General features: G+C 39.9%; 8 protein-coding genes, 1 long non-coding RNA gene and 2 pseudogenes across 23 annotated transcripts; 7 read left to right on the top strand and 4 right to left on the bottom strand.

The window, feature by feature from the left end:
• Nucleotides 1–53,011: 53,011 nt before the first annotated feature.
• Nucleotides 53,012–63,622, top strand: LOC306665690 (large ribosomal subunit protein eL33-like; annotated as a pseudogene). Its single transcript has 2 exons — nt 53,012–53,071; nt 63,258–63,622. The product of its transcript is annotated as a large ribosomal subunit protein eL33-like (transcript).
• Nucleotides 63,623–77,937: 14,315 nt separating this feature from the next.
• ADAT2 (adenosine deaminase tRNA specific 2) lies at nt 77,938–98,999 on the bottom strand. Its single transcript, XM_079146925.1, has 6 exons — nt 98,833–98,999; nt 87,836–87,940; nt 84,740–84,890; nt 83,486–83,592; nt 79,578–79,650; nt 77,938–79,481 (listed from the first exon to the last, which is right to left on the bottom strand). The coding sequence occupies exons 1-6, from the start codon at nt 98,926–98,928 to the stop codon at nt 79,438–79,440; spliced, it is 576 nt and encodes a 191-aa protein (XP_079003051.1). The 5' UTR covers nt 98,929–98,999; the 3' UTR covers nt 77,938–79,437.
• A 170-nt stretch (nt 99,000–99,169) lies between these two features.
• On the top strand, nt 99,170–135,489 carry PEX3 (peroxisomal biogenesis factor 3). Its single transcript, XM_079146884.1, has 12 exons — nt 99,170–99,388; nt 106,663–106,794; nt 113,037–113,118; nt 120,762–120,805; nt 122,034–122,158; nt 122,461–122,527; nt 122,642–122,696; nt 123,251–123,419; nt 125,202–125,272; nt 128,217–128,339; nt 130,156–130,252; nt 134,619–135,489. Exons 1-12 carry the CDS (start codon nt 99,316–99,318, stop codon nt 134,700–134,702), a joined length of 1,122 nt encoding a protein of 373 aa, XP_079003010.1. The 5' UTR covers nt 99,170–99,315; the 3' UTR covers nt 134,703–135,489.
• On the top strand, nt 113,127–114,984 carry LOC306665404 (general transcription factor IIH subunit 5-like). Its single transcript, XM_079146905.1, is given in 3 exon segments — nt 113,127–114,772; nt 114,776–114,793; nt 114,797–114,984. Coding segments are annotated over 3 exon segments (225 nt in total). The 5' UTR covers nt 113,127–114,607; the 3' UTR covers nt 114,839–114,984.
• Nucleotides 135,490–136,493: 1,004 nt separating the features above from the next.
• FUCA2 (alpha-L-fucosidase 2) lies at nt 136,494–157,379 on the bottom strand. 2 transcript variants are annotated; one of them, XM_079146875.1, is made up of 7 exons: nt 157,080–157,379; nt 154,492–154,679; nt 151,842–152,181; nt 149,125–149,335; nt 148,699–148,889; nt 142,727–142,835; nt 136,494–136,631 (listed from the first exon to the last, which is right to left on the bottom strand). In XM_079146875.1, the coding sequence occupies exons 1-7, from the start codon at nt 157,298–157,300 to the stop codon at nt 136,503–136,505; spliced, it is 1,389 nt and encodes a 462-aa protein (XP_079003001.1). In that variant the 5' UTR covers nt 157,301–157,379; the 3' UTR covers nt 136,494–136,502. The 2 variants fall into 2 exon arrangements, with proteins under 2 accessions (XP_079003001.1, XP_079003000.1); XM_079146874.1 differs by lacking the exon at nt 136,494–136,631 and adding an exon at nt 140,044–141,040 and having other exon boundaries at nt 157,080–157,377.
• Nucleotides 157,380–173,946: 16,567 nt separating this feature from the next.
• LOC306665417 lies at nt 173,947–185,327 on the bottom strand. The gene is made up of 3 exons (XR_013765014.1): nt 185,115–185,327; nt 177,983–178,019; nt 173,947–177,013 (listed from the first exon to the last, which is right to left on the bottom strand). It is a non-coding gene; the product is annotated as an uncharacterized lncRNA (long non-coding RNA).
• A 100-nt stretch (nt 185,328–185,427) lies between these two features.
• On the top strand, nt 185,428–440,710 carry PHACTR2 (phosphatase and actin regulator 2; the record flags this gene model as incomplete). 11 transcript variants are annotated; one of them, XM_079146841.1, is made up of 13 exons in its annotated part: nt 185,430–185,737; nt 345,913–346,080; nt 379,577–379,657; nt 384,546–384,704; nt 390,523–390,762; nt 394,682–395,213; nt 400,425–400,627; nt 401,957–402,113; nt 407,097–407,152; nt 411,839–411,900; nt 414,643–414,780; nt 426,037–426,113; nt 437,238–440,710. In XM_079146841.1, exons 1-13 carry the CDS (start codon nt 185,521–185,523, stop codon nt 437,251–437,253), a joined length of 2,106 nt encoding a protein of 701 aa, XP_079002967.1. In that variant the 5' UTR covers nt 185,430–185,520. The 11 variants fall into 11 exon arrangements, with proteins under 11 accessions (XP_079002970.1, XP_079002967.1, XP_079002968.1 ...); XM_079146845.1 differs by lacking the exon at nt 185,430–185,737 and adding an exon at nt 310,863–311,077; XM_079146844.1 differs by lacking the exon at nt 437,238–440,710 and having other exon boundaries at nt 185,428–185,737; nt 426,037–426,117.
• A 13,376-nt stretch (nt 440,711–454,086) lies between these two features.
• LTV1 (LTV1 ribosome biogenesis factor) lies at nt 454,087–467,443 on the top strand. Of its 2 annotated transcripts, none has more exons than XM_079146872.1 (11): nt 454,087–454,251; nt 455,255–455,386; nt 456,435–456,626; nt 460,581–460,668; nt 462,154–462,295; nt 462,607–462,853; nt 464,369–464,496; nt 465,860–465,999; nt 466,484–466,536; nt 466,717–466,917; nt 467,047–467,443. In XM_079146872.1, the coding sequence occupies exons 1-11, from the start codon at nt 454,249–454,251 to the stop codon at nt 467,155–467,157; spliced, it is 1,437 nt and encodes a 478-aa protein (XP_079002998.1). In that variant the 5' UTR covers nt 454,087–454,248; the 3' UTR covers nt 467,158–467,443. The 2 variants fall into 2 exon arrangements, with proteins under 2 accessions (XP_079002998.1, XP_079002999.1); XM_079146873.1 differs by having other exon boundaries at nt 454,088–454,251; nt 456,435–456,602.
• A 143-nt stretch (nt 467,444–467,586) lies between these two features.
• On the top strand, nt 467,587–517,071 carry ZC2HC1B (zinc finger C2HC-type containing 1B). The gene is made up of 8 exons (XM_079146899.1): nt 467,587–468,207; nt 477,339–477,400; nt 479,408–479,527; nt 480,142–480,280; nt 499,918–500,057; nt 503,924–504,032; nt 516,430–516,514; nt 516,894–517,071. The coding sequence occupies exons 1-7, from the start codon at nt 468,180–468,182 to the stop codon at nt 516,498–516,500; spliced, it is 669 nt and encodes a 222-aa protein (XP_079003025.1). The 5' UTR covers nt 467,587–468,179; the 3' UTR covers nt 516,501–516,514; nt 516,894–517,071.
• Nucleotides 484,102–484,908, top strand: LOC306665907 (nuclear transport factor 2-like; annotated as a pseudogene). Its single transcript has one exon. The product of its transcript is annotated as a nuclear transport factor 2-like (transcript).
• A 1,596-nt stretch (nt 517,072–518,667) lies between the features above and the next one.
• Nucleotides 518,668–537,609, bottom strand: PLAGL1 (PLAG1 like zinc finger 1). Its single transcript, XM_079146863.1, has 3 exons — nt 537,291–537,609; nt 524,881–525,253; nt 518,668–521,206 (listed from the first exon to the last, which is right to left on the bottom strand). Exons 2-3 carry the CDS (start codon nt 525,030–525,032, stop codon nt 519,808–519,810), a joined length of 1,551 nt encoding a protein of 516 aa, XP_079002989.1. The 5' UTR covers nt 525,033–525,253; nt 537,291–537,609; the 3' UTR covers nt 518,668–519,807.
• Between the last annotated feature and the right edge of the window lie 208 nt (nt 537,610–537,817).

Raw genomic sequence — 537,817 nt, 5'->3', positions numbered from 1 at the left:
TTATGTTGACCTTGATGTAATACCGTGGCTGGATCTTAGCAAATCCAGGTAAAAGTTATGTTTCTTAGTATGACTTGGCTTCAGAAGTCACATTGTGCCACTTCTACACTCAAGGGAACGAAACATATACTCCCCCATGTCTTGATGGAGAAGAATCAATGTTACATTGTAAAAAGAATATGGAATATATGGAATTGAGATATATTGGTGTCTAGATTTAGAAAGTCACCGAAAGCAATAAACTGAAAAATGACTTGAGAATTAAGGTAGTAAGATAATAGGATAAAATTAGCATATATAAATCAGTAGTTGTCCTATACATAAGATGTAATGGAAAATCATGGAAGAAGAGTTCCCATGTGCAATAGAAACAACTTTACAAAGAAAATTATGAAAATATCAGGTAAAATAATATTTTAACGAGTGGAAACATATGCCCTATTCTTAGAAAGCCCAAAGTTTATAAATTCAGCATGAACTGAAAGTACCCATCATTTTATTTATTTAACACCCATCATTTTATTTTAAAAAAGTGGGATTCATACCTATACCTTTTACCCTGACACATTTTGAAAGGAACAAAGATTTAAAATGTTTAAGAAACTATAGGAGAAGAAAATTTGGAATTTTCCAGCAAGTGGAGAAGACCTTGCTAGTTAAGTAGGATTCATAATATAATACTCATAAAACAAAATTAATAGATTCAGTTACATCAAAATTCTTTTAAAAACTCCTACATTGCAAAAAATAAAAGACCAAATTCACAAACTGGAAGGGAAAATTACAACTCATTTAATAAAGGACTTACCTTCCTAATATATAAAGGTCTCCTAGGGAAAAAAGCAAGCAGCAAAGAACACAAAAAATTCAGAGGAAAAAGGGAAGTATCTCTTACACATATGAAAAGAACACATCCTCAATCACAATAAGAAAAATACAATAAAGCCGCCCTCCATGTCATTTTTAACTATTGGATAGGTAAAACCCCTAAAATTTGACAAAACACCATTGAGAGGGTAGGAGACTCATAATTGCTCATGGAAAAAAAAATAGGTACAGTCCCCATGGAGAAACTGTCTTTATCTTTTAAAATTACAGATGCATGAATCATTTGACCTAGTAATTTTGTTTTTCAGAATTTATGCTAACAGGCATGTTTCCACATGTTCAATTTATTAATTGTACCAAAGTCTATAACAGAAAAAAATGGAAATATTTGCAGTGTTCCCTTTCTTAAAGGAAACTGGTTTAAAACATGATGGTTCTTCCACTCGATACAATACCATAGTGCTAATGCCATAATTTTATTATTTTTTGTGTCTGTATGATTACACAAAAGGTGTGACTCTACTTCATGTACAACCAGAGAAATGAAAGCTGTACCCCATTTGTGTACGATGAATCAAAATAATATAAAAAACTTAAAAATAAATAAATATCTAAAAATTTTTTAAAAAGAATACCACAGTGCTGTACAAAGAAGGAAGCAGGGAAGAAGAGCTGATGATCTTCCTTGTGCACAGATATGGGGAAATCCACCTAAAAATCTACCTTGAATTTTAAAAAGAAATATGTCAAAGAAGGAGTATAGTGTGCCACTCTTCATGCCAAAATGATGAGGAAGGGATATAAGGATGGAGTTTTGCTTGAACATGTGTAAAGAAACTTTAGAAGGAAACTTAGGGGTGGGGAGATGGGGATGAGAGAAGAATGGAGGAACTTTATGTAAAAGGAAATGAGAGTGGGGGTATGAAAAATGGTGGAATGAGACAGACATCATCACCCTATGTACATGTATGATTACATGAATGGTATGAATCTACATCGTGCACAACCATAGAAATAAAATAATGTACCCCATTTGTATATAATGAATCAAACCGCAGTCTGTAAAAAATTAAAATAAATAAATAACTTTTTAAAAAAGTGTACAAAGTTATTCATGTGTGTGGTAAAGGATGAAACAGAACTGATAGGAGACCCCATTGGTGGGATCTTATTTTACATCATCTTATTTTTAAAAATATTTTGAAAGATGGTTGTATTCTTAAAAAGGGTAATTTTAACTTAAACACAGCTCTGAGGGAAGTATATTACAGACAAAAATTTAAAAAGCAATTTCTACCTAGTCAGAAAATAATTATAAAATTCACAAGATATAACCAAAGCTATATTTAGAAATAATATATAGCCTTAGACTTGATTGGTATACAAAATTTACATGAAGAAAACAAGCCACGTAGTAAGTACAAGAAATAGAAAACATCTTAAAAACTTAGGGAAATATTAGGAACTAAGAAAATGAAAGCAAAAATTAAAGTAGCAGAAAAACATCAGAATTGACAAGTTGATTAATATATACACATGTGCACAGAAATCAATAAAGTATGCAAGCCATCAGCATGTTAATTGAAAGGAAAACACAAACACTTGACAATATAAAAATATATTAAGTAAACTTTTAATAATAAAGATATATTTCATAGCACTTTAGGAACAAATTCTTAGAACAATGAAATGTTCAATTTTCAGGGGAAATGGACTCAAAAACAATTGATGTTCGTGGAAGTGATTTTTTAAATGTTCAATTAACCATCTTCAAACAAGTAGTTAAGTCCAGTGTTTTATGAACAAGTTCTTTAAAACATTCAAGTATAATTCTCACATTATTTAAATTATTCTCATTACACAACGATGTAACACCACAAATCATTTTTCAAAGTCAATAAAAACCTCAAAAAAAGTTTTCCACTTGTTTTAACTAAAATATTAGCAACAAAAATATAACATTATTTATCTTGCTTAAAATGAGTTGTATTGTGACCATCAGTGGAAAAATTTTACATTTTAAAAAAGTATTTCCAAACAACCATAGAATTCTATTATTAATGGAAAACAAAATTAAATGTTGTGAGACAAGCAGGAAAGACGCAAAACCAACATTTGAAAGGAAAACATTTCTCCAGGCAACTCAAAAAAAGGAACCTCGTGGAGTGGAATTTTTAAAGCAGTTCCAGGAAAAATTCCTCTGGGGTCCTGTGACTACCCGTCTCCCTTCTCAAGCAAACAATGTTTTCTGATCTGACACTAAACTGACACCTCGAGGACCTGACACCTGCGACGTTTAAATGAAACTAGTCCAGCTCACGGTGCGCCTTTGGAATGCGCTCATCACTGCGGAACAGTATACCCTTGGACTTGGGTTTTTTGTTTTCTCATGGTGTGTTATTTGGGCTTTGGAAACCCCAGCCGCTGAGTCCTGGCTACTAATTTCCATAGGACCGCAGCCTGTCTTGCCAGCAGCTTGCGGCACTAGGACACGCCCACGCGGTGCAGGTGCTGCTAGGTCCCCAATGACCTGTGATGGCAGCTCAGTCTGCCCAGGAGCCCGTCAGGATGACTCTGCCTAGGGCTCTGTAATCACTGCGTGCACAGGAAGAATAAACCACCAATTCCTCTCTTTGGTTTGGAACCATTTGCTCCCTCCTGGCAATCCGCTGGAGAATGTGCTTTTCTCTGTGCCTGTATGTAAAGATCTGTTATTCCAGGAGAAAACCTGTTTCTACTTCCACTTCTAGAAAAAGAAAATTAATAATTAACTAACGAGAATTAATGGAAGAAGGTTTAAGAAGAAATTGCACCCAAAATGCAGAGTGGTGAAAAATTTCTCCAGTTATTTTCTAGATATTACACAAGATTTCATTTATCATAAACAAAATGGTAAAAGCATAAATTAACACAAATAAAATAATGATCTCTATGCCCAAATACTATATTTTTTCCCTCGGAGATTTTTGTGTTTGTGTGTGTGTGTGTGTGTGTGTGTGTGTGTGTGTGTGTGTGTTACCAGGGATGGAACCCAGGTGCATAACCACTGAGCCACATCCCCAGGCCTTTTTATCTTTTTTATATTTTATTTTGAGACAGGGTACCACTAAGTGACTTAAGGCCTAGTTAAGTTGCAGGAGCTGGCTTTGAACTTGTAATCTTCATGCCTCAGTCTCCACAGCTGCTGGCAAGCACAGTCATGCCCCACAGTGCCTGGACTGAGAGATATTTTTTAATAAATGAAAAGATACAGTAAATTCTGGAAACTATTTTTTTTTAAAGATGTCATTTTTTTCCTCCCAATACAGTCATAGGACACTTAGTGATAAGGATACATTCTGTGAAATGCATCCTTCAGGAATTTCATCATTATGCAAATATTGCAAAGGAAGCAGTAAAAAGATACGATGCTACTACGAAGTGTACCATGGCACTTTGTTTTACAGAACACTTTGTTTATAAATTGGAGTATACTCTAAAATAATTAAAAGTATTGTATAGTAAATATATAGACTAGCAACAGTCATCTTCATTAGTGTGAAGTGTTACGTATTGTACACAATTGTATGAGCTATTCTTGTACACTGCTGGCAGTGTGTAGGTTTGTTTACACCAGCATCATCACAAATACACAAGGAATGTGCTGTGACAGTGTGACCATTATAATTTCGTAAGGCCATAGGAATTTTTCCATCCATTATAGTCTTTTAGGACCACTTTTATATATATGATCTGCAGTTGACCAAAATGTTCATGCAGCACATGACTATAACAGTTTTTTTCAACTTAACAGAAGAATAAACCAGTGAGAATAACTGAAAACAAAAATCTTGAAAAAAGCATACTTGGGCTGTCAAAACATTTTTTAAATGCAATAATTGAAATAGTATGATATGGCTCAAGAATAAAGAAAATCAATAAAAACAGACAACAAGTCCAGAAACAGGCTTTAGTACACATAGAAATGTAGTCAACAATAACAATAGCATTTTAAATTAGTGAGGTTATAATAAATTTTACAATAAATTGTGCTATAACAAATGAAAATCTATTTTTATTTTTTAGTTGTAAGTGAACACAATACCTTCATTTTATTTATTTTTACCTGGTGCTGAGAATCAAACCCAGGGCCTCATACATGCTAACCAAGTGCTCTACCACTGAGCCACAACTCCAGTCCCTGAAAAAGTATTTGATGAAAAAGAACCAGTTAAGAATTTCTTTCTCCCTTAAACCACCCCACCCACACACACATCGACTGGACTAAATGACTTAAAAATAAGAAAGAAAAAAGTAATAGAGACTTAGAGAAATATAAGAAAACACGGGTGAATATCTGCTCCCACAACAGAGATAACATAGTGTGTTTATGTTATATACTAACGTATATTAGGAAATTGAGTCCACAGGTCTGGTAGCCGACATTCTTTGAGGTAACTGAGAGAAAGCAACCTGGGATATGTTCACGATAGTGACACCGCTCTTTCCTTAAGTAGGAAACCGGAAGGAGGACTGGGCTGGTGGAATTCTGTGATAATCTTGGCTTTGGATCTTTCTGTATGGAGTCAAGGGCTGGCTTCAGTGAAATTATAGGGACAGAATGTAGATTCCAGAGAAGGAAGGAGTTAGCAGCTTCTGTGGATGGTAAAGAAGTAGAAAGAGCAATTACAGAATACTATTTCAAGAAGAGAATTGACACAGAGCAGGGGCTAAAGGGGAATATGAATCGAAGGTGGATGACTTCACCTGGTAGCTGTTCTGGGCTAGGCTTAGGAGGAAGGACCTCTCGCACTGTCACAGGAAAGAAGGAGAAAGGGATAAGAGCCCCAGGTAGGAACTGGGAGCACTAATGACAGACCTTTAATGGCTTTGATGGCTACAACTTAATTCACAGAACTGTCTCTGGAGTGAAAGGACAGATGATGGGGCTGGCATTTGTCACCCATCCTGTAAACAGAGGCCTGGGCTGTGGAAACACAGAAGGCTTTCCAGGCTACACTGAAGGTCCAGAAGAGGTTAAAGACCATGAATTTACTTGGTAATGACAAAGACCATTTCAGGTTTCCCTCCAAGAACTTCAACAGGCCCGGCAAGGTGAGGAAATGGTTTGGTTTAGAAGAGGAGTTGCTGCACAAAGACTAGCAGGTGAGTAAGAGTATCGGCATGAGAGGATCATGGGATCCAGAGGAACTGGAGGGGGAAGTGTAGGGACACAATAACATGACTCAGAAGTTGGCAGTCTCCCCAAAGTTGGAAAACATGTCTCAAGGGCCATGGCTAGATAGATAGGAAGTCATTATCAGGGATTCACGGCAGGGATTTAACATTTTAGAGATGTATGAAACCATTCTATGCCGTGCTTCCTTAGTAACTATGGTGTGGGAGTCTTGCCTGTCCCACACTGTCCCCACAGAGCTCCACATGCTAATCCCCAAGAATAGGGTTCCCTTTGTGGCAAAGGGGGATCTTAAGATGTGGGGTTACCCTGGATTACCAGTGGGGCCGAAGTGATTACAGGCGTTCTTAGAGGAGGGAGCAAGAGGGTAATGTGAGAAAAAAAAAAAAAAAAATGACACCATGGCAGCAGAACTCAGAGTGACCTGAGGAAAGGGGCACAGGCCAAAGACCACAGAGAGCCCAGGAAAGGGACCTGCATGACCTCAAAAGGAGCACTCCCATCGACACGGATTTTAGGACTTCTGACTCCACATAATAAATTTGTCTTTAAGTTACTAAATGTGTGATGATTTGTTCCATAGCAGCAATAGGAAACCAATGCCTATGCTCTCGTTAGGCATTTTTCCATTTACGTAGGATATTCTCTAATAATTGAAGGGCCAACACTGTTATCCCTGGCTAAGCCAAACCAATTACCCAACGCTGCCAAGTCAGCCAGAATCATTCAAAGTCATCAGATCTACAGGAATGGAAGCGCTGAGGACCACTGACGTTCCATTGAACAACATCGGCCATCCCATGATATTTGGGTGCTTTCATGCCTACTCATCAGCAAAGCAAAGAACATTTTTGAGACAGATGACCCTAATTTTGAATACAATTCAAAGAATTTTGGAGTAATGACAAATGTCTCTGCTTGCTACAGGGACATTTGCCAGAGAGGGAGGGAGGCATCTTATCGCCAAGCTTTATTGAAAACATATTTTTAAAGCCTTAGTCAAAACAATATAAGCAATAAAAAATCCTCTCAAGGGATTGTATAAAACCAAACACAATATAAGATGCTTTAATGCTATGCCCGGTTTTATATACTGATACAAGCATATTAAGTTTGATTACGTATCTCCACGCAGATACATTCAAGAATGAAATTAATTCATTTTCAAACATCGCTAAGTATTCTGGGTCCTCAACTCTGCATCCTGAGTGGGCCAGAAATGTTATTGCTTCATTCCACTCAGGTTCAATATTTAATCCTTGGCCTTTTGAAATCCAAACTGTCAAAACCCCTTTTCCCTTCCTCGTGTCTGGGAAAGACGGAGAAGAACTAGACTTATGTAGCTAATGACATCAGAGATGGTTATGTCACTGCTGAGCCGCTCAGTCTAGTAGCAAGGGTGGAGCCAAGTGCTGGCAAGGGCTTTTGGAAGGTGAGGAGTCTGTTGGCTTCACAGGAGCTCACATTCCCATGGTCCCTCTGTCCTCTTCTCCCATGTTACCATGGCAACAAGTGATCCACCCAGAATCCTCTGCTTCAGGTAGACCCCCAGCTACCTTCCAGGGCAAGCACTCACTCAACCACGGGTGGGTGCACTGGCTGCCCTGAGGCACTCTCCCTCCATCAGTAGTCAGCCCAGGTCAGACAGCCACATCCTTCTCCCACCGTTATTCCTGGGAGCAGAGGAACTTGGAAAACAGATTTCAGAAGAAGAAAGTGGAAAAATTGAAATTTCCTTGCTCCCTGCCTCCCAGGCTATCCACTAAAGGAAGGGAAGGAAAAGGGCATTGTTAACGCTTAATGTTAACTCTCCTTCAAAGGCCTCATCATCTTGTTCCTTCTGTGTGATTTACTCCATCAAAGACGAAGGACTGGCCAGCACAGTGACACCTGCTTCTTATTCTAGCAACTCAGGAGGGTGAGACAGGAGGATGGCAAGTTCAAGACCAGCTTGGGCAACTTAGCGAGACCCTGACTCAAATTTTAAAATTTAAAAATGGACCAGGGGTATAGCTTAGCAGTAAAATGCCTTGGGTTCAATTCCCAGGATGGAAAAATGAATGGAGAAGGGGGGGGGGGGAGCAGGAGAGAGAAAAGGAGGGAAAGGAAGGAAGGGAGGAAGGAAGGAAGGAAGGAAGGAAGGAAGGAAGGAAGGGAGGGAGGGAGGGAGGGAAGAAAGAAGGAAGGAAGGGAAGGAGGGAAAGTATGAGATGGAGAAGGAACTAAGGACAAAGAAACTGGTTCTGCTGGATCCCTTCTGCTAGTAAATTCACAGTGCACAACTGGCATGGAGAAGGCATTTCTCTGAACTTAAAAGGTGAGACATTTGGCAAGTTTTATCCTGATCTATGGACTCCAGTTGGCAACTACCAGGAAGCACAAAGGTCCCTCACCACCACTTTACTACTTTTTTATATTAATTTCATACTATGGTCAGGATTAATTTTGGAATATTTGTATCACAAAATGGTTTTCCAAAGACAGATCCTCAGTTTAAAGTGCTGTGCCTCCAAGGAGTAAGTTTTCCATTTAAACTGACTCAACCTGAAACCATAATCTTGGCACTTATAAATTATAATTTAACTCTAATGTATATAACTTCAAGTTATAATTTTGGAGTTAACTATGTTAATTTTAAAAAAATGAAACTGGGATAAAAACTTCTCAGAGAACTAGAGGTTTCTCGCCATTTGTGAGAAAGCCTGGCAGATTGCAACATTTGTTCTCATTCAAACTAGAATATTGAGACAAAGTTCAAAATCTGTTGTGTCTGGGGGATTTCTGCTTCCTGCTCTGAAGAAGTAATAGGCTCAGGAATTCAAACACAGGCGCACGCGCGCGCGCACACACACACACACACACACACACACACATCTATAAATAACTGGGAAAATGGTAAAATGTAGTAGAACAATAATTCTCAGATACTGGTCAGTGAAGTTACTTAGGACTAAGATCCCTGAAGAAAATAAACTCTGTGAGCCCACTCTGAGCCCTGGATCGCTGCCTAGAGGCAATTTCCAGATCACAGCCCTGAAGGGGAATCCCCAAGCAAACCCTCAGGGTCTCACTGAGTTAAAGAGACCAGAGTTCATGGAGACTAGGTGATCAGAATTTGTGGAGCACAGTAATAAATCTGAGGACGCTATGAAAAGAAAGAGCCCCAGAAATCCACAAGGGGTCCCGTGATCTTTGGACCATCAGCACTGAAATAGGGCAAAAATCTACAATTTGGGGGAAAGTACAATTGCATTACAAGCTGAATAAATCCAGACAGTCATATCAGACCAAGAACCATTCATGTTCTCACTAGCCAGAGTAAAGGGGTCTTCAATGAACATACAGGGCATTCAGTAGGGAGCCTAGAGGGGTCATATGCTTGTCACAATTCTTGAGTAAAGATTACTCTAGACCTACTCTAAAAATATCTTTAAAAGGAGCCTCAAAATTATTATTAGAATAAAGCACACACTCTTTGAAAAAGATGTTCCCCCCCAAAAATCACATACTCAACTCATAAAATTTATCATGCCTGAATCCAATCAAATTTTCTACACCTGCCTAGATGTAGGAAAATTTGACAAACCCAATATAAGGGGAGGAGGTGTCAATCAATGGAAGGAGACCCAGAATCAATAAAGAAAGGAAATCAGCAGACAAGGATTTTAAAACAACTACTATGAATATACCCCATGGATCAAGAAGGCAGAGGAGAAAATAATGTCTCAGAGAAAAATGGAAGACATGAAAATGCAAATAGACTCTTAGATATGAAAACTACAATAGATGGACTAACAAAAAAGTAGAAATTACAAGGCTGGAAGGATCAGTGAATGTGAAGAGATATATAAGATATATAAGATAAGGAACCATCCAAACTGAAGCAGAGAATAGAAAGTGAGAAAAAAATGGACACAAACTTAGTGACATGTGGAACAACATATATGTTGTTATAGAAAATATGGGAAAATATGGAAAATGATGTCAATGGAAAGAGACAAGCAGCACTTGGAGATGCAGAAGAGCAAGATGCAGGCCCACTGGAATTTTCTCCAAAGGCTGAGTCCAATCCTTTGCTCTCAGTGTCTTTTACACAGTTCAGACTTCCAGGTGTCAAGACTTTCTCATCCAAGTACCCTTAATCCCTTCTCCTTTATCCAGGCAGCCCTGGTTCCTGGCACAGCTGCTGAGCAAGCATGATTACAAAAGCAGAAACAAACAGGTTGCAGCTATTAAAAGAGATTATAAGAAACATCTGAGGAAGGAGTTGCCACTTAAATGGAGAGCCATAAAAAGAGAAGAGAAAGGGGGGAGACAGAAAATTTTGAAGTAATAACAACAGAAAATTTTCCAAATTGATTAGAAACTGCAAACACACAAATCTAAGAAGATTGACAAACTCCATGTAGTATAAAAGCAAAGATAATCACATTGAGAGAAACAATGTCTATATTACTGAGATCAAGTAACACAGAGAAGAATCTTAAAAAAAGCCATAGGAAAAATAGATAAATACAATAAAGAGGAACAAAGATAAGAAATATTATAGATCTCTTTTCAGAAACTATGAAATCCTGGAGACAATGGAATGGATTCTTGAAAGTGCTGAAAGAAAATAACTGTCAAACTAGAGTTACATACTCTGAAAAATATATTTCAAAAATCGAGGCAAAAAAAGAAATTTTTTTTCTGGACAAACAAAAGTTGAGAGAATATATTATCAGTAAACCTGCATTATAAGCAGATGTTAAATAAAAACAGATGGCAAAAATCCTTTGCTCTGTACATCTCCCACCTCTGAGTTTGGCTGGTCCCCAACCTCTTCCACAAGTCCTATGTGACATGTCAGGCAGTGCCCTGAAAGCAGCTGTGCTGTCTTCTTTGGAAGCTTTTGAGATCATTGCTCTGCAACATCAGTTTTCCTCCTGACTAGTGCTCTTTGCTGCCTCTGATTGGTGTGGCTGTGCTCTGCCAGGATGGTTTTAAGTCACGCCTGATAGGGGATCGACACACCTTGCACCAATGAATCTGCCCTTCTTGCTCTATCCACAGGCCCTTCCTCTATCCTCCCTGCCAGTGGCAGTGTGCAAAAACAGTGTTGTGGCCACCAACATTAAAATAAATCATATTTAGAAGTGCTCTGATTAGAATCTAAAGATTTGTACATTTATGCTTTATAATTCTAAACAAAAAATTTAACATGACCAGAAAACAAAATATCGTTCAGTTTTCCCTCAGAGTTTGGGTGAGACCTCTATGTGTGGTTAGCATAGACAAGGCCCAAGAACAACCTGTACTGTGTCCATTGGAAACCAATGTTCATGGGTGGCAGATGGATGATGTGAGTCATGAGTAATGATGTGACTGACATTAAATAAATGGCATTAGGGAATCGCAGAGGTAAAGATTCTATGCTGCTTAGGTGCAAATAAGTTCTGGCAATGTGAATAATAGCAACATTATTATATTCTCTCAAGAGGAAATAATCCACAGGCAATGTTCTTTATAAAGACCTGGAAAAGATGGCTTCTAGACCTACATAGGGAGATATGGATATGACAAAGAAGTTTTATGTACACCAATTAGATAATAAGCAAATACATAGTACCTTTTCTCTGTTTTTGAAAATTCACTGTGCCTCACCTGGACCATGAATTTAATAAACTTTTTATATACCTTTATTTTATTTATTTACTTCTATGTGGTGCTGAGGATCAAACCCAGTGCTTCACACATGCTAGACAAGTGCTCTACCACTAAGCCACAACCCCAGCCCCAAATTTAATATACTTTAATCAATTCGTTTATATAGGCAATGGCCTGGCAAAAGATATTTGCCTGGAGCCTACACACTCTAGAGAAATTCCTACAATATCAAATCCAAACACAACATATAAAAAAAGAACCCAGAAACCTGTATCCCTCTAGGTCATAAACACAAAAGTTCTTAACAAAACATTAGCAAGTTGGATCCAGAAATATATGAAAAGGATAATATCCCTCAATGTAGAGTTTATCCCTGTAATACAAGGTTTAATAGTTCTATTCACCATATTAACTGAATAAAACAGAAAATCATACAATAATTTCAACAGATTTTTTTAAAAAATAGCAGTTGACAAAAGCAAGGAACAATTCATGAATGTGTTTTGTGCCTAGCAGATGGGCCTGAGCCCAGGGCCTTCTGAAATAGAGAGGCCTAATCCCAGAGGGGGTTATTCCATGAAGGTGAACCCATCACATATTATCCCAGAAGTGAGGATTCAGAGGCTGAGGGGACCAGTTACTTTCTCAAAGACCCACCACTGGTCTCTGGCAGCACTAGGATTCAAATGTTTTTTGTTTGTTTTAAAGACTATATTTTCCCCCATGAAATTTTATTTCCATGTAAAGTATAATGATTTCATCAAGTGAAACTGCATTTGGTGTGCCTTTTCCCCCACACCAACATCTATTATTGTTTATATTTTGATAATAGCCATTCTGATTGCTGGTGGAGTTGCAAATTGGTGCAGCCACTCTGGAAAGCAGTGTGGAGAATCCTCAGAAAACTTAGAATGGACCCACCTTTTGACCCAGTTATCCCACTCCTCAGTTTATACCCAAAGGACTTCAAATTAGCATACTACAGTAACACAGCCACATCAATGTTTATAGCAGCTCAGTTCACAATAGCTAGATTGTGGAAACAACCTACATACCCTTCAACTCATGAATAGATAAAGAAACTGTGGTATATATACACAATGGACTATTATTCAGCCATAAAGAATAATAATATTATGGCATTTGCAAATAAATGGATGGAATTGGAAAATATCATGCTAAGTGAAATAAACCAGTCCCAAAAAACCAAAGGCCAAATATTTTCCCTGATAAGTGGAGGATGATATATAATGGGGGTTGGGGGTGGGGAGGTGAGAGAAGAATGGAGGAACTTTAGATTATGTAGAAGGAAATGAGAGGGAGGGAGGTATGAAAAATGGTGGAATGAGACAGACATCATTACCCTATGTACATGATGATTTCATGAATGGTATGAATCTACATCGTGTACAACCATAGAAATGAAAGGATGTACCCCATTTGTAGATAATGAATCAAAACGCAGTCTGTAAAAAATAAATAAATATTTTTTTTTTCTTTTTTAAAAAGTCAGTTGGACTTGAGAAAAACTGCATTTGGTGCTATTAGAAAAAAAAATTAAACATTCTTTTCACTAATAACATATATTGAGATATTCATTAGTATGTTTTGGGACATGAATTCTATATGCAAAGATCACTATTTGAGGGAAACAGATATTTGGGACAGCAGGTATTTGGAAGGCTCTCTTTAAAAGAATGTAATACATCCACTTATCAGCGAGATCATTCGTCCTTTAGTTTTTTGAGACTGGCCTATCTCACTTAGCATGATATTCTCCAAATCGCTGATAAGTGGATGATGACACATAAGGGGGGGTGAGAGGGGTTAGTGTTAGGGTTAGGGAGGGGGGCAAGAATGGAGGAAGGAAGGACTGTATAGAGGGAAAAGAGGGGTGGGAGGGATGGGGGGGAAGGAAAAAATAATAGAATGAATCAAACATTACCATATGTAAAGTTATGATTATACAAATGGTATGCCTTTAACCCATGTACAAACAGACAAACAACATGCATCCCATTTGTTTACAATAAAAAAAGAATGTAATACAAAACCACAAACAAAAAATAAGTATGAGTATGAACATTTCTTCACAACAAATCATTAATTTTATAAAGCCAATGCTACCAAAAACATAAAATCCAGGAAAGTAAAAGCATTCTTTTCCATAAACTGCCTGCCCCACACCTCCCACCTCTATACTAGGTTTCTATTGTCTTTTTTTCTTTTTTTGGTTCATACTGTTTTGTTTTTGTGTAATGACTTTCAGAAGAAAGATATTTTATTTTTTCATTAACAAAGTTAGTCAAATAACTCTTTATTATTACAGTGGTCTCCCCTTACCCATAGGAGAATACATTCTGAGAACCCCAGATGGATGCCTGAAACTGTGGATAAAACCAAATGATTAATATATATCAATATATATAATTTTCCCATACATACATACCTATGATAAAGTTTAATTTAAAAATTAAGCACAGCAAGAGATTTACAACAATAACTAATAGTAAAACGAAACCATTATAAACAATATTTTCTAGTAAAAAATATTTGAGAGTGGTCTATCTCTTGAAAGAGTCAAAACAAATATTGGTATTGTCAGATTGGGTGGCTGTCATTAACTGTAACCATGAAAACAGAAAGAAACTTTAGAGAAGGGGAGACTACTGTGTTACAGATAGTCAGGATTCACAAAACATGCTAATTCATACAGAGATTGCTGTCTGTTTGTATGATCTGTGCCCTGTGAATACAACGTTTCTCACAGTTCTTATTTTCACAATTCTTAATGAAAAGAAAACAAATGGTGTGTGCACACTTGAATACCCTGCACTGTCAATCACACTCATGCAGAGAATACCTGATGCTAAGCCAATCGGGAGTATCTTCACTTGAGCACTCCAAATTATGTGATGGTGTTACTCTTATCCCCTATCCCTCCAACGACTAGCCTCAACCCAGAGCAGACTGCAAAGTCCCCTGTTCCAGTGTGTAGCTTAATCCTGCCTCAACTGTCTTTCCCTCTATTTTAGAGGTTTTTCATGTGCTTGTGACAGGAACCAGTGATACCAAATTGTATCTTCCCCCGGATCACTTCTCTCTCACATGTGGGTTGAGGGTTTCTGCACATAGAGGACAAGAATTAGTCATTCTTGTTTTTGGGTTCCTATGCACCTCCATCCTTGTTATTTGGGCTGGGACAAAGAGTCCCAGAGCATAGGGGAAGCAATTCAACAAATCAGAGAGGAAAACACCTGGGTGAAGTTTTCCATTTGGTAGTGACTGATCTAGTCAGTCAGGTCTCTCTTGATAAACCCTTGGAAATGTTGGAGTTACTTAATTTTTGCAAATAACATTCCTAAATTAACTTCTTTCTACACAATCTAATTATATTTTTTAAACAAAGAGTTATCTATAGCACATAGTGCTCTGTGCTTGAACATCAATTGAGACTACAACAAGAAGAAAAGACTGTTTTTCCTTCAAGAGAGCCTGGAGATTAAAGCAGCTCTCCAACTTAACTGTGCAGGAGATGTAGATGGGAGCCCTGAAAACTGGGAAAAACTGCTTGCTTCTATAAAAGTTATTGTGTTTTTTTTTTTTTTTTTAAACCTGCAACATACACTTTCAAATAATGGGAAAAATTATCAATCTATACTCCAGGTAAATCCATCTCTCTCCTTTCTTGCATGACCACCCAGACATGGGTTCTGATTTGCCTACAGTGTTTTCTCATATTTTATTTAACTGTGAAATTTTAATGACTTAAAAAATACCTGGTATATGGCCAGGCACAGTAGCACATACCTGTAATCCCAGTAACTCAGGAGCCTGAGGCAGGAGGATCCAAGTTCAAGGTCATCTTGGGCAACTTAGTGAAACCCTGTCTCAAAATAAAAAGGGTTGGGGATGTAGCCCATTGGTAGAACATCGCTGGTACAATTCCCAATACCTAAAAATGAAAATAAAAAAAATCATCTGAAGTGTGTGTGTGTGTGTGTGTGTGTGTATCCAATATTACATTTCCAAAGGTAATACAAGATAAATAATTCAGGATGGCCCTGGGATAGATGCTAGATTAATGGTGGCAGTGCCCAACTCACTCTTCTTGGTGGGACCTCTTCTTTCTCATGCCAACTCCTAATCTCCATGGGGATCCCCCTCCTCCATTTTCAAGATTTCTGGCCACTTTCTAGCGTTCTGATTTCTCTACTCATTATTTTTGCCCATTAATCAGCCTTCCGCCCCTACTCTTTGTCCCTGTCCACAGCACCCCTTCCCAACTGTTTTCACCGTGCCTCCTTCTTTGAGATGGCAGTATTCACAGTGTGCACCCAGTGGCGGCCACTCCCGGCTGCTGAGAGCTTTGACCCCTGCTGTCTAGTGAAATGACAGGCAAGGGGGCCTGAGACAAGGGTGTGGGTGTGGGGGCAGAGTGCAACTGGGGCTCTGCCAGGCCCCCTACTAACCTTGAACAGTATTCTTTTGTACTGCCCACCATGCACAGCTAGAAATGGAAAGTACGTGTCCTGCCGACATATTTCCACTACATTGTTTAAGGATTGTTGAGTGATTAGCATATTGATTGTTGTCAGAGACCCCAAAACTCTCCATCTCCCCAAGATCCTCCAACATTCCCTCCTTCCTGTCACTGTGCCAGCCAGGGCCCCTCGAGTTAGTGAAAAGGAGCAAGCGAAATGGAGAGCAGGGAGACAGGAAAGGGCAGGAATAACAGAAGGACCACATTCGTTCCTTTTTGTGACAAATGCCAATTTTCCCTTCCTAAAGCTGAAAGGAAACTACTCTGTCTGCAGTAAAAAGAAAGTGAATGGCCAGTTCAGAGGACACAGTGCTGACCTCGAGCTCTGTGATTGGCGGGGCTCAGCTTTCCCTCCCACCTCCACCATTCACTGTCTGGGAGACCTTGACCCTGCTAAGCCTCAGTTTTCTTATCTGGAAACTGGAGACAATAATATGCGCCTCCTCGCAGAGCTGAGGTAAACTCGCAATGAAACAGCTGGGGAGCGCTTGGCCTAGCACAGGTCAGAACTCAAGGGATGTGGCCCATACTGCCACGTAGTAGGAAAAGCAAATTCCCGAAGTATAAATGATTTGTTGCCTTTCAGGGTCTCACCATCCAACATCCAACTCCAAACATGAAAAGACAAGTTACACAATTCATAAAAAGTTTGGTGTTACAAATGATAGCAACGTCGGAGTCCTGAGACGAGAAATTTGTGAACACTGAGGAAGGGGGTCAGGATGTCATAGAGGGTACATAACATTTTATAACTTCTAAAAAATCAGGAACTTTAAGGCACAGCAATTCCCAGACTGTCTTCATCCCTTAAAGTTCAGAGGCAGTGGGAAAATCATACAGGATTTTGAAGGACAAAGGCTGGGACGACACGTATTGAGATTGGCCTGGAATTTAAACTTTGCCTACCCATACTTAGTGGGTGTGCAGATCACATTAAAAGGGAAAATTGGGATAAGCACTTCATAAGATAATTGCAGAGGGGGCCATGAAGTTTCCCACCTCTGTCCCATGATCTCAGACCACACGCAGGACCAGTCACCTGCAGATCATATGGCCCCTTTGACCTGCATCACTCAGCTGTGTTCAGTCCCATCACCCACAGGTCAAGGCTGCTTCTCAGACCCACCCATAATTGCCATGTCCCCAAACCTTATGTTGCCCCTAAATACCAACCCAGGCCAGATCATGGAAAAAAACATCTTCCCTTCAAATAAATATTTTATGATTGATTATTTCACATATTAATAATTGTGAATGGGGGCAGTACTAGGGATGGACCCAGGAGCACAGTACCACTGAGCTATATCCCAGCCTTTTCAAATTTGAGACAGAATCTTGCTAAGGTCCTGAGACTCACTAAATTGCTGAGGCTGGCCTTGCACATGAGATCCTCCTGCCTCAGCCTCCCTGGTAGCTGGAATTACTGTTGTGTGCTACCACACCCAACTAACTAAAGTGAAATCTGATTGATTAAAAAAGAGTAGACATCTTTCCTCTAATCCTTTTCCTCTTTATATTTTTTATTCTACTTTCTTAGAAATTACTTCGTCTCCCAGTTCATGAATTGATTTCTTCAACTGCTAATGACTTTTTAATTCCTAAAAGCTCTTACATTTCCCTGAATATTCTTATTTTATAGCATCCAGCTTCCTGTCTTTGTTTTCTGTGTACCATGCCTTTTCTTATTTCTGGAGGATATTCTTGAAGTATTTAATATTTTTTTCTTTTCATATCACTTTTGTTTACTCAAAGTTGCTTTTGCTGCTTGCTTATTTTAGTGCCTCGCTTTTAATTTTAGATGTTTCTTCAGGAGAAAGAGAGGGAGAGTTGTTCTTGGCTATCTATTCATGTTCAAAAGAGTAAAAGAAAAAGAAAAAGTTCTATGGGTGTCTCTAACTAGGTGAAAGGAATTGCCAACTGAACACTTCACATGAGAGGATTTCTATGGACGGTTTGAGACCCTGCCTTTCCTTTCCTTTTTCTCAGGTTTATCAAATGCCATAGAAGACTCTGATTTCTGCCTGGAGGCCTCAATGGCCTAAGGCCTGGTTGCCAGTGCTCTGGGGTTGCGGGTAGGTCAGCACTGTGGATTTACAGTTTCCTGCGTGGGTGTGTACTATACATGTAGAGGATAAATAGATAGAAATCCTCATGCACACACACACACACACACACACAGAGAAAGAATAAGTCACACAATTACCTGATCCAAAACTTGAGACTAAAAAATGGTGAGGTATTTCAGTAAGAATGGGGGATGGGTCTAAGAGTATACTGAATTCTTCAACTGAAGGAATCTCAACATACAATGTACTGTGGTAAACAAAGAAAATTAGGTAAAGCCTTTTAAAAACAACATTATTAAAAAATATGATGGTGTGGTTAATAAAATACATATTGTATTACAGAATAGGTAGAGGCCAAGAAAATAGAGCTCATTTATCAAAATGCCATCAATAAGGCTGATGTAAAATAATCCATATCCAACTTTTTACTCCATAAATAGAGAATGTACCTTCTTTTTAGGTACTAAAATAGCCATATATTAAGCAACAAAGAAAATCTCATACATACCTGAAACAAAGCAGCCCTTGTAGAGCCGCCATGGGGTAGAAGATGGGAGTCATTTAATTGTCCAAACTGAGTTGGAAGACTTCCTAGACAAGATCATTAAATAGAAAAGTCCTGAGATGCTAGCAGTGAGCTTTCCTGAGAAGAGGGGTGAACTGACAATGTTTCTAGAGAATGGGAAGAGAAGCAGAGATGTGGCAGAACATGGAAATGGGGAGCTCCTATCTTCAACTTCCATTTGCAAACGTTTGGATTTCCTCTGGTAGAGAAATTTGAAGGCTTTTGAGCAGGAAAGTGATTTGGGAAGATTTCCATTTTAGAATGATAGCCCCAGTCTCAATGTGGAGTCTGAAAGCAAGAGATCCCTGCTTTGATAAGGACATAATTAAGACAGGACGTGGAAATGAAAATGAGGTGGATGGGGTAATTATTTACAATATTGCCCAAGAGCCTGGTATGCAGGGATGGGAATGTTCTCTGTCTACCCTAAGAAGGTAGCCACTAACCATCTGTAGCTATTTTGAGCATTTAAAATGTGTCTAGTGTAACTAAGAAACTGAGTTTCTAATTTTATTTCATTTTAACTAACTGAAATAGCTTCAGGAGTTTACTGGACAGTGTAGATTTAGAAGGGATGTGTGTGGGAACTTTTAAAAATTTAAAAATATCTTTGCTGAGGTATAATTGGTGTATAATAAATTGCATGTGTTTAAAGTGCACACTTTTATGTTTTGACATATGTATGTACTGTGAAACCATCACCATAATCTAGGAAGTGTACATAGCTATCATTCCAAAATTAGAAATAAAAATTGATGCTCCTGACAAAAATATGCTGGATAAACATTTAAAGAGTTTAAGTTTTATCAACTGTTTCCCTGACTGTTTTAAGGATAAAAATGTACGGGAAAAAAAAAAAAAAAAAAAAAAAAACACTTTACCTCTTTTTTTTATTTTTAAAAGATATTTAATTTTCCTACAAAATGCTATAATAATCAGAATATTCATTTCAAAATATGATCTTTGAAGAAGATGTCTATAGCTTTTTTTTATTGTAAACAAATGGGATACATGTTGTTTCTCTGTTTGTACATGGCGTAAAGGCATACCATTTGTGTAATCATAAATTACATAGGGTAATGTTGTTTGATTCATTCTGTTATTTTTTTCCTTCCCCCCCAACCCCTCCCACCCCTCTTTTCTCTCTAAACAGTCCTTCCTTCCTCCATTCTTGCCCCCCTCCCTAACCCTAACTCTAACCCTAACACTAACTCCTCCCACCCCCTATTATGTGTCATCATCCACTTATTAGTGATACCATTCGTCCTTTTGTTTTTTGGGATTGACTTAGCTCACTTAGCATGATATTCTCTAATTTCATTCATTTGCCTGCAAATGCCATAATGTTATCATTCCTTATGGCTGAGTAATATTCCATTGTATATATATACCACAGTTTCTTTATCCATTCATCAATTGAAGGACATCTAGGTTGGTTCCACAATCTGACTATTGTGAATTGAGCAGTTATGAACATTGATGTGGCTGTATCTCTGTAGTATGCTGATTTTAAGTCCTTTGGGTATAGGCCAAGGAGTGGGATAGCTGGGTCAAATGGTGGTTCCATTCCAAGTTTTCTAAGGAATCTCCACACTGCTTTCCAGAGTGGCTGCACTAATTTGCAACCCCACCAGCAATGTATGAGTGTACCTTTCTCCCCACATCCTCGCCAACACCTGTTGTTGCTTGTATTCTTGATAATCGTCATTTTAATTGGGGTGAGATGGAATCTTAGGGTGGTTTTGATTTGCATTTCTCTTATTACTAGACATGTTGAACATTTTTCCACATGTTTGTTGATTGCTTGTAGATCTTCTTCTGTGAAGTGTCTATTCATTTCCTTAGCCCATTTGTCAATTGGATTATTTGCATTCTTGGTGTAGAGTTTTCTGAGTTCTTTATAGATTCTGGCGATTAGTGCTCTATCTGAAGTATGATTGGTAAAGATTTTCTCCCACTCTGTAGGCTCTTTCTTCGCATTGCTGATGGTTTCCTTTGCTGAGAGAAAGCTTTTTAGTTTGAATCTATCCCAGTTATTGATTCTTGCTTTTATTTCTTGGGCTATGGGAGTCCTGTTGAGGAAGTCTGATCCTAGACCAACAAGGTGAAGATTTGGACCTACTTTTTCTTCTATAATCTGCAGGGTCTCTGGTCTGATTCCAAGGTCCTTAATCCATTTTGAGTTTAGTTTCATGCATGGTGAGAGATATGGGTTTAGTATCATTCTGTTGCATATGGATTTCCAATTCTCCCAGCACCATTTGTTGAAGAGGCTATCTTTTCTCCATTGCATATTTTTGGCCCCTTTGTCTAGTATGAGAAAATTGTATTTATTTGGGTTTGTGTTCGTGTCCTCTATTTTGTACCATTGATCTACCTGTCTATTTTGGTACCAATACCATGCCGTTTTTGTTACTAATGCTTTGTAGTAGAGTTGAAGATCTGGTATTGCGATACCCCCTGCTTCACTCTTTCTGCTAAGGATTGCTCTAGCTGTTCTGGGTTTCTTATTCTTCCAGATGAATTTCATAATTGCTTGCTCTATTTCTGTAAGGTACATCATTGGGATTTTAATTGGAATTGTATTGAATCTGTATAGCACTTTAGGTAGTATGGACATTTTGACAATATTAATTCTTCCTATCCAAGAACATGGAAGATCTTTCCATCTTCTAAGGTTTTCTTTAATTTCTTTCTTTAGTGTTCTGTAGTTCTCATTGTAGAGGTCTTTCACCTCTTTTATGAGACTGATTCCCAAGTATTTTATTTGTTTTTGAAGCTATTGTGAATGGGGTAGTTTTCCTAATTATTCTTTCCAAAGATTCATCACTTATGTATAAAAATGCATTAGATTTATGTGCATTGATCTTATATCCCGCTACCTAACTGGATTCCACTTATGAGTTCTAAAAGTTTTCTGGTGGAATTTCCTGGTTCCACTAAGTATATAATCATATCATCAGCAAATAGGGATAGTTTGAGTTCTTCTTTTCCTATTCGTATCCCTTTAATTTCTTTGGTTTGTCTAATTGCTCTGGCTAGAGTTTCAAGGACGATGCTGAATAGAAGTGGTGAAAGAGGGCATCCCTGCCTTGTTCCAGTTTTTAGGGGGAATGCTTTCAGTTTTTCACCATTTAGAATGATATTAGCCATGGGCTTAGCATAGATGGCCTTTACAATGTTAAGGAATGTTCCCACTATCCCTATTTTTTCTAGTGTTTTGAGCATGAAGGGGTGCTGTATTTTATCAAATGCTTTCTCTGCATCTATTGAAATAATCATGTGATTCTTGACTTTAAGTCTATTGATATGGTGAATGACATTTATTAATTTCCTGATGTTGAACCAACCTTGCATCCCTCGGATGAAACCCACTCGATCATGGTGCACTATGTTTTTCATATGTTTTTGTATGTGATTTGCTAAAATTTTGTTGAGAATTTTTGTGTCGATGTTCATTAAGGATATTGGTCTGAAATTTTCTTTTCTGGATGTGTCTCTGTCTGGTTTAGGTATCAGGGTGATATTGGCTTCATAGAATGAGTTTGGGAGGGTTCGCTCCTCCTCTATTTTATGGAATACCTTGAGAAGTATTGGAATGAGCTCTTCTTTAAAGGTTTTGTAGAACTTGGCTGAGAACACATCTGGTCCTGGACTTTTCTTTGTTGGTAGGCTTTTGATGACTTCTTCTATTTCATTACTTGAAATTGATCTATTTAAACTGTGTATGTCCTCCTCGTTCAGTTTAGGCAATTCATATGTCTCTAGAAACCTGTCGATGTCTTCGAAATTTTCTGTTTTATTGGAGTATATTTGTTGGAGTTATTTTCAAAATAACTTCTAATTATGTTTTGTATTTCAATTGTGTCTGTTGTGATATTTTCTTGTTCATTCCGAATTTTACTGATTTGGGTTTTCTCTCGTCTTCTCTTTGTTAGTGTGGCTAAAGGTTTATCAATTTTGTTTATTTTTTTGAAGAACCAATTGTTTATTTTGTCAATTTTTTGTATTGTTTCTTTTGTTTCAATTTCGTTTATTTCAGCTCTGAGTTTAACTATTTCCTATCTTCTACTACTTTTGGTATTGGTCTGTTCTTCTTTTTCTAGGGCTTTGAGCTGTAGTGTTAGGTCGTTCATTTGTTGAGTTTTACTTCTTTTATTGAATGCGCGCCATGAAATAAATTTTTCTCTAAGTACTGCTTTCATAGTGTCCCAGAGATTGTGATATGATGTTTCTTTGTTCTCATTTACCTCTAAGAATTTTTTAATTTCCTTCCTAATATCTTCTGTTATCCATTCATCATATAAATAGCATATTGTTTAATCTCCAGGTGTTGGAGTAGTTTCTGTTTTTTATTCTGTCATTTATTTCTAATTTCAATCCATTATGATCTGATAGAATACAAGGTAGTGTCTCTATCTTCTTATATTTGCTAACATTAGCTTTGTGGCATAATATATGGTCTATTTTAGAGAAGGATCCATGTGCTGCTGAGAAGAAAGTGTATTCGCTCTTGGTTGGATGGTATATTCTATAAATGTCTGTTAAGTCTAAATTATTGATTGTGTTATTGAGATTTATGATTTCTTTGTTCAATTTTTGTTTGGAAGATCTGTCCAGTGGTGAGAGCGGCGTGTTAAAATCACCCAGTATTATTGTGTTATGGTCTATTTGGTTTCTGAAATTGAGAAGGATTTGTTAGACAAACATGAATGAGCCACTATTTGGGGCATAGATGTTTATGATTGTTATATCTTGCTGATTTATGCTTCCCTTAAGCAGTATGAAATGTCCTTCTTTATCCCTTCTGACTAACTTTGGCTTGAAGTCCACATTATCTGAAATGAGGATGGATACTCCAGCTTTTTTGCTGAGTCGCTGTGCATGGTATGTTTTTCCCCATCCTTTCACCTTTAGTCTATGAGTATCTTTTTCTATGAGGAGAGTCTCTTGCAGGCAACATATTGTTGGGTCTTTCTTTTTAATCCAATCTGCCAGTCTATGTCTTTTGATTGATGAATTCAGGCCATTAACATTCAGGGTTATTATTGAGATGTGATTTGGTTTCCCGGTCATTTGCTTCATTTTTAAAATTTTATTTATTTATTTATTTATTTATTTATTTATTTATTTATTTATTTATTTATTTGACACGACTTGGTTCCTCCTTTATTTGACAATTCCTTTAGGATAATTCCTCCCTTTGCTGATTTGCTTCTTTGTTTTTCATCTCTTCCTCATGGAATATTTTGCTGAGAATGTTCTGTAATGCTGGCTTTCTTTTTGTAAATTCTTTTAGCTTTTGTTTATCATGGAAGGATTTTATTTCATCATCAAATTTGAAGGTAAGTTTTGCTGGGTATAAGATTCTTGGTTGGCATCCATTTTCTTTCAGGGCTTGAAAAACGTTGTTCCAGGCCCTTCTAGCTTTTAGGGTCTGTATTGAAAAATCTGCTGATATCCTTATTGGTTTCCCCCTGGATGTAATTTGGTTCTTTTCTCTCACAGCCTTTAAAATTCTGTCTTTATTTTGTATGTTAGATATTTTCATTATAATGTGCCTTGGTGTGGGTCTGTTGTAATTTTGTGTATTTGGAGTCCTATAAGCTTCTTCAACTTGATTTTCCATTTCATTCTTCAGATTTGGGAAATTTTCTGATATTATTTCTTGGAATAGATTGTTCATTCCTTTGGTTTGTTTCTCTAAGCCTTCCTCAATCCCAATAATTCTTAAATTTGGCCTTTTCATGATATCCCATAGTTCTTGTAGATTCTGTTCATGATTTCTTACCATCTTCTCTGTTTGGTCAACTTTGTTTTCAAGGTTAAATATTTTGTCTTCAATGTCTGAGGTTCTGTCTTCCAGGTGTTCTATCCTATTGGTTGTGCTTTCTATGGAGTTCTTAATTTGGTTTATTGTTTCCTTCATTTCAAGGATTTCTGTTTGTTTTTTTTTTTCAATATCTCTAACTCTTTATTGAAATGATCTTTTGCTTCCTGTATTTGCTCTTTTAACTGTCGATTAGTGCGATCATTCAATGCCTGCATTTGCTCTTTCATCTCATCATTTGCTTCCCTGTTCATTTTAATTATGTACATTCTAAACTCCTTTTCTGTCATTTCTTCTGCCATGCTGTCATTGGATTTTATTGATGTAACATCTACATTTGTTTGGGGCATTTTCTTCCCTTCTTTTCTCATATTGTTCAGGAATCAGTGGACCAGTGAGATATTGCAGATTTCCTCTACTGACTTACAATGTCCCTGAAGATTTCTAGTATATCCCCTCTTAGCCTTCAGTAGCCTGAAGTCTTGGAGGAAGTTGATAATGTGGTGCTCCACAAGGAAGCTGCCTCTCTAGGGGTGGTTGCCTTCAGGTGGGGTATATTCCCTGCTAGTGGGGAGAGATGCCTCCATTTCTTGACCAATGGTCATCTAAAGGGGAACTAGGCTGCGGGCTGAGGCAAGGCCTGTTTGGGCCTGTGTCTCTGGTTTTACCGTCCTTGTGGGAAAACCTCACCTGGCAGGGAAGACTCACCCGGTGGGGAGGTCTCGCTGGTCAGTTCCCCTCCTAGAGGTTCCTCTCAATCTACAACTATAGCCTGGGCTGGGCTGCCTTCCTCTGCAACGTTCCCAGGGGCCCGGCCCTACCTCCTGGGCCTGGGAGCCTCACCCTTCGCAGACGAGTCTCCTTAGGCTGCCTCTCCTCAGAGAATCTGCCCACAATCCTGGAACCTTCACTTTGCCCCTAAGCATGTCTCTGTGCAGCTCTTCCACCAAGAAGCCTCCTAGGTCCTGGGACCCTGCTCTACACCTAATCGCCTGGCTATGCGTCCCCTCCTCTGAGCAGCCACCTAGAGCCCCGTACAGTCTGTCCGAGTCCCAGCGACCCGACGCACGCCTCTTCCTCGGACAGCCACCTGGTGTTCCAGTGCAGTCACTAGGAGTCCAAGCAACTCACTGCACGCCTCCTCCTCCCGCCAACCGCCCGTAGCCCTGGGCAGTCACTCTGAGTCCAAGTGACCCGCCGCACTCCTCCTCCTCCAGGCAGCCCCCCAGGTGTTCAGGAGCGGTTGCTCTGAGTCCAAGCGACCCACCGCACACCTCCTCCGGGCAGCTGCCCAGAGCTTCAGGAGCGGGTCGCTTTGAGTCCAAACAACTCACCACTCGCCTTCTCCTCTGAGCAGCCGCCGGAGCTCTGACATAGTCACTCCGAGTCCAAGTGACCTGCTGCGCTCCTCCTCCTCCTCTGGGCAGCCCCCCCAGTGTTCAGGAGCGGTCACTCCGAGTCCACACTGCTCGCTGCGCAGCTCCTCCTCTGGCAACCACTGGTAGCTCTGGTGCAGTCACTCCGAGCCCAAGCAACCCGCCGTGCTTCTCCTCCTCCTCCGGGCAGCCCCCTGGTTTTCAGGAGTGGTTGCTCTGAGTCCAAACAGCTTGCTGCGCAGCTCCTCCTCTGGGCAGCTGCCCGGAGCCCCAGTGGTTGCTCCAAGTCCAAGCGCTGTGCTGAGCGGCCTCCTCTACGATGCTCCCAGTTGTCCTAGTTCACTGCTCCAGTGGGGGGAGGGGTGTCTCGCTGGGCAACTTTAATTCACAAAGTTCCCTGCGTTCCGGGACTACTGCCCCATCCAGGACACCTCCCCAATGGGAGAGACTCACCTGGCGGCTTTGAGTTGGTCCCAAGTCTCTCAATATCTCCTCTTTTGAATCCTGAGTCCTGGAGCAACATGAAATGCAGCCACCCTCCAGTCTGCCATCTTGAAAACCCCTTACCTCGTTTTTGATAGTTTATTTTACTTCTGATATTATATAAAGAATCATAACAGCTAAGGCAAAAGTTCTGGAATGGAATGGAAGAAAGAACTAGAGGAAGTGATGGAGGGCACAGACAGCATGAGCTAGATTCTGCACCAGGGTCTTTCCTACAACTCAGGGGCAGGAGCTGTCTACTTGTCCTGGAGATTTTTTTCCCATGAAATTTGGGCAATTTTCCATAAATTACTATGAAGCCTACACTTGAAGAATTCTATTGTCCTTGAATATTTCTTTCTGAGATTCTGAATTATCTGAGTATGCTGGTTTCTACATTGGTTTTGTTTTATTTTGTTTTCATTTTAGACATTTTACCACTTAAATACTCACACAGCTGATTTCTGTTAGGAATGTGTGTGTGCTAATGTTGGAACACTAGCAGTTTTTGAGAAATCTGGGAAATAGAAAACAATCTGAGAGAAAGTTAAGGAGGAGCATTTTCACCTTTTCAATGAGGAATCGAAAAACATGTGGATCCTTCCTCCTTCCATCTGCACTCCTGGGCTCCCTGGCTCATGTGCAGGAACCTCCTGGGTGCCAGTCATGCTTGGCATCTGCCATGGGAGGTGCATGCCACTAGGCAATCTCCCCATCTCCTGACAGACTTTTAAAGCAAATCCTTATAACTCTGAAAATTTAGTCATATTGATTTATGAACTCTCCATACAGGCTGTTATGGTCCTCTTCAAGATAAAAGACTTATGCCATTAAAAAGTATACATTTGTGGACTGGGGATCTAGCTCAGTTGGTAGAGTGCTCGCCTTGCAAGCACAAGGCCCTGGGTTCAATCCCCAGCACTGCCAAAACACACACACACACACACACACACACACACACACACACACACACACACACATTTGTGAAAAGTCTGAACCTTGTAAACACTGGTCTTCCATCTTCCTTCACCTCATAAACTCTGCCATGTATACAGCAGCAGCACTGCATCAATCCCCTCATCCATCCAAGTTTCAATTCTCTGTATCTTCATACAACTGAAATATTTTAAAATATATAGCAAGAGAGAATAGTGCTAATAATACAATACAGAAATCTTCTCCAAGTTAAAGCTACATTCACACCCATGGTGTGAAATTTTTCATTGAGGTGAAACACATCAAACATGCTCATTATTTCTATGCCTATGCACATTTCAAATTCTTCATATTACTTTTCCCAGGCATCCAGATGGGGGTCTAAGAAAAGCTCCACTAGGATTGCATTTTGTCTGCAGGGTTAAAAGAAGGAATATTGCCTCTCTCCTAATTTAGTGATGGTTCTTAACCCATATTCCAGATTAAAGAGGTTTAAGTGTCTGCAATCACAATTCTAGAATACACATTGATGAATCTTCAGAGATTTACCTTTATTAAAAATTATACCACTAAACAATAGACAAGTGAGCAAAAGCAATGTGACTGTCACAAAACAAAATACAAAACTGATAATTAACATAAAAAATTATACCACTAAAAAGATAAGAGAAAATGACTTCTTCTTTAACAAACCCTTTTACAGATCCATCCTCTAGATGTTATAAAGATACTTTACCTTAATTCTAACATATTTGAGGCATCTTCAGGGAAAAAGGGGTGAATGGATCCCAGGATGACCTCAAGCATGCCTCTCTTGCTTACCCCAGAACTTCCTGTGGTTAAGGGTTGACCCTCTCTGGTGGCCTGCAGGACAGGTGGCAAACTCAGATGCATTAGGGCTCAATAGGGGTCTTGGGAAGTTGTTTAAAGCTATTTCTCTAACTTTAGGCAGAATCACTATAAAATATGGGACACTCACATTTTTAAAAGATTTTCAAAAAAGTAGAAAGTAGATTCTAGGACATAAAACAAAACAAAACAAAAATAAAAACAAAACAAAAAATCTCTCCACGTCTAGCAACCCTCAATGTCTTTGTAAGATATTTTAAATCTCGAAAATAAATGCAAAATACAATGAATTTCTGGATGGCAACACATCTGTCAATTGTGTATGACTCCCTAGAAAGTATCCAAAGCTTACCTTTGCCCTTTACGGAAGAAGAATTCAAAGTTCCCACCACTTACTTGGGGATTCTAAGCCAGAACAACTTCCATTCTCGTTAGAATAAAATGGTAATTTCAGAAGGGTGATATCCCTTGTCCCATTTCTACACAACAGAACTAGTTATGACTTGGGAGTTTCTAATTTTATTGTTTATTTTGTTTCTTCTGCTCATTGAAATTTACTTTTCATAGGAAACATGAATGTGAAAATGTGCTTTAAGGGCTTAAAAGGAAACACACTTTTTAAATGCTGGGTATGTCTCTAATTAGTTAACACCTGCTTAAAGAAAGGCAAGAAATTCTCCAGAGGGTGTTACTTATTTTCCCCAATCATAGTTCCTGGGGAAGAATCTATTTAGATTCTTCTCAATTTTATTAGGGGAAAAGATAATGCCCCAAGAGTATGACAAGGGGAAACTAGCTATAAGTTATGGTAGTTACGAATCAAGAATAACCCAGGCCAATTGCTGCATTCTTTTTCTTTGATCACCTCCAATCTCAATTCATATTACAAACAACATCAGACTGTGGAGTTGGTTGCTCAGTGAATCTCAGTTAGCCCCAGAGAGCCCTGGGTGAAATCATGTTCTTAACCAGATGTTCCTTGAAGAACAAATGGAGGAGACAGAATAGAAGATGGTGATAGTCCTGCTTGCCAGTATGTAGAAAAGTAGATCTGAAGGTTTTCCAAACCATGTGTAGGGTGAGAAAAACTGCCCATGAGTTAATGGTTCAGACATGAGGTATCCCCAAAAACCTCATGTGTAAGACAATGCAAAAATCTTCAGAGGTGAAATGATTAGATTTCCAGAGGGGATAACCTCATCAGTGGATTAATACACTGATATGGATTAATTGGGCAGTAACTGTAGACAGGTAAGGTGTGGTGAGGCGTGCCTTTAGGGTATATATTTTGTCCCTGGTAAGCAGAGCTCTCTTCATTTCCTGGTTGCCATGTCCTGAGCTACTTTCCTCTGCCACACCCTTCCTCCATGATGTTCTGCCTTACCTCAGGCCCAGAGCTAAGGAGTCGACTGACTGTAGACAGAACCTTTGAAACTATGAGCCTCAACTAAACTTTTCCTTTGCTAGATTGTTCTTAGTCACAGTGACACAAAAGCTAAGTAAAATACCAGGCACTTACCTGGAAAGAATAGAGGAAAGGAAAGAGGTAGAAGTAGAAGAATTTGAAGACACAATAAGAGGTAAGAGCAAAGGGGAAGATGAGAAAATCAATAAAATACTCCTGTCTACAGTGTTTTCAGGGAAACTGAGTGTGGGGGGTGCAGTGTGTATGCCCACACATGTGTGTATACTGCATAATATCAGAGAAAGAGCTTGGAATCTGGATTCAACATACCTGCATTTTATATCAGATTTAGCCCTCACTGGTAATGTATTAGTTTGCTGCTTTAGCAAAGTGCCATAGACCTGGTGGCTTCAACAGAAGTTATTTCCTCCTAGTTCGAGACTGGAAGTCTAAGATGTGTCCAGAGTTGGTTCCTTCTGAGGTCTCTCCTTGCCTTGTAGACAACACCTCCTCCCTATATGTTCACATGGTCTTTCCTCTACACCTGTCTATGTTCTAGTCCCCTATCTTACAAAGAGGACAGTCGTATTTTCAGTTTCATTACCTCTTTCAAAACCCTATCTGCAAATGTAGTCACATTTTGAGGTGATGGGGTTGGAACTTCCACATGGTATTTTGAAGGAACAACCTAGCTCAGCACAATACCTTATGTGACCTCTTCAGGATCCTTTTTGGAAAACAACAGCTGCTTGCTCATATTCCCCCTCTGTTGTTTTCTGTTTTTCAAATTCTAAGTCAGTCACCATTTACTAAATCTCCTTTCTCAGTTGTAAACATTTGTTGACATCCATCATCAATTGTCTCCACTCCCACAAGCCAACCTGTATTACTTTTATATGGAAAACAAAATGTTTACATTTTAATTATAATGATTAAAAAAAAAATAAACACAAGGACAAATTACCATATATTTCTAAATTTTTTTTGAATTTTATTTGTTCTAATTAGTTGTACATGACAAGAGAATGCATTTATACATTTTGATAGATCATACATAGAGTGTAATCTCTCATTTTTCTGATTATACATACTGCAGGATCACATCAGTCATGCAGTCATATATGTACATGAGGTAATAATGTCTGTTTCATTCTACCATCATTCCTACCCCCAGACCCCTTCCCCTCCCTTCACTCCCCTCTACCTAATATAAAGTAACTCTGTTCTTCTCTCCCCCACTCATTGTGAATTAGCTTCTGCATATCAGAGAAAACATTCAGCCTTTGTTTTTTTTTTGTTTTTTTTTTTTTGCATTTAGTTTATTTCACTTAGCATGGTATTCTCTAACTCCATCCATTTACCGGCAAATGCCAGAATTTCATTCATCTTTAAAGCTGAATAATAATCCATCATATACATATAAACCACAATTTCTTTATCCATTCATCTGTTGAAGGGCACCTAGGTTGGTTCCATAGTTTAGCTATTGTGAATTGTATCATATAATTTACATGACACACATAAATATATACATATGATAGTGTTAACACGCACATTTAAATTTTGGCTTTTCCAATTACTAGTTGTGTGTCCTTGGAAGATATTTAACTTTTCTATTGCTCAGGGTGTTTTTTCATTTGGTAAAAAATAATAATACTGCTGAGTGCAGTGGTGCATGACTGTAATTCCAATGGCTGGGGAGGCTGAGGCAGGAGGATCTCAAGTTCAAAGCCAACCTCAGCAACGGTGAGGCACTAAGCAACTCAGTGAGACCCTGCCTCTAAAATAATACAAATAAGGCTGGGGATGTGGCTTAGTTGTTGAGTGCCCCTGAGTTCAATTCCGGGTATCCTGACCCCCCCCCCAAATAGTACTACTACTTGTCTTGCGTGGTTGTAGTTTGAAATGGAAATTATGTTTATAAAATGACAATGATAGAATGTACTAAAGATTCATATTGTGTAGTCAGTATAGTTGATATAATTAACATAAATATCAGTTTTTATTTTAAATTGTTTTTAATAAACATGCTGTTATGGTTTAGATATTAGGTGTCCCCCAAAACCTCCTCTGTAAGAAAATACAAGAAGGTTTAGAGGTGAAATTGTTGGTTTATAAGAGCCTTAACCCAATCAGTGAATTAGTTCCTGATAGGGATTAACTTGGTGGTGACTATAGGCAGGTAGCATGTGTCTAGAGGAAGTGCGTCTCTGGGGGCATGTCTTTGGGTTTATACTTTGTCCTTGTTGAGCAGAGCTTTCTCTCTCTCCTTCCTGGTGCCATGTTCCCAGCCACTCCTCTGCCACACCCTTTAGCCATGATATTCTACTTCACCTTCGGACCCAAAGAAAAAAGTCGGCCACCTATGGACCGAGACCTACGAAACCATGAGCCTCAAAATAAACGTTTTCTCCTTTATGTTGTTCTTGTCAGGTCTTTTGGTCACAGCAGGAAACATACACTATAAAAATCTAAAAACTATTGTGTTTTAAACCAAATTATGCAAGAGAATATTAGATAACTATTAAAAATTATTTTGTTTCTGTTTCCTGGAGAAAATATGACTTAATAAGCTACAGAAACTGAACATTTTTATTTTAACATGTAAGTAATTTGAAGGTATAAAAAAACAGCATTGTCCTATATAATCCAGACGGTCTTACCAGGTCTTATCAGGTTTCCTGTACACTAAGAAAAGTTTAATGAGCCAAGAGTACCCTAAAGCAGGTTTGCAACAAATTCAACAAATGTACCAGAACCACTCCAAAGCATGTGAGAAACAACCTCCCCCATCCTTATGGCAAAAGAAGAGAATCCTGACTCTCCAGCATCACCTACCTTTAGCAGCACAGGACTGTTGTAAAAAGGCCTTTGAAAAAAAATACATATAATATATATTTTTTTAAAAGGTCAAAAAAGCCCTTAAAGGAATGGAGAGATTTGGGCATTATTGTTTCCATTTAGGGTCAAAAGTTTCAAAGAAGAATCCTTCCTCACTTACACCACTGGGTTATGAAAGGAAATGCAAACCAGACAGTGGTAGGGAGATGGATGATTGGCAGGGGAAGGAGTTGAAGCCAGGCAGAAAATTATGAACAAGAGGAAAGATGAGAGAGAAAGAGAGGAGGAGGAGAAGGAGAGGAAGAGGAGGAGGAGGAAGAAGAAGGAGAAGGAGAAGGAGGAGGAGAAGAAGAAGAAGAAGAAGAAGAAAGAAAAATCTCTTGATTCTCAACGTCTGACCCATCTCCCTCAGCCGAACCACAGATTCTTTACAGGTATGAAATTTATCAGTTTTGTCCAGTGATTATTCCTTTAATGCAATAAATGCAAGCCCGTATATTCTATTAGACTCTGTTCCTTAAAGATACAGGATTATACAACTAATTCTTCTTTGTATCAACAATACTTTTTCACATTCTCTGGCACATACTAACGGCACAATAAAAAATATTTTCTCACTAGAACATTTTCGTATCCATGTGCTCTTTTTTCTCCCCCTAAATTTCATTGTTTTTCCTGGGCTGGAAAAAAAATTGTTTACTTGATAATAAAATCTTGTATTTTGTCCTGCATAATAAAAAGATGAGTTAAGAATCCACATTCTCTAAAGAATTTGGGTCTTCAGCTGATAGCCAGATGTCTGCTGATAGAGATGTCTTTAACTGAGATACACTTTTGGGAATAGGAATGGGAATTCCTACCCTGGAGAGATGGGGTCAGTCACTGAACTCTTATTCTAACAAGTGAAAACATGAAATAAAGTAAAAATCAAGGATGCTTTACTGAATTTCAGAGTTTCCATGAGGTATAAGATAAATGTCAAGAGGGAAAAATTTATTTTGGCTTGTCACTCCCTTAAGGAAAAGACAGCTTGAAAATATTTCTTAAATAGGTAAATATCAAGTTAGAAAGGTCTGGGAAAGAATTGTTGGAATTGTACTAAAATCTTCTTTTTCACTTTTTTTTTCTTTTTTGCCTTTTTGGACACTGGTCAGTGAACTGGAGTGTCAGAAAAACCGAAGCAGGTACAACTACAGCTCTCCAGTAGTCTGATGTACAGGAGTACCTCTGGAGCATTAAGAATAGATGCTGAAGAAGGATTTTTCAGCCAGGAGGGGAAATGGGAGCTTCCCAGCATCTGTGGGTAGGAGAAAGGTGTCCCACATGGGGTGGATATTGAAACCAGCCTAAGGCAGGATATGGTTAAAAGACCAGAGTTGTTGGGGATACTCTAGTGGGGCCAGGATGAGTCACATGGTGCTTCTCATTAAACTTCTATCACAGTTACTCTTAAGTTACTATGAGGTCTTCAAGGAAGTACAGTCACACCGAAATAGTAGACAGTATGTTAGACACTGGACGAAGAGCTCTGTAACTTGGAGGCACTGTTGTCTAGGTGAGGTAAGGTATGTCTTAGCTCATCAACCTGAGACAAAACTTCTCCATCTTCGGAAGCCATCATGGTGGCTGAATCCAAACAGCAGCCCAAGGTAGCAGCTGGGAAAAAAGGCACAGGTAGACGAGGCTATAGAGACACCACCCACTGAAGAAGCCACCAAGCACCAAGGCAGCAGAAAAGTTTAAGTCATGACCAAGGAGAATGGAGAGCCATCCTACAATGGGAAGGTACTTGGTGAGTACACAGTTGTGAAGGCCAGGGCCACAGTCAATGGTTCCATTAATTGTTGGCAATGTTCAAGTAGCCAGGAGAAATGATTTAAGTGTCTATTCAATGACATTTGTGAAGCGTCTCAAGAAATGATGTGCCAAACCATTGTGTGGGATGCCAAGTATAAAACAGTGAGAACAAGAGACAGGGTCTCTGCCCTCCTTGACCTTATGGCCTTGAGTTTAAACATCCCTTACAGGGGATATTCTTGGTTTTACTGCAATAGAAAATTCAAATACTTCAACACTTTTAAGGCTTTATAAGACACAAAAAAGGTAAAGAGAAGAAATTACCATAATGGGCCACAGATTATACCTGAGAGAATGCCCAGAGCCTATTTAGCAGGTTTCGCCACCAAACTAAAGATGGCTCTACTTTGAGAAAAGGGTGACTTAAATTGCATAAAAACATAATAACCACTAAAAAGGAACTGGTTTAAATAGTCATGTCCTTGCATAAACTGAAAACAGAAATTCATTAAACTCCAAATCTAATTGCACTTGGAAAATACTTGCAGCATCTTAGAGTTGAATGGCCATGACCTAGCGTAAGAGGCAATCTGGTCTCCTGCTTCTCTGTTTATTTACTCAGTCATGCAGCAAATATTGTTCAAGGTCCAGGCTGTCCTAAGTCTGGAGATGCAGTGATGACTAAGATACACAAATCCCTCATTCTCATGAAACTTAAATTCTGAACACAGACAAAAAAAAAAAACCCCTAACTAAGTAATTTTCCAGTAGTGTTAAGTGCAATGAAGACAAAAATAAATACAGGGCTTAGCAAAGGGATAGCAAAGGGTTAGGAGACAGGGAAAAAAAGGTAGAGAAGAAAAGATGGAGGAAGAGAGGAAGAAAAGGGGGAGTGGTTATGGGTCTTTAATGCAGAGGAGCCCAAGAGGTCTTCTCTTTGAGAAGAGACTGTATGTTGTGAGGAAAGGAGCCATGAAAAGATCTTGGCGAAGGGGTTTCCAGGAGAAGGGAGAAGGGGTGCAAAGGCTGGAGCAAGAGCAGGGTAGCCCAAGCAGAGTAAGGACAAGAAGGTGGGAAATGCCCAGGACCGAGCGAGGTCTCTGTAGCCCACACTAAGGTGTCTTCATCTGTTTTTGTTGTGTGCTTTTATTTGGTTGTCTTTAAGTGATGAGAAGCCATTGGAGTGTTTTAAGCTTAACAGTGAGGGGACCTCTTCTCAACAGCTAGGGCTTTTGCATTTAAACATCTCCTTAGCACTTTTTCCAGACTGTGTTCTTTATAAATTCTCCAAGCTGCTGAAAGCGATCCTAGAAAGCTCCAGCTCAGTTTCCCCTCCAGTATAGCAGATAAGGATCTCCCTCAAAAATTGTCACTAGAACTTCCACTGAGAGCACAAAAGATTTGGGGGGTGGGGCACATGGACAATGATGGTGTGCTAGAATGGGAACCAGAAGCCATCTTATCCCTGTCACTCAGGTCCGTGGAGAGCCAGGGTGTGATGCCGGAGTAGGTTTCCTGTGTGTTCTTATTAGCAGGACTTCCCCATGATCCTCTGTTTCAAAGAAGAGAGAGGTTGGTCTCAAGTCTACACAGGGATATTTGGGTGATTTTTATTCCTACATGTAGGTCTGTGGCTAGGAGAGTTGCAACAGCCACGACCAAAGTAGTGGTAGTGTCTTAGTTGATTCGGGCTGTTAGGACAAAGCACTGGAGGCTGGGTGGCTCAAAAAGAGCAGAAATTTATTGCTCGCAATCCTGGAGGCTGGAAATCCAGGACGGAGCTGCCAGCGTGGCTGTGTTCCACTGAGGGCCTTCTTTCTCCAGCTTGCGGGCTGCTGACTTCTTGCTATGTCATCACTGGCTCTCTGGCCTTTGCTTGTAAGAACACCAATTTTGTTCACAGGGTGCTACTGCCGTGACCTCTCCTGACTGCCACACCTCCAAATATGATAACACTGGGATTCGGGTTTCAACATGAATTCTGGGGGCATGCAAACATTCAATCCATTTTAAGCAGCTATAATTATTAAGTTCTTGTTGTTGTGTGCTCTTGACTGTGCACTTAAATGTATTATTTCTGATTTTCACGACCGTCTCCTGAAATAGTCCCTTTTTGATTGAAGAGGAAATAGAAGTTTAAACAGATTATGAAATCTACTGAAAGTCACACAAAAAATGGAAGGACAAGATTTGAGCCCCTCAGAGGTGACTGTCTCCAAAGCTTTTACTTTGCAATGCCAGGTAGCTTCCAAATATGTCATATAACACATCGTACATAAATGGGTACATGACGTAGAATTATACCAGTTGTGTAATCATATATGCATATAGGGTCATAATGTGTAATTCATTCTATTATCCTTCCTACCCGCCTATCCCCTCCCATCCCTTCGCCCTCCTCTATCTAATCCGAAGTACCTCTGTTCTTCCCTAGCCTGCTCCCTTATTGTGAATTAGCATCCGCTTAACAGAGAAAATATTTGGCCTTTGGTTTTTGGGGATTGACTTATTTCACTCAGCATGATATTCTCTAGCTCCATCCATTTTCAGGCAAATGCCATAATTTCATTCTTCTTTAAGGATGAGTAATATTCTATTGGGTGTATGTGCCACATTTTCTTTATTCCTTCATCTGTTGAAGGGCACCTAGGTCGGTTCCATAGTTCAGCTATTGTGAATTGAGGTACTATAAATATTGATGTGGCTGCGTATGCTGATTCTAAGTATACTGTAGTATGCTGATTCTAAGTCCTTTGGGTGTAAACTGAGGAGTGGGATAGCTGGATCAAAAGGTGTTTCCATTCCAAGTTTTCTGAGGAATCTCCATACTGCTTTCCAGAGTGGTTGCAATTATTTGCAGTCCCACCAGCAATGTATGAGTGTACCTCTTTCCCCACATCCTCGCCAACATTTATTGTTGCTTGTATTCTTGGTAATTGCCATTCTGGTTGGAGTGAGATGAAATCTTACAGCAGTTTTGATTTGTATTTCTCTAATCACTAGAGATGTTGAACATTTTTTCATATATTTGTTGATAGATTGTATTTCTTCTGTGAAGTATTTGTTCAGTTCCTTAGCCCATTTATTGATTGGATTATTGGGGGATTGTTAGATTTTTTGAATTCTTTATATATCCTGTTTAACACATACCTATAGCTTAAGTTCAGAAAACCAAATGCTACTTGAGAGTTATTTACAATTATTGGTACTTTTCTATTGCTGTTTTTGTAACACACTCTGATTCAGGAATACCTCATTTCCACCTCTCTGACCTTGGTTCTTTCAGTTCCATGTACTTCACTGTTGTACCTTTCTGAGCATAACTCTCTCTCTCTCAAACACACACACACACGTGCACACAAACACAAATACACACACATGATGTCAGAGAATTTAACTCTATGGAAAATTTGCAGTGGGTAGAAGAACAGAGTAGAAAGCATTTTTTCCAGACCAACAAAGCAGAGATGGGGCCAGCTCCAGCCTCTGTATTTAGTGTCTCACTAACTACTTTATGTAGATCAATGCTAGAATAATATTCTCCAGGTAAATATTTTGCTGAAGCTTCTAACCTAGTCCTCACACATTAGTGAGCAGTAGCTAACAGAACTAGAACATTAAATGTAGAAGGAACTTTAAAGATACTCTCATTTGACTTCCATAATAAAGAGATGAAGATACCCAGTTCTTGTTGAGGGGTGATAGGGTCAGAAGAAGGTTAAATGAGACTAGAACCCAAGTCTTTTTACCCTGGGGAAGTTGCCCTGCCTCAACACATCTTGCTTTCCTCTGAATTTACTATTAGAAAAGCTGTGCCCTCTGGTAAAATCTGAATTAGATAAACACATTTGTATGATAATACTTGTCCTCTGACAGTGACAGTCTATGATTTCCCTGGATAGAGTTAATTTCTCTCTCCCCTTTTTCTCAATCCGATGATTCTAACTTCTTTCCTCTCAAATGCCTCAATGCCTGTGAACACCCACCTAGAGGGTCTTCAGAACTCAGAACAAATCCTTCCTGAACAAGAAGGGGGACAGAGGGAACATTGCCTCTTCCTGTGCAGAACTTTTATGGTAGCCCCTTGTGTGCAATATGTATGTGTTTGTAGTTTATGAAACATTTACAACAGCACCTCATTTCCACTCTCCTCTGTTTTTTATGGTGGACCCACTCCTATTATTTTTCTGGAACTGAGCTTGTATTTTTAAATATTCGATTGTGACTATGAAAAGAGTTTCTTTCTCCCCAGCGTTGCACTTGTGCATATGCAACTTCTTTTGACTTATGTGCAAGCAACTCTCACATCAGAGCTTCAGCCCTGGGCCCATAATTTGCAAGCATCAGATAGAAGCCTCATATTGCAATGCAAATTATAGGACCCAGGGACCAGCTGTATAATTGCCCAGTTGCAAAAGAGAAAGGTAAAAAGGAGAAGAAATTTACATAATGGGCCACAGAAGATACACAAGAGAATGTTCAGAGGCTTCTATGGCAGATTTCACCACATTCTAAAGATACAATTGCTTTACTCTGCAAAGGTAGAGAAAGGAGTAGTGGGCTCTATCTTGGAGGAACTTGGTCTTTAGCTGCTTCTATGGTAGTGAAGGATTGGACTGAATTATACCCTCTCATCCAAAATGTGAAATGGCTACCCAGGATTTGGAATAGTTTTAGAAGGTGAACTTCAATGAATAATGAATTCAAATATGAAAACATGAAGAATGAGAGAGAAAAGCATCCACAGGGAGATGGAGAAGTGAACGAAAGTGTGGAGACAGGAAGGCCTATCTGAAGAGAAGCTCAGTCCAGCAGGGCTGAAGCTGGGGCGAGACATTTCTGGCACAAAGCTATGCTCCCATTTGGTCCAACAGAACTTAGAGCCTGGATCCCAGGACCCCAGTGAGACACTCCATCTAAGGGTAAATCTTCCTTGGAAACACTAAACACCAGGAACAGGCCAGGGTTCCTAAAAGTCCACTTTGAGGGAAGCGAAGGACATGTGAGCTTTTCATCACTATTATAAAATACCTGAAATAGGAAAGTTTGTTTTGGCTCATGGTTTCAGGAGTTTCACTGGCCTGTCACTTGATTGTGTTGCTTTGGGACCTAACATGAGGCAGTCCATCATGGCAGAGCACATGGTAGAGAAAGAGCTGCTCACTTCATGGCAACCAGGAAGCAAAGAGAGCAAGCACAGTCCCTTTTATACCAAAGCCCCGCCCATGAATTGATGAGGTCAGAACCCTCAGGATCCAATCACCTCCCAGAGGCCTCTCCTCTGAACACTGCTATGCTGGGGACCACACCTTCCACACATGAACACTTGGGGAACATTTCAGACCCAGACCACAGTAAAGAGAGACCCAGAATCCTTAAATTTTGATTCTTAGTTTTTCTTTGATTGGCAGCAAATCTTAATTTGGTATGATTATATCATAATATAACACGATAGAATATTGAATATAGGTGACTCTTCCCTAAATTATTTGGGAATAGACAAAAAAAATAACTAGGACTTCAAGAAATATTTGTTAAAGAAACTTTTTAAAATGTATTTTTCAATCATTCAATAATCAATCATTAAACATAGATATATAAAAGTAGATAGTACACAGTCCCTTCACTAACGTACTCTTGTCCTGTTAGAGATGACAATCACACAACCATATAGACAATTTTGATAAATATGGTGAAAGAAATGCTAGAGAAAGAAAAAAATTACAGGATCTAGAGGAAAGATACTGAGTGTGCCCAGGTAGATGTAGGAACAGGGCATAGTGTTTTCCAGTGGTGGATGCCCGAGCTGAACAGATGGGGGCAGGAGTGAGACAGGGAGGAGGGTGGGGGGCAAAAGGCATTTCAGGTGACAGCAAAAGAGCAGAGGCAGGAAACACAGATGTGGGCAGTGAGCTTCGGATGGCCTGGGTTGGTGTTGCCAGAACAGAACATCAGAGAGGGTGCCTGTTCTGCACAGATGCTATGACACATTACCATGAACGCAGTGGCTTAAAACAACAGAAATGCATTCCCCTTACAGTTCTAGAGGTCAGAAGTCCAAGCCTGGTGTCAGCAGGATAAAGTCAGGGTATTAGCCCTGCAGGTTCCTTCTGGAGGTTCTGAGGGAGAATTACTCTTCTTGTACTTTTCAGCTTCTGGTGTCAGCCTGCATTGCTTGGCTCATGGCCCCTCCCTTCATCTTCAAAGCAAATGACTCCACTTTCTGCTTTGGTCACATGTTGCCTTTTCCCCTGGTGCTGACTTCCCTCCCATCTCCCACTTGTTGCTTGACCTACTTTGCTCCCTCTTGTAAGGACCCTCCTGATGACATCAGGCCCACCTGTGTAATTTTAAAGATTATCACCTGATCTTGGGATCCTTAACATGATCGCATCTACGATAAGGTGACTTTTTTTTTTTCCAGGTAAAATGCACAACTCTCAGGGATTAGGATGTAGATATATTTGGAGGTTATCACATAGGGAAATTCAGGAAAAAGTTTTAAAAACCACAAAGGGATCCAGAAAAAGAGGGCTTACTAGCCACAAATAAAGAACTTGGATGTAATCCTGTAGTCACTGGGGAACCATTGAGGGGTCATAAGCCAGGAGAAACAGCAGAATATTAAGTTGATTGATGAAGACATTCTGGAAACAGAAACCACCAGTAATGAAAAACACTATTTATGCCTAAATATAAGATAAGGTGCTTCCTCATGACCCAAATAATCCCCTAACGAAAATAGACACCTTATATTTGAATTCTTACACATTCCTTTTGGGAGATTTTTTTTGGCTTGGATATTTAATGTCCCCCTCCCCCCAAATCTCATATGTTAGGCAATGCAGGACTAGCAGAAGTGAAATGATTAGATTATGAGGGCTGTAACTCAGTGGGTGAATTCACTTGATGGATTAATGATGAAATGGAGTGCTAGGTGGCAACTGTCAGCAGGTGGGGTATGTTGGAAGAAGTCACTAGGAGATGCCCTTGGGGATTATGCCTTGTCCCTGGCTCTCCTCTTTCTTTCTCTGCTTCCCAGCTGCCCTGAGCTAAGCAGCTTTCCTCCACCATGCCCTTCTACCATGATGGCCTTATCTCAGGCCCAGAGTAATGGAGTCAGCAGACCATGAATTAAGCCTATGAAACCAGAAGCCCCAAGTCAACTTTTCCTTCTTTAAGTTGTTCTCATCAGGTATTTTGGTCACAGCAATTCAAAGCTGACTCACACATGGGAGTTCTCTCAATTACTTTAGTTGGAATAATGAACTGTCATTGGATGATTCGATTAATCATCTCAACTCTTTCCCTTTTGAGATGGTCCTGTGATAACTACACAAGCATACTGTGTTGCACCAAAACCATCTTGGCCAGTTAGGCATGCGGCCACCCCGTGTTTGGAGAAGGCACCTTCACCTGCAATGGCTTGACTCAGGCAAGTCTGGGTGTTACAAGCACTTCGTGACAGATCCTAAAAGACAAATAATTAAAAAATTAAGAAAGAAAGAAAACAGGAGGTTGGATAGTTACAAGTTTTATGTTTGGGGAAACTGAGCAAGGTGCCTAGAATGTGTGGCACAGGGGTTTCCAATACTTGGCCTCAGGATTCCTAAGAGCAACAGTGTACAGACACCCACCAAAGACATCAGCTAAGACTCAGTACAGTCAAACCCCAGAACAGCCAGCACAGGGCACTGGAGGCCCTGTCTGCAGGAACAAGGCCTGCTCAGGTAGCAGGTTTCTTGACTCTTGCTCCTGTCTTCCACTGCCCCCTCCCTTATGTGTCTCCAACATAAATGATCTTTCCTATCCTGAAGCAAAAAATGGATGGTGTCAACACACGCACGTGCACACACACACACACTTTATAGAGTAATTATCGTTAAGAACTGATTACCCCTTCCCACAATTCACATCTTGAAGTTCTGTCCCCATGACGGTTCAGGAAGTCCTTTGGGAGGTGTTTAGGTTTGGATGAGTCCACAAGGGTGAACCCTCCATGGTGGGATTTGTATCCTTGTGAGAAGAAGAAGAGACCCCTGAGACTCCTCTCTCCACAACAGGAGGACCCAGCAGGAAAGGGAAGGCAGGAATCTGTAAGCCAGGAAGCGGGTCCTCGCCCTGAGCTGAATTTGCCAGCACCTTGATCTTGGACTTCCCAGCTTCCGGAACTGGAATACAGAAATGGATTTCTGTTGTTCAAACCAAGCAGTCCATGGCATTATCCTAGGGCAGTGTCTGAGATAATTATGCTTTAGGGGATCTGTTTGGCTAGAGACATTTCTAGTCTCCTTTCCAATGTGTTGGGGCATCTCAGTTGTTGAAGAATGGGGCAAGGCGCTTGGTATTATTAGGAGGATTGAATGCTACACCATGACCCACAGTCACATCCCTTTACTTCACAGTGAGTTGAATGGTGGGACCTGCCAACTCCACCCCTTCCCTGCCACCCAGCGTTGAGGGAAAGCCTGAATCTTGCCTTTGCTGGTTGGTAGAAACCATATGGGCTCCGTGACCTGGCTATGGAACTTGCTTTCCCTGGCACTATCCCTGAGATCACTGACCCTCCCGACAGACACAAGCATCATCTCTTTCCACAAACATCTGTTCTGTTGGGCCTCCAAGTGAGAGGGTGGGCACTTGGTGGCTGCCTGGCTCGGAAACTGCCCATTATAAGTAGCAGATCATCTTGCCTTCCATTAAGTATGTGATTACAGCCAGATGCCGTTGTGATGGGCACATGACTCCCTATAATAACCGTAATTATGAGCCTTGTGTCTCTTCAGCTCAACATACTCTGAACTTCTGAAGTCAAGAAATTTGGAAGAATTGCTTATTAGAGGCTGCAATCAAATGGAGGAGGAGAACTTTTCTAAGAGGGGAAATTCCTGCCTGACATCTTGGCTTCCATACAGCCTGCACCGACATCCTGTGGCATGGCTCTGGAGCGTGGAATGAGCCCAACTCTGGCTCCACATTCCTATTCTCATTTCCCTTCTTCCCTGCTCTTTGCTCAGCCCTGCCCCCACCTCTTCTGGTTCCTTCTCAGCTGCTTCCTCTGGCTGGGAGAGAAAAACAAGCACCTGTTTGCCCACCAGCTCACATCCCCTGCTGTGGGGGCTTGCTGAGAGGGTGCCTCCCCTGCCTACTTGGGTGAAGTTCTTGGAATACCCAGGGAGAGGGGGGTCATATGGAACTAAAATTGGCTGCTTGCTGCGATGACTAAGAGCCACCTGGGCCTGCCATTCTTATGGATCCATCTATTTGTGGAATATGGAACTGTGTAGGGTTTATTTGTGCACATGCTAAGTCTTTACTTACAGAAGCACATTTAAAAGAGTTGGAAACCCAGTCTTTGCAGAAATAATATGTTAAGCTCGTTTGCTCAGCCTGCCTTAGGAAAGTTCCATACCCATAGAAATCTATTGTTTCACAGTTTTAGATGGAGGTTAAAAGTCCAAGATCAAGGGGTCAGCAGAGTTCGTTCTTGTGAGAGCTGTGAGGGAAGGCTGTGTTTCAGGTCTTTCTCCTGGACTGGTGGATGTCTGCCTTTTCTCTTTGTATCTTCACATAATCTATCCTCTGTCATGTTTATTTCTCTTCACATGGTGGCCTTTTTAAAAGGACACCAGACACTCTTGACTAGAGGCTCGCTCTACTCCAGTAGGACCTCAGTTTAGCAACATGCTTCCAAGAACTCCAAACAAAATCATATTCTGAGGTGCTGGGGGTTAGAGCTCCCACAGATGATTCTAGGGGACACAATTCAATCCATCCTATGTACAGTAAGCTGCCACAGGCCAGGCACTGTGCTGGGTTTTGCAGGTATGCTGGCTAAGGTGCTTTCTACTCTCCCAGAAGTTATTGGAGGGTGCAGGAAGTAAAGAGAGGAATTACACAATCAATAAAGTGTCAAATGCTGCAATAGGGACCTGGAAGGGATGACAAGAGAGTAGAGGAGGAGGAAGAAACGGCCTGATCATGCACCCGGAGAGGTTGCCCTAAGGAAGTGAGGCTGAGTCTGAAGTCTCCGGGATGATAGGCATTTGCCAAAGTAAGTTTTGGGGTGGAGCAGATACATGTTCCAGATGAGGCAACAAAAAGTGCAAAGAGCAGAGGGGATAGAGACTGAGGCATGTGGAGAAGAGTGAAAGAAATCCCTTGGGTTTGGTGTGTGGCACGTGAGAGCATGTCCTAGGAGAGAGATGGTGTGGGAAGGAAAACAATGCAGACCCTGTAAACCTGCTGAGGAGTTTGCATGTAAACCTGAGGCTGCTTAGGAGTCACTAAAGGGCCTTAGCTGTCCCTTAAATTGTCTATACGGTCATGGTGTGAGATTGCTCTGGCCTGAGTGAGGAATGCAGCAGGAGGTGATGCCCACAGGCTTCCAATGTCCACTCATTCTTTGGCTCCCCAGCTCAAGCTTCCCAGAGCTCTCAGGAATGTGGGTCTCCAATCATTTTCCTCTAAACCTTCTTGCACTGTCTCACAAGGGAGCTTCTGGGGGACACCTCACAGCCAAACCATAACAGATACCAATCTTCTCTCCCCAATTGTTTTATTTTTCATAGACTCACATGGTCTTTACCATGTGCTAAGCATTGAGTACATTATAAATTTTAATTCATTTATGTGCTGAAAAGTAACTGTGAAGTAGGTCTGTTATTAATCCCAGAGGGAGACAGGAAGACCTTGCTCAAGGTGGCAGAGCTAGCTCGTTGGCAGCAATGGCAGGATGTGATCCTAGCTGTCTGGCTTCTGAGTTCATTTGTGTGTGTGTGTGTGGTGTTGGGGATTAAAACCAGGGCCCTATACATGCTGGGCAAGTGTTCTACCATGGAGCTATACCCTCAGCTCTCCAAGTTTATATTCTTAACCATGACCCTGGGCTGCCTCTTGGGTAAGCTCACTTTATCATGGTACATGGAGAGTAGCTAGCATGTAATTGCATATTACACGATGCACTTGTTGAAGGAATGTTGGTGAGGATTAGATATGAATGCTGAAGATAGTGAGGGTGGAGGTGGAGAAGGCAGGTGTCAAAGTTGACTTCCAGAACTTTCAGCTTGGGTGGGGGGGCGAGGCTATTCTCTGCATTGGAGACCAAGGAGAAGCTGTAACTAGGAACAAACTTTAAAATTCTACATCCATGACCTCAGCACAGAGGGAAAACTAGAACAGCCTAATGGGTGCAGCTAGATGTGTGGGCACCTACAGCCTCAGCCACCCCACTAGGTTCATGTCACCCGCTGCCCTATTATCTCAGGATAACCTGAGAGGTTTTAGGCCTCATCCCATAACAGCTGAATAATAGCTATTAGCTTTGGACTCTAGGCATTTTTATGAGATCTTAGTTCCAGGGCTTGAGGTTTGGCAAAAAGAGCATATTATTCACACACAAAACAACTGTGTTAAAATAGCATTAAGCATCTGGCTTACACTGACGAAACCTAGGAAATTCAGAATGATGGGGAAAAGTCTGTCCTGAGTTCACCCCCAACACTAGGCATGCTGTTCCTCCGGCTGAGACAGGGGTGTGGACTGGGAGACCCCCACTGGGTGGGAAGAAAGAGCCATGCAGGCCAGGTGAGGCAAGGGAAGGAGGAGGAGGAGGACTCAGGGGAGGGCCATCACAGCAGGACCCCATCTGCTGGCCCAGGCCTGTCACATGCTTATGGTGATGCAGGCACAAAGCACGGACCTAGAGGCTACTCCCTGATCCGAGGGACATCTTCATTTGAGAAACCCTATTCTCTATTAACCAGCCAAGCAACAGAAAAAGCAATTGTGCTCATTTCTAAATTGTTCAAAATGACTCTCAAAACCATGTCTTCTTGGAAGTAAATGGAAGACCCATTTTATCTGTGCCTTTTCTTAAATAAGAAAACTAAGAGACTTCCATGCTACCAGGTCAACACTGGGCTGCTGATAAAGTGCAGGAAAATGCCCGTTTCAGAAATGACCTGGCAATCACTTTGCCAACATGCTTTAAAATGTTAATGGTTCTCAGAAATCTGACTGCAAATGCATTAAAGAAGAGAACAGCTGGAAGTTGAGGGAAAGTAATTTGTGTGCCCCTCTGACCTGTCATTTAGCAGAGCAGGGATAACCTTGGCTCTGTCCTGCTGCTATTTAGATGTCACAGTCATGAATCTGTGACACTTCATCAGAGGCCACCAATGGCACCCCCAACACCTTTTTTAGGAGAAGAGACACATGAGAAATCATTCAAATAAAATGGTTGGAAGTGGGGGACGGATAGGCAGTACCAACATGGGTAATAAGAAGCTCAGAGTCACCCAGGACATGGTGACATCAGCAGAAGAAGGAATCTCAAAGCCAGAGACAGACGGCACTGACAGATTTCTTGTGGAGCTCCAGATATTTCTGTTCTTTCAAGCATCTTTATTTAACTGCCTTGATGAGCCATTTACTCTGACTTAACTCTAAGTTTGAATGAAAGCACAAGTATTTGACATGTTTCTTGGCAACACCTTTTGACAAAAGGACGTGTTTGTCTAGTTTTGTACTCAGATTCCTTAGTAGGAACTGTCTTGAATTAAAACATCCTCTTTGGAGGTTGAATTTTGAGGCTTTTTCACACCCTCCTCTCTGCACACACCCACACACACACACATACGCACATGCACACGTATGCAGAGGGCCTTCCACATGGGGTGAGGGCTGGCTCAACCTGGATGCCAGCTGCTGGTCTGTGGGCATGGTGGATGCCCACAGATCTGCAGTGGGGAGACCCCCCTGTTGTGTGGCACAGACACAGGGAGTCTGAACCCACCTAGCTAACCTTCCAGAAATGTTTTCTCCTTGATGGAGCCCCCTGGTTTCTCTCCTTATTTGTTTTCTCCTTGAGTTGTGGAAACTCAGCAAGAAGAAAATGGCAGAAGAAATGGCTGAACATCAGACCTGGGGGCGGTGGGAAGTGAAGATGATTTATAGGGTTTCGCTGGCCTCCGCTCTTTCTCCTTTCCTGCTTTTTGTAGCTCGACATCCCACAGGTGTGAACACTGCAAACCATGTATCTCTGTTTTATCATGTAATTTAATAACACCCCACACTGAGTCAGACTGAGTTGTGAAACTCGACTTTCAGAACTCCAGGTAGAGGAGGTGGGGAGAAGCCTGCTGCATGAGGTCACTGGGTGCACTCTCCTGGCACCACAGGGCTGAGGCAGCTGCCTCATGATGAGCTTCTACTGGAAATGACTAAGCCCATACAAACGTTTGGGTGCTATGGAAACAGCAGGAACGCTGTCTGGTCTCAGAGCCTGGGATTGGGCTGAGCTTCTCCGTTGGCTTGGTCCCATGGCTGACTTCCTGTGATGTTAGCTGATACCCCAACACCAGGGTTTTGCCTTTGGCAACACCAAAGAGAGTCTGTGGGGATCTTGTGGAAGCTCTCTATTTGCTTAGGACTCTAGCTTTGTTCCTGCTGAGGCAGGGGAGGTATGGGCTGACTAACCCTGGACTCTCTGACTCAGCTCCTGCGTTGAGAGCCTCCACAGGGTCATTCTTGGGTAGGAGTTTGGCAGAGAGGCCCCACCTGCCTACAGTTCCCAGCTAGTCAGTCCATTCAAACTAGGAGTAGGTCACAGCTCTCGAGCTAATCATTTCTCCTCTGAATATCCCCACAGTAATAGGAGCTTTGGGGACACCTCATATCCAACCATTATACTCGGATACATGACTGGTAGGGACAATTGTTCAATAGGATATTTTGTAGTTTAGGGTTTTTCGTTGTTGTGTTTTTTCCAACTCTTAAGACATAAGGCTGGCTTTGCTGCTGGTGCCTTTGTGACCCAGGACTCTACAAATGTGGACCCAGCCACAGTCCTGTGCCAGGCCCTCTATGGGATCTTGACCAGTACCAGCCATGTCCCTACTAGCACAGGGCTTGCACTCCTTCTTGGAAGATGGACAAACAGCAAGTCAATCAATGGACATCAGTTCTAAGAGGGATAAGTGTCGTAAGGAAAATGAAAAATTCATGTGATGAAGTGATGGGGAGGAAGTCAGGGAGTTTGGAAAGACCTCTCTGAAGTTGTGACCTGTGAGCAGACACCAAAATGACAAGAAAGAGCCAACCTCAGTATAAGACATACAGTCCAGGCAGAGGAAACAGAAAGTGCTAAGGCCCTGAGGAAATGAGATCGGCATAGTCTAGGAACAAAAAGGCCAGCATGCCTGAGAATTGGGAGGGGGAAGAATAGAAAAGTGGGTAGGATATTTAAGCATGAGCCAGGTCATAAGGAACCTTGGAATTCACAGTGAGGAATTGGACTTTATTGTTCTATGTAAGAGGAAAGCTAGGTAAGACTCTAGGTTGAGTAGGTTTATCATTGATCATGTAAAAATTAAACTCCAGTGGGTAATCCTCAATCTCAGGGCACCTGTGATATTAGTGAATGATGACATGTACCTGGAGTCTACTAGGCAGACCCATCTGTACAGAACTTTTTAGGCCCTACCAGAGATTCTAATGCCTTTCGCGTGAACATTTTCTGAAGTGTACACACTGTACCATGAGTATCCAATAACGTAAGGATATTCCATGTCCTAAGCATGTGTGTAGTCGTGAATGACATCCACATTTAAAATACAATGCATTGTGCATACTGCGTATAGTTATCAGAGGTTCTTCCAGGTCACCATGTTTGCTTAGCATGCTGCAAACCCAGTCTGAAAAAGTGAGGGAAATCTCAACTCTTATTCCAAACCAGCCTCCATCCGGAAGCCCCTGAACTCTTGGAAAGAACCAGTCTGTCTGTTCTCATCACTGTGACAGACCGGAATATGGGTATCAAGTCATTTCTGACAATATGTTAAAAGTGAAATGTGCTTCCCCACCCCATCTCCTTCCTTTTAAAATTTATGAATTTTGCAGCTTTGTTATAAACAAAAGCTGCTGGAGATTTTCAGAATGAGATATCCCTTCTTACATCAGCATGCAGATGGCAGTCTAAAGGGGCACAGAACTAGTAAATGTAGATCATCCTCGGAACATGTAGAATGGGATTTAACGTTTGCAGGGCAAGAGGGAGGATTATCAAATTCAGACAGCGCAACAAACATCAACCAGAGCCTGACTGGCCAGGACAGTCTCATAACTATTCTTCCTCTTCATCAATTGACATGAATCCTGGGCCCAGCAGAGAAACCATCCCATCTCCTATTGTCTAATAGAAGCTGGTTAGAAGGTCGCTATGCTAGAAAGATCTACAATTTCACCTGCCTTGCTCTGACAAGTCAGCGCTGATGACGGACGTTAGGTGATGTGTTCTGTTGCCCCTGTCCTGGTATCTGATCTTGGGACAGCACTACATCTACTATTCACCATCTAGCCCTTTCTGATGGGTCCTGTATTTTAAAGGACTTTAAAGTTGAAACAGACACAGAAAATTCAAAAAGGTAAGCTTAAAGAATCTTGTTTTTGTTCTTAATCTTTCCATTTACAAAAAAAAAAAAAAAAAAAAAATCGAAGTGAATGGGTAATTTTCTGAGGTTCCAACAGAACCCAGACAGCAAGTCACATTCCCTTCTCCCAAATTCACCCAACTCTAAGCCACCCCACGCTGGCTGTCGTACAGTCCCATCCTCCGAGACCCTGCCTTGCTCCAACTGCTCCTCTACTTGGCATTGGAGCAGTCTGGGGATTCTCCTCATGATGACCACAGTAGAACAAGAGCCCAGTGCAAAGGACAGTAAAAGCTTTCATCACATTTTCATTCATCCTCTTCAAATTATGGTGATGCCTAATCCATTTCATATTATCCAAACCCCTGCACAAAGCAGAGCCAGGAAGTCTGCAAGAAAGACAGGACGATGCAAAACTAGCTCTCCTGTGCTCCACGCTGAGGATCCGGGCTGGACTCCTCCGGCGTTCACTGATGTCTCTAATTCCTGTTCAATAAAGTTCACAAGCTTGTTTGAAGAGCTCCCAGAAGACCGGGAGTTGCAAGGAAATAAAGAGAAGAGAGGTTCCTGAGGACCCAGAGCCACAGGCCAGACCTTCAAAGCAGGAAGAAGGTGTTTGCAACACCAGCATCAGGCACAGTTTCGAAAAACTGGCCTCTGAAGAAACACTTCCAGGAGGCTCGCAAAGCCCCAAGTGCCCTGGTACAAACCCGCCAGCACCTCAGGGCAGCAATGGAGGTTTTCAAAGCTATCTCTGAGTTAAACATCCAGAAATGGTTTTACTTTGTTCGTCATGCTTTAAAGAAACAGGAAAGTATGATACATCTTAGAAAGACTGGCAGGGCGACTAATTAACATGGTCCAAATTGTGAAGACTGTAGGGTTTCAAAGGTGTGAACACAAGCAAACAGGCAAAACCCCCTCAGCTTTGTGAGGTCCCTGGGGAACTTTGCATAGATCAGTGTCCCCACCCTCAGTTCTCCTCTCTTCAGCCTCCCCTGGGTATCCAGGTCCAGACAGGCAAAGCGCGCCCCTTTGTTTCTGCTAAGAAATGTGAGTAGTTTGGGGAAACAAGGAAGCTTCGCTTTCACCTCAATTCAAATGACCGGGGCTGTGAATATTTTTGAGGAGTCGCTCACTGGAACCCTGGCTCTATCTACAATACTCAGCAAGATCCTAAGGTAGGGGCTGGGGTTGTGGCTCAGTGGTAAAGTCCTTGCCTAGCATGCGTGAGGCACTGGGTTCGATTCTCAGCACCACATATAAATAAATGAAAAAAAGAAAGGTTTATCAATATCCAAAAAGTATTTTTTAAAAAGATCCTAAGGTGGGACATTTGGTTCTTTTACATTGTCTACCTAAATTGAACACCTCTGTACATAGTATACTCACATTCACCCCTTGAAGAGTAATGGGTGTGATCTTTCTATTTTACAATGCTGATTAGACCAAGCCATTGTCACAGTTGTTTCTGTTAACATAGGCATTACTTTCATAGTCTCTTTACCCCACTCCTCTGTATAAATGAACACATTTTTGTGGTTTCTCCTCATAGAAAGTAACTTGAATCAAAATTAAAAAAAATAAAAGTATACATAATTGTTGTATGTCAATCAAAAAGTAAAATAATTTTCAGAGTAATTTAGAAATTTTATGTTGCTATAACAAAATACCTGAACCAAGAAATTTATAAAGAATAGAGCTTTCTTTAGTCCAAAGTTCTGAAGGTTGAGAAGTCCAAGAAAATGGTGCTGGCATTTGCTGTGCATCTGGTAAGGGCCTTTTAGCTCCATCATAAAATACCAGAGGGCAAGACAGAGAAAGCATGCTAGCTTGGGTCTCTCCTCCTCTTCATATAAAACCACTAATGCCATCATGGAAGTCCCTCCCTCATGACTTCATCTAATCTTCTTTGCCTTCTGTAATGGTTAATTTGAATTGTCAACTTGATTGGATTAAGAGAGGTCAATGATTATGAGCTTCTGGGTGTGTCAATGAGGGCGTGTCTAGGAATGATTGGCATGTGGAATAGTGAACTGAAGTGGAGCCCCTCCCTAAGCATGGACAGCACCGCCCAATAGGATGGAATAAAATTTGGAAGAACAAGGAAGCAGATGCAGATGCAAGCTTGGCTCTTCTTGAACAGGTTCTTGATTGCTGCTTCCATCATGTGAGGATATCAGACTCTCACTTCTTTACTCTTCCAAAGTGAACTCTGCCAGTGATTCTCCAGGTGATTTCCAGAAGCCTTGGTCTTGGATTAGGGTAGCACTGTTGATCCTTCTTGTTCTGGGGCTTCTGCCTCTTGGACCGTGCAGCTGCTGGTTTTTCCAGCTCTCCAGCTGCAGACGGCTACTGTGGACTATCCAGCTTTGGTCGTGTAAGCCAATTTAATAAATCCCCTTTTTGTAATAATACTTCCTGTTGATTCGGTTCCTCTAGAGAACTCTGACTAATACACCTCCAAAGGCTGTACCTCCAAATACCATTAACATTTATTTATGTAGATTACAGTTCTAATACAAGAATGGGGGGGGGGGAGTGCATTCAAACCATAGCAGAAAACAGAGAAAGCTATTTCTAAAAAAGAAAAGATTCTCTTCTGATTAAAAAAAGAGTCGTTCCCCTACTAAAGTTACAAAATGCGAGAAAACCCGGTATAATCCTGAGCACACTCAGGTGTGTTTTTAGAAGCTATTTATAAATAGGGCTGTTGTTCAAACAAGAAGTCTGGTCACACATCTGAGTCTGTAGGAGAAGCTTCGTCATGCAAGAGAAGGAGCCTGTGTCTTGGTATGCTGTGGCATCTTACAGGAGGGTCGTGAGTACAGCAGTAAAGGCCTGTTCCAAGCTCAGGCACACATTTTCAGGAAAGGAAGATGCGTGGGCACTCTCCTCACCAATGGCTGCCTACAAACAAAACCAGCTGTCCAGGATGTGATCTGTAAGAAACCAGGATAAACCAGAAGATCTTAAAAGGGCACCTAGTGATTTGGATTCCACACTCTACTCTTAACCTATGTGCTCAAATAGTCTGTGGTCTTCTCATTAGTGTGAATAACCCAGTAAAATGCAGATGAAAAATAAGCAAAAATAAAAAAGTCCTCTAGAGAACTAGCTTTTCTTTATTGGGTGCTATGGTTATTTCTCTCCCATCTCATGGACACACAAATAGCCACCCTCGAACTTAGACCGTCCCACTGACCCGCCATCAGTGGACAGCTTAGCTAGAGGCCATCATGGTCCGCTGGTGTTCTGAAATCAAGTACGACATGCGTTGTCGCTGTTCCTGGAAATGGGTGAATTGCTCCTTGATCTCAGTGTTGAACCTTCTCCTTCGCCGTCCCAGATGGTTGTGTTCTTGGGAAAACCATAAAAGACCATTGAGGAAAGTCCAAGTGCCAAAGATGACTGGGAATATTTTGCTGGCCAAAAAAAAAGTCAAGAAAAAAGTGTTTTCCAGTCATGTTTAGCAATCTGAGTACATGTTTTCTCTGGGGTGAGTGTGCGTGACTAACGTGAGCCAGTTACGAGCAAGCAAGCATCGGAGGAAAGTATAAACAAAAAGGATTTCAAATAAGCTACAACGTTATGATTCTGAAATTAAATTTGCAGTTAAACACCATACAAGAAGCAAAGGTTTTACCTGACACCCCCTCAAGGCACATGGGAGAAAACTTTTTCTTTAGTGGAACAAATGTCTACACCCCAAACAAAACCACTGAGCATATCTGCCAAAAATTCTAATATGTTGACTGAGCTGGAAAATGAGGCTGGGGACCACATTACAGTTCAGGCAAGGTGACCACTCTGAGTCTTCAGTTAGGGAGAGGAGACCCAGGAACCAGGCAGGCCAGGGAGGAGGAGAAGGACCAGATCCACACTCCCAGAAGGGCAGCCAGCCCGGGCTGGAGGCCTCTCGCCAAAGCTGCCAACTGATTTCCTTGAAGCTATGTCTCCCCTTTATTTGGGGGCTCCAAGAATGAGGGAAGCTCTCAGGAAAGTTCTACAACTTAAAAAGTTTGTTTGTGGGTACTTCCCTTCTCTGAGCAAGTAAGAATAAAAGGAGCATAGGTAAGAGCAGGTGAAGGGTGTACATCACAAGGAGACCCACCTAAGAAAACATTTCAGCCAGGACAATTTCCAAAAAGCAAACAAAACAACACAACACAAAAGAGAAAAAGAAGGGGGAAGGAAGAGATAGAGGAGGAAGGAGGAAGGAGAAGAGAAGGGGGAAAAAGAAAGAGTAAAGAAAAAAAAATAAAAGAAAATTTAAAAACAGTAAAACAATAGAGAGTTGGGCATGTTGGTGCGTGTCTGTAATCCCAGCAGTTCAGGAGGCTCAGGTGGAAAGATTATGAGTTCAAAGCCAGCTTTAGCAACTTAGTGAGACCCTAAGCAACTGAGCGAGACCCTGTTTCTAAATAAAAGATTTTAAAAGTTTTTAAAAGGGCTAGGTACATGGCTCAGTGGTTAAGGGTCCCTGGGTTCAATCCCAGGCAAAAAATAAATAAATTAAAAAGAAAGAAAGAAAACAACCAAATTTGAATTATAAATATGCATACTTCAAATTTTGATCTGCCCTATTAATTGAGCATCTAAAAATGTTCATCAATATTCAAATCTGAGTTTTCTCACATCAGTGCACTAGGAATTAAACCCAGAAGCCCTTAACCATTGAGCCACATCTCCAGACATTTTTTATATTTTGTTTAAAAATAGGGTCTCACTGAGTTGCTCAGGGATTCAATAAGTTACTCTGGCTTTGAACTTGTGGTCCTCCTGTTTCAGCCTCCAGAGCCACTGGAATTACAGGTGTGCTCAACCAAGCCCAGCCCGGTGCTGACTTTTGATATTATCAATCTTTTAAATTTGAAGTAATCTGTCATAAAGAAAAAAAAAAGTAGCTCATCTTAATTTTCATTATCATTTCTGTATAATTTATAAGGCCAAGGGTGTTTATGGCTGCATCTAGAATCATCCTCTTGTGGTGGGAAGAATCCCTAAATGTGAATGACATTCTCGGCTGGGACCAGCAGACTTGATATTTTGAGGTCAGGCTTTGCTGGCATCTTAGTGGAGAGTGAGCTTGGTCCTCAGGGATGGACTGACTTTTGAGAAAATCTAGAGGGCCAACTTCTGTTATGAGGCTTTCTAAATTTGAGGTCAGCCAAAGGCACAGAAAAGAAAAGAAGCAGAATCACAAAAGTCAGAAATCCTGTTCAGGGTTAGACAAGGCAATCTTCCACACTGTGAGACTGTGAAAATCTAACAAAATATCCTTGCGGGTCCCGAAAATATGGAGATCATTATTTAGGGGTGAGGCTTTGAGTCTTTGAAAGTCCACGATTTAGCTGCACTTAAATCACAAGATTCTTGAGCGCCAACTACTTGCCAATCACTGTCCTAGGCATCGAGTAAATACAGAGGCATGTAATTCAGCACAAGCTCTGGATCAGACAGAGGAGAGAAAAATCCTGAATCTCTATGACCCCATGGAAAACGGGGATGAACATGTGCAGCTAATGTGACCATCAGCTGATAGAAGGTGTCCACAGCACATTTGCCTGGGACAGAGACAGTGTTCTGTGGATATGAACTTCGGCCCCCTTCTTCTCTTCCCACTACCATCCACTGGCCATTATCAATCCCTGTTGACCTAACCATGCTCGTGACCTGGAACTCTGCACTGGGGAGTTTGGCTGTTCTAGGCAGTGGAGCAGGATGGGGATGGGAAGCGGGTGAGGACATGACAAACTGGGTTTATTGCAACCTAACCAAGGTTCATCGGACACCTGCTTCTGAGCATATGCTATGCTGGATTCTGCACAAACATACACCATGTACCATTCATATGCTTAGACACAAGTCAGGTGTGAGAGGGTGTCAGATCCTGCTTTCTTTGTGTGTGTTGGGTAGGAGGTACCTAAGTGAACTGTCGTGGGGAAGATGGCAATGGTGGGGTCCCTTGAGGCAGGTGGGACCAGGAGCTGTCTGGGGCTGAAGCAGGAGCCCAGGCAACACCAGGCTCCAAGTTCTAACTTTCCACTCAGGACCGGGATGTTTCCTTATTGCAAAAATCAAACCCAACACCATCTCAATTGTTCCTTTATCATCAGCATCTTATTTCCTCAAATATTTTCCCTCTAGAGCCACAGTGCTTTAGAAAGTACCCAACCTCAGTATCATGCTCAGGACTATTTAAAGAAAGGAACCCTTTGCCATCTCCACAAAAGCTGAAATAGCCCCAAATGTGAGGATTTGCATGGGTTCTCGCTGCTATGCAAATCAGAGAGCGCCTTGTCGGGTGGCCTTGTTTATTTTGGTAAATGTGTGGGTAGAGGAGGGAAAGGGGCTGGTTAAAATGCATTTGAAATGTTAGTTTCAAATTGGTGAACTCTCCAAGAAGGAACTTAGATTTTCCAGGAATAAAATAAAGCAAACCTTACTGCAGGTACACTTAAACTCTTCAGGGCCACATTGTTATTTGAACAGAGCCCTTAGAATATTTTCCTTCAAATATATAAAGTAAATTGACTTCACCTGAGGGCTCAAAAACTTGCGGGTTCCCACAGCAAAAGTGCTGGTTCTTGACCACCAGGTCGGGACCTGATTCCCCCTACTCCTTCTGACCATCTAACCTTGACCCTCTGCCCAACAGTGAGTTCCAGGACATGGAACTTACCTGGAGTTTGCCTCCTACCTCCGTGATGTTCCTCACTCCATCTGACTCCTGATGCTTGGTCCCTAACCTCCTTCCAGTGCCCAGGTCTCTGCTATGACTCTCATTGCCTAAATCACTCACTGCTAATGCAAATGTTCTTCTGGATCCCTGAAGTGCTTCCTCAATTTAGCATCACATAACTGAATCACAGGAACCATCAAGGACAAGTTGTTAACATGACTAGTGTGCAAGAATTGCCAAGAAAGCAATTAAAAAAAAAAAAAAAAAAAAAAAAAACGCTTTGAGGAGAAACTAGCTCCACCAGATACAAACACCTACAGTCAACCTTTGTGTTGGAAAGTCTGATACTGACCACATGACAAGATAAGCAGACCAGTGGGAAAAGATAAAATCTGTACCTCACACCATACACAAGAAGAAACTCCAGATTGATCAGGATTCTGAACATAACTATTTTGTACAAGTAAATGAAGAAAACATGGATGAATTCCCCTTTAACTTTGGTATTAGGGTTTCAAAATTCAGAAAAAAAAATTTTTTAATGATCACTGGGCTAACGTAAAAATGATAAAAACATGGCCCACTCTTGTAATTCCAGCAAATCAAGAGACTGAAGCAGGGCTGGAAATACAGCTCAGTGGTAGAGAGTTCCTAGGTTTAATTCCCCAGTATCACCAAAAAAAAAAAAAAAAAAATTAATAAAATGTATTCATGGCAGAAGTACAACATATAAAATCAAAAGACAATTGACACAATGGGGGAAATATTTGTTTCTTACACCACAGACCAGGTGTGGATATCCTCAATAGTTAGCAAATTCTTAAAGAGAAGGAAATGACCAAAAGCAGCAGAAAAAAATAAAAATAAAAAAAAAAAAAAATAAAAAAAAAAAATAAAAACATATACATGGCATTCAAACATATAAGAAGATATTCAAATAACTCATAATTGAAGAAATGCAAATTAAAACCATAAGCACACATTTAAAAATATCTCAACACATTCTGTTGGCAAAGCTAGAGAAAAGCAGCTACTCTCACGCATTGCTTGTAGGAGTACAGATTGGCTCAATCATTTTAGAGGGAATTTGGTAATGACTAACAAAATATTCATGCACTCACCTTTCCATGGAGAAATCCCATTTCTTGAAATCCACCCTAAAGATAAAACTCCCAAAACACAAAAATACAAGTACATAGTTTATTCATTGGTTGGAAGTAACTTCAACGCTCATACTTAGGAGAGTTGGTGAATAAACTATAGTGTATTATGTCAATGGAGTACTCTACAGCTTTTAAAAAGCAATGCTAGGGATCTCTTTGAACCCATATGATGTGTTTACTAGGATACATTAATGAAAAAAGTAAAATGTTGAAAAAATTAAAGCATGCTGTGTTTTGCATAAAATGGGGGAAATTATACACTTATCTGCTTGATAGTACAAAAATACAGAAAAGATAAGCTAGGAACTGAGGAGATTGGTTGCATACCGAGAAGTAGATGGGAATGGATTGAAAAGGATGGGGAAATAAAAGCAGTGTAAAAGAAATAAAAAGTGTAGAATGGTGTGGGGGCAGAGGGGTGGCTCTTCTCTGAATACGCCTTCTTACATGATTCTGACTTTTGGCAACCACAGTGGCAAATCACTAACTTATTCAAGATAGAGAAATACATAAAATCAGCAAGGATGAAAAAGGGAATCCAAAGGAAATGTGTCTCCGTCTGGGTTCAGTCAGGCGGTTTCATGTGGTTTCTTGTAATTTCAGCAGAGAGGTTTAATATAAACTCTAACAGGAGGATAGCTAAAAGCTATACAGAGAACGTTAAAGTATACACAGGGCTGAAAGACAGGACCCACCGAATCATCAGGCTTACAAGGGCCTCTCTCCAGAGATAAGGTTCAAGCCTCTTTTGGAGATGAGGGACAATTTGGAGAGAATGGGCAATCAATCAATAGCTGGCAGAAGATACAAAAAAATCAATATAATAACAAATGAATAGCATATTCACCCAGAAAAGGACGGAGAAAAAGCAACCAACCTAAGTTACTTTGAAAACACAGCCCAGCACTTTTATTGTACAAGCTAAGGCAAAAGATAAAATGAACCTTACACAAATGTACTTCTAGGGAGATGGGAAACCCTCTCTGTGAATGTCAATATGGAGCAAATAAGTGCATATTAATTCCTGTGACAAATGAGATTGAGTTTTCTCGCTAACAGAGAAAGGAGTTATAAAGAAAGTCTAGAATAAACGTTGTGGGGTTGAACTGGCATTGCAGGTATTGCTTTGAAGTGATATTAACGCATAGAATATAATACATATTCAGAAAGACAAATATGTAAACAGACATGGAAGTATGTGTGTAAATTCACATATATTTCTAGCTGTCTGCATTGAGAGAGACTAGAATCAGTGCTACTCCAATAACGATGAGTATATCCAGTATCCAGATACAGCTTCTAAATATCATTCTCCAAGAAAAGAAAACAGGGTTCTTTGGATCCCAGAGATATCAAGGAAAATACAAGATGAACCTAAAAACTTTCCATTGCCAGAAAGAAAGGGGTTTTTTTTTGTTTTTCGTTTTTTTTAAAGAATGGGGACGTGTCAGCAGGATACAGTCACCAACTTGAATAGGTTCTCTTGACCAAATACGTGACAATTTAGCAAACGAAGTGGATAATGACACAAACCGACATGACCCAGAGAATATAAGAATCCATGAATCCATACTGATGTCAATAAATCAGTAGGAACAAATCAGTACGAAAGAGGAGAAAGCTTTTCCTTACAATAGAATTCCAATGAATAAATGTAGAAGTTAAGATGGTGGGAGAATCACCCATTTCAAATACTATAGCAATACGTATTTTAGGAAAGAATTGTCAATGAATGATAAAATTAGTATTATGAGAAACAGGATATTTACATGGTCTCTCCTACAAAAACTCATTAATTACAAAGGCAAAATAGCTATTTATAGTGGAGAAACCTGGCAGAGATCACAACCACAGGATCAAAGTTAAAGTCACAGGATCAAAGTTAAAGTCAGTTGTGACTGGAAAATCACTCAGGTACCTCTTGGGATGGTGCACTACAATATAACATCTGTAGTACAAAAAAAATGCATAACTCAAATTATTTATGCAGAATAAATCAAACAACAGCAAATTCAGGAACATTCTGAAAAAATAACTGGCCAGTGCTTTTTCTTTTTTTTTAATTCTAGGGATTGAACCCAGGGTGCTTAACCACGAGTCAATGCTTTTAAAAGTATCATGAAAGACCAAGAAAGGCAGAGGAACTGTTCTGGTCTCAAGGGACTGGGGTGAAACTAGCAAAGCTGACAAGGTGCAGAGTTCAAGGGACCTCCGCTCTTAGGGTCACACAAGTATAGGGTTGACAGAGACCTGACAACTAAACACATCATGTCATCCTGGTTTAGATCCTGGACGTGAGTGGGGAAACTGGAGAAATTCAAATCAGGTCTGTTGACTGCTTGACAGAGCCATGTCAATGTTAAGTTTCTGATTTTGGTCACTGTAGTGTAATTATGTAAAATGTGAACATTGGGGACTCTGTGTACATAGGAATTATCTGTACAGTTTGTACAACATTTTTGTAAGCTTAAAACTAATTTAAAATGAAAAGCTTGCATGTTTTAATTTAAAAAATATCAAGACAAACAGCAAGCAAGTGTGCACGTCTTCTGGTTGAGAATCCAGTCACATATGGGACCATTTATTAAGCAAGGAGACCGTAATCCAGAGCAAAGGCCTGGCTTCAGAGCCTTCCAGATGCGGCTCCACACTGGCCTTGTTGCTTAAGAACTGCAGTGCCAGGTTGGTTACCTAATCTCTCCAAGTCTGTTTCCTCCTTCAAATGGGTCATCATAATGATATCAACCATGGATGACTTAATACAATTGCCTGTATTTGTGTCCATATTGTGATTAGCTATTCTCAATAGGTAATATTTGTACCGAACTTATGACAAACTCAGCCAGCAAGAAGTATAGTAGTTGTTCTTGTGGTTGTTATAATGAGTGACATCAATGACTAGCTTACTCCTTTGAACAAATTACCCAGTTATACTGAGGGGCCTCTTGAAGACCAGGGAGATATCCCATAGATTATGCTTCTAATGTTTCGAGGTCCTTCATTATAAGTAAATCCAGTGCATGAAATTTTAAACTTTCAAAACAGATAAATAGTGGGTGATTATTTTTTCTTAAGACATGATTTGTAGGCCTCTTTTGAAGCGAGTAAAATTTGGTTTACTTTTAATTTCACAGTGACAGATCTGTCATAAAGAATTGCCTTAAGCAAACTGAGAAAGGGCCACCGCTGGGTGACTCAGACATGGGGAGATTCTGGCTTAATAAGTCTTAACATTGTTGACTCTGTCAAGGGGGCAAGGAGGAGCCAAACTCTGGTTTGTCTTTTCTAAGCAGATTCTGAACTACTTAAATGTGATGACATAGATCAAATATTTGAGGTTAAAGATTGCTTGTAGGCTCACGCTTTCTCTTTTCATCCATTTTTGAGATAACTCCAGGATAAATAACGGGCAAGGACAGAAGAAGGGTGAGTATGGCTAAACAGGATCCTGTTTCAGTGCTAAATCAAACACTGAAATGTCTGGTGCTTTGGGTAATATGTTTATTTTATGAAAAGGATATAAGACCAAGGGACTTCTATAGCACGATTCCACTTATAAACAAGGGGTGCAAAAAGCATCACAAACAAAATACGCCACTCTGCTGTCTTCCAAATATTTCCAAAAATCCTTTAAGTCTAGAAACAAAGCCTGAATTCCTGAATAAATTCCCTTATCTTCAAAATCTTCTCCAAAGTTTGGAAAACCTAGCTTTTGGATATTAACTAAAAAGAGTTTCCATCCAGCCATTTGGAAAGTCATCTCAAATTCATGCTAATTTTAACCTAAGCAGAGACACTGTTATACTGACCCCTTCTTGATTGCTTTGTGGTCTGGCCACAGTGGATACTCCAAAGCACCTTCATCTTTGAGTCTCCATCCAATGCTGCTCCCTTTACTGGCCATGATATCTACCCTAATTGCTAAGATCTGGCATATCTAAAATAAAATTGTTGTGCTGATATCCCAACATTCCTAATCCTATCCTCCAGTCTTTGTGCAAGCGGAGACCTCATCCATCTTTCCCTTGGATTCTCAATCTCACATCCAGAAACTTCTTCCAGTGTATCCTTTACTATTCTGATTTTCTTTAAACACACACACACACACACACACACACACACACACACACACACACACATACTGAGCCCCTTTTGCACTCTCAGGATGTATATGTTATCTCTCTGATCCACACTTACTGCTTCCCTGCCTGGATCATTCATGTATCCTTTAAGCCTGGCATCTAGCTTCACTTTCCTACTAGGATCTTTATTAGTAGGGTGCTCTGTCTTCACTGCTTCCTCCTCTGGTGGACCCATCTGCTGCAACCCTCATGTAACGCTGTCTGAAATCTCTGCCTCTTCATTTATCTCATTCCCACTCACTCTCAGATGTCCACCTTGATCCCCTGAGGGTTCTCCAGGGTCCCCCTTCTTGTAACTCTCAGCATCCTAACTGCTGGCAGGATCCACTGCATCTCACAGCTGCACCCTGTTGTACTCTGGGGAACCTGCAGTCCCATTTCATGTAGCTTTTTCTTGTTACCCTTCCTTGTCCAGGGAGTGAGCCTGTGTTCCTGGCTATGCCAACTAGACTTCCCTACCCAGCACTGTGAATCAGGAATGGAGTGACCAGAGAAGGAAAAGAATACAGGCAAACCCCCCAGGTTGTGCAGCCTGCTGGACCTGACTTCGCGTCCTGCCCCTAGATCCTGCAGGATACAGGAGTTTTTGTCTTTCCTGGGCTTGGCTCTTCCACATTTCCTTCATTTCTGTAAATCACACACTTTTTTCCTCTGAAGTTGGTCAGAGTAATGTCCAGCCCTTACACTTAACCAGGACTCCTCCATTGCCTGTTATTACTGTTTAATTTGAGGAGTGGCTAATGAGATCTTGTGAGAGTGGAAGTTTCTTAAGTATAAGAACTCTGTCTTACAACTAAATCCGTTACATAAATTATATACATAATTAGTCAGGCTATAAAAATCACTGAATCTCCATATAGCACTACTTTCACTAGAGTTCCAGCAACAAGCAGTTTTGAACAACTCAACTGTTTATTTTATGTGGTTCCTATAACTGCAGGATAACAAAATACATGAAAATCTTCAATTGTAAAGCTAAAGGACTAGAATAATTATCTGAGATCATTTTTTGATTCTGTATTATAGTTGAGGATCATTCACTGACGTATCACTATGGACCAGGCACTATGTTAGGCCCTGGAGCTGTACATAAGATTAAAAAGATATGCTTCTGGGTTTATCCACATACCCCAGTCAGGCTCCAGTTTATTCCAGAGATTCTGCCAGTCAGTGATTCATAGGAATTCTGGGAAAAGGGAGAACAGAATGGAGATGTGGGACTAATGGTACTGGGAAACTGATAGCTGGAGAATGGGCATCTGGCCTGCTGGGAACAGGACTGTAAAAGAAAAATCTAACTAGGCAAGTGTGGTGGCACATGCCGGCAATCCCAATGTCTCAGGAGGCTGAGGCAGGAGGCTCTCAAGTTTGAGGCCAGCTTCAGCAGTTTAGTGAGGCCTCAAGCAACTTAGTGAGACCCTGTCTCAAAATAAAAGGTTAAAAGGGGGCTGGGGATGTCACTCAGTGGTTAAGCTCTCCTGGATTTGATTCCCAGTACAAAGAAAAGAAAAGAAAAGAAAAGAAAAATCTATCTGGAAGGCTGTGGTGCAAGGCCATTTTTGTTGGCTATCAGCAAGGTCTCCAGAACCAAAGGGAGCACACAGCTCTCCTAAAAATTGAAGGGTCTATGTCAGAGATGAAACTGAATTCTACTTGGGCAAGAGTTGTGCTTTTAAGTAGAAAACAGAAAACGACACCATGAGTCCTGGTGGCAAACCAGACAAAACCAGAGTAATCTGTGGAAAGGTAACTCGTACCCATGGAAACAGTGTCATGGTTCATGCCAAATTCAGAAGCAAACTTTCTGTTAAGGCCATTGGGCACACAATCCATGTGACGCTGAACTGCTCAAGGATTTAAACTAAATATAAATAAAACTGGATGTGTGTTTTTGTAAAAATATTTATGTATATGTAGCTTGTTCTGGCTGTAGTACAATTTCCCTGAGTTATCTGGAGTTACTCTCCGGTTTAACTTGTGTCTTATATAATGATGGTACCTGGCTTCAATTTGGAGTTTTTCTCTCTGAAGCCTTCTAATACGTGGCATGTCACTTGGCGTTCCTATTGTATACACCAGAAGCTGCTGTTGGGTCATGTGATAGGATCAAAACCAGAGCTACTATGAGAAGACAGGTGCTTCGATTTATAGAGATATTCCTTTTTCCCTTTCCTCCACAATGAGAAACTTCTCTTCTGGGACATAATTAAATACTGGAATTATATTTTATTTAATTCTAGCCTTAAATTTTCTTGTCATATAAGATAAAAGCAATCCTGAGCTTTTCTGAGAGGAACACACCAGAAGTACTAGTTCACTACTGGTCTGTTCAGCTGATAAATATTTATTTAGCACATGCCAAGTGCAACACATTGGGTTACCTTGTGATAATAACACCAGTCAAGACTCAGCCCCTGGTCCCCCTGAGTGTACAGTCTCAGAGAGCAGGTCAGAACCTCGGAGCTTGCGTGAGGAGATGCAGCACATACTCAGGTTCCCCAAGTGTTTATGTTCACAAGGAAGTAGAATTTAATTTCTCAGTCTGCCCGAATCATTTGCATATTGGCTGCAATTCATCAGCCATGTTCTTTCTTCTCTTTCCAGAGGCAAAGTCCTTTCATCTTTATCTTTTCTCTCCAATTTCTCCCTTTTTTCTTCACAGTCTCTCTCCCTAACTCCGTATTTCAAAAGTGATCCCCAACACTCTTCTCATCCACAGGACATTCTCAGAGACTGAGGGACTCTCAGTGAGTGGTCCTTGAGCTCTATAAATATGTCCTTTCCTGAGAGTCCAGGAGTTGTCTTTGTTCTATTGTTAATGGTCCAGGACAGGACCAGAGGGACATGAGCCAAAGGAATGCATTTTTGGCAAGCAGGGTGTCGGAATGTGCCCTCACTTTATGCTATGTCACTTCTAGGGTCAATGGAAGGATATAAAGCTTTTCAACTTTCTTCAAAACATGTGCCATGACTTATCAAAACTGACTTTTGAAACTGACGTATCAAAAAGAATAACAATAGGGGCCAGGGACAGTGGTGCATGACTGTAATCCCAGTGACTCAGGAGCTTGAGGCAGGAGGATTGCAAGTTCAAGGCCAGCCTCATCAACTTAGCAAAACCCTGTCGCAAAATAAAAAGGCCTAAGGATGTAGCTCAGTGGTACAGCACCCCTGGGTTTAATCCCCAGCACCACACACACACACACACAACACACACATACACACACACACACATACACGGAGACCAGTGTGTTAGTTAGCTTTTGGTCACTAAGACCAAATTACCTGACACAGCAATTTAAAGGAGAAAAAAATTTATTTTGGCTCACGGTTTCAGAGGTTTTACTCCATGGTTGACTGGCTCAAGGCAGAAACATCATGGCAGAAGGGAGTGGCAGAGGAAGACCGCTCAATTCATGGCAGCCAGGAAGGAGGGGGGCGGGTGGCAGGGACATGATATTGTCCCCATGGTCATGCCTCTAGTGACCTCCTTCCTCCCACCATGCCCCACATACCTATGGTTTTTGCCACCTCTCAGTGGTCTAGTCTACCAACAATGGATTAATTCACTGATGACATCACAGCCTTCGTGATCCAATCACTTCCCAAAAGCCCCACCGCTGGACATCACTGCAATGGGGAAGAAGCTTTCAATGCATGAGTCTGTAGGGGAATCCTTCATATCCAAACCATGACAATAGCAAGGAGTCACAAAGTAAAACTAGACGTGTGTGGAAAGGGCGTTTGACATAAAGACGGCATTTTATTTTCTCTCTCTTTTTTTTTTTTCTTTCTAATTTGTTTGTTTATTTATTTTTGTGGTATTTGGGATTTAACCCAGGGATACTCTACCACTGAGCTACACCCCAGTCCTTTCTGTTTTTATTTTGAGACAGAGTCTCATTATATTGCCCAGGCTGGCCTTGAACTTGCAATCCTCCTGCCTCAGCCTCCTGAGTTGCTGGAATTTACAGGTATGTGCCACCATATCCAGCAAGACAAGATTTTTCTAGCAGCTTAGAGTGCATATTTGTCCATTGTTAAGATGTACAGCTTTCTAGACAGCCTTAAAGATGTTACTATTGTCTTCTTAAAAAGCAATTTGTACAAGGCATTATTTGAAATCATAGTTACTGCCAATATAGGCAGATTGGGACACTGCAGGATCATGGAGCAGGGCGTAAAGAGTATTACATGATTTTATACTCACTAAATTTCTAACCTATGGCAAGTGAGAGAGATCTGAAAGAATACAAAATGTAAATTAAGTCAGAAAGTGATTAAAAAGTTTGTATATGTCTTAGATCATAATTCCTAGCACTATTTCAGAGAATTTGCTGACATTAATTACTCCTGGCAGCCTTCACATTACCTCATATCAACAGCTGCATTTTGTCATCAGTGGTGACAATGCATAAAAAAGGAGTTAAAAGGTTGTTCAGATCTGGAAAGGAGTTGGAGGCAGAGCTTGTTTCTAAATCTTGCCTTTACTGCCCATCATTAAGAACTCCAGCTTTGAGGAAAGACAGCACAGGTTCAAGTTCCAGCTTGATCACTTCTTATTTATGTAACCCGAGGCCACTCAACTCTGTGGGCCTCAGTTTCTCTACCTGCAAACTGAGAATGTGTCATAGATTACCATTCCCTGTATCCTTTCCTTTGGCCGGGCTATTTTCTAGCATTTTCCCTAGAGCTGGGTGCATTAAGGATCTCCCCGACATGCTTAGGCTTTACCATGTGACTTACTTTAGCCAGTGAACTATTAACAGACATGTTGCAAGCAGAAGATTAAAATGGATGAATTTAATTAGGCTTATTCAGAGTTGTGATTGGAGATTGTAGCTCTGCCATTGCCCACAGAACATAACCAGGCCCGTTTGTGGAGAATGAGAGACATGTGGAGCTGATGTGCCCATTCATGCCAACCAGAGCCAGGCTAGCTTAGCCTCCAGGGAGCCCAACTCTCCCTGCCATCGTCCAGCCCAGTCAAGATCAGCAGATCCATTTAGCCTGTTACACCAGATGTTTAAGCAATAAGTAGTTATTTTCGTATGTCACTGAGCTTTCATTAGCTTTTTTCTTATGCAATATTGTTGTGACAATAAATTACTGATAGATGATGGTTGTTTTGCATCACTTTGACCGAAAGACCTGCAAGAACATTTTAGAAGAGGAAAAGCTTATCTTGATGCACAGTTTCAGAGATTCAGTCCCTGGTCTGAGCTCTGGATTCGAGGTAAGGCAGAACATCATGACAAAGTGGAGGAAAGCAGCTCAGGACATGGCAACCAGGAAGCAGAGAAAGCTCCACTCACCAAGGACAGAATACAAACCCCTAAGGCACAGCCCCAGTGACCTACTTCCTCCAAGCACACTCTACCTGCCACTTTGTAATCCACATCAATGGATTAATCCACTGATTAGATTACACTTCTTGTAATCTAATTGTTTCACCTCTGAAAATTCTTGTGCTGTGTCACACATGAGCTTTTGGGGGACACCTCATATCTAAACTGTAACAATAGTAATGCTCATCATACATGTATCCAATTAAGTGGGAAATACATGGAAATGGCTTCACACAGTACCTAATAATAACAACAACAATGCTAACGTGTCATTCTTCGGGAGAAACAGTTTCAGGAGAGGCAGCCGTTTGGGAAATTGTCTGTGAATTCTGAAAAACACATTTCATGGACAAGTTTAACAGAATCAGTCATTTTTAGTTTTTTGTAAAGGTCCAAAATGATGATCCCATTGTACTTTTCAAGCTTCTAAATATCCTTGTAAAGTTAAACAGTTCTTCTCTTCCTAGAATATTTATTTTGTTGAAATTTTAAAAAGCAAAAACAACCCCCACCCACCCACACGTGCACACAGGAGTAAAGAGATTCAAATTCACAGTCTACTGAGAAAAGCCCCAAAGGCTGGTCTCATGAATAAACCTAAGCTGTGGTGTTTCGTTGTCAAGGAAGGGACTGGGCAGGGAACAACATTCATTAGCCACCTCTGTTCTTTTCCTATTTGTAAATCTTGGAGTAGCTCCGTATGATGGGTAAGAAATGGGAGACCTCGAGTTTAAACTCTGGTTCTGCCCCTCTGTGATCTTGTGCAAGTTAAACTTTATAAACCTCTCTTACCTCATTCCTTAAGTGGGGATGAGAACAGTAACCTCCCAAGGCTGTTCAGGGATCCTATAAAATTAGAGCTGCAAAGCTCCTTAGAGCTGTGCCTGACACACAATAAACAGTCAGTAAATATTAGCTATTCCTACTATTCTAACAGAGGAGTCTGCCTTCTCTCAGCTCCATTTGCAGTTTCGCTAAATTCTGGGGACCACGCGGGTGTCCGTGCTAGTTGAGCCTAGGACACCTTACTTCCAGACAGGTCACTGGCACTGAATCACTTATAGCCATTTGAGATATGGATCAAAAACCGAGTCTCAGATTTCCCGCTCCAATGGGGGCAAAGGCCACACCCATGAGGGACAAGAAGAGGGCCAGGAGTTTGGATGGATGCCAAGAGCGAGGTTTCTCTGCTGCTTCCACGACACCCACCCAGACTCTTAGGAGAAAAATTTTCAGAGTGACTTCCAACTTTACACTGTAGCCTGAGAGCACACAGACAGATCAAATGACTGTCTCCTCATCAACCGAGGGCATGGGCAGATTCTCCTTCCCCTGGACACCAATGTTCTTCCATTTTTTTTTTTTTCTATTTATTATTAATTTAGTGGACTCAGTGACAGAACCATAGTCTACCCTAAGTGTGGCTGTCCTCCTCAGGTAGGGAGGTCAGGGGAGAAGCCCAAGTTCTCACTCTCTCCTCCCTGGAGCCACCTCCTGGCTGGGTTCTTCCTTCTCCTCCTCTCTGGTCTCTAGAAGTCAAAGAGACAGCTATTTCATCCCTCGGGACTTCTGTGAATCCCAGTGGCTAAAGTCAGCCCTGATTCTCTTCCTCATCTTCAATCCTGCTCAGCTATTGCTACCCACCCAGCAGGGTGAACAATGAGCACCAGATGAAAATAAGGCCCAAATCATATGCCAACACTATAAAATTCCTGAAATTACTGCCACCTTATAAAAGTTAACAATACAAACTTTCTCCCATTATCAATTCAATCTGCTGCTCCCACAAAGAAATCTCAGTCCAAAGTTCTACCCTTTACTATTTCCCTTTCTTGGCTTGGTTACAAGCAGAAGGGATGTATTTGGGGGTGTGGGTAGAATCTGGGGTCCCTGCTTGAGCAGATGCACCCTGATCATCTGCTGACATAGCTGGAATAGAGCCTTAGCACCTCCAGCCATGGATTATTTCAGTCCTGAAATATTCATTTCCCTCTTTTCTAAAACACCCAAGGGTCAACAGAACACATGAAAACATCACAGCACCCGCCTTAATCCCATAAAATTCAGAAGCACAAACAAATTCCCAAATAAAAACACAAACATCCATTTCCACCTATGGTAGTTCCCAAGCAAAGGACAGCGTTTCCCAGAGCCCCACACACAATACAATCCAGACCCTTATTGCTAGTGTCAGCGACCACTGTAAAGATCTGGTGTTATCCAGGTCTGCGGGGGGAACTAAGTCCTTTTCCTTCCAGGGAATGACGCCAGTGAATTTCTGCCAATGGTTAGAATTTAGGCCTTGGGGAGTCTTCACCGGACAGAGCAAGCCTGCATGCAGACCTGAGTTGTGCCTCGTGTTCCTGCTATGCTTTGCCCACACAATGGAGCTTACAGACGCGGTTCAGATGGCAACTCAGAAAACAAAGATGAAGGATGTTCTATCGCCCTCATCACTAACTTGCTGTTGCCAAGAGTAATCACTGTGAAGAGATAATGCCGTCAGTATTCGAATTTAAATGTTAAAATAATAATAAAGCCTGTGGTCTCCTAAGGTTAGTTTATAATAAAAATAACTTCTTGATCCCGGAAAACTTATCTGGTTTCTTTCTCCCTTTCATTCTCCACTTAATGACTGGAGTTATTATTTCCATGGTGGTCTCCAAGCCACACTTGGTTTCTATGTAGATTGGCATGTCACCTCCAACAATTTCACCAGCTGCCTATTCCTGTCAAGAGAATATGATTAAAATATTAACCCAGCTTCTGGACTAATCTAGCAAGAGTTATATAAATCTCCACACAGCACTTGACTTGCTGTTAAATATGCAATGTGTCCTCTCTTTATTTTTTTATGCCTCCACAGGAAAGTCAGCTTCTAGCACAGCAGGCAGAAACATTGTAGCCCTCTGCCCCTGTACTTTTTACATCTCCACTTCTCAAACCCGAAAATGGGAGATTGCAAGCCCAACTTCAAAATGTGGGTTTCCTATGAGCAGAAATGACCTGGAAGATTACATCTGGAAACTAAGCTGTGCTACCTCGGCTGCCCAGCCGTCTGGCAACATTGCAGAAGTGACAGTGGACAGAGGGCCTGCTCGGGAATCCATGACAGAGTCCCGGCGGCAGTGCTAATTCATGCATTTGTCCTGCTGACTGGAAAGCATCCAGAACTGCAAATCCATCACTCAGTGAGCATACGCTAAAACTGCCTCTGGGCCTAGCACTGAGCTAAACCCTCGCTTTTGAGGAGCTTACCATCTGATTACTATAATTAGGGACCAATTGAGTATTAAACCATGTGACACTAAGTAGGTGTTTGAAGAAAATGATCATTGTGGGCTGGAGTCCTTGGGAAAGAGCTCATAGAGACTGCAGGACTTTGAAGGGAGCCGCAAAACAAGTGAGCTTTGTGATGGTGATACGCGTGCTTGGGACAGAAGCATGCTGGGGACACACCAGGCTTACCTGCCAGAGGAGGAGATTCACCCTGGAAGGAGCCACTGGGCATCCTGCCGAGAGCTCATCACCAAGAAAATAGGATTCCTCTCAGTTCAAGAGAAAATCAAAACTTTCCTGAAAGTGTTTAGTATTTGAATCATAATGGTAACATTGCTGACATAAAAATCGGACATCCTTAATTTATTTAGGCCTCCAATACAGAAATATCATGGAAGGAAATGACTTTTTACCAATGCCAGCACAGGTTGGATCTAAAGAGGAAAGCACTTTCCTGCATAGTCAGGATTACTAATGGATTAAGGGGTGCTAACAGCCAAGAGAGATAGTTGGTTATGCTTTCTAGGATTAGCATGATCAAACGGTACAATTTTATCTGTTCCATTAATTTACGGAAGTCATACTGTGGGCTTTGAGCTAAGTAATTGGTGGAAATAACAAGTCTTTGTTTATTATTTTCCCTCAATTATTAACTTTGCATTCATCTGCATATTTTAACTAAACTATCAGCATTACATGATAAAAGTATCTCTGGAGAAACAACCAAAACCTGACCAGCTCTTCCCATAATGAATTACAGAACAAGCGGACAGAGGTGAAAGCTTTTTGCAACATGGCAAACTTGATTATCCAAAAGAAAAGCAGCGAAGGCTTTCACATTTAGCTAAATTTTTCTCTTTCACATTTAGCTGAAATTTTCTCCTTCACATTTAGTGAAAGTGCTGACTGATTCAACTAGTGCTGTGGGTTAATTCTGAAATCTTATCTCACAACTACTTATTATGTAAAACTGAAATATAGTGCTATTTCTCTCTGTGGGGAGAATTTCTTTTTTAAAAAAAAAGGAAGAACAAAATCCTTTTATTCCTGATATCATCTGAAGATCAGGTTTCCCATAAGGCAAAGCAAAGTCTTGCTTAAGCCCAGGTATCTAAGGGTTCCTCTGCACTCCAGCCTGAGAACCAACAGCAAAATGGACAGTTGGAGGATCCAGAAAAGAGTCTGCTGGGCATTAGAAGGTCAAAAGCGATGTGATGGTCATATGGCATCCCTCTAAGTAACTCAGTTCACTGTGCTCTATTTAAAGACTTAAACAAAATTGGCCTCAGATTCACCACTCACCTCTAGACCACTCAATCATTTATGGTGATATCAGAATCCCAGTTATGGTTATAGGTTGCAGGCTTATACCTGCATAGTTCTCTGCCACAACATCTGGAAGTCAAGTTTATTATGCTGACTGCAAGCCTGGGGCTGTCCCAGACCAGCACTCTAGCACCTTGCAGCAAACATACACAAGGCCTGGTGTACATTGCAGACACGCACCCCTGGGAACTCCCAGGATCCTGCACAATTCCCTGGAGGCTGCTTTTAACCCCAGGCCTTCTTCAGAACAGGAAAGGAAGGTAGAAGTTTAGAGAAGAGAGTACATGGGAAGGCTTGAATTGATCTGAAGTTATGCTTTTAATTTAGAAATAATCATAATTCATAGACATTGGTACTTTATTAAAATAAAAAAGAAACATTTCACAGAGTTGTGAAGAACAGCTGGCTTGGATACTAAGTTGCTGGGATCAACCAGTGTCAGGGTCACAAAAGTCAATTGTAACTGCCCCAACAGGCTACCCACCTAGGCCTGGTGCCATTGCACTACCCTTTCCTGATAAGAGAATGGACCAATTCCCACGACTGCATAGGATGATGACTAGCATAAACTTGATCCAAGCTGCCAGAATTCACACCCTCACTTCAAAGTTTTTGCTCTGCATTGGAGATATTCACAAATACTCCAATTCTCCTCCTGATGGAGATGGTAGATTACACAACCTGGCCACAATAAAGTTGAGCGTGGCCCTTCTAGACCTCCTGAATTAGAACATGTGTTCTCCCAGGAGATTCATGTGCACATCCAAGTTTACGAATCCCGTCCTGAGACACAGAGCATCAGCCACCTGTGTTCTCTTCCTAGTCAGTGATCAGAGCTTCCACCTAGCGTTCCTTCAGTCTACGCCCCTTGACCTGACCAGAGAGGAACAAGAAAGAAATAAACCTTTCTTTGGAGCCAGACTTGAAGGTTGTTATATTGGCATAGCATAATTCATTCTGGTGACTCACTTAGTGCTCTGTCACTTTGGACAAGTTATTTCGTCTCCCCATGCCTCGGTTTCCTGGATATAAAATGAAGATAATAGTTCTTACAGGGAGATTAAGAGGACTAACCCATTTTGTCCCATTGTCCCAGATATTGAACCACCTGTTGTTATGGTCTAGATATGAGGTGAACCTCAAAAGCTCATGTGTGAGATAGTACAAGAGAGTTTAGAGGTGAAATGATAGGGTTGTGAGAGCCTTAACCTAATCAGTACATTAATCCCCTGATAGGGATTAACTGGGGTAACTGTAGGCAGGAGGAGCTGGGGAGATGAGGGCATGCCCTTGGGGTTTATATTTTGTCTGCAGTGAGAGGAGCTCTATCTTTGCTTCCTGGCAATGTCCTGAGCTGCTTTCCTCCAACACACCCTTCCACCATGATTTTTGCATCACCTCAGGCCCCAAGGAATGGAGTTGGCCAACTATTAACTGATAAACTTTTCTTCCTCTAATTGTTCTTGTCAGGTTTTTTGGTCACATCAAGAAAATAGCTGAGTAAAATTCCCATAAAAACTTAAATATAGTATATAATATGTAATTATACAATAATATGAATAAAATTATAATAATCATAATATTAATGATACATATAAATTCTAAATTATGATCTCCAACCTATTTTAATGTACTTCTGTTTGTTTTGTTAAAATATTCCCAGAATTAAAAACCTGGGACTTAATGAATTCAGGAGGTATATATGAACAGGGCTTGGCACACAGTTGGTTCTAGTTCTAGGTAAGCAGTACCTTCTATTACTGACACACTAGCTCCCCACAGCCCCAATCCTACCTCGTGATGTATAGTTCCTGCTGCCTCAGCTCAGTGACCACTGTGTCAGAAGCTCCATCCCTGTCAATGCTCCACCTGGACCTGGTGTTCCCCGGGAACCACACATCAGAAGAGAATGAAGACGGATGGTCCTCTTGACCATCCATCAGAAGAGAATGAAGATGGGTGGGGGTCTTTATTATGACAACAGAGCCCCATGTCCCTTCCCTGTGTCTTCACATCATGTTCCTTCCTCCCACTCTCACTGCATACGTGGCCTCTTCTCCTCTCACAGACCTTTCCAAGTCCCATAGCGCCCTAGCATCCAGACATTGTAACTGGTCATCATACATATTAAGTCTTCCTGAACTCAGTGCTAGGTGGGGAATTAAATACCTAATAAGGTTTTCTTCTCTTTTCTTCTTATTGTCTTTTCCTCAAACCCATTGTATGTGTTCTAGCATCTGAGGGTGAACAAACCCATTGTAGAGAAAAATGGGGAAGTGGTGGGGAGGATGGTATGGAGATGGTTTCTGCTTATGTTCTGGGTGTTTCAAGGAGTCTGATTGCTGACATTATGGTAACCCTTCTTACAGAGGATAAATACTCGACAACATTTTCAATATGATCATAAATAAAATGCATCATATATGCTAAACCCAAATTAAATGGTAAATTATCTTTTTTCCTTGCCTCTCTTGAAATGTAAAGAAATAAAAATTCCCAAGCCACAATACTTTAGTATCTTAAATCTCTCATCCACATTAATAAACCAATTTTTTTAAATCACAGTGCTAAAGCAAAGTTGCGCAATGAGCTACATTATCCCATTCCAAAGTCACAGAATTTGAATGGTCACCTCAGCCAAGCTCATCCCTATACCTACTCTAGGTCAGGGGGCAGCAGATGCTCTTAAAGGGCAGACGCTAAATAGAATTTGTGAGCAACACGATTGTTACCACTATTCAACTCCGTCATTGTAACACTAAAGCAACAACACAAAACAAAAAAGGCTGGCTGTAACCCAGTGGTTTTACTTATGGACACTGAAACTTTATTTTCATATAAGATTCTTGGGTCAATAAATATTATTTTGATTTTCCCCCAACCATTTAGAAAAGTAAAAATATGTTTTAACTCATGAGTGGTATGAAAACAGATGTGGGGTTAGATTTGGCCCATTGGCCATATTTTGTGGATTCTTGTTCTAGATTCTCAGGTTCATGCTTCAACTTGTGGAAGAAAAAATTATTCTGACACGTGTGAAAATGGCAAGGAAAACTTTATTCAGAATTACAGTGGTTGGTATCAAAAATATTGCAATAAGGAAGAAAGACAGGGCTCAATTCCAAATACAAATACGAGTGGGGATTGATAATCGTGAGCAGGATGAGAGGATCAGTGGGTCCAAGGGGCAACATTAAGGGTAGGAGCATTCTTGCTCAACCAATTTAGGATTCTTGCTGAAGGCAAGCTAAGGGCTTTCCCATCAAAGGCAGGGGATGAGAAGTGAGATCTGATATTGAGGGTGAGAGATTCTCTAAACTGAGTTGACAGGATTCCTGCTAAAGATGGGCTATGCAGGCCCAGTGAGGTGCAGCTGGTCATGGCTGAGGCCTGGTTGAGGGCGTGGAGCCTGACTACAGTTTGGTCAAGGGGACAACCTTTGTCAAACAGCAATCAGAGCCTCTTTGCTTGTCATGGAGACACATGGTTAGCCAGGTAAAAATTCCCTTCAAAAGCAGGTAAGAAGCAATCCCATGGGGCTGCTTTTATTAACTCAACTTGAAAAAAAAGTAAGCCCCTTCAGTTGTTAAACTGAATCTCACCACAATTTATGCCAGTCTCACCCATAAAAATAACGTGGCCCATCACTCCTCTCCTTGCCACACACAATTAGCAATTTATGAAGTAAGGAACTAGCTGGCAGTTGTCTTCACAGATGAAGTCAGTGCCGTCTCATTCCTCGGCCAAAAGGCAGGGAAACCAATTGCTGAAGTCTCTTTTCCCTGGGGCTACTCAAGGCCAGCTGATGCAGAATGCCTGGGAAGGACAAGCTTTGGCTTTGCTGGAGATTTTTAACAGGGAACCTACCCTAAAAAATAACAATAAAATGATTTTTTAAAAAGTCCTGACTTCTGCTGTTTTTACTGGCACTTAAGTAGCAGTGCTTAAAGCATTTTAAGTCTAGATGTCTCTATGGAAACCCAAGAAAACTCACATTTTGTGGTCAAATGACTACCTATCTAGGGTTCTGTATCCTACTGGGTCATTCTCTGCCATCTACAATATCAAAAATATCTTAGACCTATTTTTCCGAAATCCTATCAGTCATAATGAAATTTATAGTTATTACTTTTGGTGAGGAGGAAGTCAAGAAGGAAAGGACGTGCTTCTGAGGCTTCCTGCTAACTTTTATTAAGACAGTACTATTTAAAATATTCTTACTAGAAAAAGAATTTTGTGTATTTTGGCAGACATAAGAGGGAAAATGCAGCCTAATAATTTAATAGCTGCTTTGAATTTTATATCATTAATTTTTCTTCCCTCCTTTCTATCAGTGTCAAATGCACTTTCTTTTAAAAATGTGACAGTTCCTCTCTCACAGCAGCTTATGCATTGCAATGGAGGGGAAAAACCAATTATATAGTGAATAACTCAGACATCTTGACCAGGACCAAAGTTAACATCACCAGTAGAGTCAACAGCCTTTTGTGTCTCCAGGTGTGATACACTAAGGGGAATATAATGTCACCTAGAATGCATGGCCTGAATCTAATCATGAGAAAACACCAAATAAATTCAAAAGAAGGACCAGTCTATTATTTAGAAGATAACAAAGAGCAGCAGCAGAAGCGAAGGTGGTGGTAAGGGCAAAATGACCATGCTATTTAAAACTGCCAGGGAGGCTGGGGTAGAGCTCAATGGTAGAGGATGGACCAGGCCTTGGGTTCCACACAAGCACCAAAAAAAAAAAAAATAAATAAAAGTCATAAAAGGGCTTTGGAAGTGTTTCCAGATTTAGATGAGTTAAAGGCACAATGAAACTAAATGTAACACAATGTAACATCTGACTCTAACAGGGATCTGATATTACAGGGAGGGTAGAGGAAATTCTCAAAAGGAGTAATTGGGCCAAATGGCAAAATTGGAATACCAGTGATAAAATATATCAACTTTAAATTTCCTGAAATCATTAACTGTATGGTGGTAACATCAGAAATATCTTATGCCTATCAAATACTGAAGCAATTCAGGCAAAAGGGCCATGATGCATGATATATACAACTTTTCAAATAAAAAGTTTCAAGAAAAATTAATAGTGCTTGGGATTTTTGGCTATCTATTTTCTCTCCATTATATTCCAAATACAACACAGGAAGAGGTGCTTGTGCCAAGTAACAAGAAAGCACAAAGATATTTTAACATGATCTTTTATCAGTGATTGGATCGGCAGCCAAAGCATTACATACCACCCATTTTCAGCAGTTCGTTGCAAAACCCAGCAAACATTGGATACTCTAGCAGCTTAGATCTAATCATCCCCCCCCTCCTCCCGCACTCACACACATTTCTCTAAACGGGGCAGTGACTCTAAAACCTATTTATATCCCATAACTTCCAGAATCATCTGTACACAAAGCAAGTTTCTTAGCTGTTCTCTTAGGTAGGCACTGTCAGTGTCAATCAATTGAATGCAAACTTTTGAGCTGAGACATATTAATACTTTAAGCAATGGCTAAGTCACTGGAGAACATGGTACTCAAGAAGTTGAGTCACCACGTGGAAATTGCTGTCTGAATTCAGCAGCTGCAATGTCTGTGGCACCCCCATGGTTCTGCATCAGCACTGGGAGTGCTGGCCTCCAAGGTGCAATGTGCCATCTTAACTGATTTTTTACAAAAGTGATGGAGGCAACTCTGCCTGCATTCAAAAATTCAGGACAGACTTAAAGTCATTCTCTGGAGAGAGATCTAAAAAGGTGATAAGCTGAAATTAATTGTTCATCTATGTTAAGGAATCCAGAAACACTACTTCCTAATTCTTTAAAATACAACAAAAGGAGAACATATGTACATTCTCTTTTCTATCCTTCCCTATTTACCACTTTATTTTGATTCTTAGTAGTTACTATCTCTGGGATAAAATACCCATATACCATTTTTGGCTTTGTGTTTTTATCTTAGTCTCCTTATTTATTCCTCCCCTCCCCCAAGTTTCAACTAATAATTTAACTTAGCAAATGTTTGCCAAAAACTTATTGGCTTAAGGTGCTTAGCCAGACTTACTGGGTGCTACTCTACAGAGGAAAGACCCTACAGGTTGTTTACCCTACAAATAATCTCCAATAAGACGGCATCAAGATAATCAATGCAATGAAGTCTGCTTGCAGAAAAGCATAAGGAGCCAGAAGTGAATTATGATCAATTGCTAAAAAGAACAAACTAGTCAAGGCACTAAAATTTAATGAGAAGACAATTTTAAAAATAGGTAAAATTGAAGAGAAGGTGTCTGTAACATTATTCTAGATTTCAAATCATGCATATTCTTCTCCATAAAATTTCCCAAATGCAGTAAGAACACAGATGCACAAAACCAAGCAATTATAAATCCTCTGAAGCATGTAACTGTGATTAGCTGCTACTCTCAGTGATATAAAAATACTTCCACCACAATTACATTCCAGCCTGTAATGTAATTCAAAACAAACAAGTCAGAGACATCACTCAAATGGCAGAACCAACAAATACAGATGCTTTGCATCAAGGAAATGAATCCACTGAAGTAATGCACTAAAAAGGCACTGCCACCCGGGGCCTGGTGCTGGGCTTCTGCTGGAACGGCGAGGCCCCCTTCTGGCTAGAGGCCCACATTGCGCCCGGACAGGCTCTGCAAAGTGGCACTTGCCATCGGTGACCCTCACTCCAGCCGGTGAGATGAAGGCCTGGGGCTTTTGCTGTGGGTACTTTTCGCTGTGTGGAGTTCACAGTTTAGAATTTTAGATCTTAAATTTAAAAATTATTATACGTATTTTTAAACAGAAATAACCTTGATTTTAGATTAAGTTTATCTTTCCACTAATTCTGCAACTAGCATTCCTACCACCAACTGGTACACCCACCCCCTTACTGAGTGTTACCACTACCTTTTTTTTTTTTTTTTTTTTTGCTATAATTCTTGTCACCTTTCAGTAAACCACGCGATTGACTATATTTATGATCTGTCTCCCTTTGAAGGCAGGATTCTTTGTTTTGTTCCAGGACCCTGACACAAAACAGTTGCTCGATAACAAAGAATTGTCTCATTTCTGCTTTTATTCTTTATTTTTAAGACTATTCCTCTTCAAAGAAGACCTAAGTAAGGTTTTATTATAGCAATATGCTATAACTTTAAAACGAACCTCAAATACTTAAGTATGCATTTTTTAAATGCTTTATAAAAAAAATCTGTACCATAACTATATAATCAAGGTCATATCTACATAACTCATACACAATTTAAAATGAAGCCAGGCCCCAATGCCCTGGGAAGGGATCCAACTCTGAAGGCCAGTACTGGAGAACATGTCCTAGCTGGCACATGCTAGCTCAGACACAAGCAGGTAACTGGGGCTGGGTGCACATTCCCTGAAATGCCAGCCCTTTCCTAGACTGGGCACCATGCTGTGGCTGAGGGGCATGCATTGCTTGCTAATTTCTAAAACCTCAAACCTTCATTTTTTCCCCCTTCTTAAAATGTTCTTTCAGCTTGTGGAAAAGCTAATAGTTGTTTACAATTGTCAGACTTTTAAAAAGTGCTAATTTGTTCCCTTAACAGAGCAAATGATGAGAGGCACCATTTTTCCACAGAGAAACAACATATAAACATATGATTCATCAATGTCAACTGCTTTCAGGCCAGGAATTTTGTCCAGGTCACTGTGTGGCATTAGTCTTTCTCAGAATGAGTTCATGATCTCTGACATTCCTTTTTCCGAACTTTTGATTTTGGTGCTGAAAAAGAATAGAAAAGAAAAAGAGAACATGAAGACTCTCTTCACACTGATTTGCTTTAGGAGAGGTGCATGACTTAGAGAGAGGAAAACTGACCATTTGGATTTTCTTGTTTGTAGAAGTTCTTCAACAGCTGTACTGCTTCCTCAGCCCGATACCCAGGAATGCACTGATGAAATTAGAAAAGTGAGAATGAACACCTTCCCATGAGCGCGTGTTGTAGCCCCTAAAAACAGCAACATGTACATAATAGGCAAACGGATCTCAGATAATATTAATTACTTTGGGGCTACTACTATGGGTAAAGTAGCACATTTATGAAAGAATAGACATTTAGCCTCAAACACCACTCTCAATCAACTATTATTGGAGCTGGTGGCTGTGTGATCTTGGGTAAGGTACTTAAATTCTATGCCTCCTATGTACTATGTACGTAAGAGCACTTGCTCAGAGGGATGGTATGAGGATTAAGCGAGATAATACCTATTAAATACCTGGTACGACATAAGTGCTTGTAAAACATTAACTATTTTTATCGGCTGTTATTTATTGGCGGCCCATTAAGTATTTGATGCTACAGAGCTAGAGTTGGCAAACTACACTTGGTGGGCTAAATCCAGTTCACAGCTAAGAGTGGTGAGTTAAGAATGATTTAAGCATTTTTAAAGATTTAAAAAAAAAAGACTGTAACAGAGATACTGTGGTTCATAAAGGCTAAAACATATACAATCTGCCCTTTACAGAAAAAGTGTCAATTTTTGCTCTAGAGGATTTTTTAAGTGTTTGTTCTATCTTTGCAATCTAACTGGAGAGAGGAAATCAAAACATGTGAAAGGATAGATAAGAAATTGTGGTATCAGTAAGGAATGATATTATATGAAATATTACGTGGAGAAGGTAAAAAACTTAGAGAGCATTTAAAGAGGTGGGCATATCCTTGGGCTGGCAACCAGGCCTGCACAACGCATGGCCAAGCAGCAGCAGGGCAGGCCACAGGATCCAGGCATGGACCCTAGGTGGCCGGGGCCCAGGCTCTGGGGGCCACACGGTTATGTCAGGGCCCCATACCTACTCCCACCCTCAAGTGGGAGGGAGCCGTTCCCAGCCTAGAGGTTGGCTTTGCCAAGACTGGTCAGGGAAAAGAGGGGAGAGGGAGAGAGAGGTGGGGAGAGAGAGGTGGGAAGAGAGGCTGAGATGGTCCATTAGCCAGTGGAGCACAGAGCACACCTGATTACACTCCTGTCCGTGGTAGCTAGGACACACATTCTGAAGAGAAAGGACTTGCTGTGATTGAGGGAGGAGTCTGATGGGAACTGAACACCTGGAAGCCGCCAGAAGGAAAACTCTGTCCAGCCTGCTGACATTCTTAATGAGGACTGACTTGGGGCTGCAAGCAGATCAAGGGAATCCTATGATGCTGATGACACCAAGGGAAGCATTCCCCACAAGATCAAACCTTGGGTGTGCTGTGCCCCACAAGCGTATCCCCAGCACAACCCCAGTTGGAACCATCCACCTCCACTGACGCCCCATGATTTCTAGATGGTCTTTAAAATGGGACAGTTTAATGATTCCAAGGATTGAATGCAGAGCATTCAGCCTCATGGTAGGTGGGTCCTCCAGATCATGGTGTCTTTTCCTGTCTTTAGGTGAGAGGTCGTACCTGAGCCCATGTCCCAGTGATTCCTGAGTCTGGGGCACACAGATGGTGTAAAGAGAACTTCCACTGTCCTCCTATTCCTGCTTATGTTTTTAATGAGCTTCTCCTTGGAATGTGTATTTGCGTCTGTGCCAGGAGTTGTGCCTGGACCACACAAAGCCTGCACGCACCCTCCCCACGGCAACCACAACTGTCCTGACACCTGTCTCCTCAAAGCAATTGCCCTGCTCCTGCCTCAGAACACTCTAGACTGCACTTCTACTCTCATTTCCTTGTCCATCTGACCATCACTGGCTTATGTTCTCAACTCCACTGAAGCTGCAAGTTCAGATATTCTAAGAGCCCCTACTTACCACAAAACCCTGGTTTCCTGTCCACCTCCTTAACTCATCTTCTCTTCCTTTGGCCTCTCAGCACATTGTCATTCTGACCATTGTTGCTGGGTCCCTGCATAGCTGCCCTGGGCTTTCTGTGTATAGGTGCTGGTGCCCCAGGACTCCCACCTTTGCTCTGGAGAGGACCTAACCGCACATGCAAATCTCTCTCCTCTTACATGGAATTGGAGCAATGGTTCTCAACCTCAGCTGCTCCTTAGAACCATTTGGGAGCTCTCTTCAAACACAGCAATGCTCGTGCCCTGCCTTCTCATTCATTTGCTTTAGGACAGGGAATGAGCATAAAAGCTCTCCAGGTGATTCAGACATGCAGGCAGGGAAGAGAATCACGGGTTTACAAGATAATATATCAAGATAATATTTTCAAGTATTCATTATAGCTACAAATTTGTGGCTTTAGTAAAAAGCACACATTCTTAAAATAAAATAAAAATCTTTAAAACAGAGCAGGTATTACAAATGAATTGACACCTTCTTTGAAAACAACAGTTCTGTTGGTCTTTTCTATGAACTTTCACACTGCTTGTATTAGAAGAATCTATACTTCTACAAGAAAAGAGATCCTACTTCCTTATTATCCCCTGCCTGTTGAATCCAGCCAAAGAAAGGAAGAAAATACAAAATCCAGAAGGCTGGGGTACCCATGTTTCTTTAGAATCTCAAAACTTTTAAAACAAATGCTTTGGTATCAAAACAGAGATACAGCTTCAAGCTATAGTCATTCAGTTTTAATTGAACTTCTGTGGTTGGGTGTAAAAACTGCAAATGAACTTTTTTAAGTTCAGACAAACTGTCTCTGTGCAGAGATGTCAGGGAAAGATGACTGTGTTTGTTTCCTCACATCAATGAAAGAAATGTTCCACCCATGTCATATCCTGGGGCTCATCTTTGTTCTACCCAGAAACTCTGAGAAATTTAGATCATTCTCATGAAGAAGTACTGTACAGAGTTAGCAATCCATTCGCAAAGAGTTATGCAAGTAAAGTTTCAGTTACCCATAGAAGTGATGGAAAAAATCAAATGACTTTGCTGATGTCTTTAATGATCAGGCAAATTATACTGTTCACCTTCCATCATTCTATCACAATTTCTTTCTGATGTGATGTTAAAGGCATCTGTTCTCAAATGTATAGCAGTTGTTAGGAAAACTAATATCCAGATGGGCAGATTCAGACAGAATGTTCTACAAAACTTGTTCTCAGTGGAATCCAGCCAAATTTAGCCCTTCTTTGGTCCTTATCATATTCTAAGAATACTCAAGGATTTGAAGTGAACTGCCCAAGGTTCAGCATTTGTTAAATCCTTTTCTTTTTAAAGTACAATACTTTGGGGTTAACCTTCCATCTTGGAGAGAACAACTCTAGTCTGGGATGCGTATAAATTCCTAATGCTGATACTCTTAACCATAAAAATGTGGGAGCTGTGGCAAGAGCACAAGGGAAGTAGAATTCCTGAGAAATGAAAGATGTGGATTCTTGGATCTGGGGGAAATGTCAACACTAAGAAGGCCAGGGGAAATAAAAACAGAGTGATTGCTAGAAGGTTAGTGGCGATCAAGCAAATAATTGGATTTGTGTAATAATATCGTGTTCACTTAAAATTGTATCTACTGACACTGACAGGCTGAGCCTCAACAAACTTGGTCCACCTGGAGCAGGGAACATTCAGTGAGTGAAAGCTCTGGCGGCGGCAGCTCCTTAACCTACCTGTTTGTGGTGAAGGTGGTCAGGGGAAGGTCAGGACTCTCCTGCAGGAGAGGCTGTGAGTGAAGTGAGGAAGCACTGACCAGAAACTTAGCTGTTGTCCTCCACTGGGGGTTAAAGGAACCCACCCCCCAGGTCCTGCAATCCTGTCTGATTCTGACACAACTTCTTGGAAAACTGACCACACACTGTTAGTGAGATGAACATAATCAGAGAGAAAGAAGAAGCATAAGCATATCATATTACCTGAAAGGGCCTCCCCGTATTTGGTAAGTCTGCAGAGGCAATGTTTAGGACAGAGCCACAGCCACCAAATCGTTCATTCTGACAGCCATAGACGACCAGTGGGATTTATAAGACAGAATTAAGGTTCTACATAGTACAGGCAGTACTGTGGCAAGATGAGGGTTGAAACCAGCCACTGTGGAGAGAAAGCTCAGGCTGCTCTGCAAGACAATTAAGTTGGGGTCAGTCCTAAACATCACACAATCCAGTTACACAAAAGAAAGAGGTTTGCAGGATTTAGAAAGTGATATTTAACAATTGCCACAGAATGGAAACCGAGTGTGCGGTTGCTCAGCGTTCAGTTTAGCGCATTCTCTGCTTTTTCCGAAATCACTTTTTCAGAAACTCGAAAGAACTGGAGCCAGAGAGGAGGCTGAAAACCAATCCGGGGATTTTCACCTTTTAAAAATAACAGATTGTTCCTGCTTCTGTCCCTAAGTAAAATATACCTCGTGCCCCAATACAAAACCTCTGTATTATTTTTAAAGTGAAAACTATTCACACATGTACAGTTTAAAAAGTACATGAAAATGCCAGTATAAAACTAAGTTTCTGTATTTTCATATAATTTTTTAAAAGCTCTTTAGGCTGACTATACCTAGCATTTATATTGCTTACTCTAGGCAAGACACAACCCAGAATTATAACATTAATAATTTACCATTTGTAGACAATTATAGTATCATAAATGATTTTTTAACTTACTTACTTTTGGCTTAAATTTTCTTATACTTTGTGATAGGTATTCTTAGTGAACAAAAAAGTCAGATAAACATAGACAAAGTTTAAACTATCCATAATCCATTATCCAAAGCTAAACCTTTGGTGCATATTCTTCAGAACTCCTCCTATAATCCACTTTAACTTAATTTACTATTTATCCTTAGTTCCCAGCTTTTCTTTTTCTCGCTTATTTGCTCAATAGTTCTACACATCTTGATTTAAAAAAAAAAAAAAATCGGTAATTTTATTTTAATCTTTCCCTTTTTTGGCCAAGACATACAATGTTTTACAATGTGTTTTATAAGTTTGGGTTTTCTTATGGTAGAAAACAGGGCCAGGGTGTGCTCAGTGGTAATGTGTGACTAGCATGTGCAGTAAGACTCTGAGTTGAATCCCCAGTGTCAAAAATGAGGGAAGAAGACAGGTTTTGTGTCTGGTCACTTTCTGACAGAGGATGGGTATAAGACATAGATCTATGAAGTCAAAGGATACTCATCAGGCGGAGAGCAGCCGCACACATAATGCATGGCTCCACAGTGACGTACAGCACAGTGTGTTCAAACACGGCAGAAGGACTCTGGCCACTCTGATGACACCAATCCAGGACCTGATCAATGGCCACCATCTCTGCATGTCGAGTAGCCTTAAAAGAGAGAGATGCTTCCATTGATATTGCTTGCTTCATATAATAGATACTCTACAGATAAACAAAACATAACTACAAAAATAGATGCCTGTCATTTCTGCTGTTTTAACAACTGTTTCTGGGACACCCTTAGCAGCTGACAGCCTACTCCCCAGTTCACATATCATAACCTCATCAGCAGAAGACCACCTCATCTCAGATGCTGAACAAATCCTGCTGTATTTTTAGTTGAGTTCCTAAGTACCTTAGGGGACTCTTGCAATTCAAATGCCAGAGAGAAGTCTCAAAAAAAAAAAAAAAAGAAAAGAAAAAGAAAAAAAGAAAGAAAGAAAGAAAAAAAAAAAGACATCTATGGTTTCTGAATATTTTAGGGGAAGCTTGAAATTTTCATAAGCTTGAGTTTCAGTTTCAAATATATTCTCAAGGCTGTCACTGACCTCACTCTAAGCAAATCTATATTTAGTTTACTGGAATGTCATCATTTATATTTTGGGGAATGAGATTTTATATACCAGCAGACTGTAGAGAAGCAGAGATTTGGTATGAATCTCAGATACCTCAGGGGAGACAGCACACTACAGGAAAAATCACACAGCATGTGGAATTGACTACATTTAAATTTGAATCCTGACAGTGATGATACTAATTGTGTGGTCTTGAGGAAATATCTGATTTTTCTAAGCCTTGTTTTCCCCATGTGTAAAATGGGGTGCACTGATATCTACCCCTGCACACCTCATAATGTCTGCATTACACGAAGCACAGTGCTGTAAAGTGCTATATACATTCTTGACTAGGTTTCTAGCCCCCTTATTAAAATAGCTTAATGTAGCTCACAGATCTTCCATGAAATATTTATTTAAAATATCCATTATAATAGCATTTATCAATAATTTACATTGAGTGCTAAATATGTACAAACCATAGTGCGAAATAAATTCTGTGTAGGATAAAGAACATCTCTGCCCTCAACAAGCATAAAATTGGGAGAGGCCAATAGAATGGTGCTAAGGCACAGTGTGAGAAGTGCTGGCGTTGTGGCCTAAGATGCCATGGAAGCCAGAGGCCAATGGGAGCAAAGCTGGCCAAGGGAGATGTATGGGTGGCAAATTATAGAATGAGAAACTCACACAGAAGGTACTTTAGAAAAGAGAGTGTCAATCTTGGCATCAAACTAAAACCACCTAGAGAGGTTAAAAAAAAAATTCCCTAACATGAGTTCTCTTTAAAACTCAGATTCAGAATTCCTGAATCATGACTCCCCATAGCTCCCAATAATTATTGCACTGAATCATCTCAGTCAACTCCTTCTTTTACTACTAAAGAAGTTACGCTATGTTAGCATGTATTAAAGGGACAGGGAGAGGAGGGGTGATGGTGAAGGGTAGTGGGGGTATGGGGGCCAAATGTAGAATTCAGGTCTCCTCACTTAGGTTCCAGAGTCTTTCTAAGCATATTTAAAAGGTAATCTATATGACACGGGATACCAGAATAGACCTTGCTTAATTTTTAGATATAAAAGAAATCCAGGTTATGGAATGGAGGGGGATTAGATGGATATTGTTAGATCATTAAAAATTCTCATGCTCAAGATATCATACCAAACTACAGAATACAAATTGGGAGATACGATAATTGTTTAAAACAGAATTTCCATGCCAGATGCAGTGGTGCACAAGCACCTTGGGAGGCTAAGGCAGGAGGATTGAAAGTTCTAAGCTAGCCACAGCAATTTAGTGAGGTTTTAAGCAACTTAGACCCGGCATCAAAATTAAAAGGACTGAAAAAGGGCTGAGGATGTGGCTCAGTGAGCAAATACCCCTAAGTTCAATCCTTAGGTACCAAAAACAACAACAACAACAACAGAAACAAAAAAACAACAGAATTCCTAGGTAAGCATCAATAAATTCATTAATTGCTATATATGTTTATTACTTACCTTACAGATACTTCAATATCCTCATAACAATTGCTTTGTAAATCTGTGTTTCTACTCTACTTGTGTTTTGCTAAATCTCAGGTTCATTTTTCTCTTTTTGGTAGATGTGATAGATGAACTTTAAAGTCCTTAAAGCACTGGGTACCAACACTAGATTGCACTCCGCCTCCCAAGATCACATGGTAAGCTCAAAGTCCATTTGAATGGCACTACAGTTAAAAGTTATTCTCGAGTCCATGTGGTACTTTATAATCATAAAATTTAGTATTTTCCTTATACTCATACTTCCCAGGTATACCTACCATGACACACTGTTATGACACCACGTCTAAGGAGCACTGCCTTAAATCATGCAATTCCCACCAACCACAAGAAAACCACCAGTCACTGGAGCACATGCACTATATGCAGCTAAAGACAGCTGGTGCTGGAGACCTTATTCTGTTGAATTATCTACTATAAAAATAGGTTCTTTTTTATAATTCTTCTATACCTCCCTCCGAAGTTATAAATTGAAGATGATTCTTAATTTACTAGGAGGAAAATATTTAAAGGAAATGAAGAATGCATGAAGAAGTACATTGATCTCCTTCGCAAAGTACAGTTTTCAGGTATTAGATTTGCTTAAAGTGGAGCCAGACTCGTTTCTTCCACGCTGACATACTGATGTAACAGAATCCACCTGGGTTTCACTCATGTGTCAAAGTAAAAGTATGAAACAGAAAACCAGGAAATCTTATCCCCTAAGATTTTATAACTTCATTAGGTTTTTCTGAATTTTCCATATCTAAAACAAAACAAAACAAAACAAAAAAACATTGTATTGCTGTTGTAATCTGAAAAAAAGCATTTTTTAAAAAAAGAGATATTAAAGAAACCTTTGCCAGCACTGGTGACTACTCCGGGGTCACATTCAGTCTCATCTGCTCATCGATTGTCCTAGGTGCCCTCTGCTCCTACCACCATACTGTATGTTTGCAATTACACTACTCAACTCACATACATTTTTGGTTTCATTAACTTCGTTTCTTCCCTTCCCCACAACTTCATTGTTGTAGACCATAAGGCAGCCAACAGGAACTTCAGTATTTTCGAGGGCTTGTTTGGCCTGAAACACAAAATGGAAAACCTGAGATGTAACGTTCAATACTTGAGAAAGCTATAGGAAAGAAACTGATGCAGCACAAACAAGATGCACATGTACAACCACCAGAACAAAGAAATGCAACTGAGCTTTCTCTCTTCTCAAATCTAGCTCTGCCACAGTATTGAACACCCGTGTTCTCTGCTGTGTGTCCATGTTAAGGAAGACTTGGGAATAAATTCCCTTCATAGTTTCCATGACACCGATTTCTTCTTCTAACTGGAAGCACATGGGATCACAGGACTACTATTAACCACTATCTTGAAGTGCCAGGGGCACCCAGTGTCTGAGAGAGTACACATGTGTGCAAACAGGTAGAATAAATAACATTTACAAAGTTTTCATTAGAATTCTGTTAAAAGTTGACTTGTTTAAAATTTTTTTGCTTTTCCAAAAATTATAGAAATGATTCCCTAAAGTCCTAATAGCATAAATGGATGACAATAACAGAATGAATGTCATCATGTCCCACAATTTCTACTGTAAGTGAGACAATAAAAGTTTAGGAACCCTCCATGTAAAATGGCACCTCCCTGCACACATTTGTTTTGCAACTTCCTGTGCATTTATAATTACTTCAAAATGAAAAGTTAATACATGCAGGTAAACAAGAAGAATCTTGCAAAAGAGATTGAGCCTACTGAGGGAGGAGAGAAACCAGAAGTGTACAGTGTTAAAGGAAACCCCAGAAAAAAAGTAGGACAGAAGGAATGGGGGTCAACTGTCAAGCTCAGGGACATTTAGGTAGAATGGTGGAAATGAAAACCAGTGGTCTAAAAGTGGCTTATCTATGGGTTAAACTTCTAGCTTCCAATTATACTTTCCCAGCAAACCTCCCAAAAAGTAATGCTAAGTTTATGTCTCAAGTATTCAGATTCTGAGAGCATGAAAATATAAAAGCTTATAAATTTTTGAAAGCTTACTTTGAACTTTCCCATGCACTTTATAAGAATAAATTCATTTAGTTTACAACCCTATGAGACAGTGTAATGATCTTCCCTATGCAGCAGGTGAGGAAACAGAGGCATGGGTATCACATAACTCTCCCATGTGAGAGAGCTGGGGCCACAGCCCAGACAACTTGGCTCTACTCATTTACCTGCTCAACAAATATCTGTGGGTACCTAGCAGATGACAGGCTCCAAGGTTCTCTGTCACTGTTCTGTCTCTAATTTTATTCACATCACTGATAAGCTACTTTATCAGGGTTTGGGCTTAGAATGGGTCAAGAGACAAAAGGAGAGGGAAGAGTCGCAAAAGAGTGAGACATGGAAAGTTTAAGGATTGCAAAAAACACCTGCAAGAGAATAATCAAATGGAGGCCACACGTAAGGCTTTTCTGAAAGTTCCTAAAGAACTCTAGCTATTTCCATGAGAATATTTCAGACACACAGAAGAGAATCCAAAACCAAGTGGGATATGCACAGGTAGGAAGTGAGAGGGACAGGGAGTTGCCATTGCCTACCAGACTCCTCTTGCCCACTTGAAAACAGCAGGCACCATGCTAGAGGTTGTTGCTGACCTGACTAGCCTCTCTCAGCTCCCAGGCCACCAGCAGACTAGACTTGTGCCTTCCATTTCTTCCTCTGGATTTTTTCTTTTTCTTTCAGCAAATGTATCTCACTAGCAAATAGGAGTGATGAGAATATCTTAAGAGGACAGATACCACCACCAATGAAGAATAACCTAGTTAGCCATACTGGGAGTGAGGATCAGAATGGCAAGTCAGGAAGGTCGTGCTGAGAATAAGACAAGGCTCCATGGAAATGAGTTTAGGGAAACCGTTTCCCAATAATAACACACATATATTTGCTTTGCTGACAAGTTCAAAGCAGAATTAATTAAGCTGAAAATCCATTTTACTCTATCCCCTTTCATACTTTCCAATGCTCCTCCCACCTCTTCTGTCAAGTCTGATCATTTCTTTACAAACACAAAAGAGTTCAAGTAAAATGGATCTGAAATGTGTGCAAGCAGCTCTGAATTTAACATACCTTGCCTTTTTTGGGAGACCAAAGCTTAGCCACTATTTCAAATGGCATCTTGGTCTTACATAAACTAACAAATTATCAACTTGCAAAACTGAAGCACAAAAGTTCTTCTTTCCAGCCTGAACATGGGTCTCCATTTTGTCTTTAAGTATAATTTGCTTTTCTCTCTGTCATGACTGCCAACTTAGATAACTCCTGCATGGAAGAGCTGCTATAGTTTTGACTATGTTCTCTAAAGACACTGCTACCCAAAACCGATGTGGTAAAAAAGAGGGGTAGGAAGAAAAGAGACCGTGTTTGAGACTCTTGATGAGTTTCCAAAGACGTATTTCCTACTAAGGACAAAAAATGAGGGGGAAAAAACAAATGAGCCAGCATAACTCCAAGGTACAGCATCATAACATAAGAAGGTTAAACTACACAACTGTTACTGCAAATGATTCCCAGAAGTTCTATTTTCACTCTATCCACTTTAAATCCCTCAGCATGGCCTCCCAACACTCACCCTCCCCACCAGGCAGCCAGGGAGTCTTTTCACTGATCTGCTACGTCTGTGGCTCTTAACCTTTTTGGAGCCAAAATCGAAGTTGAGAATCTGAGGATAGTTATGGACTTTCTTAATGGAAAAAGGCAGCACATACACATAATAATTTTCCATATAGTTTTGGGGTTCACAGATCCCCCTAAAATATGGGCCACAGATTAGGAAGCTCTTTTCTAGAAAGATAGTAGACAAAGTCCTTCATGTCTTTCTGACAGTTCCTCTGATCAGTCTTTCCTTTCCACTAACCATTATCCCCACTTCCACTTAAAATGCAGAAGGAATCCTACAATTTATCTCAATGAACTTGCTCAGGACCTTATCAGCAATTAACTGATAGTGTATTATATTTGTCCCTCATGATGATCTCTTGCATTAGTCAGCTTTCCATCACTGTGACTAAAACACCTGACAAGAACCCAGAGGGGGAAAAGTTTATTTTGGGCTCATGGTTCTGTCCAATCATGGGCTCAGTCCATGGTTGGATGATTCCATTGTTTTGGGCCTGATGTAAGGCAGAATATCATGGTGGAAAAGTATGGTGGAAGAAAGCTGCTCAGCTCATGGCAGCTGGGAAGCAGAGAGAAAGAGAAGAGCCAGGCACAAGGTGTAATCCCCAAGTAACCCAGTGACCCACTTCCTCTGGCCACACCACACCTGCCTACAGTTACTACCCATAATCCATTCAAATTATTATAATCCATCAAATGCATTGATCAGGTGATTAGGTTACAACTCTCATAATCTAATTATCTCACCTCAGGAGTTTTGTGGTACATCTCATATCCAAACCGTGACATCCCTGGATGTGTTGCTTATCCACATCTCCATCTGAGCGTGGCTTAATCCTAGAAGGATGGCACTAGATCCAGTGCTGTTGCTCACCTTTGCAACTCTAGCCCCCAGCACAAGCCCTAACACACAGAGAACACTTAATCACGCCACATTTATTAAAATGAAGGAGTGTTTGTTTTGGCTTTCTCTTTGAATTTTCTGTAGGGCCTAACACAATTTTATACTAAGTGCCCAGAAAATGTATACTATATAAACACTATCAATTCTAGAAAACTTGCAATTCTTTTTCCTCTTTGTACGTATAATCTTTCTTTTTTCCTAATTATAAGGTAAAATATATAAGAAAACATGGAAGTTTAAAAAAATCGAAACCAAAAACAATTCATAACATCAACACCCCAAACTTTACTATTATTCTAAGGCAAAAAAAGTTTTTCAGTTTTTTTTTCTATGCCTGCATACATACTTTTGTAGTTTTTTAAAAAGTCAAAAAGATTTACACTTTATATACAGTGCAACAGTCTGCCTTTTTCTTTTAGAAATGTATTATAAACATTTCCCTTGGATGGATAATAATTTTTATCACATGATCTTTTAAAGGTTAAAGGTTTAAAGTATTCCTCTATATGAACATATCAGATTCATTTACCCAAACCCCAACTGTTTGACATTTACATTTCTTCAAATTTTTCATTTATTACAAACAAGTGAAGAACTGCCCTACATAGTATGTCTATTGCTTCCTTGTGAATTACTCCAAGAAATAACTATAAAACACATAAGAACTCCTACAGGGTGATTTTAAAAAATGAATAATAAAACTGGGCAAATATGCTTAGGCAATTCACAGAAGAAAAGAAACTAAGTGTTCATTTAGGATGCTCAAGGTGGAAGTTGGGAAATGCAGTTGAGAAAAGGAGAGTCGAGAACATGTAGTTGAGCCTCAGCAACCCAACACTGACTGGAAGCACAGGCCAGAACAGAATCGATGGCTTGCCTCAAACCACAGCTCTATCCTAACCATCCTGTCACCTTGAGGAAATCACTTAACTTTCTCAACCCCAGTGTCCCCATTTGAAGATGTAGCAATGGAAATGCCCTATTCTATGTTATCCAATATGGTAGAGCCAGTGGTCATATGTGGCCACTGAAGACTTGAAATGTGGCTAGTACAACTGAAGAGTTGAATTTTATTTTCCTTGAATTAATTTAAATTTAAATAGCCAACATGTGGTTAGTGACTACTGTACTGGGCAATATTATTCTAGACAATGATACAATATCCATATGATTTTAAAACACACATACATCTTTTGTCCTACTTTTGGTAGGTTTTCTATTGCTATGAAAGTTCCATGAGACAGGGTTGAGAAGATGACAAGTCAAAATTAAAATTTTTTTGTAAAAATACAAAAAAGTTGCTAATAATCAAAAAGAATATATAATTCCATTTATGCAAAAGTACCTGTAGATGTTTCTATGTGGACAGCAATATATGAAAGGATGCTCCCAAAATGTTAAGTATTACTTCTGATGGCAGGACTTTTAGGTAATTTTTACATAATTTGTTAAACTTTTATATATATATATATATATACACACACACACATATATATAAATATATATTATATATTAAACATATATAGAAATATACATATATTAAACTTTTATAGTTTGAATCTCTTATGACTGAATTATTGATATAATCAGAAAAATCAAACATTAAAATATTTTTATTTTGGGAAAAAAGAAAAAAAGGGCATCTAAACACAGGAAGAAACCAAAACAATATAAATTATATATTGTCTAGGCATCTATAAATTATACATTAAGATAACCAAACCTATCCACTTACATATGTTGCAATTTTCCTTCTTTGCCATTTGCTTTGTTACTTTGCACATTATCTTTTAAACAGGTAGGTGCTCTGAATGTTTATATAATGAAAACCCAATAATTTTTCTTTCAAGTTTTTTTCCTTTGGTGGTATACTTTAGAGCCCTTTATTCCAAGATTGTATAACTACTACCTTTTTGTTTTAGTCTGATTCACTGACAGTTTTGTTAATTTTAATTTTTGTTCTTTAATTCAATCTTTTCAATTAGATTTTCACATTTTAACTATAAAAATACTCATAATTCTTTTTCTAAATCACCCACAATTTTAGCCTGTTAATGACCTTTGTATGTTCTCTTCTGGTCTTCATTCACTAGAACAGAATGACAGCTTATATATTGAGCATATCATGTTGAGCACTTTACAAACACTGACTTTTTAATCTGTACAGTCCCATGAGATTGATATTATAGTCTCATTTTTACAGAAGAAGACACTGAGGCTGAAAGGGTAAGCACCTATCAAGGTCAGTTTGCTAGTCAGCAGCCATTTGAACATAGCAAACCTCTAAACTTATATGTATAAAATAATTTGTATTCTACTTATTTAATGCTAAACATCACATGTTCCCTGGTTGCACTCTTATGTCTAACCTTGAAATGAAAATCTTTTTTTTTTTAATCATTCTACACTATTTCCAGAAGCAACTGTATTACTGGGTCAAATGATACAAACTTTTGTTTTGTGGCTATTCATAATGTTATGCTGGGCTGCCTTCCAAAAATGTTGATCCTGTTAGACTGGTATGGATGTACTGATTTTTGCATAGTCTCATTAACTTTAGATAACATTAAAAAAATAGATTTAAAGTTTTCCCAACAACTATTTTCTTTCTTTTTATAACCTAGGCTTATGGGTTGTTTTATTACTAAAATTTAAAAATGATGGAAAATTTCCAGTGTAACTTCTTTATTTTAAATATGATTAAAGTGAGACCCAGAAATAATACAATTGAGCTGTTTTCACCTGCTTGTGTTCACTTTGTATTTTAGTTAGCCTTTTGAGTGATTTATGTTGGCCACAGAAAAACACTTACTCTGTCCATGTGCTACGAGGACAACTGTATCCTCCCCATTACATATCACACTGGACATTCTCACTTTCAAATCCTCAGTACAGAGCTGAGCAGGATGACACACCTGTAATCCCTCCTTGGGAGACTGAAGCAGGAGGATTGCAAGTTTCAGGCCAGCTTAGACAACATAGTGAGACCCCCATCCTAAAACAAATAAATGAATTCTCAGCACAAATTAATTAACAAGTAACGGGCTGCCTCCAGATTTGGCACTAGTTATGCTTCTGGTCTAATCTTAAACTCTTGGGAAGTAATTCTCAAAAATAACTTAAGATTTGAAATTTCTTTCAGGGAAAAAGCACAAGATTTATGACAAGTACTTTTTTTTTTCTTTTGCTTAAGGCATGAAGAAATAATACACATTGGCCAAAACCATTAAAAAAAAAAAAAAAAAGCAACTGCTAAGGACATCCCTAACCTTGCACCGGATGTAAATTATGTAATCGCACCCTAGGTATATATAAGTGAACTGAGAGACAAAAATGTCAAAGCCATAGGGATCATAAAATTCTCTAGAGTTCAAACATCTCATTTCAGAGTAGAAAGTGAAGCTATGAGGATGACGTGATCTGCCAAGGTCACATGAAAGAGTAAAAGGACTTAGGTGTTTAGTCCTGAAGTCTAGATATAGAGTAGCACAAGATGGTGGTGAGATGCCAGTTTGATGAAAAGATGTTTAAAAGAAAGTAAAGACAATACAAAAGAAAGGGAAGAAAACACAGTTCTGATACAAAAGTGAAAAGCTCAGTGGAATGACTGAACTTAGCTCTTCTGAAACCACCATGAGACCCTTATGAAAGCATCTCTAGAAGTGTCATCTAAACAAGTTCAGCACATGAACAACTTGAGAAAAGCTTATGAACGGAGGAAACCAAAATTGTGCTTTGCCAGCACCAGGCATCACCTGCCCTCTAGATCTCTCACCACAGAAAGATACTAATGCAGTTGACTCTGCCTCACCAATGCCCCCCAAGGCCCACCTGTTAAAGGCTTGGACCCCAGGATGGTACTATTGGGAGGTGTGGAACCCTTCAGAGGTGGGGCCTGGTGGGAGAGCTTTAGGTCATTGGGGGAGTGCCCTGAGAGTGGCTGTGGGACCCCACCTCAGCCTACTTCTCATTTCCTTTCGATTTTGGATATGAGGTGAGTATTTCGACCCACCACAGGCTCTCCACCATTGCCACTGGACAGTCCCACTGGTCATGAACCTGGACCTCTAAAACCATGAGTCAAAATAAATCTTTCTCTTCATAAATCAATTATCTCAGGTATTTATAGTGATGGAAAGCTGACTAACATACTCTATGATATTTTAGCCTTCACACATCTTTATTATTTTCATCCTGGCTATTAGAAGTTATCTAGCACCTGATGTTATTGAAATGACTTGGCGTAGTGCTATGCTTTAGATAAATGTCCCATATTTTAAAGATTTGGTCTCCAGAGTGGCACTCTTAGGAGGCGGTGGATCCTTTAGGAGTTGGGGCCTAATAGGAGGTCCTTAGGTTATTGGAAGCTTGCCCTTGAAGGGAATTGTGATGCCCTTGTCTCTTTGTTTTTTCCTTTTGTTCCCTGGCTCTCTTTCTCTTTTACTCTATCACACACTCCCACTATGCTGCCTTGCCACAGGCCCCTCAGTAATGGAGCCAATTGATCATGGACTGGAACCTCCAAAAAACTTTTCTCTTTATAAGCTAATTATTTCAGGTATTTTGCTATAGTAACAGAAAGCTAATTTTTGCTGGGAAGAAGAATGAAACTTTGATAATACATGAAAATTCCCTATCTCCAACTTGGAGAATTTAATAACATAAAAGGAGTTCAGGACAAACAAATTCATATTAAAAATTACAAGTTAAGTTTTGAAATGCATATTTGCATGTTAATTTTTAAGTATCAGATATAAGGCTATGCATCCTCTAAATTTAATGGAAGAAATAAATTTGAAAGAGGGCTTTAAGAATGAGTCAGAGTATCAAGTTACTAGGTCATGATTAGTATTTTTTTAATGCAGTAAAATAAAAATACCAGGAAGACTGTGTATAGGAAGAAAAGCACTCTTCTGTGACTCTTTTGTTTAAATTATGTGTTTCCTGAGTTATAATATAAAATAGATATTTTTAAGCAAGGATTGCTTTTTAAAAAGTATTAGTAGCAAATTTAAAAAAGCATTATACAAGTAGAAGAAAATGATAGATGCTCTCATGCATCATACCTTACATAAGAAACTGAAAAACATTTGGTTGTTAAAGTGAATAAATACAGGGAAAACAATATAAGAGGTTATTTTAGTAAGAGTTCTGAGAACAGAGAAGAATAGAAAAAATTTTTCAGTGGAGAATCCCCAACATTGAGTATACTCAATAAACACTTGTGAAATAAACCAAAAATTAGGAATTAGTTAACTATAGGAGACCAGAGATCAGTAAGGGTAGAACATAATTGAAACGTGTATGAAAAAGATTGTTTTACAGCAGTATCAGAGAAATGAAAAACTGAAGGGCATTTCATATATATTTACATGTTTATGCATGTATATGAAACACATTGTATATTACATAAATGCATGTACATACGGATATGTACTTATCTATATATAAATGCATATATGTTTGTTGTATACACTTACGTGCTGAAAATCTGGTGAACAATGGACTGCATATGTGACAGTGGTCTATAAGACTACAATGGAGTTAAAAATTTCCTATGGCCCCAGGGCAGTGGTGGCACCTGCAATTCTAGTGACTTGGGAGGCTGAAACAGGAGGATCATGAATTCAAAGCCAGTCTCAGCAACTTAGTGAGGCCCTAAGCAATTTAGATCCTGTCTCAAAATAAAAAATAAAAACAGCTAAGGATGTGGCTCGGGTTAAGTGCCCTGGGTTCAATCCCCAGTACCAAAAAATAAATAAATAAATAAATTGAAAAATCCAATTGCCTTGAGATGTTATAGTTGTAATAAAGTTGCACAACACACTACTCATGAGTTTATAGTTATGCTGGTGGACACAACCCTACTTGTGCTGCCAGTCTGGTGAAAACACATAAAATTTAATAAAGATAATCATCTACTATGTTACTTGTTATGTATTTACTATACTATATTTTTATCATTAGAGTATATCCCTTCTACCTATTAAAAAAAAGTTAACTGACAGACAGCTGTGCACAGGTCCTTCAGGAGGTACTCTAAAGGAAGGCATTGTTAACACAGATGAGAGCTGCAGGAATGGTATTGTTTCTGAAGACTTTTCAGAGGCACAAGAAGAGGAGGTAGAAGACAGTGGTATTGATACTGACCCTGTGTAAGCCTAGGCTAATAAGTGTATTTGTGTCTTAGTTTTCTTTTTTTTTTTTAACAAAGAGTTTAAAAAGTAAATAAAGTTACAGTAAGCTAAAGTTAACACATTGAATAAAGAAAAAAATCTCTTTCTAAAATGTAGCCTAAGTGTAGAATGTTTGTAAAGTCTACAGTGTATACAGCAATATCCTATTCACCCAGTAGTCACACACTGACTCACCCTGAGCAACTTGCAGTCTTGCAAGCTCTGTTCAAGATATATGCCCTATACAGGTGTACACTTTTAAAATCTTTTACACTGCATCATTACTAAGTTTTCTGTTTAGATACATAAATACCTACAACTGTGTTACAATATCATACAGTATTCAGTTCTGTAACATGCTATATGGGTTGTAGCCTAGGAATTACAGGCTTACCATATAGCCCAGGATGTAGAAGGTTATACTATCCAGGTTTGTCTAAGTACACTTTATAATGTTCACACAATGATGAAATTGCCTCAGGAGGCATTTCTTGGAACTTGTCCTAGTAGGCTGTACATACATACACCATACAAACTTTTATCCCTATTAAGGAGCTCACTGGTACACACGAATGAGAGTAAAGCTTGGAAAATACCCGGATCTGATTAGCCCTCCTCAATACTACAGCGGGCGAGGGAAGGAAGCACAAGGGCAGCAGAAAGCACTGTAGAGTGAATGAATGAACGAACGAACGAATGATAGGCGCTGACCGTACAGGGACGTTCTTTCAAACTGCTCCCCACCAGGAACATTTCAGCTTTCTTGCTTCTACTCGATATGTTCAAGGGTCCCCAAATACAAACCACTGTGACTTCGTAGATTTGAAAGTGTGCGTCCACGGGAAGGAGAGCAGCTGAAAGGATACATTAGCACCTACTCCTTGACAGTAACACAAGTAATTTCTGTATTTTTCTCCTCCCCTTCTTCCAGAGCCACTGTATATATATATCTCCTATTGCCACAGGGCAGTGGTGGCACATGCCTGCATTTCTAGTGACTTGGGAGGCTGAAACAGGAGAATGGGGAATTCAAAGTCAGTCTCAGCAACTTAGTGAGGCCCTAAGCATATATATATTCTCATATATATAAAGTCAGCCGTTTCCCCAGAAAATCTGAGCACCGTCTAGATTATGGTGTGAAACAGCGCGCCGGGGAATTTTGCTCAAATACCAGGGTAGGGATGCAGCTGGAGAAAGTTTGCCCCGCAGCATCCACCCGCCCAGGCTCCTCACCATCTGCATCGCCTCCTCCATCCACTTTTCGATCTCCTCTGCTGACACCATGCACGAGTCGCCTGTAGCTGGCGTGGAAGTCACCTTTGCCTCCATACCGCACCCGCGCGCGGCCTTGGGTGCCGGAGGCCCAGACGGAAGAGGAGCGGGGGCCGCGGAACGCAATGGAAACGGGCCGCCGTTTCTGGAGGGAGGCGAAGGCCAGGACACGCGGGAGCAATTTCTGGACGGACCCGAGCGCCCCGGACCAGTGAGCGGCGACGGCGGCGCGGCGGCAGCGACAGAAAGCGCAGCTGCTCTATAGTCCACGCCCCCTTCCCGCTCTGGTGACAGCCTCTGCGGAAAGTCGCGTTTGTGATTTCTGGAGAGCACCGAGCGGGACGACGGTGATCCTGCCGGGTCTTCCGGCCCAAGTGACGAAGAAACGGTTTCTTGGTGAACCTGCACCTCACCCGAGGCAGCCCGCTCCCCCAGGGTCTGAAGATGCTGAGATCTATGTGGAATTTTTTGAAACGTCACAAAAAGAAATGCATTTTCCTGGGCACAGTCCTTGGAGGTGGGTGACAGCGTGTTTGGGAAGGGGTGGGAAAGAGGTGGCTCTCTTCCAAAACAGGGAGAGGCCAGGATATGTAGAGGGTAGAGGCTATTTGTTCAACCGTCGGATGAGGAGCGGCGTGGCAGACCTCCAGGTTTCTTTCCATCTCCCCAGTTTCTACCTCCTTTGCCCTGTCATTGCCCCTCGATCTGCTTCTGTCTCCATCCTCCGCCCCCACGGGACTTGGAGAACCTACCACAGTTAAGTTTTTGTTTCAAGATACCTTTCTTTTAGACTCATGCTTTCTTATTCCCTTCTGTTGCTTTCTTGTGATATCCTTCATTTCTTTTTGGCACTCTCAGTACTTTGGCTTTCACCCTTCATAGGAATTTCATAATATTCTAAGGGAGTTATCTAAAGTCTGTACTTTGGGTGGTGTTTAAAGTTAACTTGATTTTTTAAAAAATAGCACATTGTACTGAAGGACTGAAACATGTGTGCTAGATAGAGAAAAACAAATCACTATTTTAGCTCTGCTTCTCCCATTTTAGAATATAAATTATGCAGCAACAAAATGCTTACAATTAGGGATGTTGTGCAATCTTCTCAGGATTGTGAAGGTTGTGATCATTGCCCATCTAGCTGACATAACTGAAGTCAACTGCTGAGAGATTTAGAAACAGATAGGACTTAAAAAGCTTGAGACCCTTTTCCTTCACATGACATTCATGTCACAGCAATCAGAGATTTGAAGGAGACAATAAAAAGCCTTCTGTATTGTACAAAAATGAAATTCAGGAACTTTAAGAGAATGTTTTAGAACTTGAGTGTTTGAGAAATATCTTTTTATCACCAACTAAATGTTTAGGTTACATAAGTACTTAAATTCAAGGACAGAAGTTTCCTAAAGAACTAAGTTGAATTTTTCTTACTATTTGATTATATTCTATTATCCCCAGTTTGAAATTAATAATACCATTATCATCAATAATTCAGGTATGATGATTCTTCATGGTTGGAGATAGGGTCCTTGATGAGGCAAGGATTATGTTCTGCTTGTCTCAGGTCTAGCCCTAATTGATAATAAGCATATACAAACTTTGATTACCATTAAGACATCCATTATAAATAAAAAATACCTTCTGATATCTCCAGCCTTTTCTGATATTTTAAACATCTTAAAGTATGTTTAAGCTATGCTAAGACTACAGAGGCCGTTCTGTTTATAAAAGCTAAAGACGTACTTGTGAAGGAATATATATCTATACAATATTTTTGCCACTCCTTTAGCAATTTCAGAAGGAATAGCATACCCCTTCAGGCTTATGGAACAACCTAATGGTAGATCAGAAATTTCACAGGGGAAACAAAAGACCATTCTTAAAAGGCAGTTATAGAAGTCAGGCATGGTGGTGCACACCTGTAATCCCAGCAACTCAAGACACTGAGGCAGAAGAATCACATTCTCAAAGCCAGCCTCAGTAACTTAGTGAGACCCTAAGCAACTTTGTAAGGCCCTATCTCAAAATTAAAGGGAAAAAAAAGGGTAGGGGAGGTTGCTCAATGTTTAAGCACCCCTGGGTTCAATCCCTGGTACAAAACAAAACAAAGGTAGTTATACAGTTTTTAAATCTATTGAGATCTCTATAATTACAGATTAAAATTGCAGACTAAAAGGAGTTGTGTTGAAAGTTCAGAGGAATAGAACTGATGTTCTGTTCCTGCTGTTGTATAGCAAAGAAAAGTCAGTCTGAACATAGAGAGATGATTGCAGCTAGCATTTATTTGTTTAAACCTCATATTTTTTCTGCTTCAAGGGAAAATTCAGTAGTATGTTAGATTTCAGTTAATTTAAGAAATATTTATCAAGTGACTGCAGTGACAAAGGTAATATGATTAGAGATACAGATTTACAGATTTTAAATAGTAATATTATTTATTGGGTATCCACTGTATACTGGACACGGTACTAAGCTCTTTCTATTCAGTAGCAATGACAACAGGGTAGTTATTGTCATCCCATTCAAAAATGTAGGAACCAGAGCCCAGAGAATTTAAAAAGCTTACTTAGGGTCTCAGAGTTAGTAACAGGGAACCTGGTTAGTGTGTGTTAGACCCCAATGCTCATTCTCTTTCCACGCCATACCAGTCTGCCTTCATGGACTTTATGGTCTAATAGGAAGGAAAAGCAAGCATACCAATACTAAAATTATGAATCTGTGAAGGGTGAGAAAACACTATATGAATCAAACTGGCAGACAATATAAGCAGTTGTAAGAAAATCAGGGAGGACTTCATGAAAGAAGTGGCACATTTTGACAAGCTTAAAAGTGGGGTAAGGTATCTACGTGCATTTTCAAAGAAGTTTGACCATTCACTAGTGGAAAAAAAAAAAAACTTAAGTCAAATTTTGAGTCATGGGGGTTCTTATGTAGGAATTTCTATTTCCCTAAATTTTGAATGAGTAATTACTTCGGACCAGTTTGTACAATTTGACCAATTTGGAAAAAGACTCGAGTAGTAGTTCTCAAACTTTTTGAACTGAGGTTTTCTTTACATAACTCTTAAAAATTAAGGAGCATAAATAGCTTTCTAAATTCTCTACCTACCATTTTTCATATTTGAAATTAAAACCAAGAAATTTTAAAAGTATCTATTAATTCATTTAAAATAATAAACCATTGCAGGTTAACATTAACAACACATTACTAAAAAAAAAAAGTGGCATTGTTTTATATTTTGCAAGCCTCCTTAATGATTGGCTTAACTGAAGAAAACTGGCTTCTCATATCGCTTTCTGCATTCAATCAGTTGTGATACCATCCATCATGTAGCTTTTAGGAACCTCCACTGTACACTCATGAGAGATTGATAATGAAAATGGCACATAATGTTTTAGTACTATTACAATAATAGTTATGACCTTACAGATCCCCTGAAAGAGTTTTAAAGCCCGCAGGGGTGCCCAAGCCATGGAGAATCATTGCACTAGAGAAAGTATTGCGGAACAGAAAGCAACCAGATCCATATATATTGGCTTGCTGATTTTTGGAAAATCACAGAACATTGACTTGTGGTTTATGTCTTAAATTTTGTCGTTTCTGGACTCTTCTGATTTTTATTCATTCATTAATTTATTAATTCACTCAACAAGCATTTTAATGATAGTAAGTGCCTACATTCATTACTGGGCTCATTATTCATTACTTTGTACTGGACTCTGGGAATACAAAGAAATAATACACAGTTCTTGACTGAGGAACTCATGATGCAATCTGGAAAGCAGAAATAGAAATAAAAGTAGTACAATGATAATATTATAGTACAAAAAGAGAGCAGAGTACTATAGAAGCAGAGGAGAGAGAAGCATGAAGTTGTCTAGCAAGCTTCACAGAAGTTCCACTAAGTTCTAAAGCTAGTAAAGGAGACGAGGGCACAGAAGGAAAAGGAGTTGTACGAGAGGTCCAGAAACCCTGATTTAGATGAGTCAAAATATAGTTCACTATAGCTAACCAGTGGGGAGTGGTAAAAGATTAATTTGGAGAAGTCACTGGGTCATAAATTGTGAAGAACCTTCCTTATTACCCTACTCTAAATAATGAGGGTAGTATCCTGTGTATCAGTGCTTCTCAGACTTTAGTATGGAAAAAAATTCCTTATGGGGATTAATAAAAATACAGACTCCACTTCCCCAGATTCTGATCCTTTGGGTCTGAAGTGCAGTTCAAGAATTTCTTAATTAATTTGGCAAATATTTAAGAGAGTTCCCATTGTGTACCAGTAAGACTTTAACAAAAGAAAAGAATTAGGAAGCTATTAAGCCACAGTTCAAGAGCACTAATTCAGGTTCTAAACATGTCATGATAAAGAAAAATAGCAAAACTTCAGAAAATTATTTCTGAAATAGAATAGCAGGATTTGGATCTGTTTATTGGGAACAATGTTATCAGATTATTTTTCAAACTGTTATTGAAATGTTTAACCTGGTAAATAATTGCATTGTAGGAATTTTTATCCTGGAAGAGAAGATGGTTTTAAAACAACTGAAATATGGAATGACTAAAAAATATTTTGCTTTACCAGCAGTGTTCTGAAAGGGAACCTTATATTTTACATTTATTTTACATTTATTTAATAAATGTTTCCATTATTCATAAACAAAGTTATAGCTACAGAAGAAACTTTAAAGCTCATACAGTCCTGATCTGTCATTGCATGAAGAAGTTTAGTTCCCAGGGAGAGAAAGGAAACTGCTTTAAAGTCATCTAACTACTTGGCACCAGAACCATCAAGATGTCTTATCTTCCAGGCCCAAATTCAAGCTGCTATTCAAGTATATACAGAGTCCACAGCTCCATGTTTTAGCTAATGAATTTTCTTTCCTCATTCTTATTTTCTGAGGGAGACAAATATAACAAAATTTATGAATATTGGTTGTGGAACCAGGGTGAACTACACCTTGTATAGGAACTTTAGTGCTAATTAAACAAAAATATTGAATCTAGGATTTTAGACTAATTTTCCATGTATTAGTTTACAAGATCCACTGTAATACCATAAACTGAGTAGTTTAAGCAACAAAAAATTATTCTTTTGACAGTTTTGAAGGTTAGTAGTTCAAAATAAAGGTGTTGGCAGGATTTGTTCCTTCTATATGATGTAATGGATCTGTACCCGGCCTCTCTCCTTATCTTGCAGATAGCCATCTCTTCTGTGTTTCACATTGCCTTCCCTGTGCACATGTCTGTCCAATTCTGTATCCAAATTTCTTCTTTTAAGGATACCAGTCATGTTGGTTTACAATCTACCTTATTGTCCTAATTTTATAAATCGATTATCTCTGTAAAGACAAGGTCACATTCTACAGATGAATTTGTTGAGGGAAGAGAATGAATACAATTTAGCCCATAACAATTTATTTTCTTTTTTAGGGTTAGCTAGATATATACTGCATTTATAAAATACAGTAATTTCTAAATTTTTTTATCAGATTTGTTGAGAATCTGATGAAGTAGGCATACCTTCTCCCTAGGAAAACATACATACCAATCAAATTTACTATTATTCCAGAAAAATTCTTAGCTCTACTCAGGATGTCATTTCAGTGTTTTTTTGCAATATAACTTAAACCATTTTACACATAACTTCCACTAGTAGCCTATTATGAGAATAAGACACAAGCATTTCATGAAGAACTAGTTATATCAGAGTTGCTAGTCAAGGTATTACTTTGTGAAACATATCAGTTTGTTCATTCTGTTGGTATTGTGACACTATCAGTTTATTTAGGATTGATTACAAGAAAGGTAGCCATGAAGCTCCTTAGGTGAACTTGTATATGTCCTTTAAGCATGACTGTAATGCATTTATATATATATATATATATATATAAATGTAGTAAAAACAATCTTACTATATTTCTACTTATCATAATATATAGTCTTACTGAACTATTTTTAAAAATATGTAGCACATCTGTGTTAACTGTAGAATAAATATTTATTTTGCAGTTCCTACAGGGCTGTCCCCTCCTAATTTGTGACAAACATACCAAATCCAGTTATTTAGGTCATGCACAGTTCTTAAATTCGTTTTAGAAGATATTGCAGGCCACAGATGGTTGGAGGTAAATGAGGATTAGTTACTCTCCTACAGCCTCTCTGCCTGGTTATAATGAAGCCAAGTTCTGACACACATAAAAAAAGTATCAGCAAACAAAGATGAAAAAGTAACACAACCTGTTCTATAAGTTCATTGCATTCTATACTTCTTTAGTGATATGACAAAACCATATATAAAAGATTTACCTGAAACACATGCAACAATATTCTAACTATAGAAGTCAGCTGGTCATCTAAACTCATTTGACTCATGTTCACTAAAAAGAATCCTCTGAATCTTCAAGATCCCAGACTAAGCCATTCCTAACGCTGTAGGACTTGGTAGATTCATGTATTCACATTCATATGAATATTACTAAAATGTTTTAGCTAGTCCAGTATCTTTTTGGGGGAGAGGGGATACCAGGCATTGAACACAGGGGTACTCAAACACTGAGCCACATCCCCAGCCTTATTTGTGTGTCTGTGTGTGTGTGTGCATGCGTGCATGTGTGTGTGTTTTATTTAGAGACAGGTTCTCACTGAGTTGCTTAGCACCTCACTTCTCTGAGTCTGGCTTTGAACTCGCAATCTTCCTGCCTCAGCCCCCTGAGCCACTGGGATTACGTGTGTGCGCCACCACACCCAGCTGTAGTCCAGTATCTTGAACACCACTAATTTAATCTATGAAAATCCAATTCTGATATTCAGTGTACTAATTAACAAAATATTTGTCCCTGATCACAGATAAAAGTTAACTGAAGCACTTAAGCTTTAGAATGTGTCCTTTGATCATATACTAACTAAACACTGTTGTGTTCACATTCTTAACTGGAACAACCGACCATATACCGCCTTGGGTATAGACTAGAGTATACACATATTATACTGTATATGCTGAAATATGTTTAATTACAGAACACATACCACCTATGTTTTTATACTGTAAACATATTTCCCTTTTATATTTAAGTTACTGGTTTCTAGATGTTCCAAGTTTCATTCTGTATCCTTTTCAGAGATTTTTCAAACACATGGATGGATAAATGCCTACCTGACTACCTACCTTTCTTTCATTGTATCTTTTTAAAAATTTATCTTAAAAGTTTTTTAAAGTATTATATGTTCATTAAAGAAAATATGGAAAATAGAAAGCAAATAGGGGGATGGGAATCACCTATTATCCCATCAGTCAGCAATGTTCACTTTATTATAAGCTAGAAATTAAAACTCATCTCTCTCTGTGAGAAATGAAAAAAATAAAACTTCTGATATCTTATTTTATCACCTAAGATCATAAAACATATTTCCTTGGATCATTAACTATTTAGCAATGTGGTTTTTAATAGCTGTATGAGATTCCATTGTGTGTTTAGGCCATGATTTATTTAAACAATACCCTATTACTAGACATTTACAGTGTCTCCAGTTAACTGTTAGTCATTGCCAGACTTTCTAGATTTAATTCCTTTTTTTCTCTATGTGCCCATCATTTCCTCTGTCTTGGTCATTAAAACATTAATCTCTTTCTCCTTGTCTTTAATTTAGTTGTATACAATTTTTTAATATAGGTTTTTTTAGAAATTATAATTTTTAACTTTTCCCTAATATAAACCTTATAATTGGATAAAGCAAGTTAAAAATACTGTTTGGCATTTTTTGTACTTTGATTATATACTACTTTATTTTTTTTAGGAGTATATATCCTGGGGAAATATGGACAGAAGAAAATAAGAGAAATACAAGAAAGGGAGGCTGCAGAATACATTGCCCAAGCACGACGGCAATACCATTTTGAGAGTAACCAGAGGACTTGCAATATGACAGGTAGGGCAGAGATAAATATTTATGCATGTATACATTTGCTTGTTAATTTATTGTAATTTGCATATTTCCAAGACCAAATTTAGAGAAAAAGACAAAGAATGATTAATCTAGCAAGTATTTGCATTAACTGAAATACATCATTTCCATATGAATCTTTAAAAGTCATTGTAAATAGTTGTTCACTTATTTTATATATTCATTCAGCAAATACTTACAGTGCCCAGCACTGGGGAAGCAGAGAGTGAACAATATTTTTAAGACTCCCTGATCTTTGGGTTTATATTCTAGTAAGAAGAAAAGATGATTAACAACAAATGAAAGACTTTCAGCAGTGATGACTCCTATAAGGAGAATAAAGCTGTATGAGGAGTGATGATGTCCCTTAAGAGAGGATGATCAGCAGTCAGGTCTCTTTGAGGAGATGACGTCTGAGGAGAAACCACTCAGTACAATGGAGCAAGCCATACAAAATGGCTGGGGTGAGAACAAGTTTGGGACATTCAAGAAACAGCAAAGGCCATGTAGCTAGAAAGGAATGAGCCATGGATGAGTGGTAGGAAACAAGGCCACAGAGGTAGGCCTGATATGCAGGCCTCATGGGTCATAGTGAAGAGTCCTAAGTTTGTTAAATTTAGACAAGGCAATTACAGACCTGTAAGTCTTTCACAATAGTGTACATCCACTCAGTAATGATAATAATTTAACTTTTGGAGCTAGAAACTGATTGGTTGAATGCCATATAAAACCAATTGCTAATACTTGAAGAGAACAAGGTGTTATGTTTTAATTGATATAACTCTTGAAGAATTGATTCTCAAATCTACGTCAAACCTGTTCATCTTTTTCCCCGCATCCACGCCAACACCTATTATTGATTGTGTTCTTAATAATAGCCATTCTAATTGGAGTGAGGTGAAATCTTAGGGTAGTTTTAATTTGCATTTTTCTAATTACTAGAGATATTGAACACTTTCATATATTTGTTGGTCACCTGTGAAGTGTCTGCCCAGTTCCTTAGCCCATTTATTGATTGGGTTCTTTGTATTTTTGGTGTAAAATTTTTTAAGTTCTTCATAAATTTTGGAGATTAGCGGTCTATCTGAATTATATTACTGTTGGAGTTGCAAATTGGTGCAGCCACTCGGGAAAACAGTATAGAGACTCCTTAGAAAACTTGGAATGGACCTACCATTTGACCCAGTTATCTCACTCCTCTGTTTATACCCAAAGGACTTAAAATCAGCATACTGCAGTAACATAGCCACATCAATGTTGATAATAGTTCAATTCACAGTAGCTAGATTTTGGAACCAACCTAGATGCCCTTCAGTAGATGAATGGATAAAGAAACTGTGGTATATATACACAATGGAATATTATTCAGCCATAAAGAAGATTAAAATTATGGCATTTACAGGTAAATGGATGGAGTTGGAGAATATCATGCCAGGTGAAATAAGCCAATCCCAAAAAAACAAAGGCCAAATGTTTTCTCTAATAAGTGGATGATGATACATAACTGGGGGAAGGGGGAGGGAGCCAGAGGGGAGTAGTTAGAGAAGAATGGAGGAACTTTGGATTGTGTAGAGGGAAATGGGGAGTGGGGTGGGGGAAGGAAAGATAGTGTAATGAGACAGACATTATTACCCTATTTTCGTGTATGATTACACAAATGGCGTGACTCTACATCATGTACAACCATAGAAATAAAAAGTTGTACCCCATTTGTGTACAATGAATCAAAATGCAGTCTGTAAAAATAAAAATAAAATGGAGTATTACTCAACCTTAAAAAAGAATGAAATTATGGCCTTTGCTGGTAAATGAATGGAACTGGAGAATATTGTGCTAAGCAAAATAAGCCAATCCCAAAGAACCAAAGGCCAAATGTTTTCTCTATATGCAGATGCTAATTCACAATAAGGGGTGGGGGCTAGGGAAGAATTGAGATACTTTGGATTAGACAGAGGGGAGTGAAGTGAGGGAAGTGGGTAGGAAGGATAATAGAATGAATTGGACATTATTACCCTATGTGCATATATGAGTACATGACCAGTGTAGCTCCACATGTACAACCAGAAGAATGATAAGTTATATTCCATTTATGTATGATGTGTCAAATGCATTCTATTATCATGTATAACTAATTAGAACAAATAAAAAATTATTTTAAAAAAGTTTATACTTTGGGAAAAAACCCTATTCATCTTTTTCATTGTTTAAAGTTTAATCTTTTCTCTAATATTTCTTTCAAGAACAATTTAGAAAGATTTTATAAAGCTAAATGCTCCTTTTTTTTTAACTCTAAAAGTATAGAACTTTTTTTTCAGAGCAAAAAGGACTTTATTTTTATGTCACTTGCCTCAATTTTCAGATAAAAAGGCTAAAATCAAGAAGTGAAAGAAATATATCCAAAGTTACTGCTCAAGTATGAGTTTTAATATTTGAAGTAGTAATACACAGAAAAACACTTCTGTTCAGTAGAACAAAGAGTAATCAGAAATACCGTATACAATGACCACTCTGATGTGGCACAGGCACAGGGCCTGGGGCGAGGGAGATCTAGTCTCATTTCCAGTTTGACTTGTTTTATCTGTATGTCTTTGAGCCTATCTAAATCACATTCCTCTTCTTTACAAAATAAACATCATAAAAGCCACTTCAGAAATGTTTCATGAGAATGTGATGAAATAATGCTTATAAAGTGCTTGGGGCATAATAAATACTCAGTAAATTAGAACTTTTAAAAGCATGTTTCTTTAATATTCAGCACTTAACGTAGTGGTACTTCCAAGAACGTTTTGATGAATTTTCAAAGAATAGGAACGATTCATTTCAAGTGATACTCAAATTTTCAGAAAATACAAAAAGGCAGCTTCGGGGGTCTCAAGATATATTTCAGTTTGATGTGGATCCTTATTTCACTTTGGTTGCTCCAGGATGCAAATGCTAAGCTGGGATTAGATATGTGAGAGATTTCTTGGGGAGGGAGCAAGGGAAGGCAAGGAAAGCCTTTATATCACAATCTGGTCTGACGTTTCTGAAAGGAAAGGAGAAGGAAGAAAAATTAAGTAAGGAGAGCCTCAGACTATAGCACAGTTCTAGGGGCGCCAGGCAGGTCAGTGGAGTTCTCTAGTAGAGGAGTCCCCACCACAGCATTCTCATTGGCAAGGATCAGTGCAAACACAGCAGTGGATCTAAAGGGTGGCAGGTAGCACTGTCAGTTGACTATGCTGCTCCCAACAGAAGATGGTGACCTATGTCCATGACTGTCACAATCCTCAGATGAAGAAAGAGCTGACTATAAAAAGTTTTTAAAATAACATGCTGATTACTAGGAGGCAAAATATAGTTTCACTTAAAAACCTGGCAGACTGACTTTCTGGTATGTACTGATAATGATATGATCAAATTTCTATCTTTTATTTAGAAATCTGTAGTGAAAATACTAGAAAATTTGAATACTTTTGGGTAAATAGAACTAGCTTTTTTTGTTTTTTGTTTTTTTACCTAAGAAGTTGATACAATCTTGAAAGATAGTATCTAATGGAATGCTTCTGTGCTTTCCGTTTTCACTTTCCTTCTTGATGAGGGAAGCTTATTGAATTTACACATGACATGATACTTGTATACATAGCTGATACCACAAATGATGTTACAATATACAAAATAGTCTTGACCCATTTAAGTGCTAGGTTGCAATAAATGAATTATTCTGCATGTAGAGTCAACTGTACAAATATGGAATTACCCAAGTTTGCTTGGGAGCAGGACATGAAGAAACATCAGGAATTCTAGATGAATATATGCTTGTTAAGAACAAATAGTATGATATGACTTCTAGAAATAATTTACTCTTTAAATATGTGGTTCAGATCAAAGGATCCTACTACATTCTTTTTTTTTAACTCACTCAGATTTGTTTTCCTCTAATAGGACAGTTTAGCATGTCAAAGTTTTGCATTCTACAATCTTACAAACTTTAGTTATTAGCATCAGAAACACAAAAACATTTTAAGACCTCAAAACACAAATAAATGCCAAATAAAACCAAACAAAATCTGCAGTAAACACAAATATAGAACATAATAATGCTATCTGAAAGTCAGACATGTTGCTAACTCCTAACAACAGGATTATTGCTGAGCAATAACTCACACCATTTCTTATAACTTAGTCCCCTAGACAAGTAAGATAACCTTCAACAGCAAACTAAATGACTTAATTGGAAAAACACAAAAGCTGGCCTTATTTCCAAGGATTTTCATAGCAGCCTTTAGGAGACCCTCCAGGGGAGGGAAGTGTGAAAGCCAATGTAGACAGCTAGATCTGGGTAGGATGTGTCAGTTCGTGGTGGTCCACCTCTTGTGTTCAGTCCTATTATCCAGAAACAAAGACCAAAGAAGGGCATTTGACTCTCTATTTTTAATCTGCCTGTTTTAAAACTTGCCATCTATAGTGCGCTCACTGTGAGGACCCTCTTGACAGGTGATTTTGACCAGTGATCACACCCATGTCCTTTATTCTTCTAGCACGTTCTTAAGTAGTCAGAATATACATGTCTGCATCTCATATGTTAACATGCTTACAAACTAGAGTGAATAAGGAGACAAATAAGCATAGTAGTAAAAACTTACTGAACATTTCCATGAGCAAATAAGCACTGTTCTTGTTTTATGTCTCAATCCTTTGCATCAATCCTATGAGGTAGTTCCTCTGTTACCCTTAATGTACGGATTAGAAAACCGAGGGACAGAGAAGTTAAGTAACTTGCTCAAGGACACACAGTTGAAGACTGGTGAAGGATTTTCCTATGTTTCCAAAATCTGAGGCTGCACGAGTTTTATATTAAATGGCATGGTACTTATAATAATCTACACGTATCCTCTCATATAGTTTAAATCATTTCTATATTACTTATAATACCTAATACAATATAAAGTTGTTATACTGTATTGTTTAGGGAATAATGATCAGAAAAAGTATCTGTATGTGTCCAGTACAGACAAAATTTTTGTTTCATGGTACTGGGAATCACACCCATGCAGGGGTTTGTCTATGCAAAGGTAGTGTTCTACCAGTGAGCTATCCTTCAAGCCCCAGACCCAATTTTTTCAGATATTTTTTATTTGCAGTTGGTTGAATCTGCAGGTGCAGAATCCACTGATACAGATAGCCAGCTATATTGTGTTTGGACTAGACATTTATACCAAATACACTAAGCAACAAGCTACTTTGTATTGGTTCTGAGCTGCTGGTTTGATAATGGTCTAAATAACTTAAGAGATTTTAAATGCAGGTTGAAGAAATATGCTGAAGCTAAGAGATGCAATATTGAGATAAATGTTGACTAGATTAAAACCTGAATTTTCTTTAGGAAAAATATTGGATTTTATATTAACTATTTTACCTAGTTGAGAAATAAAAATCGTATACTAAAAATTTCCCTTTTAGAATGGTATTTGTGGTCTCTTGATTTTTTCATTTTTTTCATGATTTATTTAGTGTCAGAAATTCATTTAAATTTATGTATGTGTGTGGTGCTAGCATTTCTTAAACCGTGTGTAAGAAATAAATTGCAAGACACAAAGTAATTACAAGTTTTTTTCCCATGAGTACTGTATCTTATTTTGTCTTCATCTTATTCTTGGGAATGATAGATACAAAATAACCACTGGCAAAACCAAAACTAAAAGTCAGCAGTACTCTTAGTACTTTTAGTACATTCCTAGCCTAATGTACTTTTTTTTGTTGTTATAATATGTAATGTTTTAAAGTTTTTAATAAACCTTTTTCTAACATTTTATATAAAATATGTAGAAAAAGTATATCTGAATATAAAAATGTCTTAATCATTTTCATTATATCAGAAATAAACATTTATTGTAAAAAAACTTGGAGAGTACAGAAAAGAATAAAAATAGAATTATTCATAATCTATAGCCCATTGATCACTATTGTTACCACTCAGGAGTAATTCTTTTCATACATTCTTCTGCATGTACTTGTTTACATGGCTGTGATCATAGCACATGTATAATTTTGTTGAGATAACATGAGCAAGTACATGATTTATTAGCACCTACTAGTTTCATATCACTAATAATATTAATTGGAATTCTTTAGCCTTGACATTCCTTCCAACTCTTACTAGTTACTTATCATATAGCCTGAAATAATGTTTTTCTCAGAGATTGCAGTCATGCCACTTGTGATCTTTTTATTTTCTGTTTGTATTATAGTGCTGTCCATGCTTCCAACACTGAGAGAGGCCTTAATGCAGCAACTCAATTCTGAAAGCCTTACAGCTCTGCTAAAAAACAGGTAAATACAAGTTACAACAAGTTTTGTTCATGGACTGTACTTGATAGAATGAACAAAATTATTTTCCCAAAGTCTTTGTTTTCTTTTCTTTTTAATGAAAACTTATATAGATTCAGGAAAAAAAAAAACAATGACTTTATCACTGAATTCATATTTTATTTTGCTTATTTATTTCTGCTCTAATTATGCAAATAATTTAGAGCACCAATATGTTATCCTTTATTTTATATAAATAAATTTTATATAATGTTGATATTTTTCAGAAATTTAATTATTGGGTATTCATGGAACATATTCCTGAACCAGATGTTGTGAAGCAGACAAAACTTATGTTAAACATTGTGCTTCTTATACTGTTTACAGGGTAATAAATGAGGCATGTTAACAACATTTTAAATAAACAAGGCACATGAAATTATATATTATTAACAAAGTGTAGTACAAATATAACACTTGCACACAATGCTAATAATACCATTTTACAAAGCACTTTCATGTATATGACTTTATATATCATATTAGTATGATTTTTGTTAGCTTGAGAAGACTTCCAAGAGGAAATGGCTTCTTCTTTTAATGAAGAAGATTAAGTGTGGGGATTATTTCACTAATTAAATGTTATGTGCTTGTATATATGTGTATGCATAATGCTGGTGACCAAATTCAGAGCCCCAGATACTGCCAGTGAGCTTTATCTCCAACACTAAATAAATTTTAATCACTGTGGCCTTACTGAAGTATGTATTTGCCTTGTAATCACCCTTAAAGTACCCAGGGGGGAAAAATGCTATTTCTAGAGTCTTTCTGTGCCAGACCCAGTGCTAGATACCTTCCATGCATACATGCTCTGGTTCAGTTTTCAAAGTATCCCTGTGAGATAGACATTATCATCTCCATTTTGCACATAGGATTTTCATGCTCAGACAAGTTAAATAAGAAGCTAGAAAATTTCTTTGAAATATTTTTATATGCAGAGAATACTTCTCAAAAAAGCAATGGCTTTATGTACTTAGATTTTTTTAATCTAATTAAAGTATACTACCAGTGACAAAGGATTTTTCTCTCCATAAATTTCATCATTCTTAGAGGTAGACTGACTTTAACCCCTACTTATAGATGTAAGGTTTGGTTTATAAATTAATTTGTGTAATTATATAAAAAGATACATATGAATTGATTACTCTCAGTCAAATAATACCTAATCCCCACCTATACATTAGTATACAATAGAAAATAAATAGATTTTAATTGTGTTAAGTTTGAGTCATACTGAGGCAAAACAGATGAAGTAAATATAAACTAGTTAACATAAAAACAGAGGTAATAACAGTGGCATTTTTTCTTCTTGGTTACTCTGTATCCTGAAAGGCAGGTTCTAGTCCCATGTGATATGGGAGATTCAAGATAATCAAGATAGGGGTTAGGAGGCTCTGCTGGGTCTGTGGGCGGAGGATCATTGAGGTCATCTGTACCTTCTGACTGGAAAAAGATGGTTACTGTCTTGAAAGGAGTGTCTATAGAATGGGACCCTGCCATGAAGCAGTTTCCACTGTACTTGGATGAGTCCAGTGCCCTGGGGAAGAAGTTCATCATTCAAGATATTGATGACACTCATGTCTTCACAATAGCAGAGTTGGTTAATGTCCTCCAGGAGTGAGCAGGTGAATTAATGAACTAAAATACTTTTTCTTTTACCCAGAAGTTAAATTCTAGATATTGACCGCTTAGGAATTATAAGCAACAAGTAGGAAAGACTGTCCCCATTCAGTTTCTTATGTGACTGAGGAGCATGCCACAGGAAAGACTAACCATTTGTTCAGACAAAAATCCTTGAACTGATTTTTGTTGTACTTCAGAATTTTTTTTTTTTAAAAAAAGAGCTTTAACAGTTGGTTGTAATTTAACTTATATTATCCTTTTATAAAATAAAAACATAAATGTTTAAAAAAAAAAAGATAATTAAGATAGGGATTGGGTATGTAGCTCAATGGTGGAGCCTGTATGTGGTGACCATGCTTATAGCCCTAGAATTGGTCCCCAGCACACGCATACACACACACACACACACACACACACACACACACACACAAAGATAATTAAGATATTCTTATGGTTTTCGGAGGTTAAATGATTAAATTATGAGAGGTGTGACCTAATTGGTGGATTAGTCTACTGATATAGATTAACTGGGTGGTAACTGTAGGCAGGGTGTGATTGAAGGGATTAGGTTACTGGATGTATGCTTTTGTGGGTTATATTTTGTCCTTAGTGAGTGGAGCTCACTCTCTGCTTCCTGGTTGCTACTTCCTGAGCTGCTTTCCTCCATCATACCATTCTGCCATGATGTTCTGCCTCACCTCGGGCTCAGAGTTATCGTTGTGGTCAACTATGGATGAAGACCTCTGAAACTATGTGCCAAAATAAACTTTTCTTCCTTTAAGTTGTTATTGTCATATCTTTTGGCCACAGTGATGAAAAGCTGACTAAAACAGAAATTAGAACTGAGAAATGGGGGTCATTGTTGTGACTATCTGACTATGTGGTTCAGAGGCCTTAGGAGATGGTTTTCAGCAGGAGGAATTTTGGAAAAGTTTAGAGATGCAAGCTGGAAAAGCTTTAGAATGTGATAAGTGGAGTTAGTGGGACATTCTAGTAGGGGCTCAGAGGACCAGAATGCCAATAGGACTATAGACAGTGAAGAGTGGGCTTATGAGATTTCAGAAAAAAAGGAGGACTCTATTGGAAAGTGGACTCAAGGCCATTCATACTGTGTTCTGGCAAAGCAGTTGTCTATATTTTGCCCTGATCCTAAGACTTCCTGTGTGTTTGAATTTAAAGATGATGGACTAATTAATTTAGCAGAGGAAAATTCAAGGCAACATAGCATTTAGGAAGTGGCATGGATATTTCTGGCACTTTTATCCAAGTTTACTGTGATAATCAGGAGCAGAAAGCAAAGCAGAAAGATTTGAAAAACTTGCCATTTGTCCAGAAAAGTGAGTAAAACTAAGACTAAGGGAGTTGTGATTGTTAAAGACATAGCCATTGCACAGATTTGATAGGAAAGATGGCTCGAGGACATCTCAGGAATTGGCAAGATCACACCCATCTCAGGCTCAAGGGTGTAATAGTAAATTGTTTTGAGAGGAGACCATGGGAGCATTCTGCTTGCACAGGAGCCTAGGAAGTTTTTTTGTTTTGTTTTGGTTTGTTTGTTTTTCGTGTTTTTTTTTTTTTTTTTAACCATTCTTAGCCACCCATGCACTCAGAGGCTGCTACATCCATGGTCCCATGATGCTTGGCTACTGCTCAAGATGATTGCAGACCTTGGCTTCAACCATGTGGTACTAGCTCTGCAGAAATGCAGGATTCTGGTATGAGGGGGCATGGTGGTTTCCACCATCCAAAGCCAAAGGAAGGAGTAGACAAAATTATCATAATGCAAGAGTTTTTAGTGTCATAGTAGAAAATGTGAGGAGAAAATATGGGCTATATAGAGGAGAAAAGGATTAATTCTGATTATAATCCTGGACAACTTTAAAGAAAAGAATCTGACAGAGGTTTAATAACTAGAATATATCACTCAAAAAACTAATACCAAAAAAAACTCCCAATTAACAAATGGGAAAATTAACTAAATAGACACTTCACAAAGAAGAAACACAAATGACCAACAAATGTATGAAAAATGTTCAATATCATTAGCAATTAGGGAACTATAGATCAAAACTACACTGAGATTTCATTTCACTCCTGTCAGAATGGCAATTAATCAAGACATGAACAATAATAAATGCTGGAGAGCATATGGAGAAAAGGGAACACTTTTGTACTCCTGGCATAATTTAAATTAGTAAATTAGTGGATTGTAAATTAGTACAACCATTATGGAAATCATTATGGAGGTTCCTCAAAAGACTAAGCATGGAACCACCAAGTGACCCAGCTATACCACTCCTTGGTATTTATCCTAAATAACTAAAGTCATCATACTATAGTGATACATGCATACCCATGTTTATAATAGCACAATGCAAATTCACAATAGCCAAGCTATGGAAGCAGCTTAGGTGTCCATCATTGGATGAATGGATAAATAAAATGTATATATGCACAAGGGAGTTTTATTCAGCCATAAAGAAAAATGAAATGAAATTTTATCATTGGCAGGAAAGTGGACGGAACTTAAGACCATTGTGTTAAGCAAAATAAGCCAAACTTAGAATGTCAAAGGTCATATGTGGAAGCTAGAGAGGAAAAGGAAAAGAAAGGTTGGGAGGGAGGGTCTCATAAAAATCAAAGGGAGATCAGACAGTATAAGAAAGGGAGGGGAGGGAAAAAAGAAATGTTGAAGAATGATATTGGCCAAATTATACAGTTATATTATGTGCATTTACAAATATGTGGCAACATTTTGTGCAACTATAATGCACCAATAAAAAATGTGGGAAAAAAAAGATGTGATTCCCCTTTCTTACTCAATACACAGGCAAATTTCTTTAAATTCCAGATTTTAAGATGAATTACCATTCTCCTCCTTCATCATTCCTTCTTTAAATATCTAAATTTTATTATTTTTCTTTCTTTACTTTTGACTTGAAATTACAATTTTGCAATTTAGGGGTAAAAGGTCCATTTGAAAAACATTTGCATAAAAAGAAACTGGAGCCATTACAAAGTATGATTAAACAAGGCCTCCAATCTTATGACTGCTTTTATATTAGTATTCAGTCAACTCTGATCTCATATAAACTGATAAAGCAAGTTAATCTTCTCTTTAAACTAATTTTATAATAACTAATCAGAAATAAACAAATGACCTGATAGCCTTATTTTGTCAGTTTCATAATAGCAAATATACACATATCACTTCTTAATATTTAACATTCTTATTGAAGACTGACAATGCAAATATAAAGTTTGAAGGCAAAGAATCTTAAAATCTATGACAAGAAAGATATTACTTTGTAAGGATTAGTTTAATTTGTAATCATATATTTTAGTGACACTAGTATGAATGTATTTAACTTGGAGTACAATTCCATCAGATGAAGCATTTCAAGGGAATCTTTTCACAGAAAGTATTTAATTCTGTCCTTCTACATACATTTGGAATCAGAATTTATATATATATATATATATATATATATATTTAAATCTGAGGGATATAAGAGAGAGAGGGAGATAAACACATATATACAGATGCATATATCTCTGTTCCTCACTGCCTCTCCCATAGCACGTGTGTGCTTGTGCTTTCTCCCCCCCATATATATATGTATATATATATATGTATGTATAAATATATATAAATGTAAATAATTTAATAGTCAAGACTCCTGGTGGAATGCCATATATATGTATATGTTTACATATATGTGTGTATATGTATATATGTACACACACACACATACATATTTAACTTCTGAGGATCAAATCCAGGGCCTCAAGCATGCTAGGCAAGCACTATCACTAAGCTATGTCTGTAGCCCTGAGGTCAGTATTTTTACATCTACTTTTAAAATCTAATTATGTTGACTGTCAACACAAAGAAATGTCCTAGGTGGCTATTACTCTGTCCTCTCTGTTCAAAATCACCCCAAATAACATAGTTTCAGCAAATAGCCCAATTTTCAATTCAAATAGCCTAATTTTCCCTCCCCAAACTGCTGCTGCTGAGCACTTCCTGTGTTGAAATTTTGAGGATCATTATTTACTTATTTCACATTTGGAAATTTTTCTGAGATGACAAAGGAAAATATGATTTCCTTATATTAAAATATCTCACCCTCAAATTGTGGTCAGTCATCAATGAATGCTTGCCTAGCACGAATGAAGCCCTGGACTTGAATCCTAGCAGTGAGAAAAGGGGAAGGAGGAGGGGAAGCGGGAGGAGGAGGGAAAAAATGGCATTCCACCAGAAGTCTTGAATATTAAATTATATTAAAGTTATAGTGGTATTTTGTAGGATCTACTCCAGATCTCTACTGAACCTGTGTCATCTAGGTGAGAGATGACTGAAGCTCTAGAGTCTGTTCATTGGCAAAGAAAGATGCAGTACTAGTAATATCCCATAATTGTAATGTTAACTCAATTTTTATTGAAATAAAAATTGATGTCTAAATATAATAATAAGGATTTTCAGCTTGTATTTTGTGTATCTTCATGGTTAATCTCTTTTTCTGGTAATCAATTTTTTATTGTATTTTACATAAATACTGGTCTGTGACAAATTGGAAATAACAAAGGGACAAAAAAACTAGTTTTTGCTATAATAAAAAGACAAACTATGCCAAGTGACTTTACAACAGGACCATGTATCTTTCATGAAACATATATTCCTTTGACACACAGTATTTTTAAAAATCTTTAATCCCTTTTTAATATTTTAAGTCTACAGTACTTGGGTTGAGGGATGAAGCAAATTAGTAATTATGATGTTTTCACTGATATTTAGTGTAGGCAAAATGAAATGCAGATGTAAGATCAATGAAATTGAGTTAAAAATCCTGTTGTCCTAATTTTGAATTGAAAATAGCAGTGTTATTTATGAGGTATTTTATCTCTTAAATTGCGTGTACATATAGAGACACACATATTTGCCAGTGTATTAGCTTCCCGTTGCTATAACAAAATACCTGAGACAATAAACTTACAAAAAGAAAAGTTTAGTTTGGCTTATGGATTTGGTAGGTCCAGTACAAAAGCAGACAGACCCATTACTTTAGGCATCTGGTGGGAATGTCATGGTGATGGCAGGGAGTATGTGGTGGAGCAAACTCTTTACCTAGTGGCCAGAAAACAAAACGAATAACACTGCATGGGTCAGGGTCTCAAAATACTCTTTGAGGACACACCCCCCAATAACCTTACAACCTTTCATCATCTCACAGTAGTGCTACTCTGGGTACCAAGCCTTTAATTCATGGACTTCTGTAGGACTAAGCACCAGCTTTGGCCACTGAAGAGATTAGAAATAATGAACTACTCAGTAACAATGAATGCCCTTAATCAAAGGTGTGGTCCTAGTTACCATTTCCCATGACAAGGAACCAGGACTTTAAGAGATACAGGTAATTTCATGTCTGAAGCAAAAATTGTACAAGATGAACTCAGAACAGTTTTTCTTGTCAGAAATCAAGGAAGTCTCAAAGACTACTGGGGTCACTTCAAAAAGATCCAGGAGCCTACCTAAATAACCTGCTAGTGGTCAGAGACAGGCAGTTTGAACATCACTAGTGATGATAACTACAGTGCATTACATATCAAATATATGTGTAAATTTGTGTGTGTATAATAATACTTTGAAACAGTATTATTTACCTTTGGAGGATTAAAAGATCTTTCTTATTTGTAAAATGGTAAATAAGGCAAAGAAATAAAACATTCTTTCCTTATTTTCCTTCATGATTTTATAGTACATATATGTATATGCTTAGAAGGAAAAGACTGAAAGAATATATGCCAGTGAAAATGATTGTTATCATTGGATCCTGGAATTATAATTGGTTTTTATTGTATTTTGTGGGCTTTGTCTTCTTCAGTTACCTATATTGTTTTTAATTTAAAAATTCGAGTTCAAAGTTTTCTATTAGCTTATCTGGATTATTATTTTTATATATTTCCTGATTTTTTTCCTTTAGGCCATCAAACAAGCTAGAAATATGGGAGGATCTGAAGATAATAAGTAAGCCTGTATAGTCTGAGGGGCAACACATCCTTAAGCTATTTATAAGGGGAAATTTTTATACTGTATTATATGAATAACTCTTATTTACCAGCCTCATAAAGTTGTTGTCAGGATAAAATAAACTAATGCTTATAAAACAAATAGATCCATATCTGTTCATAGAAAATATTCAGTGAATTTTAGTGATGGTGGTATTATTTTTGTTCTTATTATGATGTGGAAACTCCTAAACTACATATGCCTATGTTAGATGTTGATGTGTTTAGCATTATATTTTAAAGGAAGTTTTTACTCTAATCCAGTTAGGAACTTTACTTTGATACTGTATGTAAACCTTCATTATTGGTAAAAATTGAAAGAAAGAGCTTCCCTGGGCCCTGTTTATCTACTTATGTCTCAAAACTTCATACTCAAAATTATTCCTAAATTTTTTGGTCCATTTAACTAATCCTTATCAACTGAATGATCTTAAGTCTTGCCTGTCCTTAAAGAAACCTCTCTAGTATCCTATATTTCCTTTCAACTATTGCTTACTTTCCCTCTTACCAAAGATTTCTACATCCCCTTTCTTCACATTCACTCACTTTATACACTGTAACCTGGCCTCCACCCCTGTCTCTACCCCAGCAGATTTTGTAGGCATCACTAGTAAGTCTGTATTGCTAAATCCATTGGGACATCTTCCACCTGCTAGACCTCCCAGCAGCAGTCAACACCTCTTCTCTCTCCTCTATCATGAATAATCTGTAATGTATCCTGTTGAGAAGTAGTGTAGGCTTGGGGTTTTTCCTTTTCTTTCCTCCAGTCTTTACGGGGGCCTTTCATACTTTATCTGCCATTGAAGGCTAGAGTTCTTCCATGCTTAGCCACCTTCTCTTAGCTCTAAGCTGGCTCCCTGCATTACTCTGAGTTCAGAGGCTGCTACTCTTAATGCAGTCCTTTCTTGTTTACCTTTCTAAGTTTATAATGTATTACTCATTTATCCAATGTATTTTCATTGATTATTACTTCAATTAAGAGATTATACCTATATTTTTCTAAACAAGTTGTAAGGAGATGAACTAATATAAAGTATTTTAAATTGATATATATTTATACCTGATAAAGTCATAAATACATTTTTAAAGTCATCTTATGAGAAACATAGTCTTAGAGATGGTTCGGGATTTTACACATTTGTTGATGTTTTAATAACAATACCAAAGGATTTCTTTTCTCTCTGAAGGTTTCACAAGAAGTATCGTGGCTGTATACAGTACTTGCATGCTGGTAGTTCTTTTGAGAGTCCAGTTAAACATAATTGGTGGATATATTTACTTGGATAATGCGGCAGTTGGCAAAAATGGCACAGTGAGTTTAACAGACTTAAATACATATTACCCTTTCTTTCAAGAAATTCAAAGTTTAGTTGGATATTATGTATTCTGATAACATACAGTTTCTATGGAAAACACCTTTGTATTATATGAGATTATAAACTTTTGGCATTATGATTATTTTTCATCCTTTAAAAATAGACATTTTGGTATGTTAAAAAAAATATTTTCCCTGACATTCTAGATTCTTAAAATCTCAACTCAAGTTATACTGAAAAAATTACTTATTTACTAATAAAAATTTAGATAATTTAACCTTATTTCTGTTTTATACAGACAGTTCTTGCTCCCCCAGATGTCCAACAGCAATATTTATCAAGTATTCAACACCTCCTTGGAGATGGTAAGATTCTAACTTGTGACATGTTATATTAATTTCAGGTCATTTACTTGTATTTATTATTGAGGAATTTTTAACATGAGCAAGACTTTTTAAATTTTGTTTTTCCATTAATAGGCCTGACAGAATTGATTACTGTCATTAAACAAGCTGTGCAGAAGATTTTAGGAAGGTAAGACATTTTTCTTTGACTTTTCTGACTCCCTGAATCTGACAAATAGAAGAAAAATTAAATTGTTCTAGTGAAGCAGGTAACTCGATGAGTGGTGATATGTGAAACTGTGTAATTTAATACAGGGACCAGCCCTGAGTATTGCACTGTAGAACGCTTTTCTTCATCAGTATCAACCTATTGATACTTAAAAGAAAGATTTAATATTTTGTTGTTTATTGAATTCCAAACAAATCAGAAATGTTTGGGTCATAAAATAAAAGGAAAAAAATCTCCTTTAAAATCTACCCGAGGTTTTTATCTCCCACTTAAACTAATAAAATCTATAATTACAATATAAATCTTCTTATTTATCTGCAGTAAGATTTTTTCTTGGCTTTGTAGTAATGACCCTTATTTGGTGGCTGATTTATTAATCCATACTAGTTAATTCAGCAGTTTCAGATTTGACCAAATGAAACAGGATTTCAGATAGTAGCCTGTAGAGAAAAAAATGTGTATGTGGTGTGTTTCATAGTTTAAATTTATCCCAATTCTCTTTTCTTTGTTTCTAGTGTTTCTCTTAAACATTCTTTGTCCCTTTTGGACTTGGAGCAAAAAGTACAAGAAATCAGAAATCTCATTGAACAGGATAAATCTTCTTCTTGGATTAATAAAGATGAATCCAAATCCTTATTATGTCATTATATGATGCCAGATGAAGAAACTCCATTAGCAGTTCAGGTGCTTAATTTATAACCATTTAACCAAACCAGCTATTCTATATCTTTTAAATTAGTTACTGTCTCTTGAAATTTAGACTTCTGAGTCTCTTGAAAAGTGATTGAAATAATTTAAATAAAACTTCATTAATTTAGAAAACATTGTAAATACAGCTAATTTCTAGTTAGAATCACATGTAATATTAGATATTCAGCAAATTTTTTGAGTAATATTTATGTGACAGACACTGTGGTATATGCTGCAGATAGAAAATAAGGAAGACATGTTCATTTCATGGGGACTTGAAAAGACAGATTCAATTAGTGTGGTTAGAACTATTTCTATAAGATCAGGTAGAATCTAGAGCAAGATCACGTAGGGACAAGATAATGCAAAGCTTTGCATGACAAGCTAAGGAGTCTAAACTTCAGTTTTCAGACAAAGAAACTTATATTTTAATGAATCCAGTTGTACATTCAAATTTTCTTTTAAAAATATCCAAAGGCAGCCAGGCTTGGCATTGTACACCTATCATCTCAGCTATTCTAGAGTCTGAGGCAGGAGGATGGCAAATTCAAGGCCTGTTTCAGCAACTTACTAGGACCTTATCTCAAAATAAAAACTAAAAAGGGTTGGAGATGTAACTTGGTGGAGCACTCCTGGGTAAATCTCCAATAGTGAAAAGTAAAATAAAATAAATAAGGCTAGTAGGAAATGACCTGAAGGAGGTTGTTGTCATCCAGTTGAGAAACAAAGCCCCATTTAGCAATTATCAACTGTGGTTTTGCTACATGCCATTGTGTCCTGAGCAGATCTTATATAAATAAGTTATTCGTTGATTAGGAACAATAAAAACGCCTAAGACTGTAGATTATGTAGCTCATTTTTAAATTCGTAGTTTTTCTTGCAAAAGCTAGATTAAACCAATTCTTTGCAATTGGAAGAGTAACTCTCACTAACCAAAAAACCTCAGAATAGAGGCCTCTATGCCATGCTTCAGTGTAAAGGTACTGTAGACTACAATGCTGTAATTTCATTGCCTATAGGTTTTGCCTTCCCTTAGAGACCCCAAAGATGACCTGTTTGAGTGCTAAGGGACATGATATTCATGAGCAATTTTTTTAAAAAGTTGCAGTCCATTTAAGGGAGACCTGTGATTTGAAGTAGAGAGGCTAAACTGAGTAAGACAAATGAGACAGAATGAAGGAAAGAAACCTTGGAAAAATAACTTACAGAATAGTCTCAAGAAGACACAACAAGAGAATTCTAAAAGCTTTCTGGACCTATAAAACAATTTCTAAATTTTAAAATTTAATAGTGGAACTAAAAAGAAAATGATTAAAAGGAACATGTGAAGAGCAGAATGATGGACTAAATCTTACTGAGTTGAATGAAAACCTGAAACTTCAGATCGAAAAACCACACAAAGCCTCAGGATAGCCTGATAAAAAACACACACACCTATCCTGATAAAATTTCTTAATGGTGAAAGAGGAAAAAAAAATCCCCAAGCCTCTGCAATCTCAAAGCCTATTTTTCATTGTCTATATATGCCAGAAATTTATCCAAGAAGGGCCAAGTTAACTTTACAAAGTATACTTTGACTTGTGTTCTAAATACTATTACCTGTGTACATAAACTATTATAGGTGTTTTGAGTTTGGTGGATTTTTTTTTTTTTTGATCATCCATGTAACATACACTTGTAGCTTTCCTGAACTCTTGAGTCTGTGAATGTGATTAGTTTCTTCATGAAACCAAGGTAGTATATGAAATTCTGAAATATGACATTTTAATTTTATAGGCCTGTGGACTTTCTTCCAAAGATATTACTACTATTAAACTTCTCAATGAAACTAGAGACATGTTGGAAAGGTATGTAGACTGCATGTAACAGGGAAAATGGGCTTGTATTTTGAATGTACGTAAGACCATTTTAAAATTTTTTTCCTGAACACCATATTCAATATAATTTTGTGTTAAAATTAAACTTTGCAGCTGTTTTCTTGCCTTCAGGTAGGATTTCCTACCTAAACTGGAGGGATTTCTTTTTAAACATACCCACCTTGGCTACCCACTTCCTTGGACTATAAGTCCTTATGATATACTGATTGAGAGGCTAGAAGGTATAGGTATACTTCACCTATAATAGAAAATGTCTGACAACTAACTATGCCAAAGAAAATGAATAAAACACCAGAAATTAAAATTGTAGCCACAGTAGATCAGGCTGTCAACTTGAAGTCACTGAATGCCAAGTTGGGGAAGTGGAAAGAGTTGTTCTTGCAAGCTAGCAGTGGCCAACTCCAGCTAGCATTCAGGTTTACATTCATTCATGCCTGCATATGCTTGTACACACACACACACACTCACTCACTCACTTACACTCTACCTTAAGGACTACTCGCCCACCCTAAACCTGTTAGATAGACTCTACTATTCCTAAAAACTTTGACTGAAAAAAAAAGTTCACTTCTTCCCTGAATTTAGTATGATTATTTGAATCACTCAAAAAGTCAAAGTATTAAAAATGAAAAAAGCACCAGGCAATGCCTTAGAAGACCATATTATCTGGATTTGAAGTTGGCTCTTTTACTAACTAGCAGTTCAACCTTGGTTTTGTTTTTCAAGTATTTTTTTAAGCACAGGTTCTAGTAGACAAACTCTGTGAGATTAGAAATTTGTATCTTTTTAGTTCACCAATGTTTACTCAACTCTTAGAACAGTGCCTTGCATGTAATTGATACTCAATAAATATTTATTTAACTGACCTAAAGTGATAGAAGGAGAAATTGGTGTAGGAAAGTAGAGTACTTTAAGAACACAGAACCTCAAATAGAAAAAAGAATGGAATTCAGTACACTATAAAAGGGTTGCTAATCACCCAGATTTGATCATCATAAACATTGTATACATTATTGAATTGTACTACATTCCATACATACATAATTGAATTGTACTACATTCCATACATTTGTAAAAATATGTGTCAGTAAAATTTTTTTTCTAAGGGATTGGTTTAAGGAGCCAGTGAGAGATAGCTAGGGATAGGCACAAAGGCATGTAAGTTGGTAGATGTGGTAGGACAAGTATGTGGAAGTTCTCATTGCTTATTCTTTGTGGAACAGGAAGCAAGGTCAGTTATTAAAAAAGCTATTCTCATTTCTTTCATTGCCCATATGATCCAATCTAATCAGAATAAAAATAAAAATTAACATTTTTGATGACTCATGCTCCAAGCACTGTACTATGCTCCTTTATACCTCCTAAATCATTTAATCCTTGTAATAACATACAGGCTAGATGATGACCTTTTCTTCAGTTTTCATTTCTTGAATTTCTGTTCCCTTAATCATTTTGTTTCTCTTCTTTTATTCCTATCATGTTCCCTTTGAGAGAAAAGTTAAATTTACTACCTGACCAAGCAGTTCATTCCTGGGTATCTACTGAAGGAAAGTTAAAACATATGTCCACACAAAAACTTATGAAATTTCATAATAGCATTATTTGAAATGGACAAAAGTGGAAACAATCCAGATGTCCATGTACTGATAAATGTGAATATAGAATGTGATATATTCATACAATGGAATTCTACTTAGCAACAAAAAGGAACAAACCATCGATATATGCCACAGGGTAGATGAACCTGAAGAACATCATGCTGGCCAGGCATGGCGTGGCCATGCACACTTGTGTACTTGTGATCCCATCAATTTGGGGGGCTGAGGAAGGGGGATTGCAAATTCCAGACCAGGCTCAACAACTTAGCAAAACTGTCTCAAAATAAAAAATAAAAAGGGCTAGTGACATAGCTCCATGGTAAAATACCCTGGGGTTTGATCCCCACTACTGCAAAAAATGAAAAATAAAAAACCATCATGCTAAGTGAGAGAAGACAGATACAAAAGACCACATTTCCTATGACTCTGTTTCCATGAAATATCCAGAAAACTGTAGAGACAAAAAGTAAATTAGTAGTTACCTGGGACCTGGGTCAGATGGGATTGTCTGCAACTGGACAAAAAAGGTGAGAAAAAATGATCTAAAATTGGATTGTAGTGATAGTTGCAAAACATGTAAATTTGTGAAAAATCAGTGACTTTGCACATTTAAAATGAATGAAATTTATGGTATCAAAGCTTAACACATTAAAGTTGTAAAATGCTTTTTAAAAACGAGAAGAAACAGGAAAAGTTGATAGATATACACACATACATGCACACTCTGATTAAGAAATTGATACTTCACTAGGCATTTTTTAACTTTGACAGTATCCTTGTGTAGTATTCTTTATATCAGAATTTGGTAAGATCTGAAATCCATGTAATGAAAGGAGCCTGAATTAAGATTAAAAAGGCCTGGATTTGTGAGCTTCCCTGTTCACTAACTGCATACCTTTGGGGGAGTTTCTTTATTCTTCAAGTATCTTGTTCTTCATCTGTACATGATAATATTTCCTACCTCAATTGAGTTCTAATGCTGTAGTAAAGCAAACCAATAATGTGTGACTATGGAAGGATTCAAAAGTTTCTTTGAGAGAAGTAATACTAGTATTGATATTTTTTTTAAATGTTGTATAAAGCACTAATAAAAAATCTAGTGAAATGAATATTTTCATTGTGTTGTGCTAAATAATAATCTCATTTTTATGCCTACTTTTAAAGATTAGCTCCTTGATAAATTTTTAATGTTTCTGACTGCAAAGACTAGATTGTAACTAGAAATGTTGGTGGCTTTTAAAGATAGCCACAAACTATTGAATTTGTTTCCTTTTCCATTGAGAATCTAAAAAGTAACATATACTTATTTTATGTAGTCCAGATTTTAGTACAGTTTTGAATACCTGTTTAAACCGAGGTTTTAGTAGACTTCTAGACAACATGGCTGAGTTCTTTCGACCTACTGAACAGGACCTGCAACATGGCAACTCCATGAATAGGTAAGATGGCATAAAAATGGTATTATACAAATGAATGCTCTCAAAAATTACACTTTAAATGTTTATTTTTTGTTCCAGTTGAAATCGTAGAGAATAAATTTGTCAAATGTCAGAGCCCAGAATTTCAATTATTCTGCAACACTAGGACTAAATTAGTTTTATTTTAAGAATGAAAAGAGGGTCAAAACATTAGTAAAACTTTTACAATAAACTATAACATTAATAAATTAATAGGACAAAAGAACATCATCAGTATTGCTAAAAAGGCATTCAATAAAGCAACATTTGTTATTGATAAAACTTCTTACTCAAAAAACATTTTTATATAGTAAATTTGAAATCAAGAGCAAATATATTTAATAGTAAAACACCAGAATGATTTCTTACATTCAGAAACAATCTAACGATGGTCAGTATTGATATAGTTATTCAGCATTATTCTTTTACTCTAACTAACATAGTAAGGCTAAGAAAAGACCCATTTTTGGAGACCAAATTGAGGAAAGCCATTGATTTTTTTTAATACCTTTATCTTCAAAATATACAAGTATCTTACTATTCTAATAAACCATTAATTGACTCTTGATTTTCTAAGTTAAATTCATGTAATCTTTTAAAGTAATATCAGTTTTGGAAAGGGAGAGGAATGACTATTGTTAAATGAAGGTGACATGATTTTAAACTTAGAAACCCAAGAGAATCAATTAAAAATTATAAAATTATTCTCCTAAAATTAACCTATAGACTTAGTCAAATACTACTTAACCCCCTTGAGGATTGGAGGATGTTGCTTTGTTAACAGTAAGCCCTGAAAAATGATAATATAGGTGATCTGGACAAATACTAGGCTGAGACTATTCAAGAAATTATTGAAAAAGTAGAGCAATGAATTTGCTTTTCCTGTAGAACATATAAAGTGTTAATTTTTAAAATAATATACATAAAAGACTAGCTAAATTAGCCAAATATAAATTTCAGAAAAAGGTCCTGGGTTCAATCCCCAGCATAGGAGGAAGAGAAGGGAGGAGAGTGGAGGAGAAAGGAAAAGGAAGGAATGTTTAGGATTATGGAGGGACTGAATATCAACAGAAGGAGGTACCAAGGATAATGCTCAGGTTTCCTACTTATACTGCCAGATAGATAATGGTGTAGTTCAGAATAGGGGCAAAAAACATTCAACATTGATAGTAATTAAAAGAAATACAAACCTAACATAACATTTTCACTTTTCAGACATATAAAAATTAAAGAATAATAATAGTACTTAATGTGGAAAGGCAGCCTGATGGAGCAAGACTATTCATACACTACTGAGGAAGCAGAGGGTATTTGGCAGTTTACACCTAAATCTTAAAAGCATTAATGCCCTTTGACCATGTTTATACAGTATTATTTATATTAAGAAAACCAAGGCAAATACTTAAATGCCCCCAACTTTAGGGAGCTAATGATGAATATTCTCACAGCTAGAGGATGGATTACCATGCAATCATTTAAAAAAAAATCAGACTAAAACTTTAGAAATTTTTAAAAGAGAAAAATGCTCATAACAAAAAGTTAAAAACAATATTTTCAAGGAGTTAGAGTTTTGTGTTAAAAAACACAGAAACCATAACTATGTGTAAAAATTACAAGAAAAACTATCCATGAATTCAATTATAGTTGTCTTTTCTAGATGGTAGAATTATGCTTGGATTTTTTTCTTTTGATACATTTCTGTACCTATTCTTCAATGACTGAATATTACTTTTTAATTAAAATGTTAAATGACTATGAGGTGATTTCAGAAAATAATCACTATAATGGTTTTTTTCAGTCTTTCCAGTGTCAGCCTGCCTTTAGCTAAGATAATTCCAATAGTAAATGGACAGATCCACTCAGTTTGCAGTGAAACACCTAGTCATTTTGTTCAGGTAAGAAAAAAATTGGGGGGGGGGGGGTATTATTGAACATGAACTGTTTTCATGATATAGTCATGTTTTCTAACATAAAATTACCTTCTCTGCTGTAATATGGGTTCAGAATAACACAAAACCTGGAATCACATGTAGAGTGTGGTAGAATGTTCCATGAGAGTAATAATGTATCTCAAAACATTTATAAGGTTGGGAGTTCAACACCTGTTGGACTGCCTTCTAGTCCAGATATATTCCAGGGGTCAGTTGAATTTGCATAGCATTAGTGGTTTGCATGAAGCTGTTCCTCAGAGTTTGCAAAAAACTCAAATTTCATGGAGAAGCATTTTAGTAATTAATTAAATACAACTGCTAATAGTGCATCAGTCTGCTCACTAAAAGCTGCACAAATGACGAGTTATTTAAATTTTTCACTAGTCAACCCATAGGTCTCATCTTTTTTCTTAGGAATGCATTGAATAAAACTGATGTTATTAAAAGGATAATTTTTATCTACATAATTGAGTCACTTGCAAATTTAGGAACTGAATTATAAGGAAAAAATTATTTATAATATACCTCAGTTGCAAACTGCTGCAGTAATGTACAGAAAGGAGGCCTAAGGGTAAAGATGGCACCTTCATAATGTCATTTGTAGGAAACTTTATTTTCTTACTATTTTATCCATTAGTGTTGTACAAATTTATCATACAGAATAATTTGATACACATACATTGTGTGTCTCAGACAATTTGGTCCATCTCCTGTGAAGGCTTCGCAGTCATGGGGAGGTGAAGAGCACCAAGGCTGAGAGCCATTATTTGTTCCTTTCCCAGTAGTGTCATGAGCCTGTTCTTCACATGCCTATTTTCCTTCACTTAGTCTTCAGTGTCATCTGCTTAACCCACAAGAGCTGAGCATTCACATTGCAGAAGAAATAGTGAATAAAGCTGATCACATTTTACTGAATTTAAGCTTCACTTGTATCTGGGTGAGAAAAAAAATTGTAATTTCTGGCAGTTAAAGCTTAACTTTACCTTTCTTGGCTTTCTATTGAAGTTTCTAGTGTGACCAGTAGGCCATTCATTTTGATCAATAAGTGGGAAATACAACCAAATATAAAACATCATCATCAGCCTTAATACCTAAGTAATTTTATGTACTACATTTTAATTCTGTATAATCAGCTGGGCACAGTGGTGCACAGCTGTAATCCCAGTGGGTTGGGAGGCTGAGGCAAGAGGATCACAAACTCAAAGCCAGCCTCAGCAGCTTAGTGAAGCCCTAAGCAACTTAGTGAGACACTATCTCAAAATAAAGTATAAAGGACTGGGGATGTGGCTTAGTGGTTAAGCACCCTTGTGTTCAAGCCCTGGGACAAAAACAATAAATGAATTCTGCACAATTAATAATAAAAACAAAGGGTTCCAATCTAATAAGCTTAATATTAGTGTTTAATATCATTTTTCAGTGTGACTGGACATTGATTTTGTTTATATATTTGACCATCGATTTAAAAGGCTTCCACCTTCTTTTATGAAAGTATAATTTGAGTTAAAATACCAAGTGATCTCCTATACTTTTATTTCCATTTATTTTCCATAAAGTGTTTGCATTGATTAGAATGTTAATGTACTTAAAATTAATACTTTCAAATTATTGCTACTACTTCAGTCAAAAAGGTACATAAGGAGATACTCTTGTGAGAATGCTGCAGGACAGGGATTGGCAAACTCCATTAAGGACCAGACACAGATTATTTCTTATCTGAAATGCTTGGGACCAGAGTGAGTGGTTTGGATTTCAAATAGTTTTTGGATTTTGGAATATTTGCATATACAAAATGAGATATCCTAGGGATGGGACCCAAGTATAAGCACAAAATTCATTTATGTTTCATATGCATATTATACACATAGCTTGAAGATAATTTTAAACAATATTTTTATTGCACCTGCCTTTTGACTGCAGTCTGTCATGTGAGGTCATGACCTGTAGGCCATACTTTGCTGATTCCTGTGGTAGAAGATATTAGGATGATAATATAGCTGGGAAAGGTAGGAAATTGGACAAAATCAGAAAACAATTAAGAAAACTAGTTTTTCTATGCTGTTTTCAAATAACATAAGAAAAGAACATTTATAATCTATCATTTTTTTGTTGTTTCTTTTTTGTTATTTGACTAAAATATCTGACAAGAACAATTTTAGTGGAGGAAAAGTTTATTTGGGGCTCACAGTTTCATAGATCTCAATCCATAGCCAGTGGGCTCCATTCCTCAGGGTTTGAGGTGAAGCTGAACGTGAATGTCATGGGCAGAAGAGTGTGGCAGAGGGAATGGCTCACATGATGATCAGGAAGCAAAGAGAGACACTCCACTTGCCAGATACAAAATATATACCCCAAAGGAATGCTCCTAATGGCCCACCTCCTCCAGCTACAACTTGTCTTCCTTCAGTTACCACTTAGTTAACCCCATCAGGGGATTCATTCACTGATTGGGTAAAGGGTCTCATAATGCAATCATTTCTCCTCTGAACCTTCTTGCATTGTCTTACAATGAGCCTTTGGGAGACACATTATATCCAAACCATCACACAGTCTGAACCAACTCTGTATGGTAGAGCTGGGGTCTGCTGTCTGTAAACTTTGAGTCAAATCTGGCCAACCACCTACTTTTGTTCTGTTGGATGACAGCTGTGTTCTTTGGTTCACATATTGTTTGTGACTGCTTTGCACCACAGTAATAAGTATTTCTCAAACTTATTGATATACCTCTTCTAAGATTAAAAAACAATCAGTCCACCAGTGTTTAAATTGTTTTGATATTTAAGTAAAAAAAAAACTATATAAACTTCTTAAACTTTAGAAATTTTTCATAACTCAAAAAGGCACATTTTTTCATTAAAATTTTTATCTAAACTACAACAAACACACCTTACTAAATATAGCCATTGGCTACTAATTCATTGTTCCAAAGTGAACATGGCCCTGTCTGCTACCATTCATGTTTGTGGGCATTCAATCTGCTTCTTCACCTGACCTCCTGGGCACTTTATCTAATTTAACTATTCTGAAACCTTCATTTGTATCCTGTGAGTTACTGGTATATGAATTGGCCCTCATTTGAAAGAATTTGTCTGTTCTTCTCTAATTACCTCTGTACTTTTCTTATTTACTCATAAGACTCAAAGTACTGTTACTTGGAGCCAATAAGAACATAAAAATACAAAAGACCTAAATTCTAGTATACACTGATCTTCCAAATGATCCAATGTGTGAGTTTTCTTTTAGAGTTTCATAGAAATTAAAACACAAAATTCCCTCTCAAATTCTTCGGCCCTGAAAGCATGTCTGTAAATCCTGGTTTAAGAAATATTGATCTAAAACTGTTTCATTGAACATCCAGACTGAATAGTTGAAACTAGTGGGAGAATTTAACCATGAACTAATTGAGATCAGCACTTGCCTAAAGTGCACTTGGGTTTCCTAGTACTCGGGAGAGAACACAAAGGCTAGTTCACTACCTGTGTCTTTGACACTTTCAGGGGCTTTAACTTGGAATGGACCCCTTCTTAGAATCATGTCTACAAATGCAGGCAGCAAAAATGCTTTTTAAAAAACTTTCATGCAAGTTTTTAAGGGTCACCAATTCTATACAGTTTTCAAAATACCTTTTAAAATATAATTTATTATGTAGCAATATTGTTGCTAGAAGCATTAAATGTCAAGATATGGAAGTCTAGTAACTTATATAATGTAAAATGTAAAAATGCATGTGGTTTCTATTGATGACAAATGTGTACATCCTGCTTAATATTGTTGTGTTTTGTTGCCTGTGTTCATATTTGAAGGAAATGCTAGATTTTGAGTTAGAGGTTAATAAAAAAACATAAAGGTATTTTTTCTTTATATTCACAAACCCCTGAGGTTAAGAACCTTTGCTCTAACGTGTAAATAGTTGGTTTGTACGTGTGTGTATATAAAATACGCACCTACTAAATATACACATTGTGTTAGATTATTTAGAAATATACCTCAACCGTGTTATGTCAGCTTCCAGCAAACAACAACTTCAGTCTTATAACTTTATTATTGTAATCATTTATTCAATAGTACCTGACATACATTTAAATTTATACAAAGACTAAATGGGACTTTTTTTCCCTAAATTACACTTGAATACTTGCACACCATATTTCATATAACAACTCAAATATTTTCTAGGATTTATTCAAGAAAAAATATTCCTTTCCTTGAATGGTCAACTGCTTGGCTTTCATATCACAAAACTTAGATCCAAATTCATTACTTTATTGCAGAAATGAATTCAAATTACCTATACTTTTTACAGGTTGTAATGTTACATTGTTCTCTTTGTTAGGATCTGTTGATGATGGAGCAAGTGAAAGACTTTGCTGCTAATGTGTATGAAGCTTTTAGTACCCCTCAGCAATTGGAGAAATGATTTTTGCTTCAGGAAAAACTACAGTGGGATACATTTACTTTTAAAAATACACCGAGTTAATCAACTATACCTAGAGTGACAATTTGTTACAAAATGCCTAATAAAAATATATTCTTAATCAAATTCTTCATTTCATAATGAAATAGATTTATTTGGCATCTTAATATATTTTTTTAAATTCATCAACAGACCAATTTTTGCAGGCATATCTAAATGTATACACAATGCAAATATGAGAATTGTTCCTAGTTTATTACATCAGGGATACTTGATCCAAACTGACTAAAACTAATGTAAATACTTTTATATAAAGTATGAAATGCTATGTACTTTGGCATTAATATGGAGGAAAAATCTGTTCAGGAAATAAGCCTAAAATGTTATGAAGTTTGGAAAATGTGCTGTTTAATCATACAGTTCCTTGGACTCTGAAGTAACCAAGAGTAAATCAAACTTTTCTCCAGTTACCCTTCAAAGGAATAAATTGTTTCATATATTCCTTGGTGGAGGGCTTTTCTTCTTAAGGAAATCAGTGAATTTTAACAACTATGATCAGCTATTTTTTTTCTTTGCTATTTCTTTGCAATATTTTCTATGGCTATGTTAACAAGCCTTAGAAGGTTACATATTGATTCACAGGCTCAAATTGTGTTGATGCTGTTCTACTCACAGGTATTATTAACTGCATAATTTTATTAATTTGTATGTAAATAATTTTAATAACTTACTTTGTAATGATTTTGAGTACAATGAATCTTATTGCAATAAACTATTTTAATAAAACATAGTTTTGTTAATATTTTACTGCCATTATTTGTCCCATAGTATTTTTACTGTTATTTTGGAAGAGCAAAAGCATGCTCATTTTACGGTTCATTTTCACTGCTAATATAGTTAGTTTACTTTAACTTGTTCAGAAAAAAAAAATAGCATTATCTTCTGAAAAACAAATGAACACATTGTCTCTAGTAAGTTTATAGTTCTGAATTTAGAAGGGGAATTATGGCAGAAATAAATGAATCATTATGTATTGTTAGTGTATTAGATATATTTTTTTAAATTTTTTTAGTTGTAGATGGATGCAATACCATATTCTATTTATTTTTATGTGGTGCTGAGAATCAAATCCAGTGCCTCACATGTGCTAGGCAAGCACTCCACCACTGAGCCACAACCCCAGCCCCTATATTTTCAATAATAGATAATTTTAAATAACATCATTTATGGCCCTCTAACATAACATATTATGTAGTAAAAGGCAGAAAATGAATTGTGAAGTCTCTTCTAGGGCTGGCTAAAGAGTATGTTTAGAATGTTTTAAAAAATGGAAACAGGTATAATTGAGAAGAGGGAATAGTTCTTTTCAAAGTTCAACAGAATATAATGTTATTATTATTCCTAATTGAGTGAAAGAAAAATTGCATTTTGGATAGTTAGGGAACACATGTTATAGGGCATGCATGTCTTCCAGCAATATTTACCCAGGATTTCATCCAGAGAAAATTTAAGAACAAACAGGGGTGGCCTTGTAAGGACAAAATTTGATCACCTGAAAATTCTTACCTGAAATCGTCTGCATCTGTAGAGTTATGGCTGTTGGGAAGATAACAAGGTAAAACCATGCATATTTAATTGTGTTGGGCATTACCAATTTACCTGTCAGTAATACTAGAGCCCCTTTGTCAGAGACACTTAGTGTGGTTAATCTAAAAACTGATTTGAAACAGTTTATCACAAATATACACATATTTTAGACATTTGAGCTTAAAGTATTTATATTTTAAATATAAATTTTCTAATTCAGTAGAATGCCCCACTGAGTTGGGGCATTGGTGGCGGAGTGATTAGCAGAGCTGTCATCCAGAGGAGGTCCACCGCAGGTGATCTGTAATTCTTTCCTGTACAAATCACGTGCATTTCATTACATGGCTGTGAACCAGAGGAGCAGAATTTTTGTACATTTTTACTATAATTCCCTCCAATTTTTTAGTACTCTTTTTGCCTACACTTAACAAGTAGTTTTTTTTAAAACCTGGACATTTTATCTGTTCTTTCTAAAGTATTAAACTTGGCTCTCACAGAAACTATATCTTTTCACACTCATCAACTAATAGTCTTATTAATAAAAGTTCAACTTGCATAATCAATTTGATAAGCATATTAGTTTCCCAGGGCTGCTATAACAAATTACTATTAACTGGGAAGCTCAAAACAAAAGATTTGGTTAGAATTCCAAAATCCAAGGTACAGTAGGACCACACTCCCATTGCAGGCTCTAGGGAAGATCCTTCTAGTCTTCCCCTGCCTCTTCCAGCCTTTGGTGGCCTCACACATTCCTTGATTTATATAGTAACATAACCCTAATCTCTGCTTCATCTTCATAAGGCATGTGTGTCTTTGTGTCCTTTTCTAAAGTCTCTTTGAAGGATACTGTCATTGTATTTGGGACCTACCCACATCCAATATGTGCTTGTCTCAATCCTTAATTACATCTGTAAAAACACCATTTCCAAGTGAGATCATGTTCATAATTGTTGGGAACACTATTCAACCCATTATAGTCACATACTCAACTAACCTTTGGTTTGTACTTATTTCAGCAAGTGGAAATGGATGTTCTTAGCAAATAAAAGCCCTGGGCATCAATCTGTGTACTTTAACAAGGAAATGGAGAGCATCAGTTAATCTACTGAGATGATTAAATGGAGATTACTTTAAACTGCCTCTATTTCATACTTTCAAACTTGCATAAATATGCTTGTTATTATATATGTATAAAAGTTGGATATGGGCATTTATTTTGTTTGGAAATTAAGCAGGAAGATTCTTATCTAACCAGGTTTTTCACTTAATCAAAATGAAATGAAGGTTTGTTCTAATGAATATTTATTTGAATAGTCTTACCTTTATGAGCAGTTACATTGCTTCAATATGGTGCTCAGAAGAAAGTGAGATAAATCTTATTTTTTAAATGGCAAAATCAACATCAATGTCTACATTAGTCAATCTAAAAATTCGCCTTTAATATATAGTTCAATTTACTCTACCTTCAATGTTTAGTCATTAAAAGTACACCAGAAGGGGCTGAGTTGTAGCTCAGTGGTAGAGCTTGCCTAGCACGTGTGAGGCATTGGTTCGATCCCCAGCACCACATATAAATAAAATAAAGGTATCATGTCCATCCACAACTAAAATTAAAAAAAATAAATAGGAGATATTTTTTTAAAAAAAAAGTAAATCAAAAGTTACTGAAATTCAAGTAAGGCAATTTTGTGCCTATGAGTACTCTCGGAAAAGGATTAATTCCTAGGAGGATAAAAATTATTGGGTTAGATAGTTGAAAGGTCACTTAATCCTTGCCTTCTATGCCTCAGATCACTTTGAGAATTTGGAGTGTTTTGAATCCTTGTTATAATACTAGTATAACTGTGTTCTACCCAAATTATATTCACCTGGAACCACTGAATATGAGCTCACTTGGAAATGGTATCTTTACAGTTGTAATTTACCCAGTGGTACTACATTTCACATATAAGCAAGATATACCTTAGATAAATCTAAATTTATGATCCTATACTTTTTTCTATGTAGTCTGGTTATTGGCAAAACATCAGCACCTCTGGATGCTGAATTTTTTCAAGTGGCCCCCTCATTGCTACTCATTTACTAAACCCTGTATCTAACTATGATTTCCTGAACTAGTCCCATTTTTACCATAGCTTCATTTTCAATTTTAAGAGGTAAAGATGGGAAGGTGTTCCAGTCAGGTTTTTTGCTGCTGTGACTGAAAGACCCAACCAGCACAACTGTAGAGGATGAAAAGTTTGAGGGCTCACAATTTCAGAGGTCTCAGTTCATAAAAGGCCAGCTCCATTTCTCGGGGTTTGAGGTGAGGCCGAACATCATGGTAGATGATGGCAGAGAAAAGCAGCTCATGTAGTGATCAGGAAGCAGAAAGAGGTCACCACTTGCCAGATACAAATATATACCCCAAAACCACACCCCTAATCCCCACCTCCTCCAGCCACACCCCTACCTGCCTCCTGTTGCCAACTGATCCCAGTAGGGATTAATTCACTGATTAGGTTAATGCTATAACCCAATCATTTCTCCTCCAAACCTTCTTGCATTTTTTGCACATGAACTTTTGGGGGGAATACCACATCTCAACCAAAACAGCAGAGAAGGAACTTAAACAATTCACAAGTTTTGGGCTCAAAAATAATTTCCTCAAACAGATGTCCCTACTTTTGCATTAAGATTATTGTTGATACCATCTGGTTTGGATTTTGTTTTATCATTTTCTTTTGTTTGTTGGTTGGTTTCTTTTTTGTTTTGTTTTTCTTCACCTAATGATTGGGATTATGAAAATCTACAAGGAGTAGATCTCAAACAAAATGTTCATTGGGATTTAGGACTACTGAAATATTTACCCACATAAATGCTTTGGCATAACTTCAAATATTTAATTATTGCAACTGAATTCCAGCTACTTGGGAGGTAGAGGCAGGAAAGTCACTTGAGTCCGGAAATTTGAGGCCAGTCTAGTCTAGTGAGACCCTGTCTCAATTCAACAGGGAAAAAAAAAAAAGGTTGTTTCAAGAACTTCAGCAATGAGTAACTTAAAAAAAAGTTCTCAACCTCGACATGTTTTTAGGAAATAAATATAATTAACAATGTTTTATCTCACTATTTGAAGGATTTTTTTTTTAACTTGTCTGCATTTGACTGTAACAAAATGAAGCCCATAGAATTTCAAATAAAGATATGGCCATATAGAACATATTTTGTTGAGGGGAATGAGTTCTTTAATAAATTTTCATTAAACTTACATTTAAAAAATCAGCATTATTTTTGACTCATTCTAAGAGTATATCTGAATAGATGTCCTAATTTTCAACTAGGTTTTTCAACTTCAATTTGCTTGAAGGCAAATAAACAAATTTAAGAATTTAAGTTGGCCTTCAAATTAACCCATTTTCAAAAACAGACCCCCACCTCCAATCTCATAGTCTTTCTAACCTCCCCCCACCAAAATTAGAAGACTATGTTCTAAAATATTAATAGTGGCAAATCTGAGCAGCAACTTCATCTTTGAGCATTTCTCTTTTAAAATATCTATAATGAACACGTATCAGTTTTATAAATAAGATGGGGAAAGACTATTACTGGATATATTGGAAATATAAATTGAGCCAAATTTATTAAATACCTGTATTGTATGCTAGGGCTGCTGTAACAAAACAAGACACACGCGCGCACACACACACACACACACACACACACACAAATAAATAAAAAATAAAAAAAAAATAAACAACAACAACAAAAAAAAACAGTCTAGATGGCTCAAACAACAGAAATTTATTTTCTCACAGTTCTGGAGGCTGGAGGTTCAATATCAAGGTACTGGCAGATCTAGTTGATTTGATGCTTCTATCCTGGGCTTGCAGATGGTTACCTTCTTGCTATGTTTTTGTTTGTTTATTTGTTTGGTTGGTTTTTAGGGTACCAGGGATTGAACCTCAGGGGCATTCAACCACTGAGCAACATCCCCAGCCCTATTTTGTATTTTATTTAGAGACAGGGTCTCGCTGAATTGCTTAGTGCCTTGCTTCTGCTGAGGCTGGCTTTGAACTTGCGATCTTTCTGTCTCAGCCTCCTGAGGATTACAGGCATGTGCCACCGTGCCTGGCTCTTGCTATATTTTAACATAGCTTTCTTCTGTGCTCTTGCATCTCTGGTATCTTTCCCTTATAAGGACACCAGTCCTATCCAATTAGAGCCCTACCCTTATGTTCACTTAATCTTAATTCCTCTTCATAAATCTCTATTTCCAGATTAGTCACATGGAGGGTTAGGACCTTCAACATAAGAATGGGGGGCAGCAACACACAATTCATAGCACCACCAATTCCTAGCAAAACTAAAACAAAAATTTATTCCACCTCTGACTCACACTTGGAAATGAATTCAATGTGAAGAGAAGAAACTTAAGTGATAAAGTGCACTGAGAGGTTAAAATAATAACAGGAGTAATTTAGGCAATGAGGGAGAAAAGGAAGAGAGGGCTGTGTTGTCTAATTACTTGATTTTTCTTGATCAGTTTTACGTTAGCTTTCCCCACGTGGTATAATTAGAGACACCTAACATTTCCTAGTGTAGAGCTGGCTGACGCGCAGGCCTCTCTGCCGCACTCACATCACATTAGTTATTGCAAGAGCCCAGCCCCATTCGCAGGGCATTTGAGGAAAGCTTAGCTGTGGCAGTTCTACCGTAATGCCATCTGGCTTTGAAGAAATCCAGTTAAGTTGCTGTCCATGTCCCAGTAGTTTTACCTGAAATTAGAAACATGCAAAGTCTCCAGATGCTTCTCACTCCGATCCACCCACTTTCTTTGGGGAAGGAGTGATTGATATTTGTAACCCAGTACCATTGACAGAACTTACATTTTTACCTTTAGTGAGTCACAAATTTTAACTCAATTGAGTGAATACATCTATCTTTTTCCTTTATTACTCTCAAGAAGAAAATAAAAGTGTACAGAGATTGGGGGAGACAGAATCATAAAGCTTGAATAGAGTGTCCAAGGTGGGGAAATGCCAAAGAATCAGATAGAAAAAGACTGGAACCAGTCTGTTCAGCCAAGGCCTGCCCAGCTCTTACACTAAATGTTTGGAGAAACACTCCATTCTTTAGCCCCTGTTCCTCCCCAGATTTTCCAATAGTCTCCACTAATCCATAATATAAAAATTTAATCAGTTACTGCTGTAATTGTTTTACAGCCTTAATCTTAATTATACTAAGTGGATTAAACAAGTTATTCCCTACATATTCTAGGAGTATTTTGAACCATAACTTCATCAGATGGATTAACATAAGAACAAAATCCCCTACTTTTATTTATTTATTTTTTTTTGCTGTCAAAAAGCCTCTCATATGCTAGATCAGCAGTCTACCAAGAAAATATTCATCAATAGCTTTGCATTAATGGACTTTTAGGCTATAACCCTTTTTAGTTTTATTTTGAATCAGGATCTCATTAAGCTGGCCAGAGTGGCCTTGAATTTGTGATCCTCTTGCTTCAACCTCCCAAATAGCTGGAATTACAGACATGCACCATCACGCCCAGCATCTCATGCATTTTAAAATCATGGTATTAACTGGTACCAAAGAAAACATAGATAAAATTAAATAATGTCATATCCAGACTTCAAAGGTGTACCTAAACTTTAGATGTGAAGTCCATCTTCTTTCTGTCTGATCAACCATAGTGTTACAAATGAAATGTGGTAAGTGATAGCAAGAGGCTCATTTGGACAACTCTCCAAAGGAATCATCAACATCTTAAGAATAAGCCATAAAATATATCAGAATGGACTGGCCATCAGAGCTGGTGGTTACAACAGTTAAATTAAGATAGTAGGGTAATAACCAGGCACGGTGGTACATGCCTGTAACCCCAGAGACTCGGGAGGCTGAGGTAGGAGAGTTGCAAGTTCAAGGCCAGTCTCAGCAACTTAGCAAGGAGGGCCTTTGCTAAGCAACTTTGCGAGATCCTGTCTCTAAATAAAACATATTTTTTTTAAAAGGCTGGAATGTGGCTCAGTGGTTAAGTGCCCCTGGATTCAATCCTGGGTAGAAAAAAAAAGTAGGTTCATGACATCTTAAATCATACATCATATGTATTCTGGGCCAGGGTGTCAGAGGAAGCACCTGAATTTCAATTTTATGAAAAGATCAGTAAACTTGAACAATGCAAAATGACTAAAGAACTGTGTCTATTTTATATTAATATGTATGGAGATAATGTATCTGTTTTCTAAGTTTAGTTTTCTTAGAAAAAATTTCAGAAAAATTTTGGCCAAACATTTGCAATTGATGAAACTCATTTCAAAGTTACTCTTATTAGATATAAGAGGAACATACATAAGGCTCCCCTTGAAATTAAAACAAGTTATGATCTCATTAGGATATTTAAGTCAGCAATTGAAAGGAACAATAAAAAGGAAATTTCCTCTTACCTCTGTTTCCCCCAGGATACCTTTGGGTTGACCAAGAAAGAGCTTTCCTGAGGTAGGCCACTTAAGGAAGATGGCATAGACTAATTTTTCCCTAGGTTTAGATGTATACCTGGTTCAAAGAAAAAAATAGAAAAAATAGTAACAAGTTAAATCCTACATTTCTCCTTATTTATGGGTCAGGTCTAGTACTATTTTAGAAATAATTCCATGTGGTAAATATTTACCAAGCTGTCCACTAATAAAAGGGAAAGAGAATAGCCCCCTCGTAGTATAAATAGCACTTCTCTCCATTCCTCCAATATTAACATGAAGTTCTTGGGAGAAAAGAATGTTCTCTGGCTAGTGCTCTTCTCAGACTGCTCTCATGGAGCTGGAAATGAAGGATGGGAATGAACAAAGTAGGTAGAACACAAGGGCTGGATGGCTTTCCACCTGCTAATTCAAATCTTCCCAGACATGCATGTGCCAACTGTTGGTATTGTGTTCAGTTAGGGATCCAAGGAGAACAGTACTCAGCTAGTTTATAGTGAAAATTTTAAATCAAGACTTCCATTTTGGACATACAGCTTTAGTATACTCGTTACTATACTATCCAAGTGGAAATAGACATGTGGAGAGGTCTTCAATAGGTCATTTGAAGCCAAGAAAATGGATGAGATCAACTTGGAAATTAAGAACTAGAGAGAAAATTTGAAGCCCAAGGAGTAAGCCACAGGGCCTCCAAGATTCAGAAGTGGAAAAAATCAGGCGGGACCAACAAAAGAGATTATAAAGCAACTGCCAAGCGGTACAATGAAAACCAGGAGAAATGGCAGTCAACTGAGGCAAAGGCTGCCAAAATGTTCAGAAAAATGGGAGAGTGGGAATTAATCACCAGAGGCGACAGGGGACTTGGTAACAGCAATTATGAGGAGTACAGGTAGTGGAAGTCTAATTACAGTGGGTTCAAGAGAAAAACCAGAGCAGAAAGTTGGAGATTCTCTCAAGATGTTTTGCCCTAAAGGAAAGAATGAGTAGGTATCTATAAACAGAAGTAGAGTCAAAAGGACTTTTTTTAAGATGAAAGAAATAACATGTTCATATGCTGATGAGAATAGATTTAGAAAAAGGGGGAACTGAAGATGCAATCCAAAACTACTTTGAAAATCTGTACTCTAATAAAATAGAAAATCATGAAGACATTGACAAATTTCTAGAGACATGTGACCTGCACAAATGGAATCAGGAGGATAGAAAAGTTAAACAGATCAATTTCAAGCAATAAAACTGAAGATGCCATCAAAAGCCTACCAACAACAACAAAAAGCCCAGGACCAGACGAATTCCCAGCCGAGTTCTACAAGACCTTCGAAGAAGAACTTACACCAATACTACTCAAAGTATTCTATGAAATAGAAAAGGCAGGAATCCTTCCAAACTCATCCTATGAAGCTAGTATCACTCTGATACCAAAACCAGACAAAGAAACAACCAAAAAAAAAACTTCAGATCAATATCCCTGGTGAACATAGATGCAAAAATTCTTAATAAAATCCTGATAAATCACATACAAAACCATATTAAAAAGATAGTGCACCATGATCAAGCGGGGTTCATTGCAGGGATGCAAGCCTGGTTCAACATATGAAAATCAATAAACATAATCCATCACATCAATAGCTTAAGGACAAGAATCACATGATTATCTCAACAGATACAGAAAAAGCATTTGACAAGATTCAGCATCCATTCAAGTTCAAAACACTAGAAAAGCTAGGGATAGTAGGAACATACCTCAACATTGCAAAAGCTACATATGCTAAACACAAGGTCAACATCATTCTAAATGAGAAAAACTGAAAACAGACCCACTAAAAACTGGAACAAGACAAAGATGCCCTCTTTGACCACTCCTCTCCTACATAGTCCTTGAAACCCTAGCCAGAGCAATTAGACAAAAGAAAGAAATTAAAGGGATATGAATAGGAAAAGAATAGCTCAAACTATCCCTATTTGCCCGGATGTGATCTCAAAAAAAAAAAAAAAAAAAAAAAAAATCTCCATCAGAAATCCTCTAGAACTCAGTTGAATTCAACAAAGTACCAGGATATAAAACGAACACCCATAAATCAGTTGCATTCCTATACACCAATGACAAATCAGCTGAAAAAGAAAACTATTCCATTCACAATAACCTTAAAAAAGAGTTGGGGAATCGATCTAACAAAAGAGGTGAAATATCTCTACAATGAAAACTTCAGAGCACTAAAGAAAGAAATTGAAGACCTTTGAAGAAGGAAACATCTCCCATGTTCCTGGATAGGCAGATTAGGTAGTATGGCAGTTTAACAGTGTCAAAATGGCCCTACTACCAAAAATGCTGTACAGATTTAATGCAATTCCTAATAAAATTCCCATGACCCTCTTCATAGAAATAGAAAAAGCAGTCATGAAATTCATTTGGAAACATCAGAGGCCCAGAATAGCTAAAGCAATCAATCCTGAGCGAGGAAAGTGAAGCAGGAGGCATCACAATACCAGACCTTAAATTATTCTACAGCGCTATAGTAACAAAAATGGCATGGTGTTGGTACAGAGTAAAAAAGGGGAATTGCTACAATAATCCTTAAGTATCTGATTCAAGATGGAATCCATAAAACAAGGATTAAGACTGGGGCTGTAGCTCAGTGGTACAGTCCTGGCTTCGCACGTGTAAGGCCCTGGGTTAGATCCCTAGCACTACAAATGAACAAGCAAAACGTCCCCAAGAACTGACCTTAAATCAAAGTGATATAAATTGACACAGTACATGTGTACATGTATTTCTAGTGACGTTATCTGTCTAGGGGCAGCCATGGATATGTGGAACTGAACTTAACCAAAGCTAATGTTCCATTAAGTGAATAAAACAGAGAGAGACTAAGGAGCTGAGGGCATGTGCAATGAATTAATTGCAGCAATGGGCCAGAGATCTGACCTGGATAAGGAAGAAAAGAAAACTTGAGAGGGCTGAGGGGTAGCAAAGGTAGAACAGACAAGATCCCTGGGAGAGAGGTCACACAGCAAGTTAGAACGATGAGTAGAAACAGTAAAATCATGAAGAAGTATTCTAAGAACTGTTCTGGAAAGAGGGATAGTGAGCCAGGGCTGAACTCTCAAAGGATTTCAAGGTTTGACCTGGGAGTCGGCAGATGACCATAAGCAGAAGGGGGGTGTGGGGCAGGCAGGATGCCCGGCTGAGAAGAGCTCCAAGAGCCAGGGAGACCAAGGGTCACTTGGGCTAGAAGGTGATGGAGCCAGACACTCAGCTTCATAGGTCACATTAAATATTTTGTCTTTTTAGTTATCGAAATATGTTGGGGGCTGTGCCATGTTGGCGGCGCCTGGATGGCGCCTGATCACATCGGCAGCGAGGCGGTTAATTGACATAAGCACACTCAGGTGATTTTCTCATCCACGCACACAATGTATGCGCATGTGTTCTCGAGCACTAATTGCCTGCTCGGAGCATCTCGCCTAATCTTTGCATAAGAGGCATGGCCCTGCTCTCCGCCTCCTGGAGGTGATATAAGCGTAGGCGGAGCGAGACAGACACAGCAGCCATTAGCAGAAAAGCAGCTAGACGCGCAGCAGCAGCCAGAGGGAAAAACACGCAGCAGTAGCTAGTAGGGACATACGCAACAGCAGCCAGAAGAAAGGAAAAACAGGCGGGGCAGCAGCAAGTAGGGGCAGCGGCAGAAGGCAGATCACAGAACGGAGAACTGAGAGGCATCACTAAAACACCTTAGGTAGACATGCCCTTAGTTCACAGGATGCAGGACTTTAAGGCATAGCAACTCTCTTCCTCTAAGCTCTAAGCAAAGCCTGTCCTTCTCTCAAGGTCTCTCTTAAGCAAAGTCTCTCTGTCTCTGATAAGCAAAGTCTCTCTCTCTCCTCTCAAAGCAAGTAAACCTCATTTCCTCTATCCTCTATAAACAAACAAGCAAGAAAGCAGTGCACTAAAGAGAAAGATAGAAGTGCCTCGGTTTCCACTCCACCACCCATAAGACCCGTGCAAGTTGTTGCTGCAGGCGGTGACAAATATCCATGGATTTTGGAACCACAAAGAGTCAGCAACAGAAATACACTCTAGATAGAATAAATATCAATGTTTGTGAAATTAAAAGTGCAGAAGCAAATTCTAAAACTAGATTTAAACTATCTGTAACAGGAAGAATTGGCACTGAGTTCTTATTATGGCTTCTCCAAGATGCAACATTTATAAGAAATTTTACAATTATTTGCCTCTGTATAGATTGACTTACTTATTTTCTTCAGTGAGTTGACTATAGGTTTTAAGTTGTAAGTCAATTAAGATTGAACAAGTACATTTAGTTTAATCTTCTGATTCATATTTGATAGGCAGTACTCACTTAAGTGCACAGGGGTGCAATTTTAGAACTTCGCTGACACTGCATGTATGTATACATATGAAGGCCTCACATCAAAAACCATTAGGTTCGCAGAGTGATTTGGGTACTCATTGGCACACAGAAACTTCCCAAAGTCAGAGAGAAGCTTGAGGAAAAACTTTTACAAAAATATTAGTTAAAGAAAATTAAGCAAGTTAAGATAGTTTTAAAGAAGCATCAGGTTTAGATTTATTAGCATAATATAAACAAGTAACACATTTTTAATCAATAAGAAGAATGCTGTTTTGGGCCAATTTTTTTCCAATTTTTTTAATTGCAGTAAGGTATAACAAAATTTATCATCTTAAACTTTTTTAAGTGTATAGTTCAGTGTTATTAGATACATTCATAATGTTATACAACCAATACCACCCTCCATCTCTGTAACTCTCTTGAACTCATTAATCACTTCCCATCTCCTTCTCCCCCAACCCCTGGCAACTACTACTCTAAATTCTGTCTCTGAGTTTGACTACTCTAGATACCTCTCAAAATGGAATCACATGGTATTTGTTTTTGGTTTATTTTATTTTCCAGAGCAACAAGAATGTTCATCTATGCATAGTATACATAGGAATTTCCCTCCTTTTCAAGGCTGAGTAATATGTAGATACCACAGTATATGTACATGACATCTTTTCTTATCCATTCATCTGTCAATGGACTCTTGGGTAGCTTCCACATTTTAGCTATTATGAATATAATTCTGCCACGAGCATAGGTATACAAGAATTCAGTGGTAAAGCACTTGCCCGGCACATATGCAACTGTGGGTATTCTACCTAGAAGTAGAATTCATGGATCATGGGTTGATCCTATGGTTAATTTTTGGAGGCACTGCCATATTGTTTTCTACAGTAGCTGTACCATTTTCCATTCCCTCTAACAGTGCTCTGGGTTCCAATCTGTCCACATCCCATCAACACTTACTTGCTTCTTATTTTTTAATAGTAGTCATCTTAGTGGACATGAGGTAGGATCTCATTATGGATTTTATTTGCATTTCCCTAATGATCAGTGATGTTCAGTATCTTATCTTGTGCTTGTTGGCCACCGGACAAATTCAACCAGTATAGCTGTTGTCTCAGTAGGAGGACAGATACCTGGGGTCTCCTACTTGGCCATCTTCCCAAAAGCCTCTGTAATTTGGCTTTTTTCTCCTCCCTTGGATATCTCTTGCTTTCTAATACTGTAGGATGTAACATCTGCAGAAGTTAGAATTCACTGAAATGATTCAACAGTAAGTAATCTGTTTTAGATTAACCACTCAACATTTTCAACTTCTTTGAATGGCTTACAATCTTATGAGAGCTGACAACTTAGGGCTAAAGTTTGTCCACCACTAGAAGATATCTAGAATTTGAAAAATATTAAGTGTTCAAAAATATACTGATTCTTCTCCTTCTCTTTGTATTTGAGTGAAGTTGGAAAGTACTTTGGATGGGTTATCCTGTTATTCCCTTGTTATCCTGCTCTTTTTATCTTTGAGAAATTTAAATGCCTTCTTCTATCAAATGGTACTTGGTAACCAGAAGGACTTACCACACATCTGGGGTGACACTGTCGTTCTGGGATCGCCAAGTGTGGGTTTCATAAATGGCTTCCCCATTGACCTTTAGCCAGGTCCCCATTTGCCTTAATCGCTCCTCAAAAATTGCAGAAATGGTGCCATCTAGTGTGGGCCCAATATTCATCAAAAGATTTCCTCCGCATGCAACTGTTTCCACAAGTTGCTAGAAAATTAAGAATAAATACAGTTCTTAGGTTAAAAAAAAAATCCATCTTCCATGTGTTAATACATTGTAATTTTCTATGTACGTTTAGTCACTATCTGAAAGAACAAACGGAGACATAGAATAATACCCTGAGTTTGTAGGTCATTGAGCTACCCCAATCGTAAAAAATCATTCCTACACAACCTCACTATTAAGAACATGACAATAACAGTCATTAGACACTTTACTGTACCTTCACCAATTCTTCAATTGTAAGATAGTCGCCAATTCCAGCGTCCCTCCTATAGCCCCAGGAAAACTTGTCTATTGTCATACAGTTTTCCCACTTATGTGGTAAAAGGTGTCCTGGGTTATATCGATCACTGCAGGTATAGTAGCCACCATGCTTACAGATGCAGCCAGCTCCCCAGCGATCATTGGTGACTACTGTGTTCCGAACTGGGCTGAAATGAGAAGTATAATTTTTTTTTTCAAAGAAAAAGTGTCTTATATGCAAAAAGAAATGTCACTGAAAAAAGGTCTAGCTGAAATTCCCTCCTGAAAAATGACCACAGCATGACAAAGTGGGACCCCTAAGGTTCTGAAGTCAAATAGAGCTGGGTTGATTGGAGTCCTCCGTCAGCCTTTTAGCTCCAAGTCCTGGAGCAGGTTATCTCCTCTGAATAACCAACTGCCTCATTATTACTAGAACAAAAATAATGGATGTAAAACAGCCCAGTGCCCAGCACATACTGCACGTCTAAGCGCATTATACTATTATGTGAAGCTCTGCCTCCCACGCTGTGAATGGCAGCCCGAACTAGATTTATACCCAATATATTTTTCTCTAATAATCTCAAGTGTATATTCTAGCCTTTCTCTTCTAATTGTGCCTAAAAATGAAAAATCTCAGAAAAATCAACTGTTTAAATCATGTGAAATATCCTCACAACATGTCTTATCATGACTGGCAGTTCACAAGAGGAAACTCAATGCACTTAAAGAAGGCAGTTTTTTTTCTTTTGTCATGTAGAATACATTTAATCATTAATAACATCTTTACTCTCTACTGTTTCATTTAATGCATTTTAATACAGCTCATAACAGGTCTTGGTGTCAATTTTTTCAGATCAAGTCAGATACAACTCCTTAAGCATACTTAAGGTCACTGCCCCCTCTCCCACGCTAATGTGAAAAGTTTGTGCTGTATCAAGAACAAATGTTCCAATCTTCAGCACATCACTGTCATGACAACTTGGATGTGTCCTGGGAGTGGGTGGCTTTTGTTCTGAGAACATAATCCTGGTGTAGATGTAACTGAGATGTGACTTGAATTCAGAAAATGATTTCCATTGTTTTCAAAATATTTGTTACAGATGACAGAAATTCCCTTGCTAAAGATGAAAATCCTCCTCCTCTACATTTAGCACCTCCAAGGAAGCAGTTTTGATTCACAAACCAAAGCAGATGGCTTCCAGTCTTTTCCCTTGGAAGGAATGCCTGGAAACACTATCATTTTGGGTATCAAGAATTTTCCAGAACATGTATTTACGTGCTTTGTGGACCCAGGAAGTAAAAGCAGAAGGCTTCCTGGCTTCATGGCACAGCATCTAGTGCTTTCCAAAAAGTAAATGTGGTGCCCATGGTCCTAGCCCAATGGAGGAGTTCAACGAGAGCTCCCAGTTCACACAGGACAGGCCTGCACATGCAAGGAAGTGAAAGGAAAGAAGAGGAAGAGGTCGCAATGCTGACGACGACTGCAAAGAGGACGGGCAAGGCTGACTCAGACAGGGTGGTAAGGTGGGAGGATAAAAAGAAGCAATTAGAGGAAAGGAAAAGCACGTAATCAAAACACATGGACCATAGCACATGGACCATAACAGACCAGAGTCGTTGATTAAAAGAAGGACCCACAAAAACAATACTTTAAAGTTCTTGATCCTGTGATTCTTAGTCTGACTTCAAAATCACACAACAAAGTTGTCTTTGGCTCCGAATTTGTTTACTTCTGATAATTCCAAGTAAATATCGATACAGCTAATAAGCATTATTTATGATTTCCTTCCTGATAAGGGACAGACCTGAGTGGTAAGAACAGGAGGTTAAGGGAATAATTCTTTAAACAGGTCCTTCTGTGCTAACCTCCAAATGTTTTCTCTTTTAAAAAGCTATTGCAGGACTGGGGTTGTGGTTCAGGGGTAGAGTGCTTGCCTCGAATGTGTGAGGCCCTGGGTTTGATTCTCAGCACCACATATAAATAAATGAATAAAATAAAGGTCTATCAACATCTAAAACAAATATAAAAAAAAAAAAAAAGCTATCACATGCCTGGCTTAAGTAGTCAGGATATGTCTCAGCAAACTACCTGTTATCTGAAGAAGAAATGCAGGCACAAAATGTCATAAGAAGAGTACAAGTAACTCTGAAGTAAGGGCACTTTTATGACCCTTATACAGACCTGACCCCGGAACTCAAGGAGATAAAGATCATTCCTCCTAAGCATAAAATCTGTAAGAACAGATTCAAAATAGAATCAGTCAGCATTGTCCAAAGTGACCTATGGTTGTCATGGCACTGGGGACTTGAAGGTCTGATATAATCCTTGCTGGGGTGGGACTCTGGAAACTTTCCTTGGAACCCCCAGTAGAAGTGGATGGCAGGAGATGCACACTGTCCCTCTCCTCTCTAGGAGGACCCACTCTCTCCCCTTCCCCTTTCCTATTGCTTCCAAAAAACTCATGCCTGTAACTCTGAGCGACATGTCTGAAATCTTTCTGACTTGATCACAGAATAGGAATTTGGAGAAGGGGTCTCTGCACTGCCTCAGTTTTTTGGCAGACTCCAACCCTGTAGCACTTTTCATATCACAGATGAGCCTAAAAGGAAATATATCAAGAAGTATGTGAATTTAAATGCGATATGCATATAAGGAGCACCTGGGCAATCACAGTCACCTAACAGCACACATACCTTTCATTGTACAGCCAGGCTAAGAAGCTTGTGCTGTTCCAGTAGGAATCTGGTGCCCCTCCATCTCCATCCGACCACAGAATCTCAGGCTGGTACCTTTTCACCAACTCATAGAGCTCAGGCAACGTCTTAGAAACTGGAAAGTGTTGCTTACGGAAGGAACTGGATGCATCTTCAAGGAAGATCGGATGAAACCATTCAAAAAGGGAATAGTACAGTCCAAAACGCAAGTCAGTTCTGTTCCTGATGGCCACTTCAAGTTCCTTGACGATGTCCCTCTTCGGTCCCTCATCTACGGCATTCCAGTTCCAGGAATATTCTGAACCCCACAAAGTAAAGCCTGAAGGTGACATTAAAAAGCATCATCAATTTTACTTCAGTAAATTTCCACCATAATAATGCCCAAACAATGCAGATGTAATATATAAATAACTATTTCAACAAATGACCACTGTTTAGCAATTTTTTTCACAATATATATTCTTTTCTTATAAGAGAAACAAATGAGAATTTAAACAGGGTGGAACCTAGATCTTTAAAAACATCATTTGGGGTACACTGTAAGGTCTGCATCGTGTGATCTCTCTCCAATGTCTTTCCCCTTAAGACTTTGAGATCCTTGAGGGACAGTATCATGACTATCATTGGCTTCACTATGCCCAACTGACTGCTGGCACAGGGTCAAAGCAAAATAATCAACAACAGCAGAATGCTCCAAGAGGACACCTTCCACATCCACAAGCTGAACAATGACCACCACTGTTTACGATGAGGATCCCGAGATGCATTCCTGCAAGTTTCTTATCTGACTTCTCATCCAAACACAAAGGTAAACTGCCTGGTTGTAGGATTTTATCATAGTATGATTCTTAGAACACTCGGGATCCATGTGTAGTGAATCCCCTTGAGCTTGATAAGTCATTTAACCAACAGGCAGAAAAGACACTACTTCCAGTAGTTTCATGCTACCCACCTCATCCTAGTCTATACTCATAAGCTTAGATGTTGCTTTTTAAATCACCCAAAAGTGAATAATTTACCAATTAAATAGTTGAGAAAAATAGTGTACCATTACATAAGCATTTTGAAATAATTCATATTTTAACAGGAAGTGGCATTTAGATTGCTAGTTGTTCTATATAAACATGTTCAAAGAGAGATATAAGCTGAAATGCTTAAGAAACAATATGAAAGACTCAAACACACTTAGATGGAGTCAAGAAACAATATGAAAGACTCAAACACAGTTAGATGGAGTCACAGGTACCCTGTTACTGTTCCAGTCAAGCCTTAGAGAGTCTTTGAGAACAGACATTCATCAGACACCTTTGGTGATGCACTTTACTCTTATAAATTAGGACAAGTATTAAGATTGAGTCTCTTCAGATTTATTTTAAGGAGTTTTTAAAATAGTTTGCACTTATTCCAAAGATGTTCATGGTAAACTTCAGAGCAGTGTTAATATTTGAGGTCTTAACTCAAAAATTTTCGACTTAACAGACCCTAATGTCAGGCAGTACAGTAACCACTTGGATCTTTGACTCAGTATTGCCACCATAAGCTCACACAGTTATGGTTCCTCCTGAGACCAGCAGTGCATTTTCCATTAAAAAAAAAAAAAAATCTGACAACATGGGTCCTTGAGAATATATAAAGGTGGGCTGTGTCATCTGTCCTCACAATTTAAGATTATTGGTTGATGGTGGTGGTGGTATTGTTTTTATAAGCTCACTATGTAATACTTTGTGCCATAGAGGTTGGAGAAGATCCTAGATATTAGGAAATCAACATGATCTCAAGCAAATACACTTAATAAATATCCATCTCAGCAGGAGAAATATCTGTAAGGAAGAATAATGAAGCTAAAGACTGTGGTCTGGGGGGAAATATTCTAAGATAATTCCAGAGTTTTGGTCCTCCCTTCCTATGTCCTTTGTTCTCTTAGAGAAAACAATGAGGCAAATTTTCCTTTATCAAGGCAAAGACAGTCATGCAAAGTAAACTACCTAATGAATTATCATGCCTTTGGGACCATAATAATTTGCTGATGTGTCCTGGGTCTTATGGATACTGAGTGATAATCGTTGGAGTCCAGCCTGTTAGTGTAGGATCACGGTGTTCTCTTTTAGACATTCCTCCATGAACTATTTCTAGGCACCCTTACAGTTCCATAATCCTTTTCCCTCCAGGTAATCTGTATTGATCACTAGTAACTTATCCACCATTTACACCATTTGGTCACCTAAGAGTTAGCCAAAAGTACAGTCAGGTATATCAGTAATGAGGCAAGAACGAAGCAACACAGACCTCATGGTGCCTTCACAGAATGTATTCAGAGGAAAGAAAAGTAAGTAGCAATTCCGATCAGAAACTTTCACCTGCCACTCTCATCCTACTTCAGATAGCTTTAGGTGATGCTGGAAAATAAACGTGCATAGAACAAACTGTGGCCATCTTGTTCTGTGGAGTATGTGATCTGTATCCCAACTGCCTCTCAATTTAGGTGGAACACGTGGTCCTTAAATTATAAACAAATGCCAGTCTCTACTTTGGAGAAAACTGATCTCATAGGGATGACCTTGGTTTAGCTGTTTCTTCAAAAGGAATGACTTCTCGCTTCCTAGGCACTGTCGGCACCGGCTATGCTTACCTTCATGATGTTTGGAAGTCAAGACAACATATTTGGCCCCAGAGGCCTGAAGAATATCTGCCCACTGGTTTGCATTAAAGAATTTTGCTGTAAATAGTGGTCCAAAATCTTCATACTTAAAATCAGGAGGGTAATTATCTTTCATAAAGTTCACAAACTTTGGTCTCTTTTCCTTTTGCCAATACCACCTGTGGGAAAAGAAGCAGGAGCACATAAACAGCACAAACATAACCATTTGAAATAATTGCTCCAGTTCCCTCTAAATCTCCCCTTTCCTCAAAAATTGTCCAGATCCTCTTCACTTCCTCATCAACTTGACTTTGAATTAAGGAAAGCTGATGTAAATGAAAACTACCCTCTCATTTCCCCTCTATGCCCCTGTGAAATCCTCTCAGCTCTGAAATTAAAGCATTCTGGACAACCCAGCTAGCTATTTTCTTAGTTCTTCACTTTTAAATCATACCACCTAGTATGGTCTTTACATATTAAATCCTTTGTAACATAAGAGACTAAGGCTCCAAAAGAGAAGATGACGTGCCTAAAACATAACATGCAGAAAACACATTTGGGGGAAAGAAGAGAAAGAAACACCAGTAAAATTAAGAAGATGCTGTTTTTAACAAATTATCTCAGGCCTCAAGGATTACTTGTCATATTCATTCATTCTGAGCAACTGTATACTGAGCCTAAACTGCTTCCACAAGGCTACATAAGGAAATGTACATCTAAAACATTTGAGATCAACCCAACAGTAACTATCCTCACAAAACAGATGCCTGCCCATCTCTGACCCATCTTCAGCCTTGTCAGTCATCTCCTTTTGTAAGAGTACTTCCACAGGATAAGCAAATGCACCGACAGCCCTGCATGCCCTGCAGAGGCTCTTCTGGCTGGAAGACTTCGCTGCTGACCATGATACATAGCAAGTACCACCGTCCTGTGCCTGGCCCAAAGCCACATGCATATTCTCCAAGCTTCCACTGCAGCTAGGACACACAAGTGAGAACTATACTGGCCGGTGGTCCTCCTGGGAAAGGCAGCCCAGGGGTTTCTGAGACTGACTTCTTTCCTAGCAAAAAGGCAAACTGGCCTTCCTGCCTTGGGGCAAGGTTGCAGGCTGTGTGAGTTTTTGATCTGGCCATTGTCATGTGATTCTGAAGGGTCAAGCCCTGGGACAGAGGCTACATCTTTGATTTTATCAATGAGCCAACTACTTCTAAACTTCTTATTCTGTGAGGCAAAAAAGTCCTATTATTACACCATTTACCTGGGATTTTGATACCTCAAAGTGAAAATACCACTACCCATTCATGGTGTAGTTTTACCTTTTGTTTTTCTTCACTTCTCTGTTTTTAGTTTTTAGTTTTTACTGCTAGTGATTGAGCTCAGGGTCTCCAGCATGCTACTAATGATGCTATACTCTCAGTCAACATTTTTATCTTTTAAGTTGATCTATAAGCCTGGCACAGTAGCACAAGCCTGTAATCACAGCAACTAGGATTCCTCCTCTTGAGGCAGAAGGGTCAAAAGTTCAAAGCCAGCCTAAGCAAATGGAAAACCTGTCTCCAATTTAAAAAGAAAAAGGGTTTGGGATGTAACTCTGTGGTAAGAGTGCTCCTGGGCACAAACACCAAAACTACAAAAGAAATTGGGACAATCAGAAAACTGAACACAAATACACACACACACACACACACACACACACACACACATTCATGTACCCACTCAGTTCCATTGTGAAAAGCTGCATACTTGAAACACTTAACCAGAAAAGGCATGTGTAACCATTTATAAGATCACATGCACTTTTTGATATAGATCTCAGAATGAAAATCTAACACGTTTTTGTGCAGCACCTTTCATATGGCAGCCTACTAACGATGTGAAGGGGTTTTGTCCTGTTTTTTGAGACGGTCTCACTAAGTTGCCCAGGCTGACCTCCACCTCCCAATCCTCCTGCCTCAGCATCTCAGGTGGGTGCACACCATCCATCCCGCCCTCCTTCCGCACACTGGTGTGCTGTGTTAAAATGATCTCAGGTATCATGCCAGCAACTTTTACAGACGGTTCCAGCCAGGCAGGGTGGCACACTCCTGAGATCCCAGCGACTCCCGAAGCTAAGGCAGGAGTCCCCTGGGAGTTCCAGACCAACCTGGGCACCTTAGTGAGGTCCGGTTCGAAAACAAAATCAAAAGAAAGACGTTTCGCATATCACAAGCGGGTTTTAACAGGACTTCAAGGCCCAGTGACAGAGAGCGGGCAGGCAGCCGCGGGACAACAATGGGACGTGGGTCTGAGTCAGGGTCTCCCCCACAGACACTGATGTTTCGGGTCCCTCCATGGCACACGCAGTGTCCTAACTCTGTAAGCGCAACTTTCCAGGAGGTGAGAAGCCGGAGCCGCGGACAGTGTCTGGAAACTCGCGGTCACGAGGAAGGACAGTCCAGTGCTCGCCCAGCACCAGGCGCTGCCAAACGCTGACCCCGGGCAGGTGAAACTCCGCAAACAGGTGCGCTGGGGCGTGTCCGGGGTCGGTGGGTGAGCGACAAAGAGGAGCCTGCGGGAGACGAGGCGGGCGGCGCACTCACCAGAACCACTCGCTACCGAAGCTGGGCACGGAGAACACGCCCCAGTGGACGAAGACGCCGAACTTGGCCTGGTCGAACCAGGCGGGCAGCGGGCGGGTGTCCAGCGACTCCCAGGTGGGGTCGTAGGGCGCGGCGCAGCTGGCGGGGCCGGGTGGGGGCGGCAGCAGCAGGAGCAGCAGAGGGAGCGCGAGGCGCGTGCGCGCCAGCTCCGGGGACAACATGCCCCCCGGGCGGCGACGACCCGGCCTGCAAGCTCCGGCGGCCGCTGGAGCGCTGTACTTCCGCCTCTCCTCCTCCTAAGTAGGCTCTGACACTGTCACCTGACCATGCAGGCCTCGGTCAGATGACCGGCTACCCTCTCCCAGTGAGTGGGGAGTGGCTGCTCTGGGGCCCTTGGACTCAATCAACCCAGGAGGGCTGCCCGGTTCACTTGCATAACTAAGAAGGCCAGTTGTTACTTCAAAGCCAGCCCCCAGACTGCTTAGCTAAAACTCCCATTCTGCTTTGAGAAGAAAAAAGTTAGTGTGAATCAGAGACCCGTGACCAGCAACTCTGCCCTCGATCTGATATTGATAGGGGACAGACAGGCATGAGTGGTGGAAACATGAGATTAAGGGAACAAATCTATAAACTGGGCCCTCTGTGCTGACCCAAATGCTTTCTTTTCTACCTGTAGCCCCACCTGGCTTAAGTCAACAGGATATGTTACATTCCTGGGCAAACTACCTGTTACCTAAGGAGAAATGTAGGTATAAAAAGTGATAAGAGGCCAAGTGACTCCGAAGTGACAGACCTGACCCCAGAACTCAGGCCTAAGTACAAAATCTGTAAGAACGGACTCCAAATAGAAGCAGTCAGCACTGGCCAAAGTGACCTGGAGTTGCCACAGCAGTGGGAACTTGAAAGTCTGATATCATCCTCCTATCCGTCAACGGTCCAGTGGTAGACCTGAGAAGGACTCTCTGGAAAGCTCCCTGGGATGTAAAATGAAACTGGAGGGAAGCAGGGGTACACTGCCTCTTTCCTCTCCAAGAGGATCCACTATCTCAAGAGTGTTCCCCTTTCCTCTTTCCATTCCTTCTAATAAACTTCTGCCTGTAACTATGAACCACGTGTCTGAAATCTTTCTGATTTGATTCCTAGAATCAGGGTTTAGGAGACTTCATGCCGTTTCAGTTCCTCAGAAGGCTCCAACTCTGTAACAATATGACCCTTACAGAAATAACCAGAGAGGTCAAGGTGACCTGACCCACTCTGGTGGCTGCCTCATGTCTCCCAACCATGTACTTGGAGGCAGGAGTCTTGGATGAGTCACACCCAGGAGGAACTCAGAAAGTAACCTAGATTGTTCTTAGCCTCTGCATTTACCCCAGACTTTCTGTATATGTAAGAACTGTGGCTGCCAAACTTAAATTTGTATCATGAAGTCCCAAGAGTTTTAGGGTCAATTGATCTGGAATAGAGTCTAAGAATTTCCATTTCTACCCACGAGTCTGATGTTGTTAGTGGGTAGAGCAAACTTTTCTGAAAACTACTCATTAGGAAACAAAGTGATCTGAGACAGGTGACACTTGGAAAATAAATGTTTCAGAAGTCTGCAAGCTGACTTGGGGAAAGGACCCAGAAACTTGGAATAATTAATCAAGGGCCTGCTTCATAAGTTTACCTCTCCCTCCTCTTACGTATCTTCAGAGTAGAGCCAGAAAGAATCCTCCCTCCTTCTGCCTCTGCAAAAATTTTCCCCTTTGATGGGTCCATCTAAATGCCACCTCTTGCGTGCTTTCTGCTTCCTGCTTAACTCTCAAAACATTTTATGCACCCCCAGCCCCCGTGTATCTCCATAACACCATATTGCAACCACCATGACAGGATTCCATGCACTGTCTTGTAGGTGGGTGCACACAGACCCTATTTCTCCCTAGGCTGTGCATTTCTTGAACTTCTATTCTGTAGTCCCTGCATATGCAGCAAAGCCTGGCACAGAGCAACACTTAAAACATGTTTGCTGAAGTTCTTCACGAAATTGGGGTTCTAATTACTGAGTGGACAAAAAAGGAAGTGGCATGTTGCCTGCATTGTCCCATCTCTGCAGAGAGATGGGAACAGCTGAAGTCACTGACATCACAGGTATAAGGGCATTCCTCCTCTTGATGCAATGCCAGAGGCTCCCCAGGATTGCAGCTCCACCGTAAGAGTCCCCAGTTTTATCACAGTGAGGGTCTCTTATAAGAGAGGGCAGGAGGGATCTGCTAGACATGAACTACCAATTGCAATAGTCCCTGTTTAATATAAAAGGAAAGTGCTAATTTTTATCACCTAGTCTTTGAAACTCGAGAATGATCTAAGACATCAGTAGCCACTGAGCCCAAAGCCCACTGGAACAATAAGGTGGACTTCTCATCACTATTGCCTTAACATCACCCCCAATCAGAGGTTTGTGATTTAAGTGCAAGTGAAATTTTCATAGTGACAATGATATTGTGAACAGTCAATGGGACTGTAGATATGGTTATGGTGACAATGCAGCAGTGGCACCTGATCTCATCAGCATCATTTTCCTATGTGAACCCCATGTAGCAAATGATTTTTGTCTTCCAAACTATTCTTTTATCATGTAATAAGTTATTTACATCCCTGTGTTTCATGTTAAAAGGGCTAATTAGGTATGATCTACATAAATGACACTTGGGTCATTTATCATTTCACTTGAAGGTAAAGAAACTATTTTAGTTAGCAAATACAACCTTATCGTAAAACTAAGACCTCCTTTAGCATATCTGAGGACATAAATGATCTTAAAACACCAGGTTAACCATTGATATAGGATTCAGAAGAATGGAAAATTGTACTCTTTAGAAATGAAGAGGAAGAGAGATTCTACTGAAAAAAGTTTGTTAATTAACTCTAAGAACAAAACTTGTGAGCTATTTTAGGACACAATACTATGGAGAGACCCACATGCGGTAGATTTCATATTCACTTCATATTTTATAAGATAATACTTTGTAAAACTAGTCTTTGCAGCTGTGCATTGTGGTGCATGCCTATCATCCCAGCAGCTTGGGAGGCTGAGGCAGGAAGATCACAAGTTCAAAGTGAGCTCAGCAACTCATAGAGGCCCTAAGCAGCTTAGTGAGGCGCTGTCTCAAAATTAAAAGTGAAGGAAAAAGGACTAGGGATGTGGCTCAGTAGTCCCTGATACCAAAAAAACAAAAACAAACAAAAAAACAAAAAAACTTTGCTCATAGATATTAGAATCACTCCACACTAAGGCTTAATCTCTGTATTTAAAGGTTTTGACAGAAGATCCAGAAATCTGACATATCGGGTTCTTCAGGTGGACATGGTTTATTAAGACTTTTCAGGACCCTGATCTGATCCTGTCTGTCTGAAGTCACTTTGAGGAGCCAGTTGGAGGAAACATGAGGTCTTCGCCCTGTAGCAACAGGTGTGCTCAAAGAGTCACCATGACTGGCAGCCAGGTGTTGGCAGCTGCTGGCACACAGGGCACCTAGGCAGGAAAGGTTGGGGGACCAGCCCCCACCAGATTCTTTGATGCTCCCAAAGGAAGCCTTCCTGCCAGTTGTATCCTCAGGGATGTCACTGACTGCCAAGGGTAGAGCTGATATCTGAGTGAGTCTCTCGAGGACATTCTGTGACTCCATATGGGAGTTGGATGATGGCCACCAACCAGTCTCAGCACTTCCAGAACTCTTCTGAAGTGGACAGTGGAAGAAGTGAGACATTTGCCCCTCAGCTGACATCAACACATAGAAGGAGAGTGTTCAGAACAAACCAAACTCCATTCAGCCTTTTTATGGTAACTAGCCCAGCTTCACAGTAGCAAGAGCCCATGACATAGCAGAAATGAAAGAAAACCTTTCCTTTTCCTAACCTGGAGTCAGGGAATACAAAGAAAAGGAGTAAAGAGAGGAGGGCAAGGGGTTCTGAATAGGAAGGAGCCCCAGAGAACAGAGTTTGAGAGCAGCCAGGTCACTGGAGTTCCTAGACAGCTCCACCCTGAGCTACGGGCTGTGGAACCCTGGATATGACACTCAACCTCTGAGTCTGTCCTGATCTGTTAAATGTGAATGATATTAGGACACCTTTTTCCTAGGATCAAGGTGAGAATTAAATTATGCAGTGCACATAATAAGCCTCATGTAAGTGTGAACACTATCTTTGTTGGTATTAGAGAAGCAAGGGGGTGCCTGAGAGAAGGTTCTTTTCTGTCCCATCATAGGCTGATGGGTACATTTAACAAGGTAGAACCCTGTTAGGCACAGAGAGTCTGCATTTTACATTTCTGGGTGTGACCTTGATATTTTAATGACATAGACAGGATCCAGAAGTAGCTGAGAAGTTAACAGAAAATTTGATCAGAGTGATTCTTTGTGGCAGGCCCTCTTTGCCATGGATGTACAATTCACAGCCCTGCCTCAGAAGACCCCAGCAGACTCCTGGAAGCTGCAAGGGCCCTCCACAAACCAGATCATGAATCACGGCAATTTCAGTCCTCTGGAATGACAAAAGGACAAAGGTCAGCACCCCAGGACCAGAGGAGGCTGGGACATCATGCTCCTTCCTGGCACCTGGAGAGCACCTGAGGCTCCTATCCCCTGCTCCATGCCACTCCAGGGACATGCGGGACATGGGGGGGCATCTTCAAACCAGAGTACTTGTACCCCAGGAGAGCCTAAATATTTGCTAATGCAGCTGTTTCGGTGTCTACCATTTTCATTTACTCCAGATGGAACAATGAACAATGCCCCCAAGTTAGGTCATAGTTAGAGATGAGCAGTGAAATGTGAATCAATAACAGCAGGGTCACGGGGTTTCTTTGAAATTGCGTTTAGTGAACAAATAATTTGTAGAACAACAACAGGCGTATTAACCCTGAGAATAAACAGGTGGAAACAAAGGGAGCCAATTAAGAAACACATCAAGAAAGAAAGATCAATGGGACCAGCTCCCAGCAAGGTCTACTGAGGTCACTGTAAAGTTAGGGTTTATGGCTGTAGGTTTCTAAATGTATTTCAGAAGGGGAATTTCTTTCGTAGTGCAGACACACTAAGATGAAGTCTCCAGGGTCCTGACCCTTGCATTCACATTTACATAGGACTAACTTGTAATGCAGCCTCCCTGAATGGGATGGTCACCATGACAGTTCCAGAAGAGATCAACTAAGGTCCAAAACTCCCCCGCCCCAAGTGAAGGAGGAGAGAAACATCTGATTGGTAAAGACTGCCGAAGGCGAAGCCCAGTTCTGGTCAGCATCAAACAACAAAATTGGGAAGCAGCATCATGCCCTTTGTCCTTCTCTGCCTGGAGAGGTCCCACTCTCACTCGAGTGCTTTTTGCTTGAGTGCTTACTTTACTTTTGCTTATAATGAAATTCTCTTGCTTGGCTTTCACGTGTCTGACTTCACAGTTTCTTTCATCAGAACACAAGAACTGAGGTTTAGGGCTTTGGCTCCCCAGTTTCAAGTGACACTCGGACAAATTGGTGGTATATGTGGGCAGGGAGGGGTGTACTGGTCTGCCAGGCATGCAGGTTAACGATAAATAAAATGAAAGAGTTACATTTTTTCTGCACCATGGTGGGTAGCAGCAAGTGATTTTTTGCCCCTGATATGCAGGTAAGCATCATATTCTCCTTCCCTGTCCCTCCTTCCCAATGTCTCCATTGAAAAATTAATGATCTAATAAGTGCCTGCGCATGGAGGCCCAGGTCAGGGAAAAGAGGTCTGTGTTTGCATTACACATCAAATCTCCTTTCTCATGGTCTTTGTGGCACAGGGAGACAATGTCCTGTGGTCTGTGCCAGTCAGAGTGGAAGGTGGAGTTTCCACAGCCCTGATAGGAGGGTGAGGGAGGAGGCCAGGTCTCAAGAGGAAGAGGAAGCAAAAATAGGAAGTAGTAGAGAACAAAGAGAAGACTGGGCAGGAGGGACGAAGGAGATAGTGTCTCTCTCTCTCTCTCTCTCTCTCTCTCTCTCTCTCTCTCTCACACACACACACACACACACACACCTCACACCATCCCACACACAAATCAATGTACAAGAGAATGGAGTCGGTAATGGCATAAAACGGTAACAGGAGAGAGTGTCCCAAAAAAATAATAAAAAAGAAACTGAAAGAAAAGCAGATGAGAAAGTAAAAAATGGCAAAAAAATAAAGTGAGAGAGACTCCAGGGATGGTAGGGCAGAGGAAGAAGGCTGACACCCAGGCTGGGCGTTGGTGGCCCGCCTGTGAGTCCTGAGCCCTGCGTGGCAGCAAACAAGGGGCAACTAGCAGAGACCAGCAGCAGGTACAGGACACCTGTGGGGAGGGCTGAAGAACAAGCCGGAGTAGGTGGATGAGAGGGGGACCAAGAGGAGTCCTCGTTTAGCCGGGCACATCGGAGCGCACGTGTTTGGGGTGGGCAGCCCCCGAATGGAGAGTCTCCCTCCTGCCTGAGGGCCTTCCTCGGGGAGCCTTGAGCCACCCCGGTGGTGCATGAGTGTTCTGAAGCCACACTGGTGTCTTCACCGGCTTTTAGGGTGTAGGTTCTGAATCAGAGAGGAAAGTAGAGACTCACTGGGTGCACTGTCTTAGGTGGGCCCTGGGCCCCTTTGCCTCCCACCTCTTCCTCCTCTCTAGAAAAAAAATGTCTTATGACGATGTTGGGATACAGGGGACTAGATTAATATTATATATTAAAACTTTTTCTTTGACCTAAAGGCTCTTTCGTTTCCCCTTCCGATTTTAGAAGAAATTAAAACCTTTTTATGGAACTCCACAAGTGTTGCAGGCATTGTGTCTGTTACCCTGATGGATGAGAAAGCCCTGGACAATGTAGAGACATAGAATGATAAGCTCTAAAAATATACAGAGGGATTACATTAAATATTTATATTAATGTGAGCCAGGTTAAGTGCATTAAAATAGCAGCGATTAGAAGCAATGATCATGGGGATTTTGTAATTCCTGAGAGAGATGGTTTTTAAGGTGTTGGCATACGCTGGTCAATGCTTACTATATGTTAGGCACTATCTCATGTGACCTATCTTTTTTTTTTTTAACCAGCTGAATCCCCATAATACTCTTTCAGGTCTATAAAGTACCTCAAAAGCTTCCTTTATAATCCTCATTATACAAATGAAGATGAGAAGCATAGAGATTTAAATCACTTGCCTAAATTGCCAAGTGTTCATATTTTCCCACACTTCTTATTGGTGCATTATAGTTTTAAGTAATGATGGGATTCCTTGTACATACTCTTACATGCACAAAATATAATTTAGCCAATATCACTCCCCAGCACCTCCCACCCCTTAGATTCTTTCCTCTACTGATCTCCCTTTGATTTTTATGAGATCTGCCCCCAACTTTCTTTTCCTGTTTTCTCTGTAGCTTCTTCATATGAAAGAAAACATACAACCCCTGACCCTCTGAGTCTGACTTATTTCACTTAACATAATTGTCTCTTGTTCCATCCATTTTCCTGAAGATGACATAATTTCATTTTTCTTTATGACTGAATAAAACTCCATTGTGTATATATACCACATTTTCATTATCCATTCATCTGTTAATAGACACCTAGGCTGGTTACATAGTTTGGCTATTGTGAGTTTGAATTGTGCTTTTATAAACATGGGTATGCGTTTGTCACTGTAGTGAGATGACTTCAATTCTTTAGGAAAAATACCAAGGAGTGATACAGCTGGGTCATATGATAGTTCCATGCCTAGTATTTGAGAAACCTCCTTACTGATTTCCATAGTGGTTGCACTAATTTACAGTCCCACCGACAGTATAAAAGTGTTCCCTTTTCCCTACATCCTCTTCAGCATTTATTATTATTTGTATTCTTGATAATTGCCAGTCTGACTGGTGTGAGATGAAATCTCGGTGTAGTTTTGATTTGCATTTCCCTAATTGCTAATGATATTGAACATTTTTTGTATATTTGTTGGCCATTCGTATTTCTTCTTTTGAAAAGCATCTGTTTAATTCTTTTGCCTATTTATTTTATTGGATTATTTGGTATTTGTTGAGTTTTTTGAGTTCTTTATATATTCTAGATATTAATTCTGTGTCAGAATACTAGCTAGCAAAGATTTTCTTCCATTCTGAGGTTCTCTCTCCACGTTCCCAGTTGTTCCCTTTGCTGTGCAGAAGTTTTTTAATTTGATACCATCCCATTCATTAACTTGGCATTATTTCCTGTGCCTATTTAGCTGGAGTGCTGACCCCGTGTTTTCATTAAGAAATTGCATAGTTTCTGATCTAATTCCTAGGTCTTTGGTCCATTTTGAGTTGATTTTTGTGCAGTGTGAGAGATAAGGGCCTAGTCTCATTCTTTACATGTGCTTATCCATCTTCCCAGCACCATTTTTTAAAAAGGCTATCTCTTCTCCCATGTATGTATTTGGCACCTTTGTCAAGGATCAGATGATGGTATCAGTGTGCATCTGTCTCTGTGTCATCCATTCTCACCATTGGGCTATGTGTCTGCTTTTATGCCAGTACCATGGAGTTTTTGTGACTATCTCTGTACTATAATTTGAAGGCAGGTATTATGATGCCTCCAGCTGCTTTTTTGACTTAAGGTTGCTTTGGCTATTCTGGGTCTTTCATTCTTCCAAATGAATTTTAGGATTGTTTTTCTTGTTCTGGGAAGAATGTCATTGGTATTTTGATGGGGATTGCATTGAATCTGTATGTTGCTTTTGGTAGAATGACCAAGGGCCTATTTTTTAACCACCTTGCTCAACTGAGGAAAGCTGCTTCTGTGATGTGAAAGAAAACCTTGAGTTCGCTCACTGAGTTCCTTTGACCATCGCCTTTTTATTCAGCTTCTACTTTGCGCAGGTACTAAGCTAGGCTCAGTGGTTGCAAAGGCAAGAAAGCAGACCTGGCCTAACCCCTCCTCTGGCTTACTCTCTAGTGGAAAATACTGACATTCAACAAATGACCACCCAAATAGCCTTGTAAACTGGAGTTGGTGCTGTGAAATGTAGAATCCCATCAAAGTGCATGTCATGGAACCCCAGTTGAATTTGGGCATCAGAGAAGGCTTTGGAGAGTAAGTAGAATTTGAATTGAGGTCTCAAGGATAAATCCTCAGGTGAACACTGAAAGCAAGGGTATTTCAGGCAGAGGCAGACAGCCTGGGTCAGATACCCAGGATAAAAAATCAGCTCTCTGCATGGGTCCAGTGGAAAGAGAGAAGAAATTCCTGGAGGTAAGCAATGAGGAGGTGCTGCATTTGACAGTTGGTGGGGCATTTGAGTAAGGAGTGCTGGTATGGAGAGAGGTGGTATTTAAATCAATGAAAATAATGTGGGATAGATCTGTAAAGAAGACTAGCTAAGTCATTAGCAGTTTCCCCAAAAGACAGACAGACAGGATCTTATCCATTTTACAGCCCTGGGGGCTGTTTACTGGAGTAGCTGAAGATAGCCCTGTGGACAGTATGGGAAAGAAATTGCTGAAATCTCATGCCCAGATTCTACGTGAGGCTACCATGACTGACACCTATAGAGCCACCCCAAATCTGAGGTCTCACTGGAAGAAATGCCCTGTCCTACAGCTGGCACCAAGCTACACACCCCTTTCCCACGTTAGACATAAAGATGCTCTTGTGTTAGGATAAAGAGGGGACTGTGTAATCCACATTGCTACAGTCACTTGAAGTTTCCAGTGGAGTCACATTGTCATGTCCACCTCCCTCAGGGACAGAGATACCTTGGGAACTTGTCAAAAGGGACTTTGTTCATTTTGCAAAGATCAGTAAAGCCCATATTATCTGACAACCAAATTGCTCAAATATTCATATCAAAAGATAAGATTCTCTTAAATATCTGTGTGAGATTTATACTCTATATTTGATCTTCCTGGCTTTCTTCAAATATGGTTACTTTTATTGATAAAAATTTTAAAATTAGGTCATGTAGATGTTCATCAACATATGAAGCAAGATGGGGTTATGAAAATGAAATGCTCATTACAATTTTTGCAACTTGCTGCAAAATCTAGCTTTTTTAAGCTTTGTTTGTTTTTGCAGTATTGGTGTTGGAGCCCAGTGGTAGGGACACTCTACCACTGAGCTACATTCCCAGCCCTTTTTATTTTGAGACAGAGTCTCACTAAATTGCTTAAGGCCTCATTCTCTAAGTTGCTGAGATTGGCCTTGAACTTGTGATTCTCCTGCCTCAGGCTTACAGGTTGCAGGGATTACAGGTGTGCACCACCCCACCTGGCTTCTTGCTTAATTTAGGAAGCAAGCTCCATATTTGAATCCCTTTATGTCAGCTACTGAACAACATTAAAAAAAAAAAAAAAGGATTTATAGATTTTATTGAAAATGCTTAAAAGCAATGTTAGCTTTATGAATACACGGAAAACCCTGATTTCCACATTCAACTTCATAATAGCTTTAGACATGCCCAAATAACAGGCTTCTTCCAATTTTTTCTTTTATTTATTTTAAGTCATATTTTATTAAATTTATCCACTCAATAACTACCATTTGAACAAATGTGCTGTTTTAGTCATCTTTTTTGCTGTTGTGATTGAAGAGCCGAATAGAATAATTGTAGAGGAGGAAGAGTTTATTTGGGGGCTCACTGTTTCCAAGGTCTCAGTTCATAGACAGCTGACTCCATTCCTCAGGTTTCAGGTGAGGCTGAACATCATGGCGGAGGAGTGTGGTGAAGGGAAGCAGCTCACATGATGATCAGAAAGCAGAGAGACTCCACTGGCCAGATACAAAATTTATACCCCAAGGCCATGTCCCCAGGGGCCAGCCATATCCTACCTACCTTCAGTTACCACTTGGTTAATCCCCATTAGGGAATTAATTCACTGATTGGATTAAGGGTCTCACAATCCAATCATTTGTCCTCTAAACCTTCTTACTTTGTCTTACACATGAACTTTTGGGAGACACCTCACGTCCAAACCGTAACATGCACCAAATCCAGATTTAAGGTTGAATCAGAGGACATTTTTGACCTTACAGTGCTGGCAGCCTAGTAGAGATGAGCTGGCATGAAAATAAATAAATACAATAAGGAGTTACAGCACAATCGTAGAAATAGGTGCAGGACAGCAAGAGGTGGAATGTTGGAGAGACCCAGAAGTAAGTCACTTATTTACTGCTTCTCTGTGCCAGGCACAGTTCTCAGGTCTTTACTTATGTACAGTGGTTCACCGCTACTCTGTGATATTCCCATGATTACAGATGAGAGACCTAGACACAGATACTTGGGCTGCTGAATCAAGAAACCCAGCTCTGAGTGGCCCAGACAGTATCTATGTAAATCCAGGATTCTGGGCTTCAGAGGACTCTGCTCTCAATCACAGCACATCTGCACAACTGGTTAGGTGAGAGGTCAGGCTGAGAGGGCACCTTGGGTAAGGACACTGAGCAGGAGAGAGACGAGCAGTTTGACAGGCAGAGAGAAGATTGGAGAGATGAGGGTCATGTCTCTCTCTTAGTCTGGATGGAACTGTTCCCATACACAAATAGAAACCATTGGAGGACTTTAATCAGAGAGTGTCAGAGGTAGATTCTTTTCTCAAAAAGATTTGACTGTGGAAGGATGGATGTGATAGGGACCACTTCTTCCAGGTAGGAGAAGACTCTAACAGTGGGGCTGGGCAGAAAAAAAAGAACTGGGTTCATTTCAAGAGACCACGTCAGTGTCCATTCTGACTGGTTGATGCCAAACATTGTGGTTGTTAATAGCACAACTTAGTGATCCAAGATGGTAGAGACCAGACCTGTTGTATCTCCAAAGCTTAGTGATATGCTCAGGAAATGTTTATTTCATGAATTAACAAATAAGAAATAAATTAATTAATTAAAGAAATACTCAGGCATGAGTCAGACCAAGTGGCTAGAGAAGACGAAGCTAATGGGTCTCCAAGTTACTCATCTAGATACACTAAACTCAGTTCATGAGTATTGTCTCTGCAACATAGAGCAACCCATTGAGCTGCACAGTTTAGTTCAGGTAGTCCAATGAGAGAACCTGTCCAGCACCGTCTCCTCCTGGGGCCCTGGTGTGTCTCATAACCACAGCGTTTGTGTTTACCTTCAACCCACCTCTAATCTCTCTGGATCCCAAACACCTCTTTTGAAAACATCACTTTCATTATTTCATCTGTCACTCTATCCCTTCATTCCACATCTCTTTAGTTTTCATCTTAGCCTATAATTTTTCTTGACATTTTTAATTAATTAATTAATTCATTCATTCATTTTGTTCGATATCTACTAGTTTTCTATTGCCGCCACAAATTACTACAAACTCTGAGCTGAAAACAACGCAAACTTCGAGTCTTACAGTACTGGGGATCATTAGTCTGAAGTAAATCTCAGTTGGATAAAATCAGTGTCAGCAGAGCTACATTCCTTCTGAGACTCTAGAGGAGATTCTGTTTCTTTCTTGCAGCTTCTAAAGGCTGCACATTTCTTATCTTGTGAAATTCTTTGAGCTTTAAAGCCCGCAAAGGCTACTTGAGCCTGTCTTGTGATATCACCTCTCTAGCTGATTCTCCTGCTTTCCTCTTCCACCTTCAAGGACATTTATGATTCTATCAGGCTCACCTACTGAACTCAGATAATCCCCTCATCTTAGAGTCAGCTGATGAGTAACTTTAATTTCATCTGCAACCCTCATTTCCCCTCACCATGTGATATAATATATTCATGGCACCAGGAATTGAGATGGAGACATTTGAAAGGGACATTATTCTGCTAGAATCTTTCCATTCTAGCCATTATTCTGCTAAAACTCATTTAGAATTTAAGCTCTTACCCACCATAGCATACCCAGTACTAGAAGAAGGCCAATATGCAGTAAGTATTCAATAAAAAAATGGTTTGAATAAATGAGTGAGTCTCTTCTGTCCCTTCTATAAGTCACCTCATAGCAAGGCAGAATAATTTTCCTCAATATAGATTTTTCCCATGGTACCTCTTGCTCAGAAAACAAGAATGCAGCCATTACAGGTGAGATAGAGGGACCACCTCAGTCACCTTGCTTTTCCCTACCAAGTCCCATTAGCAGTCATCAGCAGATTCTGCAAAGAGAGAGAGAGAGAGAGAGACATCTGCCTCAGCTCCGAACCAGCTAAAAGAACTGTCTTAATGAGACAATCATAGAGGAACTCCTACTAGATCCAGAGCTGGTACCCTGGGTTGGATGAAGGCCTTGAAGTTTGGGATCTCATCCTCATTTCTGAGGAGATGCATACCCAACAGGCTGAGCCTGAAGGACTTCAGGGATGCCCCTTTCTTGAACTCCCTCCCATTTCTCTAAGCCAGGAGCTTTGAAATGCCAGCACAGCTGAGCAGTCAGTTTTGAATGCAAATATCCATCCATGGAGAGAATTAGGCCAGAGAGGAGACTTTTCTTGCGAGTACCTTTCAAGCCACCAGCCACCTAACCACGTTGTTCTTATGGTCACCCCTCCCGTCCTGACTCCCTTTCTGACTCTGGAGCTCCTAGATATCAAAGTAGACAATGTCTGTGTATTTTGCTTGTTATGGATATTCAGGTTGTTAATGTTGCTTCTCTTTCCTTTTGAAAATATGAACCGCTATTGTATGAATGATTTTAGCAGAGATGTATAGAAGCCACTTAAATAATTCCTATTTATGGAATCGTGCAATCTCAATACTAGGCACTAGAGATGATCCCTTAATCTTTGTAACATCTGTCAGCTTGTATAGCACTGTTCTTTTCATAAATGAGGAAAATGTGCAAGGCCTTGAATCATCTAAGCAGGAAGTTGGGGCCCAGCTCACTTGGAGGTCCATGCTTGCCAAGACCCTCCACCGCCTTCCCACATGAACAAAGACAGGGAGGAACAGCTTCCATCTGAAGCACATGGCCCATGAGGTGGGCATGCTGTCTGTGCATTCTGGGGGTGTGAATCTAATCGGGGCTCTCTTGTCTTCTCATTCAAACAAGGCAAATGAGACCCTCACTCCTGGAGTAAAATATCAGGGAGCACAAAAAAATTCAGTAATCAAGATCAATATTTTAATGCTCTATTTTTAGAAGTCAATCAGTAAACCACAGCTGCCTACCCTGCTACCCATTTTTGTAAACCAAGTGTTACCAGGACTGGGATGAGGTGCTAGCAAATGAGGTAAGTCATGGAAGACGAGTTTGATCTTACCTTGATTTAAAATTTTGATATTTTGTTCATCATCTTTTGTTTTGTTTGTTTATTTTCATTAGTTCTGCCTCAAGCTCCCACCTACCTTCTCAGGAAAAAGCCTGATATCCTCCCGGGCTAGCCTTCTCCCTTGAGTTGTTGTGGGGACCCAAAATGTGCAAAAGGAAGGAGGTCCAACTTCCACACTCTGACAGAAAGACTCCTGGTGTTGACCTTCCACAGCTCCCTGATTCTGTTCTGTGGCTCATCTGGTGCTGGTCCTCTGGGTTCTTCAAAAAGAGGTCGTTTCCATTTTATATCTACATATTTATGTACATATACGTACACACACACACACACGTGTGTGTGTGTTCCTAGGGATTGAATCCAGGACCTTGTTCCTGCTAAGCCATATTCTCCTGCTCAGTTACACCAAGGCCCCTCCCACATTCATTATTTCCTACTCATAACCATCTTTGAGTACCCAGAATTGCTATGTGTACGTCCTCACAAGGGTTAGTTCTCGTGACTAGCTCCTATAATTCAGATGGATGCATGCCAGATGACTGTACATGAATTCTCAAAACAACTATGCTCCGTGGTCAGTTCTTTTAGTTTATACATAGTAAGAAGCAAATTAGCATGCACAGATATGGTATAATGAATCCCACCATTATATATAATTATAAGGCACCAATAAAAACATTTTTAAGGCAAACTAATGCCTTCCTCCAAAGGATGTCCACTTGTAACTTTTGGAATCTGTGACTATGTTGTTATGTCGTCATGTGGCCCAGGGGAATTTAGATTGCTGTTGGAACTAAGGTGGCTAATGTGTCAACTTGAAATAAACAGATCAGTCTAGATTATGGAGGTGGCCCAATGGAATCAAAGGGGTCTCTGAATGGGGAAGAGGTGCAGAAGAATCAGAGCCGGAGAGGGGACATCATGAGAAAACCGGACTGTTGCAGGCTTTGAGATTGAAGGGGATCACAAGCCAAAGCATGTGGTAAGCCCCTACAGGCTGGAAAGGAAATGGATTCTTCCCAAAACTTCCAGGAAAAAACATAACTCTACTAGCATCTTGATTTTTAGTTCAGTGAGCCATTTTGGACTCTGACCTTCAAAATCGTAAGACAATAAATTTGTATTATTTTGAGTCACTCTATCTACAATAGTTGGTTACAGCAGCAATAAGAAACTAATACACACACATGACTGCTCTAAGTTCCCAGGGTGCTCATGACTGGATTTTGTGATAGATTTCCGTGGTCAGCAGTTTCAGCTCATGAAAGTCCTGAATATCTGAAGTAGTCTCTGAGGATGACCATTTCACTTCACACACAGTCATTTTCTAGAATTTCAGAGCACCGGGACATGACTAGTTCTAGAACCAGATCCCTTATGAACCCAGAACATCTGTTGTCTCCTTCCCAGGGAGAAAAAACTCAATGCCAAGAATAGGAACACATTTTCTTGTAGACCCTTAAAGCAGAGAGGTTCTAACTAACCCGCTGGGGACACTGACTTTGTAGCTATTCACCAACTTCCCCAAAGGAGATTATTATGCTTGGGGCTTCCAAGGGACCCTATGGCTCATTCTAAAGAAAGCTACCTTTAGCAGCTCAAAGTTTTATCTATCTTTCAAGGTGCTACCTCTGCCTTTCTACAAGTGGGATTAGAGTTATATGCAAGATGTCAGACTCAAGAACTCGGGCGTACAATTCTACATACGTCAAATTCCAGAAAATGCAAACTGATTTATAATTACAAAAAATAGATCAGTAGTTGCCTGGGGCTATAAGCCAAAGACAAAGTGTTATGGTTTGGCTGTGAGGTGTCCCCCAAAAGCTCATGTGAGACAATGCAGGAAGGTTCAGAGGAGAAATGATTGGGTTGTAAGAGTCTTAACTCAATCACTGAATTAATCCCTGATTGGATTAATTGAAATGGTAGTGTGTGACTGGAGGAGGTGGGAATTGGGACGTAATTTGTGGCTTTGGGGTATATATTTTGTATCTAGAGAGTGGAGACTCTCTCTCTCTGCTTCCTGAAGATGTGAGCTGCTTCCCTCTGTGATTCTCTTCCACCATGATGTTCAGCCTCTCCTCAAGCCCCAAGGAATGGAGCCGGCCTTCTATGAACTAAGACCTCTGAAACTGTGAGTCTTCAAATAAACCTTTCCTCCTTTATAACTATGGTGATCAGATCGTTTAGTCACAGCAGCGAAAAAGCTGACTAAAACACAGGGTTGGAAGGACATAGGAGGAGTCTTCCAGGGTAGTATAAATTACAAATTGTCAGTGTCTTGAAAGTGGCAGTTTCATACTGAGTCCATCTGCTCACATTCACCAAATTGTAGGTTGAAATAGATAAAAAATTTTTACATTTAAGTTAAATTCAGCAGAGTTGATTTTTTAAATGGGAGGAGTCATAATCCAAAGGAAAATCAAGGGTAAAGAAAGAAAGAAAGAAAGAAAGAAAGAAAGAAAGAAAGAAAGAAAGAAAGAAAGAAAGAAAGAAAGAAAAGAAAAGAAAGATTGCCCACAACAGAGAGAAAAGAGTTGAAGAAAATTTTTCTTGCCTCACATATACTAATATTAGTGTGATTTCTGCACAAAGGTGAACATTTTGTTTTTATTCTTATTACTATCTTTGATAGACAAAAATATCCTTTAAAAATACCTTAGAATATGTAGTTCCTAAGATAGCTAATAATATCTATATAAAATAAAAGTCAATTTCATACTTAATAGTAAAATTCCAGAAACATTCCTATTCAAATGGGGCTGGGGGTTATGCTATTTATTATTACCAGTTGTCTGGAAATTCTGACTTAAAAAACCCATCAAATCTAAATAGAAATTTGATTATTAGGAAGAGGAGAAAACGTTTCTCTTTGCTTTCTCTATTTCTTTCTCTCTTTCCTTCTTCTCCCCTCCCTGTCTCCATCCTGTGTTTTTGTAGATAATATTATAAACCCAAGGATCAATTGAAAACTCTTACAGTTAAAAGCAGTTCAGTAAAGTACTGAGTTACAAAGATATAAAAATAATAGCGTCCCTGTATACAAACTGGCTTGAATAACAGTAACAAATAGGAATCATTCCAATAGCAATATCAACAAAAAATGTGAGATAGAAACTAAAAGGCAAACAACAAATTAGGCAAACACGTTTTCTGCAAATGTGAAAAAATTATACCCTTCTTGATCTATAAATTGCTCATACAAATCAATACAAATCTTACAGACAAAGAGAGAAAGAGCAGGAACAATCATTTCACAAAGAGGAAATGCAAATAGCCAGTGGAGGCATCAAGTAAATATTCAAAGTCACCAGACTTTTTAAAATGCTGATTATAACAACAGAAGCTTATCATTTTCTTTCTTGTCACTTTGGAAAAAACAAATTTTAGGAAGAATTTTAAGGTCAGTTGTTGGAAAAGTATGATGGCTACTGTCAAATAGTTTAGCAAGATAAGAAATTGATAGGATCTTGTGAACCATAATGTAGACTTTATTCAATCTTTCTGGAAAGCAATTTTGTTTCTGAGTTGTTTTATTCTGTAGTCTTAAATATTTATGAAGTCAAACCTATTGATTTTTTCCCTTGGTGTGATTTCTTCCATTATTTTCATTTCTAGAAAGTGCTTTCCCATCCTATATTTACTTGTAACTTTTTTTTGTGATTTGTGTTTTCTTTTAACTCTTTAATCTACATGTAGCGTGTCTATTAGTGAATGTGCCAAAAATAATTTCCAAATACTTTGGAAATAATGCAACCATTATTGATTAATTTTCATTGATGTGTAGTGATACCTTTATGATGGACTAAGATTTAAATATATTTGGTATTTTCAAGGACTCCATATCTTGATCTAAGGGCCTAGTGGCTGATGTAGCTAGGACATCCTGTAGAAAGGACAGTATGAGCTGTATCGTGCCAGGTTTTCGAACCAGACTACCTGGGGCAACTGCTTATGAGCTTTGTGCCTGGAGATCCTATTTACCCTTTCTCTAGCTTTGCTCTTCATCTGTAAACTAGTGCTACTGGATGTCTGTCTTGTGCAGCCTTTGTAATGAGTTATATGTATAAAACAAAGTAAGGCCTGGTTCACTGTACAAGTTAAGTAAGTGGTAGGCAACAACACATTGCTTCAATTATTACTACTCTGGGTCGTTTTTAAAATATGGATAACTCTTTTTCATTTTTATTTCTTTAAAAAATAAGCTGCTTTCTTCTCAACCCCAACATCTTAAAGCTGTACCTCATTCATTGTTCTCCCTTAACCCCTGCCTCCGGCCTATTGATACTTAACATTTTTTAAAATGCAGAGCAATTTTTATTTATTAGGTACTGGGGATTGAACCCAGGGGCACTTTGCCACTGAGATACATCTTCAGTCCTTTTTATTTTTTGTTTTGAGACGGGATCAAGCTAGGTTGCTGAGGCTGGCTTTGAACTTGCGATCCTCCTGCCTCAGCCTCCCGAAGTTGCGGGGATTACAGGCGTGCTCGGCTGTGCCCAGCTAAAACTCCAGACTGATTATTTCAAATGTAAATCTGATCATGTTGCTTCTGTCATCAGCGTCTTCCACTCAGTCTGGTGGGGACGTGGGCCTGGGCGACCTCTGTCAGCTGTGCCCATTCCCTCACTCATCGTGCCCCTGATTCCCTGACTGTCCTTCGGGGCAGTTTTTGCATCTGCTGGCCCTTCAGCCTGCAGTGGTCTTCTCTGTGTTCTTGGCATGAGTGACGCATCATATTTTAAGCCTTTTCAAAGGTCCCGTCTTCAGAAAGGCCTTCCTCAGCCACTCTAGCTAAAGTGCCCCCTCCTCTGGGTATTTTCTACCAGACCACCCTACTTCCTTCCTTCAGAGTTAGTTATTCCTCTGAGAAGTCACCTTGTCTGTTTATTGCTGTAATTTGGATATGGATAGATTGTGACCTCTAAGGTCTCATCTGTTGAAATTTGATTCCAATGTCAGGTATCGAGAGGGTGGAAACTCAATCTGACTAGGGTGTCTGGGAGGTGATTAAAATTAGGTAAGCTTGTGAGGGTGGAGGCCCCGCGGTTGAACTTTGGTGGGTTTATGAGAAGAGGAAGAGAGACCAGAAGATTCGCACATACACAGGCAGGGTCTCTGTCTCCTGCCATGGATGTCCTGCCCAACCTCAGGATGCAGCCAGCTGAAGGCCATTACCAGATGTGGCCCCTCCACCTTATACCTCCAGAACCCAGAACCCAGATAAACCTCTTTTTGTTAAATCTTACCCAGTCTGTGGCATTGTGTTAATGGCAACAGAACAACAATAACAAAAAACATACTCCTGCTTCAGTCTCCCTTTCCTGCCCTTCAGTTTTGCTGTTAGCCCCCTTCAGGGCCTGTCCCTCCTCACAGCAGGAAACAGGTCAACCTTGAGAAGAAATCATGTCCTGGGAGGTTACGCTGAGATCCAATGCAGCAGAAAGCTTACCAAGGGGTTACTTTCTTATTTCTTTGCAGGTGCAGTCTCCCTGAGGAATGAAGGTCATTTTTATCTGACCTTCCCTCTTTGGGGAATTCAAACCTAAATACAAATCAGAAATTGCCAAGACCCATGGTAACCCTTAAACTGACCTGTTTTGTCTTTTCTTTTTAAAAATTTTTCCTGTTTTATTCCTTTCTTTCATCTCTTTTTCTCCTTCTTGTTCTTTCCCTCTTCCTTCTTCTCTCATTCTTCTTCCTCTTCCTTCTTTTCTCTGTGTGTAGTATTTCCAATACAGCTGGAGATGCATCAAGAAAGGTAAAAGATAAGGTATGTTCCAACTCTCCCTACTTTACACCAAAAATACAAAGAACCCAATCAATACATGGACTAAGGAACTGGGCACACACTTCACAGAAGAAGATATACAGGCAATCAACAAATATATGAAAAAGTGCTCATCATCTCTAGTAATTAGAGAAATGAAAAACAAAACCACCCTAAGATTTCATCTAACTCCAATTAGAATGGCTATTATCAAGAACACAAGAAATAATAAGGGTTGGCATGGATGTGGGGAAAAAGGCACCCTCATACATTGCTGGTGGAGTTGCAAATTGGTGCAACCACTCTGGAAAGCAATATGGAGATTCCTCAGAAAACTTGGAATGAACCCACCATTTGACCCAGTTATCTCATTCCTCAATTTATACCCAAAGGACGTAGAATCAGTATACTATAGTAATGCAGCCACATCAATTTATATAGCTGCTCAGTTCACAATGGATAGATTGTGGAACCAACTTAGATGCCCTTCAGTTGATGAATGGATAAAGAAACTGTGGTACATATACACAACAGAATATTACTCAGCCATAAAGAAAAATAAAATTATGGCATTTGCAGGTAAATGGATGGAGTTGGAGAATATCATGCTAAAAGAAATAAGTCAATTGCCAAAAACCCAAAGGCTGAATTATAAATGGATGATGATACATAAGGAGGGGGAAGGGTGGAGATAACGGAAGAATGGAGGAAGGGTGAATTGTGTAGAGGGAAATGAGGAGTGGGGAGGGAAGAAAGATAGTGGACTGAGTCAGACATTACCCTATGTACATGTGTGATTACATGAATGGTGTGAATCTACATTGTGTATAACAAAGAAATGAAAAGTTGTACCCCATTTGTGTACGGTGAATCAAAATGCAGTCTGTAAAAATAAAATAATAATAATAAAATTTTTTTTAAAAAGAAAGGTAAAAGATACTTTGTCTCCCTTGTAGAAGTGAAGCCAGAGCTGTTTCCTGGAAACCATACAAGAGCAGAGACAAAACAAAAACAAAAACGAAAAAATTAATGTTTTTCTGTGTTAGCTCAAGGTTCTCATGCCAGAGAAGTTTCAAAGCACAGAACAAGTTCTAACTAGCTCACTGTTTGTCCAAAGTCTTTTTCATTCAAGAGAATTAGATTGGATTGTCTCCAAAGGGAAGAAAAGAAGGTAATATGATGGGAATTTTTTTGTTGTTGGTATAATTTACACATTGTCAGTTTCTTTTTGGCACATAATTCTACGCCTCTTAGCAAATATAATTGTATAAATAGCACCACAACCAAATTATTCTTAAAGGCCATTCTCTTCCCTACTGCCAACAACTTGTAATTACTGATCTCTCTTTCTGTCCCTATAACATTACCTTTCCCAAAATATCATTTAAATGGGACAATATGGTACGAAGTCCTTGAGCCTGGCTTCTATGAGCTGATATAATGCATCTGAGCATCTTCCATGTTGTCATGGTCTGGATGTGAGGTGTCCCCCAAAAGCTCACATGTGAGACAATGCAAGAAGGTTCATAGGAGAAATGATTGGGTTGTGAGAGTTTTAACCCAATCAGTGATTTAATCCCTTGATAGGGATTAATTGAGTGGTAACTGGGTGTGGCTGGAGGAGATTGGAATTGAGCTGTCGTGGCTTTGGGGTATATATTTTGTGTCTGGAGAGTGGAGACTCTCTCTCTCTCTCTCTGCTTCCTTATGATGTGAGCTGCTTCCCTCTGCCAAACTCTTCCACCATGATGTTCTGCCTCACCTTGAGCCTTAAGGAATGAAACCAAACTTCTGTGGACTAACACCTCTGAAACTGTGAGCTCTCAAACTCTTCCTCCTCTACAGTGTGCTGGTTGGGTCACTTTTTCATGGCACCAAAACAGCTGACATTGTATCAGTAGTTCTTATCCTCGCACTGCCAATCTGTATTCCATTGCAGGTATTCACTGATTTGGGGTTTCTGCTTTGCAGATTATGAATCATGCTTCTATAAACACTTTTGCATGAATGTCGTGTTTTTATTTCCTCTGGGTAAGTTGCTATGAATGGGGTTATTGGGTCATGTGGTAGACATACAGTCCACTTTCTAAGAAACTGCCACACTAGTTTCTAAAGTATTAGTGCCATTTTGTGTTTCTACCAGCAATTGATTTTACTGTTTTGAGAATTGACCTGAGGAGGGCCAGGTCCCCAGGTGTTTTGGACACCTCCAACCGCCATCTGAGAGTGGGGGACTTTTAGCATCTCAGTGATGGACACCTTAGCTTTTCCTCCAACAGGCAATCTAAGGAATCAGAATTTGGGAGGGGCAGCTTCCTGGTTTCCTGGGTGTGCTGAGTACTACATGTAGTGCTTTGGAAGTCTAATCAAAGAACCATGCTGAGCTTGGCATGAATGGAAGGTGCCAGTAGAGAATCCGCTGCCTTCAAGGGGAGAGCCAATGAAGCAGAAGAGCCAAGGACCACCAAGGGAGTTCCTACCTGGCTTCCGTAGGCCCAAAAGTTCTTGTTTGGACCAAGGAGAAACAGGGAATCCTGGAAAATGTCTGTTTTAGCTTTTTCACAGCTGTGACTAAAAGACCTGACTGGAACAATTGTAGAAGAGGAAAAATTTATTTGAGGGCTTCCAGTTTCAGAGGTCTCAGTTCGTAGACAGCTGGCTCCATTCCTCAGGTCTCAAGGTGAGGAAGGACACCAATGTGCTGAGAGAAGCAAATCACATGACGATCAGAAAGCGAAGATAGGTTTCCACTTGCCAGATACAAATATATACCCCAAAGCCAGGCCCCCAACGCCCGACCTCCTCTAGCCACAACTAACCTGCCTTCAGTTATCACTCAATTAATCTCACCAGGTAATTAATTCACCAATTACATTAAGACTCTCACAGCCCAATCATTTCTCCTATGGAATTGTCTCACACATGAGCTCTTGCGGGGCACCTCACATCCAAACCATAACAATGTCTTTTGGGTAGTGGAGTTGTGCTGCATGTGAGTTATAGAAATAAATTAATATAATGTGTGTCCCAAGTGTCTTAAATCATTGTATGGAGCTGCCACTGTCTGTCAATCTTTAACTTGACATCTTACATATATTTTCTTTAATCCTGAAAACAACACAACAAATTAAATATACACATCCTTTAGGTATTAAAACTGAAGCAAAAGACAGTGATTCTGAGCATGTTATAATTCTGCTAAATCCTTCTACGGCCCCCTGAGTCATATCCCACTCTCCCCACTCTCCTCCAAGACTCCAGGCACATTTACCTCCCCTGTCCTCTGCTTCTGACCGTGGGCCTTTGTACATAATATTTCCCTGGCCTTGGCATGCTTCCCCCCACCTCTCTCTCTTTTAAATCCTTCTTAGTCTTCTGACTGACTTCTTGTATCCTCTGTGTTGCAGCTTTCCCCAGTCCGCCCAAAGAGGGGCAATGGCTACCTCCTTTATCTCTCCACTGAAGTTTGAATAATGCTGTCTCCTAGGTTGTTAGCACAAGAAAGATTCCTGTTCACCATCATGTGCCTGGCAAATAGCCTGGGAAGAGTAGGAAATAGTATCTTGCTTTTATGCATTTATTTATTTTTAAGTTTTACTTTGTTTGTCATTGACAAATAATAATACATATTTATGGGGTACAATGTGTTGTTTCATACATACATGTATATGTAGACTGTGGAAGGATCAAATCAGGCAAATCAGTATGGCAATACCCCAAAGATTTATCATTTCTTTGTAGTGAGAACATTGAAAATATTCTTGGTTATTTGGAAATATAAAATACAGTATTAGTAACTATGGTTTGCATGCTGGGCAACACAACACCAACTTACTCCTGCTTTCTAACTGAAACTGCACTGTTTGACACATGTCTCCCATCTTTCCAGTCACAACCCCCACCTCAGCCTCTGGTTTCCCTAGTTCTATTCTACTTCTGGAGTTCACGTTTATAATGAGAAGAGGAAAGGAAGGTGGAAGTGAAGCTGTTGACTTTGTGGATGGGTACCATAGAAGGAAATGGTAGGGAGGGCTCAAAGCTATGAGCCAGCTCTGACCTCTGTCATAATTTCATCTTCAATTTTAAAATAAATACAAACAAAAATTCCCATTGAAATTCCAGATCAGAAGAGGCCTTAGAAGTTATCAAAGCAAATTTCTTATTTTTCTTTTCTTTCTAATAATGCAACTTTAAGTTAAGGCCTGTTTTTACTATATGATGGTGTTTTATTTCCGCTTTGTTACTGAGTTCTGCTTGTTACCTGAGTTCCTTGCCTTTCTGCTATTTAATTCTGGTTGCATATCATTGATTCTGATCTCTGCCACTCTTTTCAGATATTATTTTGATCTCCTTTCCCCTACCCACAGTGATTTTATCTACCTATATTAAGGAAATGCTGTTGTCAATGAAACTGATATACAGTACCATGTATTTTGAAATAGTACTTTATAAGAAAATGAATTGTCTTTTGTGTACATGTTTTACATATAAGGATGATAAATTGGGTGATATATGAACATATGGTGGGGGGAAAGAGCAACAGAAACTTGCAAATAAAAAAACAATCCAAGTTGGAAGGGGATTGGTATTGCTAACAAGTAAGAACTTCGGGAGTTTGATTTTAACCTGAGTAGCTTGCATTAAGCCTCCTGATTTCCAGTCCCACATTACTGTGTCCCCAAGAGTGCTGGCCTCATTGCATATCCCTCCTTTATCTCAGAGTACCTTTGCATCTCAGATGCCACTTCCTCTGGGAAGCCTCCCTGGTTCTCCATTCCAGGCAGGTTAGGTGTCTGCTCTTTAAATTTCCAGAACATCTTTCAGAACATCTTTCAGTTTTGCCCATTGCCATGAGCACCCAGGTGATTATTTGTTAACATCTGTCTCCCCAAATAGATTTCGTTGATCCATTCACCCATTCAACATACAGTGGTGCTGGGGACAAAGTCAAGGATTGGCACTTCCTGCCCTAAAGCAGTTCACAGGGAAGGGGGAGACAGATTGGTGCCCATCACAAACCTGCATGAAAAATAATGTAAGAGAGACTTACATGGGCCTGATGGTACTGTTCACGAGGGGTACTTAGCCTGGCATGGTTGGTTGGGGGGAGTCAGAAAGACTTCATGTATGGGGAGACACTGACCTAAGGGTGGAACGATAAGTGATGGTCAGTTAGGCAAAGTTAGGGAAGATGGGGAGTGATGTACAGAAAAATCAGGGTCACAGAGGTACTGTGCAAAGAGAAGCCGGCTGCATTCCAGTAACCAGGTGGTCTGCTCGGCTAGAGAGAGGAGCAGTGCAATAGCAGGGAGGGAAGAGCGTGGGCAGGGACTGAAGCCTTGACATACATGCGGAGGATTATTTATTTATTCCATGTGTCAGGGGCTGGGTTCAGCTCAGTTGCAGAGTGCTTACCCAGCATGTGCAAGGCCCTGGTTCAATCCCTAGTACTACAAAAAATAAGGAAAAAAATCCTCTATGTGACTGGACACTGTGTTAAAATAACTTGTTTGTTTAGGTCAGTGCTGGGATTGAACCAGGGCCTCATGCGTGCTACACACATGCTCTATCACTAAATTCTTCTGAAAAGAATTTAAATAGAGGAAATAGAATTTTAATAGAGCAAAGTCTTGTGAATATTTTAGAAAGATCATTCTAGGAATAAGATGCAGGCAGAGTGGGAGAAAGTGACTATAGAGGCAGAGTCCTTTTAAAAGAAAAGAGAAGATGAAGGCTCTAACTACATAGATGAGTGGCAGGATGAAACCCATTGTGAAGACACGTAGGATTGAGAACAGGCGGAGCAGATTCTCAGAGAAGGAATTCAACTCTGCGAATGTTGACTACCCAGTGTCAAGGAAAATCAAGAAGGGAAGCCCAGTCGGCAGCAGGTCATTGGGATCTGGAGCGCTGGGCAGAAGTCTGGGGTGGAGATTTGGTTAGTCATCTGTGCCTAGCTCAAAGCCCAAGGTGAGTTTTCCCAGACAAAATTTGTTAAGTGCAAAGAGATAAAGGTTGACGCTAGGACTCTGGGCAACATGACCTAAAGGAAGGTGGCCAAAAGAGACCCTGAGCAGAGGGTAAGAAGGAATCAGCTGGAGGAACATCTAGGGAGACGACGTGCCTAGAAACCAGGACAGTAGAGTCTAGAAAGAGGAGTAAATTATTGAAAGTATTAAAGGCTGCAGAACAAGTCACACTAAGTGAGAAAGGTTCCCAGTACACCAGCATCTAGGTGCTCCAAAGTGACGGTTGCCAAAGCAGCACCATGGAGTACTGGAGGCAGAAGTCATGCTGCAGACAGCAAAGAAGTGAACGGAAGAGGAAGAATAGCAAGAGCACAGGAATAGCAAGTTAAGCTACTTTCTCTGGAAGCTTGACTGCAAAGGGAAAAGGAACAGAGGAACACGGGACATGGAACGTCTAGCACAGTGCCTGTCCCACAAAAGCCACTCGAATACATATTTCTTGAATAAAAGTTGAAATGGATTACTGAATAGCTGAATAATGAGTCAGAGAAGACTTCTTATGTTTTAAAGTATGTAATGACTCATTTCTCTTCACGAGAGATAACAGAGGATTAACCAGAGACGGAAGAAGCAAGCAGCCTGGGAGACTGTGAGCACTCACATAGTAGACACCAGAGACAGCAGGTGGTGGGGAGACCCACGTGGAGCCACAGGGATGTAAGTCCTGGGGAGAAGGGTGCTTGTGCTGGGGAGCTAGCTATTGAGGAAGTGGACATAAGGAGAAGAGACAGCATTGTCACCACCCATGTGGTAATACAATACACCAGATTGCCAACAGTGGTGAGAAATACCTTGTAATCTAACATTTATTATTCAAGTTTATAATCTCATGTTGTAATCTAATTATAATTAGATGTAATCTAGTGTGAATTATTTGGGGTAAGTATAAAATCCATCTAAGTGCCCTTTGACTTTTTATCATTGAAATAACACATAGCCAATTCTCTGTAGGCAAAGCCCATCTTTTTGGTGCCATTAACTACATGATATATCCAGAAAGTAAAGTAGCAATCAGGGTAGTATAAATTTAAAGCGTTTGTTAGTAAGAAATATTTAGAGAAAGGCCAGGCAACCTTGGCTGGCTTTGTGGAAATGGACGTGTATTTGGACAGTTTTCACAGCAAAACTGGAACTCGCATATCCTTCCTACAGAGTTGCTGTGAGCATTATGGGGAACACCCTTTTCAATTATCAAGGGCATATTATTATTAGGACCTAGTTGCTTTGTGGGTATCTATGTGCTTCTCCAGTTTGCACTCCTGGTTTTTTCTTTTTCTCTTACATTCATATTTGGATTTGTTCTCTTACTAAATAATATATTATCTGCAAAGCGCCTGGAATAGGGCTGCGAGTGTTGTGGTAAGTGTAAATTGCTAGCCCTGTCCTTCCCCTCCAGTCTCCTTCTCTTTCTGCCCACCGTCCATGATCTGCAGGTGAGACCAGGGACATTCCTTATCTCCCGGAACCTCCAGAAATGGTGACTCCTGCCTGAGCTTAATTTACAGCATTTCCATTCTTTACAAACCACAACTGAGGGACCTAGCTGTGAAACCGAGAAAGCTCAGGTTCTGAAATCACTGATGGAATTAGCAAAATCCACATTAGGCCTTTAGGACTATCCTACAAGATGCGGTGTCAACCAAGATAGTTCCAATCAACTCCAGTTTTCTCGCTGTTAGAAAGCGTTAACTCAGACATCCAATCTGTGATGTTGGTTTAGTTCTCAGAAGACTGGCTTTTAAAACATGACCTTTGAATGTGACCCAGCAGACAGAAACCCAGGAAGGTGGGCAATGGTGAGAGTAGAGATGGGTTTTGAGGGCAGGGGGCTTTGGTGGTGGGAAAGTTCATTAGACTTGACTGCGCAGACAACTCCAGATCCGCCACTAACCCACGCGTAAGCCCAAGGCCCTTTGGCGCCAGTTTCGTACCTGTCAACTGGGTATGATCGTTCCTGTCCTATTACCAGACACCAGTGCGTGTACAAGTCCCCCACCCGCGCCGCCCCCGCCTCCGTGTGGAAAAGGGACCGTTAACCCTGACCTTGCCTCCCAGCTCCTGGAGCCCGGACTCCACTTCTCCGAGGCCAGCTGGCTGGGTGAAGCGCGCTCCGCCAGCGGGGACCCTCCGCGGCGGTCGTGCAAAGGGGCAGTGCCTGGGGCGTGGGGGAGGAGCGGCCGGGCAGGTTCAGCGGCACCGAGGGCGGCCCAGCTTCAAGCCCTGCGGCTTTCGCCCGCGGGAGGAGAGTCGACTGTAGGCGGCTCCTTCCTGTGCAAACTTTTCTGTCCTCTTCCTCCTCCCGCCCTCTCCACCGGCTTCTCGCCGCCCCGCGTCCAGCCTCGCCCGCCTCGCTGCCTCGGGGTCGCGACGCGCGGGGCAGCACCGGCCGCTCAGCCCTCCGCGCCGGCGTCGGCCCCACCCGGCGCGCGGGCCCGGCCGCCCGGAACCGATGGCCGAGGCGGGCAGGAGTCCCGCGGGGCTCCCGCGCGAGCCGGCCGCTCAGGCGGCAGCTGCTCCCGCTGCAGAGCCCGAGGCTCCCGCTCTGCCGCCGGTGCCTGCCCTGCGCTGGCTGCCCGGGGACCTGAGTCCCCGCGGCCGCTCCCAGAGCGACCTCTCATCGTCCTCCAGCAGGGGCCGCCCGCTCCGGGTCCACATCTCTGGCTCAGGTAAGGGCGGCTTGGGTCGCCGGCCGGGGGAGGGCCGGCTGCGGGCAGGTGGCGGCGAGCGCGGTGCAGCCAGCCCGGGGCGCTAGCGGGCACCAGCCGGGCAGGCTGGCGGGTCGGGGGCCCGGGTGATCTCCCCCGATTGCTGCTTCCTGCTGGGCTGCGGGGCTCGGCGACCCTCGGCGGAGGATGCTAAAGGCAGACAAGGAGTACGTGCGCCCACGGGTGCGCGTTTTGCAGGGCGAGTGCATTGTGCGGTCTCTGCTGGTTTACCGAGCGCTCCCTCTCGGCTGAGGGCGCCAGGCAGCGCCGGCAGATTTGGATCTTAGGTTTGTCCATCAGGAAGAGGAACCTTCTCGGTCTTCAATGCGACTTTGGTCCCTCGGAAGGGTGCGGTCCCTGTACTTCAGGGGCTGGGGCGAGTGCGGTTATAAGCAACCCTCGCAGCTAGCTGCTCATGCTTCTGAAATTAACGGTTCTTTGAAGGTTTGCTGGTAACAGGACCCGGGATAAGAGTTTTCCTTCTTGTAAAAATTGGTGCAGGTGGTGGTGAGAGTCCGTCCAGGCTGTTTGGGTAATTTCATCCTTCACTGTGATTTGGAAAAGACTGGAGCCAGCACCGCTGCTGTAGCATTGGCCCTCGACGCTGTGTCCTCAGATATTGCTTTGTGTACCCGGATAGCAGAACCAGGAACTCGGCTGAGGCCCCATGCTGTCAGGCTGTGCTGTATAATGTTGGGCAAATCACTTGACCTTGTCTCTCATATCTCAGTATTTAAAGTGGGGGTGTGATATGGAACTATCCCATGGGGAGGTTACGTGTATCAAATAACTAGTAATTCAAAATGCTTTTGCACAAAGAATTATCCTAAAAATTTTAGAACATCATTATTACTATTATTAATTTATTTCCAGGGCTGGGGATCAAATCCAGAACCTCATGCATGCCAGGCAAGCCGGTCTACCACTGAGCTACAACCCCAGTACCTAGATCCTAGATCTGTTCATTTTTTTTTTTTTTCATCCACGAGATAGTTGTTTCCACTGACAGTTTTATGATTTGCAGTCTATGGCGAATATACATGGAAGCTGGGAAACTAGAAATGAAAGTGACATTGCAACCACTAACAGGAGCAAAGTCTCTTGCTCTGGTGCACAAGTATGCACTACCTGGGTCACTACCTCTTTCTGGCTGGGTATTCTGGAGTCATGCCTTCTGTGATCTCGAACTCAACCTGCTACTATATGAAGCCAGTTTCTGATTCACAGAGGGCACATTCCTGTGCCTCTATCTCCCCTTCAGTTAGCTAGCTGCCTTCCACCAAAGCCTTCTATTGTCTTATTCTTGTAATACAGTTTTGCCACCCAGTGTGTGTACTTGAAAAGCATCAAAGCCATAACTGACCTGATTTTGCAGATCACCATGGATAAAGCCAGTCAGAATTATTAAATACAGGTAGTGGGATGTCAATCATGGAATTTGTATGAAGAGTCTTCCTCTGAGTTTATTTATGAAGAGCACAGAACAAAAATGAATTTTACCTCCAGCTTTGGGTATCTCGGACAAACCGAACTCAAACCATGAGTAACACTGATTGATTTTTTTTTTTTTTTTTTTTTACAAAAATTAACCATCCAGATGGTCCTAAGGAGAAAGCTGATTGTTAGTCCTATAGTGATCTAAATAAGCATAGCTAATATCTCTAATTTGCATATAGAGAGAAATTAAGGCCTCTCCTCAGAAAAAGGACAGTAAAGAGTTTCAAATGCAACTGTGCAAAGTGCACATCGTATGAACTATATTTATAAAGTTAGTTTTACTTCCAAGGATTCTGCCTTTTCTGGGCCTTCTTACAGGATGTTAGGAAATGACAGCTTTCAACTCAGTTATCCTCTGCTGCACAGGTAGAAGAGTGAATGTCTTCCATGTGACTGTACTTTTGTCAGATCAGAGCCTTGGACATAACCAAGATCCCTGCCTCTTTTAGAATTTTTGAGAAAAAGAATGAGCCAGTCCCTTACCGTCACAAAGTGTTTTCCAAGAATGTCACAACCTTTGATGGACTGGAGAACCAGCAAGATGACGCCTGAATTTTCTTAGAGGCACATTAACAAGTTGACACACTTTGTGGAAACATTCCTTGCCTGCTGCTGGAGTAGCCCAATTTCCGGGCCATCCCCAGCAACTTTGGGAACACTTGGAGGCAATATTGAGAGCTAGGTCCTATGTGGCTTTGCCAGAACCCAATCCTGAGCCAAGAGCACCAGCCTCATCTCTGAATCGCAGCCCCACCCCCGACCTACTTAATCCAAATCTGCATGTTGATAAGATCCACAGACTGTTCTTATGTAGCTTAAAGTTAGAAAAGCCTTTCTTTCCTACACTGGTTACACATAGGAATCACTTTGGGGAATTGAAAAACAATAATAAAAAACAAATTGTGGCTGGTCCCACTCCCAGGAGTTCTGATTTATTTGATATCAGATACAGTCCAGCATTAGGTGATTCCCGTGAGGCCAAGCTTGAGAACCATTGTCCTATGAACATATGTCATTGTGCTACTGTGTGACTAGGGCTGGCCTGGGCAAGTGTGAGCTTGAAACCCTTTTCTTAGTACCTTCCCCATCTCTATTAGTCCTCTTTCCACTACGGAAACCTCCCAAGCAGCTTTTCTCATTCTCATTCTTAACTCAGTTAGTTGTCAAATAGGACCTATGGAGTGATTTCTAATATCTATCTCCCTGGTCGGAATCCCTGGGAGAGGTTGTAGGTAAAAGGAAATCAACTTTTGCAATGCTGTGTGTCCTGCAGGGTGAAAAGGAAGGGCTTTCTCCATGAGATGTCAGAGAGCAGCTTCATTCCAAGACAAATGACTACTACCTGCTGCCCCAACTGCCACCCTACCTCCCACCACCAATTCCCCTCCAACCTTTGTTCCATTGAAGAATAATAAAAGCTAACATTTTGCCAGATACTGCAATTACATTCCAATACCAAACATAGTTTTAAAAGACCTGCCCAGTGCTGGCATTGTATTTCTGCTCTGAGGATCTCCCTAGACAATCCCTGAGAGGTCTCCATTATTACTAGATTTTTGTTGAGAAGTCATTTCAGACATCAGAGACTTTTATTTGATTTCTGGTTTGAGGCGTTCATTGTTCACATAATAAAATGCAGGTGCTTTATCAGCAAAATCTTTAGTTTTATATTTTAAAATCCATACAAAAATGTGAAGAAACCCAAATGTTTTCAAATAATTTTAAAAAAGAAAATTGAAATAACAATAGAACTAATGAATAACCCTTTTTTATTGACCTTATAAAAGCTAGAATTGCTTTGGCATTAGAAGAGCTAAAAGTCTCTTCAAGGGATGCACTCTGGGCTCACAGAACAGAAAACCAATTCAGCCACCTCCAAGGGCTGTATAAGCAGATGGTCGTCTTAATGAACATATATAGTCTCTCAGGTTTTTTTTGGGTTTTTTTTTGTTTTTGTTTTTTTTTTTTTTTTTTCCTGTGGTACTGGGGTTTGAACCCAGGGGCACTTACCACTTTACCAGCTCCCCTTTTAAATTTGTTTTAAGACAGGATCTCACTGAGTTGTTTGGGGGCTTGCTAAATTGCTGGGACTGTCTTTGAATTTGTGATCCTCCGGCCTCAGCTTCCTAAGCCACTGGGATTACAGGCATGCACCCTGCACCCAGCCAGTCTCAGATCTTTTTTTATTACTCTAATCATCCCCCAGAACCCCCATGTCCTGGTACATCTAGGTATGCATAAAGCAAACTCATCTTTTTCTTGAGCCTGGTGTGTTCAGTACTGAGTGAAGTGAGACATCTAGCAACCTGGATGTTCTATCTGTCCGTCTGCTCTGCTTCCTGGTCATTGTCAGAGGCGCTACTGTCCCAAGCAGTTCTGCCATTGAGGATTACCTGCTCCATTGGAGGAGGCCTTGATTGCCCACACCTGTGTGTGCTCCCCGGGAGTCTCTCACAGACTCCAAGGTTGTAACTCTTCAAGTTGATGCTTTGCTCCCCAAAGCATGGTACTGTGCCAGGGTAACTGGGTCTCAAGGGGTTTCTGGGTCCCAGCCACAAGCTGGACTGGAGGTGCCCTAGACCATGGACAACAGATGCCTGCTCACTTTAAGTTCCAGTGTCTCAGAGTGGTTTTTTGCCAAAGACCATCTGGCTCTAAGTTTACTTTCTGTCTCTGCTTGGTTACAGAATAGCAAAGGCAGGAATAGGAAAGACAGCATGCGCTTAAACTGGCAGAATAGGGAAGGCAGGCCAGCTTGGACAGTGCAGAAGGATGCCGGCTGGAACCGGTGCTGGAGGGCTCAAATCTAGCCAGTGTTCTGTTCTAGCCAAGCTGTGCACCTGGCATGGACGTGTGTGCCTTCCTCCTCCTCCAAGGAGGGAAACAAGGAGACCTTTTCTCTTTGCACAAAGGTCAGCAGCTTCTTACCCAGCCAGGAGGGGCACCTTTGATTTAATTGTCACAAGGGCACCATGTGAGTGAATGGTGCTCCTGTACCTTAAGCTGACACGTATTAAAAATCAGCCTCTCCTGAAGCAAGGACACCCCTCTAAAATCAGGTTTCACCTGACTTGAAGTTGAAATGAGAAAATTATCAGGAACTGAGGCAACTGGTTCCTCTTTCTTTAGCACTCAAGGTTGGCATGGTCTCAGATGACACTGGGCTTTTGTTGGCCTCTCTGCTGACCAACTTTCTTGCTCTCCAGTCTGAACAAAGGCTCTCTTGCTCTAGGTGCATGGATCCTACTGGTCCTGCAACAATCTGACCATGGCTTCTTTTAGCCCTTGACCTTGTACTTGCCTTCTAATTTTTCTTTGTGTTTCTTAGTTCAAATTCTCTAGAAAGGAACTACCATGGGAGGCCAACCTTTTACAGCAGATTATGGATCATCGGTCATGGAGAGATCTGCAGATTGGCTGCCTTTGATCAGACCCCAGCCCAAGCCCAGGCTAGTTTTATGGGATCAGGTGCCACAAGTGACAGGGTGGCCACTTCAAAAGGACTGAACCCAGGCAATTTTCATTCATCATTCATTCATTCATTCATTCAACTAATGAAAGTCACTGTGTGCCAGATATTGTTTTAGGCACTGGACATATGGAGGTGGGCAGATACGATTCTGTGATTTGGGGTAGGGGTTAAGACTGAAAGCAGAAAGACCACTCCGAAAGGGTGTGCCTGGCCCGATACAAGCATCTCCAGTGATCTAAGGCACCTGCCATGCCTAAGGGGCATTAGACGCCATGAGGGTGATGGTTACTGCTATTCTTGTTTTCAGAGGCAGCATGCGCTTAAACTGGGTAAGCTCTAGTTGGCACCAGCGGTAGTTCTGAGGCTGCTGGAAAGCTGTGGATTTATGGTGGACTTCAGCTGCTGCGGAGGGCACTCTAGGCAAGGAAGCATTAACTAGATGTTCATTTATTCACTTGGTCAACAAATAGCTAATGGGCTAAACACAGGCCATGAAGACATCCCTAAGGGACTCTCAGTCTAGTGGGGAAAGACAGTCCAATAAGCCAAGAGCCACCGAGCTGTAAAGGATGAACTGATTAGTGCTCTGGCCTGCCTCGGGGGAACCAGGCACCAGCCATAGGGAACGGCTTGGGGAGGGTAGTCCAACAGGGCCTCCTGGAGAGGGTGAAGCCTGTGCTCTCCCCATGCATGAGGAGGACTAGGAAGAGGGAGCTGGATGGGTGGGGGCAGAGTGTTTGGGTGCAGAAACAGTAGCCACAAAAGCATCAAGGCCTGAAACAACTTGGCACAATCAGAGGCTACTGACTCTGAGTGGGATTCCTGGGGGAGAGAAGGGGCATAGATTAGAGGCCAAGGTCAAAGCATGAGAGGTGGCCATGCCTGTTTCCTGGGAGACATAATTCAGGTGACATTTATATGGCATTTGCAAGTTTGGTAGAGATGTATTCTGAATGTATTTTCACATGGATGCTGAGAGGCAGAGACATCTGAGACCGAGGCAGAATCGTGGTGATCATCCGTGTGATTTGGTCACATTACTTCGCCTCCCCGCGCTTGGCTTCTTTGTATCTGACCTGGAAATGATTAGTAACAGTGACATCTAGCTCATCTGGTGATTGTGAAGCTGAAATGTGGGAAATGTGTTCAAAGTGCTTTGAACTTTAAAGTGCTCTGCAAATAGTGTTCACTTTTGCATACTTCCAATTATGATGCATTAAAATTAGGATAACTTTTTCTCCTTCCCCACAATGTGAAATCATTGAAGACAGAAAGCAAGTTTATTTTTGCATTTCTAATGTCTACCACAAAGGCCAGTACGTATGAGGCTCTAACTGGACATTTATGGAATTAATGCACAAATTATCTAAAAGCTCTTTTGACATCAAATATCTATAATTTGAAAACTGGTCTGAAGTGATTTTATAGATGAGTAGGTAGAGACTTAATTTCCAAATATTGTAAAATTTAAAAATTACTAAGCAGGGTTTTTTCGTTTTGCTTTTTAAAGAGCCATTAGAGTTTGCGTGGTAGGTATTGTACAAGCCTCCTTTGGCAACACCTGTAGGAGAAAGTTTGTGGAAAGGAAGTCCTCCTGACCCTGACTGTCATCCTCCCTGAGGCTAGGGGTTATAGAATCCTTGTCACAAGAATTCTTCAGCCTCCTGGGAACACTGTACTGGGTACCAGATGCAAGAATTTGGAAGCAGGGTCAGAAGGCAGTGAACTCTTGCTGATCCGGTCCTGCATTGTTTACACACACTGTTGGACTTCATCTGCGTAGCAGCCCTGTGACATAGTGATGCAGCCGCTCCACTTCAAAGATAAGGAGCCTGGTTTCAAAAAGGTGGAATAACCTACCCAAGCACCACAGGTGGCAGGGAAGTAGGAGAGCTGACATTCAAATCTTGACCTCAAAGCTCACAATCTTTTTCTCCAAGTTACCTTTGTGCATTCCATCACCCCTGCAGAAGTAACTCACTCATTTTCCCAAGAAGGACAAAACTGATCATGTTTTAAAAACTCTGCAAATACCCTGTGAGAGTATCAGAGTAAACATTTCTCTTTACCAAAAAGTCTTTTAAGGTCTTCAATTGTCCGTCCATTTTAAGGTATATCTAATACCCCAAATCTCTACTGTAGACAGCAAATTAGACTTCACTGTGATGAGATTCTGTGAATATTTTCAGGCTAACCAACTGCAAGGATCACACCTAAGTACATTCTTTAAATTGAAAGCTACTCAGTGTTGGTGTCGTGTATAATTCATGGCCAAGAACCATATCTCAAAGTACAAGTGTAGTTTCAGTTACAGTGAAGCTCAGGAAAAGAAAAAAGCACCGAAGCAGCTTCAGTGTTTTTTTTAAATACCAGCCTGGATGACTCATTATCTTTGATCACACTAGCTGAAATTTGCACCAAGAAGTAGGTTGCACTAGCTTGCCTTAGGAAGGTTTCTGAGCTCTAACTCACTTTGTGATCAATTGGTCAAAACTTGACATTTATATACCTTACTTTGCAGTTTCTTGATGCCTCTGTGAAGTCTTAAAAAAAAATAGCTACTGCTTATCCCTCATAACAGGAAGAAACTTATAACTTAAAAAAAAAAAAAAAGAGAGAGTACATTATATCTATCCAGAGCTCTGGACTGTGGCAAGGGTAAGACTTTCATAGATCCCCAAAGGCTCACAAAGTCAGGTAAATGATGTACAATCTATGGCAGTGACTTAAATTATCAATGTTGGTCTGTAATCTTCACTTGTGTTCATGTATATTTTGACCTACCTGAATATTTGACTCTTCTTTAGAAGTATAATTTCTATTGAATAATCATTTAAGGAACCTAAACATAAATAATAAATTTATATTTTACTTCTCCAATCATAAGTCTTTGATTTCTACTCCAGAGACCTGAATGACAGTGACAGAAAGATGTGATGATGAGAAAGAATGTGGCTTAAATTTAATAAATGTAACAGAACTTATGTCTTCAAATTACTATTATCTTTTAGAGTTTTTCTGTAGGAAGAGTATGTGCTTATTCTAATTATGATCTATTTTTTCAATATTTTTTTAGATGTTGACAGGCCTTTATTTTTTCCATTTATTTATATGTGGTGCTGAGAATCAAACCCAGTGCCTCACACATGCCAGGCAAGAGCTTTACCACTGAGCCACAACCCCAGCCCCTCTATTATGATCTTAATGGATATTTGATATCAAGTACTGCAAAGCACCCTGTTTTGCCCAATAACTAAAATGTGTGACTGCTCTTTCTGTTACCTACCCTGACTACAATTCAATGTTATTCTTTCTGAAAATCATGTCTATCTGTGGGAGTGACAGATCACTGTTACAGAGGAAGAGTTGAACAAACATTCCAGAAATGGCAGGGACAGTGGCCACATTGTGGAAATATAATTACTGTGCCACACATGATTATTTTGTGGGAATAACAATCCTTCGGATGGCTAAGTCATTTGGATTAAGTCCTAGTAATGCCGCATATCCCCCAAATATGAAACCATGCAAGACAGCACATGTTAACCAAGCAGGTCGGTTTGGACTGTAAACACAGAGATTGTGAGATCAAGAAAATAAAGAAACTTTGAAGTCACCACTGTGACATTTGTGGGAGGGACTCGATAAGCTATGACTGAGGATTATCAAGTACTAGTGAGATTTGATCAAAATGAACAATTTTCCCAGCCAGTCATAGAGACTCCCTTATTTGAGTGAAAGATGAGAACTGATTTTTTTTTATTTTTAATTTTTATTTTTATTATTTTTTTTCTTTTAACGAGGATACTAGATCATCCCCAAACCAGGCAGGAGAGTGGAGCACCATGAGGACCTAGAAACAGGAAGTAGCCTCTCCATCACATTTTGTAGCTGGAGATCTAGCTGGCTATCTAACTCTCTTAGTCCACTTGGACAGCTATAACAAAGTAGTATTGACTGGGTGACTTTTAAACAACAAAAATTTATTTCACACAGTTTCAAAGGCTAGGGAATCCAAGATCAAGGCACCTGCAGACTGTCTGGTGAGGACTGGGCTCCTGGCTGATAGATGGCCATCTTCTCATTGTGTCCTCACAGAGAAGAAGAGGCAAGTTCTCTAATATGGACGCTAATCCCATTCACAAGGGCTCTACTCTCATGACCTCATCTGATCCTAATAACCTCCCCAATACCCCACCTCCCATTGCCTTTACATTAGGGGTGGATCTTGAACAATTGCATTTTAAAGAGGTACAAACATTTATTCCATTACATGTCTGTGTAATCTATCTTTTCTTCCACCCCCATCCATCCATCCATCTCAGATTTTTCTGCTGCTGTAAGCACCTGCTCTCCTCAAAGTTCCCAGATTTACCTATCTTCAATTCAAACTAGCAGAGAGACCCACTGACCTAAACACAGCCTGAACCGGTATCTAGCAATCCTGTAGCCAGTGACATCTGTGACTCGGGTCCAGTGAAGGTCTGGGTTGCTGCTCTAAGTGTGTGGGAGTGGTTCTTAGATAAGAGGTAGAGGGACTGAAAATACCCCCAAAGTATCTGTTACCTCACTGTATTATGGGGCCTGGGGCAAAGAGTTTCTGGGTTTTGGGGAAGCATAAGTACCGGTGAGAAAAGTTAATTGTTCAAGGAAGAAAGGGGAAAGGGTGGGACAAGAAAGCTACATAGAATAGAAAGGTCTGTTTACAACCAAGGGGGTGTTCCATAGTGAGTGGGCTGTGTGGGAGTCATGAGGAGGAAAGCAAGAAGGGGGGTTTCCCAGGGAACAACAGAGCAAGGATAGCAAGGGAGATGGAAGGCTGCGGCGGGGGGACAGGCTGAAGGCAAGTCACAGGGGTAGATCTTGCTGCTGGAGAGGCATCAAGAATCCCTGGGGAAGGTTTGGCAGGAAGACAGGTATTCTTCACTCTCCTTGATTGACAGGATGCTTGATCTCCCCACCCCTCTGCAGTGACTGCTATTAAGTCTGCGTCGCCACAGTGCCCTCTGGGCCCTGTTTCCATCAGGCAGCTCTCGATGGCCATTTTACCACTTTTCCCTGCTCCCTCAGGAACATGGAGGGTGGTGTGGGCCTCCCGCAGCAGAGCAAGCCTGCACTGCCTTCCAAGTGGAACCACAGACAGTGGGGCTGAGTCAAACCCTCACTCTCTGGGGACCCGTACTCCCAGGTGGGGACCCTGGCTTCAGGGGCCTGTTCTGGCTATGAGATGGCATTCTTGTGGCCCGCTTTGATCAGACACTTAGCAAGGGTTTAGAGCCAACATGAGGTCGTGTGTGATCACCTCGATCAAGATTTGTGGGTTTTCACTGAGATGACTACTCCTGAGGCAGCTGACGAATTCCCAGAGGGCTGGGATCCAAGCGTCACTATTGGCCTCAGGCAGTGGCAACAAGGGACAGTAGGCCCAGAGCCCAGGTTTGTCATGAAGTTTGCTCCAGCTGCAGGGGCACAGTATGTTTTGAACTTTCTGTTTTTGAACAGCCTGCCTCATACATCAGAAACTGCATACAGACATTCCTGTCCCACCTCCCCTCTTGGGCTGCCTGGCTGCCACACCACCTGCCTCTACATTCACCCACTGAGAGGGAGGGAAGACAGTTGCTCTTCAAGTCACTGGCTTCCCTTGGAATTCACTTTTGCAGGCCCTCGCCAGTGTTAAAGTCTGTCTTGTTATGATTCAGCAGGTCCTTGTGTCTCACCAAGGATGCACTGAATCCCAGACCGTAGTTCTCAGCCATTAGCACCTGGCTGCTCTGTTAACAGGCAATAGGTAACCAAGACACGGCACAAAGGGCAGGTGAGTCCTAGAGAGACACACCAGAAAGGGCCTCCTCTACCATGCTTTGCTAGATGGGCAGAGCGGTGATGTTTTTGTGTGTCAATGAACAATTCAAATCCACTAACTACAATGGCCTATTGATCAGAGCACTCACCTGAGTTCATATATACTTTAGTGACAGAGTCATATTATCTAATGTAGCATTTCCCAAATGTTACTGTGCTGGGGAGTCACCTGGGCACGTTGTTGAAATGCTCTCCATTTGGGGCAGAGTTTGAGGGTTTGCTGTTATCACACCCAGAACAGGTTTGTGGCCAAAGAAATGGGAAGGAAGGGAGACCTCAGAACCATTGCCTCCCAAGGAGATGGAAGATGCTGAGATGCTGGTTATGAGGATGCTGGATAATACGTGATTTCAACCTGAAATTAGAAGATTCTGAAATAGAAGTTATGTTTGTTTGGCTCATTATGGGTTCGTATCATAACACCCTTGGGAAATATTGTACAGAAGTAAGAAAAGTAACAGCTGGAAGGCTCCAGCTGTACCTGGAGAACTCTGACTTATTGGTTGTATCAATACCATGACAGTTTCTTATCACCTTGGACATTGCCAGAGTTCTCCTACATAGCTACTTCATTTAATAAGCAATTGCTAATAGGCACTATGCAGTCACCTCTAACTTTTCACATGAGCATAGACTGTCTTCCCTCCCTCTCAGTGCATCCTTTGAACTAGAACTTTGTGATCTCCATGGTGTTTTACCCTCAGCAGTTCCAACTAAAGCATTTGTTAAAAGTCACTGACGATACTCGGGGCTGTTTGTAGTCAGCTAAAAATGATAAGGAGCCATGGCTAGGAAGTAAAAAGAGAAAAAGAGGGAGAAAGAGCGTGGCAAGGGAGGTTAGCCACACCCACGTCACTTAAGAGAGGCTAAAGAATAAGTGCTGAGAAGACGTCTTTGGAATGCGCCTGAAGGAAGTCACTGGACCACAGCCAGAGCCCCTGCCTCTTTAATTAAATCCCGGTCCTTGCACATGCTACCCCTGAGCTCTCCCACCGAGAGACACCCAGGCCCTCAAACTGCTCTGGATGAAAGTCCAAGAATGGAAACCCAGAGGGAGTCTGGGGGAGTAGAGTGTGTGGAAGTAATGACGAGAAGAGTCCCGTGGAGTCACACAGTACTTTCACACAGGTGCTTTTCACACAGTACCTTTCAATCATCTTTCAGTTACACAGTGTGCTGGGTTCCATGTGTTTACAGCATTAAGCATGTGATAGACGGTGCTCTGTCAGGATTAAAAACAAATTGAAGGTCAGGTAGGAAAATTGGTGTGATCGATAATATTTGACCACCTGGCACTGGCTAGGTGTTTTTTGTTTTTGTTTTTTTTTTGTACCAGAGATTGAACCCAGGGTGCTTAACCACTGAGCCACATCCCCAGCCCTTCTTGTATTTGTTTAGAGACAGGATCTTGCTAAGTTGTTTAGGGCCTTGCTAAGTTGCTGAGGCTGGTTTTGAACTCATGATCCTCCTGCCTCAGCCTCCCAATGGGATTACAGGCATGCGCCACCGCGCCCAGCTGGCCAGGTGTTGAAAGTCTGCAATGAGCAATGAAGTTTCATCCAAAAACTTAAATATGCTTATTCCAGCCCGGAAGTGTGGCTGAGGCAGTTAGGACCCACATGCCATTGCTGACCCACCCACTACATTCAGCAAGTGGTCACTGAGTCTCCGTGATGTGCCAGTGAGGAGATAAAAAGGCCCCCCATGGAGCTAAATGTGGAGGGAGAGCAAAGATGCACAAAGGGCCCTAAAGTAATAAGGACACGTTCGGGTCATCGATATGCTTTCGTGAAGTATGCAGGGTTGTGGTGTCTGCCTCTTCCCCACTTCCTGCTAATCAAGAGATAGTAGTTGGCCAATTAGTGGATACTCAAGTTAACATCATGTGGAAGTAGCCAATCTAACTGAAACTGTTCTGAAATGTCTTTATCTAAGCTCCAATTCATCTTTTTAATTGAAGAATAAGTAAAACAGAAATGTTCCACTTGTCCAGTCTTGGCAAACTTGGGTCATATTTGCTCCATCATTACATTCTTACAGTAAAAAGTTGATCCAGAACAGACACGTATGAAACAGAAAGTGGAACTCCTCTCACTTTCCCCAACCTCCTTCCTTCTGAATAACCCGACTCGGGCTCAGCTTGTCCTTTCTGACTACTTCTGTGGGGACACAATAGGAATGACTTTGTCCTCCACAGATTTGGAACTATGCTGTGCATATATTCCTTGCCGACTTCATTTTGTACTCAAAATTTTCTTGATTCTACTTCATTCATTTTAAAGGTTGCAGAGAATTTTATGGTCTAGACACACATTTTATATAAGCACTTCCCTGTTCATAAACGTTCAAATTTTTTTTCTAAATTGTCATAATTTTCAGTAAATCTTGGGCATACGTGTCTTCTTGCATATATGGGCATAATTCCCCGAGAAGACTCCAACCTTGCAGGTTGGGTATTACTAACATTTCGTAGCCTCTGTTAAAGAAACTTTATTCCATGAAGCATGTAAGGCAGGCTTTTATTCAGAAACACTGCAATGGGATTTTGTAGTGGAGAAGAGAGACTGCGCTCAACTTCAAATACAAGCAATAGTGGGAATTTGTAGCCAAGGAGCAGGGTGGGAGTCAGTGGATGAAAAATTACTAGGAGGAAACCTCGGGGTCAGGGGAGATTCTGGCCAGACTAACCTAGCAGTGGTGTTGTTGAAGGCAGTCCAGGTTGCTCAGCATCACCTGGGACAGTGTGGGATATTCTTGCCAAAACTGACTTAGCAGGGATTTTTGCCAAAACTCTATTTTATCTACAAGTGCACAGTTTGAAATCCCAAAGTAAATCATGATGAAAAGCAATTTTTAAAGAGCATTTCAACCTGGAGTCAGAAAGCCATGAGGTACCAAGATCTATGAACATGTCAGGCTGCTGTCTGGGAAGGTGAACCCTTGAACTAGGTCTGAGAAAATGACAATAGTGCTAACTTTTGAACAGGGCCAACTTCTATAGAGTCATTAGCATCTCTTTTTTGGGGGGTGGGGCTCAGGGGTTGAACCCAGAGGCGCTTAACCACTGAGCCACATCCCCAGCCCTTTTCTTGTATTTTATTTAGAGATGAGGTCTCACTAACTTGCATAGGACCTTGCTCAGTTGCCAAGGCTGAATTTGAACTTGGATCCTCCTGCCTCAGTCTCCTGAGCTGCTGGGATTACAGGCTTGTGTCCCCTCGCCTGGCACCATTAGCATCTTTTATAGGCAGTTGCAGGTGAGCAACTGTCTCTGATCACCAGCAAACCTTACCCCTAGAGATAGCCCTGGCAGTCAGTCATGGGTAGCCTGGGCACACACAGCTTAGTGCCAGGACAGCTACTGCATGCCAGACACTTGTCATGGAACATGTGAAATCTCTCTGTCCTTAGCTGCTGCTTCTCTTTCAAAGCCATGTACAATCTGAGTATCTACGGAGTACTCGTTCCAAACTTTCTGAATCTATCTGTCCCAAATTGCTGTTCTCAAGCCCCAAATAAAATACTTTGCTTCTACAGATTCTGAGTTTGAAGTGATTGACAACAGCTGGACCAGGAGTAGGCTCAGGAGTGGGACTGAGCCTACTCAAGACTCAGTGGGACTGAGCAAAGAAAGTCACTGCTAGTCTAAGAGGTCAGAGTATGTTTCTAATTTTGCATTTCCCTGATCACTAATGAACCTGGGAAGTATTTGATATTTCCAGTTTTATTTTCTTTCTCCAGGGTCTTCATATTCAAATCCATTGCCCATTTTTCTGTTGCACCCTTTTCTTAGCTCTTGGTCTCTTGAAAGTAATAAATAAGTCTGTTTCTGTGTCCTCTTTGGATATATTTTCTATTTCACTTGCTCTCACGTTGTTTTCAGTACCTTTTGTTGCTCAGGAGCGAATCCAGTTTTGATGTGTGAAGGCACATGGTTATGTACACACACAAGAGATTTACAATGCCGTATATGTCTATATTTGCTTTGAAATGTCCATCAAAAAAAAAAAAAATCCGTTCTGGCATCTGCAATTCTTATCTTCCCTTTCTGGCGTGCCTTGTCTGCACATTTTACTTTGAACCTGCAGAGCTTAATTTTAACCCAGAGAAAAATACAGAAGAGATTTGCAGTCAGGTCATATTACTGTGAACACCTGTGAAATTGAGGATATTTTCTTGGGGGTGAGTTGAAATGTAGGGCATCACAGGGCCTGAAGCAACTTTCACTCACCAGGAGTCCTTGTTATTGTGCAAATTTGGAGGTGTCACTGGGAGCCAAAACCCTTATCACTTCCACACCAGCTGCCTTGAAGTTTCATGGACTCCAATCCTCAATCCCTTACACTAATTCTGAAACAATTAATGGAGCCGTTTGTTGAAAACCTAAGGGGAAAATGTGTCTTTCTGCTCTGTTTTAGACTCTTATATGACAATCACCAACAGATTTTGCATTTTATATATCATTGTGTATTTCCTGCTTTTCCTCTTGTACCGGTTTATTCTTGAATTTCTAGCTGCAGAGAGGCAAATAAAATGTCCACCCACCTTGTATCAGGGCAGCCTCACAATGTACTTGATCAAACAACAGCCCCAACCAACCGTGTACATTTTTTTTTTCCTACCTGATCATGTGAATTGCCCTGTTGTTTTGGTGAAATGTTGATACCGCCACCTACTCCTATCCTCCACCTCCATGTGCAGATAAAATCTAATTATCACCTCAGAATGGTTTCGTGACATATAATAAAATCACACACAAAAGAATTTAGGACACTTTGACATTTAGCTTTTTTTTTTTTTTAAGACTGTTGTTTTTTAAACCATTGTTTTCTAAGTTGCTATTTCACAATTAATTAAAAATGACAAGAAAGAACAAAAAGAAAAAAGAAACCAAACCTCTTTTAGTTTAAATCCACTTGCAGCATTACTTTGAAGATGCAGTGGTAGTGAAGAAGGGATGAGATTTGTGACGTTTAGGCGATGAATGGGTGAATGAATGTGCTTTTAGGATGTCAGGCGGGTTTCTGTTTTCTGTAGACAAAATACCAAATTCCCTGGTTCTGATTAGAATTTTGTGATACCAGTTACTGATATAATTTAATCCCAGCTCATTCTGGATTTTTTTACCTCTCAAATTCATTTATTCATTTCAGGACTTTAAGGTATGGACTTTTGGCACAGGCATCTCCACTGTTCCTGGGTACCCCACACAAAAAGTGGGTTGCAACATGGAAGCCTGGGTGGGGGCCGGGGGGTGTGCAGACCCCTGCAGCAAATAGTACGTTTTAATAAATGTAGAAAAGATTGAAGACAACCATTTTGATAGAATACCCAGAAATAACCATCAAGGAATGAACCCAAACTAGAATACACATTTATAACTCTGTATGTCAGATTGGAGAGGGGAAAAACGAAAATGAGAAAAGTATTTTGAGATAAAATTAACTAACCCACCTGTAGAGACAGCAGCTAGAAAATATAAATAAACCTCTAGAGCAGCAAACAAGTTTCCCCTCTTGGAATCCTCTAGGCATGATCCCGAGAACTTTCTAGCTGCTGTTAAATGTGAACCTCTCGGCTCATCAAGGTCAATTAAAATGGAGGGTAGGATGTGGATGGTCACATTAGCATGCAATGGGCCATCATAGAACTTTCAGACTCGGCTCACTGGCCACACTGTGGGGCCCAACTGCCATTATCTAGACAAGTGAGTTCTAATGTGTCAAAGTGTGTCACGTAAGAGTCAATATTTTGCTTTACCAAAAAAAAAAAAAAGAAAAGAAAGAAAGAAAGAAGGAGGAGGAGGAAGAAGAGAAGGAGGGAATAGGAGGAGGAGGAGGAGAGAAACTAATCAAAACAGTGCTCAAACATTTGCCTAATGCTTGCCTGTCTTCCTCCTTCCTAGAGACCTTATTTCTCTTTGAAATCAAAAGGAGGTCAGATGAAAGGGCCTTCCTAGCCCCAGCCTCAGTTATAGAGGATGAGAGGAACTGGCCATGCACCTGTCTCAAAAATATTTTCTCCATATAGTTCACCAATAGGAGATTCATTTAGTTGGATGTACTTTTCTTTTAGAGACTAAACCAGTATCAAAAGGGTAAAGGCCGTTTAGTAGCCATTCACATTTGTGTGTGTGTGTGTGTGTGTGTGTGTGTGTGTGTGTGTAAAAGTTGCTCTAATCCTCCTCCACCTCGCGACTAGTATTGAATGGAAGTGCTTCTCTCTCCGCCATGTTTCATCCTCCTGACCCTGTGGGTCTGGAAGGACTAACACCCCACTTCGTAGACGAGGAAGGTGAGGGGTGGGTAGCCAGTGCACCATCCTTGAGCTTTGAGACATCATCTAAACCAGATCTCTGAGTCCAAGACCTGGGGTGTGGCCACCTTCCCAGATCGTCAGATGGATGGCACTCCCATACCCAGGGAGCAGGAAAGAGAAACAGGGAAGAGTGGGGGCAGCAGGTGAGGTAGGCCCCGCTCACCTCGTGGGGCCTCATCCATGGTGTAACTACCTAACCACCTCGGGCTTGGTCCAGCTCTTGCAGACTATGGGCACGTCCCTTGGCTGAACTCCTCCTGTGGTCTTGTCGCAGGCCGTAGAGGCACCAGTCCTTTGCATGTCCCTTCCCACCTGGTTAGCATTTTGTCACCTTTGAGTGGAGACATGCAGTTTCTTTTACCTGTAAAGAAATGTAAAAGGTGTATGTGGCGAGTAGAAAGAGAAATCAACTCCTGTCCTTGAACAGGAAATGCTTAGGGTTATTACCCATGGAATAAGCTGGAACCATCTTCCACCTATGAAGACCACTTTTTCCCCTGATTCCCCTTGTCCCTCATTCTCGCACCAGTGACGCCCTTGGAGGATGGTTGGGTATTTCGGGTCCAGGCCCAGCTTCGACTGCCACTGGAGACCCTGGCTGAGTTCTTCCCCTGACCTCCTCCCTGTCCACCCTGCCTTGGAGCTCGTGCTTCTTCACCGTTACCTAATGGCCCTTGTGTCTTTATTTTTGCTCCCAATCAGCTACCTACAGACTGAAAGAGAATGAAAAGAAAGTCTACTGTCCAAGTGTAGGGATTGTATGGGATAATGTGGATTTTTACTCAAACTGTAAAATAGGTTATGCTGGATATTTGATGATATTAAGGAATCAGTGGTCATTGCTTTTAGAAATATTGTGGTCATTAAGAAAATGTGTCACTCTCTATTTCCCCATAAAAATGCAGTGGGAGAAAGAATATATGAACCTTTCTCCAAATGGTTCAAATCTTTCTTTCACTTCCCTCCCTCCCTTTATCCTATAAATATATTTTATCTGCATTAGAATGTGGGGAAAAGGTACACTCATGCACTGCTGGTGTGACTGCAAATTGGTGCAGCCACTCTGGAAAACTGTATGGAGATTCCTCAGAAAACTTGGAATGGAACCACCATTTGATCCAGCTATCCCACTCCTTGGTTTATACCCAAAGGATTTTAAATTAGCATACTACAGTGATACAGCCACATCAGTGTTTATAGCAGCTCAACTCACAATAGTTAAACTATGGAACCAACCTAGGTTTCCTTCAACAGATAAATGGATAAATAAAATGTGGTATATACACACAATGGAATATTACTCAGCCATAAAGAAGAATGGAATTATGGCATTTGCCTGTAAATGAATGGAGCTGGAAAATATGACGCTAAGTTTAAGTCAATCCCAAAAAACCAAAGGCCACATCTTTTCTCCGATATGTGGATGCTAATTCACAATGAGGTTGCAGGTAGGGAAGAAGAAAATTGCTTTGAGTTAGGTAGAGGGGAATGAAGGGAGGGGAGGGACATAAGGGTAGGAAGAATAGTAGAACGAATCGAACATTATTATCCTATGTGTATAAATGACTACATGACCAATGTGATTCTACGTCATGTGCAACCAGAAGAATGAGAAATTATACTCCATTTATGTAAGACCTATCAAAGTGCACTCTACTGTCATGTATAACTGATTAGAACAAATTAAGAAAAAGAAATACTGTGTTTCTAAATTCATGTATAGTAAAAGTACTAGGTTTTAAAAATAAATGATGAGTATCAAAATCTATTGTAAGAACCAAACTCAGTGTTTCCATCTAATTAAACGTCCATTTGCATTTTTTAGGTTATATGATAGAGAAACCAGGATGCTCACAGGCCTATTTATCCACATCACCTTTGTTATTTTCCTTGCTAATATTCTGGGAGAGGGTGAGGAAGTGAATGTAGTAGTGGCAAGGTAGATTCATGCTAGATTTTTAAGGTGAAGACCTAGAGGGCCTCTTACAAAATTGAGTTATTGCTCTGCTTCCCCACTGGCCTGTGAGTACAGGTGCCTTTGGAATTATAGGCCTTTGAGGAGAATCACAGCATCTTGCTGCAAACTGTGGCCCAGTACTAGTGATCAGGTAGCTTGGGGGTGCATAAACACCTCCCTGAAGATTAAGCAGCTGGAATGTGTGGGATATGGCTTCGGTCTCCCCACCCCAGTCCTTGGAAGAAGGGAGATACAGTAGAGTCTAATGAGAGGATTTTCATGGTAGTTGGCAGCCAAAAGCAGATATGGCAGCTTGCAACCCCCCTCAAGTCCATCACAGCACCCTTCTACCATGGAAGTCATGGAGGGGTGCTGTGCCAGATAAGAAGCGGCCTGATCTTCCATGATCTGGAAGGTTTCCTGGAATGGGATCAAGTCCCCAAATATAATATATATAACACTGTGAGCTGGTGACTCTACCTTTATGCACCACCTTTTGGAGTAGCTTTGGATTTGGACTGGAACATTCTCATTGCCAGCATCTGCTTGTCTTTGCATCTGATTGCATAGGTCAGCTCCAACTGTATCTCCCTGGCTACCAGGAATTCAGAGTCAAGATCTCCCAGACCTACTGTGAGTCGGCCTGTTTCAAAATTATCACGGATCATTCAGAGAAAATATGAAGAGAAAGGAAGGAGAGCAAGACACAGATGGTTTATGAGTTATTTATTAGTTTGTGGTGCTATGGATGTCAACGGTAACTCTATCCTGGCATCTCTCCCTCCACTCCTCACTCTTGCTGGATCTGCAGTAGGAAGACAATGGAGAAAGGAACTGAATATAATTCATTCATGAGCATGTCAGATAACTGGATAACTCCTTCTCCTCTTTCCTCTGTTAGTTTTGCCATATGACAAATATTGCTAAATATGCCAGTTATTTTCTAATACAAAAAATTTACAAACATGGACTGTCAGGATTGCTATGAAGACATTACCAAGATGTGTATTTCTTGTACATATAAGAGTTGCTTTTTTTTTTTTTTTTTTTTGCTTTTTTGGTAAAAATTACATAGTATTTTTATTAAAATAAAATTCATCCAATTCTAAAATTGATGTCAAATAACTCAGTACTCATGGAGAGACTTTGGGGGGGGAGTATGTTACGGAATTTCCATTCTTACAAAAAAAACAAAAAACAAAAAACAAAAAAACAACCCTGCAGTTCTAATGGACTGATCTAATTAGTTGTTTAATTGATTAAAGACTGAAGCAAGTGTTCCGTTCTGTATCTTTAAATTCAACTTGTTCATCCATAAGCCATGTGACTGTTAGCTAATTAAAAGTGACAAGAAGTCAAACCCTGTTTGTGGCAACTGTCCTGAGCCCTCTTTCTTCAATTCTACCATTTACCCATTAGTTCGTTTAATCAACTCTGAATAAGACCACTATGTGGAAGGTGCTAAGGGCACACAAGGAGAAAAATGTCATTAGTCCCTGTGTCTAGGAGCTTATTTCTGTGGCCTAAACAGACCTCCAACTGGTCCATCTCAGTTACATTCCAACACAGTGTAATGTGGAGGAGGGAGACCTGACCCAGCCTGGGGTGGCCCTGGGAGGTGACGGATGCCTGAGCTGAGTCGTGAGGTAGGTGATGGCCAGAGGAGGGAGAAGAGCTTGCTTCCTGCAAAGAGCAATGGGTACACAGAGGGGAGGGTGAGCTGGGATTCTGGAGAACAGTAAAAAAAAAAAAAAAAAAACCCGGATGATTGTAATATTAAATGCAAGGGGTGTGTGTGTGTGTGTGTGTGTGTGTGTGTGTGTGTGTGTGTGTGAGCATGCGCATGTGTGCACGTGTGTGTGCTATCAGGCATGAGGCACGGGCAGGGGATGATGTCAAGAGTGGAAGGAGTTCCACCTCGGAACCTGGGTTTGAGCTCAGTTAGGCTTAGTCAGCAGCCAGCCTGGGGCCGGCCTACTGCGTCTCTAACACAGGCAAGGACTGGGGCCGAGGGAGACTGAACAGACACTGGCTGTCCTCTGACCTTGGCATGATGCGTGTGCATGATGGTGAGCCATTCTGTCTTCTAGAAGGTTCTAGCTGCTCTGAGCACAGTTTCCCTGTCTATCTTGTGACAGCAGCCTCAGCTCTTGGGATGGCACGGCCTGACTGGGGGCCTGTTCCAGCTAGCACCGCTCAACCATTCTTACCAACTCGCTGAGCGTGATGGTGCAAAGACCCTCAGATTGTCAAATACCAAAGGAGGAACCTTAGCTGTGGCCAAGGCTGTAATCCCTACTTCTTCAAGCTTACTCCTCCAAAGATGGACTTCATTCAAAAAGACAGGGTGACTCACCAGTTAGAGGCCAGATAGGAGGTGGCCTTAAGGAAAATTACCAAACCAAAAGTCTCTTCTTCTCTGATTTCTTTGTCAGTACCTTTATTACACATGGAGAAAAAAAGGAAAGTGAAAAAAATGTATTGTTTAATTTGAACATGAACTATTATTAGTGTATAACATGTCTCTTTTTGAAAGCACTATTTAAAAGGAGTTTTGTAATTCTATTCTGAGATTATTCTGTAATTCTGATCAAGATCCATTCATAGGCTATTTATTCAAACAAAATGTTGAGTTGTTTTCAGTTCACTCGTGGTTTTTGTGGAGGTTCTGGTCAGAAGACAACATTCTGCAGGTGATGTCTTATGATTTTGGCAGGGCAGGCAGGAGGCACGTGGGGTTTCTGTTCTCCTGGTGCTCCTGTGGAAGGGCCTGGCCGTACCTCAACCAGCACCTGAGGCCATGTGCATCTTCCTCCCTGACTGGCCACTCAACACAGCCAGCAATCATTCTCCTCCATGTTACTGTATCCTAACCACCCACCCTTTATTATTAAGTATATCAGTTGCTAAAACTACCTTTCTGTACAAGAATTTTGTACCTGCTCATGGTTTGCATCCCCCTCTGTGTACACACATAGGCTAGAAAACAAGCTTTGTGAGAACAGGGACCTCTGTCCTCTCTTTGACTCTGTCTCCAAGACTTAAAATATCAGCTAGTTGCTCAATAAATATTTGCAGAACAAATAACTGAAGGTAGAGGTCGTTGGAGAAGAACTTTCAGAAACAGGTTTTGTGGTGAGAATCAGCAAGGCCCCTGGGGTAGGTCTCAGCTCTTTGCAGAAAGGAGATACAGGTTTACCTGGGCTGGATTTCCAGGGCTATTGTAGCTCTGAGTCCAGGTGACATGCCTGGACCTTTCCTCTGCTCAGAGCTCCCTGTGGCTCTAAACACTAAAGTCTCTGGGGAGCGCAATACCTGTGGGCCTCAGCAGTAAAGCAAGACGTGCCATCAAGAGACCTTGAAGGCATGAACCTCTGAGAGGAAGGAAGAACGGGGAGGAAAACTCCCAGATTCATGGGGACAATCTTGTGGGGGACCAGGAAGGCCTGGGCAGTGAGCCAGGGAGAGTTGGATTATTACGGCCGTGTGATCTCACCCCTAACCACTAGCTCAGAAATCTGAGGAAAGACAGGTTGCTTTTGATGTTAACCTCCATGAACTATAATTGGCTGAGAGGTTTAAGAGCATTTTTCTCTTCCTTTGATTTCTCCTTGGCATAGCTCCTGGCCTCTCAGTTACTCCTGTTCTCCAGTCTGCCCTCTACTTTGCCCCATGTCTCAAAAGTTGTCCCTGCCTGTGATTGGAAGCCCTCCAGCTCTTCTTTCTCTGACATAGAACTTCCCCTCATCTTTCAGAATCCTGGCCAGCCAATGCCACTTCACTCAACGTTCTCATTGCCCCTCCCGCCAGTTAACTGGCTCTGTTTGGTGGGCTCATGGTGCATCACAGAGCTTCTCCCTTGTGCCTTGGAGTGGCACACTGGAACCTGTTTTGAAATTTGCAAAGCTCTTGTTCAAGTCACAGAATCTGGTTGTGAAGGGGGAAAAAAATTAGAGAACATATCTAAGGAAACAGACCATCCACAATGCTTCTTAAAGGCAGTGAGTATCTGGAATAGCAAAATGTGCTTTTCACAATACCACAATACAAGGTGACATCATAGGCCAACCCAAGGAAGGACATTCAGGTACATGCTGGAACACAGATGGACCTTGAAAACATTCTGCTAAGGGAAAAAAGCCAGACAAAAGCAAGAGGACGAATATGTGTGGCCCCATGTACCTAGAGTAGGCAAACACAGAGACAGAAAAGAGAATCCAGGGACAGTGGGGAAGGAATCATTATTTAACAAGTCTGGTGTTTTTGGAAGGATGAAATGTTCTGGAAATCGTGGTGAATATACTTCATGCCACTGTATTGGAAAACGGTTCAAATGGTAAATTTTGTGTTATGTGTCTTTTACTCTAGATTTTTAAAGAGCAATGAGTGGAAAAGAAATAAATGAAAAAATCAACAGTAATACATTCTAATGATCCAAACTGCAGAGAGTAGCTTGAAAGTATGCACACCAATTAAATGTGACACAACTCACTACAGACTGCTCATCAAGAGGGAAAAACAAAAAGACCTGTATTTTTCTTGACATTTTTTAGGAAATCAGTAATATCCCATCAAAATCAGTATCCTGTGTTCTTATTTTTCTGCAAAACTATCATCAGCCAGTATTTTTTTCTAATGTTAAATTATAGTTCTCCTGTCTATAAAATTCTATTTCAAATAAGCTGAGAGAACTCAAATTTGGGTTATTGAAATTCCTTAGAAATGTAATAAGTTGTTTACTTTTAGTTTTGAATCTGTCTTAACTATATTTATATATACACCCACACAAATAAAGTTCAAGAGTTAAATAAGCAATTATAGCATGATTAATGGTTCTATATATTTTTATTTTCCTGGATTAGAGCCCTCTCTTAAATAAAACTTTTGCTTGGATTTTATGTTTGGGGCACTTGTGCGCATTTATGGGTACTCATTAGAGGAGAAAGTCTCTTTTTAAAATTTCCCCACATGAAATAGTTAAAGAGCAGGATTCAAAGCAGCAAGGGAAGGCTGAGCTACCAATTGGGACTTTGGCTATGTTTTGCATAATTTCAGGGCTCAAGCCCCAGAAAAGATGTCTGGAGATTGCCTCTGACTGATCAGATGGTGGTTCTCGGAAGGGCTTCTGATAAGAAGCAGAGGCTTTGGCAGAATCCAAATGGCAAAGTCACAAACAGTAACAGGCCCTAAAAATAACAACTGCAAACCCAGCAAAATGAAAGCCCTTCTGTGTCGGAAGTGTAATGGGAAATGTATTGATTGGTATTTTTATCTAGATACATGAGGAGTGATCTCAAGTAGAGATCCCCTTTTGTTACAAAGGTTGGTGGTGTGAAACATCAATCACTGTCAGCACAGTCTTCCAGCAGAAATGACAGCTCAAGTCAATGGTGTGGATGAGGAATTTTATTGTTGCAAGTGGCTGGGATGGATCAAAAGTCAATTTGCATGTAGTCATTCTCTCATGTTCTTGTGTTTAATGAGCACCTATTATAGGCCAGGCATTGTTCTAAGTTCTTGGAACCAAACCAAGTTCTCTGTCGTTGTGAAGCTTATGGTCTAGTGATAAGAGATAGCAAATAAGGAATAATCATCACATGCTAGTAAATGACATAATCTGCTAGCAAGTGGTGTTACAGAAAGAGGAAAAATCAGAGCAGCAGAAAGAAGTTCAAGAGTACCAGGAGAGGTGAGTGTGGGGCAGGTGTAGTAGGTGGGGCTGTGCTAGGGTGACCAGGGTTACTGCCATGAAACGGTGATGATGGGACAAAGGCTTGGAGCAGGGAGCTAGTAGATACTGGAGAAAGCATGCTCCAGGGAAAAAATGGGGGAAGGACCCAAAAGGGGACCTGGTCAGCCCGGCCAGTGTAGCTGCTGCAGGGCAGTGGGGGGCGTGCTGGAAGGAAGGGCCTCTTGGTTTGTCAATTAGGTGGAAGGGGAGTGCAGGCCAGTTCTGAGCAGAGGAGTGAGCTGACTCCATGTGGTCAAAGGGTTCTGTGGTTTACTGAGTTAGAAGTCAAGGGCTGGGGACCAGGCTAAAAGGAAGGGTCTGTGAGGAGGTTATTTGTATACTCCCAGGGAGGCATGGGGAGCACAGAACTTGTGGTGGTCCTGAGTGTGCCCAGAAAGGGTCCAGAACGGGGTATTTTTTGAAGATGGAATCTGTGCTTCTGATGGAGTTGGTATGGAAAAGCCCTGGCCAGCTCAGGGGTGATAGCTCTGAGCCACGGAAGCATTGCCGTGGGTGGCCATCAGAATGGAAGGCCATGGGGGTAGCAGATTTGGTGTGAAAATCTGCAGTTCCTCTTGGACACATGGAGTTTGAGATGTCTATGAGACACCTAGAGGGCAGATGTGGAATAGGCGAGTGGTGTATTTGTTCCTACAGTTACTGTGACACCTGCCACATTTGGTGGGCACAGTCTGAGTTTTATTATCTTCTAGTTTTTTAGGTCTGAAGTTCTAAAATCCAGATGTTGGCGGGGCTCTGGGAACAGGGGTCCTTTCCCTCCCCCTTTGCAGTTTCCCCAGGCTGCCGCATTCCTTGACTCCTGGCCCTTCCTCTATGTTCAGAGGGCACCCCAGCTCCTGCATCATCCTGCTCCTTCTGACCTCCCGTCCTCTTCATAGGGGCCTGCCCGATGACATCAGGCTCTCCGGGACCATCCAGGATGCCCTTCACGTCTCAAGATCATTGACTTAATTGTACCTGCAAAGTGATTTGGGTCTGAAGTAAACAGCTGTCATTTAAAATGCTTAAGAGGAAATTTAAGGCTCCCCTAATATAGCACAGGGTAGAACTGGATGCTCTTCCCCATCTCCTCTCCCACCCTACCTCCATCCCCAGTGTCCTGGCTCCGGGTGTCCTGACTGGGTTCATCGCCTCCTATGCAGGATCATGGAATATGGTTGCCAGTAACTTCATGCTTCAGCCAGCCTCAGGGAAAACCTCAGAGGACATGGTCCACCTCGCAGCCCTCATCCCAGAGTTCCACATGTACGTACTCAGAGGTGGCACGTGGAGCCTCTTTGGCACTCCTGACCCTCACAGGGAACAGACCAGGGCAGAGCCCCAGCACAGAGACGGGTGCAGTGTAATGGCAGGACCCCAAGACTGGAGAGCTCGAGTCTTGGAGGGTCTGCGTGGCAAACGCCGTTGGGAGAAGTGGTCTCTGTCAGCATAGATACTGAGGGAATGACAGTAAAGAAAAATCAAGGGTGGATTTTCAGCTGCCGCATGTGAACTACAGAATAAAGCAATACCAGCTATTTAAACAAGAGAAAAAGAAAACTCCAGAGAAAAGATAGAAAACCTCTCTCTTGCAGGGTCCACACATAAAAATTCCTTAGAAGGGTTTCGATGGAGCCTGAGTCACCCAGCAAGTTGGATGGGGACCTACTCTGGTGTCACCCTAATGAACAGTGACTGTTGGTCCCAAAGGAACCAAATGGAGCCTGGAGCCGTGGCGCACACCTTGTAATCCCAGCAGCTCGGGAGGCTGAGGCAGGAGGATCACAAGTTTAAAGCCAGCCTCAGCAAAAGCGAGGTACCCAGCAACTCAGTGAGACCCTGTCTCTAGATAAAATACAGAATAGGGCTGGGGATGTGACTCAGTGGTCAAGTGCCCCTGAGTTCAATCTCTGATACCCAACCCCTCCCCAAAAAAAGAACCAAATGGAGAGGGAGGAGGGCAGTTCCCAGAATAGGGGAAGGAGACTTTTCTAGAAGAAGGGATGCTGGTGTAGCTAGAGTTACACAAAGATGCTTCTGACTTTCATTTTTCAGCTTATTCTTCAGTGTTGAAATATCACCCAAAGTAGATAGAATCATCAAATGCCCCTCAGGTGCCCGTTCCCCAAAGTTACTAATTCAAACTTTCTTCTGCTGTGTGCCCATCGGCTCTCCCTCCCCCACCTGAGAATATTTAAAACTAGATTCCAGACATCATATCCATTTTCCTGTAAATATGTTGGTACACAGCACTAAAGAATAAGGACTCTTTAGAAAAACAAAGCCACAATACCATTATGGTAATTTAAAAATGTAACATTAATACCATTATCTATTCAGTCAGTGTTCAAATTTCTCCTCATTGTCTCATAAATGATTATTTGAATCAGAATCCAAATAAGATTGATCCATTTCATCTGGTTCAGAATTTCCTTTTGAAATGCAGCTGCGGGTTATTTGTCTAAAGCTATTAGCAGCAAACACTGGGCCCCGTGTTCCTGATGGTCTCCATGTCGTGGTTATTATGTCTTTTTCCAGGGCTGTGGCCTTTCTCTCGACACACTAACGCTTTTGCTTCTTTTTTTAAAAAATTGTTCATACGATCAATTTATTATAACTATAGCTGATGTGGGAAAGAAACAGTGTATTAAAAAATGTATGTACTTGGGAGGATTCATGATCAAATAATCTCAGGTATTTTTGTAATATATATGTAAATTCTAAATATAATGTATAAATGTAATTTATATATATATATTTATATAAAAACTAGAGCTATTTCCATTTGGGAAAGAGCATATTAGTAGAGCACAAATTTATTTGTGTGAAAGATGAGTAATGGACCTATGATTTATATAAAAAATAAATAATGGTTATAAGCTATCTCACAAGTTTTGGGGACAATACATTCATTTACTTTTCCCCTGTTTTCTTTTTCTTTTTTTCAAATTGTTCTTTTTAGATATACATGAGAGTAGACATTTTCCTCTCTTGAACTCACTACCTCAATCCCCAAATCTCCTGGAGTCATTTTGAAAGCGGCAGATGGGGTTTAGATGTATTGGGCTTTTGAAAACCCCCTAAGATCTAGATATGCAGTAATACCCTGGTTTTCCTCTTCCCCTGTTCTCCCATTTGAAGAGGAAAACAGAGACATTCCTCCTCGATTCTCTTCACACCAGCTTCTGTCTTAGATTTGCAAATATCACTTTGCTCCAGGTAGAATCTTCCCTCCGCGGGCCCCTCTGGACAGATTGCTGAGTTGAGGCATGGCCTGGCTTCCCTCTTCATGGTTTCCCATGGTAGACATTTGGCCAGTCAATGTATTGCTCAGATGTGCAAAAGCTTCAGTTGTTCTCTGGAGGAAGGGTGGAGAGAAGAAAGGGATCTTGAAAATACGGACGAAGGAGGCACCGAGTGTCAACCCCACCTTCAGGCAGGTCCCAGAATTCCCAGATCTCTCTCGATACCATGGAGGGGATTTTAGTTACACTTGCTCTGCATCCCTTACATGAAACTGCAGTCATAGACACAATTGTACTCCTTTTTCATGATACCATAGCATTTCTTTTATACAGTCACATAGTTCCCTTGACCTTGATTTTTAATAGGTCCAGGGTGTTCAGGGACTTCTTTCTTGGTAGCAAGATGAGTCTCCTGGGCAGTGAGAGGAACGCTCAGTCAGGAGCAATCTCTTGCCTGTCTGTCCCACAGCTAGAGATATGACCAAAGCCCTCCACACTGCAGGATTGTGACCAAGGTGAAATGAATTAATAAGGTCGTAGGGCCCTTGTCGGCTCTAAAGTAATATTTAGAAATAAGTTGTTAGTGTCTATGAGTGAGGCTGTGGGAACTACATAGTTCATTTTTCTGGTTGGTCAAAGGCACCCAAACCCTGCAACCAGAGCCTGGCAGCTGAGGAGGGACCCTGGGGCTCCACCTGGACTACAGACGCCCCTCCAAGGAGGGGCTTGGTGGGCCTCTGTGGGGCTGCACCTGCAGAAGAAGCCCCCTTTGGCTCATCCTCCCCCTCCTGTGGATGAGCAGCAGGATTTGCTCCTGCATGGTTTAACTGTTAAATCCAAAAGCAATACAGTGGCAGAATTGTAAGTCTGACTGTATAAATGCAGCTCTGAATCTCAGATGCTGCTATTTTCATGAAGGTTGCTTTCGCTTTCCCAATCTTCACATGTCCTTGTATTTTCATTGTTCACACTGGAAGTACTTCCAGCTTAGCATGCTTCTTGCACCTTGTAGGAAGGAGTCCAGTAGATATATGTTGCTCTGAATTAAAGCTAGATATAGAAGAGAGTTATGCATGTAATATGGTGACTATTTGTTCTCTTATCATCCGACAGGTGACTATAGCATTTTGGCAGTGTAGTAGATCAAAGTGCACATTTTGGGATCTTAGGAATCAGAGTTGCAGAAGGTGGCCTGACAATACCTTCTGTCTGTTCAGCTCTGTTCCATCAGCTCTTCTCTGTATTCCTTTTCCCAGACTATTTCTCCTCTGGTCTGCTCTCTTAACCTTCCCAATCCATATTTGGTGGAGACTTATAGTGCTCACCAAGATCCATGAATAAGGATTGTGCTTTCCTGCCTCCCTTGCAGCTGTGCAGGGCTGCTTAATTCCTTCTGGGCAGTGACCTGGGAGAAAACACTGTGTGTCCCTTATGGTTTGAGCCAGTGAGAAGGTTTAGCCATTACTTTGGCTTTCTTTCCTCAACTCTTCAACCAAGGAGGCCAGAAGTTCAGGACATTGTACCTACATGCCAGTAGAGCCTCCATCAGCCTTCATGTGATATGTGAGGCATATCACATGAAGACATTTCCTTGGAGAGTTACCTGCCACTTGATGTGATGTTGGTTTTGTCAAGCCAATGAGGTCTGGGGATTATTTGTTACTGCAGCACAACATAGTCTATTCTGACTACTACACATTCCATCCCTAACATTTCCTCAGCCTGCCTAGTCTTTGATTTTCTTATCTTTCCTGTATATGGACAGTAAATCCTGAAAATCTTTCTGTATTTGCATTTTTTACATTATCTAGGAATATCTTCCTAACTGAGTATACATACCACTCATGGTATGTGAAACAGTTTTATGTGGGCTATATAGTCTTGTTTGTATTTTAGATATTTATTTACATTTGGAATTTGCTTCTGCTTAAGGCAAATGATGCTTCTTTTCCATTCTTAGTGGTTGCATAAATACCTCTTTTAAAATGACTTTGGAAAACATGAAGTAACTGAAAGAAATACGTGGTAGATAAAAGTATAATTGGTATGCAGCTATGGCAAAAATCTGAAAGATGTATTCAAATGAGTGAAGGTCTGAGGAATAGTGTGTATGGTTAATTATTTGGTGGAATGTCTGCTCAAGAAGATCTCCATGAGATAGGGAGATTTTCATTTTAGATATTTAGAGCTTAGCGTTAGGTTCAGTGGGTGTTTTTGAGTGAGTGAATAGTATTACACATTTATTTTTTCTTATCCAGGAGCTTAAACAATAAAGGTCCCAGGCTAGTGCTTTAAAATCAATTTTGTTGTTTTCTCATTCTTCTCTGCCTTAAGGAGTTCTGTTTCAGTACATGTGTTTGGCTCAAATCAGATTTAACATTCAATCCAGAATCACACAGCCAATATGCATGTTCCATCTATGGGCTCTGAAAGGCCTCATTCTGCTGCAACCTTGACTTTCAATCCTGGGTAAAGATAAAAAATAGGAAGGTCCCTGGCCCTGATGAGCAGATCTGCCAGGTGATAGACTGGCTGCATCAGCCTCGAACAGAGTGGGTTACGAGGCCATCTCACCTTGACCTTGGATGGCTGTTCCAATTTTTTTGCATGTAATGTAGGTTTTTCTGCGTTTATCTTTTAAAACCAAGCATACGGTTTTATGGCATTTTTATTGTTTTTAGTCTTCTTCCTCCCCTCCCCCAGTCCCTTTTCACTGTCCCCAATTAAGTCCACTTTATTCTTGCTCAGGGATTGTTTCTTATTTTCTATGTAGGCTAATCATTATCATTATTGTATTGATTTTTAGAACTTTTAGGATCATGACCATCATGTTCATATACAGGCATGAAATATTAATATGATTGTACAGAAAATAACCTTCTAGAAGTTCAAAGTGTAAAGAATTTTTCCTGGTCTGATAACAATTCCTACTTTTAAAACTTTCCATGTAATAGCAGAATATTTTTTAAATTTTATCTAAAAATATCAGATGTAACCAAAGATTCACATTCATGGCATCGTGACATTTAAGGAGGTAAAGCTGTGTGTGCGTGGGTGACTTTTTTAAATGATGTTTTGGTGTTCTTCCATTCAGAAGGGATGTTGCCGTTGGTCTGACTGAAGTCACAGGGGAAGGTTCATTGGTGCCTCCATTTGGCCACCCTGGCCAAATGTCTTTATATTCATGGTCACTCTGTGCAGTTTTGTACTCTGACTTTTCTTCCCATGCTGAATATTAAAGTGGGAGACAAATAACATACAGGTCAGTGACATGGATGACAAACTTTGTTCCTGTGTGATAACACTGAATATTGCATTTCAAATACAGCCAAGAATATGTTGTATCAATAGCTTTGTAATGATGGGTTTTAGGCAAGCGATCTACCAACTGAGCTACATTCCCAACCCTTTTGATTTATTTACTTTGAGACAGAGTCTTGCTAAATTGCTGAGGTTGACCTTGAACTTGAATCCTCCTGCCTCAGCCTCCCCAGTCCCTGGGATTACGGTGTGCACCATGGTGCCGGATTGATGAGCACTTTAGTGCTTTTCCAATGCAGACACCAGAGCTGTTCCCAAGGAGGTGACCAGCACTACACATGAGGCATGTCAGTCTTTCCCCACTCTGCTGTCGCTCTCCCTTCCCAGCTTGTTCTTCTTCCCTTGTCCTCACACATTTTTGTGGAAGTTAATTATTTTATAAGCAGTTTTCCCAATGGAAAAGGATCCACAAAATGGCGGCTCAGGTGAGGTGCCTGGGCAAATGGCAAAGGAGCACATCCTCCTGCTTGCTCCGTAGGGGCATCTACCTGATGGAGTGTGGGTCACTTAGATAGTATTATCAGTTGACTTTCTGCTCAACTGCCAAAGCCCTTTGCTATATCCTCATTTCCTCCAAAATTCAGGTGGAAGACATTGCCTGAATTCCCTAACCGATGTCAAGACTCTGAAATTGGTGCTTGATGTTCCATATGATGACCCTGAGACCTGAAGAAGAAGACGAGCATGTTCATATTTTTTCAATAAATTTTTAAAACTTTAACTCTTAGGAAACTAGCAAGTTGAGTTTTCATGTGATCTTCACCGGCTTCCCCCACTTAGCATCCTATAGAACCAGAGTGCAATTATTGAAACCTGGAAGTGAACACTGATAAAATATTAACTAATCAGAACATCTAATGCAAATTAAGTCTTCCAATGATTCTTTCCTGCCATTATTGTTACTATGGTGTTTGCCAAATGGACTTCCTAAGTCTATCATTTCTTCCGTATTTGTGTGTTGACATTCTTCTTCTGAGCTATTTATTTATTCATCCACCAGACCAAGAGCTGAGTCTGGGTCTCAGTAACTGTGGAGTTGTGAGCTTTATGTAATAGACTACCAGTGTTCATTTCCATTATTTTAGCAGCTAACACGAGTCAGCTGGGTCCTCCGCTCAGGGTCTTCCCAGGTTGTAACCAGGGTGTCAGGGCCTCTGGTCTCATCGGAGGCTCTACTGGGAAAGAACGACTTCTAAGTTCGTTTGGCTGGTGGACAGAGGCTGTGTGGTGCAGAGGCCCAGTGTTGCCAGCAGTCAAGTGAAATACTAGAGTCTCTCATGGGCGCCCTCTGTTGGCTGCTCACCTCTGTGACCACCTGGGCCCATTCGGACCAGGCACAGCATGCCAATCACTGAACAGTGAGTTTTGCCATAGTTTATTCCTAAGGTGGCCAAGAGTATGGAGATGGATAGGGTTTAGGAATATTTGTGAGGAAAAGAAGCAGGATTATTAAAGTCATGGGGAGAGTGTTTGGAGGTGAAGTAATCAGTGACCTATCCATGTATAATTAATCTTCACATATCAAATAGGACGCATGTTTAGAAAATGACGGCGCTAACATGATCTGAGGGTGGAATTTTCAGCCCTCTGACGCCAAAAGGTCACCTGTTAGACATCGGCATAGACCCACCTGAAAGGTCGGTGGCAGCCTCAAGTCCTAGAAAAGCAAGCCAGGCAAGCATTACCACCATGACCCACACGCCAGAGGTTCATTGACAGCAGAGCTAGCGGAGACTAATGATACATGGCCCAGTGCGTGACTTCTCAAATGAGTGATTTTTTTAAAGTCAACTGAAAGCAAGTTACTAAAAGCCGTGAAGTTAGAGGGTTTTTTCAGGTTTTCCCTCTGTTTCACTTCCTCAAGCCAGGAAGGAGAACCTCTCTCACTGGTCTGCTATAGTCAGAGGCGACCTGTCCGCTTTGCCACATTCTCTTGGTTAAAGACAAGCCACAGGTCCCACCCACAAACAAGGAGCAGAGATCGTGCAACCATATGGGCATCGCAAGTGACAAATCACATTAGGGTCTGCCCTCCACACTGTCTTTACGTTCAGGGGTAAAGGGCCTTCTTTTAGCTCTGTAAGCGGGTTTTCTGTCACTTGATATGCTAGCATTCATAGAATTCAACTTGATTTTTTAAATTCTAACTACTTTTTTTTTTCTCCTCTCCTCGGGAAAGGTCTTGAGTTTCAACTTGAAATTTCTTTCTGTCATCTCCTGCATTTTCTTTAGGTGGAATCATTTATAATAAGACATTTATAAAATGAGTCTCTGTGACATGTTTAAATTTTCCAAACATTTTTATGATGATGGTAAAAAAAGCACTAACTCTGAGTTGGTTGCATTGGAATCCGATGTGGATATATTCCAAACAATGCAAGACCCCAGCACAATACCAGAGAGATGCCCAGAAGACTGTGTGCTGTCCCATACAGATGTTTCCTTTCTGTTCTAAATCTAACAGCTGGCCTCTGCCACTTGTTTATTTTACTAATATGATACAAAGAAAAAAACGACTTTCTCATGGAGATCTGTGAAATTCGGATAGATTTTTATCTATGCAGAACGGCTCCGTGTGACGGTCAGATTAGATTTCTCAGGGTTTGGTTGCCTAGCTATTATAACAAAGTATCTGACTGAAACATAATTAAGATCTATAACTAGGCAAATAAACCTTAATAATCAACAATTCTGGAACTATTTCCAGCCAATTAATTCTTTCCTTTTGTGTGATTTCATGTTTTTACCAGTTTGACTTTATATCTGCTAATTAACTTCCCCATTTTATTTGTATAAATAATAGTCTATGAATGCCATAATTCCTAACCATTGCTCATGGTTCAATAAGCTATCTTAGATTTTTCTTTTACAAAAGGTCTTTAAAAATATAACTTGGTTAACTTACTTCTAATCTTTACCTGTGTTTTAAAAATTGTTTTAGTATGTGTGACTGTTTAGGTAAAAGATCCTAATTTTCTAGCACCCTTGGAAATATTACACAGTACTGAATAGCCTAGGCACTAATGATCTATCCTTTATATTCTTGGTGACAAACTGTTCAAAAACTAGTTTACAAAATATCATTCAGAAAGACCAACATGGAGAAGAAAAAAAAAAAAAAAAAAAAAAACTCTCCTTAACTGCCATTTGAAATTTGGACACTAGGTGGTGCAGTGGTCACACTGATAAAATAAGTCAGTTGTACTGAGAACTGGATGTTTGTGCCGAATAGCTTCTATCAAAAAGATAGATGTACTCTACCTATAAATGTATTGTTTGAGTATTTCTCTAACGTAAAGTACTATAGTCCTTGAGGAGCACTATTAGATTATTTGCTTTTTGTTTTTAACAACTTAATGTTTATTTATCTTCAAATCTATTAAAACCATTTTTAGATTGTTTTGTTAAATAAAAAAGTCTAGTCGCTCCTGGGGTAAACTGTTTGCAGGATACAATTGATTTTTAAGTACATTAAAGCTTTCTAAGTGGACATTTGTTTTCAATTTAGGGGGGAATAAAAGCCTGTGTTCCATTCTGTGAACAAATGTTTAAAAAGTTTTTAGAAACGTTTAAAAAGTTGCTGTTTTCAGCCAATTGAGCATAATCACATTTCTGGAATGAGATATGTCAGAGAAAGCCAATGTCCTTGGATGAATTGAAACTCATCTAAATTGATGTCCAGCAGGATTAACATCGATGTATACATCCAAAGGCTGTTTCTTTATCTTGGCTGGAAATTCGGAGCATCTGCAAACTTGACGTCTTCACCTTGGATTACTCTTTGTGGGATGGAATTTGCAATCCAAGCCCAAATCTCTTAATTACCTCTGAGTTATATAACGCCCAGGGGACAATCAGTTAGAGATGCTGCTGTAGAACCCTCATCTCTCATGACAGTTTTTGGAAGGTCTTTCTTCTCACGCATTTTCTAGATTACGTATTTCACAAGTCACAAGATTTTCTGTTCCTGAAAAAGCTAGTTTGCTAAATTGTATTCATTCAACAAAGAACCTGGGCTTAAAAAATATAGGAAAACAAAAAGTTTAACAGGTTTTACATTTAGTAACTTTTACCATTGCGTTTATTACTACTAACTGGCTTAGAGGGCAAGACTTTTAGCATTTAGCTTTTCGTCCTAAAACGTAAGTTGAAAAAGGTAATATTTGCTGTTTTTCTGGCTAACCTGAAAATTCTTTGCAAAAAAACAAACTTTCTATGACATGCCTATGGCATTGATATTCTGTACTAAAACTCTATGCCCCACCCATAAAACAGCAAAACACTTCTAGTTCAGATTATATATTTATGTCCTTTAATTTTTATGATGGGAATTTCAGAATTTGTGATTTGCTTTGTGAAATGTGTGAAATTTACCTTGGAGACGTTGAATGAAATGTAATAAGTTTTGCTTTCAAAATTCCTGTTTCCAGAACACCAAGAAATTTGTTATGGTGGATTTCCTGACAAAGGGAAGTTTTAATCAATCGTTTTTTGTTTGAGATGTTCTGGGCATATAACCCTGTGCCAGGAAACATGGAAAACACAAAAAGGGAGACGGCCTGGTTCCCGACCCTGAGAAGGACAGTTGAGGGCAGCAGCATTTTAAAATGAGATCCTACCTAACACAGGTAAATGAAGGCATTATGTTACGCAGCAAGGTAAGACGAGAAAAGTACTCCAGTTGTTAAGGAGCCAGGAGAAGCTCTTTGGGATAAGGGAAAACACAAGGGGGCCTAAAGATTGGGTCAGATTTAGACTCAGCAACAACAAAATGTGGAAAACAGCACAGCCAGAGAAATGCGGTGAGCAGAGGCATCGAGATGAGAAAGCCTGAGGTGGGATCACAGGCGAGGGGAATGGAAGAGGCCGCCAAGTAGACATGTCGGGCCCCATTATGCAAGGTCTTGCGCCTCAAGCAAAGCATCTGAACAGCCACCGATCCACCGGGAGTCGAAAATGTTTGTGTACCAGAGTGACATCCTAAAAACTAGGTTTAGAAGAGATAAATCTGATAACCACATACGAGATGAGAGAAAGAGGAGAGAGAAGGCTGGAGAGCCCCGGAGCACTTATTGAAATAGCTTACGGATGACACCATGGGAGCCTCTGCAAGGTTCTAGACCTTCAGGGACAAAGGGTGCGTGTGAGCCTTGGTGAGGGCAATGTGGACATAGAGATCGTGACGTGACCTGACGGACTGAGCACGTAAGGGCTTGTTATTTATTTTCCTAAATTAATCTAGGTCTGATCACAGACCATAACAACAGAGCACTGGTTCCATAGTGCCTGGGGATGGACCCCTAGACCTGCCATCCTCCTGGCCCAAGCGAGGGAAGTCACAGCCAGATTTATCAGTTCCCCCTCATCAATGCAAAGCTCATCCTCCATCTCTCCCTTTCTTGGGTGATCCCGTTTAAGTCAATTCTCTTTAGTTTTTACCTTTCCTCAGGGAGGACAGGAAATTTGGAACTCAAGAGTGAAAATATGTGGCATGAGGCTTTCTTTGTGGGAAGGGTTGAGGAGGGTGGCAATGTAAGGATGTGTAGGTTGTTCACTGAGTGAGAGTATTGACTGTGAGGGAGAAGGAAGCCTGAAATCCAGTGTGTACCCTGCTTGCCAAGCTGGGCACAGGATCATTTCTGCAAGAGGAAAAGGCACCCTCTTTAAAATTGCATAAAGAGGCCTTATGGAATAAATGAGGTCCTGGTTGGAGGAAGAAAAATATTTTCATTTGGTGAGAGGTGATTCTTTAGTAGAAAACAAAATAACAATTAAAAAAAAAAAAAAAGAAAGTAAACCCAAACCTGGGAAAAGAACCAACTTTAGCAAATCACCCCTTTAACATGTAGCGTTCTTAAGTAGATTTTCATACTTAAATTTGTATGTTTTCAAAAGCCAGCATTGTAATGCTAACCACCAAAGCAAGCTCATTAGACTACGTCTTAAAAATGTTCATATCCATTCATGATACGTTCCTTCACCAAGTTAGCAAGGGCCTCCTTCACGCAAAGGAGGACAGAAGGAGCTGAGAACAGAACCGTGAAGCCCGCTGACTTGGTCCCTGGCCTCTCCTAGCTTATGTTCTGGAGAGAGACAAAGAGGCAACAGACAAGAATGATGCAGAGGCCGGAGGAGTCCCCGAAGGGCGAGATCCCCGCAGAGCTTGTCTGGGGGGCACAGGAAGTCTTGGGAAGAGGGGACGGCAGGAGACCTCTCCCCTAGATGGCCGACTGGCTGGAAGCTCCACTGCCACGAAGGCAGTGGCAGGAAGGATGAGTGGGCGTTCGCACTAATTACCTGTTGCTGTGTGACAAATGACCTCAAAATGCAGCTGCTCGAAAAATCCACTTATTTATTTCTGTGGGTCAAGAAGCCAGGAGCATCCTAACTGGGTCCTCTGGCTCGGAATCGCTCCCAGATCGCAATCAAGGTCTCTGCCAAGACTGCAGTCATGGCCCGGCTCAACGGAGGGAGGATCTGCTTCCAGGCTCACTCCAGGGTTTTTGGCAGGATTCCGTTTTCTGTGAGCTGTGGGACTGAGGACCTCGGTTCCTCCACTGGCAGTTGTCCGAAGACCACCCTGTTTCTTGCCATGGGGAGACCTTTCCCTAGCTTGCAACACGGCAGGCAGGGATCTCTCTACAGGCGAGTCAGACAGAAAAGCAAGAGCGGGCAGGCAAGACAGAAGTCACGATCTTTTTGCAACCTAATCTCGGTTACTGGGTCCAGTCCCTGCTCAAAGCAAGACGATTCTTTAGATATGGGATGGGGATTATTAGGGATCTTCTCAAAAGAGGCTGCCTACAGAGTGAGGTGGGGTTGAAGTTTGGTAACAGGAAAACTTAAGGGAATTCTCTGATAGCTGACATTTCTTCTGGGAGTTAAGAGGACTATTCTCTTGTGAAACGTATGGAGAGAGTCACAGGTTCACTGGAAGAAATGATTGTTCTGTATTGTGGAAGGGAGAATTAACTGTGGAGATTTAAAGGTAGTTTAGGGCCACCAGCTACAGAACTTGAATTCAAGAGGCACAATCTGCATGGGTGTGTGGACTTCCCCAGCAGCCTAAGCAAAGGGGTGGGAAGGGCAGACTGTGGGATCCACAGAGTTTGGAACTTTTGCTCAGGTTAGGGCAACTGAAGGGCAGTAGGACAAAATAGTGGAGTCTGAGAGCAAGGGCTGGACCCCAGGATAGAAACTAGATAGGCAGGAAGGGAAGATGACAGGAGGCACTGACATGGAATGAAGGAATCATGGGTCCAGAAATGTCAGGACTAATCAAATAAGGGAAGTGGAGATATAACAGGCCGTGATGCAAGAGTGACATGATAGAACTTAATATAATTTAAGGTGCTAATATTGATGTAGCAGAAAAGGTTCATAGTGTTGTAGCTGAGGGAACATGAAGACAGAGGTCACTAAAGATGAACATTTCAAATAACTGAGAGGCTAGAATATTGGATGAGTCACCCGCGTCAATGCTGAAGTGACTCAGAATGAAGAGGGACCTGGAGCAGAGGTAAGCTGTGAGCTGGATGCTAAAATTTCTGGGGAGTGAGGGAAAGTGACAAGAGGTATAGAGATTTCAGAAGGGACCCCCTCTTGGCAAGCCAGTGGATGAGATATCCTGGAAAAATCTTCCATTTCAGAGGATCAATACCAGATAAATCCCTTTGTAGGTTGGAGGCTGGAATTTATCCTTCCTGTTTAGGTCTGTAAATGCCAAGCCAAACTAATAACTTAAAGCAGTTCTAGGCTGGAGCATCATGGGATACCCAGCACAACCCAGGCCAAATCCCTTCTGAAAATGGAATCTCAGCTGAAGTTCCATATGTGAAAGGTTCAGTTGAGACTAAACATGAGCTCACAAATCAAAATTACAAAATATGCTAGGAAACAAACCAGAAGGAGAGGAAATCAGAAGGAAAAAAGATCAGAAATTTAAATTCCACACTGTCAGGTACTGATAATAGATACCAGGAGAGGAAGCAGGTAATTTGATTCAATGACACATACCTGGAAGAAAATTTGACTATTTAAGTCAAAAATCTTAAAAACTTTTTCCTTTTTGTTTAGTCCCTTTATTCCTGCCGCTTGTTCTGAAAAATGATCAGCTATGGACATGTAGTGACAGTCAGCACAGTGTTATTTATAATTGTTTTAAAGAACACTTGGAAACAACCTGCATATCTATAAAGAAGATAATAAACAAGTAAATGATAAAAATTGTAGGGTATTAGTCATACTTAAGAACAGTTTTACTGACATGAGACTGTGCATACAATACAATATTAAGGGACAAGAGTAAGATAAGAAACTGCTAAATGTGGCACTATTCAATTCTGCAAATTATTTAGATAAACAGAAATATTTCACTCTTCTAGCATTCTGTTTAAGTAGGTGTTTACTATATTCAACAGGAAGGGCACAGGAAAACCAATGGTCTTGCTAAGATTTTGTTGAAGGATCCAGGTGTATTAAAAGAGAAAAGGCCACAGATAATTTAAATGTAAGGACATATAAATAATAGTGCTCACAAATAGAATTTAATTTCAAACTCTGATGTGCTTAAAACCAGCAGACAACAGTCACATCCTTTAATTAGCAACTCTGTCCTGAGTCTTTCTATTTCGGATATAAAGACTTCTCAGAGAATTTAGAAGTGAGTTAAGTTTCTGTTCCTGTCTTTGAATGTAATTATGTGGCAACTATTCTTCTGTAATAGCCAGGATACAGGCCACTTAGGTACCGACGATGTCACCATGGGGACACACTGCAGCAGTAAAGAGCGTTCCTCTGCGCTCCTTCCGTCTCTGTGAATTGAGAAGATTGAATTCTTTTTACTACACAGTGATTTTGTTAATGAAAGCACTTGTCATACCGCTCGGGGATGATTCCAGAAATGCCTGCTAGCAGCAATTCTCAGATTGTCGTCGGCATGGAACCATCTACAGCAAAAACACGATCCCGTTCTCACTTTTGTGCTTGGTGGAAAATTGCTTTATCCTCTCCAGGTTTATCCCACAGTTGCTGAGTGACACAATAACATGTTTGTACTTTGCTTAATCACAAAAACAGGGATTTTGGCAAGAGCTTATGGAAAGAGATCTATAGAGCACAAATATACAGAACTGCAGCCAGAGCTGTATGTAAGTACCTCTCTCTCGATTGCAAGAGGGCGGGCTAAAGAGGGTCTTGTGCGCATTACCTGCCTAATGCTATGATTCTTCCAGCCCAGTTTTGCTAGTCTTCCACCAAAGGGGTCTAAAAGTATATTTGCTTAAGCCATGTTAGATGCAAACTGTCATTTACTCATCGATTCATTGTTTGGAAAATACCCGGACAGAGAGTGACAGGCATCGGGACCTAGAGGCAGGAACCAGGGTTTATATAAAGGAGGGGTTCCAAGATTGGGAGGATCTATAGAGTGGGAACTGTGTCTTACTGATCTCTTGCTCTGCCTGCCACTATGCCTGGCACCCAGGATATTCCTAGTACAAATTTGATTTAAAAAAATGGATTTACAAGTGGTAGCTCAGGTTCTATTACCAACTGGCCAAATGTCCTCCTGAAGTGCCTTTCTCCCGGTCCACCTATTAGCTCTGATGATTCCCTCCCATACCAGGTTTTCCCAGTGCCATGCTCTGCCGAGCAGTTCTGACTCATCACCATTTCCATGAGAAATATTCTTTTTACCTTGCTTCCTGCTATAGATGTCAACTGTTAGTCACTCCTTGGGGTCATGGTTGTATTTTTGGAGCCTCACGTGGCCTGGGACTGGAAAATTGAAGAACTGATATGAACAGAGCTCAAAAGTGTCTTCGTGAGGTGTCTCGTGGGGTGAGACAAAGCTCCTGAATCTCTGGATTGTAGAGAAAGGACTGGTCCAGCTACTCCAGCGGGGAACTTTCTAAGGGAAGACCAAGTCGCCTCAGTTTTTGAGGAAAAAAAGGATAGAGTGGATCCAACGGGGTCAGATTCAAGTAAGGCATCCCATGACACTGGAGAGGTGGCCTTGACTTGATGGTGTTCCCTGGACAACCCAAGGCAGAGTGTCATCCATCCGGGAAGACTTCAAGGGGCCTAAATGATATGTGGGACGTGACATAATTATTCAACAAACGTTGGCCGGTGCTTACCACGCATGTGTAAGAGTGAGCGAATGTGGTCTTTCCGTCAGTACCGACCTCTTCGCTGACAGAAGTTGGCCTGACTGTCAGGCTTGGGTGTTCACTGAGCCCCAACTCTCATGGAAGAAGGGATGGGTCCAGGGTCAGAAGGAGTGGCTGAGTTGGGGACAGAAGGTTCTTCTTTGGGACCTTGCAGCTCAGGAAACATACAGGCAGCTTGGGAATACTGTGTTCTAACAAAGCCTAACCGGGAGTCTAAAGCAAGGTCCATGAGGACAGGCATCTTCCCTGGTTACCCTCAGGCATGGTGCATGATAGGTACTCAAAAGCCATTCGAGAGTGAGTGAACTCCTTGAGTTATTTCATCCCCAAACCCTTCTAAAGGATATGGAAGGATGAGACTTCTTAGGTAATTTCTGTTTCAGATTAGATTTAGATTTAGCCAAGAAGTTAATGCAGCCCGGGATGTCGAAATACCAAGTGGAGAAGCCTGCCGCATGGGAGTTTAAGCTGGGCCGCTCGCCCTTCAAGGCAAGGACACATTTTGTTTCTTCTTTAAAACAGAACATAAACCTTGGAAACACATTATCATGTGCTTGGATGAGACCCTGGCCTTCTGCATCATATTAAATGGAAGAGAAGTTTTTATCTCAGCAGTTGAGATTTTGTTATTGTTGAGTCATTTTTTTCCTGATGGTAATTAGCTAACAAGTCCAGCTAATTACTGCTCCTGGTTCACATCATCTGTGTGAAGACAGACAATCATCTACTTGCCACGGTGGAAAGACATGATAATTATTCCAAAGTTTAAATCAAATTACTTGGCTTCAAGCGTGAGAGAGGAGAGAAAGAGACAAAACGGTAACCAAGACTTGGTGCTGTTCTATAACTTTTCAATTTCCATTTTATTTTTCTAAGAAATGATCATACTTTAATTTTTGGTGATGAGATTATGATATCGACATTCTAAAAGCATTTATAGACTATGTCAAAGCATATTCATAAATCCATAAATTATTTTGGTCAGTGGAATCAAATGTTGATATTAGATGATTAATGTTGTCCAAAGTTTCATATTAACAAGTGCGATCTGATGTTACTTTTAACTCATCTCTCAGCAACATGGATTTATTGTGGTGATCTATAATGCAATAATTTTATCTACCGCTTGTCAGCTCCTCACATAAGATTAGATTAAAAGATTAAATCTGAAGTCAGTTGAGAACAAGAACAAAAACCTCTGAATATGTTTTTGTCATGGGCACAGTCAACAAACTAATGAGAAATGGGAAGCAAGATTATTTGTTTGTTTTTATGGTGCTGGGGATCAAACCCAGGGCCTCCTACGTACTGGGCAAGTGCTCTACCACTGAGCCACAGCCCCAACCCAAGATCTATATTTCCCACTTGCAAAAACACTGTTCTTTCATTCATCCCATAAGAATGCTACCCAAAAGGTTATTAAGATTAAAAAATTAGTCCACTACTCAGCACAAATTCTAAATGTTGCTGGCAATGAAAGATCTACTAAAGCTTTTTTGTACTTAAGATAATTGATTTTATATAAATGGATAGAATTACAGGATCCCAATTTAGAAGGGTTCCTGGCATTGATGAATGTGGAAAGATTTTCCCAACTATAAATTGGTATTTAGTAATGTTGTCAATAGAAATATATGTAGGAGCACGAAACGTTATGATATGGGGAAAATAGACCTCAGTGTCCCAATGGCTCATTAGTCTTCAAAATTTTTAAACATTTTCTCTTTAGAAAATGAAACCATTTTTAGCCCCCCATTTTTTGAGGGTCCTATAGGTAAAACTGATCAGAGGAGACCTGTTGTGATGGTGACACCTGAGCTTTCTCAAGGCCCAAGTGACCCTTCACGGCAACCACCAAAGAAAATGACTAGGGTGTCGCAGAGCAGGATTTGAAAACCACTAAGCTACCCTTCATGGGCCAAATGTCAGTCATCCCGGAATGCACTCAGAGGGCGAAGGAAGGAAATGATCAAGGTTAGTGCTGGAATTTGTGAGATCTAAAATAAATACATGAGGCTCCACAGAGCCAAATGTGGTTCTATGAAAAGACTAAAGAAAACAGCACACCTGGAGATACCTGGAAGGGAGTGAGGAACAGCACAAATAAGCCACGTTAGATTGAAAAGGGACCACACCTAGGGAGGCTGCAGAGATTGAAAGAGGGCCAGAAGGGATCCTGAACAGCTATAGACTCCAAACCAAGATGTGCAAGAAGATGTGCATGTTTCTAAAAAAAAAAAAAAAAAACCTAACTTACTAAAACTAGTTCAGGAAGAAAGAAAAAATGGAGAAGTTCCATGTTAGCTCATTTGAATCAAGGACTAAAATGTCTCACCAGAATCAGAAAATTGTATTAGTGAGTTTAACCTAGAGTTCAAGGATCCAGTCCCTTTCACTGTGTGGGTTTGCTGAGGCAGCCATAGAAAACACCACAGACGGGGTGGCTTAAACCATGGACGCTCGTGTTCTCACTCTTCTGGAGGTTACTGCTCAAGGTCACAGTGTCTGCAGGAGTGATTTCTTCCGAGGTCTCTCTCCTGGGCTTGTGGATGGCCACCTTGTGGCTGTACCCCGTGTGGTCTTTCCTCTGCGTTCATTTCAAGTGTGTTTTTGGGTCCAATTGTTCTCTTCTTACAAAGACACCAGACTGAATTGGGGCCCTAACAGCCACATCTTGAATCAAACATCTTTTTTTTTAAGGGTCCTAACCTTCAAAAACAGTCATATTCCAAGGTACTGGGGGTTGGGGTTTCTAGGAATAATTCAGCCCATAATGGTGATCTTTACAAACTATTTCACATTGCATAAAATGATAAAACACACTCCAGCTCTTTCTGAAACTAGGCAAGGATAGTATGAGAATGGAATATGGCAAATCAATCCTTACCATAAAAGTAGACGGAAAGCCAGGTGCAGTGGTGCACACCTATAATCCCAGCGACTCTGGATGCTGAGACAGGAAGGTCAAGAGTTCAAAGCCAGCCTCAGCAACTTAGGGAGAGCCTAAGCAATTCAGTGAAACCCTGTTTCTAAACAAGGTACAAAAAAGGGCTGAGGATGTGGCTCAGTGGTTAAGCGCCTCAGGTTCAATCCTGGGTACCAAAAATATAAAAAAATTTAAAAAGGAGGTAGATGGAAAATTTATAAACAAAACATAACCTAAACCAACAGTATACTTAACAATCTAATAATCATATTGTGTGCATATATGAATGTGTAACCATAAATCCTGTCAATATATACAACTATAATGCACCAATAAAAAAAATCTAATAATCATGCCCAAGTTTAGTTTATTACAGAATCTCACAGTCACTAGAACACTGTGCTTGGCAATTAAAATTCATGGTAGCAGAGACTAAAATCAGTTAGTTTACCGGTACTTAGTGATTAAAGAAAAAGTACTTATTTGAAAACAAATTTGATTTACTTGAATTGAAAGTTCGAGTGGTCTTACATTCATTAAAACCCTCAAATCTTTTTATAAGGCCGAGTCTTACTTTGGTATTGTCCCTGTTTTTGGTCTCAAACTCATTAAAACTCTTCAAGTGCTTCAGAGGCCTTTTAGGAACTCACCACCGTGAGTCTGAAGGATCCACGTTCGTGAAAACATCCTGGGGCTTCATGCAGGTCCTAATGAGCGTCTGGCTGCATTGAGCAGAGGAGAATGCCTGTCTGTGGCTTTAAATGTGCTTTGGGAGCAAATGTCTGTCGGCCGGCGGCTGCTTAAGCCTGTTATTTTCAGGCACTAATCAAGAGGAAGGCTGCATCTCCCCTCCCCCAGGTTATTTACATGCCTTAATATAAAATCAGTGCTAGAAAACTAATCAGAGCTTCCTGGATGGTGCATGGGCATTTGCGATCACAAGTGGGTGCTATTGAAAAAGAGAAAAGAAGAAGACAGGGCCAGGCGACACCATTCAGTGAAGTTCTTAGACTTAAACTTTACCCCAGGAGTTCAGTAACCATCTACCATCTGTCTGTCTGTCCGTCTCTCTATCCATCTGTCTACATCTTATCTCTCGGAATAAGCTGTCGTATATATGCACATCTAAAGAAAAAGCGTTATGTCTTATTAGCTGAGGTTTCTATGGTGAAGAAATTCAAGTCATAAAGAGGGTCTTTCAGAACGTCTTTCTGTGGGATGAACCAGTTCTGCCCTGTCCTTTGGCCTCAGTCTGTCCCCCAACCTGCTTCGTCCCCTGGGCAGTGCTGGTTGCTTGCCACTAGGTGGACTGGTTGTCCTAACTGAAGTAGGACAAGTATACACAGTAACCAGAAAGCTCAGTGTTTGTGTCCTACTGATGGTGAACCATGTATGATTTTATTTGTATTGAAGGATGGCACTGATTAAGATAATCTTATCTAGGCGTCTGAGACAACAAAATTTCCCCCATTATCTCTGGGCCTTGTGATATTTCCTCTAGCCCAGTCAGCTGGGACCTTCCACGTTCACTTCCATCAGAAAGGGCGACCGCATGGCAAGTCCAGAACCGCCCGGTGAGCTCCTGACTTCGGAGTTTCATAAACCAGCTCTGGTAGAAGAGAACCACTGGGAAGAAGCTTTGGAGCTAAACTTGGAGGCAGATAATCCCAGATTGAGGATGCTCTGGGATGACCCTGTCTCCAGCACATTGAGAAAGAAGACACAGTGTCTGTGTGGCTCTCTGGCAGGTGGCTAGAGAGCGCCGTCAGGTTCCCTGCCTCCTTGTCTGGCACAAGCGTAGGGGGTGAAGTGGTGAGGCCTGAGGAGGCTGTAAGGTCAGGAAGCAGCAGGGACCTCTTGCCCAAGACCGGCGAGGACCAGATGGGATCGAGGGACTTCTCAGCACATGCCAGGAGAGACAGATGTTTACCCCAGTGCCACCCTTAGCCTCAGGCTCAAGGAGGCCCTGCTCAGGCCTCACTTCAGCCTCAACCAGTCACGCTTTTTCCCAGGCAGGGAGCGTAGGCCAAGGCAATGTGCTCACCTGGAGTCCAGACTCCCTGTCCTACCCTGTGCCTTGCCCCCACCAGGACCTAGAATTCCCAGTTCCAGAATCTTCAGTCCACTTCCACAGCTGGCTGGGCTGCTTCCTTAGCTCCATCTTCATGAGATGGAGGGCATACCCTGCTTCTGGTATTTGTGCCCCTAGATCAGAGCCGGTAGTGGGGCTGGCTGGCTGTGGGTGTCTGACGCAAAGTACGTATGTGGGCGTGAGAGAGGCAAACAGCGTCTTCCAGGGCAGGGCAGACCTGAGGTGGGCAGAGAGGAGGTGGGCCTCCAGCCAGGTGGGCCCCTCCATGCCAGCATGTTCCAGGCCGTCTCAAAGGTGTCCTTGTTAAAGTTGGAGAATAGAACCTGTTTGTTAGCAGTTTGTTAGCTTGATTTTTAACTTTTAAACATGTAATCATAGAAGATGTAGACATTCATTTGTTCACTTGCCCCAAACCCTACAACACAAATCTTATGAGCAGACTTGGATAACACATAGTAAGATAATGTTGGTGAGGATGTGGGGGAAAAGGGTGCACTCAGACATTGCTGGTGGAACTGCAAATTGGTGCAGTCACTCTGGAAAGCAATATGGAGATTCCTCAGGAAACCTGGAATGGAACCACTATTTGACCCAGTTATTGCTCTCCTCAGTTTATACCCAAAGGATTTAAATTCTGCATACTATAGTGACATGGCCACATCAATGTTTATAGCAGCTCAATTCATAATAGCTAAGCTATGGACCCGACCTAGGTGCCCTTCAACAGATGATGGACAAAGAAAATGTGGTATATACACAATGGAATATTACTCAGCCATAAAAAGAATGAAATTATGGCATTTACCAGTAAGTGGATGGAACTGGAGAATATTATGCTAAGTGAAATAAGCCAATCCCAAAAAAAACAAAGGCCAAAAGTTTTCTCTGATATGCATATGCTAATTCATAATAAGTGGGAGGAGGAATAGAAGTACTCTGGATTAGACAAGGAGAATGAAGGGAAGGGGAAGGGGAATAGGAAAGATGTACAATGAATCAGACATTCCTATGTGCATACATGATTACATACTAGTGTAATCATACATCATGTGCAACCAGAAGAATGAGAAGCTATACTCTATAGATGTATAATATGTCAAAATACATTCTACCACCATGTATAATTAATAAGGACAAAAAAAGAGTGAATTGAAGAGAAGATCATGTGAATGTACTTGTCAGAAAGTGGCGAGTCCCATCATTAACAGGGATCCACTAGGTATTGAAGTCAGGTTGCATTCCTAAGAAAGAGAATTCTAGTCAGAGGAATCTTTATTCAAGAAGCGAGAAAACCTATCCCAAACAGGAGAAGAGGAAAAGACACTGAAAAACATATTATTTCCTGGCAAAGAGTGTAAACTAAATTTGGACTTAGGGAAACCACCGAGAGAAAATTAGTTCTTCTCCCTCTAAGAGGAGGTGGGCCTCCTCTTACCTCTCCTCTTTATCCATCAATGTAGACAATAAGTAATCAATATACTGTAAAGCAAATAAACTAACACTTAATGATCAATTTCAGCCCCCCCCCCAATATTCTCTATTACTTAGCAAAGTTTCTAGAGCTTCACCTGACTCTATGGAAAGAGAAACACAGGTAGGGTAGGAACCCCAATTAGCTGAGGTTTTTCCACCCAGAACCTTCAGAGAACCAAACTCTACCATTCGCATGAACGTGTGCTCCGAGGGCACAGCTCACGGGGACTGAACCCCTGTAGGGCAGTCCCTTGACTCGGCCACTGCTCCTCTTTCTGATTATTGGCCTATGCTGTTTCCTTTAACCTTATAATATCCAAGTAGGCTATAAAGTTTCTCTGCCATTTAGAACTTTTCAATCCTTCCTAATTTATTGCCTATACAAGTTAATTGTTGCTAAGAATCCCCAGCTCATGAGATCATTATCTATTTGAGAGAAGAAATTATATCTTATATGTATATCATATATGACATATGACATTATGATAATATTATATATGTATACTCATTGAACAGATATTTACTGGACCTGCTAGGTATCAGGTGTGTGTTAGATGCTGGGAATTCAAAACCAATTATGGCCCTGTCCTCACAGGAAATCCTGTGTGGTGATGTAGCCAGGTGGCTGCTGTTCCACAGGAGTGTTTAAGGCGATGGAAGAACAGGACCTCAAGAAAGACACCAGAAATGTCTAACTGTCCTTGGTAGGCCAGGGAAGGTGTGCTACAAAAACTGGCATCTTTAGTTGAACCTGGAAGGAGGAGTTGTGTGACTGAGAAACAGTATCTAAACTTCTTGAAGATTATTGGCGTATCTTCTTTTCTGCTTCATATGACTACAGGAGAGTCTTTTGGCTCAGATTAACAGCACATCATGTCTATTTTCAGATCAAATGCATCCATTCTTTTCCTACCTTCAATGGGTACTTGTAGGAACAAAACCAGCAGAAACTGTGGCTAAGCAATTTAAGGGAAACCTAGTTTTACCTAGTGGTCCTGAAGAAGTTCCTCATGACCTTGTTTACAGTCAAAGTTAATATAAACTTGTTTAAGAGTGGGGCACTTAGTGTTGTAAAGTGATTCCTACGTTATCTGATTAAATTTTAGCTAAATCGTTGATTCATTCAAATATCGAATGCCAGTGAAGAGATGCTAAGTGTGGCAGGCCCTGGGCTGCACACTTTCTCTGCGTCAGCTCACTGCAAAAGGTGGCAGTGGCCAGGGATGTAGCTCAGTGGCAGAGCACTTGCCTAGAAAGTGTGAGGCCCTGGGTTCCATCCCCAGCACCCCAAAAAGCAAAGGGAAAGGTCAAAGTGACATGCGAGTTCTGTTTCAACAACATTCAGTTCTCCAAGTTTTACGCTCAACGGTCTCTCTACAGCAGGCTTCTCCGTTTTCCCTACTGTCGTCAGAGGTTCTAAAGCAGTTCTAACTTTGTCAAAAGATACTGCACGTCTGTTTCGCTCATGTTACTGTCAATCAAAGTGATTGACATTGCGTCTGTACTGCCCCTCTGTCCCACTGTGACTTCTCAGAGCCACATCGGGCTCACCACCAAGTGCCCTTCTCCTTGCTCCATGCCTGGCCTACTTCTGTTCTCGGTGAGTGTTGACAGAACACATTTGTAGAACAATGTTGTGTTTTCGACAGCTGTCCCCCTGAAACTCCATTAAATGATTTGTGTTCAGAACCAGCGAATGCGTTCTGGTGAAAATGGATCAATGTGCAGGGCGTTGGCATGGGAAGAACACCACTCATTCTCTTCTAAATGAAACTGGCATGATGGCGCCCCCAGAGAGGTCAAGTAGGAAAAGCCCAGGGCCAGGAGCAAGCCCCAGCTTTTGCAAAAGGTGCCTTCCCATACACTGCTTCAACCGGCATATGGCGTCCCCTGGAGCTTACTTACCATCGCTGGTCTGGAGCCAGCAACCTGAGCAAGAGCGCATGTGCACAGAGCTGGGCCGGAGCCACTACAGAGCACTTGGCCCCGTTTTCCTCTCATTAACCAGGTCAGAATTGCTGGCTGCCGTCGCTGGTCAGGTGGGGTGAATCGGGTCTGTGGGGACGTTTGACATCATAGGCCCCTCTTATTCTAATCAGCCTGTTTTAGCAGAGCTTCTTTGTATAAACACATCAGTGGAGGGAAGAAGTTCTGAAATTGAAGACCGTTACATAATCACTTTATGAATAACATACAGCTTCCTAAAGTCAGTCTTTTTTCTGTTACATTTTCAAATCAGGTTTTAGAAGCCAGACAATTTTAGATTCTTATAGTAAGAACAGATTTAGAAACCTTCATAAGGTGTGACGCATGTGATGCAAAATATAGATGGACCAGGAATGATGTTTCTTATTAAGAAGTCCAATTAGAGGATGGTCACTAAAATATATATGAACTAAGGTAAGTATGTCAAATGTCACACCGAAGGCTAACTCGGTAGAGGAAGCAGTGTATGTGGTAGGCTTCCCGTAGTCGACCTTTAAAAGCCTAAGGTAACTTTATATTTCGGGCATAAAACTAAAATGCAAGCCTTTGGGCCACATTTCCTTGGCTCTGGGGGAGTTTTTCAACTCTTGAAGCTGAGCAGACAAGCCTGGGACATCTCCAGGGTCATGAGCTTTCTCTGGTGCTGCCTGCATTTGCAACTTAATTATTTAAATGTTTCCAGACTCAAATGACCCATGAGCTAACATATTTTAAATTCAGACTTTCAGAGCACAAGCTATAAGTTGTGCCCTGAAAAAACTGATGTTTACTTAAAGTTCCACACCACATATTTTATTTCAGTGCCCACGTTTCACATTACAAATGTAAACTTACCCAAATTTCAAGGGAATGGGGTCTCACTTTAGTTCTAGTCCCAGGTGAAAGCTTTCAGGAAGAGGCTAGAGGTGGTCTGTTGTTGATTTCAAAGAGAAAAAGAAATGCTGTTAGAATAAAGAAAAAAGAATGTTACCAGAATGTTCTACTTAATTTAGCCATCCAAAGATAAACACCATGGTGAATCATTACATGTGGATGGTACTATTTTAACATTAATTCCAAAACGTGACCTTTTCCTACTCCCTTCTGGTGGACTGGGTGGGTGGGTTATCGGTAGATTCACTTCCGGAAGAGTTTGTGCCTGTCAGGGTCCTTCTTAGTTTTCCTATGGTTCAAACTATTTCTGACATAAGCACTGTGTGCTGGGGACTTTAAAGGATAAGAGAATATTTGAGAATTATTCAGTTTGTAGAGATGCTATAAAGTTGGACAAGGTACAAATCATCAAGCTTATTAAATAATTTAACTGTATCAAGTGAATTACAGAAACCTTCTAGCACTGGACATATGGCCATTGAATCTTGATCCTTAGCAAAACTGACCATGGAAAACCTTTACCCCAGCAAGCGGTATCTGAGAGTCCCTCTATTCCTTTCTCCCCTCAGTCCTGGTACTGTATCTTTTTATCACATGGTCCGGTTCCTGAGCTGGGGCTGGCTAGGAAAGTTGGTCAGCCTTTCTCTGGTTTGTTTTTTAGTGATTATGTGTTTTTTAGTGATTATTCTCGTTTTCCTGAATTTCACTAGGAAATAGACTCTTGCCTTTGGTGGCATCCCCAGATTGTAAGCAGAGCATCCATGGTAAAGTTTAATAGGTAATGTTTTGGGGTGGATAATATAGATTTTCGGCAAGTGAATGTTTTTGGGAATAGCAAATCCTTCTATCAGAATCATTACATCCAAGCGTGAGGCGGTTGCCAGGGCTTTGCAGTCCTTGCTGTGAATCCTGTTGACCGGGTGGCCTGGCCTGGATCCCCTGCCCTCTGACCTGTGGTTTACGTCAATAGCCCCACTGCTGTCCACCGCCCGCCTTTCTACCCATCTGCCTTGTTGCTCCCAGGAGCCACATCAAGCCCACGTCATTCTGCTCTACGCTCTGGATCTTCGTTCTCTTCTTCCCATATATTTTCCTCTCTGTGTTCTCCCTCTCCGTGCTGTGGAAGAGCACATTGATTGCCCCCAGTCTTAGGGGAGGGACACAAATGACCTCCAGGAAGACAGTTGCTTAGAAATGCCACTTCAGAGCTCCCTGCTATCCCTTCCTTTAGAATTGCTTTGCTTTTTCTCCTTGGGCAGTTGTACCGAACAGTGATTTTTGCTTCCAGGTGAGTGGTGAAGGCCTCATGTGTTTTTATGAATTGTCCAGATAGGAGTTCTTTCATTTGAGGTGCACATCATCCCCTGCCTACAGACTGTCCTGAAAATCAGGTGAAATCCCTACTCCCTACAATCCACACGCCAAGTGGGCATGCAAGCTTGGAATAAGATGCATTGCATCTGTGTTCTTTGCAGAGTTTAGTTTTAATTTTTCCTGGACTCTTGAATCTGTCTTCTGCTGGTCTTCCTCTTGGGAATCAGTGATAAGGCGTTAGAGGAATTTGATTCCTCCATTCCACCCTCACGTAACACATGCTGTTTGGGGTTAGGATCTTGGAAATTCCCTATGCCCATCGTAAGGGTGTTCTTCCTTGTTTGTAATTCTTCTACTCCTTTATGCTGCTAAATATTCTTTCATCACCTGTTCAAATCCTACTGTCATTGACAATTCCTTTCACCATGGGTTCCTGCACACAGATGGAAGTAGCCATGGGGACTTTGGCTGCCCTTGAGCTTGTTTCTGGGGAGAAGGAACATTTATTAAAATGACTTGGTGACATGTAGTTTGTGAAGACCATGAGGATGTGGTGGGTTGAAGAAATGGCACCACAAAGAGGTCCACATCCCACTTTCTCATGCTGTGAATATGCTACTTTGTATACCAAAGGGACTTTGCAGATGTGATTAAGGATATTGAATTAGGGAAACTATCCTGGATTTTTCACTTGAGCTCAATTTAATCACAAGGATTCTTATAAGAGGGAGACAAGAAGGTCAAAAGAAGAGAAAGCACTGTTTTGACAGGTCAACCTTTGAAGAAGCTACAAGCTGAAGAGTTCAACATAGCCTGTGGCTGGAGGAGACCACGCTGGAGCTCCAGAAGGAATACAACCCTGACAACACCTTGATTTTACCCCTGTGATTCTTATTTTAGATTCTGACCTAGAACTGCAAGAATGAATTTGAGTTGATTTAAGCCTCTAAATGTATGGTAATTTGTTACAGCAGCAACAGGAAACTAATACTGATAAAAAAGACAGTGAAGAAGGAAACTGAAAGCAGAACTGTGAACTAGATAGAGAAATCAGGCAGAGAATGGCCAAGAACTTCTCTAAGAACTGAGTCCTCCACCCCCTCACTCACCTTTCCCTGTTCCTACCCTAGAACTGGGTTAAACCTTGATTGTTTTCCCAGTGCCTCTTCCCATCTAGCCTCTATACCAGATTTGATGTTCCTCTCCTTTTCTTCCATGGCTCCCAGGAACTTTTCTACAACCATCTTGCAGGCATTACTGGACCTCATGTTACTCAATGGCAGTAGCTTGATGTGTGCTGTGCCCCCAACAATTCCTCCTAGAACCCTAGGTGGCTAGAACTGGTGCTCATTGATATCTATGCCGGGTTTGGTGGTGAGCACACTAGGAAAGCCCATCGTGATGGGACTGAGACCTCACCCTGACCCTAGAATGGTGGTCGCAGTGAGAGACGTCTGAGAACTTAGTCCCAGTTAAGTCTGCCAGCCATTTATTGATTATCCACTCTGTACTCAGCACTTTGCTCTAGGTGCCCTGGGCTGATGGGAAAGATTCAGGTCACCTCCACTTATTTTTTTCTCCATTGAGTGCCCGGATAAGGAGATAAAAGCAGAGTGGTGAAAAAGAATCCTTCTCCCGATTTATCTGAATGCTAAATATTAATATTTACCCTGCTCCCATTTTTTGAACTAATAGATGGTGAATGTACTTCAGGAAGACCTCCTTAACCAAGCAATTGATGAGAGTAAAAAATAAAGAAGTTACCAGGGCTCTTTAGGCATTTTGGATTTATTTATTTATTTAGCAGCACTGGGAATTCAACCCAGGGGCTCTCTACCACTGAGCTATATCTTTACCCCTTTTAATTTTGTATTTTGCGGCAAGGTCTCACTAAGTCACCCAGGCTGGACTTGAGGCTCCTGCCTCAGCCTCCGGAGTAGCTGGTATTACAGGTGTGCACCCAACACTGAACCACTTTTAGGATTTTCTTGACAATGACCTGGGGAAGAGCCCAGAGTAAGAATGGACCCTGCCTGGACCACCATGTCTGCCGATTCATCTCTCACTCATCTGGTGAGGAGTTCATTCCAAAAATGATTGTTTGGCACTCAGTATATTGTAGGAGCTGTGAAGACTGACAGGATTCCTACTTCCCTGGACTATATAATAGTGGAGGCAATCAATCCATGTTTGATAGGAAATCACCCTAGCTAACAAACATCTTATTCCTAAAGAATGTTTATCAATTTAAATTTAATTCACTTAGGGTTTAGAGTACCTCATTTGCTGTGTCCTGGAGGGATAGCCCATGTTAGGAACTTTTTTGGGTTACAAAACAGCATTCTTGTAAAAGGGGCTCATTAAGATCCAGTGTAGGTCTTTCTACCTTTCCACATTATATAGACAATTAAGTTATATCACTCTTTTTTTTAGAGAATCATACATCTGGAAGGATGTTAAGAGGTCACCAGTTTAATCTACTAACTTGGGCAGACCACATAGGTGTTTACAGCTCAAGTAAGACTATAGGGAGTGATGGGGACTTTGGCAAACTCAGATATGCCTTATCTAAAACTTTCAAGATCTGGTCTGACCAAATGATCATGTCAATGGGCTAGATTTGACTAGATTTCCATTGGCAGCCCTTGATTGCTCATCTGAGAAAACAATAGTCTGACCTCTGACCATCCCTACTTTTTTTTGGGAGATAGTGTCTTACTATGTTGCTGGGGCTTCACTTGAGCTGCTGGATTCAAGTGATCCTCCTACCTCAGCCTCCCAAATAAATGAGGCTACAGCAGTTCCCCCACTGTACCCAGCCCTTGACCCTTTCTTATAGCCCACTAGAGAGAATTATCTTATATGGGTAACAGGCTGCCTTCTCTCATTTGAAGGCAACAGCTTTCTGGTTGGGGTGGGTACCCATCACACTTTTAACTAAATGATAGCCTGTGGAGAGAACTGGTTTAATCTGTATAATTCTGGAGCAGAGCCTCAGAACCAGTTTTTTCCCTTTGTTTACTGATTTTATAAGAGTAGACTCATTCACAAGCAGCTATGAGCACCCTGTAGGCAACAGGCCACCCTTTTGTCAATCGATAGGGCAAGAACTCTTTTTGGCCAGTTACTCGGCACTGAATCAGACAGATGCTTTTCTCTACATTCTGGTGACCTGGTTGTATTGCTGCCGAATCAATCATTATTTGAGCATTCACCATAATAAAGTTTATGTAAAGTTCCTGAAAACTATTTTTAAAACTCCTCAAAGCGATAAATAAATTGATCTGAATAATGGTGAGCATATATCATTCTGCCTTGGTTTATAGATTTATAATTCAGTCTTCCTTCAGAAATAATTTTTAAATATAGCTATTTTCTGGCTTGTATCTCAACACAATGAGGCAGAAATTCTACCATGTTTATATTCATACCAAAACCACTGAGTGATGTAAGAAAACTAAGAGGTTCCTTTTTTCGCCAAGGCACAAGAAGATTCACTTTAAATATTTTATTTGTCCAATTGAGACAAAACCCTTCAGCTTTCAAGTAAATTATTCTTTACATTAAAATCAGGAGTTCAACAAGATCACATTTTATTTAGAAAAATGTTGGATCCATACATTGAGTCCTGCCACTCCTGATCAGTGTAGACATTGCCAAGGAGGATGCACCGATAAGAAAGATCTGAGTTTGAATCCAGATCTACCATTTGTGCATCTTTTTTTTTTTTTAATTGTAAACAAATGGGATACATGTTGTTTCTCTGTACATGGAATAAAGGCATACCATCTGTGTAATCATAAATTTACATAGGGTAATTTTGTTTGATTCATTCTGTTATATTTTTTCCCTTCTACCCCACCCCTCTTTTCCCTCTATACAGTCCTTCCTTCTTCCATTCTTGCCGCCCTCCCTAACCCTCACCCCAAACCTAACCCTAACCCTAACACTAACCCTTCCCACCCGCCATTATGTGTCATCATGCGCTTATCAGCAAGATCATTCGTCCTTTGATTTTTTGAGATTGGCTTATCTCACTTATACCATTTGTGCATCTTAAAGCATGTTTCATAATCTCTCTAAGCCTTAGTTTATTCATCTAGAAGATGGAAATAAAAATTGTACCAGACTCAATCTTCTAATTAGGTTTAAATGAGAGCATGTCTAAGAAAAGAATTCGGCTCCACCTGGTGAAAAGTCAATGCTCAAAAATCATGTGTTGCTAGTATGGTTCCTGAACTCAGAATCAGAGCCAGGCGTCAACTTTGGGTAACAGGTCTGCAAACAAGAAGGAAAACCTATGTGTGGTTTCCTGAGTCAGAATCATCGGAAAAGGACTTTTTGGGACCATGGATCTGAATTGGTTGCTGGTCTGATAAATGGACGTTGACTTCACTGCCAGAGCTTTTATCCTCTGTCTTGGTGAACCCAGGTCAATGTTAAACTTCCTTCTCAGAGGACAACTTTCTGTTTCTGTAGGAGCAAATTCTGAGACTCAGACACTGTAGACAGACACTGAGGAAACCTCATTTGCATGTCAGAATTTGCTTCTTAGGGTACATCCAGGTATATTGGTCTTATTTACAAAGCTAAAAATACTTTACATATTTGGAAGCCTTTGCTCTATGACATCTCTCACCAAGATGGGCTGTGGGGGTTTTGTTTTGTTTTGTTTTTATTTTTGTTTTTAATTCCATAGTACATTCACTTTGTGGTTCACTGCTAGCAAGCGGGTACTCTTGGGTCTCAGATGGTCCTTCATTCTCTCTCACTCTTTTACGTTATCAATGAGACAGAAACACATTCCTGAACTTTATTTTGTGATTACAGAGGGATTACTCTACTTAGGACCCTTTCCCTAGGCACACAACTGGGAACTCTATCTTCTTTATGCTAAAGTAGCAATCTCAACATAAGTGTCCAAAATGTTCAAGATCAAAAAATCCTGCTAAATACACATGTTTGAAGCCAATTTTTCCAAGATGGGGAATTATAGTGTGCTTGCCTGCCATGCAAGAGGCCCTGGGTTTGATCCTCAGTCTGCAAACAAAAACAAACAAAAACCCAAACTTTTCCTCCAATTCCCAGATGAGCATTAGTTCTATGAGAGTTGTAAGAGTTATGCCAAAAAGTGCAGAAGACGGAAGGTTAGCCGAGATGAGCGTGAGAACCCCTTGGTAGATCACACTTACAGGGAGAGGAGTTCATACTTCAGACCTCTCCTGACCCCACCCCTTCCCTATTTTATTTTTTCCAGTCCTGGGAATCCAGAGGCACTCTAACACTGAGCCATGTCCCTATCCCTTTTTTATTTTAAGAAAGTATTTTGCTAAACTGATGAGACTGGCCTCAAGTTTGCAATCCTCTTGTCCTCAGCCTCCAGAGTTGCTGGGATTGCAGGCGCATGCAACCACACCCCACCTACGATCTCTTTGAAGGATGTGAGATTTGCAGGAGTTAAGGGGAGGGTAGAAGAATGGTGGGCTAATAGCATAGGAACCTGGCTTTGTGGGAGAGCCCTTGCCTAGGTGTTGGGTTCAATTCCCAGCACCGAAAAAAGGGTGATGGCGGGGAGGTGGAGGTGACTCAGAGAGTCAAGTGTTTCAAGAGCTTCCCTGACACTGGTTATCCCAAATTAATCACGGTGCCAATTGTCCTTCGGCATTACAAACTTTCACAAGGATTCTAGCTTCTGAGTGAAATGAGGGCCTCCAACCCAGATTCTCTGATACCTCGTTCCCTGTTCCAGAATGGTAAAGAGAATGCTGTCCTTTTGGTGCACATAATCTAGAAAAAAAATACAAAGAACTTATTCACAATGAATTTTTAAAAACATATTAACGAAGGTGTCAGTACGAACAAACCAAGCAGTGATTGCACTTTGTGTGGTGGTAAGTAGAGTAATGGAAGTTTCATGTGCGTCCTGTTCGTTAGGGAAGGTTCCATAGACAAGGTGCGAATGATGTCATTTCTTGAACGAGGGAAGGAGAGTGATCCAATGATTGAGTAGGAGAGGAAATGTGCCTGAGAGCTCAGTGACCAGCGGAGAGGACGAGTAGACCTCATCCGTGGTAACAGCGGTGGACCTTACCTTTATATAAAAAAGTAGTGCAGAAAAGAGTCAGGAAAACAAACATAATTTTGATGGAAGGAGTGTGGGCTGCAGATGGCTGGCAAGCCAGGCCCTGTGGTAATTTGTCACAAGAAAGTCAGCATGTTCTCTCAATCTATGCATATATTTTACTTTGAAAGTTATACATTTGGACTGCGTGTATCATGTTGTTATGGATCCTCAAAAGAAAACACCTTATAGGCCAAGATCAAGGTGAAACAATGTTTCAAAAACAGCAAAAGTTTATCACATCAATAAGGCATATTCCTATGGACAAAAATGATTAGTTTTTAAATGAGGGCAACAAATAAGTACATTTCATAATTTAAAAAAATTTTAATTTGACAATTAATGGAATAGCAAGTTCATGACTTGATTCTCAACAAGTGTATTTTGATACCTGGTTTTAAGGACAATCAGAGTTAAAAGAGACATCTCACTGAAGAAGTGCATCATTGGCTGAGTTTGTCAACCATGATTCGACCCCATCCCCCTTTCGTGCACCATTCTCCATTGAAGCTCAGCTAGTGCAGGGCCCTCTCCTCTGTTGTCCTCAGTTATTCTTGAAAGCTAATTGGTGTGTGTTCCCTCTTTGTGTTTTAGCAAACGAGTTGAAAATACACGGAAATTCTTCATTTTGAAACTTTTGCAACCAGATCAAGAATTGGGTTTCCTAATTTGTATCAACTCCGTGTTATGGAACTCCTTCCAAATCTGACGCACAGAAAAAGTGAAAATGCCAAGGAAATGTGCATATTAAATATGACAATAGCTTAGTGGTTTCTTCTTATTTATTTATTTATTGGCAGTGTTGGGGATCAAACCCAGGACTCGGTGTGTGCTCTACCTCTGAACTATACCCCCGGTCTGCTTTCTTATCTTTTATATAAAGTAAATGTTAATAGAAGTTCTAATATTCTTTTTCCTCACAGCAGTGAATCACTTTTCACCTTCCTTTGGTGCACATTTAATCCATGAGAGAGAAATTTGGTTCAAGTAACCAAGTTATTTCCATTCTTCAAGCAGTCGTTCCTAATTTTCAAAAAGATCTATAACTATAAATGTTTCTACTAACGTAAAATCGAAAACCATTCATCATGTCTGAATCTAAATTTAAAACCACCCAATGTTTTTATTCTCCTTTGACACTTTTAACCCCCACACACATTTCATGATGCTCATCCAGTTTTATGCCTTTTGTAAACATTTTTGTTAATTATGAAAGCATTGTTTCATAATCCAGTTATTTGCATTTACTAATATATCATCAACTACTTTTATTCCTGTGGTTTTTTTTTTTTTGTTTGTTTGTTTGTTTTTTCGGTGCTGGAGATCGAACCCAGGGCCTTGTGCACGCAAGGCAAGCACTCTACCAGCTGAGCTATCTCCTCAGACCCTTCCTGTGGTTTTTGATCCTATACTATAGTACAAGACAGTCTGAAGACAGTCTCCAGTCTCTGTGTCTGTAGGGCTTACAGTACAGAGTTCTGCTGATGAATGTAGCATGGCTGAATGTAAATGTGAGGGTGACTGTCATTTTCTTCTAGCATCACATCTTCTGGCATCGATGACTGCTCATGAGAAGCCTGTGTTAGTCTAAATGTCATGACTTTTCTTTCCAAGATTTCCTGCGAGTTATTTTTTGTATCCGTCTGTTTTTGTCACGTAGCCACCTGTTTTAATTCCATCTTTGCCTGTTTGTTTTTGGTAGATGCCATGCTTCCCTTATCTCTTGGATAAACATACTTACTTTAAAAATCTTTATTAGGCTCTTCCACAACACGGACATCATTATGACCCATGAAATCATGTTACTTGGTTATTTTATTGGCCTGCTGTGGTTAGCAGCAGCAGCCTTAAGACAGTCATGTATTGCATAATGGTGTCTCAGTCGATGACAGCCTGGGTGTGTGACAGGGGTTCCATAAGACCATCGCCCAGGGACACTGGAGCTGTCATGATGTCCTGGCACAATACCAGGACATGACCTGGTTTATGGCGATGCTGCTGTGAACCAACTGTGGCACTGCCAGTTGTATTGAAGTCTAGCTCCTACAATTGTATATAGTATGTAATACTTGATAATATGTGACTATATTATGGTTTATGTATTTATTATACTAAACTTTTTATTGTTATTTTAGAGTGTATTCCTATTTATTTAAGAAAAAGTTTTCCGTAAATGGCCAGCTGTATTACTCCAGCAGCAGCCTCATCTGTCTGCTTTACTGCATCTCTTAGAAGCACCAGGAGACCAGTGATTGCCCTGCACCATCTAGGAATATGTACTTACATGATATGAGGTTTGCATAGGGATGAGATTGCTCAGTGACAGGTCTCAGGCTATGTCCCACCATTAAGCGATGTGTGCCTGTACGTTGGAATTCAGCGGGTGCATTTATTGTGTTTGTTTATTTTTGCTTCTTTGGGTTTGGCTTTGACCCTTCTCTCTTGCCCTCTTTAATAATTTAATGGTTCCAAAATCACCTCCTTCTTGTCCCTCTGACCCTTCAGTCTAGTCAGGTTTTCTGATGATAGTTTGGAGCTCCTGCCCTCTTTTGAGGAGATATTGTTGATCCAGCATTTAGGCAGCCAGTATGAAGCAAATTTAATTCTAATGATGAGGATTTATCCTCCCATCTCAGCTTTATAAAGCCATGGTTCCTGGAACTAGGACAATAGCCATTTGTTTTTCCAACCTCATTTCTTGAGTCATTCACGCAGTCATTCAGGCAGAGTCTAGCCCTGTGCCTTCTTTCTCATGTGGTGCATTTAAACCATCATCATCCAGGAGCTGAGCATTGGGCCTCTTGCACACAGCAGATCTCGGCAGACCCCTCATCTACTGCTTTGGGCTTTGGGTTCCTTTCTGACTTGTGGGAAGAGCTGTCTAGCTCTGTGAGCCCAGCTGGGATTTTCCCATGTGATATTTACCATCATTGCTCTGTGCCTGGAGCAGCGGGCAGGGTCTCACTGCATTCACCACATCCCCTTGACCAAACATGCAGACTTATCAGGAGGCCGTGTCCAGAGGCCAGGGCTGCATGAAGGTGATCAGTGTGCTGAGACTTCTCCTGGCCTCCAGATGAAGATGCTTAGGATGATAAGTGTAACTGGAAGGCACAGACCAAGGACCATGAACGAGGAAAGAGAAGCAAATATTAACAAGTGATTCAGGAGACCTCTCCCCACACTCTTTGACCCAGGAGAAATCTCAAAAGAGAATGGTTAGGAAGAATTAAAAATGTAGTCATGTCAAGTAAGTATTTCCTAAAATCCCCATAATAGAACATTAGATAAATGTCTCATGTTTCTTTGCCCAGAACTTCCTGGAAAGACTATGTGTAGCAAAACTTTCTCCAGTGTACTTTTTGTATGTGTGTGTGTTTTTAATAGTTCAGGGATTTGGTTTAATACTTAGGAGAGTTATAAATCCAAGCACTCTGCGCATCGAAACTATCTGTATCCGATGATTGTTTTTGTAAAAGCAGTGGCCGAAGTTATTTCCAAACAGATTTCCAGTAGAATCTGTTCCAAACGGAACTGGGAACAAGCTTTCTCGTGGGCAGTTAATATTTTGGCACTTTTTTATGCCTTTGGATAAATCAGAAAGTAAAAAGGTCAAGAAGGCCAGATAGACTGAGCTGCACATCCAGATCTGCTGGGCCAAGCAACAGCATTACTTGGGCAATGCATCCGCCTAGTTTTCCCATCAAAAAGAGCAGTCTGGCTTTGCAGAGAAGGATCGGTCCTCTGAAAGCCAAACCATGGTATTTTTAGCCTGAGACTCTGGAACTCCAACTCCTTGGAAAGGTGTTTCTGACTCTTTTTGTTCACAACTGCCACTGGAAGTACCCTTAGTCCCCCTGGGCTTGGAAGTCAGTCAGAAAAGGCAGATCATTACTATCCTCGGCTTTTCCCTGTGTTCCCAAACTGTGAAGAAGCCGTGCAGAACCCTGGGGTGTGGCTCAGTGGTAGAGCATTGACCTAGCACGCACGAGGCCATGGGTTCAATGCCAGCACTGCAGAAAGCTACGTGAACCACACAACTGTCATAGGAAACCAAGACACTCTCCTTTTTGAAATTAAGAGAGACCATTGGGAATCGGGTTCTTTGAAGAAAGATGTGGTTTGAAGTGGTATATTTGAAGGTTCTGGACATCACCAGTCTTTGACGTTGCTACCTTGGCTGGACAAGTCTGGAGTCACCAACATCTTTTTTTTCTTTGTAAAAAACAAAAAATTTTAAAAATTGAATTAAATTTAAAATTTTAATTGACACATAATATAACATACGTATGGTGTACAATGTACTGTTTGGATACATGTATACATCTTGTAAATGAGTCAGTAAGATAATTAGCATATCCATCACTTCAGATGGCTATCATTTTTTTGAGACATTCAAATTCCCCTGTGCTAGCTTTTTGAAATATACATTATGGTTGACTGTAGTCACCTTACTATGTAATGGCCCACAAGAAATTATCCTTTCTGGCTAATTGTAACTTCATACCTGTTGGCTATCCTCTTCCCCTTCTCCCTACTTACCTTCCTGGCCTCTGGTAATCATTGTTCCATTTTTTATTTCTATGAAAACTTTTTTTTTTCCAGGGATTGAACCCAGGGGCACTTAACCACTGAGCACATCCCCAGTCATTTTTATTTTTCATTTGGAGACAGGGCCTCGCTAAGTTGCTGAATGAAGCTGGCTTTGAACTTGTGATCTTAATAACACTTTTTTAGATCCACAAATGAGTGAAGATCACACAGCATCTGTCTCTTGGTGCTTGGCTTATTTCACTTAACAAGTGTCTTCTGGGTCCATCCATGTTGTTGCAAATGATAGAAGTTCGTTCTTTTTATGACTGAATAATATTCTGTTGTTTATTCTTAGCATAGGGTGTAATGGAGCAGTAAGCATGGGAATGCAGATGCCCCTTCAATGCACTAATTTCATTTCCTCTGTATCTATACCCAGTGGAAGGGTTGTTAGATCATACGGTGGTTCCATATTTGTTTTTTTGAGGGACCTCCTTGCTGTTTTCCGTAATAGCTGTACTAATTTACATTAATACTGAAAGTACATAAGGGTTCCCTTTTCTTCATATCCTTGCCAACACTTATTTTTTTTCTTTTTGGCAATAACCCTTCTCCCTGGAGTGAGGTGATATTGTACTGTGGTTTTGACTTGCATTTCTCTGATGATTAGTGATGGTGAACGTTTCCCCCCATATATTTGTCGGCCATTCAAACTTCTTCTTTTGAGAAATGTCAGTTGAGGTCTTTTGCCCATTTTAAAATCACATTATTTACTCTTTTGCTATTAAGTTTTTGAGTTCCTTATATATTCTGGATATCAATCCCTGGCCAGATGTATGGTTTGCAGATATTTTCTTCCATTCTGTAAGTTGTCAACATCCTTAGGCAAGCAATCTCTTTTAAAAACCAGAGGGTAAGGGGTTGCTTTCTGAAGGTGGGATACACTGAGAGTCTCTTGGGTATGGGTGTTCCAAACTACCTCTGCTCTCCAACGAGTTAGTCTAATTCTAAGCAAGCTGAGTAGTATACATATGAGAAGGGGAATAAAAACAGGAGCTAAACTTATAGTTAGAAATGTAACACAGAACACTGATGTGTTCTAGTGCTGCTTCTATGCCACATGACATCTCTGGGACATTTATAAAGGGCCCAGGAAAACATTTTAGATTCAGGCATTCCCCAACTAGAGCATATTAATTGTGGATCTGAATTAAATCAAGGGAGGGAGTGGATTCTCCTGGGGTTTGAGTAAAATGGTCCATTTATTGTGCTTTTCCTTGTTGTGTGGCCTTCTGATGCTGGGGAGGGGCAGAGGAAAGATGAAGGTGGTACCAGTGACCAGGACAGGAAGATAGGGAGCAGGCATAGCCTTGGTCATTTGGGCAGTGTTTTTATTATTATTATTGGTTCTTTTTAGTTATGTATGATATTTAAGCAGCGTTTAAGCACAGCCTGATTCAAGTAGACACCCAACACCAGTTGTGTTGTCTCTGGAATCTTCCTGTGTGGCCCTTCCTGTGTCACCTCTTGCATCATCAGTGGGGAGATATGGATGCTAAAAAGTGAGGGCAGGAGAAAGTGAGAGTCTTTTGGGTGTGGGTGGGATCCGCGGAGGGGAACCTGCGGCAAGCCAGCATCAAGGACTGTTTTCTGCCATTCAATTTTATCTTAATTTTAAGACTTTTTAATGTTATTGTAAATTGACAAATTTATGACTATATATATTCATGGAGTACAGTGTGATGTTATGATAGATGTATACAACGTGACAGGATCAAATCAAGCAAACTAGCCTATCCATCAGCACAAATACTTGTCACCTACCATTTTTAATTGCAAAAAATGTACTAAGGAAACAGTGCCTCATCTAAAACCTTGGGGTCAATTATATTTCAGAAATCAGACTTTTTTTTTAGTTTAAAAAAGTAGTATAATACATATACTATGTATCATCCATAGCAAGGTCTATACAGATTCTTATGATCTATAATATTAAAATGTTTGTAACGAAACATAATTATTCACTCCGAATGGGATAAGTAAAGATTTCAACAGGAATCAAGTCAGGTTAAAACGTCGAAAGTATTTTGGAGCCAAAAAAAAAAAAAAAAAGATTCAATCCTTAGTACAAGGAAGGAGAGAGAGAGAGAGAGAGAGAGAGAGAGAGAGAGAGAGAGAGAGAGAGAGAGAGAGGAGAGAGAGGAGAGAGGAGAGAGAGAGAGGAACAAAGAAGGATAAAATTTTTTAAAAACTTAAGATTCTCAGAATTTTCTGGATTTTAGAATTATATTAGGGGATGTGAATCTTAGACACATCACATCAAAGAACATTTATTGAACTGTCCTCAGAACCTGTCAGTATTTATGAGAAAAATATGTTTCCAATGCTCAACACAATAAGCTTTTGGAACAGAATCCATTTGTCATTGGGGACTACTTGTGTTAATAAAACTAACTGACACATTTTGAACTACAGACAAAGCTAATATAAATATATTTGTATGAGGCAATCTGAACTCTCAGTAAATGGTACTTCTTAGCTATTCCTTACCAAAACCTCAGACTTGGTGATATATCTTCTCTCTGGCTTTCTTATTTCCCTGTTAATTTCTCTTTTTTTCTCAAAAATAGTTAGTTTGCCCTAGATTCTGTGCTGATAACATTCACTCTGGGTAGCTGGCAGGTCTTAATCAGGGCATGTCGCGGAGGTGTGTGTGGAAGCCACAGTGATTTCAATCTTATGGGATCCGAGCAGTTTTTTTTAATTATGAAGAATGTTTTTTTTTTAAATTGAATATTTTTAAAAATTCATTCATCCTTAAAATCATTTGTCAAAATTAAAATAACAGGGATAAAAATCTCAGGGCAGAATCATTGAGAAATTCAAGGTAACACTGATGTCATAAATGAAGTATTTTGCTTAAACTGTAAAAGAGCCTTAAATCTATTGGAAAACCTGAAGTTCATGAAAAACCAAAATAATTAAACTCAGAAGCTGTTGCAATGGAAGGTTAGGTTATAAGTTATTGGTTTGGGGTTTCCTAGTGAGGAAGTCTAATGGCATAAAGAAATGCGTAATAAAAAAATTACCTTTTGAATTCAACTACTGTGGGGGGTATAAAAAAAAAAAAAAAAAAACCTGCCAAAATAAAACACCTGTAGAGACTTGCTGTACTGTATTTCATTGTATTGTAGGTTACAAGAGGTCGTTATACATCTTTTCCCTTTATCTGAGAAAATGCATAAGACAGAGTTATGCTGTCCCCAGAATCTAATGTCCTGACAGCCACAAGGCCTGACACATGATTTCTTCAGCACCCTGCTCAGCCCTGTCCCCTGATCTTGGAAGCAGTTTTCAGTGTCTTTGGGGCTCAGGTTTACATGATTAAATTAAAGAAGTGAAATATCTTTTCCTGGGTTAGTTGATGGCTTTTCCTTGATCCTCAGATTTCCACTTCTTAACCCTGACCCCTTTTGACAGTTATTTCTTAGATTATTAGTGAAATTCCTTTGGATTTTGCTGTTAGGATAGGTGGATAGAAATTCTGATCAGAAATGGGAAAACTAGGGGCAATGAAAACAGCCAAGGTGAAACAGCTGTTCTCAGCCTCAGTATTTAGATACAGCAGAGCTATTCAAGTCTTTATTTTTAAATGTTTTATCTGTTTACTCCCTGCCTCCTCCCCCAACAACAACCAAAACACTTTAAAATTTTAAATTGAAAAGTTGCCCAGTCATTCAGTGATGTCAGTGATAAAGACTGAAGCCTATTCAGACTAACCCCAAAGATAGAATAATGTATTGTAGTATTTTTAGCGATTCCTTTTTACCTTTTAATTATGTGTGCCTCTTCCTGCTCCTGTTTGCTCTGACATCTTTTGGAAAGCATGGTGTTTTGCATAGCATGTGCACTCCCCCCCACCCCTAAAATGTGCAGCACATTCAACATTGCAGGGATTTTCTTTTTTTCTTTTCTTTTCTTTCTTTCTTTTTTTTTTTTTTTTCTTTCCTCCTTTGCTTAGAACAGAGGTGGAAACCCCAGGGGATTCAAGTACCCACTTGATAGGCTCAGTCTCTCTTAATCAGCCTGTAATGGAGCTAATGGCTGTTTGTCATCCTTGGAGATATAAATTTCCTGGCGGTGTCTCCTGCAGACAGTGTATGAAGGATGCTCTGTGTGCCAGCAAGGGCTGATAATCAGCAGAAGGGCAGGGTGCTTCGTTAGCCAGAAGAGCCAGGGCTTCCTGCTGCCAGCCGCAGATCTCGCCTCGCCACTCCTGAGACATGGACAACACCGGTAGGTAAAACGAGCCCGAATTCTTCATAGCTGCTGGCTTCCTTTGCAGTCTGCATCCTTTGCTGCAGAGGTTTGCCTATTTGTTGCTCTCGGTCTGCACTTCAGTGTTCAAGACTGGGAGGCATGTCATATGCTCACCCCGGTGCATCGTCCACGAGGCAATTAGCGTTCGCTTTGAAGTTGAAGAATTGGGGACGCAGATTATCCTGCCACAGTCACCTTTTTCGAGCCTGCACTGCTATTTTATTTAGGCTGCAGGAAGTGTGTGGTGTTTGATCCTTTTGTGCTCAGCGCAGTGGGTTGAAAATGCATAGTTAACAGAAAAAGAACTATTGGTAAGGGTTGGCAAAAGGTAGAGTTAATGAGCTAAACAAAATAATTTGGGCAGTATTACCATGTGTACAGTGCAGTGGCATAAGGATTCTTTGGGTCTGATGCTTTCATCTTCACCTTGGGGTACAATGTTGAAAACGTTTCAATTTCAGAGTGTGGACTTCAGGGGTCAATAGTGTACCTTTTAAAAATGTGTTTGTTTTTAGTATCTTTACTTGACAGCGTGACAAACAGGACTGGAGAAGTATTTCAGTTAACTAATTCTTAATTAAATAATTAGCATAGAATTACTTCTCAAGGGGTCCTTTCTTTTTCTTTTTCCTTTACTGCACTGAACTTTTAGAAGCTGTACACTGTGGAATTTGCTCCCTGTTTTGGTGCTTCTCAGCCCTAAATGCAGAATTCATTCCCCCAGCTGTGTTCTGGATTCTCTGTCTCCTGAAAACTCATTCGTTCAGTTATTCAGGTGACGCCAGCTGTGCAGCGATCCTCCAAGCACCTGGGTGACTGGCCAGCTCTTCCTAGAGGGTGCATCACTTAAGACAAATGCTACACCCCACAACCCTACCCTAGTGGTAGAATTTTTCTATTTCAGTCCTGGGGGCAGGTGGCAGAGGCACGGAGAGATTTTTGAAGGCAGCATGTTTTGCATTGTTTGTTCCAATAGCTTACCAGCAGTGAAACTATGTGGCTACAATCATTTTATCTTTGCCACAGAAGACTTTGAAATAAATAGAAACAGTACCATATCAGGGATGCAAACTCTAGGGTAACAGAAGAAACAAGACGTGCATGTGCGGGTGCATAGTGTAGTGAGGAGGCTGGGTCCATGCATGTGCATCACACCCCCAGGTGGGTCATGAAACCACGCTCCAGGGCTTGTCACAGGAGCATGTAGGTATGGCATTCTGTGACAAGGCACAATTTCAAGATCCACTGAAAGCTCCTCTAATTACAGCAGTAGAGTGAGTGAAAAATAAATAAATAAACCAGAATCCTGAATTTAGCCTCATTTAAAACTTCTGCCACCCACAATTAATTATACTGACATCCTGGCAGAATTATCAGTTTAATTCAAGTAAATGCCTTCCTTAACTGACTCATATATTTATTTAAAGGCCATTTAAGAAAGGGCAAGTAACTACTGTTAGCAGCCTTTTTGTAGGCTTTGAAAATGCAAAGGGTTATTATTTCTTTTTTGGCTGCCTATAGCAGTGAGGAATAAGTGTTGGCATAATTTGTGGCTATATTTGTTTATGCTACTAAATGCCATTGATAAAAAAAAAAACCCTCTGCTTCTGACAAGTGTTAAGAATACTGATACACTAGGAAGAGTGACTTTTTGAAGCAGTTATTTCCATATCATTTTCAACTTTAGAGTTAATCCCCAATATAGGTATGTATCCCTTTGAACAGAATAACGGAGTTTTTAAATTTTATTATTTGAACATCTTTCTTATAATAGTTTATAATGGGCTGTCGATAATCAACTTGTCATGGTCATTGTTTGATGAGGTAAGCATCTCTCTTCCAGGAGGGAAATGCAAACATCCATAGCATACTTTTCCATTAATTGTATTGAGTTTGAGGGGGGCATGTGCTGGTAAGTGTACCCCAATATCCCAAAACCTGAGACATCTTTGACATTATACCAGGGGTCAGATTAACTGGGAACACTGCATTTTCTCCAATTTAATTTAAATGAGATAATGATGTTGCATATTTGCCTGAATTTTTCTAATCAGAAATGGCTTGAGGCAGTGGATATCTGAGCCCAGCAGCTCAGAGCTGAGCACCGATCTTAACAATTGGACCATCAGGTTTGTTTGCTTTTGTTTGTTGGTTTTGCAGTGCTGGGGACTGAACAGGGGCCTTGGGAGTGCTTGTGGACCATCAGTTGTAAGGAGCCAGGTCTCGTTCCAGCAAGGCTTTCTGTGTAGGGGTTAGGGTAATCATTAGGCAGAACCCCGAAGGGTCTGTACCTGTCAAATGCCTCTCATTTATTCAAATCACTTAGAACATGGATTCAGAGAGATTCCTATGTGGTTTCTGTTGTTAAATAAGGAAAGAGGAGCAGCTGGGGACTCTGGCCTTTTCGGTGGGATATGTGCTTTTCAGCCTTTGTGAACCTGCCCAATCTCCCCTTAGCAGCAGAGAGCTGACATTCCCATTGCCTTGGAGAAGGAGACATCCCTTCCCCTTAATTGCTGGCTTAGTTATTCCTTTAAAAGCTTTTCCTGGAATAACAATCAAATATTTATCAAACTGTGTGTGTGGAATATGTCAGGGCAATTTCTGCTATACCTAACCTTTTCTTTCTTGTCCTATGGTTATTTCTTCTTAGAAGCTATTTAACAATCCAGATGGATGATCCCTTATGATTACAGACCTGTGCCTCTGGTTGCAGTCCCAGTTGTTCTGCCAGTGCATTTGTGTCCCTCTGCCACCTCTCCCCTAACTTCAGAAGTGGCAGTCCTGTGGAAAGAGGAGCTGAGGAAGGTTGATGAGTGGTGTGTGGTGCTTTTTTTTTTTTTTTTTTTTTTTTTCATTGTACACAAATGGAGTACAACTTTCATATTTCTCTGGTTGTACATGAAGTAGAGTCACTCTGTTCATGTAATCATACATGTACATAGAGTAATGATGTTTGTCTCATTTGTTTTTGAAACGTAGTTCCATTTTCTACAGGGCAGAGTATTGTAAAAAGTTCTGCAGTATTTATTGGACTCATTTTTCCTTGCTTGAAATCAAGATCTTTTAGTGACTGTGTGTGGGGCCTAAGCGGGACCCTCGTTCAGAGAAGAGGTGGCAGCTACCAAGAGCCCCTGCACCTCCAATTTACATTCCATCCCGTGTTCAAAGGTTTTTAGCCCTTGATGTACAATCCCAGAATTTGAAAAGCTCACAGTCATGTAGCTGCCTGTAAAAAGAGACTGCAAGTTTATTTGGAAGAAGATTTAGGAAAGGTTCATAATGGCAGTTAAGAGCTTCCCATCATCTTAGACTCTACCACCTGCCATGTCAGCGACTGTGAACAAGTGACCGAAACTCCATGTGCATTTGTAAGTGGTGACCATGCTTATACTCTAAGAGAAAAGAAGATAATACATATGAAGTTTTTGCTACAATGGCCGACATATAATACTCAATGCTTGTTGGCTGTTTAGAGAACCATCCAAGCAGTTAAGCAGGATACTTGATGACAAATATCTGCTCCAGCAGGATGGCTCTGAAAGCAGTGCAGATGAAAGTGAGGAAAATGAGCAATTATAAGCAGAGAGAGCGTCAGGTGGCCGTCCCAGGAGCATACTTGGAAATCGGTGTGGGTGTGCAATGGTGGCAGGAGGGTGATCACACTGGATGTGTATCAGGTGGAGCATGGAAAGAGGGTACAGAGGCAGGGAGAATGAGACCAGTCAAAGGAGACCTTTGAGGTTTCCATTTTGAGAATCCAAGACAACAGTCCTTCACTGTAGAACACAAAGTGGGTTTTAAGGGAAAGGCGTGAGTTCTGTTTTGGAACTGTTGAGTTGAATTATTTCTATGTCAGTCAGTAGCTGTTCACTGTTGATTTTGATCTGTTGAAAGGTGTCCACACGCATGCACACACACACACGGAAGTCCTTACTGACCATCGATTTGAGATAAGGCAGGATGGTTGGTTGATTTGAATTTTTATCCCGTTTAAAACCTTTTCTGTTCTACGTATGTTTTGTTTACTTCAGCTCAGTACACCCAATGACAGCTAATCCTTCTCCTGAGCCTGTGGGAGATCCCGTGGGATTGTGTAGAGAGAGGAGACTTTCTAATACTTCATCTTTTCAACTCAGATGGAGATAAGACAAGGCCCAGAGAAAATGCCCCTAAGCACTGAAATAATTTGGCAAAGGCCAGGCTGTTCCATAAGAATATGTTAGCCCAAAGACATTTCAAGCTGGTTTGAAACTGTAATAGGAGACCCTCACAGCTTGGCAGTCAGGTCAAAATCCCTGAATAACCAAAGATGGTGGTTCAGAGGAAGGGACACCTAATAGAACAGACTTCTTATGGGGATTAATGTGTTTTGAAAGAAGATGCTTCCAAGAACATTTAACTTTGTCTGCAAACTATATTTGCTGCAATTTTAACCTTCTTCCTCTAATTCCCTACTTTGGTAATATTTTCGTTTTATCATCTATGATTCTATTAACTATGAAACCTTTCAAGATATAACATGAAACATACACACACATACATGCCTACGTACATAACATGTACACAGATGTTTGCATGTGTGTGCTTCCCATTTGTACCTATGTGTGGATTCCATTATCAGCTTTGATGTACTGGAATGTACCGTTGCTACCTTTCTAAGAAACATTAAAAGTTTTGAAAAGATTTTCTTTTTAATTAAAAAGCTAATTTGTTATTCTCTGAAACACCCCTTTATACTTTTATTGAACATTATATTAACTATGAAACAAATAGTAACAGTGTATTTTTTAGAAGTTCTTTGTGCTAGTTTAGCATTTTATGATTCATTAAGTATTTAAGTATATTTTAATAAGTATTAAATAAGTATTTAAGAGCACCTGGGATTCATATAAAGCTATTTTTCTAAGCAAAAGATTAGTATATGATAAATCTGGTTTTTGAAACATGTGTTTTCAAAATGCTGGTATTATTACAGAAATCACTGGGCTTTAAATCAAAAATGCCAAAAGGAAAAATAGGTTTACATCGAAACGTAAGGGTGCTCTGAAAGTGGCACTAAATTTTTTTCCCTAGTTTTTATTCTAATTGTAGAGTGATTTTAACCTCATGAAAATAAACTGATAGACTTGGTTCAGGAGCGAGTAGGGGGCTGGGGTTGTGGCTTAGTGGTAGAGCACTTGCCTAGCATGTGTGAGGCACTGGGTTTGGTCCTCAGCACCACATAAAAATAAATCAATAAAAAAAAAAAGGCAATGTGTCCATCTACAACTAAAAAATTTTTTTAAAAACCCTGGGTGATTATTTATTAAAAAAAAAAAAAAAAGAGTGAGTGGGAACAGGATAATGTCTTTGTTTCAAAGACAAAGTTGTTTTTGTTTAGGTTTTCAGAATGTTTGAATTTGTTCTGGATGGTGTTTTCTTTACAACCACTTATATTTTCCAGTGGCAAAATAAATTCTGATTTTCCTGTATCCAGAAGATAAAATAGAAAAGTTCGTCAAATGACTTCAGTTAATAACTATGGAAAAGGATGTAGAAAACCAACTGGAATGCATTTTGGTGGCAGAGGGGGAAATCACAAAGAGCCAGCATTTTCTAAATTACATACCATTTCATATTAATTCCATGGGATGTTAAAGAACCCCCCGACACACCCCCACACAGAATATAGCCTTTGGAGGACTAGAGACGCTCAGCACTGGGGCTCTTAATGTGTTAAGAGGTACCTGCTCATCGAATTAGCATATAATTCCTTGTCTGTGAAATTTGTCCAATTTGTTGTGCATTCCTAAAATGGAACATGAAACAGCAGCATCTCCCGATTGTATTCCCACAGGTTCTTGGGGGGATACCTGGTTACCAGGTAGAGACCCAAATTTGGGAATCTCTTGGAATCTCTCCTCTCTCGTTGTTTTCCATTTTCACCTAATGTTTCCGCTTCTGAATTCTTTCTTTGGCTTCCCGTGTCTGATATAGGAAGCGGTCTTTGGTAACTAGCAAGCTGATCACTTCCATAAACATGAAGGCTTGACTATTTGGAGATAAACCTCTGCGTCATCCATGCCCAGGAGTTCTCTCCTCCTTCCTTGTTGCTGGGCTTTGGGGCATATCACTGCTCATTAGCATCACCATCTGATGAAGGAGAGAGGAAAGGGAGCCAGGACTTCAACCTGCTTTGGACGGGAGTGGAATTCAATTACAGCTATGAAATTGGGAATAATGCACACATTTTATTTATCCAAACTTAATGTTTCAAACAGATTATTGATATAAGATTTTGTATATAAAAAGGCAATTTCAAAGATTCGTTTTTGCAAATCAGGCACCAAGAGCATAGCAAGAACAAAGGCAAATCCTATTTAAAATGTTAAATGTCTCAAAAGGATGGAAGCTTACTTTTTATGAATGCCTGTTTTGCCCTAAGCACCAAGTATTTTACACATGTTGCATCATTAATACCTGCAGTCACTCTGTAAGTAAATATTATTTTCCCCAAGATACATATGAGGAAACTGAGGCTATGTAAATCACCCAATAAATAAGTGGGTGATTTGTAAACAAAACCATCTCTTTTTAACAATGACAAAATTCATCATTTTCATGTCATCATATTTGCCTTGAACGTGGGAATTCTTGACCTTTGTGTCCTCCACATCAGCAAGTACAGTGCATGGACTGTGTAAGCATATAACAAACGTATTTTTTTTAAGTAAGTTGAGTAAGTTTAAGTAAGTAATATGTCACTTAACTAATATAAGCAAATTTTCCAAAAAGAAATTAATTTTGAAATACCAATGTCAAAAATGATCCCTTCACATATCTGAATACTTCATTGGACAGGAGTCAATATATGGGTGAGAAAAACATGGAGTTGTGAAATATTTCCTTAATAAATTTCATACATTTAAGACAATTTTAAAATAGTCTGCTTTTTGGTAGAATCCACATATGATATCTGGTACCAGGAAACGTTTCCTGGAAGTGAACATTCTCATTGAAGGATGTGATAATATTAGGGTTATTAACAGAAATTATTTTTAAATGCCCTCTATTGGGGTGGTGCACACCTGTTATCCCAGTGACTTGGGAGGTTGAGGCAGGAGGATTTTGAGTTCAAAGCCAGCCTCAGCAACTTAGCAAGGCACTTAGCAACTCAACAAGACCCTGTCTCTAAATAAAATATTTTTTAAGGGACTGGGGATGTGACTCAGTGGTTAATCGCCTCTGGGTTCAATCCCTGCTACCAAAAAAAAAAAAAAAAAAAAAAAAAAAAAAAAAAATGCCCTCGAAAATTTTCAACAATATTTAAATCAAATTCAGACCCATCTTTCTGGAACATAAAAGAATTTCAACCCTTTATCTTCTCCCTGAGAGATCAGAATAGGAGGGAAGATCACAGAAAAGTAGTAGTATCTGTGTCCAACTTCACCACAACTGTAAGTGGCAAGTTCCTCCTCTCCCAGTAGTGCTAACATGTTAATCTAGGAACTCTTTCAACCTCTGTTATTCTGTGAATAACTACAAGATTTGAAAAACACATTGTGAAGCAATCATGCTGCTTAGGTTTCGATATATATGTCAAGAGGAACCACGTTTTCAAAGATAAGCTGGCAGATTTCCTGACTGTTTGATATGAAATCAGAAGAACTGTTTTGGTAGATTACACTTTGGTTATCTTTCAAAAGAGAATTCCTCAACATCCAGCTATCTATCACCCAGAAATTACATTTGGAATTTCTTCACATAAACTAATTTTTCTAAATATTTCCTCTGCATTAGGACTGAATGGTGCCTCGTGACTGCAGAGTCATGATTTCCATTCTTACACCTCAGTCCTTAAGTCCCAGCACAGTTTTCACATCTCAGCAGGTGCAGAGACTGAGTCCCGACATCCGCTGGGGCTAGCGACTGGCCATACTAGCCTGGCTTGCCCTCGTCTTCTGCTGTCTCCGCTGGGCCCTCTACTTCAATCTGCTCTGTGCTCTTCTGCACACACGGAAACATGTGCGTGTTCCTCACCTTCGTTCTTCCTCCCCTCCTGCCTAGAATGCCTCTCCTCCTGCCCTCTGGCATTTCTGCATCCATACTTCCAGGAAACATTTCCCAGTCGCCCACCCAGGTCCAGCAATATGCTCATCAGTGTGGGAACAAGAGAGTGAGACAAAGCTTCTGTCTTCACAAACCTTTTTTCTAGCAGAAAAGTTAATAATGAATAGACAAAACACTTGAACTGTGATCAGCATTGGAGAGTTAAGAACTGATGAAGGGCAAGTTCCCCTTACCTGAAATACTTGGAGCCAGAAGATTTCTAATTTCATACTTTTTATGATTTTGAAATATTTACATATACATAATGAAATATCTTAGGGATGGATCCCAAGTCTAAACATGAAATTCACTTATGTTTCATATACACCTAAGTACTGCTGTAGTTCGAATCTTAAATATTCTCCAAAGGCCCATGATTTGGAGGTGTGATCACCAGGGAGGTGTTACTGGGAGATGGTGGAAACTTTAGGAGGTGGGGCCTAGTGGGAGGCTTTTAGGTCATGGGATAGGCCCTTGAAGGGGAATGTGGGACCTCAGTCCTTTTATCTTTCTTTATTTTGCTGCTGGGCCATGAGGTAGCAGTTTTGCTCTACTATGATTCGCCACCACAGGCCCAAAACAAAGGGCCAACTGATTACGTGAACTGGAACCTCCAAAACTGTGAGCCAAAATAAACCTTTCATCTTTATAAGTTGATTATCTCATGTATTTGTTATAGTGTCAGAAAGCTGACTAACATATACATGACTTGGAGGTTATTTTACACAATATTTTTAATGCACCTGTATTTTGAGTGCAATTAATCATATGAGGTCAGGTGTGCCATTTTCCACTGTAGCATCATTTGGTACCCCAAAAGTTTCAATTTTAAGTCATTTCAAATTTCAGATTTTCTTTTTCTTTTTCTTTTCTTTTTTTGGTACCAAGGATTGAACCCAGGGGTGCTCAAACACCTAGCCACATCCCCAGTCCTTTTTATTTTATTTTTTTTATGTTGAGACGGTGTTTCGCTAAGTTGCTGAGGTTGGCTTTAACTTTTGATCTCCCTGCCTCGGCCTTGCCAGCCACTGGGATTATAGGCGTACATCACTGTGACTGACTTGAACCTTGAATTTTCTGACTAAGGATGCTCAACCTGTATTTGGACAGGGAATGAGGTAGGGTTGGATGGCTACTCTGGATGGGGCCATCAAGGAAAGCTTTTGAAAAGTCAGCATGCAGGCTGAGACCTGAGGAATAAAAAGAAATCAGAAAAGTGAGAACCAAGGAGAAAGGGCCAACTAACTGAGAGGCCAACAAACCCGCAGACCTCTGTGAGGAAATTGATTGGGATGTTTGGTCAACAAAAAGCAATGCCAGGGGTTGCGGGGACTGGTGAGGGCCTTGAGAAAGGGCAGCAGATGAGGGTGGGGGCCTCAGGCTGATCATGAAGAGCATTGTGCAGGAGCCTGTGGACATGACGTGATCCTGGCAATGATTTCATGGCTGACAAGGCTGGGCAGAGTGGACTGCAGACAGGCCAGGGTGGAAGCTCCTAAGATGAAGTCCAACTGGAGGATCCCTGATAGAGGCAGCAGCAGTCACAGGGCAGGAGAGGGCACTTCCTGCCATCTCAGCCATGCATCCCTTCTTAGGGCATCTTCCCAGCTGGTCGGCCAGCCCTGGCTTTCTCAGGACGCTGATGGGACTCACCACCCAGTTTTGAGTGGTCTATCCCATAGCACCTTCCATTCGAGTCTTTTTTTTTTTTTTTTTTTTTAACCCCAACCAGACTGAAAAACCTTGAGGGCAGATGCCAGGTCATGAACACCATTTGTATCTTCTGAAGAGTTAGGATGGCTGTTCTCACTCCAACTACCTGTTGGAATTGTGTATTAGTCTTGTTAAATACTCCAGTCTCTTGCTCCCACCCTGGACAGATGCAAACAGAGTCTCTGGAGTAGGGTCAAATTGTGGTTTGTTTAAAAGTTCACCATGATATCATAGTGGGGTAACCGTGTGAGGAGCGCCAGCCCAGGCCTGCCTGCCTCCCTCTACCACTTCCTCCCTCCAGCCCTCCACAGCGAGCAGGTGGTCTAGCGTAGAATTTGTCTTTGGGAGTGATCTACTTCCAGGTGGAAGGTGAACCAGGTCTCCAAGAAATTGGCTGAAACAAAAGAGCAGAGGTGGAAGAACTGCATCTGAGTGGCAGTAGGATAGAAGAAAGGTAGCAGAACCCAGGTGGATTTTTACTGATAAGAGACACTAAGTCTCCCTTGTCAAGTTTTCTATCATGGAAGAGGTACGTAAGTAGGCTCTAAAAAGCACTGCGATGATTTAATCATCACTGACCGTATGTCTGTTCAGAGTGGCTGCTAGACACTGTTAGAGCCACGATTCGACCCTGATGCTATATTTGTTGCGTGCAGATAACTTACCACTGACACACTGCTTTAGTGATAGAGAGATGGGTCCTGTTCCCTCTGCGCACGCACGCGCACACCCACACACACAAATCAGAATGAGTTCAGATCACTTACTTTTGAACTGACAGTGATCTTAAACATCAAAGCGCGGGTATGCTTTTCTGAAATTTTTGTTAATAAATTTAAAAATTTTGAAAACTGTCCTTTGATAATATCTGACTTAATGATCTCACCTGGTCACAAGGGTTACTTGTGGAAGTGTCAGTGGCAGGGGTTTGTAACTCTTAATGTTTGTACCAATGTGGCATCTAATTTGGGGAGGAGCCCCAGTGGGGGCAGAAGAGGCTCCAGGGCTTCATGACTGCTTCTGCCGACAGCGTCACTCCCACACAGATGCCTCCCATGCCAACCAACTGCCCCTCCAGCTCCTGCCATCCCTCCCCTGGCCCTCACTCACTACCCCACATGGTTGTTTTGAACCCAGCTCAAGGGTGCCGTCCTCCCCTGGACTATCTGCAGTGCCCAGGACAGAATTTGTGTTTTCGCCTCTCCTCCCAGCCCCAGGGGAGCTTCCGTCAGGTGTACCTGAGTGTCTTTTTTGGTTCTGGCCACAGGCTCCTCAAGGACAGGCCACTCTTATTCCTGTGTCCCATGCCTAATGCAGTACTTAGACAAGGAGGAAAATGGATAAGAAGGCAAAGGAAGACCCTAGCTGAAATAAGGCCTGAGGTTTGTCTTTTATTACTTACAGCAAAACTATGAAGTTACTTTTATTGGCAACTGAAGATATGGCCATGTGCTACCTAACGCAAACATGGGTTCTTAAACTGGAGAGCCCATCAGAATTACTTATAGACCTGAAATATGTTTATCTGCTTATCTATCTGTCTACCTACCTACTTACCAACCTTTTGTCTATCCGTCCATCCATCCATCCATCCATCCGTTGAGAGACATCACAGCCTCATAGCAGATCCACCAATTTAAAATTTCCCATGGGAGAAAAAATGGTAGCTTACTTTAAAGAAGTGTCTCATGGATTATTCCAGTGGATGCCCCTAGTGAGACCCATGGTCAGTCTAAGGGACGTGTAATGAAGCCACTCAAAGTGGGTTGCTTCTGCTGTGTGGGGTATTAAGATATATCAATGTTACCAATGTGAGCACATTATTATTAGAATAATAAATATCTTGTGTCATGTACAAAATGCCGTGCTATACCCTATTAGAGGCCTGGATTGGCTTGTGGATGAAGATGCATCTCTCACTGATACTGAAATGGGAGCAGACAAGAATTCATTCAGCACAGAAATTCTGTGTTCTATTGCTCTGCTCACTCACTGGGGAAAATCGCTCACTAGGTTCAGTGTCATTACCGAGGCTTACGGAAAACGTTGTCTATCCAACTTGCCTTTAATTTATCACCTGCTGCAGGCCTGTTTGCTTTTCGTATATTTGGGTATTATTTTCTTAGTAATGGGAATTTGGCAACCATCCATTTTTAAAAGCAGCTTAACGTAGGGCATTTTTAATAAGGGAATAAAAGGAAGGATTGCCAATCCAGACCTTTGAGAACAGTTAGTGTGGTGCAGGGTGTGAAAATACCTTTGGTTTCCTGTGGGGACTTCAGTCTTCACAGCACCCATCTTGTTGGCCTGTGGGACTTACAGAACAGATGTTAAGAGGAGGAGCCGATTTGTGTCCTCAAACAACAAGCATTTTACAACATTCATTAACCCAAGGGTCACTTTTTTAAATTAAGGAAGTTCAAAGACATTTGTTTAAATAACTGTGTGATTGTGATGATGGTTGAAAAAAGCCAGATAGTTGAAAATTAAAGCCAACCTTGTCTGTGAAATCCAGACTTTGTGGAAAACCAGGAGCCCTGTAGCATACATTTAGAATGAAGCACCACCTCTAACTTCTAAATTTCCTGGCTTATGTCAGTTTTTTTGTCATAGCCCTAAAGCTCAATAAACAAAGGTGTCCCTTATACTAACAGATGTGGGCTTTATCCTTCAGTCTCAGGCAAGGTTTCCATGGAACATCAAAACTGGGGAAAAAAAAGAAAAAGCCCCTAATGTACCTGGGTTATTTTAAAACAAAATCAAGCCTCACAAAATTATGTTTTAAATGCAAAACTGGAAATAAATGGAATTCTTAAATGTTGTACATACTTCAACAATATCCCTTTCATCTTCAAAAATGCTTACAAATATAGCTCATTTCTCACAATTCTACAGTGAATTGTATAAACACTTCAAATCATCGGTTCTGCTTTTTCAGATATGAAACTAAAGCAGAGAAGTTTATTTATGTTTTATGCAGAGAACAGCCTCACGCACAGCTTAACTGCACATGGAAAATGTTGCGTTGACATATAATACGTACGTCCGGTTGAGTATATGCTTGGCCATTTGCCAACCCGCGAGGCATGGCCATGCCAAATCAGATTCCCATTGACTTTTATGCAGAAGGAAAGTCAAACGCAATTTACCCTTGCAGGCAATATTGTTTTTCAGGGAAATGTGGTTATCTTTGTCCTGGTGACAAAGGCTGTCTCTGAGGAGGACAGTCACATGCTTTGGTCATCATGTCCATGAAGCACAACTGTCTCCATCTGCTCACTTGAAGTTGTCTAAACTAGGATAGTCAATTGGGTGATCAGGGACTGAAAGTCATCTGCAGATTCCAATGAGGGCTCATTAATTGGGGGGTCCATGCATATGGAGGGCATATATTGATACAGCAGGTAGCAGCAGGTGAGGGAAGAACACAAACCTGCGGAGAAAGGACAGGAGTTGGAGCACAAGGGAACTTCCAGCATTTTCACACACATCTTAAGCATGGAGATCAAGCTCCAGAGTAGGGACCAGAGTCCTGGGTGGGGACGTGGGCACATTATAGCCAGACGGCAGAGCAGATGCCTCGCTTATGAACAGGTAGAAGAAGACCTCAGGAGGACCCCACAGGTTTTATTCTGCTAATTCAGTTTAGAGTGATCTGGCAACAAGGAAAACTTGGAGGGCAAAGCCAAGTTCCCATGCACGGATCCCCTCAGTGGGGAAGGGCAGCTCCTTCCTCTCTCTCCTCCTCTCTGTCTCTCTGGATCAGCACAGGACTTGGGAAGCCAGCCACTACAAGGAAGCACACAGGCTCCATCAGCCACCAACACTTTCATTTCTATTTTGCATGCGAATCGTCCCTAAATTGCAACTCTTTCTTATATTTAGTCACATTTACTTGCCTTCTCAAGTTAAACATACTCTAACACTTGGGATAGTGTGGAATCATCCACGGAAACTAGATTTTGAGTCAGAAAAGAAGGCTGCAGTTCCTGGCGAGGCCTCTTTCAGTTGATAGCCCGGGGCCTTGGGCTTATCCATGGACTCAGTTTCCTCATCTTTAGCATAAGGTTGATGGTATGTGTGTCTAGTGTTGAGTGTAACCTAACAGCAGACATTCAGCATCTCTGTGAACTTTCAGTCTTTACTGATTTAAGCTCACTTCACCCCTGTGGGCTGCCCTGAGTTCTTCCTCGCTGTCCCCTGGTGTCCTCAGCTTGTCTCTCACGTTCCGCTGTTGTGGGTGCACTTGATTCTGTCAGCTCGTTCTCCCTCCTTTGCCTCTGCTGTTTTTTCTTCCTTTGTGGTCTGGGAAACAAACGATCAAGATTGTTATTCTTCTGTCCAAATTAACTGTGCATGGACCCCTGAGGGTCACAGTACTCTGTGACTCACACCCATGGGCTGCTCTTCATGTCCTTTCCACATTTATTTGGACTCAGCCTGTTGGGTTTTTCCCTAGTTGTTGACATAACCGAGGTGGACAACACAGTAAATCTTTTCATGGTACCTCTTGGTCTTATTTAGAAATCTTCAATGATTCCGCCCACACCCTTAGAATAAAATGCAACGTCTCCCATGTGGCTTTTGTCTGCTTGACCCTTCTGTGTCCCCAACATGATCACTGCCTCTCGTAGCACAGCCCTGGGCCCCAGATTCGGCATCTCACCCCAACTCTGTATGTGCTACTTTGTTCTCCTTGCCAATGTCCAGTCTCTGCCCCAGCAGAGAATAGCTCGAGGGCTATTCTAAGTGATCTCCCCCTTGAGTTCCTTAAGGACAGCACAGTATGCGGCACACAGTGACTACTTAATACATGCTGACTGACTCGCAGCTTGCTGTCATTGTTACCAAGCTGCAAAATGTTCTGTGGAACACAGTGACGTATTTATACCATCTCATTACACAGATTAAAAAAAAAAAAAATTTAAGGAGAAAAGGAGAGTTGAGAGAAATGCAGTTGAATGCAAAGATGCAAAAAGTAACAGTGATATTGATAAAATCTTTACCAATCCAGAAAAATGGTTCTTTGGAATCATGACATATATATTTTTCTGTTTGACTGCCATGAAGCCAAATTTAGAATTTTAAAAATGTATATCTTTGTAGAGATTGCTTGCAGGGAAAGATCGAACGTGTAGTAATTACAGTAGCAAGCATGTTGGATTTGAGTTCTCATGAAGAAGAAAACACCACATGTCTAAAAAAAAAAAATTCTCAAGGGAAATTTGATTATATCAAAGGAATAAGACTTGTGAAACTTGGCTATAAATTGAGAAGTAGAAAGAGCCTTCACTGCGGTGACTCTGATTATCTATTTTCTTCGAACATTTCAAATTACCTTCCCTAGAAAGCGTGTAATTCTCAAAATACATATCACGCATCAGTTGCTTAAATTGTCCCCTGCTCTTGATATATAGAAAGGAAAATACCTTAATCCTAACACCCAAATGAAAGAAAAGTAATTCTGAACTATTGTTAAGATCAGTTAATGTGAGTATAACTCATAAAGCTGATTTTATATTTACAGAAACATTTTGTGCCCATAAAGAGCAACGTCCAGGAAGAGAATATCCAGAATATCCACAGCTATTAGCAGTTCTCAATCCCTGGGGATTGAGAAAGGGAATATTTTATATTTTACTTTATACTTTTCTATTTTTCATTTTGCTTTCACAATTAATTTATACCACTTTAGAGATACCTAAAAAGCCAGTAGATTACCTTTTAATCTGTTAACTGGAAAGTGGCACATATTATAGTGACTTACCATGAACAATGAATACGGTCCTGCATGGTATGTATCATGTCTTACATGGGTGGTGTGAAGAGACCGTAGAAGATCAGAGGACAACTCAGGCCTCCCATAACAAGACACTAATGACATGGCCCTCACCCCAGAGTAATAGCATGAGTGTTTTGAAGGCCCTGCCTCCCCACCCTCTCCCCACCCATTTTAAGCTATTATTGAACTTTTTCCTTTATTAATCAGAACCATGAAACCTTACTAATTCTTATGCTCAAGACTCTACCATAACAATGAATTAGTATTCACATGCAATATTACCACAGCATGAAACTTTTAAGCTAGGTTTTCTTCTACCTTTCTAAATTGAGGGTGAACTTGACAGCCATGGATAAAATAAGCAATTTGGGAATATACACCTATCTTTTTCTGAATGATATGGGAAACAGTTGATTTTCATGATATCATGAAATAGCTCTGCTCAAATGAGTCAATTCCACCCCATGTTTGGCAAGGTTGGTGGGGGAGCCTAGGTTCAGACTGCCCCTTAGGAGCTCCAGGCCTTCTGGAAGGACCCCGTGGGTGCACTGGAACAGGGGAAGGGGTTACAAGTCTGGTGAGCTGGGAAGTCATAGGGGGAATATGTGAAGGCCTGGCCAAGGAGCTGCAGCTGAGTTGGTCATTGTGACAATGAACTGAGTTCAGTGGCAGAAATGAGAGTTGGGGACCACAGTCAAGGGCTGGAAAAATAAACTAGAGCCAAGAAACATAGTAGGAGCAACTCTGGGACTGTCATCCTGATCTCTTTATGAATATTTGCCGAGTACATCATGTAGCTCATGTTAAAAATATGTGACCATAATGTGACCACATGCACATGCAATAGAATAAGATCATTTCTGTGCCAGAATTGTTGTTTATTGTGATCTTTATCAGATCAGCTTTGATGGCCCAGAATTTAAACTATACCACTGCCTGGATAGTTTATTCAAATAATATATGATAGCTTATCAAATAAGTCTGTGCTGCATTTTGATTTCATTTTTACCCTGTCCAATGCGTCTCCAATAGATTTCATTCCACTAGTGAATCTGTGAATTTCTCAATTGTTAAAAATGACTGTGTGCAGCATATTGTCTTGAATTACTTCAAAATACCCTCTTTCTTATTTCTATTACTTATCACAATTTTAGAATATAATGAAGATGAAAGACATATTCCACAAATTTGAATTAAGTATCTGTTGGGTCAGGTGCTCTTCTGGATGCAAAGAATATAGCAGTGGTAAGACACACGAAGTCCTTGCTCCCATGAAGCTTATATTCTACTGGGAAAAAAACAGATAATAAACAGACAAACACATGTGTATGTGATAGAGTGCCAGGAAGTGATCAGACACCTGAGGAAAGCAGAGCAGAGTGGTCAGGTTATAGAAGTGCTCTCTTAGATTCAGTCGTTCCTCACTTACCTTCTTTCCATTGTTTTAACTGTCACCTGTTGCCTGAAAATATTAAATGGAAGAATTACTGAAATAATTCATAATTGTTGTATTGCACACTGTTCAGAGTAGTGCGATGAAATCTTGTGCTGTCCAGTCCGGGACACGAATCGTCTTCATGAAGCGTATCGATGCTGCACGTTACTGCCCATTGGTTGCCTAGTGGCAGTCTGAGCTATCAGGTCAACTATTGTGGCACTACAGTGCTTGTATCGAAGTACCTTTGAGTTTACTTACTAATGACTCTCACATGCAAACTTTGTTGTTATAATTGTTCTATTTCATTATTGTTACTATTATGCCAAACTTGTAAATTAAACTTTATCATAAGTGTGTAGGTTGAGAAAAAAATTCATAGTATTTTTAGAGGGTTCAGTATTATCCTAGGTTTCAGGCATCCAGGGGGTCTTGGATGTATCCCCTTTGGTGAGTATTTTTTTTTTTTTTCTCAGTGATTGGTCATTTAATTGGATCTGGGCTACGAAACCCAGGAGATTTGTAAGCAGAGCTTTGTGGAATCTTCTTTTATCAGTTTAGCGTGGTTTCAGGTGAACACTTTTTTCTTATTTCAATTTGCTTGAACCCTTTAAGTTTCATGCTGTTTCAAGTTTCAAGAAGTGGCCCAAGGTCAAAGAAAAATGCTAAGAATTTCACCTTGCTTTGTGTGACAACAGAATGAAGGCACATAATTACACACCCGTCCCCACCCCTGCCAAACCTGCAGTGACCCAGATTTGTTTGAAATTTAGCACAAAACTGCATTGTTTTCAGAGGATGTTCCCATGAGATAAGAAAGGCCTGGCAAAAGTGAGGTGGCTGCTTGATTACACAAATATTAAAACATCTCTTCTTAGTGACAAAGACCTGTTGTTTACCCTAATAGAGAACAAATTAACATGTGTTTATTTCTCAAAAGCTTTGGACTTAAGAGCATCTGCCTGGCTCTGCTATGCCAGCCGCCCCAGGGGGATTCTGTGTGATGTGTCCATTAAAGAAGGACAAGGGTGGATTTTAACAAAGACATAAGAATTTAAACAACCAAAGAGAATTTTCTTTTAAGAATCACTTTGAGTGGATATACATGAATTTCAGAATGTTGGTATTACCCAAAACAGGTTTGGAATTCCACTTTCAGAATGTTCTTTAGAGCCAGTGTACAAAACAGATCAAAGGCAGAAACTGTTCTCATTCGGTTGTTCATTAGTTCCTTCACTTTTTCATTAGATGGATGTTTATGGTGCTTCCATCTGCCAACACGGGCCTTCTTGTTAAGTGTATGTCAATATGTCAATAAATTGGAACCATTTCTTGCCTTTGGGGAGCCGACACTGTCACAAGGAGACAGATGAAGTGTAGGACTAGAAGTGCTTAAGGATCTATGAACAAAACAAGGTAGACTGCCCAGGAGAGAAGCATGGCTTGGTGAGATGCAGGAGAGACTTCCTAGGGGGTGACCTTTGTGCTGGAGCGTTCTAAGAACAGGTTCAAGTTTGCTAAGCAGGAGGGAAATGTGAGTCTCTGTCAGAAGTCTCGTACTTTGTAGATATACATTATTTTCAAAACTAAAATGACATTACCCAGTTCGATAACCTACCTTACACAGCTGACTTGACCTAGAATGATCTTGACTAATTGCAGGACACAAATATTTTCTACCATTCCATATCATGAATATTCATTGAACGCCTAGTCACAGATAACATCCTATGCCACTATGTTAAGTAGCTTTGGAGAATTCCTCATTTTTTTCAATTTCAAAAAATTGAGCTGAAATTCACATAACATAAAATTAACCATTTAAGGTATAAAATTTGGTGGCATTTAGTATATTCACAATGTTGTACAAATACTAGCTCTGATGTCAAATATTTTCATCACCTTCTAAGAAATTCCTTACCTACTATGTAGTCATTCCCTGTTTCCTCCTCCTTTCAAACCCTCGTAAGCATAAGTCTGCTATCTGTCCCTATGGTTTTACCTGTTCTTGATATTTCATGTATATCATATGTTATGTGACCTTTTTTGTCTGACTTCTTTAACTTAAATAATGTTTTTGAGATTCAGTCATGCTGTGCCTTTACTTGTTTCTTTTTTTTTTTAACTTGTTCTTTTTAGATATACATCACAGTACAATGTAATTTGACTTATTATACATACATGAAGTTTAACTTATTCTAATTAGGATCCCATTCTTGTGGTTGTATATGATGTAGAGTTTCACTGTGTATTCACATATGAACATAGGAAAGTTATGTTCGATTCACGGTCTTTCTTATTCCCATCTCCCCTCCCTTCCCTTCATTCCCTTTTCTAGTCCAATGAACTTCTATTCTTCCCTCCTGCCCCCCCAACCTTATTGTGTGTTAATATCCACACATCAGAAAACATTTCACTTTTTGTTTTAGGGGCCTGGCTTATTTAACTTAGCATAATATTCTCCAGTTCCATCCATTTACTAGCAAATGCCATAATTTCATACTTCTTTATGACTGAGTAATATTCTATTGTGTGTATATATCACATTTTCTTTATCCATCATCTGTTGAAGGGCACCTAGGTTGTTTCATGGCTTAGCTATTGTGAATTGAGCTGCTAAAAACATTGATGCGACTGTGTCACTGTAGTATGCTGATTTTAAGTCCTTTGGGTAGTATTTGCTGAGGAGTGGGATACTGGGTCAAATGGTGGTTCCATTCCAAGTTTTCTGAGGAATCTCCATCCTGCTTTCCAGAGTGGTTGCACCAATTAGCAGTTCCACCAGCAATGTTTTCAATTTTTTGGGATATATATCTATGATTAAATTGCTGGGTTGAATAGTATTACCATCTTTAATTTTTTGAGGAACCACTAAACTTTTCCACATGATCTGCATCATTTTATATTTCAACCAGCAATATACAAGGATTCCCCAGTTTATTCACACCCTTGTCACTGCATTTTTAAAATTTTCCTTTTTTCATGGTAGCTATCCTAGTAGATGTGAATTGGCATCTTATTGTAACTTTTTAAATATTTTTTTCAGTATTAGGGATCAAACCTAGGGCCTCATGCATGTTAGACAAGAACTCTGCAACTGAGCTACATCCCCAGCCCTATCTATTTTTTATTTTGACAGAAGGTCTTACTAAGTTGCCCAGGATTGCTCTACCTTATGATCCTCCTGCCTCAATTTCCTGAGAAGCTGATATTCAGTTGTTGCACCACCATGTTTGGCCTTGTGGTGTTAATTGGCATTTCCCTATGACTAATGATGTTGGGTTATTTTTTGTGTGCTTTTGGCTATTTTTATATCTTCTCTGTCTTGTATGGTAATTCCAAATAAAACAAGTTATAAGAATGTCCTGATCAATGATAGTCTTAGAATAAAAGCACCTTAACAAGGCATAAAATGTTTATTTGTCTCTGCAAATTATGACAGCAGTTGATACAGTGGTTAAAATATGAACTCATGGGTGTCTTCTCAATCCTAAGCATTAGCCTGTCAAAATAACCTGGTCTTATAGGAAATTACACAATTCAAACCAGACTTATGATCTACCCATTTTTTCATAGCATTCTGAGATGTTATAGATTTTGCTTATGAAATGGTTGCATAAATGCTAGTCAAATTCATTTTATCTATATATATATACAGAGAGAAATTGTACATACATATTATAGAGAGAGACAGAAAGAAAAAGAGTGTATGTGTTCTGAGACTAGAAGTAATATTGAACTTAGATTTCAACAATTCAACTTAACAATTATGTCAATAGAACTTATTTATTCTGTTGCCTCACAAGAAATAAAACTCTCTAGAGAGTGAAAGATAACCTTCTTAATATTTTCAGTGGAAGTTGCTACTCGTTTTCCTCAAAACTCCCTGAGTATATAGTACGAACACTTAGGACAGGGAAAGGTCTAAAGCTATGTCTTTGTCCAGAGAAAAAGAGAAGATCCCAACATTATTTGTTATAGCAACCAATACCTACCATAATTCTTTTATGTATTTAAAATGTTTGTATTCTGAGGAATCTCCATCCTGCTTTCCAGAGTGGTTGTACCAATTTGCAGTCCCACCAGCAAGGTCTGAGTGAACCTTTTCCCCCATAGAGCTTAACAATTGCCTTGGCTCTGGGAATACAGTAGTGAACCAGTCAGCTCATGTGTTTATCAGAGCAGACTGATGATGAACACATGCATCAGGTAGTTGTAAGCTCTGTGAAGCAGAATGAAACGGTGTAAGGGGCATGGCATGCTGCTGCTGTAGAATAGCTGGGCGGAAAGGCCCCTCTGAGGAAATGCAGTCACAGGAACAAAGTAAGGGGAAAGCCGTGTGGACGCTGAGGGGAAGGAAACAAAATGCACGGATTCTGTGGACTGCTTGGGTTTGAATGTGGTTTGTGATCTCTGAAGCTCATGTTGAAATGTCGTTGCCATACTGGCGGTGTTGGAAGGTGTGGCTTAAAGAGGTGTTAGGTTGTTAAGAGGGATTAATGCCTTTCTCACAGTGGTAGGTTAGCTATCCTGAGAGCAGGTGGTTATGAGGCAGGCTGAGACCCTCTTTATTTTCTTTTCTCCATGCACTTATTTTCCCATCTGCTTTTCTGCCATGTTATGATGCATCATGAGGCCCTCACCAGATGCAGCTGCCTGGTCTTAAACCTCTCTTCTAGAACTAAGAGTCAAATAAGCTTCTTTCCTTTATAAATTACCCAGTCCCTGGCATTCTGTTAGAGCAAAAGAATATATACTGGGACAGTGCATGTTTCACCCATTTCTTAGAGGTCAAAACAGCCAGGGTGGCAAGATTTCAAAGCATATTTCAAAGTGGTAGGAGATACGATCAAAGAAATAGCTAATTAAAAATAGGCCAGTGCTAAAGACTTACTCAGAATTGCAAAGATCAAATTATCTGTCTCTGTGTTGGGAACCAGCTCTGGTTTCTGATTCAGTAAAGTTATTAGTTTCCTATTGTTGCTGTAAACAAATTGCCATAAACTTAGTGGCTCAAGGCTACACAAATTTATTATCTTATAGTTCTGGAGGTCAGGAGTCTAACATGTGTCAGCAGAGCTGCATTCTTCCTGGAGTCTTGAGGGGAAAATCCATTTCTTTGCCTTTACCAACTTATTAAAGGTCTCCCATTTCCTGCTCATGGCCCCTTCCTCCTTATTCCAGTCCAAGAGGGTAGCACCTTCTCGTCTCAGACATTACTCCTATCCTTACATCTTCTCCTGCTGACTCTGACCTTCCCACCTACTTCTTACAGGGACCCTGTGATTACACGGGGTCACTGAAATGATTCAGGATAACCTCCTCATCTCAAACTCCTTGATGTAACCATACCTGCAAAGATGCTCTTACCTTATAAGTTAACATCTTCACAAGTTCTAGAGATTAGGACAGGGATATTTCTAGACAGGGAAGTGGTAAAGAGGGAGAAGAAGGAAAGCATTATTCAACCTTCTACGGTGGTCTTTCTTGCTTGAACAAAGTATAATTTCTGAGTTCAAGGTACGTAATCAGCAAATAGAGAAGGTGATGTTAGTTGGTTAGACTATTTAATGAGGGAGGTGTCCTTTCATGTCTTTCTTATGGATGTTCTTTAAAAAATAAGATTCTCTTATTCTAAGCAGGTACACAGATTTGTCATACGTATATCCTCTCCCTGGACAGTTATCTGTATGAAAATGATGCTGTGAGTCTGCTGAAGACAGAACTTTACCACCCTCAAAGAGCAGAACATTTTTCTGGTACCCAGTCTACATTTTCCTTTCAGTGGTATTTTAAAAATCAATTGAAGTTTCTGCATTCGATTATTATTAAGCTCCACAGTTGGCAAGGAATTTGCCAAATATTAAATTCAGTGACTTGGGCTTTATTCCAAACGTACCAGCACCTCTCAGTGATGGAGGAATAGAGTTTGCATCATAAGAGCACCTCCATAAAATGTCTGTGAGCGTTGGGATGGAGCTGATGCAAATCAGTGAGGACTGTGGATGAGTAACCTGAAGGTTTCACTCCCTGCTTTATGATACGGGAGGATGCTTTAGCTTGAAATGTTGCTCACTGAACGTCAGTACTGCAGTGTCACTTTCATGTTGTGTGGACTGCCAAGGGGAGGAAAAAATTCCAAGGGTGCCCAGAACAGCACTGTGCTCTTCCACGACCAAGGCAAAGCTGTGAGATAATGAAATTCATATTAAAGGAGCATTGGGGCTGCTGCTCAGATTCATCTGGAGTGTTCTCCGTAATATGCTATTCATTGCTGGGAACGACCTGTGAAATGTGCCATCTGCAACCTGTGGCATCACAGACCTGCTGAGTGAGCCGATGGTGCTGCCCGGCTGACCTCTGAGGAGCAATCAACCACACTGCCATTCTTTGCAGATCCCTCTCCTTGTGGTTCATGTTTTCCATCCAGGAGATCTTTGTGATAGGAAGAAGATGAAAACCTTGAATATGTGACCAGAATGACTTCAATAAGAGATTTGAGTCTTTCTTTCCCCTAATACTAACATAAGTCTTTATAAATAGTCTTTGAATAAAGGTCTCTATTTTATATTTTAAAGTCCTCTTGTTTTGTATGGATACAAACATTCAGGAAACCAAGTATGCCCAGAAAGCTATCATCAGGCATAGGAATTTTGCCTGCTTTAAAAGGAAAATTTAAAAAAACACATCTTAATATACCAAATTTCTGATTGGTGACATGTACAAATTAGGTGTAACATCAGGATCATTGTAAATAAATAGTGTATATTTATCCCATTTAAAATTTATCCAAATTTTATCACTAACCTGAAATCACTGTCTCCTAATTATGACTTTAAGAAATAAAATTGTCACAGTAGCTGTGATTGATTCGGTAAGCAACTACCATTAATCCTTCACAGGGTTGCTGCAAGGGTTAAATGAGTTAATATCTGCAAAGTCCCATTCCTGACATTTTATGACATAAATGACAACCATGGTATGAATTCCACTTGCACGATGAACGCTCTCGGTAAGGCAAGGCAAATTCCTTTGTTTAATTGAAACTCAGCAGAGCAGGTCTAAATCATACTTAATTTACTTGGGGAGCTCTGGAAAGAGCTTGATGCTCCAAGTCTTCCTCGCAAAAGTCCTTCGTAGGTCTTCTTCATTATCAATATTTCTTGGAAGTTATGTTTTCAGTGGCTGCTTGAAGCAACACTGCCCCGTTGCCTATGCCATAGATTCTTTCTTCTTTCCTTCCTCAGTGCCAGTCTTCCTGGCTGGAAGGCATTCTGAGATAGGGGATTTAATAAAGTGCTTCCCACAAAGTAAATGGCCAAGATAGCCTTTTATAATAGGAAGTTTAATATCATACCTGACTCTTTGCACATTGCATCATGTCAGAGATTTAAGCTTCTTGAAGGAAAGTGTGTTTCATTCGTACACCCCAGTGCCCTGCGGAACACCATGAAGTGTGTGGTACATTGAACAGAAGCCTTTCTCAACCTCCTCGGGGAGAGACAGGGCCATGAATTCAGCTGACTTCCTGATTGATGACATTCAGCTTCATTTTCAAAGCCTTCAAACCAGTTCTCATCAACGAAGGTCAGTTTGCAGCTGGTCCTTGGAAGACTATGTGCACTCTGAAAATGAGACCATCCTAGAAATGTTGAGCTTCTCATAAAGTGCACACACTCAAAAGGAGACTCGGTGGGTGGAAAAGAGAAAAATGAGGAAAACCCTAAGATTCCGCCTTTGTTCCATTTCTAGGTTTAAGAATCTACCTCTGTTATGAAACCATACCATTTACGATGGAAAATTGAAATCAACATAGGAAAATAGGTAGTTAAAGAACTAAGCCAGAAATACGCCAGTATAGAACAGCCCTTGGAGCAGGGAAAGGACCTGAGAAGGCTCATCTCCCCGGCCTGGTCCCTTCTCCAAGCCCACCTCAGTCCCCACCTCCTTGAGCCTGACTCTCAGCTGCAGCTCAATCTCCTTCTTCCAGAAGTGAAGAAGCACAAGTACTTTTATCACCAGAGGGAAAAAACTTGAACTGTTTCCTTTCCTTGATCCCCAGCACTGGCTAAAACTCACCTAGAGAAGGCTGCTTTCTTGAAGTCTACACAATACTGTTCTTTAGACTGCTTCTATTAGACACAGTCTAATAGAATAAGTATGTTTTCATGCCTTAGGTATCTATGTTTTACTTACATTTGTGTTACATTTTTAAAAATTTGTTGGGCTAGAATTTGTAAGCATTTATAAGCAGATAATCTTTGTGAATATTTGACTTTTAAAAAATTAATAGACTGTATTTTTAAGAGCAGTTTTAGGCTTACAGCAAAACTGAGCAGAAAGTACAGAGAGTTCCCATATACTGCTGTTCCCACACAGCTACGCCCTCACTCATGTGGACATCTCCAGAGTGGTACATTTGTTACAGTGACCGACCTACATTGACACATCCTTATCACCCAGTCCATAGTTCACACTCAGGTTTACTCTTGGTGTTGTACAATCTGTGGTCCAGACAAATGATGACTTGTATCCACTATTATAGGGTCATGAGGAATAGTTTTACTGTCCTAAAAAACCTCTGTGCTCTGCCTGTTCATCCCTCCTTCTTCCCTAAGCCCTGGAAACCATTGATATTTTCACTATCTCCCTGGTTTCACCTTTTCCAGACTATCATATGGTTGGAATCATATAGGACGTAGCCTTTCAAGATTGGCTTCTTTCACTTAGTAATACCTGTTTAGTTTCTTCCATAATTTTTTCATGACTTAATAGCTCATTTCTTTTTAGCACTGAATAATATTGCATTTTCTGGATCTACTATTTATCCATCTATCTAGATCATCTATCAAAGGACATTGTAGTTGTTTCCAAGTTTCAGCAATTCCAAATAAAGCTGCTATAAACATCTAGGTATAGGTTATTTTGTGGACATGACTTTTCAACTCATTGGGTGGAATGCTAAGAAATGTGATTGCTGGACCGCAAGATAAGAGTTTTCAGTTTTATAAGAAACTGCCTAACTGCCAAAGTAGCTGCACATTTCTTATTCCTATGGGCAATGGATTGGAGTTTCTGTGGCTCCACATCCTCACCAGCATTTGATAATCGTCAGGGTTCTGCATCATGGCCGCTCTCATAGGTATGCAGTGGTATTCCACTGTTGCATTAATGTTCCTACTGAAATGTAATGGTGACCATCCTTGTATGTCTTCTTTGGTGACCTATCTGTTCAAGGCTTTGGACCATTTTTAAATTGGATTGTTCATTTTCTTAGTGTTAACATCTAAGAGTTCTTTATATATGTTGGGCAGTCATAATTTAGCAGGTATGTCTTTTCTAAGTATTTTCTTGGAGTAAGAGAATACTTATTCCAGTCCATGTCCTGCCTTCTCATTCTCCTGACCTCATTTTTCCCAAAATGCAAGTTTTTCATTTTAAAGAAGTCTAGCATACCAATTCTTTCTTTCATGGACCGCGCCTTTGATATTGTATCTAGAAAGACATCACCATACCAAAGGTCATAGATTTTTTCCCCTGTGTTATCTTCTAGGAGCTTTGTAGTTTTGCATTTTAAATTTAGGTCTGGGATCCATTTTGAGCTAATTTTTGTGAAAGGTGTAAAATCTGTACCTAGGTTCATATTTTGCATGTGGTGGTCCAGTTACTCTTTTTTAAGATGAACTTTTAAGATAGATTTTTTTATAATGGAAGGTTGAAGTAGAAACAGTCCTCATCTAAATTGGAGGACATTAAGCTAAGTAAGGTAAGTCAGGACCAGAAAAAGAGTTCATGTTCTCTCTTATAGGTGGAAGCTAAAACACTGATCTTATAAAAGTATAAGATTGTGGTTACCAGAGCCTGGGAAGGGTGTCGGGGGGAAGAGAATGTTTAATTGGTACAGGGTTGCAGTTGCATAGGAGGAATAAATTCTAACATTGTGTAGTACAGTTGGATAACTATGATTGACAACAATTAATTGAATATCTCAAAATAGCTAGTAGAAAGGATTGCGAATGTTCCCAACACAAAGAAATGATAAATGTCTGCAGTGATGGATGACAGTTACCCTGATTATCATTATACCCTGTATACATGCACATGCATGTATATATGGTATGAAATGTCACACTGTCCCCCAGAAAAATGTACAATTACTAGGTGTCAAAAAAATTTTTTTAGATTTTTATTAAAAAATAAAAATCCTGTTTTAGAAGCAAATATTTTACCTGTCAAGGCAGTATCATGAAATGACTCTGATAATTATATTTCATTCTATTCCAGAAAACACTTGTGCAAGTAGATGTGTCTATAGATCTCATTTGTACTGTATCCTAATAGATCTTCCACTGGAGTGTAAAATAACCTGGTATAGGAAATGGCCTAGAAATTTTTTGTATTTTGAGTTTCATGTTGGTAGTTTTCTTTGTGATAACTGTCAAAACAAAATTTTTTCCCTTGCAGATAATCCAATAATAAAAATATAATCACTAAATGGCAACCCCTTTTCAGGGAAAGCTATATTATATGTTCTAAGTTCTCTTCTGAAAAGTTATAACCTAAGAATGTGTAGTTCTCTTCAAAGGCTATAATTAAACAAATATATTTTCCTGCTGTTTGATCTTGCCAGAATAGGAACACTTAGTCCTGTTCATTCAATAAGAGAGCAGTTTAGGGGAAAATGAAACGTGCATTTTGAAATTATGATACAGGTACTGTATGTATTTTAAGATGGTATTGGTGTACTCGGAGCCTGCGGAAGAGCTGGTCTGATTTTTCTCAGTTAGGTCTTGCTGCCAGCTGTGACTTGTGTTCCTGAACAGTCTGTGTTCATTGTATGATAAGAGTTCACAACAACCGAGTCTGATGATAGTGAGGTTGAGGGAGTTCGATGATTTATCTCATCTGTTCCATTGGAGAATGAGCCTTGGCTTCATTCCAAAGATGACACAGGAAAATGGCATCTGTGTCGTAAGGTGTCAGACTGCAGCTGGGCACGTACAGGTTGCTGCAAGCAAATCCCGGGTAATTTGCATGCCGCAAATATTTGCTCTTTGAATATGGCTGGCAGATGAAGCAGATCCCACTGCAAATAGCAAGCCTGGCATTGTCCTCCAGGGATTTCATAGTCACAAATTAACTGGTCTCTACACATTTTAAAATCAGCACTGATATATTAACTTTTTTCTCATTTATTTAGAAAGATTAATTTAGACCCAGGAAGTAATTCTGTACACAGAACATGTATTTACTACAGGAAATTAACATTTCTTAAGTTCATTATTATCATTAAAATTGATGAATAAATATATTCAAGATATGGAATTTATCTCCACATTCTTGTTATTTGCAGATAGCAAGTATTATTTCATTTCCATATTTTTTTAGTTCCAATTGGATTATACATATTCTTATGCCATAATTTTTCACCTAACAATAACCACTGGACATCTATTCATAATGATATGTATGGAAATTTTAGATATTATTTCATTGTTTATACATATTCAAATGTATTTCACGAGTGCACTTTTGATGGGGGCATTTAGGATGTTTGTGTGTGTGTGTTTTCTGTTACAAAATACCACACTAAACACTTCATAAACTTTCGGTCACTTAAATATGTGTAGAACACAGATTTGTACTTTTACAGGTAATGTGTTTGAGTGCTTCTTTTCCACACCCTCAGCAGTAATAAGTATTATCAAGCTTTTAAATCTTTGGCAACCCAATAGATGAAAAGTTATTGTTTTAATTTGTTTTGTTTAGTCGTAGTCACGTGAACTTCTTTCCTGAACCCATGAACCCAACTCTTCATTATCCTGTCTTCGCCCCATTTTGCTGGAAGGTCCTTCAATTCATTTGTAATGACTCTTTATATATTAAGGATATTATGCCTTTCTTATAAAGGATGCAGATGAAAAACTTCTAGAAATTTCTATGTAATCACTTTTTATAAAGCTTGTTAGTTAAAGACTCTGGGTTTTATATTCTGTTTAGAAAAGCTCTCCACTTTCCTATTTTATTTTTAAAAAATTGAATCATGGAGCCAGGTATGGTGGCTCACACCTGTCATCCTAGCCATTGGGAAGCTAGGGTAAAAGCACTGCCAATTCAAGACCAGGTCTAGCAACTTAGCGAGACTTTCAAAATAACAAATAAAAAGGGCTGAGGATATAGTTCAGTGGGAAAGCACCACTGGGCTCGATCCCTAGTACTGGAAAAAAAAATTGAAGTATGCTTTCCTCTGATGTTTTTATGGTCTCTTTTGTTACACACATGAAATATATATATTTTGTTATGTACATGTAAAGTGTATTTTTATGTGAGGAATGAAAATAGGATTCCCATTTATTATCTTTACCAATTATTCCTATTTATTATCTATACCATTCACTAGTTTTCTGATTCGCTTGAAGCATCACCTTTAGCATATATCATTTGTCATATATGTTGGGAGCCTATTTCTGAATGTCTTATGTCAGTGTTTCTCAAAGAGTAGTCAATAACTCATCTGGTCATCTGTGGTCTATCAGGCAATCTTTAAGCAGCGATTTCCAAGAAAAATGTAATGAAATCATCTTATTCATAAATTTAAAATATCAGAAAAATTATGATTTTTGCAGAAAATCCTATCCTTTCTTAATCATTTTCATGTCTTTCAACATTGTCCATGTATTGGCTCATCTTGGCAAACATGAACCCAACAGGGAAATTTTGTCATAAACAAGGAATTTTCAGATCACTGTGTAATATTATTTTCATTATGAAATTTGCTTCTTTTTGTATTCCTATTAGACTATGATATGTACCCAATTCACATGCAAAAAAAGGGAATGGTTTTGAAGTCATCAAAATATAAATGTTGCTTCATTTCTTGTATAGGGGAATAGAATTCTAGCTGAAAGTGGAGTGGGCACGTTCTCTCCTATCCTCTGGCGGTCAGCACTTGGGCACACGGCCTGGACGTCACCTTCGGATGGTCTTGGTCCAGTTTCTCAACCCTGCAGGTTGCCACATGTCTGTTGGAGGTTTGTCATGGCTGAAGGGGAATTGAGCGTCTGGTGCAGGAAGGGAGGGCTCAGGGCTGCAGTGTCAACTCATGGCTGCAGTTTATAGGCATGTGCCACCACACCTGGCTAGTCCCAGTATTTCTGAGAGCCTGATAATACAAAATCAAGGATCACCATTAGAAAGAAGCAGAGGGGAAAATACTAGGAATAATAGCTTGCACAAAGGTGGCACTATATAAAGGGTTATTAAAGAAATGATGTCTCTTCCCATGGTAAGAAAGGGAAGCAAGGAAAGCTATTTACAAAGCTCTTCTACCAAATCAAGTGGCAGTGCTCAGTGGAGAAGGTGAAATCTCAAAGTTCCAATCATATTTTATGATCGTTTTGAGTATCTTGTACCTTTGGAAAAACCATGAAAACTTGCTTCCATTCCTGATGACCTAGTCTTGTGAGCATGGATTTGCTAACCAATTGGAAACAGAAATTAAGGAACCCACCAAATGTGGAATCTGACCAGTGGCTCAAGTGTTTCAGTGTGGATATGCCAATCTGGGTTTAAAAAAAAAAAAAAAAAGTGCAAAGATCATGTTCCTTGTTGATGATGGTGGTGGTGATTTATTAATTTAAAGAATATTCCAGACAGAGGAAATAGCAAGTAGAATGTTTCTGAATGAGGACTGAGTTCTTTGAGGAACAGCAAAGAGGCCTGTGTGGCTAGAGCAGAGACCTGAGGAGAATGGAGGATGGATGGTTGGGGGCTCTTGTAAGGCCTTATAGATCAGTAGAAGATATTTGGCTTTTATTTGGAGTAGAGTGAAAACTCATTGAATGTTTTGATAATGTTTCCATAAGATGTGACAGAAGGCAAAAGTGTCTCCCAGATTATAGCATAATTTTTAAATAGTTTCTTATACAAAAGCCAGGCATGGTAGCACATACCTATAACCCCAACAACTGAGGAGGCCCAGGCAGGAGGGTTGTAAGTTTGAGGCCAGACTTAGCAACTTAGTGAGATTATGTCTCAAAACAAAAATATAAAGAGCTGGTGATGTTTCTCAGTGGTAGAGCACCTCTGGGTTCAATCCCCTATACTGGAAAAAAAAGGTAACTTAGGAGATGAATGTTAATTTATCAGGCTGACTCATGTTACTTTTCTTTCAAATATATTGATACTCAATCCACAGACATCTCTTACTTGTAGGAAGTACAGGTGTCTGCTATCTCTTTCTAGTACTTGAGATAAATCCCTTTGTTTTCCTCTGTTCGTGTTCTTGTTCAGTTACCAAACTTGTTCTTAGCAATTGTTAGTTTACATAATTTATTCTATTCCAAAATTATAATTGAGATTATAATTTCCCCAACAACTCTACATGACACAAGCTCTTTAATTATAACATGTAATTATAACATTTGCCCAGTTGTCGAGAATGAAATTGTTCTGTGTGGCATCTAAAGCTTTAGCCAAGGGCTCAAAGTCAGTTGGATCTACATAATTATGCCTGGCTTTTAAACAGAGTCCACTCTTCTCTTGAATGAGTTTTGAATCATGATATCCTTCTGGTTTATCAGCCATCAGTGATAAACCTCATGAAATGCTGCAAAGTACTTTGAAGTACCATTTATCTTTCCAAAACAAATTTGTGGGTGAGGTGCCCATAGAAACATAACATAGTCAAACATATGTACCAGAACTTTCTAGTCCAAAAAGATTTAATCTTCAGGTTCATCACATTGGGAGTTTATATTTATGCCAACAAGGCTACCATGGCTCAAAACATTTTTATAACCACTAAACATTTTATAAATGACACAGGCAAAAGAGAAGCATCATCTTGAATTCACACTTTGTTATGTCCCACCTATTTCTACCTTGTGTATCTAGATGATATTTGGCCTTTGAAGAGAGAGAATCAATTATGCTAGGGGAAAACTCTTTGGGTTTTACTTGATAAAACCTGAATTATTATGGGGAAAGACTACTAATTATCCATCAGATGGTGGATGGCACATACTCCAAAGTGAGTAAGGAGAGAAATAATTTTGAGTATTATGATTCACAAACCTGAGCTCATTGATCAAGAACTCTGAACCCAACAAATAGATACGCATTTACTTTTAGGCAAACAGGGAACGTATCCAAATGGTGACTATACAGTCACAAAAGAAGTTTTAAAAACTTCTGAAAATTGATTTGATTTAGGAAAAAAAAATTTTTTTTTGTACCAGGGATTGAACCAAGAGGCACTCAACCACTGAGCCACATCTCCAGCCCTTTTTATGCTTTATTTTGAGACAAGGTCTCCATAAGTTGCTTAGGGCCTTGCCAAATTGCTGAGGCTGGCTTTGAGCTTGAGATTCTCCTATCTCAGCCTCTCAAGGCCCTGGGATTGCAGGTGTGTACCACCATGCCTGGCAAAACTTTTTTCTGACTATGGTTCAAATCAGTTAAAAGTCAACATAGCTACCCTAAGACAAGTGTTTCCTGGTTTGGAGACTGAATGATCATCATCATTCTGCTGCATTGATTCTCATATTTTCTATCTGGCTGGTTAGGATATAATGCTATGAATTCCCATAGGAAAGACATCACACCCAGATTTTTTTTCAGTACTGGGGATTAAACCCAGAGCCTTGTGCATGCTGGGCAAGTACGCTATCACTGAGCTACATCCTCAACCCTTTTTATTTTATTTTGAGATTTTAAGACAGGGTCATCAAATTGTCCAGTCTAGCCTTGAATTCATGACCCTCCTGCCTCGGCCTCGTCAGTAACAGGGATTATAGGGAAGAGGCTCCCAACATAGATTTGTTAGGTCAGGAAGGTGCCTAGGAAAATGACTCTTGGGCTGAAACCCCAAAGGATGAGCAGATGAGCAGTTAATCAGACACCCTGAGTCAAGCAGAGTAGAATAAGATCCTCAGAAAAGGAGAGCGATGTGCTGTCCAGCTGTGGTGCAGAGATGGAAGAGAAGTGAAGCAGGAGAGGACCACAGGTAAAGCAGACCTAACAGCACTGGTGAAGCCTAGGAAAGGTCAGTGGATTTTGTTTCCTCTCGATTGAGCCATGAAACAAATACTTCCTGTGTCTCCGTTCTGTCAAATAATCAACTAACAAAATTCAACTCTGACACTGAAACATCACTACTTAATTTGAAAAATGGGAAACATCATTTTAAAATACAAGGAACATTCTTGGGCAGTTGTGTTGTGGTCCCCAAAAGATATGTCCACATCCTAGCCCCTAACCCCTAGAACCTGTAAATGGGACCTTATTTTAAAGAAAAGATCTTTGCAGAGGTATTCAAGTTAAGGATCTTGATCCTCCTGGTTTAACATGGTGTGTTTTTAATCTGGTGATAATATATATCCTCATGAGTGACAGAGGAGAAGAAATATAGGCACATAGAGGAGAAGTTAGGTGTCCTGTTCCATTTTGTGCTGACGTAACAGAATACCTGAGTAATTTATAATGAGCAGAAATGATCTCTGGCTTCCGGCCTCCAGAGCTGTGAGACCATAATAAACGTATGTTGTCTAGGCCACCAGGACTCTGGTACTTCATTACAGTAGCCTTCACAAAGTAATAGAGTTCGGTTAGTCCCTGTTCATTTTCATAGGAAATGTTCATGAACACAAAGATGACTCAGAGCAATTGAAAAGAAAAAACTCAATTTGAATTATATTTCAGGTGATTTCATCTGAATTGTTTTGGAATTCACTATATTAGTAATATTTTATAATTCATGCATATTAATGAATTCTGTACATATACATATCAGTGAGAAAATTTATACATATTTCTGTTAAAGTACATTTTTAGGGCAAAATATTTCATAAATGATCTACTCCCTGATTCCTTGATTGTTCAGAAGTGCACCAGAATAGACATAATCTCAATCAAATTTAATATCACACTGGTTTGGAGAATGTTTTAGTTCCTCAATTCAGAAGGATTTTTTTTTTAAGTAATTCATACTGTGAACAAATTACTTGTAAAAATTGGTTAGTTCATGGTTGAAAATTAGCATATGATTTAGTTCAATAATTCAATAAATTTAGTAACATTTCATTTTTGGAGTCAAGTCATTGATTAGAATAATATTCTAACAACGTAATGAGTTGTCTCATCTCTGTCTTTCATTGAGGCATGATAATGTAACTTCAGTGGACTTTGAAGTTTCCATGAAGCACGATGTTACTAGAAGTAAAAAAGTAAACAAAGTAAAGGTCTAAAAATCATTATCATATGACTCGTAAATGTTCAGATCTAGGTAATGAAATTGAATTTCCACTTTTGCTTACCATTTACTATCAAATATCTACGTATCTTTAAGCTAGCTCTTTAGAATGTTAAATGTTTTGCTTGAAATGTGCATTTAGTTTGCAAATTTAGTTTATTTAATATCACCACCTCTTTCCCGTGAGGCATCGATATTAAATAAAGCACTGGAGACCAGTATGTATTACAACCTGTGTCTCCTTTGTACAAGTCTTGTCTCTTCTGATTGCTTGCTGGATATCAAAACAGATTAGAGGCAGCATGATTTCTGATCAAAGAATTGGCATCTGCCTACCCCAGGGCTTACAAATTTTTAATTTTTTTCTCATTAAATATAAGTAACTCAACAGAATTTTAAATAGAATGCAAATTGAAGGAACTAATGTAGAACAGTTAATACTTCAAGCTATTATTAAATTCACCTTTTTCATTGTCTTGAAAGTAAAAATCAACTTATTTGCTGAAGAATGCTTCAAATGCACTGTAATTTTGCACAATGGTACAGATATCAATCTATTTAATTATACCACATTGCTGGAGACATAACTCAGTGACAGAGCACTCATGTAGCATGTGCAAGGCCCTAGGTTTGATTCCAATACCTAAAAACAAAGTATATCATATTGAAACCCAAATGACTCTCACTGGCATTTATTTGGATTCAGCGTATTTTGCTTTCCTAATAGAAGGAAGGTATGGGTTGTTTATTTAAAGTTAGATGTAGTGTTGAAAAGGGCTGTTTCTAACTTGATGTTAAAGGTCTAGAATTCCCAAGTTAAAAGAAAGTTTCGAAGGTAGTGAAGGTATTTGGCAAGGTTATATTGCTGAGGGGTGAATTTCTCACAGGAAGGAAAAAATTTCTGATGCCTGTATTAAGAATGATTGTGCCAGTATGTATAATTCTGTTTTTCCCATTTGGGGGAATATGCATACATGGAATATGATTTTTATATTATGATAATTATTCTTTAAATCAATGGAGAATGAATAAATGATTTAATAAGAAGCATTGGCATTGTTAATTATCAATTTGGAGGAGATTGTATATCCTTACTTTACGACATGCAGAAAGCTAAATTACAGATGAATTAAAGATATACATCTTAAAATTAAAAGTACCAGAAGAAAATATTTTTTAAAATGTAATATCATACCATTAGTGTATAAGTCATTCCTTAATATGACACTAATATCAAGATCCATAAATGATTCAAAGATCTAGCTACCTAAGAATGTGTAACAATACTCTCTCAGAATAAAAACAGAAAGATATTTTTTTTTAAACTGGAGAGGTAGAGAGAGTTATGCAGGGATAAACATGTTAGAAGCAATGACATGTATGCTTTTCCAGAATGTTTCTATCAAGATGTTTCTGTGGTCTTTTAACAGGTGTTCAGTGAGCATCTGACATGACTCAGGTCATAGATGAGACATAGGGGATACAAACTATACCCATATGGGGTCCCCAGAGAGCTTCCATTGTTATTATGTCTATGTCAGTAAATGGTTATTTTTAAATTATAAATGTCTCACTTCAAAGCCTCTCAATAGAACAAGCATTATCTAACATTAATATCATAGTTCCTTGAAGTTTATCAACTGTAATATAACTAAATCTAGTAGCTCCCAAGTACCCACAGTGTATAATGTGTGATAGACTTCAAAGATCTAACTGTCCTTATTTTTTACATACAGGCAAATATACAGGCACATATTTTATTATACGGCCACTTAGACATAACCTCATCCTTCAACTGCAGATGACAAACAATTCACAATAGCCAAACTATGGAACCAGCCTTGGTGCCCATCAAGAGATGAATGGATAATGAAAATGTAGTATTTATACGCAATGGAGTTTTATTTGGCCATAAAGAAAAACGAAATTATGTCATTTGCAGGAAAACAGATGGAACTTGAGGCTGTTGTGTTAGGTGAGAAATAAGCTGAACTCAGAAGGTCAAGGCTGGCATGTTTTCTGTCATAGGGGGAAGCCACAGAGGAAAAAGGAAAAGTAAGGTCGGGCAGGTGTCTCATGAAAATCGAAGGGAGATCATTGGAGTAGAGAGACCACAGGCAGTGAGGAGGGGAGGGAAAGGGACACACTGGGGAATGATATTGGTCAAGTTATATTGTATGTTTTGTGTATGTGCCAGTACACAACAACAAAGCCCACCATTATGTACAACTATAATGCATCCATAAAAAATGTGGGGGGAAAAACAAATGCAGCTGCAAAGAAGGTGTTTCATTTTGCACAATTCATCATTGACCTATAGTTCCCTATTCCGGGTTCATGGAACAGGAGAGATCATTAGAATTCCACTTTTCTTGAAATGTCAAGAAGGGCAGGTGCACTCTGACCTCAGCTTTAAAATTTAAGAAATAGAGGGGAGGATTTGAAGCTGCTCAACATGTTTCTCAAGGAATTTCCCCCAAGCATCTGAATAGCCTGAAAAATATGCAAGAAATGCCTTATTCTCTCTTGACAAGGAGTTATGCTCAGCATGCTAACTACAATGCTACAGCTTAGCTTTGGAATAGCAAAGAACATTTTCCCGTTCTTTGTTATGTTTATGTTAAAATAACAGTCTTTCAATCATTATTGTTCTGCATAGTCAACAGGTCTTAAGTACCCGCAGTGGGGTAAGGCTTACTTGTAAAGAATTTTAAAATGTGTTTTTAGCAAGGCTCTAAAGATTTAAGTCTTTGCCTTGTTGTCAACGGTTACATTTGTTTCTAAGGAGTAAAAAATACAAAACACAAAATTATTCCAGGTCCCCTGTGAAACTATAGAACATTCTTTGATGATGAGTTGTTGGCAAACTCCATTGATAATTGGAAATATTGTCAATTTATGGTACAGGCACTAAGTGTTATCTATTATGATGTGCATCCTTTTTTGTGAGGCAGGTACTACTACCCCCATTTTTCATTTGAATCAGGAAACTGATTCAAACCCAGAACAATCTGACTCCTATCATTAACCCTTACCTTTTGTCCTCTCAAAGTTTCTGCAGGGAAGAAGGGGAACGATTTAATATGCATCCGTACATCCCACTACAGTGTGCTTGCTCTGGTCTAACCTAGGGATGCCGCAGTGGTGAGGAAAGGCTACCTCCCTTCCCTCCTGGGCTTGCGTTTGACTGGGACAGATAAATGCTTAATTTAGGTTAGTGTCATGGGAGGAGAAAATAAAGGCAAGCAGATGGAGTCATGGGAATTTCAACCCATGAAAGGGTGGAGGAAGACCTCCCTGGAAATATGGTCACTGAAAGGAAAGGTTGGAGCACACAGGAGAAGGAAGACTTGCATTTCACGGGTCAGAAGGAACAGGGAGAGCCAGGGTCCTAAACTGGGAATATGCTTGTGTCCAAGGAACACAAATAACACCATCATGGATTCAAAAGGGGCAGGCAAAGGAGACCATGAGAGGAAATGAGCACAAAGGGCCAGTCAGCGCCAACTTAGGGAGGCCTTGTAGGCCATGATGTGGATTTAGGATTTTTTTTCCCCGTTAAATTACATGTGTGATAGGAAGCCAGTGAAGGGTTGAGTTTGGGGGTAGGTGAGATCTAATGACCTTAGCTGTGTGCAGAAAAGGCAGTGGACACAGAAGAGCGGTTAAGAGGTTGCTACTGTGCCCTGGGGGTGATGATTTGGGGGCTCTCTTTAAGAACTCAGGGGATTTATTTTCCAGCTGGTGACAGGCACAAAACTCATAACAGTAGTGGAACAGTCAAGACAGTGTCCTCTCAAGAAGGGTGTTGTTTGCTGCCAGTTCTTTCATGCATCTTCTGCACCTTGTCAGGGGACCACGGGCCCGGTGGTGACAGTGGGTGTTTTGAGATGGAGAAGGTGGTGGTAGCCTCATTTGCATTTCCTAGGGGGCTCATCACCTTGCCTTATTAACTAAGAAGAATCCATCAATTCTCAATAGGGTTCTCAAGAAAGCTAAAGGGCAAGGGAATAAATAGTAAGTGAATATGCCTGTCTCCCTCCTGGGAATCATTGGAAAGGGAGGAAGGTGAGGGGCCGAGAAAGCAGGGCAGGCTGATGTGGAGAGATGGTGGGCTCAGTGAGGAAGGACAGGGGAGCTGGCTGAGGCTGAGCCATGGAGGAACCAAGTCACTCACTACAATCTGAGAAGAAAGCATCGCAGAGCCAGTGGACTGTTCAACGGACTCTGAAGCAGCAGTACTCTCCAGGGGGCACACCATCACGATGGAAGTGGTCATTCAGATAGGCAGAGGACACTCTTCCTTCTCCCCAGAACTGGTGTGTCTGGGTGTCCCCAAGTGTCTGCTGCATGCAGCCTGTTAGATCTTGCCTCTTCTCTTGGTTTCCAAATGGCCTGTGCTTGACCACCCGCCATTGAAGGTCCATGGCTCTTCCTTCCCAAGAAATTCTACTTCTTTTGGTTTCTGTTTGTAAACAGTGACATTCAAACCCCAAGGATAGGGGCAGAGTGGATAAGCAGTGGGTATGTGTGGGAAATAGACCCAAATCTGAAAAAGAAAAATTAAGAAATGCTATTATGAGGCTTTGACTTTAAAATGTGGGTAAACTTTTTGATTCTTGTTCATACTGAATCATTGTGTAAGTGTGTGTGTGTGTGTGTGTGTGTGTGTGTGTGTGTGTGTGTGTGTCCATCCACTTTGAGGTTGGGTGGGAGTTTACCAGAGAACCTCAGGATATTTGGCCAAAAAGAATTGAAGGCACTACCTGATGGGCCCCATTTCTTGGCATGTGTTTATTAAACACAGATAAGTTTTGCTTTTGTTTTGTGATAAATGTTTTTTTTAATAAATTCTTCCAAGGAAAAGAGGCTTTACCTGACTGTCTGCAACAGGCAAGCCTCCTTCCTTCTCTCATCTAGATTATTTTAACTGCAGGGTTTTTTGTTTTGTTTGTTTGTTTTGGTACCAGGGATTGAACTCAGGGGCATTCAGCCACTAAGCCACATCCCCAGTTCTGTATTTTATTTAGAGACAGGGTCTCACTGAGTTGCTTAGCACCTCCCATTGCTGAGGCTGACTTTGAACTCACCATCCTCCTGCCTTAGCCTCCCGAGCCACTGGGATTACAGGTGGGCACCACCACACCTGGCTAGCTGGAGGGTTTTTGTGCCAGCATTTCTCAAATAAAAATCTCAATGTGAGGCAGAGGTGTTTTTCTTCTTGGGCTCTGTGAACTACCTGTGGACGTTTGCCGGTGCACACAGACACATTGCTTTTATTTCCCATCTGATGCAATCCTTCTAAGCCAGCTCAGTTTTCAGTTTTTGTTATAAAGCTCAGCGTTTCAGGAATCCAACTGTGCTGCTAACTGGTGAAGAGGACTAGAAGCTCTGACGATTCTTGGATAACCTGTGAAGGAAAAGGAGCTGAGATGGTTTTACCAAAAAAGGATGATTTGCACATCCAAAGACTGAATCAGTCCAATGCCCACCTGGAGATAAACCTTGGATGCAGTGTGTTGCTTGTGTGTGTGTGTGTGTGTGTGTGTGTGTGAGAGAGAGAGAGAGAGAGAGAGAGAGAGAGAGAGAGAGAGAGGGGAACATAATATGGTTGTAGTTTTATGAAATTCAGTTACTTTTAGCAGCCATTCTAAGTAGTAATTCATGGTCACTGAGCAGAGACAGCGCCCAGTAGCCTGTCAGGAACATCCATGTCATTTGCAGTCAAGTTAGGCTGGAAGTTCACTAAAAGACAATAGGAAAGTGCCAGGCATGCTCAGCAGCCTTTTCTCTCCTACCTGCAAGTTGCACCTGGCAAGTTCCCAGAGCAGGAGAGTTGCCCTTGATTGCATGCACCCTGTGGGATTATTGTCTCCTTGCAGGAGCATTGGTTCCGGGTGCCTCTGGACACAGCTGTCCCAGAAGTGGCCCTTATCATTGAACTCTGGTCCTTTAGAAACAAGGTCAATCACAGGATACATCAGGAAATGGACTGGTACTTAGCAACTTGGGTTGCTTTGAGGTTTGCTTCTGGATTTGGGTAAGGCTGCTACAACATAAGTGGCTTGGTCTCTCTACTCTTGTATAATGCAGTGGCTCTGACTCCTGTCCATGAACTCCTTCTCCTTGCCTTGAGTGCTTCTCCACTGCTGTTGGTACATCTCTTCCCTTAATAGACTGTGGAGATGGATGGGGAAAGGAAAGACTCCAAGCTGTTGGCACTAGTGCTTGGAAGACATAGTTTACTAATAGCCTGAAAGAATCCATGTGCCTCCCCACTTGGAAAGCTTATTTTAGACAGATAGTTTATATTTTGAATAAAAGGAATAGAATTGAGAGCCAGTAATAAACTCTCACATTTATGAAATATTGACTTTCAATGAGGATGCTGAGACAATCGTATGGAGAAAGAATCATCCTATCAGCAAACAGTGCTCAGGCAACTAGATATCCATGTGTGAATCCCTGCCTCACACCATATACAAAAAAAATCAACCCAAGATGGATGAAAGACCTAAAGGAAAGAGCTAAAACTACAACTTAGCAGAAAATATACATGTAAACTTTCGTGATTTGGGGTGAGGCAAGGGTTTCTTTAACATGACACCAAAAGCGTAAGAATCAAATGAAAAAATAATTTGAGCATTACTAAATTAAAAACTTAAGTACTTCAAAGGACACTATCAATAAAGTGAAAACACACCCCAAAGAATGGAAGAAAATTTTTGCAAGTCATATATTTTATAAGGGACTTATATCTGGAACATATAAAGTAAAATTACAATACAATAATGAAAAAGACACCCCAGTTTTAAAAATGGATCAAGGATTTGGTTAGACATTTCTCTGAAAAAGATATTTAAATTGTTAATGTACATATACAAAGATACTATCATTAACCTTAGGGAAATGCAAATCAAAATCACAATTAAAATTCCACTACATATGCACTAGAATGGCTGTAATTTAAAAGACAGATAATAACAAGTGTTGACAAGGACATGAAGAAATCAACACCCTCTACGCTGCTGATGGGAATGTAAAATGGTCCAGCCACTTTAGCAGTTTGGTGGTGTTTCTCAAACAACTAATCATAAAGTCACCATTTGACTGGCAATTCTACTCCTAGGTGTACACCCAAAGGAAATGAAAGCTTGTATTCACCAAAAACTGGCTCATGAAATTCATAGCAGCATTATCCATAATACCAAGGCAGAAACAAAAGTCCATCAAACTGATGAATGGATAAGTAAAATGTAGTCTATCCATATGGTGGAGTACATTGGACAGTAAAAAGAAATTAAGTACTGGTGCACACTACAACATGGGTAAGTCTTGAAAACATGATACTAAGCAGAAGAAACCAGTCACAGAAGGATAAATCTTGTATGGTTCCATTTATATGACTGTCCAGAATAGGCAAATTCCTAGAGGAAGAAAATACACTTGTAGTTGCCTAGGACTGTGAGCAACTATTGAGAAATGCAGTGATGCTGTTGGATGCCAGGTTTCTTGTTGCAGTGATGAAACAATATAAAATTAATTATAGTGATGGCCACACAACTGTACAAACATACTAAAAACTATTCCACTTTACACTTTAAATGGGTGAATTGTATGCTGTGCAAATTATATCTCGATAAAAAAATATTTCAAAATAAAAAAAGAGATGAACACAAAATATGGGATATGTCATCAATTATTGGTTTTCTTTGTATTTCTTTGATTTTATCTACTTTCCCAGATATTTCTTAGAGTGAGGGGGAAGGAAAACATCTGAACTAATTAAAAAGGAAAACTAAACAAAGATTTACAACCAATTGTATTCAAGCCACAGAATTTGCTAGGAAAAAAAATAACAGTAATATAGTGGTCTCATTTATGATTTATTTTTGTATGCCAGTTATTACCTTTCCATAAAATGAAAGTTCTTTGGAATTTTTAGAAAGATGTCCTTAGTCTCTTGGCCAAACGTTTCTACTGAAAATCAAATACAGTTTTCACCAAAGTTGCTTCCTACAAATATCCATATGAGAAGAAGAGAGCAAAGAGAAAGCTTTCTCCTAGATTGTGCCAAAAATCAGATCTCTATTAAAATCAAAAGTGTCTTCTATTCCAATAATGAAACTTTTTAAGTTACTGACTGGGAGATTTGTTTTTTTAAAATAAGGAACATCAGTGGAGGAAAAGTAAGTCCTGGGACAAAAGACATTCATTGACTTTCTTTTCCAAACCAAACTGCAGAAGAGACAATAGGCACAGAGGAACTTTCTTTGACCTTAGCAACTCACTTACCTTGAGGCTAAGCGTTCTCATCTGCAAACTGAAGGATCTTTCAAGTCTTTCCTAACAGTCTATGATTTTGTAATCTGATCCAGAATTCTCTGGGGCATCAGTGCTTCAAGAGGACACAGGTAGATGAATTTGTAGGTGTATGAATCTTGTGCCCAATGCATTGATGAATAGATTGCATTGTGGAATAGCAATTGCATGACTTTTCACAAACATCTGGAGCTGCAGCTGATGGCATAGCATTTTAAAATTAATGTCAATTTGAAATTTTATGTCTATTGGTTTTTGAACTCCATAAAAAGATAAGCACAACATACATGTTAATTCACAAACTTAGGTTCAAATACTTAACTGCCAGGTTCCAAATGAACAGTGGCTTGACTGGCCACAGTGAAAATCTAAATATTTTGAATGTTGGATGACCATAAATTAAATCTGAACCAAGTTCGGTATGGTTAAATTTTTTTTTTTAACTTTGCTTTTTAAAATGTAGACTAATTCACATACAGTAAAATCAATTGCAGATTTTTTTTTTTTTTTTTTTTTTTTTTTGTGGTGCTGGGGATTGAACCCAGGGCCTTAAGCATGTAAGGCAGGCACTCTACCAACTGAGCTATATCCCCAGCCCTAAACTGACAGATTTTTAAGAGAATGATTCAGTGAGTTTTGATAATCACCATACATCCATGTAATCCACACCCCTATCCAGATGCAGAATATTTCCATCTCCCAAAAGATCTTTCATGCCTTTCCAGTCAGTCCCCACCTGGGGACAAGCATTGCTGATTTCTTTCACCATGCATTTAGTTTCTCCCACCCAGAGCTCCAAACATGGAATCACGGAACACAAACTCTTTTGTGTCTGGTTTCTCTCATTCAGTAAAATGGTTTTGAAGTCCTCTGTTTTGTTGGGTTTATCAGTAACTTTTCACAATTTGGATTCCCTGAGAATAGATGAAGACAAGCATGCTGGGTACCCATTAGAGAGTGCTCTTAGAATCAATAGCTTTGGGAAGGGGAAGTGAACAGGAGTGAGTGGCGGGACAAGTGAAGCTATATGGCAGTCCTCCCCGCCAACCTTGGCTGACCCAGTGGGAGTACTGGCACTCAATGGCCCATCTCTGTCACCTCAAGTTGTGGCTTGGGAGCCTTAATGCCCACCAATGTTGGTCAGGCATTGGATATGGGCTGCTTCTCCAGGACGATGGTGGTAGACTCTAGTTTCAGCCAGAGGAACCTCCCCAAATAGGGGGACTGACAGCTGAGGGCTGTCTCTAGCATAGTCCTGGCAGGTGAAGAAAACAAAGCCTTTGTTCCTGAGAAAGGTCTGGAATGCACAACCCAGTGTTTTATTGTTGAGCTGTATTCCATTCATGGATATGCCACATTTTATTTACCCATCCCTTTGATTGACACTTGACCTGTTCCAGGTTTTGCTCTTAGAAATAAAGCTGTTTGAATGTCCTGGTATGAGCCACTTACCCCAACAACCCAGGAAGTTAAGGCCAGAGGATCATTTGAGTCAGGAGTTCAAGACCCACCGGGCAACGTAGCAAGATCACCATCTAAAAGTAAAAAAAAAAAAAAACTAAATCAATAGAGCTGCTATGAACATTCCTGAACAGACCTTTTTATGGATGTGTGTTTTCATTTCTCTTGGACAGATGACAAGTAGAACTTCTGAGTCACAGGATAGGTGTATGTTTAACTTTACAAAAACTGCCAGACTAAATTTCCAAATTCCAAATTATCATTTTCACTCCCACCAACAATGTATGAGAGTCCCAGTTGCTATATATCTGTGACAACACTTGGGATAACCAGTCTTCTTAATTTTAGGAAACACTTGAAACATTTCCCAACTAGTTGGATGGGATGTCAGAAGGGATTTCTGCTTGGGATAAAGTTTGGACTACAGAGACTTCAAATCTATGATATAGGAAAAGCATAATTTAACATTAACTTCTATAGCAAATCTTTTATTTAACCCATTGGCTTCCTTTGCTATTTTGGAAAGTACTTCTATATCCAATATTCTAAAATTACTTTAAATTCTCAAAGTTCAAGGTAAACTTAAATAGAAGTTAAAACTGAGCCTGATGTTAAACGTCTGATGGTAAAGGGGGTCCAATATTTGGAAATGATTTATAGCACTCAGGTTCTTTTTCCTGAGAGGTTTCTTTAAAACATCTGTATTCAGATAATGTGCTTTAATAGTAATTAAGTTGTACTGATCAACTACTCCTTGTGAAGCTGTGTTCTAATCATTTCACATACTTCAGTTAATCCTCAGTGATTCAGGTAGGTGCTGTCATGTCACCCCCGTTTGAAGGAGGAAATGTGAGGGAAATACTGGCTGCTTCATTCATTCAACAAATATGTACTGATTGCTACCATCATGCAAGGGGATTAGGCAGTAATCAAAAAAGTTCATTTTTCTCATAGAGTTTACATTCCAATAGTAGGAGGTTGGATCTATCTATCCACCTATTTATACAGAACGAGCCATTTCACTCTTCTTGGGCTCTCAACCTGTGTTCTTTGTTTTGAATAGTCATTAGAAAAATATAATGATCTATACTACCTATAGGTGGATGCCTAAGAGCTGCGGTTATGGATTCAAACAATTATTTAACTATCCGGAATAGGTCACAATTCAGTCCCTGAAGCTTGAGCTCACACTTTGGTCTCTTACAGATTTAAATGACTTCCTAAGGACTGCTTCTGCAATTGAGATATGCTGGGTGGGGTGGATAGTTTGACCATGTCGATATAATATTTGTGAACAAAATATGTCACATGATCAAAAAGCTACAGTTTTTTGACACATAAACACCATTCCCATCGGCTATTGATTATAGTCTATTTTTTCTGGCTCTGGAGCTCTCTGAGCTCACGAGAAAAATGTTAGGTTAACTATTCTTGGCTGCTAGAATGTCAGCCTGTTCTACGCTATATCTCTCTCCTATGATTCAGATTAGACTTCTCATACATGCTACTTCCTTTAGTCCTCCATGTTTACCTCGTAGATCTTCCTTCCATGTAATCTACATCCCCCTGCATTACATACAATACATATTACTGAACAATATTGCCACAAATTTAGTAGCTTACAAAAACACAGATTTTGCATTTCAGGGTAGAGAACAGTTTAATGGTGTCCTCAGCTTAGGGTTTCAGGTCCTCACAAAGCTGCTCTCAAGGTGAGTCAGTCAGTGAGGGCTGGGGGCCCACCCAAGACTTCCCGGCTCACATGGTTGCTAGCAGCATTCCTTTCCTTGCAGAATGCCACACTCTGTTTCTTGCTGGCTGTGAGCTGGAAGCTGCCCTCTGCTCCCTGCCTCGTGGGCATCTCCTTAAGCACCTCACCAACATGGCGGCTTCCTTCTTCAAAGGCAGAAGGGGAGAGAGCATTTTCTAAGGAGACAGAGGTTAAGTCTTGTATAACAGAACCACATTCACATAATCACATATATCCTGGCTAAAAGAAAGTCACAGGCTCCACCCACTCTCACGGGAGGGGATTACACAATGGTGTGAGCCCCAAAGCGCCACTTTTTCATCTGTCTCCACACCACAAATGTTAAGAAATGTTTATTGTATTACCTCAGTCCAATGTTTCCTTCCTCCCAAAGTAGAGTTCACTGGACCCTCCCCCCAATTTGTTCAAGTGCGTATGGTGATGCAGCAGTTAACGAAGGCCAATGTTTAGCTTTAGCACTGCTATATTTCAACCAAATCAATTTTTAACAAGACATAGGCCAATTAGTTCAGAAGAGAAACTGAACAGAGCTTTAACTGGACACATTGAAAATTTAAATGTATGGATTTAGCAGGTGAATATTAAATGTGGTTATGGCAATATTCAGATCCTATGTTTTCTCAATTACTTCATGCAAAAATGTAAGCGCTCACGTGTAAATGGTATTCTACTGACACTTGTGCGTAATGGTAGGCCTGAGAGCAAATCTATCCCCAGCACTTCTACTGTATCCTCAATTTCCTTTTCCTGTTTTCCCTCGTTTTTGCAGATGTGAACAGTGTATTGCTACAGACCAGTTCATTCATTCATATATAAAATACTGAGCACTCAGTCATGTGTGGATTCTGCTAGTGTTCCAGTGGTAAATAAGACATGGCCTCCACGTGACATTCAGTCCAGAGAGGGTGCTAGAGGAGGAGTAGCCATAGGTTAAATTCCACTAAGGAGGTTGCTATGGAGATATATAGATTAAGGGCCCAGAGGATTTGACATCTAGGTGGCCTATCCCTTAGAAAACAAAATGTAGAACAAGTGGAGTCCAGATATTGACAAGCAACCCAAGTAGACATGGAAAATAAAACCATGAAAGAAGGACAATGAGTCCTTAAGATAGTAATTAATAGAAGACAGGGACAAAAGTTTGCAAACCAAGGCTTTAGGGAAACATAGAACACACAATGGAAATGAGCCTTCAATTGTAAGTAACTACAGTGTCAGCAAGCTGTGAAAGTAAGTTTCAGTCTTCAGATGGCAAGACCAGTTGTCAGGGACTAGATATTTCTATACTGTCATAAATAAGGGAAGGGAACACAACTAAAGATTCATTGCTTTTGCATTAAATGAGACGCTCTAGATGAAGTTAAGACAACTATTTAACATGGGAACAAAGTAAAAATAATCACCCTAAAATCACAGACTACGGTGGGAAACCCATGTTAAGGTAAGCTGTTTTCTTTTTTTTTTTTTTTTTTTTTGGTCTGGATCTTTATTTTTATTTTTACAGACTGCATTTTGATTCATTGTACACAAATGGGATACAACTTTTCATTTCTATGGTTGTACATTATGTAGATTCACACCACTCATGTAATCATCCATGTACACAGGGTAATGATGTCTGTCTCCGTCTAGACTGTTTTCTTAGTAAATGTAGTTGAATATTATTTTTAGCACTGGTTCACAGAAACAAATCACTGGGTGTGCCACTGGTTTACAACACAGTATACATGTCTACAGAAACGAAATCAAATCGTCAGAAGAAACAGTAGAATCGTTGAGGCTTTATGTGTGGAGTATTTATAGCAAAGGGAAATCTACAACATTTTCTCCTGCTAAATAAATAAACCAATCTTTTGAAGTATAGCAACAGTTTTGCAAATAAAATAAAAACCTCTCATAAAAAGATTTTTTTTTCTTATCATCTACCAGGCCCTTTCCTAACTTCTAAGACCTTCCCTTGTGCATTCTCAAAACTAAAGGCCCTCTACTTGAAGAAGCTAGGAAAGGAAAAACCTTCAGTGAAAGAGTCTCATTGCACTGGGGAGCATGAATAGATTTAAAATGGCGATTTTTTATGTCCACTTCTTAATTGTGTGATTATATGATTTCTCCCTGAATAAATCTTGTTTTGATGAAAGATTAAGTCAGAACACCTGCTAGCTGCTAGGCTGCCTCCCCTCCTGGATCCCATCTTTATCACCTGTTTAGAGAATGTGTCAACCTTCCCTAATTGAGAAGTCATTTGCAGTTACTGAAATCCATTTTATATTAAAAAGTCTCTTCAATATGTTCAGCTTTCCCTAGAGGGTTGTTTTACTTGGAGGCATTTCTTAGGTTTAGATTTATGTCCTTAAAAAAACCAAGTATTTTTTAAGGAACTAACCTTGTACCTTTTTTTTTCCTTTTCCTGTTTTAAAATTTCAGGAACATAAAAGTAAAGAAAGTTGAAGTTAAGTCTAGCTAAGAAAACTACTTATTTTGTTTGTGATTCTCCTAAGATGTCATTTGGAGTTTTAAAGACACAATTGTACTACAAATAAAAAAAAAATATATATATATATATATATGACAGAAACATATTTAAAGAAAATAAAAATAAGCAGTGACTGTGTCTCATTGTCTCATTATTGAATGCTGAGCTATTTAATAAGGAAAGTGGTTTAAGTGATATTAAAACGCATCTGTATTTTCCCGTGAAAGCAAAACAGTAAGTTTTAAATCTCCTTCCTACTAGTGATGTTTCAGTTCTTGTAACTACCAGGTAATTCTGACTTTCATCTTAAATTGTCTTCACCTGTATTCAATTACTTTTTCAATTCATAGATGTGGGGCATTCCCTTAATATACTGAGTCAACCCTTGCTTTTCACTGAGATGAATCAAAGCACTAAATATGCCAAGGCAGGGATATTGTGTCTCTGGATTTTTAGATCCATTTTATTTCTGCCCTCATTTCTATTATTCCCTTTCTTAATCTGTTTTTCTTTTTCCCTCCTTTTTTTCAGCTTCAACTATTTAATACTTACTTAATTTCTTTGTGTGATTATATTAATCCTCCTTGAATAAATGCTTCTTGTATTTTAATAAATGCAGTTAAGATTTTAAATATATCTCTAATTACTATGTTAGCTTCACCCCACAGATTTTGTAGTATTTTCATAGTTGTTTAGTCCTAAATAACTCATAAATTACAGTTTTATTTCACATGTTATTTAGTGTGGTTTTGTACTTTTTTTTCCAGTTTTTAAAATTGCATAGTGGAGTTTTTATTTCTAATTATGTTTTTCTTATTGATTTCTCATTTAATGGAATTATAGCCAGAGATTGGGGATTGTGTAAATTGTGTAATATAAATTCTTTAAAATTCAAATTGAGATTTCTCTTATGATCCAGTATTTACTCAATGTGTACTGGCTCTTTCCTCTTGCCTTTTTTTTTTTTTTTTTTTTTTTTTTTTTTTCTTTTATCATTATTGAACCCAGGGCCTTGTGCATGCCAGGTAAGTGCTCTACCACAGAACAGCATCTGGTCCCTTTACTTGCTATTTCTTGAGTCCCAGTCTCTACATATATCTATGACATCAAGTTTGGCCAATTGGATCATTCAAATACACAACCTTAAAAATGTTTTGCTGGGAGTGGAGGGGGCAGGGGGAAGGAAAGATGGTGGAATGAGTCAAACATCGTTACCCTATGTGCGTGTATGATCACATGAATAGTGTGACTCCACATCATATATTCAGAGAAATGAAAAGTTGCACTCCATTTGTGTACAATGAATCAAAATGCATTCTGCTTTCATGTGTAACTAAATAGAGCAAACAATAAAAAAAAAAGTTTTGCTTTCTTGATCATATTAACTTTTTGATGGGATGTTAAAATCTCTCCATATTATTGTATATCTATTCACTTATCCTTGAAATTCTGTTTTTGCTTTATCTATGTCAGGGTTCTGATGTCAGAGGCATACTAGTTGATGACTTTTTATCTTATGGAATTATTCTTTCTTTCATTGTAATGGGTCACCCTAAGCTATTATTTTGCCTATAATTTTAATTAATCTATTAATGTTGATACATGAGTATTTTAGTAGTTACTTGGTATTTATTTTTCTTATTTTTATTTTCAGTTCTTGCCCTTCAGGGAATGTCTTTTACAATTGGTGGATAGAGAGTTGTGTCGTATGTGTTGTGTGTCCCTTCCAATCATTGACGCCCCATCACTAAATAAGAAAATGAATCAAAAAAATAAAAAATAAAACATAAACTTTTTTTAAAAAGAAAGTTTATTCTTTTGACATATCCTGAGATTCCTGATTTAGACTTACTCGACTGTCTTAATGTATGTCATCTTTTTAAATATGCTTTTCTTCAATTTTTTTCTCTCATTTTATTTACTACCTATTTGGATTAGTAAAACTTCCCTTCTTTTTCTTTTACTGATTGATTTGGAGGTTTATTATTGCTTTTCTTATTATTTGAAACAATAAAGTCTCCTAAGTCTAAACATTATTTAGTAATCCATCCTCCTGATCAAAATCAAAATCTTACTACATGCTAACAATTTTCTGACTCCCTTTCCATCTTGCACAGCCAGTAGTTCATTAAATGCACCATCCTTGGATGACTTTGTATGTTACTGCTATTTCTTGCGTGGGACTTTGAACCTCTAGGTTTCTTTCTTTCTTGCTGAGGAATATTCTGTAGAAGTTTTTAGCAATTAATCACCTTTAGCAAGTGGTTGATTGAGTGAATATTGTTTCCCTTGGTACGGAATTCTAAATTGATGGTTATTTTCCTATTACTAGGGGAAATAGAATTCTGTTAAGTTCGTGGATTCACTGTGTTTCTTTGAAGTGGTTCTGTCTTTCCTACCTACTATTTAGAACGTTTCTTCCCTTCATTTTTCATACTCAGTTTCACTAGGATGTGCTTTTTCACTCTTGGAGATACATGATTGTTTTCATTGTCCATTTGGGTGTCTAGTGGACATCTTCAACCCAAACTTCTAATTTTCCACTTCACAACTACTCCACTCATTGTGGTCCTAGTTTAATTAGTGGCCACTGGATCCTTCCAATGGCTTGGGAAAAAATTTCAAGTCCTTCTTGCTCCCTGTGTTTTCCCCTACACCTCACTTATAATCCATGAAAAAAATGTGGCTCTTCCTTCAACATGTGACCTGTGTGCAGGTACATTTCCCACTCCCGCTGCCTCTTACTGGTCCAAGCCACCATCGTTTTGTAGTCTCTATCTCCTTGCTTCCAAACTTGTCTCCTCTGTTCTCTGGATGGAAGCCACAGTGATCATAAAACATGAGCCAGATCATGTCAGGACTTTGCTTAAAGCTGTCATCACTTCTTCCTCTTTCTTGTACTTAAAACTGAAGACTTTATAGTCAACTGCAAGGTCCTGCGTGGTTTATGAATCCCTTCTCCTTATCTCTGTCACACTTGCTCTCCTCCAACCTCACTGGCCCTCTTAAGGTCCTCAAACATATGCCAGGCGCCTGTCTTTACATTAATTGTCTTTTCTGCTTAGAGCGCTCTTCCCCCAGCTAGCCAATGGTTAACTCCACCACTTCCTCTTCTCAGAGAAGACTACTGTTACCACCACATGCCAATCCAACCTCTCTTATATCCTTCTCTACTACTTAACACTTTTTTTTTTTTTTACTTAACACTTTTGATGTTCTGAATTTCCATATATTTCTGATTTATGTTTGTCACTTACTTTTTTCCTTTCATTAGGCTGTAAGCTCTGTGAGTGTGGGCATTTTGCTTTTTGTGTAACTCTGTATCCCAAATACCTAGAATAGAAGAATTTTATCATAAATATTTGTTAAATGAATGATGAACCAATAAATCAATCTTGTTCATATAGGACTATCATACATATAATCCAATATAGATCCAATGTATTTTCATAGAATTGGAATACATTCAGACACAGTTATCACTCAAATGTCCATTAATGAGGAAATGGATAAGTCAACTTCTATAGAGCCATATAATGGAATACTACTTATGACAAAAAGGAACAAAATATGGATATGCAGAACAGCATTGATGAATATCAAAAACATTAAGTGAGAGTGGCCACTGACAAACAGCATATGCTGTTCTTCTTATATGAAATTTTAGAGAAGTCTGTAGTTTTCTATAGGGATGGAAAGCAGGTTCGTAGATGCTGGTTACTGAGGATGGGACGAGGGTCAGGGTGGGACAGGGACCACCTGAAGAAGGCATGATAGGATGCACTAGGGTTCTCAAAGTTTTCTGAAAACTGATGGTGATGATGGTCCCTCGACATGCTTATAAACACTCATGGAACTGTTTATTTGACATGGGTACATTTTAGACTTTGAGGAATAAGTTTAGCTGCAACACATAATCAAATAAATATAATCAAATACATATAGCTAATACTGACTGCATACTACCAGATTTTAATCTTACTTCCTTTGGGAGGCAATTCTACAGTCTTGGGGTATCTTCAAAATGATTCACCAGCTCTATGTGGGGAAGATGTGGATTTAATAATGAGTCAAGTTCAGAGCCTTCTCTGTGCCAATTCACTGTGCATCCTTACTATGGGACGAACAAACTTCTACCATGATACTCTGTTAGCATCCTTCACTAGTAAGCTGCAATATCATTTTCCACCATCCAGCCTCCACTGTGAGACTCCACCAGGGAAGGGTCTCTCTCTCTCTCTCTCTCTCTCACTTTTCCTCATGTCCAGGCATCAAGATACTGCATCTACTTCCAGTTGAATGACTAGCTGATTATTTAATGGAGCAATATGTACAGGAACCAATATATATAAACACTAATGGACTTAACATCTTCTTGCTGTGGAATCAACATGCTGTTACCAAAATCATGCATATATCCACAGCTGAGGATTTTTTTTTTTTTGGGGGGGGGTCCATGCATTAAGTTTCTCTCATTAAGGAGATAGGATAAGAGCTTTTTCTTTTATTTGACATTCAAGTACTGAATGCCCTCTTTGTGTGAGACATCTCGTTAGGGTATGTGGATGGATATGATAGTTACCAAAACACAATGGACAACTTGACTTTAAGCAGTTATTTTGTGTAAATATTATTAAAGATGCCTTTGAGGACTGTTCTCTATATATTGTGGTTAGTAAATTAAAGATCATCAAGTGCTATAGATGGGTAATTTGTTTTGCTTTAAGGAAGAGCAACAACTTACATTTTTCCTCCTAGGGTGGAGGGAAAGTTTTTGGGAAAGGAAATTCCAGCACTGTGCCTTGAGGTCTTTATTTTCCAGAGTAAATCTTCCAGCTGTCAGCTTGGTCACTAAGCCCACGTGAGCTTCACCACGCCCTCTGCAAAGACTGAGTCAGGGCGGGGCAGAGGCAAGGTATTTTGTTAATCCTGTTAGTTTGAGCAAGCAGAAGAAGGAAACTCAGGAAATAAATCACATAAAAATATGAGAACAATAGGAAAGAAAAGCTTGTCTTACAGGTTGGTTTCCTGTTCTGCTTAATATTTGTGGAATGTGGTCATCTCTTCTGCTGATGCTTAATATAACTATAATGTCCCAGTTGTAAGTCTTTGCCTTAAAAAATATTTCTTTTTTAAAATCGGTTAATATCATGTTAAAACTACTGTCTCTCAGAATTGTCAAAATAAAAGGTATGATAAGTAGTTAGTTTGCAAATGCGGCAGAGTCCATTTTTAAAAGTAAACACTAGTTATGATCCAGAATGTCAACTGAAAGTATAATTCCCAGTAAAAGTTCTGTTTACTTTTAGATGGTCATATTTTCCTGAGTAGTGTGCCTCTAACAAAACATACCCAAGTTTTGAAGAAACACAAAGTTTTAAAAACATTGGAAGAAATTCTAATAAAAGGGGAAATAAAAAAGCCTACCTGAATACTTTAAAACTTTTGCATATCAGTGTTTAGTTTGAGATTATATATGTATTCTTTTACCTGATTATTAGAACCTCTTGTTTTAAAAAAAAAATTCTCATTACTTAAAAAAAAATTACCCTCTAGCAATTCTGTGAAAGGATGGGAGAAAAGATAGATTACTGCTTTTTAGTAAATCTGATAATGGAAAGAAAATAAATGGCTAAAATGATGGTTTTTAGATAATCTATGAGTTTCCTTTGTTTTTTTCTGACCATTGTATGTAGAAAACAAACAGATAAAATTTTAAAAATCCTATTTGGAGAGCCAGGCTCAGTGACATGCACCTATAGTTCCAGCTACTCAGGAAGCTGAGGCAGGAGGATCACTTGAGCCCAGGAGTTCACAGCCAGCCAGGACAAAATGGTGGAACCTTGTCTAAAAACAAACAAACAAATAAAAGAAGAAAAAAACCCTTTATTTGGAAACTGTCTAGTTATAATTCATTTCCCTTCATTGGGAACAGGTTCTCTATCGCTAGAGTTCTCATTAGCCAAGGAAAACGTCACTAGCTAGATCCTAATGGCCAAATACAGAACTAAGGGTGTCAGTTAATGTGATCTTCACGTCCCTGTATGTGGCCACAGTCAGCCCTTGTTGCTTCCCAAGCCACGACTGTCCTGATACCCATCTCATCTGCTGGGACTCTATCTGCCATGAGCCTCCACCCCCAACACAATGGGTCCTAGCAGAGAGGGCACCCCTGGATAACAGGAGGACCCAGAACCAGCGAGCATAGCACCTATGGCTCTCCGGGAGGAAGTTTCATACTTCTTTCCTCCCACTCCAAGTTTAGATTTGGCTACTTGGCAAGGTGCATTGGTGAACCATTGCACCTTGTGAACCATCTTCTCTAGCTACCAAATTGTGTGCCTGTAATGTGAACATTGCCCTGGTAAGAAAAGACTTTTCCACAAAATCTCCGTGGGTAAAGTTTAGGTTTATGTCTGCTTTAACTTTTATCTAACAAATACAGTGACTTCTGTCCACAACAAGTACACTTGTCACTCTGGGTACCCCAGATGGATGAACTTAAAAACTCCCACATCAGACAAACCAGTAAAATCTGTGTTGTAGGGTAAAATACTAGAAAACCTCAATAAGTTCCCAGAAGGAACTAAGAATTACTAAATTCTAAGTAATCCCCTCAATTTCATTTCTTTCTGAAAGTAAATGAATAAGCCATAGTTCTTTCAGGGGTTGAAAAATGTTTAGACTGGTATCCAGTGGAAAAATGAGTAAATGCCATTATTCTGTATTTTTAGGGAAGTTTAATAGAAACTCTTCCTCAAATTCAGTCATGGTGTGATGTAATGGCAGTGTATGGTACCAGATAGAAGTCATGGTGCACTGCAGGACACTCATCCAAGTTTATGGGCCAAACTTTCATTCCAAGGACATCTGCAAGCCAGTGACATCAGTTCTGCTAGTTGTTTGGTTGTTGGTGGAATTGGCCATTGTTGGAGTATTTACATGGTGGAGATCAGCAAACGGTAGAAATCACAAATTGATTGTGCTGCCTTCTGTCTCCCACTTCCAGCCTAAATCAGCTGTTAAGCATTTACCAGGATATCACGGGATAAGAGATTGGGTTAGCAATACAGGACAAAGAGTGGGGCTGATGTGATAAATGCTGAAGATTTATTAATAGATGGCTTCCTCAGAGTTAGTATTGGCACTAATCTTGCTTAGCATTTTTATAAATTCCCTAGAAAGAGGTATACAGAGAAATGATCATATTTTTCAGATGACATTAAGTGTTTCCAGTGTTCAACTATAAACTCATGAGAGTAACACCCAGTACTATTTGTAAAGCTGCATGAGTTCTAATAAGCCAAGAGTGAGACAATTTGGGGAAAGGAATTATCTTAAAATACTTTTGTTAAACGATAAACCCAATCTTTATGTTATGACCTCAAAATGAAATTTAGGGATTTCTTTAGACTTTTTTCTGTCCTCATTAGCATAACTTGTTCTGTGATCTAAAAAAAAAGGTGTGGGGGGGCATTTAAACACCAAGCCCCATCAGTTGTGGAAACAGAATAACTGTCCCACCCTTATAAAGAAACCTTAGTGAATACTTCCCGCCGTTTTGGTTGACATGCTTCAAGGATAATGTCATGGAACTGGAAGAGTTTCAGAGAAAATTGTGTAACCTGATCAGGGATTATAAGACTCCCAGATGAGGCTAAAGATTATATTAACTAGGAAATCATGAAAGGTCTTGTATAAGGTAAATATGGATATATTAAGCAAATCCTGAAAAATTAGAACTGTAGAACACCCTTTGATGTTTACAATAAGAACCTGTAGGAGAAAGACAAAAAAGATATACCATTGTTTTTCAAGGAAAAGAAGTAGTGATAGCAAAAAATAATATTGTACCGTAAAGTTTAACTTTTATCGATTTCTTAAGATTATTTTATCTATATATTTTTAATGTAAAAGATTTAATGTCTCTTTTCTCGAATTACTGACCCTTTTTTTTTTTTTTTTATCAGTTAAGCTCTGTCAATAGGAGGGGAAGAAGACATTCCCCCCCTCTCAATTTAGATTTAACTATTTTGTTTGTTTCTTCGGGCAACTTAAAGACATGGAAGAGAAAGCAAATATAATTGCTTACTTTCACTGCTGAACTCCCCAGGGGGCCTGTGTTCCCCAAACACAGGTTTTTGTATTTTGCAAGGAAAATTTTTTTATTGTCCTCACATTCTGATTTAAGTCCTGTTTTGTTCAAAATATCATGGTTTCTTGGGCAAGGGATGTAGCTCAGTGGCAGTTTCCCTAGCATGCACAGAGGATTTGCTTCCAGCCCCCTCCCCCCAAATCAGGGTTTCTTCAGAGTGAAGGGGGCAAAGGGAAGGAGACAATTGACCACACTACTTTAAGAAAAGACTCTTCCACACACCACAGGTTGGGCTATTTGGGTGTGAAAAAATACAGCAATTTATTTAACAATAACGAAACAGACAAGAGTTTTCCAAAAATAAAAATAAAATGAGGCTCTGCCTGATCTTAATAATACAAATGTTAGGAAAATGATTATGTTTAAAGTATTAAAACTTGGATATCTTGTAAAATACATATGTTAAATACTTTTTTAATAATTCAGAGTTGACTAGGAAAAACCACAAGATGAAAGCTGGGGTAAGTGACCCAGTATATTGCGTTTTTGGTTTTTCACTTCTTATGAAATGTGTACATTTGGAAAGATGCTCATACCAGTTCACAGCTCAGTGAATTTTCCATTAGGTGGAATGGACCACCATTCCATCTAATGCACCAAACATATATTAATCTAAATGACTCAATATACTAATCATCGATTGTAAAGACAGAGTATTTATTTGTATTTCTAGTTTTAAGAAAATTAAGATTTAAGAGGATATTACAGTAGGGTTTAATTCAGTTTTCAGGGGCTAGTAGCTTCTGGAAGATTGTTATTATTTTCATCTTCTGTACCTTTTAAACACTTTGTTTTGTGGTGATTCTTGGAGATACAGGAACAGTGAACACTCCTCATTTCGGTGTTCCGGTGCAAAGTGTAGACATACTTAGGCGACTTCACACTTAGATAGCCCTCATTTAGATTTGTTGTCCAACCTGAGGCCATTAAGGGTTTTTTTTTTTTTCCCCCTAATCGTATTTGTTGAAAGGAAGATAATTATTAAAAGGAGCAAACCACACATCATGTACATTCAACAGTAACGCAGTGCTGCAGAGTATCAGGAAGGAACTAGCTTTAAAGAGACAAATTTTCTTAAATTAAGTACCGTGACTAAGTACTTTAATTCCTTTTCTTTTAGCCCTTAAGGATCATTTGACATTGAACCTTTTAAATTAAAGGGGAATATTTTGATAATCTGAGTTCTGTACTACCCTGAGGGGGAGCGAGTCTGCCAGCCCCGGGGTGGGGGGGGGGGGTGCCACTGTCCCTGCCCCGGGCTCCCCCAGGACCTCTCTGCTGCTTGTCCTCCCCCCAACTGCCCCTCCTCCCCTCCCTATCGCCCTTGCCCCCTCCTTTCTCCCCGTGACCCCTGACCCCAGCTAATCTGCATAGAGGAATGACAGGCATCCGCTGGGCTGGATCCGCCGCGCCGGCTGCGGCCGGCCGGGCTGGGGACCCGCGCTGGGGAGAAGGTGCGGGGACCGGGCGGGCGGCTCGGCTCGGGCGGGGATAGGGGCGCTTGGGAAGCTGTCTGGGAGCGGACCCATGATCGAAGGACCGAAAGAGCCGCGTGATCGCTGGACCTGGCCCTGCGACCCTGGCCATGGGCCAGACCTCGGTCTCCACGCTGTCCCCGCAGCCCGGCAGCGGTGAGTCCCGGCGCGCGCGATGCGCTCCTGCCGCGCGGGCGCGGGGCTGGCGGGGCCCCCGGGACAGGCCGGGGCTAGCGGACGCCGCGGGTTCCGCTCGGACCCGCCAAGTCCCTCGGAGAAACCCCAGAGGTAGCGCTCGCCAAACTCTTTGTCGTGAAAAGTGGAATGTCTTTTGGGATCTGGCCGATTTTACCTTAAAGGCACAGGCCTCATTTCTGTGCGACATTCCTCGGCTTTGGTTTTTGTCCAGATTACTTTGGAGCCAGAAACTTACGAGAAACGCCATTTGCGTATTACTGTGTTTTTAAAACGCGAAACTTAGAGAGCAAGAGAAACATGCCAACAGGTTTTTCTGTGTTTACCCTTGGCTTCCTAACAGACTAGAACTGAATTCTTTCAAGCTTGTCAACTGATTTATGGTTTGTTATTCGGAGAAGTGCCTATGGCCTTCTCCTATCCTGGCAGGACGCTGAATGCTTAATAACTAACTACCAGAAGAAATGCGTAATTGTTTCAAATCATACTTGTTTTGTTTATGTTAGACGCAAACTATAAAGTTTAGGGAAACATCTCATGAACATAGTTCTTGTTCGTTTTATGGAAACGTGTGTGACGTTTCTGAGTCACAATGCCCTGTTTTAGCAGTTTCTCTTTTTTCCATCTTCTTATTAAAAAAAAAGGAAGGAAGGAAGGTACTTCTGGCATTTCCCCAACAGTACAGAGATAAACCCTGTTGGGTGATGTGCCACGTGATTGAATAATGAGATAAATTTGAAAGTTATTTTGATATTTTCCCATCAAGAATTTTAAAAACCCCAGCAACCTCAAAGGGACCATTTACGTTGTTCATTGAGATATGTGATACACTTTTTCAATTGTGCAAACATCAACAGGATCTTGCTGAAAGGAAATGACAAGGCACAGAGGAAGGTTTATTAATCTGCTCCAGGATGTCTAACTAGATAGCATTCTCCCATCCCGCCCCCACCCCTCACCCCCAGTGGGTTTGTTTATGTTACAGGCTTCATTCCCTGAAATATCCTAAGCCTCGCTGAGGCTTCTGTTAATGCCCCCAAGAATGATCCTCTGGTAAGGAAGAGAAATCAATCCAGAAAGAACTGCACCTTCCCTTCCTGATCATGAACTGGCTATACTGCTGCAAACATCCCAAAGACCCCATGTTGATGGCTTTTGAGGGATTTGGGTGGGTGTGTTGGGGGGATGTTTATTAGGATCTTATGTTTAGAAAAGTATTTGATGCAAATAAGACTTTCCTTTTTCTTACTTTAAAGCAGTGTGATATCTTTCCATTTCAAGCAAGAGTTATATTTTTAAGTTTCTGTACTGGCAAAGAGAATTAAATCATCACTCCAGAACAACAGGTGGACAGGAAGTAGTGTCCTTAATTTAGTTCTTCTGTCACAAAACATTTTTGGAGTGATTAATAGAAAAGCAAAAATCAAGGAATATTACCTAAAAGAAGTGTAAAAAATAAGCAGAATCCTAAAATGTAACCGTCTTACCCAGCACAGCAAAAAACAAAAAAACAAAAAACAAACAAACAACACCCAGAGTGCTGTGACTTTTAATAAAATGCCTAATCATATGGACAGATTATGAAATCTATTTTAATAAAAAGCGATTTCAACAAAAACTTAGGTTTGATGATAAAAGGTATTTCAGAGAAATATCCACAGAAGGGTGCTATACTTAAATTGTAGGTTCTTGGCTTTGTGGATTAAAAGTCTATGCAGATTGAAAGAACCAATGCAGGTATCTGAATAAAGGGTTTTTTTTTTGTTTGTTTGTTTGTTTGTTTGCTTTTGGTCCGCCCATTGAAAGATGAGAGTGGTTATAACTTAAGTTACCATATTTCAGAAGTGGAACAGTTTTCTCATGGTGTCCACTTCGGATCTCTACCATCTATGAGAGTTGCTCCATTCCCCGGAAGTGGTGTCATCAGATCCTAAATAAAAACAGAAAGCGAAATAACATTTGGTCAGTTTTATACTGATGTTGGTGTTCTTCTCTGAGCCCGGGAAGGTCAAGCCTTCTGCTTTTCCAAGTATTCTGTTCACTCCTTGTTGGCTGTTTAGCTGGCATTACGAATGCTGTGAAGGTCCTTGTCCTGTTTGAGGGCAGCCCGGCTGTAGCTTAGGTCTGGACCACCTGCTGGGGATTACAGTGCTAGCATGGCCCTCACCTTAGACACTTGGGTGGACAACTGCTGGAGTCTGGGTTACCCGGCACACTGTCCAGCACTTCCGCTTTTTGCTCCATTTGATCTTTTTGTCAAACATCTTACCTTCCGTCTAGCCTTAGCTTGCTTCTCCTCTTTTGACTTGAGACTCTTTTCCTCTTTTCCCTCTAAGTCTGTTTCTCTGGGTTCCATGAGAACTCAAGCTATTTCTGAACATAAGCAGTCAGACCCACATTTCTTCTTAAAAACAAAACAACAACTTTATTGACGTGTAACCCACATACCATACAGTCCACCTATGCACGTACAATAAATTGTTTTTTTAGCATAGTCACAGTGTTGTGACACCGTAAGCTCCTGTTTCCACCCTAATCACCTGCCCTCTCCACCCTAATTAAATACTAACCTACTGTTTGTCTCCATAGATTTGTTTATTGGGACTATTTTCATGTATGTGGAATCGGTATGTGTCATTTTATGATGGCTTCTTTAAGTTGGCATGTTTTCAGGGCCGGCTATGTTTTAGTAGTATCAGGACTTCATTTATTTTTGTTGCCAAATAATATTCCACTGTATGAGTAGACCACATTTTATTTATCCATTCATCAGGGTTATTTCTACTTTCTTGGTGATTATGAATAACACCGTACATAGGAATTATGGGCGAAGATTTGTTTTTATTTCTCTTTAGTATATAATTGGGAGTGAATTGCTGGGTCACATGATAGGTAATTCTGTTTTACCTTTTTAGGAACTGACAGTTTTCCAAAGTGACTAGTTGCACACTTTTATTCCCTGCAGCAGTGTTTGAAGGTTCCAAATCCTTCACATCCTTGCCAACAACACTTGTTATTGTCTTGCTTTATTTTTCCGGCCCCCAGAGCTATCCTTGTGAATGCTAAGTTGTATCTTCTGGGTGGGTGGTTTGTTTTTTTTTTTTTTTTTTCTTTTTTTTTTTGTACTGAGGATTGAACCCAGGGGCATTTTACTGCTGAGATACATCCCTATCTTTTTAAATTTTATTTTGAGACAGGGTCTTGCTAAGTTGCTGAGAGCCTTGCTGAGTTGCTGAGGCTGGCCTTGATCTTCTGATCTTCCTGCCTCAGCCTTCTGAGTTGCTGGAATTACAGGTCTACACCATTGCAGCCAGCATCAGTATGGTTTTGATTAGCTTTTCTCTAACTGTTAATGACACCAAGCTTTTTTTTTTTTTTTTGCAGGGGTGGGGGGGTACCAGGAGCACTTAACCACTGAGCCACATCCCCACTCCTTTCTTATATTTTATTAAAGACAGGGTCTCACTGTCTCTAATAAACTGTAAGCAACTGTAAGTTGCTGAGGCTAGCTTTGAACTCATGATCCTCCTGCCTCAACCTCTCAAGTGGCTGGGATTATAGGCATGTGCCGCCACATACCCTAAGCTTCTTTTTATGTGCTTATTGGCCATTTTTATATCTTCTTTGGGAAAATATCTATTCAGAACCTTTGTCTAATTTTAGTTGGGTAATTTGACTTCCTGTTATTGAGTTTTTAAAACCCAATTTTGGATAAAATATTATTCGAATTAACTAGAGTCAACACATGTATTGAATGCAAGTCTCTTATTAGAAATTTGATTTGTGAATATTTTCTTCTGTTCTCCTGATTGTCTTTTCAGCTCAGTAGTATGATTTGCAGATCACAATTTTAGAGTTTTTGTTTGTTTGTTTTTGATGTCATATCTAAGAAACCATTGCTCAACCAAAACCAGAAGACATATGCCAATGTTTTCTTCTAAGAGTTCTGTAGTTTTAGCTCTTACATTTAGGTCAGTGACACATTTTGAGTTAATATGGTATAATGCAGGGTTTCAACTTCATTCTTCTGGATATCCAGTTGTCCCAGCAAAGTTTGTTGTAGAGATGATTCTTTCCCTATTGAATTATCTTGGCATTCTTGTGGAAAATCATTTGACTGGGATTTTGATAAATATGTGTTGAATATGTAGTTCAATTTGGATAATATCACCATCTTAGCAATATGGAATCTTCTAATCTATTAACACAGATGTCTTTCTGTTTATTTAGATCTTTTACATGTTCTTTCTACATTTCTATAGTTTTCAATGTATTGGTCTTGTCTTTATTAAAGTTATCCCTCTGTATCTTATTGTTTTGGGTGCTATTACAGATGAAATTCTATTCTTAATTCATTTTCAGAATCTTCATTGCTGGTGTTTAGAAATATAAAAAATGATTTTTGTACATTTCTCTTGTAACTTAGGACCTTGCTGAACTTCTAATAGTTTTTTAGTAGATTCCTTTGGATTTTCTGTGCATAAGATCACACTACATAAAAGATTCATATACAAGGTCATGTACAAAGAAAGAAAATTTTACTTCTTCCTTTCCAGTGTGAATATTTCTTTCTTTACTTGTCTAATGACCCTGTCTAGAACCTCTAGAATAAATCGAAGGAGCCGGAGTGAACATTTTGTTTTATTCCTCATTTAAGGGGTGGAATAGTCTGTCACCATTAAGTATAATGTTAGCTGTGACTTTTTTCATAGATGTTCTTTGTCTAAAAGTTCCCTCCTGTTCCTAGTTTGTATCTTACCATGAAAGGATTGGAAAACACAAATCTTGTGAAAGGCTTTTTCTGCCTCTATTGAGATTAATGGTTTTTGTTCTTCATTCTATTAATATGACATGTGACATTAATTAATGTTGGGATGTGAAAGCAGCCTTGCATTCTGGGATAAATATTTGGGTATGGTGTATAGTCCATTTTTTTTTTTTTTTTTTTTTTTTGATGATGCTGGATTAGGTTTGCCACTCCTTTATTGAGGACTGGATCTGTTATTTCTAGGTACAGGCTAAACAGGTTATCTGCATAGGGTGGTTCTAGTACCTTCTGACCTCATATCCAAGGAAGGCTAAAACTTTTGTTTCTTTGCCATGTACAAGGCTTGAAGACTGAGCTCAGTGTTTGTTGAATATATGAATGAACCAACAAATATTCTCAATGGCTAGCTTGACTACTTCAAGGCAATGATATATGAATGAGACATAAATATTCTTTTTATGACCTCAGAAATTATGTTCCTCTTGCCCCGTTATCTGAAAGGCAGTGTCTGAGTCTAGTAACAATTTCCCTGTTTTCATTCCCACCTACCCCGCTTGTGCCACAGACCCTTTCTTGGTTACTTTTCCTCAACCCTTAAGTTGAAAGGCATACAATGCCACTGTCTCCACTTGAGGAGACGAGGAAGCAAGTGAATCCAGGGTGCGGATCACACTGGATTACAACAGGACCTGTATCTATCTGTGTTTCTGGAGTTTCCAATTTTGTTGAAGTCCCTTTTCAGAATATTGCTCCATCTCCTTGTAAACCAGGCATAGGAAGAAATTGTAGAGGCAAAATAGTTTGTTTTCTTTAATGACAAGAGTATGCACACAGTCAAAAGTCAAACATTACAAGATGATTTGGGATAAAAATGATTTTACTGCCAGGCATGGTGGTGCTGTTGCACACCTGTAATCCCAGACGTTCAAGAGGCAGAGGCTGAGGCAGGAGGGAGTAGGAGCCAGGCTGGGCAACTTAGCAAGACCCTATCTCACAATAAATAAATAAATAAATAAATAAATAAATAAATAAATAAATTTTAAAAAAATAAATGAGTTTACTTCCTTCTGGATTCCTCAGCCTCAGCCCCCATGATCAGTTTTTTTTTTTTTTTTTCATTTCAAGCAGTTTTTTTTTTTTGTTTTTTTTTTTTTTTTTTAAAGACCAGGCCTTGAACTCAGTGACACTCAACCACTGAGCCACATCCCCAGCTCTTGTTTATATTTTATTTAGAGACAGGGTCTCACTGAGTTGCTCAGTGCCTCCCTAAGTTACTGAGGCTGGCTTTGAACTCACAATCCTCCTGCTTCAGCCTCCCGAGCCCCTGGGATTATGTGCCTTTATTAAAACGTAAACAACATACACTCTACTTACTCTTCTGTATTTTGGATTTTCATGTAATATGACTTGAAAATATTTCTATATTGGTCTCTTGACTCTTATAAACAAAAATATTTTAATATGTGACTATATAGAAATTTCCTTTAAAAGAATCCTATATATTACTAACTAATTAATTATTGGGGGGGCAGTACTGGGGATTAAACCCACGGGTGCTCTACCACTGAGCTACATTCCCAGCCCTTTCTTACAATTCTTAATTTCATCCAGGGTCTTTGTTCGGTTGCCCAGACTGACCTATAACGTGTAATCCTCCTGCCTCAGCTTCCTGAGAAGCTGGGATTCAAGCATGCCTGACTTGGAACCCTATATGTTTATCTTTTATGCTCGTATTTTTATGTCATTTCTGGGTTCATTTGCACGTGTGTACTGTTGTGAACAATGGTGAAATGAATATCCTTATCTAAACACCTTGATCTATATATATCAACAAAATCCTAGCAGTGAAGTTGCTGGTTCAGACGATTTATGTTATAAACTTGTCAGATTACTCCCAAAGAGGCGCTCTCAGCGTAGCTATTTACTGTATGAGAATTGTTATTTTCCACACTCTCATAGTGCTGTACATCAGGGTCTCTCTTGTGCTTTGTGAGAAATAAAGTCACTTCCTCTGGATGAGACAGCCCTGCAGGCCCATGGCTTAACAAGTGGGACATCTGCAGGAATTCAATTCCCACTCACCTCCTCACCCAGGTGCCCCTTGTGCTCTGAAATGGAATGTGACTACAACATTGTGCAAAAAGAAGTTTTCAGAATCTTTGTAAATCCCTATGTAAAAAATCCATCCCTTTTTGATTGTGAGTGAAGTCAGGACATTTATAGTTCTTTTCCTCTGAATTGCACATTTGTAGTCTTTGGCTATTTTTCTAGTTTCTTACAGATTAGTATGTTACGGTGATTTGCCTCTTGTCTTTCATACGTCTTTGATTTGTTTGCACATATTTTCCCCATGTTTGTCTTGCACCGTGAGTCTGTTTGCAGTATCCTTTCACATAAGAACGTTAAGTTTTTAATGGAGTCCAATTGGTTCAGCCTTTTCTTTCTTACAAATTAGGGTTATTAAGCAACATGCTTCCTCTGCTGTTTGTCTCTTATTTCAATATTTGATCTCTGATTTATTCTGGCTTAAGATGAAAAGATTTGATGATATAAGAATTTTAGACATCTCCATGGCAAAAAAAAAAAAAAAAATTCAAAAAGAAGGAAAAAAAACCTACTACCAGCACTAAAAAACAAACATGCCTGCCCCATCATCAGCAAATGAAAAGGAAAATCTTAAAGCTGAAAGAGATATTTATTTGCACTGTATATGGAAAATGATGATGAATTTCCTTAATGTAGTAAAACCTCTTAATAACCAGTAAGAAAAAGGTAAACACCCAGATAGAAAAACAAATTAAGGACATGAACGGGCAGTTTTAAAAGTATCTAATGGCTGCAATCTCTGTGGACCAGAGATTGTTCCAAACACTTTGCTTGAATTAAGTTTTAAGTCCTCACAACGTTCGCATTACAGACCCCATCTTATAGATCAGAAAAACTGACACAAAAGTTAAGTGATTTGCCCATGTTACTTGATCAAAGAAGAAACAGAGGTGACCGATTGGTCTATGAAAGTAGAAGCCTTTACATGAAAAAAACATGGGATGCCATTGATCACCTGTGAATTTAGCAAAGATTAAAGTGAATGATTCCCAGGAGATGATTAGCCTGTGGTAATTTTAAAGCTATCAGAAAAGCAATTTCAATGTTTTAAAAAAAAAAAAAACAACTTAAAATACACATACACCCAGACCTAGCAGTTACACTTCTAGAAGTATATTGTAAAGGAAGTCAGTCATGTGTTGCTCACTGGAACAGTGTTTATCAAAGCCAAATGTTGGAAATAACGTAGTAGTCAAATATCAAGAGCTTTATCAAGTTAATTCAGATACAGTCAAATAATAGCATAAGTCATTTTAAGAAGATGTGCATAAAAGTTGAAAAAGGTGATTTTCATGATAAATGACATCAAAATGTAAAAAAGTAGGCTTCAAAGTAATAACAATTTCCTTTGGAGATTGTGTGGCAGCTGTGGCCTCCTTCTGTTGGTCCCAGCCAAGGTTATGGCATGCAGTACTCACCTAGGCCTCCACGGAATTAAAGACTGTGACCCATTACCGTCACTGCTTGTCCCCAGCTATGTGAACTCTGAGCTTTAACTTCAATGGCTAGTTTTCAACTACCTTGTAAATTCAATGATAAAAACAGAAACATAGGTCCTAATATAGCCATCTTCCTTAAGGTTCAGTTTTCTCCTTAGTATGTTTGATAATAATTAAAATGTTGCTCACTTTTTTTTTTTTTTTTGTTCCGTGGATTGAACCCAGGGTTGCTTGACCACTGAGCCACATCCCCAACCCTTTGTGAATGTTTTATTTTGTGACAGAGTTTAACTAAGTCTGTAGAACTTTGCTAAGTTGCTGAGGCTGACCTGGAACTTGGCAATCCTCCTGCCTCAACCTCCTGAGTTGCTAGGGTTACAGGTGTGCGCCACCACACCAAGCCAGTCTACTCAGTTTTTCTTTTTTTTTATTTATTTTTTTATTGTAAACAAATGGGATACATGTTGTTTCTCTGTTTGTACATGGAGTAAAGGCATACCATTTGTGTAATTATAAATTTACATAGGGTAATGTTGTTTGATTCATTCTGTTATTTTTTCCCTTCCCCCCCACCCCTCCCACCCCCTCTTTTCCCTCTATACAGTCCTTCCTTCCTCCATTCTTGCCCCACTCCCTAACCCTCACCCTAAACCTAACCCTAACCCTAACACTAACCCCTCCCACCCCCCATTATGTGTCATCATCTGCTTATCAGCGAGATCATTCATCATTGGATTTTTTGAGATTGGCTTATCTCACTTAGAATGATATTCTCCAATTTCATCCATTTGCCTGCAAATGCCATAATTTTATCATTCTTTATGACGGAGTAATATTCCATTGTATATATATACCACAGCTTCTTTATCCATTCATCAATTGAAGGACATCTAGGTTGGTTCCACAATCTGGCTATGGTGAATTGAGCAGCTATGAACATTGATGTGGCTGTATCTCTGTAGTATGCTGATTTTAAGTCCTTTGGGTATAGGCCGAGGAGTGGGATAGCTGGGTCAAATGGTGGTTCCATTCCAAGCTTTCTGAGGAATCTCCATACTGCTTTCCAGAGTGGCTGCACTAATTTGCAACCCCACCAGCAATGTATGAGTGTACCTTTTTCCCCACATCCTCGCCAACACCTATTGTTGCTTGGGTTCTTGATAATCGCCATTCTAATTGGGGTGAGATGGAATCTTAGGGTAGTTTTGATTTGCATTTCTCTTATTAGAGATGTTGAACATTTTTTCATATATCTGTTGATTGCTTGTACATCTTCTTCTGTGAAGTGTCTGTTCATTTCCTTAGCTCATTTGTTGCTTGGATTATTTGTATTCTTGGTGTAGAGTTTTTTGAGTGCTTTATATATTCTGGAAATTAGTGCTCTATGTGAAGTATGAGTGGCAAAGATTTTCTCCCACTCTGTAGGCTCTCTCTTCACATTACTGATCGTTTCCTTTGCTGAGAGAAAGCTTTTTAGTTTGAATCTATCCCAGTTGTTGATTCTTGTTTTTATTTCTTGTGCTATGGGAGTCCTGTTAAGGAAGTCTGATCCTAAGCCAACAAGGTGAAGATATGGACCTACGTTTTCTTCTATAAGATGAAGTGTCTGCTACTCAGTTTTAAAGAAAGAAAATAAGCAGCCATTCAAGCATTATCTACTTCCCTTTGGTCCATAGCTCTTCAGGTCTGGTCAGTAAGTAAAGTCACAAATATATTTAGTTTTATCTTCAGCAGTGTGAAAACATAGTAATGGATAGGCAGGTCAGATTTCATCTATTGCCCGTTTAAATGCAGTTTAAGAAAGAACATAAACCTTATCGTCGTCCTATAATTAAGCCTCTTTATTTCAAGTAGAAGAAAATGTCTAACATGTTTACTTTTCCCAGGGGACTTTAATGTAACAGGCCAACTGCTAGTCTTATTCTTGGGAGAAAAGATTAATATTTAGTGAAGACTCAACTGATGTAAAAGTGATATTGAGGTAAAAATAGTCTTAAGAAAATAAATAACTTCTTTTTCCCTCCTCTCCCCCATCTGAAGTAGGGGAACAAAAAACAAAAGCCGCAGAGGGAATGGGCAAATGACATTACTTACCCAAAGGTTGGTCTGACCATTATCAGTTATATTTATAAACTACCCCTTCGTTTATTTTCATTTCAAGGAACTGGATATTTTTACTCACATAAACCTTCTGGCAAGTTTAACACTGTAGCCTTTAAACACTAAGGAAATTTGGGTTGCCAAAGGGAAGGCTGAAGTGCTATTTTGTTTAAGAATATCTTGGAAAGCTGTGCTGGTACTGCTTGGTGGTATATTCCTGCAGGCCAGCTTGTTTTTATGAGGGGATCTTAAGAGGCAGAAAGAGTGGCCTCTTTATCCAACAGGCGGCTACTAAGCTATGGGTATTGTGGGTAAGGTGCTGTGCTGATCTGTGGGGGAAGGTTCAAAATCACACCTAGGCCCTGCCCACAGGTCTGGGACTAGCAGATGCTTAGTGGAGATGAGCAGGAAGGAATGGGAATTCAGGGGACAGCTAGAGAACTGTGGAGACAAAATCAGAGGGTCCGAGGGGATGGGTCTGCCTGCCACATGCAGCAGAGATTTCGCAGACAGAGATGGAAGGCGGTGCCACAGGAATCCAACAGGGCTAAAGGAACACTTGATTTAGGACAATGGCTGGAGAAATGGGAGTATGTCACCCAGATTTGTGAGCCTGCCACTCTGTCTCTCTCTGAATTGTAGGTTCAGATCTGCAACTGATTGCTGGATAGTTTTGTTTGAATATTTCATGGGCATCTCCACGGTAAACAAACATCTCTAGTTCTAAACAAAAGAATTGGTTTTGAACCCCAATCCAGTGCTTCCCTTGACTTTCTGCATTTCACCAAATGATTCTCCCAGCCACTCACTTATTCTAGCCAAAAATCCAGGAATCATCCTGTGGTTTTCCCTTTCCCCTCCACATCGATCCATCAGCATGTCCTGTTCACTTTGCCTCCAAAATATATCTCAAGATTATTCTCTTCTTTCTGTCTCTACTGTCCCCAGCCAAGCCCTGGCCATCCTTGGTCTGGACAACGGCAGAGGTTTCAGATGGTCTCCTGCTTCTGGTCCTACCCTTCTGCAGTTCATTTTCTGCACAACAGCTTTAGTAATTCTTCAGAGCATAAATCATGTCACTTCCTCACTCTAAACCTTTGTGTCTTCTCATTCCCTTTAGAATGAAATCCAGATTTCCCAGTCTGACTCTCAGGGCTCCACATGATCCTCCATGATCCCTGCCCACCTCTGTGACCTCATCTCCCACCACTTTGCCCCAAGTTCCCTTTCTGATGCTACAATCTTGGCCTTTTTCAGTCCTCATGTCCCATGGACTTCTGTAGTTGTGGCTCCTGTTGGAAACACTCTTCCCTTGACTCCTTACCAAACTGACTCTTTATTCCCCCTCAGGCATTTGCCCCTGATGGAGAACTTACCTGCCCGCCCCTTTAGAATAGCCTGCAGCTACAGCCCTCTGCACCCTCAGCACTTATCACTCAGATTATCTCATTTTATGGCTTCCTTCATTAGAACTTAAGATCCACCCGCTGGGGGACATCGTCTGTCTTATTCACCAGTGTATCATCCATCTACTTTTTCCAACCCAGATGCCCGACACAAAAACACTGTCAAATAAATGAATTGCTCTGTTTGGCTGGGTCCTATATTAGCAGAGCGGTGAGAACTGAGTAGAAAGTTAGCAGCATCCAAGAAATGGCGAGTGGCTGAGGCCAGTTCTTCAGTATTTACCCCTGGTCTCTAAATGACATGGTTACATGGCCACTTATTGACTGTTCAGCTCCACACATTATCTGCTCACCTCACAGGATGGAAAGCTGGAGATGTGACTCCCCTTGTCTCGCTGTCCCAACCCCAGTCCCAGCTTTCCTGTCCTGTTTCCTGGTCTTCCCAGTGTCTGGGCTGCACTGTGATCAGCCCAGTGTCCGTGTAACTGTAAGAGCTAATGACAGTCCCGAGCCCGGTTGTGAGCCATGGTTGCTTTTACTTCCCGACACAGCTTCTGTTCCCCTGACCTTCCTCTGCATCTGCTTGCTTGGGGTCCCCACCTTTGTCAGGTTACGTACATCTCTTTTCAATATGTTCAGACGCTGGGTTCTTCTTTGGAGTTCATCTGAGCAGTTTATCCCTGGTCTTTGCCCTCTTCCCGTTTGGACTGGATTCTCTCTAAGCTGCTGTCCAGCTGTTGCTTGGGATCTCTCAGCACCCCACCCTAGAGTTCCTTTCCTTTCACTTCCTTCTTGTGTTGATTCTCCAGATTGCTGGATCCCACATCTTTTTTTTTTTTTTTTTCTGGATATATTTCCTTATTTTGGCAGAGCACACGGGAGCATCTTGAGAAAGGCTCCTGGGGCATATATTTTTTTTTTTGATTCCTTGTATTAGAAAGTTCTTTTCCTCTGGCTTCATGCTCGGTTGATAGCTTGGCTGGATCATAAGGTAGAAAAGCAAACTTGCTGTAATAAGCACAAACCGCCGCCATCACTTACAATTAATCTTGATTACCATTTTCCCCGATGTGAAAGACCTTTTTTTTCTTTAATTTCTGTAGCAAATTGCTTTTTAACTCATTTCAAAAGACTCTCTTGGACGATTGTCACACAGGATCTCAACTTTGACCTGGCTTGTTGCACTCGCCTAAAAAACATTTTATGAAAGTTTAAAAGTTTTGTGGGGAAGTAGACTAATTTAAAAAATATGTTTGCTGTAATATTAATGTGCTGACATTTTTAAAAAGATTTAGTATTTAAGGTCTGCATAGAATAACTGTAGTTTTCCTATTTTTTGTATGTGTGTGTTTTTATTTTAATGGTACATTCACTTTTCAGTATGCATATCCCAGTGGAATTTTGGGGTGTTTAAACTCTGGGGTGAAATTTCACAAATTTATGCAATTGTGAGAATTACCTACTGTGCTTGTCAAAAATACCGATTTCAGGGTTTCATATTCTAGATCAGCAAAATGAGAATCTTCTGGAGAGGGACCTCAGAATGGTTTTTATAATCATTCCAGAAAATTCTTAAAATGAGACACATTCTCTGGAAAATAAATTCTAGAATAGCAGTATTTTGAAAATGATGAAAATTTTACTTTACTAACTGCCTTTCTCTTTCCTAGAGGTAAAAGTTACAAAGTGTTCAATTCAGAGCCTGATACTCTGTACCGAAAGCACTGTTGAATTTGGCCATTAGTATTAACTTTCCATGAGCAAATATTCCCCTTGTCAAGAATTGCTTTGGGATTCTGGCATAGTCTCATCAGAAAACTTTTTGCTGTACGTATATTTCATTAATATTGTTAGCAGCAAAATAAGTCAGTTCCCACAGCAACCAGGTCTGAAGTAACCATGTGACATTGGAAAGTGAAGAAGTCATTACGGATAGGCAGTGGTCTAGGGAAGGGCCACAGAATCTCTGCCTTTTGCTTTTCTAGAGGCTGCTGTGAGCTTCTTCTGAGGTGGCTGCATGCCTTGCTTAACAGAGGAACCAAAGTCAAAGACCATGGCGCAGAGATGAGAACAGGTGTTTCATTATGAGTGGGAGGAGCTGTAAGAAGGATTTTAATAAAATATATTTCTAGAAAGGAGGCTGAGCCCTTTTCCCTTATGGAAATGTGGGCAGCATTTTCTGAAAACTCCAAAAGGAAGCAATCATTTCTTTAAAAATTCTTTTCATATGTTCCTTTTTAAACAACGTGTGGCTTTTTATTTTTACCTCTGTACTTCAGGGGACTTTCCTTTCAATTTTGTGCCTCTTTACAGTACACAGCCCAGTGTGAAGTAAATTCCATTTAGTCTTAATTGGGTCTCTTAAAAGCTTTTTCAGAAGAGTTGCTAAGCCCCCTGTGAAAGGTCCCTGTTTGGTGTCTGAGGTGTGCACTGAACACTACGTGGAGCAGGGAAGCCACCAGGACCGGGGGCGGCCTCATGGGATGACTCAGGAGTGTTGTCACCAATTTCTTCTATTCGAGGAATTTTGTGTTTCTCCAAATGTCTTCCACATCTGTAAAATTAACTTGTGCTGACCTGCCAACCTGTTTCTGGAAGAGCTGGGTGAGGACGGAGACTTGGAATGAACCAGGACAAGTTAACCGAGCCCATGCTGACTGTTCCTGTCACCCCGCAGAGCTGTGCTGCATCTTCCTGGCCTCCTGGGGCAGGCCCTGGGCACCTGTGCACATCCAGTGTTCTGCTGCTTGGAAGGGACTTGACTGCCAGTTTTAAAATGCAAACATGAAAAGACTGAAACCAAACATGAGATGTTAAAAAGAATTTAGAAGCGGACTCTTTTTTAAAAACTGAATTCCCTTCACTCATCCAACCACAGCTTGTCAGGACACGTGTATGCCTCATTTTGCAAGCGAGGACATTTTAATTTAATAAAGCCATTTAAAGTTTTCGTAGCAGAATGCTTCAAAGAACCTCTCTTTTTCTCTCTTTTAAGTGGGCTGAGGGTTAGTTGAGGTTGAAAGCCATGTACATTTTCATTTCGCTTTCCACATACTGATAAAAACCTTGATAGACTAGAGTGAATGTCCGTATCGGTCGAGTAGGGCTGCTGTAACAAAGTACCCCAGTCTGGGTCACTGAAAAACAGAAATTCATTTTCCCAGAGTTCTGGAGTCTGGAAGTTCAAGATCGATGGGTCATCAGGGTTAGTTTTTGCTCAAGCCTCCTTTGTTGGCTTGTAGATGGCCCCCTTCTCTCTGTGTCCTCACGTGGTCATCCCTTTGCACCCAAATCTGTGTCTGAATTTCTTCTTCTTACAAGGATCCCAGTCCTTTTGGATGACCTCAGTCTACCCTAATTGCTTTTTTAAAGAGCCTGGATCCAATTGTGGTCACATTCTGAGGTACAGGGGCGCTCGAGCTTCAACATATGAATTTGGGGTGGGGAAGGATACAGTTCAGCCCACCGCTTTGATCTTAAAACCAGTGTACAAACAAGGATGCATAGACATGTCGATCCATTGTCTTCTTTAATTTCCCCCCTCGACCTTTTATAGCCTCTTCCCACTCAGCCACTGTGTCCTGCATTCAGCAGACATGAGGTGAATGAGAAGATGCATGGAGGTGACTTTCAGCACTGGAAATTAGCCAGTGTCACTAGGCAATGCCACTTAGAAAGTAAAGTCCAGGATGTAAGGAGCATATGGGGCAAAATTAGAAAATGATACATGTGAACATCATGTTTCAGCTATAAATTACGTAAGAACTGGTGAGCAGTATCTTGTGATTGAGTAATGCTGTGAAGAAAACCAATAATAGTTATCAGGATTCCAATCCTAAGCCAGGCACCTATAACTCCAGCTTCTTGGAAGGCTGAGGCAGAAGGAAGATACGTTTCAGGCCAGCCTGGGCAACTTAGTGAGACCCTGTCTCAAAATAAAAAATAAAAATGGTTGTGGGCATAGCTTAGTGGTAGAGCACCACTGGGTTCAATCCCCTGTACAGCTAAAAAAAAGTTTCAATTCCATTATTGTGGTCAGTAACTGTGTATGTGCCGCTTGACTGGTTTTATAATCTTCTTTGAGGTCTTTGGATGTGAGGCATTCTGTTTAGAAAGTGTGTTCCCACATGTCACTCTGTGCATCTCTTTCCTTTTCTGTGTTTGGTTTTTCTTACCCTGTATGCTTTCATTGTCTTAGGCATGTTTGATACCCAGCAGAGTGACATGTCTCTTCACAAAGAGCTGCTAAAATAAGAAAGAAAATGAATAGGGATGCTTGAGAATGATGGTGTTTAAACACCTGTCAGAGTAAAGCCAGAACAAGAACGCTCTTGCCAGAAAATGTAGCACATTCACTGAGACAGGTGGGTAGTTCAAGATGACTCACGTGTGGGTAAATGCATTTGTGTTCTGGCTGTACATATTATCAGACACCTAAGCAGGCTTCCCACGATGGCTTCCTATCTCTTGTTAAATTTCATGGAAACTCTTAATGGGGACAGTTGGTGGTCAGTTTGGGTGCACTGTTGACATTGTCACAAGAAATGAAGGTAGTGATTTAAAAGCACATTCACCTCCAATTTATTTTCAGTGCTGGGGATTGAACCTAGGGCCTTGTGCATCCTAGGCAAGCACTCTACTGCTGAGCTGCAATCCCATACTTCAAAATCCCTTATTTAAAAATAGAACATGTCTAGCAAGCCATTTAAGCCCCGAAGTAAGATTTGGGTGCAGCAGAGTCTAGTGATCTTCATTCCTTTGGTAAAAGGATTCGAAATCCCCCAATAACCTCAGAAATTAATTTTATAGCATCTCTTGGACCAGGAGTTCCTAGAAATAAGTTAGACCTTGACATGACTGAGATGCAAAGCATTCTCCAAAAGCTGCGTGCAGGACCCAATTCTTTTGGGACCTGATCTGAATCCAGATAATGATGAGGCGGACGTGGGGTGAGGGTGTGAGAAAGTCTTAGCCAAGCTTCCATGCCTATTAGCTGTGCCTCTGTCGTTTTAGTCTTTTAAGACATTTTGCAGATCAGAATATGCTGAATATTCAATCTAAGGAAGGTTAAAAGTCACAGAACATTGGTGTTCCTCCAAGTGAGAACGCTTCACTTGGATCCAAGACCGTATTTCAGATTCAAAACTTACTGTCATAAGGGCTACAAATGAAGTCTTACTATATAGGATGGAAATAACTGTAAAAATTTAATTAGCAATTACTTGAGGTTTTGCAGCCTTATTTTTATTGCTTGGTATTCTAGTCCTGGGGGCAGAAAGAACACAAAAATGGATCATAAAAGGGAAGGATACAGAATAAACCAAAGTCACTTTAATAATGCTTTCTTAGCCAGTCTCCCGGGTAATGATTCTTGTAATGCCAGATCCTTTTGGACTTAGCTGGCTACATTGAGTTTAACCCATTTTCCCCCCATCACCCCAGATAAGGGGAACCTATAAGAGATTTAAACTGAGGAACAAGTAACCACTTATGGTCACTTTGAAATAAATGCCTTTAGAGTTATATTCTTTTGAGAAAAATAATAGGTGAATAATTAGTGCATTTGAAAAAAATATGTATTTCCACATGTATATGAAAAATATAAAGGGTATATTAAGTTCTAGCTTATAGTTTCCAACCTATTTGAATACACCTCGTCAATTTTGTTGAAATACTTACAAGTTGAAAACTAGAAACTTAAAGGGCTAAAGGTGGTCTTAAATTGTCTGGGGTTGATGAAATCATGGATCAAAACTTTTTTTTTTTCTTTACAGATTTTGACACTAGGCATATTTGGAAATGCACAAAATGCAACTTCCTTTGTTTGGCAGCTGTAGCAACACACCTTATAAAATGCAGGCTTTTTCAAACCCCAAAGGCAACATCAACTTGTATCTGACTCCACGTAGACAGTTCCTAGTCAGATTCTCAATACAATCCATTATGCATGCAGCCAGACTTTTGAGTAAATCTTTTTTCTTTGCTCATTTTATTTTGCTCTTGCCTTTCCTCCCTCCCTCCTTCCTTCCTTCCTTCCTTCCTTCCTTCCTTCCTTCCTTCCTTCCTTCCTTCCTTCCTTCCTTCTCTCTCTCTCTCTCTCTCTCTCTCTCTCTCTCTCTCTCTTTCCTTTCTCAGCTACAAGCATTGAAAAATCCAGCAATTTCCCACATGGTAGGAAAGAACCAAATCCCTCATTCTTGCAGATGATGTCAACCTTCTTATTTGGTTCCTTCTCTTAATGAAGAGCATTCTGCTCTAGGGTGGTGGTATTTTCCTTGAGTGTTAGTTGGCCTGAGCGGCTCCTGGCTCTTGTCTTGAGGTCAGTGGAGGATGCCGGTGTGTGTACTGGGTGGGTTACAGGAGTCTATTTTCCAGGGTGTTTTTGTTTTCCTAAAGAAAATGTTTATCAAAGTAATTTCACTGCTGCATTGATTCAAATTCATGAATAATCCACCCTCTACTTTTATTTCCTAAACTCCTCGATCACCCCTTTTCCACTTACATATGTTATTTTATAATTATCTCTGGTAAGCCTAACCACAGTCCATTCTGTGCATGAGGAAGAGACCCTGAGACCCTGGAAGGTTGAATTAGGTTAACAGCGAGGAAGTAGAGGATCAGATCATTAAATTCATGTCTCTCTGGCCCTGGAAGCCCATGTTTTTTCTCCACAGTACTCACATGTCTGGGTATATATTAAAAATGAATATCTCTTATTTTCTAAGCATTCAAAGAATCATACTGCCCTGCCAAATAGCCAGAGAAATAAACAAAACACACCATTTTCTGACTACTCTGGAAGATTGAATATAGAAATACCTAAGTGTGAACCACCTCCTCCATTCCTGTCTGCTGCCTGGGAGATGCATCGAACAGGAGATGTTCAGTTCTCAGCTGAAGGGTGAGATGGGAGGCGTGGTGTGGTCTCTTTAGATTGGAACAAAAACGTGTTGCCGGTTGCCAGTCTTAAAGAAGGATTCCTAGTCATCCAGCATGTTATAGCACATGCTCAGCTGTTGGCCCACACTGAGCTACTACATGAAATAACTCTTTTACTTCTACCAGATTCTCCAGTATGGAGTGACTTGAAAGTCTAAAGCATTGATTCTCAGCCAAGAATCTATAATAATATTTAATCAAAGAATTTAATTTTAGGTTAAAAAAAAATACAGTTTTAATTAGGGAAAGGGAGAGGGCCCCGGGCGGGGAGGACAAGGGAGTAGAAGGTAGGATGGACGTGCTCAAGATGAGTATATTGCGTGTAAGGAAATGTCCCAGTGAAACTCATTAACCTGTACAGTTAATATGTGTTCACAGTAAGAAACAAAATAAACAAGAAAGATGCCATTTTATACTTTCTGTATGGTATCATAGTTTTTGAGAGATTCAAATTCTCAAGTGTGATGCCTTAACAAAAAATGGGAAAAAAAAACAAATACAAAATCAATTTGGCTTTCATTCCAGTGTAATTAGATAATCTCCTCTTCTGCTTTCTTTACTTTTCTTTTCTTCCTGAACTTCCCCAGTTAGGGGAAAGATGGTGAGGACAGGAGGCATCTGAGGTGCTTAACAGGAAGTATTGAGAAGGAACTGATAATGAGGTGGGTGGGCATGGAGTCACTGTTGAAGAACTTCGTGTTCAGTGCTCTTCACTGTGGGAAAACAGAAACTTCTCAAAAGATTACTGCGCATGTAAATTCTTCCAGCTGTTTTTCAATTATTTGTCTTTGATGAAGTGTCTTTAGATTCCATTGTAAGCAGCAATTAAGTGTTCGCTCACCTGAAAAATGTGTCACCCCGCCTGTACCATTCTCCTGAGTGTTAATCATCCTTCCTGCTGGCTTTGATAATTTCCCAATTTCAAACATTAGTGTTTGTTATATTATCTTTCAAAATGTTTGGAATTCTACAGGAAGGCACTGTTGGAAACAATTTCCTCCCTGTGAAAAGTCTAAAGACCTGCTTGAATAAATCATAGCCCAGCTAGGCCAGGCCCTGCAAATTATTGTCACACATTTACCTGTGATTTCGGTTTACATTTGGCAAATATTAATTAAGACTTTCTGGGGTGTAGGTTTAGTATGGGGGCATCCCCAGGATGGAAACCAGTTTGTCCCTAATCTCCTGGGACTCCTGATCTAGTGCAGTGATTATTTTTTCTTCATAATAAGACAGTCTCTGCCCCTACTTACTTAATTAAAACAATAACTAGAAATTATTGTTATGGTTTCTGGAAAAGTTAGTGAACTGCAACTAGCTACTTCTGAAGTTCAGTTATAGACTTTTTCCCATCACACTAGCACACATTCAACATTCCTTCAATATTAAAAATCTTAATAAAAATGATATGAGAAAAGAATTTTGGAATAAGCTCAGTGACTGGATGGCGTCCAGATTGGATTCAGAAGCTTTCCGAGTGGTGTGATACCCAAGTCCTGCTGGTGGGACTCGTTTCCTGGAAAGCTTGCTTAACACACATGCCGTTCTAAAGAAAGAACTAGAATAGGACATCCTGCAGGTGGGATCTCCTCAGTGACTACGTGGGAGAGGAAAATATGCAAAATCAACACTGAAGACATCATTATTATAAAATTAGTTTTTTAAAAACTAGTGGGATTATTTCTCTCTCAAGAGAGTTAGGTGTACAAACTAAGGAATGACAATCCTCAGTGACTTTTAAATGGTTTCCTATTTAATTTGAACAGGGTATCTCCACCTTTTAGGCAAAATTATGAAACTAGACTAAAACTCTGAAGCCCCGGAAGAATTTTACTCCAAATTTTTAATCATAATTTGGAGACCATTTGGTGCCATTCCTGTCACGGGAACTGTTTTCTTGCAGTCACCCACACTCTGCTGCCCACATCACACACGGTGAGTCTAGATTGGAATGAGGGTTGCTTGGCAAGTGTCATCCTCCATTATCGACCATAAGCCCCCAAGGGCAGAGATCAGTCCATGTAGACCCTTCTTCACAATGGTTGCTCAGTAAATTAATTGTGACTGAATGCTTCCTTTCCACAGTAAGCACATTTTTCTGCATCATCATCTTTTTGTAGATTTCTTCATCTTCCTTGCCTTATCTGAAACTTGGCTGTCCTTGGTGCACCACTTCCCTGGTAGAGCTCTTTAATGGATGCTCTGCTGTCCTTTATCCCTTACGCCATAGACACCATCGACATGCCACCAGCTGCCTGGCGCCATTTCCCACCATCTTGTTCCAGGATCGTGCACCTCCTTAATTGAATTACATGCCCTCCTGCTGAGTGTTCTTGCTGCCATCTCCTGACTTCCTGGTCACATCTTCATATGCACCAGATGAGACTCAGGCTCACTCTCTCCTCATCACTCATCTCCCCATCTTGCTCTTACTCCAATGAACTCGGTCTCCATGCAGTCTCCACGTGGCTGGTCTGGCATCCTGGCTGGTAGAGTTCTGTACCCTTCTGCTCATCTTCACCCTCTCCACCCCTGAGGCTCTTTCTCCCCAACCCATAAACATGCATGAGTGTCCTTCACACTTTGTGAATTTTAAACAAACAGCAAACAGAACCTTTTCTTTTACTGGATCAAATTCAGTGCCAAAAAAAAGTTCAAGGTTCCTTATTGCGCAAAGCCCACTTGCTCCTCAATGTAATTGTTTCTCAGAGAATTTACCCCTGGCCCTCAACAGCTGCTTTTGTTTGGAAGATTCCACCAAACTTAACTCCAACTTTTTGCTAGTGTGTCAGTAATGCATTTCTGACTGTCTGTTGGCCCTCTTCCCTTGGATGTCCTGCCAACACCTGAAGTTCATGATGTCTAAACACGATCTGAAGGTCTTTCCTCTTGACATCCCACCACACCCTTGTGGAGGCTCAGGCCATGGAGTCCTCTGTGACTTCTCCAGGCAGTTCCTCAGACTCTTCCTCTGCAATGTCCCTTGGATCCATTCATCATTTTCAGTCCTTTTCCACTGCTCTTCTCCAAGTTCAGATGCCTGGGACGTTGCAGTCACCTCCTAACTGAACTATAAGGATATAAATCCGGGTGCTTTGGGAACGCCACTTGACAAACTGACATAAATTCTCCTCTGTGGAATCTCTCTCCCAGCATCCCGTTTTCCATTGTATATGCCTGCAGATTTCACCTCTGCCCTGGGGAGAGAGTCCAGAGTGCTACATGTGGCCACCTCTTCACAGAACCAGACGTGGGGACTTGGTGTGACTGCCATGGAACTGTTGGACACACAGACAGGGTTAGTCACATTATATGTAGATTCTCAGGGCTCTTATTTATCCGCCAGTCTTTTGACTTAAAGACAGTGGTTCACATTTAACGTGTTCTTTAATAAGATTTCTGTTATTCTCATCCTCTGTGGGAAATTTTTCATCCTTTGTGGAAAGTAAAATTTAGCCACTGACTTAAAAAAAATTGTGATGATTTTATTGGATTTTATTTTTACAATTATATGGAAGACCTGCCACCCTCGCTCCTGAAGTTTCTCACCTGTGCACACACTCAGCACAGACAGGGTGATCATTATCCTGACACAGATGAGCTGAAATCCTCTTTCAGGTGGCAAGCTGTCCACTAGGGTTATGCGTGGACTCTTCTTCCTTTTCACGGACACATACACCCTCCACACACCCCAGACCCTGGGAGTTGCCTCAAGGAGATGACCAGCATTCAGGGGAAGCGTGGTCGAAGTTGGTGGGCTCCTGTCTTAGTTTTCCTGCCTTCCTTGAGCTTCCCGTCATTCCTAGGCAGGGCCATCACTCTCTGTGGGGAGAACCCTTTGCTTGTCATGACAGCAGGACTTCAAATGCTGTCATTGTCACTGAAATTTATTTTCCGCTGTAAAGTGACCCTTTTTCCTACTCAGAGTTTCTTGAATCCCCGAACATGAGTGACTTTATTTAATCTGTTAAATATTCTGTAGCAAGTCTAGGGGATGTTGTTCATGTCAGTGAATCAGGATGTCCTACAGCTGCACAAACATACTCATTCTGCAGGCCTTTTGGCCACAAGTTTAAACTCTGGAATTCTCTGTCAGTACTTGCAGGCAGATGGAAGTCTTTAGTAGCTTCTCCCCTTTGGGGGTTTAGAAAGAATGACTGCCTGCGTTAGAAAAACAAGTTTAAAAATTGATAGCATCAAACTTCTAAAATTAATATTATGGTAAAGAAAGATTCTATACAATCAAAGGTGAATATAAAGTGAAGAGAATACTCTGCCTGTAACCAGCATATAATTAACTGTGTTGACACAGGACATTGTTGTAGAGAGCAAAAAAAGTACCTGCCCTAATTCTTCGGATTAGTCCAAGCAAGTGGTTGTGGGTAGAAATGAATTATTGTTCATTAGGGTTTATTTCTTGCCTTCTTTTAAAATAGAAATGTACTCTCACCCACAACCCTTCTCTCTATTTTATATAAGAACATTCTGGAGGAAAACTACTGAGTTTAAATCCTGCTTCCCAGCTGTGTGACCTTGGGCAAGTTGCTTGCTTTCTCTGAACTTCAATTTCCTCAACTACAGAATGGGGCTACATTAATAGCACTTACATCACAGGTTTGTGGTGATGATTAATGAGACAATATTCATGAAGCACTCAGAACAGGTCTTCATGTGATCTGTCAGATGATATACTCAACACAAAGCAATGTGAGGAATTATCAAATTGTTAAAGTTGGAAAGGCACTTAGAGATTATTTAACCTAGTCTCCTAATTTCAGCATTGAAAAATTAAGGTCCTTGCTCAAGGACATGGGCTAGTTAAGTAGTAGTGTTGGATCTAGGATTCAGCTCTCTTCTTGGCTTACAGTTAACCATCCCAGTTGGGTGGTCAAAATCCAGAACAATAACCCAGATTTATGGTCTGTCTGGATTGTGCAGTGTCTCCTCGCTTTCTGTTTTACAGTCTTACTGCTGGAGCAATGAGGAGGTACTGGTTCACCATGAACTGAGCTGTCATATTCCAATGAAGACAGCCTGGTGGAGGGGGACAGTGGCCTGATTAGGAATCAGGTGACCTGGTCTCTCGTTTCTGCCATTAGTTAACTCTTTGGGAAGCCATGTAGCCTTTTCGTGGCTTGGTTTTCTCCCCTGTAGGGCTTTTGTATATTGTCCCCTATAGGACAATGTGGAACTCCTGGATTAAACATGGCTGTTGTTCCCATTGTGGGTAACATTGAAATCAAGTGCTTTGGGAAATTACATTTGCTCAGAACTCCAGGTGCTGTGATATGCAGAATAAGAATATAATAAAGTTGTCTCTATTTATAGAAAATAAACTTCTTTTCCACCTTTAGTCTTGTTTACATGAGCTTCTAATTTTGCACAACTTCAGGGCAACCTCAAAAACTGGTGTAAAGGTATATTAGCTTTCCCAGAAACCTAGTAAGGGAAAGGAGGTATTATTTACATCTTCCAGGAAAAGACGGTAGTAATGATGTCCTCTCTTGAGAAAAGTTATGCAGAAGGGTCATTATTTTCAAGTACTCTGTCTTCTGAGGTCTTAGTCAGATAGCATTTTGATTTTGTAACTGGGTAGCTTTGCTTTGAAATACTCGCGTACTAAGATTAAGCTCCATAGATGAATCTCACAGACATTCAGTGAACGAAAGACACCAGAGTTTGTTGTGTGAGTCCACTAACTGAAAGTTCAAGGAAAGGTACAACAACTCTGCGGCGATGGAAGTAGTGGTGGGGTTGGGAATGGAGGGAAGCAAGTGGGAATGGACTGGGGAAAGCACAAGGAAGATTTCTGGAGCCTGGAAATGGTGTGCACCTTGTTCCGGATGGGTATTGCATATGCAGAATCATGGTTGGTGTGATACTACATGTACCATTCATATTGTACATGTTACAATATGTGTCTATCTATATGTTGTATTTCAAAAAAATTTTTTTGAAAATGCTGCATAGTATTAGTTGAGTTTTGTTTTTAACCTTTCTTGTGATACTGGGAGTGGAACCCAGGACTGCTCTCCCACTGAGCCACACATCCCCAGCCCTTTTTATTTTATTTTGAGACTGGGTCTCACTAAATTGCATGGCTAGCCTTGGACTTGCAACCCTCCTGCCTCAGCCTCCCAAGATGCCGAGATTACAGGTGGCACCCACTGCACCTGGCTCATAGTACTCATAGTACCAGTTTTAATGACACTGGGAAGTACTAATCTTATTGCAGGTCTCTTTAGAGAACTTCATAGTTTCTTTCAAGTTTAGAAGGGATGGAAATTGGTAAATTAGGATGGAAGTATGAATAGCAGCCTTATGAGAGGAGTCTTCCTCCAAGGGGAATAAAGTCCTTTCGTTATACACTGTTACAGCAATGTCTCTCACATCCTATTATGTTTCTTTATATTTAATTTAACTTCTGGTTTGCATTCTGTTCTTTTACTCTTGAGAATTTAAAAAGAGAGTAGCGAAATGATTTTTAAATATGTTAACAATGAGTGTTACCTTAATGCTAATTATTTTCAAGGAAATATCTACTGATTAAAGGAATTTTTTTCTGGGTCAGCTAAAATCATTTCTAATTCTAAAATTCTATTCTCAGATTTTTAAGTGGTGGTATTCATTTATATAGAAAAAGTTTAAAATATGCTTCAGTTCCTTTTAAGCATTTCACATTTGACCATTTCATATGTTCAGGACATGACTTTATAATTTGTTTGTATTTTTTCCATAAATATATGTCATGTGCTGATTCTGAGCAGAGCACTATGATAATGAGAAAGTGCTTCTTGGCATTACTTTAAAAGGTCAGCCATGCTTGGTCCATTCCCTGTGGGCCATCCCTTCCTTAACTTCCACCTGGAACTGCACTCATCTTCATGGCTCCAGTTCATGGCTCTCAGTTCCTGGGAAATATTCTTGAGACACCCAGCCAGAGTTCACTGCTTCCTCCTGGGAGCTACTCTGCTTCCACCTTTGTTCTTGGCTCACATCAGTGACCACTGGTCACATCTGCTTCCCTGATCACACTGTGAGCTCCTTCAGGGAGAGAACTGTGCTTTGCTGTTTCTGTGATTCTCCCGGATCTTGCAGGATGAGCTGGAACGCCAGTCGAAGCTAGCCTTGGAGAATAGTGGTGCAGAGGGCCATTTTAGAGATAGACAGATGTTACTTCTAATTCAGGCTTTACCACTTAATTCATTGTGCCACTGGAGAAAGATACTGAGGCATTATTTACTCAATAAATATTTAAGCTTTCTCATCTCAGAAATGGTACCTATCTCAAAGGTATTGTGAAAATTTGCATGAGCTAATAATGCAGGTAAGGTACTTTGTCCAGTTCCTGGCACATAGGAAATACTCATAAAAACATGAGCCACTGTTAATTCTGTGATGATAAAGTGCTCATAACTTCAGCTCTTGGGAGGCAGTGAAACCTGGATGGGTCAATGACTAGCTCATTGGTAGGTGCTGCTCCGTAGGCCTTCCAAGCAAAGCGCCGGTCACGGGGTTTCTGTTCCTGCATCTTACACTCCTCTCACATCCCTGGGAGTTCAGGCAAACAAGAACAAGCTAGGAAATGCATTCTAAATTGTTTTGTAGTAAACTTAAGTCCTTTAAATTGTCTTTTTTTTTTTTTTTTTTTTTCGCTTTGTTTTGATTTTGATGGTACTTGGGATTGAACCCAGGGATGCTCTTCCACTAAGCCACATTCCCAAGCCCTCTTAATTTTTTATTTTGAGATAGGGTCTCACTAAGTTGCTGAGGCTGGCCTGGCATTTGTGATCCCCCTGCATCCACCTCCTGAGTTGCTGGGATTACAGGTGTGAGCCACCAGACCCGCCTTAAATTGACTTTTGGTCCCAAATAAAATTTTATTATCAAAAAGAGTTCAGTTATGTAGAAATGAAGGACAAGGAACCTTTTTCTTCCCAGATTTGTTATTCTTTGTCAAGGATCACAGAACATGATGTTAATTCCTGTGCATGAGTGTGTGTGTGTAATCTCCTCTCTCTGGTGTGATCTCACCATAACTTGGTGAATATTTCCCAAAGTTGCAACCTGCCTATTGTCTGCCCTTCTACGAGATGTTGACTATCACTTAACTTTATTTGGGTTTATCACATACTCGAAAGTGTTGAAGTAGAAATATGGTGACCTATAAATGTTCTCTTCATGATGAACTATTGGGAACTGAAAGTATTCATCAAAGCGGGTCTGGAGGGAAAATTAGGTAGCCCTGAAATGTGGAACTTTCCCATACCCCTTGGAGCAGAAATCTTTAATCTGAGCACTCCTCAGGTCTCTCAGGGCAGTATGTTGGCCCCTCAGAATCTCTGAAGTCTTCACACTTCTTTACCTCCATGCTGGCTGATGCCACATTGTACAATAGAAACTCTCTCTTGGAATTGTTTCAAACTTGCAGAAATGTTGAAAAGGTAGTACAGGAAGTTCTCATAAGCTCCCCACTTACTTTGTGCTGTTGCTGATATGTATATGACACATTTGTTACATCAAGGAACAGACATCGGTACTGACCCGCTAGCTAAACTGCACAGTCTGTTAAGATCTCCCTAATTTTCCCCTGATGTCCCTTTGTTTGTTCCAGGATTCCATGAAGCAGGCCACATTTTTGTCCTCACGATTCCTTAGCCTCCTCTGGTTTGTGCCATTTACTCAGCATTTCCTCATTTTAAATGACCTTTTGAAGTATGCTAGTGGGCATTTTGGAAATGCCCCTGTTTAGTGTTGTCTGGTGTCGTTCTCCGATGACCCTGGGGGGTGGTATTTGAGGTGCTGTTCTCATCTCGTCATATCAGCTTATCACTGATGTTGAACTTGATCACCTCGAGGAGGTAGTGTTTGTTGGTGTTCTTTGCCATAAAGTCATTCCTTTTCCCCATTTTTCCATACTGAACTCTTTGGAAGGAAGTCACCACGTGTAGCCCACATTTAAGGTGGGAAATTAAGCACCACCTCCTTGAGAAGGGAACATTTGTATAAATTATTTGGAACTCTTCTATACAGATATAAATCTTGCTCCCACACTTATTTCTTTATTCAGTATTTATTTCTTATCAACATGGACTCATAGATATTTATTTTATACTTTGGGTTATAATCTAATACTATATCATTTATTTTGTTTGCTCAGATTGTTCCACCTTTGGCCTTGGGGACTGTTTGAACTGGCTTCTGTGTTCCTTTAACAGACTGCCATTGCAGTGTTTTGAGTACTTCCTTACTTTCCGGCACTGTAAGATACTGCGAGGCTCATCTGTCATATTCCCTGTTCCTCTTATTGAGACTGCTGTTAGAAACTATGTTAGTCAGCCTTCTGTCACTGTGATAAAATACTTGAGATAATCAACTTAAAGGAGGGAATGTTTATTTTGGTTCAGTTTTAGAGGTTTCAGTTCATAGCTGACTCCACTGCTTTTAGGCCTGTGGTGAAGCAGAACATCATAGCCTAGAGGGTCTGGTGGAGCAAAGTTTTTGATCTCATGGTGGTTTGGAAGCAGAGAGGAAGTAGAGGAAGGGGCCAGGGACAAGATATACCCTTCAAGGGCACACACCCAAGGACCTACTTCCTCCAATGGGCCCTGCCTCCTAAGTTTCTACCACCTTCCAGTAGCACCATCAGCTAGTGACCAAGCCTGGAATAATCCAGATCCAAACTCTAACAGAAACCAAGATCTGAGTCCTGCATGTGCTCATTGCTAGTGGGGTGCTGTTGCTTCCAGTTCCTCTGAGAAGACAGAGCTAAGAAATACATGTGTGGGTGTGCTCAACAGAGTACATACACATATCTCCAGTCTCTCTCTACTCTTTCTCTAGCCGGCCTCGCATGAGTTCATACACATGTCTTCAACTGTACTTGGTGCCACATGGATCATTGTGGATTCCGCCACTTACCTTGGCTCTCCAGCTGGGAGACACTTGGCTCCCACTTTCAGCTATCCACTTATGATTTGTTGGATCTGTCTTCAGATCATTAGTTTCAGGATTTCTAACCTCTACCTCTCAGTTTTCTTCTTTTATTCTTTTGATTTTTCTCTCTCTCTTCTCCACTGGCCACTTCTCTTACTCCCTCAAAGGAAGCAGTTTGGCCCAACCCATGTCAACTCTAGTAAGAGAGAAAGTAAAGATCTCCTTTAAGAGTGCAAGGTGAGGATAGCCCCTTGGCTGCAGTCTACTCTGCAGTGGCTCACAGCATCGCTTCACCGTGACTGTCTACCTTGGATCCATGCCCAGAGCCAAGTACCTTGTGTATGACAGCACACATCCTAAGCCATTGTTTCAGTTGAGAGACCTCCTGTGAATGTGGGAAGTCAAGTCAGAGCTTCCCCTTTTATTGCTTATGATGTGTGGTCTTAAAGGGGTAAGGGGCAGAATTATAATGGAAACATACTAGAGCTAGAAATAAAAAAATAAAAATAAAATGCTACAGTGATAATCTTTATGTTTTATGAGCATAATAAATTCCAAAGATAATCACACACATTTAAAAAAAATAATAAAACAGCCCAGAAACCATATTTTTAAGGAAATAAAGGTTGGTTTTCTTGTTTCTTTTTTTGACTTTCTTAAAGCACACAGTAGGGCAGGGGGCTATCAAAGCATTATTTACCACACACAATTTCTCTTTGTTTTTGTTATTATTGGACTTTAGAAATGTACTTGCGTTTACCTCCAAATACTTAAGGATATTTAGAGAAAATTGAGACCATCCTTACCATTTACTTATTTCTGAGCCTGCACCAGGTCAGTACCAGGAGGTCTTTTACTGGGGTTCTAGTTCTAAATGATCTTTTAACTACAAAATCTGTGATATGGAATAGTATGCCACATCTCTCACTTTCTCAGTGACTAAAATAATCGTGTGTGCAGAAAAATGGATATCCAAAATATAACATTAAATATCATTTTAAAAACTATAAATTCTCACATTAAGTACATTTACTTTCCTAAAAAGCCCGGTCACTCAGTTCTCAAATCTCAAAAGGGACAGTATTCAAATCTATAGTTTATTTTATATGATAATTATCTAGCCTCATTTATCTTTTGGCCTACATGATCACCTTTGCACTGAGACTGCCTAATAGATGAATTTCTTTTTAAATGAAAAATAAAATCTGCATGTATTCTCTGAGTTCTTACCAGTGGATGATGTGGGCTTATTTCAGCAAGAAAATAAATTGAGGTATATGTGTCATTTAAGATTTTTTACATTCACCACATGCACATCTCACCATCATCATCACATCGATGTTTATAGCAGCTCAATTCACAGTAGCTAAACTATGGAACCAACCTAGGTGCCCTTCAACAGATGAATGGATAAAGAAATTGTGGTATATATACATAGTGGAATATTACTCAGCTTTCAAGAAGAATGAGATTATGGCATTTGCTGGTAAATGGATAGAACTGGAAAATATCATGCTAAGCTAAATAAGCCAAACCCAAAGAACCAAAGGCTGAATGTTTTCTCTGATATGAGGATGCTAATTCACAATAAGGGAGTGGGGAGCTAGGGAAGAATATAGGTACTTTGGATTGGACAGAGGGGAGGGGACGGATAGTAGGAATAATAGTAGAAGGAATCAGATATTATAATGCTATGTGCATATATGATTACATAACCAGTAACTCTACATCATGTACAACCAGGAGAATAAGAAGTTATATTCCAGGGCTTGGGTGAGGCACTGGGTTCAATTTTCAGCACCACATATAAATAAATGAATAAAATAAAGGTTTATCAACATCTAAAAAATAAAGTTATACCCCATTTATATATGATGTGTGAAAATGCATTGTACTGTCATGTAAAACTAATTAGAACAAATTTGAAAAAGTGTATTATTTTAAAAAAAGAATAAAAAATAAAAAATAGAAAAAATAAAAATGTACATCTCTGGCATGAAAAGGAAATTTCTCATGAACCACTCCGATAACATAAAAATGGATCAAAATTAATATTGAAAACAGGAAATTTCCACTTTCATCTAGGATACACCTGGCAATTTGTTCTTCTCTGTGTGTAAGTGCAAAATTCATTAGACTTACGTTGGAAAAATTTATAGAAAGTTTCAAATGTGTTTTAATGATAAATTGATTTAAAAGAAAAATTATAGAAATATTGATGACACTACCAGTATCCTGAATGTGCAGAAAAAAGAAAAGTTAATATTCAGCTGATTGACTCAAAAATAGTTGACAGCCCTGTTCACTTCCCTGCGTTTTGAGAAGGACAGTGGCATTTTTTGGCATTTGGGGTATACCAGGGACTGAACTCAGGCACTTGGTCACATCTCCAGCCCTGTCTTGTATTTTATTTAGCGACAGTTTCTCACCGAGTTGCTTAGCCCCTCTCTTTTGCTGAGGCTGGCTTTGTACTCGAGATCCTCCTGCCTCAGCCTCCCGAGCCGCTGGGATTACAGGCATGCACCACAGTGCTCAACCAGCACAGCGGCATTTTGACTAACTGTGCCGTCATATGGTCTCCAATTGCAGATGTGGTTCACTGAAATAGCACAGCAATTATAAAAATCACAAGTGAATTCTATTTAATCAGGGAAAAGAGATGTGTACGTGTGCGCGTGCGTGTACTGGGTGGGCACTGGGATCAGCTCAGGCCCTTGACAGACCTGAGATAACAATTATGCACCATCTAGAAAGGCAATGACCTTTGGACTTCTTACACAGTCAAAATTTAACATTAAGACTTTCATTTTTCATTCCTCAACCACCTCACTCCATCTCTATACCAGCCACCTTCTGTGATCGTGGGAGTTATTTAATTTGGATTTTTAAAATTTATTTTTATTTACAGGAGAAAAAGAAACTGTTTTACTGATTCAGACAGAAAAGCAGGGTTTATGTGGTGGGTCAGGGAAACAGATGTATGGTTTGGAAGATCAAGTCCACAGTCCAGTGTCAGCAAATGAGAACTGGATGTTTGTTGTCAGAGATGAATTAAGGTAGAAATTTTAGTCCCACCGATTTGGAGTAGCCCTTAAATATTTTACAGCATTTAAACTGTTGAACATTAAAATCTTTTATGAGAGTACAGCGTAGAGTCTCATGAAGAAGAGAAGCCATGCACTCACACCCTCCCTGGTTGTTGCCCCCTCGTTCACAGAAGGCAGTTGGCAGGGGCCGCAGTGGAGATTTTTTTACTTTGTTACTGCAGCTTAGCTTCAAAATCCTCTAACCCTCTGCCCCGCCCGCACATCGCTGTCCGGTGAGTTACAGCTGAAGTTAGGGTTAGGACCCTCCCAGAAGAGGAGTGGGGCTGCCTCTCCAGGTGACCCTAGAAATGCATGCAGCATCTGGGTACCTCTGCCCAGATAGCACTCCTCACTTGGAGGAGGAATGGGGTTTATCCCTACCCATTTGGAAGGAGAACTCCCAAGGATTGAGACCTGATATCCATCCGTTGTCTTTTTCCATTCACTTTGAGATTTTCATGGTTCTTGGTATGTCAAGTGATTTTTTTTTTTTTTAAACTGGAACTTGAACTTCTTTGTAGTATGTTATGAGTGAGTCTCTAGGCTTCGTTGAAACCTGCTTTTATAGGCTTTGTCTGACACTTCCACAGCTGGGAAGCAGTGAGTGTCCCTTGTCACCCGCCCCCCCCCCCCCCATGGAGTTAAAAATCCATCTTCCCTACTTGTTCTCTGTTGGCACCCTGTGTATGGAGGTGGGGTCCTCATTACTGTTGGGTAGGGGTGGGACTGTCAGATACCCACATGGTCTCCAAGGACCCACACGGAGGAGGATCTTATTCCCAGTGGGCAGTGGTTTCACACCAGCCCAATACTGGGAATGACACTTGGTTATTCTGGGTGCTCCCTGGGATGGTTCCTTAGCAGATGGCAGGTGTGAAGGTCCTGGCTCCCCAGTTGGTCTTCTCTCACATGACTGGCAGGGGCGTTAGGGCTCCTGGTTAGGGCCTCCTGAGAGGACAAGTGTGGTTCCACCACTCAGCTTTTCCTGCATGGTGGTCACAGCCCTCCTCTGGTGCTTGACCACGCAGAACAGTTATCATGGACAGATTTTCTATCCTGCTGGACCAGTGGCTGGAGGGAGGGTCTTTTGACCTGAGCCCATTGGGTGTGTTTCTGGGTTGCTGGCTTCTTTAGCTGGGGTATGTAAGGCCAAAAGCAAACCCAGGGAGTCTCACCAACATGCTGGTTCTTGAGTTTTAAGGTCCCAGATCTGGCCACCTCTACTTCACCTTACACAGTCTTCTTACTTTTGTTAAATACATGACGTGGGGTCAGGGGGAGGTTAAAGTAATATTTAGCAAGACACATAGAAATAAGTAAGTGTACTCCGTCTTTCTGGAAGCAGGAACACTTGCTGGAAATTCAGCTTCTTTTTTTTTTTTTATAATTTGTTTTGCCCCAATATTTTATTATAAAAGTTTTTAAAACTACAGAAAAGATAAAAGAATTATACTTCCCACACATACCCACCACTTCCAGTTAGCACTTTTTTCTGTATTTTATTTTATTGCACATCTATCCATTTACTCATTTCATCCATTGATCCACTTGTGACTTCTGATGGATATGAGTACAGTTCATCTCTAATCACTTCAGCATGGATGTCATTAAGTTTATGGTTTTTCTAAGGCAAATGTTATATAAAGTGAAATGCACCATGTCGTAAATACCATTTGGTCAGTTTTGCATAATCCAACCACTGTCGAAACTCCGTCACCCCCAGAGATTCCCTCAAGCCCCTTTTCAATTCATTCCTACCTCCCTCCCATCCCAAGAAGAAACTATGGTTCTGATTTTCTTTGTTGTTGTTGTTGTTTGCCATTTTGTCATCGTCATTTGTTTTTGCCGTAACTTCGTTTTACCTGTTTTGACCTTTGTATAATAAATGGGACCACACAGCCTTCTCTCTCTGTCTGACCCTTTCAGCCCAATTTTTTGAGATGCATTCAATGCCGTTTGTGTCGGTGTCTTGATGCAATGGTGTTAGCAAGAGAAATAGGAATATAAGCTTCCTGCATCTTCCTGGAAGTGCAAGTCTTTGCTATTCAGTATTTATTTTTCCCCAATATTTTATTATGTGATGTTTCAAAAAATACAGAGAAGACAAAAGAATTGTACCTCCCCCACAAACCCACCACCTGGATCCAACGCTTAACATTTTGCTGTATTTAGTTTTATTGCAAATTTATCCATCTGTTCATTTTTTTTAAGTTGCTGAAAGCTATTTCATGGAATAAATAATGCCATAGTTTATCTATTCTGGGCTGCTTCTAATTGTTTGTCACTAAAATTTGGTAGTTAGGTTAATGTAAGTCATTGTTATCTCCCTTCTGTTTAGAACTTAGTGCAAGGCAACTTAAGATTTCATGCTTTCCTTCTGATTAAAAAAAAAGACAAAGGCATATAAAGATACGTTTGTCACACACAATACCCTCATCTCCCACATATTTCTTGCTGTTAATGATAGTTATCAGTTTAATTGAAGCTGAAAACATTTCTTTTCCCTTGTAACAGGAGCAAAAGATAGTTTTAGCATTGTAAAAATAGAATTTAGTTTCCTGGCATCAAATTGTATTTTGTGAAGGAGAAACCATGGTTTTAACTACACCATAACTGTGATATTCATTACTGAGAATGCCAAACTAGCCTCCAGAGGAACATCCTATTTCAGGAATACTTAGAATCCTCTATTTCTGCACAAAATATTGATGTGGTTGTTGCTGATGGATTCAGCTGTGTTTTGCAGATCTTCACTTGTCTGTCCCCACCTGTTATGTAAGTCTCTTGCTTTCTTATTTCTCAAGAATGATTACTTAAGAAGACTATAATTTCTGATTGATTGATTAGCTGATTGATATCAGGGGAGTCCTACCAGCTGTGAAATGAGACAAACTAAACTTTATGTGAAATTCAATTAGAGTAGGCACGATTGCTGTTAACAGTCCAGGAAGAGATAGATGATGCTATTTTAAACTTTCATTGAAGCCTTTCTCTGATTTGACTTCTCTTTTTACAGTTGATGGACTGGACAAAGCCTCTATAGCAAACTCAGATGGCCCCACAGCAGGTTCCCAGACACCTCCCTTCAAGAGAAAGGGGAAGCTCTCCACCATTGGTAAAATCTTCAAGCCTTGGAAATGGAGAAAAAAGAAGACCAGCGACAAATTCAGAGAAACCTCAGCAGGTATGAGTGTCTTAACTCTCTTGCAAGATGGGATAAATTGTTCCAATTTTTCAAAAGGTAGAAAACTGTATTTTGCAGATTTCTGTTCAGAAAAACATTCATATTTGGAATGAAATTATTCCATTTAAGGATGAAACAACTCAAGAGTTCTGATTTTCCCTATTTTTGTACTGACTTTGACTCTTTAAAATATTCTTGTTTTTAAATATGTATTTGTGACTTCATATAGAAAACTAAGGTGTGAGGAGGAAGAGGCAGAAGAGATGATTAGAGGTGAAATGTTACTTATCAATATTGTGGGGATCAGAGACATATTTCTGTACACGCTCACAGTGATATACCTATTTCCTATTTACTCAGTTCAGTAACACAGTCTTACTTGTTCATTAAAACTTCTAAATAGAGGGTTTTTTTTTTTATGTATTCTTTTTTCCCTATGGGCAAGAATTCAGTGGCTATATGAAAGAAAAGTGTTGCTATATTTATTATTTGATTTTGAATTTCCAATCTGTCCTTAAGACAAGTAAATGGTCTCTGTCCTAGGAGACCCATAATCCCACTGGTGTGAAAATTTGTGGATTTATTAAAATTAAGAATTACATTTCTTAGTGCCTTTCATATGGACTCATGGAGGAAATTGACTTTAAATCTCAGGCCAGATCTAAGCTCAATTTAGCCCAGTTTAGGTGCTGAATGTCAATGGTTTTTCTTTAAGGAAGAAATGTGCTTGCCTCTTGACATAAGTTCAGTTTTCTTACTGTCTAAAGAATCTCTTCACCAGAATTCCTCACTACGTGACAATCTAATATTGTCAGTGCATATATAGGGTCACAGAACAACTTATCCGTCTATGCTAAGACTGGCTGGTAGCCCTAGAGCTATGAAATTAAATAGAAAATATACACACAGCTAAAGAGTATGCAATAGAAACATCAAAGCTCTCTGAAGAAGTGTCTCTGATGTAGCTGCATAATTTCTTTGAGCCTTTACTACTTAACAAGAAATAATGATACCTGAGATTTGTTTCAAAATTACCCTGGAGGAAGGGTGAGATACATAGGAAGACTAGCCATGAGTTGAAGATTGTTTAAGCTGAACGATGTGTAGAGGGGGTTGATTATTCTCATCTTTCTATAGTAGGTATTGGAAAATATCTGTAATAAAGAAGCGAGACTCGCCTTGGGGGAATTAATGGTAGCTGGGTCCCTTTCAGTGCTGGGTAACTTCCTGGGTTAGAATGCACTGGGTATCAGGGGACAGACAGCAGTGCTGTGTGAGAACAACAGGATTGAGTTTTTGCCAGCAAGTTACCAAGGTGACACTAATCAATAAAGATTCAGTCTCTGGGCCTCAGTTTCCTCATCTTCAAAATCTGGAAGTAGAACGAACTGAATTCTCAGGTGCTTGCGTTAGTCTGCTTTCTGTCACTGTGGCAAAACACTTCAGATGACTTGAAAGGAGGAAAGATTTATTTTTGTTTGTGGTTTCAAAGGTTTCAGTCCCTGGTCAGCTGACTCCATTACTTTTGTTCTCTGGTGAGACAGAACATCATGGTGGGAAGCAAAAGGTGGAGCAGAGCAGAGACACTCAGCTCATGGCATCTGGTGGTTTTGTTGTTGTTGTTTTGTTTTTACATGGTGCTGGAATTAAACCTAGGGCCTTAGATGTGATAGGCAAGCATTCTACCACTGAACTACATCCCAAGCCCAGCTTCTGACTGGGAAGCACAGAGAGAGAGAGAAAGGAAGGAGCAGGATCTGAATGTACCCTCCAGGCCACATACCCATGACTTACTTTGTCCGACGAGGCCCCACCTCCTAGAGGTTCCACCACCCCAGTAGAGCCATCAGTTGGGGACCAAACCTTTAACATATGAACTTTACAGGGACATTTAAGATCCAAACCATCAGCCATGCTCTAGTTCCAGATTCTGCTGTTCCTCAGAGAGGCCCTTGACTTTCCAAGTCCTGGCTGGGCACCTTGTTCTTTCCCCTCTTCTTCCGGTGTAGGTGGAGCCACATCAGCCTTCTTCAGTGGCTCCCTCTTACATTTCCTTAAGCATTAGGAGAGTCTAGCTCTTTAGGTTACCCTGGTTACTAAAGATGGGACAGCTCTGGACGGCAGCATTAAGAAGATGAGAAGAGAGGATGGACAACTCTTCAGCTGTCACTCTTGATCTTTATCTGAATCTGAGCTGCTCACTTTTCTGTCCTCAGAGAAGACATCTTCAGAGAACTTCCACTTGCCTTTCCTTGTCACTTCATATTAATTATAAAGTGTGTTAGTCACTGTATTCGCATTTTTATGAGACTTTCATTTCTGCTGAGATATGTGGAAAGTATTAGACAAGCCTCAGACAAAAGCAGCAAATGACATATAACATGATAGTTTTTTTCCATATCCAAGAAAGATGTCACGGATAGATTAAAACTGATCCATTTGGAAATAACCAAGGAAAAAAGAATCTTCTTTAAAAAAAAAAAAAAAAAAAAAGATCTCAAACAGTGAAATTGAGCTGTTTAGATATGATTAAAGCCATGTGCAACCTGGCAATCTGTGAAGCCCACCTTAGGCAAGACTCACAGTATCTGGGGGTGTGAAAGAGGGTGAGAAGAGCACACAGATGACCAGGTAGAGACCAGTGCTCCTGCGCTTCTCATAAGGGGAACCCAGACAGCAGCCATGTAGCTGCAGGTTGAGGTCACGGGTCATGGGAGAGTGCAGGAGTGGAGCTTCAGTGACCAGGCGAAGCCCAGGAATATTAGATGTTATGTCCTAGGAGAACAGTGTCAGGCACCCAGGCTTGACAGCTTAACAGGGGGAGGGGAAGCTTCCCCGCTGCTGGGGTTCAGGAGGAGAGAGAGCCCTGGTGTCTCCCCAAGCCCAGAATCTGACAATTTGCAAGAGACAAGAGACCTGGGATCTGCACCGCAAGCTGGTGCTGAAGAAGGTCTCTGCTTTTCCCAGCTTATACATACAGTGTCATAACCAGGAACCATCTTGACAAGGGTTCTGTTGTTGGGACTTGCTGTTTAGGGGATCAGAAGTGCCTGCATTTTTCTAGCTTCAGGTCCCAGTGGCCTTTTCTCAGCACAGGCTCAGTGGGCATTTGCTCCAGGAGACAGTTTTGGCCCAGATGAGAGACTTCTACACAAATCCACTCAGAATTCTGTGTGGCAAGAAGCGTAGACTGTGCTGTGGAGGGAAGGGGTAGGTGCTTCCCTTTACGATCGACAGTTTGGGAGATCTGCTGTTAGGTGGAGGTGGGGTGGGGATGAGCCCTTGAGTGTGATTACATGTGAAGTCCAAATTTGGGGACTCTAGGATAATGGGTAGGTAGTGGATCTCATGGAATCTGCCACCTCTCCTCCCAGCAGAGATCTTTGGGCCCCATGGCATCTCCCTACCTGCCAAGTTCCTGAAGACATACCTTAGTGTTTCCCTTTGAGCAATCAACCCAGGGAACTCTGGGAAGAATCTCTGCCTAAAGGCAGAGGCTTGGCTCTGCCCTGGGACACATAGCCCAAGAGACTAGAGATTGTTGCCTAGTGAGGTAAACATTCTGTGCTGGCTCAGTCCAATGTGCAAAGCAACTTAGAGGGACTCCAAAGATCTTCAGCCACAAAGCGCTCCTGCCAGTCACCTGGAGGGGACCACAATGGAAGGAATTGGGGGATGAAACACCCCTAGTCAATATGCTATGATTTTTCTTTTTCACCTTTTACTTCTCCTCTTTTTAAATTGTGAAGTTTTTTTACTTTTCTTCTGCTTTCTTTTCCTTTTATAAAAATATTTTATTCTATTTTTTTTTACCCTTTCTTTTCTGTTGTTCTTGTTTTTAACTCCCCTCTTCCCCAACCCCAAACTGGGGATTGATCCCATGACTTAGCACAAACTGGGTTGGTGCACTGCCACTGAGCCACGCTCTCAGCCCAGCTGAGAGGAACAGCATCTAGTATGACGCTGTCTTGCCTGAACCTTGGCAGATGCATCAACTTAAAGAATAGGGGACCAAAGCCCCTAGACAGTGATATGACCACAAGTGTGCTAAACTCTAGGGTCTGACGTTCTGTTCCTGGACAGCCACCCCCATATAACAGCAAAGAGAAATAATACTCTTGTGTGGCTATGACATCTACAAGGGTCCTCAGCACCAGTTGCTCCCATATCCTGTCAGTCTGGATGTGAGTGAACTCTGATCTCAGTCTACAGCTCTCCAGGAAATGTACTTAGGGCCAAGCAGAGGGTGAAAACTTCAGGTCCTGCCCCATAGTTGAAACAGCCAATATCAGATTTGCTTTCACATAACAGAACCAGTTTCAATAGAGACTATGGAAACCCTGATACCTGATAGGGGCTTCTACTCCCACTGTAGGAGTCCACTGGGATGCATCCCACATACTCTATGGTGTGCACCACACCAACCTGAATTACCAGAGGGACCCCACTCTTGCATGAACTATAGATTGAGCAGGTCCCTCAGGCTCTGTTACAGTGTACCTTGTGTCAAAACTTACTAATCACAGCCAAAGAAGCTATAGGGAAAGTACACTCTGAAACCCAACTGGAATAAAACTCAACATTACACAATAAAACCATACTCCAAAACACATTGGCAAGGAAGGTTGCTTATTAAGAGAGTGCTCTCATAAAAGCAGAAGAGATATCTACCCAATGTATACACAAGTCTTAGCATAGAACCTTAAGAAATATGAAGAAACAAGGCAATATGAAACTTATAATTCTTCAGTAACTGGTTCTAAAGCTACCAAAGTAGATAAAATGTCAAACAAATAAATAATTTTAAAAAACAATTTTTTAAAAGCTAGATGAATTCCAAGGAATTCAGGTAAACAATTGAATGAATTAAGAAAGGCAATGCAGGATATGAATGAGAAATTCAGTAGAGAGAAATTTGGAAAAGAACCAAACACAAATCTTGGAAATAAAAATCTCAATAAATCAGATTTAAAAAAAAAAAAACACTTCAGTTGAAACCCCTGTAGTCTCAGACTAACTCAAGTAGAACAAAGAATACCGATGCCTGAAGACAAGTCTGATGAAATATCACATTCAGACAATAAAAAAGAAAAAACTCATAAAGACAGAACATGCAAGATCTCTGGGACACCATTAAAAAATCAAGCACATGCGGAATTGGAAATAGATAAAGGAGAAGAGCTACAGGCTGAAGGCATAGAAAACCTAGCCAGTGGAGACAAAATTTCCCAAACCTTGGGAAAAACACGAACTCCCATATTCAGGAGGCAGGTAGAACCTCAAAGAGACATAATCAGAAAAGAACCTCCCCATGACATATTGTAGTTTAATCACCAAAAGTGCAGGACAAAGAAAGAATATTAAAATCTGGGAGAGAGAAGTGCCAAGTCTCATTTAAAAGAAAACCATCAGAGTAACAGCAGATTTCCTGGAAGAAACTGTAAATGCCAGAGGGAGGGAATGGGACAATGTATTTCAGATCCTGAAAAAAAAAAAAGAAAGAACAGAAAACCCTGCTGGGCTGAGGATATACCCCAGGGGTAGAGTACTTGCCTAAAGTGAAAGCAAACAAACAAAACCTGCCAAATAAAATTGCTGTACCCAGTAAGATCATCCTTCATAACTGAAGTAAATAAAGCCATTTCAAGATAAGCATAAATTAAGGAAATTCATGAGCACTAGACCAACACTGTAGAAGATACTTAAGGGAATCTTACATCCAGAGGAGGAAGACATAAACACAATCATGAGAGCTTGTGAAAGAATAAATCCCAGTAGAAGAGTACTCATACAAATGAGAAATAGGAAAGCATCAAATGTTATCAATAAAATAAACCACCTAACTTCTGAGATGAATAAAAGATCAAGAAAGGAACATAGGATATTCAAAATAACCAGAAGAAAAACAAGAAGCTGTCAGAAACAAGTGCATACCTTTCAGTTATAACCCTGAATATAAATATTCTTAATTCTCTAAAAGACAAAGACTGGTTCAGTGAATTAAAAAATAAGACTCAACAATATTCTACCTAACATGAAAATCATCTCCCCGCCTAGACCAATACAGACTGAATGTGAAAGGATAGAAAATGATATTCTAAGCAAATGGAATCTGAAAACGAGTAATTTTAATTATATCCAATAAAATAGATTTTAAAACAATTAGAAGAAATAAAACAGGTCACTATATATTGATCAAGGGAATATTTATTAAGAAGATATAAGGAGGATTGGGGTTGTGGCTCAGTGGTAGAGTGCTCGCTTAGCTGATATGAGGCTCTGGGTTTGATCCTCAGCACCATGTTAAATAAATAAAGTGTTTTTTGAAAATGTAAAAAAAAGAAGATGTAATGATTATAAATATATGTTCACTGAATGGTAGAGCATCCAATTTCATAAAATAAACACTGTTGGACATAGCGGGAAAGAGAGACTCCAATATAACAATAGTGGGTAACTTTAATACCCCACTCTCAACAATAGATGAATCGTCCACACAAAAAATTCATTAAAAAACCAAAGTTAATTCACATTGTAGATATTCAAATGGACTTAACTGACATCTACAGGATAGTCCATCTAACGGCTTCAGAATATACATCCTTTTCATCTTTGTGTGGGGAACTTTTCCCAAATAGACCGTAAATTAGGCCACAAAGCAAGTTGTAACAAATTCACAAAAACTGAAATAATTTCTTATGTCTTATCTGATCACAATGGAATGAAACCAGAAATCAAAAGCAAGGGAAACTGCAGAAATTATACAGAGGTCGAACAACAAATATTGAATGAACAGTGGGTCATTGAAGAAACCAGAGTGGAAATTTTTAAATTCCTTGAATCAAATTAAAATGGAAACACAACAGGGGCCGGGGTTGTGGCTCAGTGGTAGAGCACTTGCCTAGCATGTGTGAGGCACTGGGTTCAATCCTCAGCACCACATATAAACAAATAAAGGTCCATTGACAACTAAAAAAATACATGTAAAAAAAATGGAGACACAACATACCAGAACTAGTGGAATACAGTGAAAACAGTACTGAGAAGGAAGTTTATAGCAATGAGTGCTTACATAAAGAGGGAGGAGAGGGAGAGAGATCTCAAAGAAATTACCCAATGATACACCTCAAGGACTTTGTAAAACAAGAACAAACCAAATCCAAAATCTGTAGAAAGAAAGAATAATGATCAGAACAGAAATAAGTGAAAAAAAGGAACCATACAGAATTTCAATGAAACCAAGAGTTGATTCTTTGAAGAGATGAACAAAATTGATAAACCTTTAGCTAAACTAACCAAAAGAAAGAAAGATCCAGATAAACAAAATTGGAGTTGAAAAGGGAAAATTAGAACAGATACCATTGAAATTCAAAGGATTATTAGGTAATAGTTTGAAAAACTATATGCCAATAATTTGAAAAATCCGGAAGCAACAAATTTCTGGACACATGTGACCTAATATGATTGAAGCAAGTGATCTAAACAGATCAATAACAAATAATGAGATTGGAAGAGTAATAATAAAAAATCTCCCAAGAAGAGGAGCCCAGGATTTGGTGGATTCACTGCTAAATTTTTTCAACCTTTTAAAGAAGAACTAGCACCAATGCTTCTCAAACTATTTCATAAAATAGGAAGGGAAGGAACCTTTCTAAACTCATTTAACAAATCCAGTCTTACCCTGCTACCAAAACCTAAAAAGGCCACACAAAAAAAGAGAACTATAGACCAATATCCCTGTTTAACCTAGTTGCAGAAGTTCTCAGGAAAATACTTGAACATCAAATTCAACAGCATATTAAAAAGATTATTCATCATAATCAAGTTGGTTTCATTCCAAGGATTCAAGGATAGTTCAACATATGCAAATCAATAAATGTAATAGGGATAAAATCATTTGATTATCTCAATGAATGCAGAAAAAGACTGTGTTAAAATGCCACATTTCTTCATGATAGAAGCCCCAAATAAGAGAGGTATAGAAGGATCATACCTCAGCATAATAAAGGCTGTGAAGACAAGAAGAACATTGCAAACATTGTGCTGAACGAGGTAAAGTGGAAGTATTTCCTCTAAGATCAGGAACAAGACAAGGATGTCTCTTCTCATCACTCTCACTCAGTTCAATACTAGAAATTGTAGCCAGAGCAATTAGACAAGAGAAAGAAATAAAAGGTATATCAATAAGAATGGAGAAAGAAAGTCATATTGTCCTTGTTTGCTGATGATTTGATTCCCTACGTGGAAAATCTAAAAGACTCCACTAAAAGACCTTTAGTTCTGATAAACAATTCTGTGAAGTAGCATGATACAAAATCAACATATAAAAATCAATAACATTTCTATTTATTAAAAAAGAAGGAAATCACCAAGAGGATATAGAGAAAAAGGAATGTTTATACCCTGTTGGTGGGAATGTAAATTAGTACAGCCCCCATGTCTTGGAGGTTCTTCAGAAAACTAAAAGTAAATCCATCTACCTTTCCTGAGTATATGTCTGAAGGATAGGAGCCAGCATACAAGACACCTGCATACCCATATTTATTGTGGCACTGTTCACAATAGCCAAGATGTGGAATCAGCCTGGTTGTTGTCAACAAATAAATGTATAAAGAAAACGTGGCATATAAGAATATAGGAGAGAGAATTATTCTGCCATAGAGAAGAATGAAATCCTGTCATTTGAAAGAAATGAGGACATTACGTTCAAGCAAATAAGTCATACACAGAAAGACAAACATTGCATCTTTTCTTTCATATATAGAAACAACAACAACAAAAAATAAGATAAAATAAATTGACCCGAAAGTAGAAGGAGTGTTAGGAACTGGGAGGGAACCTGGGGAGGAGGAAGAGGAGGGTAAGAGGGAAGAAGCTGAGAGCAGAGGGTGGTCATGATCAATGACCATTACATGTGTATATGAAATTGTCACAGTGAAACCTTTAATTTGTATAATTAATACACATAAATAAGTAGAAAAGAAGGAAGGTGAATTTTATCTAAGAAAAGTAACTCTTCTTTATTCATCCTTCTTTTGAATTCTGGCTCACTAGCCAAATTCATGGGTATGAATTTTATTGTGTTCTGCTACGCAGTGATTAACACTATACCACTGTTCCTAGACCAGGTTTCTGTTGTAGGGCTTTTATTTGATAGTTGATGGTGTACAATACCAATTTATTAATGTGACTGTAATGACATGTTTACTGTGGTGACAGGTAAGAAGGGTCCTTGGTGGTCCTTGAGGCAACCATATTTTGGAGTACTCCTAAACCCAAAGAACAGCTTATCCTAAAAGGCAGACTGGGTTTGTGTCCTGACTCCGGTTCTTTGGCCTTGTTTAAAAGCAGAAAGTGACTGTCTCTTGGACTGGTTTAGGCTCTCAGTGTCTCTCTGTTAGGGTCTAGGGCGAGAAAGTATCCCTCTTTTCCATCCGTAGTCTAGTGTCACTTAACTAGGGGACACATTCTGAGAAATGCATTACTGGGCTGTTTTGTTATGTGAACTTCGACAAACTAAGATGACTGCAGTGTCACCTGAGGTGCTCAGCAGGGACCTGTCACTACATCCAGCATCCACTGAGGTTACCTGAAACTAGTCATCAAGTTCAGTGTCACTCTCTCATTTTCAGTCTCCACAAGATTTGCCACTAACGAAGAGTCCTTCCTTGGTTTAGGAAAACCGTCATTGCCCTGATTGTCTTTCTCTTTCTTCCTCTCTTTTGCCTCCTCTCGTCCCCTCCTCGTCTCTCCTAGACCTCTGTGGGGGTTTGCTCATGTCTTAGCCTTTCCTTTTTTCTGAGAGTGCCCTTTTTCTCAATACCCGTGACTCAGACGGGCCAGGCTGCGTCTGATGCTCAGGCACTTCCCTGAGGACCTGTTGGATATCCAGCACTGCCTGAGGACAGCACGGGAACTCAAAATCCATTCCTCTGGTCCACATTCATCTACACCACATGCTGCAGGGCAGACACTGCTCTATATTTTGCATCCTGTCCTCTCGGGGCGTTCATTCTAGACAGGCAGAAAGCTGCTGAGTGAGACGAGAGAGTGCCTGCAGCGCCTTCCTGCCAACCCAGCCCTCCTTGCCACTGTACACCTGGCTTCCTTTGGCATCTAGACATTATGTCATGATGTTCTTCGACTCTTCCTTGTCTCTCACCATCCTCTACAGTCTGAGTTCCAAAAACCTTAGATGTATTCCTTCCTAGTGCAGAATCTTTAACAGCAGGCTATCCTCTTAGCCTCTCTTGTCCAGTCCTGACCATTCCACATCTCCATTCTTGCACAGTGTAGCCTTTTTTGCTGCCCTCAGGTATTTATTTATAGCTAACTCTAGAAAGCTAGAGAGGCCAAGAGAGACTGGGTTCTAGGTCTTACCTGACCTCGCCTGTAAGTCTGACAGGGAGATTCAGGATGGCACCGGCTATCTGGCGCCCACAGTAGCTGAGACAGCAACTCAAGTCTCAGACCAGGGAAATTGAGCAATGAGTACAACCAACTGCACGTGTCCAGTCGGCAGCAAGGAGTCATGGGTGAGATGGGAAGCCCAGACCTTGGTAGCCAGGACCATGGTGATAGTGTCCATGCACAGGTGACACCTGGGCCAGGGGGTCAGAAAGACTCAAACAGGACCCATCCTTTTTTGAAGAAGAAACAGAGTTGGTTCCTACGAAAGAACTTACCAAAGGAGTCAGGAGGGGCACTCTGTATAAAGTGGACCATGGGATGAATTTAAGGGAAGGGTCTCCTCAGATCTCAAGCCTCCAGTGCTGGAATGGCACTGCCCAACAGCTCTGGGAGTGGGGGGCACAGAGAGGAGGGCTTTCTGTGGTCCCCAGCAGCCTCAGATGTGTGGATCTGGGAAAACCGGTGGGTAAAGCCCCCAGTGCTCCCTCCCTCCTTCTGATAATTCTGGATACTGCTGGGGGTATCTTCCTTTTGTCCTGTTACTTCTTGCCTCAAACTTGTGACTGACCCCACATTGTTCCCTAAATTAATTCCAGACTTCTTGGCTCTCCTCAGTTTAACCCAAACTGACCTCTTCTGCCTTACTTATCTTTCCTTAAAGAGTTCACGTACCTTGGACTTCAGTCATGCTGGGTCACCACAGAGTATGCCCCAGGTATTTTTGACACTTGACCTTTCTTCCTTCTGTTCCCTGTTCCTCTGAGCTCCTTCCTGACACTGCCGTACCTACTGAAATACTACTGATCATGCAAGGGTCAGCATCGTGTCTCTTCCTTCCTAAAGATATTCTTGACCTCAATTCTGCACCAGCTGAGTCTGAGCCACCACCTTCTTTGTTGGTCCTCCTGTTAAGACATGGATACAGTCAGCTTTCCCTGTGCATGGGCTCTGTATCCCGGAATTCAACAAACCACACATCAAAAATATCTGGAAAAGACTGCATCTATACTGAACATGTACAGACTTCTTTTTCTTTCATTCTCTAAATAATGCAGTGTAATAATCACTTATATTAGCATTGACATAGTATTAGGTGTAAGTAATCTAGAGATTATTTAAAATATGCAGGAGGGTATGCATAGATTATATGCAAATACTGTGCCATTTAATATAACAACTTGAACATCAACAGGTCTTGAAACCATTCCCCTGTGGAGGCCAAGGGACAACTGTATTTTGACTCCTTTTCTAGTTTGTCAGTCTTGTGTTCCTTATCTACTGTAATGTATTTAAGATGAGATTATCCCATTCTTCTTTGCTCCACTTCACGTGGGTATTTAGTTACTAGAGTAACTCTACTTGGTATAAATTTCTTTAGTGCGCCTTCAGTTGCTTATCTATTGAATATCCCCTATCACTACAGGTAGAGCCCTGGGTGCTTCAGGACTTCATAAGAGAAACTTCAGATGAAAAAAATCATATTGGAAAAGAAAAACACAACATATTAAAATGCTAACCCAAAACAACACTTCACCATCACAACTGTTAAGAAGTTGATAAAAAAAAAATTAGGAAAAAATTCTCTTTTCTATCTTTTACTCTTGTTTAAGCGGAAGTTACACTCCTAAATAAAGAAAATCAAGATAATTTATCTTCATTAAAATTGTGACTTTTATTCACATTGTTAGTAATGGGAAAGGAATGTCCATCTTGATTTTTAGTTAATATCCCCGTAAGTGACAGTATTGAGGAATCAAGACTAACTTGCAGAGAGTCATGGGGTAAAACTTGAATTTTCTGAAGGTAGTATAGTACTAATGGCTTTTATTGAGTGCTGTTATATACCAGGTTCTGCTCCCAGAACTTATTTATATTGACTCACCAAATCATCAAAACAACCATATGAAGTTTAAGTGTTCCAAGGAAATTTCCAAGGAAATTTTCCTGGCAAGAGTTCAAGGCAGCATATGAAGCCAAGCAGTAAGGCACAATGGCCGATATTTTGGACCATTATACTCTGATGCATCTCTAAAAGATGACTTCCTACCCAGATCAGTAAAGATCAGTCCCTTGAAGGGTGACGCTAATTGATAGGTTTGTTTCATACTCTAGTTTTTGCTGGAAGAAGAATTTGGTCTGAGGCATTATTTTGGTTCTACTTCACTGGTCTGGTTTCAGCAGTGCACATGTACAAAAATGGTTGGTAAGGATTAAAATTATGTTTGGTCCTAATAAAGTATAATATTGCTATAATTATAGAAGCATCATGTTGCTGCCGGGGATTATTTCCCGTATCTACAAAGCTAAAGGATTTGCCCAAGGTGATATTTGTTAACGACTGCTCTGATTTCATTCATAAATGACAGTGTTTTAATTTATATCTCTCATTTCACCAAGGGAGTGAAAGTGCTTTCTTGTGTCATTCACCCTCATCCTTTTTTGGAGGAAGAAGAGGGAATCTGTCTCTTGCTTTACAATAGCGGAGAGGAGTTGCATAACCAGGCCAGGGCCACACAGCTCACCCAGGTCCAGGAAGATCTCCTTCCTTATATGATAGCATTTCTTTATCCTCTCAATGAATGTTTACTGAGCATCCTCATCCAATCATGTCAGTCACTATTAGGGACTCTAGGGACACTGTTACAGACTGCAGTAACAAAAGAGACTCAGCTGCCTTCTCTTTTGGAGTTTGCATTCTAGTCGGGAGAAGAGTCAGAAAGCAAATCTAAATAGATTAGGTAGAACATTAGAAAGTGACAAGAAGAAAATATAGCAAGGAATTGGAGTAGGCAATATAGGGGGAGGTTATAGTTTAGAATAAGGCAGTCAGGGAGACTTTATTGGAAAGGCAGCAGTTAAGCAAAGGTGGGAAGGAGGAGGGGACAGCCTTCTGAAGAATCCTGTTAAGTAATTGCACAGGTTAGCGATGGCATGCACTTCCTCCTGTCAATCACGGGGTAACACAGCGGCTCTTGTCCATTATAAATTTTGCCAATAATTGAACAATGAAAATGCCTTACAGTCATGAACTTTGTAGTTGTTGATCTTGATGTTTGTTGACCAACACCACTGGCTCCTAACAGATCATATGATTTTACTCTGTATTTCTACCAGGAGAGGTTTAGAATATCAAGAAAGGAATTGAACCCTGTGATATAAACATTTTGTAAGGGCTTCCTTCCTTTCTTCTTCTTCTTTTTTTTTTTTTTTTTTTTTGTATGGGGGATTGAACCCAGTGGTACTTAACCAGTAGGCCACATCCCCAGCCCTTTTTTTATATTTTATTTAGAGGTAGGGTCTCACTGAATGGCTTCAGGACCTCCCTAAGTTGCTGAGGCCAGCTTTGAACTTGAGATCCTCCTGCCTCAGCCTCCTGAGCCACTGGGATTACAGGCCTGTGCCACCACGCCCAGCATGGCTTCCTTTCTTGACATCAAACCAAGAGCCATATTCTGACAGGTCTTCAAAACAAAAGTCAAAAAACCAGCCTCATGGAGTCCAAGTTTAGAATTCCTCAGATGTTGATATTTTTGGGTGGACCACTTTCAGTCACTGCTCATGTAAGCAAAAGAGGTCATTCTCCATCATTTATCATTTGAGTAGGGTTTTTTATTTTTTGGAGGCTGTATGTGCATGTGCACAGTTCTAAGAATTTTAATATGTATAGCTTTACATAACCACTGCTGCGATCAGGCTATATTACAGTTCCATCACTCCAAAAATGCCCCTGGCAATCCTTTTACAGTCACTCACTCTTGGCACCCCTTCTCTAGCCCCTGACCTCTGGCAACCACCCATCTGTCCTTCTTCACTCTAGGTTTGTCCTTTCAAGAATGGCACGTGGAATCAGTCACCTTGTGATGCTGGCTTCTTTCACTCAGCACAACAGCTTTGGGAGATCCATCCATGTTGCTGCATGTGTCCATTGTTCCTTTTTAAGGATAAATAGTACTTTGTAGTATAGAACCCTGGCATAATTTGTTTATCCATTCACCCAATGAAAAACTGATTTTTTCCTGTTTGGGGTAATTACAAAGCAAGCTGATATGCACATTCCTATATAGGTTTTTGTGTAAGCTAAAGTTTTCATTTACAGAGGGAAAAATATGTAAGAGTAGGATTCTTGGGTCTTCTGTTAAATGTGTATATAGGTGATTATCAAATGCTGACACCGTCCAGCGGAGTCAATTTGTCGCGGGAGACAAATAAGTAGCAAGGCTCTTGAATTCAGAACGGTTTATTAGTGAGGTTTATTGGTGATTCAGGAAACCCAGGAACCCGGGCGCTGGAGGAGAGCCGGCTTACATCCCCTCCAGGAGGTGAAGGGTAGGGCTGACGCCAATTATGCAAAGATCAGGCGAGGAGCTAGCTGGCCAATCATGGTAAAGGTTAAAATGAGCAGGCACGATCAGGAGCACTCTGAACACCTGTGCACGCGTTGTGTGGGTGGACTTAATTGAATACGGCCAATGATAAATCACCTGGGTGAGCTTAAGTTAATCAACCTCCTCACCACCGATGTGATCAAAACAACCTCTGGCTGGCTGCCAGGTGCTGCATGGCATAGCCCCCAACAAAATGCTTTCCAGAGTTTTACATTCCAGCAATGTAGGAAAATTCCAGTTGCTCCACATCACTGTCAGCAGTTGATAGTGTCATTATTATTATTTTATTATGGTAAAAAGCATATGATAGATATGATAGAATTCACTCTCTTAACCATTTTTAAATGTGCAGTTCAGTTGTGTTAAGTGGTTTACACTGTCGTGAAAACAGATCTCCACAGTTTTCATTTTGCAGAACTGAAACTCTATACCTAGTAAACAACTTCCTTTCCTCCCCTGCTAAACACCCTTTGACTTCCCTTTTTTATTTTTTTCTTTTGTTTGAGACAGAGTCTTTTTAAGTTGCCCAGGCTGGTCTCAAACTCATGGGCTCATGTGATCCTCCTGCCTCAGCCTCCTGAGTAGCTGGGACTCTAGACGGTGGTTCCACACCCCCACCGCCATTCCACTTTCTATACCTATGAGTTTTCCTGCTTCAGATCTTGTACAGAAGTGGAATCAGGCAGCAGTTGTCCTTTAGTGATGAACTTATTTCACTTAGCATATTGTTGTAGCATGTGACAGGGTTTCTTCTCTTTTTGAGGCTGCGTGGTATACCACACTTTGTCCATCCATTCGTCAATGGGTGTGTGCTTTGCGTCCACCTCTTGACTGGTGGACAGGACCACTGTGGACCAGAATGTGCTGTTGATAGTTCTGTTAGGATTTCTGATGGGTGTGTGGTCATATTTTGCCAAGGTTGAAATTTGGATTTCCTTAACGGCTAATGATGTTGAACTCGTTTTCATGTACTTTCATGTACTTATCTACCATTCCTGTTTAGTAGAGTTTCTGTTCGGTTCTTTTCCCTATTTTTTTAATTGGACTATTGGTTAGATATGATTTGTAAATATTTTCTTCTAGTCTATACCTTGTCTTTTCATTCTCTTAAAAAAAAATCTCTTTCAAGCAAAAATGTTTAATTTTGATTGTCTTATTTATCAATTTTTCTATATTTCTCTTCCTTTTGGTAGTGTCTCAGATCTCTTTGCTTAACTCCAGGTCATAAAAATATTTTCTCCTGTGTTTTCTTTAGAGTGGGCAAATAGCTCAGCTCGCAGAGAGCTTGCCTTGCGTGCGCTCGAACCTAGGTTCAAATCCCCAGCACCTCAAAAAAGAAACATGGTGTTTAAAAAAAAAAATAGTCTTTGGACTATGCCAATGCTCTCTTGTCTCCTGTGTTTTCTTTAAAGTTTATTTAGTTTTATGCTTTACATTTAGATCTATGATCAATTTTAGGATGATTTTTATGGAATTTTGAGACTTAGGTCAAGGTTCATTTTTTTAATGTAAATTTCTAGTTATTTCAATCTCATTTTTTGAAGACTGTTCTTTTTTAATTAAATTGCCTTTGCACAGTTTTGAAAAATCAGCATATTTTTCTTCCATGTATCCTCTTTGGTAAAGGTCAGTTCAAGTCCTTTGGCCAGTTTTTACTGGGTAGTTTGGTTCCCCAACCCACGGAGTTTTGTTTGTTTGTTTTATTTGGGGAGATTGTTTTGTGGTGCTGGGGGGTCAAGCCTTGTATATACTAGGCAAGAGATCTACACTGAGCTGCACCCCAAGGCCAGATAGTTTGTTTTCTTGACACTGACTTTTAAGATGATGTTTTCTAAGTACATTGCCTTTTTCAGATTATGTTACCTGGAGAGGCTTCCTGCCAGACTTATCTTGTCTTTTTTATTCATTTACGATGTCTTTTATAAAGCACAAGGTCTTAATTTTGATGATGTACAATTTATCGTTTTTCTTCTTTTTAGATTGTGTTTTTGGTGTCCTGCATGAGGTTCAGCGGCGTTGGTTGGAAAGGCTATCTTTTCCATATTGAATTGCTTTTGCACCTTTGTTGAAAATTAATTGGCCACATGTGTGTGTGTGTGGTCTATTTCTGGACTCATTGTACTGTTCTCTTCATCTCTGTGTCTGTTTCTTCACAAATATCATACTTTCTTGATTACTATAGCAATATAAGTCTGCAAATTGGGTACTGTGATTCCTCAACTTCATTCTTCATTTTAATTTGAACTTACCTAGTTTCTTTGTCTTTTCATTTAAATTTTGAAATTGGCTTGCTTGTTTTCTCAATAAGTTCCTGCTGGGATTTTTGTTTGAATTTCATTATATCTATCCTGCAGTTTGGGTGGACTTGATATCTTTTCTATGTTGAACCTTCTAATCTATTAACTGTTTTGCTTCTTTATTTTATTTTATTTTTTGCCATACTGGGGATCAAACTCAGGGCCTTGTGTTTGCGAGGCAAGCACTCTACCAGCTGAGCTATCTCCCCAGCCCTGTTTTGCTTCTTTATTTAATTAGCTCTTCTTTTTTATTTCATCAGCATTTTGCAGTTTTGAGAAGACAATATTAAGTTTACACTTAAGTAATTTTTTTTTTAGTTATTGTAAATTATAAATATTTTTAAATGTCCATCCCTACTTAATCATTGCTAGCTTATAGAAATACAAATGTATGCTTTCTTACCAAACTGACTTGTTAGTTTTAGTAGCTCTAGGGAAGATCGCTGGGGACTTTCTTTTACTGGGGATTCCCGAGGATAATGATTTCATCTTTACATCATCTGTGACTGAGAAAGGTTTATTTCTCCCTTTCTAATTTATATGGCTTTTATTCTTTCCTTGCTTTTTGCACTAGTTGGTATGTCTACTACAATAGTAAATAGTAGCAGTGAAAGAGGGACATGCTTGCCTTCTTCCCATCTTTAGGGGGAAAGCATTCCTTAAGCATGAGGTCTGCCGAAGGTGTTTTCTAAGAGCACTCTGTCAGTTTTGTTCTGGTTTTTGTTTTTGTTTTTTTGTTTTTTTGTTTTTTTTTGTTTTGAGTATATCTTTCTTTTTTTTTTTTTTTTTCCTTAGTTGTTGATGACCTTTATTTTATTTATTTATATGCAGTGCTGAGAATCGAACCCAGTACCTCACACAGCCACACAAACCCTCCACCACTGAGCCACAACCCCAGCCCTGGAGTATTTATTTCATATGAATAGTCATAAATCTTTTTCAACATCAGTTGATATGATCATGTGAGTTTTCTCTTTTAGACTATTATTATATTTGGTTACATTGATAAACTGTTGAATATTGAACCAACTTTGCATTCCTTGGATAGACTCCACTGGATTGTGGTGGTATTATTTTTATTTGTTGCAGGATTTTATTGGAATATGTGTGTGTGTGTGTGTGTGTGTGCATATATATATATATATACACATATATACACATACATACATATTTAGGACTGGGGATATTGGTCTGCAGTTTTCTTGTACATACTGCTCTGCTTATCTAGGTTGGGTATCAGAATGTCAGTGATCTTGTAAAATGAGTTGGGACCTTTCCCTTCCTCTTCTGTTCCTGAAAAGGATTGAATAGGATCGATATTGCTTTGTCAAGCTTTGTCAAGCGTTTGGTAGAATTCACCAGTGATATTGTTGGGACCCAAAGGATTTTAAACTGCAAATTTCTTTTCTTTTATAGTCACAGGGCCATTCAGGTATTTTCTTCTGTCTGGTGAGTTTGGGAGGAACTGTGGTGCTTTGAAATGGAAAACAAAGCAAGACTCTTCCTCTAGATTTCTTTACTGCATCTGCTTCAGTAAAATCCACATTCGGTGCCATGCTCAGTGAGGTCTACCTCGGTCATCCTACTTTGAATCTCTCCTCTTCCCCAGCACTCTTTATTTAATGGCCTTGTTGGGTTGTGACTTAACACACCACATAGTCACCCATTGAACATGGCGCTTCCATGGTTTTGGGTAGTAATCACAAGCTGTGTGACCATCACCACAGTTGTTCTTAAACATTTTCATCACCTTTGAAAAAGAACTCACGCTCATTAGCACTCCTCATTCTCCAGATCTCCCCACCTCTACTCTAAGGACCTAACCTATTCTTGACATTTCATATAAATGGAATCCAACAATAATTAAGTGGTCTTTTATGACTGAGTTCACTTAGCACGGTGTTTTCTAAGTTGATCTGTCTTGCAGGGTGCATCCGTATGCTATTTCTTTCCACTGCTGACTTAACTTCGTTGTGTGAATATGCCACATTTTATTTATCCATTCATCAGTGGATGAACTTTGGGCTGTTTCTGCTTTTGGCTGTTATGAATAATGCTGTTAGAAGCATTTGTGCAAGTTTTAGTGTGGCGTTATATTTTCACTTCTCTTGGTGAATTCCCAGAAATGGAATTGTTGAGCTATATGGTAATTCAACGTCTAACATCTTGAGACTGCCAAACTGTTCCCCAAAGTGGCTGCACCATTTTACATTTCCAGCAGAAGTGTATGGGTATTCTGGTCGCTGCACAGTCGGAATCGCATTTGTTACCATTGATCATTTTTATCATTGCCTGCCCCATGAGCATGAAGTTGTTTCTCCTGTACTCAGGATTCTTCTTTTTCTTCCTTACTTTTTTTCATTTTCCATAAGCACATTTTACCTTCTAACATTTATAAATCATTTTTTACCATTTGTCCTCTGGCCCTGCTTCCAGGAGATTATAAATTCTATAAAGACAGGGATTTTCTGTATCTTCTCTGACAAGATCCTGAAGCAACTAGACTTGTGCTTGGTTTATGTGAACTATTCAATAAATGTTTGTGGAACAAGATGAATTAATTAAAGGTTCTTGATGGGCCTTATACCACCTCATATATGGAGTATGGACCAGTGACTCTTCTTGATTTGGAAAGTACTAGAATAAGGATGGGGAATGACTATCTTTTTCAATCCTTCTTCAGTGTCATATCACTGAGAGTTATTTAAAAGAGCCTTAAGAAACCATGGAGGGCTGGAGTTGTAGCTCAGTGGCAGAGCACTTGCCTAGCACGTGCCAGGCACTGAATTCAACCCTCAGCACCACATATAAATAAATAAATTAAATAAAGGTCCATCAACAACAACAGCAAAGAAACCTTGATAAGCCATAATAAACAAAATGAATATTTCACCAGTATAATGGATGGGGTAAGGACCTCGTCCCTCAGGAATGGATAATGAACTTAAGTGGCTACATGTTGCTGTGTATGGCAACGTAAAGGTCAGCAAGGGGGTATCATTGACCAAAAAAAGAGGCAAATGGGATTGTGTTTCAGTTGAACTATTTGTGTACCTGTGTATTCTATAACTGAACCTCATCCAACCAGTTGAGTGTTAGAAATTCTGTGAGTAAAAGTACTAACATTATAATTTTGTCATATATACTTTTTTGAAATTCTTACCTTGTTTTCCTAAAGATACAGTATGGTGTCAGAACAGATTTTCTCCTTACATCTAACATGTATGACATATATAGGAAACTAAATGTTCCTCTTTAGTGTTTTTCTTCCAATAGAATAAAATTTTTTTTTTCTTGGCTCAGTCTTTGTATACATGTGTGGGTAGAAAGAATCATTATAGCCCCACCTTTATTTCTGGATCATTTATTATTCATTGGAGGTCTGTTCTAGTGGTGAAGCCCATTTATGAGATAGCATAATATCACATGAGAGCTAGGTTTTTGTGCGTTTGTCATAATTGAAATCAGTTGGTTTCATAAATATGGTAACTTTCCATCACAAGCTTAAAATAGCCAGCTGCACAATGAAAGGACTAAACCATCAGGACCTACCATCTACAGATTAATAAACCATAGACTCTTGTTTTTAAATGGAGTTGAGGAGACTCCCTTGCTTCCTGTACATTTGAGAGAATGGATTATTGCCTGTTTAATCCAAGTCGAGCTTGGGGTTTAAATTTGTAGCTTCATAGATCTGACTAGTAACTCAAGGGCACAGACTTTGCCAGGGGGGAGTTAGTTCTTCTAGGGCAGGGGAACTCCAAAGAAGCCATCTACAGAAACAGTCTCAAATGAACTGATTTCTGATTATAAATGACATTTTAAAAAATATGCCCACTCGATTGAAATGTATTATTGTTAGCTTTGCTTTCCTTTCTTTATATTTCTTCGTCACATTGGATTCTTAAGAGGGATAAAGAGGAAAGGAGCAACATTCCCATCAATCTTTTAATAAAATGAGGTTTCATCAGTTTGAGACAAATGAGCTTGCTTTGCTTCAAGAGAGGATCTGATTGTTTATACCCTTACTTGGGTGAATAATTTCCTCATTTCATTTTCCTTTGGAGTGGTACCACTTTAAACACGTCTCAAGATCCTACAGAACTCCTTCTGGCCTGGGTCAGAGAACTCATGTCAGGAAAGCCCATTATTTTATTTCCTTTGCATATTATTTCCCGTTGTGTTTCGGTTTTGTTTTTTTCATCCTGTGATATGAATCCTGTCCTTATCTCAGGGGCTGAGTCCTGGAAAGCCACTGTTTTCTGGCTTGCGTATTTCCCTGACCTGTTTCCCACTTGGAATACAAGCTGCCATCTTAATTCCTCTTCCTTTCATGGTAAACAGAAGACATTTATTTACTCATCTAGACTAGGAACACATTTTGTCCCAAGTTTTCTTCAACTGGTTCCAGAATCCAGACTGTAGGTCTTGAAACTCATGAAATTTCTTTAAATATGAAGCATAAATGTTTGTTTGTTAACTCTTATATAATTTAAGAGGCTACCTGAGAAATAGAAGAAAGTTAAGAAACATGGTTGGAAAGAAGACTGGATATTGGGGAAAAGTTAGGAAACTCCTTTTGCATTGGTGTTGTTAAAATTCCTTTTCATTCATTTTTCATCTTAGCATTTATGCAGTACTCCATAGTCTGAAAAAGTTTTATAATTTTTCTAAATTATGGTAGGAAAAGTACATCACATAAAATTTACCATCTTAATCATTTTTAAGTGTACAGATCACTAATGTTAAGTATATTCATGTTGCTGTTAACAGAACTCCTGAACTTTTCATCTTACAAAACTAAACTACCATTATAACAATTCTCCCGCTGGGGATGTGGCTCAGGGGTGGATCGCTTACCTAGCACTTGAGGCCCTGGGTTCAGTTCCCAGTACCACCAAAAATAACAACCACCTCTCAATTTTCCCTTCTCCTAACTCCTATAATTTGTTCTTAAAGGAGACTTTAGATGAAAACATTCAGGATGCCAATTAAAGTTTAATCATCAATTTTTAGTCAGATATTGACATATTGCTGGCATTACGTACTTCTTTCTTTTTGCTGATTCTTTTCAGTTCAACTCAGTACTAAAAACTTCAAATTAATTATCACACCCCAAGGTTTAAAAAATGTTCCCTTTGGATAATTTATGCCATTTGCTACATATACAACATTATGAAATAAAGTACTTTTTTGAAAAAGCAAAACCCAAAAAATGATGTTATTCATTTGAAATTTTACTTAGGATTAAACTTAGTGTTGGAAGGAAAAATGTAAATATTAATCACAATAACTCATTCTAGTTATATTTTTATTGTATCAGATGCTGTTTTAAATGTTTGTAATCTTCCCAATTACTCTATGAGAATGTCACATTACAAGCCCAGTTTTACTAATGAATGAATAATGAGGCACAGAAAAATCAAACAATTTGCCCTAAGCACCAGAGTTTGTGATTAGCAGAATCCATATTTGAACCATTTGGCCTGGCTTGAGATTTAATTCTTAACCCCTGTACTGTGCTGCTTTTAGGTGGATATGCACAGCACAGTAAAACTACTAGTAGAATATTAGCAAAGGTCTACACAAAGGCATACAGGAGAAAATGGAAAATAGGGTGAGCAGAGGCCGATATTTACTTGGTCTGTACTTTGTGTCAAACATATGATGAGATGTGTAATCACCCTGATATCTATCCACATTAGGTCTCAGTGCCTGTGTTCTTACATGTAGAAACTCAGACTCAGTGAGGTTGAGGAGCCCAGATGGATTACCTGCTAATAAGATGTAGGGTCCGTTTTGAACACAGAGGTGCTCTTAGAAGTGAGAATATGTCCCATATAGAAGTATTCTCTGCTATGTAGAAGTCTATTGAATATAATACAGATTTCTCTATGAAGATAATATTTATTCTACACATACATGTGAATATAATATATAATATATATATATGAAAACTCCTATGTAGAATACTTCTTCACAGGACATATTCTAACTCCTAAGAATGACATATAAGACATGTGTGTATATTATATAGAAATCCATTTTATTATATAAAATTTAGTATTGTATATTATATTTAAGAGGAATATATACCTTCTGATCCATGTTCTATTTTCTAGTCTTTCAATCTTGCTATCCCACTCCTCGGTTTATACCCAAAGGACGTAAAATCAGCATACTACAGTGATGCAGCCACATCAATGTTTATAGCAGTTCAATTCACAATAGCTAAACCATGGAACCAACCTAGGTGTCCTTCAACAGATGAATGGATAAAGAAAATGTGGTATATGTACACAATGGAATATTACTCAGCCTTAAAGAAGAGTGAAATGATGGCATTTGCCAGTAACTGGATGGAGCTGGAGATTATCATGCTAAGGGAAATAAGCCAATCCCCAAAAAACAAAGGCCAGATGATTTTTCTGGTATGCAGATGCTAATTCTCAACCGCTGGGTGGAGGGTGTGGCTAGGGAGGACTAGAGCTACTTTGGATTAGACAGAGGGGTGCGAAGGGAAGAGAAGGGGATATGGGGGAAAGAAGGGTAGGAAAATGAATCAGACTTTATTCTTCTGTGTACATGTATGACCACACGACCAGTGTGGTTCTGCAACATGTACAACCAGAAGAATGAGAAATCACATATTTATGTATGACATGTCCAAGTGCATTCTACTGTCATGTATAACTAATTAGAACAAATAAAAACATGTATATAGAAAATGGTGAGATCTTGATATCACCCTCATAATCAGAATTTGAAACAGTGAGGAGGGAGGTTATTGAAAGAGAGTGTTTGTCAAAGTTGAAAGTGACCTTTGCTCTCAAACTTTAATCATTATAGTTTCAGCCACGGTAAAAAGGCAGACTTACCCAAGCCCTGTTTTTTGTGTTTAATCTTGGAAAATAAGTTTTCATTCAAGTTACCGTTTGTCCTACCACTGCAGGGCCAAACAGGAATCAGGGATGGTTTACACCTCCTGGTTTAATGGAGGTCCAGACCAGTTTTACCAGAGGAATATTGTTCTTTACAAATATTCTCATTCTATTGTGTAGGCAAGATAGTAGGGAGAGGAGAGAAATGTGTAAAATGCTCAAGAAAACCAAGATTTTAATCACCCTAAGAAACCTAGTCTGGTCAGATATGTGTATGAAAGTAATAAACATGGGTTTTTGGAAACTCCTATTCAAATCTTACTAACTTATATTGGGTTGCCCCACCTATTACTTTGAGTTGATGAGTGTTGTTCATGGATTGACTAAGGAAAAACAGGCTATTTGGGGGTCTGGAGTTGTGGCTCAGTGGTAGAGTGCTTGCCTAGCATGTGCGAAGCCCTGGGTTTTATCCTCAGCACCGTATATAAATAAATAAATAAAATTTGTGCAGCCACTCTGGAAAGCAGTATGGAAAACCCTCAGAAAACTTGGAATGGACCCACATTTTGACCCAGTTATCCCACTCCTCAGTTTATACCCAAAGGACTTAAAATCAGCGTACTATAGTAACACAGCCACATTAATGTTTATAGCAGCTCAATTCACAATAGCTAGATTGTGGAACCACCTAGATACCCTTGCACAGATGAATGGATAAAGAAAGTCTGATATATATATATATATATATATATATATATCAGACACACACCCAATGGAATACTATTCAGCCATAAAGAATAGCACTTGCAAATAAATGGATGGAATTGGAGAATATCATGCTAAGTGAAATAAGCCAGTCCCCCAAAACCAAAGGCTGAATGTTTTCCCTGATAAGTAGAGAATGATATATAACGGGGCTGGGGGGTGGGGAGTGAGGGAAGAATGGGGGAGCTTTGGATTATGTAGGAGGAAATGAGAGGGAGGGAAGTACGAAAAAATGGTGGAATGAGACCGACATCATTACCCTATGTACATGTATGATTACACAAATGGTGTGAATCTACATCGTGTGCAACCATAGAAACCAAATGATATACCCCATTTGTGTACAATGAATCAAAATGCAGTCTATAAAAAATTAAAAGATAAATCGAAGAGTTTCAGACACCCTAAACCCAGGTAGTAGATGTTTAAATGAGTGGGAATGTCCTGGTCTGGATAGTTTGGGGTCACCAAGGTCTTTTGTATCTGATCTTTCTTGTCATTGACTGCCTGATCTAAAGGGAAAGGAGATACCCCATCTTGATCATAGCTGTGGACTCTGTCAATTGCATAAGAGTGTCGGAGCCCGATCGTGCAGCCGGGTGTCAGGAGGCAGGCTCTCCAGATTTCTCTCCAATGAACTTCGTTCGCGATCCAGTGTGAAAACCCTCGTCGCCGTGAAGAGCTAGGACTCACATTTCAGTCATTCCTCCAGCCTGGGATGATCATCATTATCCTCATTTCAAACGTCAGTACCCCTGTGGCCTCACCAGGTCTTGGTCTGGATCCTCATACTGAAAACAAGAAATGGAAACATACCATCTTTTCATTGAACTGGATGAGTCCCAAAGCGCCTGTCTTGGGCATTTGTGTTTCCCACGCGTTCGTGAGAGCCAGAGTGGAAGGAGGAAGGACAGGGGCGTGTGTTCCCCGAAGCACTTGAGCCCAGGCCTCTGATTACTCTCCTGAGATTCCCTGTACTTCCTGGCCCATCTGGGATAGAGCACTTGCTCATTGTTTGAGTTCTGAACCTTTATCCCCTGAGAATATCAACCCAGGTCCCCTCAAGCTGACCTGCCATAGCCATTCCCAGCTTGCCTCCTGTGGAAGCAGAAGTGATTTTGGCTTCTGATATGTGCACAGGTCAAAGGTAGTCACCTCCTCTCTCTTCCCACCCCAACCTTTTCTGTCCATCTTGTCTCCTGAAATTTTAAAGCTATTACATACATTTGTTCAATGAAAAAATATGATGCTGAATGGTTTGTAAAACATCTTACCTTTTGTATAAAAAGGACAAAATCAAAATGAATATTTGAATTTTCCCCAGAAATCTAGAAGACATAACACCCAATAAAAGTTAATTGCTTGTAGAGATGGAGGCGGTTCTATCTGTATAGGTGAAGGGCAGGGTGAGAGTGAGAATCATAACTGTAGCCTTTTATGATTTGAACTATGCAAATACACAACCATCTAAGGGCTGGGGATGTAATGTAGCTCAGTGGTAGAGTGCTTACCCAGCATGTGCAAAGGCCCTGGGTTCCATCTCTGGTACCACAAAATAAAAAAATAAAATAAACTGTTGTTCTTCCATCCTAAGTCTTGAAGAAAGATTAGAAAACTTTCATGGGAAAGTTGAAATCTTTTAAATTATCAATGCAGATTGGAGAAGGCAGAGTAAAAGGCTTTTAGTTAGACACGCTTAAGTTCAACCAGACAGAAAGGGTATTTAGCTTCTCCAGGTTTCAATATCCTTATTTGTATGAGATTAATAAAAATAATTGCTTAGCCTATATTTAGGCATAGTGGGGTGGGGGCTGACAAGACAATAATTATGAAAATGCTCTCTAAGCACAAAATATATAATGATTACTACCAGGTTTCTGGGGGGAAGTTGTGACACTAATGTCCCAAGAGAAGGAAGGGACATAGATCTCTCCATCTTCCTCTTTCTTTAGACCTGACCAAGTTTCAAACTCAAGGGGGAGAAAAAGAGGGTCTGTTTACTTCCCCTTCCATATTTGTACCCCGCAGACCTCGAGGATCTTTGCTCTCTGCTGGAAAAAAAAATTCAGTTTAAAAACTTTAGTTGATACCTTTAGATTAGTCAGGGCTCTTTACTGTTGATGAATCATAAAAGACTTAAGCGAACAGAATTTATTGGTTCATATAACTGGAAAACCCAGGGCAATACAGCATTCAGGAAATCTGTGTTTCAGGGCTGGGGCTGGGGCTCAGTGGCAGAGCGCTTGCTGGGCATGTGTGAGGCACTGGGTTTGATTCTCAGCACCACATATAAATAAATAAAATAAAGGTCCATTACCAGCTAAAAAATCTACACTTTTAAAAATTAAAAAAAGGTAAAGAAAAAAAAAAAAGAAGAAGCCTGTGTTTCTCTCTCTTCTGAGTCTATGTTCTAATGTGTTGGCTTATTTTTTTTTTTTAAGCTCTCCTCTTGTGCAGGCAAGGTGGTCACTAGCAAATCTAGACCAGTTCACCAAGTTTTAACAGCTCCAGAAGAAGAGAAAGCCTAGTTTTTTTATTGCTCCAGCAAATTTCTTGGGCTCGAATCTCATTGGTGGAATTTGGTCATGTGTCCCTCTCTGAACCAATCACTGTGCCAGGGTGAGACCATCTCTTTGCGGGTTTTTTTCTTCTTCTTCTCATTTGAGCGGCCTGGGATTCCAACCGTGGTCCTTCCGCATGCTAGGCGAGCGCTCTCCAAAAGGAGCTATTTCTTCACCTCCCGAGACCATCTCTTACTGGAAAAATCTGGGAGCCCCAGAGCCTAGAGGCTAGAAGGAAGAAGTGGTTTTCCAAAAGAGGAAAAATCAGGGGTCTCTTTCTAAAACAAGTGGAAAAAGATGTTACGCATGCTGCCCTGCCCCTCACAAGACACATAGATTACCCAGTAGCTGCTCTGTGCAGTATGATTATTTTCTGTATTTTAGGTACAAAATAGTAAACAAGACATTCCTCAGGGTATCTCTACTAGAGTCATGTGACTGTACAACTATGTACTCATGAATTTAGCAATAAACGATGTACATGTGGAACATGCTATAACAGAAATAAAAGTAAGAGCTGATATTTGTTGAATGCTTTCTAAATTCTAGGTACTGGTCTATGTACTTTACTTGGGTTAAGTCATTTAATCCAAAAGAACCAGCAACTATGATCCCAGTTTGCAGATGAAAAAGCTGAGGCACAGAGAAATTACTTGGAAGGCGTGATATCACCCATTAGAGGGCGCTATTTGAAGACTACTTAAATTCTAGGGAGGATTTTACCTGTGAGAGAGAAGGAAACAGTCTAACACTAGGAAGAATAAAGAGTAAATGAAGGAACAGAGCTGAGGAGGTGCTGCAGATGTTTAGGAAATGATAAGAAGTAAAGTTTGAATTTAACATTGAACTTATTAAAAAAAAAAAAGGTGTAAAAAGAGTGAGTGGAAGAATGGTTAGCAGGACCAGGTATAAAGCTGGTTGCTGCTCCGAGGAACTCTTCTTTAACCTGAGCGTTTTTGAGCAGGGGAATGGCATGATCAGATAAACAAGAAAATGTCCAGACCCTGTGTGTTTCCAGGTGGGGGTGTTGGCTTTATTTCTCCACTTTACATTCTTGGGATGTTTCGGAAGGCTTTCGCAGTGTGCTGTTGGGTGGCACTGGGGTGGTTGTTTCTTCAAACACTAGCCACCTAGCCTTAGTGAAGGGTCTTTTAGAAAGCAGACCATTTTCTGACATTCTCTTTTCTGTAACTGCTATTGAGGAGGAGTAAAGCCCAGCCAGCTCTTATAGAGCACTTTCAACACAGGACAAGTGGTTTTCTGTGTTTCTGTCACACTTTTACAGTAAGGCCATTCACTACTCAGAACCAAGAAGATAACAAGGCACGCTTATTTAATAGTCTCTATTTGCTCTTCTATTTTGTTCAGTCATTAAACGGTGTTAGAATTGAGAATTAGGACTCTCTTTCCTCGCCAAATGAGAACACAAGTGACTTGTTGACTACAAGATTTACTCTCACAGATACTTCCAGAGTCATATGAAACCCAGGCCAAGTATCCACTGAACGGAGCCGGTGGCATATGCCCCAGCCTCTTTTCCTGAATGCAGGCTCCACGGCTACCACACCATGCCCAGGACATCATAAATCACTTCTAATTTATGAAGCGCCCAGCCAGTCGTGTGCTACACCCTGTTAGCCACTGGTGTCTGTCCTCTGCACACTGTGGGCTCCCTTCTTCAGTGCATACAGAGCCTTTTTCAGAAGATCCATAGGACAGAAAGCCGAGAATTTTCCCTTGGACCTTCCCAGCCAAAGAGTAAAGGAGGGAGAAGACAGAAAGCTCTTGTTCCTTAAAGTTTTCCACAAGCCACCCTTGCTTTCTCCTAAACTGGAGGCTGGGAAGGGACAGAAAACAGATCCGTTATAGTGACTAGCCTATTTTCTTTTATTCACCTAGTCAACAGATACTCGTGTATTTTGAGTGCCAATAGCCTGCAAGTCACTACTGGAGACACAGCAGTAAGCAGAGTTTCCATTTTCTGAGATCATACTTACACACATCAGGGAGTGAGACATTCTGCAAGGAAATAAGATGGATAAGGAACAACGGGAAGCAGAGCAAGCTATTCGGGTGCACATTGACAGGTTTCTAATAAGGTGACCTTTGAGCAGAACTTGCAGGTCATGATGGAGTGAGCCAAGCTGGGGAAATGGTCTCCTGGCAGAGACAGAGGCCACTATGCAGAGGCATGCCCAGGGGAAAAGGGGACAGCAGGCACTGGAGGGACAGGAGCCAAACAGCCAGGAAGGGGTGGTGGGTGGGAGACAGGCAGCTGGGAGAAGGGACATCCTCAGGAAGCTGCCTGAGAGACCCATGCTGAGAAGCTGATGCGGGACAAACTGAGATGGACAGCGACTGGGAATTTTTGGAAAACTGATCCTTTTCCAACACTTGAGAAACCGGAGTGTAAGCTTGAAGTCAGGAAAATGGTGGGCAGTGCTTCCTCCGCCTTCCGAGAAATGAGTGCTGCAATAACCCGGATGGAAACACTAGAGCATCAATCCAGCCAGTGCAGAGCATGACCCAGGAACCATGATTTTGCTTGATCCCAATGGAAGGATCACTCATGCTTTTTCAATTAGAACGGAGTAACCCTGAGCCATTTATTTACTCAATGGGCGGCAGTCCTTTTCCTGGAGAGACACAGCTACTACATCTAGTGACATGCACCCCTCAAATCTCTTCCCTGGCAATATTTTATTCATGCTACAACTGTGGGGACCTCCACCCGTATTATCAAGGTCATTGCACAGATTGGGATGAGCTTCAAAGTCAAAGAGCTGCTGGAGCAATACCTAGGATCAGGTTTTGCTCACAATTTCCTGTCGTCTGGAGCCACCAAAAACTTGGGTTTGATTAATGTGCAGAAGTTACAGAGAGTGAGATTTGGATATCTCATGGGGAACAACTCCCTAAAAATGAGGGTGATCCATAACCAACATGGACCATGTGGGGAAAGTGAGCATCCTGCCTCTGCGGGCTTGAAAGCAGGTGAGCACACGTCAGGAACGTTCCTGAGATGCCCGTCTTCTGAGGCACGATGAACTAGAATGACCTCCCAGATTCATTCCAATGCAGAACCCCTCGGAGCCCGTCAAAGTACCCAGTGAATGTGCTCTACAAACACACAGACACTATATAAACACAGGGCAAATATTTTAAAAGGTGAAGAATAAGATACTTGTACTTCGGTGAGAGCAGGGGTTGGAATTTTATGCCCAACAACATACCTTCCAGGCTCAGTGGGCTGCAGCTTGTTCTCATTGGCCCTGTACACAGTTATCTGCATTATGTGTTAAAAATGCTTTTAGCCAGAGACCAAACAAATAGCCAACGGCATTTTCCTATCAGGGCCCGTTTATAGGAGGTAGAGCAGAAGAACAAAGCTGTTGCTTTTGATTGCTGGCAGGAAGCCAACCTGCTGCTTCAAAGCTCCAGGGTTTATAAGGAAAAAAAGGAGAGGAATTTTTCCCCCTTTTAAAGAAAAGATTAAGTTAGAATTAAAGCAACAGAAAACCCCAAATTCAAACTAAAAAATCCTCTGGGACCCATAACAGAAAGGCAGAAACGTAGACAGGATACATTCCAGGCTGTGAGATGAGTTTTTGGTGTAAGAATGGAAGTTTTTGAAGGTGCCCCTAAGCGGAGATACAGAATGGCCTTCATTCATGATACAGGCTCACGTGCTGTTTCAGCCGGACGGCTTGTCCTTAGTGGTCATTGACTCTCGTCCCTCATTTTACAGATCGTGGATTAGAGGACCTGGAAATTGAAGTGACTGCCCAAGGTCACTTGTTGCAGGAGTTCTGGGTCTAGCATCCAGGACTCCTGATAACCACATTATGTTTGAGGCAACTTTACTAAAGTAGCAAACTATTGAAAGTTCTGTTTCATCTGAGCAGAGGGTGGATGAAGATAAGAAAGCCACCCAGAGTGATTGCATTTGGAATCGTCAGTGTTGTTTGGGTTGCCAGAATGTGACCGACCCGGGGACCAGCAGCACATGCTATGGCAGTTGCCACCTCTGGCTGCAAGTTTAGGGCAGAACAGCCGGGAGGTCCTGGACCCATCCCAGGAGTGGGGACTGAGACACCTGTTGCAAGAGGTCTATAGCATTGTGCTGCCCTCCGATCCCAGGCAAGCTGAAGGGTTTGGGCAGGCTTTGGGAGGCGGCAGTGTCTTGGGTCCTTCCACACCACCTGCAAAATCTAAGCAATGCTCCAGCTGTCATTTTGGGTGTTGTCCTGTGACTTCCTGCACTGATATGTGTTCCTCTTAGACAAGAGTCTGAGCAAATTGACACTGTATTTAAACAGTAGTGCTCTTTCTATCAGAAAGAACACCTCTAGAAGAATCCCTCACCTCCTTCTCTGTTAAGTCTATCCTTTGAAGTCACCAACCTTGGGACTGGAGTTGTGGCTCAGTGGTAGAGTGCTTGCCTGGCATGTGCGAGGCCCTGGGTTTGATCCTCAACACCACATATAAATAAATAAATAAATAAATAAATAAATAAGAAAAAAGGGAAATCACCAGCCTTTGAGAGAGCTATGGTTGGTTGCTTCTGGAAGGAAGGATGGGGAGTGGAGTGGGTGAGGGGAAGCTTCCATGTATGTCTCCACTAAACCCGGTAAGGTGCTCATTGTTATTCTTTTGATTCTAACCAAAATACCTTTGGCAGTACCTACAACAAAGAGCAGCTATACTGTACATACGCTATAAATGAAGTCAGAGGGTGGGGAAGGAAAAGTCATGAAGCGGCATGTGAAATCTGGGGGAAATATCAAGTTTCTATCAGAACTTTCTAGAAACCAGGATAAAAAAGAAACACACAATTGCTAGCTATCGGAAAGGGGAACAAATCCAACTTCTTCAAGAGAGACTGAGTGTTGCTATTCTGGGGCTCAGGCCATTAATAAACACTTATGGGGACTTGGTTCTAAGCTTGCTGCTCCAGGCACATCCACTCTGCCCTCTCTGCCATCAGTGTCCTTGCTTCAGGCCACCGAGAGCATAGGAGAAAATGTGTTTTTAGTGCGTCATGTGCTCCCTTTGTGTTTGTCAAGGCACGTCTGAGGGTAATGGGCTTTAGTTTGCCTTTGGTTTAGCTGAAATTGTGTCGTTCGGAGTAGTTCTGTGATTTGCGAATTATAAAACCAGGATGGGAATCTTATGGAGGTCAGAAGTCTAGGCCTTCTTTGGCTGCTGAGTCTCCCCCAACATAACTTTCTTTCTTCTCAAAGTGGACCCCTTACCTGGCCCTTCTCTACTGTGTCAAGGTACTTTTTGAACAATGCATCTGGAGGGAATGAAGTTTTGCAGGACACACTTTGGGGGAAGTTGACTCAGGATTGGTAGGTGACATGCCTGTGTCCCTGAAACCAGTATTTGAAGCTAATGGTTCCATAGACCCTGTAGAGTTCAGAACCAAAGTTATGCACATAGAAGGTAAGCATTATGGATGTCCTGCCCGCATGCCCCTGAGCTCTGTTCTGAAGTGCCAGGAATACGGACCCTTTCCAGAAGGTGGAAGACTCGGTATTAGGACACCATCCCCTGACATGCCTGTGAAAGCTGCAGATATCTAACACCCTTCTTTCCCCTCCTAAGACTTGGGTTGGTCATACCAGAACCCCTGGAATTTTGACTATGGGAGGGCAAAGAGTTAACAGAAGTGCAAGGTGCTGAATCTCTATCGTAGATGGTGTAAAAGAAAGTACTAGAAAAGTCGTCCCTTCTCACTGGGTTCAGATGAGTTACCTGAATGTTTACTGGAAGTGTGTGGCTTGTTGGTATTTTTAAAAGCGAACATAGGTATCCTCTTCATAACTGTATATCTATTATATCTATAGAAACACATGTATTGAAATGACTTGTTACTAAAAAAAAAAAAAAAAAAAAAAGCAGTTTCAAAGCACGAAGTGACCTCTGTCTCTGTGGTCAGTGTGGAATATTACATCTGGATCCTTAGCCACGGATTACCATTTGAAAGACCAGGGATGGTGGCTGGGCTAGAGGTCATGATCTGGAGTCATTTGCCTTTGTCCTGCCTGAGTGGGTTCAGCTCCAGTCATACCTGTTTCTGGGCTGGGGTTTGAGCCTCATGGGAATGAATGTGTTCAATTCCACTTGGAATGATGTGCATAATTATTTTAAGCGATGACTTGATTCTTACTTGTGCTTATTCTTTTCAAAAGTATTAGAGAGGAAGATATCCACAAGACAAAGTAGAGAGGAGCTGATAAGAAGGGGCGTGCTTAAGGAGTTGCCTGATCAAGGTGAGGAAATTAATCATACCTTTAAAATAATTGATCCTTCATCCTTCGGTCTTTCTTTCATTTTTCTCTTGAAATTTAAGATGATCGTGCTCTTTGTCAGATAAAGCAGCAAGTAATGCTGCTAGAGTCTTGCTTTGATTTGGAATGCCATTGTGGGCAGCAGAGAATCTGAGGTATTATAGAAAAGAAGTCCAGTGACTATTTTGGTGAATACTTCACCATTGGTCACTCTGAACCCAAAACTACCCAGGCGCATTGGTGGCTAGAGACACAGATAACAACACAGTGCTTGCATGACTCCTCTTCTCTGTTCTTGAGCTTGAATCTTTCTCTCAAGTTAAATTTGGTTGTTTGACTAAATGCAGCTTCTTCATGCCTTATTTTATTTCTTAAGACTCAATAAAAGAAGAGACAGCAAACATGCTTCTTGTTCTTTACTCTTTGTGATATGTTCGTATGCTCAATCAATAAGGCATGAATGGGCAAATTCATCTGCTTTATCCTTTCTCTCAAGTAATTTTTTTCAGTATTATTCTCTTTTCTTTTTTCTGAATCTAACTGCTTCTCACGTTGTCTCTAACAATGCTTATTTCTAGTTTTATTTGTCCCTTTCCTTTAACCTCCTTCCTGTTTTTCCTCTATCCTCCAAACAAGGAATCATGCTCAAAAAAGCTAAGGATTAGATAGAAACTGAGTTTAACTCTTAAAAGAAGACACCAACCAGCACTAGTTATTACTCCAAATAATTCATACTGGAGTGACTCTCTTTATTCCCACTACTGTTCAAACTAAAGGACATTTGTTACAACTTTGTTGAATTATCTCTTACCTCCCCCTTTGCTTGGAGAGGTGAAGTATTATCATTGTTTTATAGGAACAAATAACATGCTATTCATTTAGAATCAAAAGAATAGTTTTTCTCTTTTTTCCTGGAACATGTTTCTTTGCAAAGAACTAACATTTTTTGGCATTTGTCACTTATAAATTGAAATGACATACTTTTTCCAATATCTGAATAATTCCAAAATGGAGCTGGGAAGTGCTTTACTGTTTTACTCCTGCTTTAAAAAAAAAAAAAAAAAAAAAAAAGTGGTGGTGTGGGGTATCAGAAGTGAATAGTACCATTTTTTACTAAGCCCTCATAATTTAGATATTTTATTTCAGCTTCTGACCTGTCAAACTTCTCTCACTCTATAAATGAACTTTATGTCTTCCCCAACTTTCTGTTACCTTGAAGCTATTTATTTCCTGTCTGGAACTTTTAAAAATAATAAAAAAAAAAAAAAAAACACTTCCTTAGCCTTTTTAATTTGAAGGATTTGAAGGTAGATAAACAATATCAAAATTCATGTCATGTCCGGCTCCTCTGCAGGCAGTAGAGAAATTCTGTGGCCACTGAGAGCTACATACTGACCATCAGCTTTATGGATTGACCATGCATTTGTTTGGTATTCTTTATTTGAAAATATTTTAAAGAAAGAAAAAAAAAAAGTGAAATTTATAACTGAAAACAGTAGGTTTAAAGATAGTGATTAGAGGCTTCTTTTTCTTTTAATTAAAAATGGTAAGAAGAAAAAGATTTTGCTTTTTCTATAGTCAAGTAGCAATGGTCAATTTAAAGAAATGCTTAGTACTGTTTGGTTTTATTCTGTCTAATCCATTAAGCCATTTGCAGCATAGGTTACAATTTCTTGGATTAATAAATACTTATGTTCCAGAAATCTGACTCTATTTGACCTTTTTTTTTTAATCTTTTGCTGCTGAATATTAGAAGTTTTTGAAACGTAAATGAACAAGATAACCTTTAACCTAAACACAATAAACATACTGAATTTTGCTTTCTACCTTTTTCCTGGACCTTGTGTAGAACTACAAAAATTATCTAATGTTTGGAAGTTCCCAGGGGTGCCCCTTGGAAATAGAGCTCTTCCCCTTTTCAGCCGAGGGCTGGAGAAAAGAGTTTTATGTCATTTTCCTAAAAACAATTACCTTGAGAGTTTCAGTCTAAGAGACTAGAAGCTGCATTTCTGGTGACAGCCTCCTCGCCTCTGCCAGTGAAGATTCATTCTTGGCCTTGATCTTGACCTTCCCGTAACTCTTGACCGTGCTTGTCAATTATGCCCTTTATTACACAGGCCAGCTAGACTTTTAAGTCCCTCTAGCTGCCCTGGGTTTGACCCCATCCCATCCTCACTCTCAGCTATTATTATTATTCCCTTTAGATTGTCTTACTTTCCACCAAGAGATAACTTCAGTCTAAGAGTTCAGCAGTTAATCTCTCCTGAGAATCCTGTGCGTGGTCTAGTCCAGGTTCGGTCCTTAACTCTGGTCCTTTCCTTCCAGCTTCTCCTTACCTTTAACATGAGGGCACACAAGGGTCTTGGCCCGTTTGCTGTCCTCCTTTCTTCTCTGCTGGTGTGGCTTCCCCCTTGTGATGAGTCACCTACCTTTGGTCATATATGATTCCCTCCTCCCTGTTCCTCCTTTAACCCTACCTGCTGTGCCCCTGTTTACCAGAAAGGGGTAACCCCCTTCCAACACTCGAATGCTCTTATTGAATGACTGGTTTGTTTTGCTTTGTGTCTCCTTTTGCTTAAGCTCAGCGATTTGCTGAGTTCTGGTTCCTTTGCTTACGAGGGCTCCAGCTTCTCAGCCTGTGCTGCTTCACCATCTCCTAGCACCTTCCTTGACTTTGGCTTGGAGTGATGCTCCACATCAAGGGTTTCATTTATTTTAATGCTGAAACAACTTTTTTTTAACCCACAGAACTAGAAAATCTTTTCAGTCCATACACGAAGGGTTAGTATCTTCAGTTCTTTTCTGTTTTATTCTTAAATCCCATATTTATTGCAACCACGCCTCTTTGGTTTATAATTATTTTTATACACACTAGTTTTATTTCACACCTCAAAGTAAGTATCTTCCCACATCATTGACTATTTCTGTCATGTGATAATCTAATTTCTTCTTATGACAAACCTAATTTTCTCTCTAGCTTTTTTTGGTCTGAACTTTTTAAAAAATCAGTTATTTAGCCTACCGAAAAGTTTTCATGTAATCACTTAAAATTGTCATTAACGTGATTTTAATATCTGTTTATTACCAACTAACGTCAAAGAATGAATACACAGGTAAATTTTAGTTAATTTTTAAAAATTTTTCTTATATCTGAAGAATTTTATACAAAGAAGTGTTTTTCAATTTTACTTGGATTGTCTATTCCCAGCCCTTTTAATATTTTTATATATTACATTTTATGTAAATTTTACTTTTATATTATTTTATATTTATTTTTATATTATTTATATTATATATTATATATTTTTATTTTGTATATTTCTATATTTTATATTTCACTTGGAATCGTCTATCCTCAGCCCTTTTAATATTTGATTTTGAGACAGAGTCTCACTGAGTTGCTTAGGGCCTTGCTAAGTTGCTAAGGTTGACTTTGAACTCACCATCATCCAGCCTCACTGGGATTACAGGCATGCAACTCCGCATCTGGCTGGAATTGTTTTTTCTTACATCATTTTAATTTTATCTGGGCATATTGTAACCCACCTCCTTCTTCTATAGCTAATTGCTTGAAACCAAATAATTCTTACCTTGATTTTATTGAAATAGGATTTGCTGGCAGTGGTATTTCCTTTAATGATTGTCTATTTTAGTTTTATGCAGGAATCAGATTATAGGTTTTTAGTAGTTTACTTGACTAAGCAACAGTTGCTTTTCATTTTGAGCATGACATAATTCCATAATATTTATTTTTTACTGGTCATGCCTATTTTTGTTGTTGTTGTTAAGAAGGCCAATGAATTTTATTATTGAACCAAAGCAATGAAAATTTGAGAAATATTTTGTTTTATAATGACTTAAAATTAATGAACAATTGCATAAAACCATCTCTAATCATGCATTTCTTCAACTCTACTGAATCAGAACTTTAATTCATTGATTTTGCTTTTACAATGGAGTGCCTCTTTAATTTTTCCATAGATGGCGTAGGGGTAATCTTTTCAAGCATCACTAAATTGGAAGTTTCTGCAAGATATCTTTCACTTTAGAAAACCTCAGGAACTATGAAAGTTCAAGGATTAAAATTAGTTTTTTATGATTTAGATAATATATTGGCAATTTTATTTTAAGCTGTGATTTTAAAATATTCCTCTATGACTGCTCTTTTCCATGTATTTTTTTAAACTAACGTTTTCTAGTTATTATTAGGCTACCTTATAGACTTTTGGGTAATTATATATAACAATTGCCTGAGTACATTTTAATCTTTCCATAAATAAGACAATGAAAATAAACGTAGCCTTGCTACCATCTTCCCCCTGAACACAGAGTGGCAGATGCATTACTGTGTGAAGTCAGCACATCACGTATGTAATACATTCTGCAGACAGAGGTGCTTGGAACCGTTCCTGTTCCCCCTCTAATTGTTTGTATGTGTAATTACATTTCATGTTATTTGTGTATTCGCATACACCTTGTTGTTTTTGGTGCATGTTAAAATGTTTATTCCATTTTTCAGATTATTCCTTTCACCATTCAGTTTCTGGATGACAAAGAAACACATAAATAATGACTTCAACAAAATCTAAGCACAAGAACAGAGGGACTCCACTGCCCTGGGGTATCGTGCAATAAGGATAATCAGTCACACTGCCTGGAAATGGCACATGGATTTTTCCCTCCTTAGCTGCTTTCTCTCAAGACTAAGGATTTTCTAGCTCTTTCATTTTAGACAAGTTGTTTAGTGGAACATGGTGATTTGGCTCCAGGGATAGCAACACGAACTCAGATCCTGCCATCCTAGTTACTGGGAAACTGGATTTCAAAAAGCCATCAAGTTAGACATCCAGGTGTTTCTTTCCCATTTTAGATGGAGATGTAACAGTTAACTTTGAAAATTCAAACGGGCACATGATACCCATCGGAGAGGAGTCTACCCGAGAGGAGAATGTAGGGAAGTCTGAAGAAGGTAATGGCTCTGTATCTGAGAAATCACCACCTCGGGAGGAAAAGGCAGAAGATAAGAAAGGTAAAATACAGAGAAAACCCCATATTATTTCCTTTAGTACTATTTCCTTTAGCTCAATGTCAAGAAGCAGTTCTCAGGCTCCAATTAGGGACCTAAAACCAGTGGTCCACAAAGAGGACGTCTGAAATACAAAGAAGAGAGAAATGATAACTAGGGATGAGAAACAGGGTGATATCCTCAGGTGGATGCTTCCATTCATAAGGGCATTGTTTGTTTGTTTGTTTTTTATTATTAAAGAGGGTCATTTAAAGATAGTAATCAGAAAGAGTGGACTCTTCAGACATTAGAATGTCTGAGAATATTCTCCTTTTTTAAGAGGTTTTCTGTAGGATTAAAAAAAAAAAAAATGAGATGTTGGAACACCTTTCTCACTTGGTTCCAACGGGACCCTATGAACAGCTCAACATGGAGGAACACCAAAACCTTCATGGCTCCCTCAACCTGGCACTCTCTCTCCAATAGTGGGACTTAGTAGGTGGCATCAGTACACCAATATTGTAAGTGCTAGACATTTCTAAGAGAGACCCAGGAACAGTTCCCAGAAATTGATTACCACAGCCTCTGCTTCATGATTCATCTGTGCAATTGGAAATTCACAATGTGCCAGAGGCAATGATACTGTTCCCCCAAGACGTCTTTGGAGGCCTTGGTTTCTAGAGTGAATCTGCTGTTTTGGATACAGATACCTGTCAATTGCATGTCTATCGAGCACCCCCGGAACCTTCACAAATTCCTGGTCATGGATTGATTACATCTTGATACCAATGCTATTACATGCAAGAGCCACCACACCTCAAATTTAGACAAACCTTGAGCTGCAATCCCACAAGGAGAGGTTTCGCTGGCAAAGGCTAGATGATTCCATACAGCCCAGAAAGAAATTTTTAGGAACAGACTCTTTTCTGTTCTGTAAAGTCTACCTCTGAGTTGGATGGCCGAAATTTGTCAAACCTCATTTGCTTTCTGTAGGCATTTTGAGAACTCCTAGAAACTACCAAGAGTGAACTTCTCTTCTTCTGTTTTTGACCCAAATCCTCCAAAGACAAAGGGAATAAAAGGGCTTTTGATGGCTTTATTAAACAGACCAGGTAGCATGACACTGTTTTCTCTGGACATCCACAACCACTTTATTTGCACATATATTAGTCTTTAAAAGCTTTAAAACCTATGTTGATGATCTTTTGAAAACTTATTATTTTGCTTTCTTCAAATCTAAAGCATAGTATTTGTGGGACTTTACTTAGCTTTGCTCCATGGAAGAACTCCAGTTGTGCTGATGAGCACTGGCTATGAGAAATTAATACTTTCAATGATAACATTTCTGGAACATAAAGATAAAGTACACTTAACATTTAAAGGGATTTAGTTGAAAGTATTAATGCAAGTAGTGATTTTGTTTGTTTGTTGTTAAATCCAATTGTCCTGTCTCACCAAACTGTTAAATTTCAAATTCATCTGTGCTTCTCCCTGGTCCATACGGGCGTTAATGTCATTCACTGACTGGCCAGACTTCAAAAGAAGTGTTTCCCTTATCAACCTAATAAAAAGTTGCTGACAGATTTATGCTAGTTAAACCAGCAGACCTTAGTGTTCTAAAAAGATGACAGATCATAGGTCCCTGAGTGGTTGAGAGATGTTTTTGTTTTCTTATTTTTTACTTGAAATTTGTACATTCTGTTCTTTCTGGTCAAATGAGGTCCAGGTTAGCATCTTGCTTGGCTAGTAGGTACATAAGATAGACATGGTACATGGTACAGGCGCTACCATACCACTCTAAGACTGCAGAGCCCTGCTGATAAAGAAAAGAAGTGTTAGGTATGGAAGCCACTTCCTGAGACTGAAATGAGTGTCACTCAAAACTAATATTTTGTGAGAATTATGTTATGCAGAAAGTGTCTTAAGACAAAGACAAGACTGTATTTCTCTAGAAAGATAACATTTAATTCTGAAAACCAGATGAATTCACTTTTGCCTCTGCCCCTCTTCTGGAGTCTGTCCTTGTGGGAGCTCAATACCATGCAAACCCACCATCCCGTGATCTGACTCCCCATTACTGTTGGGGTGCCACGTTCCCTCTCCTCCCCAGTTACACCAGCTCACTCAAGAACGTGACTTCATTTATTAATTGGATATATCTTCAAAAACACATCACATGCCTTTAAAATCCTAGATGCTTATTACATGTTTTTATAAGACGGTATTTTGATACTGTAATATTTGAAATCTCAATGACAAAGAAAGTGTAAAGCAGGTTCTACCCAGGCCATGTGGGTGTGTGTATCTGGGGCTCCTGAAGATGCCTGAGTCTGCAGTTGCACAGTGGTCTTAGACGTCGTCTCCCTGACACTGGAGACTTCTTCCTTGAGGTCTTTAGTTCTCTTAGTCTCCCATTTTTCTCAGTAAGTGCCCTCAAATTTATAAGAGACAGAAAAACTGATCTGCCATCTGTTAAATATAACAGTATTATTATGAGAAACCTGAAAATTATTGACATTATTTCTATTGAGTTATCGTAAAGGACTTTCAATGAAGTAACAGGGATGAACACTTATTTCTTCCACAAATAATACTGACTGTGAGGGGCCAGGAAAAGGGTGGACAATGAAAAGTGGCCTTTGCAATACAAGATGCACAGTACCATGGAAGGCCCCGGTACACCAAGCCCGGGGAGTGGAGACCAAGGTGGTTTCTCTAAGGCAAAGCTTTCCACAGTAAGACCTGAAGGAGAGCAGAAGGAGATGAAGGAAAGGAATCAGAGCAGAAATGCCTTCTAGGCCAAGTGCAGAGTGCACATAGTTCAGGGCTTGCTCTAAGTGTTGTACTCAGCCCTCCATGTGGTAGAAGGAGCCGAGCCTGCAGTTTGTCTTCCAGACCGTGTTGTATGAAACCTCATGTCCTCATGAAGCCAGAATGAGCAGGCAGCTCTTTCTTAACCTCCTCCTGAAAAGATAATACTCCCAAAGTCCATCAGTTTACATCATGTCTTCAGATCATATGGTAATCGTAAAAAACACAACTTAATTCTTTACCTCCCACATGCAAGTCAAGAGTCTGTTTTCTACTGATAGTGTGTCAGTAACTATCAGCTTGTTAGTCACATTTATTGAACAGACATGATTTTTAAGACATTGTGTTTGATGGGATACAAAATTTCAGGCAAGAGGCATTTTAATTTAATCAGAAAAATATACTATTATGAGTATGTGTCACACACACATACACATACACACAACTTGGAATTCCCAGAATGGCAGACACTCACAGATGACTAGCACAGTTCAAAGAATAGAGAGTGGTCCACATTTTCCAAGGAGTCAGCACAGAGTTTGTGTGCAGTGTGTTCGTTTTCTCCCCAGTGTGGATTGGCATTCCTGACCGTCACAGAGCAAGCATCTCTTCCCGCCCAAATGCAGAGGCTAAATTCTTTGGGGTATTTTATTTTATTTGTGGTGCTGGGAATTGAACCCAGGGCCTCACATATGCTAAGCACATGTTCTACCACTGAGCTACACCCTCAGCCCATCTTTGGAGTATACTATTAGAATTTGAAACCTTAAGCAGAAAGAAAAAAGATTCCTCAGTGATGTGCCTTGACCAGAAAGGATAAGACATGCAGGGCTTGTTGTGTGAAAAAGAACTGTGATACTAAGATCAGTTTGCTCTTTCCACCAACCATATTATTGGGCTTGGTCTCTATGCTTGGTATTGTGCTTAGGACTAAAGTCGCAAAGATGTACTTAAAGAATACACTTCTGAAAATCAGATGCTCCTGCACCAGAACTAGAAAATAAACAAGCTAAAGAGGAGCCAGGCACGCAGGAACTGGAAACATTGATAGATACAATCCAGAAGCAACTAAAAGATTATCCATGCAAAGATAACATACTTGAAGCATTTCATGACAAGGACGCATCAGGATATGTGGACAGAGAGATGCTCTTTTAAATCTGTGAATTTTTTAACATCCCAATAGATGAATCTTTGGTTAAGGAGTTAATCAGGATATGCTGTCATGGAGAAGACAGGACTGACCATTATAACTTGGTTTGTGCTTTCTCAAACTGACCTGGCTGGTGAGAGAATACAATATAAATTTTTTTTATGTTGGAGCCACAATTGGAAATATATCTTGCAGAGCTCCTGAAGTTATATATTTTTTATTATATTTCACAACTCCTTAAGTCTCAATTAAATTGGTTTTTATTAAAAAAAAAAAAAAGAATACACTTCTGCCGTCTATCAAAAGACCAGCAGATCAATGTATATTTTCTCTTTTACATTAACATTCCATGTGTTAGCTGTGTATTCACCTGTATCATTTTCTAGTCTAGTAAGCTTTTGTGACTAACTGACCTTGTGGTTTAGACCAAGCTGGGGTGCAGGGAAACTGTAATATAAAGGATCAGCAGCTTAGTCGAGATGATATATAAATGGGTAGACATACAAAGTGGCCTCTGCTGAATGTTGAATAAGTCACTCCTGTAGCGAGGCTGAGTGAGTACAGTGGCAAGAGAGACTGAGTGGCTGGGGAGGATTTCACAGCTGAGGGAGGATAAAAATGGAACTTTAAAAGAAAGGTCTTATTGATAAGTTTCTGTAAAATCATCATTATGGGAGAAAATATAGGTGACTTGATAGAAGATGTGGTTTTAAAAAATGCTCACTAGGATAAGAAATGAGGAAGGAAAAGGACTTTGTAAAATGTGATGCGTGCCAGTGTTAAAACCCTTGCTTGGTCATTCAAAAATGGGAAGCCATATCCAGGAAAGGTTGAGTCTCGTCTTAACGTGCTGTCTTGTGTTTTTTTATTGTGCTCCATTTTTAAAGAACTGCTGCTTAGCTCTTTGGACCAGACTGTATTTTAATTTCAATTGGTCACTCTTAGAGAAAGTCTCAATGTGACTTTATGAATGAATAAGCCTTAGCATCTCCACTTTTTGCTAATGAGACACTGATAGAATTTCTCCTCCAAATGCACACAACCTTGTGGAGGCTTCTGTTTTTAGGTATGAATTTTTTCTACAAAGCGTATCCATTGTCTTTTCCAAATTGTTTATGTTTACATTACAGGACAAAGTTAATATATTTTGGATTCTGCACCTGGGTACCTATAGGTGTGACTTTAAGTTCAAAGGGCAGAGCAAGTTTTTGCAGAATAGGAAGCTGCCCTGGTGTTCCAGGAAAGCTTGAGGACATCTTAATAGTGGAAAGTAGTTCATTGTTCCACACGCTGTGCACCATGTCATAGATCCTTCAGTCCCCTGTAGCTTAGAACATCAGTGACTTTTACTGCACTGCAACCAAGCACAAATCTCTTTCAAGTTGATCAGGCTTGAGTTCTTGAAGGTAACTGAGCCCAGTAGTTGCTGCGGCTATCAATCAAGCCTCATCTCCAGGACAGTGTGTATAATGTGCTCGCCTGTCACTCTTGAGGGTCCTTCAGTTTCACTAAATTGTCAAATTTGTTGACGTTGGCACTCAGTGTCCACGTCATCGTTCAGCCACCACAAGATCCAAGGCTGGAACTGAGGCATCTGCCTTGTGGCCATTTACACTCACTCTCAGCATGCCTTCATCCCAGTAACTTACGTCATGCAGTTTCATCAAAGGCGTGACTGATGTATGCAGAGAACACACCTCGGTTTGTCCTTCAGCCTTCATTTTTAACCCAAACTTTGCTCTCCCTGGTGCAGAGCTCCATCTGGTTCCCAAGGGCCAAGCAGCCATGTGTGTGTGTGTCCCTGTGGCCACGTCTTGCTCCTAGTGTTACATGGTGTATGTCTGCATCAGTCTGCTCTGTTCACTTTCTCATTTATAGAGAGCACTGAAAACCACTCTGAAACACCGGCAGCTCCTGCTCTACCTCCTTCAGCTCCTCCTAAGCCTAAACCCAAACCTAAACCCCCCAAATCACCTGTGCCTCCCAAAGGGGCTACTGCTGGGGCCAGACACAAAGGTGACGAAGTGCCTCCCATTAAAAAAAATGCCAAGGCTCCTGGTAAGCAGGCCCCCGTCCCTCCACCCAAGCCAACGAGCCGCAACACGACCCGAGAGGCCGGTGAGTATGCCCTCAGTACACTGTGGGGTTGAGTCCAGGGTGCTTGGCTCTGGGATGGGACTAATTATTTCTTTGAAGAACGATGGTTACTTGGTGGCTTAGGATGGATGTAACACCAGTGGATTCAGCTTTGACACAAAGAATGCCCAAGAATTTTCTTTGTAGCAAAGACAACAAGTGGATTAGTTCTCCCCTTTAGGGTTTGGACTACTAGGCCTCATTTGTCTTACTACCCACTATCATCACATGAGACCCAGTCCAAGATGCAGGGAGTAGGATACATGCCTGATAATGATGATGATCTGATAAAAACATCATTTAGGTATTGACAGATCTTCTGCCTATTAAAGTTTATTGGGGGGGGCTATTGGTCAGGTTTTTCAAAATACGTTAGGTTTGCCTATAAGAATATGACATACATCTTTAACGTATTTGATGGATGTGTTAAATCCTCAGCATCCAGTCATGTCTCCTCTGATAAATGACAAAGGGTCCATATATTTGGTTCAGCTACACCCCCCAGCTTTCTACTCCAATCAAAACCACTTTCATGGAGTCGAAAGTGACAGGCTCAATGCTCCCTGCTCTCCTCTGGGATCAGCAGATTCGGTTTGTCATGAGGCAGGCATCTCGGTGTGGTATTGCTACATGTTGCTGTCGCACATCACAGAGGATGTCTGGGTGCCCTGACTTCCTGCACTTTGTGCATACTTTGTCCAGCTTTCCTTTTCTCCACTCACACTTCATGCAAAGGGAGCTCCCATTCTTTTAGTGAAGTGGCATTAAGATGCCTACCATGTGGTCTAGCTTTTATAAGGGACATTAATTGAAGTCCACATGCCCGGAGGACAGCAACATGTGAATAAAAATTCTCCTGTACAATCTTATTTTACTTAAATCCAGCGGCAGCTTTCTAGCAATTGATGGCTGCAGTTGGCCTTTGTGTTGATCTTTTTCCCTTCCTAATTTATACCCATTAAACTCAAATTCAGAGGCTGTTTGAGCTGACAGTATAGCAGCTTATGGTTCCTCTCTTCTTGCCTTTGACCTTTAGGTCTGGGTGTTTTCCAGTCAGCTCTGAAATTAAGCAGCTCAGAACCATGTGCGTAAGGGCCTTTTCCCAGGGGTCTGGATGTCAGTGTCCATACTTGTTGGTGTCAGTGTGTTTCCCAGGCTGCCTCGCGAAGTGAGGTGGGCACTGGCCTATTTCCTGAAGAAAAGCTCCACCCTCCCCTCTGCCTTTGGGAATGATGACCCTGTCTTGCGCAGATTCCGCACTTCCTCATTCTCTTCATGGTACGGGTTCACTGTGGCTGGGACTCTCAGAAGAAAGCCTGTTATGAAGGCAAGGGCAGGGGGCAGCTTTCATGACAGATTTGGAGTTATTTCCAGATATTTTTCTTGAAGATTTATTTATAGACTCATGAGTTTCCTATGAGAATAGTACAGTCATTTTATCCATTGAGGGGCAGGCCCTTCTACCAATAAGAATGTGACTATTCCCAGGGTTGTTGCAGAGAAACTGGTTGCACCAAAGGACACCAAATCCAGTGTGCAAGGATCCTCCTATCAACCAGTGAAAATACTCCTTCAGAGCCCTTGATATTCTGGGTGTATCCATTTGGAGTTTTTTGCCTTTGTGATATTTGAATAATGTTGACCTCAAAAAGTTAGTTCAAAAATGCAGCTCTTGATCTTCAGTCGGATGTTTTCAGTTCTTAAGCCCTACAACCACCTATCAATTTAGAGCATTCAGCTGCTTTGCCAGGAAAGTGAGGGTAAAGCTCTCTTTTTGTTTCTCATTATTACCCCTGTTAGCAACAAAAGTTAACCGGAAGGTAGTGTTTCTTTTTTTAATCATAGTTGCTTTCAGCAAAGTCCTATCACTTAAGAAGCTACTTAAAGAAAAATATATGGCCTGAATTTGAACTCCAGATATTGAAAAAATTATTTTTTTCCATGAGACAGGCTGAAGTTAAACTTTTCTGTTGGAAATGAAAGAATTTTCCCAGAAATATGATTAAAAGTGATATCATTAGAATTGGATCTGAAAGGGATTATGTTGAACTTACCTAAGAAAATAACTGAGCATTTTTAGGCACCAAATCCTTAATGTCTTTGTTGCAAGAAAATAAATAAATAAAAGTTAGAATGAGCTTAAGGAATCTTGATGGATTTGACTTGTAAACAAGAAAAGGTTGTTAACTATAAAGACGTATTAACAAGTTCAGATTTGGTGGAGGGGAATTCTAGCTGTTATGTATTTCTAAAATAATAAAAACCTCAAATGAAGAGACTCCTTTGAAGCCTGGATCTTGTCACTAAAGCAGACTGGCTTCTTTGGCATATTGGATTTAATAAAGTCTTACATCTCATCGTCTGTTTCTTTATTTGTTCTTCATCTTTTGACCCTCTCAATTGACGTAAAAAAAGTTATAACCACGGGAGGTTAAATAACATCTGTATGCAATATGGATCGACTCCACTATCCTAGCAAGACGTTTTCTAATAGTTCTGCAAAAGATCGTTTAACCCTCTCGTGAAAAAGAAAAAGGAACATGAGCATTATAACAGAAGAAGCAGTCAGGAGAAATTATAGTTCATAAAGGTAGTGAAACAAATATTCTCAAAGGAGTTTAAGTACATTTCCTTAAATGACATAAAGAGAGGGTAGTTAATTTTGGTTCCTGAAAATAATTTGGTTGAAGGCAGCGCTGTCCAGGGGTAGGCAAATATACCACGGCAATCCTTTGAAGACCACCTTGAAATGTAAGCTGTGAGAATAATTAGATTTGTGAAAGTTGGGGTTGGAAGTTCTGGGACGAGTCAGGCCTAGTGGTGTGCACCTATATAGTCCCAGTTACCTGGGAGGCTGAGGCAGGTGGATTGGTTGAGCCCAGGAATTCAAGGCCAGCCTGGGAAACATAGCAAGACCTCATCTCAAAAACAAACAGAAGTTCTGGGAGTGATATTCTTTTCCTTTAATATTTATTTATTCATTGGTACCAGGGATTGAACCCAGGTGCACTTGACCACTGAGCCACGTCCCCAGTCCATTTTTTATTTTTTTATTTTGAGACAGGGTTTCACTTATGCTTAGGGCCTCGCTAAGTTGCTGAGACTGACTTTGAACTTGTGATCCTCCTGCCTCAGCCTCCTGAGCTACTGGGATTGCAGGTGTGCACCACCAAACCTGGTTCCTTCAAATAATTCAGACATTACCCATGTAAATATTTTTTGTTAAAAGTACAACAGAAAACATTTTTCCTGTCTCCTGATGATTTGAAGGAGACCTGTCCTTCGTGTGTGGTGCAGATGGAAGAATAGGCCATCAGGACAGACTTCCTTGTCTGGAGCTAAGGGATAGTTGGTCTGAGTTTGCTCTGTTAGCAGTGGGATGAGTGAACTTTTTTTGGACCCAGAAAGAAACTGGTACTGTATACCCCAGCTTCTTCTGACTATGAACCTCCACTCCATTCCCAGAAAGACATCACAGGACACAGATAATACATGAAGAACCCAATTGTGTGTTACCTGCAGCTCACTGCTGGTGGCTGCCTATTTGTACCAAAATGTCTCTTCTTCCGCACCTACAAGAATTTTTCCAAATGACCATAGGACAAGGAATGGAAGACTTCCCCTTTGGCTGTTCCAATCAAAAACTAAAGGGGAGAGGAAGCAGAAGGTCCTTGTCCCTTAATTCTGCTCTAAGTATCACTCGCTCCCTCCTAGATTAGAGGCAGAGAGGGTACAGAAGACCAGAGCGTTAGCATTACTAGCCAGTTTTCTTTCCTCCATTTATCCAACTAATTTTAAAGGGAGCATTTTAAGTGTCATTGACAATTCCAACTTGGTTATTTTATTTAAAAATCATTGTATTCTTTGATTTTTTTTTTAATGCAAAATCTCTCTATTTTAGCTGGTTCTTCTCATTCCAAAAAACCAACTGGCTCCAAAGCATCAGCCTCACCATCTACTTCATCCACCTCTTCTCGTCCCAAAGCTTCCAAGGAGACAGTTACTAGCAAAACAGGGACAGTGGGGACCACAAAGGGCAAGAAGAAAGCTGGCAAGCAGCCGGTGACTTCCCGACTCTCCTCAGACACCACCACTGCTGGCACATCCGACCTTAAAGGAGAGCCGTCGGAGACTGGAGTGGAGAGTCCAGCGCATGAGCAGACTGTCCCTGGGGAGCAGACCACAGGCAAATCCAAGCCTCCAGTCCCTCTAGCCCCGGTGGCTCCACCACCCTCCCCACCTGCCCCTCCTCTGCTTCTGGAGGATCAGTGCATTGTTGCCTCAGATGCTCCAGTTGTCCTGGTCAGCAATGGAGCTGACCTGCCTGCCTCTGCCTTAGACCCAAGTCAGCTCCTTTGGACTGAAGAGCCGACCAACAGAACCACTTTCCACTCAGTCGCTGGATTAAGTGTTAGCAGAGAAAATGCAAAATGGTGAGTTGGGTTGCAAAGCCCATGTTGCATCTGAATGCTAAACATCAGCCAAGTAGCCAGGCAATGATGATGCACGCCTATAATCCCAGTGGCTCTGGAGGCCGAGACAGGAGGATCATGAGTTCAAATCCAGCCTCAGCAACCTAGTGAGGCCCTAAGCAACTATTGAAACCCTGTCTCTAAATTAAATATAAAAAGAGCTAGGGATGTGGTTCAGTGGTTAAGCCCCCTTGGGTTCAATCCCCAGTACCAAAAGAAAGAAAGAAAAAAAAAAAAATCAGTGAAGTATTGTGCTGAAATGAAGGCGCCTTCTTCCCTTTGTCATTTACTCTGGTGAATGTTAGGTAAGCCCACATGTGGCCATTGTTTTTCCTTAATCCTGCCCTGGGAACACTGTGGGCTGCGGAGAAAATCACATTGATAATGCTGACAAACACCAATCCTGTGATTTTCAAAAGCATTTAGAGCGCAGCTCAGCAGTCTTTTTTCTTGTCCCTAGACAGTTCCCTTCCCTTTCCTTATAGAGCTTATTTTAAATCTTTCCCACTTGGGTCCAGATTGCTCACCCACTCCTGCCCACCTTCGTTTCAGTAAGTTATGTCGCTTTATTCTCTAAGAAAACTAAGACTGTCAGGAAAGAACTCTTTAAAATTCCAACTCATTTTCTTCCAACCGTAGAGTGGCCCCCATTCTTGCTCGCTGAACTCCCCCCTCAGCTCACATTTCGCCTGCCTCTGTGAAGCCTTCCAATGCTTCCAGACAGAATTGGTTGTTGCATCTTCTATACTCAGAAAACCCCCTCTTTGCCTCCTTGTGGGACAGAACTAGCTAACATCTTATTTACCTCTGTGTCCCTAGCAAGCAGCATAGAGTTTAATGTGCTGTGGACGCTCAGGGAATGTTCACTCAATTTTTTAATAAAAATGAAGAAGTGGGCTAAGATGCTTATAGGAAAAGTCAGCCTTCTCCAGTATGGTAGAGCGATGTTGAAGACGAGATGGTCCTGATGCTAGGTTTGATAAACAGATGATAACAGAAGTTTAAAAGAACATGGTCCAGTAGTCTTTCTTTCACCGAGGGAGGTTACCATACAAAACAGGCTCCAGCGTTTGGCGAGGGCCTTCTCTCTGCATCATCACTTCGTGGAAGGTGGAAGGTCAAGAGTTCAAGAGCAAACCCTCTCACTCAAGCCATTTTTGTAATGGTTGTAATCTCTTCATTAGGGCTTTGCCCTTATGATCCAGGTACCCCCCCATGAGGCCTTATCTTCCAATGCTGTTCCTAGGGGGGTAAATTTTTAAGATATGAATTCTAGGGGACCCATTCAAACCAGAGATTAGTTCTTAACATTTCCAGCACATAACAAATGCCTTCTTTTAATTGTAGTATATATATATATATATTTTTTTTTTAGCATTGCAATTACTTCCAACCTGAATACTGAACTTTATTCTTTCAGCATAGTTTTGGTATCCTTCTCTGTGCTGGGCAATGTCCTAAGCATCAGAGATACAGAAGTGACCCAAACATGAGTAATTTTTACCAAGATATTGGCCAGTGAGCCCAGGAAGTATAAATATTTAACAAAACTTCTGAATTTTGGAAAATAGATTGAACATATAGGCTTCAATATACTGAAGAACAAGGTGCAATATATAAATAAAACTCCTTAGATAGTCTTAAGCATTCAGAAAACTTTCTGAGAGTGACCTGATTCCCAGATCGTTTTCACAAACATCTCAGGAGAGCACTTCATCGTGCTAAGCTCAGAACTGCATTCTAGAGGTTTGATATGTCTTCAGCCTGAGTGTGTAGAGATCTGTCAGACAAAGGAGTAAGTGTCAGTTTCCATTTCTAACACTACATCAGAGGGAGCAAGCTTAGAGCATCATTAGACACTGAGGATGTTTTATAATAGATGTTCCTACCCATCAGGGTAACTCTAATAGATTCCTGGAAGAACTCATAGAGATTTTCTTCCCTATGTATTCTACAAAATTAAAAAAATTTAAATTATAATTCATCCTACAGGGTGGTTTGTGTTTGCTCTTGAATTAATGAATTTGGAGTAGGTAGTGTCTCAGATTTTCTTCCAAATTTTTCCTGTTTCAAGTGGATATTTGAATTAGAATTTTTGGCTCTTAGTCACCTGCTTTTCTTAGAACTCTCCCTGAGTTATATTTAGTCACCTAATGTGTGAAAATCCTGTCATTTTATGAAAAGACTTCTGTTTGGAATACAAATATCAGAACTTTAAAGAGGGCAAGTGGTGTGTATAAAAATACCTCCCTCTATTCCCATATTGCAGGGTGCTATTTGGTAGGTTTCTCTTCATTGGCACTGTATCAGTAACACACAGGTCTCATATAACATAAAGCAGAAACTAATCAAATCATTTTGAGGCCTTGTTCAAAGGTGACTGGTTGAGTCCATTCCACATTCATGGAATGCACTATATTGCCCAATGTGCCCAGGAACCATAGGAGGAAAACTGAAAGCCAAGACATGAGTCGGTTGACATAGATTTGAAGTTTATTTAATGTTAAATATAACTTTTTGTTTGTTTGTTTGGTACTGGGGATTGAATCTGAGCTACTTCCCCAATCCTTTTAATATTTTATTTTGAGACAGGGTCTCACTAAGCTGAGATAGTTGGCCTTAAATGTGCAATCTTTCTACTTGAGTCTCCTGAGTAGCTGGAATTACAGGCATGCATCACCATGCCTGGCAAATATAACTTTTAATAATATAAAATAAAATACAATGCTTAACAAGTAGAGCTAAGAGTCTTCAGTCTAGGTTCTAGACTGGACTTGCTATCTTGGTTGGGCAGTTCACTCATGACCTTCCTTGGATCCATGAACAGTAAATCACCTGCCCTCCTAATAATGTAGAACAGTTATAAGTTGTAAATATATTCTGAACTATTTGCAAACTACAGAATATACTGTAAAATGCAAATGGTAAGATTAAAATAATAATATAATAAATTAGTGAACTGTCCCACAAACGAATAACAAGGCTCAACTTGGAAGCATCTTTTATTCTGTATCTAGAAGGTGTTATTAATGGACATCTTTTAAACATGCTGTGTTCACCCATAATGACAATCTATTCAAACAAAAATGGCTTCCAGTGGCAATGAACTAAGAATCCAGACTGGGGAAAAGTTTTCCCACAAAAATTAGTCTTCTCTCATTTAAAATGAGACTTCATGCTAGAGCAAGCAGTATAATGGTTCCTCAAAAAATTAAACATACCATTACCCCATGACTCTGCGTTCCCCTTCTGTGTTCAAAACCAAAAATCGAAAGCAGGGACTTGACTTTGTGTACCAGTATTCACAGAAGCATTAGCCAAAAAGTGGAAACAATCCAGATGTCCATTGACAGATGAACAGATAAACAAAATGTAGTGTATACATACCATGACATATCATCCAGCCTTACAAAGGAGGGAAATTTTGACACATGCTGTGAGGAAAGAACCTTTCAAATCGAACCCAGAAGAACAAACACCGTGTAATTTCACTTGTATGAAGTACTTAAAATAGTTGAGTCATGAAGACACACAGCACAATGGTGGTCGCTCAGGGCTGTGGGTCATGGGGAATATTTATCTAATGGGGATAGCATTTCAATTTGGGGAGATGAAAACAGTCTGGAGATGATTATACAATCATTGGGTAAGTATATCTAATACAGAACCACACACCTAAAAGTGTTTGAAATGGTACATTTTATGTCATGTATATTTTACAGAATAAAAAAATAGATTTCACGTGTCCCTCTTTGAGAACAAGAATTTAGGCTGTTGGATTTTCCTAGTGAAAAATAGAAAATCTTGGAAGTGCTTCGGTTTATAACCACACAGTAGAATTTTAAATACCTCATGTTCTGAAAAAGTTTACCTGTGTTCATTATTCAAAGCACTTTTTTTCTTTTTGGTTTTTTTAGTCAGTGAGAACAGCAGACACATGTTTTCCACTAAATAGTTTTTCAGAAGTGTGACATCCAAATGCAGATTCTTCTATTTATATCAGAAAGCAACTTGGGGAATCTTCTGTATCTTAAAATGATGATTACATTGTTTTTTTTGCAAGAAATATTTTTGATGTTGAGTATATTTTTTATTCTAGTTTTAAAAAAATTTTGTTTTATATATTTGTAGTAACTCTTTAAACCAGAGACTCTTACCTCACTGATTAATAGGAAATTATCACTTCCCTGCACGTCACTTCTCCTCTGAAGCGTTCGTTTAACTTCACATTCTCTATCTGATTAGTACTCTAGTCCTGGGAGAAGCAGTTTTATAAATGAAGGAACGAAAGCACAGGAAGGATAAAGGATTCCTGACCCTTGACACGCTGGCTAGGACGAAAATGGGATTTCTTCATATAGTCATGAAAGAAGGTGTACCTGCCTGTACCACTACCCTTCTGAATGCTGTGGTGCACACAGTTATGTGTCCCACTTGTTGGGGACCTTGTGGGGTGGGCTAGGGGGTGGTCCAGGTCCAGTATGTTAAGGTGACTATTTTAGGAGCAGATGGGCAGGGCAAAGAGTAGACCCAGAAAGTTTTTTGAAGATGCTGAGACTTTAACTGACTCTCGAAGATCAAACATAAAGTGCAGATAATTCAGAAGCTTCTAGCCCATTATTCTTTGCACTGTGCCCCCATTGCTATAGAAACATAAATTAGCAAAATAAAGTTTTACCTTGTTCATTTCTACTTTTTTTATTTCTCTTGGTATCAGGGATTGAACCAAAGGGTACTTAGCCACTGAGCCACATCCCCTGTCCTCTGTCTTAAAAAAAAAAAAAAAAAAAAAAAAAAAAGAGTCTTCTAAGCTGTTTAGGGCCTTACTGAGATGCTGAGGCTGGCCTTGAACTTATCATTCTCCTGCCTCAGCCTCCCAAGTTGCTGGGATTACAGATGTAAGCCACCCAGCTACCTTGTTCATCTTCTAAATATTAGACATCATCCAATGAAGCTGGGTTTTTTTTTTTTTTGCAAGTAAAGAACGTTAAACCTTGAGAATTGAGTAACCCAGCACTGCTCTTCCATGATGTTAGCTGCCCTGTGTCTGGTTTCTCCTCTCCCCAGCCTCCAGGAGGCCCATGATAGATACTAGAGCCCCTTTCATGGTGTTGGTGTCCCTAGGGTTGCTCTGAGCTTTGAGTCACCCCTGTGTTTTTGTGCTTTTAACAGTTTTACAACCAAAGACGAGCTGAGGAAGGTGGCCCCTCAGCTGCTGACCCCTGAGCTGATGGGAGACTCTTCAGAATCCTTCAGCGCCCCAGAGGACGAAGGCCCAAGGGAGTACCAGGCCAACGACTCCGATTCTGACGGGCCCATCTTGTATACCGATGACGATGAGGAAGAGGATGAGGATGAGGATGGCAGTGGAGAAAGTAAGACTGTTTTCAGGAGGCAGAGAGGACGTTGGGTTGTAGACAGAGTGGCTGTGTGTTGGAACGAGCAAGCACTCGTCAGCAAGCAGACCCTGAAGACTTCATTCCCCTTGTCTTCCTTTCTTAAGCTAGAAACATGGATGTACTAAAAGTTTAGCTGGTAAGGCCCAGCTGAACTTTCCAAAGACCACAGGGGTGGGTAAGGCTTTTATTAATGAAGTAGATGTGCATGTTTGTATCTGTGCCAAAAGAAAAAAAAAAAAAAAAAAAAAAAAGAAAGAAAGAAAGAATCCAAGCTTTCTAATGGCAGAGTCCATTTGGTCTCAGAAAGACCAAACATGGCCCTTCTACTGGGGGACTGTTCTTGAAGATAAAGCCTCAAGGCAGGATTCACTGGCTTACCATGGGAAGTGTTAGAATATTTCACTCATTTTATGCTGTGGTTTATTGAGAGAGGAGGAAGGAATGAGTCAGGAATGACAAATATCTTTTTAGAATTAAAAACCATCACTCACCCACCGTAGGTACAACAATGTACCTTCTAGGAAAGAATGACACCACAGTGGAGCAAAGCCTACCATTTATGTCTTACTTGGAGAACTGAAGTGTGCTATTGCTTTTGTTTGTTGGTTTGTGTTTTGTTTTCTTTTGTTTTTCTTAGCTTTTGTGCAGGATGGCTTGAGGGGAGCTCACTGTGGAACTGAATTTATAGATTATACACAGCTATTACTGTACTCATAACTAAACAGAAGTATGTCAAATTCCCTCTAATATCTACAGAGCAAAAAAATTCATGACCCATCTGCTATGAGCTATCACCTGCTGAAAGTTTTAGGGGCTCCTGGGTAACTGAGGGTTAAAATATTTGTATAAATGGTAGACTCTGCCAGCACCGTGTCTGAGTGGACAAAGGAAGGAGACAAGGATTAACTGTACAGTATGAGGAGAGGGGATAAGTTTCAAAACTTGAAAAAGAAAAGAAAGAAAAAGCATTGTGCAATCAGTAATTTCCATGATCCACCATATCAGCAAAATACATTCCAACTATCTCTTTCCAAATAACGAAGTGACATGTCCAAGTTTTTTCATGGTGTCCCAATATTTTTCAGAACATTTGAAAAAAAAAAAAAATAGTTCTTCAGTTCTTTCAAAATGAACTACATCCAACTCAAAATCCTTTCTTCCTTAGGTTAATTAAGATTCCCCTCTTGCATGTGGATAAAGAATTTGGCCTGGACCCTGTCGAACGCCCACGCCACATGTAACCTGAGTGCTGCAGGCTACAAGGCACTTTATCTGCATCTCTGCTCTTTTTCAATCAATCCTCAGGTGCTTTGGCAAGTAAGATACGACGGAGGGACACTCTTGCTATCAAACTTGGCAACAGGCCGTCTAAGAAAGAATTAGAAGACAAAAACATCCTGCAGCGCACATCTGAAGAAGAGAGGCAGGAAATCCGACAGCAGATCGGGACCAAGCTTGTCAGGTAGTGCTGATGCCTTAGTGTAGCTATGACTCACTCGTACTTGCCTTCCTCCCTGAGTTTCCTACCTGACTGGGATACTTGTGACTTTCTTGTGTACAGGCACACTTGGCCTTCAGGCCTTTTAAAGTTGGTCTTGGATGGTGAACCATTCAGAACCTGCCCTTTAGTTGGCCAGCCAGTGGCTTTGAGTTCATCAGCCATAAACTTTGAGGACCAGTTAGTGAATATTTTATTTCCTGCTGACCAGACGGTCTGCGTTGTAGCTACTCAACTGTGCTTTTGTAGTAGGAAAGCAGACATAAAAAACACAGACAAATGAGTGGGGCCATGTTTCAATAAAACTTTATTTACTACATCTGATATCTCTTTCTACCTCCTGCCATTGTGAAGGACTCCTGCTTTTGCACAAGTGACTTTACAAGTCCTTTCACCTGGCAGTTTTAATAGAAGTGAGTATTCATTCAAACCAGTGCTCTCATTTTTTGACTCTGTTAAAGCACATTTAAATGCTGGCTTCTGTCCCTCTGCATACCTTTCAGGGTGCAGAGTAGGGAGAAGGGAACAGTCTGGCATACCAGAGCAGGGTTTGGAGGTGGGAGGAAGTTGCTGTCCTTGCTTGGAAGTGGAAGACCTGTGTGGTGACTGCAGCATTGGAGGGCTGGCATGAGGGCTTCCCAAGGCCACTGGCTATTCCTTTGCTAGATCTTGCCGTGGGGAGACAGAGAAGGATTTCAGAGGCAGCTGTAGCATCTACCTGAAGGAAAGGCACAGCCTCCCAGGGAATCTCAGGAGAGGCCTGGACACATCTTGCTGTGGGGAGACAGCCCCCCACTTCTACCCCCAGGACTCCAGAAGCCCGTTCAGAGTAGTTTACCCCAGTGATCTGTCTCTCTCTCAGTCTTTTCCTTTCAACCATAAACTTTGACCATTTCCTACTTCTGGAAAGAGCTAGCCAAGCTAAAAGGAACTAAAGGGATCTGAAGCATCAAGCTGGAGAGACTTTAAATTCAGACTTGTCATCTTACCAAGTAATCTCAGGGGCCTCTCTGAGGCCTGGGAGGTTAAGGAAATATCTGAAGGACTTGCAGTTATTTAGCAGCAGAACAAGGGTTAGAATTTCTGTTCTGGGTTCTCTGCCCAGTCTTTTTTCTTCTATACACTCTCCTATTTCATACTTGTTGCACCATGTAATAGAGAGTGTGTTTCTAGGTTTTCTGAGTGCTTGTTTTAAAGATAATTTTGTTAAAATCCTAAATAAATCAGAAGTATGAGGTTTTTTTTTTAAAAATATTGCTCATTTTAGTATATGGAGAAACTATAAAATCATTTTCTTTAAATATGGAAGTAAACAAAAAGAGAGTGTCCCTACTCTTCTTATACAAGACTAGTGACTATCATTTCTAATGAAAAGAAAGCTTAAATTATAGGAAAGAGATACTGTTATACTTTATTACATGCCTATAAAACTGAAAAACTACCAAAAATTATTACATCATAATTTCAACAAGCTCACAGATGTAAGATTAATCTGTGAAAATCAATGTTATATTTGTATCATCATTGACACAGCAAGAAAATACAATGACAAAGAAGATTACACTCACAATAGTAGCAACAAGTACATTTTAAGCACTCAGCTGCTCATTTAACCTGAGGCCCAAGAAATCCATCTCCAGAAAACCATAATAGAAGAAATTAATAAATAGAAAGACAGTAAACGTTTTTATCAGTGAGAAAAAATTCAGTGGACTAGTTGATCACGGGTGTGGGTGGCATGAAGTACCGCAGGACTTAGTTATCACCTGGGGATTGATAAAGTACATGTACTTGACAGAATCAGGGCGTTGAAAAAGTATTAATTCTACAAAATGAAAGCAAACAGGAATAAATGTCACCTCTTCCAATGTGGGCCAAAGAAAAATCATCCACAGAGACAGGATGAGGTGTCCTCGGCTCTGGTTTGGAAGATGTTCAAGACTGTGATAAACTTAATGAGAACCATTGAGAGATGTGTCTGTTCAAATCAGAGTGTGTGGGCCAGGGATGTAGTCAGTGCTAGAGCACTTGACTAGAGTGCGGGAGGCCCTGGTTTCCATCCCCAACATTAAAAAAGAGAGAGAGAGAGAGCTGGGTGCGGTGGTGCACACCTGTAATCCCAGCAGCTCCAGAGGCTGAGGAAGAGAATGACGAGTTCAAAGCCAACCTCAGCAAAAGCGAGGCGCTAAGCAACTCAGTGAGACTCTGTCTCTAAATAAAATACAAAATAGGGTTGGGGATGTGGCTCAGTGGTCGAGTGTCCCTGAGTTCAATCCCCATTACCCACCCATACCCCCAAAAAGAAAAAAAAAAGAAGGAAAGAAAGAAAAAGGAAGAAATACCAGGGTGTGGGCTTATTTAGAACTGGCAAAAATACTAGCAGAAATTCAGTATCAAAAACAAGGTAAGAGACCCTGCTTGACCCCACTCTTAAAACAGTTGACTATCCGAGGAGCTTGCAAGGATTAAATGAAATGATACATATAAGACTCTTTAGTGCCTGGATCACAAAGCACTCAATGAAATTAAATGTTTCCATTATGAACTTAAATTATTATACATCTATTAAACTAGTAAAGAACATTTAAATTCAGTGTTAGCAAGTTTATGGAGAAATAAGACTCATATACGTTGTTCTTACTCAGTATTTTTGAAGAATAGTTTCACAGTATGATAAAAGAATTATAAAGCAGTCTATTTCTTTGCATGTAATTCCATTTGGAGGAACATACAAGAAGGAACTATTCCAAAAGGATTTTTTAAAACCATGTTTATAAAGATATTTTTTATAAGGTTATTTATTATAGCAATGACAAAATATCAAATGATCAAAAATGAGGAACTGATAAAGAATATTATGAAAAACTGACACCATGGAATCCCACAGAGCATCAGTTTCCGTTTCATCAAAGATTCCCTGGAAATGTGGGAGCCTGGGAATGAAAGTATATTTGAGGTGAATGGACGGGAGTTCCACATCCCAGGTCTAGTCATCCAACGGAGACAGCACCTCTCCCCAAGATTCAAAAGCCTTTATAAACAAACACATAGACTGTATGTATACAAACTTTTGATAAGTAAGATATTTGCCATTATGAACATGTAACTTTTACAGAACTGTTTTTCAACAAACATAGCACATCTAATCCCTGTCATTCAAAGATACCTCACCCACAGGTCCAGCCTTAGGAAAGGACATCAAAATCAAAGGCCAAAGATGGGAATCCTGACTCTAGTATTCACTAGTGTTTTTTATCTTAGGCAAGTTAATTAATTGCTCATTTCCTCATCTGTAAAGTTGGACCTGGCTGCTACCTTGCTGAATTGTCATGAAGACTCTAGATATTATATGTTAAGCACCTAACACAATACCTGAGACTTTAAAAGTATGAATAAAAGTAGCTGTGATTGTCTTTATGATTAAGTATTTTTATGGATGTGTAGTCTTGAATATCCATCATGTAGGAAGAAAGAACCAGGAAGCTTTAATTCTTACAGGACAGGATAAACACCTACCTTCAAGAGACTATTTTAATTCTTTGCAAGGTTTCAGTATTTGGAGAAGGAAAGAAAGTCATTCGAGAAGGAGGAAACTGCTTCTTAATTACGAGAGGAATGGTACAGGTGAGGTCTGATCCAGAGCCCAGTATACTGGTAGTGCAGACATGTAGCACAGGATACGTGGATGTAAGGCTGGCATAAAATTAGACTGGTGCAGAGATGTCCCCTGGGTTCTTTTGTGGGCTCAGTTACTCAAGTGCATTTCAAGGTAGCTCTGATAAAGATTAAACTTGAACAAAAGTTTTAATCACACATTTAATATGTCACTAATCTCAATTTTTCATACCATTTCTATCAGTCATAGCATTTCAAATTGGTAGTATATTATAGTAAAATTACCTTTCATGTATATTAGTCTAAGCTGTACAAGTTTAACCTACATACTGAGGAAGTTTTTTACTGATTAGCAACAAATGAATCATAGGAGTAAGAATAAGAACAAAGTTTTAAAGGATTATTAGGATATTCTGCTCTCGTGTACTCATAGATAACTACTAATCCCAAATAAGCCTAGGTTATCTTAAAGGCAGAGGAGACGGAACTATATATCTTAGAGATTACATTATGTGTAAATATTTATTTGAGGTCCCGAAAGCAGCGTTTCACTTAAACCCCTGTGCAGCATAGATTAAGGGATTTTTAAATGGGCATGAACTCTTGAGCAGCACCTAATTTTTAGATTTGAATGACTTGCATATTAATTAGGCTATCAGCTAAACTGCTGTGCTAAGCCAAAAACTACAGTGGTTCTAACAAGTTTTCACCTAATAGTCCAGAGGTGACTGGCCATGCACCGTGGCTGGAAAGATTGACTCTAAGAGTCTAGCACCCAGAGTCACTCTGCTTCATTGATCACCTATACCTTGGGATATTCTCATCTGCATGATCCTTGCTGACTTGTACCACCATGTTTAAAGTTCTAGCCTGTGAAAGAAGGAGGGAGAAAGAAGGAAACACACTCGGTCATTTTAAGGGTAAAATGTGGAATTTACAGACATCATCCTGCTCAAATTCCATTGCAAAAGTCAAATCGTATCCCCACACCTGGCTGCAGTTCAAGAGGCCAAGGTCTGCAGCCAGGGACGCAGCTCCAACTCAGGAGATTCTATTCCTGAGAGGAAGACAGAATGGATAATGGGGGTAGTTAGCCGTCTCGCCACAATCGGGGGTCTCTGAACTCATGAGAAGGACAGTTTAATTTTGTAGTTGTAAAAATGGAATTTTGAAAATGAAACCCACTGTGATGTAGAACTATTATACACTAATAAATGCATGAAAAAAATGGATTTTTTTTGTTTTTGTTTTTCAACACGTGAAAAAACAATCTAGCTTGGTTTCATTCTGCATCTCATTTGTAACCTGTAATGTATTCTTCTTCTCATCTAGGAGACTCAGCCAGAGGCCCACCACTGAAGAATTAGAGCAAAGAAATATCCTAAAACGTGAGTATCCTGTGTTGCTCAGCAGTTCATTGTGTACTCGTTCATCAGACCATCTACTTGCAGGGCGGCAACCATACATTAGTTTACTCCCAACTGACTGGACCATCCATTTATGTCCTATCTCTGGCTAGCTGTTCATGTATTTAAGAAATAATATCTTAATTTTATATTCCATTTGATGGCATTGAGTCTGAGACCCTGCAAGCTGGAATCATGGCAATAACATAATTGTTTTTAAGAAAAATGGAATGTATTCCATGTCACCTTCCCACCAAATATTAAGTGGAAGAAAGTGCTATTGTACTCTTGCAAATAAATGTCAAAGAAAAGGCCAAAGAATCCACAAGGAAATGAATCAAACATTCCTATATTACCATTAATAATACACATTGTTGCTAGGCTTTACAAATTTCTCAATTTAAAACAAAATTATGGTCAGAGGATTATTTTTCAGTGCATTTCATTTTCCTTTGTTGTGATAGCTCTGCTTCCCTCGTGAGTTATTTATAGTTTCTCGGCACTTAAAGAGTTCTCCATTCATTTTCCTACTTTATTTTTCCATTTTATTTTTCCTTCCAGTCTCCTTGACAGGATAGTGTATGGAACTCTAATAGAAGTGAGGTTCGTAATGCCCTTGTGTATCAATGTGGTTACTAACTTCAGTGAGTTCTGAAATGGATATTTTTAAATGGAGCCTAGCTGCAGTTTTATTTATTAACTGGAGTTTCTAAAAGCTTTTTATTGTATGAAATATCAAAGAACAGGGATAGATAGAACTCTGGATAGTACTATAATAGTAATGAGCCGCTGGCAAGGGAGAAATCCCTTTCAACCAGGCTTACTGGATGACCTCTGCTCTCCAGCCTGAGTTATTTTCTTTTCTAAAGGAAAGATTTTTGTAGCATATTTATACTACAGTTGCCATAACTAAAGCAACCCAGCAATAAAGATTTAACACATGAGGACTACCATCTACCCAGCCTGTGGGATCTTTTTCCTTATGATGCATTTCTTCTATCAGTGTGTAGAAGTGCCAGTTTGAAAGAAGAAAACAATTATGGCTAGAAAATGGTAAATTTGTGTTTTGACCTTTCGGAAGAATGGTGAAAGCAACTTCTAATTTTGACAAAGAAACAAAACCCCAGAGCTTCACTGTTTTCAATAACAGGTTCCTGGGAAGCATTTGTCAAATTAAGTTTTAAGTAAACTCAAATACAGACTATAAGCTCCTAAGACCCAGAGATTAGGTCTCCCTGGATGCCTGATGCAATACCTAGAAAAAAAAAAAAAGGCCACGAAAATTCTGGGTAATTCTTTCCTGCTCCTGTGAGACAAATGTGCCAAACCACACTGGAGTTTGGTTATTTGAGGAACTGTTTCTTGGATCCAGAAATTTATTGCATGTTGATCTTAAGTGCTGTGTTGGCTTAGTACCCTCTGTTTTCCTGGAGGTTCGGAAAAGAGTGAAACACCAAAGTCAACTTCAGATTTGACTCCAGCTCTTTTTGCTTCCTTCTAAGTTCGTGTTGATTCTGGAAACAAAAGGTACATTTCCAGTCTGGAGAGGCTGATAACTGGCTCATGATCTCCTGACACAGGATGCTGTGGCCAAGGGAAGCAGATGAGAACTGGTAGAAGTTCTGTTCACCAGTTTTCCCAAGCTTTCCACTGCAGACAAGGGCCTGAATGGCTTTACTTGCAAAACATTTTGCTCAGCCCATTTGCCTCTGGATGCTTCCACACCGACTGCTCTTGTTTGTGTGTTTTACCCCCAGTTTTCTCCTCCAGCAACAATGACTCTCTGTTTAAAGAAAAATTTATGTGTGATATGGTGTTATTTTTAAGACACATATTTTAACCAGGTGATCTTTTCATGACAGTCGGGAAACTAAGTCATAAAACATTCAGCACTTCTCAAATCAGAACCCATCAGTGCTATAATAAGCATGAGTGAGTTGACAGTAAATGCTGATGGCTTTCATCAGAGACCACAGGACAAACTGATTTCTTAAGATCCTGTCCCCTATCACTCCATTCTTTATTTCTTTCCTATTTTGGTGACTCTATAGAGTTTTAAACAAATACATATATATTAAGTTATATGTAATTAGTTATATTTAATTAGTTCTATTTCAGAGCCTGTTCCTTAAAATTTAGAGCATAGAAATCAACTTTTGCTGCTTGAAAGGTCAACTTTTCTAATCAGGAAAAGTGATACATATTGAACACATCCACAGCAGGGTTAAAGAGATACTGGTATTGCTGTACTTTTCTTTCTTCTTTACTTAGCTTATCCATAAAATGCTCTGGTAACTTCCACTAGCCAGGCAGTTTCCTGTAGTGCCCACTGCTATTAAACCCCAGGCATTGTTTGTGTGTGGATGGGAAATGCTTCCTGTAACCGTCTGAAATGTCCACCCACTCAGCTCTGATGAGAGGTACTGAGAGCAAAATTTATCAATGAGCCCCATCACTTCCTTCATGAATTCCCCTCCGACTGCTTAAAGTGCCCAGGAAGGTTTACATTCTACTTCACAATTAGTCCCCTGATGAATCAAAGGGTGAAGGAAGCATGCAAAAAACTTGGTGACTTTTTATAAATACCAAGCTTAAGGCTTAACCCTGATTCTTTTTTTTTTTTTTTTAATTTTTTTGTAGTTGTCAATGGATCTTTTATTTGTTTATATGTGGTGCTGAGTATGGACCCAGGGCCTCACACGTGCCGGGCAAGTGCTCTACCACTGAGCCACAACCCCAGCCCCTTCACCCTTGTTCTTCGTAAGAGATTTTACAGTGACTCTTCAATAAGATGCCAAAGAATGATCTCGTTGGCTTCCCTCGGCCTCACCCGCTTCCTCTAATTTCTTTAGAAGTACAGTTTCCAACGTGGGAAATGTAAGGAAGCCAGTTCCTGATGTCAGAAAAGAATTCCCAGATAGTAAAATCCTGTTTACTTAATTCCACAACTGCAATTGGCCTTTTTTTTATTTTTTAAACATCACTGGCTGTCACCTAGTTGTACAATGAGCTTAACTAATATTCCCTTCCAAGAAATGTCATTTTGTGTATCTAATGAAAACTACAGTATGTTAGCTTTGAGATATATTAGATAATCCAATTTTTTTTGTCTTTGAAAAGTACCTTTAAAAAAATATAGCATAATGGCTATATAGGAAGAGTTGACTAAAATGTCCTAAGGGTTATATTTTTCTTTTTATTAATAATATTATCAAAGCTCTTGCCTTGTGAAGCTCTGGTTTCAATCACACAAACCACAAGTTTATCATTTGTCTATTAAGTGTAATTGACAATTCACAAAGTTTATCCAGTTCATAGAAGGTGGGCTTATGTCTATACTGTAAGAGTATGAATACATATGTGTGTGTGTGTGTGTGTATACATATATATATGATGTGAAGCAATTAGAAAAACCTACAGTGCATTCATGGTAAGGAATTTAAATTATAATCAAACTTGTTTGATACTCTTTTAGTTACATCATGCATTTCATGTCCTATGGGTGATTTCAGTTATATTCACTCATTGTCTAAATAACTAGACTGATCATCTTTTTTCTTACAAATCAGTATTTCAGAAGAATGTAGAAACTTTTTCCTGTCCAAAGGAGGAAAATTTATAGAGAATTAGTCTGTTCATTTAACAAATATAGATGTTACAAATATTGAATATTAATATTTTATTCATAATCTTAATGGTAGGAAATCTATTTGAATTTTTAAAACAAATATAATTATATTTTCATAGAAGAGATTTTTCTTCTTCAGCTTTCTAGTTGATCCCTTATACAATGTGACTTTCCTTCAGTTGAGTTCATGACATCACTTTCTAAAAGATGACTTTCATAAGCATTTATATCTAAGAAGTAAAATGTGTGCTCACTTGTCCACCAGATGATGAGCTCCAGGAAGCAAAAGAGAGAAGTTCCTCAAATAAGCAACCAATAAAATCTGAAAGGGTGTTTGTTTCTTTAAAAATCTTGAACTTTTTTTTTAAATCCCATCTGTTGGACAGCATTAAATTGTACTACTTGGTGAAGCACTACAGAAAGAGAAGACTTTGGAAAGTTAAAGTCACAAGAAAATAAATAATTTCCACCCACAGTACACCATAACCCCATTCAGAACATTCTGGTTTGAAAGCAAAGCCCAAAGAAATGCTTACATTCTGCTTCTATGGAAACCAAGGAAGACAGATCAAATATTTTGGTTGGACTTGAATGGAAAGCAGCAGTTCAGACATGGATTGGATGGTTTTAATTTGCTCTTTTAATATGTCTCAGATTTTTTACATAAAGGCCCGATCCAGAAGTAAAGTTTTGGGTAAATTGTGCTTTTAAGCCCATGAGATGTTCGGCAATAGAAGGCTTTCCCCAGACCATAGGCACTCTTAGGGGTTTCAGAACAGAACAAGGAATCAGGAAGCAGAAAAGGTTAAAGTTAGTAACAAGTCCTGCACAGGAAAAAGTCGTATCCACATATATGCTTGGTCTGTGTGTGTGTGTCTGTGTGTGATTGATCTTTCTGCAAAATCTTTTCACAACTTTTTTAGGATGTTAAGGAAGTGTTTAACCAGTATCAGACCCTAGTAATTGTGGCCTGGTAGACTTTTCTGATTATGAAATTATCTCTACTAAGTCATTTTCCTTTTTTCCCCCTTAATAAACAGAAAAGAATGAAGAAGAAGAACAAGAAGCAAAAATGGAACTTAAACGCAGACTCAGCCGCAAGGTGATAACAGTGTGGCTGCTAATGAGCATTCACATTGTGGATATACTGAGTTGTTGTTTTTAAATACATATCTACCCTCTGCACTCTGATGTTTAGGAATAATCATTCCTATTAGTCTACTGAATAATCATAGACATTAAAACCAATGTAATGTACACAAAATGAATCTACTTAAATTTACACATTATGTTAATTTTGAAAAGTTAATCATCAAAAGTTAATATATTTTTTACACTGAAAAAATATATTCTATGTAAAAACTTTAAAATATTTTTAAATACAAAGAGGAACAAAAAAATAAATATGACAGGGCTGAGGTTGTAGCTCAGCAGTAGAGTGCTTGCCTAGCCTGGTGAGACACTGGGTTCAATTCTTAGTACTGCATATAAACAATAAATCAAATAAAAGTCCATTGACAACTAAAAAAAAATTTTAAGCAAATATCATTATAAAAATCTGCCCTTTAGAGAACCACTATTAACCCTTAAAGGTATATATTTCCATTTTTTAAAATAGTTTTAAAAAATGCTCACACTTTCCATGTCGACTTGGAAATATTAAGTAAGAATTTCATGACCATGAAGATTTGCCACTATTCGATGTCAAAATGGGGTGATTCACTACATGAGCTTGACTGTCCAATAATCTGCTTATCACGGTACTGCCCAAATTGACAATTGGCTCTAAAACTCAGATGATTGTTTCCACCTATTTATGAAAATATAAATTTGATTCCAGGGCCATCGCTTTTTTTTTTTTTTTCTGTGTTAAAATAATAGTATTTGGAGAAATTAAGCATTCTCACATTATATATTTCATTATAAATCCTTGTAATAATTCTTCAGATATACTTCTCATACCTGGAAAAGGGCAGGGTGACTAAAATATGACACCACAGTCAAGTGTGTGGCCTGACCCACATTTTTGAGGACTGGCTGGGGAGTTCACAGCAAAGCATTCTAAGGCGGCTTCAGGAAACACTCCATTCCGTGGAAAAGTTATAGGGACTGGATTTGGAAAGTTTTAGGGTTTTTTTTTCCCTCGCAGGAAAATATCCTTAATTTGTTTCTTTTTTTTTTTTTTTTCCTTAAAGCTCCTAAATGTCAAATAATGCTCAAGCTGAAAGACTCTAAATTCAATTTCTAAGGATGTCTGTGCTAGCATTCAGTGACCCTAAAGTTACCAGCTGCAGACAAGGAGTAGCCCCCCTGCATTGCTCTGGACTCAGTTCTGGGATCCATAGGGCCTTTTTTCAACCCACCTAGGCCCCTCCATGAAGCATGTCCCCACTTTTCCCCACCGTACAGTACTCCTGCCATAGGTAGAGGGCCATCCTGTAAACACTGGGTGCTACCCAATGACTAGCACAGTTCTCACAGGAAGACTGGGTGGAGCATTTCTGGCCTGTGTGGCCACTGACCAATGGACTTGCATTCTGCCCCGTCCTTGGGCACAAGTGTTTCTCTAGCTCCTTGTTTCCATCTGTCCTAGAGAGGCAAGCATGTTAGCAGAGCAGATTGTGTGGCATCTCAGGATGTTACTAAACCACTTGGATTATTCCCTTCTTTATCTACTGCCCATCGGAGCTTGGGGAGACAGAAGCCATAGTTGCTATATCCCAGCTCCGGTGAGCTCAGGGTGTGGATCCAGGCCTTCTGCAGTCCTTGACTCCTTATAACACTAGAGCACTAATGTGCTTCAATCCCTGGTTTTTCTCAGGAGAAAACTAAGGACCAGGAAAGGATCTGTTTTTTACTCTAGAACATACACACAGTGCACCATCCCTGAACCTAAACAAGTAAGGAATGTCTCCAAAGAGGACAATCTCTGCCTATACGCAGAGTATGTGTAAGTGAGAAAAGGTACTGAAAATAGGCCCTTTAGCTATATTAGAGGCCTAGGTCCACCTGACTGGAAACACAGAGACCTCCCAACTGAAAAAGCCCCAAAAGGCTTTGGCCCTCAAGAGTAGAGACCAGATAATGCCTGTCAACCAAGGGCTAGGTTTCATTCATCTGTCAGAATTGTTTTGGTCTTATTCTTGGTCTTTTAGCAAGGACCAAGAGAGGACAGTAAATACCCACAGGGCTGGCAAGATTCATCATAATTATAAATTTGAATTGACAAGGGAACTAACTCATCGATGAGAAGAGTCGTGAAGGTTGCTGGCCGAGCACTTCTCCAGCAATGCTCCCTCCGCATCCTGCATGTGGCCTGTCTGGCAGGGGGTGAAAGTCAGCGTGAGGGTCCTTCTCTCTCGGAATGCTGATCTGCCTACAGATCCTTCACTGGACTGCTCTGTGTCATAGCTTTGTGCGTTTCTGAATTTATAGATTTTTATTCTTATTTCTGAAAGTGTCAGCTTTTGTCTTGGCCAGTGAGCCACCACTCCAGCCATCCTGAAGCTGGGTTACTATCAGGTCTGCATGTTCCTGTAGGGGTGACAGATAGGCCTTTATCTCAGTGCCAGGCAAGTTGGGGGAAATAGTATAATGCTCATGGTTGCCAAAGATGTGACCTATCTAACAATGATGATTTTTATAGTCTCAAAAATTAGGGCACACTGCTTTCTAGTTCTCATTACAAATTCCCAAGATGATGCTGCCTTTTTTTTTTTTTTTTTCGATACCTGAAAGTGACCTTATTTAACCATAACTTTGAAGTGTTCTCTGTAGAAAACTTGCTACTATGAAGCTATAAACGGTTTACTGATCTCCACCTTTTCCCTCTTTCCTCCTGCAGCTGAGCCTGAGACCCACAGTGGCAGAGCTACAAGCTCGAAGGATCCTGCGGTTTAACGAGTATGTAGAAGTCACCGATTCCCCAGACTATGACCGCCGGGCGGACAAGCCCTGGGCCAGGTTGACACCTGCAGACAAGGCAAGAATCCCACTGGCTTTTGTGTTGATTACACTGCTTTTCCAAAAGCTCAGTTCTCACTTCCCCTGGTCATGCTAGGGGGCCAGCTCTTACCCAACAGTCCAACAGTTTTCTGCCTCTGATTATTTAAACTGCTTAAATGATGTATTTAGTAATAGCAATGTAGTTCTTCCAAATAAATCTCAGGGAAAACTAGTCCTTGGTTACCATGTAACCTGCTTTCATTCAAACCCGGATAAAAAGGGCTTTCCCACAGCCAGGGTTTATTCCTTACTCATAAAACATATAACTTATACAATTTATCATTCTAAAGAAATATGAGAACTACAGAAAACTGGCACTCTTCTATAAATGGCCAGAAAATAAACGTTTTAGGCTTTGTGGGCCATACAATCTTTCTTGCAATTGCTCAGTTCTGCCACCGTAGGATGAGAACAGCCATAGAAAATATCTCATTGAATAGATGTATGTGTGTTCCAATAAAACTTTATTTACAAAGACGGATGGCAGGCCAGATTCAACTTGCCCACCACAGCCATGAAATAGCACCTCTTTGTGCTTGGGCTTTGCCTCTTGCTAATTATTATGAGATTAAACCTATTTTTGTATGCCTGTTGAGATTAAGGTTCCACTTCTGTGAAGTGCCTTGTCTTTTGCCCATTTTCTTTTGGGTAGTCAATTTCTTGTTGATTATAGAGGTTCTTCATATATTCTAGTTATATATGTTACAAGTAAATATGTAATATATATTATATATATAATATAATCATATATATTATTATATATTATATATAATATAATTATTATATATATTATTTATATATAAATATATATTTATATATAATTATTTATATATAAATATAATATATATTATATATAATTATATATAATGTATAATATATAAATATATAATATATATTATATATATAATATAATTCTCCCATTTTATGACATTTCAACTCTGTGTATGGAATCTTCTGATAAAAAAAGGATTCCTTAATATGGTTGACTTCAATAGCCTTTTTTATGACTTATGATTTTATCTCTTAAAATAATGATGTTTTATCTCATTTATGGAAGCTAGACCAAACTAAGGGGAAAGCAGGGGGTCCCATGAAAATAGAGGGGAGATTAGTGGAGCAGAAGGGGATTGAGGGGGAGGGAGAAGGGGTGGGAAAAAAGAGGAATGGTGGAATGAAATTGATCAAATTGTGCTTTGTGCATATATGAATATACCACAGTGCATTTCACTTTTATGTGTATTTATAAAGCACTAATTTTTAAAAATTATAAATAAATAGAAGGAAGATTAGGGGAGTGAAGAAAGGGAGTTGGGGGAGGGAAGAGGAAAGGGAAGGGGGTGTACTGGGGAGTGAGGAAGAGATTATATTCCATGCTTATATGATTATGTCAAAATGAACCCCAAGATTATATATAACTATAACGTACTAATAAAAACCAAAAGAAGTCTTCCCATTCTGAAATCAGAACTATATCCCCCATAGTGTCTTCTAAGCCTTTATTGTTTTGCTTTTCACATTTAATTTCTTGATTTATCTGGAATTAATTTTGGAGGGGAAAAGATAAGGTATGCCTTTAGTTTTGTTGATAATCTCTGCTTATTTCTTTTCTATGTCATTACAGTAGTCTCCCTCTATTTGGGGTTTCAGTTGACTAATAGTGGAAAATATTAAATGGAAATTTCCAGAAATAAACAATCCATGTTTTAAATTGTGTACTGTTGTTCTCAGTAGCAAGATGAAATCTCCAGTTGTCCTGCTACCTACCACTACATCCCACCCAGGATATGAATCATCCCTTTGTCCAATATATTTATTCTGTATACACTACCCACCTATTAGTCACCTAGTAGCCATCTTGGTTATTAAATGGACTGCCAAGGTGCCTCAGTGCTTATGTTCAGGTAATCCAATAATTATTCTATTTTATTATTAGTTATTGTTGTTAACCTCTTAGTGTACCCAATTTATAAATTCAACTTTATCATGAGTATGTATGTATAGGAAAAAACAGTATATTTTGGGTTTGGTATCCATGGTTTCAGGCATCCAGTTCAGGTCTTAGTACATACCCCCACAGATAAAGAGAGACTACTGTATTTCTGTAATTGCTCTTTTTTCTTCTTTCTAAATTTTCTGGCTTTATTTAACTTGTTTGTTTCTAACTTAAGGAAACTTCCCTATATCATAAAATTTATCCTTTCTTTTTTTGAGGTGGTGGTTACTGGGGATTGAACCCAAGGGCACTTAACCACTGAGCCACATCCCCAGTCCTTTTTATATTTTATTTTGAAACAGGGTCTTGCTAAGTTGCTTAAGGCCTCACTAAGTTGCTGAGGCTGGCTTTGAACTCTGATCCTCCTCTTTTGGCCTCCTAAGCCGCTGGGATTCTAGGCATGAGCCACTGCACCCGGCCTTCCTTAATTTTTAAAATAAGCACTGAAGACTGTAAACTACCATGTATATCAGTGATTCGCCACCTTGGCTGCACAATGTTATCACCTGGGGAGCGTTAAAAATGTGGATGTGTGAGATTGTGATTTAATTGTCTGGGATGTATTGGTCAGTAATTATAAATGTCTTATTTATCTTTGAAAACAATATGCGTTCAACAGTCCTGGGTGTGGTATTCTAAATGTGTCTGTAAGATCAAGCGAGTTAGTTATTCAGTTTTTTTTTTTAGTTGTAGTTGGACACAGTACCTTTATTTTATTTATTTATGTGGTGCTGAGGATCAAACCCAGTGCCCCACGCATGTGAGACAAAGCACTGTACCACTGAGCCGCACTCCTGCCCAGTTATTCAGATTTTTATATCCTTATCTTTCTGTCTGCTTGATCTGTAAGGTAATAAGACAAGTTAAACCTCCCACTGTTTGGATTTTCCCCTTCTCATGATTCTGTCACTTTTGCTTTATACATTCTGAGGTGTGTCATAGCGCTTAGGATAACTTCATTTTCCTGACTAAACCTTTGTTATGAGACTCTATCTCAAGAAATGCCTTTTGTTATAAAGTTTGTTTTACTCAACATAATGTTTTAACTGGATTTTCGAAATGAGTTACATTAGGCTACCTTGGGACTATGAATTCAGGCTGCCAACCTACATGTTGGCTGACATGGATTCAAATTCTCAGCTAGCATGTACACCCCAACACTCCCCTGCCCCACTTATTGAACACCTGCATACGGTTTTCTTTGCTGTCCTTCGAGTATGCCATTGGCTCCTGCTTTATGGAGGGAGGATTATTTATTTGACTTGGGCGGTCTCTTGTCTTCCCCATCCCCGCAGGCCATGGAATGACTTCTTAGGTTCAGGCTTAATACACTTGCCCCCAAGGTTAAGAACATTTTCATTGTTTGTTGACCTTCTACTCTGGGCTTTTTTGTCATTTACCCTTTTTTATGGAACTAGTTTTTACTGTTTTAGCAGCTGTTGAATGCGTTTAAGTCGATTTTTTAATGCTATGTTTAGCATGTTCTTTTCAATAGAAGACTGAATCAAGGAATCTTAGGTGCCATTCTGCAAGAAATGGTGTACGCCTTTGTGTGTGTTTTTCTTTCAGCTGTGGGTCTTTGGTTACTCACATCTCATTTAGTGGCTCCTAACTGGCTGTGTTCCAGTCACTGTTTCTGTGCAATAAACCCTAAACCTAGTGGTTGAAGACAGCGACTATTTCATTGCATCTTATAGATTTCAGAGGTTGAGATTTGGTCAGGGGTCAGTTAGGCAGTTCCTGTGCTTCTCCTGAGGTTGCTTTTGGTCACTGAGTGTCACTCAGCTGACCGATGGGCTACTCTGGAGGCTATAGAATGGCTTCCCCACCATGTCTGGTGTCAGGATGGCTCAGAAACTGGGCTCAGCTGGGACTATTCACCAAACTACCTGCACATGTACTCTTACTTGGTGGCTGGCTTCCCTCAGAGCAAGTTTTCCCAGAGAGCCAGGTAAAAGCTACCTGGCCTTTTCTGATGCAGCTTTGGAAAGCACACAGCCTACATTATATGGTGTAATGTGCTTCACTACATTCTGTTAGTTATAGGCAAGTTATAAGGCCAGCTCAGATTCAAGGAAAAGGAAATCAGCTCTGTCTCTAGACAGGGAAAAATGTGCACTGACGGTTTTAGCCATCTTTGGAAAATATAGTTTGCTACACCCACCATTACCAGCTGTCTTATTACTCAAATGCTGAACTCTAGAAAGGCAGGAAGGGCCAGGTAAATGAATAAAAAGATCACAACAGGTGTAAAGTGTACAAGCAGTGAGAATCTGAATGGTTAACCAGCCTCAGGCAAACTACACTTCTCATACCCTAGAATAGTCCTTCCTAACGCTTGTCTGTTGTTGGGCAGTGAAGCTCATCCATCTCTTTTAACTATAACAGAGAGGACTTTAAAAAAACTGTGTTGAAACAAAAATATGTTTTTTGTGTCAGACCCCTAGGCTGCAGGGGAGATGGGCTTAGTCAGGGTTTCTCCTGCAGCGCTGGTATTTTGAAGGCACAGAACTTTCACATCTCCACAGCAGATCCAGCCTTAAGATCCAGAGCAGAGCAGGAGTCCGTCCCTGTTCACAGGGGAGACTCATTGGCTTCCTCTGACATCTCTTGCATTTCTCCTGAGACTTTTTAAGGTATAAAGGACATGTTCAGAACTAGATTTGTGTGTGTATGTGTATCTGTGTATGTTTTCTAAAAGAATTTCTTTCAGGCACAAAAAAAATTACGTATACTTTTTAAAGGTAGAAAATAGAAAAGAAGGCAACAATTTAATATGCTGTTTAAATGTAGTATATTATACATCCACAAGTGATGTGTATTCATTGACAAACATCAGAGTATCCAAAAATTCAAAAAGAAGAGACTAATAATTAAAATGTGCATATCTGTATTTTTAAAATTGGTGCATTATAACTATACATAATAGTGGGATTCAATATGCCATATTTGTACATAGTGCACAGTATTCTTAATAATTTAAAAAACATATTCTACATAACAGAAAAATTAAGTTGTCTCCTCTAATTATTAAAAAATAAGTATAATGAACTATTGCTTATGACTCAGAGATACTAAAACCGTGTAGCATGATTGTGTATTTTATTTTAGAATGAGAATAACACAGGCTAATCATTATTACAGCAAGCTGTTCTGGGTTTCTGATGCTTTTTACCTTAAAATAAACCACTTCATAATATATATTGATTCAATTCTAAATAATGTATTTTATTCAGTAAGTTAATTGGTATAAAAATGTGTTATTTAACTGCTATGTTAAAGTGAGTTTAACTTTTGAACTCTGTATTTCATTTCATTAAAAAAAATTTTTGAAAAACAATATTTCCCATCTCTGCTCTCAAATAAACAGACCTGCCTGTCTAAAGGAACCCTCCTTTCTCTATTGGTGCCACTTCCACAGCCCTATTAGGATACCACCTTGTGAGCCAGGCATGGTGGTGTACACCTGTAAGCCCAGCTACATGGGAGGTCCAAATGGGAGGTCACTTGAGCCCCCAAGTTCAAGACTAGCCTGGGTAACATACCAAGACAAGAAAGGAAGGAAGGAAGGAAGGAAGAGGGGGGAGGCAGGGAGGAAGAGAAAGAAAAAAAAAAAAGGAGAGAGAAGAGAATAAAGAGAGAGAGAGAGGAGAGAAGAGAAAAAAGAGAAGAAAAGAAAAAATATACACCACCTTGCATTGTAAAGATCAGTAGTCAGTCACAATCAGTCAATCACCAATTAATGCCTGTTCTGTGAGATACCTTGACAGGGTGCTGTGGGGAAATATGGTACTTTTGTTAAACTGTTCAAACTGGGAAAGAGAAGTGGTAGGAGAAGTGCCTTAATAACTGTAAGCTTGATTAGTTTAATTCAGCCTTAAAATAAAATTTTCAATTTTAGAATATGTGTGCTTAGGTAGAGATAAATGAGCCAGCCCTAAGATGATAGACTGGTTTTCTTAGTACATTTTATATTACTATTCCATAAAACCACAGACTAGTTAATTTATAAGGAAAAGAAATTTATAGGAAGATAGGAAGTCCAAGGTAGAGAGGCCACAACTGGTAAAGACCTTTGTGCTCCATCATTCATGGCAGAAGACAGAAGGGCAAGAGAGCACAAGACAGCAAGAGAGAGAGCTTTTAAACAACCCATTCTTGGGATAACTAACTCACTACTGTGATAACAGCACTATCCATTCATAAGAACAGCACCCTTGTGACTTCATCACCTCTAATTAGGCCCTGCCTCCCAACACTGTTGCCGTGGGAATTAGGTTTCCAACACATGGATTCAGAGAACACATGCAAGCCATAGGTAGAGCCAGAAAAGGCCATTCGATAGGCTCGCTTGGTAGTTACCATCTCCATGGGTTGGAGCATGGAAGATCTAGAGTGGAGAGGAGAGAGCCCACTTTGGAGCTGGGGGTTCTGGGTATGATTCTTGACTTATCCACTTAGTTTGTGGCCCTAGTTGTTTAACCCAAGCGCCCTCACTAGTAAGGCAGAATCAATTATATCTCTTGAGAATTATGTAGAATATCTGTCTTGACCCAACTCATCAGCTCTTTTCAGTGTTTCATTCATAATCAGGCTTAGAATTCAAGCTTTGTTCCCCATTGGTGACATTTTCATTATTTATTGAAGATTCAACTTACAGTTTAGTCTAAATTTTTCGAGTAAAAGAGAATGCAAAGTTTTTCAGATGATCCATGGATTTGCCAGTGGGTCACACAGTAATCATTCATTAAATCCCTTACAATATGTTAAATTTTCTCCTAGACTCTAGGGATACAAGGATGAAGAGAACATACTGTCTTTTCAGGAATGCACCGTCTAAATAGGTCTTAGGAAAGACTGAGATTTTTAGCCTTCTATAGTATAGTCTTTGGCCAGTTCATGTTTGCCTTGGTAGCAGAAGGAAGTCTGTTTACCTTCGCCATGGCATTGAACTAATGAGTAGTCAAGAAGTCCGCTCTGTATTCCACATCATAATTCTACTGGAAAAGTTAAACAGAATGTATCAAAATGGAAATTTTTGTTAATTCTAGCCTCACACCCTTGCTGTTTGAGAAGATTGCAGAGTTCGCATAGTCAACAAATCTGCTGGTGCTTCGAAGTTCAGGATATGTCCTAAGCTTACTGGGGCTGATGAAGCAGAACTTCTGTAACTACTCACCACCAGCCAATTTTATACCTAGTTTCAGTCATTTTCATTTCCTTTTTCCTTTCTTTAATTCTCACAATACCAAAATTTAACTACATATTTGGTCTCAATGCTGTCTTTGGGTGTTTTGGGGTTGTGGCGTCTATCCTAGAAATACCTAGTTTGAGCTCAATAGGTTCCCATGGTGACCCAACCCAGCCCCATTTGTCTTCCAATCCCATGACCCCAGCCCACATTTTTCTATCTCATATCTTTCAAAAAAATCAGTCCCATTTATAGTTATGTGAAAAGCATTAGGTCTAAAATCTGATCTCATTTTTAAAGAAGAAAGTTAAGATTATGGACAGGCATTTCACTAATAATAAAAGGTCTTAATTACTTTTTCCCCCTCTTGTTAATCCCTCTCAAGAAATCTTTCTCTTTATTCCAAAAAATTAACTCTTGGCATTCATTCTTCAGTGAATTTTTTAAATGAATTTTGCATTTCCTTTATGTTCCATAGTTACGTCTTTCCGATATATTTCTCAAACAACTAGTCCCTGCAATTTTGCATAACATTCATTGCCACATCGCTCACATAACTGACTCACAATTTCTAATTACAAGCCAGCGCCCAGAGCATGGAGCTCTGAGGCAATTGTCTGGATGTTCTGGATCTTGAAGCTCATTTTATTGGAAAGTGTGTAGGACCTGAGGCCTGTGTAGGGGTCCTATCCTCCTCACTTAGTGCCCACTTGATCTCCAGCAGGTCTCATGAGTGTCTAGGCCTCTATTTTATTTTCTAGAAGATAAAAATCATAGAATAGGATTCACATTAACTACAGCTTTGTAACAAACAACCCAAGGCCAAGTGACTTAAATAAACTCTTATTTTGCTCACTTCAGGTAGGATGAGGGAACTAGCCCAGCTCAGAGGCTTGTTTCTGATCTGCATGGTATCCTCATCAGTAAGATGCTAGTACCAGATTCCACTTCCAGGAACATGTCTGTGCCTTCTTGCGCCTTGGTACACTCACTTACTGTCTCATCCCCCATCTGCTCTCCTCTCCCCCGACCACCACCTGCTCTGTCTACATAGCATCTCATCCTCCAAGGCCTTTGTACTTGGGATTTCTCCCAGTGTGGTGTACTGAGAGTAGTCACATGTTTTTACATGGTAGGTGGCTTCCAAGAAGCAAGAGGTGCCAGGCTAGGAAAGGGCTACACCCCAGACTGACAGACACAGGTATCACCTCATCTGTGTTTTGTTACTCGAAATAGTTATAGGACTTGCCCAGATTCAAGGCTGGAGAGCCAGACTCCACTCTTGATGAGGGAAGGTAAGGTCACATTACAGATGAAAATGAGGGCTGCATCCATAAGTGTTTGGCTCTTTGCAGAAAAAAACATGTGTGTAGGTATATGGTCATTAGAGGACCATAAATTTCATTAATATAAAGGATGTATAGTACACAATTTATAATTGTACTGGTTTTTAAATTCCACATCCTAGTCGATTTCCTCAGAATGCTTTCATTGGCCTTTGCCAAACTCTTAGAACAATAGGCAACTTACTATTGCAAGTGAGGACTTTTGTCTTGTTTATCTTTGAGTCTTTTTCAGTGACATCTTCTTGAACTCTAGTATTTAGAAATTTAAAATGAACATTGGCAGGCTTTTTGCCCTATTCAAATGAAAATTCTTCCTTTCAAGGAAGAACTTCTTTTAGATGTAGATTGTGAATGGTGTAGAGCATCTTCAGTTTTTTCAGCTTCTGGTTCTAGAAATCAGTTTTCCTATAAATGAAAATGAAGTAATTATAAGTCACAGTCACAAACCAAAATAATTTATTTTTGAAAGCCTCATAATAATAATTTTATTGATAGCTTTACAGTTTACAGAGTACTTTCAAATATGTCCTTGGATTAATACTGATAATATTGTGAGGAATCCTCATTTGCATTTTCTAGGTGAATATAATAGTCAGTTTTCTGTCACTGTAACAAAATACCTGAGGCACTTATCTTATAAAGAGAAGAGGTTTATTTTGTCTCACAGTTTTGGAGGATCCAGTTCAAGATCAAGTGACCTCGTGAATCTGGGCCTCTGGTGGAGGCTCCAGATGACAATGGTGGATAGTACATGGTGGAGCAAACCACTTACATCATGAACCTGAAAAACAAAGAAAACACAGGCCAGAGTCTTCGGAGGCATATCACCAGTGATCTAAGGACCTCCCAATAAGGCCCTGCCTCCTGAAGGTCCACACCGTCTCCCAATAGCACTACCCGAAGAACACACCTTTAACACATGGACCTTTGGGGGACACTTATCCAAAACACAGCAATGGGAAAACTGAGGCCTGGGAGCAAAGTGACTTGCTGGGGACCACACTGCTGTTGAAGGACAGCCAGATCTAGAATCCATGTCTTCTGACTGCAAGTGTAATGCTTTTCACATGTTCGAGTAAAACCTCATGTCTGGAGAAGAAACTTAAAATGAACATTGGCAGGATTCTCTGCTCCTATCCAAATTAAAATGCTTGCTTTCAAAGAAGCACTTCTTCTAGATGTGAATCGTGAATGATATGGAGCATCTTCAGTTTTTCCAGCTTCTGGTTCTGAATCAGTTCTTACAGCCATGTCACAGAGGACACAGGCACACAGACATTTCTGTGCTTTCTTTAGGTATTCCACAAAGCAGTAGTGTGAATTATACCACAGTTCCACTCCCAGCTTCCCCATAGGAACTACAGGGGCTGAGGAGTGTCTGTGGGGAGAAGAGACGTCTGAGTCAACGGGACTCACAAAACACTGGAAGGCACATTGGAGGGAAGCTTGTGGGTTCACAGTGATCGGTGATGGGAGAGAGCCCTCCAGGCTGCTTCTGTCTTTTCCCTTTTCTAAAATTCGTTATTTTCCGACCACAAAGCAGATTTTCTTATCTCTCAGCAAAGTCACTCTCTGTGGTTTATATTGTCACTCTGTGTTTTGACTGAAGAGTCCATTTTTGCCTAGAGGTTTCAGGGGTATTTTATTAGTACTTTAAAAAGAAAAAAAAAGACACCTGAATAAGATATTCTTCGTAGAAAAATGAGGAAATAAGTAAAAACTTGAAACCAAAAATCATGCACTATCCAGTCACTGTTCGTTAACGGATAACCAAGGTTAACATTTTGACAACTTTCTCGGCTTTTCACTCTGAATGGCATAGGCACCTCTTTGTCCACCAAAGTTTACATGGCACAGGTTGTGTTCTTTAAATAGTAATGCATCTTATTTGATATTTTCCTTGAGCAGCTTTGCCCACTGTGCTGAAATTTCAAGTTCTGTTTATCTAAACTTTCAATATTAAAGAATAAATAGCAACTGCCTTCCCAGTAGCTCTGTGGCAGCACGTCAAAGCCATGTTACTGTGGGCGGTATTAAGTGCAGAACTTTCGTAGGAATCTGATACTGTTTCTCAGAAAATCTCATGCCCGGCACTTTCTTGTGGTCATCGAGGTGGGGGATATTCTGTATGACTCATGGCCCAGGCTGAGGATGAGTCTAGCCAAGGGCCCCCTCCCCTGCTCTTTGTCAAAGACACTCCAAGATGTGGATCCTCCTTGTAGTTTGACTTTACACCTTAAATATCCCTCATCTGAAATGCTTGGGACCAGAAGTTTCTCTGGTTTGAGAATTTCTTCATACTTGGGAATATTTCCATACATATAATGAGATATGAAGGGGATGGAACCCAAATCTAAACACGATTCACTTATGCTTCATCTACACTCAGCTCCAAGGTCATTTCATGCAATATTTTTTTGTGATGATCATGAGGTCAGGTGTGAAATTTCCCTCTTGTTCCTTGGTATGGACACTCCAAAGCTTTCAGATTTTAAGCATTTCTAATTTCAGATCTTCAGATTAGGGATGCTTGACCCATAATGTGATATTACATTTATTATTATACCTTTACCTGGTGGAAATGAGGAATTCCTTTGTTGTGGACATTTCTTAAAAGGATGTCTGTTTCATTGATGCTATATACACTTGTGGAAATATGGGACCTAAGTAGTCAGTTTACTTATTTTTTTTTTCCCTGTTTAGGCAGCAATAAGGAAAGAACTAAATGAATTTAAAAGCACAGAAATGGAAGTACATGAAGAGAGTCGACAGTTTACAAGGTAAGTACTCAAAATGCAACGTAACATATTGCAGATACTTCAGATGGTTAAATTTAATGTTTGGTCTATTTTAATCACAAATAAAAATTATAAATAGTTTAGCATAAAATCTTCTCAGGAACATTTCTGCTTCTCCCATATTCATCCTTCTTTGCTTTCACAGGTGACTTAACAGTCGGTAAGTCAGTTTTAAAGATATGACCAGATAAGATTATGAATAACACTGAAACTAACCAGTCTGAATAAGAATTTCTAAAATTAATTTTTTTTTCTTTCAAAGAAGTCTGAATCATTCCTAAGGGCTACATTTTTGTTCCCTTTTTAGTTTCATTTTCTGGGCCAAAAAACAAGTATCAACATCGTTCATTCTGCTCCTGAGCAGGCTTTTAAAGTTCTGTGCCCAGAACAGATGCTGGTGACAGTCAGTGTGGGCACATATGTGTCACCTTGGGCTCACAGTAGACATTATTTAGGATAGAAACTGAATTTTCAAATGGTACAGCTTAGCATGGGAATCCAGTTTCTCTGGTACCACAGATGACTGTTAGGTTAGTTTCCCATTACTGTAACAAATACCTGAGATAATCAACTTATAAAGAGAACAGGTTTATTTTGGCCCACAGATTTGGATGTGTGAACCCATGATTTGTAGGCCCCATTGCTTTTGAGCCTGTAGAGAGACAGCATATCATGGTGGCATCAAGTGTCAAAACCATTCACCTCCTGGCTGGGGAGCAGAAGAGAGACAGAAAGAGACCAGAATCCCACAACCCCTGAATGGCTTTCTCTCAGAAACTGGAAGACCTACCCCAAGACCTCACCTCTTAAAACTTCCACCACCACCTACTATTAGGGCCAAGCTGAGCACCAAGTTTTTAATACAGGGGCCTTTGGAGAACACTTAAGATCCAGACTGTAACAACTATAATCCTACTGTTTGTCCTCCCAGAACCCTTCGACTTCACAGGCGACTAAAACCAGAAGGGACCAACATGAGTGACCATATTGTCTGATCCCCACTCATCACAGGTGTTCTATTAATTTCTCTCTCACAGGTATATGTGCTTTGCTTTCTGTAACAGGTGTATTCCTAAAAACTTGCACAGAAATCAAATCCTTAAATTGAATTAATGTTAAAAGATACCAGGACAGATGCTTACATAAGGAAGGCCACGTTCTGTCTTTTCAGAGAACAAAAGCTGCTGTAAACTAGAAACACCTCTGTAGGGCAGCCATTTGTCAGGATGCTCCTGTTCCTGTAGTGGTTCCTGGTGGTGTGGGGGCGCTTGGTGCTGGGAAAGGAAGTAGCAGTAAACTCGGTATTTAATAGCAAACCCCTTCCACAGAGCTCATGGTGAACAGTTCCTCATATGTTAGTCTAATGTACAGAAGAAACTCCCCTGTGTCTAAGGGACATTGCTTCTTCATTTGTCTGTTTCCTCTTAGATCCTGTTTGTGTTTGCACACAGGAACTTCTGCCCTCTTGAAGTGTGGTTTTGCCCTCTTCAAGGGCTCTCTCCTATTATAATCCACTCTTAGACGAGTAACAGCCTAACTTATATTCTCCCTGCCTCTTCTGGGGTCAGGAAAAGTTCATGCTAAAATGAGACACCTGAAGTTGTACTTCTCAGTAAAGTTGATCATAAGAAAGGGGTGGAATATTTATGGTGACACTGAGCTGGCAAGGGCCTCTGGGTAATTGGCAAATGGCTTGTGCTCATGTCCTTCAGACCTGACCCCTGAGCTACAGTGACTGCCCTCAGCCCACTCTTTGTCATTCAGGATGGTCTCTGATAATCTTATTTTCATTTAATAGCACAATGTGAGGAAAAATTACAACAGACAATAACCAAATAAAAAACAATGCATTTTTTGTGAATTTCTCATTTTTCGAAAAGTAAATATTTATACTGAAAGGGGTTCCTCCTAACCTATTAAACGATGTGAACAAATATACCAAAAGTAGATACTGGGAGAAGTCGGGGTCATTTCCTTTTTAATACGTGTACTTTGATGTAGAAAGAGAACATATTTTAATTAAGGATTCAGGTAGTACAAAAGTTTATCATGAAACTTTTCAAAGTTTATCAATGAAACCCACTTCCATTCCCCAAGGGAAGCACTAGTACAGACTTGAGGTAAATCCTTCCAGACATGTTTCTGTGCACCTATGTATATAGTAGAAGTGTACACACGTGTTTACATGCACCGTCTCATGCACGAACACAGCATCTAGAAAGTTCTTCCATATTAGTGTATACCAAACTCATATGAATGACTCGGTGGCATCTCATAGATAATGTACAATAAATTATTCAACAGTTACGTGATTGATGGATGTTTATGGGGGTTTCGGTTTTTCATTATCAAACACTGCTACCTTGACTTTGCACATGTATCTCTAGGTGCACATGCCAGTATTTCTGTATTAGACCCATTAATAGATTTGCTAAGTCTTTGGATTTTTTTTTTTTTTTTTTTTTTTTTTTTTTTTTTTACATTTTCAAAAGATACTGTTCTGTTATGTTCCTGACCCATAGTTGTTGAGCATGCCAAGCCACTTATTCCTACTAGTCAGTATTTGGGGAGTGGTTGGGAGATTTATATTCCAAAGGATAAACAGTAATATTCTGTTTCATTGATTTCTGTGAAATTGGACATCTTTACTTATGTTTACTGAACATTTTATTTTTGATGTGCTTATTCAAAACCTTTGACCAATTTGGGGGGGTTGTCTTTTTTATGTGAATTAGTAAAATCCCCTTAGATATTATAGATATTGGCCCTTTGAATATAAATGCCATGGTATTTTTTTCCAATCTGTTGTTAACCTTGAGAATTTTTAAATGATTTTTGTTTAAATTTTGCATATTCATGTCTTTCCATGTTACTTTTTACTTCATTGATTGTCTTGTGGAAGGAGACAAAGATTTTAAAACTACTTATTTCAACTTTTATATATGCTTTATGCTTTTTTATGCTTAGAACTTTTATCCATTGGACATTTATTTATGTATATGATTCAAGAGAGTAAACCAACTTTACTGTTTCCTGAATCAATAGTGTGTTGTCTCAATACCATTAATTTCCCCCTCGATGTGAAATCCTTTTTTATAATGTATACGTTGGTCAATTTCTGAATTTCTTATTATGTTCTAATGAGCTATTTGTCCATCCCTACTGCGTCACTGTTTAATTAGCATAGATTTGTAGTGTTTTTATAGATGGGATATTTCTTTCACCTCCAAAATTCTACTGACTGCCGGGCGTAGTGGCACACATCTGTAATCCTAGCAGCTCAGGAGGCTGAGGCAGGAGGATTGTGAGTTCAAAGGCAGCCTCAGCAACTTAGCAAGACCCTGTCTCAAAATAAAAAATAAAATTGTCTGGAGATGTAGCTCAGTGGTTAACCAACCCTGGGTTCAATCCCCATTACTAAAAAAATAAATCTATTGGCTATTTCTCTATATTTTCTCATTTAAAGAAATTTAGACTATGCTTGTTAATAAAATGGACTGTTGATATCCTTAGTGTTTAAGTAAATATTAATAGATGCAAGTAGAATAAGCTTTGGGAGATAACTGCTGATATCAAAGGTAAACTTTAAAAGATTTCCAAAAACAATATTGATTAACACTCTTTAAAATGTCTTTCCAGATAAGGAAAAATTAAATATTCATATCACCAAAATAAATATGCCTTGCTTAAGTAGTCTTCAAAACTTGGCAGTAAAGCAAATATCTACTGCTATTTTTCCATTAATTTATATGACATCATTAGAGTTGCATTCCAGTGGGGAAATATTTTTGGCTTTGAAGACAAAAATTGTGCTTATAGTTTTCAAATTGTTTTCAGTATTTCTTTAAAGAGAAAAAAAAATGAGGGAAATGCTTCTGTTTCTAACCAAATAATACAAAAATATGGTAATCTTTTACATTTAGAAAATGGCTCATGTGAAAGATAGTGCTACTCTCAGCACCAGCCACCCTTGGGGGTATAAACACACCATGAATCATTACCTAGCCTTTAAATGCAACCTAGATACACAGCAACTCTTCTTTCTTCTAATTAGTGCCAGAATTTATCTCTTTATACCAAGTAAGCCTTCCCTTGAAAACCTAAATCTCTGAGCTCCCTGCAGATTTGAGGTGGTTAATAATTGGGTTGAGACAGCTCTGCTGCTTCTGCTCATGCACCTCTGTATCCAGTGACAGCTCCCACACAGGCTGTATCAGGGAGCACTGTATGGATCCATTCCCATATATAACTTCCTTTGTTTCTGTATCTTTGGAAAGATACACGAAAAGCTGGTAGCATTGCTTGCCTCTAGGGAGGAAGCCTGGCGATCGTGGCAGGCATGGAGGGGAGACTTCCCACTACTCACCCTTTGGAACCTTTCAAGTTTTTGAAACATAAGAATGTTTTACCTAGTCAAAAACACTTAAAAGAAAAATTGAAAATTCATTCCCTAAGTCCTCATTTCTGTAAGTGAGGATCTCATTGTGGTGGCTTATCTCGAATCCTGTGCTGGCACTAATATTAATTGTGACCCTCCCAGTAAGGTCGGTGCACGGAGAAGACGTCTCGGAGACCGCACTCTGAGAACACATTTTATGGCACTTTTGATCTGGGTTGATGAAGAATGGTAGTAATCTTTGATGTCATTCCCTCAGCTGGAGTGTTTTCCAGATAGCTCCCTGGAATTGGAATGGATGGAGGGCCTTGCTGCAAGAGTGGGCCCAAGTGCCTGCCACAGAGTTGGTCCTGTGAACTGATAGGTTCCAAGCTGTAACCTCAGGCGGCTGCTCATCTGGCCACATCCTGGATATTCTAACCCCCAGCTGGCCTTTTAGCCCACTGCTCAAAACCCCAAAATCAACTTGAACAGTCAGGTATATATCAGATAGGGTCATTGCATTTTTTAAAGAGACCACCCTGACAAACAAAGGCCACTGCCCTTTCCATAATAAATGGAATTTCTAAATATAAAATAATTCCCTAAATTATAAAGACAAACTGCATGAAAGGTCAAATCTTACTTGAAAACTAAATTTTTAAATGATTCTAGCTCAGTTGTAAGATGAGTAATTTTTATCTTCTTCTGGATAGTCTATTTTCCAAAATGTTTTTAGTTGTAGATGGACACAATACCTTTAATTAATTAATTAATTAATTTCTTAATGTTGTACTGAGGATCAAACCCAATGCCTCACCTGTGCCAGACAAGTGCTCTATCACTGAGCCACATCCCCAGCGCTCCAAATTTTTATGAATTAGTATGATTCAGATTGAAACTCAAGAGAATATCACTGTAAAAAAAAACTTTAATTTTGTAAATAATATTTTACAGTATGTAAAGTACTTTGAAATATTTATATATAATTTTATTAATATTTATATATAATTTTATTTTATTATATATAAATATTTATATATAATTTTAATATATAATTATATTATTTATATATAATTTTAAAAATCATTTGCTTATTATAATAAGGGATATTACACAGACTCATAGAATCATTGAGTTGAAGCTCTGAAGAGTTAAAGTAGGTCTCCAGAGGTCATTGGCATCATGCCAAGCGGGAAAGTCAGGATATTGACTGGATGCATAATTAACAGTGGTATATTTAAAATTCAGATGCACAGAAAATGATTAGAAAATGACATCCAGAACTCTTCATGGTTTATTATAGAATTAGGGGGATTTTTCCTTTTCTCTATTTTTCAAATATTTCTAATGTAAGATAATTGTACACATGTACATATAGATGCAGTTTAAAGCAGTTATCTCATTCTCTTCTTTCTTTAGACATTACTGTCCTATGTGGATTTACAGATAAAGTAAACCACTCTTTCAGCTGCTAGATAAGAATAGCTTATCAGATTTTGACACTGCAGGAACTACACTTGGGACCACAATTAAAATTTGTTGTGGGGTCCTGCACAGAGGAATAAGAGGGCTGCCTCAGGACTAAAGAGGAGCCTGGCCAACATGTGGTGTGACCTTTCAAGTGGAACAGGAGCTGTGGTTTAGGAGAGCCTCTCCATTTGGTTTCCAGAAGTATAAGTGGGATGACAGTGAAACTACTGAAGAAAGAGAGAGAGTAAGGGCTGGGGATGGAGCCCAGAGGTGGAGCTTTTGACCGGCATGAGTGAGGTCCTGGGTTCCATGCCCAGCACGGCAAAAATAGATAGATAGATAGATAGATAGATAGATAGATAGATAGATAGATAGATAGATAGATAGATACTTGATTATTCAAGATATATTCATATATCAAATAGGGAAGTATGGCAAAGTAATATTTTACGTTTGTGAGTCATTATGTTTTTATAGTGTCTAAATGGATTTACAGGAAGACAAGTAAATTCTTAAAAATTTAGTTGTAGAGAAACCATCTTTAGGGAAATCATTATCCTTAACTGAATCTCATGACTTAAAAATAGCATTTCCTTCACGACAGTATGAAAATAAGAAAAATGTATTGCAGTTTTAAAAAGAAGAAGAAAATATAGATAAGTTCACATTTGAGTCTCAGAAAAGTTCTGAAAAAAGCGTGGACAAAAAGCTTAAGTATCCTTAGGGCATAGTAAATCTATTTATTGCTCTGCCAACTTGAAGACTAAAGCCAAAACTGTCATTCTGTCAGATAGGCAAACTTCTCAGGAGGTAATGCTGAACTTAAATTTTTAAATGAATGCAAACTGCTGAGTAGGAACACACTTAAGGATAGTTTGCATTTCCATTACTTCCAACCATAAATTTTAGAGCTGAATTTGAAGATAAGCTGCCTAATTTAACAGGGTATAAATATACTTTTTCTGAGCAGACAGAGCAGAAAAGACATGAGTTGTTTGTTTTACCAAATCTGGGCAATCCATATAAAAGGCTGCAGCTCTGACCCTGGGTTTTGTCAGCATCTTATTGCATTCACAGTATCAGTTGGTCACCTCCTTCTCTGAGCCAGCCCTTGAGACTGTTGGTATCATCTTTCCATGCAACCCAGGCTGTGGGGCTCATTATCTACTGCAGTCCCTGGGCCAATGATGTCTGCAGGAAAAGAAAAAGAAGAAGAAGAAAAAAAAAAAAAAAAAGGTCTGTTAGTGTACTTGCTAGTTTTGAAAATCTAAAAGCAGAATGCTTTCCAGGAAAATGCCGGGCTTTAGAAGATTATCTCTTCCAGTCCACTGACTACTTGCTTGATTGCCCAACCTAATTCTTTGTTTACCTCTTCATCCCAAAGACATCAACGATGGGATGGAAGGGAAAACAGTGTATTGCCAAGTTTATCCCCACTTGTCCTTTGAATTCAGGACCAAAGAACATCTGAAGATGAGGACATTGTGGAATGTCTGGTATGCAGAGGCCAGCTAAGTTAGATGAACTTTTTAATTCCTAGAGAAGATGGAGATTAGAAAGAGAGACTGATGGCGCCCAGGATGGGGATCCTGGAAGTACAATTTATCTTGTGTGTGGGGCTCCCAGGGCTCCTGCTCCTTCATGTGGCATGGACAGTGCGCATGTGTCTTCCTCAGAGGGAGGGGTACTGCTGGTTTCAACCCCAGGATAAGGCTGAATTTACTTCTCTACTTATTATTAAAAATTTTGAGAATAGCCCATTCCCGTTGATTCCCCTTTGTGGAGAAAGGTGGATGTTTTGGAAACACTTGTAGCAAAGCTTAGGTTGGAGATGGGGGAAAAGATTCTTCTCTAGACAAAAATGGATCAAAACTTGATAGATGTAGAAATCCAACTAGTTGCCTTTCCAGAGAGCACTAAATTCTTTTGAATGAAAGTGCAGATTGGGGCACTTTTTAATCTGTACTTTCATGTTGGTTAAGAATAGTCTTTCTGAATGCGGTGGCACATGCCTGTAATTCCAGTGACTCCAGAGCCTGAAGCAGGAGGATTGCAAATCCAAAGCCAGCCTCAGCAACTTAGCGAGGCCCTAAAGCAACTTAGAGAGACCCGGTCTCTAAATAAAATATAAAAAAGGGCTGGTATATGGCTCAGTGACTGAGTGCTCCTGAGTTCAATCCACAGTGCCTTCCCAACAGCCCCGCCACCCCTGCGCCTGGCAAAAAACAGAAAAGCATCTAGAGCCTAGCACCTCCTTTTTTTTTTTTTTTTTTTTTTTTTTTTTTTGGTACCAGGAATTGAACCCAGGGGCCCTTAACCACTGAGCCCCATCCCAGCCCTTTTCTGGAGTTTATTTAGAGACAGTGTCTCACTGAGTTGCTTAGGGCCTCACTGAGTTGCTGAGGCTGGCTTTGAACTTGTGATCCTCCTGCCTCATCCTCCCAAGTCACTAGAATTCCAGGTGGGCGCAGGCTAGCACCTCCACTTATGAGCTCTCTGCCCTTGGCAAATGACTTGGCATCCCTGGGCTTCAGTTTCCACATCTGTACAAAAGGGAACAGGAGTCCTTACCTCAAGGGTTGTTCTGAGGATTAAATGAGGTGATATATATATGCATGGCACTTGGATTTTGGCCAGCATTGGTAAATGTTAGCTATTGTTATTATTTTCTGCCTCTCTTTCCATTTTATATGAAAAGTTTGATTTAAGAAGTTTTCACTTGCTCTTTTGAAATATTTGTTATGGAATTTCCATATTTTTCTTTAGTTTGTGATTGACCCTTCCAGAAAGCATTTTGGAATGTCCTGTCAGATGAGTTATCATGTATTAGTATGCATTTGCTTATAATTAAGTTAGGGGATCTTACAATTGACTCTGCAGTTATATAAAATTATTTATAGAGAGAGTTATCAAGGGACTGGGGTGCAGCTTAAGTGGTAGAGCACTTGCCTAGCATTTGCAAAACTTGGTTCCATCCCCAGCAACACACACACACAAAAGAAAAAATTATCAAATCATCTTCTAAATGCCCCTGTGACATGCATTCAGTTGTTTGTGCTTTGAATAAATGATTCCTAGCACACAGAGTAAGCCAGGCTGTGTTTGGAGCCTGGGAATTTAGAACACACTATATGAGGTCCTTGTCCTCACTGGTTACTGCTGTGGTGAGAGACAAATCATTAGCAAGTAAACAGTCATTTCAGTTTGAAGTACTGTGAAGAGAATATAACAGAACACTGTGAAAAGGACAAGGGGTTCATCCCCAAAAAGAGTCACTTAAAAAAATGAGACATGTTAATGTGATTTAAGCAACAAGAGGAACCTAGCTATCCGCTGCTAGGGGAACAGAAGAGCTCACCACCCCCAATGGAAGTGAGCTGGTGCCTATTGCACAGCTTCTGAGGGAGGAAGAACTGTGCATAGCCAGACAGCAGAGGCAGCCCAGGTGACCACACCAGCAGTGTCTGTTTATGGAGGCCACCCATCTGTCCAACAGCATGACCAGCAGAAGAGTTACAAATCGAACTCCAAAGAGTCACATTCCTGCTTTAGCCATAACTTACTTGCCAGTTTTGGAAAGCTTGGTGTATCTTGTTTTTATTTTGACTTTTGGAAGTTAAACATACTGAAGTAATGTAAGACATTCCCTGCATCCACAAGACAGCTTCTCCAGCTATCAACCTACAGCTCGTCTTGTTTGTTTCTCTTCTTATGTCTTTAATTTTTTATTTCTTAGTGCTTTGAGTCAATATAGCAGCATGTATTAAGATACACCACGTGCCAGATGGTATATGTGAAAGCAAATGAAAACAGTCCTCTGCTCAGCTTTCCATGGCCCATTAGCACAGGCCCTCCTGCACAGAGACCTCAGTGTGATAAATAACTGGTGCAAACCAAAGGTCATAGAAGCACAGAAGAGGGAGTGATTCGTGCTTCCCTGAGAGGTGAAGGAAAGGGAAATTGGGAACCTCAGAGAGTGAGATCATACAGAGTGGAGATGGAAGAAAGATGAGGGTGAAGGAAAGAATATGAGCACAAAAGCCTTTTGGGGGGCAAAAGATTAGAATTTAGCACATTGAAGAATAGTACTAAAGAGAGATCTAGCTAGAAATATGGGTTGGGCTATATTCTGAAAGACCTGGATCACTAGTCCAAGAAATTTAAATTTTATTTTGTAGAGAATGAGGAACAATGCAATTCTTGTAAATAAATAAACTAGAATAGCAGGATCGATATTTCCTAATGATAATGCTAGTTACGGTGCAGGGTTTGATAGGTAGAGTCTAGACAGAAAAATCAGTTAGAAGACTGGTTCCTCAGGGTAGATGAGCATGAGAATGTAGAAAATGGGACAATGCCAAGTTGAGTAGTATAAATGTGAATCACAGAACTAGTCTGAAGAGCTGGATCAGAGAAAGCTTTATGGAGAAGAAGGTGTTTGACCTTGATCTTGACAATGAAAACAGATTGACCAGGAAGGGAAGGAATTGCAGTAGTAGGAATGGCATGTTCAAAAGTAGAGGTCTACAAAAATTCAGAAATGTTCAGAAATTCGCATGGAGGGAAATGCAGCCGCTGGCTGACTAGCAAGCAGACCACTAAAGCGGTGCCAGCAGAAGATGGCAAGAACCTTCGTAGTTCACAGATGGGCCGTGGAGGCAGGGCTGGGTGACTGATGGGTGAAGGAGAGGAACGAATTGCAAGGCTGAGGTTTCTAGGCTAAAAGTACTTTTAAAAGTAGAACATTAAACCAGATAGAAAGTGCAAAAGCAGGTTAACAAGAAAAACTTTGTGTAGCTGCAGACATGCTGGATATGTTACCTTGGACTATCTGGGTGGGAATGCCCAGTAGGCATTTGGAAGTTCAGGTATGGAAAGTGAGTTTGGAGTCACCTGCAGGAGCCGATGAAAGACTGAAGCTAATGGAATAGTGGACTGTTGTTTTCTTTTGATACTACAGACTAGATGTAACCAAATCCTTTTGTGACACATCTCATTCTGCTTAATGTGGGTTAGAACCCACCCATCAAGGATGGTGATGTTTTGCCTTGATTGTTCCATGACCTGAATGATGTAACTACTATCTTTTATACAGGGATTGTCTCTGCTTTCCAACATAACATTGTGACAGTATTCAGTTGCGGGACATCTAACATCTAACACTGCCTTTCGTTATAAACATTGCTTCCTCTCCTTTAGTTCCCCAAAGGTAGAGTGCTTCTGGGACCACAGACTTAGAGTTTCTTTTCTTCTTCCAGGTTTCATCGTCCATAATCAAGTGCAGAAGAATTTGGAAACATCAATTGAGCGCCTTTTAGGGAAGTCCTTCTTCCTGAAAATCTGATGTTGCACTGAGATTTGAATGCGTGTGTTTCCGTTTAACCTGTGGTGAAGGAAGCTTGTGACTCAGCTTTGTTCGAAAGTGCTCCTCACCCATATGGCCCAGAGGGGCCAACAAGCAAAGGAGACAGCAGTGAGCCTTGCTGCCCAGAATGTGTATTGATGGTAAGGGGCACTATGGTTACATCAGCTGGTCCTCATCAGGAGTTTTAATCACAGAAGATGAGCAGAAGACAATCGCTGACTCCCTACCAGAAAGCCAAATGTCTTGCGTGCGTGTGAAAGAAAAATGGAGATTGGAATTACTGGGCACCAGAAAGGGGTGGGAGTTGAAACTCAGAAAGAAAGAGAAAAATATTTCATTATGTTAATGAAGAAGAGAGAAAATTGAAGCATATATGTATTTTCGAAATAAGTATTTGGTAACTGAGAACTTACTAAGGGATTTGGGAATCTAATCACCCCTGTGGATTCCTTAAAGACTTGATTCTAGAATATTCTTGTTTCACCATTAAGTTGGTACAGTATAGTACCATTATTTTATGTTGTGCCAGTGAATCCAGTTGCCAGAAACGTCTGAATGTTTTCATTCATCTTTTTCTTAAATACAAGAGGTTTCTATTGACTCTGACCAAGCATGCTTACACAAATTGCATGCTTTAAGTAGCATGGTGTTCACATTTGACATTTTTTTTTATATTCCTTTCCTAGTGTATCAGCCCTCCACATGAATAACAGGACTGGACATAAAGTCAGATATAATACAGCTGTATAAATCTGTCACAAGCTTTAGAAATAATTCTTTTGGCCTTTCCCTATCTTGATTATCTCTAAAGTCAAGCAACCTACCTAATCCAAAAACGATAGTATCGACAATCACGACACCCTTTTAAAAACCTGACTCCAAAGTTAAAATGTAAGCAAGGTACAAGTGTGTGCTGCCTGCTGTTAGTTCGGAGGCAGGGGCAAAGGACCAGTTATTTTTCAGTGCTGCATTAAAAAAAAAAAAAAAAAAAAAAAGAAGAAGAAGGAAGATGAAGAAGATGGGTTGCTGCTATTTAAATAAGTAAAAGCACATGAATAGAAAAAATAATACCCCAATGCTTAAAGAACACAGGAAATTTCTGCTAAGTTGTATGTGAGGAAAACCTCATCATGTGTATTGAGACTGTAGACTACATCCATAAATACAGTATTTACTTTGAAAGCCAGAGGATCAGGGAGGTGAAAGTCACAGATTTCCCTATGATCCTGAAGTCAGTATTGTTTACATTTTAAAGAGAGAAAAAAAAAATCCTCTATGACAGAATCGATCTTTTTCATGGAGACAGCCCCAAGCCCAGAATGAATTCTGCTCCCGAATGCATTGACCTTATGTCAGTACCACCTTGCATTGAATTGTTCTTTCACAGTTGTTTTGTGTCCCTTCTGTTAGAAAAAAATGTATAACAAGGAGGCAAGACCTAACTAGAGGTTATATTATTCTTTAGAGCTTGGATGATGAGAATTTTCTGAATTGTTTCTGGTTCGAAATGTGGAAGACTATAATTTTCAATTTCAACTCCAAAGTAAGCATTTAATCTGCCAGATAAATTTTTATCCTACCATTCATTGGTATTTTAAAGAACCACTTGGAATTGGGTGATTTTATTTTAAAATTTTAAAATATTGACCCCAGTTGGCCAACTGTAAAGAGCCGGGACCATTTTATAAATAAGAAAAGTAACCAGCATTATTGTACCTCTTGCTGAAGTCAGCTGTGTGCATTAATATATAAGCCTGCTTTCCTTACTGTTGTCATTTCACTAATAGAATAAGACATACCTTGCTTTGAAAAAAAAGTTTCCGCATGCCCAAATCTGTGGCTCTATCTCTGGCTGTGGTTTTGTCTGCTTTGTTGTTTTGTAGTGCTGGGGATCCAACCCAGGGCCTCCACATGTTAGGCAAGTGATCTACCACTGAACTGCACCCCAAGCTCTTGCCTGTTTATAGTGTTTCAATCCAGCCATAAAAGTTAACTTTGTTCTCATTTTTTTCCCTGAGTCATCTTTTTATTTATATCTTATTATCATTTTAGTGGCTTGAGAAAAAATAGCAGGGAATATAATGTTTCTTTTCTTTTTCTATGCTTACCATCTTTGAGGATTTTTTTAGATTTCTAATTACAAGGTCTCTATATAATGTTAAATATAAAGACTTTGTTTTAGCACTCAAGATACGTGTCAGAGAAAGTTCCTATTTAGTTGATGAAAGGGAAAAAAAAATTTTAACCCACTAGTGATACATAAGATGTGATCTTTTTTATTCCTAAAATGAGATTCACCCTGGACAAAAGTAGAAAACTGGACAGTACTTCAGCAATTTTCCTTGTGTAATTAAATCAGATTTTTTAACTATCCACACTTTTTTTCATACTGACTGATACATTTGGAGAAAATTTTATCAGTTAGAAGTTCGAAAATAAATAATAAAATTAACCACTGCTAGTCTAATATTTAAGTAACTAGAACCACTAGTTATTTCATTTGAGTGATCCACTAAATAAAAAACTGGAAAGAATTAAAGGATTATGTCCTAAACTGTATTTTGCAGAATAAAGCTCTGTTTTCTTGGTTAATTTTTAAAGGCACATCTGCATATCCCCTACCAATAGCCCATCCAAGGGTCTCCTGCCCAGCAGGCCTAAAAGATGCAAAGGCCTGGGTCACTCTCCCCGTAATTAGGCCTCTGCCCACTACCAGCATTTCTGTAGTCTAACCAGTATGTTTCTATGCTATAAAGAAAATAAATGTGTGTGGGAATTGGTTTTCTTTTTTGGTGCTCGGGGATCAAACCCAGGCCTTATACATACCAAGCACCTTCTACCACTGAGTTTCATTCCCAGCCCCTGTATTTCTTTCTTTCTTGCTGCTATAACACTGTTCCCCCTAAAGTGTGACATTAGGCTAACAAAGAACAAGTGGGTGACTTTTCCTGGATTCCTGATATGTAATTAAGAAAGAAAACAAACCCTCCTCTAGAAAGGTCTGAGGTATGAAAGAATAAGAGTCTGAAAACCAAAGTGACCATTCCATCTTTTTACAAAAAAACAGAGGAAGAAAACATTAAGATGCTAAATGGGCTAAATAAGAAGATGCTAAATGGGCTTTATCAACATCCACATGGTCATTATCAATCAATCTGGCAAAATTGGTTCTATGGTGCTGAGCATGCATTTAAGGCAGCTTGCTTGATAATTTCCTGTGTATGAGAAGGGTTTTGCATTTTTTTACATTAGCTGTAATCTATCTTTATACTAATTCCTTGAGTTATTTAACTGAAATCTACAATATTTAGAGAACTTATCTTGGACATTTTGAACATCTGTTTTAATTGGAAAGAAAAAAAACAACTCCTCTATCTCTCTGACTTACCCAGAAAAACTGATTTTTCTGGTTACATCTTCAAATCCCTTATTAGTAGAATGAGTAGTTACTTATCTTTCTCTAATGCCATTAAACATTCTGTTAGTAGAGAGTTCTGAACTTTTTTTTTTTTCCTTTTCTAGTGCTGGGGATTGAACTCAGCTGGGCAAGTGTTCTACCACTAAGCTGGATTCCCAGCCTGAAAGTTTGGAAATTTAAGTGAAAATAAGCTCAAGAAAATAGAAGGATTGAATATTCTCTTTGAAAATCACCAAATATTGAAATGAATCATGAGTCCTTAAAACCATAAGGCAGGTTTTGCATCCTGCAGTTAATTCAGTGCTGCTAGTCAGGACAACTTAGCAAGACCCTGTCTCAAAATAAGAACTGAAAAGGAAGGGGATATAGCTCAGTGGAAGAGCACTTACTTGCCTGTCGTACATGAGGGCCCAGGTTCAGTCCCCAATACCAACATCAATGACAGCCAGACACACTAGCTTACACTTGAAAGAGGGGAAAAAAATCGGCATTAACACTGCATATCCTGATACATACCACACAAACACGTAACATGCATTTTACTTATACTTCATCATAGAGTCAAGCACAACTTTGAAAACTTTATTCACAACAGGAAAAAGCAGACCTTTCTGCTACATAGTAGCATGTCATTTAAGCAGTGAAAACTTTCTTTCCTTCCTTTCTCACTCAAAAATATTTATGGTCCTAGCAGCATATTTCATACAGAGTAAGAAATTTCCCTCACAGTAGGTAAGGTAGATTTAAACAAATGCAAGATGTAATAACTATGTCATTTTCATTAATATGGCATAACTGTCCAAGCATTCCTGAATTCTAATATATTAAGCCTATCCTTACTCATGAAAGTATATTGGGATCATTATTTCTTCACAGCATTAGAATATATTGTGAGCACAAAGGAACCACTTAGATACAATTTGCAAAATTGCCCCTTGGCCTTGAAATGGTTAATCTTTCATCAGCAAGTCTTTGATCTCTACTATGGACTGGTGGGAGATCCTATATTGTTTTACTTGACAAAGCAAAACAAACTTCCAGAATTCAAATATGTGCTAGAGGAGAAAACAATGATAAAAGTAATCATGTTAATAGGAGCATCTTTCTCAGAAAAAGCACATCCCTAGATAATTCAAATTCCAAAAAGGAATTTTAGGCTTTACTAGAAAGGCAGGCAGTAGACAAAAGGTGCTGGGGACCAAGATAGGAAACCCCCAAACCATTCTCATTTTCACCTTTTACTTTTTGTAGCCATTAAACTTAAGTTCTGTTTGAAAATGTGAATCACCGTTAGCATTTCAAGAAAGCAGCTGAAAATCGCCCACCTCCATGGGTACTGTTTTGAAGTCAGGGTCGTCTCAGATTAAGAAATCCCACTGCATACATTGTAAGATACCTGGCAAAGAAACGGAGATTCCTGTGGCAGCTATTCCCTGCTGAAGATGACCCTAGAAGACAGGGCCATTTTTAGCGATGCTAGGATTTCCTGCACAAGAAAATGTCATTTAGCTTGTAACATTTCTCGCACAGCTGCACATATGAGCCAAGCTTTGTCAATCGATGTTTCTCAGTGGGGATGCTGTAGCCGTTTGGATTTGGGCAATTCTTTGTTACACAGAATGTCCCACGCCTTGCAAGATGTTAACTATCCCAGGCCCTGCTGACTAAATGCCAGTAATATTCCCAGTCAGTGTAAAACCCACAAGTGAAAAGCTCTTCCCCAGTTCAAATGCCCTCATAGGAGGGTGGTACCCTTTCACTAGAACACCAGTGTCTACTACAATTGAGGACACACAGGAAAAAGTGCTTATCCCAAAAACATTGTGTCTACTGCCTTGTGTTTCTTTGGCCAGTTCGTTTCTCAAGGCTCCTGCTTCAGTTTAACTTGCCGGTTCTTCAGAGAGGAGGTTACCGGGCAGCCTTGGCAATTCACTGCACAGTGGGCATGGTAACTGGGCCTGATCCCTGTGGGTACTTAAAGGAGATATTTCACACGAAGCAAGCTTTCACCCCTCACAGTTTTTACTCCACAACTATGCTGTTGGTCATAGTTCTTGTCTGTTGTGAGCATTGTCACAAGAATTAAACACAAGCACAGTGACTCTTAACAGCCCACATAAACAAAGCAGGGGGTCTTTGGAAGTCACCATTAGATTTCACATGGTAATGCTACATACCAGGAATTCCAAAAGAGTCTTTTTTTTCCTCCTGTTAAGGAAGCATTTAATCCACATGCAAATGCTTAGATTCCCCTATATAAATAGTCACGTGGTTCAACTCTTCTAATAAGGTTTGTGAATACTGCATTATGATGGAAATGTGGATTAACTGTGGATTGCATGCCTGCTGTTCAACTGCAGTGACAGTCACACACACAAACTTCCCTTTACCTGGGTGAAACATTATTAAACTGTACCAAACAATGCAGAAACATATTTATGCCCTTGGTCACTTTTTACCACTGAAACTGAATGGTTAATGTCTCGAAATTATTCCGATGAATTGTGGCTAAGAAAACGGAATTAATGTAGCCACTATAATTTTCTAAAATAGTAAAATTCCAAAAAAATTTTGAGGCAGGACAACTCAGAGTTGATAAAGGTAGTTGGTTATTTTGTAAATGTATAGATGGTGCTTAAGAATTCTTATCTTTTTTAAATAGCAGTATTTTTTCTTTGAAGAATAAATTGAAGGGAGTAAATGAGGCCAAATGCACTCCACCCTCAGGTCAATTTTATAGTGTATTAAAATGCCAATAATATTTGTGCCACTTGCCAATCTGGGGGGCTTCTCTTTCACTGGATGTTATTGTTTGGCTCTACCATTACGTTGCTTAGAGAGCTCTGCCACGAGAAATTGCCACTGCAGTGCTAATTGGCATTCAGCAAGAACCAGACTGTCAGGGTCAAACCACTTTCATCACTAATTTTTCTTTCTCATGTTTTAATATTTCCTCCATGACTTAGAAATGTGCTGGTGTGTTCGAAACGTTTTGCATCGATTTCACCAGTGAAATAGCTACTAAAAATTCAGACTAGTCATTTTTTTCTATGTAATGGTGATTTTGAAATAAAGGACTATCTGCATTCTTTTTGTTATTTCAAACTTTAGTTAAAGTGAACGAATGGTAAACTGTGATCATTATCAGACTAACTGAATGGTTCCTGATTTCCAGTGCGTGATCTGGTCCATCTATTACACAGATGTAATATCTGAAAGTGTAAATAACTGGAACTGTATACTGATTAACATGACAGTTTCTCTTTTTTTGTCATTGTTCTTAATCTGTACTGTATCATGGTATGTGGGTATAAATATCTACAAGTATACACACATATGTATATGTATTCCACTATTGTAACCTGAAAGAAAAACTATGTATTATCTTTTTTATTCCATACTGGTGTTTGTGTTATTTAAAAAGCAAAATACGCTCTATCTAGTGGTATAATATAATAGGATACTTTGCTGTGCACAATTCCAAGTGCCTTAGGACATCGTTTAGCTTTCCTAAGTATATATAAATGCATATATGTATAAAACTGGGAAAAGTTACCTCAATAAAATCATTGGGAAATCCCCAGTTTTAGTTTGTTCTAGTTTGTATTACATTCAGATCATGCTCAGTCTTTTTAAATTAAAAGTTCACAATTCTCACTTTGTAACACAAGAGTAAGACATCTTTAATTGCCTCTTATTTTAACTCCAGCTACTTTTTAACATTTTTGGTATATAAGATCTGTGATTTGTACTTTTTATTTAAAATATCTGTCTAAAGATTATTGCTTTTAATAGCAACATACAGTATAATTTTAAAACTTGCTATCTTTTATATCTAAGGATACTTGATATTGATATTTTTATTGACATCATTCCATGTAAACATGAAAGAGTCCCTTTAGAGTTTATGATACAAAAAAATAAACAGACTTCCTCATTGTGCTCAGTTTTTAATGCATAATAAGCAAGAAAAAAAGTTAGGAGTGTATTTTGACCAGAAAAGAAACTAGAATATACTTTTCATGTTTCTCAACAGTGGTTACGAGTAGTAACTTAGCCTCCCTCGACTCCAGAACAAGGTCACAGAGGTGGGCAGGAAGTTGATAAGCAATGCATGTGCCCTGGTTCGAGACAGAGGACATACAATAAAGGTGGAAACCAAATGCATGAAAAGTGGCTTGAAAAATTGACCTGGGTGTGCTATTAAAAATGAGAGATGCATCGCCAAGGCAGGTATGGTAGTTGTTGCCTTTTAATTTTTTCTAAGACAATATCAGGTTCTATCTTAAAACATTACTTTGTAAAATCCAATGGAGGTAAGAAGTGGGGTTTTCCTTTTGCCACAGTGCTGTGATGGCCTCTGAGTTACTGTGTCCTAACTCTTCGCTGACCTTGACTGAGACTTGTGTGTGGACTTGGTGCTACTAGTGCTGCTAGTGCAGACAACCCAAGCCTTCACTCAGCTCATGTAATTTGAACTCTGCCCTTTAAAGGAAGGATGCTAATAAGAGAACACAGAAAACTCTAAAGAAAGGCTAAGAACCTCAAGTACGTGTGATGGGTTTTTTTAAGAGGTTTTTTTGTTTTTTTCACTTTTGCTAAAACAGGTACCATTTCTTAGGATTTTAAGGGGACAAAGCCTCAGATGATAGCTTTTTTGTACTTAGGTATATATCACAGGGAGGAAAGAACTAGCATTTTCAGTGTTTGTTCATCTGAAGATTTCTTCCTGGACAGACTTGGACCTTGGTTGGCCCAAGTCAGGCAAACGGTAGAGAGCTCTCAACATTAGCAGGAATTTGCCTGTAATTGTGTGGCCAGACTCAAAAACTGCAGCTTCCAGTCATCTTCCCGTAGTCCAGTTTGTTCCCTCTTCAGTTGAGACCCTGACACCTCTGAACTCTCAGGCCTCACCTGAGTTTTCCCACACTATGCATATTCTGCTACACAACAGGCTTGCTACAGGACAATGTTTGTAGCATTCCCACCTAGAACTTTCCAGTGAGTCCCCCTTCTCTACAGAATAACTCCAGGCACTGGATGGAGCTCCCAGGAGCTTCTGTAATCTACCCCAGACCATGCTTCTAGATGACTCTGCCTTTATTCCTCCCTTGGACCAAATCGAATGAAATTTGTCCCCAAGTATGTTATGCATGCTTCCAACATTCGGACTTTGTTTAAGCCATTCCCTACAACTGGAATTCCCCTTTGTATGTGTTCATATCCCAAACATCCTTGGAACAATCCAAATGTTCTCTCCAGCTTTTCTAAGTTCTTTACACCATTTCTTTATATAAATTTAAAAGATTTTATTTTTCTCTAGGAACACTTCAAATGCCCAAATGCAACTATAACAATTATTTGACACTTTTAAATCTGATGCATTATATTTGTAAATGTGAGAATTCAAATGTTCTTCAACAATTTAGTAGTATTCAGCAATGTGAAAAATTTAATTTTTGACTTTATAAATCTAAAGTCAGTTACATGGTTTAAATTGGAATCACATAGCTAATGAATCAGATTCTATAGTATTCCTTTTTTTCTTTTTTTTTTTTATTACAAGTGCTTTAATACCAAGTATAATATGGATTACCCTGATAATTTTAAAACAAAGTAACATGGGAATATTACTTTGACTTTGATTTAATATCTATTTTTAATTGTAAACCTTTCCAGGCTTGTAAAAACAGATACTAAGAAAGGATTTAAAACTTCAGGCAAACAAACTACTAGATTGAAAATTTGTCCTTTCCTTAAACATCTGTGGCTGAGAAATTGTCTGAAGCGTTACATACTTCCGGGAAGAATCTACTGAACCACAAGTCTCAGAATCACTTTTCAAACCATATAACATTAGGGGTTCTCCAAATCCACAGCCTTCAGAAAGCATTAGTTTTGTTAAACCAGATTCAAATTACATCCTAAACATATCTTTTGTCTGCAAAGTAAAGTAAGTTTGTATTCTCAACTTGACAGTAATTTCCTTCAAAACTCTTGTACTATGGCTGGGGATATAGCTCAGTTGGTAGAGTGCTTTCCTTGCAGGCACAAGGCCTGGGGTTCAAATCCCCAGCACTGCAAGAGAGGGGGGGAAAAAAAAAAAAAAAAAAGCTCTTGTACTGGCCTACTTGAAATTTTGATTTTTTTTTTTTTTCATATTCTTTCTCTGTGACTAGATACAATTGTAAATAGTATCCAATTAGGTTCTACATTTGTCCCATACCAATGTCTGATTTTCTTTGTTCCTGAGACTAGAACTCTTAAGTTGTGCTCAGGATGATACAATTAAGTATTGTAGCTGAACCAAAGAGGAAGCTATCATAAAATTAAAGAGGTAAACAAAGGCTAAATCTTGAGGGCCCTGGTAAACCTTGTTAAGGAATTTGTAATTTATCCTAAAGACTACAGGGATCCACTACAGCATTTTAAACTCAGGGGTAGAATCTTGAATCTTCTGAGTTGCCCTAATTGCCCCAGCCATAAAGGATCGAATTGGAGGAAGTGTCTGGATTGGTGGAGGCCATATTGATGCCTGGTGCCTGTTACAATTGCCATAATCTGGGAGGTGATGGGGACACAATCAAGATAGTAACTACTGGAAAAAGAGACATGAGTGAATTCCAAGGGTGGTTATGAAGTAGAAGTGATTGTTTACCAATGGAGAAGTAGGGTGGGAGAGTAGATAAGTATATAGATACCACCATGTGGCAGTCTTAGGCAGGTAGTGGCGATGCCACTCATTGAAATAAAAACAGCAGAGGTAAGGCTTCTGTAAAGTAGGTGGGGGACAAGAAGAGGGGAAAAAGAGAGCAGGAGGAGTGGGAAAATGAGGCATTCAATTTTGGACACACAATTCAATTTGATTTGCCTTCTGTTGGGATGTCCACCTGTGAATAAATGCACAGTATTCAGTTGGATATATGAGTCTGAAGGTGAAGGGGCAAGTCTGAGTTAGTTACAGCACTTGCCTCACATGCACAAAACCCTGGGTTCAAGGCCCAGAACTGCAAAAAAATCTAGGCTACACAGAGAAAGTTGAGATTCATACTACACATATAATGGAAGCTGTGGATAGAGACAAACTCTTCAACCATGTAGCTTAAGACCCTGAAGAAATTACTACAACAGAATTTTAATTAAGAATTATTTCATTGCCTGCCTGGCTTCATCTCCAAGACCATAACATCAAATTGCTTACATATCATCTGTGTGCTTCCAATATTTGTTTGCTTTTAATTGAACTGGGTTTCATTGGTCAGCTTAATTTTAAATAAAAAGGAATAGCATTTTATAAAGGGGTTAAGTTGTAGAGCAAAATTCATATTTAAAAATTCCATATATTGCCGCAAGCATTACAAATCTAACATAGACTATTTTTACTTCAATGTTGGAATAGATTTTTTTTTTAAATTTGGCCACAGATGAAGAAGGTAGTTTACATTTAGTTGCTTTATTATATATACATACAGATACATACAGGTTGAGTCTCATTTATCCAAAAAACTTGGGACAAGAAGTGTTTCTGATTTTTTTTTCCAGATTTTGGAATATACATAAACATAATAAAATACCCTGGGGATGGAACCCAAGTCTAAACATGTATTATGTTTCATATATACATTATATACATAGCCTGAAGGTAATTTTATACCTCATTGTTTTGACTGCAACCTGTCACAGAAGGTCAGATGTGGAATTTTTCACTTGTGGTTTCATGTAACCTTACCTTTAAAGTTTAACGATTACATGCAACACAGTGTGATGCTCACACCATCAGCAGCACGGGGAATAGGGTGACTGTGTAGAGAAAAGCAGATCAATGTCTCACCGCACCCTCATTCTGTGCTTGTGCTCACCGGTACAATGACAGACAGCACTGCTGATCTCCCTCCATAGTAATGGTGGTAATCTTACTTCTCTCTCCTTTGCTAAAAGCATAAGATGCATTACTCCATAATTTTAAAAAATTGTTTCAATAGTGTCTGTTACTCAAAGAAAAGGGGACTAATAATGATTTATGAGACACTTATTTCCTAAAGCTTGAGTGAATACAACCAAACCCACCCAAGAAAACTTAAAATTCATTTAGAGCTACAAAGGCACAATAAAGAAATTTTGGATTAATATTTCCAAGTGTATCCACCAATCAAATATATATATATACTTTGGACTTTAAGAAAGTTAGTAAACAGAAGCCAAGAAATGTGAAGAGACTGAGCAGTTACAAAGCATTCTGAAGAACATACAATTACTAGGGACTAGAAGCAAGTGAACAATTTGGAATCTAATTATATACTATAAAGAACCTTAAAAGTACCTGAAATTTAGAGAGAGTAGAAGGATAAGATCCAGGGAAGTGAAGAAGTAGGACAGTATGCCGTGAACAGCTTCCCATGACACACTTGATTTGATACAAAGCTTATTTCCCCTGAAGTATCCTAGACACTAAAAGTTCTGGTTTCAGGAGTTGGCCATCCTGAGACATAATACAGATTGGTGAATTACTCCCTTTGGCTGGGAAGGGGACGATAACTCATGTTCATCAAACACTTATTAAAAGTCAGGCATTCCACAGAAGTCCAAGCATTTCACACACATTCTCATCTAATCCACCATCACGCCTTCGAGGTATTAAGAATATTATCATTCCCTTTTTATGTATGAGTAAACTGAGGTCCACTTGCCCCAAGGTGCACAATAAGAATGAGCCAAGACCAGAAACTAATTTCAGTTGGTGTACAATGCATACTATTGTTACTATGTAATCTTGTGGGGTAAAGTTTGAGCTTCTGTGGGAAATAGTGCATTACATAGACAAATACACCTCTTGTCTCTGACTTAATAAAGGTTCTGTGCTTTTCCTCATTTTTGAGCTATTTTACAACTCTGTAAGTTCCAGAAAACTGACAATAATGCAAGATAATCCATATCTCTAGGAAGGAACATAAATTCTGTCTTGTAGTTCAATAGACTTCTTGTTCTTGTTTCACCATTTGCATGTTCTCAATTTTCTGGCTCTAAAAATACTTCTGTTCTCTGGATTGACCTTTGAACTAATTTAACATCTTATTGGTTGCCTTATTAATAAAGCATAAAATAATATCCTTAGCATGTGCTCACTTTATATATGTATGAGAGTCATAAGTTTACCATTTAAAAAATTATCATTTAACAATATTTTCGAAGCTAGGGTATATGAGTTTCTAACCTGCTCCCTCTCTGCTTTTGGTTTTAAGTATCTTTACTTTCTATGTACACCAAATGTAATACAGTCAGCCTTCTGTATCTAAAGTTTCCATGTTGGAGGATTCAACCAGTCACAGATAAAAATATTTGTTTTTTAAAATTGTGCCTGTACTGAACAAATCTTTTTTGTTCCCTCCACAATGTAAGGACAATGATTTACATAACATTTACATTGTATTGGTATTAAAAGTCACAGAGAGATGATTTAAAATATATAGGATGATGTAACTAGGTTAATTGCAAGTACTACACCATTTTATGTAAGAGATTGGGCATCCTTGGGGCTCCCAGAACAGAAGGAATCCTGCAGATACAGAAAGACAGTGGTGTTTCAAATCCTCACTATCCACATACAAATAAAGTTGAAAGATCTACAACAGATATTGAAATATCCATGCAATCTCCTTCCAGGTCCTTAGAGGTAGTTGCTAGTAGCAGTTTGACGCATAATATCCCAGCTATTTTTTCTATGCTTGCAAGATATTTCTGTGTAAAATTTTTAAATAATTTTTTAACCAAACATGTCATCTACCACGAAGTTCTGCATCTGCCTTCTTTCTGACTTAATAATGATTTGTCCTATAGATCTGCTTCAACAAGTTCACAGAGGTTCACTGTATGAATGGTTTGTATTTTTTTTTCAATTAATTCCTTACTAATGGGCTTTTCATTGTTTTATTTTTCTATATAACAAGCAATGCTACAGTGAACATCTTGGTATATCCATCTTGATGCATTTTCCCTTTTTATAAATTATGTACCTCCGTAAGCACTATTAATATTGTCAAACGTATAATTTATAACTTGTAAAGTTATGGCTTTAGGGCCTATTTAGTTTGGCTATCCTTACACAATTTTTCTCCACATTTGTGTACATTGGTTTCCTGGTGCTCAGGAATCCTTGAGTGTTGCTGACGGAAAGTAGTTCTCTAAGTAGAAGAACCACTGAAATGGATATAAAAGGGGCTAATATAATAAACACAGTTTCAATGGGTGAGCTAGTTTCCTGTGAAATGGATTTTTTCGAAGCCTCGATGAAACCAGAGAGTCTTAAAAATAGGTACCATTAATTACAACATGCTAATAAGGAGGTAGGAGAAACATGAGTTGGATTTAATATCATTACAATAATATTTCAGTTATGAGCACTTTTTCTGGTTAAAAAATAGCATTTTTGTATGTTAAGAAAGCAGTCAGAAAAATTTCTGATGCTAACTCACCATGTGTTGAGTATTTGGTAATGGGATTTTTTTTTAAAAATAGGGTGTTGTCATGGTTAAGGATATGACCCTTGAGCTACACCTGAGTTCTTATTGTGGCTTTATCACCTACTGTTTTTATCCTCTGCAGCAAAGTTAACTTAATTTTCTGTTCCTCATTCGCCAATCTGTTTTTTAAAAAAGATAATTACAGTATATCTGCTTAAAGCTTTTTGTAAGGATTTAATGGTAAATATTTGTAAAGTTTTGAGCCCTTGCTACATAGTTAGTCAAAGATCCTTGCTTTTAAGTAGGTTACTGCTGTCTAGTTGCGGACACAGAAGAAAATGAGGATTTGCAATTTAGTGTAATGGAGTAGAGCAGTGTAATCACAGAATACAGTGAGAGCATTTGGGACAGGCCTAGTTTTTGAAGGAAATGGGAAAGTTTCCTACAGGCAGACAAAGTGAAAGTTTCCTCAGATCCTGCGACTTTCTCTCTGTGTCCTGACAGAAACACAGAGTACCTTGACCGTTCTATGACCTGGCCAGCTGCATGTTTTTCTTTCCCTACAGGCTTGATCCCAAGCCCGGGCCTTGAACATTCCTAGGCACTGATAAAGCTCTGTAGGTTATTGCTGAAATTCTGAAAGATCAAAATATGTTGCTGAACACATAGAAACTAGCTCTGGCCCTGAACCAAATACCTTAAATCCCCATATAAACTCCATAATCCACAGTCTTGTGAACATACCTATGTAGAACATATTTTCTGTCACTCAAACCCTCTGTATGCAAGTTCTTGATAAATGCTTTGGACTCATCATCCTGGCATGTAGAGCTTCTTTCTTTGGAATCTCCACTGAGCCTACTTCAGGACAGTGTGGGGCAACCCCTTTTAGAAACTCCCTTACTACCCATCTTAGGACACTCCAGTGTAGCGTTCAGTGGGAGGGAAGATATGGCTATACAATGACTTGAAGAGAGGGAGAGGAATGGAAGAGACTTTGAGGTGGAGGAGAGAGTTCATCTCTCTCTTGAGCCTTTGGGAAGTGCAAATAGTTTAACAGGGTTGGGTCACAGAGGTATTTGGCAGAATAAAGAGTCATGATGTGAAGTTGATGACTGGAGACTAGATGATAAAATGTCTTGGATGCCAAGAAAAAGAGTTTGACTTTATCCTGAAACCAGAGGATAGACATTATACAGGCTACATAATTGCAGTCTTAAAAATGATAAAAGTAATAAAATGGGTAATGAAGTGGTACATTTGGATAGTCAGAAGGCAGAATCAACAGAATGTGCTGGTTGACTGTCTTCAGGGGGCAGTGTAAAATATGGGTAAGGAATGGCTTTCCCAAGGCAGCCCGAGGGGCTACACCTTTAGGTTTTATTTACTCTGTGAACTTGGGGAAGCAAATTCAATTCTCTGAATGTCAGACTCACGTCAGTGAGACTGGCTTAGTGTTAACTAATTGTACATGCAGACTTGATAAAGGAATTAAAAGGCATAATGAATACAAAGTGCTAGCACACTGTATATAGTGTTTGTATTACAACAACAAATATGTAAAATATGCATAATGTTATGGGGGCGGGGGGAGGTAACGTGGTTAGGATGCCAGGTTCCAGTCAGATTTCTTAGGCTTAAAGCAGTGATCTGCCATTTACTATTTATGTGACCCAAAGAAAATCACTTAGCTTTTTTTTTTTTTTTAATCTTTTTTATGCTTCATCTTAGTATTTGTAAGATGATGAAGATAATAACACCTCTCCCACAGTGTTGTGGTAGGGAAGAAATGAGATAATTCAGGCAAAGTCCTAGAACATTAATTCACTTAAATATTGAGCGTATGTGCCAAATATTAGATACAATACTAAACAAAACAGAAACGAAACAAACCCTGTGCATTTTTCTACATAACAAATACTAATAATGAATCTCTGGCATAGCAAGGTGCTATGTGTTATCTGTTTCAAAGTATTATCTCGAGGCAACTTTTGTGATCCTAACCTAAATTGTGCCTATAATTGAAAAAAAAAAATATGCCACAGCCATTTGTAATGGTAATATGTTGGGCATAATTACAGACATCTTGCAAGATAATTCAAGACATTGGGACGATGCCAGTGACTGGGAGGAGGAAACACAAATTTGAGGGAGGCTACTACCGATAAAACTTTCAATGCTTGTGTCACTCTTCTGTCCAAGAAAAGCTAAGAGTGCTTCAGCACCTGCCCGAAATCTTCCTAAGAAGCTGTGCTTACGGCTTACATGGTTAAGCCAAGATAGAACATTCTGAGGAACGACTTGGAAGAAAAGCATTTTCGTAGTAAGATATGCAAACGCCAGAGATTCTGGATCGATTTTATTACTTCAATGTCTCTACCGCCAGCATCGTCGGAGGTTTTGTTAAAGGGATAGGTGGGGGCCGAATCAAGTCTGGGGTGGCCTGCAACAGCAAGGCCCGACCCCCGTTGCTAAGCAACCGATTCCGCCCTCGCGTAGAAGAGAGGGAACCGGAAACCTCCGTGACCCGGAGGGTAGCCACCTTTCTTCGGGGTACCTGTACAGGGCTTTTTGTGTTCTACGCTTGGGACTAGGTAAGGAACACCAGTCCATAGGGATGCTAGATTCGCCTGGTCTCCGCAGAGGACGCTACAAAGGAAATTCGCCCACACGCAGCAACCCCTACGGCACCCCAACACAGCGTCGCCCCGCAACCCGCTTTCCCCTGCGGGAGAATGCCACCCGAAAAGCGCCGCCCGCCAGGGGGCGGGAACCGGGCTAGCCCCGCCTCCCATAGCTCTCGCGACCGTTGAGACGACGCAAGCAACGTAACTTCCGGCGGCGACCCAGCAGCTCCTCAGCGATTGGTCCGTTTTCACGGGCTGCTGCGTGACGTACCGCCCGGGACCTGTGGTCGCACGTGTGTCTAGGCCTAGAGACCGGATCGTGAGCCGGCCCTTGGTGTCCCCGGGGTTTCGAGGCTGTGGTGGCCGCCGTGAGTTGGGGGGTGAGCGCCGCGCAGCTGCAGTATGGTGAGCAAGCCTCGTTCGTCTCGGCGACCGGGAGCCGTGGTTTTGCCGAGGCCGGATTGGTTCCGGTAATGCCAGTGGCTACAGCTCCCTCGGGCTGCGTTCTGTCAGAGGCTGCTTGACGCACAGCGATCCGAAATGGGTCACCCTAGTCATCCGAAGGCACTCTCCGCGGGGGGAATAGTCCCGAGCGATGGCCTTCCTCTTACCCCGAGGTGCCTGCATCTCTGCGAGGCTTCGGTTCATGGAAAACCTGTGACACCTGCCCCGAATGCTGCACCACCCGTCTGCCCCCTGCTTCCCGGGGTTGGGCGCAGCGGGAGCTGCTGGTCACTCCAGTCGTAGGAGTGGCAGATGTATCTGCTTGTTTACTCTGGGGAAAGACAACTTGTGGGAGAGTAATGTTGGGCCCTTGTAAAGAAAGTCACTCAGTTGGTGTCTGATTAGAATATCAAGGTTGAATCGCAAAATAAAAATGTTTAGAGATGGAAATGAGTCTTAGTAAACATAAGCAGCTCTTTGTGTTTGGTTTTATTTACGAGTTGGTAGAGACATGTTTACCTTGTCTGGAACACTCTACTCCAGATTTTTTTGTGGCAGACTCACTGTCCAGGTATGGTTCAACCTGTCACAGGGAGGTCCTCAGAACACCCAGTCTAAAGAGACTCTTGAGTCATTTGCGCATCACCGTATTTAATTTTCTTCACCTGAAATCATTATCTTGTTGATTTGATTGCTAAGACCAGGAATTTTATCTGACTTTTCCACTACTATATTCCCATCTCCCATAACAAGGTCTGGCATAGAGTAAGTGCCCAACTAATGTTTGTTGAAAGAAGTCGTGGGTTCTACAGAGCACAGCTGTCATTGCCTACCCTAAAATTGTATATCTGAAAAGTTTGTTGATCCTTCATATAATTTATTGAAACTGCCTGTGAGGATTAAGGTATCATTTACTGTTTTGGATCCTGTTTTAATGAATTGTTCTGATTCTCTTCTTTTGAAGCCTCACAGGAAGAAAAAGCCATTTATAGAGAAGAAGAAAGCTGTGTCTTTTCACTTGGTCCACCGGAGCCAACGAGATCCTTTAGCGGCAGATGAGACTGCACCCCAGAGGGTTTTGTTACCTACACAGAAGGTAGTCTTTGTTCTTTAGCTAGTAAGTTTATAGGTAGACTGTTAGGGGTTTTGTTTGTTTTTGTTTTTCATGATGCTGAGGATCTAAACAAGGCCTTGCATATTCTAGGCAAACACTCTGCCACTGAGATATACTCCATTCTCTGTTAGTAGTTTTAATAAATTGCTGGCCAACTATTATTCTCAAATAACTGGTCTTCTGAGAAATTGTGACTCAATTTTTAATACATGTACTAAAATTTTTGCATCATACATGTTTATTTTGATTGGGACGGTAAAGCATCTTCATTTGAGATGTTTAAATGAATAATTCTTACAAAATAATGATCAGCTTTACTAAACCACCAGCTGCAATGCTGCGTGATGTTATTTAGGAAACAACCATATGCTCAACCTCTGCTTTCCTGAGATCAGCCATTTATTATAGTCTTTTTGTAGACTCCATTTTGCCTCCTGGTCATTCATCTCATGAAATATAAAGTATCTGAGCTCATGCATTAGCTTTAGAAAATGTCAGGGAGCCTTGAAAAGATTGGTTTGATTTTGCTAGAGTGTACTTGTTAAGTGTACATGATATAAAAGGAAGTATTGGAGCATATTAGCCATGTTTTTAGTTCTTCAGTATATTGAGGAAGTTATGCTTCCCATTCCAAACCCGCAACTCTTCTAACCCTCCAAATACATGATAAAAGCCTGTGTTTCTTAGCTTGAATTGTTGCATGGAAATAATAGTAGAAGGAATTGTTTTTGTTCCTATTTGTTTTATTTATCAAGAGAAGTTCTTGCAAATTTGCCTGGATTGGTCTTAAACTTGTGGGTTCAAGTGATCCATTTCAGTCTTCCTGCTGGCAAATGGTTTGTTTTCATTCCATTTTATGTAGAATCTGGTTTAGAAGCTCTGCATTTCCTGAGATTAACAAGAATTCTTTGTCTCATTCCTGTGAGCCAGTGTTCATGTGCCATCTCCTCCTAGTCTGGAATTTGTGCTTATAGTAAGATTCCTGGGCCTTATCCACAGGTGTACTAATTTCTTTTTGTTGTTGTCCAAGGTAAATGATGAGGAAAGACGAGCAGAACAGAGGAAGTATGGTGTGTTTTTTGATGATGACTATGACTATCTACAGCACCTGAAGGAACCATCTGGCCCCTCAGAGCTTATTCCCGCCAGTACCTTTCACTACAGTAGAGATGAGAAAGAAGAAACTTCAGTAATTCCAGTAAGCCTTTTCAACAATTTAAGGGTGAGAGCATGAATGTGGGAAAGAGTGAAGAAACCCCCTGGTTGTTTTAAATCAATATGACTGTTTCAGGCAAAAAAAAAAAAAAAAAAAAAAAAAAAAAGGTGTATGAAGAGCATAGATAGGCCATATTGCCACTTAGAATTGTGTATGTGTGTGCATATCTATACCATCAGGAGAAGAGTAGGTTATCTCTTTGGTGATAGGTGGTAAAAGTCACATTTGAGAGTTTCAGGACTTCTGATTGGTGAGTCATGTGAGACAGCTCTTTTCACTAGAGGAAAGGCAGCCAACTTTATATTAACAACCATTTCAGGATCAGACTGTTGCAAGATAGACTATAACTTTTATCAACTATTTCAGTCTTCCACACTTGTAAAAGTTGCAGGCTAATCATAAGAGAAAATAACATAAATAGATTGTAATGAAATGCCTGTTAGTCTTCTCAACAAAAGTGTGGTCCATTTTAATACTTTTTTATCTTTTGGTAGAAATGAGGGCACATGTTTATATAAAACTAGTACTAATTAAAGATATGCTCATCCCCTGCCACCCCCACCATTTATGGTAAGGAGCCCATGTTGTGTGCTTCTGTTTTAGTATAAAGTAAATTTTCTTATGGGAAACTTCTATAGCACCTAGCAATTAAAATAAAGGAAATTTTCACTGGGATTATAGACAAAGAAGAGATTAAAAATGGGGACACCAATTTTCCCCAGTTTCTTGTTTTCTAATCTCGTCCTGATCTGGTGCTCCTTTCCTCAGTGAAGATGTGATCACAGCTCTTCTAATCCATAGCTTGTCTCTTAAGCAGAGTCAAAAGTATTAGGTTTCAGGAAATCATCCCAGAGAACAAGGTAATGACTGCAGCTGTTCCATTTGTGAATTAGGACTAGTTCTTGTAAGGCTCTGCATTCCACCACTGTGTTGATATCATAGTAGAACCAACTTTTCCATTCTTTCCCAAAGCTGTTACATCAGCAGTAGGATACTTGTTGAGACTTCCTTCTGTATCCCATTGAGGGGAGGAGAGGCCTAGTAGTTGTTAAACTTCTTTATCTTTCCTAGAAAGAAAGTTTTTAATAAAGTCATAATATTCCTTTGGCTGAATCTTATTAAGAGTTAAGCTTTTAATCCTTAATTCATTTTGGGTAAAAGAAATCACTAATTGATTTTTTTTTTTTCTTTTTTCTTTTTTTGATAGAATAAGGCTGTTGAGGGGCTAGGGATATAGCTCAGTTGGTAGAGTACTTGCCTTGCATACACAAGGCCCTGAGTTCAATCCCCAGCACCACAAAAAAAAAAAAGAATAAGGCTATTGAATGAACACTTTGGTTTATTTATAAGGGTAAATGAATTATGTTTAAAAACAAAAGTACTATTGATATTCTGTACCACTATGCAAAAAATGTACATTGTTCTCATGTACTTTTATGACTTTAATTTGTGACAAATCAAAATTGAATATACCTCAGAGGTCTTAGTCCATAGGCAGCTGGCTCCATTCCTCGGGACTTGAGGTGGCAAATGGCAGAGGGAACCAGCTCACATGATGATCAGGAAACAGAGAGAGAGAGACTCCACTCTCCAGATACAAAATATATACCCCATATATACCCCAATGAACTACTTCCTCCAGCCACACCCCACCTGCTTCTAGTTACCACTCAGTTAATCCCAGGGTGGGGGGGGGGGTGTAATTCACCACTGATTAGGTTAAGGCTATAACCCAGTCATTTGTCCTCCAAACCTTGCATTGGCTCACATACATGTGAACTTTTGGGGGACATCACATCTAAACCATAACACCTTAGAAAAAGAATAAACCTTAGAAACAGAACATGAGGCGATTAGAAAAGACACTACAGAAATAATGCTTGACCTTGTCCTGATTTTCATGAGGGTGGTGTCATGGTAGAGAGTAACCGAGCAAACTCCAGATGGGAACTACTGCAACCAAAAAAGTTATAGTCTTCTAAAAGGGAAAGTAATCACTATCTAATCTCCATCATGTATGTGACTGACTACTTTCCAAGACTTGAAGAATGTTCCCATGGGTAAATTCACTAAATTTACTGAGGCTGAGCCCCTCCCTGCTTTTTAGTCTAGATTCTAAGGATAATCCCAAAGAATGCTGTTTTCAAAGAAAAAAAAACCTAAGAATACATGTGTGTGTATAGTGTGTGTATATATACATATATTGTGGGTATGTATGTATATGTAGTATTGTAGGTCACAGTGATAGGCATGTGGCTACTTAAATTATTTTGAGTTATTAAATGACAGTGAGAAACTGGATTTGATTTATGTGGTCTTATTATAGTAAGAAATTTGGGTAGATGGAGTAGGCCTTGATTTTATATGGCCTTATATGGAGGAACTTAAATACAAAGTGAAGAATCAGGACCTGTTATAAATTCAGGAAAATAACTAAGGGAATTTATTTGGACAGAGGTATGAAGGTTGGATTAGGGGTGGACTGGAGGAGCAATCTACATCTTGGTTATTCATAAATTGGATGGTGCCCAAAGAAGGGGAGTAAAGTCATTCTCTGCAAGAGTTCAAAGGGACATTGGGACAGAGAGAGATGATTATGACCACTGTAGGATTTAAGATAGCTGATGCAAAGAAAGGCTTTACTGTTACTAGAGATTGGGATGTTTTCTCTGGTTTTAAGAGGAAAAGATTAAATTTGTTTTGAAACTTCAGGCAAGTGGAATTACAAGATCTAGATTTGTCCTGAAACCTCTTAGTGACCAGTCTCAGGCAGTCATAATGTTAAACCCTTTTGAGCTTCTGTTCTTTCACTAAAACACACACCTTACTGGGTTTGAGGGTTAAGTGGAATAATGTACTAGAGTAAGTGTTATTAAGAATTGTAGGGGAGTTACTTCTGGAGTGATGATGGAATGTGCATGTCAGAATGTGTAACTGGCACACAGGTGAGAGATTACAGAATGTAGTTGTGACAGTTTCCTAGGTCTGTGGTAACAAATTACCATATACTGCATGACTTAAAAGAACAGAAATTTATTGTCTCATTGTTCTGGAGGCCAGAAGTCTGAAATCAAATTATTGGTAGGTTCAGTTCTTTTTTTTTTTTTTTTTTTTTTTTTTTTTTAATTTTTTATAGTTGTAGATGGACAGCATGCCTTTATTTTACTTTTACGTGGTGCTAAGGATTGAACCCAGTGCCTCACACGTGCTAGGCAAGTGCTCTGCCACTGGGCTACACAGCCCCAGCCCAGGTTCAGTTCTTTCTTAGGGGCTCAGAGGGATTCTATTGCTTTCCTTACTTGTGGCTTCTGGAGCTTGGTGGCAGTCTGTCCTTAGAGTTCCTTGACTTATGGATGTTTCGCTACAGTGTGCCTCCATCTTCACATTGCATTCTCCCTGATGTGTCTGTCTATTCCTGGCCTCTGTAAGAGCATACTGGCCAGTGGACTAGAGCTCACCCTAATTCAGTATGACCTCATCTTAACTATTTACATGTATAAGACTTAGTGAATTTTCTTTTGCTAATAACAATACCACAATCTTAAGTACAAGGAAAAAAAGTTTATTTTGGCTCACATCCAGGGTTGAGGGACTGAATCTGGTGATGGCCTTCTTGCTGGCAGAGACCCAAGACATCACAGGGAACATGTGAGTGACCTAGCACACTGGCTTTTATAGCAGACCCACTGTAATCACATGAATGGTTTAGATCATTCATGAGAACAGAGCTCGGGTCACCTCTTCCTACCTGATCTAATACCTTATAGTGGGGAATAAATTTCAACCTGAGCTTCAAAGAAGATAAACCATAAGTTAAACCATAAAGGCTTTATTTCAAATATGGTCACAGTCTAGGGGGCGGGTCAATATAAATTTTGAGGGGACACTTTTCAACCCAGTACAGTAGTTGAGAAGTATTTTCAAAATAAACCTAACAGTTGTCTAATTTCTTTTTTTAAGAGTACTGGAATTAAGTTGCCTTCATCTGTGTTCGCATCAGATTTTGAGGAAGATGTTGGGTTGTTAAATAAAGCAGCTCCAGTTTCAGGTGTGTTTAATTTCTATAACTTTTCAAGTGGATAAATTTGTGTTTTATGTAGGATTTTTGCTAACCTTGAAAAAGGGTTGAAGCAACTGGGATGTGTCTAATTGATGTTAAAGGTCATGAGGAACGGACAAATGTGGTCAGCAGCCTTTTGTGTTGTATCATCAAATTCCCCAGTTGAAGGGGATCTCTAAGAGATTCTAGTTTATGGCAGTCTAATAGAGAAATTTTAAATCACCTAGCCTTTTACAAAGACAGTGACACATTCATTTCAGATACTGTAATTTTGAACAATAATCTTTTCCAGAATTTCTCCTAAGAGTATACAAATATTTTATAGAAGTTTATTTTACCATCTACTTAAGGTACCCTGAAACTGTTTTTTAAAAAGTTTTAGCATCAACATTGTAGTTTAGAACAAACATGAATGTCCATAGAAATAGTATTTTGATATTTTATCCCAGGTTGCCTTAATTATTGACTTAACATTTGCATTGATTTTTCTACAGACTTAAGTTGCCAGAGTATAGCAGGGTCTTAGGTTAAAGAGAACAAAGCTTAGTTCCTGATCTCAAGGATTTTACTTCAGTTGTAAAAATAATAACTGCTAAAAAAAAAAAAAATAGTAATTTCAGATGGTTAAATACTGGTGAGGCAAGGGGTATCAGACCCAGCTTCAGGTTGTTAGACAAGACTTCCTAGAGGATGTTTAGGTTAATGTTTCTTGATATTTTTAAATTTACTTGCATGGTGCTGGGGAGCAAACCCAGAGCATGGTGCATGTGAGGCAGGTGCTGTACCACTAAGCAATGCCCCAGCCCCCTGCTGATTTCTTAATAAAAGGCACGTGGCAGAAGGAGGGAGGCATGGAGAAGAAAAGTTATTTCACAAAGAAGACTGCAAAAGCAAAAGAACACAGATATCAGAAGCTGCTTACATTTTAGCATGCCAGAAGGAAGGATGAGGATTAGTAAGAAATGCTACTGAGAAGTTAAGCGGTGGCCACGTAGCAGACAGTATTGGAATCTGTGTCAGATCAAAAGATTGAACCTGAAAGGTTTTCTTGAACTCTAGTTTTGTTTTGTTTTGTTTTTTAAGATGGAAGAATATAGCTGAAGAAATAGGTTGAGATTTATTAAAATCTTGTAGTTGAGAAAACAAAGTGTAATAGTCTATAAATGCTTAATTTGAGTTACTTCTAGCAGGTGAATTTAAAGCCCAGTTTCTTCGTGCCGGAGAAAGCTTTGAGTTGATATTGTGTAAGTTCAATATACATCTGTAGTGGAAGAGTGTTTTTCCCAATGAATACTGGAAGAGAAAGTTTGCCTTTCATCTCTGTTCCTAACTATACTGAACTTAAGGTTTTAAATCATTCTTTTATTCTCACTACGTAATAGAATTTAGCATATTACATTATGAATGCACAGTTTTTGTAAAATGAATGGTGCTTTCTTGAAAATTCTTGCTCAATTTTTGTTTTCCTTTTAGGACCTCGACTGGATTTTGATCCTGACATTGTTGCAGCTCTTGATGATGATTTTGATTTTGATGATCCAGATAATCTGCTTGAAGATGACTTTATTCTTCAGGCCAATAAGCCTACAGGAGAGGAAGAGAGAACGAATACACAGTATGTGTGGATTATTTAAAACACAGATGACAAGACTGGCTTCTTCAGTGGGAGGATAACCATGTTTTAGGTGGAAAAGACCTGTGAGAGAATTCATCTGGGACATCTATTTTAGAGCAAAAAATAATTTAGTTTGAGACATGAGCTCTTTATGTATAGTTGGGGCTAAAGTCCAAGAATATCAATTGCCACTTGATTGCTTTTCTTACCCCACCAGCACCTCTATTCCTGTCTATTTAAGAACTGTTCCTGAAGCACCCTCATGTTTTACTTGTGTAAAGTTAATTTGTTCTGTTACTCTTGGAATTTAGGAAATCTGAAAGTGAAGATGGCAGTGACTGGGACGATGAGAGGGGGAGAGGTAGTGATGCTGACTGTGACTCTGCAGGCTCGTTGTCAGATGATGACATGGCTGCCCCCGGGAAGCCTCTCGGACCCATAGAAAAGCACTTGTTCTGGGACGAAGAAACGAAAAGTCGGTTCACAGAGTATTCTATGACTTCCTCAGTCATGAGGAGAAATGAACAGCTGACCCTACATGATGAGAGGTTTGAGAAGGTGAGGTCTCCAAAAAATGTCTTACTGTTTTCTCCTAGTAACTGTCATTTCTGAAAAAGTGGGAAAGTAGAACCCAAAGCTACAACTTTCAGGATTAGAAATGGCCTATGTCTCTTAATTGAAACAGCATACAAACACACTCGTTTTAATTCCAGAAAGAACGTGTATAGATCCCAAGAGTTGGCTGATCAGACATCCTGACTTTCCTCTTTTGAGTTCTAACATTTTGATTCTGAACCTCTCTGAACACATTCTGCAAGATTTTATTTTCCTGAAGCATTGACCTGATTATAAACAAGATTTATTTTTTTTCATTTGTTAATATCTGGAGTTTCCAGACATAACTAAAAACCAAAGAACAGAAAAGAAGTAAAAAGTATAAGATACTTTCAAAGCATAAATTGTAATGTACTTAATTTGGTTCTCCAATCATGAACTTTCTCCAGGGCTTTCATCCCATTCTCTAGACTGTCTTTATAGGTTCTCTGTCCCACCCATCCTGTCCTGTAGCACTCTCCACCTCCTGATATCATCTCTAACATGCTTATTTATTGTTTGTTGTATATAGGTTTATCTCGGATTATAATATGAGTTTCCCAAGAGCAGAGATTCTTGTGTGATTTTCTCACTGGTACATGTGCAGTCATAAAGCAGTGTCTGGCATGCAGTAGGAATTCACTGTCTGATAGGATGAGTGAGTGAAGGAATGGTTCCCTTCCCGACAAACCCAAGACACAGTTCTACCTTTGCTGCAATCTCACAAGACATTAGGTTCTCTTATCTGTTAAGAGAGTCCATTTGTTGCTGGGTGTGATGGCAGCATACACCTGTAATCCCAACTACTCAGGAGGCTGAAGCAGGAGGATTAAAAGCTCAAGGCCAGCCCGATCAAATTATTAAGACCCTGTCTCAAAATAAAAATTTTAAAAAGGGATGAGGATATTGCAAGCTGGCATGTGCAAAACCCTGAGTTCATTTCTCAAAACCAAAAGAATAAAAAAAAAAAAAGCCACCTGTTACTACAAATGACCTCACTTGTCAGGAGATGCATCACCATTTTCATACTTTAACAAAGGCCAACAATGTTAACGCTATTTGAGTAATATAATAAATACTATCAAACCAGAATAAAATGATACATTAATTGGAGACTGTTCAATTACATGATCTTTTAGTCTTTATAACAAAGGAATTTGAAAGTGTTTTTAAAATGTTCTGAGGTAAAGATCTCTGCCTAGCATTTTATTCTTCAAGCTCAGTAGAGTAACTCCTTTTCATTTTCATTTTAAATGGAAGCCTACTTTCAGTCTAAATGAATTTGGAAGTACTGGCTTGAAATCCGAAATATTTTCTATACCCTATTGTGGTGCTAAATCTCTGCAAATATTTTAATGGTAGTTCTGATCTTATAGTAGTGCTTAAATGGTATATAGAAATAAAGTTGAAACACAAATATTTAAATACTATAGTTAATGAATTTGTTTATTTTTAATGGTATTTTATTTCTGTTTCAAGTTTTATGAACAATATGATGATGTTGAGATTGGAGCTCTGGATAATGCTGAATTGGAAGGTTCCATTCAAGTAGACAGCAATCGCTTACAGGAAGTTTTGAATGACTACTATAAAGAGAAGGCAGAGAAGTACGGCAACTTTCCTTTCCTTGTTTAGCTACTTTTTTCCCCCATCTCTAAATAAGATCTGTAGTGCTTCAAGTGAAATTCTAGTCAGAATCCATTAGTAAGGAAATAGTACATTTTCTATTAACTTTGGCCCATAGATTGCTCATCAGTTTTGTCTGCATTTTGGTATTAAGAATTCTGAAGCTAAATGTGACACTGGAGGCATACTGGGAACCACATTCTGTATTTCCTTGACTTGAGAAGAGTCATGGCTAGATATCTGAGTGTCAGTGGGAAATGGGAGGACACATTCCATTTGGGGAGTAGGATGGTACTTCTAGCATCTTTGGCTAAAGAATTACTCCAACTTATGCACTTTGTTTTCATCTTTCTGAAATGCTAGGTGTTCTCAAAAGCAAGTAGTCGTGGCTTATAGCAGGATAATAGTTTGCATTTCCAGTTGATTTGTAGAAGTAACTAGTGAATTATTTGGTGAATCAGCATCTGCATCAAGGTGACTTTTTTCTGAGAGAAACTCATAAGGATTTTTTTTGAGGGGGAGTAGTGGCAGCTACCAGGGATTGAATTTGGGACACTCAATCACTGAACCACATCCACAGCCTTATTTTGTATTTTTTTTTTTTTTTTAGAGACAGGGTCTCACTGAGTTGCTTAGCACCTCACCATTGCTGAGGCAGGCTTTGAACTCTCGATCCTCCTTCCTCAGCCTCCCAAGCTGCTGGGAGGACAGACATGCACCACTGTACTTGGCTCATGAGAAGTTTAAATCTGCTAGAAAGGTCAGATGTTCTGAAATATGCAGTCCCACAGCAGGGAAAAGAGCTACACACTTTGAATGATGTAAATACTTTGAAGAGATGGATTGACTAGTGCTTTTTTTAGGCTTCAAAAACATCTGTCTTCTCCATCTTTTTTAATACACAACCATATAAACTTGCAGATAGATCTTATCTACTTAACAGGAGTGTAAATGTCCAAAACCTACTAGAAGGGAGAGGCAGAGCTGTGTATAATGCAGTTTGATGGGAAGTAAAAAGCATAGGAGTATGTGGATTTAAAAAACTATGATAGTTTTTGTAGGTTTTTTTTTTTTTTTTTTTTTTTGCAGTACTGGGGATTTGAACTCAGGGCCTTGTGTTTGCGAGGCAAGCACTCAACCAACTGAGCTATATCCCCAGACCCTATTAAATACTTTTTTTTGTGTGTATGGTACTGGGGATCGAACCCAGGGCCTTGTGCATGCAAGGCAAGCACTCTACCAACTGAGCTATATCCCCAGCCCCTTTGTAGTTGTTTTAATCACATATAATAATGAGGAATCCCCCGTCTCCCTTGTCTTCTTTTTTAAAAACATAACCAAAAGCTGTGTAAAATTGAATGCTCTTGAACCCTTGGAGGATCAAGACCTACCAATGAATGAGCTTGATGAGTCTGAGGAGGAAGAGATTATTACTGTTGTTCTTGAAGAAGCCAAAGAGAAGTGGGATTGTGAATCCATTTGCAGTAAGTATCTTTGTGTCCACTCTGCTGCCGAAAGTGTGATAGTAATTTTAAAGTATCAAATACGTCAGCTTTGAAAAAGTACACCTATTTTAGAATTAAGCTTTCGGGGAACTTATGAAAAAGGTTTAGAAAGAGTAATATTCCTATTACTGAATTGTAAACAATTTAAAAACATTTATGAGGGAGACCCTAGTGTTATCTTATACTACAAAAACACCAAGGTCAGGAATATAGTGACCTTAGTAATTTTTGCTGAACCAAAAGTGTACTTATTGAAGCATGATTTGGGGGGTTTGTGTAAAGGATTAGGAAATAGTAATATTTCTATTACTGAGTTGTAATAGAAATAATTTTTGAATGTGAGAGAGACTTCAGTGTTATTTCACACCCACAAAAACACCAAGGTCAGGAATATAGTGGGATCTTAGTAATGCTCTGCTGAACTTGAAGTATACTTAATTAGTGCGTGATTTTTATTTTTTAGGTACATACTCAAATTTGTACAACCATCCACAGCTTATCAAATATCAACCAAAGGTAAGCCCTAGTATCCTGAGCTTTTTGAAATATCCAGTGTGGGAATTGGAGTGTACAAATTTTCTCACAGTAGCTATCCCTTTGTGGCTGACAGTGCTATTAGGAATAGCACCAGCAGTGTGTCATTAGTGAGCTATTTTTAAGACATGGGAAATAACTCTGGTGTCATCTGTTTTTCAGCCCAAACAAATCCACCTATCTTCTAAAACAGGAATACCTCTCAATGTCTTACCTAAGAAAGGGCTTACAGCAAAGCAAGTGGAACGAATGCAGATGATTAATGGCAGTGATCTGCCCAAGGTATCAACCCAACCACGTTCTAAAAATGAAAGCAAAGAAGATAGAAGAGCAAGAAAGCAAGCTATAAAAGAGGAGCGCAAGGTAATATATTTTTTAAATACAAGATTTTTTTAAATAAAGAGTTGGTGAAGAAAAGTTTCAGGAGTTTTCTCTTGTGAAAGTCTCTATCAGTTTAAAGATATGAATAACATGAGGAATCCTCTTGTACAGGAACGAAGAGTAGAGAAGAAAGCTAATAAATTAGCGTTCAAGCTGGAGAAAAGGCGGCAGGAAAAGGAGCTGTTGAACTTGAAGAAGAATGTTGAGGGTCTAAAGCTATAGACAGCTGACTGTTGAGGACAAGACACATTCCCTTTCTTTATGGGCTCCTTGTTATTCAGTTTATCCAAGATGTTAAGAGACAAGGCTGTTTGCCGTTTTTACTGGCAGATATTGAAGAGCAAAATACAATATTTGTATTGTTTTCCCACCAGCAAGTTTCCCCTGTCAACTGTCTTGTAAATATTGTATTGTTTTATTTAATATTATAAGCTTAGATTTGCTCTGAAATAAATGACTTCATGTATGTGAAATGTTTGGATAAATTAAAGGAAAATATCTTCATAACTTGAATGGAATTGGTGTATTCATTTATTTGTATGGTTGTCATAGTTGTTTTTCGCAGATGTTCTCAAATATTTCTTTGAAACCTCTCCACGCCTTTTCAGGAATTACATGGTTTAATTTGCTGTATGTAGAAAAGTGGCCTGGTTAAACTCAACTTTGAAATGCTGAGTTTATTCTGCTCAGTGGTGAGAACAGTTTTCCTGAGAACATTCCACTAGTAGGAAGCTAAGTTTTCCCTTGCTGTATACAAAAAGAACATTTCAAAAGGATGAGAAAACTTAATATTAAAGTAGTTAGAGTTAGATTTCCTGTTATATTACTGCATGACTTGCTTATGGGATTTAGGAACAGTAAAGTCAGGAAACAGAGAAACTGAAGAAGTAATCAAGAAAACCTCTTTGGCTTTAATGAATTCCTAGCTCAAAATCAGATATTTCTTCATTTCAGTTTAAACTGGAATGTTTAATCTTTTCAACAGTATTTAATGCTCAGACCCTCTCATGCTTAATTAAAACACAGAGTTGAAAACTTGCCCTCCTTTCAGTGAGTTGTTTTTGTTTTAACATCAACTGCTCCAGGTTTAAGCAGTGACACCATCACAATTGTTAATTATTTGGTAAACTGTGACTTCTTACAACTGACTAGTGGCCCTTGTTCATGTGTCCCTGCCTAATGTGGTGTTATATGGACTGGACTCTGAAAATCTGTGGACACTGTTCATCTGAGTGAGGAACAGTATGGATGGGGCAGAGCCATTTTTGGCAGGTGAGCTCTATGTGGTATCTTAACTTTTTAGAAGAGTCATCTAGAATTCATTTGACTATGGTTTTTCCAAATCTGATAGGTGTTACTTTATTCTGCCAAGTGAATTTTTTAGAGTTGTGAAAACCAATAGCATAGATATTCTACCAACATTGATTACAAAATAATAAATAAAAAGCTTAGCTATATAGCTTGTCATTACAGATATAAGATGCTAGCATCTAAATGCCAGCCTATAGAAGCACAAGTTCAATTGGTGGTTTATGTGAATACTGGGGATGTAAATCCTGAAAGGATTGACTACTTTGATAACTCTCAACTGAAATTTCTCAAAACGAGCAAGAATGTTGAGGACATTGGATATTACTTGATTCTGGTGCTACTTTATTTAGAGTTTAAATCAGCATATTATGTATTTTTCTATTAGGAAAATGTGACTAACCTCAATTTTGAAGCATTGTGATTTAGACTGCTTATACTCCAGTCTTAAAGGTTTATTTTATCCTGGAGAATAAAGTCATAATAATTACAATAAATTTGCTAATATTTGGTTTATTCCTCCCACTACCCCTACCCCAAACTGTCTCTTCCACACCAGGCACTCAAGTTGGCTAACTTTAGTTGTCTGTAAATGGTGTCTGGAAACTCAGCATACATGCTCCTTGCTAAATGATGGAAGTCCCTGGAGATAAAGGGTTTTGCCTTCAAGAACCACATGATCAGAGGAGGCAGGGTGTGTGCAACAAAGATAACTGGTAGTGCCGTCACTGTGATTAAGTACCACTTGTAAGGGGGACCTTGGTACTCACTGTTCCCTTGACGTATCTTACTGCAGATAAGCCTTCCTCAAGTTTGTGCTTAGTCGTCACCTTCTCTATAAGTTTTTTTCTGAGCATTTGTTTAAAAATTCTTTATCCTCCCCTGCTTTAGGTTCTCCATGACATCTATTGGCATCTGAAACTTTTTTTTTTTTTTTTTTTGGTCTCTTCACTAGAGGAAGGCAGAAAGTTTTATTTATTGCTTTCTTCCCAGTGTCTAAGACAGTTCCTGGCATTTGATAGAGTCTCTAAGTAGGATGTGAATAAATGGGCACATGGGAAAGACATTTCAGAAAAGAATAAACTTGGAGGTAACACCAGTACCTAGATTCCTGTGGTTAAAAAGGAGAAAGAACTAAGAATTCCAGGTAGGGGCAAAATCAAGAAGAATTTGCCTGCTGTATTTTATTGAGTGTAAGCACTTTCCATGATTGGTTTAAGCCACTTCTGATGTTTCAGAACTACTGTTACACTTAAGTCTGAATATCCTGACTGCTGTTACCTGTGTCTTAACCTGTGATACTATACACAACTCATTGTGATGTCATCACATCAACTCAGGTGATGAACAGAATTCTATCTTGTACCTTACTGTTAACATTTTCTGTACTTTTATGTTGTTTCTCCTTGTGTCTTGGTACTGGTTCGCTTTATCAAGTTTGTTATTCTAATTAAAAGAAGAAAAATAAAGGGCAGAAGGGTAAAAATTCGAATGCCCTTATGTTTTAGTTGTGAAACTTAATGGGAGAAAGCAAAATGTGCCCACTCTTCAAGTTAAAAATAGAACTGATGTGCCTGTCCATCTGTGGACTCAATCTCATTTTCTTCTTTTCCCTCAGGAAACTTGCAGTCATACATCGACTCTATAGGCTATTACATATTTTTTTTCTTTTTTTTTTTTTCTAAATCATCTGTATGATATCCCTAAATGTAGAAGCATCTTTATTCTGGGAGAGCTGAAAAAGAAGCCCAAACCCAGCTCTGTGAGGACAGCATTTGCTGTGAAGGCATCCTTGAGCAGAGGAGCCAGTCTGTGGGTCTGCTTCAGCTTCTAGAGTTCTCAGGACTCCACGTGCACTTGTTATTGAGCAAGTGATAAGTCCTGGGAAATAAGTCACCACATTGGGGCACCTGGGTCTGGAGAATAGGGTTTAGGGGGTTATGGCTTCTGCTTCTGAGCTAACCATGATCTACTCCCAAACCTTCTTGTGGGATGAGATAAGAATCCTTAGCACATCTGCATATCAGGCTGTAAAGGGGAGAACAGATGCTTCATTGGTCATGGTCAGACAAGCCAAGCAGAGAACAGAATGTTGGCCAGATACCTTTGGATATATCACCCTGAGAAAGCAAAGGCAGTGAATCTTGGCCCTTATGGCCGTCATCATCTCTAATCACACACCTCCAACCTGAACTGGCTGCTCTCTGGTTCCAGTGCCCCCTGTCCTTCCAGCATTACATTCCTTTCCTGTATCTTATCTTTTACATCTGATAATTCTATGAGATGGGCCACAGGTAATATAAACCTTTAGAAAACCTGTGTGTCTGGAAATGTATTCTGCCTTCATATTTAACTCACAGTTAAAGTGGGTTTAGAATTTTGGGGTTGTAGATTATATTTTACATCAGGAGTTTAAGGCGTTTACCTCATTTATTTCAATTTTCCTTTTTGCTGTTTGGAATCTGAAGACACTTTGGTTCCTGAAAATTTGGATGTAACTGGTTCTTTTTCTCTGGAAGTCTGTATAATTTCTGTCTTTAGTGTTCTGATATTTCACAATGATGTTTCTTACAGCTTTAGTTTTGTCTTTGCCTTTTGAATCAAGAGGACTATATAGTTTTCGGGAAATTGTTAAAAATCATTTTTTCCCTTTTTTTGCTTTTTTCTCTCTTGAATTCCTGTTTTTTGGAGTAGGACCACCTGGACTGGTACTCTAATTTGCTTATGTTTTGGTCCAAGTTTTGTGCCATTTTACTCTGCTTTCTGGGTGATTTCTCTGAGTTTATCTTCTAACTTGCTATTGAGTTTTCTACTTCTCCTACAAATCTTTTTAATTTCTGAAAGCTCTAATTTTCCTTTAAATTATTTTGGTTTTGGACTTAAATGCCTAAAAACTTTCTTCAGATATTTGGAAACTCCTGTCTATCTGCCCATGGTTAAAATTGGAGGAAAAAGGGGGCTGGGGAGATAGCTTAGTCGGCAGAGGGCTTGCCTTGCAAGCACAAGGCCCTGGGTTCGATCCCCAGCACCCAAAAAAAAAAAAAAAAAAAAAAAAATTGGAAGAAAAAACACTGGAAATTCTGAAGGGGTAACATTTGATAGACTGAGCTTTATTGTAGAGTGGTAGTCTGAGTGGGTGTAGGGAATCTCCTAACATCAGTATTCTCAGATATTTCCTTGTTGAATGGTTAGATTCCCAGGGAGGTTTTAATTCTACCTTGAAGGTAAGGTCTGGCAGCAAGTTCTGGAAGCCTCAGAGAGGAAGCCAGGCATGTGGCATTCTCTGTGTTTAGTATGACTCTATGTGAGATTAACCACTAGACTTTATGTATGGACGCATACAGGTGCTTCTAGATTATGTGCACCTGAAGTCAGTCCTCCATGGATTTTCTATTTGCAAATCCACCAACTGGCTAAAATTTCCTTCTAACACCCAGAACTACTCAGGGCACTCATATGGTCATTTTAGGAGAAATACATAGTCATAAAAAAGGCATCCAACAAACGTTCCCAGCTGAAATCAAGGTGTGCCTCCTGGTTTAAGATCTCATTGTAAACAAGCATTCTTTTCGGGGTCTAAGTAGTGCCACTTTTTTGTTGTTGTTTTTTAAAGCATTCTTGGCCTTTTTCTTGATGATTTCATTGTTCAAAATGGCTGCCAAGCATAGTGCTGAAGTGCCATCTAGTGTTCCTAAGCGCGAGGTTGTGATGTGCCTTAAGGGCACATGTGTTAGGTAACTTTCATTCAGGCATGAGTGTTAGTTGGCATGAATTCAGTGCTATTGGGTCAACAATACATATTAAATAGATGTCTCTAAACAGAAACGCACATTAAGTAAGGGTTTGTATTGATCCAATGTCAAACATTTTTGTTTGGCCTGAGATCCACAGAAGCCTAACCCTGCATTTCCGAGCAGTGGTTCAGTATTTGCTAATTCAGGGATACACTGACTTTATAGGACCTAACTACCACATTGAGAACGCCATGTATGTGAATAAGTATCTGTACCTGCCCAGCTGCCTGTTTTGCTATAGTCCCCACGCCTTGCATTAGTGAGTGTGCAGACCTCTCCAGAGATGAGACGTCTTGAGAGGCATCGAGGCAGTCAGAGGCTGTCCAGAGGTTCCCCAGGGGGTGTGGGGAATGGCGATTCAGATTTCCTCTTGGTTCTCCACATCTTGACACTTCATCCTCATTCGCCCTGCACCAGTTACATAGAGCTTCTTGGCGCCCCAGGGTTTCCGTGACTTAGGTTCTGTGGTGTGATGTGGCTCTCAGTTCTTCCCACTGTCCCCTGGGAAGCAGATTTTGAAGTAGCTCTAAGTCCTCCATGTCACTTACCTTGTCTGTCAGCCTTACAGATGCCAGGTTTTCTGTTGTTTTCTCTCCTTTCTGCCCTCATGGTTCTTTTTCCATGCTGCTTCGTCCCTTTACTGCGGTTTCACTGGAGCTTGGAGGAGAACGCAAAATTAAATGAGGTGTTCCGTCTGCTCTCAGAACTGAATAGTTTTAATTCCTTGTTCATTTCCTGACTCATGTTCCCCAGATTTAGTTGATAAATTGAGGCACTGTGCCAACACCTGAACATAGGGCCAAGGAAGATGGTGATGTTGCTAACTATTTTCATGTTCTGGACTGCAAAGAACCTAAGAATTCTTTGCTGATGTGAATGAGAAAATGTCTTCCTTCTCTACCATGCCATGTATTTCTAAAAGCTTTTTTAACTTCCAGCTCAGAATGGGAGTCTCTAGTCAGAATCAAGTCAGAGTAGAACTTTTTATATTGTATTCCTCATCCTCTTTGTGTTTCTTATAAAGCTTTTGAGCTGAGATATTTATAATGCTTACTTTTATTTTTAATGTAAGCAAAATCACTTTTTTCCTTATTTAAAATTTTCAAATATCATAAACATGTTTAAAAATAATAGCCACCATAATAGTTGACTAAGTATGAATCCAAGTAGAGAGGGAAAAGATAAAAACAGCTGTTGATGCCAGGTGTTATGGATGCCTGCAATCCTAACAACTCGGAAGGCTGGGGCAGGAGGATCACAAGTTCAAGGCCAACATCAGCAACTTAGCGAAGCCTTATCTGAAAATTTTAAATGTATTGATAAAGAGCTGGGAATGTAACTCAGATATAAATAACACCACTGGGCTCAATCCCCAAGTATGGAGGGAAGAGAAGGAATGTTGATACTTACTGTTATAGAACATTTTCTATCTAAGGGGTTCTTCTATATATATATATATATATTAAATTTATAGTTGTAGATGGACAGCATACATTTATTTTGTTTGTTTATTTTTATGTGGTGCTAAGGATTGAACCCAGTGCTTCTCACATGCTAGGCAAGCGCTCTGCCATTGAGCTCAGCCCCAGCCCCTTCTATATTTTTTTGAAAGTTACTCATTAATTCTGAGTTTAAAAAGTAATTCATAATCTTTGTAAAAAAAAAAATGAAAATGCAGGAAACTAGAAGAATAATCATGTTTATTCTTACTCCCAGAGGTAGTTACTATGTATGTGTCTTTCCAGGCTTTCCTTGTAAATACATGAATGCATTAAGTGTATGAACATTTTCCGTGTTATTCTCTCACAAATCATTTTTAATTGCTATATTTTTGTTTTCAGTTGTCAGTTTGTTCCTATAAAGGACCAATCAGTGTGATTATTTGCTTGTCCAGGTCACATGGACTCTGCTACAACTCTACAACTCTGCTTGTAGTGTAAAAACAATAGATAATAAACAAATAAGTATGACTGTGTTCCATAAAACTTTATTTACAAAACATGGTCCCAGATTTGACCTACAGGCTTAGTTTGCTGACCCCTGGATAATAATTTTAAATGTTTTTTTGACATGATTACAATTTCACAAAAAGTTGCAAAATAACATGGAGTGATCTCATGTGTCCTTTACCCAGTTTTTTCCAAGTTACATCTTAACTACAGTACCACATCAAAAGCAGGCAATTGACATTGGTACAATGTGTTTGTAGTTCTAAACATTTTGTTGTTGTTGTTTTGATAATACTGGGGATTGAACCTAGAGTGACCGTTCCACTGAGCTACAACCTCAGCCTTTTTATTTTGAGGCAGGTTCTTGCAAACCACCTTGCCTCAGCCTCCCACGTCACTGGGATTACAGATGTAAGCCACTGTGCCCAGCAGTTCTATACCATTTTATAACATGCATAACCACTACCACCAATGAAATAAGGATCTATACCCTCACGTGAAGATCTCCCTCATTCTACCCCTGTCACAACCATCTTCCTCCCCCATCAACAGTTCTTATCCCTTGACAATCTAATATTTTCCATCTGTTTAATTTTGTATTTTGAGACTGTTATGCAGATGGAATCATGCAGTAGATGACTTTTAGAAATTGGCTTTTTTTCCCTCAACATTTATCCATCCATCTATGTTGTTGCAATTTACCAGTACTATTCCTTTTTATTGCTGAGTAATATTCTAGGGTATGGATATACCACAGTTGAACCATTCACCTGATGAAAGGCATTTTGGTTGTTTCAAGGGGTTCTTTTAAGTACCTGTAGTGATCTCCTTCCATGTGATTTAATGTATGGTGCCAAAATCTGTGAACCTCTTTGATCTCCACACTCAATTTTGCTGGCAGGGGAGGTGTTACTTCTTTACAGACAAGCTTCCAAACTTCAGCAGTAGTGGTTCATCTGTATCTAAGTTTTGAATTGAATCATATTGTATCTTTTATTATTTTTTTCTTTTTTGTACCAGGGGTATTGCACCCAGGGGCACTTTACCACTGAGCTATATCCCCAGTTCTTTTTAGTTTTGTATTTTTTTGAGACAGTGTCTCACTAAGTTGCTGAGGCTGGTCTTGAACTTGTGACCCTCCTATCTCAGGCTCCTGAATAGCTGGAATTATAGATGTGAGCCACTGGACCTGGCATATCTGTCATTTTATACTCATTGAATTAATTAAAACTCATTGATTTAAACCCAAGGTCATCGATTCTCTAGGAATTTCTAGTTGCTTTGCAGGTTATATGCTGACATTGTAGATTTATGGCTGTAGTGCTGGTTGAATTCATATAGTCTTAATGCTTGTTGATGGAGACTCTGGTTCAGGTCACAGTGTTACCCGAGGTCTTCAAGACATCACCTAATCTTGAGCCTCTATTTTCTGTTAAAATAGTACCAACCCTGTCTCTCAGAAGTGCTGGGAAGGCAGAGGAGAGAAACAAAAAAGGTGTTTGGGGAAAAGGAAAACACCATATAAATGTTAGTCATTCATAAAAAAGTTATCCTTAACAAGTATTTTAGAAAAAACAGCTTTTTACATTTTATTAACAAGTATGTGGAGGTTTGGGGTAACTTTGCTGAAAATAAAATGTAAGACCCAGTTTTAGAGTCCAGAGGCCAAAAGAAGAGTGGGGGGAGAGAGGTGGGAGAGGTGTTTTTGTGTGCTGAGATGGATGACCTGAGTTGAAAATACAATACCAATTAACAGACGTGAGAAAAAATCGTTTAAATCAACAATGTCTGTAGCAGGCTACCATCTGCTTCCTGTTAACCAGACCTTCCTTTCTCAAATTGTCTTCCCCCGGTTTCCATGACCCTGTTCTCTCCTGCTTCTCCTGGCTTATCATCATCATTTTCTTGGCCCGTAAATGTGAGTTTCCCTGCGGATCCCCTCTGCACTTCTCTTTCCATGACTCCTTCCCTGGCAGTTTCTGCCTTGACTTCATTCCTCAAAGCCTGCATCTGTGTGTCTGACCCTGACCTCCCTCCTTTCTCTCCTGCTGGCTGAACGACCAGATCTCAACTCAGTGCTTCCAAGGCTGAGGTCATTGTCCTCCCTAAGATGGCCTCCCTTCAGCTCCCTGCTTCCATCTGCAGCCCCATGTCTTCTCAGGCCTTCTGCCTGTAAGCCTAGCGTGGTCCTCGAGCTCGCTTCTCTCTCTGCCACAGTCCCCGACCCCAGTCTAGTCATGGCATAGATTCCTTGACACTGTGTCGCCCATGTCCACTTCCCTTTCCATTTTGGGCCTTCACTTTCATCTTTTAAATCAAACTCCCTTCTCACCACCTCTCCCTCCTCACCTTATCAGGTGACTCTTCCAGTTGAGTCTCTGGTTGTTCTCCTTATTTGTAAAGCCTAGAATATGGTTCTAATATCAAATTTCCATGCTCAGACCTCAAACTCCTTTTTAAAATCTTTACATATTCCAGAGAAACTGAAATGAAGTCGGTCACATAGGAGCCTTTAGAAGTCCAGCATTTTGCTTTTCTCTCGATACTTTTCTAACCACTTTTAAAAAAATAAGTTGTCTTCCTTTTTTTTTTTTTTTTTTTTTTTTTGGTACTGGGGATTGAACCCGGGGGCACTTAACCACTGAGCCACATCTCCAGCCCTATTATGTATTTTATTTAGAGACAGGGTCTCAGAGTTGCTTAGCACCTCACCATTGCTGAGGCTGACTTTGAACTCTCGATCCTCCTGCCTCAGCCTCTCGAGCTGCTAGGATTACAGGCATGCACCACTGCCCTCAGCCCATCTCCTAGTTTTCAATGTTGAACCCACATGTGATTTCCCTCATTTCCACAGAGCTGCATATAACACATATTTAATTTATTGAATGAAGGAGTGGCCCTATGGTAGAAATTCAGTTCTTGTTTGGCTTATATATTCAACCAGGACTTACTGAGCACCTCACTATGGGTTTTTTGAGGCACTGGGGCTATCATAGGCACCTAGGCCTTCAGCCTAGTAAGGAATCCCGAAGATGATGTTGTTGGATCATTTATAACTTTATTCTGAGTACTTGCATCTAAAGCATATCTATTTAAGAATATTTGAAACGCTAAATAATTAGACTCTGGTTGCCCAAAGGTTATGGAATTTACTTGTTTAGTAAAGCGAGAAATTTATATTAAGAAAGGAAAACAGGTGAGATTACGAAGGATCTTTCCAAGACGAGGAAGGAGTGGTGGAGAGGGACGGTCCTGAGTGCATCAGGCCATTGAGGCCACTTCCCATCAGTCATTTCTTCTCGGCCAGGCCATTCCATGAAACTAACATAATGTGCTCTTGAATCTTATGCAGATGGCAATCAGGAGTTGTTTCCCTGTGAAGTCTGTGGAAGACGCTTTGCAGCAGATGTTCTGGTAAACATGAAGACATTTTGTAGATGTGTTTCATTGGAGTTAAATGAACTGTCAACTCAGTGCGGAGGTGGTGGTGCCAAGATTAAAGACAGATGTGGAGGGGAAGCAAGGAGAGAGAAGTGTATAACCTGTGGCCGCCAGGCCTGGGGGACACCGAGGCAGGCTGATGCTGCCACGTGAAAAGCCACCCTATTTACCATGGTCCCCCTAAAACCGGGCCAGATGGAAGGGTCTTGGCACAGCTGATGATCCCTTGAGAGGTTTTGGCTCTTCCGCCTTTTCTTTAAGCATCAAAAATTCAAATTTCAAGGCCAAAACACCAGGGAAATTAGCTAGACTAGAGGAATGAGCATTGAATTTCAGGCATCTGGAAACTTGGCTCTTAGCCGCAAATTTGTCACTAATTCTGACAAGTCCTTTAGCCTTCCTGTTTTCTGCTTTGCCACGTATACAGAACCCTCCAATTTCAGGGGTTTTATACCATTTAAACAAAATAATGCACAGATTTAAGGCCTGATCCAAATTCTCATTGTTAACCAGATCTGAGTTGTGCATCAAGTTCCCTGGTTGATGGCTATCAAGTTGAATAAAAGTTTATTTCAAAAATTAGGGGGTAAAGCAGATGGTAGACCCCAAATATTATAAAGAAAGTCCCCAGAAAGAATATTTTTTAAAAAATCTAAGATGATAATGCAATCATTGGTCAGGACATTTCAGATGAAGGACACTTTTATGGAATGTAAAGGATTGGAACTAGAAACTACATTGGGAGGCTATAAAATGAGGTGGAAGGTTTTACTTGTAAATTTTAAAAATAAAATATCTGCTCTTCTAGTTAGCCATGGTTTTAGCTCCTTGAAAGCAGAGCGGGGAGGGAGCTCATAAGGCCTGCTGCGGCCCTGTAACTCACTGCCCTTGCCTTTGCCAGCTTGGAGTTCCACCTCCTGAGGGTAGTGAGACTAGGAGGTTCATTTGGAGAGGGATCACTGAATGTCAAGTATGTTTTGGTTGTTCTGCATTTCACTCCCTAAGCCTATCTCTAGGCTACAGGGAGCATTTGATCAAGTGATCAGATTCTTTCTCCTTCAGTTTAACATCAGAGAGCTTATTCTTAACCAGATACAATGATTTTTTATAGTCTGCATTTTGTTGAGTCTGGACAAAGCAACTTTGTAAACGATAGCTGTTATGTGGTACATATTCACCAAGGAAGAGGGTGAAGAAGCTGATGTAATCCATAGAGGCACAATAACTGACTCTATGAAGGTGGTACCTAGGCAGAGCTCTATGTGTGTGTTCTCCAGTCCTTGTGCCAGCAATGGTGAGTACTTAAAGGATTACTCTTGGAGCAAGAACACAATGCCCATGTTTTAAAGTTAAACATATGAAAGTGTTTAACTTGAAGTGTCTTTAGCTCTTGTGTTAGCCTTCCATCACTCTAACACAATGTGAGATCATCAATTTATAGAGAGACAAGGTTTATTTTGGCTCACGGTTTTGGGGGTTCCAGACCACAATCAGTTGACCCTGTTGTTTTGACCTTGTGGCAAAGTAGCACATCATGGCAATGGAAGCATGTGTTGTAGCAAAACCACTCACCTCATAGCTAGGAAGCAAAAGAGAGCAAGGAGGAAAGGACTGGGTCCCACAGTCCACTTCAAGGATGTGCCCCAAATGACCTACAGACCTCCTACGCCTTTAATCCCTAGGCTCCATGACTTCCCGGTAGAACCACTCTGAGGACCAAGCCGGTAAGGCCTGGACCTTTGGGAGATAATCAAGATCCAAGGAGCTTGTGAAGAGCCTTTTATTGTCTTTGTCCAAACACAAAATCTAGTTATGTGTAATATGGTTGAAGAGAACCAGATAGATTTGCTCTGCTATGGTCTGAGAGTTAAGGATGATGTAGGTTCTGAAGGAGCAAACGGGTCTCTACGGTGGGGCTAGGCATCAAGAACTTCGTAACGTGTATTCTCAAAATTCCAATCCCTTCCCTTCCTTGTCTAGGAAAGACATGGACCAATATGTAGAAAACTCTTCAACAAAAAGCGTAAACCTTTCAATTCCTTGAAGCAAAGATTACAGGGCACTGACATTCTCACAGTGAGGAAGACTCCTCAGTCCAAGGTACGAGCAGTGTCTTCTGACTGTTCTTTATTACAGTAAGTACATTTAAACCCATTCCTCAGTTTTATGGCTTCATTTTTGCTTGAATAAGGCATTGTATGTCATTTAGGTATAACTTGCCTTTATTCTTCTCTTTATAATCTTGCTCACTTAGATTTCCAAATATATTTCAGACATTTTCCAGATGTGTCAAAAAAAAACTTGTTTATGCTTTCATTACAGTGGTTTTAAATCTAGCAATTAAGAAAGTCACGTTTAATCCTGCATTTATCTTCCTTTAAAGTTGTATAGCGTGTTTTTCTGATTATTGTTATTATTATTTATTTTTTGTAGCACTAGGAATGGCACCCAAGGCCTCACGCATGCTAAGCAAGCATTCTTCTACTGAGTTACATTCCCCAGCTCCAGATTTTTATTTTTGTTTTTCCTTACAGTTATTTTGACTTATAGACTTTATGACTGTAGTTTCCAAATCTCTTTAAGTAGAGCTTTTGAAAAGCAAATTCTCCTCTCTCCAAATTTCAGTCTCAGTTCTGTAAATTCAGATCCCAACTCTTAAAAATTGTAATGGAGGGGTATATAGCCTACAGTAGTATTTGCTGGTTTTCTTACAGCCTCAGCCTGTAAGGAAATCTAACTGGAGACAGCAGCATGAAGACTTCATTAATGCAATTCGATCAGCAAAGCAGTGCACACTTGCCATTAAAGAAGGCCGGCCTCTCCCACCTCCACCCCCTCCAGCCATCAACCCAGGTGTGTGCACATTTTGGTTCACTTTTTTTTCATGGTGCTGGGGATCAAACCCAGGACCTTGTGCATGCGAGGCAAGCACTCAACCAACTGAGCTATATCCCCAACCCTTGGTTCACTTTTGAGGCTCTGCTTGGCTTGTTCCCCCCCACCCCTCCAGTACTGTGAATTGAACCTAAGGGAGCTCAACCACTGAGCCATATCCACAAACCTCTTTATTTTTTATTTTGAGACAGGGTTTCACTAAGTTACCTACAACCTTTCTCAGTTGCTGAGGCTGGCTTTGAGCTTGCCATCCTCCTGCATCAGCCTCCTGAGTTACTGGAATGGCAGGCATGTGCCACCACACCCAGCTTCTGTTTGACTTTCAGCCAAAGCATCATGCCTTCTACATACTCTAAAAATGATAGTAGCAATTACATAGTAGTGATTTTATTAATTCTATAAAAGCAAATATATGTGTATGTATATACATATATATAGTATGTATATATGTGTGTGTGTGTGTGTGTGTGTAATATATGTAGTATATATTATCATTTTCCCCCTTCAATTCTGCATAAAGATTCTGTTTCTAATTCTATCTCAACGTGAGATACCACCGTGCCTTTGTGATGTCATTATGTGACTTCAGGGGACACCATTTACGTTGTGGCTAAGAACAAGGAGCTGTACAGAACTGTCTAAACAGTTTCACAACAGTTCCATAGGAGTCTCAGATATCCATGGCTTTTTTAAAATTTTTTTTTGGTATGATTTAGTGGCTCATAGTTTTGTTATTCCAAACTTTTTATTTTGAAATTTTTCACATCTACAGAAAAGAGGAAGGAAGAGTATTGTGGTTACCCATATACCTTCTACTGACATTTGACAAGGTTGACATTCTCTCTCTCTCTCTCTGGCAGACCATTTAAAAGTTAAGTTTCAAGTATCAGCACTTTATCCTTAACTATTTCAATATGCATCTTTTAACATACGTACATTTTCCTGCATAACCACAATACTATTCTCACACTTGAAACACAGCCTCATGTTTTCCCAGTTATTTTAAGAATGCCTTTCAAAGCTCTCTTCCCCCCAGCCTGAACCACAATCCAGGATCCAGTCAAGGGTTACATGTTGCCCTTTGTTGTCTTTTCCGTTTTTTAAAATCTTACCCTACCAGACTGTTTATCTTTTAGAAAGCCTCATGTTCTATATTTGTCTGCTTGTTTAGTCATATTAATATTTAACTTGTTCCTCTATCCCACCTTTTTCAATTGAAAGTTAGAGCTTAGAGGCTCAGTTGGGTTGATTTCAATCCCTTATATATGATTTGCAAATATTTTTTCCCATTCTGTGTGCTGAATTTTGACTCTCTTGATAGTGGCCTTTAATTTTCAAAACTTTTGAATTTTGACAAGTTCTAGTTTATTAATTATTTTTCTTCTGATGTACGGTGCTTTTGGTGTCATATAAAAAAAAATCATTGCCAAATCTAATGCCATAACTCTTGTCCCCTGTGTTTTCTTTTTCTATAGTTTTAACTCTTAAGTTTAAAAGAGCTTTGAGTTATTTGAGTTAATGTTTGTGTGTGCCATGAGCTAAGTTTTCACTTCCATTCTTTGACAAGTAGATAACCAGTTTTCTTAACACCATTTAAAGACTGTCTTCCCCTGTTAAATGCTCCAAGCACTCTTATTAAAAATCAGTTCACTGTATATTCGAAGGTGTAATCTGGGCTTTCTATTCTGTCCCATTGGCTGATATATCTGTGTTTATGACAGTATTTTGATTGCCGTATCATTATAGTAAGTTTTGAAATCAGGAATTGAGTTAGTGCTCCAAAATATAGCCAAGGTGGTTCTGGGTTAGTCTGGATTCTTTGAGATTTCATATAAATTTTAGAATTTTTTCCCTATGTCTGTAAAAAATACCACTTGGGGGGGTGTAACAGGGATTTGATTGACCCAGTGGATCATTTTGGGTGGTACTGCCACTTTAACAATATTGTCTTCTAATCCATGGACACAGGATATCTTTTCATCTATTTGTTTTCTTGAATTTCTTTCAGCAGTGTTTTATAGATTTTAGTGTACAAGTCTTTTACCTCCTTGGTTAAATTTATTCCTATATATTTTATTATTTTTAATTTTACTATAAATGGAATAATTGACTTTTCAGATTGTTCTTCATGAGCATAGCATATGAAAGTGCAACTTATTTTGGTATGCTGATTTTGTATCCTGCATATTTGCTGGGTACATTTATTAGCTCTAATAAATATTTTTGTGGAATCTTTAGGGTTCTCCACATATTTGTCATCTTTAAGTAGAGATACTTTTACTTCTCTCTTTCCATTTTTTAAAAAAAAATTTTTTTAGTTGTTAATGGACCTTTATTTTATTTATTTATATGTGGTGCTGAGGATCAAACCCAGTGCCTCACACAGGCTAGGCAAGTGCTCTACCTCTGAGTCACAACCCCAGCCCCTCTCTTTACATTTGTGTATGCCTTTTCTTTCTTTTTCATGCCTAACTCCTCTGACTAGAACTTCCAATATTATGTTGAATAGAAGTGGCAAAAGTGGGCATCCTTGTCTTGTTTTCCATTTGAATGTGATGATAGCTATAGGTTGTAATTTTTTATTTAAAGCATAAATAATAGCTCATTTGGATGATTATATAACATGTGGGAATGAAATATGTGAAAAAAATACCACAAAGTTGAGTGAGGAAAGTGGGTGTACATTGTAAGTTTGTTGCATTCTATATGAAAAAGTATAGTATTATTTGAAGATAGGTTGGAAGTTACTTGAGTAACCACCCAAAAATATTGAGGTCTAGCTAATAATACAATACATCAAGCAGAAATGAAATGGGGGAGGAGCAATCTAAAAAGAGTACAGGAAAAGAGGGGGAAAAAGAACAGAGAACAGATGGGAAAAAGACAAGTAGCAGGATAGTAGACTGAGCCTAGCCATGTGAATAACTGCATATGAGTGACCTACAAATTCCAGAAAAAAGACCCAGATTGTCAACCTGAATAATAAATCAAAAGTCAACTCCATGTTTTTCATAAGAAGCACAAGTGGCTGTGCTAATATCAAGCAAAACAAACTTTAGGGCGTGTGTTAACAGGGATAATGATTCAAAAGATGTACTCAGCAGGAAGATCTATCAGTCAAAATTTTATATATGTAGTAACAGCTTTAAAGAAACAAAAACTGACAAAACTGGAGGGAGAAGCACACAAATTCACGAGTATGTTTGGAGATTTGATTGTTGCTCTCTGAGTAACTAAGAAAATACATGCAGAAAAGTCAGCTAAGATTTAGAAAACGGGTTGGGGTTGTGGCTCAGGGGTAGAGAACTTGCCTGGCATGTGTGAGGCCCTGGGTTCAATCCTCAGCACCGCATATAAATGAATAAATAAAATAAAGTTCTATTGATAACTAAAAAAATAAATAAATAAAAGATTTAGAAAATGAGCGGCAGCAACAGCTGGATGCACACCAATTTCAAGGCCACACGGAATGTTCACCCACAACAGACCATCTGTAGGACCACAAAGTAGTTTTTCAATAAACCCTTAAAAGTATTGAAGTCATACAGAATGTGTTCTCTGACCACTGTAAAATTAAAAATTATTGAAAAAAAATCATAGGGAAATTTTCTGAATATTTAGAACCTAACAAGTCTTTTCCTAATAACCCTATCTAAGAAATCACAGGAGAAATTAGAAAATATTTTTTAACTTAATGGTAATTAAAATATATTGAAACGTGGGATGCAGCTAATGTGGTGACTAAAGAGAAGTTTATAGCTTTAAATGTTAGGGAAAAAGAAAGGTTTAAATCAATGACTTTAAACTTTCTCCTTAAAAAGCTGGAGAAGGGCCTGGGGTTTAGTTCAGTTGTAGAGCACTTGCCTAGCTTGGGTTCAACCCCAGCAATGTGAAAAAAAGAAAAAGAACAAGTGAAACCTAAATTGAGAAAATAAGGCAGACTGTGCTGGGCTGCCACCGCCGCTGCTACCATCATGCCAGCGCCTCGGGTCTCAGTGACGCTCCAGAATGAGAGACGAGCCAATTTGGGAGCAGACTGAATCCAGCTTCATTCAACATTACTGCCAGTTATTTGATAATGACAACCCAACGAGGCACTATTTATACTGACGCATCCTGCCTTACGTGGGAAGGACAGCAGTTCCAGGGCAAAGCTGCCTTGTGGAGAGGTTGTCCAGTCTTCTGTTCCAGGAAATCCAGCACAGCATCACAGCTCAGGACCATCAGCCCACGCCAGCTAGCTGCGTCTTCAGCGTGGTTGTGGGCCAGCTAAAGGCTGATGGGGGACCCTGTCATGAGGCTCCCCCAGACGTCCCCAGTAAAGAACATCGACGACGCTGGGTTTGCACCAATGACATGTTCAGGCTTGCCCTGCACAACTGACCTCCTCCTGGCCAGGCGCTCATGCCGTTTCCTCCTCCCTCTTCTTCCCAATACCATCCCATTCCTCCAGGTGCTACAGATCGCCTACACACATGAGCAGGGCCACAGTGGGAGTGGGCACAGGGCACTGCTGCCACCAAGGTGTTGTGCATGATGTTTGGACACTAGACTAGTAGCATCTGACAGGAGAAGTTTGTGTTGTGCCAGCGCATGCCTTGAAAGACTTAAGTTATGCAAAATCTTTTTTTTTTTTTTTGGTAATCTACTGACAAGTTGCTCTAGTAACCCAAAGACATAAAGAAGAAAGCAGCTGCCTCACCGCCCAGATATTGATTTCTTCAGATGTCTCAATACCTCAGGATACAATAAAACAACGAAAATTTCCTTAAAAAGATAAAAGCACATATAATTCGTCATAATAACAAAATATTTTTTTAAAGCAGTGATCATCTCAAAAGAGAAAAAGGCTTTCACAACGTGTGACACCCATACATATTTAAAACAAAACAAGAAACTTATCAGTAAAGTAGAAATAGAAGGAAACTTAGTCTGTAAAGGGCATTTTTAAGAAATCTACAGCTCATATCACACTTAATGGTGAAAGACCAAACACATCTCCACAAAGATCAGGAAGAAAGCAAAGATATCTATTCTGACCACTTCTATTCAACACTACTAGAGATGGTGCCTAATGTAATAAGGTAAGAAATTGTGTGCGTGTGAGACAGAGAAGAAGAAAAATTGGAATGATAGAAATGAAACTATCTTTATTCATAGACAACAGGATTATAAAGAAGTAAACGTAGCAAACTAAGGAATTACAATAAAGCTATTAAAATTAAAGTGAATTTAGTAAGATTTTGGGATATGGGATGTACACAGTGTTTTAGTCAGCTTTTTAGCTGCTGTGACTAAAGGACTTGACCAGAACAACTGTAGAGGAGGACAAGTTTATTTGAGGGCTCATGGTTTTAGAGCTCTTAGTCCAAAGAAGGCTGACTCCATTCCACAGGGCTCGAGGTGAGGCTGAACATCATGGAGGAAGAGTGTGGCAGAGGGAAGCAGCTCATATAATCAGAAAGCAGCAAGAAAGAGATTCCACTCTCCCAGTACAAAATATATACCCCACAGCCTTGCCCCCAATGAACCACTTCCTCCAGCCACACCCCACCTGCCTCTACTTACCACTCAGTTAATCACATCAGGTTAATTAACTGATTGGGTTAAGCCTAATCTAATCATTTCTCCTCCAAACCTTGCATAGTCTCACACATGAACTTTTGGATGTTCTTCACATCCAAACCATAACATTCTGTCCCTGGCCCCCAAAAGGCTACAACCATCTCACAATGCAAAATACATTTAGTCCATTCCCAAGAGTCCCCATAGTCTCAACAGTTCCTAGATTGCTCAAAGATCAAGTCCAAAGTCTTCTCTGAGGCTCAAGACAACCTCGCATTGTGAACTCCTGTAAAATTAAAAGCAATTTACAAGTATCCAATACATAATGGCACGGAGTAAACATTTCCATTTAGAAAAATAGGGGCATAGAAAGAAGGGATAGGACCAAAGCAAGACTGAAATCCAGCTGGGCAAACAAGTCTCGTAGCTTCACGTCTGGCATCTGGGGCACATGGTATGGTGATGTTCTGTCCAAAGGGCTTGTGTAGCCACACCCCTGTGTCCTTGTTGGTGGCAGCCCAAGTGGCCTTTCTGTTGGCTTTTCTCTGCTCAATTCCTGCAACTTTCCTAGGATGATGTCCCACATTACTGGCATTTCTTAATCTTGAGGGTCCCCACTGCAGCTTTGGCCTCCTCCTCAAATCTCCACACCTTACCTTCTCAGGGAGTGCCCACAGGGACTCTGACCCTGCTGCACTTTGTCTGACTTCTAAGGCTTACCTTTGAAATCTTGGAGGAAGCCTCCATGAACCCCTCACTCCAGCATCTTGCATTCCTGCAGAACCAGCACCACATGGTTGACACCAAGGTCTACTGCCATCTCAAGCAGTAGCTAAGCCTCCAGCCTCTGAGTACCTAGGTGGCCAAGCACATTGAAAAACTTCCTAGAACCGCATGTATAAGAAGGATTTCCCACTGGTCTCTTCTCAAGAGAATTTTATTCCCTTGAGCTTGAGATGGGTGTTGTCTTGCCAGCTCCTGAGATTCTTATTGTCTCTAGGCAAAGTCTTTAGCATTTCTTTAGTGGCAGTAATGTCTTTAACAATTGTAACTTCCCTAGCCCTACTTTTACTCCTGCCTTTCAAGTTCAACGTTTTCAAGTATTTCTACTCTGCTTTCTGCTCCTGAATATCACAATAAACTTGGCTAAAAGCTGCCAGCAATATCCATGCCACCGTCTGAATGCTATGCTCCAAAAATTTCTTCTACCAGATTAAGAAGTCCATCGCTTTTAAAATAAGCCTCACAGAAAGTCTCAGGACCCAGGCAAAATGCAGACAACTTCTCAGCCGGAACATAATAAGAATGGCCTCTAGTCCAATTACCAATAATGTCCTCCTTTTCCTCTAAATTCTTTTGAGCCCTGTCTTCACTGTCCAGAGTCCTATTGGCATTCTGGTCCCACCAGAATTGGCCATTAAGCTCTACTTACAATAATTTAAAGCATTTCCAGCTTGTATTCCTAAGTAACTAAAAATTCCTCCCTCCAAATCTAAAAAACTCAAGAAGCTTCTAAACCACATAGTCAGGTAAGTTACAGTAACAACCCCACTTCTCAGTACCAATTTCTGTTTTAGTCAGCTTTTTCACTGCTATGACTAAAGGACCTGACCAGAACATCTGTAGAGGAGGAAAAGTTTATTGGAGGGCTCATGGTTTCAGAGGTCTTAGTCCATAGGCAGCTGGCTCTATTCCTTGGAGCTCGAGGTGAGGCTAAAGAGTGTCGTAGGGAGAAGCAGCTTCCATCATCAGGAAGCAAAGAGCATTTCCACTCTCCAGATACAAAATATATACCCCATAGCCATACCCCCAATGAACCACTTCCTCCAGCCACACCCAGCCTGCCTCCAGTTACCAATCAGTTAATCCCATCAGGGATTAATTCACTGATTAGGTTAAGATTGTAACTCACTCACTTCACCTCCAAATCTTTTTGCATGTCTCACACTTGAGCTTTTGGTGGACACTTCACATCCAAACTATAAAACACAGTGAGTTGTAATTTCATCTGCCAATCATAAACAATTTAAAAGTGAAGTTAAAAATACTATGTATAACAACATTTAAAAAATTAAATACTTAGTGATATGTTTAAAAAAATATGTGTAGGACCTGTAAAATGGAAAGCCTAAAACATTCCTTCCAGGAATTAAAGACAACTAAAATCAATGGCAAGATTTACTGTTTTCATGGTTCAGGAGAACTTAGTATTTTATTGTAACATCAATTCTACCCAATTGATCTTTGGATTCAATTTAATTCCAATAGAAATATGTGCAAGTTTTATTTGCTGAGGAGGAATTGACCAGCTATTTCTAAAAGCATGTGGAAATTAAACGATCTTAAATAGCCAAGAAAATTTAGGAAAAAAAAAAAAGACAAAATTAGAGGACTTACTATAATGTTTTGGTAATTGTGATGATTGGTTATTGGTGTATCAAATAAACAGGTGATAGAACCTAGACATAGAATGTTCAAGGTGGCAGAATTGAGGAGGTTGTTTTCCTGCCTGCTGCATGGTGTGAAACCAAGAAAGCAGACAGGTAACTTCTCAGCAAGGTGGGGGGAAAAAAGGACTTCACTGGAAATTAATACTGGACATTCAAAACAGATTTAGGGAGTCAAGAGATTGGATATAATAAAATAAGGAAGAAATTCCCAGCACCTCTGCTGCCACCACTGCTTCAGCACTCACCAGAGCAATCCCCTCATGAGCAAAGTGCAGGGGATAAGGGAATTAAAGGAACCCACATTTTTAGGAGGCCTATGGCATGTCTGATATGGAGAGAACAGAGATCAAAGATATTGCCTGACTAAGCTGAAAGCCGTGCTGAGCCACTACCCTTACACAGGAAAGAAGCTGCATCTCTCTGGGCTGTCACAGATAACAGAGGAAAGAGCCATTTTGCAGCTGTAGCATGGGGGCCAGCAGCTGGGGGAACCAATTTCTGGCAAACCTGAGCTGAGACCAAAATATGGGCCCACACTGCATGACATAGAGAGTGCCTAAGTGACCAGGAGAAAATTACACATGGAGAGGGGCTTACATAGGGTAATATGGGTCATGGAAACCCACCCAACTCTACCTCTATCCCTTGAGTCCAGTAGCTCAAAGGACGGGCCAACTGGGAGAGATGCACCCAGCCAGGAATTCAAAGAGGTGGGAGCAGGAGTGATTGAATTTGGAGACTGCACCTGAGAGACCAGGAAACATGGAGTCCATGGGTGACTGAGAGGTCTAAAGATTGGCTCCTCTGCCACATGAGTGGAACCCAGGGGAGATTCTTGGGGTGCGGTCTCCCAGCATGGACCAGCAACTTTTGGACCCTGGAGGTGTGCTGATTTAAAATCTTCAAACCAATCACCAATCAAATGAAGAACCTGGAGCCTACCTAAACCTAAACCCTATCTCCAGGAGCTCTGTCTACAGGATTTCCTTTCATACTCCAGTGAACCCACCCTGAGGATGGAGCAGACATCACACTAGAGCCCACCCCACATATCACTGCTGAAAAGGGAAGTTGAGAATTTTTTTAACTCCAATGGAAACAATTTAACTTTCCTCAAGATTTCTTTTTCCTTTTTTTTCTGATTAATTATAACCTGAATGGTGCATGGACACTTAATACATATTTGTTTCTTTTCTCTCATTTCTAGCATTTTTTGAATACTGTTATTTTTCATGGATCAGTATTTTGAGGACTAGGATGTTTGATTAGTATATTTAAGTTATGTTTTGTACTCTTTATAATTTTTTAAACTTTTATTTCATATATTTTTTCTCACTTATCTATTTCCCTTGATTCTTTTTCTCTCTTTTCTTCTGCTAACAGCCAAACTCTATTGTTCTCTCTTTTACTCATACTCTTTCTTTTTTACTTTTATTTTCTTTTCTCCTTGCTCATAATCATCTCATCCTATATCACTTCTGTTCTTGCTCTGTTCATCATTTGAAATTGTAAACCCTTTTGCAACTTACTATATTACTAAGGCCAATACCTGTTCACATCATTTCTGTTTATTTTGACAATTAACATTGTAGATATCATAGCAGGAAATATTTGGTTTAATGCTGTATGTTCTTTGCATTGGTTATTGTTAGTATGTGTCTCCCCCTAAACTTTGAGGTACTGGAAGCCTTCAGTGACAATGTAAGTCCACAGGGTAGAAACTCAACTGCCTCAGATCCATACTGTTAAATGGTTAGACACACAAACAGCATGAAAAATCAAGGTGACAAATTGTCCCAAACAAACCAAAATACTTCAATAATAGAATCCATCTACACCACAGTGGAAGAAATGTCAGAGAAGGAGTTTAGAATGTTCATTGTTAAACTGATCTCTGAGGTAAAGGACTATGTGAGGAATGCAATCAGAGAAAATATAGGAAGTGAAAGATCACTTAATGAAGAGAGAGATTCTGAAAAAAAAATCAAGCAGAAATCCTCAAAATTAAGGAATAAAGAAACCAAATTAAAAATTCAATAGAAAGTATCATAAACAGACTAGACCACTTGGAAGATAGATTTTTAGGCAATGAAGACAAAATATATAATCTTGAAAATAAAGTTGACCATGGAGAAAAGATGTTGAGACCATGAAGAGAAATTTCAAGAAATATGGGATAACATGAGAGGACCAAACCTATGATTTATTGGGATACGTGAAGGGTCAGAGACACAAACCAAAGGAAGGCACAATCTTTTCAATGAAATAATATCAGGGAAATTTTCCTAAACCTTAAGAACAAAATGGAAAATAAAATACAGGAGGCTTCCAGGACCCCCAGATATACAAAATTAGAACAAACCCACACCAAAGCACATTATTATGAAAATGCCTAACATACAGAATAAGGGTAGAATTTTAAAGCCTGCTAGAGAAAAATGATAGGTTACATTTAGAGGGGCACCAATCTAATCTGGATCTTAGCTGATTTCTCAACCCAGACCCTAAAGGCTAGGTGGTCATGGAATAATATATACCAGGCTCTGAAAGATAATGAATGCCAGCCAAGATTACTATACCCAGCAAAAATGAGCTTCAAAATTTATAATGAAATATAAACCTTCCATGGTAAACAAAAGTTAAAAGAATTCACAACTAGAAAGTCTGCACTATAAAACATACTCAGTAAAATATTTCATGAAAAAGAAAAATAAAATTGAAAACCAGCAAAGGGAGGAACTACACAAGAAGAAAAGTCAATCAAAGGAAGAACCAATTCAAATTAAAAACCAAGAATAAATCAAAATGCCAGGGAATAAAAATCATTTCTCAATAATAACATTGAATATAAATGACCTAAACTGATTAATTGAAAGACATAGACCAGTAAGTTGTATTAAGAAACAAGATTCAACAATATGCTGTCTCCAAGAGATTCACCTCATAGGCAAAGACATCCACAGAGTGAAGGTAAAAAGATGGCAAAAAACATACCATTCACTTGGATCTCATAAACAAGCTGGGGTTTCTATCCTCATATCAGAAAAAGTGAACTTCGAGCCAAAGTTAGGAGGGCCAAAGAAGCCTATTTCATACTACTTTAGGGAAATTATACATCAACAAGACTAAAAATCTTCAATATTTATGCCCCAAACAATGAAGCATCTATGTACATCAGACAAACTATTCTCAATTTCAAGAATCAAATAGTGGGCTGGGGTTGCATCTCAGTGGTTGAGTGTTTGCCTAGCAAATGTGAGGCCCTGGGTTCAATCCTCAGCACCACATAAAAGTAAATAAGTAAAATAAAGGTCATGCCCATCTACAACTAAAAAATACATTAAAAAAGAATCAAATAGACCACAATACAATAATACTGGGTGACTTTAACATGCCTGTCTCATCACTGAATAGATCTTCCAAACAAAACTAAAGAAGTTATAGAACTAATAATAATTTACACTAAACAGACATATAGAATATTTGAAATATTCTATATGTCTGTTTAGTGTAAATTATTATACTAATAATCAATGACTGAATACACTTCCTTCTCAGCAGCTCATGGATTGTTCTTTAAAATATACCATATCTTAGGTACAAAGCAACTCTTAGCAAATACAAACAAAAAAATAGAGATAATATCTTGCATTTTATCAGATCATAATGGAATGAAATTTGAAATCAACAATAAAATAAAAAATAGACACTACACTTGGAGACTAGATAACATTCTACTGAATGACCAATGTATACCAGAAGAAATCAGGAGTGAAATTTTAAAAAATTACTTTGTAGATATGGGAAATCTACAAAGGTGTAAATTTATTCTCATGTAAATGAGAATAATGGCACAGCATATCAAAAACTATGGGACACTAAGAAGGTAGTTCCAAGAGGAAATATTGTTGCAGTGAGTTCATTAAAAGAATAGAAAGTCTCTAAATAAATAACCTAACTTTACATCTCATAACCCTAGAAAAAGAACAAATCAACACCCAAAGCAGTAGAAACAGGAAATAATTAAAATCAGTGCTGAAATCAATGAAACTGAAACAAACAAACAAAAACAATTAAAAAAATCAACAAGTTGGTTGATTGAAAAAATGGAAAAGTTGGTTCTTTGGTTAGCTAAGCTAACCAAAAAAAGAAGGAAAATATTCAAATTACTAAAATTCATGATGAGAAAGGAAATACCACAGATACTACCAAAATACAGATGATAATCAGAAACTATTTTGAAAATTTATACTTTAATAAAATAGAAATCTTGAAGACATCAACAAATTTCTAGAGACATACTACCTACCCATATTGAATCAGGAGGACATACACAATTTAAACAGATCAATTGCAAGCAAAGAAATCGAAGAGCTATCAAAAGCCTACCAACCAAGAAAAGCCCAGGACCAGACAGATTCTCAGCTGAGTCCTACAAGACCTTCAAGGAAGAATTAACACCAATACTCCTCAAATTAGTCCATGAAATAGAAAAAGAGTGAACCCTTCCAAACTCATTCTATGAGGCTAGTATTACCCTTATGTCAAAACCAGACAAAGACACATCAAGGAAAGAAAACTTCACCTTGATGAACATAGGTGCAAAAATTCTTAATAAAATACTGGCAAACTGCATACAAAAACATATTAAAAAGATAGTGCACCAAGATCCAAGGGGATTTCATCCCAGGGATGCAAGTTTGGTTCAACATATGGAAATCAACAAATGTAATTCATTACATCAACAGACTTAAAGACAAGAATCACATGATTATCTCATTAGATGTAGGAAAAGTATTTGACAAAATACAGTATCCATCATGTTCAAAGTACTAGAAAAACTAGGGATTGTAGGAACATACCTCAACATTGTAAAAGCTATGTATGCTAAACCCAAGGCCAACATGATTCTAAATGGAGAAAAACTGAAAGCATTCCCTCTAAAAACTGGAACAAGATAGGGATGCCCTCTTTCACCACTTCTATTCAACATAGTCCTTGAAACCCTAGACAGAGCAATTAAACAAAATAAATTAATTAAAGGGATATGAATTTGGAAAATAAGATCTCATACTATTCGCTGATACCAGCTGTTTGCTGATGACATGAATCTATATTTAGAAGACTCAAAAAATTCCATCGGAAAACTTACAGAACTCATAAATGAATTCAGCAAAGTAGCAAGGTATAAGATTAACACCAATAAATCAATTAGGTTCCTATACATCAATGATGAATCAACTGAAAGAGAAATTAGGAAAACTATCCCATTAACATTAATCTCAAAAAAAATTAAAAAAAAAAAAAACCTTGGGAATCAGTCTAACAAAAGAGGGGAAATACCTCTATAATGAAAACTACAGAATACTAAAGAAAAATTGAAGAAGACCTAAGAAGATGGAAAGCTCTCCCATGTTCTTCGATAGGCAGAATTAATAGTGTCAAAATGGTCATACTACCAGAAATGCTATATAGATTTAATGCAATTCCTATTAAAATTCTAATTATGTTTTTCATAGAAATAGAAAAAGCAGTCATGGAGCTCATTTGGAAAAATAAGAGGCCCAAAATAGCCAAAGCAATTCTTAGAAAAGTGAAGCACAAGACATCATAATACCACATCTTAGCTTATAATACAAAGCTATAGTAACAAAACAGCATGGTATTGGCACCAAAACAAACATGAAGACCAATGGAACAGAATAGAAGACACAGAGACAAAACCCACATAAATACAGTTATCTCATATTAGACAAAGGAGCCATAAACATACATTGGAGAAAAGATAGCCTCTTCAACAAATGATGCTGGGAAAACTGGAAATCCATAGATAGCAAAATGAAATTTAACCCCTATCTTTCACCCTGCACAAAATTCAACTCAAAGTGGATCAAGGACCTAGGCATCGGACCAGAGACACTGTGCCTACTAGAAGAAAATTTAGGCCCATCTTTCCATCTTGTCAGCTTAGGAACCAACTTCCTCAACAAGACTCCTAAAGTGAAAGAAGTAAAATCAAGAATCAACAAGTGGGATGATATCAAACTAAAAAGCTTCTTTACAGCAAAGGAAACAGTCAAGAATGTGAAGAGAGAGCCCACAGAACAGGAGAAAATCTTTGCCACTTACACCTCAGAGCATTAATCTCCAGGATATATAAAGGACTCAAAAAACTTAACACCAAAAAGAACAAATAATCCAATCAATAAATGGGCAAAGGAACTGAACAGACACTTCACTGAAGAAGAAATATGATTGGTCAACAAATGTATGAAAAAAATGTCCAACATCTCAAGCAATTAGAGAAATGCAAATTAAAACTACACCAGGATCCAATCTCACTCCTGTCAGAATGGTAATTATCAAAAATAAAAGTAACAATAAATATTGGCAAGGATGTCGGGAAAAACATACACTCACATTGCTGGTGGGGCTATAAATTGATGCAACCCCTCTGGAAAGCAGTATGAAGATTCCTCTGAAAACTTGGAATGAAACCACCTCTGACCCAGTTATCCTATTCCTTGGTATACCCAAGGACTTAAAACCAGCATACTACAGTGATAGAGCCACATCTATAGCAGCTTAATTCACAATAGCTAAGCTATGAAATCAACCTAGGTACTCTGCAACAGATGAATGGACAAAGAAACGTTGTATATATACACAATGAAATATTACATAGCCATAAAAAAGAATGACTTTAGGACTTTTGCAGGTAAATGGATGGATCTGGAGACTGTCATGCTAAGTGAAATAATCCACTTCCAGAAGAAAAAAGCCTAATGTTCTCTCTGATGTGCAGACACAAACATACAACAAGGGGTTGGGGGAGAGAAGAATAGAAGATCATTGGATTAGACAAAGGAGAATAAGGGAAAGGGATGGGGATGGAAATAGGAAAGACAGTAGACTAAATCAGACATAATTTTCCTTTGTTCTCATATGAATATGCAACCAGGGTAACTTCACATCATGTACAACGACAAGAATGGGATCCTAATTAGAATAAGTTATACTCTAGGTATGTGTAATATGTCAAAAATATACTCTACTATTATGTACATCTAAAAAGAATACATTTTTAAAAAAGAACTTGGATATAGAATTTCCCCCAATCTGCTTGTTGGTAATTTTCAAAGATGCCAAGGTAATTAAATGAGGAAAAGGATAGACTTATCAACAAATGATACTGGAATGATGACATCTATAAGGAAAAATGAACCCTGATTCTTTTACAGTATATAAAAATTAATTCAAAATGGATTATTGACCCAAATGCTATGACTATAAAAGTCTGAGAAAAGAAAATTCAAAAAATTGGTCAATAAGGATTTCTTAGGACACAAAATGCACTAACATTTTTTTTAAAGGAATTTGGTAAATTGGGCTGCGCCAAAATAATTTTCAGTTCTGAGACACACCAGACAATGGAAAGGCGAGCTACAGACTTGGAGGTACTTCAAATGCATATTTCTGATAAAGGGCTCACCTCAAGAACATACAAAGCACTCTTACAACTCAATAATAAGACAACCTAATAAGAAAACACATGAAAGGTGCTTGAATAGACACATCGGGAAATAATCCATAAGCTCATGAAAAGATATTCAACATCATTTTCCTCCCAGAGATGCAAATTAAAACTATCGTGAGATACCACAACACCCCTTGAATGGCTAAAATTAAAGACACAATTCAAGCGCTGGCTAGAATGTGGAGCAACCCAAGCCTCGTTCACCACTGATAGAAGTGTAAAATAGTGCAACCACTTAACATGAGTAGTATTTTCTTAACCACACACAACCTGCACAGCAATTCCATTTCTAGATATTTATGCAAAAATATGTCCACAAAAAGACTTGTACATGAAGGTTCAAAGGTTTGTTCATACAGCATAAACCAGAAACAACTGAAAATGAATGTGAATAGATAAACGAATGGTAGAATATTTACAAAATGGAACACTTCTTAACAGTGAAAAGGAGGTGCTACTGTACACGCAGAAACAAGGATGTTCTATACATGAAATTACAGAGCAAATAAGACTTATCTATAGTGACAGGAAAATAAATCCTTGGTTGCTTGGGACTAGGTTTGGCAAAATATTTCCTGAAATGGGCCCAGAGGGAACTTTGTGGGGTAATGAAAAGGTTCTATATTTTAATTGGAGTTGTTATACAAATTTATATGTTTGTCACAATTCATTGAACTCTATGCTTTCTTCAGTACAAGCCTGTGTGTAAATTATTTCTCAAAAAGGTTCATTTGAAAAAACTACAAAAGAAGCCATGGTGTAATCATAATATGAAAATCAGCTAAACTTCTAGTTCAGAAAATAATCTTCACAATTGCTTCACTTTTACTGTATACTAATGAAAGTGTAGTTTAAAATAAAGTGTTGTCTGAGGCTGTTTGGTAGAAAAATCTGTGGCTACAATTTTAGGAATACACAAGTACTTTGGTAACAAGCTTCATAGAAAAAATCTTTTATGAGAAATAGCTTCATTTTAAGATCAGAAGCTAGAGTTGATGACTACCTTATGGTTTTTTAATTGTATAAGTGAAACCATATCAGATGTTGTGCTGTGGAAATTTTTCTCATTATCAAGTTGGATCTAAAATGCAGGGATTAGTGTTTCTCAAAAAAATAAATTCCCTTTGCAAGGTCTCATTAAAAGTTCAACTTATTTTTCTTCCTTTTACATTTTTATGCCAAACATACTTTTATAATTATTTCCTTGCACTTAACTATAATTTTATGCAATAAGTAAAATGATTATATACAATCTCACATTTTCATTACAATTTGATTATTTTGATTATACAGAGATTTTACATTGACCCAGTACTCAAGCTTAGTTACTAAAAAATTTAACACACAACTAGAATTATATATAATATGGCCTAATATGCATGAGTTTGCAAGTAATTTCCTTTTTTTCCAGACTGATTCCCTATTTTCATGATTTTTTGTGACATATATTTATTTATTCTAGTTCTTACTGATTAACTAAATCTGCTGATAATTCAAATTTCCAGGATATTGTGACACTTTATTGGGACAGTGATGTATGATATTCATGATTAGAATTATTCTGTGAGGCCTGGGACATTTGGTCACCATTTACATGAGCACATAGGGGTCTCGATACAATGTTTGCATTTTAAAATGATGTTTGTTTTCTACTTTGATTTTATATGTGATTTGGCCACAACATTTTTCATAAGAAGCCATATGCAATCTGACTTTTTAAAACATTATCTGTTGACATATACAGGACCTAGGAATTTTTACAAAAGCACTATTGATGGAGGAAGAGAAGTGATTCCAGTTGAGATGAGGATAGAACAGGTACCTCAGTCACTACAAGTTTAGATGATTGCTGTAGAAAAATACTTTTCCATTCTCAGAATATTTGACATTCAACATAAATACAACTGGCAGTCCCTACCCACCCCTACAACTGGACTTCACGTCCCTCCTGTGGACTGCAGAGGACCTGGTGCTCCCTCCTCCCATGGCTTATCCCACCAACTGGTAATTGCCTCTTTGTCTCATCGTCTCTGAGATTTTTGGGGGCAGGAAATGCACTTCAACCCTGTTGCTCCGTGGGGGTCTGGAGCGCCATGCACATAGAGGGTGTCATGGATGAACAGACAAGTGGGAATAAGAGAACACTTCAGTGGTCATTGTCTTTGCCCTGACCTAAGTAGGGTTTCATGGACAGGTAGCAGGATTTCTGATGAAAGACTTGAGAGTCTAGCTGATAAAACCAAAGAAATAACCACCAAGTGAAGCGCCAAGTTCTAGATGGGTTTTCTACAGCATGGCGAGTTCTGAAAGATGATGGCACTTTCTATATTAGCTTTTCTAAGCAGTTACACTCCTGTTTGGTGGTTGGAAACAGTCTTGACCTGTTCCCTATGGCAAGAGCTGTCAGTTATAAAACACTCAGTAAGTTCCAGCCCTCCTCCTGTGCCAGCCCTTGTGTGGATTATCAGTTAACTTTCACAACAACTTGATGAAATAGAATATGTATGTGCTGAGGAAATGGAAGCTTAAGGAGGTTGAGTAACTCCCCCAAGTTTACACACACAGCAAATGAAAAAGTCAGGCTCAAAACCAGTTAGGCAGGCTCCAGAACTTAAGGTCTTCATCATTTCCCAATACTGTTCTGTTTTATTTTATTTTTTAAATTTATTTGTCCCCATGTGAAAGTTTTCTATTTTTGTTCCTATATCTTACTCTTTGATTGCATCCCCAAATATAAAACAGTGCCTGGCACATAGTAGGTGTTCAGTATGTATTAAATTAAGGATTAGGTGCTGCCTTCCTAAATGTGGAACAAAGGGTAAGACTCCGAGATCATTTATAAATGCTCACAATTCTTACATTCTTACACTTTAGGAGGGTTTATTTTAGGAAACAATTCGTTCAAATAGAAAACTCCCCAAATTGCTTACAAAAAGCTCTTAACCTCGAAGATATCACTGCATTACTTACCACTCATGTAGGAATTTTGACTATGTGCCAATCTGAACTTCTATCCTGAGTTTAGATTGATCCTTTTGGGGGAAAAAATTCCTCTTTTATGTCACACATATCCCCTTTGTTATCCCTTAAAGGTGCCTAAATCAAAACAAAGCAAACCCTAATCCTTGCCTGCTTTGGTGAGGGGTTGACCCTGACCTCCCCACTTTGCTATGCACAGCCCCACATTCCAAAAAGACCTTGGATCTTTCTCACTTCCCATTTCTCTTTCTAGCCAATTATGTGTGATAGTTACAAATGAAAGAAAACTTCAGATAAAAAGGTGTCTCACAGAACCACAGAGGTCGTACCTGGGGTCAACAGGAGTTGCCTGGGCCTTGCGGCTCAGAAGCTGAGGCTGTTTCTGAAGTCATATACTTATCACCCTTCCTTCTTCCTTCTGGTTTTACAGCCTGGCCACCTTTTATCCTTTCACCATCTCCTTTCCTGAATATATTGTTTGCTTCCTCTCTTAGTTCAGTGAAAAAATCTAGATGCTGCAAAAGCAGTATGTCTTTCTGTTAGTGACAGTGTCTTCTAATCCCACCCCCGCCCCCAAGTCCACATTTTAAAACTAAATCTCATCTCCCTCTGTAACTCCATAATTTCTTTTCAACCTCTGTCTCACCCAGTACCAGAGTCTGGACTTTTTGTGAATCTTCTGGGCCCTTCTGGACCATTGAAACCAACATTCTGTGATTCCAGGACTGCTTTTTTAAATACAAGGATTCACTAAGTAATTTGTTTAATCTGGAAGTTCCTAAATACAACTAATTTCTTGTCTTCTATGAAAGATACCTTATAAACATTTGAACAGCACATTCTTATTGAAATGAGTGCCTAGCTAGTAAAAAAGTTTCCCTACTGTGTTTTTCATTTGAACCCTTTCAAGCCTTCCCCTTGGAATAGACCCTCTTGAGCCAGAATTGGGGACCTTGTCCTTTCATGTTGGACAGAGTTCACTTCTATTTATTTCATTTCATATAGTCCACTCCATAAGTGTTTTTGAAATGTTAATTACAATTTGTTGCTGCCTTTACACTCAGATTATATTCAGTGTCCATATTGCATGAGGAGGTTTAATGAAACTGCAGCCACAAGACATATAAATTTCTGCAAGGATCAGTCTTCTCGAAGAGTCTTTGATCCAGCCCAGACAGCAGCCAAATTGGCATCCAGAGCTCAGGTAAATATCTCTCCCCAGGTGTTGGCTTTGTGTCCTTGCATGCCTGGGGCAAGCAGGTAGAATTTGCAAGAACCTTAAATACCCATCCTAAGAAGTGTAAGGATCAAGAGAGTTGATTATTGTCACTCATCCCCCTGGGTGTTTCTTCTTTTGGAAGCATGCTTTCTAGCCATCAATACCTTGGGGTATTGTAGAAAAATATTTCTAAAGTGCCTGAAGCTTCTTAGGATGATGACTGGAATATATAAAATGTGTTTAGGTAGCATTATGTTAAACCCCTGTTTATCTGATGGAGATTAGCAGCCTAAACCACCCCCGAATAGAACTGTGAGTCTGAGTGGAAGTGACCTGGGGGCATGGGTAGAGAATCCCAGGGAGGATGCTCCCCAGGTTGTATCTTCTGATCTGTAGAGAAGAGGTGCTTCAGCCTTTTGTTTAAGGCCACAGAACCAGCAAGCTAAAGGGGCCTGTGGATGAACGGAAGCAGCTATTACAAATAGGAACAAATAGGAAAATGACAACCTGAGCTGGATAGCAATGACATTATAACCTCAGACAGAGCTGGAGCCAGCCCGCAGCTCAAGACACCTCAAAATCTCAGGGACCTAACTCACAGTGCAGTATTTTCATAGATGTGTCTCAGCCAACAAAAATGACACATTAAGTTGGCCTGAATATTTGAAGAGCAGGTAACATGTTTAGAAAGACTTCCTTTAAATCCAGTATCTCATGGGGATAGGGCATTTTCCAACACTAGCATAGCCCATAGAGTATGCTTCTGGGCTGGCGCTCTCTCTCTCTCTCTCTCTCTCTCGCCCCTCTTCTATTAGGGAGTGGTTCAATATCTGCTGTATACCAGACACCATGCCAAGTACTGTTGATCAGACATTTTTACTATAAAAAAGTAGGGTGCTTGGAAACAGTACAGTACAAGGGTGTTTTCATTGATGTATGTAGGAGGGTTGTGGGGGAGATGTCCCTGGGATTCCTGGGCATTTTCAAAGGTAAGCAAACATTCTCCTTTAAGTGTCAACGTGAGCTCACCAGCTCAGAGTTGGAGGAGGGAAAGAAGAGTGTGCACAAAGCGTACAGCCTCAGTTGCCACCCAAAGCTCAGAGCGTCTGTGGGGAAGTGACAGGATGGCAAAGGCAAAGTGGTCAGCTGACCTAGAAGGGCTTTAAGTCAAGCCAGTTCAGGTTGGAGGACAAGAGGAACTGATCGCACAGATGCGTTAAAATCTGAGGACAGCAAGCCCCAGGGCCCCAAAGCAGGAACTGGAAATCCCAGGGAGCCTCAGCAGCCCTTCTTCCCTCTGTCCATCCCAGGACTTCCTCTTGCTGTGCTTCTGCCTCCTCTCTGTAGACTGCTTTTCATGATTTTTCCACCTGGTGTCTACCAGCAGCCTCACGCATCATCATATAGGCAGGGCAGACTAGTTGAACGGTGGAAATTGGAGTGACGTGCAATTGACTTTTTAGACAGGTTATTCTTGCTGTCCAAGACAGATTATGGGAGACCAGGAAGGAGCCACAGCAATGGGGAAAATGAGGGCCTGGGTTAGGAGAACTAAAGAGGGGTGGCAGGGTGGATTTAAGAAATAAATGATGAGAACCAATTGAGGTAAAAATGGGCTTCTGATCATAATACAAGTTGAGTGCCCCTTATCCAAGATGCCTGGGATCAGAAGTGTTTCCGGGTTTTATGATTTTTTTTTGGTGGGGGGAGGGTAACGAGAATTGAAGCCAGGGGCACCCAACCACTGAGCCACATCTCCAGCCCTATTTTGTATTTTATTTAGAGACAGAGTCTCACTGAGTTGCTTAGCACCTTGCTTTAGCTTTGAACTCATGATCCTCCTGCCTCAGTTTCCTGAGCTGCTGGGATTACAGACATGCACCACTGCGCCTGGTTGGGTTTTTAATGTTTTTAAATTTTGGAATATTTGCATATATGTAATGAAATATCTTGTGGGGGCGGCTTAGTCTAAACACACAATTCACATATGCTCACATACATCTTATGGAGCCTGAAGGTAATTTTATATAATATTTTTTACATGTCTGTGTTTCGACTGACACATCTTATGAGGTTGGGTGTGGAATTTTCCACTTGTGGTGGTGCTATATTGGTACTCAAAAACTTCCTGAATTTTGAGCATTTCCGATGGCAGATTTGGGGGTTAGGGATGCTCAACCTGTACTATTAATCTAGATACAGGAACCCAGGAGAGAGGGTAGGTGGTATGTTGCAGGCGGTGCGTGGGTTGGTGGCCATGAATACCATTTTAGAGACTCAGTCTTCACAGCTGAGGGGACATGGAGAGTAGTGCAGGGTTGAAAGAGCCAGGACTCTGCAGTCAGTACCCAGGTTTTGACCTCAACTCTGCAGTCCACTGTTCGTAGGTAACTTCTGAGACTCACTTGGGTTTTTTTTTTGTTCTTTTTCTTCTCATTTGAGCGGCCGGCCGGGGATTCAAACCGCAGTCCTTGCGCATGCTAGGCTTGCGCTCTCCAGAAGGAGCTATTTATTCAGCTCCCTGAGACTCACTTGGATCTGTACAATGGGTTTGAGCATAGACAGCCTAACTTAGTGTGTTCAGCTAGGGCTCCTCTACCCTTCCTTTCTGAAGGAGCCACTTTCCTCTTGGTAAAGTTGGCATCCAGTTTGGAAGGGCCATAGCTGCTTGGGGCTTGAATTCAACCTACATTTGGAACAGTGTATAAGTGTGAACTCCCCCTCCACCTTGTGAAGCAGTAGGGGGCTAGTGACATTTCTGCAAATGATTCTTCCAACCAGTCTACGAGGTTAGTTGGCACTCATAAGGCCAAAGAAGGCACAGAGAAGGGGTAAACGGAAGTGGTATTCAGTCCTGAAGAAAGCCAGCTGGCTGTCCTGAGTGTAACCAGGGACTTGGCCCTGTTCCTCTCCTTGTTTTCCAGAGCTAAGCAGTGACTGGGAACACAGCAGAAAACTCGCTCGCTTTCTGCATTCCTTTGCTTGTTTCCAGTCTATCTGAATGGCAGTGTCTGCTTCCCTTAAGCCAGTGTCACTACCTGTGGCCTTGCCTAATAGTGAAGCTTATTCAGAAATGGGACAAGAAGGGAAGGGTTGTTCCTGGTTTGAAGGGCTATTAATGGCACAGCAGAAACATGTTTCTATTTTAAACATAATCAACTTTAAAAAATGTGTCATACCCTTAACCAAAACAGACCAATATGGGCCTCTGAAAATAGCTTTCTTTGGTTCTGATGGGGTTGAGCTACCTGCTACCATCTCACGGCCATCCTTGCTGGGTGAGAACACACTGTAGCAGGTCATCTTTCTACTGTAGTTTCCATGGGTCAGGAGGTGCATCTGTTGTGAGGTAAAGAGGAGCTCATCAGAGACATTTTGGTTGTTATTTTGTGTTCATCTAACCATTCTGTGGCTGCTCCGCAGGGACAGATATGGCCTAGGGATGTTGGAATGCCATGCTTAAAGCATTTGCTCTCTCTGATGTTTTCCTTCTCTATTTATGTTAGAAAACAAAATCATTTTCAAGGGTAATGAGAAAATACCGTGTTCCATAATTACATCCTATTCACATTAAGTAATTTCTTATGTCTCTATACACCTAATTTTATAGAATAAACTTACCACCAACAACCATAAGGGCTTGATTATGGAATGAAAACTCCAAACCCAGATGTGGCGCTGAGTACCTACCTGAAAGAAGGACAGAATCGAAGTTGAGGTGCAGGGCATGCTTGTCCCCTTCACCTGAGTACAGGGGGTCCTTGCACATGAGTGAAGTGGACACAGCTTTACCTCTTGCGTGGTACCTGAGGTTAAAGAACTGTGCTCTGTCCCTCCCTCCCTCTCTCTAGGGCAGGGCTCAGATGAGTCCCAAAAAAGAACCAACTGTTACCAGTGCTGTGGGAGCTTTGCTTCAGAACAGGGCTCTGGACACCCCAAATGGGGTCCCCGCCAGGTCAGGTAAGTCAGAGTGTTTCCTTCAGCTTTCCAGTGATGGGGTCACCATCAGCTTTGGGATTCATCCATAGTTGGCAAAAGCTAACAGGACATCCAGTGTTGCTTTTGGATACAAAAGATGTGTGGGTTTGTTTGAGGTTAAAGCTTATTTGCCAAGAGGGAATATTTCTTAACTTATCAGGATTACACAACTTTGACAATGTACAAAGTCCAATCCCATTGCAGCAACAGGAGTCTACAACCATTGTTCTCCAGTCTCTGAAAACCGAAAACATGGAGAATAGATGGCATGTCAGGTGCTGTGTGGAAAATAGAGGGTTTCCTTTCTAGAAATAAGTAGTTTCTTCAAAGTAGCAGCAAAGCCTGGCCACCGTGACAGAACTGAGTTTGTGCCGGCCCCGTTTCCCTGCATCCTCCCAATGCACTTCCTCTTATTTCACTCTGCATTTTATAGAACAGGAAAGGGAGGTTCGAAGAGGGTTAGTTTTCCGAAGCACACAGCTGGTAACCAGCAGGCTGGATTAGACCTCTACCGTGCTGACCCTCTCCATTCAAGCTGCATTAGGAGATGTGGCAGGCTTCTCCGTGATCAACATGTACTTCCACGCAATATGAATTATTTCATGGCCATAAGGGGACTCCAATCAGTAGTCATATTTGAAGGTATTTTCAGAACTAGAGTAAAAATTGCCAGTCACACAGTCGTTAAAGTAGTAGCACAGAAAAGTTTTGTTGTTAGTTTTAAAATTTCTCATGAGTGGCTTATCATGGACTAAAAGTTGAGTTGAAGTATAGATTTATTTTATTTATTTATTTTTTGGTACTGGGGATTGAACTGAGGGTGCTTTGCCTATAGAGCTATTTCCCTGGGGCCTTTAGGTTTTTTGTTTTGTTTTGTTTATTTTATTTAGAGACAGGATCTTGCTAAGTTTCTTGGGGATCTCACCAAGTTGCTGAGGCTGACCTTGAACTTGTGACCCTCCTGCCTTAGTCTTCTGAATCACTGGGATTATGGGGGTACACCACCACACCTGGGTATTTTGATTTTTTAAAAGAACCACAATAATGTTTTCCAGCAGCTAGACCATTTTACATTTCTACCAACACTACACAAGGGTTCCATTTTCTCAATATCCTCATCAACACTTGTTAAATTCTGTCATTTTTTAAAATAGTAATTGTCCTAATGGATATAGAGTGGTATTTCATTATCGTTTGCTTTTGCATCTCTTTAATGATTTGTGTTGCTAAGAATCTTTTCAAGTCCTTGTTGGCAATTTGTGTATCTTCTTTCTGAGAAATGTCTGTTCGAGTCCCTTGCACATTTTTCAATTAGTTGCTTGTTTTTTGTTGCTGAGTTTTAGGAATTCTCTAACACCCTGGATTTTACCTTTATCAGATACTTGAGTTATAAATATTTTCTTCCATTCTGTGAATTGCCTTTTTACTCTATTGATACTGTCCTTAGATTCATATGTTTTAATATTTTCATTAGGTCTCTTGTCTATTTTTTCTCTGGTTGCCTGTACTTTTGGTGCCCTGTTCAAGAAATCATTGTCAAATCCAAGATCATGGAGATTTATCCCTACTCCTAAGTTTCATAGTTTTGGGTTTTACATTTAGGTCTTTGACCCATTTTGAGTTCATTTTTATATATTGGGCCAACTAAGGGTCCAACTCCATTCTTTTGCATGTGGATATCCAATTTTCCATTTGTTTAAAAGACTGTCCTCTATCCATCAAATGGTCTTGGCACCCTTGTCAAAATCAGTTGACCATACATGCAGGCTATTTCTAGACTCTTTATTTCATTGGTTTATGTAGGTATCTCTATGCCAGTACCACATTGCTTTGTAGCAAGTTTTCACTTATGTGTGATCTCTCCAAGATACAGCCAAGGTCATTTTGGATATTTCAGGATCTGTTGAAATTCGATATGAGTTTTAAGACAGATTTTTCTGTTTGTGAAAAAAGATCATTGGGATTTTGACAGGAATTGCATTGAATCTGTAGATGCTTGAGGTAGTGGGAGCATCTTGACAATAATAAGTCTTCCAATCCATTAACATGTGTCCTTAATTTCTTTTAGCCAGGTTGTATAGTTTTTATTGCATAAGTCTTTGACATCATTGGTTAATTCCATGGTAGTTTATTTTTTTGATGCTACTCTTAAGTTTTCATAATTTCCTTTTCAAATTGTTCATTGTTAGTATCTAGAAAAGGAATTGATGTGTGTTTTCTTTGTATACTGCTACATTGCTGAATTTATTAGTTACAACTTTTTTCTGATAAAATCTTTAGGGTTTTCTACTTACCACTGCATCTGTGAAGAGACAATTTTACTACTTCCTTTCCAATTTGGATGTTTGTTTATTTTACTTGCCTAATTGTTTCAGCTAAACATTCTTGCTCTATATTGAAAGTATTCTGTGTGTTTTTCATTTATAGATTTTATAGTGTTGGGGTTATTTCCTTCTATTCTTGGTTTGTTGAGTACTTTTTTTTTAATCATGAAAGGATGCTGAGTTTTTAAATACTGTTTCTGCATTAATTGATATGACAATGTAGTTTTTCTTCTATAAGGTGTGTTACATTGATTTTCATATACCTATCCTTACCTACTTGGTCCTGTTCTATAATTCTTTTTATATGCTGCTGAATTTGGTTTGCTAGTATTTTGTTGAGCATTTTTGCATAAATATTCATACGGGATATTGGCCTGTGGTTTTTTTTTTTTTTTTTTATAGTGTCTTTGGTTTTAATGTAATTCTAGACTGATAGAATGAATTAGAACTTGCTACCTCCTCTTAAGGTTGTTTTTGGGGGTGGGACTTTCAGAAGAATCAGTGTTAATCATACTTTAAATATTCACTAGAGTTCACCATTAACACTATCAGTATCAGCTTTTGTTTGCCATGAGTTTTTTGGTTGCCGGTCTGATCTCTGTGTATTTGTATTTTTTATTTTTTCATACTTTATTCATAGTAGATTCTGAATTTTTAGGAATTTGTCCATTTCATCAATGTCAAACTTTTTGCAATATTATTGTTCATAGTACTCTCATAAAATTCTTTTTATTCTGTAGAATAGGCAGTAATTTCCCCAGTTTAATTTCTAACTTTAGTAATTTGAACCTTCTCTTTTTTTCTCAGTCTGTGTATCTAATGGCTTGTTGATTTCTTGGTCTTAAAACAACTTTTGATTTTTACTGATTTTATTTCCCTTATTTTTCTATTCTCAATTGTATCTCTCCTTTAACGCTTATTTTCTACTTCCTTCCCCAGCCCTAGGTTTAATTTGTTCTTTCTTATTCCTTAAATTGCAAAGTTAGGTTGTTGATTTTTTATTGTATTTCTTATTTTTTTGATGTATGCAGTTACAGCTACAAATTTCCCCTTAGCACTGCTTTCACTGTATCCCAGAAGTTTTGGCATGTTGTGTTTTCAGTTTCCTACATTTGATCATTTCTCTTGTGAGTTCTTATTTGATCCATTGGTTGTTTAACAGTGTTTTGTTTAATTTCCACAAATTCCTGCATTCTTCAGTTTTACCTCTGTTATCGATTTCTAACTTCATCCTGCTGGGGTTAAAGAAAATACTTTGTATGGAATGTATCACTTTTAATTCATGGAGACTTAACCTGTGACCTAAGGTGGTCTATTCTGGAAAATGTCCTGTGTGCACTTGAGAAGAATGTGTATGCTGTTGTTGTTGAATAGAGTGTTTTGTATATGTCTGTCAGAGCCGGCTGGCTTATTGTGTTGTTTAAGTTCTCTGTTTCTTATCCCTGTCCAGTTGCTCTCTCCATTGCTGAGAATGAATTGAGGTCTCTATTACTGTAGAATGTTTATTTCTCCCTTTGTTGAGTTTTGCTTCATATATTTTTGAGGGTCTATGACTAGGTTCATAATTGTAATATCTTCTTGCTGTATTCAACATTTTATTAACATATAACATCCTGTTTTATACAATGTTAGTGTGTCTCTCTTGCTGTTTTCAATTGTTGTTTGTACATTATATCTTTTGTTATCCTGTTTTAGTCAGCTTTTTGGCTGCTGTGACTAAAAGATTTGACCGGGACAATTTTAGGAGGAAAAGTTTATTTAGTGGCTCATACAATTTTAGAGGTATTAGTCCATAGGAGGCTGGCTCCATTCTTCAGGGCTTGAGGTGGGGCTGAACATCATGGCAGAAGCATGTGGCAGAGGGAAGCAGTTCACATGGTGAACAGAAAGTAGAGATACAAAATATATATCCCATAGCTATGCCCTGATGAACCACTTCCTCCAGCCTCACCCTACCTGCCTCCAGTTACCACTCAGTTAATCCCATCAGGGATTAATTCACTGATTAGGTTAAGGCTATAACCCACTCATTTCATCTCCAAACCTTTTTGCATTGTCACACACATGAACTTTTAGGGACACCTTACATCCAAATCATAATGTTTCCATTTTCAATTTACTTGTTTCTGTGCATCTAAGGTGAGTCTCTTATAGATAGCATATAGTTAAATCATGCTTTGTCCATGGTGCCAAACTCTGTCTTTTGATTGGAGAGTTTAATCCATTTACATTTATTTTTTGCAATAGATTTGAGTTACTGTACACCCTGCAGGACTCCTTGAACATTTCTTTCAAGGCAGACTTTTTGGGGGCAGACAGGACAGGAAGGGTACCAGGGATTGAAGTCACGGACACTCGACCACTGAGTCACATCCCCAGCCCTATTTTGTATTTTATCTAGAGACAGGGTCTCACTGAGTTGCTTAGTGCCTCACTTTTGCTGAGGCTGGCTTTGAACTCATGATCCTCCTGTCTCAGCCTCTAGAGCTGCTGGGATTACAGGCTTGTGCCCAGCAAGGCAGATCTTATGATAGCAGCTCCCTTAGCTTTCTGAAAATGTCTTAATTTCTCCATCAAATATGGGATTCTCTGTGACAGAGATTTTTCTTTCTCTTTTTTTGCACTTTGTCTATATAAGCCCACTGTCTTCTAGCCTCCAAAGTTTCTGATGAAAAAAATTGCTGACGGTGTTAAGGAGGATACTGTAAACGGGATGGGTTGCATTTCTAATCCTGCTGTCAAGATCCTTTGTCCTTTGAAGGTTTGTCTTGGTGTCCATTTCTGTGAGTTCATCTTGCTTGGAGTTCACTGTATCTATTGGATGGTTGTAGTGATGACTTTCATTAAATTGGGGAAGTTTTCAGCCATTGTTGTCAGAGACATTCTCCTCGCCCTTTTCTCTTTTTTCTTTTCCTTTTTCTGGTATTCCCATGAGTTGGTTCCCTTCAGCTCTTCAATCTTTTTACTTTTTAGTCCTTAGATGTAATAATTTCCATTGTCTTATCTTCAGGTTCATTGACTTTTTTCTTCTGCCTGCTCCACTGTATCCTTGAGTCCCTCTAGTAACTTTTTTGTTTTAGTTATATTTTCAGTTCCAGAATTTATATTTGGTATCTTCTTAGGATTTCTCTCTTTGTTGGTATTCCCATTTTGTTTCATCCACCATTTTCTTGGCTTTCTCTACCTCTTCTTTTAGTTCTTTGAGCATCTTTAGGACAGTTGTTTAAGTCTGTCCCTAGATCTCCCTAGAAGAGCTGTCATCAGCGTTTTGTTGTTGTTGTTAATAAGCTAAGAATTGGACTCAGGGGTGCTCTACCACAAAGCTGTATCCACAGCCATTTTTTATTTTAAGACAGAGTCTCACTAAGTTGCTGAGACTGGCCTCAAACTTGCAGTCCTCCCTTCTCAGCCTCCCGAGTCACTGAGATTACAAGAGTACTCCTCTATGGCCAGATGTCATCAGGTCTTTTTCAAGGAAAGTTTCTATTGATTATTTCCCCCTATCAATGGGCCATACTTTCTTATTTCTCTGTGTGCCTTGAAATCTTCTTTTTCAAAACTGGACATTTGAATCTAATAGTGTGATAACTCTGGAAATTAAATTCTCCCCCTTCCCTGGTTTCTTATTATTTTCCTTTTAATTGTTCTAGATTGTATATTCGGAGATTTTACATTCGGAGATGTAAACTTGAGGTCTTCTCAGGCCTTTTCTGAGCCTGGGCTACTCCCTGGACATGTGCAGTCACTCCAGTTTTCCTGTAGGTGCAGTTGTTTGGAACATGTTGGTTTCTAACGTCTGATTCCACAGAAGGGAAAAAGACAAAGATTAAGGAGGGTGGACATTGGTTCCTTAAGCTCCCTTTAAGTCTGCTCCTTCAGCTAGAGGAGAAATGGATTGCAGCTTGGGGGGCCGCAGGGGGCACAACAACAGCGGCCACCTGCCTCTTTGTGCGTCTCTTTGATGAGAAACAACAGTCAGCTGTCAGAACATAAGATCAGTGCCTAGATCTCTAATATTTGGAGGATAGGATTCTTATTGCCCACCCTGCCTCCCATAAGCCATGTGCAGATTGATTCAAGGACATGTGCACAGCTGCCTACCACATGGCTGGGGGTGGGGAGGATGTGTAATTGCTACTGTGTTAAAAGTTGAAATTGATGAAATTAACTGCACTTTACTGTCCAAGACTTCCCCTCCAAGTTGCAAGCCTTCATAGACTTTGGAGTCCCAAAATAGTCACATCACACAGATTCTGCCAGTGCAGTTGTTATCTAGATGGGGAAGGAAATTCCTGGTGATTGCTACTCTGCCATTTTCCCAGAATTCTGACAGATTATTAGTTTTCTCCTGATCTGTGAAAATGTAACAATGAGCTAGATTTTGGTTTTCACTAAGAAAAAAATAATTCAATATGTATGTGCATTTGTTTGATAAACCTTTCACTAACATGCTTTTTTCCCCTTAAGTCTTTCAGAAAAGACAATTTCTTTTTATTATGATTTCTTATCCTCAGATAATATAGGATAATGCTTAAAAGGTGAAAAGCACTCCTTGAAGTCTGAAGTCAAAGCTTAATAGGATTAGATAACTTTGACAGTGTGTAGAGTTGAATCTGGCTGTAGCAGCAAGGGTCTAGAACTGTTGATCTCTTATCTGTTGAACTGGGAAAGAGCTGGTAATAAGAAAAGACAGCATGTTAGTGTACTGTTGAAAATCAGGGGGAAATTCTTCCCTTGGAAAATTAATTTCCATAAAGTGGCAGCAAGGCATAAGGGAAAAGGTCCTAACTTGGGACTCACAGGTCTTGTTGTTAGCAGGTGATATGAAGCAGAAAATTATGACACCAGTCTGAAACATCAAAAAATAGATTAGCAGATCTAAGCAAATGGAACGTTTGCTCTTGATTAGTCACTGGAGGTTTATAACCACTTTTGTTGCTTGGTTAAAGGCCAGTTTCTTCAAATGGCATGTCCTAGCTTCTATAGTACCATCTGACCTCGCCTTCTACTCTTTCTTCTCAACCCTGCTCCAGCTGCAGTGGCCTCTGTTATTCCTTGAACACAGCAGACATGTACACTCCTACCACAGGGCCTTTGCCCTGGCTGCATCCTCTGCTGTGCCCACCAGTCTACACAGCTCACCAGTTTCAGTTCTGTGCTGAAGTTTCATCATCCCAGTGGGGTTTCCCCAACCTGTGTATTTAAAAGTAACAGAGACCTTCCTAGTTCCTTTGTAGTTTTTGTCCCCATAGCATTGTTATCTAATATTCAGTGTGTGTGTGTGTATATATATATATTTTTTTTTTTTTCATTTTCTCTCTCCTCCCACCAAAAAAGGAATGTAATTTTTAAGAGAGCAGGGATTCATCTATTGTGTCTTACTTTTAATATACTACTCTGTCCCTATCACTTAGAATTGTCCTGGCTCATTTGCAGTCTCATGCCTGCAGCTTTCCCAGGCTAGCTAGCATTGCCTGCTGGTGGCCCTAGGGTTCTGGGGTCTCAGGAGACACATTCAAACCATGACAGATCCTCACAATACAAACGGACCCTCATATGAACACAAAAGTCCTTCTGGAACAAAATATATGGGAGAAAGTTGGATCTTATTTCTCCTTTAAATTATTGACATTTAAATGGAACTGACATGTTAATTAGCTTTAGGAGATAGCTTCCTCCCTTCCTCACCCCATTTCAGGCTCAAGATGTTTCAAAACTTTACTTTCTTCTTTCCTGTGACCTTCCCTGATTACATTTAGAAATAAAATTGCTGGAATCACATGTCTGGAGCTCTGCGGGGGAAGCGGAGGCACAGCAGTGGAAGCTGATTCTCCAGAGTGTTTGACTTGGAGAAAAGTGTGAAATGCCTTTCGCTAATGTGAACCAGCCTGCACGTGAATCAGACTCATACCTGGTGTCCGTGTTTCTTTTCCTGGTCTGTGTTAATGTGAGGGTCTATTTGTAATATGAGGATCTGCTGTGGTTTGAATGTGTCCTCTGAGACCCCAGAACTGTAGGGCCACCAGCAAGCAACCCCAGCCTGGGAAAGCTGTGGGCATGAGCCTCCAGCCCATGAGGGCTTCTGGGTGCACTGAGCTCAGCAAAACTCCAACAGGGAAGCGGGTGGTACCCGAGGCCTTGGGGGCCCAGCCCTTACCCTTTTTCCAGTGTGTCCTTCTTGTAGACATGGAGCCCAAGGAGATTATTCTGAGTCTCAAGATTTCATATTGTCTTCCCTCTTGGGTTTTGGACCTATTGGGGAGCAGTTACCCCTTTATTCTTCTTTTTCCCTTTCATAATGGGATGTCCACCCTATGCCTGTTCCACAATGGTATTTCAGCAGTAGATAATTTGTTTCATTTCATAGACTCACAGTTGGAAGGAAATTTGCTTTACAGATGAATCATCCCTTGAGCCTCACCCACATCTGATTTTGATGAGATTCTGAACTTTGAACTTTTAAGTTAGAAGCTGAAATGAGTTAAGATTTGGGGGCTGTGGGGACAGAATGGATATGTTTTGCATGGAAGGAGGATATTGACTTAGGGGCTTAGGCAGAATGTTATGAATTAAATGTGTCCCCCAAAGTTCATGCATTGAAGACTTAGTCTCTAGTACTATAGTGTTTAGAGGCAGAATATTTGAGAGGTGTTTCAGTCATGAAATTCTATCTCTCTTCCTCTCTCTTGGGGTAAATTCTCTTTCCCTTCTGCTGTCTGCCATGGGCTGACATAACCAGAAGATCCTCATCAGATATCTCAGGGCCCCTTAAGCTTGGGCTTTCCAGCTTCCAGAACTGTAAGAAATGAACATCTTTTCTTTACAAACTTCCCAGTCTACTATTTTCTTATAGCAGCACAAAGCAGACAAAGATAAAAATGTTTTTAAATTTGTTATTGGACTTTGTTATTTCTAAATTGACAAATCAGTAGTTTAGGCTACTATGTGTTACTCTCCTTTTTTTTTTTTTTAACTTTATGGCCATTTATGGTGCCACATAAACTCAACTGTTGTCTTTCAGATAGCTAGTAATGTCCATATCAGTCTATTTTTCCATTACTGTAGTAAAATACCTGAAACTGGGTACATGATAAAGAAAAGAGGGTTATTATCTCACAGTTCTGAGGCTGAAAGTCCAAACAACATGACACTGGTACTCTGGTGAGTATCTCACAGTGGATATCATCACAATGGCAAATGCTTATGCAAGAGGGAGATATGGCATGGCAAGAAGGGAAGTGAAATCTGGGGGGGGGGGGCAGACTTGCTCCTTTGATAACAGCTCACTCTCACAGGAACAGAGGTTCCATGAGAATTACTTAACCCCTTCTTAGGATGATGTCCCTAGTGACCTCCCTATTAGGCTCCACCTTGTAAAGGTCCTACCACTTCTTAACATCACCACACTGGGGACTAAGTTTTCAACACCTGAACACTTGGGGGTCACATCCCAACCATATCTAAACCATAACAACCTCCCAAACTCTGGATTTCATTATCAACTCTCTCTAGCAAAGTAAGCATGTAGTATCCCCCATGAATAATGGCTAAATTCTCAGCAGGGGAGACGCATGTGTATAAGTCACAGGCCTTCCTTATCCTGGGGTCTCATGAGAAGACACGGCACACACACGTGAGAGCATGTGTTAGCCTGTGAAACGGGGACATTGTTGCCAGGGTGCTCAGGAGGAGTCCTACATCCAACAGTTACCAGGCAGGATTGTTTCCTGTGCCTCCGGAGCCTTAAAAATCTAGGGGGACAATCAATAACTGCCTAGTATTTAACAACAAGATGGAAAAGTCCTAAGGGAATACAAGAAGGAACTCAACTTTGCCCAGGAGGCTTCGTGGCTGTCCAAATTGGCAGTCTGAGAGAGGAGAAGCTTTGTGGAAGGGGATGGCTTTCAGGATGAGCTAGATTTTGACAAGAAAAATTGAAGAATAAACAAGGATGGGGAAATGTGAGTGCAGAGGACACACTCCAGGAACACAGGGCAGGATTGGCCAAAGCAGAGGAAAGAGTTGGGGGGTAAAGAGAAACTCAAGTTGAAATGGAAGGCCCGGGTGTGAGCAGGGAACTCAGGGACGCCGGGCAAAGCATTCAGACTTCACATCCTTTATGTCAACGCTGTTGTCACATCCTCTGCCACTCACTCTATGTCAGGCACATCTGTGTGAGTCAGGCAATTACGTTGACCTAGAAACTCTGTCTCTGGCCACTTTAAGTCAGCCTGCCAAAAATTTCTTTTGAGAAACAGCATTTTAAGAATTATGTAAGAAATTCTAGCTTACTGTAAAAGATATTGGGAAATGGAGGGAACGTTATAAAGTTGAAAATCGTTCATCATGCTGCCACCCATCCATGGTTAGCTCTGACATTTTTTCCCAATTTATTTCTCTTCATATTCTTCCCTTCTAGTTTTCCTTCTAGCAACATTGGAATCATCTTGTTTGTTTGTTTGTTTGTTTTTTCCACTTAATGCATTTTCACTATTTCCCTATAGCAAAAAAGAATCTCTTTGAAAACAGTATCATATCAGGAATACGTTGTAACTCCCTCCGCTATTTCCCTGATAGTGAGCAGGTAGATTGCTTCTACATTTTTCCTGTATTCCATAAGTCCCCAGTTCATGGACAGTGGCCCCACTTAAATTACGCACTCTTCCAAACACTTCATGGACAAAGTCATTTAATCCTCAGGCTAGCATGAGCAGGTCAGTGTATGTTCATATTCCTGTTTTCCAGATGAGGATTAAGCAATTTGGACAAGCAACTTAATAGGAAGCAGCAGGGCTTTTCCCCAAAGCTCCATCTGCTTTGGGAAAACTGGGTCCAAAAATACAAATGTCAAGGCTATAGATAACATTAGGAAATCATTTCAGGAAAAAAAAAAAAAGAAAAAAAAAGGCTCCTCTTGCATTCCCACCAAGATTCTAATGTTCAGGTGGGAAAAGCGTTTCTGACTTCCAGTCAGCAAGCAGTTACTGATGGTGGTTTGCTCAAGGCTTTAGCATCAGAGTGACCGGTGGGCAAAGAGGTGCCAGCACCACGTTCCTTCCCCAGCACCTTTATGCTGAGACTAAAATTGCTAGGAAAATGTAATTCTGGGATCCACACCTGTGTTGCTTCATAGTTAGTAAACTGAATCGCTCACTTTAGTTGCTGTGGGCTGTGCTCACTGGCCCCACCCCCTAGTCTGTGGGTTTTTGTCAAGTTAAGCATCTTGCCTGCTCTCGCATGCCCCTTCTTCCATAACTGAATTGTGTGGCAAACGTAGTGAGATCTTAGTGTTGATTTCTGATTCTTTGGTAGAAGGTCTATATATCCGTGGGTAAAACTAACACTGAAAGCTTTTCCTATTCCTATATCCTCTGATTGTTTGACTCATAATTTCCTTATTGCTCTCTCCTCATTAAACACTGAATGACGATTAGAAAGGAGGCCTCTAGGACAGAGGGAACTTGTTTCTTTTTATAAAGAATGATTGCTCTGAAAATCCTGTCCCATACCATGTGGTCAAACCCAGACCACAGAACGCTGTGCTCAGATCCAGAGACCTCTACATCTCCATACCTAACCATCCTGTGGGGCACAAAGGAGTAGAACAGTGCTTCTGTCACAAGTCCAGCCATGTGAAACCCCCGAGAGGGAAGGCTTCCTGTGCTTCCATAAGGCTTGGCAAACCCTAACTGGTATGAGAGCTGGCAAAGAACCATGAAGACGTGAAATACTCGGGGTACATTTTGAAAGCTTAGGCAGTGGTGGGGAGGGATGCTGAGGTCATATTGTATAAATGGCAGGTCCCCTAAGGAGCCAGTCCAAAGTTCATGGGAAGATAAAGGGCTAGGGGACAGTGGGGCAAAGCACCTGAGAGATGGTCCCCATTTTCCTTATTATTTGTCCTAGGTCAGAAAGTGGGTATAGATACCAACAAATAAACATACAAATAAAAACTAAGGTTTTGGAATCCAATGTGAGGATTTCATAATCTTTCCCCCCAACCCTTGGGAATGTTTTGCTTTGACATAATAACAAATCTGTTTGTGTTTGCAAAGGATTCGCTATGGACCCTACTTCTGGAGCAAAACTCAGACAAGGACTTAGTAAATCTTCTAAAAAAGATTAACTCCTAGAGATCAGGTAAGAGAAAAAAAATTCCTAATCCAGGTGTGGCTGATCACACAATGTGCAGAATATAGTTGGTCAACATTCAAGAGAATGGATCTATCCTAATTTGGGCTAGCACAATGTATGCTCATGAAACTGTTGGTCGATGTGAAAGGACACCCCGAGTTTCAATCTTGAGTTGAGGGGAGGGCAATGATCCTCACTTTTGACCTGGAAAGCTACTGCCTTGTTTTTTTTTTTTTTTTCTCAAACATTCCACAGTAAAAGGATAGTCCCTAAGATTGTGGATTGTGTGTGAAGTGTTTATAGATCTACAGAGGCCTGTTGCTTCACATTCTCACTGTGGAAAGAGTGATGGTCTAAAGCTAACGATGCTTCTTTCTGCCTTCAGACTGGCTCCACGAAGCTCATCAGCCTGGATGGCCTTGTACCCAGGAATGCCACCCAACAGGAAGGACAGACAATGCCCAAGTTCTAGAGGCATCACTTAGGATAAGTAACACTAGCTTCAACTTTCCTCTTTAATCCCTTCACAATTTTCAAAACAAAAAAAAAAAATCATTAAACAAATCAACCTGTATGATAATGTTTAAGATTCACTTGAAGTGTTTTTTTTTTTTTTTTAATCAAAATGTCGCTTTGGGAGTTGAACCTTTTTGTGGCATCATCTTTGGAGTACTAGCATTACTTATTTACTAGGAATGCTGCATTCTAACCAGAATCTTTTCTATATAAAAGCTGTCCTAGGCTAGCTTTAATATTTACTAATATAATTAGTAATGATTCCTATTTTAAATGTTCCTTTCTGTGTCATGTAGAATAATTCCACACAGAACATATTTGGGGGGAAACTTGCAGGCGGAAAGTTCTCAGAAAACTTCCCACCCTGTGGAAGAACATTACGGGCCCCCTGCCATCCATCAGAGCCAAGTCAGAGCCACCTGCTACTCTTTGCCATTTCTTTACACAGCTGCTGGGAGAAGGGGAGCCAGCTCCTTCTCCTCTTTGCAGTCTTAGGCATCAGGGTTTTTTTTTTTTTTTTTTTTTTTTTTTTTTTTTTTTTTTTTTTAGGAATCATTTATTTATTTAATAAGTCTTGTGCTTTTTTAGCCCAAGAACTTAATTTTTCTTCATCAGGAACTTTAATAGGGAAAATTCAGTGAAGTTTCTTGTCTAAATTTCAGTGAGATTCCCAAGTTGCCCCCATGATAGTGCAGCAAAAACATCTGAAGCTCTCACGACCTGAGTTTTTGGGACCAAATGCGGTTGTTTCATGTTCATTACGATGCTTTATGAACATCAGTGTGCATTCTGGAACTGACCAAGTTCTATATTAAAGCATGTAAAAGTCTTTGTGGACGCTTCTCTGAATAGACTTTGGGAGGTCCTAGATGAGGTGAGCTAACGCTCCCCCGACCTCTTGTTCTGGAAGGATGCTTCCACCCGAGAGGAAGGACAGAATACGGAAACTGACTTGGACATCCAGAGCGGTGGGCACCAGATTCCTTTCAGCTAGTACCCTGTTTTGTTTCCTCTGGCTCAACTGCACTTTAAGGAAGGACCTCAGTCTGGGGTTTGGGAGTGAAGCTCAGTGGCAGAGTGCTTTCCCAGCTCACGTGAGGCCATTGGTTCTGTCCCCAGTGCAGCAAAAACAAAATCCCCCAGCCGTATCCCGTAGTTTAAGTTCCTTGTGCTTCAGCCTAATCCTAGGTAGCTTTTGCCCCTTGTGATGGCCAGGGTCTCTCTCACTGGGCTTATGATAGGCTCCTGGGATGTGCAAATTCAACACTTCCCTCTCTCTGTCCTCCTAGCCTGTCAGATTTAAGGGGCACAATATTTTCCGAAGAAATCCCTGTAAGTAATAAGTAAATTTTTAATTTGCAATTAGAAATTAATGGCAAATACTATTGTAAAATGGATCATAGTAGTCAGGGTGAACTAAACTCTGGTAGGTATCTGGTAGTTAGTATGCTGACCTATACATCAGAAATAACTGATTTTACTCAAAAGGTAGTTTTTATCGGATGCAGACCCAGAACAGTAGTTTATGTTCTGTGGGGGAAGTAATGACCAGGAGGGGGCACCAGGGAGCCAGATCATTGTCTATTTTGATCTGAGTGTTTAATGTCGACGCAGGTGTAGCTATATGAAAATTACTCAAGTCGCATTGCAAGATATGTGAAGTTTATTATATGTAAGATATATGTTTATGGAAAAGAAAACCTCTAAAAACAAAATACAAAGGAGGTTTTTAAAAGGTTAGGATACATCTTAAAAACTCATAAGATACCATATTCAAGAGATACAGATTTCGAGAGACAGATTACAGGTACAGTTACATTGTAAAATGTAATCCTCTTTGAGTAAAAGCTAATAATGACTTAAACTGATGAATTACAAATGCGTTTATCTATTGGCGATTAAAAACAATACTTAGGAACTTAAGCAGCTTGAAGTTTAAGCTAGGCAAAGAAAATTCTTGTTTAATATATATATATAAATTCCAGTAATATTTTTTAAATTCCTGCTAAAAATATAATCAATATTATAGTCAGCAAAATGCCTTTGACTGACGCCTGGATTATTTTACCACTTAGCCTGGTTACACAGTGATTTTTTTTTTTCTGTCAGATGTAACTGACAACCAGTTTTGTCTTTAAGATAAATGAAGTGATAACTCACGTTGCAGCATCATATGGAAAATATTCAAACTACATTTAAAATGCTTTAAAATGGAGAAGACTATCACTCCACAAGGATTTTTTTTTTCTGTAAAACTACAGGTTGGCTATGGTAACAGTAACTAAACTACGTCCAACCCTGAAGGTAGAAAAATCCCTGAAAAGAAATACACAGACTATTTGTAATATAGCATATAAAGGTTATATTCTTGTTTTAAAAAGAAAAAAAAGGAAAAAAAAAGTTCTCCCAACTTGGGGAAGTCCAAGCCTTTCTATACTAGGCAGCGCTACATAAAAAGTTATATAGTTAACATTATGATCATGGCTTACGATTAAATTCAATATGACAAACACATATATAGCAGCTGTCATTTTGGATGTTGGTTATGACAATATTTGCAGTTCGATTAAAGAACACGCACTGGTTACATTTGGTACAAAGCATGAATACTCAGGACAGATTGGCACAATACATGCAGTTCGAGAATTCTCTTAAGACCGTCATCACTGAATAAGCCATAGTCCCAGTCCTGTTTTCTACATCTTTCCTTGTATTATAACTGATGTTTACAATGCTTCTTAAAACATCTTCCAGAATCAGAAAAAGATGCTTTTAAAGATCATTTATCTGAAGGCATGATGGAAATGAGGCAGGATGGCAGTGCTGGTGCCAGTCGTAAAGACAGGGGGGATGGGGGGCAGGGGAAGCTGGCCCAGATTCACGGTGCCCATGGCCAGTGGGGCTTCTGGCGGCTGCGGCTGTGGCAGCGGCTGTGGCTGCGGCTGCTGCAGCTGCAGCTGCAGCTGCTGTGGCTGCTGTGGCTGTGGTGGTGGTGGCGGTGGTGGTGGGGGTGGGGGTGGTGGGGGAGGTGGTGGCGGCGGCAGCGGTGGTGGTGGCTGCTGCTGCTGCTGCCCCAGGCAGGTCAATCTATGGGGAAGAGGTTCCCCAGGCCCCAGAGTGATGGTGCTATTCCCAAAAGCATTTTGGGGAGCAGGAGGGGGCAGCTGCCAGAAACTCAACAGGGAGGATATGTCGAGAGAGGCAGGGATTGTTAGATTCACAGCGTCTGCCACCAGCTCCTTGGGAAGGGTGACCTTCCCAGGCCCTCCCTTAGCCAGCTCAAAACCTGGGTTGAGCTTGTGAGGCGACTGAGGCTCTTGCAGAGGCAAGTCCTCAAAGAAACTGATATTGCAAAACCCTTTAGTATCTGCTTTCAGAGGCAGGCTAGGAAGTGGAGCGTATGAGGTAGCAGTGGGCGTGTACTTGGGATTCTGAAGGATTGGGGGAGAAGAGCTCGGTGCTACCATGGGGTGCAGGGCGGCAAGGGGCTCTGGCAGCGGTGGTGGTGGCATAGGCTGGATGGTTTGTTCTGGAGGCCCAAGGGTGAGGCCATGAACCTCAGGTGGCAAGCTACCTGCAAGCCCATTCTGGGCAGGAACTCCTATTGGGAAAGGAGACAAGGGAGCAGCCTTCAGTTGGAAAGAAGGCGCCATAGTGTGGAAGGTGCTCAGAAGGTCTCCTGTCTGCAAACTCTCTCTCATGAGCTCCTGCGAGTGTGTCTTCTTGGTATGACGGGTCAGGTGGTCCTTGCGCCCAAATCTCTGGGCGCAGAACTGGCACAGGAAGTCCTTGCATCCTGTGTGGACCACCAGGTGGCGTCGCACATCCTTCCGGGTGTAGAAGCATCTCTCACAGTGGTCGCATTGGTGCTTCTTCTCCTTGGTTACGGCGGGGGGCTTTTCTTCTGCATGGGCTTTGAGGTGGTCAAGCAGCACCTCAGTGCTCCCCAGCTCCAGAGCGCAGACCCCACAGGTGAGGTCCCCGCTGCTGGCTGCATGCAGGGCCAGGTGCCTCTTGTAGCCCAGCATGGTGTGGTATTTCTTCCCACACTCCTCGCACACATAGGCCATTTTATTGGGGTCGTGGGTCTGGAGGTGGTTCTTCAGGTGGTCTTTCCGGTTGAATGTCTTCTCACAGTGAGCGCACTGGTGAGATTTCTGGGGCGAGTGGGTAGCCATGTGCCTAGAAGCAGAAGGGAACATTGTACAAGAGTTGTTTTATGACAAGAAAGGTCTAGAAACAATATTATATCAAAATGGTAACAGTTTTATCTAGATTTTGCCATTTTTATTTTTGAACTACTTTTTTCTGTATTTTCCACATAAAATTTTATTGCTAAAAAAAATCATGAACTACTAAAGATATTATGTAACTTTCACATCTACCAGGAATATTTTTAAGGACATATTTTCCTAATATATTGTTTAAAAATCTGTATGCAAGTATTTAAAAATATGTGATCGTGAAAAATATTTTTCAGAAGGGGGCTCAAGGGACATTTGACACCTTTTGGAAATTCACAAATTTTTAAAAGTGACCCACTTTGCCTTCTGCATGGAACCCACCAGTTCCCAGTTTTTAGTTCACTGTTCCTAATACAATTCTTGCATGGTCTATATCGATTGGAAGAGGGGAAAAAAACGAGCCTTTTAAAATGTCTATCGGAACCCAGTTTTTAAAAACTCCACCATCCTTCAATTTTAAAACGGTTCGTTTTAATAACTAAAAAGCTAAGAACTGTTTGTGTTTCTTATAAAATGCAATCCTTCATTACAACTTGTAGCTTGCAGGTAGTACATATGTTGCTTCATGTTCCTTATGACAGTTACCTTCTTTAGATTCTCTTCAGAGGCTTAGCTTGTTTTACTAACAATTTAAATGCAATTGTATCCTTTGACTAGTGACTCTGGGTACAAAAGAATTCCTAACAACTTATTCTATAAAAAAAAAAAAAAACTTTAAGATAGTATAAGTTAAAAAGTGGACTTCATCATACCTTCCACCCAACCACCTATCCTGTCTTGCCCCTTCCTCGAGGTAGAGCAGGAAAGTGGGCTGTAACAGCAGTGCTGTGGCAGGCAGTGGTATTGGTCCCACTATGAGGCAAACTGGAAGCCAGTTCAAAAATGATAAAGCTGGTCTGAATCAAAGCAAAAACCTTCCTTTAAGTGAGAGGCACCTAAAAAATAGCCTGCTATGGGTAGCAGTTAAGAAATTAGTTCTCTGTCTCCCCTCCAGGACATGGCTGAGCACGCATAATGTGGCAGACACCGTTAGATGGACAACCCTGAAGACAAGAACCAATACGCAGGCATGTGAGCGGTCTGACATGCCAGTTCTCCATGTTCTAGATCTATTTAAATAAACGCATAGGCTGCAGGGAGGTTTTCAGAGAACATCAGAGAGCAAACAGCCATGTTGTTCTACGAGATATATCACAGGAATTGATAGCAAGCGGGGCTGGCTTACGAAGAGGACCCCAGAGCTCTGGCGAGTCTTCTAGTGTTGCCTTTCTCCCCTGTTTCTTTGTGGAAGATTCTAATCGGGTTTGATTTCATCTACTGCTCATGAGCAGATCAATACCAGGTTGGCAACACTAGACCTGACATTTCCTGCCTACTCCCGTATGACCTCTCAACGGGGCACAGGTTGGCGCTAGTTCCCAAGCAATACCACCACCTTTTGCCGCTCCCATCCCTTACAGGTTGATGACTGTCCTTTGCCTGGCATCCAGTTCTCCTCCTTACTTCCTCAAGCTCAGTCCCCATCTACCAATGCTGAATTTACTTCCACAACTTGGGACCTTCCCTCGACTTCTCACCTCACGACAGCAGTTTTAGTGTGGTCAACTGGATCAAGCCAATGCTCTCGGAAGTCTTTACGGGCGATTATTCACAGTGAGACTTCCAACCCTGGACTAGAGCCTGCCCTGCCAAATCATCCTTTCTTGCCCTCTGCCATCTCCACCAAACTGGTTTCATTGTTTGCTGTTGGGACCTATGTTCTCTTTTCTGGTTAAAGTCAGTCCCCCCGCTTCAATCTCTGCTTATAAAATGAAACTTCTGTTGCAACCACTGGGAAATGAAATGGAATGCTGCCCTAGCATCTTCTTTTTAAATTTAGATGTTAATAGACCTTTATTTTTTCATTTATTTATATGTGGTGCTAAGAATTGAACCACTGCCTCACACATGCGAGGCAAGTGCTCTACCACTGAGCCACAACCCCAAGCCCCCAGCATCTTTTTTTAAAGACAGACCTAAGGCACCCTGCCACCTCGCCACTTGGGTTTTTTATGAGAGTGCTCATAGGCCAGAGGCAAGAAACGCTGGGGCTGGGCTGGTGGTTCTTACATAGAGTATATTGCTTTTCTTTTTTGCCTACTTCGCATCCTTAACTGAACATTTCCCTTGAACTACTGCCTCCTAAATATTGCTTCAGACATCTTCTTGAGTGTGGTTGACTACAGTAATCTCAACTAATTCGACTCATTCCAATAATCTGTTAGTTCCACTTTGTTTCCCAGGCATTTCTCTCATCTTTACCCACAGTTATTGGCACCTTGTGGGCATCAGATGCAGCCCAGCTGCCTTTAGTGTTCGGATGAAGAAGTTTGCTATGTACACTTAACAAGCTCCATGCAAACCAGGGAGCCTGTGACAGAATCAGTGCACACGCCATTCTGCTATTTGTGAGCACCCGAGGGTGGCCTGTGCACAGCAGAAGACATCTGAGGTATAAAATACTTAAGCTTTGACACACTGAGGTTACATCATCTGTAACAGTAATATTAAGGGCCACCAGCATAATTCACATCTTCCTTCCCCAGGGCTCTCTGAGATTGAAGTGCTCATGTGGTCTGTGCTAATTCAACTCTGCACTTGGATGTGAGCAGTCAGAAAGGTGAAACTTTAAAGATCGTTCCAAGAAGATTCAAGGTGAGTGGCACCTCTCTCTTAACCAGGCATCAAAAGAAGCACCACACTCGCGGAGTGCTGTGCACATGGCTCTTGGGCACTGTAGACACCAGGCTTACCGCAGTCCTTGTCCTTCAGACTAGCATCTGACCGCACATTCTGTCTCCTCTATGATGGGGAAAATATCTATCTTCTATTACAAAAACCCCTTGGAAGCAGAAGCTACACCTCTCACTTCCCTCATGGAAGTGAGTACCTAATATGCACTTCAAAATCACCCTGATTAAGTGTATTTTTAAAGAAGGTGAATCTGCTAAAGCAGCGCTTTCCACCCTTTGGGGCCACGCGGCACATGCTCGGCATCTATAGGACCAGCTGAACTCCACTTGCTGGAGTGCCTCTTCCACCCGAGGTGACAAACCACTCCAGAAGTGTGCACTCATGGGCGTCTCCTCTCCCCGTCACTCTTAGGACCTGGACAAGCCCTCACTTTTGGACACAGACTCTTGTGACAGGCTTCCAGTCAGCCTCTCCTCTACTTCACCGTCAAAGTCATCTTTTAATGCCCTCATCCATTGCTACTTCACTTCTCAGACTTGTTAGAGAAGAAGGACCTTCCAGAGAGGGGGCGAGACCTGGGGTGTCTGCTTCCTTTTCGCTGCCGCGCTGGGCCTCACCCCACATCTCCGCCAGGCCCACCCTCTGCACACGGCACCTGACGGCCAAGGCATGAGTACGAGAACTATCTGTTGAAGGGACAAACCAACACAGCACAGCAAAACTGATGCAGAAAAGCACAGCAGTCAGCTTTAAAGAGTCCCTAAAAGGCTAAAATAGATCCAGATCCTATATCCTTTTCCTGCTGCAGCGAGTGGACTGAGGGCTCAAGAGCCACTTGAAGGCCCATGTAAAAGCACATACCTTTCTAAAGCCTCTCACCTCATCAATTTATATCTGGAAACGAAGGCTTTGCCACAATCAGTCTGCAAGCACTTGAATGGCCGCTCCCTGGAGTGGGAATAATTGTGAATAGTGAACTTCTCCAGGGTGAGGAACGTTTTGCCGCATAACTGGCAGGGGAACGTGGCCATGGGCTTTGCTTCTCACACCTTCCTTCTCAGATGTGCCAGTCAAACGGTGCACACTTTAGGCACACGTGCAAGGAAGGCACAGGGCAGAGGGCGATCATCCACTGGTTCTTCGTGTCCTGCTTTCCCAAGGCCCACTTCACAGGCAGCCTCAAGCCGGGGGAGGAAGTCTGAGGCACTGAAGAGATCCAGGCACAGGAAGGGGGTCTGCATCATCAGACAGCCTGTGGTGACAAGAGGAACGGTTTTCTCACATCGGCCACTTGGAAACCACGCTTTCCCTCCCGAACACTTCACAGCCAACTACCCACAGCCAGCATGTTCCTTTACAGGGCTCTAATGGGCACGATTCCCCGCCTCCCTGGGCTTCGAGAGGCCCTTCTGCATAGAAATCCACTCGTCTGCTCCTGCCGAGTGGCCAGGCATTGCTGAGGGCTGATGAAGCACTCTGACAAGGACAGTTCTCTCCATAGATTCAGCATCCTCTCCTTGGAGATTTCTGTCAGCGAGGCTCAGCAGACCAGCAAGAGAAAAAGAGCCCTCCCCGCCCTGGTTGGAGTGCTCTGCGGCTCCACAAACAACGTTCACCCCTTATTCAAACCACCAGCCTCTTCTCTTCACGAGTTGTTAGCATACTGCGAGTTGTTTATGACACCTGTTCAAACTTCCAGAGGATGAGGAGGAGTAATTTGTATACACCTAAGTTAATTTGCTTGTGAGATAACTATGCACAAGGACTGATGTAAACAACACGTGGGGAAAGCTGGTCTAGTGGTGCTGGTGGTTGGCTGGCGGGGCGGGGAGATGGAACAGTCCCCTGCAAACGTCGGATAGCTCGGAGGAACGCTCAGGCCACCTCTGTAGGCACTGTCCTCTAGAAAACTGTCCTGTTCACCTCTTACCCTTTTGTTTATGCGGACATTTCCTTATTGCTCAGGTACCTGGGGAAAGCCCACCTCTAGCTCAACCTATCTCAATCCCAGGTCATTAACACCCCTCCAAACGCAGTCAAATTCACCAAACTCCAAACTCTTCTTTTTCTACCAAGGGACCATCATTTGAGGAAACATAAGCATCCATGGCAGATCAAGAACAATATAGTAATTCTGAATTGTTAGAATATTATGCTATTTGAAAGAGAATGTCATTCTTGGGGTGCAGGTAGGGAAATGCTAACCTTCCAAATACCAACACTTAAAAAAAAAATTAGATTATAGATTGAGTATCCTAAATAAGACAATCCAAAATCTGAAGCTTTCTGAGTGTCAGCCTGATGCTACAAGTGGAAAATTCCATACCTGGCCTCATATGACAGGTCACAGTTGAAACGCAGGAGCACTGAAAGTATTGTAAGTGAATTCAGGCTATGGCATAAACATGTGAACTGGGTGCTTAGACTTGGGGTCCATCACCAATTTGTCTATTATCTATATACAAATATCTTCTAGGCATTTCAGTAAGGGATATCCAACCCACTATATGCTTACATTAAACACAAGAGTTTTGTAGGCAGGCCAGCCTTTTCTGAACTTTGTCAAGTGGGTGAGTCTTTAAAACTGTTCCCTGCAGTCATTTGTTTATTGTTAAATCCTTATTGTTAAAAAAAAAAAAAAAAATTATTTGCCCTTTCAGTTACTATCTGAACAGAAAACCAGATGAAATTTGAGCATTCGTCATCTCCTGTTCCAGATTTTTTAGCATCTGGGCAAAATATACCCCCCATATATATCCTGCTCTCCCCATTTGGAACCTACAGAGATGACTTCTGTGCCTTGACTGAAGGTTTGGCAGGGGACACATGGGCATTCTTGGCCAGCATCTTGGCACCAGACCTTCTTTCTGATCCTTGCAGCACACTCGACCTGTTCCTCTGTCACCAAGTGACAACTTTAACTGGGTTTCTGTCCTGGCTCCACCCCAAGCCCTCTCCAACCCTTCAATCCCTTCCAGTTTTCCAGCTCCTTCCGAGGCCTCACCTTGAGGTATCCTCAATCACCCTGGCCACGAATTCCTTCTAGGAATTCTATCTCACTAACAGAGCTTGCGCTGCCAGGTCTTATGATCCATCCTACTTCACACCCAGCCAAGGCCTGGCCATGATACTCGGCCAGTTACAAAACCCTCCTTCACTTGGGATTGCTCTGTGCTTCTTCCCAGGTCTGTTTTCAAAAGACTAAAACACACACAGATTGTGAAGTTTGAATATCATTTTTCCTCCTTCCCTTTACAGCTAAACTCAAAACATGCCTCATCACTTCAGAGGAGCTGGTTTCGTGGGGAAGATTTTGTATTTGTCTCACATACTTACAATTCCAGTCACACATACTTTTTCCAACTTATCTTAGTAAATTTATTCTCTGCAAGTCTTGCTTTATGAGATGACCAGTACAGCTAATAGCACTCTGGTAGTGACAGGCATGTTACAGTATCATGGCTACTGAACACTCAAAATGTGCTGCTGTCAAGCAAGTTATTTAAATTATTTAAATAGACACAGCCAGTGGCTGCTCTGTGGTACAGTACAAGCAGACTCGTGGATTCATTGTTAAAAGGGCCGAGCTGGGCTTTCCTTGCACACAAGTGTGCTTTTGATTTCACCCTCAGGTGTTATCCCCAAAGTGTGGGAAGAATTTACATCGCTTGTCTTATGAACACAGTAGAAAGGTTCCCGAGTTCAAATTCCAGCATGCCCATGTGGGCTATATCCAGTTTGTTTCCTAGTTTGTGATATTCACCTGATGTGTGTAAAAGGGCTCGTGGGGATAATCAATTGAAATGATTTGAAATCACACAATCTAAAACAATACCATACAAATAAATAGTACTTATGAAGCACCAAGATTAAAAGTAAAAGCATGTGTCAATGTATAGTCTATGGTTCCTAAACATTTAGCTATGGAGACATGTTCTCCACCTGTGTATATACCACCCATTATTCCTACTGGAATGAACCAGTAGCATGGACAAGACATGCAGAAAGGACATAAGAGGTGGTGAGTGAAAAGCCTTTATCTCTTGCTTCTTAGCAGATGTAAGCCAACTGACTGCTCACCAACATACCATGAGTACAAAGAAAAATGAAATATATTCAATTTTTAAAATCGCCCTTTAGCACTGAATGAAGTTTTGAGATTAGCTTTCTGGTCACTTCATCCCTAGATTAAAAAAATCCAACGGCCACAGATGTCATCCACAACAACATTTCCCTCTGGCACCTAAAGATGGTAGGTATAATCAGAGGGTGACATGGCCATGTTTTGTGTAAGCATGAGGCTCACTTCCACCAACTTCAAGTCCTCCAACTTTCCCTCAAACTTTTCATATTTATTTTATTAACATCTTTCCCCTAAGACTTTATCTTGTCGAGTTCCAGAGTCGTGTTAAGAACACCCAGCTTAACACAAAGTACAGAGCTAGTCCTCAAATGCTGACCTGAATAGATTCCATGATAGTGAACATTCTTTCATTTCTTCAGGGATTCTTTAGGAATGAACTCAACTTCATAAACAGTTAGAACATTCCAGTTACCATAGCTGTGTATTTCATAAATATGGACCCGAGAATACAAATATTTGCACTGTTTGCATGATATAATCGCAAACTTCTATAAAAATTATCTTTCCCCACAGATTGTAAATTCTTTGTGGCTCAGGATCAAAGCTCGGTTCTTTAAAAAAACAAACCATGTGGCTATATACTACATCTCTCATCACCATGCACTCAATTGGTGCTGGCTGTATACTAACGATTCCAATCTTTGGATGAAACCTGATATACTTTCTGGCCACATCCTTGAAACAGACTTAGGGTTACTTGGTATTATCTGGCAGACCACCAGCAATCTAACAGAGAACTGACACAAAGTGACGGTCCTGATGAGAGTCGGTCTGTTCTGTCACTTGACATACAGACTGCACTTGAATCCTAAACACGGTACTATTTCAACACCTGTCACCATGGAAAGATAGTAAGTCTTTCCCCAAAACATCTCAGGACATAATTTTCAGTCCCCTTGATTCTAAAAATACTCAGTGAGTGATACAGATCTGCCAGTATGCCAAAGAAGGCTTGTACCATCTGCTTCATTCTGCTCATGCTGATTATTTTGGGGATGAGAGAGGATCAGACTGGAATAAGAACATATATATATATGGCAACAGCCAGGAAAGACTATGTTCCCTGGGGGCTGGAGGTAAACGGCGGCAAAGGGGGGTCAGCACAAGTGCAGTTCCAGGGCTTCCCCACGCTGCACAACACAATCGTCTCACGGGGACAACTGTTTCACAGCATTCTCAAAATAAACCATGACTTCTGGCTTCTATTTCCATTGTCCCCAGTGACACAATGCAAGGCCCATTTCTGAGAGGAAACTGAATTTCCATTTTTTGCCTGCCGAGAGGGGTGCTTTTAAGTTTCTGTTTCCACTCCATTCATCACTATGTCTACTAGATAAGAAGGTTCTAGATGTCTCTCTCCCTCATACAACCAAGACCTGGGACTGTTTTCAAATAAATATGTTAAAGCCAATTTTAAAAGGGTCTCTAACAAGGTTATTTCTTCTTATATTCACAAACTGTGAAGCAGCCAATCATGGAACAAGAGAGGTGGAGATCCTTTGCTTCACTGAAACTAGGAAGCTTCCAAACAGGGTACCTTTCTCAAAAATCAGGACTTAAGTAGCAAATCTATCAGGAAATTCAAACCAAAACTATTCAGAATCATCAGCAAGAGGAAGGAGATCCAGAATGTCTAGGTGGTCGTGACTGCTTATTTTTTATTCTGTTCTGAAATTTGCTGGGTGCTTTGTCTGAGCCAGTCTAATGTCAGAAGAGCTTGGTCTTGCATGTCTAATCAGCAAAAAAGGTACTCATGGCACTCGACTACTTTGAAGAGCACAGTGGGGCTCTGAGGAGGCCTTTCCAGGACGGCTGTAGCTGGATTACCAGCCTTGCCTGAGACCAGGGTCTTCAGGGGGTCCCCTGGCTGTGCAGCAGGGCCCCTGGGAATTCTCTGGCATTCTGTACAGAATTAGAAAGCATGCATACTGGGATTCTATTTTTTTTTAATTTAAAAAATTTGTTCTAATTATGCATGACAGTAGAATGCATTTATATACTTGGATATACATAAATGGAGTATAATTTCTCATTTTTCTCACTGTACCATGTAGAATCACATCAGTCATACAGACATATATGTACATAAGGTAATGTCTGTTTCACTCTACTATCCTCCTTACCACCTTACCCCCTCCCCACCCTCCAATCTCCTCTACCTAGAGTAACGAATGATACTGGGATTCTTAACGGAGAAAAGAACTATAGCATTTTAAAAATTTTCTAAGAGGTCCTAGATTCAAACAGGGTAAAGGGCATTGACTAAGCTGAGAAATGAGAGAAAATCCTTCTTGATGCTATCAATATTCCACTGGGCTCTTCACAATGTCATTGGTATTTCCTAATCCTTGGGCCACAGACTTAAGGCTTGAATTCTTTCAGGTAAAAGTGGAGGGGGAAAAAAAAAAAAAGCTCTGTAATGTTTTTCTGGAATTCAAGCAGTAAACAACTTGTACAAATTTCATTTCAAATATGGGTATGGATGACAATTTAATAGATCCTGTCCTGTAAGACAGTCTACCTTATGACTAGAGGGCCAGCTGCCCTCAAATCACAGGGGTTTATCTGTCAACATCTTTAAAAGTCTTTATTAAAGGTCATATATCCTCAATAAAGTACTAAGATATTATCATTAAAATCCCGACACCTGAGCTGACATGTCACTCAGAAGACAGCACTTGCCTAGGATGAACTCAGGCTGGATTCACAGGGTCTGTCAGTCTGCTTCCAGCTGCAGCTCTCTCCCCAGGAGTGGCCCAGAGGTTATCAAGGCCCCAGATCAGTCTCCCCGCTGTTTCCTCAAAGTGCTGCATTCTCTTGTATTTCCCCTTCTATCCCTTATCATCTGGCAAACTCCTATTTTTCTCCCAGACAAAAGAATGAATGCTTCCATATGGGGGGGTCCACTCAGTAGTCTGGCTGATGTCTCCACCTGCATCGGTCTGACACTGTTTTGCCCCAGTTTATGCTGGGTGCCAGGATGCCCTGTCCTGCTATCCCCACAGTCTGCTGAGAAATTGGGTTTGCTGCCTATAGTCTTTCAAACTGTCACCTTGAAGGGCTTAATTTTGTTAAGCCAGTGACTACGCTCCTATTTTCTTAGAAATGAGGTTTAAAATAAGAAAGCCCCAGTGAAGTGTTTATCTAATATTCAGAAAGAAAACTGAGAAAGCTGTCAAGTAGACTCTACCACAACTTTAGGACACCAAAGCCATACCCTAGCCAGACATTTTTAAGAGACGGTGTGAGTCATCTAAAGATGGTAGATTGAATGTAAGCACACTGCTCCAGATTTTCCTGAAACTCTACTAAAGACAAGGGCAAATGGGGGCTCCTCTGGGATTCACTGGCACTGCCTGACAGCAAAACCTTGCTGACAAGCCCTGCTATTATGTCTACAAAGCCTCCATCAGCATTGTCATGGCTCTCTACCCATAAATCAGTAGGTGCCAAGGATCACCAGAAAAATGAGAAAGGAGGAAAATGAACACAAAACTAAACTAACAGAACCAGGCAGCTCGGAGTGGGAAAGTCTGACCATGGAGGAAGGATCTGAATTAACACCTGCCATGATTCTTAGGTACCTGCGTGTTTGGCAGTGTGGCTTATTTTGAGGGCACCTGTTATTTTTCCATGTGAGCTAGTTCTAATGCTCACTAGTGATTAACTCTGAGGCAACCTTTATAACTCAGCTAATATCATCCTGTGACTAATGGTAAAATTAGTCACAGATAAAATGGCTATAACGTGTATAGTTAGACCAAGAAATAGGAAGGAGGAGATGATTTTTAAGTTAGCGTAACAATTAACTATCTTTACTACGTGACAAAGTTACCACCACCGCTTCCACTGAATATTTCATTGTTATGCTAGAATCTGTGGACCACACAATTTGGCAATAAGCAGAACTGAAAGATGGAGTAAATCTTTCATTATCTGCAGATGAATGTCTACATCGCAGACCACAAAGAATTCACACACAAGATTAATATTGTTTGACAAGGTGTTTGACTATAAAAATCAAAATCAATTACATTTCTAAATACCAGAAGACAGAAATGTAATGTAAGATATCACATAAGCCGCAAAACAAAGATACCTAAGAAACTGCCCAGGTAAAGGGAAAAAGGCAATATACAAGGCTGGGGTCACAGGTTGGAGGCACTGCATGATGCTCCCCTGAACTGGCAGATATAATTAAATTGCTCTGTGACAGAGCAAACATAAATAAATGAAAGATGAGAAAAGATAAATAAATGAAAGTAATTATTAAAATTCGAGGTGATAAGCACCATTGTTGTCCAGGAATGATGGGCTCCTGACTAGCAGATCGAGGTAGGTTTCATGGAGGAGTCCAAGTTTAAGTTCAGCCTACACACTTACCAGGTGCTCAAAAGGGAAGGATCTACCTCAGGCCAAGAGAATGAATCAACACAGGGCATTTGGAAAAGCAGCAGTTCAGTAGGACTGGAATGTGGACGCAAAGAGGAGACAGAGTGGTCAACAGGATGGAGGGGCAGGCAGAGACCAAATCATGAAGGAAGCATACTGTTGGGGAAGGGGAGCTTTTTTCCTTTTTGTCATACATTTTTAGATTGATTAACGAGTCACAGCTAGCTATGGAGATGGAGTAAGGGGGAGTGAGGGGCGAAGAGGTAGCAGGTGAAGAATGTCAATAAAACACTGAACAGGAATGGGAAGAGGCCATGGAGGAGGCATAAGCCCACTGGGCCTCAGAGAGCCATAGCAAACAGAAGCCAAACCCCAGAGAAGATGGCCCAGGCTGATGACCAGGGAGTGCGCAACAGGCACCCCTTATAAACAACAGAATTGCCATCAGATGGTACTTTCTGACACTATGGCAGGGAGGTGTGAGAGGCCCTGGAGAGGGGTGGGGCTTGGGGTGGTAAGGCCATTTGGAAGAGAGGATGCTGTCATGCATGAGAAGAGAGGGCAGGCTTAAATGACCTTCTGCAGCAGACTAGCGAGATTAGGATTTAGTTTAGTGGAAGATGACGGCAGAGATGGAAAGTAAGTCTGAGTCCCAGAGGAAAACTGCAGTTCAGCTTTGGACACTGAGTGTAAATGGGGCCTAATGGGCAACTTGGGCAGGCAAGGAGACCCGCAGCAGGGAGTGGCCGGGGTCCTCCCCCAACGGAGGGTGCAAGCATGCCCTTGCCCTTTGGCTTTGGGGAGGTGGATGCCATTCTGCATGCGGCTTATTCAGGCAACTCTCAAGGACCGAGCCCTCCATGGGTGGCCTCAGGTCCTGTCAGGAAGCTACAGGAACAACCCCGATCACCAGCATCACTCCCCCAGGGGTTTGGTAAAGTGGGCTGGCCCTGGGGTGAGGAGGCCTTTGTTTTCTTTTGGGCAGGCAGGTCCCAGCTGGACTGATCTCCCTCAGGAGATCTACTCAGCATGCAGAACGGGAGGCAGGCTTGTGGGGGCATGCAGTTCTCAGGGCCCTAATGACAGAAGCAGCCTCTGCCTCTGAATTCCCCAGCTTCCTCCTGGGTGAGATAGCATAGGGACCCATCTATGGTGATAAAAATAAGCAAATGAAAACCGAACCTCAATTCAAAAACTAGACAAGATGTTCCTAAATTTAACTTCTGTCCTGGGATAGTACAAACAAGACCTTGACAGCTTAAAAACCCCTTTGGTGGCCTAATCCACTAGCAGAAGGCAGGCCTTTCCCAGACGGGTCTTTGCTATACCTTGTTCAGCAGATTAGAGAGACAGATATCTAAGCCGAAGGCAGGGCTAGCCAGGACTCCATGTGGACACGGAGGTGGGGAGAGAGGAGGCAGCAGCGGGTAGAGATGCCAACACAACTGTGTGGACCAAACATGAGGGAGCCCCGAGAAGTCACAAGGAAGGCCCGACCAGTGGACGTGAGCCACAGAAGACCAAGGAACCAGACCACAGAGGGAAAGGATGCCAGGACGCTGGGATCCATCAGCATAGAGTGCTTCACCTCTCACAGGCCCATGGCCACTCGCCGAACGCCCTTCCTTAGCCTGAGGAGTGAAGCAGGGGCTGGTAGCTGAGATTCCCAGACGGCGCCACAGGCCGCTACCAATGGCTATTCAGGTTCAAAGGGACAAAGGGGGAAGGAGCTATCTTTGCAGACTCTTAAGTATTTCACATTCCTCCTCTCTCGCCACACTGAATTTAAAATAGAATATTCCGAAACAAATAGACGAATGTCTACAAGTGAGGCATGTGCGTCCAGGAAGGCAAGTGTTAAGTCTAGGACTGGCTCTCAAGCCGAGACGCACTGTCCCAGTTTTAAGACGTCTATTTATTAATGGAGACTCTAGGTAGTCTGGAGTGGGCAGGGGTAGACAGCGAGCCCCAAAATCCAAACAAAGGCCTTTGGTAGTAGGAGCAGATTTTCTAATCATTAAAATCAGGGATGGGGACCGTTCCTTTGTGACAACTGAAAATATATCCCCCTCCTCCCTCCCTATAAATCCTCGATGGCTGGCCTTTAGACCCTTAGGGTTTGCTTCTATAGCCGTCTGCCATGCTCTCTTTTCCTGGGACTCTAGAGTGTAGGGCATGGAGGAACCAGAACTCTAATTAGCAGTAGGCCTATTGTCCCAGTAAGGACACCATCTGGGGAAAGAAAAGCCTGGTTCCTTCTCAGGAAGTATGTGGGGTACAGGTTTGTACTGAGGAAAGAAGAAAAAAACTAAGAAAAGCATACCAGTCTCAGAGACAAGGGGAAGCCAGACTTGTGAGTTTAAATAGCTTGAAGGAAACTTTTAGTCTATGTGGTCTAGAAAGGAGGCCCAGGGCTTGGTGCACTGTTTGATCCCAAGACAACATATCTCTAAACAAACAAAAAGGACAAGCAGTGCAGACGTGGGTATGTCACTGGAGTCTGTCTGGGGAAGAGTTCAGGGGCGTAGCAGGTAGGTGAGCCACAGGCGGGCGGAAGAGCATGCAGAGGTGCGCAGAGGTGCTCAGCCGTGCAGTGCGGAGTGGGGGTTCAGCCTGGCTGCAGGGGACGTGTGGACCAGGAGGGGCAGGGGAGGGGCTAGACAGGTGGGGTCCGGCCACAGCAAACTGGGCCTCTCCAGGGGACTGGGGGTCCACAAAGGTTAGGACAGTTCAGCAGCTGACTGCACTAGAGAGTCAAGCCTCACAGACCACCGCCCCACTCCTGGGTAGTAACTGAGTTACTGGAGGGGAGAGCAAACTTAAGGCACGGCTCTGAAACTCCAAATGTTTTTTTTTTTTTTTTCTTTTCCGCCACATAAGAGGAGTCCAGGACCAAATCTCGTTGTCCTGGATGAAAATGTGATGGGCACTTTCAAGATGACAACCTCCACTATTGTTTTCAAGCTTTCTCAATGGAGGACTCCCCAACTAAGAGAGAACGACGTCCACACCTGGCCACGTGCGAGAAGTGAACTCGCTGCACCTGGGCCAGGCAAACTGGTCACACAGAAATAAACCTGAAGTCTACAAATGTTTATTCCCCCGTCCTTTAAGATTGTCCGAGTTTTAATTTTCTTTCTCTTTAAACTGATAAACTTTTCACTGGGCTTCCGTTCAGAAAGAGAGTGGCACTACAGAACAGGGCCACTCTTCTGCGCTCCTACCCTAGCTTCTCTGAAAGGGGAAAGGAATGTCAGGGAGACAGGACAGAAGCCTGAAGAGAGGAGCACTCCAGCCAGCCTCCCTCCTTTTCACCTTATGTTTTTTTCCTCCCCATTCACAGCTTTAGGTCCTTTGTTTGTTTAACAGACCATTACAATCGGAGGCAGTTCAATGGCGGAGGAATGTGAACTCTCTAAGTAGCGTCCTTGCAATCCACATGTGTGGTCCCTCCCCCGCCCGGTCTGTCCAGGCGGCTGCAGTGTGCCTGCCTCTGCTCCTGGCCGCCCGAGGAGGCCAGGCACCTTGCTCACAATGAGCCCTAATTTCCCACCGGGCCATGGTTGCTGCTCCTTCCCAGTAGCTTACAGCAGCGTCTCAAGTGCTCTTCCTTCCCTGCTTGCCTAGCCTCTGTGGAGGCCGCCCGGCTCCCTGTTCCCCTCAGCTCCCGGGAAGACACTGCTAGCATGTTGGTCATCCTGTCTTCTGCCTGTGGACTCACCACCGAACACCGGGCAGACGCCGTGGGATGTCACTGGCTACCACACCCGTCTAAGGCATACACACTGTAAACCAAAGAAACAAGGCCAGATTCCTTCCTGACCTCCCAAACCTGTTGGAATTTCCAGCAGCTTTGTCAGTCCCTAATAGAAATTGGCCCTGTTGGACTGAATTTCAATTTCTTGGTCAACAGCTCAAAATAATATTTGTGACAATATTATAGCTCCATAGTAATTCAGTGGAGTATAAAAACATAGTATTTCGATTGAGCTCATAAAGCCCTCTAATGCTATTTCCTGTCTCACAACCCTGTCAGATAGGCATCAATGTCTCCAATTGCCAGATGAGGAAACTGAGACTCGGTAGACTTAGTTCAGTGTCCACAGCACTGACTAATGAGATATTGCAAGTAATGTACTGTACCAAGAAGAGTGCCCAGTACCTAGTGAGTGTCCAAGAACTCTTAGCATTCAGTGTTACTGATAATGACCAGAGGCTCCAACCAGGTGTTCTGAGCTAAGCAGGGTATTCTTTCCACTTCTACCCATCCTGCGCCATATTTCTGCATGAAGCCTCAGAGTGGGTAGCGGGCTCCCTAGCACAGCTGCAGTATAACTGGTATCCTCTTTAGACTGATCCATCAGCCTCTTCTGTGACACTTCTTCTTAGGTATACAAGTTAGGTCTGTCTTGGGCATGGCTTTCAAGCTTCTGAACCAAAAGCATTGTCAGAAATTCTACAGACCTGAAGGGGCTGTGGATGGGGGACAGCAGAGAATATAAAAAGTTGGGAATTACATCATTAGATTTCCTAAAACATAAGCGTGCTGCTACTTTAACAAAAGAAAAAGCAAAGAATCCCATTCTAAAGTATTTTGCACCGGAAGGGGAAATGGAAATGAATTTATTCTCTACTAGACGCTTCTTGAAACACCCTGTACCCACCTCCAGCACATCCTCACCCAAGTTCACTATGTTTCCAAGCAATTATTGATAAACATGCCCAACTAGAAATAAATTTAAAACTTGCATACCTACTTGGTGAGAGGATACATCAACCACTGGCAGGCACGGAGTTCTCCCGGAAGCCTCAAAATTCAAACCTGTAAGAAGAGACTTGCACATCTTCAGTGAATGAAGCTAGAACACCTCCCTACCAGCCTATAACCTGAGCTTCCAGTTATGAGAGCTCACACACATCACTGAGGTGTTCTACAGGAGATTTCCCACTGCTTTTTCATGCATTTTAATGGGTGATCTTTACTTATATTATATCCTCTGTCCTACTTGCAACTGGATTAGAACAATTCTCAAGCTTTTCCCTGCTTTCTGCAAGTAAAAAAACAAAACAAAACAAAACAAAACAAAAAACACATGAAATTGCTTACATAAAATATTCAAAACAGCACTCAGGGGAAATGGTATTTCTTTTAAACCAACAGTATTAAAATACCATAAAACAGGTATGCAAATCCAAGCAGTAACAGAACCTGAAACAAATTGTGAATTGAAAGAAAGTCAGAAATATCCAGTTAACGCTTTCAACAAAAGCTTCATATAA

The sequence above is a fragment of the Sciurus vulgaris genome, assembly GCF_902686455.1.
Source record: "Sciurus vulgaris genome assembly, chromosome: 7".
NCBI classification, from domain to species: Eukaryota; Metazoa; Chordata; class Mammalia; order Rodentia; family Sciuridae; genus Sciurus; species Sciurus vulgaris.
The sequence above is the reverse complement of the archived record's forward strand: the minus strand, read 5'-3'. Positions and strand labels throughout refer to the sequence as shown.

Bases quoted from the DNA above. Each gene is read 5' to 3' on its own strand.
- ADAT2 (XM_079146925.1), bottom strand. From the start codon at position 98,928: ATGGAGGCAAAGGTGACTTCCACGCCAGCTACAGGCGACTCGTGCATG. The intron at 87,941-98,832 runs GTGAGGAGCCTG...TTTGTGTTTCAG, and splicing joins TGGAGGAGGCGATGCAGATG to GCCAAACAAGCCCTCGAAAA. The intron at 79,651-83,485 runs GTAATATGATAT...TAATTTCATCAG, and splicing joins ATACGGGGAGGCCCTTTCAG to TGCATTCCTGGGTATCGGGC.
- PEX3 (XM_079146884.1), top strand. From the start codon at position 99,316: ATGCTGAGATCTATGTGGAATTTTTTGAAACGTCACAAAAAGAAATGC. The intron at 125,273-128,216 runs GTATGTAGACTG...TATTTTATGTAG, and splicing joins ACTAGAGACATGTTGGAAAG to TCCAGATTTTAGTACAGTTT. The intron at 128,340-130,155 runs GTAAGATGGCAT...GGTTTTTTTCAG, and splicing joins CATGGCAACTCCATGAATAG to TCTTTCCAGTGTCAGCCTGC.
- FUCA2 (XM_079146874.1), bottom strand. From the start codon at position 157,300: ATGTTGTCCCCGGAGCTGGCGCGCACGCGCCTCGCGCTCCCTCTGCTG. The intron at 152,182-154,491 runs GTAAGCATAGCC...TGTCACCTTCAG, and splicing joins GACTTCCAAACATCATGAAG to GCTTTACTTTGTGGGGTTCA. The intron at 148,890-149,124 runs GTACAGTAAAGT...TTAATTTTCTAG, and splicing joins CAATTGAAGAATTGGTGAAG to CAACTTGTGGAAACAGTTGC.
- LTV1 (XM_079146872.1), top strand. The intron at 455,387-456,434 runs GTAGTCTTTGTT...TTGTTGTCCAAG, and splicing joins TTTTGTTACCTACACAGAAG to GTAAATGATGAGGAAAGACG. The intron at 466,000-466,483 runs GTAAGTATCTTT...TTTATTTTTTAG, and splicing joins GGATTGTGAATCCATTTGCA to GTACATACTCAAATTTGTAC.
- ZC2HC1B (XM_079146899.1), top strand. From the start codon at position 468,180: ATGGATGGGGCAGAGCCATTTTTGGCAG. The intron at 477,401-479,407 runs GTAAACATGAAG...TTCCTTGTCTAG, and splicing joins GCTTTGCAGCAGATGTTCTG to GAAAGACATGGACCAATATG. The intron at 504,033-516,429 runs GTAAGTCAGAGT...GTGTTTGCAAAG, and splicing joins TGGGGTCCCCGCCAGGTCAG to GATTCGCTATGGACCCTACT.
- PLAGL1 (XM_079146863.1), bottom strand. From the start codon at position 525,032: ATGGCCACGTTCCCCTGCCAGTTATGCGGCAAAACGTTCCTCACCCTG. The intron at 521,207-524,880 runs GTGAGAGGCTTT...TTCTGCTTCTAG, and splicing joins TCCAGATATAAATTGATGAG to GCACATGGCTACCCACTCGC.